Below are 570,124 nucleotides of genomic sequence, written 5' to 3'. Positions count from 1 at the left end.
CGCGCCTGCACCTCATTCGGCGCAGGCGCTCTGAGAGAAGGACGCTCGCTTCCTCATCACTTCCTCGGTGTGCCTGCGCCGATGACGTCACCCGAAAGAGAAAACGTCATCGGCGCAAGCGCACTGAGGAAGTGCTGAGGAAGCGAGCGTCCTCCTCTCAAGAGCGCCTGCGCCGAAAGGGGTGCAGGCGCGGGATTTGAATTGCAGACAGGGCCAGCCGGAGGAGGAGAGCACTCGCTGGCCCTGTCAATCAGCAGTAGGAGGGGGCGTTTTTTTTTTAAAGGAGGATGCGGCGGCTACCAGCAAGTAGACGCCCTACTTGCTGGTAGAGAAGTAATTTACATATTTTAAAAGTGCAGTTTTTAAAGAAACTAGCGAAAGAAAAGGGTAAGAGTCCTATATATTGAAAAATCGCAGTATAAAGGATTTTAATTAGCTTAAAAAAAAAATATTACTTTTGGGGGTGACAAGCCCTTTAATCAGTTATGCTTCTACACAAACAATATTGCAGCAAAAAATATTTAATTAAAGGGATTGTTTACCTTATCAATTTTTTCCCGTAAGTGCTGTAAACAGCACTATAAGTGACTTGCACATATAACATCATAAGGGAAGCTGCTCAGATGTCCAGATACGTGAAGTCCCGTTTGTTTAGTAGTCTCCTAACTGGCTGTATGCAATTCCCGCCTAGAACGTGGCCACTAGGGGAGGAGCACGTGACCAGATCCATCCACCAGGTTCCTCCATTGAATAACACTGCGCACAGCATTGGGCATGCACCAGTTTCTAATACAAAGCACTGTGTTATTTAATGGAGACTACTGATGAACAGGTTTGGTCATGTTCCAGATGGAAGCAGCATACAGAAAAATGGTGGCCAACCAGTCTAAAGCCTCATTCACACGTCAGTGATTGTGAGCCAAAACCAGGAGTGGACCCTCCACAGAAAGATCTGCAACTGTTCTATGTTGAGAGCCACACCTGATTTTGGCTCAAAATCACTGATGGAAATCACCGACCAAAAACACTGACGTGTGAATGAGACTTAACGCTTGCTTTTTTCAGGAAAAAGTATCAAACAATTACTAGTTTTTTGCCTTTGTGCACATTTGCATGGCTGAATATTTATCAGTTTGTGATCCATCCACTTATTGTTTGCCAAAATGTAAAAAAATAAAAATAAAGTCTCAACAGACTAAAGAGGGAGAACAAAGTTTATGACTACTGAATAAGCATAAATTAACTTTTTCATGTAATGGTGATCCAGGAAAAAATATGATGTAAATTAGGTGTGCTCACCTGTCTCCCAATAATGGACGAACATGAAGCTGAGGGCACAAAAATTCAGTTCCCTCAGAACCAATAAACCTGACTAACTGTCCTTTTACACGGACAATGATCAGGAAGATTATCGGGGATAAGCATCTCTCTAAACACTGGTTTCCAAACACTCTTTCACCGGTTGACTGTCGTTCTGCCAACAACAAAAATCATTGTTCTTATGCAGCAGATCACGCTGTCTAAACAACGATCTGCTGCACAGGAACAATGAATCTCTATGGGAACAAGCAGTATTGTGAACCGCTGATAACTAGAGTTGAGCGAACCTGCCTTTTGTCAGGCTCGAGTTCGGGGTTTAAGTGAATTACATAATGAATTCTGTTCTCACAGAATTCATCACGTAATTCAATGCTCGCATGCCGCATAATACAAGTGCATGGCCAGCCCCGAGGGTTCCATTCTGCTTGCCATATACTTGTAGTATGACGGCATTGAATTACGTGATGGGTTCCGTGAGAATGGAATCCATTACGTAATTCACTTAAACCCCGCTCAACTCTGATAACATGAGAACTAGACATCACTGATAAACATATTACAAAGTTTCTTGTGGTCGCTTGAACTATTGATTTATGCAAAACTGTGAAAAGTTAGTGACAACTTCAGAAACATGCACAAAGTATGTAAGGGGGACCCTAACTACAGGGGAAGATAGGGACTCAAGACGGGAGTATAGCTGGCGGCACTACAGCAGCAATTGCTGTAGTAGTGTAATTAGGGGGCATGGCCTTCCATCCACTCCGCCCCCCCAGCAGTTGCGTGGTCTACCCCTGTTGGACGTACAGCACTGCATGTGTAAAAGCTGTGCACAGGATTGTGTATTCTACATTGAAGTCAATGGGAAAATGTTGACAGCATTTTGAATGTGTATTACCCGGTTTGCACGACAGATATTGCCCATGTGAACGTAGACTTACTTTGGAGCCCAGCTGATACCTCCCCTTTTGCCACAAATACTGTCTACCTTACAACTTTAATCTCCACCCGCTGATCTCTACTCACAGATATAAGAGAGCTTACAAAATTCAAGATCCTATCTGTACTCTCCAATTCACAATTTATAGCATATACAGATCGGAAACACCATTGACACAGTCATCTCCTCATGCCAAGATGAGACTTATTAGCCAATGTGAAAGAGAGATTCTACAGATTTATTCTATATATCATTGATCGGCAACCTTTGGCAATCCAGCTGCTGTGAAACTACAATTCCCAGCATGAAAACATGCTTGGCTGTTCTTCTATCTGCCATAGAAATGACTGAAGCATTCTGGGAGTTGTAGTTTCTGAACAGCTGGAGTGTTGGCAGTTGCTGATCCCTGCTATATATCATAGCTAGTCACACCCTGTCAAGATGCTGAAAAACTAAAAAATAGTTCCCCCCCCCCCCCCCCCGGTACTCAAACCACCCAGCCCCCCCCCCCCCCCCCAAATAATTGCTCATTTAAAAGGGAATGAGTCATCAGAAAATGACCTATTGTGGGGGGGCCGAGCTAGCCACTGAAGGAGCAAGTCACACTGCTGCAGAGCTCTGCTCTATAACATCTTTAAAGCTCTGCATCGGCGATATTTCTGGTGGTAAATCCACGAAAACCACTTCTTTGTGCTCAGCACACGGTCCGGATCACTCCGGTACCAAAATTAAGGCTCTAAACGGACTTTTATATTTGCGGCCTACTGTGCAATCAAAAGCCGGGAGCTAAATTTTCAGGTGAAGCTGCCTCAGATCCAGCCAGCTAAAGAAACGACCAGGACTTCCACTACATCTAAGCCTGCTGGAAAGTCTGACACGTCTTGCAATCATCACCTAGACCCAAATTGGATCAGAATTGCCTGCGGACCGATCGGAAGCTAATAGCAGCGGTTCCCTGGTGCACGCGGTGGTTGGGGTAAGTCTTGGAGACCCAAGGACACAAACATACCAACACTACCTCCCGCAGTCCCCTCCGCCTATAAAGATAACATCTGACCTGCATCCGTTACTACCGGAGCACCGATAGACATTCGCCCAAAAGAAAGCTGGTTTACAAGTCCGGCAGCGATTTTTCGCCCTGCGAATATTCGCAAAAATAATCGCAAAATCGGCCGCGAATTTTTTGTTGCGAACTTTTTTGTCGCTAATAATCGCATCTGCTACAAAATCGCATCTCCAGCCAAAATTTTGTGTAATACTTGAGAAATGGAGCATATACTGTGAGTAATCACTACTTTATTTTGAGTATATAAATATATAATAGATTGTGCTGGAAGCTTCAGGCCACTGACTGAAACACCTGGAGGTTGTCACAGGACGGGTGGAAGTGAGACAGAACCCAAGAACTGCCCGGTAGATTGCGGCTGAATATTCTACTACATGAATGCAGGTTAATACCATCTAAATACAAGGCGAGCTCGCCATGATAGAGAATATATGGATACAATAAACATGTAAAAAGAAGTTTCTCCCATGAAGTGACGCTTCCGTTATCCGTTGTCTCTCAGTGTCTCAAAGCGTGTAGTTGTGACAATTTTAAAGCGACACTTGATAAACGCATTTAAAGCAGAGCATGAAAAAAGACAAAAACCAAACAGAAAAAAACAGATCTAATAAACTTACAACTAAAGCTCCAGAATCCAGAACGCCTAAAGAGAAAATTGCTTCTCCTGAAAGAAACACTACCACCATGAAACCTAAAAATAAGGCAGGGGCTGCTCAGGCCCCATCATCTGGGTCCGATAGCGACGACGAGTCAAGATGTCAAGACCAAGAAGAGATCACAAATATTAAAAAATACATAAAGTCACTCCCAACATCTAAAGCGATGAGAGAAATGTTCCAGGAACTAACGGCTACAGTGAAATCTGAGATAGCTGACATCAAAACCAGTCTGAACCAAATACACTCCAGAGTGGACGTGTTGGAAGAAGCTTCAGAAAAAACAACTCAACAGACCCTTCAGATTGAGAATCAACTCAAGATACAGCAAAAGAGCACCTATGAACTAAAAATGCACATAGATGACCTGGAGAACAGGTCCAGGAGGAACAATATCAGAATCAGAGGTTTAGCTGAAAGTGTTGATGACAAAGAACTGAGTGAGACATTGACGACAGTCTTTTGTGAACTACTAGGCAAGGAGGAAAACCAGGATCTTGGCCTTGAAAGAGTACACAGGGTATTCAAACCAAGAAACGCTCCTAAAGACGCGCCTAGAGACGTTCTTTGTTATATATTGAGCTTCCGCATTAAGGAAGACATCCTACGCAAAGCCAGAATTGCCAAGAAAATAGAATACGACGGCAAAGAGATAACAATCTACCAAGATGTTTCCAAGCTAACATTAGAAAAAAGAAGATTGCTCCAACCGTTCACTAAAGCGTTAAGAGACAACGGAATACGCTATAGGTGGCTGTACCCTTTTGGAATCCACATCACACACAATAGCCGCCCGTTCACAATCAGAACCCCTGATGAACTGTATTCGATAATTCCAAAGCTGAATATTGGGAATATTGACGTACCAGATTGGATGGCGGATGAAAGCACAGATAACATATCCACATTTCCAGTGACTGACAGATGGGATAAGTTTGAAACGCCAAGACAAAGACGAAGAGACACCCCAGACGTCAGTCAATACAGAATCCCAAGAAAATCTGGGAGAAACTTCACCCCAGGCTGAACACTCTCGATATCCTTTTTCTTTTATATTTATATAAGATGCTAGTCATAAATGATTTGTCAGGCTCATGACGCCTACCCTAGGTCGAACATATGATAGGATTGGGATGGGGAACTAGGCTGCTTAGCCGCGTTCCCCTTACCAACTAATCGGACCTATACCATATCTATTCTCTATCACTGTATGTTTTCTACCAAACTACACCCAGTTATAGGGTTATAGTTATAGACTGCATACTTAGCAAATTCCTCACTCCCCCCCCACCTAGTGGTGCCCTCCTGGCACCATAAACTCTGGTGTACTGGGGAATCCTTTGGTTCCCCAGTAACTCAGACACTACATTAACTTAATACTACCTCAGTACTAGACTCTCTGAGGTGTACTGAGACACTTGTTCTTTTTTTTTGTGTTCTACCGGTTATACCTGTTGTTATTCCCCCCTGTTAAACGGTACCAGTTAACCACCTAATCTACTCAGTCAGTATACACATAGCGCTACAGGATGGTAGGATTTACATGCGCTACCTTAAACACTAATGGCATAAACATTCCAGCAAAAAGAACCCAAATTCTGAGGCTCTTACAAAAGGAAAATGCGGACATACTGTTTCTGCAAGAGACACACTTTAAAAAGACATTTACACCGATCACAAAAAACAAGCACTATACCCAGTGGTTTAATGCCTGCACACCCTTACGAAGGAGAAAGGGTGTCTCAATAGTCATAAGTAAAAAGTTGCAGTTCAAACACAAGGACACCCATGTGGACACCGAGGGACGATACATATTCGTGAAAGGATATATTAATAATAGATTGTACACATTGGTAAACATATACACTCCCAATGACAGACAGGTCAACTTTATTAAATCTGTATTTGCAAGACTAGATCCCTTTATGGAGGGTTCCTTGATTGTGGGGGGAGACCTCAATATCGCATTGGAACCTAATATTGATTCCTCAAAGGGTAAGTCGACTATCTCACTAAAAAAGATAAAAATTATTAGAAAAACCCTGCAACACTATCAGTTGGTTGACGTTTGGAGGGCCCTTCACCCCACGGTCAGGGATTTTTCGTTTTTCTCAACAGTCCATAAGACATACACCAGGATAGACTACATATTCATCAGTCAAAGGGAATTAAGTATGGCTAAGAAAGCAGTATATGAACCAATTACCATTTCAGACCACGCGCCTCTGTTTGTGGAGCTCCAGACGTCACCCCCAGAAAAGAATAAAGGTACATGGAAACTTAATGAGAGTCTCCTCTCCAAACAAGATAATATATCTATGCTTAATACTCATCTAGATAATTTTTTCAAAGAAAATATGCTTGAGAATAGCTGTAACCCAACGGTCTGGGAGACACACAAAGCGGTTATACGAGGACACTTAATTCAATTAGGATCTAGAGAAAAGAAAAAGCGTACCAAAGACTTAGATAATATCATGAGGGAAATCAAACAACTAGAATTGCTACATAAGAGCCAAATTGATACCAACTTAGAAATGAAATTGGCAACATTAAGGAAAAAGCTTAAAGAACTATTAGACCAAGATAACCAAAAATTTTTATTCCTTTCCAGATTTAGGCATTATTTAAATGACAATAAATGTGGGAAGCCATTAGCCAATTTAATTCGAAAAGAAAGAGTTAAGACCAACATTGCCAAAATTAAGAGACCAAACGGAGAAGAAACTTTTGATTCAAACATGATTGCAGATTCCTTCAAGGAATATTATAGACTACTTTACAATTTAAAAGAAGACATTAATCCTCAAAAGGATGAACGTCAAAATATAGAGGAATACCTTAATGATTATAATCCACCACACTTAGACGAAGAGACTAAATTAAAGCTTGAGGCACCTTTCACAATTGAAGAAATTAAATTCGCTATCAACTCCATTAAAACCGGCAAAAGTCCAGGCCCAGATGGCTTTTCCGCCATCTATTATAAAAAATTTCAAGATATCCTAGCGCCCCATTTGATTTCTTATTTTAATGGGGTTTCCGAGGCCTGCCCGCTCAGGAGCGAATCCTTATTAGCCCATATTACTGTCATCCCTAAAGAGGGCAAAGATGAGACAGAATGTAGTAATTACAGACCAATATCTCTGTTAAATAACGACATAAAGATATACGCTAAAGTACTAGCGAACAGACTTCAAGGTCTATTGACCACACTTATCGACAATGACCAGGTAGGTTTCGTCCCTGGGCGGGAGGCTAAGGACAATACCACTAAGGTACTACATATCATTCAGTTAGCTAAAATTAAAAAAATTCCCTTGGTTTTATTAGCCTCTGATGCCGAAAAGGCTTTTGATAGACTGGACTGGCAATACCTTATGACTGTTCTAAATAAATTAAGTATCCCCAAAACATTTATAGAAAAAGTGATGGCATTGTACTCCACCCCCTCAGCATGTATTAGAGTGAACGGCCTACTTTCTAGCCCATTTAAAATATACAACGGAACAAGACAGGGATGCCCTTTGTCACCCTTGTTATTTGTATTGTGCTTGGAACCATTCCTAACTAGAATTAGAGGAAACCCAAATATCGAAGGTATTAAGACCAAACACAAGGAACACAAAATTGCAGCCTTCGCTGACGACACTCTCTTCACCATCACCAATCCAAAAAAGTCTCTGCCATCTCTTATCGCTGAATTTGATAAATTCCAAGAGGTATCTAACTTTAAGATAAATCTTAATAAATCCGAACTCTTAAATATTACCCTTGGAAAAGCACTTTGGGAGGAAGTCACACGAACTACCTCAATTAAAGTAGCAAAACACTCCTTTAAATACCTTGGAATAAATATATGCAAGGACATGAGAGACTTATTTAATATTAACTATATACCATTAGTCAAAGAAATCAATAAACTACTAAATGAGTGGAAACCGCTCTGGCTCTCGATGTTTGGTAGGATTAATTTGATAAAAATGGTCATACTCCCGAAAGTCCTATATTTATTCCAAGCATTACCGATAGAGCTCCCCTCAACCTTTTTCAAACAACTTAAGCAAAATATATTAAAGTTCATATGGCAAAACAAGCAAAATAGGATACAGTATATGACTTTGATCAGATCAGGGAAAAATGGCGGCACCGGCCTACCTGATCTAGAAAACTATTATAAGGCATCCATATTAACCAGAATTATTGAATGGAGGAAAATATCTCCTGAGAAAAAATGGGTTGAAATAGAAGGCGAATGTACGGACACCAATCTATTTACCTTATTATGGAGAACACCTAACTAATTATACCAAAAAGAAAAAGAAACTTAAAAATATGATTACAAACTGGACTCTGAACAAATGGCACAGTATGAATAAAATACTAGACCTAATACCGCGCGGCGACCTTGACATCCCTGTGGGTAGCCTCATTCCACACACATGGACTAACATTCTAGCCGAGTTGAAAGACAGCTCAATGACTAAACATTTAAAACTAAGAGATATATATAACAACGACAATATAAAAACATTTCCAGAGATCACAAACAGCCCTGGATTGCAAAACCTATCAGCCAAACAATACAGTATCCTGGCTAGTAATGTGACACAATGGAGATCTACAATTACAGAGGGAAACAAAAACAATATTAACGCTATTTTTCAAAACATGAATACGCCCCGTCACGTATTGTCCAAACTATATAGAATAGTCAATGACTCTGATACCCTACCTTCGTACATTGAAAAATGGAACAAAGAACTGCAACACCATCTAAACGATAACCAGATCGCTCAATTATTTAGACATATTAATCAGTCAGCTGGCTCATACTCCATGAAAGAAACTCAGTTCAAGATAAATGCAAGGTGGTACAAAACCCCTATAGTTATGAATAGAATTAATAACAACATTAGTAACCAATGCTGGAGATGCCATCTGGAGCCGGGCACATATGCACATATATGGTTTTCATGTCCAAGACTAACCACTTTTTGGCAAGAGATTTCTAAAATTATGAATGATGTGTTGAATACCAAAGTTAAGTTATCTGAGAAGTTAATTCTGTTCAACATATACGATACATCTCAAATATCTTACAAGTCTGCTCTAATGAACATTTTATTAAATGCGGCAAGGGCAGTCATACCTAGGAGATGGTTACTTGAAGACCCACCCACTGTTTCAGAGTGGACGACAGAAATACATAGAATTCAGAACTTTGAAAGGCGTAGGTGGACAGTTTTACACAATACTGATAGATATGACAATATCTGGAAGTCATGGATTAACTACCTGTTGAAGAATAACGAGTCTATGTAAACAATCTATTTAGATACAGATATGTACTGTTTATGCACCGATTACCCTGAGTAAGACTCTATAGTTAATGTATGCTTATGTGTAGTTTGCTTTAAACGATTAATGCTGACGTAATTAACTGATACCTTTACTGTTTAATTGCATTGCCCCCCCCCCTCCTTCCTTCCTTTCCTTGTTCACCCAACCCTTTCCACCCTACCTATTGTTCTTTTCTTTTCAAAGTACTCATCTCATACAATGTCATTTAGCGACTACATTGTTAGAAATAATTGACGATTCATGCATTTGAAATTGTATGGATATGTGATGCAAAAATTCCTTTTTGTGTTATTTAAATGATAGTCAAAGTGATTACTAACTTTGACACTATTGATTCTTTTTGCATTATTCACAAAATAAAAAATTTACAAGAAAATGACCTATTGTTTAAATCACGTTATTAAACTTATTAGAACTTTAAGAGAGTTTATATCTTTTTTCAATGTTCTTATATTTCTTAAAATAATGTATATAAAGAAACAATAATCCCTGTGTACCAAGGGCCCCGAGTTCTAGTGTTACTTCACTACTGGATGTGTCTCCTTTCCCTCTTCTCTGTCAGAATTTAGGAAACACCATCTAATACATACAGGAGCTTGCCTGGGGTAATGGCAAAGGTTCTATTAAACACTTGCGTTTGGTGGCTACTAGAGGACTGTCGGACATAATACTATTTATTCTGGAAAACTTTAATTATCCCTACAGAAGCCCCAGGTATACAAGTATATAATTATTTTTATGGGACTCTCCTAATTCTATTGTTGTGCTCCTCGTGGATGCGGATACTGAGAAATAAATGCTAAAGTCTAATGGCAATTTGGCTCCCTCTCATGGTGAACTAAGATACTACTTCTAGCCTGTATCCAATGACCAGATAAATCTACAAACCCTAAAGATATAAAATCATAAAATGCTCAGGAAAAAAATTGAAAAATAAATAGTAAATTGTATGGCGGATCTTAGAAATTAAGCATTTTTTTTAAACAAAGTATTGTATATATTTTTTAATAAGAATATCATTTAGTATCACAGTTAATTACAAACATGACTTTCAATACCTGAAGCTTATGTAAACAGCTGTATGAACATTCCTGTTGAAGGTTTATGTTTATTACAGTAAAATTCAAGTCTTAAAAAATAAAAATCTTGTAATTATAATAAAAACAAACTTTCTTAAGGCCTCATGCACACGACTTGTTTTAGTCCGACTCCAATCCGCATTTATTGTGGGTTGGATGCGGTCCCATTCACTTCTAAAGGGCCGCAAAAGATATGCTGTCCACATCTAAATGTCTGTTTCGCGGCCCGCAATAAAATAGAACATGTCCTATTCTTGTCCGTAATATGGACAAGGATAGGACAGTTCTATTATAGGGTGGACGTTCCGTTCTGCAAAATGTGGAGCGCACACAGCCGGTATCAGTGTTTTGCGGATCCACAATTTGTGGACCACAAAACAGGTTACAGTTCTGTGCATGAGCCCTAACACTAAGGGCTCATGCACACGGCCGTGCCCATATTGCAGACTGCAAACAGTGGGTCCGCAATATACGGGCGCCAGCCATGTGCACTCCGCATCACTTGAATGGGTCCGCAATCCAGGAAGGTCTTATGCGGAACAGAGGCACAGATCCCCATGGAAGCACTACGGAGTGCTACCGTGGGGGTTCTCTCCATGCCTCCGCACAGCAAAGAAGTAGTGCATGCACTATTTTGGGGTGCGGACAGATCACTGACCCATTCAAGTTGAATGGGTCCGGACCCGTCTGCGGAATCCGCACGGATGTTGCCCTATTATTGGGGAGCGCAAATTGCGGTGTCCCAAAGCACGGAACGGCCATGCAACGGCCGTGTGCATGAGCCCTTAAGAAAAAGGTTAAAATCAGTTGATTGCACATCACTCCATATTTCTAATGTCAGTATTTAAAGGGATTTTCTGGGACCAGCATATTGATGGCCTATCGTTAGGATCATTGACCATTAGGATCAACAACAATCTTGGCACCAACCCTCCCCCAAAATCAACTGGTTAAAAGGGCAGTGGTGCTCATGTGAGCGCTGCAGTCACCTCACTTTGTCTTCCTGCACGGCCATAATTGGTGGCAGCAGTACAGGGTATTGCAGCTTCATCTCAAGCAGCAATACCTTGCACCACTGCTGCTTCATGTAAGGTAAGCAGGTAGACAGGCTGAGCTAAACACTGAAGAGTCTGCAGCACTCTCACGAGCACCATTGCCCCTTCAAACAGATGACTGGCGGGATGTAAAATTTGGATTCTCATGATCTGATATTGATGAACCATCAATATACTGATCCCAGAAAAGCCCTTTAGGCCGCTTTCACAGTGAGCGTTTGGTCAGTGATTTCCAAAACCAGGATTGGAAGCTACTCAGAGATGAGTTATAATGGAAAGATCTGCACCTGTTCTGTGTAGCTCTGCACCTGCTTTTGGCTCACAATAACTGCTGAAAATCACGGATCAAACACTGTGCAAAACCCTTTCAGCGCTGATCCTTTTTGCGAGTACAGCAGTGTTTGCAGCAAGGGTCCAGCCTATTGACGACAGCCTCTGTGCCCTGCAGCCTGTTGTGACGTCACGTCATATTAAGGCACAAAATCTACTGACATCCTTAACAGAAGTTCAATAAACCTAAAAAAACAAAGTGTTTAATAAAATGCTACTTATGTTTACATTCAATAAAAGAGTACAAGACAAACCCAGCTTGCACCGTCATAAATAGATTGTTTTACACTGCAAAACTAAAATATACACAATATACAAGTTGCTCATTATTGCACTCAGGTTGTTGAGCTCGAGTCCACTTCGCCACTTGATGTTAATGCAAGGTCACTTTTTAGGGCTTCCCTTGCCATGATCCTTAAGCATTTGGGACAGTCATTGGTCTTAAAGCAGTCCTTGTGATAGCACGCTTTACAAGCTAGAAGGGCAGAGGAAACAACATTATATACAACCTGAAGTGTCAAACAAAAAGCAGCAGATTTGTGTCTCGAGGAAAATAAACACATTCTTATAGGGATGTCCCGATACCAGTATCGATATCGGGACCGATACCGGACATTTGCACGATTACTCGTACTCGTGCAAATGTCGCCGATACCCGATGGCCGTGCAGCGGCGGGTCCCGTGTCCCAGACGACATCTTGCCACGATTCCGGCTCCCTCACTCACCACCTTCATTTTGCAGACTGCGCATGCGCCTTTCAGTTTAATTGCGCTCGCGCCCGGCCGTTGCTTCTCCTCTTTAGCGTGAGCGTAAATCACTGGCTTCAGGCGCTGGAGAACGCAAGCAAGTGATTATGCTCACGCTAAAGACGAGAAGCGACGGCCGGGCGCAAGCGCGATGGAACTGAACAGCGCATGCGCAGTCTGCAAAATGAAGGCGGTGAGTGAGGGAGGCGGGAACGCTCTGTAACAGGCAACGTATGGCGCATGCGCGAGTGAGCGCAGTCCCAGCATCACTGCAATATGTCCATCACAGTGTAGAGAGGAGGGGTAAGGGGCAGGCTTATCGTGCCTTGAAGCAAGGAGGCTGCTGCCCCCTTGACTTCAAGCCTGACTTGGAGAAGGCGCCAACAGACAGAATGAGGAAAGAAAATCATGATTAGCAACACACTGGGGGATACTTTAAGGTACTGTGGTTGGTTTAATGTGTGTTTTCCAGGTGACCGGTTCCCTTTAAAGCCACTTCCTCCCAGTATCTGGTGCATCCGCATGGGAAGGATTACAGCCGGCCAGGTGGGTATGGTGCATGAAATGGAGGAGAAATTCAGTTACTTTCTCTCCATTTCATGGGCATATATGCCTATTCATTTATTAACCCTTGTACAAAGTAAAAGTAAAGCAGTTGTCCATAGCAACCAAATTCTAGCTTTATTTTTTTCCTTGTTATCAGCAACTGCGGCGCTGTTATAATTGGTATTGGTGAGTACTTAAATAAAAGTATCGGTACTTGGTCTTAAAAAATAAATAAAAATGGTATCGGGACATCCCTACATTCTTATAAAAAGTCAATCTAAGTGTAATGGATCAATTCACATGCTGGTTATTTTATAGGCGGAATACTATTTGGGTCAATGATGTGATTAATTAGTAGACTATGATTGGATATACTGTAGTATTCTATAGTATTGCTATGACAACAGCAGGCAAGCCACAATATGCCATTGGTTGGGGGAACAGAGCCCCACTGTAAATGATAAGAATGACGAGTCAATGACGAGCTCTTTTACGATAAAAGGTCAGAAGTCAGGGGGTAACCGCTAATATTGTAATATAATAATAAGCTACAATAAGGGGTCACATGTATTAACTACTGCGGCTGCAGAACAACTTGCTTAGGAGGAATATGTAGACATCATGTCCATCATGTATTGACTGATACAATGCTCTGTGCGCCAAAACCTCAAATGTGGTGCAAGTTATAGTTTGAGTCTGTGCCAGTTTCTGGCAAGCTTCAGAGGCTATGCGCCCTGTCAAGCACCTCTCTTAGTGCCACTTTAGAAAAGTGTTGAGAAGCTCTTAAAGTTGTACATTATGGCACAGATATGGCACGTGTGATAACTTGTCACTTCTTGGGACAATACACAACCCAGATGTATTCAGAAACTCTTGCAAAAGGAAAAACTATATAATTCCACAGTTATTCACAAACAATAGATCTCAAGAAAACATTTAACACTGCTCCCAATAAACCTGTAACAGCACATTATACTAAGACCCCTACACAAGACCCCAGCTTGATTCACTACACATACCTTCACATCTTCTGCAGGTTTCAGTCTGGAAAGGAAAGATCGCACTGGAATTTTGGCAAAATTCACAGATAAAACCTTTGGCTTTGCACAACTGTAAATAAATAAAAATAATCACATTTGTTTTATTATAAAAATTAATCTGTTGAATATAATTGTTTAATATTTGATTTTTTTGAACAAGGTAGTCAAGGTTATATATTGTATCATTTGTTACAAGTACCAACAGGGGGCACAATCTGTCACTGGTATAGAAGGCTCCATGCATCCAAACGGGAAAAGTCAGTACAATAGATTGGCATATGTTCAAAATGAAGAAGATGTACTGAAATACCAATAATTTATTCGATTTATAGCACAGAGAAGTCTGTTCAGTCCCTGCCACCCACACCAAGCTTACTCTTGGCACGGGTAGCAGTGACTGAAGAGAACCCACACATGCTGCGCTGATACAGCACTCCAGATCACTTGTTTTGCATGATCAGCAATGGCAACAAGCAACTGTCCATTCATTTCACTTTACAGGATATGCTGACTAAGGCCTAGTTCACACTTCAGTGATCTGTCAGAGTTTGATCAGCGATTTCCATCAGTTAGCCAAAACCAGATGTGGGTCAAAAAAACTGAACTGGTGCAAATCCTTCCCTTATACCTTATCTCTGTGTAGCCTCCACTCCTGGTTTTGGCTCACAATCACTGATGGAAATCACTGAAGTGTGAACTAGGCCTAACTGTGTTTTGTTTTTGCATATGCCCAGCAATGACTGAAGTCAGGCTGTAACCCTTAACCCAAGAGATGCCACTCTCAACAGCGACTGCAGTATCTAAACAGCTTGACAGAAAGAAGGGCCTGTAGGCCTGCCGTGACTGTATACCTGTTTTTGAGGTCCACAAATTGCAGATCCGCAAAACACAGATCCTGGCTGAGTGCTTGCTGCCATGTTTTTTTCTTTTCCTGCAGAAATGTCTTATCCTATTTTTTTGCGGGTCCGTGGAACAGACGAATGGCCGCATGCATAGACTGTACCATAGGCTTATCTTAACAGCCAAATGTCACTGTCACAGTGATAGGCTATAATGAGCTAGTATACTGGGTTTACCAACAAATTATAAATGTGATGATGTTCCATAGTAAAAAAAAAACAAAAAAAACCTATAATTAAAAGGTTAATACATTTAAAAAATATATAAAATAAAAAAAATCCCATAAAGTTTTCAAAAGTGGTAAAAAAAAACCAAAAAAAAACCACAATATTCCCATGTTCCCTGCAAACTGTATAACAACATGTTATTTAAATATGCAATCAAAGAAAGTAGGGGCACATCCAATAATAAAGACAAGAGTGCCGGCCCTCGGTATATGAAGCACAATGTAACAAAAGAGAAAAAGAATACCGAAATGGGAGCCGCACATCTACAAAAATATAAGTTTATTCAGGTAACAGACACAACATAAAAAAAGTTTAAAATCGTTGTATACAACAAATCTGGGCCATATAAGCCGTGTATCGGCTCATGCCCATCTGAATCGCCACAAATTCATGTACAAACCCCCAAATTAATCAGCATGTAATAATATAAAGTGCATGAAATCCATCAACAATAGATAATAAATACTTATCATAAAAATGGCATGATGGGGGGTGTCTGTGGCGGTCAGCAGAAGAGCCCAACGCGTATCGCCAGACTTGCTGGCTTCCTCAGGAGTGCACTCCTGAGGAAGCCAGCAAGTCTGGCGATACGCGTTGGGCTCTTCTGCTGACCGCCACAGACACCCCCCATCATGCCATTTTTATGATAAGTATTTATTATCCATTGTTGATGGATTTCATGCACTTTATATTATTACATGCTGATTAATTTGGGGGTTTGTACATGAATTTGTGGCGATTCAGATGGGCATGAGCCGATACACGGCTTATATGGCCCAGATTTGTTGTATACAACGATTTTAAACTTTTTTTATGTTGTGTCTGTTACCTGAATAAACTTATATTTTTGTAGATGTGCGGCTCCCATTTCGGTATTCTTTTTCTCTTTTGTTAACATGTTATTTAAACCTCCCGTGAAAAACTAAAACAAACAAGAGAATAGTTTTTTCCCTACTCACCCTCCCCCCTCAAAAAAAATAAAAATTCAATGTTAATCAATAATTAACATTTAAAAAACTTTTTTGTATTCCTCCTTGGCTAAAAATACTCCTCAAAAATGCTAAGAGGAGGGGTTTTTTTTTTTATGCTGACAAAATATAGTACAACCTCTGACCCACTATTAATATCCACATACAAGGAAAACCTCATATCGTGTGGCTCGTTTTTATCCTCTTCAGTCCTTGGCTTCTGTTAGCACTGAATGCTGAACAATCCACATACCTCACATTCTTCCACATGGGCTACAGCCAGAGCCAGGAGCTCCCGGAGACCTGGTAAAAGGGACTTCTGCTTGACTTTAGACAAATCGCCCAATGTGAAGAGATGCAGCGTCTGTGTGAGATGAGAGGGGACCTCTTCAAAGGGCTTCACAACACTGTTGTAAAGAAAATAAATACTTCTTCAGAACTGGCAAAGTTGACTTGACTAAATGTATAATTTATGGGCCAAAACTGTCCCAGAGTAACCATGAGACAAGGCAGCTTTTACTGTAATATTCTTTGGCCGCCCTTCCAGACATTAGTGTGCACAGTTGATTAAAGAGACCCTGTCATCAAAATTGATATTCATTTTTATTATATTAAACACAAGCAGCAACCCCAATAATATGAATAAATGTTATTAAAAAAATGAAATAAAATTATTACTACACAAACTCCAGCACATGCCCCATGTTATTATCAGACTCCTAATAAAGAGTCGCCGCCAGGCATGTAACCAGGAAGTTCCCAGCATGCCTAGTGGCGTTACGTCACCGTGTGAAACAGTTTTCTTCATTTGTAGAAAAGTGAAATTTCACGCAATGTAATAATTATATAAAATGAGCTAAAATGCAAGATCTCGCAATTACTAACGCATTATGCAGATTATGCAGTCTACCACAAAGACCGCAAAATTCTAATAGAGTGTTGTTGAGAAGATCGCCGGAGCAGCGAGAGCTTCCCCAGCGCCATCCCCACAACTGAAGCAGATTGTGTATATTCATGAACATAACCCCTCTTTAAAATGAGCGATTTTCTCTCACACCCCCCGCCCCGCTATTCTCTGCAGCTACAGATTTTACCTGCATTGGCAGCAGGCGAAACATAGCATTACATTGTGACTATTTAAACGAATGACCATCCATGTCATACATGGATGTGCTGACTCTGTTCTGTAGGGGACTTATCCAGTCTGAGAGAACAAGGGTGTGAACAAGTCCATAGACCTTCACGTAGGGGGCAAAGGTTAGAGAAAGGAAAGGTCATTGGATTATTAAATTGGATACTCGCATGCCCAGAGGATTACATTTGAGACCAGATATCACTTTTTTTTAATTAGATACTGTTGTTTATGTGATGCAAATATTATGCCATGCTTTCCTGGATATTTCAATATGCATCTTTTTCCTGAAATAAATGTGGGCTTGCTGTAATTGTACTGATTCAGAGAATGAGGGGTACTGCATAGGGAACACCGTAAAAACAAAACCCATAAAAATGTAGCAGAATATAGTTTTTTTTTTTCCCAATTCCACCACATTATTATTTTTCCAGCTTCCCACTAAATTGTACGTAATAACAGTGTCATTAGAAAGTACATCTTGTCCTGCAAACAACAAACCCTCATACAGCAATGTGAACTGAAAGATAAAGTTATCGCTCCGGAAAGGCCAGGAGTACGGTAATAAACCGAAAATGCAAACACAGAAAAATTACTTGGGGCTCATCCTTCACCTGACATAACTAGTCATATCCAGACATGGATCTTGGTCATTAGTAGACCAACGCTGGAATTTCAGGTAACTAAAATGATGTGGCCAACAACAAGTGTTTGTTCAGATTACACATGGGCCTATGGTAACACCAAGTGTAAAGGGGTTCAGCTGTGTCCTCATGAGCTCCATTCCTACAAAGATTCAGCTGAAGATCTGATCATCTGTATTCAGGATCATAATCCCTGATAAGCAGAACAGAGAGGAGGCTGAGGCAGCTCTTTAGCTCAGTGTTATAAAGGAACTTGTCCTGCTGTGTAATTAGGACAGGTTTTGTGTGTACAATACTACGGTGGCCATTTTATTTCCCCTGATGATTGCGCCATAGACAAAATGAGCCATTATACTAATAAAAGGAAAATATATTTATAATAAAGTAAAGTGTAACTGTCACAATGAGGAGATCGGAGCTGCGCTGTGTTATTTTTCCCTGCCGGCAAGCAGGACGCGCTGCGATTGGTCACTCAGATCTGAGTGACCAATCACAGCGATTGGGAAACAAGGACCGCTGTGATTGGGAAACTGGTCCCCTGACGGGTGCTTGGACAGCTCTGCTGTCCGTGACACACGTTAAGATAGCGGTGCCACCGCAAGCTTTGTGCACGTCATGATGCTGTAACTAATACCACATTATGACGGACATAGTACGTTATTCGTCACTAAGGGGTTAATAAAGTGAGGAATACAATTATTCATACAGTGTTCTGCTTTCTATACGAGTCAGACAAAGCATATTAAAGAGAAACGTTGCGATAGAGCAGGGATCAGCAACTTTCAGCATTCCAGCTGTGGTGAATCTACAACTCCCAGCATGCACACCTCCTTGGCCGTTCTCAGAGCTCCCAGAGAAATGAACGTAGCATGCTGGGAGTCGTAGTTTCACCACAGCTGGAGTGCCAGAGGTTGCTGATCCCTGTTATAGAGCAAGGGGAGAGGAGCAGACTGACACAGGGGGAATTTAACAAGCCCTGCACAACAGAATTCTGGCTTCAAGACACTGCAAAACAGGGCTTTGCAACTCTCTTGGGTTATTTATGTAAAATTTTTGCGACTATTTGAATTTTTACACCACTCTAGCTATGTTAATGAGTTTTGCTCCAGATTTATCACGGACTTTACAAATAAAAAAAATTCTCTTACTCCAATAGGAGGGTGGCATAGAAAAGTGTTCGGTACAAAGATATGGTAAATTTAACAAACCTGCAACATTTGATAAATATGGCGCCAAAGCAGACTGATACAAAATTGACTTCAAATATTCCCCTCATGATAAACCCCTCCCAGTCCATTCATTGTAACATCTACTTATTCTGGGTTCAGTGTCTGACAGCCTTCCCTGTATAACTTTGCAGGCGAACAGCCTGCCCCACTCCCCTGCCGCTAAATAATGAAAGAATAAAATACAAGACAGATTGTCACAGGTTCCCTTTAAAGAGGTTTTCTTATTTTTTATTTTTTTTACTGATCACCAGTCCTCTGATCGCTGGAAGGTCTAACTTACAGATTACCAAGCACAGCGCAGCCCCACTCACGAATGGGATTGAGCTGTTCCTGGTCCACGTAACCGATGAAACGTGATGTCACTGGCCTAGGGAAAGCTGCGAGAAGGCCGCAGCACGCCTTCTCAAACAGCTGATCAGTGGAGGTCCTGGGTGTCGGACCTCCACCAATCAGATACTGTTGGCTTCAGTATAATAAAGAAAAAAAGCTTTAAAGGGACACTGTCACCTGGATTTCACTTACTGAGATATTAACATCACCACATCAGTCTCCACAATTTATATTAAAATATACTAGTATTACTGCCCTGTGCCTTGTAATTGGTCTATAAAATTGCTTTTATTAATATGCTAATTACCTCCAGCCGTCCCACTGTTAATTTATTCACTGCTCATCGCCGACGTAATGTTTGTCGGCGATAAGAAGGGAATAAATTAACAGTGGGACGGTGCTGGGCTCCAAGATAATGGGCCCGGCTTGAGCTCCTTATTGAGGTAATTGGCATACAAATTACAAGACACAGGGCAGTAATACTAGTATATTTTAATGTGGAGACTGATTTGGTGATGTTAATTTATTTTATGCACTTATAGCGCTACTATATTCCACAGCACTTTACAGACATCATCATCCAGCATTTAAGGTCCCTATGTCTTTGGAGTACCCGGAGGAAACCCATGTAAACACGGCGAGAACATACAAGCTCCATGCAGATGTTATCCTTGGTCGGATTCAAACCTAGGTCGGATTCGAACAAGGCACCAGTGCTAACCACTGAGCCACCGTGCTTCCCCTTAATAGCTCACTAAGTAAAATCCAGGTGACAGTGTCCTTTAAATGCTAATTGTAATTTAAAACTAAGATTTATTAGAAAAGGGAATAAAAAATAAATAAAAAAAAGGAACAATCCTTTCACTGCAAGGTATGTAAAATACACCCAGAATTCAGAAATAAACCTAATCCAACCTAATAGCCTACAATATGTAAAGAGTACCACTTTCCATAAGTTCCTCTTACAGGGGTATCTAGGCTTGTATAAATTCACTCAGAGAACAACTATTAAATGAGATCTCCAGTTTTAACAACTCCTTTGCACACTACAGGTTCCCCGACGATGAGCTGATCACGAAGGGAAGGGGCTAAAATTTCCCCTACAGACACCCTGAAGCATAGAGGCTACTGAAATCAGAGTCCTTCTCTGTGACACTTGACAAGCTGTACTGAAGGAGGACAGCCTAAAGTGAACAATTGACTGCATTAAAGTGGTTTTCTGGACCTTTTATATTGATGGCCTATCTGGAGGATGGACCATCAATATACGATCAGTGGAGGTCCAAAACCAATCGGCTATTCTTCAGTATCTCTCATTGTGTGTAGTGGATGGAGCTGCTTATTGTGGTGCAGCTCTCACTGAAGTGACTAGAAGCAGTGCCACAGTAACCACCTTCATACACTTTACACAATGAGTTTGAAGTTCCAGAGCTACTGCAGAACAGCAGGGGTTCTGGGTGTTGTCCCCTGATCAGATATTGATGGCCTATCCTAAGGGCTATCAATAAAAAAGGACCAGAAAACCCATTTAACTAATTGCCATCTCTCTGCATTCTGAGCTGCAGATGTTTCTGCCTACAGCCTCAGGGACAAGAAGTGTATGTAATGGCTACTTCCTGTCAGCCATGTTAGGTTAGATTAGACCACTTTCTTCACCTTTCATTGGGCAACCACAGTGAGCGGGCTTGTTCATCCTTCTTCCTGTATAGACACACGTCTGATTCAATCACACAGAGTACAGCCAGTCATTTGTAGCCTAGCCCTTTCTTCAGAAGAACAAGGCATGCTGGGAGATTTAGGTCACTGGTAACCCTACTAAAACTTCGCCTGACCCAAGTACTCATGATCAATGGGGTCCCAGCAGTCAGAAACCCACCCATAAACACATACACTGAACTTACAAGAACTGGTTTTCCATATGACTCCTCAGATTACAAATCTAAAACTTACCTCTCAGCAAAACGACAAGTTGTCACCAGCTTCCTGATGTGAATAAGCTGTTCCTGCACTTCCTAAAATAAAAATATTTAATGTATATATATTACAAAGTCTATAACCATTTACGTTCTGCAGAGGACATGGTTACATGTCACAGTGCCACTGCCAGCCGTCACACTTGTGTACAATCATGTAGTATTACTTACAGTGGAGCAAGCTGTGAGCCATTACTGCATGATGCATTATTTACAATGGGGCGTATGTTACTTTTTATTTTCAGAAAAACAGGGACTCCTTTCTATTACCACCCATCGACAATTACTTGGATAGGATTTTTAGGCACCATTAGTTAAAGAGAACCCGTCAGCTCCTTTATGCTGCTCTGTGATGGCAGCACAGTGTAGCGACACACCCGCTGATTTCAGCGATACTTGTGTTTAACATACAGCAGTTTTGGAAAACTTAGCACTGAAACTGTACAGTGTGTGACTAGCGCTGACAGATGAGTCCGATGATATGCACACTGTCCCTGCCGTGCATAGGAAAAGTCAGTGATCACCCTATGGGTGGGGGAGGGCGGCGGCAGCAGGTGAAGCATATCATCGGACTCCTCTCTGGCAGTGCTCGCTGCACACAGAAAGTTTCAATCCTAAATGACAGACTGCTGCAATGGGCTCTCACAGACGGCAGCATAAGGGTTATAAGTGTCCTATAAGGTCCCCAATATCAGGTTACTATGGGTTTCACAAGCTGCACAGTTGTGTTATACCACAGCATCCTCTTCTTTCAAGGGGCATTTGTGACATGTTTCATAAACCACAACCACAGCACCACAAAACATTTTCCCACAGAGGCAGAACTAGGTGCCTTCTATGTTTGGCAGAACAGAGTCAAAAGCTGTTTTATGTACTAACATTTTTTGAAGTGTAATTGTTGTTTCAGTTAATTTTTAACCCCTTAGTAACCAGCCTGTTTTGGGCCTTACTGACCAAGTGTTTTTCTTCCTTTTTTCATCGTTGCGTTCCAAGAGCTATAACTTTTTTATTTTTCTGTCTTTATAGCTTTACGATGGCTTGTTTTTTTTGCAGGACAAGTTGTCGTTTTTAATGGCGCCGTTTTGGGGTACACATAACTTTCTGATTAACTTTTATTAACTCTTTCTGGGAGGGACATGAGGAAAAAACAGCAATATTGAGTTTTTAGGTTATAAATTTTATGGCGTTCATTTTTTGATATAAATAACATTTATTCTCTGGGTCAGTACAGTATTTTTCTGTTTTACCACTTTTGTTCAATAAAACCCCTTTCTTTAAATGGAATGAAATCTTTTTCGCCGCTTCCCGAGACCCATAACTTTTTTCTTTTTCTTTCTATGGAGTTGTGCGAGAGCTTTATTTTTGTGGGACAACTTGTCGTTTTCATCTGTATCAATTTGGAGTAAATAACGCTTTTTGATCGCTTGTTATTATGGTTTATCTGTGGCAAAGTATAAATGATCAATTCTGTGGTTTTTTTTTAGTTTTATTTTTATTTTTACGGCGTTCACAGTAGAGGATAAATTACATGATATTTATGTAGTGTGGGTCGTTACAGACGGACAATGGAAAAAATGTGCATTTTTTTAATTTAATACTTTTTTTTTTTTTAACACTTAATAGTCCCACAAGGGGACTATAACAGACAACATTCTGATTGATTTTTAAATAAAATACACTATCCGTAGCCTTCACACACATCTGCACCCTGCGATCGCATTTGTGTGGTGTCTATGAGAGACAAATGGAGTCCGCTACCTCTGTCAACATTGAGCACCATTGCCCGTGGCATGTAAAGCATTAAACAGCCCGGATCAGAACTCCTGCTGGTCCGTGCTGTTAGAGGACCCGTGCAGCGCTTAGACCGGACCACCGCGAAAAATCTGCGGCCCAGCCTAAGGCCCCTTAGTGACTGTTGTAAAAAGACGTATGGTTGGTCACTAAGGGGTTAATATAGTGTAGGGGTATTCCAGTTGTTACAAGTCCTGTGGATAGGGGATAACTTTTCGATCTGTGTGGGCCCTACCACTGGAAGCCTCATACTAATCTTTAGGGGTGTATTACACCTGTCAATTGATGATCGCTAACGAGTGTTCGTAGTAACGCTTGTTTGTGATCATCCTGCAGTATAATATTGCAGGCGATTGCCGATGAACGAGCAAACGATGATTCAGTATAGGGAAGAGCGATGGCGTAACGGAGGAGACCACTGCTATTACATGCAGCAATTGCTAAAACCTGGACTGGACATCATATGGGTAAAAAAATAACTGAAGGAAAAACTGTTATATTAACCATGGACATTCAGTGGCATCTAAGATAATGCAGAAAACATTTTTTTTATTATCCAATTTTATATATATATATATATATATATATATATATATATATATATATATATCTCTATATCTATATATATTCTCCATTTAAAACAGTAATTTGTGAGTGGTTTCTATGGGAAAGTGCATTTCATAATATCTATACAGATATACATTGACCTATCATTCGGCTATATGCTGAATTGAGTTATGGATTCTGTTACCAGGGACCATAACGCAATTCCATTACGGAATGCCTTTAGAGGCATTCCGTCATAAAAGAAGTCTATGGCCAGCATAATGGATCCGTCCGGTTTCTGTTTTGCAGGAGAGGCATTCCGTTATGTATTCAGTCATGGAATTCTGTTATGGTTCATGGTAACGGAATCCATAACTCAATTCAGCATATACCCGACTTCAAAACTTGAAGTTCGCTGATCCCTACTGGTAACACAGCCTGACTTCGGATGTCCCACGGGGGTCAGCCCACATAAAAGCCCCTAAATTTCCAAATCTGCATTCAATCCACCAGGTGTGAGCATACTGAAGTGAAATATTTGCCTTGACTTGGCTTGTGAGATCTGGGCAATGTGGTTCCCTCCTCTCCTATCTCTATTGATGTTCTTTAAAGTTACAAAGGTAAGTCCTGACAGATTACTATCAGGATGTTGTTTGATGTGTTAAGATAAAGTGTCATATCCTATCTTAATACTGTATGTGTGCTCTGCTATTATCTATTTTAAGAGACCTAAATTGACTGCCTTGGTATACACACATTTGTTGGTTGCTTAGATAAGGTCATCCTGACCAATGTTTGTTTTACCTTTTTATACTATCTATTATATGGTAATAGAATCTTTGCTGTGTTTGTTTGTTCTCTCTTTGATGTATTTTTTTTAAATTAGCTCCCTCAAAGAAAGATGTACTATTTAACTCTCCTAAATCCTCTGGATAGTGTCTTTCCAGGAATTATCTTGTTAATACTAGTTTTTTTCTGTTCAAATGTTGTTTGTAAAGTGCAGTTTCTCTTGAGGCCTCTATAGTTCAGTCACTGGGTAGGTGAAAACTATAGAGTACAACTGTCCTGGCTATTGCTTTATGATATGTACTAGATATTATATCAACTTAGATTTATGCTGGATTTACATGGGACGATTCTGCAGCCGATTCCCGACAGTCGGCTGCTCGTTCAGTGAAAGAGACAGCTGCATTTACATTGCGATCCCTCGTCCTCACACAGATTCATAGTTTCTGAGCAGCAGATCGCTGTTTAGACCACGTGATCTGCTGCCGAGTAACCATTATCGGTGGCGCCTTCATGAACGATAGGATCACCCAATATTTACACGGGCAAATTGTTGGGAACAGTCGTTCCCGATAATCTGGACGATTATTGGCTCATGTAAATGCAGCTTTACTTACCATTACCGCTGGCCAAATCTAAAAATTCCACAGGTCAGTTACTAATTTGTGCAGTAAATTTTAAATTCAATGTATGTGTGTTAACTTCTACCAAAATTTTCTGAAGATTCTCTTTTAAACTGATCTCAAATAAATAAAATATAATCTTTTTACTTCCTCCACATTACCAGGCAACTTAAGAAGGCACCAGCACTCACAGTTGTGCCGCGGCCTTCTCTCAGTTCACCAAGTACATCACCGTACATTGTATAGGATACAGCACAGCCGCATTCACTTCCATGGAGCTGACTTGCGCCTAGGCCATGTGACCGATGAACGTGACATCATATGGCCTAGGCAAATCTGCGAGATGGCCAAGGTGCTACTGCAAGCGTCGGTGCCTTCTCAAACTGCTGGTCGGCGGGGGTCCCAGGTGTTGGGTCCCAGCATAACTGCGCATCCAATAATAACTGAGTGAGCTGCACAACAAGCTAACAGATTACACATTCCCCTACATGTGAAGTACTGGCAATTTCCCCTCAAAGCTAATATGTAACTCATGTACAGTAAAAAAGATACAAGAACGTTACTGACCTTGACTCTGTTTAGATCCTTTACTTTCTTGTAGAGCGCTGGGTTTTCAGCCTGCACATTGAATGTGTGGCTGTCCCATATTTTATCTAGAACGCTTTTAGAGAAGTTGCTGACATAGTATTTACTGAAGTTCCATTTCGAGAGAATGCGGCCTGGAATAGAGCTCTCCGAGTAATGGTGACAGCAATCGCAGAAATACTTCCCCAGGTAATCACAGTACCGCAGTCTGTTGGTGTACCCTGCACACAGAATAATCCACCCACATAAATTTCATAAACTAGACAGAGGTAACGCACTAATAGTACAATATATAGTAAAGAATGCTTTAATTAGCCTATGATTGTTGGTCTCAATTCTGGACTGTTGCATTTCATGTCACTGGCAAAAGGGGTTAACAAGGCACAGTAAACAGGGAAGACAATGCCCCATTATGCAAGAGTCAAAGCATAATAAATAAGGGGATGAAATTCATGTTTAATAGCGTACAGATGTGAACATAAGACATCTACAGGTAAAACAGTGTGGTCTAAGGTCCCTATTAGACTGCACCATTTGTAATCAAGCAGCCGATGACCAATCCAATTCATCCCAATGAAAGATGCCCGATTACCAGCAGCACATCTCCCTGTGTAACCCGGGATGTGCTGCCAATAATGAATAGAAGAGAATGAAGGAGGAACGACTGCAGTAGCAATTGTTCCTCGCACATTCAGTCTATGTAGGGCTGAGTATATAGGGATAAGTGAAGTCGATTCGCATAAAACTTTGTTTTAATACTGTACGGTAGCTCCGTACAGTATTAGAATGTATTGGCTCCGACGACCTGAAGTTATTACTTTTAAGTCTCGAGAGTCTTTGTGTAATAACTTCGGGACTTAATTTTTACTGTAAAAAACATTGATACAGAACTCTGTTTCGGTTCCACGGTACTGCTCTGTACAGTATTAAAACAAATTCGCTCGTCCCTAACGGACATGTTATCAGAGGACTGCGACATTTACATTGCAGTGACCGCAGATGTGCACCTGCCCATGAGCTCCACTTTGTTAGGAGGTGCTGGCTAACTTGGTTTTATCCATCCATCTGCGAATTATGAACTGGTCAAAGTAAATGAAATCCAAGATTGTAAAGACCCTAATCTCCATTAGATTTTAGTATGTGCAGGAGCAGCCATTAACCAGACAATTCTCATGTACGTACTTAGCTCTACTTTTGTTCCACAGCCAAAACATAGAAAGTTTTGTGATGCTACGACTTCATCCCTCCTGAAAAACAAAATAAAAAAGACCATGTCTGACTTATTGTTTCATTGATATGACCACCTTCAACAGTACCTAATGCCAAACTACCCTCGAGTCCAATGGACATCTGCTTCATATTGACTGCAGCACGATAAAGCCCATAAGGCTGGGTTCACACCTGAGTGTATTCGATAAGCGCTGTTTACAGGCATTTTTAATTGGGCGTATTTTGGGGTGTTTTAAAATTTTGGAAATGCGCGTTCTTGCTATTGAGTACAATGAAAAACAGAGGCGTGACGCAAGACAATACGCCCCAAAGAAGCTCCTGTACTTCTTGGGGCGTAGGGCGTTTTACAGCGCGTTCATACGCGCTGTAAAACGCTCAGATGAGAACCAAGCCTATAGGGAATCATTGGTTTTTGCCTGTTGAGCGTTTTACAGCGCGTAGGAACGCGCTGTAAAACGCTCAGGTGTGAACCCAGCCTAAACAGCTACAACTGTAAATGGGGAAGATACCACAGTGCTCCCATAACGCAATACAGAAAACTTTGCTTAGATAAAATGAAAAAATGTATTATAATATATACACACACATATACATTTTATATGTCAGTTTGGCACCAAAAACATGCTGGGCAGCGACAATTAATAAAGAGGACCTGACGTGTGTTGCATTCCCGACGTAATAATTTTACAGCATATCTATGCTGTGCTATTCCTCTATTATTCCTACCAGACGATATGAATTGTCAGCAGTCTGCAATAGAAGTGTCACCAGTTGGGATGGGTCACTGCACAGTTTGGCGCTGGCAGCATTAATCGGATAGTGTCAGACTATGTACGAGAAGAACGGCACAAGACGTCATATGAAAAGATGCAGAATTGTTATTCTATAGAGGATGCAAGTACAGTAGATACTAAAAGGGCGGTGAAATGTACCCTTAAAAGGGTCTGTCATATCAAGGTGAGATGAGACCATCAGGTGGCTGGGAAACAGTGGAGAGGGCCGGTGTGTTAGAAATGGTTATGTAATAATGCGGATATAGTCCACGTAGTTTTACTTGATCACATAACAAATCGGGGCATTCTGGTTGCTGAACAGTTCGTAACTGGATCTACAAGAAATAGTGAAAATCTATTCATCAGCTGTACTTAAACCATGTGGGAAAATTCTATATACCGGTAGATCGCTGTACTGTATGACTTAATATCTTCTTGTTGCTGAACTGACTGCAGAAACACAAAAGATCTGAAGTCCTACATATAATATAGTCCTACCTATATAATATAGTTTAAAGGGGTTGTGTCATCTCGCCCTTACTGAGGCGAGGTGGGACAAAGCTCTGACCAGGGAAACAACGGAGCAGGCCGGCGTTCATGTTCCAGTAGCTCCCATCGCAGTACATAGGGGCTATAGAAACAGTGAGGCACAGCAAGCTATGCTGCTTCCCTAACTCAAACGGCATCGTTTGTTGTGCTATCCTGTTTCTTCAATGGGAGCTACTGTGATCACATACGGCTACATGGACAATATCCGCATTATTACACGAACTGACAATTTGTAACATCTTCATACTGTGCATTCTCCACTCACAGTGACTAGTTTAGTCATCTGCGGCACCCACTCCTCTATATAATCTTATCTCATTCAGCATTCACTTTTCTTAGAAAACATGCCCAGAGTCAAGCCAAAAGTCAACACCTCACATGACTAGAGACAAAAATGTGCCAATGTTGCAGGAGGTCTACATGTATCTTATGACTTGTGGATCTCCATGTCAAAACAATGCCATAAAGCTTCCCCTATCACAAATCCAATAAGGACAAAGGGCATGGCAGGAAAAAAAATGTATCCCACAAAGTTCAGAATTACCAATACAATATAGTAGACACAAAAAATGCAAAACCATTTCCTCACTTCTTGTAAGCTCATGAAGCTGGTACAACAGCATGAGGAGACCCTATGGTTCCACACTACAAACTGTAGACACTGTGTGTACCACAGCATGAAGCCTTTGTGAGGTACTGGATTCTTCCCTAGAAGCAAAAGTACTTAAAAGGGGTTGAACTATCTCATCTATTGGGGCATAATGCTACGCTATGCCCCCAATGTCTGATAGGTACGGGTTCCACTTCTGAGAAATGCACCCATCTTGTAGAATGGAGAACGTAAATTGAAGGATAGCGGACCGGGCATGCACAGCTGCCATACATTCATTTCCATGGGACTCCCGAAAATAGCTAAGCAGCACACTCAACTATTTTCTGAAGTCCCTAAGAAATAAATGGGATGCTAACTGCACAAGCAAGGCGACAGCTCCATTCACTTCTATGGGGCAGACGGAAATAGCCTAGCCAGCGTTATGCTTTTTTCTGCAGTCTCATAGAAATTAACGGAGGGCGGCCGCACATGGGCAGTCTGCTCTCCTTCACTTTGCAGGCTCCATTACAGAGATAGGTGCGGATCCCAAAAGGTAGGACCCGCACCTATCAGACATTGGGGGCATATCCTAGGGACATGCCCCAATTTACGAGATGGGCCAACGGCTTTAAATCTGAAATGCAAAAAGATTGTGTGTGTAGCCTAAACGTTAAAAGTTCTTCAGGCCTGTACCGAAAAAGCTTTGATCAGCTAGCCTGTGGCGAGAAGAGACTAAGTAGTACTTGCCCGCCCGCCCGCCCCCCCCCCCCCCCCCCCCCAATTCCATGATCCCAACTTGGAAAACAAAACCAACCGACTGACTGTGGGCTCTTCATCGGACATCATGACCAGAAGAGCCCCAGCCAGTTGCAGTTGGGCAGTAAAAATGTTTTCTCGGGGGGCGTGGCCTGACCGGCGATGTAGAGAGACACATGGCGCAGAGCTCCTGGATATAATCCTGCAATTCATAGTCTGCCTGTCCCCTACCTGACCTCAGTGAGGACCGACACTGCTCGGAGGCCTCCCTAGACACTGGGCGATAATCCGGTCGCATTATGACCCGCCAGGAACAAAATGAAAAGGGGAGTAAAGAAAGCGGCATGGACACGGCGAGTAAACAAAATGGCGTTGCGCATGCTACAAAACTCTCTGATGTGGCGACAAAGCTGGGGAAGTTTGCCCGTACCTCAGCAGCTGCAGCAAGCGATCCGATGCCTGATGCTGGGACGTCCAGTGAGTTAAGGGGAGCAGAGTCATTGGAATCGACCTCATATGCCTCTGATACACAGCAGAAGGTGGGTCCAGAGTTGCCGCCAGAAACGGCGCCCATATCCGAACCTACCATAGCAGATGTGTACAAGATGGTAGTGCAATGCAGTACAGCCCTCATGTCCCTAAACACTAATGTGGGAGGCCTCAAGGAAGAGGTCTTATTGATAAGACAAGACATGCGGAAATTTAAAGAACGAGTTGGAGAGTTGGAAGGTCGCGTTGGTGAAATGGAAGACCATCTACCACCTGTTAAGAGGGACTTGCAACGTGTTATACATAATGTTTCCCTGCTCATATCAAAATTGGACGATTTGGAAAACCGTCTGAGACGGAATAATGTGCGATTTATTGGAATCCCGGAACGCACTGAGGGCTCAGACCCTGTTTCATTTATGGAAAAATGGCTGGTGGACACTATTGGGAAAGAAAAGCTACCCCCACTCTTTGCAATAGAACGAGCACATCGGGTGCCATTTCGCCCTCCACCACCTGGGCCACCTCAGAGACCTCTCCTGATCAGGGTTTTGCATTATAGAGACTGGGGCGCCATACTTAGAGCAGCCAGGAACAACCCTGACATCCAAATTGGCGGTATCTCTTAGTGAGGCGGCGCGGCTATCCCATCTGTACTTAATACATAGAGTGTATAAGACCCCTGCGTTTTTACATAAAATAGGCTGTAGAGACAGTCCGGCTTGTCCGAAATGTGGAAGTTCTGAGGCAGATCTACTTCATATGTTGTGGGCATGCCCTTCATCGACATCATGGTGGAAGGCTGTAATACACCTAGTAAACAAGGTATATAGTGCTAATTTTACCCTAGACCCCAAGCTGTGCCTATTGGGCTTAATACCGGAAGATAATCTACAATCTGTTATAGCCACTGGAATAGGGAGAATGCTATACAAGGCAAGGAAAACGTTAGCGGCAAAATGGATCCAATCAATACCTCTAGATATCTCGGAATATGTTGCTAAACTAAATATGGTGATTCGCCTGGAAAGGGGAGTATACCAAAAAAGGAAAAAATCTGTCCAAATTTGAGGAGATATGGGGAAGCTGGATTGATAAATCAGGATGCTGTAGTCCCTGGTTGGCGCTTACAAGAAGTTTTTTGTGTGCTAGGTGAGTGTATTGAGTGTGGAAGATAAGATAAGTATGAATCGGAAGCAAAAATGAGGGGGGGGGGGGGCGAGACCACAGTGGTTAATATATGTGATATGTGTATGCCAATAATGGTTGTTGGTCAACTTCAATGGAGTTAGGATATGGTTGAAAGTGGATATGGATGCTGTAGGAGATACTCTATGGGCATATAGGTGATTAGAGGACAGTGTTGTGTGATAGGTTGTTAATGAATGTTGCGGTGCCGACACCCAAGGGGAGGAGATGAAGGGAGATTGTTATAAATGTGTCCTGCTCTTGTAGGGTTAGGGGAGGTTTTACTGATCACCTTAAAAAGGTGTCTATATTGTAAGACTATATGCTTGGATATATGACTTGACTATGTAGCCATATCTTTTGTACTATATTTATTGTATATATCTGACAATTGATATTCTTTTTGTTTACAAGCATGACCTAATGATGTTAAAAAGACTGAAAACTGAAAGAGATCTTTTTTTTTTTTTTTTTTTGGCACAGACCCAGAGAAACCCTTTGAAGAGAATGTCCAGCTTTTGGGACCTGTTAACAGTCTTTGCAGCATGATACTGCCGGGGCATTGCCCATTTGGGAATTGGCTGCAGCAGAGAGTCGCTCTCCTTCTAGAGGTTTACAGGCTGGGGGCCAAAAGATGCTGAAGGGAGCCGAAATGGAGCAGCGGGGAGCGTTTTTCTTTCTACATGTGCAATAAACTGCTGGGGACTGTGAAAAGGAAAAAAACAACAGTCCCAAAAGCAAGACAGCAGCTGGACCTTACACAAAAAAAGGTCTGTAGAGAGAAAATCACCTGATATACCCCCGGCCACCCATGAAAATGAATCAGTAGAGCAACGGTTTTGAAAAACTACAAGCCTTCACTCACTTATCTTGTGGAAACAATATTACTGAACAGAGGAAAATTTTACCTGCCCAGTCTAGGTTTCCCTCAATACCAACCATTACTCTAAACCATGCATCTCAAACTGAGGCCCTCCAGCTGTTGCAAAACTACAACTCCCAGCATGCCCGGACAGCCTACAGGTATCAGCCTACAGCAGGGCATTGTGGGAGTTGTAGTTTTACAACAGCTGGAGGGCCACAGTTTGAGATGCCTGCTCTAAACTGACAGACTGGCAGCAGCACCCACTGATGTCTATGGACAGCTTTACAATCTGAAACCTGATAAGAATTAAAAACAATGTATTGAACATGAATGTGGGTTAAAATTAAGTCCATTTATCCTTAAGATATACAATATCTATATTATCAATGTAAGGGAGAATTAAGGAATTATCCAAGACTATATCAGACCTCAGAGTGGCCGACTGGCAGTGGTGATCATACTTTCCCTGCCCCAGGGTTTGGTCTCCATTGCTTCACGGCCGGACCTTCTCCCTGAAATCAACATCCTGTTGACTAGTGGGCACAAAATAAATAGTTGGCTGCAGCAGGGACCTGCTCCCCTTGCATCACCGCTGTGCCCAGTGATTGCCTGCAGCATTGACATGCATCCCCCCCTCAGTCATCAACAAGATGTTGATTTCAGTGCAGCAGGGATAAGAAAGGCGGACGTAAAGCAATGGAAACCAAAGCCAGGGGTGAGGACCAGGTAATTATCACCAGCGTGGGTCTGCCACTCTGGTAGGTCTGTGGTAGTCTTAGATAATCCCTTTAAATGAGAAGGACTGTGAGTACATACTTTATGTACAGGTGCACAGCGCTAATGATCTGAAACCGTGGAGGAGACCAGTCTTCGGTATCCATCATTCTGAACCGTTTTATCTCCTCGACCAGACTCGCACTAGATTCAAATTCTTCTGGAATGGCGTTTTTACAGGACAGCTAGAAGCAAAGACAGAAGTAATGAGAAACGGCAGGCACCACAAAAACCACGATGCACCAGAAAGGGTGCTTACCATGTGCAAAGTAACCATGTAGAAAGATAGCAAAGTATCCATGAAAAATGGGGCACACCAAAGAAGGTAACTAAAATTATATGGTTCTAATGGATACCACAAAATACACGACACTCGACCCACATTTAAAAACAATTCAAATCTATTAATCCAATGAGGAGCGTTTATGAATAAATAACAGGACACCGAACCCCGATAAGGCAATGATACAGAGGTTACACCAAATAATCACAAAGTGCAGAAAGGGTCCAGGTATTGCTGCAGAAACGCTCGGCCCACTGCACATTTTTGGGGAGACTTTTTCACTTCCTTCCTTTTTGGCATCATGTTATTTTCCCATTTCTTCACACAGATGCATCTTCTGTTGTATTACAGGTTTGGATATATTGGGGGAGATTTATCAAAACTGGTGTAAAGGAAAATGGGCTTAATTGTCCATAGCAACTAATCCGAGCTCCTTATGAAAATGAAAGTTAGAATCTGATTAGTTGCTATGGGCAACTAAGCCAGTTTTCTTTTATATCCCCCCCATTGTTGCCGACACATTCAAATGCATTTGACATCACATTATTATGATTATTTAGACTTTAGCCCACTGGACACGGTTTTTGCACTTACACTTTGTGATTATTAGGTAGTGGTATATCCTCCATATCATAAGGTGGTGTTCTGTAAGTTATTCTTAGACATTTCTTACGGGATTTAGAGATTTGAATTGTCTTTAAACGTGGGTCAATTGTGTTGTGTACTTTGTAGTATCAATAAAAACCGTATCCTTTTAGTTATCTTCTTGGGTGTGCTCCACGATTCATGTGTACTTTGCTATCTTTCTACTAGAAGTAAAGACAACATTATACACATGAATCCTACAATTCACACTCACTGTACTATTTCTATATATGTTGAAGGTTTTGTATAAAGGGATTTACGATCAATGATATCCATAATATATATTTAGTCCGAATCCCAAGACCTGATCGCAGGCACTGTGCGCCATATGTATAGCTACAAGGTGGGAGCGCACATGTCAAGTGAAGGTATGTGGTGGGACTCCGGATCATCACAGAACGACTGACAAAAGCGTTGGGTCACACACATCAGCTGAAGATTAGGAACGCGGCAGCAGAGCATGAAATAATCATGGGTTGCATGCTTGACAAAAAGGCTTGTGTTTGGAGGCACGCTGCAGAGAAAATGATGGTGTGGCCCCAGGGACGTAGCCTTGCTTTATGTGGTAGGTAAGGGATGTTAAGAAGTAAAAGGGTCACAGTAATACACATAGGTGTTTTGTGGAACGTACTGTCTCGATGGTCAGTTCTGCAGGGAGCTGCACATCTCCATCAAATCGAGCCCATTGCTGTCGAAAAGCTCTGTATAGCTTCCGGGCCGTCTGCTCAGCAGAGTTAAAGGCTTTGGAATCCGTCCTGGAAGACACATTTGCAGACGTGGTTAGTCGTCCTTCCCACACCGCTCCATCCACATGAGGCTGTTTTACAATCTGACCATACCTTTCTCTCGTGTCATCTGACTTCTTTGTTGACAGCTTCTCATAGTCTTCTATTTCTGTTGGGAAAGAGGAGGACATTTTGGTTACGGCTACATTGTCCATATGAATTTTTGCAGTCCTTCAAAATGACATGAAAATTAACCATTTAAAAAGCAGAGTAGACGTCAATCATTCTCCATTCCTACAGAGTAAAGACCTCACCGTGATATTCCTGGAGTAACTAAGCTGGCCATACACATTGGATATATATCAGCCAAACCCACTTCAACCATGTAATGTGCCTGGTGGTGTCCTATCGATCCCCGCCATGGCATATGTCTGAGGCATAAAGGTCAGGCAGTTGTATTTCAACATATCCAATCCTTTAGTTCTTTGGGAATAATTTATTATGACTGCCAGCAATCATATACCCGGCACCTGCCTTCTATGAAAGGGCGCTGGGATCCGCGGCAATTAACCCCTCAGGTGCGGCATCTGAGGAGTTAATTGCCGCGGATTGCAGCAGCCTGTCAGAGGGCACCCGCATCCTACGCGTGTATTAACCCATATTGGTGGCGCAGTGCCAGTTCATGGTCAGTTTCTCACCATCACACACATAAGAATCAATGTACCTATTATCACAAATTCGTCACTGTCCTCATAGTTTTCACAGGTTGTGGGGCATTTATATTCTTCCTCCTCGAATATAGTTTCAACAGGAGAATTCTGCAACGGAGCTAAACCTGTAATTCAGACGCAGAACAAGTCATTATACCTCTTGTAATATTAATGTTTCTTACACTGACAGAAAAAGGTCAATATCATAAACTTCCCTACAACAAACTGGCGTCCCGACATTAAAGGGGTTGTCTCACTTCAGTCAGTGACATGTATCATGTAGAGAACGTTAACACAAGCCACTTAACTAATGTATTTTTATTACCCTTTTTTATTCCTTTGCTGGCTGGATTCATTTTTCAATCACATTACACACTGCTCGTTTCCATGGTTATGACCACCGTGCAATCCTTCAGTGGTGGTCAAGCTTGCACACTATAGGAAAAAGCTCCCAAGGTCCCGGCTACCAGAGAGGCTGACGCTTTTTCCTATAGCGTGCAAGCACGCCACCACTGATGGATTGCAGGGTGGTGTGTAACTTTGGAAACGAGCAGTGTGTAATGTGATGGAAAAATTAATCCAGCAAGCAAAGGAAGCAATATCGATGACAACTATACATTAGTAAGTGGCTTCTATTAACTTTCTGTACATGATAAATGCAACTTCCTGAAATGAGACAACCTCTTTAAGACTAGAGGCCCTATTACGCAGGCAGATTATTGTTAAGATGAGCACCAAAGAGCATTCGTATGAATGCCTGTTAGCGATCATCTAACAGTGTAATGGAACTATGAGACAGTATAGGGATGAGCGATGCATTAACGATCGCTCGCCCCTATACTGAGAAGGGGATCGCTGCATGTAATAGCGGTGGTCTCCTCTAGTGAGCAGGCGACTGACACGAGGGAACGCTTTCTTCCTGACAATTATCTGCTCTATCTGCCCATGTAATAGGGCCCTTACACACAGCACCAACCACCTTATGATCAGGATATGGCGTATACCAGGACTGGGCAAACTGGTGGCTAGTATATCTATGTTGATGGTGATCAGGTTTCTACGCCTTCTCTGTATGTAAGTGAGCAAGATGTGTTACACCCACTGCCGGATGCAAACAGTCAGATAGCCAGAATGTCACCTACAGAGACAATTTATGCAAATACGTCTATTCAAAAGTGATGGGGCATCAGTCTTGTACCACCTAATACTGGACTATCGGATTGGTGAAACACCCGCTTGTCCACACAGTAAAGGACACTATACATTAATAGGAAGCGCATCCCCACAACTATGCTAGCCCGCATATCTACTACAGCCTTTCCCGATATGTGTAACCAGCGGGCATAAATCACGTGGGACGCCGAGTCAACATAACACCACGTGGGACACCGAGCCTACCGCGCACGCATTGGGAAACAGAGCAGCAAACTGTAACCGGACAGCTTACTGGAGAGGAGCGGCCACGCACACAGAAGACATCTCAAAGGTAAGAGCAGGCAGCGTATTGCCCCCGTGCGAGACGCCACAGAAGCGACACAAACAATACCTGCCTGCTATAGGACTTTAACCATTGAATGTGTTCTAAAAGCCGTATCATTTATTTAATGTAAAGCCAGATATTAACATGTGAAAGAGCTGATACAAGGAGCACAAGTCCATTAGAGACATTTTGAATATCATTTCACTGTGGATATATAGAAAATCACACCACTAGTACTATATACCCAGTGGATCATTCCTGTCTGCACAGCCAAATAATAGTTATACCGCTGATCAACTGACAATCTTAACATCCACAGGCTATAACGGCTGAGGCTACTTTCACACCTGCATTAGGTGCGGATCAGTCTTGTATCTGCACAGACGGATCCGCACCTATAATGCAAACTGTGGTATCTGTTCAGAAGCAGCGTTTTGGTGTCCGCCTCCAGAGTGGAATGGAGGCTGAACGGAGGCAAACTGATGCATTCTGAGCGGATCCTTATCCATTCAGAATGCAATGGGGCTAAACTGATCCGTTTTGGTCCGCTTGTGAGAGCCTTGAAACGGATCTCACAGGCGGACCCAGAGACGCCAGTGTGAAAGTAGCCTGAGAACTAACCCAGGGGCAACTGCACTGCCGATGAACTGATATTTACAACCCCTATAGGCTAAAACAGCTGAGAAACTGTGGCCTTGCCCCAGGAGGGACAATCTAGAATATTATAGCACCGCCACATTACGGATATATAGTAATCATAACATTATACTGGTATATCCAACGGATGATATTTATTTGCACAGCTATTAACCTAATGGTGACCAGACAGCTGACTTGCTGATACCCTCATTGTTATTGGGTGAAACCTACTTTCACCCTTGGAGACTGTGTATTACATTTTATCATAATTTTTTTATTATATATATATATATATATATATATATATATATATATATATATATTATTACTATACTATCTATTATTTACATATTTTAATTATAATAGGGAAAACAAACCCAGATATATTTAAGGGTACTACCCTGTCGGATCCGTCCTGTCGTTATTTCGCCGCTCCGTCTACATTGACCATAATGGGGACGGGGGCGGAGCCCTGGCGCAGCACGGCAGTGCATGGCGAGAGGCCGTCGGACATGTCGTAGTTTTAGTCCGGTGGCCTTTTGCCGTGCTGCGCCGGAGCTCCGCCCCCTTCCCCATTATAGTCAATGGGGATGGAGCGGAGGTCCGGCGAAATAGCGGCAGGACGGATCCGACAGGGTGAACAGCCTGTCGAATCCGTCCTGGCGCTAGTGTTAAAGTACCCTAATACACCTTGTCTGCTCTCTACTTCTCACCAGATATAGTGTGCCAGTCTTTTAACCAAATCTACAACTATATATTCCTTTGCTGACTGGGTGAGCCCTTTGTATGACAATAGATGGGTGAGCATCTATAAAAACCTTGTGTTTCTGCAACTATCGGACTGGCGATTCCTAATTTTCCAGGCTAATGGAATTCTTGTATTCATATGCTCTATAATCCACAGGACAAGGTTGTAGGTGTAATATAACTACAGTATGCTACTATGTTAGTCATTTATGCAATTTGGATTGTGAGAGTCTGTTCCCTTCTATATAAGGTTATTCTGTGTCTCCATTCATTTTCATGGTAATGCATTCATAGACATGTATATACAGTTTAATATATACCCTCGTAACCGCTATCAACAGAAGTGGCAGATTCGGAGTTGGCCTTGCATCTTCGGTAGCAGGTCTCCTCTGCATCTTTCTTCAGCCATTGCATTCCTCCTTCTGTCCTCCACTGCTCATACTGCCAACTGCTCTTCATCACCTCAACCAGGGACATAAACAGGTCGGCTGCCAGAAAGTGATCATTTTCCTGTAGAAAGGCAAGCAGGGTGTCACCTAACAGCTACAGGACAAGGCTCAGGCACCCAATTATACACAAGGACAAAAACCTTACAGTGCACTCCAATTATATAGAAAAGTGGCATCTAATCTTCTATCCATGAGCTCCAGATCCTTGTAACCAGGAGTATTGACTACAGTAGTAACCTTCAGGAGTTATCACCATCTTGAAGACTGTTCCAATCAGTATCTCTAGGGCTAGATGGTGCCCTGTACAGTACACTTTCCATTTATGTGCAACCAGCTCTTCCTTTATGGTGTATCATATAGTGCCCAAATAATACATGACACAGTATTACCATACAGTAACACTACCCAATCCACAAACTAAGGAACGTAGCTGGATCCGCTCGGCTTCCATCCCACCAAGCGCAGAAAAATGAAAATGCCAGATCCAACAGAAGATGGACACCAGGTTCCACCATAGGGTTTGTCAATAGCGCTGAATGCTGTGCTATTCTTCCCGCCAGATATGTCAGAATCTACAACAGAGGCCCTGACATAGCTCTGACCTTGTTGCCATGTATAACTAGGGGCCTGATTTCTGGCATGCAAACTTGCAGTTTGCAACTTTCTCAACTTTTGAACACCAATTAGGCAAAAAGTTTTGCAAAAGTGGTATTAAAGTTGCAGAAACTGAGTTTACAACTTTTTTACACTAGAAAACCGGCAAAAATAATTACATCTTATGGGGGACATTTATGAAGACTGGCGATTTAGACACCGGTCTTCATCCCTCCCGATCCACCCAAGTTATGTAGAGGCGCCAGCATTTTGGAGCACTCCGTTCTGTTCAGTTACGTTTTGTTCCCATTGAAAATGAATGGGGACAAAACTTAAGTGTTTTTTTCCGGTACAGAGACCCTATGACGGATCTCAATACTGGAAAATAGAAACGCTAGTGTGAAAGTAGCCTTACACTTGTCTAAATCTATGTCAGCTCCCTTGCTGGCATAGATTTAGACCATTTTGTACCCCTAAAATAGGTGTAGAAAATGAAAAATGAGACTGGGCCTACCGGACCACCTGGCCCACGCACAAATAACCCCTATGTGTTTACTGAATGCACATGCATTAATTTATGATTGTATTAAGGCATAAATGTTTCAATTTTTTCCTGCATCATATGTACACGGTAACGTCCTATACAGAGAAACGTAACAAAGACCCCACTGATTATCTGAATGTAAAGAGGATCATTTTTACAGAGTTCTTACTTCCTCCAGGCACACGGTTGGCTCAAATAGGTTCTCTCGGGAGTGGTGCAGGGCTTCTGTGCTTGACGTCAGGTAAATTTCCACTCACTGCTGCAGAAAAACAACACCAATTTTAAAGGGTCAAACCTTCAATCTGCTGTTCTGAATCTACGCAAACACGATTATGGTCTTTCATTTAGGCTACATTCGGACGTCTGTATGAATGGTCCAGATGCGTTCCGCAATTATGCGGAACAGGTGTGGACCTATTCATTTTCAATGGGGCCGGAAAAGATGCGGATAGCACACAGTGTGCTGTCCGCATCCGCACTTCCGTTCTGCGGCTCCGCAAAAAAAATATAATATGTCCTATTCTTGTCCGCAATAGCAGAGAAGAATAGGCATTTTCTATTATAGTGCCGGCCATGTGCACATGGCCGGTGTCAGTGTTTTGCGGATCCGCAAAACACTTACAGACGTGTGAATGGTTAAATTATAACTGCCGTTCTATTTTTATTTGTGTAATGTGTAGGGGCAGTGGGTTCTGACCATTTTTGCAATATATTTTAATTACTGAAATAATAGATTTCTATTAGTAACAAAGCTCTAAAGTGGACCATTTTGAGCCTTAGCAACGCTCCTCTGTCTTCAGTTTACATAACAGCAGAGACTTGCTAACACTGACTGTTATGTGAACAGAAGACAGAGGAGCGTTGCTAAGGCCCCTTTCACACGAGCGAGCTTTCCGAACGGGTGCGATGCGTAACCCAGTCATTTCAATGGGTCTGTGTACATGAGCATTTTTTTTCACATATCAGTTCTGCGTTGCGTGAAAAACGCAGCAGGTTCTATATTCTGCGTTTTTCACGCAGCCCTGGCCATATAGAAGTGAATAGAGCTTCAGTGAAAAACGCATTGCATCCGGAGGCAAGTGCAGATGCAATGCGTTTTTCACTGATGGTTGCTAGGAGATGTTTCTAAACTTTCATTTTTATTATCACGCACGTGAAAAACACATTGCACCCGCGCGTAAAAAACACTAAGCGCAATCGCAGACAAAATTGACTGAACTTGCTTGCAAAATGGTTCGAGTTTCACTGAACGCATCCTGAGCCAATCCGCCACGCTCATGTGAAAGAGGCCTAAATCCTGTTTGTTATAAAACCATGTAATACTGAAAGGACCTGTAAACACTAATCCAGATTGGCAGCCAAGTGAGAATAGAGCTGACGTAAGAGGAATCCAGCAGTGTGAAACTAATGTGACTACACCGGTTCTTCTGGAACTCAGAATCATGTAGAACGGCTTAAAATCAAAGCATTAGTCTTCACATACCCAAGAGAATGCTTTGTTTTAAGGTTTCCTATTGTCATTTTTTTGATTATAGAATTATTTTGGTTCTAATTCCAAATGAATAGTATGTTCCCGCAGGATACGGTCTCCTCCATCAGCTCAAATTTCACTTCCCTCTGACTTTGCTCCTTCTAGTATGTAAATATCAGCAAATTAAAGTAAATGAGCCTGTCTGCATATATTACCATGCTAAACTGCTGTAGGGAAGGGAGAACAGGACAAACCTTTTTTGGGCGCTTTTCTCATCAGAAGTTGTGTTAAAGGGGTTTTCCGAGATTGTAATATTGATGACCTATCCTCAGGATGGGTCATCAATATGAGAATGGTGAGGGTCCGCCGCCCGGCACCCCCACTGATCAGCTGGTTGAAGAGAGGTTGCGTTCCATGCGAGCACAGCCTTCCCTTCATTGTTTACCAGCTCGCTGTCCACATCGCAGCGGTGAGCCGTCCCATATATATTTTTTTTTTAAGTCAACACACAAAAAGCAAAAGGAATTAAGAAAAAGAAAATACTTAAATATTACTTTATTATCAATATACCTTATTTTTCGCCCCATAAGACGCAGAGAGAAATAAAATGGTCGCCATCCTATTAGTACACACAAAACCTGTTTTAATTACACAGCAGGACAAGTTACTTCCCAACACCACTGAGCCAAAGAGATGCTTCGTTCTCCTCTCTGCTCGTTAGGGATTATGATCCTGAATACAGATAAGATCTTCAGCTGAATCTCTGTGGAAATGGGAGTTCATTAGGAGACATGAAGTACAGGGAGTACGAACAGGACAGACTGTGGTAATGGAGTCTGCACACAAGAGCTGCTGTTCATTAACCTCCCTGCAGCAGTTTTGTTAAAATTTTATTATATGCTAATAAGCCTCTAGGTGCTATGTGGTTGTAAAATCAGCACCTAGAGGCTCAGTCTACTCACTCTGTATTCCACCCTGGTCCAGTGTTGTGCCCGCCCCGCTCCTCTTGATTGATGCCACTGTTCCCTGCATAGTTGGCGAAAACCCGCGCCCGCGCCATTCACTTAAGGCCGCTCTCCTGATGCCGGTTTCCTCACTGTGACGTAGTCAGCGCAGGCGCAGTGAGGAAGCCGGCACCAGGATCGCATCATTCACTCACTGCACCTGCGCCGAAGACAGAAGTGAACGGCGCAGGCGCGGGATTTCGCCAACGATGCAGGGAACAGTGGCATCAATTAAGAGGAGCGGGGCGGGCACAACACTGGACCTGGGTGGAATACAGGGTGAGTGGACGGAGCCTCTAGGTGCTGATTTTATGCCCACATAGCACCTAGAGGCTCATTAGCATATAACAAAAGTGCTTTTTTTAACAAAAACAGCAGCAGGGACTAATGTTAGAAACATACTGTTATGTAGTGCTGACATGGGCGCATCGCTAATGTCAGTCAGCTACATAACAGTATTTCTGGTGGTAGAAACCCTTTAATGACTCCTCATTTTCTTCCTACAGAGATTCAGCTGAAGATTTATCAGCTGTATTCGGGATCATTATCCCTGACAAGTAGGAGAGGAGGATGAGGCAGCCCTTTATCTCAGTGTTCTGAAGTAACTTGTCCTCCTGTGTGATTAGGACAGGTTTTGTGTATACTAATAGGACGTTGGCCATTTTATTTTCGCTGATTGCCCTCCAGACAAAACGAGCCATTATAACTAATGAAAGGTATTTGGGAATATATTTATAATAAAGTAATATTTAAGGATTTTCAGTAATCTTATTTTCTTCATTCTCGGAGAACCCCTTTAACATGAAATGTTTGTCGCTACATCATTTTCATAATTACATTAAGCCTAGAAGATGTAATCTCCGATGCTTTTTTCCTGTTTTTTTTTTCTGTGTATTGGTTTCTGAATTTTTTTTATATTGTGTTCTCGCCATATGGAAATTATCTTTTTGAAGTCAAGTGGGCTGCAGCTCGCTTTCTTCCAGTCAATGTTGTCGCAGCCTATTCCAGCCTCCTATGCCATCATTGATGCTGCCTTGTGCCTATGTCATCCCGCTGCACCTGGAACTATCCTTCCATTCTTGCGCAGGCACACCGATTCCTCTGGTGCGCCTGCGCTTGTGAGCTACATGTCCTCCGCCTGACATCATTGCTCCCAAGCACCAGAGGAATCAGAGTGTGCCTGCGAGAGAACGGAACGAGAGTTCCAGACACAGCAGGATGTACCCTTTAAGTAACCATGAGCAAAACCATGTAGAAATAACACAAATAACTGGGTGACAGTGTTCCTAAATGTAACCGCACTCTATAACTAACTATTTTGAGGTTTCAGAAAGTCAGCAATTTTATTCTAAGCATCTGACTTCCTGTTCCACTTCGGTCATGATTTTCTGGACATTTACTATAAGTGAATGTCTAGTTATAATAAATATAAATATATAAATTACAGTGTATATTTGGCCAATATTAATGCCCTATAATTAAGAATTCTTGCACTTTTGCCAAAAGAGTTAAAATATTGTGGCTAAGGCTACATTCACACTCGCGTTTTGGGCGGATCCGTCATGGATCTGCAAAAACGGATCTGTTACAATAATACAACCGTCTGCATTCGTCATGAACGGATCCGTTTGTATTCTCTGTAACATAGCCAAGACAGATCAGTCATGAACTCCATTGAAAGTCAATGAGAGACGGATCCGTTTTCTATTGTGCCAGCTTGTGTCTATTGGCTCAGTTTCGTCAATCAGGCAGCGTTTTGGTGTCCGCCTCCAGAGTGGAATGGAGACTGGTCGGAGGCAAACTGATGCATTCTGAGCGGATCCTTTTCCGTTCAGAATGCATTAGGGCAAAACTGATCCGTTTCGGATCGCTTGTGAGAGCCCATGACAGATCTCAGAAACGGAAAGCCAAAACGCAAGTGTGAAAGTAGCCTAAGCTGCCAGCATATACACATAACCTAAGATATACTTGTACAAATGCCACATTCTCCACTGCCTCGCCCACGCCATTTTATCACCACAATATTGGCAAATCATTACATTCCAGAAAGCAGCTACATTTCATATCACCGAGCCATTTTCATAAGTAAAATCTGATCAGAAGTAGCTCGGAAGGCTTCAGTGCAGAATATTACCTTTAAAAATATTCGAATAGGACCATGATCTCCGATGGTCTTCTACAGTGGAAGCCTCTGTAAACTGTTCTAAAGGGGGATTATGCAGACTTAAATTGAGGGGTGTAATACTGGGAGAAGAAAATCGTCGATTCAATGGTGAGGTAAAATCGGATCCAGGTAAAATTACTTCAGAGCAGGTGTTGCATTTCAAGTAAGGTGCCAATTCCAGCTCCGGTACACCTTGCGTGCTTGTGATAGGATCGCTGGGCGAGGAAGCAAGCGAGTCCGGAGGGGTAACAGGAAAGTCCGACTGGGAGTTATCCCAGACTGCCATGTGTCTATTAAACCGGATGTCATTTTGTGTACATGGCAGTAAAGGAATACCATCAGAATCACTATCTAAATCCTCATTATGGCCACCGGTGCTGCCGTCCTCCCAGTTCTCTGCGTCACTGTCCTGGAGATGTGCATTCACAGACAGCGTGGATTTAATACTGCTTGGTATTTTTAAAACTGAAGACAGGATTTCTTTAATTGCAGTCGCACTATCAGTATAAGAGCCATAGCTACCTCCTACTCCGATAACTGCTGGCCGAGGTAGTTCACCTGCAAAGGAACAAAGTGTGCAAAAAAAAAAAAAAAAAAAAAAGGAATATAAGTTACAATACAGTATAATTACTACATGGGAAATTCCAGTATAGATTAAATATATCATAATTGTACAGTGGGTCTTTAAGAGATGAAATGTGTCAGACTTCGTAGCAACGGCAGAAAAAGACATTTGGAGGCAGGTCCACTCTGGCTCCTGCAGTCAGCACACGTTCTGGTGAAGAAGTTTCAATTCATTGTATCACTGGATACAGTAGATTAAAAATTCTTCTTTTTTTGGCATTTAAGAACGTGCACTTCCTCCTTTTCTTCTGGATTAGCAGCCATGGCGGCCATGCTAAATCTATACGCTTAAAATGCAAATCCACCTTTTTATTTTAGGTTTAACAGTCTGAGAATATTTTTTTAAAATAATTTCCAAAAGGGGGTTCTTGGGGACTGAAACACTGATGTGCTGCCCACATGATGGGAGCTGGACTCCAGCCATCACCAGAAACATGGAATTACACAGCTCTGCCCCCATTTTCAAGGATAGGTCCCAGAGAACCCCTATCATATAAGCATAATATATTAACAATATGTGCTGAGCTCCTAAACTCCCCCTAGTGGTGCAGACCGCTAGACCTGAAATTTAAAGGGGTTCTCCACTTTTCCTATATTGATGATCTATCCTCAGATTGGCAGGGGTCCAACTGCCGGCACCCCCACGGATCAGCTGTATGAAGAGAACACAGCTCTCGTACAAGCGCTGTGTTCTCTTCACTGTTTCCCTGCTCAATGTCGACATCGCAGTGGCGATCAGGTGTAATTACAGCTACAACTGCTGTAAGAGGAGCTGTAATTCGATTGTGAGCAGGTAAACAGAGAATGGGAAAAAAAGAACTAGTACCAGAGCTGCATTCTCTTCAAACAGCTGATCGGTAGGGCTACAGGGAGTCGGGCAACCGCCGATCCTGAGGATAGGTCCTCAATATAGCAAAAGCAGAGAACCCCTTTAAAGTAGGCAATACTGTTGCATGACAATACCTTCTGGAAATAGAATGGTAGGGATCCTTGGCTTCGTGCTCATAGGGGGATCCGGGAACATCCGTCGGTTTCAAGGCAGAGTGCCGTTTATTATCATTTACCACCTGAGAAAGTGAAAACACAAACATGTAAATGCAACTCCAGCCTGACATACACCCTGCCATATTATGTAATCCGACATAACTCCAAATCCTCCAAGTAATTGTACATGAAATAATGACTAAACCACAAGCACCACAGCAAAGAACAAAGTGCAAGGGTAAGAAAACAAACATTTCTACGGAATGAAGGTGTTTTGGCTGCAACTTCCTTCACGGCAGCAGCTATACACACCTTCATATACCCAAACAATAGACATTAAGAACTGCCCGCTGATACAGTCATTCATACCTGCGCCGCCCTTGCACAATTCTGAACTTGCTTTGTATTGTAACTGGTCAATGTCAAGGCCTGTACAGACATCTCTGGAAATTCAAGAAGTCTGTTACCTAGAAATAAACACAAACATAAAAGGAAATGTTAACTAACTAGTCACATACTGCACACACAGTCCATTATTAGGGCAAGTAAAGGTGGCTTTCCTCCAGGCTCTTCAGTGTGGTGCCACCTAAACAATGCTGGCACGTTAAAGGGCGTCTCTAGGACTTAAAGGGCCCTTTACACGGGATGACAATCAACACAGGGTGTTGCTGCCCCGACTACTTGTGTTGGCCCTGCCTTCTGTTAATTTGGACCCACCTAAAACATGGGGTCACTTTTAGTTTAGTTTTTTTCAGGGCCACTTTAAGTCACAGGCCAAGGAAAAGGCTGCAGCGGTTGTTTGAACACCATGGCACTTCCAACAGCTGTCTGGTGGGGACGCAAGGGGTTGGACCCCACCGATCAGATATTCCTGACCTGTCCTGGGGGTAGATTGTCAATGTTTAACTCCTGGAAAAACTTTAACTGAATTCCCATGAAATTAGCCCTAGTGTGTACGCATGAGACAAGGAAATTGAACTGTGAGCCCCATGTGGACAGGGATACAAGAGTTTAGTATCTGCGCACAGAGCCACAGAATATGTTGTTGCTACATAAGCAGTGGGATAACAAAGGAGGAACTAGTGCATACAACGCTTAGTTCTCCTTCCGGACAAGAAGACTTTGTGGCAGTGGATCCCCAGCCATTATCAGTTCTATTACGACACTAATTCAGCCGCTTTGGCTTAAAATAAATGGTAAAATCAGGTTCCTCCTTTCCTAGTACAAGACTCCTAAAAACAGTGCGGTCTGCTTTTGATAAGTCCTTTTGCTTTGTTCTCCTACAGAAACAGATGACATTAACTCACATGATCCAAGGGGCCAAAGCGAGTTCACAGACCTTGAAACGCGACTTTACTACAGAGCTGAAGGGAATACATTCATATTCAGGCATTTCAGGTCACCGCTCCTACCTTTGATGATTGAGAAATGGCTCTGGCGAATAGTAATACGGAGGACTTCTGCTGCTCAAATGTGATTTTCAGATCTCATAGTCCTGCTTATAACCAGGGCATATGAAGATAGAAATGACTGAATGAACTAAATGTAAACGAATACGCGAGATGATCGCCAAGGCCAACAATAACCCGAGACGTCTCAAGATAAAATTGGTGGAATTTGTCAGTTCAGACCAAAACTCATTTCTAACACAAGTGGGAAGCAGCTTTCTCCAATGTGCCTGACCTGCACGCCCTGATCTGTTACTTAAATGGGTCGTCCGGTTTACAATATCTATGAGCTATCCTCGGGATATGTTATCAATATCCGACTGATAAAAGTTTTCTGGGAAAAGGTTATCAATTACACCTTTGTGCGAGGCATATTAGATGTAGTTTTCCGTGGTTTGTATACTTATGGCGATTACTGAACTGTCCTCCCTACTCCTTTATCTTTCAGGAATGTGCCAACATGGCAGCCAGATGCATCACCATCATGTATAATATGCATCATATTCACCTTTCTCCCAAATAGGGGTACATTTTTATTTTGTTTTTCTGTCTAATACCAGTTATTTCCATCTTTTTTTTAGGATACATTTGATCCAATTACAGGAGTATTTATCTTTGTTAGTTGAATAACAAGACCTTGACACAAGAACAATTTTTAATTAGCAAGTCTCGGAGGAATAAGGTTAGTGTGACCCAAGACTATGAAGATTCAGGTTTAAACAAAAATTATGCCAAATTATGGCTGGTTTTCACGTGTGCGTGTTGGCACACGGTTTAACGGATCTTTTGCGGCCCCATTCAAGTGAATAGGTCCGCACCCGAGCCGCAAGAACTGCGGCTCGGATGCGGACCAGAACAACGGTCGTGTGCATGAGGCCTTAGGCTGGCCATACATGAGATAAGGCCAGGTTTGCACTACAGTTATTTGGTCAGTTATTTCCACCAGTTATTGGGAGCCACCTGGCTTTGGCTCACAATAACTTATGGAAATAACTGAACCAATAACTGTAGTGGGAACTTGACCTAAGCTGAACACTCCTTTGGGTAACAGCTCTCTCTCCTGATCCCCCTCCCCATACACATTCATACCCAGGCGGAGGCAAGGATGTACTGATACGGTGTGCAGGGTTGGTCACAACACCATTCTGACCAGGTCCCCATGTGGTTATGAGGAAGGAGACAGATCACAAGAACCCATAAAAGCTAGATATCAAAAACATCCAGGTCACTCCGATTTGGGGAGTTTGAAATGAAGCGAAATGATTACTGGTATATACCAAGCAATGCTAGGTATGTCTGAACAGATAAAACACAGATAAAAACTCACCTGGGAGACTAGCAGAAAATTCTTCATAGTAATATAAATTGCAATGTAAAGCAAAAGAATACATCATAAACTGCGAAGCGAAGTATACGTGAAGGAGATCTAGGAGGAACTGCTAGAAACCGCTTCTCTTAGACTCTTAGATATTTTTTGCATTTATTAAAAGGAAGTTGATGTCACTGTGGGGTATGGATTGGATTTTTTTTTTATTGTAGTGCAGCCAAAGGAAGAGAAGGAACTAGAAAGCTTCTACAACAGCTATGTTGTTGTAAAAGGGGCTCTTCCAGCTTTAAAGAGGTATCAGAAAGAAAACATAAAAAGATATCCTCAGGGTAGGTTATCACTATCCTATAGGTGAGAGTCCAACTTCCGACACTCCTGCTGATCAACTGTTTGAAGAGGCCATGGTGGACCGCACCCTCCTCCTAGGCCAGAGACGTCATGTCCATCAGTCATGTGGTCTAGGCGCAGCTCAAGTGAATGAGGCTGAGCTGCAATACCAAGAACAACCTCTATGCAATGAATGGCGCTGTGGTAAGCACCAGGAGGCCATGGCGCTCACTAGAACGTCCGCTGCCTCTTCAAACACCTGATCAGCAGAGGTGCCAGATGTCAGATCCCAGAAGATGTGATATTGATGACCTGTCCTAGGCGATAAGTCACCAATATCAGAATCTAGGAAAATCCTTGTAAGATGAACCTTCATATCCAGTGCACAGGCTACAGCCCAGAGTTGAAGTGAAACTTACAGGGGTTTTCCAAAAGTTAGATACTGATAACATATCCTTGGGATCAATATCAGATCAGTAAGGGTTCATCATCCGGCTGTGTAATGGCCGTTTGACAGTACTGAAGCTCTGCTCCCATTTAAGTAAATGAGAACTTCGCTGCAACATTCCAGCGCTGGAAACTACACAGTGGATGAAGCCTTCTGCTTCCATCTCCGTCCACCGTATAGTTTCTGCTACCGGAAGGTGCGTAAACCAGCTGATCAGCGGGAGTGCCAGGTGTTGGACCTCCACCTATCTGATACGGATGGCCAATCCTGAGATTAGTTCATCAACTCCTAAGTCCCGGAAAACCACTTTAACTTTTCACTACCATTTTTATTTTAAGTTGACAGCCGAATCCTCTCTGCCTCAAATACATCTCAATGGGATGTAGAGAGGGCATGGCTGCCGGTGGGTTTTCAGCGAAATTTCATTGTGGCCGTCTGCACCAAAATTCTGTGGTAAAGCCCACCGTTTGAGCGGGCTCTAACAGTTTCACCACATCTGGTGACAGTGGACAAAGAATGCTCATTTTACAGTAATTTTTCATGCATCTTCTGACAATACAATGCACAACAGCATTCCTCTATCTGGACCTTAACCTGGATGGGTGCTGTACCACCATTCCTGGGTTTCTTCATTTACAATTGTAATACTGGAACTGCAGAGCCAGGCAGAGCAGATGGAGGACTGTGACTTTGTACAATACTGCAGATATACATGTTATTCAGGGTGTGGGGAAAGCTGGATCTATGAATAACCCAAGGCCTATTGACTGTGACCCTTAGACATTTTGCATCCGTTAGGCCTCATGCACATGACCGCTTTTGTGGTCCGCATCCGAGCCGCATTTTTTACGGCTTGGGTGCTGACCCATTCACTTCAATGGGGCCGCAAAAGATGCGGACAGTACTTCATGTGCCATCTGCATCCGTTGCACCGTTCCGTGGCCCCGCCAAAAAAATATAGCATTTCCTATTCTTGTCCGTCTTGCCCTACAGCTATTCCTCCCGATTCCCACACACACACTTGGATCTGACAAGCATGTACCTTATATGTTTTCAATGTCAAAATAGGAAAATGCCGCTGCCAGTTAATTCTGTTGAATCTGTTGCCAGAACAGAAGGATTGGGTGTTTTATCTCTCTTCCATGATCCTTCTTGTCCCCGGGACACATGATGTTAGGAGGCCCCTCCATAATACATTTGTCAGACAACCCTTAAAAGGGTACTCAAGTTATATATAGTTATCCACAGGAGGGGATAATAGAGCAATGGGGGTCCAACTGCTGGGACACCCACTAATCACAAGAATAGTGACCCCATACCGTCGACTCAGGCTATTCATTTCTATGGGCATTCTGGAGACAGTTAAAGAGGACCTTTCATGGTCCAGACATTATAAACTATCAGGATACGTAGGGCATACTGCAGGGATCTAACTGCACTTACTATTTTTTATTTTTTTTTGGCACCGCTCCGTTCGCCCGCTGTCGCCCCCGTTGTATTCTCCCGCCTGGTATGCTAATTTTAGCATCAAAGCAATGAGGAGGAGTCTTTCTTTGTGGGAGTCTCCTTCTCCCTGGCTGTGAGCTGTCCAATCGGAGCGGAGTATGTCACAGCCAGGGAGAAGGAGACGCCCACGGAGAAAGACTCAGTCTCCTCCTCATTGCTCCGATGCTAAAATTTGCATACCAGGTGAGAGAATACAACCGGTGGGGGGGCACAGCGTGCGAAGGGAGCAGCGCCCAGAGAGAATAGTAAGTGCAGTTAGATCCCTGCAGTATGCCCTATGTATATCCTGATACTTCGTTTATAATGTCTTGACTCATGAAAGGCCCTCTTTAAGTATATCACTCTGCTGTCTCCAGAACTCCCATATGTATGAATGGAGCGGCTATCTGTATGCCCAACCAGCTGCTCTGTTCATTTGGGGGGCCTCCATACGGTAAAGGATCACAGTTCTTGTGATCGATGGGGTTCCCAGCGGTAGGACACCCACCAATCTAACAGTTATCCCCTATTCTGTGGATATATAACTTCATATAACCGGAATAGCCCTTTAACATGTGAGCACCTATTTCTGTTTCAGAGAAGGAAAAAAATCTGCGTCACAGAAGTCACCTTTTCCAGATGTCTTCAGCTGGGATGAAAGAATAGACAGGACTCTAGGACACACTACTTCCAAGGTCAACTAACGGTTAATATTTTCTGGTAAATCTCTTGGATAGAAAAGCTGAAGTAGCTAAATGTTCATCTTTCACTTTTTCTCACATAAGATCACATGATGCTCACCGCACATAATGGCCCACATTTACTAACCCTGTCCAATTTGTAGACAGCCTGAAAATGTGCCCAATTTATCATAGTGGCTAATGCTGGATGATCTGGTGCATCTTTGGCCTGTCTAATCATTTATACACCTATTTGTTAGCATTGAAAATGTGTCCATATGTCCTGAAAATGTGTCCCAACGCCCCAAAATTCTGTCAAAAATGTGTCCCAATGTAGAGTCCGCCAAAAAGCATCAGACCAAACCAAAGGCTAGGGCTACACTGTCGTGGCCAGGATCTCTGAATAGAGGTCATTCCATAGAAATGAATCGGATCGCAGGTAATCCAGCTGTGTGGCCCTAGCCTAAATTAGTCTAATCTGTGCAACTTTCATGCACCAGAATAGAAGACTATATGTACATATCTAGAAGACAGACAAAACCGGCCCACATCTACATTCTGCCATAATTCTCGGCCCATGTAAAGGGCCCTTTAGTGACACGCCATCAATGTCTGATATGTGCAAACCACTTTAAATTCTACATTACCAATTTTATGGACCATCCATGCACATGTAGGCACCTTGTATAAAAGGCATACAGAAGACGTAACGCTACTTTAAAAATAGCATTTTGGCTTTCCGTATCTGAGATCCGTTCAGGGCTCTCACAAGCAGTCCTAAACGGATCAGTTTTGTCATAATGCATTCTGAATGGAAAAGGATCCGCTCAGAATGCATCAGTTTGCCTCCATTCACCATTCCGCTCATGAGACGCTCACCAAAACGCTGCCTACAGCGGTTTGCTGTATGCCTGACGAAGCGCAGCCAAACGGATCCGTCCTGGCACACAATGTAAGTCAATGGGGACGGATCCGTTTCCTCTGACACAATAGAAAACGGATCCGTCCCCTATTGACTTTCAATGGTGTTCAAGACGGATCAGTCATGTCTATAGAAGACATAATACAACCGTATCCGTTCATGATGGATGCATGCGGTTGTATTATTGTAACGGAAGCGCTTTTGCAGATCCATGACTGATCCGCAAAAAATGCTAGTGTGAAAGTAACCCGAGTCTGTATTATGAGCAGTCATATGCTGCCTCCACGTTCATCTAGGGGAGGATACCTTCACAGCATGACATGCAGGGCACATTTTCCCCATCGGTAGCACATGGATCCGTATTATGGCTTTGTCCTCTGGTGGTTACACTTACTAAATGAGTGAATAATACACATTCTTGCAGTCTTTTTGATGTCTACATCTATATGGAAGAGCAGGGATACTAAACAGTTAAACAAATGGTAACAGAACTTGCCTTAAACAAGTTCTGCAACTTATCAATAATTGCAGGATTTGGGGATTCAGGTCATATCAGATTTCAGGCTGGTCAGACTCCTGGGACCGATGTCCAGCAGTTCTTCTCTTACAGCTTGACTTGAATGCCAATCATTTACTGATCAACCGCACACAGTCATAATTATATGTTATTAACACAAGGAAAAATCTTCTGTCTTAGGTTACTTTCACACTAGCGGCACCGACCTCCAGCAGGCTGTTCACCCGTCCGCCAGAGGTCCGTGCCGCTAGTGTGAAAGTAGCCTTATAATTATATTACATTTTAGGTAATTTTCTGTTCAGCTTGACTATTTGCTGAATGTTTAACATTTGTCAGTTCCATCCCAGATTTTTTGGGTATCTGACTTATTTTTACTTTGACTTCCATAGTTTCCCTTATTGTCAGTTGTTTGGAATTTGCAAGCAGGATGTGTTTAACCCTTTTTATAGGCTTTTCCTGACTCACAAGAGTCTTCATGTCAATCATGTCCATTTTGCTTCACACACCCTCTTGTGATGTTTTAATAGCGTTTTTTCCCTGTAACATTTTTCCCATAGGCCTTTCTATATGACTGAAAACAAATGCACATCTAAGGCTACTTTCACACTAGCGTTTTTACTGGACCTGTTACTGATATTACAACCATCTGCATCCGTTCAGAACGGATCCGGTGGTATTATCTTTAAAGGGAACCTGTCACCTGGATTTTGGGTATAGAGCCGAGGACATGGGTTGCTAGATGGCCGCTAGCACATCCGCAATACCCAGTCCCCATAGCTCTGTGTGCTTTTATTGTGTAAAAAACCTGATTTGATACATATGCAAATTAACCTGAGATGAGTCCTGTATGTGAGATGAATCAGGGACAGGACTCATCTCAGGTTAATTTGCATATGTATCAAATCGTTGTTTTTTTTACACAATAAAAGCACACAGAGCTATGGGGACTGAGTATTGCGGATGTGCTAGCGGCCATCTAGCAACACATGTCCTCAGCTCTATACACAAAATCCAGGTGACAGGTTCCCTTTAACATAGCCAAGACGGATCAGTCACCAACTCCATTGAAAGTCAATGGAGGACGGATCCGTTTTCTATTGTGGCGTCTTGCTCTGCATACCAGGACAGAAGGCAAACTACAACATGTTGCAGTTTGCTCTCCGGTATGGGAACGCAACGGAATGCATTTTGGAGCATTCCGTTCACTTTTGTCCCCATTGACAATGAATGGGGACAAAACTGAAGCGTTTTTTTCCGGTATTGAGCCCCTATGATGGATCTCAATACCAGAAAACTAAAATGCTAGTGTGAAAGTAGCCTAAAGCAATCTGCTATATTAAAAAAAAAAAAAAAAAAAAAAAAAAAAAAAAGCAGCCAGGAGAAAAATAATTCTGTACTACATCTGATAATGTACTATAGATTTTAAAGTAACAACTGGTCACATAAAAAGCTGTTAAAAACTAGATAAAATGTTACAAAACATCATGCTATGGCTGCTTCCACGCAGGACTTTTGTCTCCGCTTCAAAAATCTTCCTCTGAGCGGAAACCTAACGGACCCCTATTATAGTCTATGTGCCGAATCCGTCCTTTCCGTTCTCCTCCTCCTATAACGGAGCTGGAGAACGGAAAGGCTGAACGCTGATGTGAACTCAGCCTTAATGGGGGTTTTTGGGGACAAATTAATTGCCTCCTACAGTACCAGGAACAACCTCATGGCGCTGTGCCTTGGTAAATAATGAAGGGATCAAGACGCTTGTTGAATTTGGTGGTTAAGTTGCTTGAAGTTTTTATCCTTGTTGGGATGAAAAAAAACTGTATACCAACTAAATCCTGGAAAGCTTGTAATTGCACACAGTAGCTAATCTGAGCAAAGACAGCTGCAGTATAAAGCATGGGGGAGGGGCAGTGCAGTGGCTCGGATCTTTGAAAGCACCAATAAGTTGCTTTCAGGCTATAAAATTATGCTTTAAGACAACAGAGTTGCATGGCACAGAGATCAAATCTTATCATATGTAAACCAAAAGGTACAACAAGCGTTGAAAGACCGATTTACACCGGTTCTTGAACAATTGCCAAATCTGCATTTAATACAAAAAAAAGTAGTTGAGATTCCCACATTTTGCAAGTTGAAATTTTGTAGAGCTCAGTGATGAGCAGTGATGGGAGTTACTGACAAGGAACCACGGAAGGTCACAGGTTCCGGTTTCAGGCCGCTTTCTGGAGCATTGTTACACACCACAAATGTACGTCAGCAACCAGTGCACCGACATAGGAGAAAAACTAGTTCTATAGAGTCTGGGCAGCCTTACATACAGTTGCAAGAAAAAGTATGTGAACCCTTTGGAATGATATGGACTTTCTGCACAAATTGGTCATAAAATGTGATCTGATCTTCATCTAAGTCACAATAATAGACAATCACATTCTGCTTAAACTAATAACACACAAAGAATTAAATGTTACCATGTTTTTATAGAACACACCATGTAAATATTCACAGTGCAGGTGGAAAAAGTATGTGAACCCTTGGATTTAATAACTGGTTGAACCTCCTTCGGCAGCAATAACTTCAACCAAACGTTTCCTGTAGTTGCAGATCAGACGTCCACAACGGTCAGGAGTAATTCTTGACCATTCCTCCTTACAGAACTGTTTCAGTTCAGCAATATTCTTGGGATGTCTGGTGTGAATCGCTTTCTTGAGGTCATGCCACAGCATCTCAATCGGGTTGCGGTCAGGACTCTGACTGGGCCACTCCAGAAGATGTATTTTCTTCTGTTTAAGCCATTCTGCTGTTAATTTACTTCTATGCTTTGGGTCGTTGTCCTGTTGCAACACCCATCTTCTGTTGAGCTTCAGCTGGTGGACAGATGGCCTTAAGTTCTCCTACAAAATGTCTTAATAAACTTGGGAATTCATTTTTCCTTCGATGATAGCAATCCGTCCAGGCCCTGACACAGAAAAGCAGCCCCAAACCATGATGCCCCCCCCACCACCATACTTCACAGTTGGGATGAGGTTTTGATGTTGGTGTGCTGAGCCTCTTTTTCTCCACACATTGGGCCAGATTTATCATGACTCTGACAGCTCACTCCACTTTCACATATGGCTAAAGTCAGTTTTAGCCAAGTCAGATTTATGATCGGCCCTTTAAGACTGTAATAAATGTGGTTTGACGGTAGCAGTTTATCCGTCAGTAAGCAGCTTTACAAAAGTCGCACATCTTTACGAAAAAGTCGCAAGTTTTTATGAAAAAGTCGCATGTTCTATTAAGAAGTCTCATAATATAAGCATGGTCCTCACTGGAGTGAAATTGCGACTTTTTAAATAGTCCCAATAGTAAATCTGTCTAGAGATTCATTTACATAAGAAAACACGCCCACTTTCAGAAAACTGGCGAGCATAGTGCAAAGCAGAAAAAGTGGCAAATTTGTGCGCAGTTTTAGTGTTTGCGCATTTTTGGGGGACCTTTTCACTCCATTATTCTGACCTGAGCTAATGATAAATCTGGCCCATAGTGTTGTGTGTTTTCTTCCAAACAACTCAACTTTGGTTTTACCTGTCCACAGAATATTTTGACAGTACTGCTGTGGAACATCCAGGTGCTCCTGTGCAAACATTAAACGTACAGCAATGTTGTTGTTTTTTGGACAGCAGTGGCTTCCTCTGTGGTATCCTCCCATGAAATCCATTCTTGTTTAGTGTTTTACGTATCGTAGTGTGTTCAATGGTACATGGTGTGTTCAATAAAAACATAGTAACATTAATTCTTTGTGTTATTAGTTTAAGCAGACTGTGATTGTCTATTGTTGTGACTTAGATGAAGATCAGATCACATTTTATGACCATTTGCTCAAAAATCCATATCATTCCAAAGGGTTCACATACTTTTTCTTGCAACTGTAAGCACAGGGGAACATCGAAGGGGTAGGTGACCCTTTCCTTCCAGTAGGCTTCACCCCTTTTTTGGCTCCTCAGTTGAACTTGGTTATATGGATTCTGTATGTAGCGCTGCAAGGGCAGAGAGGAACCTTCTTGTCTCATATCTAAGAAAAGACGCTTTTACATAGTTGGTCATATCCATATATTTCTGAATACCATCCTGTTCAGTTTGCTAAATATAGATGATGAAGAGGAAGAGCCCACAGCCAGTCACGTGATATCCAGGATCGGCAGAGCGATTGAAGAGTAAATACTGCTCAAAGCGTCCACAGGTCAGCCAAAAGAGGCTTTTATCTAGCGAGTATGGCCAGCATGGGATCAGGTTGCGACATAGCAAACAAAACCTTCATCTCCACCTTGTCCTGTCGGGATGGGAATAACTGAGACATGGCTGGATGATCGCTATATGCCTGGGCGGTTAATGTACAGGGTTATAGTCTGTTTGGGAAGGATCGCCAAAACCGGAGAGGGGGAGGGGTCTGCCTTTATGTAAAGTCCTGTCTAAAGCCCACAGTCCGAGAAGATATGTGAGGGACATGAACATGTGGAGTCACTGTGGGTAGAAATACATGGAGGCAAAAATAATAAAATACTAAATAGGAGTTTATTATAAACCACCTAATATACCAGAGACCACAGAAAATCTGCTACCAAACGAGATAGATGAGGCGGCAAAATCATAATGAGGTGGTTATTATGGGGACTTCAACTAGCCAGATATAGACTGGGAAACTGAAACTTGTATATCTCATAAAAGAAACAGGTCCTTGGCAATAACCAAAGACTTTTCCAAACTGGTTCAGGACCCGACTAGAGGGACGGCCATACTGGACTTAGTATTAACCAATACAGCTGACAGAACAACAGACGTGCAGGTTGGGGGACACCTGGGAAATGGTGACCATAAAGTACTAACCTTCCAATTATCATTCAAGAGAGTGTTTCTTCAGGGAGGAACAAAAATACCAAACTTAAAAAAAATAAAATAAATATAGTCAACTAAGGCCCCTTTCACACGGGCGAGTATTCCGCGCGGGTGCAATGCGTGATGTGAACGCATTGCACCCGCACTGAATCCGGACCCATTTATTTCTATGGGGCTGTGCACATGAGCTGTGATTTTCACGCATCACTTTGTGCGTTGCGTGAAAATCGCAGCATGCTCTATATTCTGCGTTTTTCACGCAACGCAGGCACCATAGAAGTGAATAGGGCCACGTCATGGTTATAAGGGAAAATAGCATTCTGAATACAGACTGCAAAGTAAAATAGTGATGGAGGGGTTAAAAATAAAAAAAAACTAACTCACCAAGTCCACTTGATCGCGTAGTTGCGGATCTCTGTCTTCTTCTGTAATGTTGAGCTGCCGGCTAAGGGCCTGTGGTGATGTCATATCACATGGTCCAAATCACGTGGTCCCACACCATGTGATTGGACCATGTGATGAGCACAGTGACGTCACCACAGGTCTTTTGCCAGGTCCTGAAGATAGAACAGAGACCAGCAGCTATGGAGTAGGCAAGTTAACGTTTTTTTTTGTTTTAACCCCTCCATCCCTAAATTTACTTTGCATTCTGTATTAAGAATGCTATTATTTTCCCTTATAACCATGTTATAAGGGAAAATAATAAAATCTACACTACACCTAACCCAAACCTGAACTTCAGTGATTAAGTCCGGGTTTGGGTACCAAACATGGCGATTTTTCTCACGCGTGTGCAAAACGCATCGAAACGCTTTGCACTCACAGTGGAAAAATCACGCATTTTACCGCAACGCACCCGCATCTTATCGGGCCCTCACACGCCACGGTCGTGTGAAAGAGACCTAAGAGAGGCCATAGGCCTAACTAAGGCTACTTTCACACTAGCGTTCGGGGCTCCGCTTGTGAGTTCCGTTTGAAGGCTAATGCATTCTGAGTGGATGCGGATCCGCTCAGAATGCATCAGTCTGGCACCGTTTGTCCTCCGCTCCGCTCAGCAGACGGACACCCGAACGCTGCTTGCAGCGGATCCGTCCAGACTTATGGGGACGTAAGTCAATGGAGACGGATCCGTTTGAAGTTGACACAATATGGCTCAATTTTCAAACGGATCCGTCCCCCATTGACTTTCAATGTAAAGTCAAAACGGATCCGTTTGCATCATCATGAACAAAAAAAAACAAAATTTATTTATTTATTTTTTTGTTCATGGTAATGCAAACGGATCCGTTCTGAACGGATCTAAGCGTTTGCATTATAGGTGCGGATCCGTCTGTGCAGATACCAGACGGATCCGCACCTAAACGCAGGTGTGAAAGTAGCCTAACCGGGACAAAGTCCTCAAAAATAATAATACAGCCACAAAATGGGATATTTTAAAAGCATCCTAAAATCTAATTGTGAGAGGTACATACCTCATGGGAATAAAAGGTTAAGGAACACGAAAAAACAAAAAAACAATGTGGATAAATAGAACTGTAAAGAAAGCAATAAATTACAAAAAGAAAGCATTTAAATCTCTAAAATAGGAGGGTAGCAAGGAAGCACTGAAAAAAAACCTGAATATGTAAAAACAAATAAAAAGCAGCCAGACTAGAGATTAATTGCCAAAGAGAGCAAAACTAACCCTAAAATGTTTTTCAATTATATAAATGGTAAAAAAGTATAAATCTGAAGGTGTCGGCCCTCTACAGAGCAATGAGGGGGAAGTTGCAGAGAGCGATGAGAAGAAAGCAAAGCTATTAAATATTTTTTACTCCATTGTATTCACTGAAGAAAAACTGTCAGATGAAATGCAGAATGTAAAAGTAAACTCCCCATTAAAAGTGCCCTCGGTGACTATAAATGACAGATTGGGCCACAGAAAGAGAGGGGTTAATTAGATAAATAGGATGCTGTATTTGAAGTTGTACATTACTGTATGGTGGACTGTAAACAACCTGACTTTGCTGATAATGCATATGAAAATTGTATCAATGGATCAATGATGTTTATGTCAAACTAAAACAATAAAATGTTGCCCTGTCTGACCCAGGAAGAAGCACAGTGCGTCCTAAAAAGATTAAAATAGACAAATCGCCAGGACCAGATGGCATACACCCCGTATCCTAAGAGAATTAAGTAATGTCATGGCCCATGGCCAGACCCTTATTTCTGATATTTAAGGACAGGATTGGCGCACAGCAAATGTGGTGCAAATATTCAAAAAGGGTCCAAAAACACACCCTGGAAACTATAGGACGGTAAGTTTAACATCTGTTGTGGGTAAACTGTTTGAAGGATTTCTTTTTTTTCTCTCCTTTCTTTATTAAAGTTCCAATATTAACAATCAATTTTATAAACAGATATAGTTATTAACATAATTTTTCAAACAAAATACCCCCCCCCCCCCACCAACTTGCGTCCTCCTTCACCACCCCTCCGTAACACGACCGAGGAGAGATGGAGAAGGGTGGAGAACGGAGGAAGCTCTATGGGTTCCAATCTCCCCAGATTTTACGCCATTTTATCTCAATGTCTCTTTGCTTATATAAGATATATTCATATCTCTTACTGGTATTTACCAATTTTAACCATGTATTGATACTAGGAACATCTCGTGCAAACCAAGAACGTGCTATTAGGAGTCTTGCCAGGAACATTATCTTAAACAAGTTTTCTTTTATATTGCTGACAATCCACCTTGGCAAGATCACATTCAGCAGTAAAAGGAATCCGCACCTTCAATTTTCCCTCAATGTAGTCATAAATAGTCTCCCAATATTGTTTCAGCACTAAACAGAGACCAGAACATATGCAAATAATCCGCATCAGGAACTTCACACCTAGGGCAATTAGAATGAGTCCTAATACCACATCTATTAAGCCAGAGAGGTGTAACAAAGTCTGTGTAAAATATTAAACATGATTAAAATTATGTGAAACTAGTTTTATATCCTGAACTACCTTCTCCTGATCATCCAAGCGAGTCATTAAACATTCATTTTGCCAGGCCCTCTGTCCAGGGGAACAAGTATCTCCAAATCGTGCTCCAAGTAAACTTTTATAAAGTTGAGAAATCTTCATCCTTTGCCCCAAATTCCCTATCAAATCATTAAATTGTCTAGAAGTCTGAATTTCAAGCCTATTTTTTCCTTAAGAGTGTCGATCTTAGCTGTAGGCACCAAAACCATAATAATTTCTGTAATTTTTGTCTTTGTGATAATACCGTGAATGGAAGAATATTCCAATTACCTACTACCTGTGTCACATACAGAATATTAACTTTTTGCCAATACGAATCTCTACAGAATTCAACTAAAAAGTTTGCAAGTGCTTATTATACCACAGCGGAGTGCATCCAATTGAACCTTTCACCCCACACCAAAGTCTAATAAAATACCATGACTTTATAAAGAGGTTCCTGGCGGATTTAAATTCTCTATCGGAGTCGGTCAATTGATCAGACTCCAAAAGAGTAAAAAAAAGATCATATGGAGATCTATTCACTAAATACCTGCAGAGTGGACTATCATTCCACTCACGGAAAAAACAAAACTGTGCGGCTAAAAAACAGCCCTTTAAGCAAGGGCGATTAACTCCTCCCCTCTCCAACGGCTTATACCAATGCTCTCATTTAAGGCTTACACGTTTCCGCCCCCAGATTAAATCATTAATAATTATTTCTATTAATTAAAAAAAAAAAACTATCCCCAATCCAAACTGGAGAATTCTTAAAGACGTAGAGTAACTGGGGGAGAATCACCATCTCAATTAGAGATACTCTATCAGCCTTCGACAGAGGTAAGCGATGCCATGTTGTTATTTTTGACCTTAGCTTATTTATCAATGGAATCAAATTAAGCGGGATAAAATCTTCCACCCCAGGAGAGATTGTAATACCTAAATATTGAAAAGAAATACTGTTCAAGGTGTTCAGAGGGGCCTCATTGGGGAGTAGATTGTTATTTAAAGGGATTCTGTCACCTCCCCTCAGCCAAAAAACGATTTAAAAGCAGCCATGCAGCACAGCTTACCTGGATTAAGCTGTGCTGTTTTATCTTGTAATCCGTCCAGCAGTTACTGCAAAAAACGACTTTGATCAATAAGGAAATGCGTCCTGAAGGTGCCCAGAGGGGCGTTTTTTTCTTCCTAGTGAGCCCAGTACCGCCCCTTTTACAGTGCCCAGCCCGCCTTCCTTGTATTTTCAAACCGCCGCCCCCAGCCTGCCACAGCCTCCCCTCCCTCTCCTCCCCCTCCCTCACGCCGAACGAAGTCTCGCACAGGCGCAGTACCCACTGAGGGCTGCGCCTGTGCGATCATCAGGAGACTGAGGGCGGCAGCTTCATCTTCGTCACTGGGCATGCGCCGAGCCCAGTGACGTCCGATGCTCGCTCTTCCCTCAGTCAGCAGGGAAGAGCGAGCATCGGACGTCACTGGGCTCGGCGCATGCCCAGTGACGAGGATGAAGCTGCTGCCCTCAGTCTCCTGCTGATCGCACAGGCGCAGCCCTCAGTGGGTACTGCGCCTGTGCGAGAGTTCGTTCGGCGTGAGGGAGGGGGAGGAGAGGGAGGAGAGGCTGTGGCAGGCTGGGGGCGGCGGTTAGACAGTGCAAGGAAGGCGGGCTGGGCACTGTAAAAGGGGCGGTACTGGGCTCACTAGGAAGAAAAAAACGCCCCTCTGGGCACCTTCAGGACGCATTTCCTTATTGATCAAAGTCGTTTTTTGAAGTAACTGCTGGACGGATTTCAAGATAAAAGAGCACAGCCTAATCCAGGTAAGCTGTGCTGCATGGCTGCTTTTAAATCGTTTTTTGGCTGAGGGGAGGTGACAGAATCCCTTTAAGGGCATAGTCATATTATCCAATGGCATGAGGGTAGTTTTTTCCCAATTTTCATCCAGACCTTAAACCTCTCCAAACCATTGTTTGGATGATGTTCAACAAAGTAGATTGTGTCTGTTGAACATAAAATAAAATTCGGTCTTCAATTCCTAATACCCCAAATCCTAGGGTCTTGTCTATGGCTACTTTCACACCTGCGTTTAGGTGCGGATCCGTCTGGTATCTGCACAGACGGATCCGTACCTATAATGCAAATGCTTAGATCCGTTCAGAATGGATCCGTTTGCATTACCATGAAAAAAAAAAATATGAAAAAAAAATTATTTTTTTGTTCATGATAATGCAAACGGATCCGTCCAGACTTTACATTGAAAGTCAATGGGGGACGGATCCGTTTGAAAATGCACCATATTGTGTCACCTTTGAACGGATTCACCCCCATTGACTTCCATTGTAAGTCTGGACGGATCCATTTGCCTCCGCACGGCCAGGCGGACACCCGAACGCTGCAAGCTGCTTTCGGGTGTCCGCCTGCTGAGCGGAGCGGAGGACAAACTGTGCCAGACTGACGCATTCTGAGCGGATCCGCATCCACTCAGAATGCATTAGGGCTGGACGGATCCGTTCGGGGCCGCTTGTGAGAGCCTTCAAACGGAACTCACAAGCGGAGCCCCGAACGCTAGTGTGAAAGTAGCCTAACACTAGCAGCCAAAGGCTCAATGTAGATATCAAATAAAAGAGGAGAAAGTGGACATCCCTGGCGAGTGCCTCTAGTCAAATAAAAACTTCTTGTAAGATGACCATTTATATTCAATATTGCAGTGGGAGATCTATAAATAAGTTTTATCATATTACTAAACCTAGGGCCAAAGCCCATCTTATGAAGCACTCTCCACAGGAACCCCTCAAGGGGGAAGGATTTCTAAGAGATGCCATCTTGGAGGATCTAAATAAAAATAAGCAAATAACGGCATATCAGCATAGATTAATGAGGGATCGGTCATGTCAAACTAATTTAAAGGGGTTGTCCCACTTTGCTTTTTCAATCTTACCAGCAGTAGATGTCCTGATAACTTCCTGGTTTGGCTCCTGTAGTTGAGTGAAGGCCGGCCACGCCCCCTCATGACTCACCCTGTGAGCTCAGTCCTTGCGTGCTCGTTCATGTGGATGAGTCATCCACATGGAGCCGACAATGTATGTGAGGTTCCCCCCCCCCCCCCAGTATAATAAACATTGAGTGCGGCCCCCCCCCCAGTATAATATACATTGAGTGCGGCCCCCCCCCCCAGTATAATATACATTGAGTGCGGCCCCCCCCCCCAGTATAATATACATTGAGTGCGGCCCCCCCCCCCCCCAATACCCCCCCCCCCCCAGTATAATATACATTGAGTGCGGCCCCCCCCCCCAGTATAATATACATTGAGTGCGGCCCCCCCCCCCCCCCAGTATAATATACATTGGTGGCTCAGTGGGAAGTGCCAATGAGGGTTAAAAAATAAAATAAAAATTAACTCACCTCCACCAATTGATCGCGCAGCTGCCGGTCTCCTGTTCTTTCTTTAGGACCTGTGAAAGGACCTGTGGTGACATCACTGTGGTCATCACATGGTACATCATATGATCCATCACCATGGTAATGGACCATGTGATTAGCTCAGTGACGTCACCACAGGTCCTGAAGCAAGAACAGGAGACCGGCAGCTGCGCGATCAATTGGTGGAGGTGAGTTAAATTTTTTTTTTTTTTTTTATTTTTTTTTTTATTTTTTTTTTAACCCTCATTGGCTACTGCGCCACCAATGTTTATTATACTGAGGGGGGGGGGGGGGCACTCATGTATATTATACTGAGGGGGGGGGGGCCGCACTCATGTATATTATACTGGGGGGGGGGGGCGCACTCAATGTATATTATACTGGGGGGGGGCCGCACTCATGTATATTATACTGGGGGGGGGCCGCACTCAATGTATATTATACTGGGGGGGGGCCGCACTCAATGTATATTATACTGGGGGGGGGCCGCACTCAATGTATATTATACTGGGGGGGCCGCACTCAATGTATATTATACTGGGGGGGGGGCCGCACTCAATGTATATTAATACTGGGGGGGGGCCGCACTCAATGTATATTATACTGGGGGGGGGGCCGCACTCAATGTATATTATACTGGGGGGGGGCCGCACTCAATGTATATTATACTGGGGGGGGGCCGCACTCAATGTATATTATACTGGGGGGGGCCGCACTCAATGTATATTATACGGGGGGGGCCGCACTCAATGTATATTATACTGGGGGGGGCCGCACTCATGTATATATACGGGGGGGGCCGCACTCAATGTATATTATACTGGGGGGGGCCGCACTCAATGTATATTATACTGGGGGGGGCCGCACTCAATGTATATTATACTGGGGGGGGGCCGCACTCAATGTATATTATACTGGGGGGGGCCGCACTCAATGTATATTATACTGGGGGGGGCCGCACTCAATGTATTATACTGGGGGGGGGCCGCACTCAATGTATATTATACTGGGGGGGGCCGCACTCAATGTATATTATACTGGGGGGGGCCGCACTCAATGTATATTATACTGGGGGGGGCCGCACTCATGTATATTATACTGGGGGGGGCCGCACTCATGTATATTATACTGGGGGGGGCCGCACTCAATGTATATTATACTGGGGGGGCCGCACTCATGTATATTATACTGGGGGGGGCCGCACTCAATGTATATTATACTGGGGGGGGGCCGCACTCAATGTATATTATACTGGGGGGGGCCGCACTCAATGTATATTATACTGGGGGGGGCCGCACTCAATGTATATTATACTGGTGGGGGCCGCACTCAATGTATATTATACTTGGGGGGGCCGCACTCAATGTATTATACTGGGGGGGGCCGCACTCAATGTATATTATACTGGGGGGGGCCGCACTCAATGTATATTATACTGGGGGGGGCCGCACTCAATGTATATTATACTGGGGGGGGCCGCACTCAATGTATATTATACTGGGGGGGGCCGCACTCAATGTATATTATACTGGGGGGGGCCGCACTCAATGTATATTATACTGGGGGGGGCCGCACTCAATGTATATTATACTGGGGGGGGCCGCACTCAATGTATATTATACTGGGGGGGGCCGCACTCAATGTATATTATACTGGGGGGGGCCGCACTCAATGTATATTATACTGGGGGGGGCCGCACTCAATGTATATTATACTGGGGGGGGCCGCACTCAATGTATATTATACTGGGGGGGCCGCACTCAATGTATATTATACTGGGGGGGGCCGCACTCAATGTATATTATACTGGGGGGGGCCGCACTCAATGTATATTATACTGGGGGGGCCGCACTCAATGTATATTATACTGGGGGGGCCGCACTCAATGTATATTATACTTGGGGGGGCCGCACTCAATGTATATTATACTGGGGGGGCCGCACTCAATGTATATTATACTGGGGGGGGCCGCACTCAATGTATATTATACTTGGGGGGGCCGCACTCAATGTATATTATACTTGGGGGGGCCGCACTCAATGTATATTATACTGGGGGGGCCGCACTCAATGTATATTATACTGGGGGGGGCCGCACTCAATGTATATTATACTGGGGGGGGCCTCACTCAATGTATATTATACTGGGGGGGGCCTCACTCAGAGTATATTATACTGGGGGGGGCCTCACTCAGAGTATATTATACTGGGGGGGGCCTCACTCAATGTTTATTATACTGGGGGGGGGGGGGGCGGCGCACTGCACCACCAATGTTAATACAAATGCAGGAGGTGATACTTTACTATGAAAGCCTTCATCAAGATCATTCATAAATATAATCAGCGGCAGTTAACCCCTAAGGTCCCGCTCCCTGTCATAGAGGTCGGGTGCCGGCTATTTGATTCCGGCACCCGCCTCCTGTATTTGCGCATGCGCGGACGTGCGCGTACTCAGTAGGAATGGAGAGGCGGCCCGAGTACTTGTTCAGCTGTTGTGCGCAGGCGCGGCACAGCGATGCGGCCGGACGAAAGAGGCCGTATCCATGGGATACCGAAATCAACAAAGCGATCGCATAACAGGATTTTTTGTAAGAAAGGTAGCTTTTTGATTATGACATAGATAGGAAGATATGTTCTGTGGGGGTAAATAAATTAGATAAAACCTATTTAATGAAGTGGGACAACCCCTTTAATCAGTTTCTATCAGGAGGTAAGTTCTAGACTTGAGAGCGGCAAATCAATGGATGTCGTATATCTGGACTTCTCCAAAGCATTTGACAGTGTACCACATAAAAGGTTAGTATATAAAATAAGAATGCTCGGACTGGGAGAATACGTCTGTAAGTGGGTAAGTAACTGGCTCAGTGATAGAAAACAGAGGGTGGTTATTAATGGTTACACACTCAGATTGGGTCACTGTCACTAATGGGGTACCTCAGGGGTCAGTATTGGGCCCTATTCTCTTCAATATATTTATTAATGATCTTGTAGAAGGCTTTCATAGTAAAGTATCAATTTTTGCAGATGACACTAAACTAGGTAAAGTAATTGACACGGAAGAGGACAGTATACTGCTACAGAGGGATCTGGATAGATTGGAGGCTTGGGCAGATAAGTGGCAGATGAGGTTTAACTAGGGTTGGGCAATAAACCAGTATTAACGATTGACTGCGGTATCGCCATTTCTTAATTACCGCGGTATTTTAGTAACGTCATAGGAGCAGTCGCACGTCACAGTGCTGAATGCCTCAAACGTCCGGCGCACATTACAGCCGGCACACTGGAGAAGGAGAGAGTCCCTCCCCTATGTGATCCGGCTGCCGCTGCGCAACCAATGAGAAGGCAATAGTGGGGAGGAGGGGAGGGGTTGTGGCTGTTGCGCCACCAATGAGAATTACCCTCAATTCAAATATAGACTGCGGCACCCGGTCTCAATGACAGAAAGCAGAGATCCCGCGAACCGAGGCAATTTACCCCTCAAATACGGCACCTGAGGGGCTAATTGGCATGGTTCGGCGGGATCCCTGTCATTGAGGCAGAGTGCCGGCTGTGTGATATGGCTGGCACCCGTAGTGTATATTTGTATTATGAGGTAAATTACATTCATTGGTGGCGCAGTGCGCCCCCCCCCATGCCTCAGTATTATAAGTTATCATTGGTGGTGCAGTGCACCCAAGCCCCCCAGTATTATAATCATTGGTGGCAGTGGCCACAGGGTCGCCTCCCCTCTTCATTGGTGGTGCAGTAGTAGCTTCTGATTAGAGCCCCAGCAGTGAAATCTCAGGGCTCCGATCAGTTACCATGGCAGCCAGGACACTACTGAAGCCATCCATGGCTGCCATGGGAATCTCCCTGCTGCCGTGTGCACAAAGCACAGGGCAGCAGGGACAGTGTGACATCCTATGCACCCTAATAGATCTCTATTAGGGTGAATAGGACAAGGGATGAAAAGATCCCAGGTTCTAGCCCCATAAGGGGGCTAATAGTTATTAAATAAAAAAGTAAAACAATAAAATATATATAAAAATTTTAAAATCACCCCCTTTCCCAATTTACATTAAAAAAAATTATATTATATAATATAATATATATATATATATATATATATATACACACATACATATACAAAAAAATAGGTATAGCCATGTCCAAAAAAGTATTGAAAAATGATCTCCTATGTGGTGAACGAAAAAAAGAAATACAAAAATTTTTTAAAATAAAACACAGGATTCTCCATTTTTTTGGTCTCCTTCTCCCCTAAAAAACAGGATGGGACTGTTCTATTATGGGCCACACATTCCATAAATTGCGGAATGCACACTTTTTGGGAGAATTTTTCTTTTGCGTGGTATAGAGTATTGCATTCGTTTTTTATGGGACCGAAATTGAATATGTATGTATATTACTTATATATACACACCTCACCCTATTCTGTCTTTTACCTATATGTAGCGGGTTCACCGCACATAGGTGACCATCACTGGCAGCCTCTCTGAACCTTTGGCGCCCCGCCAGTTAATCTCTGACTCCCCCTGAATGAAATTCAGGTGTGTCTCCGACTAAGGCCTCTTTCACACGACCGTTTTTTTTTTCCGTTTTGCGGGCCGTTTTTTGCGGTCCGTATACGGTCCGTATACGGAACCATTCATTTCAATGGTTCCGCAAAAAAAACGGAATGTACTCCGTGTGCATTCCGTTTCCGTATTTCCGTTTTTCCGTTCCGTTTAAAGATAGAACATGTCCTATATTTGGCCGCAAATCACGTTCCGTGGCTCCATTAAAGTCTATGGGTCCGCAAAAAAACGGAATGCATACGGAAATGCATCCGTATGTCTTCCGTATCCGTTCCGTTTTTTGCGGAACCATCTATTGAAAATGTTATGCCCAGCCCAATTTTTAATATGAAATTACTGTATACTGTATTTGCCATACGGAAAAACGGAACGGAACAACGGAACGGAAACGGAACCACAACGGAAGCAAAAAACGGAACAACGGATCCGTGAAAAACGGACCGCAAAACACTGAAATGGACATACTGTCGTGTGAAAGAGGCCTAACCCTCTTACTCTCTCCCCCCCCCCCCCCCCCATCCATTATTTCTGTGAACAAGGCAGACAAAGCAGAGCTGGAGAGGGTTCAGAGGAGGGCAACTAAAGTAATAACTGGAATGGGGGGATTACAGTACCCTGAAAGATTATCAACATTAGGGCTATTCACTTTAGAAAAAAGACGACTGAGGGGAGATCTAATTACTATGTATAAATATATCAGGGGTCAGTACAGAGATCTCTCCCATCATCTATTTATCCCCAGGACTGTGACGAGGGGACATCCTCTGCGTCTGGAGGAAAGAAGGTTTGTACACAAACATAGAAGAGGATTCTTTACGGTAAGAGTAGTGAGACTATGGGACTCTCTGCCTGAGGAGGTGGTGATGGTGAGTACAATAAAGGAATTCAAGAGGGGCCTGGATGTATTTCTGGAGTGTAATAATATTACAGGCTATAGCTACTAGAGAGGGGTCGTTGATCCAGGGAGTTATTCTGATTGCCTGATTGGAGTCGGGAAGGAATTATTTTTCCCCTTAAGCCGAATGCTCACAGCCGTGGTGACCCGGCCTGGATTCCCGCTGAGAGCAGGAGCGCACGGAGTCATTGGTTGCTATGACGCCGTGGGCTTCATGCCGCCGCTGCACTACAGTAATACACTCGTATAGATCATATCAGTGTATTACTGTAGTGCAGCGGCAGCATGAAGCGCACGGCATCATAGCAACCAGTGACGCCGTGCGCTCCTGCTCTCAGCAGGAATCCAGGCTGGGTCACCACGGACCGCTCACGGCCCTGTGCATTCGGCTTTAAAGGGAACCTGTCATGTGGATATTTGATTATAATCTAACTAATTATATACAATCATTAACTACTAAAAAAGTGCCTTAGATGTATTCACTTACTGGTGTGACACATGGTTACCTCATAATATACACACAAAGATGCCGCATGCTGCATGCTAATGAGCTGATTGGAGTCCGGCGTGATGTCATTGAGTCCAGCGTATATTTAATTCAGAGCTATAGCCACTCCCCCGCCCACCTGCTGCTGATTCATATGGAAAAAACTGTCATTCAGCAGCAGGTGGGCGGGGAGAGTCAGGAGCTGATGAATATTCAGGACTCATTATCAGCTGGAGCTTTTCAATACAAGATGTTGGCAGATTGACTGGGTCAATTAAAGAAGTGACCCAGCATTTTGCTAAGAGAATCAGTCACTTATTTATGTTGCCCTTAGTTAGGACACCATAAAACTAGTGACAGGTTCCTTTTAAATGGGGAAAATTGGCTTCTACCTCACAGTTTTTTTTTTTTGCCTTCCTCTGGATCAACTTGCAGGATGACAGGCCGAACTGGATGGACAGATGTCTTTTTTCAGCCTTATATACTATGTTACTATGTGATCCAATCCTCTTCTTGGCAGTAATGCCACCATATCATAATAAAACTCGTCTAACTGGGTAAGGCTACTTTCACACTAGCGTTAATATTTTCCGGTATTGAGATCAGTCATAGGGTCTCAATACCGGAAAAAAAAACTTCAGTTTTGTCCCTATTCATTGTCAATGGGGACAAAACTTAACTGAATAGAACGGAATGCATTTTGGAGCATGCTGCGGTTTGCTTTCCGTCCTGGGATTCGGAGCAAGACCCACAATACAAGTCAATGGGGACGGACCTGTTTTCTCTGAAACAATTTGACACAATAGAAAACGGATCTGTCCCCCATTGACTTTCAATGGAGTTCATGACGGATCCGTCTTGGCTATGTTACAGATAATACAACCGGATCCATTCATAACGGATGCAGACGGTTGTATTATCAGTAACAGAAGTGTTTTTGCTTTACCCTGCCGGATCCAGCAAAAACACTAGTGTGAAATTAGCCTAACATTGCCAAGACGGATCAGTCATGAACTCCATTGAAAGTTAATGGAGGACAGATTTGTTTTCTATAAAGGCAGATTGTGGCAGAGAAAACGGATCTGTGCCCAGTGACTTGCATTGGGGGCCATGCCGGATCAGTCTTGCTCCGCATCCCAGGACAGAAAGCAAACTACAACATGTTGCGGTTTGCTCTCCGGTAAGGGGACCCAACTAAACGGAACAGAATGCATTTTGGAGCATTCCGTTCAGTTCAGAATGGGGACAAACACTGAAGCGTTTTTTTTCCGGTATTGAGCCCCTATGACTGATCTCAATACTGGAAAACTAAAACGCTAGTGTGAAAGTAGCCTAAAGTACAATTCAGTGCCGCGGTTTTATTTTACCATATGCCTCGTCATAAATCACGCACATGCTCCGGCACTCTGTGCCCCTACACTGAAATCTACAGCGGCTGGTGTAAAAGCAGATCATTTCCCCAGGTCCGACGGCCTGGCCCCCTCCTCATTTTGCAGGAAATTGACGAGGCTGGTGTGGAAACGCCACTTGCACCAAGATTTAGGCGCAATGGTATTTGAAAGGTAGCCAACATGAGAGCGGTGGAAATGATAAATACTTCTTGTATTTGTTGTGGAGACTGACGAGGTGGGGTAGGGAGACTTATAGGCCAGGCAATGCTTCTTGGGACAAAGGGAATGCAAACCGGCTCTCTATTGAATAGCTACCCTCAAAGGCCTCTCACCCAGCCAACCTTAGCTGATGAGGAGCAAAAACCCTGGAACAGTTGTCTGCAGATGGGCATCTTTTTCTTATGGAAATATTAAGTGTTTTGGCTTACATCCCAAATCATAGGTCCAAGGGCTAGAGATTGATTTGTAGAGTAGATGCCCTCCGGCGACAGTGGAGAATCAGCACACACGGAGGACAGCGCACCACCATGGAGAGGAAGCTGATGGACTCAGTGACAAGTCGTTAGGAGTTTCCTCTTTACTGAGCTATCATATAAGAAAGGGAGGAAGTTCAGCAAATTTTCTTTAACTTCACAGATTTCACTAACATTTCTAGGATCTTTCCTGACAATGTATTATCAACTAGATCTAAACTGAGGAGTTAATGGAAGACCCTGTAATACAGAACATTATCAACTCAAGGCCAGTTTCACACGAACAATGCGGATCGTGTCCGGATCCGTTCAGGAAAAACTGATGGTTTTGCACGTACGTTTAGTCAGTTTTATCTGCGATTGCGTTCAGTGATTCAGTTTTTTCCGTGTGGGTGCAATTAGTTTTTGATGCACATGTAAAAACAAACTGAAGAATAAGGGTGCAATGCAATTTTCACTGATGGCTGCTGGGAGATGTAGTATTTTTTTTTTTTTTTTTTTTACAGTTGTGTGCCTGATGGTGTAAATACCAATTCATGTCATAGGTCAAGAATAGAAATCAGCTCACTTTGATTGTGTTCCCCTCCATGAGCCAACATCTGCCAAATGACAAATCAATAAAATCCACCAAATGACAAATCAATAAGTCAATTCCATCGGCCTAAAGCTTCACAGCAGCAAAGTCTTATTAATTTAAGTGGAGGTATGAGCTATTAACACAGTAAGCGCTGGGTGCTTCTAATCTGAGCCAATACTATTCTATACTATTACAGAAAGATAAAACCGTGACTATGCTGAGCGTCAGTCATCCATAGACATCATCTATAGGCCCTGCACAGAACAATTTTATAGGACAGGGATGCCCAACCTGCAGCCCTCCAGCTGTTGCAAAACTACAACTCCAAACATGCCTTGATAGTGTGGCAAGGCTTGTAAGGCTCTGCCCTATACACAAAACATAATCAATGATTGTGCCCCTGAGGGCAATGTTCTGCTCATCCTCTGGACCATGCCCTTTAGATGTAGTGATGCCATGTTTTAGGCACGGATCTGGTTTTTTTTAACCCCTTAGTGACCAAGCACATTTTTAAAAAATTGCTTTTCAAGAGCTAGAACTTTTTTGTTTTTTCAAAAATGTACTTGTATGAGGTCTTATTTTTTGCAGGACAAGTTATAGTTTTTAATGCACCATTTTAAGTACATGTAATGATTGATTAAAGCCAGCCGTTTAGCTAAAACCCCCTTTGTTTACGTCAGTAAAAACACGTATGGGTGGTCACTAAGGGGAGAGTCTATATAATACTGCCATATGGTTCACACAATTACCAAATATTGCACTGCAAAATAATACTGTCTGGTCCCTATATTCACAGTCCATACCCTGTCACCATCAGCACGTTACACAGGTCGCACTTTGCCATTCAGTGACTATAGTCGCAGCAAACACTGCCTAAAAGACGCGTCAAATCACGTAGACAGAGCCTACGGTACATGCCATTATAATTTCTTACAGTTTCTGCATGAAGCCTTAAAAAGGAGCTGTCCAGGATTTTTATATTGATGGTTAGGCCATCAATATCTGTTTGATAGGGATTCGAGACCCTGCAACCCTGGTGATCAATTGTTTGGGAGTAAAGCTTATATTTGGCTATTTTCACACCTGCGGTATGAATACCGGCACAGAACAGCCTGCCAGAATTCGCCGGATCCGCCACAGCCAGACGCCACTGGAATGCCTGCCGGGAAATTCTGCCACATTCTAGCAAAAATGCAGAGAATCAGCCGGACACAAACTGTGCAGCACGCAGCTGCTGTTTGGGTGTCCAGCCAATTCCCGGTATTGTCTGCCGGATCGTGGTGCCGCAAATGTGAAAGTAGCCTTACACTGGCCGACTGACAGCCAGATCCTTGCAAACAAGGGTTCGCTCATTAGCGATGAGCTGCCTGTGTAATACTGCCAACGATTACCCGATGAACAAGCAAACGATCATTCATCAGGCAATTGGAATCTTTCAACATACTCTAGACTCAAAATCGCTTGCCAGCGGCAGATCGTGCCATCTAATCAGGATCAGTGATGGCAAACAATGTTTCACTACGGGGACAAGCAATGGCATTAGCCATCAATAGACCATATTTATAGGCCACCAATATAAAAATCCTAGACAAGTAATAAACGTAAGGACACCGCTATATGAAATCAGAATCTGGAAATGATTTCTAGAAATGATATGGTGTCCATAGAAATCTATGGGGCAGCGCTGTACCTTCAGCTAGAGGACCTGGAAAAGACGCCAATCTCAGGAGCAATCTGGATAATATATATACCAGGGAATCGCTATACGGGTAATTCTCAAAAATAATCCGGCAGGGAGGCGACTAAGACCACAACATTCATCATTGATGTGCAGGAGATAAAAGGATAATAAAAATGGTATTTTCACACCTAGTTTACTCCATACATGTCACCTGGACAATGCGGACAGTAAGGGTTAAAAGCCGCAGCCTCTAAAGCGCATTACCATATGAATGGATCCCTCCCTGCTGACAGAGAAAGAATGCAAGCTCTTCCTGCAGCAGCAACACATGGGTCGGCAGCTGCCCCCAGGAGCGGCCAGCACTCTGCCACCCAAAATAGTGGAGGGGGAGGGGGGGAGGAACTGATCACAACCTACACTGTCAGCTCCACGCAAAATCATTGATGGCGTGCCCCAGCCGCAGCGCATGTAACACTGGCCTGTAAACACCCATTACATACATACCGCCATCCACAACTCATAAAGGTGTCAGTTTGGTGCATGTTAAGTAGTGGAGATAAGCGGCACACCCTTGTCACTTCCGATGGTGTACAAAAATATTGTTGTGTGGGTGTTAAAAGGTCACAACTTTTTTTTTTTACGCCAAATTGGAGTTAGTAACTGACCCCCAATGTGTATGGATAGCAAAAAGACACTGGATCAAAGCATAGGGCTGGTGACCTGCAGCCACGTCTCATTTAGGGCTCATGCACATGAACGTAAAGGCTCCATGCTGTGGACCGCAAATAGATGTCCGCAATGCACGGGCACCGGCTGTGTGCACTCCGGGTCCTTTTTCCGGCAAAAGATAGAACAGGCCCCATCTTTTGCGGTGCGGAGGCACAGACCCAAAAGCGCTTTGTAGTGTTTCCATGGGCTTCCGCCCCGCAGAAGATAGGACATGCCCTATCTTTTGCCGTATCCTGCAGATTGGGGACCCATTCAAGTCAATGGGTCCACACCGCCAGCACAGAGTGCAGAAGGCCAGTTCCCGTACCTTGCGGAACCGCCGTTTGTGGTCGGCGATACGGGCACGGAGCCCTTACGTTTGTGTGCATTAACCCTTATACTTGCGCCTGATGCAGAGGGCTTCCAGATGGGGGTGCGGCATCTGTGCCCCCTTCTATTTATGCCCAATCATAACAGTATACTGATGTGAACGCATAGCACAGACACTGAATCCTCACCCATTCATTTTAATGGGCCTGTGTACATAAGCGTTCTGCGTTGCGTGAAAAACGCAGCAGGTTCTATATTCTGTGCTTTTCACGCAGCCCTGGCCCCATAGAAGTGAATGGGGCTTCAGTGAAAAACGCATTGCATCCGCAAGCAAGTGCGGGTGCGATGCGTTTTTCACTGACGGTTGCTAGGAGATGTTGTTTGTAAACCTTCAGTTTTTTATCACGCGCGTGAAAAACGCATCAAAACGCATTGCACCCGCGCGGAAAAAACTGAACAACTAAACGCAATTGCAGACAAAACTGACTGAACTTTCTTCCAAAATGGTGCGAGTTTCACTGAACGCACCCTGAACACCCGGAGCCAATCCGTCACACTCGTGTGAAAGAGGCCTTAGGGTGCGGAGTTCACGTTGGATTCTTGTATGGAAAAACCACAGCGTAAGGCCTCATGCACACAACCGTTGTGTGTTTTGTGGTCCGCAAATTGCAGATCCGCAAAACACAGATGGCTTCCGTGTGCGTTCTGCAATTTGCGGAACGGCACAGCCAGCCATTGATATAACTGCCTATTCTTGTCCGCAAAACGGACAAGAATAGGACATGTTCTATTTATTTTTTTTTGCGGGGCCACGGAACGGACCTACTGATGCGGACAGTACGCGGTGTGCTATCCCCATTTAAATGAATGGATCTGCATCCTATCCTCAATAAAAAAAAAAAAAAAAAAAGGAATGGACACTGTTCGTGTGCATGTAGCCTAAGGCAGGACCAGAAAAGTGTAAGAGATTAGACAAATATCGTGTACATGTTGCTTTTTTATTTCCATGCGGATTCTGTCAATTGTTTGTGTGGTTGTTTTGTGCAGATTTCACACTTTTCATTGGAAGGGTCAAATCCGCACAAAAAAAAAAAAAAAAAGCACATGTAAATGCACACAAATTGGCATGGAAACCTGCACCCCAGGGGTACGGACACAAGTGGCAGATACTTCAACATTTACGCAGTGGAACTGCATGCGGAGAATCTTCAGCGATTACAGCAGCAAAGTGATCGACATTTTAAAAAATTCTGGGCACAAGAACTACACACACCCCGATCTCCATTTATAGTGAGGATTTCAGCAGCGGTTTTCACCATCTGCAATACCCAGGGTGTAATCTGCGGCAGATCTACAGTGGACCACCGCCATATGTGGCCCTAGCTTTTTTTTTTTTTTTTATGCTGCAGAATAATGCTTGCTGCTGGAAAACGCGCCACAAACAGTTTTTTGGGGATTCTTTCATGTAAAAATAAAAAATATTTTTAAAAAATAAAGCTTGTAAAAAATAAATAAATAAAAAATCCATGAAATGTCTACACTTATGCTACATGTGAAGGACGCCAGTACTGTAGGATATGTTCAGCTTCAGACAGTTTTAGCGTCGGGCACACGGCCGTGTTTCGTGTTCCACAAATCGCGGATCCTGGCCGAGCGCATGCCACCGCATTTTTTTTTTAACTTCTCTAAAAATGTCCTATCCTTGCCCACAAAACAGACAAGAATAGGACATGTACTATATTTTTTTAGGCCTGGATAACAGGCGTGCTGTCCGCCTCTATTGCTGCCCCATTGAGATGAATGGGTCTGGATCTGACCCGCAAAAAAATGTGGATCGGATGCGGACCGAGACTAGAGCCGTGTGCGCGAGGCCTAACACAAATGGCAAGTAACCACCAGCGGGAAAGGCACATGAGTCCCAACCGTCCAGAAATGTTTGGACAGTCCAAAAAAAATTAGGTCACTTTTTTCCTGTGTCCGTAAAAAAAAAAAAAAGGTAAATATATATATATATATATATATATATATATATATATATATTTTACTTGTCGCTATTTAGTTTTAGGCTGGTAATTACCAAGTTATTTTGGTGGTAATTATCAGCATTTCCCAGCTCACAGTAATGCTGGGACCAGTATACTCAGGTACTTGCATGTGTTACTTATAATTCATTATGGTTTGCCACTTTGTCCACGATTTGGAGATAAATTATCCAGAAAAGAATAATACTTCTGGTCGGCAGCCCCGAGACTGGTCACTATTGCTCTCTGCACACAATATTGTGAGCACTGATGCTCGGTCTATGGACACCGGATTACTACAGGCTGAGAACTCCTGCGCACAGGGACTGCCGTCCCGCCTCTTACCTCGGTAACGGCCGTGTATAGCGCTGCCTCTCCCGCAAATAACCTGGCGGCGGCTCCGTGTATAGCGCTGCCTCTCCCGCAGATAACCCGGCTCCGTGTATAGCGCTGCCTCTCCCGCAGATAACCCGGCTCCGTGTATAGCGCTGCCTCTCCCGCAGATAACCCGGCTCCGTGTATAGCGCTGCCTCTCCCGCAGATAACCCGGCTCCGTGTATAGCGCTGCCTCTCCCGCAGATAACCCGGCTCCGTGTATAGCGCAGACTCCACACTCAGCACAACAGGCGCAACAGCTTCCCACAACACAGTCGTGCCGTGTCCCGGCTTGCCCCGCCCACAGCACCCCTCTGGCCCCTCCCACTGCACGCGCGTCCCGCCCACTATCTGCCAATTCCGTTCCTGGGGTCAAGTGAGTGCGGAGGCCGCCTGGTGTGCGGTGCATTACCGGGCGGAGACTGCACCGAGGGGGTGAAGAAACTCACTAGTCCTTCTGATGAACAGGTCTTGTCCAGCATCGGAACCTATTCACACAGTGCTGTACAATGGCATTTATGTAGCTGTTCTTGCAAAAATGTAATTGAAATGCATTATGTGAATAGACCCTCACATCATTTGGTACTGCCAGGACATGTGCCCTCTGCCCATTTTCTACTGCCAGGACATGTGCCCTCTGCCCATTTAGTACTAGCCAGGACATGTGCCCTCTGCCCATTTGGTACTGCCAGGACATGTGCCCTCTGCCCATTTGGTACTGCCAGGACATGTGCCGGCACTTACTATAGATTATCTGCAAAAGTTCTGTTTATTCTCACATAGTCCTGTGACGGGTTTCGACACTCGCAGGTGTCTTTATTAGGGATGAGAGAACCCGAACTGTATAGTTCGGGTTCGTACCGAATTTTGGGGTGTCCGTGACACGGACCCGAACCCGGACATTGTCCTTAAAGTCCGGGTTCGGTGTTCGTCGCTTTCTTGGCGCTTTTTGAAAGGCTGCAAAGCAGCCAATCAACAAGCGTCATACTACTTGCCCCAAGAGGCCGTCACAGCCATGCCTACTATTGGCATGGCTGTGATTGGCCAGAGCACCATGTGACCCAGCCTCTATTTAAGCTGGAGTCACATAGCGCCGCCCGTCACTCTGCTCTGATCAGTGTAGGGAGAGGTTGCAGCTGCGAGATTAGGCAGATTAACTCCTCCAAAAGACTCCATCCAGTGATCGATCTGCAGCTGTGGATCATTGAGCTGCTGATACTCAATTGCTCACTGTTTTTAGGCTGCCCAGACCGTTTGTCAGTCACTTTTTTCTGGGGTGATCGGCGGCCATTTTGTGTCTTGTGGTGCGCCAGCACAAGCTGCGACCAAGTGCATTTAACCCTCAATGGTGTGGTTGTTTTTTGGCTAAAGCCTACATCAGGGTGAAGCTGTCACACCAAGTGCATTTAACCAGCAATAGTCTGTTTATTTTTTGGCCATATACTACATCAGGGGCAAGCTGCGCCTGTCACCAAGTGCATTTAACCCTCAATGGTGTGGTTGTTTTTTGGCTAAAGCCTACATCAGGGTGAAGCTGTCACACCAAGTGCATTTAACCAGCTATAGTCTGTTTATTTTTTGGCCATATACTACATCAGGGGCAAGCTGCGCCTGTCACCAAGTGCATTTAACCCTCAGTAGTGTGGTTGGTCAAGCTGTCACACCAAGTGCATTTAACCAGCAATAGTCTGTTTATTTTTTGGCCATATACTACATCAGGGGCAAGCTGCGCCTGTCACCAAGTGCATTTAACCCTCAGTAGTGTGGTTGGTCAAGCTGTCACACCAAGTGCATTTAACCAGCAATAGTGTGGTTATTTTTTGGCCATATCCCAGTCTAATTCTGATAGTAAACGTATACCTGTCACCCAGCGCCTAAATACTAGGCCTCAAGTTTATATCCAGCTAATTCTGTCGTTACTGCTGTACTGTTGTGGCTGGGCAAGTTATTTAGTGTCCGTCAAAGCACAGTTTTTGTTCTGGGTTGAAATACAATTCCCAATTTAGCAATTTCCTAATTTAGTGGTTTCTGCTGTATCAGAGCTATTTGAAATCTATCCCTAAAAGGGTATATAATATTCAAGGTGCACATAGGGTCATTCAGAATAACTTCACACACACGCTACTGTGCATTTCCAAGTCTAATTCTGTCAGTAAATCTATACCTGTCACCCAGCACCTAAATACTAGGCCTCAAATTTATATCCCGCTAAATCTGTCGTTACTGCTGTACTGTTGTGGCTAGGCAAGTTATTTAGTGTCCGTCAAAGCACATTTTTTGTTCTGGGTTGAAATCCAATTCCCAATTTAGCAATTTCCTAATTTAGTGGTTTCTGCTGTATCAGAGCTATTTGAAATCTATCCCTAAAAGGGTATATAATATTCAAGGTGCACATAGGGTCATTCAGAATAACTTCACACACACGCTACTGTGCATTTCCAAGTCTAATTCTGTCAGTAAATCTATACTTGTCACCCAGCGCCTAAATACTAGGCCTCAAATTTATATCCCGCTAAATCTGTCGTTACTGCTGTACTGTTGTGGCTGGGCAAGTTATTTAGTGTCCATCAAAGCACATTTTTTGTTCTGGGTTGAAATCCAATTCCCAATTTAGCAATTTCCTAATTTAGTGGTTTCTGCTGTATCAGAGCTATTTGAAATCTATCCCTAAAAGGGTATATAATATTCAAGGTGCACATAGGGTCATTCAGAATAACTTCACACACACGCTACTGTGCATTTCCAAGTCTAATTCTGTCAGTAAATCTATACCTGTCACCCAGCGCCTAAATACTAGGCCTCAAATTTATATCCCGCAAAATATGTCGTTACTGCTGTACTGTTGTGGCTGGGCAAGTTATTTAGTGTCCGTCAAAGCACATTTTTTGTTCTGGGTTGAAATACAATTCCCAATTTAGCAATTTCCTAATTTAGCGGTTTCTGCTGTATCAGGCCTACTTTAAATACATCCCTAAAAGGGTATATCAGAATCAAGGTGCTGATAGGATCATTCTGAATAACTTCACACACACGCTACTGTGCATTTCCAAGTCTAATTCTGTCAGTAAATCTATACCTGTCACCCAGCGCCTAAATACTAGGCCTCAAATTTATATCCCGCTAAATCTGTCGTTACTGCTGTACTGTTGTGGCTAGGCAAGTTATTTAGTGTCCGTCAAAGCAGATTTTTTGTTCTGGGTTGAAATCCAATTTAGCAATTTCCTAATTTAGTGGTTTCTGCTGTATCAGAGCTATTTGAAATCTATCCCTAAAAGGGTATATAATATTCAAGGTGCACATAGGGTCATTCTGAATAACTTCACACACACGCTACTGTGCATTTCCAAGTCTAATTCTGTCAGTAAACCCATACCTGTCACCCAGCGCCTAAATACTAGGCCTCAAATTTATATTCAGCTGAATTTGAATACAATACATTGGGCCAAATAATATTTTTGTTGTTGTGGTGAACGATAACAATGAGGAAAACATCTAGTAAGGGACGCGGACGTGGACATGGTCGTGGTGGTGTTAGTGGACCCTCTGGTGCTGGGAGAGGACGTGGCCGTTCTGCCACAGCCACACGTCCTAGTGTACCAACTACCTCAGGTCCCAGTAGCCGCCAGAATTTACAGCGATATATGGTGGGGCCCAATGCCGTTCTAAGGATGGTAAGGCCTGAGCAGGTACAGGCATTAGTCAATTGGGTGGCCGACAGTGGATCCAGCACGTTCACATTATCTCCCACCCAGTCTTCTGCAGAAAGCGCACAGATGGCGCCTGAAAACCAACCCCATCAGTCTGTCACATCACCCCCATGCATACCAGGGAAACTGTCTCAGCCTCAAGTTATGCAGCAGTCTCTTATGCTGTTTGAAGACTCCGCTGGCAGGGTTTCCCAAGGGCATCCACCTAGCCCTTCCCCAGCGGTGAAAGACATAGAATGCACTAACGCACAACCACTTATGTTTCCTGATGATGATGACATGGGAATACCACCTCAGCATGTCTCTGATGATGACGAAACACAGGTGCCAACTGCTGCGTCTTTCTGCAGTGTGCAGACTGAACAGGTCAGGGATCAAGACTGGGTGGAAGACGATGCAGGGGACGATGAGGTCCTAGACCCCACATGGAATAAAGGTCGTGCCACTGACTTTCACAGTTCGGAGGAAGAGGCAGTGGTGAGACCGAGCCAACAGCGTAGCAAAAGAGGGAGCAGTGGGCAAAAGCAGAACACCCGCCGCCAAGAGACTCCGCCTGCTACTGACCGCCGCCATCTTGGACCGAGCACCCCAAAGGCAGCTTCAAGGAGTTCCCTGGCATGGCACTTCTTCAAACAATGTGCTGACGACAAGACCCGAGTGGTTTGCACGCTGTGCCATCAGAGCCTGAAGCGAGGCATTAACGTTCTGAACCTTAGCACAACCTGCATGACCAGGCACCTGCATGCAAAGCATGAACTGCAGTGGAGTAAACACCTTAAAAACAAGGAAGTCGCTCAGGCTCCCCCTGCTACCTCTTCTGCTGCTGCCGCCTCGGCCTCTTCCTCCGCCTCTGGAGGAACGTTGGCACCTGCCGCACAGCAAACAGGGGATGTACCACCAACACCACCACCACCTCCGTCACCAAGCATCTTAACCATGTCACACGGCAGCGTTCAGCTCTCCATCTCACAAACATTTAAGAGAAAGCGTAAATTCCCACCTAGCCACCCTCGATCCCTGGCCCTGAATGCCAGCATTTCTAAACTACTGGCCTATGAAATGCTGTCATTTAGGCTGGTGGACACAGACAGCTTCAAACAGCTCATGTCGCTTGCTGTCGCACAGTATGTTGTTCCCAGCCGCCACTACTTCTCCAAGAGAGCCGTGCCTTCCCTGCACAACCAAGTATCCGATAAAATCAAGTGTGCACTGCGCAACGCCATCTGTGGCAAGGTCCACCTAACCACAGATACGTGGACCAGTAAGCACGGCCAGGGACGCTATATCTCCCTAGCTGCACACTGGGTAAATGTAGTGGCAGCTGGGCCCCAGGCGGAGAGCTGTTTGGCGTACGTCCTTCCGCCGCCAAGGATCGCAGGGCAACATTCTTTGCCTCCTGTTGCCACCTCCTCCTTCTCGGCTTCCTCCTCCTCTTCTTCCACCTGCTCATCCAGTCAGCCACACACCTTCACCACCAACTTCAGCACAGCCCAGGGTAAACGTCAGCAGGCCATTCTGAAACTCATATGTTTGGGGGACAGGCCCCACACCGCACAGGAGTTGTGGCGGGGTATAGAACAACAGACCGACGAGTGGTTGCTGCCGGTGAGCCTCAAGCCCGGCCTGGTGGTGTGCGATAATGGGCGAAATCTCGTTGCAGCTCTGGGACTAGCCGGTTTGACGCACATTCCTTGCCTGGCGCATGTGCTGAATTTGGTGGTGCAGAAGTTCATTCACAACTACCCCGACATGTCAGAGCTGCTGCATAAAGTGCGGGCCGTCTGTTCGCGCTTCCGGCGTTCACATCCTGCCGCTGCTCGCCTGTCTGCGCTACAGCGTAACTTCGGCCTTCCCGCTCACCGCCTCATATGCGACGTGCCCACCAGGTGGAACTCCACCTTGCACATGCTGGACAGACTGTGCGAGCAGCAGCAGGCCATAGTGGAGTTTCAGCTTCAGCACGCACGGGTCAGTCGCACTGCGGAACAGCACCACTTCACCACCAATGACTGGGCCTCCATGCGAGACCTGTGTGCCCTGTTGCGCTGTTTCGAGTACTCCACCAACATGGCCAGTGGCGATAACGCCGTTATCAGCGTTACAATACCACTTCTATGTCTCCTTGAGAAAACACTTAGGGCGATGATGGAAGAGGAGGTGGCCCAGGAGGAGGAGGAGGAAGAGGGGTCATTTTTAGCACTTTCAGGCCAGTCTCTTCGAAGTGACTCAGAGGGAGGTTTTTTGCAACAGCAGAGGCCAGGTACAAATGTGGCCAGCCAGGGCCCACTACTGGAGGACGAGGAGGATGAGGAGGATGAGGAGGAGGATGAGGATGAAGCATGGTCACAGAGGGGTGGCACCCAACGCAGCTCGGGCCCATCACTGGTGCGTGGCTGAGGGGAAAGGCAGGACAATGACGATACGCCTCCCACAGAGGACAGCTTGTCCTTACCCCTGGGCAGCCTGGCACACATGAGCGACTACATGCTGCAGTGCCTGCGCAACGACAGCAGAGTTGCCCACATTTTAACGTGTGTGGACTACTGGGTTGCCACCCTGCTGGATCCACGCTACAAAGACAATGTGCCCACCTTACTTCCTGCACTGGAGCGTGATAGGAAGATGCGCGAGTACAAGCGCACGTTGGTAGACGCGCTACTTAGAGCATTCCCAAATGTCACAGGGAAACAAGTGGAAGCCCAAGGCCAAGGCAGAGGAGGAGCAAGAGGTCGCCAAGGCAGCTGTGTCACGGCCAGCTCCTCTGAGGGCAGGGTTAGCATGGCAGAGATGTGGAAAAGTTGTCAACACGCCACAGCTAACTGCACCACCACCTGATACGCAACGTGTTAGCAGGAGGCAACATTTCACTAACATGGTGGAACAGTACGTGTGCACACCCCTCCACGTACTGACTGATGGTTCGGCCCCATTCAACTTCTGGGTCTCTAAATTGTCCACGTGGCCAGAGCTAGCCTTTTATGCCTTGGAGGTGCTGGCCTGCCCGGCGGCCAGCGTTTTGTCTGAACGTGTATTCAGCACGGCAGGGGGCGTCATTACAGACAAACGCAGCCGCCTGTCTACAGCCAATGTGGACAAGCTGACGTTCATAAAAATGAACCAGGCATGGATCCCACAGGACCTGTCCGTCCCTTGTCCAGATTAGACATTAACTACCTCCCCTTAACCATATATTATTGTACTCCAGGGCACTTCCTCATTCAATCCTATTTTTATTTTCATTTTACCATTATATTGCGAGGCTACCCAAAGTTGAATGAACCTCTCCTCTGTCTGGGTGCCGGGGCCTAAATATATGCCAATGGACTGTTCCAATGTTGGGTGACGTGAAGCCTGATTCTCTGCTATGACATGCAGACTAATTCTCTGCTGACATGAAGCCAGATTCTCTGTTACGGGACCTCTCTCCTCTGCCTGGGTGCTGGGCCTAAATATCTGACAATGGACTGTTGCAGTGGTGGCTGACGTGAAGCCTGATTTTCTGCTATGACATGCAGACTAATTCTCTGCTGACATAAAGCCAGATCCTCTGTTACGGGACCTCTCTCCTCTGCCTGGGTGCTGGGCCTAAATATCTGACAATGGACTGTTGCAGTGGTGGCTGACGTGAAGCCTGATTTTCTGCTATGACATGCAGACTAATTCTCTGCTGACATGAAGCCAGATCCTCTGTTACGGGACCTCTCTCCTCTGCCTGGGTGCTGGGCCTAAATATATGACAATGGACTGTTGCAGTGGTGGCTGACGTGAAGCCTGATTCTCTGCTATGACATGCAGACTGATTCTCTGCTGACATAAAGCCAGATTCTCTGTTACGGGACCTCTCTCCTCTGCCTGGGTGCTGGGCCTAAATTTATGAAAATGGACTGTTACAGTGGTGGGTGACGTGAAGCCTGATTCTCTGCTATGACATGAAGACTGATTCTCTGCTGACATGAAGCCAGATTGTCTGTTACGGGACCTCTCTCCTCTGCCTGGGTGCTGGGCCTAAATTTATGAAAATGGACTGTTACAGTGGTGGGTGACGTAAACCTGATTCTCTGCTATGACATGAAGACTGATTCTCTGCTGACATGAAGCCAGATTCTCTGTTACGGGACCTCTCTCCTCTGCCTGGGTGCTGGGCCTAAATATCTGACAATGGACTGTTGCATTGGTGGCTGACGTGAAGCCTGATTCTCTGCTATGATATGAAGACTGATTCTCTGCTGACATGAAGCCAGATTGTCTGTTATGGGACCTCTCTCCTCTGCCTGGGTGCTGGGCCTAAATATCTGACAATGGACTGTTGCATTGGTGGCTGACGTGAAGCCTGATTCTCTGCTATGATATGAAGACTGATTCTCTGCTGACATGAAGCCAGATTGTCTGTTACGGGACCTCTCTCCTCTGCCTGGGTGCTGGGCCAAAATTTATGAAAATGGACTGTTGCAGTGGTGGGTGACGTTAAGCCTGATTCTCTGCTATGATATGAAGACTGATTCTCTGCTGACATGAAGCCAGATTCTGTGTTACGGAACCTCTCTCCTCTGCCTGGGTGCTTGGCCTAAATTTATGAAAATGGACTGTTGCAGTGGTGGCTGACGTGAAGCCTGATTCTCTGCTATGACATGCAGACTGATTCTCTGCTGACATGAAGACAGATTCTCTGTTACGGGACCTCTCTCCTCTGCTTGAGTGCCGGGGCCTAAATATCTGAGAATGGACTGTTCCAGTGGTGGGTGACGTGAAGCCAGATTCTCTGCTATGGGACCTCTCTCCAATTGATTTTGGTTAATTTTTATTTATTTAATTTTTATTTTTATTCATTTCCCTATCCACATTTGTTTGCAGGGGATTTACCTACATGTTGCTGCCTTTTGCAGCCCTCTAGCCCTTTCCTGGGCTGTTTACAACCTTTTTAGTGCCGAAAAGTTTGGGTCCCCATTGACTTCAATGGGGTTCGGGTTCGGGACGAAGTTCGGATCGGGTTCGGATCCCGAACCCGAACATTTTCGGGAAGTTCGGCCGAACTTCTCGAACCCGAACATCCAGGTGTCCGCTCAACTCTAGTCTTTATCAAACAGTAATACACACATTACAAAACCACCCTTAAATAGCCAAACCCCTCATCAAGTTGTGCGTATCGGACCCCCCTTCCCCCCAAGAAACATATAAACGCACAATTCAAACAAATATTGCAAGAGTTAATTCTCAGCATGGATACAGTCTTCTCCTGCTTGCATTCGCAATATGCAGCGCAATTTTGCATCACTTCACCTATAGAGAAACATGTATGAATATATCCATCTCGAAAACCTATTTACATTATCTACACACAAGTGTGAATAGAATCTGAAACAAAATCAATTAATCAAATCGTAAAAATAAAAAAAAAATATTTAAAACAATTTTTTTTTTAAAGAAAATATTTTATAACATTTTTATAAAAAGCTGTTTCATTCGTAGTCACGGTTTAGACCCATAGGCTCCAAGGTTTGGAGCCTATGGATCCAATAGGCCTCTCTTTTTCTCAATAATGAGTTCCTGTCACCTCCTCTCCTAGTTTTACACCCTCGATGATCTGAAAACGCAACTGCGATATATTATGTCTCTCTTGATGGAAGTGGTGCGGTATTGGTAATAACAGGTTCTCTTTCCTGATCGTGGACTTGTGCTTACTAAACTGATCTTTCATTCGTGTGGACGTTTCCCCTACATACAAAAGACCACATGGACACTTTAGGCTACTTTCACACTAGCGTTGTTTGAATCCGGCGTTCAATTCCGACACCGGAACTGACCGCCGGATCCGTAAAAACGTGTGAAAACTGATTACATTTGAATCCTGATCAGGCTTTCGATCACAATGGAAAAATGCATTGGAAAAAACAGATCCGCCATTTTATGGACTTTAACTTTTTTTTCCTATTTTTCGGGTTTAACATGCAAAAGCCGGATCCGTTTTGACTGAACACACGGCGCCGGATCCAGCGTTAATGCAAGTCAATGGGAAAAATGCCTGATCAGGCGTTCAGTCAAAGTGTTCAGGATTTTTGGCCGGAGGTAAAAATACTGCATGCTACGTTTTTCTGAAAAGCCTGATCAGTCAAAAAGACTGAACAGAAGACATCCTGATGCATCCTGAGGGACAGACTCTCCATTCAGAATGCTTTAGGATAAAACTGATCAGTTCTTTTCCGGATTTGAGCCCCTAGGACGGAACTCAGCGCCGGAAAAGAAAAACGCTAGTGTGAAAGTAGCCTTAGAATATATATGACATAATTACTGTCACACGTGAAAAAAACTTTTATAGGGATATGTTCTCCCGATCTCGGATGAGTTATATAGGGGCTTTTAATGAGACTCGAACAGTGTACACACCTGAGGCAGGGAAAAGTTCCCGGTCTCAGAGATGCAAGCGTTTATGTTTTAAATCCCTTCTATCACTGCCGATGTCTGCTCTAACGATTTTATCACGAATATTCTCCGTTCTCTTGTAGCATACCATGGGTCGTTGTTGGAATTCTTCAATCAAAGAGTAAGATTCACTAATAATGTGCCAGTGTTTGTTTACTATTGTTCTAACTCTCCATGGGTGATATTTTACCACTAGAGGAATAAAAGTTTTTTAAAAAATTTTCTCAGTGGTCTGTGGAATTCTCTTTCTCTGTTCCTGTAATGACCGGCGTCACGCACAGGGAGGGAAAAGGGAAAGCCCTGCCCAAGGGAGAGGAAAAGATGGTGACCCCTGACTCACCTTGCGGCTGGCACCTGACTGCCCTGACGTCCCTAGACGGGTTCCTCACCCGCACGCCGATCACGTGCCTAAACCCTGGCTTTCCCTAAAATGAGCCCTAGATAGTGAGCGGGCCGGTGGGATCGCTAGTCCTCACCACAAGAGGGAAACACCAGGGAGAGGACAGACAATACAGACAAACACATAAACCCAGGTGGGCGACCACAGCAGACCACAAAGGTCCAACAGGGATCCGGAGGGAAACGTTCTGGACCAACAACCAGAGAACGCAGCAACACAGCTCCATTGGGTCAGTATAGAAGTCCAGGCAGGAAGCTCTATATCTGGCAACCAGAGAAGTGTGAGAGGGGAATATAAGGAGGTTGGGAGTGCTGGACAAGGAACAGCTGAGGAGAAGGAGCTACGGATCCCTGAGTGAGCCAAAAAGGGTTGCAAAGCAAACCCAGAAAGCTACCATAAGGAAACAGCCCTATCTTACTACATAGAGCGTGCAGCCAACCGCTGCAACTTCCTGACCCAGGGTATAACGGAGTCAGGCGTGGTTCTTGACATCCTCGTGACAGTTCCTTAAGTAAATGTAGGGGGTATCCTCTTTCCTCAAACTTGGCTGACACCTCATTTAGTCTAATTTCGCATTGTTCGGGTTGCCCCAACAATGCATTTCACCCGTTGATATTGTGAATATGGTAATGCCCTTTTTGTATTGGTAGGAATGGATGATTACTGGTATAGAACAGTATGCCGTTTCGGTCAGTCTTTTTTATATACAGTACAGACCAAAAGTTTGGGCACACCTTCTCATTCAAAGAGTTTTCTTTATTTTCATGACTATGACAATTGTAGATTCACACTGAAGGCATCAAAACTATGAATTAACACATGTGGAATTATATACATAACAAAAAAGATGGGGTGCTGCGCCAGATGACCTGACCTCCACAGTCACCGGACCTGAACCCAATCGAGATGGTTTGGGGTGAGCTGGACCGCAGAGTGAAGGTAAAAGGGCCAACAAGTGCTAAGCATCTCTGAGAACTCCTTCAAGACTGTTGGAAGACCATTTAATTCTTGAAGCTCATCAAGAGAATGCCAATAGTGTGCAAAGCAGTAATCAAAGCAAAAGGTGGCTACTTTGAAGAACCTAGAATATGACACATTTTCAGTTGTTTCACACTTTTTTGTTATGTATATAATTCCACATGTGTTAATTCATAGTTTTGATGCCTTCAGTGTGAATCTACAATTTTCTTAGTCATGAAAATAAAGAAAACTCTTTGAATGAGAAGGTGTGTCCAAACTTTTGGTCTGTACTGTATATATTTTCTCAAGGCTATATATATATAAAATGGGAATATTGGTTATAATTGTTGGTGGTATAGTGTAACAAAATCTACATATAGTAATTTTATGCCCCCTTATACGTTGGTGGTCTCATGTATCAGAGCTAGGCTAGCCGTGCTACCCACTGAAACCGATCACAGCGAAGCCTTCATTCTCCAACAGAGGTTTAAAGGGAATCTCTCACCAAGAAATCCACTGTTCAACCAGGCACAATGACCCATATTTACTAATGTAGCCAAAATCTGTCTAAAAAAGTGGCACATCTAGCCTTTTTTCTGAAAATTGGGTGGCGCTTAGTGGAAAGTGGGCAGACTGTGTCACCAGTCTGTGCCATCATTTCAGAGCAATTCAAAGTAAGCCAATCAATAGAGAAAAGCCTCTATCCCTGCACCAGATTTATCATCCAGCCTGAGCCCCTGTGATGAATCTGGTGCAGGTTTGGACACCTGTCTAACCTTACACCATCTATAGAATAAGTAAATCTGCTCCAATGTCTTGTAGGAATAGCTCAGTTGAATGTAATGATACCTTTCACTTCCAATCTGTTCCTTCATTCTGGAGAAAAAATACTTTCAAAGTATAATTGGCCTTTGTAAATGTGCTGCTGATCACCCACCGTGTAAACAGGAATGTGCCACCAACAAAGGATCAATCAGTGGAACTGAATAGAGCTGTGGTGTGACAAGCAACTTGCTGCGACTGCAACCCTGAAATCTCAAAAAATTCAGCAGGGTTGGATATTTTGCCACTCTGGGGTCCTGGTCGCGGCTATAGGCCCCATTAAGTTGTAACCTGGAATGGGTAAAATACTTTTTTCACAGTAAATGACAAAGTATACACCTGGACTACTCCCTCTTGTATGTTCCAGGAGAGTTCCCAGCAAGCTTTTATGTGTTTTGTCAAAGGACCGGAGTGTGTATTGTCATTAGCGTCCAAAACCATGGCCATGTGCAATTTTGTGTGTTGGATTTTCCAATCACAACAACCATGTTTCTGATAAATTGATAGCTTCTTTGTGCATTGCTTTTTCTGTCACTCCCACCAATAGAAAGAGCTATTCTGATTCACAAAATGGACAGTAAGGCCAGAAACACACGAACGAGTTGAATGTGATAAACTTGCAGCGTGTGTCAGTGAGAGTATTAGGGCTCATGCACACAAATGTATTCTCTTTCCGTGTCTGTTCCATTTTTTTTGCCGACCGTTTCAAAACACAAGAAATGCCAGGCATTGCCCACTCTGCCAATCACTGGTAGTAATAGAGACCCATGTCCTCTTGTTTTCTGCAAGACAGGACCAAGAAGTGGAGACCAGTGGGGACCCTGCAAGTGTCAGAACAGAAGATTGCTGAGGTGGGTATCGCTTACTGGTTAGGCTATATAAAGTATAAAAGAGATCTAGTGCAGCTGGACATGGAAGCCTGATTTCTAGTAATGGGTTTACATTTACACCAGCAAGAGAAAGTATGCAATCTGTGTAACTTCAGACTTTGGTCCCGAAGGTCAGGAAAGAACAGGTGCTGAAAAAATATATGCAAACACTTACTGTTCAAATAAAGATATGTAGTTGTTCAAAATACACGCGCAAGGGATATTAACGTCTGCTAACATCTCTTTTTTTCCTTCTGTTAAAGGAATATGTCAGTAATATTCCCCAAAATATGCATCCAATGGAAGACTGCGCCATATGCCACTCTATAGGCACACAGTGGCATGCATTATCTATAGACTTCCACTGCAATTTATTTTATATATATATATATATAAAAATATTTATATAGATATATTTACTGTATAGTGTTGGGCGAGCATGCTCGGCCGAACACTAGTTCGGCTCGAGCATCGCGATGCTCAGCATATTGCAGTGTTCGGCCGAATACCGCGTGTGCTCGAGTGCAATGCTTGAGTCTCCTCCGGTAAGTACTGCCTTTCACTTTAATGCCGTAGCCATGTTGGCTGCTGGCATTACAGTGATTGGCTGTCCGGAACGCGCCATCGGTGCTATATATCCTTTTAAGGACTATTGTGTGTGGCAGCAATATATATTTTTAGTGCATCCTGCACTAAATTCCTAAAACTTGTTAGAGACCCAAAAGTCCTTTTAAGGACTATAGTTGTATCTGGCAGCAATATATATTTTAAGCGCAACCTGCGCTAAATAGCTTGCAATTGTTTGGCCGCTGCAGACAGTGACATTATCTGCGCTGCATCTCCTGTGTAACGTGTGCACAGCCTAAAAATATCTGTGACATCCAGTGTACTTTTTCTGTAGACAGTGTCCGCTGCGGACAGTTAAATTACCTGCGCTACATCTGCAGTATAACGTTAGCGTATCCAAACCGAAATATCAGTGACATTCAGTCAAATTTTTTTGCTGCTAGTGGCAGCGACATTACTTGCGCTATATCTCCTGTATAACGTTTGCCCATCCTAAATATCAGTGACATTCATTCAGTGTAATTTTTTATTAGGCGGTGATGACAGCGACATTACTTGCGCTATATCTCCTGTTTAACATGTGCGCATCCTAAAAATATCTGTGACATTCTGTGTACTTTATTTGTGCATACACTTACCAAACCTGCTCTACTGTACATGTGACATACTTGCAAGAATATATACCATTTAATATGTGGAAGGCGAGCAGTAGGGGACAGGGAAGTGGCCGCGCTGCTGATGGAGTACGCAGAGGCCGTGGCCCTGGGCGTGGTGAAACTGTGCCTGCTGCCAAAGCGCAAGAAAAACACTCATCAACGATACCTAGCTTCATGTCCCAGTTTGCAGGATGGCGCAGGACACCACTCTCGAAGTCACACCAGTGCGACCAGGTGGTCAGTTGTATTGCAGCTAGTGACGGACGAACATCGGCTGGGAAGATTCGCGAACGCGATCAAATTTCTTTTATGGCAGGCGAACCTGAAAAACCTTCAGGTCATTATTGCAGCCACCAAATACTTACAAGAAGTGCACAAATCATCCCATAACATGGACAGTGACATACCAGAGGGGGGATCAATGGCAAAAATTCCCACAAAAAATATGTATTTTAATCAGGGGCCATTTTTATGCATCTTAAAGGGAAACTGTCAAAATGTGGCCTGCTGGAGCCTAGAAATTTTTTATTTTAGGCCACGGGAGTACAGGCCCCAAACTTTAGGCATTCACCAGACAGAAAACATCAAGTGATTATGTGGCTGGAGGTACATAACTTCAGGCCAGTGGAGTACAGGCCCCAAAAATTATTCATTCAATGTACAGAAAAGAACAAGTGATTATGTGGCTGGAGGTATATTAGATGGTCATTGGATATCAATTTTACTGCAGGCCAGTACAAATAAATGTCAAATGCATATGTTTAAGCAAACTAAAAATAATAAATTTGATTAAAAACATGGCTAACGAAATCCCCTCCTCTTGAATAAACCCCAATTGATAATAGGTGAAATTAAATAACAGGTGGTCGTCACAGGTGTTGAATTCCTCCGAGGCCCCAACAATTAGGCATTCGCCGTACCGAAAAGTTCAAGTGATTATGTGGCTGGAGGTAAATTAGACGGTCAATGGATATCAGTTTTACTGCAGGCCAGTGGACTACAGGCCCCAAAAATTATTCATTCACCGTACAGGAAAGATATATTGATAATGTGGCCGGAGGTACATTAGGTGGTCACTGTATAACAATTTTACTGTTGGCCAGTTAGATTACAGGCCCCAAAAATTATGCATTCACCATACATAAAAGATCAAATGATTATGTGGCTGGAGCAGAGGCGTCGTTAGGTCAAAACATTCGGGGCTTGAGCCCCGGATGTTTTGACCAGTGCCCCGAATGTATTGCTGCCACTGGCAGGGCCGGCCTGTGCTCTGAGTCTTCTGCACTACACCGGCCCCGCCGATCATGTGTAAATAATCCTAATCCGCCACGGCGCCGCCTGCCCTGTGCCTGCAGAGTGCAGATTTAACTTAACTTGAAAAATCATCCGCCGATTCTGCAGCCGGCTGCTCATCTCACTAGATTGCACTGCAGCTCCGCCTCCGGTAACAGCAGGCAGTGCGGGCGGCACTCGCTCACTGACGTCAGGCGCCTGCTACTTCCACTAGGCGGCGCAGGCGCGTGACGTCAGTGAGTGAGCGCCGCCCGCACTGCCTGGATCTGACTAGCTGAGACTCTGATGTCAGTAAGACTAGGTCACTATACTAGGATTATTACAGTTTAAAATCATGTACAGTTGTACACTCCTGTGAGTGGAGGTGAGGGGGATCTGTGGATGGCACTGTTATTGGGAGGGGGATCTGTGGTGGATGGCACTGTTATAGGGAGGGCTGGGGGATCTGTGGATGGTATGGCACTGTAATGGGGAGGGCCGGGGGATCTGTGGATGGCACTGTTAAGGGGAGAGGGATCTGTGGATGGCACTGTTATGGGGAGGGGGATCTGTGGATGGAACTGTTATGGATGATCTATGGGGTTGCCCAGACGGCTAGGCCCTTCACTGTAGTTATTAACCCCATTCAGCAGTCCCTCAGGGCCCATTCACTGAAGGGGGGACTGCTGAAAGGGGTTAATAACTACTGTGAAGGCCCCCCCTTTTGGTGGCGATGAGGTGGCTTCATGGGATGGGGGCGTGGCTTCATAGAATGGGGGCGTGGTTTCACGTGGGCTCGTGCCCCGGATGTCTACAGACCCTAGCAACGCCCCTGGGCTGGAGGTATATTAGACGGTTAATGGATATCAATTTTACTGCAGGCCAGTGGACTACAGTCGTCTAGCAGTGGGATGCCAGGGAGGATAGCTAGGAGAGTGCGCTAATTGGTCACAATCCCCCCTGCTGCGCTGAACGTCCTTTCGGACAGGACACTCGACGAGGGGAAAGCCAAGAGTTTCATGGCAAATTGTGCCAGCTCTGGCCACAGGTCAAGCCTGCACACCCAGAAGTCAAGGGATTCCTCACTTCTCAGAGCGTCCACATCGGCCATTAACCCAATGTAGTAGGACACCTGTCAGTCTAGGCCTTCCCTGAGGCTGGATCCAGAGGGCGGCTGTCGATGGGTTGCATGCAAGAATGATCTCATATCCAAAGTGACCAACACATCTTCAAACCGCCCTCTTCTTGCATGTGCTGTAGGATTGGTACTCGGTTTCTCTGTGAGTGGAAATTCCTCTGCCAGCGCCCGCAACAGCAGAAATGCAGCATCTTTTGAAGCAAGGCCTGGAAATGCCGCATTCTCACAGCTCTCTGTGATGCTCTTAACATGTCCACCATTTTGTGTTTGTACCGGGAGTCTAAGTACGTTGCCACCCAGTACTGGTCCTTTATGCTTTTTATACGGCGGTCCCTCTTCAAACACTGGAGCATAAAGGACCCCATTTGCACTAAATTGGAAGCGTGGAGCGGCCTGGCTCCTGCTCATCGCATAGGAGAATGTTGTCCTCGATTTTCTCCCCCCATCCAAGGACAACACTAGGGATCCCAGAAAAGTTTAAAGCCTGCTTTTCTTGCTCCTCTTCCTCCCCCCAGGCACCATCCTACTCTGACTCCTCTTCAGACTCCTGCTGACTTGTCTCAGATGGAGTAGCCTCCCCATGGAATTCATTCAGCATTGCGACTTCCTCATCTTCCTGCTCCTTAATGTCTTGATCAATGACACAACGCAATGCACGCTCGAGAAAAAAGGCGTAAGGTACGATGTCACTGATGGCGCCCTGGCTTCGACTGACCATTTTGGTGATCTCGTCAAATGGCTGCAGAAGTCTGCATGAGTAGCCACTGAAGCAGTGAAAAAAAAACAAGCTCCCCAAAACCTGTCCTGCCACAGAGTTCATACAGGTAGTTGTTAACGGCACGTTGCTGCTGGAGCAGCCTATCAAGCATATACAAGCAGGAGTTCAAACGCGTCGGGCAGTCACAAATCAGACGTCTGACGGGCAGGTTGTGTCGCTGCTGAATGTCAGCAAGGCGAGCCATGGCCGTGTAAGATCTTCTAAAATGGGCAGAGATTTTTCTGGCCTGCTGCAAGACGTCCTGGACCCCGGGGTATTTGTCAAGGAATCGCAGCACGACTAAGTTCAGGACGTGTTCCCTACACGGCACGTGTGTCATTTTGCCCTGTTTCAGCGTGCTCAGCAGATTGGCACCGTTGTCGCACACCATTTTACCCACTGTCAAATTGAGCGGGGTTAGCCACTGATCGGCCAGTGACCGCAGAGCTGAAAGCAGACCGGTGTGGCTCTTGGCTTCCAGGCACAGCAGCACATCATGGCAATGTCTCACCTGGCACGTCGAATAGGTTCTGGGGGATGCAGCGGAAGAGGCGGTAGCAGTGGAAAAGGAGGAGTAGGAGGAGGAGAAGAAGCAGGCCTGCATGCCATCCGTGGCGTCAACACCAAATCCACACAGGTGCTACGGATTGCATGCTTGACAGCCCTCACAAGGTTCACCCATTTGGGCAGTAAAAGTTATCTACCTTTCCTGCCCGTGTTTGCTAGACCACGTGTCTGTGGTCAGATGTATCTTGGCACCAACACTGTGTGCTAGAGATACATTCACTTGCCGCTGAACATGGCCATATAGCTCTGGGATGCCCTTCTGGGAGAAATATTTCCTTCCAGGGACCTTCCATTGCGGTGTGCCAATAGCAACAAATTTTCTAAAGGCCTCTGAGTCCACCAGGTTATATGGCAGTAGTTGATGGGCTAGCAGTTTCAACAAGCCTGTGGTCAGCCGTTGGGCAAAAGGGTTATCCGGCGTCATCAACTTTTTACGTTCGAACATTTGGGCCATGGAAGCCTGCCTTTTTCCAGATAAACGTGACAACAGCACGATGGAAAGTGGAGTGGAGGACAAATGGGAGGAGAAGATGCAGGACGTGGAGCTCTGAGAGTGTGGCTTTGTGGGTTCTGATGGTGTTGCTCCCACTGGGCTTGGTGATGGGAGGCCAGGTGCCTTCTTAAGGCGGTTGTCCCTAGGTGAGTGTTGGGCTTACCGCGACTTATGTGTTGACAGCACAGGCTGCAGATGGCAACACTATTGTCAGCAGCTGACAAGTTAAAAAAAGCCCACACTGCGGAGCCATGTGCCGGCGTCCTGGGAGCGCCAGATGTGACCGCGTGCAGTACGCCGCCCTGCAGGGTGAGGCGAATGGTGAGGTCACAGGGGTAGTTACTAACCAAGGGTGGTTATAGTACTCACAGTCTTTTATATACCCTGGGCAGACGTTATATACCCTGGGCAGACCTACAGCAGTGACAGACAGGCTGGCACAGGGGACCTCTGGGACACTTTCTGTGTATAGGGACCAGGCCTGATGGTAGGTGAGGTGCCCTGGATGTTGCAGGTTTTTAACATGCCGGTGGCAAGATCCCTTTAAGTTCGTGACGCCAGTGCCGGTAACGGTGGCACACCGATTTATGGTAGGTATAATTGAGGAACACGATGTTGTGGTGAACTAAAACTTATTTTTACTGGAACAATTATTTACAGTCTTTTAGTCAAAGTTTCATATGTCAGCAGCAGTCACAAGCAGGCTTTACAACAATTGGCAGGCACAATGTTCTTGCAAGATACTCAGAGGGTTAAACACTTACAGATCAGGCTGCACTTTTCTCAGAATCCTGTCTGTCTTTATCCCAAGGCCCGTATGCCCTATAGCTGGCTTTATCCTTGGTTAGAGAAAACTTTCTCAGGTATATGTCTCCTTGCTTTAAATATATCCTTGTCCCCTTCAGCTCTCAGGTTGGCTGGAAACACTTTTGCTCTGCTCTGCACTGTTATAGGAACTTCAGGTTTCTCAGGAGGTAGCTTCTTCTCCTGGTGGCAACTAGAAGCCTGGGCTATCTAGCTGCATATCAGAAGCTGATTCCCAGCTACCCTCTGGCTAGGGTGCACACTTCACTTCAGGAATACACAGACTTCTGACCTACACTACTTTCCCTGAACAGGACCTGACTATATATATTAGGGGTTCCCTAGCTCCCCCTACTGTCTAGGAGGAGGAACTACACCCTAACAGGCCTGATACACAGATAACAGGAAAAACACACATAAAAACATAGTAATATACATTAAAATGTAATGTAAAATACAATGTCACTGTTCCTCAGGAGTTGGAGAACAACGTGGCCCAATTGACCCTTGTGTAGTGACCACATTTACCTAGTGGAACACTACACGTGCATGGTGGATGGCTCGCTCCAGATACATTTGGAGTCTGCATTTTGCCTCCTGTGTACTGCGAGTTCTGCCTGCTTCTCCCTATCTGCTGCTCCATCTCTCCCTCTGAACTCCCCTCCTCTTCCTCTCTTGTGGGCACCTAGCAGAGCACACAGCAGAGAGTGAGGAGGGTGGTGATGAAGAGGGTGCAGAAGCCGAAGGCTGAGTGAGCCACTCAACCAACTCTGGTGCGTCCTTTGACATAATCGCACGCACCTTCTCCAACTTCCCACTTAGTCTGCTGCCTGGTGCACCTGCCTGACCCCTACCACCCTGCAGAATGGCCTGCCTCTTCCTCTGCCTGTCATTTTCAAAATGACCCTGTGACAAAGTCCCTATAGAAGAGCAGTATTTGTGGAAGAAGGTATATAGAACCTCTTAATGAGTATTTGCTGGAAGCAGGTATTACAAACCCCTTAATCAGTTTATTTTGGGGCAACAGGTATATCACACCAGTTGCAATTAGTTATTTCAATTGCGTTTGTCCCTCTGTATAGCTGCAGTATCTCAGAAGAACTGCACACAAATGCTGCACAATAAAAATTCACTATATAGAAAGTATATTGTAGGTATATCACACCCCTGCCTCAATCATTTTTTGGGTGGGGGCAACTGGTATATTACACCAGTTGCAATTAGTTGTTCCAATAGTGTTTGTCCCTCTGTATAGCTGCGGTATCTCATCAGAACCGCACACAAATGCTGCACAATACAAATCCACTATATAGAAATGATTTTATAGGTAACTCACACCCCTGCCTCAATCTGTTTTTTTGGGGGGGCAGCAGGCCCTCGCTGACAATTTTTTTTAGATGGTCCAATAAACGATAACGGAGGCAGCATGTCCAGTGAATCTCCCTTTATTAGGAACTGCTTACATAAAATACGTGGTTGCAAAAGTTGCTACGTTTCGGCTATAGCATAGCCTTTATCAAGCACAATGTGATCCCCAAATGATCCTGCTTATAAAGTACAAGCCACAGCTCCCCATGCGGCAATGGCCAATCACATAGTTGCATATTCCACCATTCTTCCACAATATATAATAAAATGTGTTCACATACGTTCAATAGAATTATATATTAATCATCCCATATGAAAAATAACACTCTCACCTGGTGATCTATAGAACACATAACTCTGTGATGCATCATTGCAGCGCGTCCTGTATCCAGTGCGCATGTCCAGGGAGGAGGAAACGTTCCCTCACGGGTCTAACACTAATCACATGATCGCAAACTAACCCGTCCATGTGATCATCAGTGCAGCCGAGCCACTTCCTACTCCTCCCACAGGCTGCGCTCCGTTACTAGGGACACACAATGAACACCCCGCCCCCATACAGACCCGCTGGCAACGAACATACCAATGATTATCCTATGGACCAACGATCATAAATTAATTTCCAATTATGGAGGGGGGTAAGTTCCTCCTCATTATGAATCACTGAGATGTATTCAATATACAACAACAATAGTGATCTTAGTGAATATGTCCCTACAGATAGAAAAATTAAAAATAAGAACGTATTAAAAATCACAATACTGAGTGCAAATTCATCATTACGTCCCATGGATAACCTACACATTGGTCAACCCTTTTTGGGGGAGCCCGATGTTGGTGGCGCTAAATCAACGACATTTGTGTGATCTGGGGTGGCACCCTAGATGAATTGCAATTGTTCCATCAACATCTTAACAACATGGTACCCAGCCTAGAATTCACCATTACGGTATCTCCGGTCGAATTGCAATTTCTAGATGTGATGGTATACATCAAGGATGGTGCAATCATGATAGACATTTATCATAAGCCAACTGATAGGAATAACTTGTTGCGATATGACAGTAACCATCCACGTCGTATGGTTAAGTCTCTTCCATGGAGCCAACTGTTGAGGGTGAGATGAGTAGTATCTAGCGATGAACGGTTTGGAACAAGAGTTAATGAGATGGGGAGGAAATTCCTAGATAGGGGTTATCCTCATAAATTAGTGGAAAAAACAAAACAAAAGGTGGCGGTTGTTGTCCGTGAGTCCACGCTCCAAGGTGAAAATAGGAATAGGGACAATAAACGTATTCCCTTTGTCTCCACTTATGGTGCTCTTATTGGGGAGATTGCACAAATTATACGTAAGGAGTGGCTTATCCTACAGAAAGGGTTGCCAACAATACGTGAGTTTGAGAATTTTCCTATGATGGCTTACAAAAGGGGCGCTAACTTACGTGATAAGCTGGTGAGAACAGAAGTTATGGATTCCCGAGGGGATGGGCAAAGGTATCTGGCACCAAGGAAGTTGGGATGTTATCCCTGCCTTGGTTGCTGCAACTGTGGTAATATGGTGAAAGGAGATACCTTTGCCCACCCCTACAGTGGTAAATCTTATAAAATAAAAGAATTCTATACATGTAGATCTCGTGACATCATTTACATGATCACGTGCCCATGTGGTCTCATTTACATAGGTGAGACCACAATGGAGGCACGTGAGCGGATTAACTCCCACAAGAGCAACATCAGAAGGGAACTGGTGGATAAACCAGTAACTAAGCATTTTGTTGAGCATGGACACTCGGTCAATCAGCTACGGTTCCGGATGATTAATTCAGTTGGTAAAATTAGACGTGGGGGCGATAGGGATCGAATCCTACGGAGGAAGGAACTTAAATGGATTTTTGAATTGAAGGCACTCCAACCTTATAGGATGAAAATTTAGATGAACGAATTTAGTGTGGGTAATGTGTAGGTTATCCATGGGACGTAATGATGAATTTGCACTCAGTATTGTGATTTTTAATACGTTCTTGTTTTAAATTTTTGTATCTGTAGGGACATATTCACTAAGATCACTATTGTTGTTGTATATTGAATACATCTTCGTGATTCATAATGAGGAGGAACTTACCCCCCTCCATAATTGGAAATGAATTTATGATCGCTGGTCCATAGGATAATCATTGGTATGTGCATCCCTAGTAACGGAGCGCAGCCTGTGGGAAGAGTAGGAAGCGGCTCGGCTGCACTGATGATCACATTGACGGGTTCGTTTGTGATCATGTGATAGTGTTAGACATGTGAGGGAACGTCTCCTCCTCCCTGGACATGCACACTGGATACAGGGGGGACGCGCTGCAATGATGCATCACGGAGTTATGTGTTCTATAGATCACCAGGTGAGAGTGTTATTTTTCATATGGGATGATTAATATATAATTTAATTGAAAGTATGTGAACACATTTTATTATATATTGTGGAAGAATGGTGGAATATGCAACTATGTGATTGGTCATTGCCGCATGGGGAGGTGTGGCTTGTACTTTATAAGCAGGATCATTTGGGGATCACATTGTGCTTGATAAAGGCTATGCTATAGCCGAAACGTAGCAACTTTTGTAACCACGTATTTCATGTAAGCAGTTCCTAATAAAGGAACATTCACCGGACATGCTGCCTCCGTTATCGTTTATTGGACTGTGTATTCAGGAGCCTTTGTGGATCTAGGGCTCCAGGTGGGCTGCTGCATTCCGGACGACCGTAAGATCCGGCGAGTGCTACTGTCAATTGATGCGTTTTAAAATTTTTTAGATGGTCATTTGTGTGATCTGGGGTGGCACCCTAGATGAATTGCAATTGTTCCATCAACATCTTAACAACATGGTACCCAGCCTAGAATTCACCATTACGGTATCTCCGGTCGAATTGCAATTTCTAGATGTGATGGTATACATCAAGGATGGTGCAATCATGATAGACATTTATCATAAGCCAACTGATAGGAATAACTTGTTGCGATATGACAGTAACCATCCACGTCGTATGGTTAAGTCTCTTCCATGGAGCCAACTGTTGAGGGTGAGATGAGTAGTATCTAGCGATGAACGGTTTGGAACAAGAGTTAATGAGATGGGGAGGAAATTCCTAGATAGGGGTTATCCTCATAAATTAGTGGAAAAAACAAAACAAAAGGTGGCGGTTGTTGTCCGTGAGTCCACGCTCCAAGGTGAAAATAGGAATAGGGACAATAAACGTATTCCCTTTGTCTCCACTTATGGTGCTCTTATTGGGGAGATTGCACAAATTATACGTAAGGAGTGGCTTATCCTACAGAAAGGGTTGCCAACAATACGTGAGTTTGAGAATTTTCCTATGATGGCTTACAAAAGGGGCGCTAACTTACGTGATAAGCTGGTGAGAACAGAAGTTATGGATTCCCGAGGGGATGGGCAAAGGTATCTGGCACCAAGGAAGTTGGGATGTTATCCCTGCCTTGGTTGCTGCAACTGTGGTAATATGGTGAAAGGAGATACCTTTGCCCACCCCTACAGTGGTAAATCTTATAAAATAAAAGAATTCTATACATGTAGATCTCGTGACATCATTTACATGATCACGTGCCCATGTGGTCTCATTTACATAGGTGAGACCACAATGGAGGCACGTGAGCGGATTAACTCCCACAAGAGCAACATCAGAAGGGAACTGGTGGATAAACCAGTAACTAAGCATTTTGTTGAGCATGGACACTCGGTCAATCAGCTACGGTTCCGGATGATTAATTCAGTTGGTAAAATTAGACGTGGGGGCGATAGGGATCGAATCCTACGGAGGAAGGAACTTAAATGGATTTTTGAATTGAAGGCACTCCAACCTTATAGGATGAAAATTTAGATGAACGAATTTAGTGTGGGTAATGTGTAGGTTATCCATGGGACGTAATGATGAATTTGCACTCAGTATTGTGATTTTTAATACGTTCTTGTTTTAAATTTTTGTATCTGTAGGGACATATTCACTAAGATCACTATTGTTGTTGTATATTGAATACATCTTCGTGATTCATAATGAGGAGGAACTTACCCCCCTCCATAATTGGAAATGAATTTATGATCGCTGGTCCATAGGATAATCATTGGTATGTGCATCCCTAGTAACGGAGCGCAGCCTGTGGGAAGAGTAGGAAGCGGCTCGGCTGCACTGATGATCACATTGACGGGTTCGTTTGTGATCATGTGATAGTGTTAGACATGTGAGGGAACGTCTCCTCCTCCCTGGACATGCACACTGGATACAGGGGGGACGCGCTGCAATGATGCATCACGGAGTTATGTGTTCTATAGATCACCAGGTGAGAGTGTTATTTTTCATATGGGATGATTAATATATAATTTAATTGAAAGTATGTGAACACATTTTATTATATATTGTGGAAGAATGGTGGAATATGCAACTATGTGATTGGTCATTGCCGCATGGGGAGGTGTGGCTTGTACTTTATAAGCAGGATCATTTGGGGATCACATTGTGCTTGATAAAGGCTATGCTATAGCCGAAACGTAGCAACTTTTGTAACCACGTATTTCATGTAAGCAGTTCCTAATAAAGGAACATTCACCGGACATGCTGCCTCCGTTATCGTTTATTGGACTGTGTATTCAGGAGCCTTTGTGGATCTAGGGCTCCAGGTGGGCTGCTGCATTCCGGACGACCGTAAGATCCGGCGAGTGCTACTCTCAATTGATGCGTTTTAAAATTTTTTAGATGGTCAGCTCGGCAGCAGGCCCTCAACCCTAATATTTTAGATGGTCAGCTCAGCAGCAAACCCTCACCTCTAATGTTTTAGATGGTCAGATCAGCAACAGGCCCTCGCCCCTAATTTTTTTGAAGGTCACCAGCAAGCCATCAATCATAATTTTTCAAGGCTGTGTATGATGCCCTACTTTATGTGCAATAAAGGGTGTATTGGAGTGCCGGTTCCTTGTAATTTTTGGCAGACCTTTCCCTTAGTGGATAGGCTTTATGAGTGAAGGAGTCCCACTACCTAAACAATTGTACCACAATGTGAATGAGGCCCTCCTTTATGTGATATACAGGTTGTATCGGAGTGCCTTCCTTGTAATTTTTGGCAGCACTTGAACTTTATTTACAAGTAAATATACAGGAAAGAATGTTTCCTAACAATTTTTCCTCTAAAATCGATTTTATCTTCGGTTTTGTGCGTATTATTGTCAGTCTGTAAAAGTGGCGTACTACTCTGACAACATCGTTCCCAGCAGCGACCTGGGAGTCCAATGTGCATCCAGACATCCTCCCCATGCTGTTCCCAAACCATTTCAGTGGTGTTTCCATCAATTTCTGACCTTTTACTATGAACCAGGCCCCCTTCCCTCTTCAGAGAAGGGGGTGCCTGGTTTAATACTCGGGTTCTCCTATTGACTTCCATTGTGCTCGGGTGCTCGGTAGAGCACCCAAGTGTCCCAAGGTGTTGTACTCGAGCACCCGAGCACTTTGGTGCTCGACTAACACTAATACTGTATACCATGTATTTTACTGTGTCCAACTGTATTGGAATGAGCCACAGACTACACTTACTGATACAAAAAATGTACTTGCCCGGTGTATGCCGAAAAGTCACTTTGTGGTATTCACTGGTGGCACAGGGTCTATGGACATGTTTAGTGTATGTGCAGTGAATATGCAGTGCAGAGTATAGAAGTGGTAGTGGCCCTGATGAAGTGTTGCGTCACTGTGTACTCTCTCAGGTCGTTTCTCTCTGGGGATTGGTGCAGTGGAAATGTAATGAAGAACGAAGCCAGAATTAATTCTTCCTATTCAATTATATACTACAGAGCCATCCCATAGAAGTAAATGGGACTGCTTGTAGCCATACCTGCTCACCGCTGCGATGTTGACAGCGAGCAGGTAAACAATGAAGGGGACTTAAATGAAGGGATAATGAAAAGCGCTGACAGATCCTTGTGGCACAGTGCTGCAAGAATCTATCACAGCCTGACCGCTCCTGCGGGTCTCGGCACTTCTCCTTGTGACAGTAGCTGTCTAATAGCGCATCACAGTAATCTGCAGCGGCACGGGCTGCCAGCAGATTGCGATGTAACCCGGCGCTTTTCTATGTCAGGTTACAGATAGGAGCCTAGCGCTGCCACGCATAAATGGGCCCAGTATATGTGTGGGGATGGATATACAGGTCCTTTTCAAAAAATTAGCATATTGTGATAAAGTTCATTATTTTCTGTAATGTACTGATAAACATTAGACTTTCATATATTTTAGATTCATTACACACCAACTGAAGTAGTTCAAGCCTTTTATTGTTTTAATATTGATGATTTTGGCATACAGCTCATGAAAACCCAAATCTCCTATCTCAAAAAATTAGCATATTTCATCCGACCAATAAAAGAAAAGTGTTTTTAATACAAAAAAAGTCAACCTTCAAATAATTATGTTCAGTTCTGCACTCAATACTTGGTCGGGAATCCTTTTGCAGAAATGACTGCTTCAATGCGGCGTGGCATGGAGGCAATCAGCCTGTGGCACTGCTGAGGTGTTATGGAGGCCCAGGATGCTTCGATAGCGGCCTTAAGCTCATCCAGAGTGTTGGGTCTTGTGTCTCTCAACTTTCTCTTCCCAATATCCCACAGATTCTCTATGGGGTTCAGGTCAGGAGAGTTGGCAGGCCAATTGAGCACAGTAATACCATGGTCAGTAAACCATTTACCAGTGGTTTTGGCACTGTGAGCAGGTGCCAGGTCGTGCTGAAAAATGAAATCTTCATCTCCATAAAGATTTTCAGCAGATGGAAGCATGAAGTGCTCCAAAATCTCCTGATAGCTAGCTGCATTGACCCTGCCCTTGATAAAACACAGTGGACCAACACCAGCAGCTGACATGACACCCCAGACCATCACTGACTGTGGGGACTTGACACTGGACTTCAGGCATTTTGGCATTTCCCTCTCCCCAGTCTTCCTCCAGACTCTGGCACCTTGATTTCCGAATGACATGCAACAGTCCAGTGCTGCTTCTCTGTAGCCCAGGTCAGGCGCTTCTGCCGCTGTTTCTGGTTCAAAAGTGGCTTGACCTAGGGAATGCGGCACCTGTAGCCCATTTCCTGCACACGCCTGTACACGGTGGCTCTGGATGTTTCTACTCCAGACTCAGTCCACTGTTTCCGCAGGTCCCCCAAGGTCTGGAATCGGTCCTTCTCCACAATCTTCCTCAGGGTCCGGTCACCTCTTCTCGTTGTGCAGCGTTTTCTGCCACACTTTTTCCTTCCCACAGACTTCCCACTGAGGTGCCTTGATACAGCACTCTGGGAACAGCCTATTCGTTCAGAAATTTCTTCCTGTGTCTTACCCTCTTGCTTGAGGGTGTCAATGATGGCCTTCTGGACAGCAGTCAGGTCGGCAGTCTTACCCATGATTGCGGTTTTGAGTAATGAACCAGGCTGGGAGTTTTTAAAAGCCTCAGGAATCTTTTGCAGGTGTTTAGAGTTAATAAGTTGATTCAGATGATTAGGTTAATAGCTCGTTTAGAGAACCTTTTCATGATATGCTAATTTTTTGAGATAGGAATTTTGGGTTTTCATGAGCTGTATGCCAAAATCATCAATATTAAAACAATAAAAGGCTTGAACTACTTCAGTTGGTGTGTAATGAATCTAAAATATATGAAAGTCTAATGTTTATCAGTACATTACAGAAAATAATGAACTTTATCACAATATGCTAATTTTTTGAAAAGGACCTGTATATGTCCCCTGTATCCCCCAGGTTGTGTATATGTGGTATGGGCCCGGGTGTGTGTATATATAGATATGCATACATGCCCCTGTTAATTGTATGCATGTATATATATATACACTTATATCCTCCCAAATGCCATATGTGCCCCCCAGATTTTATATATATATATATACATACCTACCCCAATTGTGTGTATATATATACAGTATATATATACACCGTATATATATATATATAATGGTGGCCAAAACTATTTCCCCCAAGCACGGGTGACCCCTCCCCAGCTGATGCCGCCTAGATGACTGGACAATTATGTCCAGTGGCGGTCACTGACAGGGGATCAATAGAGATCCTCTACCTTTTGATAACATCTCTGGCAGGTCCAGAGATGTTTAGCATTACAATGATAGGGGAACAAAGGGCTCCCTTGCCTTTGTATGCCGTGGACCTCCGGCGCTGTAATTACAGCTCCGGAGTTTTGCAATCACTTCACAGACGGGAGGATCGAAGCATCCCCCCGCCTGGAAGCGCGCGCCAGGACTAGCGGGCTGGTGCGGTGATGTCATATCACCGCGCCAGCCCACGTGGACTTGACTGCAGGCGTGCGCGCACGCCTTCAGCGCGGGCTGCTTGGGAGCGAGCGTCGCCGGATTTTAATTGTCTGACGGCTCTGCGCTCGGCAGTTGAGCCGTGCAGCCCTTGCGAGGATCATCCCCTAAGATGATGTCACGGCCATGGTCATGGTCGTGACTCCTGATCCGCATGCGGTTGCCTGCGGTTTTGGTTTGGTTGTTCAACCACAGGTGAGGGCCGCTAGTGTGCTGCCTCACTTGTGGTTGCCACGGGCAACAAGTGTTGTATTGTCGCAGTATAGCAGCCGGAGCTGGTGCTAGGCAGCTTGCTGCAATGGCATGCGGTTACACCTAGCAACCTCTCAGTTAGGTGTGTGTGTATGTTATGCACTTTGTATGTCTGGTGTGCACTAGGTGTTATGTTAGGTGCGCACTGTGACTCTTCCCTTCACTGTAGCTGCCCGTGGCAACGTTTGGTTTGGATGTGTACATGTGGTGGCAGTGTCTCGGCCTTCTGGCTGACTCCCAGGACATGGTTGCCACCCATGTCGTTGCCTGCGGTAACAGCTGCAGTGTGATCTTCATTTGGACACTTCCCCTTTAAGTGGTTTCACTCCCTGGTTAGTGTTGGAAGGGTTAATTCCCTCTCCTGGCGTGTCTGTGTGGGTGTGGCCACTTTGGGCTATAAAGCCTCTTTGGAGATCAGTAGCTGAGAGGTTCTTCAGCCATTCTTTGCTGGAGACACCTGCCTGGTATTGCCATCTGCCAGTGGGGGCCTACCTTGTGGTCATAAACAAATTGTTGTTATAATTGTAATGTATTGTTATACATGATGTTTTGAGGATGTGTTTGTGTGTCATGTCTATTTATTGCAGTGTATGGTTTCCTGGTGTCCTGTGTGGTGTGTGTGCGCTGTCTATTGTGTTTGTGGACAGCAGCACTGATACTTGGGTCCCAGGCTCTGTGTCTGTGGCAGGTAGGTGTTAGTTCTTGTTGCACTTACCTGCCATTGCCATATCACTGTTCCAGTTCCCGTCTTTATAGTCTGGCCAAGACGTGACGACCATCTTCTGTCATCGCACGGCTGAGGGTTTTCCCCATCCTCAGCCGTGACAGACGAGCAACCCCTGGAAGACAAGCATTAGTGCTAAGTATCAATAACCCCTATACCCCCAAGGAATTAATCCCTGCTGTCCACTGCCACCAATCCCTATATACCCCTGCATTAACCCCTTAACCATTTTACTTGCCCTGCATTCCTGCTGTCCCAATATTAACCCTTTCCTTCCCACTAAACCACTGCACTGCCCCGAAACCCCGGGTTAACCCTTTAAAACATTGCAGTGTCATTCCCTGCAACAACCCTTGCAGCGCCACCATTTGTGTTTAACCACTTGTTGTCCCCATAGGGACAGTATAGAGCCAGGAGGGTGGGATGCTAAAGAAACGTAAGTGTTTTTTTTAGGTGTATTGTAGTGTTGTTAATATAATACTATATGCAACTATAAGTATGTATTTATATGTCCATTGATATATATAGTTATAGCAATAATTAGACTGTAGACTTGTTATTGTGTAATAAATACTCTATTATTTATAGTACAGTGTATAGTCATTTATTGTAGTCATGCCTATTTATGAATATTAATTATTGATATTAACCAAAATATTAATCATTAATATTTCCTTTAACAGTTGGAGATTGCCCACTGAAATGAATAGAGACCATGAGATCCAATCGGAAGGTTATGGACTTTCTGCCTGTGCAGTGGGCCTGCTCTGTACTGTTGTTGCTGATTGGGCCTGTAGAAGTGAGTGATAGTTTCGGAAGTTGAGACCACCTTGGATATGGCAAATGATTCGGGACTACTCCCAATCTCAAGACTGTGACATGGGAAGGCCTGAACCAATTACTGTTTGGTTGTGACCAGTGACTGTGACTTAACCAGCTTGATGACCTCCACCTGTTAGTGTACTGAAGGTGGTGTTTTGTGGCCCTGCTAATCTGGAACTTGAGCTACATGGTGGCCTGTGGCAAGAGATGGTCCTGTTTCTAGTAAGAACTGCCTGTTATGCCTGTTTTGAGTATACTGTGCGAGGAAAGAGACTGTCCTGCTGCTGTTGGAAACTAAGACATGGAGTAGTTAAAAGAGACTGTTCTATTACTGTTGACAACTACCATGGAGTTATAAAGATACAGTCCTTTTACTATTGGCAACCTCTGTGGAGTAACTTTGCAAACTGCATCTAACAGTTCCGCAATAGTGTGTGTAACCACCAAGTTTTTGTCCTTTATGATGACTATCTTTGTTGCCTTAAACTGGATAAAATGCTCTTACAGTTAAACCTTGCAGAGTCCATATGAGTTGCTGCGCAGTGTAATGGTCCTAGGCCATATCCATAGGTTTATGACCTTCTTGCATGCCTGAAATTTCTCAGCATTTTAGTCAAAGATCACAATCATCCTCACCTCATTCTTATCTTAAATGTCCATCCAGTATTTGAAGTAGCAAATGGACCTTTTAGTTCAATTACTTTGTATACATTTTGTACTTTTATATTGACTTTTTAGCTTTCTGTTGCTCCCACTTCCTGCTGGAACTCAATCATTTGCACTTTTATATACAGCTGTATCAACAAGTCCTTATCACACTTCAGCAATTAAAACAAGGTCAATTGTAAAGCTGCACACATCTCTCCAGATCGTCCCCTACATATTCAAGCTTGGCTGAGCATTGGGAGAGGGGCGTGGCTTATCTCCCTGAGAACAAAAGAATTGGGCGTTGGCATCAAACATGCCCAATCCTTAGGCCTCTTTCACACGGGCGTCGCGTGTGAGGGCCGGACAAGATGCGGGTGCGTTGTGGGAAAATGCACGATTTTTCCGCACAAGTGCAAAGCGTTTTAATGCGTTCTGAACCCGCGTGAGAAAAATCTGCATGTTTGGTACCCAGACCCGAACTTCTTCACAGGAGTTCGGGGATCAGTGTTGTGTAGATTTTATTATTTTTCCTTATAACATAGTTATAAGGGAAAATAGTAGCATTCTTAATACAGAATGCTTAGTAAAATGTCTATTGAGGGGTTAAAAATAATAAACTAATTTAACCCACCCCATCCACTTGATCGCGTAGCAGATCTCCTCTTCTTTCTACAGGACCTGGCTAAAGGACCTTTGATGACGTCAATGCGCTCATCACATGTTCCATCACATGGTCAATCACCATGGTGATGGACCATGTGATGAGCGCAGTGATGTCACCACGGGTCCTTTTCATAAAAAAAAAGAAAGACATGCCAGGCTGAGCATTCAAGTGGATTAAGGCGAGTTTATTAATAGTTTTTTTTATTTTTTAACCCCTCCATCACTATTTTACTAAGCATTCTTTATTAAGAATGCTATCATTTTTCCTTATAGCCATGTTATAAGGGAAAATAAAGATTGGGTCCCCATCCCGATTGTCTCCTAGCAACCATGCGTGAAAATCGCACCGCATCCACACTTGCTTGCGGATGCTTGCGATTTTAACGCAGTCCTATTCACTTCTATGGGGCCTCTGTTGCGTGAAAAACGCACAATATAGAGCATGCTGCGATTTTCACACAAAGCACCAGTGATGCGTGAAAAACACCGCTCATGTAAACAGCCCCATTGAAGTGAATGGGTCCAGATTCAGTTCGGGTGCAATGCGTTCACCTCACGCATTGCACCCGTGCAGAAGTCTTGCCCGTGTGAAATGGGCCTTAATTCTTTTAACATCAATTGTTGGAGGACAGTACACATTAGATGGGCCATCCTAAGGCTGAGTTCACACGAGCGTGTCCGGATAAGGTCCGGATGCGTTGCGGCAAACCCGCGTGAGTAGGTACCCAATTGCAGTCAGTTTTGACTGCGATTGCGTTCCGCTGTTTTTCAGTTCAGTTTTTATTGCGTTGGTGCAATTCGTTTTGCACACGCTTGATAAAAAACTGACTGTGGTACCCACACCCGAACTTCTTCACTGAAGTTCAGGTTTGGGTTAGGTGGTGTGTAGATATTATTATTTTCCCTTATAACATGGTTATAAGGGAAAATAATAGCATTCAGAATACAGAATGCTTAGTAGGTGGTCAATTGAGGGTTAAAAAATAATTAACTCACCTTCTCCTCTCGATCGCGTAGCTGCCGGTCACTTCTTTACTTCTTTAATCATGAGCTGCCGGCTAAAAGACCTGTGGTGAAGTCACATCACATGGTCCAATCACATGATCCATCACCGTGGATTATTCTAACCCTGGCTGTAATGCTGTGGATATGTCACCTGTGTGTATATGCTAATAGTCTGGAAGTTGATGTAGCTAAACAGGTTTTCTTACTTTAAAGTATATATCAAGTCCAAATGGAGTATGGCCTAATGTTATTTCAATTTGCCAGACACATTGCCATTAAATAGTGTAAAGTCATGTATTAGATTAAAAAACATGTGATATTTTCTGTATTAATAAAGTTGTACTTGGCCTCATTATGATGTACAAAACTATCATTACATGTGTCATGGCACATCACTCCATCTGTATTGTGTTTACTATCATGTGCTTAAAGGACATTATATAGTGCAAAAGATGTTATGTATATATGTATAAATATAAAAAGTATTTACAATAAAGTTTTGAAACTGTAAGATATAGGTGAAAAAAATTATAAAAAATGTATAATAGTCTGTGTAACTGATCTAGAAAACAATCTAGAAAAAAAAAATATTTAGGCAAGTGTATTTAGGTAAGATTACTGTATAGTATCTTACTATACAGCAGTGGCGTACCGCCCATAGAGGCAGACCACGCCATTGCTATGGGGCCCGCGGCACTGGGGGGCCCGGAGCGCAGAGAAGGCCCCGCCCACACGTTAGAACGCAGCCGGCCAGCCGCAGCTGAATAACATAAGATTTACAGGGGGGCGGAGCGGAGGCCGGCGACTCGGTGAGAGGAGAGGCCCTGCGTGACGCGCACTGGGCAGGCGAAGTGAGGATGGGCCGGGGGAGCGGCTTCAGTTGAGGTGCTCACTGTGACCTCCTGCGTCGGATCTCGCGAGATGACGCGATGACGCGGCGCGGGAAGGCACAGTGAGCGATCCTGTACCAGGATGCCACAAGCTGTCCTTAGAGAGGTAAGTATTAATTATTATTTTTTTATGTTCCCTAATCCCTACGTTCTACCCTTATTGCAGAGGCACTGGGGACAAGAGAAGGGGACCACTGACTGTACTCAGTCAGTGGACATCATAGTATTAATAAGAGTGGAGAGACGAGTCGACCATTATATTAATAATAAAGAGGGGGACATTATATTATTGATAAAGAGGGGGCCATTACATTAATAATAAAGACGGGGACATTATATTATTATTAATATAATGGCCCCCCTCTTTGTTATTAATATAATGGCCCCCCTCTTTGTTATTAATATAATGGCCCCCTCTTTATTAATATAATGGCCCCCTGGGCCCCTCTTTATTATTAATGTAATGGCCCCCTGCTGGGCCCCTCTTTATTATTAATGTAATGGCCCCCTCTTTATTATTAATGTAATGGCCCCCTCTTTATTATTAATATAATGGCCCCCTCTTTGTTATTAAAGAGGGGCCCATTATATTAATAATAAAGAGGGGCCCATTATATTAATAATAAAGTGGGGGCCATTATAATATACAGGGGGAATAATATTATGGGGAATGGGGGACTATCTGTCTGGCTCTCGCACAGTATTGGGGGGCAGCAGGATGAGTTGTTGAGACACCAGGAAGGAGAGGTTTATAGTAAAGTGAGGAACCTACATTTTTTTTCTGCAGAGACGAGAAGCGGCTGAAAGAAGGTGTCATGGCGGTCTTATCTCTGGATGAAGACGTTGAGAAAAGTCTACATCACAGGAGACGTCACTGGATGTAACAGGTATGGGGCGGCATTCTCCTGTAATAATATTATCCATGCACATATCTGTTTCTCGGTAGGGTAAGGGGTATATAGAATTTGACCCACACTGCCTCAGCCCGGCCCCAGAGTTCAGGTAACACTGTGTGTGTTCTGAATTCTGGGGCCTCACACCCATCTACATTATCTGTACTCAGAGAGTTATCACTGTGTTACATAGGACTGCTAGTGATCTACTACAGTATTTGTTAAAAGGGGCATGCCCGGGGTAGGGGGGGGGGGGGAGTAGGAAGAAAGCACACTGTCCTGAGAATTTTTTTTGGGGGGGGGGGCATTAGGGGTTGGGGGGCTCATAGAGGACAATGTGCTTTCCTCCTACACCTACACCTACTCCTTCCTAACAAACCCCCCCCCCCCCCCCGGGCATTTTGGAGGGCATTAGGGGTTGGATATTAACCCCTCTAACTCCTTGCTGCTAATGCTGAGTGTGCACATAGCCACCAAATGATATTTCACCAACCAGCCAAACCACCCCCCCCCCACACACACACACACACACACAAACACATGCGCATATGTGCACACTCAGCAGCAAGGAGTTAAAGGGGTTTGGGGTAAGAGAAGTGATGACAAAATGGCGCAGGTAGCAAAGGGGTTAAGATGTGGGGGATGGCTTACGTCCGGCTTTAGCACAGTGGACAGAGGCAGGAGGAGTGATGTGTATGCGCTCCTGCCCTGCACTCACTCAGTTGTGTGGCATACATATTGCGCCCTGTGTCCACTCTGCTAAAGCCTGGCAGGTGACATGCCCATTGTATGAAAATATAAAAAAATAAAAATGTTTATCCCTAACAGTTTCTGTAGGTCATGTATTAATTTATTTAATGGGGGTGTGGCATGGGAGGAGCCAGGTCAGGAAGTGGGAGGGGCCATTGTGGGTAGTGGGTGGGGTTAAGGGGCCCAATTCAGATTTTTGCTATGGGGCCCAGTGATTTCTATGTACGCCCCTGCTATACAGTATATCTTTCTATACAGTATACTTACAGTACTATACAATACTATACAGTATACTATTATTAATGTGGTGTATGTGTTGGTGATACATAAATATAAATATGCAATGTATATAATAAAGAGAAGTAACAATAAAAATTGGGTAAATAAAACTCTGTTTATTATAAAATAAACATATTAGTCATATCGACTTTTTTTTTTCCTTCAGGTTTTGAAAATAAACTAAATAAAGCATAGCAAAAAAATAACAAATTGGTATAATGCCCAAATGGCGAGGGTGGGGCCTGAAATGCGTAATGGTCAAGGCCGTAAAACCATACTGGTAGGCCCGTGATCTCCGGGCCCTTAAACGACACTGCACCACAAACAGGAATGCTACTGTAAAGGAAATCACAGAATGGGCTCAGGAATACTTCCAGAAACCATTGTCAGTGAACACAATCCACCGTGCCATCTGCCGTTGCCAGCTGAAACTCTACAGTGCAAAGAAGAAGCCATTTCTAAGCAAGATCCACAAGCTCAGGCATTTCACTGGGCCAGGGATCATTTAAAATGGAGTGTGGCAAAATGTAAGACTGTTCTGTGGTCAGACGAGTCACGATTCGAAGTTCTTTTTGGAAATCTGGGATGCCATGTCATCCGGACCAAAGAGGACAAGGACAACCCAAGTTGTTATCAACGCTCAGTTCAGAAGCCTGCATCTCTGATGGTATGGGGTTGCATGAGTGCGTGTGGCATGGGCAGCTTGCATGTCTGGAAAGGCACCATCAATGCAGAAAAATATATTCAGGTTCTAGAACAACATATGCTCCCATCCAGATGTCATCTCTTTCAGGGAAGACCCTGCATTTTTCAACAAGATAATGCCAGACCACATTCTGCATCAATCACAACATCATGGCTGCGTAGGAGAAGGATCCGGGTACTGAAATGGCCAGTCTGCAGTCCAGATCTTTCACCTATAGAGAACATTTGGCGCATCATAAAGAGGAAGGTGCAACAAAGAAGGCCCAAGACGATTGAACAGTTAGAGGCCTGTATTAGACAAGAATGGGAGAGCATTCCTATTTCTAAACTTGAGAAACTGGTCTCCTCGGTCCCCAGACGTCTGTTGAGTGTTGTAAGAAGAAGGGGAGATGCCACACAGTAGTGAAAATGGCCTTGTCCCAACTTTTTGGGGATTTGTTGACACCATGAAATTCTGATTCAACATATTTTTCCCTTAAAATGGTACATTTTCTCAGTTTAAACTTTTGTTCCGTGATTTATGTTCTATTCTGAATAAAATATTAGAAGTTGGCACCTCCACACCATTGCATTCAGTTTTTATTCACGATTTGTATAGTGTCCCAACTTTTTTGGAATCCGGTTTGTACGTGGCATTGATTCAACAAGGTGCTGATAGCATTCTTTAGAAATGTTGGCCCATATTGATAGGATAGCATCTTGCAGTTGATGGAGATTTGAGGGATGCACATCCAGGGCACGAAGCTCCCGTTCCACCACATCCCAAAGATGCTCTATTGGGTTGAGATCTGGTGACTGTGGGGGCCATTTTAGTACAGTGAACTCATTGTCATGTTCAAGAAACCATTTTTCCAGTCTTCAACAGTCCAATTTTGGTGAGCTTGTGCAAATTGTAGCCTCTTTTTCCTATTTGTAGTGGAGATGAGTGGTACCCGGTGGGGTCTTCTGCTGTTGTAGCCCATCCGCATCAAGGTTGTGCGTGTTGTGGCTTCACAAATGCTTTGCTGCATACCTCGGTTGTAACGAGTGGTTATTTCAGTCAACGTTGCTATTCTATTAGCTTGAATCAGTCGGCCCATTCTCCTCTGACCTCTAGCATCAACAAGGCATTTTCGCCCACAGGACTGCCGCATACTGGATGTTTTTCCCTTTTCACACCATTCTTTGTAAACCCTAGAAATGGTTGTGCGTGAAAATCCCAGTAACTGAGCAGATTGCGAAATACTAAGACCGGCCCGTCTGGCACCAACAACCATGCCACGCTCAAAATTGCTTAAATCACCTTTCTTTCCCATTCTGACATTCAGTTTGGAGTTCAGGAGATTGTCTTGACCAGGACCACAACCCTACATGCATTGAAGCAACTGCCATGTGATTGGTTGACTAGATAATCGCATTAATGAGAAATAGAACAGGTGTTCCTAATAATTCTTTAGGTTAGTGTATATGCTATGGAGGATAAACTATCACATGTGCTATGCTTTGGAGGATAAACTATCACATGTGCTATGCTATGGAGGATAACGTATCACATGTGCTATGCTATGGAGAATAAATGCTATACTAGGGAGGACAGCAAGGATCACACATGTATACATTGGCTACTTACCCAAATTCTGGTGACTTTGCCCTTTGGTTTTCTCCCAGATGGTGGCAAAAAGCTCCTGGGTTATCTCTCCCTAGGCGGCATCTTTTTTATACCGGTCGTGGTAGTCCCCAGACCGTGTATCCCAAATGCAGGGCCTCTCCTGGATGAGGACAATGAGCCTCTCCACATGTATAGACCGTGGTGTCTTTGGCATGGCTTCAAAATGGTCCGCAAGGGCTGGAAAACTCTGCAGCAAACTCCTGCCTCGTGCTGCCTGGAGCCAGACGCTGAGCAACTCAACTTCCTGTTAAATCCATTCTGTGTTGCTAAGTTACTTGCGTTATAAACGCAACGAATGGCACCTGGATGCAATGCGATTTTCACGCAGCCCTATTCTTTTCTATGGGGCCAGTGTTGCGTGTAAAAAGAATAAATTTGCAGAATATAGAACATGCTGAGATTTTCACGCAACACAACGCACAAGTGATGCATGAAAACAACGCTCATGTACATAGCCCCATTGAAATGAATGGGTCCGGATTCAGTGCGGGTGCAATGCGTTCACGTCACGTCCGTGCAATGCGTTCACGTTCGTGAAAAAACGCGGAGGTACACAAGATTGTCATCCGCGTCCGTTTTTTTCCTATCATTTGCATGGCAAACTTGACTTAGACTTTTTTTTATTTTCCTTCATGTCTGGTGATCCTCCAAAAATAATGGAAGACACACCGAAACAAAAATGGAAACGGATCACGGAACAACGGAACCCCATTTTGCAGAACGGAACACAACAACGGTCGTGTGCATGAGGCCTAAAATTAATATTTAAGAAGAAATAAGCAAATGACTAAGATAGATAAAGCAAATCCTTACATATAAAGGTGGATTTACACTGCCCGATATTCTGGTAGATTATTGGGAACGAACGTTCCTGCAAATGCTCATTCCTGACAATCTCTCCATTTGAATGTGTTGCGGATGACCCGATGCCATCAGGTGATCATGTCTTTCGTGCTGGCACCTAAATTAAGTTTCTGGGCAGCAGATTGTGGTGTCTAAACATTAGTGATCCCTCGTCCTCATACTGTGATGGAGATGGCTGCATGTAAAGGGAAGGAACGCTTCCTTCTCGACAATCTGCTTCTCCTTGGCCATGTAGACCCACCTTAACAGTCAGGAATATCTGCTGGAAGCTATAAAATCAGTTTTTATGAAGACAGGAGCTTCTTCAGGGTCCTGTATAGCACAGTGTATCTCTCATTACAGGGCATACTGCTACAGATGTTTTACCAGCGAAATGGCTATGTTGATTGGTTGGATCTGAGTCTGAGGCATTGTATGTTGCGTCTAATTTCAACTTACAATGGCCAAAGAAAGACCATTGTATGTTGAAAATATTGTATCCTGAGGCCATTGTATCTTGAGGGACCACTGTACTACTAAGGCCAGTTTCACATCTGTGTTGTGAACTCCGATAGTCTGTTCCAGTGGAGGAACAGACTGCCCAAGTTCACCGTATCCAGAATAGCCGGATACCACCATGCACCATCAGATCCCCTCTCACTGTAATGGGATCCGGTGGGGATCTGCCCACTTTCCAGCAAATATGCTGGCTTTCAGCCAGACAAAACATGCTGTGTGTAGAATTTTTTGACTGGCTCAAGGCCTAAGCAGCCGTGGTATGAATATTTTTACTTGATAAAGAACATCATCTTATGAGAATAAATAAGTATGGTTGCTTAATGTTTTATTTCTTTTTTCTTTTTTTTTTAAGTCAGCCATTCATGTTATGGAAATCATGACATTTTTAGATGCTTGACTCACCCGCCATAAGGTGGATTGGAATCTGTGGAATTTGAGAAATCAATTGCTATCTCTGGAATCAGGAACACCACCTCACATGGACTGTGCTATCTGAGGTCATCTCTTGTCTTCTTTAGGTAACAGACAGTAAAGCATAAGTTAAACATTATACACAAACAATAATTTGTGAGTTGCAAAAAGGCAATTGTTATATAGGATTTTTTTTTTTCTAAAGGGGATTTGAACTTTTTAGATTTTGATGAACCATTCACAGGATAGGTCCTCAATATCCGACTGGTTAGGGTCCAACACCTGGCACCCCAATCAATCAGCTGTTTTCAGCAGCTCCCTGCGCTGGAAATTATGCAGTGCACAGGGCAGGAATCAGAAGGCTCCGGTTACTGTGTAGTGGCGTTCAGGTCTACTGCAGCTCACCTCCCATTCAAGTGATACTTCCCAGTTTTGGCAATTTTGGTTGACTGTAGTTTGAAAGTTTGTTTGTCTGCCAAAAATATGATCTGTCAGATTGAATTTTTTTTGTTTACTAGCATGATTGGAGAAATATGGCTTATCATCTGTAACTGTGAAAATCCAGTTGGTTTTACAATTCTTTTTCTTTTTCTTTTTCTTTTCAAGAGTCTTTTCATTGCTTTTTTGTACATTGGAAAGACAGTAAATGGATTACACATTAGTCCAGATATACGAACCATAACTATTTTGATAAACCACATCAGTAAATACAAGATAGTGTGTCTGAGAGAGCTAACGGTTGGAAGGTGAATAAAGTAGATGAGAGTTTCATCAAATAGTCCATGCTGTAATTGTGTTGAAGCAAGTAGATGGAAACAAGTGGACCAAAGAAGAAAGAGAAGCAATACGTATTTCCGGGAGAACGAGAACAAATAAAAAAAAATTAAATTATTTTTCTATCTAATCTGCCAGTTTGGTGTGACATTAGAGGAAGGCATCCCCTTGGCCTAAAATAACTGATAGAGTCTTATCTATAACATGAAGGATTGATTAAAGAGTCATAATTTGGAGGATGCTATATCTCCATATGGAGGCGGCCTAATCAGCATGAGGAGTCTTATAGCTGAGGCAACACACCTGGGATTCTGGGAAGAGCTCATTTGTATACTCTCTTTCTAAAGGTCATAGTAAAACACATGGAGAACTATGGTGAGGCACTCGCTCTTGATAAATTTACTGTTAATCAGCAAGAGGCCACATGCTATTTTGGGCAGGGGCTTTCTAATGTCTATGTCTGCCCCTATCTGGCATGTTGCTGGTTGGGCCATTTTATGTGTACGGCCTTCTTATACTGTTTTCAGGAACACTATATTATACAAAAAAATGTAGAACCACTTAAAGAAATATGAAATATGATGCATATAATATAGTATTCTAACAGTTTCCTACACCAGATATTAGTGATTGCTGACTCTTAAATTTTTTCTAACCATAAGATGAGCATGAGCACTATTGTACATGCTACAAACTATTTCCCTAACATATTTGATGGCAGTACTAATACAGTTGAGTATTAATGAGCCAGAGGGCAAACATTTACATGTTAAATCATTGATATCACACTGAAATTATGTAGGAATGATAAGTGGTATTCCTATTGTTCAATGACTGACAAAGTTTAACCCTTAGAGGACCTTCTGGTTTTGTGTGTTCGTTTTTCACTCCCCGCCATCCCAGAGCCATAACTTTTTTTTATTTTTACATTCACATAGACATGTTACCTTCATTCTCCAGGTCAGTACGATTACAATGATAACACACTTGTATAGTTTTTCTTGGATTTTAATACTGAAATCTCTACTGACCCTCTATAACATTTTTGTAGTTAAGTGATGCTATTTTGAAGTTTGTGTGACTTTTTGATCCCTTTTTATTACATATTTTTTGGGAGGTGAAGTGACAAAAAATGGCAAATTGCCCATTTTTTTATTTTGGTACATTTTAATAGTACGGACGTTATTGGGCGCGGCAAGGCCTATAATTCTTTTTATATTTTTTATTATATTTTTCTAAACTTTTTATTTTTTATTTTTTTTAGCCACACTAGGTGGCTATCAATGGGAATCATTAGATTGACAATTGTGTTCTGTGATGGGTATATATCCATCACAGAATACACGATTCACTATATACCAATACAGTGCTGCCACCTGCTGGCCTGTATTGGTATATACCAGTGATGGATATCTTAGCCTGGGCTCCGGGCTATCACTGGTATATTACAGCTTCCCAGGTCTCAGCCGGGGAATGCTATTACGGGTGCAGGAGCGAGTGTCTCCCGCGTCTGTACTGCTCAGATGCCATGTCACATTTGACCATGGCATCTGAGGGGTTAAATGTATGTGGTCAGCTTTATGGCTGAAACAGCAGAAACTTAGCAGCTATGGCTCCCACTGCACACACGATCCGGTGCCATGTTTAAATTGCTAACTTCAAGGTCGCCAAGGGGTTAAAATATTAGTGATTAGTGAAGTTTTCCTGAAAAGGAGAGTAATGTTAGATCAGAGAGTGTACAAGAGGTGCCATTCATTTTGATTTGTAACATTATAAAGTTAGTAGAATTGCTTTGTTGTTACAGTAGAACCTCTAACAATGTCTAGTTTGGTTCTTAAGACTCTCTGATTTCTTTTTGAATATCCATATTTCAGACGCCATAATGCTTTATTTTTCCATCAACATAGCCATATGAGGGCTTGTTTTATGTGGGGCAAGTTGTATTTTTTAATGGCACCATTTTGGGGGACATCGGGTGAATTGTGTAACTGTTGGAGTTACAGTGTGAAAAAAACTATGCAATTCTGCAATTGTTTTTAAGGTTTCATTTTTATGGTGTTCATTGTGCTGTAAAAATGGCATATCGGTCAGTATGATTATGGAGATTCCAAATTTATATGGTTTTACAACTTGAAAAATGTTTTAAAAAAGCCCTTTTTGAGAAAAAAATATGTATTACCATATTCTGACACCCTTTTATGTTCATGTCAGCGGAGCTTGGGGAGGCGAAGTGATCAAGGAACAACAATTCTGGTATTTAACTTTTTTGTAAAATATAAAAGTCTATTAAACTTTTCTTAATCGCTTGTACTATACACTGTAATACTCCTCTATTACAGTGCATAGTCATTCTGAGGCTATTACTTCCTGCCAGAGGATGTACATCCTGCCAGAAGCACAATGTTGTATAAATCGTATATATTGAAAGTTTTTGCACAATATACAAGTACAAAGGAAAAAAACTGTACAAAACAAGCAAACCAAAAAGAAAGCAAAAATAATACCATGTGCCATGCCGTCCACATTAAAATCATATCGACATAGATAATCAGCTTCATCTATTACCATAACACAGCCGACAGAGGGGTAGCATATTTGTAGGATAACCACGGTAGCCACTGCTTATGAGCTTTTATCCTGGATTGCAAAGACCGTTCACATTGCATGTGGAAGTCAAGTAATTGGGACATTTCACAGATAGAGGGCATACGAGAAAGTTTCCAGTTTTTGGCTATGGCTTTCTGGGTGGCGGTGATGATGTGGGCAACCACCCATCTAAATTCAAGAGGGATATCCTCTAGTCCTATACCTAAGATAGCCAATTCTGGGATCAGATGTATGATCAGTCCCATCACCTCCTTAATCAAACCTGAAACACTTTTCAGAAGCACAATGTAAAGAGCCCTTCATCTTGCCATGCCAAGTACTTGACACCCCTGTCCAATCACTTTGATGCCGTGGTCGGCATTGATCGCTGCAGATTTAAACTGCAGGGATTGGAGTTATCTCTGATCCTGATAGTGAGAGCTGAGTGCCTGCTGTATAATATAGCCAGCAACCTCATGCAATGGCGTGGGCCCAGCTCCTGAGCCCATGCTATTGTCATGACGTACTATTATAGCACAAAGCGTGAACTACTAGAGCTCTGTGACATAAAAGTATTTCACAGAGGGGGGATGGGTAAATGACCAACCAGTGGACATGCATATACATATGGTATCATGTGGACATGCATATACAGTGCCTTAAAAAAGTATTCATACCCCATGAACTTTTCCACATTCTTTCATTTTATATCCACAAACTTAAAAGTATTTTATTGGGATTTTATGTGATACAACAATACAAAGTTGTAAGTACGTGTGAAGTGAAAAGAAAATGATACATGGTTTTCAATTTAAAAAAATATAAAAATCTGGAAATTGTTGTGTATTTGTATGCAGCAGCTCTGGGTCAATACTTTGTACGACCACCTTTTGTTGCAATTACAGCTGCAAGTCTTTTGGGGCATGTTCTCTATCAGCTTTGCACATTTAGAGGCTGACATTTTTGCCAATTCTTCTTTGCAAAATAGCTCAAGCTCAGTCAGATGCCATAGTCTTAAGTCTTTTGCAGCCTCTACCAGGTTTTCCTCCAGGATTGCTCTGTATTTAGTTCCATCCATCTTCCCATCAACTCTAACCATCTTTCCTGTCTCTGCTGTATCCCCACAGCATGATGTTGCCACCACCACGTTTCACTGTGTGGATGATGTGTTCAGGATGATGTGCAGTGTTGGTTTTCCACCACACATAGCATTTTGAAATTAGGCCAAGAAGTTCAACTTTGGTCTCATCTGACCAGAGCACCTTCTTCCACTTATTCGCAGGGTCCCCTATATAACTTGTAGCGAACGGCAAATGGGATTTCGTATGGCTTGCTTTCAAAAATGGTTTTCTTCTTGTCACTCTTTCATAAAGGCCAGATTTGTGGAGTACATCACTAGCAGTTGTCCTGTGGACAGATTCTCCCACCTAAACTGTGGATCTATGCAGCTCCTCCAGAGTGACCATGGGCCTTTTGGCTGCCTGTCTAATTATTGGTCTCCGTGCCTAGGATGTCGGTTTAGGTGGACAGCCATGTCTTGGTAGGTTTGTAGTTGTGCCATATTCCTTCCATTTTTGGATGACAGATTGAACAGTGCTAGTGAGATATTCAGAGCTTGGGATATTTTTTTTTATAACCTAACCCTGCTTTACACTTCTCTACAACTTTATCTGTGACCTGTCTGGTGTGTTCCTTGGTTTTTATGATGCTGTTTGATCACTAATGTTCACTAACAAACCTCCGAAGCCTTCACAGAACAGCTGTAGTTATACTGAGATTTAGAGATGGCCTTGCGGTTTGCCCGGCCGTCGTTTTGCAGCGAACTTTGCGTGTTCGCGATTCGCCAAACATGCAAACATATGGAGAAATTTGCGCCCGCCATATTCTTTTATATTGTGAAGAACTTTGACCCATGACACATCCATCAGGTGGTACAGGACAGACAATTGAGACATTTCAGCACATGGACATAGCCCCTACCTTATAAATAAACCTGATCTGGTCGCCATTTTACATTCAGTGTTTTGCCAGTGTAGGGAGAGGTTGTTGTGTGGAGCAGGGACAGGCTGTTAGGGACACCAAACACTAGCTAATAGGGCCACAAAAGTCATTTTAAGCACTAGTATAGGTGTGCTATCGATATGTGTGATACACAGAGGGGTGCGATATACTTATAATATACTTTTATAATGCGTCAAAAACACATAGATCTATATAGTGATCACCTGGAAGTCAGGGGCCTAGGGGCTAGGGGCTTACTAGGGCCATTTTTATATAGGGTAAGGTTCCGGACAAGGTCGCTCTTATCAGGGCAGGTGGTCTGTGGTTAGGCTATCAGGGCCAGAATAGCACCCCCCTGTAGGGCAATATCAGGGACAGTTCTTTGCCCAACCTGTCCTTCAATACCACATCATCATCTAGCCCAGGGATAGATGTTTTTTGCTTTCCCTCCTGGATTCATCGATGTGCACTGGAATCCCCCGGATTGTGGTAGGACATATGGTTTCTGATTTGGTGCCGCCGAGCACTTGTTATTGCCTACCACATCTATGCTTTTTGGTTAACTTTAATCATTTTATATATTTTCATTTTGAGGGATATCTTTTCCATTCACAAGTCCGCAAAATGGGTCCGCATCTGTTCCGCAATTTTGCACAACGGGTGCAGACCCATTCATTTTCAATGGGGCCGGAATGTGCTGTCCGCATTTGCGGATCCACATCTGCATTTGCGGATCCACATCCACATTTGCGGATCAGCACTTCCGTATCTGTGCTTCCATTTCCGCAAAAAAATAGAACATGTCCTATTCTTGTCCGCAATTGCAGACAAGATTAGGCATTTTATATTATAGTGCCGGCGATGTGCGGTCCACAAATTGCGGAATGCACATTGCCGGTGTCCGTGTTTTGCGGATCCGTAAAACACTTACGGACGTGTGAATGCACCCTCATAGTAACATTAGTAAAGGTTATGTTTTATCTTTATGTTTATTCTAATGGATTGCCTTCCTTGTACAATATTATAATATACTTTCTATGTTAGAAAATATATTATAGTGCATTTGTATTGTGTGGCAGTTGTGTGCGGTTCTGCTGCGATACTGCAGGTATATAGAGGGACAAGCGTTATTGGAACAAATCATTTCTACTGGTGTGATATACCAGTCGCCCCCCCAAAAAACTGATTGAAGCGGGGTGTTATATACCAATATACTTTCTTTATAGTGCATTTCGGTACTGTATAGTGCATTTGCGCATGCGCGTATGCGAAAATTGAATTGCCGATATTTTGCATTGAAAAATAAAATGAATGGAGATCGCAAATTCAAATAATACATCTGGTATGTCACTGGCCATGTTATGGGACTATTTGTGTACTTCTAGGATTTATTTCTTGGCTGCAAATATGAGCTGAAGGTTTTTCAGGTTCGCCTGCCATTAAAATGAATGGGACCCGCCGCGAACTTGCGGTTCGTGAACATTTGATCGTGTTCGCGCAATCGCATTCGCGAACCGTCCCAGCAGAAGTTCATCCATCACTACTGAGAATACATTGCACACCAGTGTACTCTATTTACTAATTAGGTGACTTCTGAAGGCAACTGGTCACCCTGGATTTTAAAATACATTTAAGTTTGTGGGTGTAACGTGAAAAACTATGGAAAAGTTCAAGGGGTATTAATACTTTTTTAAGGCACTGTATCTTCCAATCAAATAATTCCATAATTTGTTAGGTTTCAGGTTGCATTTTGGGTTTCATTTTTACGGAGCTCACCATGTGGTATCAATTACATGATAACCTTATTCTGCTGGTCATTACAGTTATAGATACCAAATGTATGTTTTAGTACTTTCGCACAGTGGGTACATGATAGAACTTTATAATCACTTGTACCCAGTATTTTAAGAAGGACTAGAAAAAGGGCAAATCAGGCATTGTCACGCTGTTCACCATGTCGGATCCGTCCTGCGGCTATTTCGCCGTGCCGCCGGACCACCGCTCCGTCCCCATTGACTATAATGGGGACGGGGGCGGAGCTCCGGCGCAGCACGAAGGTGCACGGCGAAAGCCGCCGGACTAAAAAGCCTGACATGCAATAATTTTAGTCTGGCAGCCTTTCGCCGTGCACCGCCGTGCTGCGCCGGAGCTCTGCCCCCGTCCCCATTATAGTCAATGGGGACGGAGCGGCGGTCCGGCGGCACGGCGAAATAGCCGCAGGACGGATCCGACATGGTGAACAGCCTGTCGGATCCGTCCTGCCGCAAGTGTGAAAGTAGCCTAAGACAACTGGTGTAAATACATTGATAATTCTCCTCCATACATTTTTAAATCCAATTTCCTTTTACAAAGTACATGATAAAAATGTCTGCCTCCAGTTGCCACTAAGAGGAGCAAAGTGCATAGGAATTTATACCACTGCCACTGAACTCAATGAAAGCTGTAAAAATCTCTATGCACATAACTCTCCCTAGTGGAAGCTGCAGAGAAACAATATAGCTCTACATTCAGAAGCAGGAGTGGAACGCTGGCTCCCCACTTTCCATGGGCCCCAATCACAGTGGAATGTTCTGCCTCCATGGGGAGTATCAGATGCTCTCGCTCATGACAGATATACATGTCATAGAGCAGGAAGGGATTAATATATTTATTTTATTATTATTTTTATTATAATTTCTTTTGTGGGGGCAAATTATTAATTGATTTATTCATTTAATTTTATATTACGTGTCTCCTCGGTACCCGGGGCTGTCATGACTGGAGAAAACAGCCCTGATTGCGTGACGTTTGTTATAATCAGTAGTGATGAGCAGCAGGGGTCATATTCAAATTCGCGATATTTCACGAAAGTTTTGTAGAATATTCGTCGAATATTCGCAAATTTGAATATTCGTTATATTCAACGATTTTTTGTACTTGAAAAATCGGCAAGGTAATGATCGTGTAATATGCGAATTTTCGTAATGCAATTTTTTTTTCAACTTACAACTATTAGGCCTCATGCACACGACAGTTTTTTTTCACGGTCCGCAAAAACGGGGTCCGTGGGTCCGTGATCCGTGACCGTTTTTTCGTCCGTGGGTCTTCCTTGATTTTTGGAGGATCCACGGACATGAAAAAAAAGTCGTTTTGGTGTCCGCCTGGCCGTGCGGAGCCAAACGGATCCGTCCTGAATTACAATGCAAGTCAATGGGGACGGATCCGTTTGATGTTGACACAATATGGTGCCATTTCAAACGGATCCGTCCCCATTGACTTTCAATGTAAAGTCTGGAGTTCTTTTATACCATCGGATTGGAGTTTTCTCCAATCCGATGGTATATTTTAACTTGAAGCGTCCCCATCACCATGGGAACGCCTCTATGTTAGAATATACTGTCGGATATGAGCTACTTCATGAACCTCAGATCCGACAGTATATTCTAACACAGAGGCGTTCCCATGGTGATGGGGACGCTTCAGGTTAGAATACACTACAAACTTTGTACAAGACTGCCCCCTGCTGCCTGGCAGCACCCGATCTCTTACAGGGGGGTATGATAGCACAATTAACCCCTTCAGGTGCGGCACCTAAAGGGGTTAATTGTACTATCATATTCCCCTGTAAGAGATCAGGGCTGCCAGGCAGCAGGGGGCAGACCCCCCCCCCAGTTTGAATATCGTTGGTGGCACAGTGTGCTCCCCCATCGGGCCCCCCCTTCCTCCCTCTAATGTTAGAAATCGTTGGTGGCACAGTGTGCGCCCACCATCGCCCCCCCTCCCTCCCTCTATTGTAATAAATCGTTGGTGGCACAGTGTGCGCCCACCATCGCCCCCCCTCCCTCCCTCTATTGTATTAAATCATTGGTGGCACAGTGTGCCAACCACCATCGGCCCCCCCCTCCCTCTATAGCAGTAACAACATTGGTGGCAGTGTGCGGCCTCCCACCCCCCCCCCATCATTGGTGGCAGCGGAGTTCCGATCGGAGTCCCAGTTTAATCGCTGGGGCTCCGATCGGTAACCATGGCAACCAGGACGCTACTGCAGTCCTGGTTGCCATGGTTACTTAGCAATAGTACAACAGTAGAAGATTCATACTTACCTGCTTGCTGCTGCGATGTCTGTGACCGGCCGGGAGCTCCACCTACTGGTAAGTGAAAGGTCTGTGCGGCGCATTGCTAAAGAACTGTCACTTACCAGTAGGAGGAGCTCCCGTCTGGTCACAGACATCGCAGCAGCAAGCAGGTAAGTATGAATCTTATACTGTTGTACTATTGCTAAGTAACCATGGCAACCAGGGCTGCAGTAGCTTCCTGGTTGCCATGGTTACCGATCGGAGCCCCAGCGATTAAACTGGGACTCCGATCGGAACTCCGCTGCCACCAATGATGGGGGTGGGGGGGGGGAATGGGAGGCCGCACACTGCCACCAATGTTGTTACTGCTATAGAGGGAGGGGGGGCCGATGGTGGTTGGCACACTGTGCCACCAACGATTTATTACAATAGAGGGGGGGGGGCGATGGTGGGGGCACACTGTGCCACCAACGATTTATTACAATAGAGGGAGGGAGGGGGGGGCGATGGTGGGCGCACACTGTGCCACCAACGATTTCTAACATTAGAGGGAGGAAGGGGGGGCCCGATGGGGGGCGCACACTGTGCCACCAACGATATTCAAACTGGGGAGGGGGGTTCTTCCCCCTGCTGCCTGGCAGCCCTGATCTCTTACAGGGGAATATGATAGTACAATTAACCCCTTTAGGTGCCGCACCTGAAGGGGTTAATTGTGCTATCATATCCCCCTGTAAGAGATCGGGTGCTGCCAGGCAGCAGGGGGCAGTCTTGTACAAAGTTTGCAGTGTATTCTAACTAGAAGCGTCCCCATCACCATGGGAACGCTTCTGTGTTAGAATATACTGTCGGAAATGAGTTTTCACAAAGTGAAAACTTAGATCAGAAAAAGCTTTTATGCAGACGGATCTTCGGATCCGTCTGTATAAAAGCAACCTACGGCCACGGATCACGGACACGGATGCCAATCTTGTGTGCATCCGTGTTCTTTCACGGACCCATTTACTTGAATGGGTCCGTGAACCGTTGTCCGTCAAAAAAATAGGACAGGTCTTTTTTTTTTGACGGACAGGATACACGGATCACGGCCTCGGCTGCAAAACGGTGCATTTTCCGATTTTTCCACGGACCCATTGAAAGTCAATGGGTCCGCGAAAAAAACCGGAAAACGGCACAACGGCCACGGATGCACACAACGGTCGTGTGCATGAGGCCTTAGACAAAGAAGATTATAGCACTATATTAGCTAAATTGCTCTATATTCGTTTTTTTCGAATATTCGCTATATTGCTATAACTATGTTTTTTCGAATATTTGTAATATTCTAAAACAAGAATATATAGCAATATAGCGAATATTCGAAAAAAAACGAATATAGAGCAATTTAGCTAATATAGTGCTATAATCTTTTTTTTATAGTTGTAATTTTTTTCCAATCTGAACTTCAGATGAGAAAAAAATTGCAACTATTAGACAAAGAAGATTATAGCACTATATTAGCTAAATTGCTCTATATTCGTTTTTTTTTCTGAATATTCGCTGTATTGCTTTATATTCTTGTTTTAGAATATTACAAATATTCAAAAAAGCTAAGTTATAGCAATATAGCGAATATTCGAAAAAAATGAATATAGAGCAATTTAGCTAATATAGTGCTATAATTTTCTTTGTCTAATAGTTGTAAGCAATAAAATTACCATTACAAAAATTTGCATTACGAAAATTTTCAAAACACACTACTCCTAAAGTCAAATATACTGCAGCCTTCTCATTGGCCTACAAGCTAGAAGTAGGGAGGGATCATTTGTACTGATTAAAAAAAAAATCTAATATTCAAAATTACGAATATATATTACTATATTCAAAATATTCGCGAATTTTTGAAGTACTTATATTCGCAATAAAATTTCAAAATTTGAATATTCGTGATCAAAACTAATAATCAGTAATGTACTGGGTCTAGTTAGAGCCAGCAGCTCACTCATTTGACCATTTTCCTAGCAATCACATGATTACTAAGAGTAAAGCAGCGCTGATTCTGCTCATACTATGTACACAGCACTCAATGAGAGCTGTTTATACAGAGATTGAGAAGGCAGAAACAGTAAAAAAAAAAAAATACCTGCCATCTATGCAGGAATAGCTTTTTTTGATTGCTGGGCACCCCACTCTGTTTTACCACGTTCCAGAATACAGTCCATTAACTACAAAAGGCACCATTCTGTGTTATACTGCCCATATATTACATAGTGCACATTTTAATACTAGCATACTTGGATAATAAATACAAGGAGACTGTCCGGATTCTGCATTCTTAGAGGGTTTGCCTTAGTACTATAAACACACTTTATGAGAGTTTATAGTCAGACAGGTATTCTGGGTGGGTCATATACAATAGGTAAACCTCTAAAAAAAACTATTGGCTCCCTTCCGCTTGCCACTGTTATAACATTATTGTCATAAACTTTAAATAAAATGTAATATTAGAGTAGACACAGAATTGTTTTTGATTTATTATACATTTTATATAACTTATGTGAAAAAGTAACCCTTCATACATTCACTATTATACTAGCAACTGGTTACACTGGTAGAGGAAAGAATGGCAACCAAATACTTTCCACAATTTGTTCAGTTTTTCAATCTATTGTTAAAAAGGTTGCTTCATGAATATTCACTGATGAGCAAAAGGGTAACAATGTTTAGAACTTTTGACTTTCAGGCTTCATATCTCACCATCCACTACAGCTTCGAACGTGATACTACCATCATTTTATAGGCAATCATCTTGGCTATCTCATATATAAATTGGACTTGCAACTATTTAGCATGTGGTTAGTTACGCAGATTCTTGTCATGTAACTGCATTTTTACTGTTAGGCCCCTTTCACACGGGCGAGTTTTCTGCGCCGAATCCGGACCCATTCATTTATATGGGGCTGTGCCCATGAGCGGTGATTTTCACGCATCACTTGTGCGTTAGGTGAAAATCGCAGCATGCTCTATTTTGTGCGTTTTTCACGCAACGCAGGCCCCATAGAAGTGAATGGGACTGCGTGAAGCGGATGCGGTGCGATTTTCACGCACGGTAGCTAGGAGACGATCGGGATGGAGATCCGATCAATATTATTTTCCCTTATAACATGGTTATAAGGGAAAATAATAGCAGTATGAATACAGAATGCATAGTACAATAGGGCTGAAGGGGTTAAAAAAAATTAAATTAAAATTTAACTCACCTTAATCCACTTGTTCGCGATAGCCTGGCTTCTCTTCTGTCTTCTTCTTCAGGACCTGGGTAAAGGACCTGTGATGACATCACTGCGCTCATCACATGGCTCGTCGCATGATCCATCACCATGGTAAAAGATCATGTGATGGACCATGTGATGAGCGCAGTGACGTCACCACAGGTCCTTTAACCAGGTCCTGAAGAAAGAAGACAGAAGAGAAGCCGGGCTGCACGAACAAGTGGATTAAGGTGAGTTAAATAATTTTTTATTTTTTTAACACCTTCAGCCCTATTATACTATGCATTCTGTATTAAGAATGCTATTATTTTCTCTTATATCCATGTTATAAGGGAAAATAATTCTGTAACAATCTACAGAACACCTAACCCAAACCCGAACTTCAGTGAAGAAGTTCTGGTTTGGGTACCAAACATGCCGATTTTTCTCACGCGCGTGCAAAGCTCATTACAATGTTTTGCACTCGCGCTGAAAAATTGTGCATTTTCCCGCAACGCACCCCACATCTTATCCGGGCAAAAAACATGACGCCCGTGTGTAAGAGGCCTTAGTGTTTTGTTAGTGTTTTGTAAATCCACCTTTGGTTTCAGCACTGCCTGAATTTTTCTGGGTACGACTCCAGCTTTTTCTTCAACTCTATCCACAAGTGTTCATTTGGGTTGAGGTCTGGGGACTGTAGGGGCCAATCCAGAACCTCTACTTCATTGCCATTGAATTCGTCAATCAAGTTGTTGCCCTGCTGGGACACTATGTCGTCCTTTTCATATCCATAGTACTCAAGTGTACAAAGTAACTCATATTCTAGGATAACAAACAAGAGCTGACTGCAATGCACTCATGGGAGATGGAGGTGCTTGGTTGTTACATGTATAGAGCTGTTGCTCACCCACAGAAAGTGAAGAGACAAGAGGTGCAGAGAGGTGAGTACACAAGTTAAAAAAGATGAAAATTACACCGGAGAGCAGCCTTTTTTCCCCAGTATATATATATATATATATATATATATAGTGGGGCATTAGCTCTTCTTCGGGGGTCATTCACACAAGTATCGTCGCCAGACACCAAGTTTTAGGTCCAAACATCGCTTTATTTGGCACCTCAGCAAACCAAACATAAATTATACAAAATAAACACCTGCCCGGCTGGTATCTAACTAAACATATAATAACCTGACTCACCTAAAGGACCGTTCACACACGGTCATAACATGCGGCTTTCTCAGCCCAATAGTCAAGCAGCCTCCAGACTGTAGCAAATGCAAGTCTCTTTGGGGGATTGTGGTCCAGCAGTCCTCCCGACTCTGACCTTGTGGTCCTTGTGCCGCAGGCATCACTGCATCCCCCAAATTCCAGGCTGTCACTTAGCCTCGTGGTCCCTCAGCCTAGCCCGGCTGAGACCATACACACAGAGCCTCAACAGGCCTCTGTTTCTGGAAAACACACTCTCCTTCCACAGACTGGGAGCCACACCCAAGTCCAGCAACAGGATTAAATACCATCCCTGGACATGGGCATATTCCAAAATCCCAGACTGGAGCATGGGAAACAGGCACCCACCCAACACATTGCCTATTCCCAGTAAAAGCCTGCCCTGGACTAGCTGGAGGCAGCTAAAGCTAAGTAGCTTGGTGTCCATCAACTAGCTTAGTGGCCACCTATATCTAGGACCTTTACTCCACCAAGGCCGGGCCCCTTGGTGACACGCTCCTGGTGCAAACACCCCTTTTTCATGCTTCCCGGGACTTTACTGCACCCATCACTATTCACATTGCCACAATATATATATATATATATATATATATATAGCAAAAAAACAAAAACTAAATTAGACCAGCACATTTAAACAATATAAAAAAATAAAATAAATACAGGTGCGTGCTACCATGGCTGCAATGCAAAAGCAGACAAACACTATATACAGAAGCACACTACAACAAATCCTGCTTCTTCTAATATGGTGTTGGAAAAGTTTACAGTGTACCTTCAGTTACTTCACACATCCGTTTTATTGGCCATTTGTGCACTTTATGCTGACAAGCAATTTTACTTCCAGCAACATGGCGCATCACCACATTACCACTGACACATGAGAGCCTATATCGATGATATTCTGCCAGAACATTGTATAGGTTGAAGAGGTGCTGTGGAATTCCAACCTTGTTTCTCTGAATTAACACCCCTTAACTTCAACCTGTGGGGAACCCTAAGGCCTCATGCACAAAAAAACAATCTGCAAAATATACAGATGACGTTCGTGTGCATTCCGTATTTTGCAGAACGGAACAGCTGTCCCCGAATAGAACAGTAGTATCCTTGTCCGTAATTTGGACAATAATAGGGCATGTTCTATTTTTTTGTGGAACGATAGACATACGGAAACTAAATGCACACGTAGTAACTTCCGCTTTTTTATGGACCCTTTGAAATAAATGATTTTGTATACGGTCCGCAAAAAAATCTAAACAAACATCCTAAAGGATGTGGTATACCATGTGGTATACCATAGAAAATGTGCTACATTGGCTGCACTACGGGAAGAAATTGAAATGTCATGTAGAGCGATCCCTGTAGACACTGTAACTAAAGTTGTTTGTGCAGTAGTTTGCCAAAATCAGTGTCTGGATGTTAATGGTGACCACAAAATATATAAACTATTAAAAATAAACATATTACATCTCTACGTCCAAAAAAAGTCCAAATTATTAAAATACTAGAAAAAATCTTCTATGCGGTGAATGCCGTAATGCCATTTTTAGTCACCTTGTCCCCCCAAAAAATAGAATAGGACTGTTCTATTATGGGCCGGACGTTCCATAAAATGCGGAATGCATGTAGCTTTTTTGGTGTTGTATTTTTTTCGCATGGTATCGAGTATCGCAATACTTTTTCATGGTATCAAAATTGAATCAAAATTTTGGGATCGTGACAACCCTAATACACTCCAATGCTAATGCATATGAGAAAAGCAATGTAATGATTGCTTCTTATAGTTCCCTAAGAAAACTATAAAATAGTTTCCCTAAAATGTAAATAAAAAAAATCCAAACAATAAAAAAATATACACATCATGGGTATCGCCCCGTGCAAAAATGCCTGTACTATTAAAATATAAAAAATATTTTTCCAATACTGCAAGCGGCAAAACGAGAAAAAAAAAAAAAGTCAAAATAGTTGATTCACCGTTTTTTGATCGCTTCACCTCCCACAATTTTTTTTATAGAAAGTGATCAAAATGTCTTACACACCCCCAGATTGGGGGTAGCTCCATACACATAACTACAAAAAAGTTATAGGGGTCAGAATATAGCAATTTTTCTGTATTAAAATGCAAGAAAAACTATACATATGTGGTATTGCTGTAATGATACTGGCCTGAAGAATGAAAGTAACCAGTCATTTTACCATATAGGGAATGCTGTAAAAATAAAACCCAAAAAATTGTTGCGGAATTATTATTTTTTTTCAAATTTCACCCCATTCAGAATTTTTTTGGGCTCCCCTCTATATCGTATGCAATATTAAATGGTGGAATTAGAAAGTGCAACTTGTCCCACAAAAAACAAGCCCTCATACGCTATGTAAATGGGAAAATTTAAAAGTTATCTGTCCAGAAAGACAGGGAGTGAAAAACGAAAACGTAATAATGAAAAACCCTCTGGGGCTGAAAAGTATGTTTTATGGGAAAAAATTATTTTTGTGTTATTGAACAGAAATAACTTTTAGTTTTCTTTCTTTTAATAGCTGTTGATTTTTTTTTTTTTGGTGGGACAGGTTGTATTTTTCAGTAGCACTATTTTAGGGTAGATATTAAATGTATTAAATGATTGTGGATCAAATGTGAAAAAATAATTTGGGGGATTTTTACTCCATTTACTTGGCGGTATAAATATGTTATATTTATTCTACAGGTCATTTTGTGGCAATACCATATAATTATTTTTTATGGTTTAATATTCGTGTAAAATAACATAATTTTTTATCAGATAACCCTCTTTCAATTATTGTTTATTAGTCTCATTAGGGGTCTTGAAGCTGTGATCAGTTGTGCATTTAGTGCTTTGAAATACTAATTATTCAAAAAGCATTATGGCCTGACATCCAGCCTCCCTTGCAGGCGCTGTGTCAAATCAGGGTAGGAATCCACATGAAAGAGGACGCCATGAAGTGGCAAGTAGGTTGTTGCTGTTGTTGCTGTGGTGCTGTGCCAAAAGCATGGCAGCAACAGTGCTATTGGGCTCTTGGCTTGCTGATGGTTAAGTTGGGTGTGGTATGTTTATTCAGGTTCTCACTGACTACAAAAATCTTTGTATAGAATAATCCTGCATGCCATCCATCTGTACCCCACTCATGCCTCCCAAGTGTCCCTCCGTCAGATGGCGCCAGGTTCCCACAGCACCACAGTTCCTGCTACTATTCTGAAATCGATGTGAATGCTGCTCAGTCAATCACTGGCTTCAGCAATCACCCGCCTCAGCAGATCTTTCACAAAATGAGCTGTAAGTCACCACCCAAACAGTTGGGCAACAAGCCCTATTTAGGCTAACCTATCAAATGTAAGGGACGTACAAGGGCAAAGAGAGCAGCACTGATTAAAAATGAGGTAGTTCATTTCCAATCATTGCTAGTTCATTGGCTGCATTCACATGCAGCAACGACCACTGCTGTATGGGGATGAATGATCACTCCTACTATTGTTTGTTCCCATAAAGCTCCATTATTTGTCAGCGGCACATCCATGTTTACACTGGGGAATGGACTGCCACCAGCCCAGTTGCTCCTGGGGGCAAGGCAACTGCCACTTGAGCCCTGCTGGCCACTGGAGGACCTTTCATGGGTTATTAACTAAGTAGCAGGACATGTAGGGCATACATGGGGGATGTCCCTGCACTTACTATTATTTCTGGGCGCCGTTGCGCCGCTGTGGCCCCTGTTATATTTCCCCACGCTGTATGCTAAGTGACAGCATCGGAACACCAGGGAGGAGACATCAGCTTTTCTCTGTGGGCGTTCCTTCTCCCCGGCTTTGACGTTCTGCTCTGCGATTGGACAGCGCTACAGCCAGGGAGAAGGAATGCCCAGGGAGAAAAGCTGATGTCTCCTCCCAGGTGTTCCGATGCAGTTACTTAGCATACAGCGCAGGAGAAGGTAACGGGGGCCACAGCGGCGCAACAAAGCAGCGCCCAGAAATAATAGTAAGTGCAGGGACATACCCCATGTATGCCCTACATGTCCTGCTACTATAAAGTATGGACCCATAAATGCGGCAACGGCACATGTGTTCTCCCTCTTGCCCAGGGTCCAATCAATATTAAAGACAGCTCTGCTGCCAGCAAATTATTTTAGGTGCTAGATAAAGGATGCAACAAGCATGCTAGTTTGTTGGGTGATGAGCAGCATGTTTACAAGGGCCAATTATTGGGAAATGAGCATCATGTTTGTTCCTGATCTTCTGCCTTGTTAAAAGGATCACATTACAAAGAGTTTACTTGCAATATTTTTACTATGAAAACATAGATCTGCTTGTGAAATCTGTAAGCATATTAGGCTATTTGCAATATTTTTTTATTCATCTTGGTTGCATTGAAGCAATAAAAAGTCAAACACTTTTTACAGCACTGTGTTAAAATGAGAAATTGTTCAAGAGCCTGATCATGGCAATTCAATTTTCACAATCAACTGACTCAGAAACAAACAGTCTACTCATTCTGCATGTGCTTACAATTAGAAGCCAATTAAATGCTGTTTGTTCCTAATTTACACAAGGACACTTTGTCTCCTTACATTAAGAGAGATTAGCAGTGTTGAAGAGATGAAAGGCCAACAGAGAACAAAAGGGGAAACCAAACTCAATGACATAGAATTATTCCAATGAGAAAGGAGGGAGATAAAAACGGAAGTAAGAAACAAAATACAGTGTCCATAATAAGTACAGCTTATCTGATCATTTAACTAGATAACAACATGAGAATTGGAAAGTTTAGAGATTCTAAATTGTGGCCATACACTAGTGATTTCAGACAGATGTCTTCTGTCATTTGTGGTTTCTCTGTCATAGTTTGGACAACAGTGCCATAAATAAAGCTGACAAATCAATGACTGATGTGATCTGTAGCCTGGCCCGGGCATGCCGATCTTCTGTTTGGTATGTATAACAGCACCTGACATTAAGTGAAAAAATGTAAGCGCATGTTGAAATTATTTTACACTGCTATTTTGGTGTGTTTTTGTAGTGTTTCGGTGGTGAACAACATATATATAACTGCATTCAATGGGAAGATATTCCATTACTGCAAACATTATGGGAAAAAAAAAAAAAAACGAGTCAATTTCTGACCCGGGCAATCCGTGGCAGGTGGCCACATGCAGATTAGCACCATTGAATGATTCCATGGCAATGCAAACTGCAAACCACAACACAAATTCCAAGGGTCAGCTATAGATTTTTGCTGATGACTCCACGGCAAAGATACTTCCGATTTTTCAGACATGTATTTACGCTGTATGAACATGCCCTAGCATGTCAGATCAACTTTCCCATAGATATCTACCTTTGTCATGCTGATTTGCAAAAAGCAACAATAGCAGAAAATAGTCTTAAGGCTGCCATCGCTTGTCCCCATATTGAATCATTGTTTGATGGCAGCAGATGACGATAAGATACCACGATCTGATGCTGGCAAACAATGATTTTAAACCTGTTGAAAGATTGAGATTACACTATAAACAAGTGTTTGCTCGTTCATTGGGTAATCGTCGGCAGTATTACACTGCCAGATCATCACTAACAAGCGTTACTATGAACGCTTGTTAGTGATAATCTGGCAGGCAAACTGCTTGTCTATTACACCCTTTGATTGTCTTTTGCTGTTGCCTCAAAATCTCTAGTGTATGGCCATTTTAGAGTAATCTTTCATTCAACATAAAATTACAAAATTAAGGAGATTTAAACAAAAATATATCTAGTTCTATCAACATATATACATATGTTGATTCATAAGCACATGGCCATACTGCTGCATATAGGCTACACTGTCATGTAAAGTAAGGAACAGTGCAGCTCTAAACTCCACCCACACCACTGTACCTACCCACTTGGACGATCCGCCCTAAACAGTGGCCTCCCAACTGGTCAATGGTCCCTAACCTGAATAAGTGCACAGGACCTAAACTAGATGGGAAAGAGAAGTCAGACATTCCAGTTTAGAATACCAGACAAGGTCAATATCAGGAAGTTATGTCAGAAGTAAAATCGGCAGGCGAAGTCAGGAGTAGGTCAACAGTCTGAAATGCAGATTTCTGTTGAGTAAAACAGGCTAGTGTGTTTAAATACCCCTGCCGACAGGAAGTGCCAGGTTTGGGGTGGCCCCAACGTTACTCTGGGTCCCCTGGAGACCGTCGAAGTGTCACCACCATGTGTTGCTGCTCTCCAGAAGGGATGTTAAGGCGTGTTGCAGCTAATGGGAAATAAGTCCAGAGAGTCAAGGTCTGCAGTAAAGCAGTGTGCTTCTTTACTGGAGGAAATCAGGTGCAAAACAATACAGGCGAGGCATAGGGCTGGCTTCTCCAGTCTCCTTCCTGGCAGAATAAGGGTTTGATGCTGAGGAAAGGCCTGAGCTAGCTGTCTCTCTGTTCAAAAGCCTGGTACCCTGGTCAAAGGCTCACGGTCTGTAGCTCAGTAGTCCAGGTGGCTCAGTTTTCCCATCTCAGCTGGCATGAGTCTCCCCTCCAAGCATTGGTCTCTAACTGCAGAACACTAGGGGCTCTGACTGCTCTCCTTATATACCATTTCTAGCTAGACTGGAAACTTCTAATGGAAGGGGGAGGGGGGGATTGGAGAAGCTTAGCACAAACAATTACAAAAGTTACCACTCCTGTCTGGCATAGACTTACATAAGAGCTTCAATTATACTCAATAGTAATGACACAGCAATTTTTCCAGACAAAAACAAGTTTCCAGACATAACAACAGAGCTGAAACCAGACATTCAAAAGGTCAGGTTGTCTGGTTTTAGTGGTAAACAAGTTTGGATTTTTCCCTCCAAAACATGGTCTTCTTTAAATCCTATGGCAGCTGTGGAAAATTACCAGCTTCTCAATGAAAGTCCCAAAAGTCTCTCAGTATTCCTTAACCCTTTCCACAGAGCCATGTAAATACATTGCAAATGAACAAGATATATATCACAACATACATATAAAATGTAATTACACAGTATTAAACAGTGCAAGTTAACCTTTTCAAGTGAAATAAAGTAAGAAGTTTATAACTTTGCATAGGGGAAACAGGCAAATGTCCACAAAGGTCCAAACATCAAAGGACCCCTGCTACAGGGCACTACAGAAGCACAAGATGCCAGCACTGTGCCTGATTGGCCCAGCATCCTTGCTACTTGATAGGCCAACTAGCCCCTGTGTCATTGGAGCTGATTGCCAAACAATGCTGGTGACGCTGCCATAGTGAGACTGGGATGACCATAGGGGTGCAGGCAGGTAAGTACATGACATAAGACACTTTTGTCTAAGGCTGCTTTCACAAAATCAGTGTTTGAGCAGTGATTTTCATTAATGATTGTGAAGCAAAATTGATGATTTTTAAGCCACATTCCAAGTGCAATCACATAAGTAAATGTGAGCCAGTACATACATAGTGTGCAGTGTGTCCATTGACTTTCTATACTGACATATATATGTAACAAAAAACATTGGTGAAATGGGAGTGAACCCTGAGATCACAGAAGAGAGCTCAGAAATCTATTTGGTAAATTTCATTACTATCTTTCTGCAATTTTTTACAAAAGAATTCATACATCAGTGTTTTGCATGAATGGTGCAGAGGAGTGGATCCTCAACCAAGATAGGATATAATCAGAATATTTGCACAGGATTTGTGTTTTGGTCCTGCTTCTGGTTTTGGATAATAAGCACTGAAATGTAGATAAGGGCTTATTCACGCAGTCTTTGGTCAGTGTGTGATCAGTGATTTCCATCAGTGATTGTGAGCCAAAACCAGGAGTGGAGGCTACACCGAGATAAGGTATAATGGAAAGATTTGTGTCTGTTTTATGTAAGCTCCAGACCTGGTTTTGGCTAACAATCACTGATGGAAATCACTGACCAAACATTGACTACGTGAAAGTGGCCCAATTCCTCTTATCAGTCTGTTCACATTATACGGTCTCATGCACACAGCCGTTGGGCAGCCGTGGCCGTATTTCAGCCCGCAAATGCCAGCCGTGTGCACCACGCATCACGGATGTGGACCCATTCACTTGAATGGGTCCGCAATTCCGGAGATGCGGAATGGAGTCACGGAACGAAATACCGGAAGCACTACGGAGTGCTTCCGTGGTGTTTCTTTCCGTTGTTCCGCACCACAAATAAATATGACATGTCATATTTTTTGCAGTGCGGATAGACCACGGACACATTCAAGTTGAATGGGTCCGGCCCGCTGCACAGATGTTGCCTGTGCATTGGGGACCACAATTGCAGTCCCCAATGCATGGAACGGCCGCACAACGGCCGTGTGCATGCGGCCTAATACTAATTTGGAGTCCTGGAGGTGGTTACTCTAAGGGTACGAAAAGTCACTGGAAATGTCAGACTATTTAGACCATAGGTATACACGATAATCCCGAAGATAATTAATATCAGGTAAGAGGTGAAGCCCACCCACAATAGATATCGTTCACAACCACAATTGTAGTATCAAAAAAGTGCTTTTACTGATTCATGACCATACACAAAAACAGGACGTAAATATAACCCATAATCCCCAACATAAGGTGCAGACTCAGTGGCGTTGCAAGGGGGGTGCGGGCCGCATCGGGTGACCAGGGCCGTAGATAATTTTTTTTCCTGGGGGGGTTCAGCTTTCTCAAATTATAAGACTTTATCTAGCAGACACACCAGGGTTTGAGAAAAATATACCAGCCATATCATTACTAAACCAATCCTTTACCTTGAGCAATACCGATTTAGTTGTTTGACACCATGTGGAAAAAACATGTTTTAAAAAGACTCATAATTGGTACCTACCTGCACATTTTCATTGAGTATTTTAAAAAAATACTTAGTAAAAATATGCAACCAAAAGTCTATTTAAAATAAACGAAAGTGGGCCCAAATCACTTGGACTGGAGCAAGAAAAACTGTAATTGTTGCACATATCAATCACTTAGATCTTTGCTTCTGTATTCTTAGGTTCTCTTAAAAATTGACACATGGAATCTCATTGGTTGCCATGGGCAATTCTTTTTATTTCTTCAGTCTTGTGAGTTTGGCCCAATACAGTTCAGAATATATAATGCAGGAGCTATAACAAGCATCACTTACCAAAGTTATGACACATCTAGTTTCTTTTTTCTCTTAGCGAGCTCATCCAAAACATCCAGTGGTGACACTTACTGGGACTGGGACTGTCAGGACTCCAGATAGTATCCACAATTACATCAGTTTTTCTTTTTCACAGACAGACATCAGATTCACTGCCTGGGCATGGGCAGTTGGGCACTGGGCGAGTGGGCAGGCACATTCTCCTCCCACTTTATTAATGAAGGCGGGGCAGGCGCGTGACGTTACGTGGCCGGCCGACGGACTGAATACACTGTCTACAGTATGTGTCTTTGTGTCATAGTTACCATCTGTGCGGTTGCCGGTCGGACACTAGTGCAGGGCTGGCAGACGGCGGAGCACAGGGGTGTGATTAGGGTGTGCCCAGGCACACCTGGCACACCCCATGCGCACGCCTATGCTGCCCGCCCTGCAGCCTCCATCACCTCTCTGTGTGCTGCACTTCCCACGCCGCTATTGCAGGCAGCAGGCCGTTCTCTGGCAGGTTAGGAGGACAGACACTCTGGGGGGGTTCCCTATCTCCCCCTAATCTACGCCCCTGCGGGTGACACCAGCAGGGCCAGCTGGCAGCGCTCTGCCTGTGTCACAACTTGCACACTTCTCATTTACAAATCCCAGGCATAGATCAATCTGTATTGCCATCCTCAGGAGAGGATGTGTCTGGGATTCGAACCCACGGACCTTCTGTATCAAAGGCAAAGCACTTACCCACACAGCCATAAGAGCTGCATTGCCACTGACTGAAAAAATATGAGACTTCTACTGATATAGCTGGCTAAGTGTACATCTATACACATGACAGCTTCCCCAACACACCCAGCACTGCTATATCTCTATATGACAGCTGTCCCAGCACACTCAGCTCTGCAATATCTCTATATATGATAGCTGCACCAGCACACCCAGCTCTGCTACAATACACATGACAGCTGCACCAGCACACTCAGCTCTACTATATCTCTATATATGACAGCAGCACCAGCAAATCCAGCTCTGCTACATCTATACACATGACAGCTGCCCAAGCACACCCAGCTCTGCTACATCTATACACATGACAGCTGCCCCAGCACACTCAGCTCTGCTATATCTCTATATATCTATCTACTGTATAGCAATACATGATATATAGATATAGCAGAGCTGAGTGTGCAGGGGCAGCTGTCATGTATATAGATGTAGCAGAGCTGGGTGTGCTGGGGCAGCTGTCATATATAGAGATATAGTAGAGCTGAGTGTGCTGGTGCAGCTGTCATGTGTATTAGATGTAGCATAGCTGGGTGTGCTGTGGCAGCTATCATATATATAGAGATATAGCAGAGCTGAGTGTGCTGGAACAGCTGTCATATAGAGATATAGCAGTGCTGGGTGTGTTAGGGCAGCTGTCATTTGTATAGATGTACACTTAGCCAGCTATAACAGTAGAAGTCTCATATTTTTTCAGTCAGTGGCAATGCAGCTCTTATGGCTGTGTGGGTAAGTGCTTTGCCTTTGATACAGAAGGTCGTGGTCTCGAATCCCAGCAGAAACTTTTCTGAAATACAGGCTAAATTAGAATACACAAGCACTGACTCCATATATGGACATACAGGGCGGGACACAGGAAGAGGCTGCATTGCATCGCTGACATGGAGGTGAGTATAAGTGTTTTTTAATACCCGACTGTTACTGCCATGGGGGGAGCGGCACATGGGGGGAGGGGGGTTGGCACCTGATACTGGCACATGGGGGGGAGGATTGTCACTATGATACTGGCACATGGGGGAAAGGAGAGAGGCACCTGATACTGGCACATGGGGGGGAGGGGGGTTGGCACCTGATACTGGCACATGGGGGTGGGAAGGAGAGAGGCACTTCATACTGGCACTTTTGGGGGGGTGGCACTATGATACTGGCACTTTTGGGGGGGTTTAGCACTTGATACTGGCACATGGGGGGTGGGAAGGAGAGAGGCACTTAATACTGGCACTTTTTTGGGGGGGAGATGGCACTATGATACTGGCACATGGGGGGGTTTGGCACTTGATACTGGCACATGGGGGGGTTTGGCACTATGATACTGGCACATGGGGGGTGGGAAGGAGAGAGGCACTTGATACTGGCACTTTTGGGGGGGTGGCACTATGATACTGGCACATGGGGGGAGAGGCACTTAATACTGGCACATTGGGGGGGAGATGGCACTATGATACTGGCACATGGGGGGGAGAGGCACTTGATACTGGCACTTTTTTTGGGGGGGGGAGATGGCACTATGATACTGGGACATGGGGGGGGGGAGAGGCACTTGATACTGGCACATGGGGGGATTGGCACTATGATACTGGCACATGGGGGGTGGGAAGGAGAGAGGCACTTGATACTGGCACATTGGAGGGGGGAGATGGCACTATGATACTGGGACATGTGGGGGGGGGGAGAGGCACTTGATACTGGCACATGATGGGGGGACATCTATGGGGACACTTACTGGCACATTATTGGGGGGCATTATGGGGGACACTAGGCCGGCAGCCTATCAGAGGCCGGACACTGAGGGCATCTACTGGGGCACTATATATGGGGCATTTTATACTGGTACATTATGGGGGGCACTAGCAGGAAGGGGGGGAGGAGCACTATGGGGGAATTTACTGGGGGCACTATAAAGGGGTATTTTATACTGGCACATTATGGGGGCACTATGGGGACATTAGCTCAACTGGGGGCATTACAAGGGGGTATTTTTTGCACTGTCACATAAGGAGAATTATTACTATTGGAGGGGGGCATTATGGTGGGCTTTATTACTCCCCTATGGTATGACCCCCTAGTAGCAGCACCAGCCTCTCTCTGCTATTCCTCTGCCCCTTCTCCAAATCCTTATTATGAAATCTTTCTCCTTAGGATAAAGCACAACATCAGCTCCGCCGAGCCCCCGGCCAAGTGTTGAAGTGGTGTCCGAGATCCCCAAGGGCCAAGCCAAATAATTGTAAGTTTTCATATGAAATATGTTTATGTTATACACATATAGCCTACACTGTGCCCCACAATGTACAGTATACCGCTACACTGTGCCACACAATATACAGTATACCTCTACACTGTGTAGTCTGTTCTATAAGCACCATTGTTTTGTGTCGGCGGACAGAAAATAATCTGGAAGTGCCCCTCCCGAGACCAGGCTCTGACTGCTAGGGGGGTCTGCTGAGCTAACGGATGCCCCCTATGGCAGTAGCATCACCATAGCCCCCATATATGGCTAAAAAAATGACACCATTTTCTACCGCACCGAGTGACACCAGCCCTAGCAACGCCACTGTGCAGACTCATAATACAAAAGGTCCCTGTTAGAGGTGAGCGAAGCTGGCCCCCCTTCAAACAGCACAAACAAAAACTCCAGTGTGTTTCTTTAGTGCTACGTTTGTGCTGTTTTGTGCCGCAAAAATTAACATTTGTGCTGCTTTTATTTTAAAGATAATAGCAACTGTTTGTTTCAACATGATGACATCACCAGCCCCCCTACAACAGCAAAAAGACATGAAACTTGCTGGATGGTTAGTGCTACGTTTGTGCTGGTTTGTGCCGTTTAAATCTACATTCTACCTCCTTTCGTTTTCGAGTTATTAACCATTTATTGAAAGGTCACCAAAGGTCACTCAGCCCCCCATCACAGCCAAAAGACACAAAACTGGGCAAGTTGGTTAGTGCTACGTTTGTGCTGGTTTGTACTGTAGAAATTAACATTTGTGCTAGTTTTATTTGTAAGATAATAGCAAAACCGGGCTGGTTGGTTAGTGCTGCATTTGTGCTGTAAAAATGATCATTTGTGCTGCTTAATTTTATGAACTCCATTAGCAGGGCTGAAGCATACTGACTTTACACAGGTAGTAAGACAAGTTACTGTGGACTGACATCACTTAAAGTAAGAATGATTATAGCTACAGCCCAAAAAATAAATACTAACTATCAAGAAGTAGAATAGTAAAATGTGTCTCAAACATTTTTATTTTTTTTATTTTTTTTTATTATTATACAAAACACATTAAATATACAGTGTCAGACCATCCAACGGGTCATTACAATAATCATTCACATTAACTTTTTACCCCTAGCACCCCCCCAACCCAGCCCCCCCCACCCAAGTGCATCACTATTTATAATGACAGTATATGGTACTGTTTACAATAACAATGTATGGCACTATTTATATTTTTCCTTTCCCTTTCCTCCTCCCTCCTTCTTTTTCCCTTTTTTAAAACATTTTTATTCTACAAATCATTTTATAAACTAAAGATCATAAAGTTTTCATAAAAATCAATGACAAATAAAGAACAAATAAACCCAAACATAGAGATATCCATATTAAGTCCTGATTTTTTCGCAGTCTTCATTAAACGGTAACTGCACTTGTCCATGGGAAGTGCATAAAAAAGTAGATTATCTCAAGCTAAAACCTTTGCTACCTATGCTTAACAAATAGTAACTTGGAACTACAGACTAATAATACAAAATCATCAGCACTCCATACAGTGTACAGACCTTGAGTAAGAGGTTGGTGCTTGAAGTGACAACATGGATGGCGCTGTGTCCGTCAAACAGCCAACATTTGGGGGCCATACAGGGTCCCTTCTTCTGGGCGACATAGTAACCGTCACTATGTTGGCCAAAAGAAGGGACCCTGCATGGCCCCGAAATGTTGGCTGTTTGATGTATGTGTCAATTTAATAAAAAGTGATTTACTTCTGGCACATATTGTCCAGTGCTGGTGTCTTCTATTGTGGACTACAAGCAGCTACCTCTTGTGTACAGAACAGTATGGGGGCAGATCTTGGTATGTGAATTTACCACAGCCATACCATTTGTCAAATCATCATATTTTTCCCATGCGTAATCAGACCTTTTACAGTAGGCTATGTAATGGCCTAGAGAGCTTCTGGTAGCTGGTTGGCAAAATACAACAACAGCTTTTAAAGTGAACCTGTTCTCATTTAATTCAAGGTAGGCTGGAAATTCAGAGAGTTCTGCTTCAAGAAATCTTTCTTGTGAACCTCTGCTTCGTGTTTCACAAGCTGACCAGAGTCCTATGTCAGTGTCAATCCAAAGGTGTTGTCTAGAGTTGAGCGAACACCTGGATGTTCGGGTTCGAGAAGTTCGGCCGAACTTCCCGGAAATGTTCGGGTTCGGGATCCGAACCCGACCCGAACTTCGTCCCGAACCCCATTGAAGTCAATGGGGACCCAAACTTTTCGGCACTAAAAAGGCTGTAAAACAGCCCAGGAAAGGGCTAGAGGGCTGCAAAAGGCAGCAAAATGTAGGTAAATCCCCTGCAAACAAATGTGGATAGGAAAATGAATAAAAATAAAAATAAAATAAATAAAAATTAACCAATATCAATTGGAGAGAGGTCCCATAGCAGAGAATCAGACTTCATGTCACCCACCACTGGAACAGGCCACTGTCAGATATTTAGACCCCGGCACCCAGACAGAGGAGAGAGGTCCCATTGCAGAGAATCATGCTTTATGTCATAGCAGAGAATCAGGCTTCACGTCACTCACCACTGGAACAGGCCATTGTCAGATATTTTGGCCCTGGCACCCAGACAGAGGAGAGAGGTCCCATTGCAGAGAATCAGGCTTCATGTCATAGCAGAGAATCAGGCTTCATGTTATAGCAGAGAATCAGGCTTCATGTCATAGCAGAGAATCAGGCTTCACGTCACCCACCACTGGAACAGGCCATTGTCAGATATTTTTAGGCACCGGCACCCAGACAGAGGAGAGAGGTCCCATAGCAGAGAATCAGGCTTCATGTCATAGCAGAGAATCAGGCTTCATGTCATAGCAGAGAATCAGGCTTTACGTCACCCACCACTGGAACAGGCCATTAGCAGATATTTTGGCCCTGGCACCCAGACAGAGGAGAGAGGTCCCATTGCAGAGGATCAGGCTTCATGTCATAGCAGAGAATCAGGCTTCACGTCACCCACCACTGGAACAGGCCATTGTCAGATATTTTGGCCCTGGCACCCAGACAGAGGAGAGAGATCCCATAGCAGAGAATCAGGCTTCATGTCATAGCAGAGAATCAGGCTTCATGTCATAGCAGAGAATCAGGCTTCACGTCACCCACCACTGGAACAGGCCATTGTCAGATATTTTGGCCCTGGCACCCAGACAGAGGAGAGAGGTCCCATTGCAGAGAATCAGGCTTCATGTCATAGCAGAGAATCAGGCTTCATGTTATAGCAGAGAATCAGGCTTCATGTCATAGCAGAGAATCAGGTTTCATGTCACCCAACACTGGAACAGGCCACTGTCAGATATTTTTAGGCTCCGGCACCCAGACAGAGGAGAGGTTCATTCAACTTTGGGTTGCCCCGCAATATAATGGTAAAATGAAAATAAAAAAAGGATTGAATGAGGAAGTGCCCTGGAGTACAATAATATATGGTTAAGGGGAGGTAGTTAATGTCTAATCTGCACAAGGGAAGGACAGGTCCTGTGGGATCCATGCCTGGTTCATTTTTATGAACGTCAGCTTGTCCACATTGGCTGTAGACAGGCAGCTGCGTTTCTCTGTAATGACGCCCCCTGCCGTGCTGAATACACGTTCAGACAAAACGCTGGCCGCCGGGCAGGCCAGCACCTCCAAGGCATAAAAGGCTAGCTCTGGCCACGTGGACAATTTGGAGACCCAGAAGTTGAATGGGGCCGAACCATCAGTCAGTACGTGGAGGGGTGTGCACATGTACTGTTCCACCATGTTAGTGAAATGTTGCCTCCTGCTAACACGTTGCGTATCAGGTGGTGGTGCAGTTAGCTGTGGCGTGTTGACAAAACTTTTCCACATCTCTGCCATGCTAACCCTGCCCTCAGAGGAGCTGGCCGTGACACAGCTGCGTTGGCGACCTCTTGCTCCTCCTCTGCCTTCGCCTTGGGCTACTACTTGTTCCCCTGTGACAGTTGGGAATGCTCTCAGTAGCGCGTCTACCAACGTGCGCTTGTACTCGCACATCTTCCTATCACGCTCCAGTGCAGGAAGTAAGGTGGGCACATTGTCTTTGTACTGTGGATCCAGCAGGGTGGCAACCCAGTAGTCCGCACACGTTAAAATGTGGGCAACTCTGCTGTCGTTGCGCAGGCACTGCAGCATGTAGTCGCTCATGTGTGCCAGGCTGCCCAGAGGTAAGGACAAGCTGTCCTCTGTGGGAGGCGTATCGTCATCGTCCTGCGTTTCCCCCAGCCACGCACCAGTGATGGGACCGAGCTGCGTTGGATGCCACCCCGCTGTGAACATGCTTCATCCTCTTCCTCCTCCACCTCCCCCTCATCCTCCTCATCCTCCAGTAGTGGGCCCTGGCTGGCCACATTTGTACCTGGCCTCTGCTGTTGCAAAAAACCTCCCTCTGAGTCACTTCGAAGAGACTGGCCTGAAAGTACTAAAAATTACCCCTCTTCCTCTTCCTTCTCCTCCTCCTCCTGGGCCACCTCCTCTTCCATCATCGCCCTAAGTGTTTTCTCAAGGAGACATAGAAGTGGTATTGTAAAGCTGATAACGGCGTCATTGCCACTGGCCATGTTGGTGGAGTACTCGAAACAGCGCAACAGGGCACACAGGTCTCGCATGGAGGCCCAGTCATTGGTGGTGAATTGGTGCTGTTCCGCAGTGCGACTGACCCGTGCGTGCTGCAGCTGAAACTCCACTATGGCCTGCTGCTGCTCGCACAGTCTGTCCAGCATGTGCAAGGTGGAGTTCCACCTGGTGGGCACGTCGCATATGAGGCGGTGAGCGGGAAGGCCCAAGTTACGCTGTAGCGCAGACAGGCGAGCAGCGGCAGGATGTGAACGCCGGAAGCGCGAACAGATGGCCCGCACTTTATGCAGCAGCTCTGACATGTCGGGGTAGTTGTGAATGAACTTCTGCACCACCAAATTCAGCACATGCGCCAGGCAAGGGATGTGCGTCAAACCAGCTAGTCCCAGAGCTGCAACGAGATTTTGCCCATTATCGCACACCACCAGGCCGGGCTTGAGGCTCACTGGCAGCAACCACTCGTCGGTCTGTTGTTCTATACCCCGCCACAACTCTTGTGCGGTGTGGGGCCTGTCCCCCAAACATATGAGTTTCAGAATGGCCTGCTGACGTTTACCCCGGGCTGTGCTGAAGTTGGTGGTGAAGGTGTGTGGCTCACTGGATGAGCAGGTGGAGGAAGAGGAGGAGGAAGAGGAGGCAACAGGAGGCAAAGAATGTTGCCCTGCGATCCTTGGTGGCGGTAGGACGTGCGCCAAACAGCTCTCCGCCTAGGGCCCAGCCGCCACTACATTTACCCAGCGTGCAGTTAGGGAGATATAGCGTCCCTGGCCGTGCTTACTGGTCCACGTATCTGTGGTTAGGTGGACCTTGCCACAGATGGCGTTGTGCAGTGAACACTTGATTTTATCGGATACTTGGTTGTGCAGGGAAGGCACAGCTCTCTTGGAGAAGTAGTGGCGGCTGGGAACAACGTACTGTGGGACAGCAAGCTACATGAGCTGTTTGAAGCTGTCTGTGTCCACCAGCCTAAATGACAGCATTTCATAGGCCAGTAGTTTAGAAATGCTGGCATTCAGGGCCAGGGATCGAGGGTGGCTAGGTGGGAATTTACGCTTTCTCTCAAATGTTTGTGAGATGGAGAGCTGAACGCTGCCGTGTGACATGGTTGAGATGCTTGGTGACGGAGGTGGTGGTGTTGGTGGTACATCCTCTGTTTGCTGGGCGGCAGGTGCCAACGTTCCTCCAGAGGCGGAGGAAGAGGTCGAGGCGGCGGCAGCAGCAGAATAGGCCGAGGCGGCAGCAGCAGAAGAGGTAGCAGGGGGTGCCTGAGTGAGTTCCTTGTTTTTAAGGTGTTTACTCCACTGCAGTTCATGCTTTGCATGCAGGTGCCTGGTCATGCAGGTTGTGCTCAGGTTCAGAACGTTAATGCCTCGCTTCAGGCTCTGATGGCACAGCGTGCAAACCACTCGGGTCTTGTCGTCAGCACATTGTTTGAAGAAGTGCCATGCCAGGGAACTCCTTGAAGCTGCCTTTGGGGTGCTCGGTCCCAGATGGCGGCGGTCAGTAGCAGGCGGAGTCTCTTGGCGGCGGGTGTTCTGCTTTTGCCCACTGCTCCCTCTTTTGCTACACTGTTGGCTCGGTCTCACCACTGCCTCTTCCTCCGAACTGTGAAAGTCAGTGGCACGACCTTCATTCCATGTGGGATCTAGGACCTCATCGTCCCCTGCATCGTCTTCCACCCAGTCTTCCTCCCTGACCTCCTGTTCAGTCTGCACACTGCAGAAAGACGCAGCAGTTGGCACCTGTGTTTCGTCATCATCAGAGACGTGCTGAGGTGGTATTTCCATGTCCTCATCATCAGGAAACATAAGTGGTTGTGCGTCAGTGCATTCTATGTCTTCCACCGCTGGGGAAGGACTAGGTGGATGCCCTTGGGAAACTCTGCCAGCAGAGTCTTCAAACAGCATAAAAGACTGCTGCATAACTTGAGGCTCAGACAGTTTCCCTGATATGCATGGGGGTGATGTGACAGACTGATGGGCTTGGTTTTCAGGCGCCATCTGTGCGCTTTCTGCAGAAGACTGGGTGGGAGATAATGTGAACGTGCTGGATCCACTGTCGGCCACCCAATTGACTAATGCCTGTACCTGCTCAGGCTTTACCATCCTTAGAACGGCATTGGGCCCCACCAAATATCGCTGTAAATTCTGGCGGCTACTGGGACCTGAGGTAGTTGGTTCACTAGGACGTGTGGCTGTGGCAGAAAGGCCACGTCCTCTCCCAGCACCAGAGGGTCCACTAACACCACCACGACCATGTCCGCGTCCCTTACTAGATGTTTTCCTCATTGTTACCGTTCACCACAATAAGAAAACAATTATTTGGCCCAATGTTTTGAATTCAAATTCAGGCCTTTTTTTACAGACACCTAACACTATCTGGCTATCTATTTAGGTACCGTATTACACTAATACAGGCACAGCAGTAACGACAGATTTAGCTGAATATAAATTGTAGGCCTAGTATTTAGGCGCTGCATGACAGGTATACGTTTACAGACAGAATTAGACTTGGAAATGCACAGTAGCGTGTGTGTGAAGTTATTGTGGATGACCCTATCAGCACCTTCAATCTAATATACCCTTTTATGGATAGATTTAAACTTGGCCTGATACAGCAGAAACCACTGATTTAGGGAATTGCTAAGTTGGGAATTGTATTTTAACCCAGAACAAAAACTGTGCTTTGGCGGACACTAAATGAATTGACCAGCCACAGCAGTAACGACAGATTTAGCTGAATATAAATTGTAGGCCTAGTATTTAGGCGCTGGATGACAGGTATACGTTTACGGACAGAATTAAACTTGGAAATGCACAGTAGCGTGTGAAGTTATTGAGGATGACCCTATCAGCACCTTTAATCTAATATACCCTTTTAATCGATCGATTTAAACTTGGCCTGATACAGCAGAAACCACTGATTTAGGGAATTGCTAAGTTGGGAATTGTATTTCAACCCAGAACAAAAATATATCCTTTGCCAGACAGCAGACAGTATTACAATTGGCTGGCCACAGCTGAAACACCAGATTTAGGGTACTGCTATTTTGGCAATTGTATTTCACCCCTCAATAAAATAGCAAGCACAGCCAAGCCCCTGATGTAGGATATAGCAAAAAAAAACAACAACACACTATTGATGGTTAAATGGACTTGGTGGCAGCTTGTGCTGGCGCACCACAAGACACAAAATGGCCGCCGATCACCCCAGAAACGCTCTGGGCAGCCTAAAAACAGTGAGCAATTGAATAGCAGAAGATCAATGATTCACAGCTGTAGATCGATCACTTCATTAAGTGTTTTTGCTGAGTCTAGTGCCTAATCTCGCCCTAACAGCAGCAGCTGCATCCTCTCCCTACACTGATCAGAGCAGAGTGACGTGCAGCGCTACGTGACTCCAGCTTAAATAGAGGCTGGGTCACATGCTGCACTGGCCAACCACTAACCAACCAGCCCGGTTTTGCTATTATCTTACAAATAAAACTAGCACAAATGTTAATTTCTACAGCACAAACCAGCACAAACGTAGCACTAACCAACTTGCCCAGTTTTGTGTCTTTTGGCTGTGATGGGGGGCTGAGTGACCTTTGGTGACCTTTCAATAAATGGTTAATAACTCGAAAACGAAAGGAGGTAGAATGTAGATTTAAACGGCACAAACCAGCACAAACGTAGCACTAACCATCCAGCAAGTTTCATGTCTTTTTGCTGTTGTAGGGGGGCTGGTGATGTCATCATGTTGAAACAAACAGTTGCTATTATCTTTAAAATAAAAGCAGCACAAATGTTAATTTTTGCGGCACAAAACAGCACAAACGTAGCACTAAAGAAACACAATGGAGTTTTTGTTTGTGCTGATTGAAGGGGGGCCAGCTTCGCTCACCTCCCTGTTAGGGTGCTCTATACTGGGCTGTAAGATAACATCCTCTAAGAATGGAGTTGCAGGAGAGTAAGCTCCACCTCCAGGTGTCCCAACGTGTTTCACCTGTTAAAGGGTTCTTCAAGGGACAATGTCACTATAATAAACATATATTAAACATGACAGGCAAATTAAAAACATATTTCAAATTGATGCTAGAATTAAACCAAAGAAATGCTTCACAGATAAGTAGTCCCAGGTTGGGTGGTCAAATGATCAGGGCAATCAGTACATCCCTTGCATCCAGGGCAAGAGAGATCCTCCAAATACATTCACATGGAGAGATTAGGTATTAGGTCCTCTGGCATGAATCTGATTTTTGAAGCTACAGGGAGGGCCATTGATGTTGATGATATTAGGAGCTCACAAAATTAATGCAGGCTGTCTCAGTAGACAATCGCCCCCTCACCCCGAACACACACACAGAGGTCAGTACCACGTGACTGTACGGGCCACAGCGGGCTCTAATTAAACTAATTAGACCGCTCCTTCAGTACCGCAAGACCATTAACAATACAGACCGACTAAACAATGTGGTCTCATTAGTTTAATTAGAGCTCACTGCAGCCTCTAGGGCCAAACGGTACTTGAGCGCAGTGCAGCCGGGTCACAAGCGCCTGCGTCGTGTGGTCATACCCTAAGTGGCAAGTCTTATTTATTTTATTAAATTTAATTAATAATAATTTATACAGCACTAACACATTCTGCAGAGCTATACAGAGATTGCCATTACTAATATCAGTTTCAATGTGAAGAAAAGGTTGAACGGCACTCCTCAACGTGTGCAGGGAGGTGCTCAGTGGTATACAAAGTTCATGTTGAAGGAAAGACTACGGCACTCTCTTTTTGCTGTTACGTCAAATGCTCATTTTTATTGTCTTATTATATCCATCCAAAAGTTTTTTGTTTTTTTTATCCACTGGCCAACGTTTTGGTCAACAATAGACCTTGATCACGGCCTGGTACAAATATAGACAAAATATATTACAAAATGAAAATATACATAGGAAGGTGATTCATGTAAGTAGAAAAATAAATCATTCTTAGGTACATAGTATGGATCCACAGACATCACATGATGTCTTAGTGTATGAACAATGTCATTAGTCTAGGGGTTCACATACTTTTTCCACCTGCACTGTGAATGTTTACATGGTGTGTTCAATATAAACATGGTAACATTTAATTCTTTGTGTGTTATTAGTTTAAGCAGACTGTGATTGTCTATTGTTGTGACTTAGATGAAGATCAGATCACATTTTATCACCAATTTGTGCAGAAATCCATATCATTCCAAAGGGTTCACATACTTTTTCTTGCAACTGTAAACTCGATAGAGAAGCATAATAGGTAAAATAAGGGTTATATATTGGGTAGAAAAATGCACAGAATGAGTAGGTGCAGTACTGGGGAGTACACGAAACCGGTCCCCTGGAACATGGAGATTATAAGCATTATGTAGACTTGTATAAAGCATGGGCCTAATAGGGAATCACAAAGTGGGTCATCAGGGTAGAGAGACAGCTGCAGGACTATGGGGAGCCTGTAAATAAAGTGAAAATATATAGGATCAGTGGAGAAATACAGTAGTAGCAGAAGGCAACAGGCAGTCCCTGTGTAGTTACAGTAATTATATAGTACAGAGTTCAACTTCACACAAAAGTGGAGTAGGGAGCATGTATTAGAAGTCTGGCAGAAACGGTGCTTTGCATGTAAGAGAGCATTACGGAGACAGGCTAGTAGAAGCAGAGTGGAGAGCATGTCCGGTTATCTTACCGTAGTCATGGTGCTATGTGGTGGAGTCGGATGGCATCTCGGCGTCCGCAACACGTTAGTGTTATGTAGGGGCGGGAAGCAGCTATGTGCCGCCAGACGTGTGACGTCATCGGGGGCGGGCGCAATGCTCCGTTGTGTGTAGTTATACGGGCGCATGCGCTATGGGAAATAAAGGTACGATGTGTGTATTGGCAGCTTATTATGCGTGTAGTGTGGGGCGCGCAGGGCTCTCAGAGGGAGAGAAATTGTTTCAATTAGTAGGCTTTGCATGTAAGGAGGAGGTTTAATATAATGAAAACAGACAGCATGGTGAAACCGGGTAGGGGAATAAGTAATGTAGTGGAGAGGTAGTAGTAATATTAATAGGAATGTTAGTAGAATACGTCATGGATATCGCGTTATTACTATATTGTAATATATTATTCTACATTCCACTATTTGCTATAGGTTTTCACTATAAATAGTATCAATAATATAAATAATATAGGCTAACACTACTATAGAACTAGATACTACCTGGCGCAACGGGATAATTTGGTCTGTGGAAAGTAAGAAGGAAAGAGGATAAGTAATAGGAAAGAGCCTTCACTAATCAAATGCATAGGTATATACTATATATAAGATGAACATATAGTCCGTAAATGTACCATCTCCAATCAGTAGTAATGAATATTAGAACTCAATCATATATCGCATGATATAAAGGGTCCTTCTCAAAAAATTAGCATATTGTGATAAAGTTCATTATTTTCTGTAATGTACTGATAAATATTAGACTTTCATATATTTTAGATTCATTACACAACAACTGAAGTAGTTCAAGCCTTTTATTGTTTTAATATTGATGATTTTGGCATACAGCTCATGAAAACCCAAAATTCCTATCTCAAAAAATTAGCATATTTCATCCGACCAATAAAAGAAAAGTGTTTTTAATACAAAAAAAGTCAACCTTCAAATAATTATGTTCAGTTATGCACTCAATACTTGGTGGGGAATCCTTTTGCCTGCTTCAATGCGGCGTGGCATGGAGGCAATCAGCCTGTGGCACTGCTGAGGTGTTATGGAGGCCCAGGATGCTTCGATAGCGGCCTTAAGCTCATCCAGAGTGTTGGGTCTTGCGTCTCTCAACTTTCTCTTCCCAATATCCCACAGATTCTCTATGGCAGGGGTGCACAACCTGCGGCCCGGGGGCCACATGCGGCCCTTGATACCATTCTATGCGGCCCCCAACCATCTGGTAACAGACATGTATGCCTATGTCTTGTGGCTGCTCACATGTATTTTTCATGTATTTCTCCCATTAGATGGGAGTCCTGGAAGTGTAACTAGACATTAATGGTATATAATGCGTGTTCAATATGCCATAAATACAATATTTCAGTTGTTAATGCACCTTTAAATTTTAATTTCGGCCCTCGTCATTGGTTCAGTCTGGCAATGTGGCCCCCAACCAGGAAACGTTGTGCACCCCTGCTCTATGGGGTTCAGGTCAGGAGAGTTGGCAGGCCAATTGAGCACAGTAATACCATGGTCAGTAAACCATTTACCAGTGGTTTTGGCACTGTGAGCAGGTGCCAGGTCGTGCTGAAAAATGAAATCTTCATCTCCATAAAGCTTTTCAGCAGACGGAAGCATGAAGTGCTCCAAAATCTCCTGATAGCTAGCTGCATTGACCCTGCCCTTGATAAAACACAGTGGACCAACACCAGCAGCTGACATGGCACCCCAGACCATCACTGACTGTGGGTACTTGACACTGGACTTCAGGCATTTTGGCATTTCCCTCTCCCCAGTCTTCCTCCAGACTCTGGCACCTTGATTTCCGAATGACATGCAAAATTTGCTTTCATCCGAAAAAAGTACTTTGGACCACTGAGCAACAGTCCAGTGCTGCTTCTCTGTAGCCCAGGTCAGGCGCTTCTGCCGCTGTTTCTGGTTCAAAAGTGACTTCACCTGGGGAATGCGGCACCTGTAGCCCATTTCCTGCACACGCCTGTACACGGTGGCTCTGGATGTTTCTACTCCAGACTCAGTCCACTGCTTCCGCAGGTCCCCCAAGGTCTGGAATCGGTCCTTCTCCACAATCTTCCTCAGGGTCCGGTCACCTCTTCTCGTTGTGCAGCGTTTTCTGCCACACTTTTTCCTTCCCACAGACTTCCCACTGAGGTGCCTTGATACAGCACTCTGGGAACAGCCTATTCGTTCAGAAATTTCTTCCTGTGTCTTACCCTCTTGCTTGAGGGTGTCAATGATGGCCTTCTGGACAGCAGTCAGGTCGGCAGTCTTACCCATGATTGCGGTTTTGAGTAATGAACCAGGCTGGGAGTTTTTAAAAGCCTCAGGAATCTTTTGCAGGTGTTTAGAGTTAATTAGTTGATTCAGATGATTAGGTCAATAGCTCGTTTAGAGAACCTTTTCATGATATGCTAATTTTTTGAGATAGGAATTTTGGGTTTTCATGAGCTGTATGCCAAAATCATCAATATTAAAACAATAAAAGGCTTGAACTACTTCAGTTGTGTGTAATGAATCTAAAATATATGAAAGTCTAATGTTTATCAGTACATTACAGAAAATAATGAACTTTATCACAATATGCTAATTTTTTTAGAAGGACCTGTATATATAATATATAATAGCAGTGATGGGACACGTTTATCGTTCATGAATAACAAAAATCAAAGTCTCTGTTGAGTCCTCGTGGAGTAAGTGTGTTAAGTTTGAATATCCAGTAAGCTTCCCATTGCTTTAGGCATACAATCCTATCACCTCTGCGCCTTGCGGGGGCTACCTGTTTCAGAATTAGAAATTTGAGTTGGCTAATTTGGTGTTTAAAGGAACTAAAGTGATGTGGGACAGGTAGTTCAGTTTTATTTCAGCGGATGTCCGACTTATGCTTAGAGATACGATCTCGCACACTTTGAGTGGTCTCACCCACGTATGCGAGGCCGCATGGGCATCTGATGAGGTAGACCACGAAGGAGGAGGTGCAGGTATAAAAGCCTTTCGGATAGTAGATTTTACCAGCATGGGATTCTATTGCCTTTAATTACGTTGTTACATTGTGCGCAGTTTAGACATGGGTAAATACCTGTTTTTTGGGGGGCCAAAGTGGTCTGTCTGAGGGTGGGTTTAAGGGGACTAATGTCTGTCTGAACCAGTTTGTCCTTGAGATTTTTAGGTCTCTTGTAGCAGAGCCTGATGGGGTTTTGGAATTCGGTAATATCAGGATAAGATTGTTGAAGGATGGGCCAATGTTTTTGTATTATTGACTAGACTTTCGGTATTATGGGATGGTATGTGACAACGAATGGAAGATGGGGAGGAGAGGGAGTAGTTGTGGATGGTCTGGGTGGAAGAGATTGTTCTCTTTTGAGTAAAGAGGCTGGATATTCGTGTTCTTGAAATTTCTGTGACATTTCTTCTAAACGGACATTATAGAGGGTGGGGTCTTGGACTATACTGGAGACTCTCTGAAATTGGGATTTGGGTGTTGCGGTCATAGACTTTCTATGAAGATCAGTGGTCAGGGTGCCTTGTGGTGTTTTTATGACGACCGTATCTATGAGGCTCACGGAGTGTAGATCTATGTGAGATGTAAATTGTAGGTCTTGGTTGATTCCATTTAAGTGAAGGAGGAAGTCAGTGAAAGAATTTTTGTCACCCTTCCAGACACAGAATATATTGTCGATATATCTGTGCCAGGTTAAAGCATGTTGTTGGAATGAATTGTTGGGGTAGATCCAATCGTTTTCGAATTGTGCCATGAAGGCATTGGCATAAGGGGGCGCCACATTGGCGCCTATTGCGGTGCCCCTCCTCTGAACATAGAATTTATCCCCAAACAAAAAATAGTTATTCTGTAAAACAAAGTGTAGCAGTTGTATGCAGAAGTTTTGGATAGGTGGGGATAAGTGTGAGGTGGATAGCAATGTTGTGGTAGCCTGAACCCCTTTTTTCATGGGCAATAGAAGTGTACAAACTATTGACATCCAGTGTAACAAGTATACTTTCCGAGGGGAGATCCTGTAGGTTTGAGATAATAGATAAAAAGTGTAAGGTGTCAAGAAGGAAGGAATGTGTTTTCTTGATCAATGGAGTTAATATTTTTTCAAGGAAAATGGATAGTGGTGAAAGTAGTGAATTAGTGGAAGCGAAAAATAGGTCTTCCTGGTGGATGGGTCAAGTTTTTGTGAATTTTGGGTAGTGTGTAGAAGATGGGTATGATGGGGTTTTCATTGAGTAGAAAAGTATAGGTGGCCTTATCAATAGTTCCTATTTAGAGGTGTTGATCTAAAAATGCAGTAATGTCTTTATTGAGTTAAAAAGTGAGATTATATTGAACCTGTTCATAGGTAAGTGTGTCGGACAGTTGTCTTTCAATTTTCTGAGTATAGGTTGTGGTATCCATTACCAATAATTCACCCATGTTAATGTGTAACCAATCACTTGATGAACAAGCATTCACTGGATGAAACAATCGCTAATGCAGACACCAACGCCATTGTTTCTATGCCACAGATCGCCCTGTGTAAACAGGGATCTGCTGCCCACAAACCATGTGGATGACAGAAGAAATCGTTTGTCCCCATACAGAGAGGATAGTCGCTGGCAAAATGTTCTGTTCATCCCTGATAATTGCCTGTGCATCAACCCATGTAAAGAGGCCTTTAGAAATCCTGAGTCATGTCTGAGCCAGATATGACATAATGTATGCAGATTAAGCAAGTGTACTTGCGTTGCTTGCCAGTTATCATTGCAGTCTGTAGGAAGTATGTTGCTAAATTAAGTTCCCGTCATATGTAACCTTTAGCTGAGATAATTTCTTATTAGTTACAAGAATACGTGTCAGTTGGGGAACTAGAGTCATACATGTAATACGTGTTAGGTAACATGTTGTGTAGCATACCAATACTACTATTGTGGCTAGACAATGAATATTTTCTGAAGGCTGCATTTATATGTTTTACAGTGTGATGGACCCCCTGAGCAATGGTTCTCTATATTATAAGGTTTTATAGAGCAGGAAACGAATCAATAACTACAATTTTCTAACTATACAATACATTAACCCCTTAGAAACCACCAGTCTATCTTTTTACAGCGATTACTAAGGGGCTTTAGGCTGGGCCTTTATATGGCAGCTGCACGGGCTTCCCATGCAATGGAGAGAGGGAGCCTGGCACCCATGTGAGCTGCTACTGTAACCCGCAGATGTGCCGATCTGGGCCGTTTAACCCCTTAGATGCCACAGTCAACAGCAACCACAACAAATAAGCAGTTACAGTGGGAGTGGACTCCCTCTGTCTCCCATGAATGAGATTGCAGGGTGCCGATGTCTATGTGTAGCATCGTGGGACCTAATGAAGACCCAAGGTTTGCCTGCAGTGTTTCCCATGACGCTGTACCTCTCTGGTGCTCCCTGATGGTGATTGTGACTGACAGTATAATGCTTTGTACAACATAATCTGTACAATGCATTATAGAAGTGACTAGAGTATAGCGAATCAAATCCAGCAAAGTGGAATATGATCCGATTTTCAGGATAAATTTGATTTGCCACAAAGCTGAATTTCCACGTGCTTCGTGGTAGCGAATCTATTTAACCTGAAATAGTGTAAAAAAAACAATTATACTTACCTCATCCATTTGCTTGAGATGGGCTGGCCGCCACAATCTTGATTGAAGATGGCGGCCGAAATCCCGTGCATGGTGACATATGACGTGACACTTCATCAGGGGCCGCGCGAGATTTTGCACCAGATCTTCAAGCAAGATGGCGGCAGCCAGCCCGTCGCGAGCAAATGGAGGTGGTAAGTATGATTTACATTTTTTTGTAATCTTAATATTACACAGTTTTTACTCTCAGATGCCATGATCATGTATGAATGCGGCATCTGAGGGGTACAATGATGGGGAGCAGCTCCATGTCATTACACCCACTACTTATACTGTAATAGACATGTCTGCTCTAACTGTACATAACCACAATTACAGTATATTAGCCTCTGTACCTTTCATTTCACCAGCCTCAGCGCCTTATACAGTATTGTCATGGAAGCACTCACCACATACATGAACACTCATACACACCTTCACCACATAAATGGACGCGCTTATACACACCTTTACCACAACTCATACATGCGCTCACCATATACATGGACACACTCATACACACCTTCACCATATACATGAACACACTCATACACACCTTCACATGTGTATATATGGACATAGTCATACATAGGCTCACCACATACATGGACGCACTCATACATGCGCTCACCACATACATCGATATACTCATACACAGGTTCACTACATACATGGACGAACTCAAACACACCTTCACCATATACATGAACACACTCATACACACCTTCACCATGTGTATATATGGACATACTCATACACAGGCTCACCACATACATGGACGCACTCAAACACACCTTCACCACATACATGGACACACTCATACACACCTTTACCTCATATATGGACGCACTCATACACAGGCTCACCACATACATGAACAAACTCATACTCACACTCAATGTTCTAGGTGGGTCCAAATTGACAGAAAGTGTGGCAACAGATGGGGCCAATATAGGTTGGCAGGTTCAGTAATACCATAATGCAGCACAGAATACCATCCCAAAGAAACAAATACCAAAGTGCACTACAAAATAGCTGCCACGTTCTTCCTCCTCCAATTGTCTCTAATATAGAAATGGACCAGGGGGCTTAGGGGGCTAGGAGGTGAGATGTGGGCCACAAAGCCAGCCCTACCTCAAAGTAGCCCTCTAATAATGACCCCATAATTACCCCTGTAGTATGTACCCAGCCAATGGCAGTGAGAAGTACTCGGGTGGCCCTAAGGGCATCGGCCCACTTGGAAAATTCCCTAGAGGGACTATGGCCAGTCCAGCGTGGCTGGCTGGCAAACTTTAGCCTAGGGGCAAGCATACAGCACTGGCCCATGTGTAGCAGTCCATCCTTAACTCCGAATACCATATAAAGGTGGTATAGGCAAATGGGCTTTAAATCGTAAAAAGGTGGTGCGCAAATATAAAGTAATATGTATGTGTGTATATATATATATATATATATATATATACATATATATATACAGTGGGATGCAAACAAGACAACGACCCTAAACACTGCTCAAAATCCACTAAGGCATTTATGTAGAGGAACAAGTACAACGTTCTGGAATGGCCATCTCAGTCCCCAGACCTGAATATAATTGAATATCTGTGGTGTGACTTAAAGAGAGCTGTCCATGCTCGGAAGCCATCAAACCTGAATGAACTAAAGATGTTTTGTAAAGAGGAATGGTCCAAAATACCTTCAACCAGAATCCAGACTCTCATTGGAACCTACAGGAAGCGTTTAGAGGCTGTAATTTCTGCAAAAGGAGGATCTACTAAATATTGATTTCATTTCTTTTTTGTGGTGCCCAAATTTATGCACCTGCCTAATTTTGTTTAAAAAATTATAGCACACTTTCTGTAAATCCAATAAACTTAATTTCACTTCTCAAATATCACTGTGTGTGTCTCCTATATGATATATTTAACTGACATTTTTTATCGTAACAACCAACGATTTATACAGGAAAATCAGGACGATTAACAAGGTTGCCCAAACTTTTGCATCCCACTGTATATATATATCGTATTTTTCACTTTATAAGACGCACTTTTCCCCCCCAAAAGTGGGGGGAAATGGCCGTGGGTCTTATAAAGCAGATACTACTGTAAGTATAGCATTAAGACGGTGCAGACCGGCAGCTCCCTCGGTCATGCGCCGCCTGCCCCGCCTGCCGCAGCTCCCTCCTCATGTGCCGCCAGGCCCCGCCTGCCGCAGCTCCCTCGGTCATGCGCCGCCTGCCCCGATTGCCACAGCTCCCTCCTCATGCGCTGCCTGCCCCACCAGCCTGTTCATTCATAAAGTGAGATAAGCGGGCAGGCGGCGCATGAGGAGGGAGCTGCGGCAGGCGGCGCATGATCGAGGGAGCTGCCGATCTGCGCCGTCTTAATGCTATTCATACGGTACTACAGTAAGTACCGAACAGTGCGTATACATTTAGATCGGATTCAATGTATTTAACAGTTGCGGGGCCCGGTTTATTAGAGTAGAGTCACTGCACCGGCCCCGCCATGAGTGTCTCCGTCTCCTCCCTCCACACTGATGCATCTGATGGGGGATCTGTAGATGACACTTTTGGGGATCTGTGGATGACATGTGTCATCCACAGAGCCCCATAAGTGTCATCCACAGATCACCCATCAGTGTAATCCACAGATCCCCCATTAGTGTAATCCACAGATCCCCCATTAGTGTAATCCACAGATCCCCCATCAGGGTCATCCAAAGATCCACCATCAGTGTCATCCATAGATCCCCCCATAACAGTGCGTCATCCACAGATCCCCCATAACAGTGCATCATCCACAGATCCCCCCCATAACAGTGCGTCATCCACAGATCCCCCATAACAGTGCGTCATCCACAGATCCCCCATAACAGTGCGTCATCCACAGATCCCCCATAACAGTGCGTCATCCACAGATCCCCCATAACAGTGCGTCATCCACAGATCCCCCATAACAGTGCGTCATCCACAGATCCCCCATAACAGTGCGTCATCCACAGACCACCATTAGTTCAGAACCTACCAAAAGCACACCTTTTGGTTCAAAATATTTTTTTCTTATTTTCCTCCTCAAAAACCTAGGTGCGTCTTATCATCAGGTGCGTCTTATAAAGTGAAAAATACGGTATACAGTACAGACCAAAAGTTTGGACACACCTTCTCATTCAAAGAGTTTTCTTTATTTTCATGACTATGAAAATTATAGATTCACACTGAAGGCATCAAAACTATGAACTAACACGTGAAATTATATACATAACAAAAAAGTGTGAAACAACTGAAAATATGTCATATTCTAGGTTCTTCAAAGTAGCCACCTGAAATGGTTTTCACAGGTGTGCCCTGTCAGGTTTAATAAGTGGGATTTCTTGTCTTATAAATGGGGTTGGGACCATCAGTTGCCTTGTGGAGAAGTCAGGTGGATACACAGCTGATAGTCCTACTGAATAGACTGTTAGAATTTGTATTATGGCAAGATAAAAGCAGCTTAGTAAAGAAAAACGAGTGGACATCATTACTTTAAGAAATGAAGGTCAGTCAGTCTGAAAAATTTGGAAAACTTTGAAAGTGTTCCCAAGTGCAGTCACAAAAACCATCAAGCGCTACAAAGAAACTGGCTCACATGCGGACCGCCCCAGGAAAGGAAGACAAGAGTCACCTCTGCTGCGGAGGATCAGTTCATCCGAGTCACCAGCCTCAGAAATCGTAGGTTAACAGCAGCTCAGATTAGAGACCAGGTCAATGCCAAACAGAGTTCTAGCAGCAGACACATCCCTAGAACAAATGTTAAGAGGAGACTGTGTGAATCAGGCCTTCATGGTAGAATATCTGCTAGGAAACCACTGCTAAGGACAGGCAACAAGCAGACGAGACTTGTTTGGGCTAAAGAACACAAGGAATGGACATTAGACCAGTGGAAATCTGTGCTTTGGTCTGATGAGTCCAAATTTGAGATCTTTGGTTCCAACCACTGTGTCTTTGTGCGACACAGAAAAGGTGAACGGATGGACTCTACATGCCTGGTTCCCACCGTGAAGCATGGAGGAGAAGGTGTGATGGTGTGGGGGTGCTTGCTGGTGACACTTTTGGGGATTTATTCAAAATTGAAGGCATACTGAACCAGCATGGCTACCACAGCATATTGCAGCAGCATGCTATTCCATCCGGTTTGCATTTAGTTGGACCATCATTTATTTTTCAACAGGACAATGACCCCAAACACACCTCCAGGCTGTGTAAGGGCTATTTGACCATGAATGAGAGTGATGGGGTGCTGCGCCAGATGACCTGGCCTCCACAGTCACCGGAGCTGAACTCAATCGAGATGGTTTGGGGTGAGCTGGACCGCAGATTGAAGGCAAAAGGGCCAACAAGTGCTAAGCATCTCTGGGAACTCCTTCAAGACTGTTGGAAGACCATTTCAGGTGACTACCTCTTGAAGCTCATCAAGAGAATGCCAAGAGTGTGCAAAGCAGTAATCAAAGCAAAAGGTGGCTACTTTGAAGAACCTAGAATATGACATATTTTCAGTTGTTTCACACTTTTTTGTTATGTATATAATTCCACATGTGTTAATTCATAGTTTTGATGCCTTCAGTGTGAATCTACAATTTTCATAGTCATGAAAATAAAGAAAACTCTTTGAATGAGAAGGTGTGTCCAAACTTTTGGTCTGTACTGTATATTTAAAATAGTTCGTGCATTTCTGCTTGTTGAGGTGAAAATTGAAATAGCGCCAGCATTTCTAGCACCACATACCTCTGACATCCAGTGAGATCTACTTAGATGTAGAGCCTTCTTTCCTCATCTTCTACTTTTGGACCAGACCTCCATGACAAATTATTTCTGCTTTGTCTTGTCTCTGTTGAGTTTAAAACATCTTAGGTTCCTCACTTTTTCTGCTGTCCCTGGGTTATATAAGGAACTTCCCCTTATGGGAATGTGCCTGAGCAATAGGATCTCTTTTCCTGACCTGACTACTGCCTATCACCTGTATTGATCTTGTATACCAGATTGAATGAACTCTGCCAGTCATGAACTTAGCCTCTCCACTGACTTTACTCCAACCTGTTCCCTTAGTGCCAGGCAACAGTGTCTCTTGACCCCACTGGGTCAGCTGTCAATTAATGTCAAGAGGTAGTGATCTGGCAGTTCAGAGTTTAAAGTGTGATGACCAGAGGGGCTACTTAGATAACACCCTTAGAATTTGCCCCAAACCAAATGTCACGAGGGTATCGAGAACCACGCCTGACTCCGTTATACCCGGGGTCAGGAAGTCGCAGCGGTTGGCTGCACGCTCTATTTAAGATAGGGCTGTTTTCCTTATGGTAGCTTTCTGGGTTTGCTTTGCAAACCCTTTTGGCTCACTCAGGGATCCGTAGCTCCTTCTCCTCAGCTGTTCCTTGTCCAGCACTCCCAAACCTCCTTATATTCCTCTCTCACACTTCTCTGGTTGCCAGAGATAGAGCTTCCTGCCTGGACATCTATCCTGACCCACTGGAGCTGTGTTGCTGCGTTCTCTGACTGTTGATTCAGAACGCTACCCTCCGGATCCCTGTTGGACCTTTGTGGACAGTTGTTGTCGTCCACCTGGGTGTTTGTGTTTGTCTGTGTTTGTCTGTCCTCTCCCTGGTGTTTCCCTCTTAGTGCAGTGGTGAGGACTAGCGATCCCACCGGCCTGTTCACTATCTAGGGCTCATTTCAGGGAAAGCCAGGGTTTAGGCACGTGATCGCCGCACGGGTGAGGAACCCGTCTAGGGACGTCAGGGCAGTCAGGTTGTCATGGTCTTACCTCCTTGCTGTTCCCTTCGTTTGACATGTGCTGGCGGCCATCTTGGTTTCTGGGTTTTCTTGTAGCCTCCCACCCTGCGGCTCCTCCTTCCCACTGGGAGGAGCTGGATGCCCAGCTCATATATATAGGAGGTCTGTGGCTTCAGTTCCTTGCTTGGTCCTCCTGTGTTCACATGCTTCCAAGACTGCTGCTGCTTCTGGTTCCTGATCCTGGCCTCGTCTGACTACCCCGTTGGTTCCTGATTCCGGCTTCGTCTGACTACCCCGTTGGTTCCTGATTCCGGCTTCGTCTGACTACCCCGTTGGTTCCTGATTCCGGCTTCGTCTGACTACCCCGTTGGTTCCTATTCCTGGCTTCGTCTGACTACCCTTCTGGTTCCTGACCTCTGTCTCCGCAAGACCCTGCTTCGGTTTAGCCATCCGTTCGGACTTTGCTTACGGCTTGCTCTTCAATAAAACCTTCTTATTTTCCACTTATCTCTTGTTGTACGTCTGGTTCATGGTTCCATGACATTAGGACCAAGCCATGAATTCTGACGGTACAGGGCCACCCTCGCTACCTACGCTGGTTGCCAGACTTGATCAGCAGGATCACCTGTTGGGTCGGTTCGCTGTGGCGTTGCAAACCCTGCTTGAACGCACGGCTCATTTAGCTTCCGTTGCCGATGGGTCGGTTGTCGCTCCTGGGCCCGCTCCTACTGCCGCTCCGGTTGTTGCGCCAGAGTCTACCCTGACACCTGTTGCTGCGCCTGTGGTGTTTCAGGGTATGACCGGTTCTGCCCCCCTTCCACAGCGCTTTGGGGGAGAGCCAACTCAGTGCCGAGGTTTCCTTAACCAGGTGGGCATTTACTTCGAGTTGCTGCCACATGCCTTTCCTACTGAGAGATCAAGGGTGGGCTTCTTGATCTCGCTGCTCTCGGACAAGGCCTTGGCCTGGGCCAGCCCTTTATGGGAGAACAACAATCCGGTGGTTGCCGAGTTTTCCGGTTTTGTTGCTTCTCTTCGGAAGGTATTCGATGTGCCGGCTCGTGCTGCCTCTGCTGCGAAGCTCCTTATGTCCATCAGACAGGGTTCACGATCCGTAGCTGAATACGCCATTGAGTTTCGTACCCTGGCAGCAGAGGTGGGCTGGAATAATGAGGCTCTGGTCGCTGCTTTCTCTCATGGTCTCTCGGATGCCTTGAAGGATGAGGTTGCAGCTAAGGACCTACCAGTGGAGCTCGAGTCTCTTATTTCTTTCCTGATTTTGATTGACACCAGACTCAGGGAGAGACCTTCCTTTAAGGAGAGCCTGCGGAGGTCTCCTAACAGATTGGCGCCTACGTTTGCTGTCCCACCCGTGCCTCCCTCTCCTCCCACGCCTCCTGGGGATGACTTGTCTGGGGGTGAACCCATGCAGCGGGGGTTTGCTCGCCTGTCTGAGGGGGAGAGGGTACTCCGGAGACGCGAGGGCCGATGCATGTACTGTGGTCTCGGTGGGCATTTTCGGTTGGCATGTCCGAACCGTCCGGGAGAACGCTCGCACCTGAGGTCCTGTCGGGGGCAGATCTTGGGTGGAGTCTCCTCGTCCCCGGTTTCCCGTGTTGACAAACCACTGATCACGGTTGTCCTCTCCTGGGTCGGGGGCTCGGTGACGACCCAGGCGTTGGTGGACTCTGGTGCTGGTGGTTTGTTCATTGATAGAGTGTTCGTTGCCGCCAATTCCATTCCTCTGCAGCCTCGAGGTTCCCCACTGGCTCTTGAGGCGATAGACGGCAGACCCCTTCTGCCGCCACACGTGACTCATGAGACCCTTCCAGTGGGGATAGCCATTGGTGCCGTTCACAGAGAGTCGGTCTGTCTCCAGGTTATTTCGTCTCCACACTACTCGGTGGTCTTGGGGTACCCCTGGCTCCAGAAGCATAATCCGACTTTCGATTGGAGATCGGTCGAGATCCTCTCGTGGTCACCGCAGTGTGGGGCTAGTTGCATCCATGGGCCTGTCAAGTTGCTGTGTACTTCCTCGGACTCTCTGTTGCCTCCTGAATACGAAGAGTACCGGGATGTATTCGATAAGGTGCGCGCGGTTGCCCTACCTCCGCACCGCCCATACGATTGTGCCATAGAGTTACAATCCGGTGCCGTTCCTCCTCGTGGCAAAGTCTATCCACTGTCGGTAGCGGAGAATGAGGCCATGGAGGAGTACGTGAGGGAGGCGCTTTCACGCGGACACATTCGCAAATCCTCGTCCCCGGCAGGGGCTGGATTTTTCTTTGTGAAAAAGAAGGGCGGCGAGTTGAGGCCTTGCATCGATTACAGGGGTCTCAATCGCATCACGATCAAGAACGCTTACCCGATACCCTTGATTTCCGAGCTGTTCGATCGCCTCAAAGGGGCCACGGTCTTTACCAAACTCGACCTGAGGGCGGCATATAACCTGGTAAGGATCAAGGCGGGCGATGAGTGGAAGACCGCGTTTAACACCAGGACCGGTCATTATGAATCCTTGGTTATGCCCTTTGGGTTGTGCAATGCGCCCGCAGTCTTCCAGGAATTCATCAACGATGTTTTCCGTGACCTGTTGCAGCAGTGTGTGGTGGTCTATTTGGATGACATCTTGGTATATTCTGCATCCATGGAGGCCCACATTCTGGATGTCAGACGAGTGTTGCAACGCTTACGAGAGAACAAGCTGTTCGGTAAGCTTGAGAAATGCGAATTTCACCGATCCCAGGTAACCTTCTTAGGTTACATCATTTCCGCTGAGGGGTTCTCCATGGATCCTGAGAAGGTTTCGGCTGTCTTACAGTGGCCCCAGCCCAGTGGGCTTCGTGCCCTGCAGCGCTTTTTGGGCTTCGCCAATTATTATCGGAAGTTCATCAGGGACTTTTCCATGCTAGCCAAGCCTCTCACGGATCTGACCAGGAAGGGCAGTAATCCTCAGGTCTGGCCGCTCGAGGCCATCCGAGCTTTTGAGGCTCTAAAGTCCGCCTTTGTGTCGGCTCCGATTCTGTCGCATCCCAACCCTGGGTTGCCTTTTGTCCTCGAGGTGGACGCGTCTGAGACGGGAGTAGGCGCCCTCCTGTCTCAGCGTAGAACACCAGAGGGTCCTCTGCTTCCTTGTGGGTTTTACTCCCGGAAACTGTCTTCCGCGGAGTGCAACTATCAGATTGGTGACAGGGAGTTATTGGCCATCGTGCAGGCCCTTAAAGAATGGAGGCACTTGCTCGAGGGCTCGGTGGTTCCGGTTCTCATCCTGACGGACCACAAGAATCTGACCTACCTCTCTGAGGCCAAGAGATTGACACCACGTCAGGCCAGATGGGCTCTGTTCTTGTCACGTTTTAATTACGTGGTCTCCTACCTACCCGGCTCCAAGAACATCAGAGCGGATGCCTTATCACGGCAGTACTCCGAGCTGTCCGGGGAGGAGTCGATTCCGACTACGGTCATACCCCCGAATCAGATCCTGGCCGCTATTCGCACCAGCCTGACTTCTCCTCTGGGTGAGCAGATTTTGGCGGCTCAATCTGGTGCTCCCTCTGGGAGACCCAACGGCAGATGTTTTGTGCCTGAGGAGTTGCGCACTCGGTTGTTGCGAACCTACCATAACTCCAAGGCCGCGGGGCACCCTGGAAAGAATCAGCTGTCCTGGGCGGTTTCACGTCTGTTCTGGTGGCCTTCTCTACGTTCCGACATCGCCGCATATGTAGCGGCATGCTCCGTTTGTGCCCAGAGTAAGTCCCCTCGGCACCTTCCGTTGGGCCTTTTGCAACCCATAGCCACCGGGGAGCGTCCATGGTCACACCTGGGGATGGATTTCATTGTGGACCTCCCTGCATCCCGAGGCCATACGGTCATTCTCATGATTGTGGATCGGTTTTCCAAAATGTGCCACTGTGTTCCTCTCAAGAAGTTACCCTCTGCACAAGAGTTGGCCTCGATTTTTGCCAGGGAGGTCTTCCGGTTGCACGGTTTGCCCAAGGAGATTGTGTCGGATCGGGGGAGTCAGTTTGTGTCCAGGTTCTGGCGCGCCTTTTGCTCCCAGTTGGGGATTCATCTCTCTTTCTCCTCGGCCTACCACCCTCAGTCCAATGGGGCCGCAGAACGATCCAATCAGGCCTTGGAGCAATTCCTTCGTTGCTATGTCTCCGATCACCAAGACAATTGGGTTGACCTCCTGCCTTGGGCTGAGTTTGCCAGGAACACGGCGGTGAACTCTTCCTCTGGGACGTCTCCCTTCATGGCCAATTATGGGTTCCAACCTGCCGTGTTACCGGAGGTATTCTCTCCCCAGGATATTCCGGCTGTGGAGGATCACCTTTCCGTCCTACGTGCTTCTTGGGTACAGATCCAGAGGTCCCTTGAGGTCTCTGCGCAGCGCCAGAAACTCCAGGCTGATCGCAGACGAGCGCCCGCTCCTTCCTACCAGGTCGGAGACCGCGTATGGTTGTCCACCCGCAACCTCAACCTTCGAGTGCCCACTCCCAAGCTGGCGCCTCGCTTTGTTGGTCCCTTCCGAGTGCTTCGCAGGGTAAACCCGGTAGCCTATGCCCTTGCGCTTCCTCCTGGCATGCGGATCTCCAACGTGTTTCATGTCTCCCTGTTGAAGCCACTGGTGTGTAATCGTTTCACTTCCTCGATTCCTCGGCCTCGTCCGGTCCAAGTGGGCAATCGTGAGGAGTATGAGGTGAGCAATATCCTGGACTCACGCCTGGTCCGCGGCCGGGTGCAGTTTTTGGTCCATTGGCGTGGTTATGGTCCAGAGGAGCGTTCCTGGGTTCCCTCCGCAGATGTCCATGCTCCTGCTTTGCTCCGAGCCTTCCACGCACGCTTCCCTCAGAAACCGTTCCTTACTCCGCGGAGGAGGGGCCCTTGAGGGGGAGGTACTGTCATGGTCTTACCTCCTTGCTGTTCCCTTCGTTTGACATGTGCTGGCGGCCATCTTGGTTTCTGGGTTTTCTTGTAGCCTCCCACCCTGCGGCTCCTCCTTCCCACTGGGAGGAGCTGGATGCCCAGCTCATATATATAGGAGGTCTGTGGCTTCAGTTCCTTGCTTGGTCCTCCTGTGTTCACATGCTTCCAAGACTGCTGCTGCTTCTGGTTCCTGATCCTGGCCTCGTCTGACTACCCCGTTGGTTCCTGATTCCGGCTTCGTCTGACTACCCCGTTGGTTCCTGATTCCGGCTTCGTCTGACTACCCCGTTGGTTCCTGATTCCGGCTTCGTCTGACTACCCCGTTGGTTCCTATTCCTGGCTTCGTCTGACTACCCTTCTGGTTCCTGACCTCTGTCTCCGCAAGACCCTGCTTCGGTTTAGCCATCCGTTCGGACTTTGCTTACGGCTTGCTCTTCAATAAAACCTTCTTATTTTCCACTTATCTCTTGTTGTACGTCTGGTTCATGGTTCCATGACACAGGTGCCAGCCGCAAGGTGAGTTAGGGGTCACCACCTTTCCCTCTCCCTTAGGCAGGGCTTTCCCTGTTTTCCTCCCTGTGCGTGACACCGGTCATTACACCAAATCTGTTAAGTTCAGTGGGCATTTATCAAGCTAATTATAACACTATTATGGCATTAAGAAGTCGCAAATGATGGAGCACAACATATTTGTGCCATCATTTTTTACTTTTTGAGCTTCTTGACACTTTTCTAAAAATGTTGATAAAAGAGCGAGGCTTAGTGGGAGGGGGCAGGGCCTACCACACCCTGCCGGATTTGCTATACCTTACACCAGAAACTGGCGGGTTCTAAGCAGTTTCTTAGTGGATCGCTATAGATAATGCTCTAGAGGATGCCTTTAAATCAGTGCTAGAGTTACGTTTCTGTAGGAGGCCACGATTTATTAAAAATAAAGTAAAAATAAAGTGAGTGATCTTCATACAGCCGTGTTTTGATGAACAGTTTAATGTTGATAAGTGCAAGATAATGCACCTGGGGCGTAAAAAGCCAAGAGCAGAATATAAAATCAGTGATACAGTCCTAACCTCAGTATCTGAGGAAAGAGATTTAGGGATCATTATTTCAGTAGACTTAAAGGTAGGCAGAAAATGTCATAGAGCAGCAGGAAATTCTAGCAGAATGCTTGGGTGTATAGGGAGAGGCATTACCAGTAGAAAGAGGGAGGTGCTCATGCCGCTCTACAGAGCACTAGTGAGACCTAATTTAGAGTATTGTGCGCAGTACTGGAGACCATATCTCCAGAAGGATATTGATACTTTGGAGAGAGTTCAGAGAAGAGCTACTAAACTAGTACATGGATTGCAGGATAAAACTTACCAGGAAAGATTAAAGGACCTTAACATGTATAGCTTGGAAGAAAGACGAGACAGAGGGGATATGATAGAAACTTTTAAATACATAAAGGGAATCCACAAGGTAAAAGAGGAGAGAATATTTAAAAGAAGAATAACTGCTACAAGAGGACATAGTTTTAAATTAGAGGGGCAAAGGTAAGTAATATCAGGAAGTATTACTTTACTGAGAGAGTAGTGGATGCATGGAATAGACTTCCTGCAGAAGTGGTAGCTGCAAATACAGTGGAGGAGTTTAAGCATGCATGGGATAGGCATAAGGCCATCCTTCATATAAAATAGGGCCATGGGCTATTCATAGTATTCAGTATATTGGACATACTAGATGGGCCAAATGTTTCTTGTCGGCTGACACATTCTATGTTTCTATAAGAAGGCTGCTTGTAAACCCATCCTTCATTCATTCATTCCTAAATGCTACAATACAAAACATACCGGTACTCAGTAAACATTTAAGCACCAAAGAATCTGAGCATAGGAAGCTGAATAGCAAGTCTTCACTATTAGTTCATGCCAATATATGTATCAAAAGTGCAAATTCTTCTCACTGGTTGTCTTGCAGAGAGGAGGGACAATAAAAAGGTTAAAAATGGCTCTGAACGATACTTCACAAAGTTTTCTTTCAAAAAGGAGAGTGGCAGAAGTGCACCATCTTGTGGAATAAAGGGCACACTACACTGTAACTACATAATATGCAAACAGCTCAGCAACACCATTATTAGTGACTGTCTAACTGTGGCACTGTGTCCTAACAGCATATAGATAATACAGTGGAGAATGGATGCAGGATGAAAACACATCAGGAGGTCTGTTTCATGTTTCAAGGATAATCGCCTAGATAATAGTGTTGATCGAGCACCATAGTGCTCGTGGGCTTAGGACGAACACATTGGGATGCTTGGGTGCTCTACCGAGCACCCGAGTATAATGGAAGTCAATGGGAGATCCCAAGCGTTAAACCAGGCACCCCCTGCTCTGAAGAGGGGAGGGTGCCTAGTTCATAGGAAAAGGTCAGAAATTGATGGAAACACCACAGAAATTGTTCGGGAACAGCATGGGGAGGATGTCTGGATGCATCTTGGACTCGGAGGTCGCTGCTGGGAACGATGTTGTCCGAGTAGTACGCCACTTTTACAGACTGACAATAATAAGCACAAAACCGAAGATAAAATTGATTTGTTTAGAATTGTTAGGAATCATACTTTCCTGTATATTTACTTGTACAGTCCTGATCAAAAGTTTAAGACCACTTGAAAAATGGCAAAAAATCATATTTAGCATGGCTGGATCTTAACAAGGTTCCAAGTAGAGCTTTAACATGCAACAAGAAGAAATGGGAGTAAGGCAAAACATTTTTTGAGCATTCAATTTAATGAAAACAACGAATAAACTCAAACAGGCTGTTTTTCAGCTGATCAAAAGTTTAGGACCACACCTGAAAAAAAACAACTAAACCCCCCCAAAACAGAAATCCAACTTCCAAACATGAACTCAGTAATGAGTAGCTCTACCGTTATTGTTTATCACTTCAGAAATTAATTTCGGCATGTTTGATGCAAGTGTTTCCATAAGGTGAGTGGGAACATTTCTCCAAGTGGTGAAGACGGCCGCACGAAGCCCATCTACTGTCTGGAACTGTTATCCATTTTTGTAAACTTCCCTTGCCATCCTTCCCCAAAGGTTCTCAATTGGATTTAGATCAGAGAACACGCAGGATGGGCCAAAAGAGTGATGTTATTCTCCTGGAAGAAGTCCCTTGTCCTGCGGGCATTGTGTACTGTAGCGTTGTCCTGTTGAAAAACCCAGTCATTACCACACAGACGAGGGCACTCAGTCATGAGGAATGCTCTCTGCAACATCTGGACATTGCCAGCGGCCGTTTGACGCCCCTGCACTTCCTAAAGCTCCATTGTTCCACTGAAGGAAAACCACATTGGAAACCACCACTTTCTTCCACCTTTGAATGTCCCATGTTTGGTGCTTTCTTGCAAAGTCCAAACGAGCAGTTCTGTGGCGTTCAAGGAGACGAGGTCTTTGAAGACGTTTTTGTTTTTGAAGAACTTCAGTCTCAGATGCCGTCTGATGGTTATGGGGCTGCAGTCAGCACCAGTAAGGTCCTTAATTTGGGTCGAGGATCGTCCAGTGTCTTGACGGACAGCCAATTGGATCCTCCGGCTCAGTGCTGATGAAATTTTTGGAGGTCTTCCACTTGACTTTTTTGTTACATAACACTCAGGATCATTTAAGAAATTCCAAATTACTGTCTTACTGCGTCCCACCTCAGCAGCGATGGCGCGTTGTGAGAGACCCTGCTTATGCAGTTCAACAACCCGGCCACGTTCAAAAAGGGAGAGTTTTTTTGCCTTTGCCATCACAACGTGTGACTACCTGACAGAAAATGACAATGAATCCACATCTTTGCACAGATTTGGTCTTTTAAAGGCATGTGGTCCTAAACTTTTGATCAGCTAAAAAACAGCCTGTTTCAGTTTATTCGCTGTTTTTATTAAATTGAATGCTCAAAAAATGTTTTGTCTCACTCCCATTTCTTCTTGTTGCATGTTGAAGCTCTACTTGGAACCTTGTTAAGATCCAGCCATGCGAAATATGATTTTTAGCCATTTTTCAAGTGGTCTTAAACTTTTGATCAGGACTGTATGTCACAGATAAATTTTTGAAGTGAACACGTTACACTACAGATGTGGCCCTGGTAAGGTCACTGTCAGAAGCGGACACCGTCTACGGAAAAATTACATTGTATGTCAGATACATTTTTGAAGCGCACACGTTACACTGCAGATGTGGCCCTAGTAAGGTCACTGTCAGAAGCGGACACTGAGTACTGCCATGTGCCGAGCATCGAGATGCTTAAACCGAACAGGTGTTCGGCCAAGCATGCTCGATCATCACTACTAGATAAATATAATACAGACTAGGTAGTCTATAAAGTCTCTCCACACTGAGGGGGACATTTATTAAGATCAGTGCCCGTGTGAATTTATTCCCTGCTGGCATCAGGAGTGCCACATATATTAAGAGACAGGACATCTGTGGAGCATCTGTGCAGGTCCGGGCACCAGAACTAAACTCTACACGAGCAAGGAAGCTGGTATAGATTTCAAGTATAATCTACAGCTTTTTCCTGTTGTAGATTAGAATAAATGTGCCATGCCAGCTATGCCCAGCACCACACTGCTCAAGTGGAGAGTGTGTCAGACAATGTGATTTTTTTATGTTAGTTTTCTGGAGTAAAGGGTCGATAAATATCCCCAGAAAAGTCTCCTTATACTTAGCCTCTACTCTATCTGACACACTAGACAATCTGACACCACCTATAGAAACCCAAATTCTGACTCCTATCCATATAAATAGACCTTGAGGGTAGGAAGGTTTATACACTGGAACCTAAGACCCTGGAAACCCTGAATTTCCCTGGAATAGTGTCAGGGCTTTAGACGACCTGTTCCTTCCAATATGAAAGAAAAAGTGTCTCCCTGAGGCCTAGCAACAAAAGACAGAGTGGAAACAACAAAATATAAAAGGGAAGTAACACTTAATTTCTGAAGTAAATGGACGAGCAGGAACTCAGAAGAGGACCACACACCAGGACGTCCAATACCAAACAAAGCTATCAACCGCATAGCATGATGGGTGAGGTCAGATTAAATAGAGGAATTGGAATGACCACTTAAGCTATACCTGAGACAAGAGGTGTGGTCATTACCAGCAACAACACTGAAAGCAAGTGAAACCAAAAGAGGCTGTCAGATCATATCACGTGCAGCCAGTCTCTTAGATCTTCTGACACCTGTCACGTTAGAGACCGTGACCCCTAAACCCTATTGAGCATCTGTGGGGCATCTTCAAACGAAAGGTCTCTAACATCCACCAGCTCCATGATGTCATCATGGAAGAGGATTTAAGAGGTAACCTGTGAAGCTCTAGTAAACTCCATGCCCAAGAGAGTTAAGGCAGTGCAGGAAAACAATGGTGGCCATACAAAATATTGGCACTTTGGGCACAGTTTGGCCATTTCCGCTTAAGGGTGTACTCATTTTTGTTGCCAGTGGTTTAGACATTAATGTTTATGTGTATTGGGGCAAAGACCTCAATGCCGGATGAGCGGTGGACTCCGAATTAGAAGTTATGGGTACCCATAGAGAAAAACCAACACAGGCATAGAGCTGTGTATCAAGAGTTTCTAAACTTTATTAAAGAAAGCAGAGATTAATAAAGCGATTTTCTGGATCATTTCCAACTGAAGACGTAATCAAACATTTATGTCATTAACTCATTAAAAACACAATCTGAAATAAGCATCCTCTTGGCTATACTCATAGAACATCTCCTTAATCTTAACTGTGGGTGCTAGGAGTGACCTTGAAGTTACAGTAACTTTCTACAAGAAGCTCACAGTTCATTACACAAAAAACGGCAGTATGAAATACAAACATGGAGTCTTAACCCTCAAAATGCCCCCATTTTGAGATATTCACTCACCACAGGTGTCAGATACACATACTTCAGCCGGACATTTGCCTTGCTGCTGGTTTCCCAGATTCTGCATTTCTGCACCTATGTGAGGGATCATCTCAACTTGTCTCATAGTCTTTTCTACCTTTGTTCCTGTTACACACTCTGCTCAAGCACATCAATGTGAGCTTAATTACAATGTAAATGAGTGCAACAATCAACAAAATCTGTATTATTCCCTGTATTATACCCATAAGCCACACACCAGCATGTTTAAATGAGTTTCCTGGATTCAAGAAAGAGAAGGTATCTGACTGAAAAGAGTCCTTGTCAGCACTATGTGCATCCAGCCATTTATCTCTCATCTCTTTCATCTTTTCGATACCTGCTCCTACTTGAAGGTTACCTTGTTGATCTATATAATGACAACAAGCAGATCCTATTATTCCTCCTTTCTTAGCAGTAAGATAGTCTAAAACTAGAGTATGCTGGTTAGTAACTATGATTAACTGAGATTGTAGATCATTAGTTTGGTTTACAAGGCCTAATACATCCCATATTTGGTCATCTAGGAAGTCAGTGGCGTTAAACTTAAAACTTTCATGTCTTCAGATAGATAAGAAGTCTCTACAATTTATGTCAGCAAGTTCTAACCACGATACCAGAATTGCTAAATAAGGCATAGTCTTTGAACTCACAGGACTGTGAGTACAGATCCAACAGTTTTTATAATTGTCCGCATCTGTCATGTCATAATTTTTAACATAACCTGATGATGCCTAATAAGGGCATTGTCCCAGTCACTTATAAGTTCACATATAGAGCTTGAATATAGGAGTAGCAGTGCAAGGATCTCCATCCTCAGGGTTGGGCACTTTTTTTGCAATCTGATGCGTGAATCCAGTTAGGCTTTCCTTACACCATTACAAAGGTTGCAGTTTTAAACAGGACTTTAAAGGGACCATCAAATCTGGCTTCAAAGGTTTTCCTCACATGCCTCTTTATCACCACCCAATCTCCAGGATCAAGACAGTGCCTTCTACTGAATCAGAGTCTGAAATGGAAGCAAACACTTGTTTATGAGTGTGATCTGACCTTTCAGTAAGGGCCTCCATGTAACTGATCATACTACCATACTAGCAGTCTGCAACTGCAACTGTTGAGGAAAATACAATCCTAGCCTTGGGGCACTGTCAAACAATACCTCAAATGGGGATAACCCTGTCTTCTTGTTTGGAGTGGTTCTTATGGAATATAAGGCTAGAGGCAAACACTCTGTCCAGGGCCTCTGGATCTCCCACATGGCCTTCTGTATTTTCAGTTTCAATGTGCCATTCAGACGCTCAACTCGGCCACTGCTGGGGATGGTAAGCTGTATGAAAGGCTTGGGTCACCCCTAATGCTTGCATAACCTCTCTCATTACTTCAACTGTAAAGTGGGAACCTCTGTCTGACTCAATAACTTCAGGAACACTATACCTGCATATCAGTTCACTGACCAGTTTCTTTGCAGTGTTCTTGGCACTGGCTTTAGCTATTGGGAAGGCTTCCGGCCAACTTGAAAAGAGATCAACACACATGAGAACAAACTCATACACTCCTACCAGTGGTAGTTTTATGTAGTCTATCTGCAGTCTCTGAAACTGGTAAAGTGGCCTAGGGGTGTGCTTGCTTGGAGTCTTCACCACTTGCCCTGGATTATTCAGTGCACACACCATACATTCTTGCACATCTGGCCCAGCCCCTTGTTTAGTCCATAGTTCTTTTTCTTCAGGTGGGGCCTGCTCAGACAATTTGATCAGAGTGTCTTTGGATATATTCACAGGTTTTAAGGGTCTTACCGGGGTGGCATCAGCACGCAGTAGCCAGAGCACAGCTAGCTTGGCTGCCTTGTCAGCTCTGTCATTGCCTTTTACCTCTGCCGTGGTACACCTTTTGTGAGCCTTTACTTTCACAATAGCAAAATATCTTCTGGCAACAGTATAGAGTTCATTAGCATTAGAGACTTTGTTTTTAATGGGCTGACCTGCAGAAGTCAAAAAGTCTCTAGCGCACCATATGGGTCAATATTTATGTGCAATCCCAAAAGCATACCTGGAGTCCTCCCTTCGGCCATTTTACACACCTCAGTGAGTACCTTCAACTCTGCCTCCTGCGCAGACATATGCGGAGGGAGTAGTTCAGCAACGGCTACCTCATGCTGTGTGACCACTGCATATCCAGTGTGGAACCGGCCATCTTCTCCCATAAACCTGCTTCCATCTACAAAATACTCAACATCAGGGTAATATGTGAAGCCCGTGCCCGTGCTGTGGACCGCAAATTGCGGTCCGCAATGCACGGGCACTGTCTGTGGAAAAGGCGCATGTGGATCGCAGACCCATTTATTTGAATGGGTCCGCGATCCTTCCATTCCGCAAAAAGATAGAGCAAGTTCTGTGCTACCCTCCCCCATTTCTGAATCTGTTATTGGTAACAAAGTGGCAGGATTCAAAGTAGTACTTCTTGTGAAATAAATAGTGTCTGGCATGAGGAGTGCACATAGGAGTCTGAGTTGTCTAGCCATAAAATTGTGTTTTGTTTGCACCTGTGTAAGAATGCCCTGTATGTCATGGGGAGTTTGCACAATCACTGGGTAGTCCAACACTACTTCTGAGGCTTTTTCAGTCATTGCTTGCACTGCCGCGACTGCCCTGAAGCAGGTGGGGGTGCCTCGAGCAATAGGATCTAATCTAACTGAGAAGTATGCACTGGACGTTGACGTTCACCATGCTTCTGATTAAGCGCAGCAGTACTGTGATCCTGCATTTATGAAAAGAACAGGTTAAATTCCTCATCATGCTTTGGAAAAGCATCAATTTGACTGGCCACTGCTCTCTCCTGGGCATGACTGAGGGGGGTGGGTACAGCTTCACTCGAGGGGGCTGATATCCTGACTTAAGATACACAGTAACCAGAGACATAGTGAGTTTCCCTATGTCTGTTCATCTTTTTTTTTCTTTCTTTTTTTATGCTGTCCAGAATAAAGTAATTTCACTCCTTTTTGACCTAAAACCAGAGCACACACCTCCCTGTGTTTTTGTGATGATTCCATCAGTAAAGCTGATTTCGCTCACACAGACATAAAGAAATATTTCCCATACATTAACACACACACAAGTCTTTGAACTTATTAACAAATTACATTTTCTGGAGCTCCACACACTCACACTAAGTACCTTACATACATTGCCTTGTTATTTTCTCTTAAAATTGAAGACAGTGTTCTCGCTATCACACATTCCAATGCTGTGACGTCACTCCCCCGCAGCTGCAAGCATCCCCTGCATTCTCCCCTCTGTCTCACTCTTCATACTCAGCTTTCCGTCTCCATATGTTCTCTATCTCAGCAAACAGGTTCCTACAGGTTCTGCAACATATTCACAGGGCAGCAGGTCACACAGATACACGGACAGGCACGACATAATACTTTCTCTGCGCTGCATCAAGCAAGTTTCCACACTCAGTTCTCCATTTGAATCACATCCTGTAATCGTCCGCAGTCCAGCTGCATATGTCTCTACTGTCTCTTTTCTACTCTCTCTCTTGCTATTTGTTGGTCAGTTTTCCTCTTTTTTTTCCCTGGACTTACTTGGTATGTTCCCCATGGTCTGTCTCAGTCCAATCCTAGGATTTGGGTCTTGCTCACAAGGCACTTTAACTCCCCAAATCCTAAATTATATCCTTCCATGAAGGCAGACGTGAGAAGTTTTTCTCCCATTTCACCCCATGTCAGTCCGGACAGTTCTTAGTCTTGACTCAAAGGAGACTACATCCTCTTTAGCCTTCTGCACCACGTCCTCCAGGCTCCGTGAACTCTTATCCTCCTTTGTCCTGGCCCATCTACCAAAGTTCTGCAGTACTCTGTCCCTGACTGTTCTGTCTTCTGCCAATCCCTCCAGGCCACATTTGGGTAATTTGTCACTCTGTTGCCCTCTAAGGTATTCTTAATCGAGCTATACTGTGCCTCCCCTAACTTCAGGGCTATCAAGTCATTTAAGTCTGCCCATGTTGCTCTGTAAGTTGCCTGTATCTGTTGTAACATTCAGGATGTAGGCATGGGTCACATCAGTGGGTCAGGTATCCTTTTTTTTTTTTTTTATTATATTTATTTATCATTTTTCATACATATGTTTAAAACACGAGACCAAAGAAGAGGCAAAAAAAACAATTCCAGGGGAATGTACATTGCAGAGTACAAAAACTTTACATCCTCATATATTTCATAATTACTGACTTCTAAGTTTAAATCATCATGTATTACACAGTTACTAAATGGCCTCACTTTTGCTACAAATACTCCCCGTATCTACTTCATTTTGCTTCACAGCAATAATATATTATAATACCTCAAAAACAAAAAAAAAGGAAAAACATACCCTCATCCCCACCCTAACCCACCCAACCCTCCACCCTCTTGGTTGTCCTGGGAGCCCCTGCAGGCAATTTGTTTCCATGATCCCTTTTACCAGGCATCTGTTTCAGACCAGTATCCCTCCTTCTTAATTTTTATTTATTTATTTATTTATTTATTTATTTCTCCCCTCCTTGTTATCGCCCTTTTCTCCTGACTGATATATTCATATCTCTGCACCCTCTCACATAGATTTTTCCATTCTTCCACATTTGGCGGGCTGCTCGCTCCCCATCCTCTAGCCAGCACCACCCGCGCAAGCATTAACCCTTTTTCCCATTTCCTTTCACTTTCTCTGTTCACCCCAATTCTTCTGGTGTCCCCCAGCACTGCTATGCTAATCTCCAATGGGGCGTCGTGCCCCGTTGCTCTACTAAGGTCCTGGAATACTTGCGCCCAATATCCCTGCACAATGGGACAGTACCAAATCAGATGGTCAAAATCAGCTCCCTCCTTACTACACTTCCAGCACTTTGCCTCCCCTGTTTTATACATCTTGCTCAATGCCCAAGGAGTAATATAAGTCCGGTGGAGGATAAAGAACTGCGTCAGTCGAAAATTACTAGAAATGGTGCTCCTTTTTATATTTTTATAAATACTTCTCCAATCCAGAATAGACGGTGTCACCTCTTGTGCCCATTTATTTTCACTATTAAATCTGATCACCCCTCCTAACCCCTTCTTTATTTTTTTATAAATCTGTGAGATTGATACTTTACTCCCTACTCCCTGATAACAAAATTCAGCAAATTCTGAGTGTTTAGTGTTAAAATATTCTCTATTTTCTGTTAAGTCAAAGGCATGTTTTAATCTACCATATCTAAACCATGTGAGACCATCTATATCTGTGTTAACCCCCATTTCCTCTAACGTCTTCACCTGTCCTTCCACCACCATCTGAGCCACAAACCTAATACCCTTTCTATCCCAAAATACATAGTCTTCCAACTTCCAAAACTCTCTTAAATTAAGATTTCCCCAAATAGGAGTAAACCTTAATGAGTGATTTATACCCAATAATTTTTTAACCTTAACCCAAACTAAGTGTATCATCTTACTAATTGGGCACTTCCTGCCCTTACTTATTAAAACACCAGTTTCTAAGAGGCTAACTATATTATATTGGAGACCTCCAATTTCCCCCTCCAGATAACGACGCAATCCATCATCCTCCATCATTAGCCACTGTAGCTGGGATGCATAATAGTAGCCACGAAAACAGGGAACAGACAGGCCTCCATCTTCCTCATCTAACCATAAATATTTTTGTTTCAGCCTGACCCTCTTTCTCCCCCAGATGAGATCGTTTATCAGTCTTTCTAATGAATTAAAGAAGTGATCCCCTATCCATACAGGGCAGGAGGAAATAACATACAAAATCTGCGGCAGAAGGACCATCTTTATTATCGCAATTCGATCCGCCTGTCGGATTAACAGTTTTTGCCAGACACATATTTTTTCTCTAATCCTTTTTAAAAGAGGGTCAATATTTAGTTCTGGATACTCCTGTATCCTTGAACTAACCTTGATACCCAGATAATCAAACGACTCAGTGGATTTCAAAACTTTTACATTAATTTCCTCCTGCCCTATTTCATAACCGATTGGGAGCAATACCGATTTTGTCCAGTTCACCCTAAAGCCTGAGATTGAACCAAACTGGTTTACTATTCCTATGAGGTATGATACCATTGGTATACCCCCCTCCACAAAGAACAGAATATCATCGGCATAGAGGCCTATCTTATCCAGTACACTTCTTCCACCGAACCCCCTAATTTGGTTGTCCGCTCGAACCTTACATGCCAGCGGCTCCACAAATATGGCGAACAATAATGGGGAGAGTGGACACCCCTGACGGGTTCCCCTCTGTAGGGATATGGGCTCTGATATTACTCCATTTATTTTTACCCTAGCTTTCGACTTCTTATATAGCGTTTGCACCCATCCAATAAAATTTTCACCCAAGTTAAACTCGTGCATAATCCTCCAGAGGTACGCCCACTCCACCCTGTCGAACGCTTTCTCAGCGTCCAATGACAGAATGGAGTGGGCGCCCTCCCCACCCATCTGCAAATTCAGAAACGTCCGTCGAATATTTGTCTGGGCCTGACGTCTAGGTATAAACCCTGATTGATCCGGGTGTATTAACGTCTCAATAACTCTTTTTAGGCGATTTGCAAGTAGCTTGGCACATAATTTAAAATCTGTATTAAGAAGAGAGATGGGGCGATACGAGTCCACCCTTTTCTCATCCTTCCCCTTTTTTCCTATCAGACTTATTACAGCCTCCGTAAGGGAGGCAGGAAGTTCCCCCCTGTCCATTGAATCGTTTAAGACCTGCGCAAAAACTGGGAGAATAACATCTCCATATCTTCTATATATCTCAAAGGGCAGGCCATCCAACCCGGGACTCGTATTACCCTGAATGGTTTTCAGTGTGTCCCGCAATTCCTCCACTTCAATAGGACCATTCAGCAGGTCCCTCTCTTCCTCCGAGAGTCTGGGGGTCGGCACTCCCGCCAAGAAAAGTCCAATCTCCTCAATCCCCCCCCCTCCCTCGGAGGAGTAGAGGTCCCCATAATATTTAATAAATTCCTGTTCTATTTCTCCCTGGCTGGATGCCATCCCCCCATCTCTCCTCTCGACACCACCAATCCTGTTACCCCCCCTTTGATTCTGTACAAGAGTAGACAATAATCTCCCAGACTTTCCAGATTCCCTAAAATACCGTTCCCCCTCAAAAAACACTTTATGTTGTGCCTTGTCCATCCAATAATTTTTCAGAGCACTTTTCGCCTCATCCAGCTGTTCTGTCAACTCCGGGAGTTTCTTATTCATATGTTCTGCTTCTATTTTTTTAATCCTATCTACCAGCTCTCTCTCCTGTTTAGCAAATCTGCTCTTTAATCCCTTAATTTTACTTACCAGTATACCGCGCAGAAATGCTTTAAAAGCATCCCAAACATACCCTAGACCTGCAGAGCCCAAGTTATACTTCCAAAACTCCTCTATATCCGCCCTGATTCCCTGTTCTTCCTTGATTAAATTCAACCAATGTGGATTCAGGCGGAATTCTCGACCAACTCGTCTGGAGTTTGTTTTGAACAGCAAACAGACAGGAGAGTGGTCTGAAATACTATTTGCTTCATACCTCATACTTGAGATCTGATCTATCAATTCTGAGCTGATCAAGGCCATGTCTATTCTGGACATTATTTTATTTCCCCGACTAAAACAGGAGAACGCTCGCTTATCTTCATAAAGATACCTCCATACATCTATTAGGGAGAGTTCCTGCGATATTTTCCACAGCGATGTTTGTTGAGCAGGCTCCTGTTTATTTCTTGGGGTAACTGAGTATCTATCCAACTCACTATTCATAACGTTATTGAGATCCCCTATTATTACTATGGGGCATTTACCCCTTGAATCTACATACTCCATTAATCTATGAATAACCGTTAAAGAAAAAGGGGGAGGTATATACACAAAGGCAAGGATACATACTATACCATTCCACTGGCAGTGGAGGAATACATATCTACCCCTCTCGTCAATTGCCTGGTCGATTGGGAGATAATCTACCTTATCATGAATATATACACTAACTCCACATGAGTAAGTAGAGAAACACGAATGGTATTGATACCGAGCCCACTTCCTCTTTAGTAAATACATCTTATCTTTTGTACTATGTGTCTCCAATAACCCTACTATAGCCGGAAGATGTCTAATTACATTATCAAAGACCGCAACCCTCTTGATCCTATCTCCAAGGCCCCGTACATTCCATGTCATTATTCTACTCATTTAGATCTATCCTTCTCCTTCTCCCTTCTCTGCCCTGTTCCCGCAGAGCCTCCCAAGACAACCGTTCCCACCTCAAGCCCCCCCCCCCTCCCCCTCCCCCCTTTCCCATCCCCTCCCCCCCCCCTCTATCTGGTCGGTGGAAATAGACATTTCCCCCACCTCTTACATTCGGCCCCTTCCAACCCCCACCCCCTATCCCCTGTGCGCCAATCTAATGCCGTTCATGTTCCAATTCCTTTAGCATCCAGCCAGTCCGCTACCTCCGCTGGAGAACCAAAAAAGCTAACCTGATCACGATATATAATACGAAGCTTAGTGGGATATAACAAGGCATATTGTATCTGAGCATCCGCTAGTCTCTTCTTAACTTCTTTAAACTCACGCCTTTTTATCTGTGTCGCTCTAGAGTAATCTGGATATATCTCTATATTATTCCCATTAAACTCGATTGTCTGCAGGTTCCTTTTTGATCGCATTATTACATCTCTGTCCCTGGAGCTTTGTATTTTGACTAAAATTGCCCTAGGGGGGGCCCCTTTTGGGGGGGGTCTCCCTGGTATTCTATGGGCTCTTTCCGCTGCAAACCCTTGAGATAAAGCACACTCTGTAAAATTATCCTGTAACCACTGTTGAATAAACCCAGTTGTATCCTCTCCTTCCACTCCCTCAGGGAATCCGACTATTCTAATATTTGATCTCCTGGACATATCTTCCAATGTAGTAATTCTCTCTAGAAGGATTTTTTTCTCACCATCTAACCCTTCCACTTTTTTCTTTACACCTTCTAGGTCCTTTTTCATACTTCCGGAGGAAATCTGCAGCTCTTTCACCTTTTCCCTTACTTTATTCATGTCCTCCTTTATAAAGGAGAGGTCAACCTGCACCGAAGCAATCTTTGAGGACAGCTCCTCCAAACTATGATTGGTTTTTTGTACTGCGCCCAGAATTTCCATAAGCCTCATATCTACAGAATTAATTCTTTCTTCCATCCCCTCCCCACTGTCAGGTATCCTTGACAGTAGTCCCAGTTGGTCCTTAGGACTCCATGGAATATACTGTATAAGGTGCTGTTGAAAATAATGGGGAGCCCGAGGAGGTTGTGCTGCCTGTTGCCCGTCTCCACCACCAGCTCCATTGGCGGTGTGCACCTGGGGACCTGTGGTATCATTCCTGTTCTCAATAGCACTGGATATAATCCAGTGCTGTATCTGGGGGCACCACACACTCTGCAGGTTTCAGTCCAATCTGGATTCTGATTCCCGCAAGTCCTACATATCCATCCCTCCGGTCCCTGCGCAGGGGCCATGGGAGATGCATGCGCCCTTGAAGTATTATAAGGTAGTGGACCTCCAGATTTAACCTTTTCAGTTTCCTCTTCAGGGGGTTTGTAGTTCAACTTTCCCCTGTAAACTTGTGGCTTCTAACCTTTGGTTTCTATCTCTCTTGCTACCTTAATCCAGATGCTAACTACATCTTCACATGCATGATCCTTAATCCACCCATTGTGTGTGTGCTTAAACCTTTCCCAAACCTCTAAATCGAGGTTTCCATGCTTCACACCTGCTTTTTCCAACACTTTGTCAACTTTCTTTAATGCATCTTTGCCACCTGTCTTTCGTACCAGTTGTTCAGCTGTCTCATACTCTTCGGGAACTCTGTTCAGATTACCCATTGTCTATTCCTGAATCTGTGCTTACTAGGGGGAACCTTAGACGTCTATTTTCTCCCACAGTGGCGTCCCCACCCTGTCTTTACAGATGTATCTACTGTGTTACTTTAAAGCCAAAGCCCCTCTGGGCTTCTGGCCCCTTCCCCTAGCTTCCTGACAGATTCTACACACACAATAAACAATGACGAATACATAAACAGTTACTCCCAGAACAATCCCAAGCAATTCCCAGCTAAAATCCTGGTTTAAATCCATCCACCATTCATGCGGTTATCTGCTAGCCCCTTTATCAGGGTCACAGATTCTTAAGTATAAATTAGGCACGACTGTAAAGCTACCTTATACTCTGCTGGACCCTCGAACAAGACAAATGCCAGACAGGGAGGTACAGACTACTTGTAAGAAAAAGCTCTTACCTCAGTGCTGATTTTTGTCTGTTTGTCCTGGTGTGTCACGTCCAGGCGCCGGAGGTCTCAGTGGGAAGGACTTAGTCGTGCCCTACGTGTCGGGCGCTAGTTTCTGTTGGGGCAAAGACCCCAATGCCGGATGAGTGGTGGACACCGAATTAGAAGTTATGGGTACCCATAGAGAAAAACCAAAACAGACATAGAGCTGTGTATCAAGAGTTTCTAAACTTTATTGAACAAAGCAGAGGTTAATAAAGCGATTTTCTGGATCATTTCCAACTGAAGATGTAGTCAAACATTTACGTCCTTAACTCATTAAAAACACAATCTGAAATAAGCTCTTGGCTATACGCCTAGAACGTCTCTTTAATCCTAACTGTGGGTGCTAGCCACATACTAGTACTCCTAGTGCTTGTTAAGATTCCTTTCTAACAAGTGTTGGTGGGGGCTAGGAATGACCTTGAAGTTACAGTAACTTTCCACAAGACGCTCACAGTTCATTACACAAAAAATTGCAGTATGAAATACAAACATGGAGGCTGAGGACACAACATGGAGTCTTAACCCTCACAGTGTGTTGAGTTATTTTGAGGGCACACCAAATTTACACTGTTATACAAGTTGTACACTGACTACTTTCAATTCTATCAAAGTGTCATATCTTCAGTGTTGCCCCATGAAAAGATATAATAAAATATTGACAAAAATTGTGAGGGGTGTACTCACTTTTGGAAGATACTGTAGGTGTTTGCTATGAATAAGGACTTTGTCTGAAAAATGTAAGGAGTACCTGCAGTGGCGTACCTAAGGTGTTTGGCACCCGTCCCCCCCAATACTTAAAAAAATATATATGCCCGCTCACAGTAGCATTGCCCTAATTGTTCAACCTTCATAGTAGTTATGCCCAGATATGTGTCACCTCATGGTAGTTATGCCCACACTGTGCCCCCTCACAGTATTTATGCCCGCACTGCAAAACTTTCACAGTAGTTATGCCCACATTGTGCCCCCTTAAAGTACTTATCCCTTCATTGTGCCCCTTCACAGTAGTTATGCCCTCATTGTGCCCCTCACAGCAGTTATGCCCTCTTTGTGCCCCTTTCACAGTAGTAATGCCCTCACTGTGCCCCCATAACAGTTATGCTTCTTCACAGTAGTAATGCCCTCTGTGCTCCCTTCATAGTAGTAATGCCCATTGTGCCCCTTCATAGTAGTAATGCCTATAGTGCCCCCTTCATAGTAGTAATGCCCTCGGTGCCCCCTTCATAGTAATAATGCCCATTGTGTCCCTTCATAATAGTAATTCCCATTGTGCCCCCTTTATAGTAATACTGCCCAGTGTGCCCCCTTCACAGTAATAATGACGATTGTGGCCCCTCCATAGTAGTAATGTCCATTGTTCCCCCCTCACAGTAATAATTCCCATTGTGCCCTCTTATTAGTAATAATGCCCTCTCCGCCCCTTCATAGTTATAATGCCCATTGTGCCCCCTCCATAGTAGTAATGTCCATTGTGCCCCTTCATAGTAATAATGCCCATTGTGGCCCCATCCATAGTAGTAATGTCCATTGTGTACCCCTCAGTAATAATGTCCATTATGCCCCCTTAATAGTAGTAATGCCCTCTGTGCCCCCTTTGTAATAATAATGCCCATTGTGCTCCTCCATAGTAGTAATGTATATTGTGCCCCCTTCACAGTAATAATGCCCATTGTTCCCCCTTAAAAGTAGTAATGCCCATTGTGCACCTTTGTAGAAATAATGACCTCTGTGCCCCTTTCTAGTAGACCTATGTGCCCCCTTTATTGAATTAAAGTCCTCTGTGCCCCCTCTGTGTTAAAAAAACAAACCAAAAAACATACCTGTCACAGCGCCGTCTAGGAGGTGGGCACGTCCAGAGTGCGCATCATCAGTGCATCCAGCGTCACCCGCGCTCCTGATAATACTATGCGTGCATCTATCTGCATTCATGCTAATGGTTTTAGGGCTGAGCACCAAGCTGATCACTTGGTGCTCGGCTGTGTAGTCTGTGTGGAGTCATGTGACGCTGGCCACGTCACATGACCCCTCTAGCTCCCTATTTAAACAGGCAATCTATTGGCCACAGATTGCCTGTTATTTAGGTTCCACCTGCGATTGTGTCTTTCCTGGCGTACTTACCTCCTGCTGAATTCCTGACTATCCTCTGCCTGCTCCTTGTGTACTTTGCTGCTCTCCTGGTATTCTGACCCCGGCCTCCTCCTGATGATCCTCTGCTGACTCCTTTGGTACTTCACGACTCTCCTGGTATTTATGACCCCAGCTTCTCCTGACTATTCTCTGCTTGCTCCATTTGTACTTTGTAGCTTTCCTGGTATTGACTCGGTCCGTTCACGTTCTGTTCTTTGTCTGTCATCCCTGCGCTTATTCCAAGCTAGGGATTGCCGTCCAGTTGTCCGCTTCATTAGGACTCGCGAGGCAAGTAGGCAGGGCAAGGGGTAAGGGTGGAGCACAGTGGTCACTTCCCTTCCCCCTGTGTGTGTGTGTACGCGACCGTTACAATACCAGTAACTGCTCACCGTGTCCCGTTCCTGAAGCTCACATCCAGCTCTCCCCTACAGACACAGATCGCTCTGCAGCACTGTGTGGGAGGAGCATAGGCAGCAGGGGAGGGCTGGCAGCCTTAGTCCTGGGGGGCAAATCCAGTCAAGTGGCCCATTGCACCACACATTCAGCTCACCATCCACGCCCACCTTTTACTTGTTTTATAACGGATTTTGATGTTATGAAGCAATACAAATATGATACAATGTGGTTTAACATAATTTAATTGTAATAGCAAAAAATGATGTTTAACAAAAATAAAATCTAAAATTTTAACAAATAAACAATGTATAGACACAATACACTTTTTCAAAAAATACAGAAGCCAGAGAAATAAATATCTGTATAAAACTTTGAAACTAAATCAAGGAAGAACTTTGACAAATAATTTCCAATACAGCTGAAAACTGGACCTGTTCCATAAGATCTCTCTCCACTGACATGATCATTAGAGCATCAAGCAGTTCTTGTCCCATTGTGGCTCGCAGTCGGGTCTTGATGAGTTTTAGCTTGCTGAATGCTCTCTCACATGACCCTTGTGTAAAAGAAAGGGTCAACAGGTACTTATACAGTGCTGCCCATAATTATTCATACCCCATTTTTACTTAAAGTTCCTTTTATTCAACCAGCAAGTAATTTTTTGACAGGACATGACATAGGTGTCTCCCAAAAGATAATAAGACGATGTACAAGAGGCATTATTGTGGGGGAAAAAAACATCTCTCAGCTTTTATTTACATTTGAGCAAAAAATACAAGATGTTCCGCACTCTGGAAAATCATAGAGGACGTGGTCGGAAGCCAAAAGTGACACCTGTGCTGGCCAGGAGGATAGTTAAAGAGGTGAAAAAGAATCCAAGGATCACCACCAAGGCCATCCTGGTGAATCTGGGCTCTGCTCATGGCAATGTCTCAAGGCAGACAATCCAACGGATACTGCACACTGCTGGGTTCCACTTCTCCAGATAAGGCACACAAAAGCTTGCTTGGCCTTTGCAAAAGCTCATCTGGACAAAGAATAAGACTTCTGGTCTTCTGTGTTATGGTCAGATGAAACAAAAATGTTATTGTTTGGTCACAATGATGTTTCCTTCATTTGCCATAAAAAAGGAAAAGCCTTCAACCCAAAGAACACCATCCACTCTGTCAAACATGGTGGTGGGAACCTAATGCTTTGGGGGTGTTTTTCAGCCAATGGACCAGGGAACCTAATCACAGTAAACGGCACCAAGAAAAAAGAGCTAGCAATACATGAGGATTCTCAACGACAACATCAGGCAGTCTGCAGAGAAACTTGGCCTTGGGCACCAGTGGACATTTCAGCATGACAATGACCCAAAACACACAGCAAAAGTGGTGAAGAAATGGTTAGCGGACAACAACATTAACGTTTTGGAGTGGCCCAGCCAGAGTCCAGACTTAAATCCAATTGAGAATCTGTGGAGGGAGCTAAAGATCAGGGTGATGGCAAGAAGACCCTCCAACCTGAAAGATTTGGAGCTCATTGCTAAAGATGAGCAAAAATACCTGTGGAGACATGCAAAAAGCAGGTCTCCAATTATAGGAAGCGTTTAATTGTAGCAATAGCCAATAAAGGCTTTTCTATTGATTATTGAGAAGGGTATGAATAATTTTGGACTGGACAATTTTTGCTCAAATGTAAATAAAAGCTGAGAAATGTTTTTTTCCCCACAATAATGCCTCGTCTTATTATCTTTGGGAGACACCTACTGTATGTCATTTCCCATCAAAAAAATTACTTGCTGGTCGAATAAAAATAACTTTAAGTCAAAGTTTTCCAGGGGTATGAATAATTATGGGCAGCACTGTAGGTGACAGAAAGATTTTCATAAGCTGCAGAATAAAGGTTGTATTTTAACAACAACCTGTGACAGCAAAGAAAGCACTGCTTGCAAGAACTGCACTTTGATTCCTTTTGTACCTCACCTAGTTTGTCAGTAGGTGGAATCCAGTCATTAATCTCCTCCTCCTCCTCATCATCATCAAGAATTATTTCCACTTTCTGTGTCTCATCTTCAGAAATAGTAGTGAGCCAAATAGGGGGGACTGGTGGGTAGAAATACCCTTCAGGTCTCGCCTGTTTGAAATATACCCTTTTGGGCGCCAATAGTGGTTGATCGTTACTGGTTGATATTTGGGCTTTGTGTTGGTATAAGGAGCAAGTTTTAGGATGTAGGGGTGTGTATAGAAGTCTCGAGCTGTGAGATAAAAGCACATATATATACACGCACATATAAACGCGTATAAAAACCTGCACAAAAGATCAAAGGATTGTACATATATAAAAGTCTAAAACATTTTCTACATGGGTAGGATTACTGCAAACTGTCTCAAGTGCCTAAGAGACCATGTTCTGCAGCATCGTGCACTGTATGGTATGGTACAGTATGCATAGGCGTGCGCAGCCTATTGCATTAGGGTGTGCACCCTAAAGCACAAATACACACGCCGCGCGCATGTATGTATATATATATATTATACCCACAGATCCGCGCGCATGTATGTATATATATATATTATACCCACAGATCCTCCATAACAGTGTGTCCGTTTTTATTGTACTAACCTAATACTTAAAAGACAAGCTTTCCAGAGTTTTCCTTTCTTCCTCGGTACGCTGGAGTATTCAGAAACAATCTATTCCTAAGGCTGGGTTCACATCTGCGTTATCCCATTCCGTTATAGGTTCAGTTTCAAACGGAATATAACGGAATGGCCAGATGGAATGCAAAACGGAAACCTTTCAGAGGCATTCCGTTTTGCTCTGTCCTAATAGAAGTTTATGAGAAAGCATAACGGATCGGTCTGGGCCCCTTATGCTGTTATCCTGTCGACAGGACTTTGTTTTCCGTCTTGTAAAACGGGAACTAGATGGATCCGTTTTGATTCCCTTAGACTTTTATGAGGACGGAGAGCAAACGGAAAGCCTCCTGCAGAGTCCGCGCTGTACGAGAGAGATAGCAGTGGCTGTGAAGGGAAAAGTTCCAGAGCACAATGACCGCCCCAGAGCCTTTCTGCTGCCTGACTGACCGTATGCTGCCACAGCCCAGCCTGCAGGACATCAGAGAGCCCTGGGGGCCACATTACAGCACCACTACATTTACTTATTATCAAAAAGCATCATACATAACTAAAAAAACAACAACAATTTTTTACTGTCCCTTTTAGCAAAAGCCAGAATATAATAAAAGACAAAAAATAAAACAATTTACTTACAAAAGAAGATGTTCAGTCGTCTGCTGTGCCGTCCTCTGCTTGCTTCCGCGGATTCTTTGCCCACTTTTCTGTCTCTCCTCAGTGCGCAGGCGCAGTGTTATGGGGGACCTGTGGATGACACACTGTTATGGGGGACCTGTGGAAGGCACACTGTTATGGGGGATCTGTGGATGACGCACTGTTATGGGCATCAGTGGATGACACTGTTATGCGCATCAGTGGATGACGCACTGTTATTAACAGTGCGTCATCCACAGACCCCCCCCCCCCCCATAACAGTGTCCTCCACAGATATCCCCTTAATAGACTGTTAGACCTTAATAGACTGGCACTGTTATGGGGGCATCTGTGTGGAATCTGACACAGATGCGGGGGGATTTGTGAATGACACTGTTATGGGGGGCCGGGGGGATCTGTTAATGACACTATTATGGGGGGCCGGGGGGATCTGTTGATGACACATATATATAGCAGCATCTTGTGCGATATATGTGTCATCATCCACAGATATCTCCCCCCACCCCCCATAACAGTGTCCCTGACAGTGACTGACCCCCAATAGGGGATGGAAGCCGGCAACTATTGTACGACCCCACGGTTCCTCATGTAGGTGAGCTTGTAATTAAACTTGTGCCAAGTTGTGCTGCTATCTAATAATCTACCACAGTACCACTGACGTACTGGCACAGTCAGGACTGCCGATAGTATTCACATCAGTTTATCTTTTTCACAGTGCACAAAAGACCTGACCTTCACCATCCATTCACTGGGCACTGTTTCTTCAAACATTCATACTAGGCGGCCGGCAGCAGCATAGCGTGACGTCACTCACTCCGTCACGCATGCTCCTCCCACTTAATGAAGGAGGCGGAGCAGGCGCGTGACGTCGGAGTGAGTGACATCACGCGGCCGGCCGCCGGGAGACGGAGTCACGGAGCGCAGGAGCAGTGGATACACTACAGTATTATACTCGTCGTCAGTCGATGTATGTCATATTGAAGCTGTGCGGACAGTGCGGGGCTGGCAGCTGGGGCTCAAGCGGCACTGCGACAGGCAGCAGCGCAGGAGGCGGAGCACAGGGGTGTGATTAGGGTGTGCCCAGGCACACCCGGCACACCCCGTGCGCACGCCTATGACAGTATGTAAATCAACGGGTTAAAAATCTGTATAAAAGGATACCATTATACATATATTTAAAAAAATAATATATTTAAAATAATGTGCTATCGTGGGTTCAGTTACTCACTTCACGAGGGGGGCGGTTTACCAGGATAAGCATAAAACACCTGTAAACCGAGTACCCCCCCAGCCTGGATCGCTTCTAAAGTATTAACGGATGAAGGCAGCAAATCACAAGGGTGCTTCTCTTCAAAGGTCTTTATTTGCATATGTAAGTAAATCCGGCTCAACGCGTTTCGGGACAGGCACGTCCCTTCATCAGGAGCAATATTGTCCATGTCTATGTTCCCAGGTATATATACCCTCTATGTCCTGTTTAATTGTTTGTTAAAATGGCCCCTAATTGGCAAAAGGGCGCCAGAAAACAAAAAATGGCGCCAAAATATCTTTGGGGGACCGCCCATGTGTGGGAGAAGGCGTTTTTCAGCCTATCTGTGCGGTCGGCCAGAAGGAAGAGTATCCGGCTGCGCTTCTATACTTGGCACACTACTCTTTGCCACTAGAAAAGACCTTTCTTTTTCTTTTTTAATTCAACCCCCACACGATTTTTACCCAAATGTCCAGCCTATTCACCCCAGTTATAAGCCCACCCCACCAAATACATTAAGTCATCACAGTTATCCCCATAATCTTAAAGACGAACGCTCCCATGCAGCCTTAAACAGCAAAAGATCAGGACCAGAAGGATCGCGAATACCGGAAGCAGAGCATGCGTTCCACCCTGGAACGCATGGCCGAACTTCCGGACATGCGCAGCGCACACAATAGAAGAACGAGGAAAGCCACTCACTGGACCGGACGTTACGATGCGTTCCAGCGTGGAACGCACCCACTTCCGGTCATGCGCAAAAGCGCAGCCGGATACTCTTCCTTCCGGCCGACCGCACAGATAGGCTGAAAAACGCCTTCTCCCACACATGGGCGGTCCCCCAAAGATATTTTGGCGCCATTTTTCGTTTTCTGGCGCCCTTTTGCCAATTAGGGGCCATTTTAACAAACAATTAAACAGGACATAGAGGGTATATATACCTGTGAACATAGACATGGACAATATTGCTCCTGATGAAGGGACGTGCCTGTCCCGAAACGCGTTAAGCCGGATTTACTTACATATGCAAATAAAGACCCTTGAAGAGAAGCACCCGTGTGATTTGCTGCCTTCATCCGTTAATACTCTAGAAGCGATCCAGGCTGGGGGGGTACTCGGTTTACAGGTGTTTTATGCTTATCCTGGTAAACCGCCCCCCTCGTGAAGTGAGTAACTGAACCCACGATACCACATTATTTTAAATATATATATTTTTTTAAATATATGTATAATGGTATCCTTTTATACAGATTTTTAACCCATTGATTTACATACTGTACCATACCATACAGTGCACGATGCTGCAGAACATGGTCTCTTAGGCACTTGAGACAGTTTGCAGTAATCCTACCCATGTAGAAAATGTTTTAGACTTTTATATATGTACAATCCTTTGATCTTTTGTGCAGGTTTTTATACGCGTTTATATGTGCGTGTATATATATGTGCTTTTATCTCACAGCTCGAGACTTCTATACACACCCCTACATCCTAAAACTTGCTCCTTATACCAACACAAAGCCCAAATATCAACCAGTAACGATCAACCACTATTGGCGCCCAAAAGGGTATATTTCAAACAGGCGAGACCTGAAGGGTATTTCTACCCACCAGTCCCCCCTATTTGGCTCACTACTATATCCTCTACAGGCAGACACCTTGTCAACCTGACTATACCCGGAGCAGCCTCTAGTATTCAACACCCAACCTTCTCTCCACTCCACTCCTATAAACCCGAGGCACCTCAAGTCTTTCAGATCTAGTGAAACCCTTTCCAAGGATCGGTCTGACCCTCACACTTTCTTTCTCTCTCTCTTATACTCATCTTCAGAAAGACATCCTGTAAGACTTGGAAATAAGTTTGCACAACTTATTAATTTAGTTTTGAGATAATATTAATTTACTTTGGCTAACTTAGAAATTCTCTCTAGTGCCCCTCGATCTAGCACTTTGGGATCTGTCCTAATTTTCTGAAAAGTGCGAGGATCCAAGTAGTGGGAATCCAATTGCTTATTTTCTGAAAATCTCTCTGTCATGCTTTGTATGATTTGGTCCAGAATTGGTCTGAACACACTAGTTTGAAAACATTGCATTTCATCTTCAGGTTGTTAATCATGTGAAGATTCTCCATCCAAGCGTTTTTTTTTTGTGCCACTCTTCGAACTGGAAGCATAGTCTCGACTTCCAAGGAGTTGAGAACATCACCTTCATCCATTAACTCATTTGTTTTTATTGCAAAATGTTCAGCCTTTTGTTTAAGATTGTTGAAATCTATTATTTTCAGTTACTTAACTGCACGCTCGACCATTTGCCATGCTACCTTGAAGTCAAGGCCACTGGTTTGTAGATATCTTGACACTGGCCCTATAACATCAAAAACCTGTAAAAATATGTTTGCTGTTAGGATGATCCTAAACTGACAAAGATTGTGAAAAAGGGATGAGGCCTGAGAAGTGGTTTTCGATTCAAACATGTTACTCTGGGAAATTACATATAAAACTTCAAGGGTGTCGAAATAAAGAGAATGTTTTTCTCCAATTTTTTGTAACTTTAAAAGTTTTTCCTGTCCATGTCTTCTATCCAGTTGGTCTTTCCAGATATTCATTCTTTTGTGGGAGTCTCCAATAAAGGTGGCCAAGCGATTTAGGAGACCCCAAAATTTTTGGGATTCCAATACTTGACAGCAATCTGTGACACACAGGTTAAGGATATGACTATAGCACCATATATAAACCGAATCTGGCACGTAGTCTCACATACGCACTCCTCATATTTGCTGAACCATAAAATGATTAACCAGCAATTTTTGGGAAATCGAATCCAAGTACATCAAAGCAGGACATTAGAAGTTCATGAAATCCTTTTCCTGTAGCATCTTTAACAGGGAAAATCGCCACAAGCCGTTCTTTAATGGCATCATCTTGCACATATCTCGCAACGACTGTTGCTTGATCTACAATTCCAACATCTTGTGTGGAGTCAACCTGTATACTGAATCGTTTCTCTCCGATTTCAGACACAATTAAGTTTTTCATGCTTCGAACTATTGCTGCAAATACTTTCTTTATTGTATTATTGGACAAAAATGTCACAAGAGATCCACGTCCAGTTGAATGTTTTCCTGATGTTTTTCTGTCTTTCAATCTGTTTTCTTTTTTCACTGTCCTGAACACATTTATCAAGGTGATTTTTAAGAGGAATATTATACTGTGATAGAAGTAGGACAATTTCCAGAAAATTCCTATGGTTTATTTCAATGTTATTTAAATTGTACAGCGATTTATTAGTGCCATGGGCACGAATTGGTAATCCCTGTTTTCCGAGGAGTTTTACAATATTAAATATACAGTTTAATACCTCAATATTTTGTAGTATCTCCTTCTTTCTTCTGGAGACTTGAGCCTGATTTATTAGTGTGTCAATGCTTCTATTCGTTTTCAAGGTAAAATAAGCACTAACAGCATCACAATGACTTTTTGAAGATTTGTGCTTATTTGCTGCCTGATAGCAATGTTGAGAATTAGAACAACCAGTAGTGAACGAGGAAGAGGAATTAGAAAAGGCAATGCATATGCTGCAAAAAAATGCTTCTAACTTTCGATCCTTTATCTTACAACTCAGCCATGAACGCTGTTTCTGCTATGGAACATGCAGGAGGAAGACTAAAATATATTTCTGATGGATCACTTATAACACTTTCTGACAGGTCTTCAGGTGTGATACATTATAATTCAGGAAGGTCTTCAAAAACATCTGGGTCATTCATCTGCGCTTGCTCTCTGCATTCTGACACCAGCTCCTCCTCAATCACCTGTTCTTCTGCTTATGGGCTCACCTCATCTTCGGCGGACACAACTGGCATGCTTGAACGAGCACTTGGGCCGGCAGAAACCTCATCAAAATGAATTCTTGGATGTATACCACCTAAAACAAAAACAATTTTGTCAACCTATTTTAATCTCCCCCAAAAAATTCTAGATGTAACCAAGAAACTCCAAGAACTCCGTGCATGGTAACAAAAAATAAATAAAATAACTCATGCAAACAAAGGATATACAATTCATACTTACCTTAGATGTAAGTTTTTATGAGACTTCAAATAAGTAAATATATATCCTAAAAAAAGTAAAACTGATCACTATGGAAAGTCAAGTATGCACACTCCTTGATAATCCGTCATGAATCTTAACAAACGTAAAACTAAATCATGCACATCACACATGCAAACAGACTACTGTTTATAAACTCGAGAAATTTTAGTCGTAAAATTCATTTTAATACACAGATCCATGGGTCCATGCTAGTTGAGATAGAATTTTGTTCACATTGAATGCGGGGCAATATGGAGTTACCGGTAGTGCTAGTGTACTTAGCTGTACGTTGACCCAGATACCGGGTACACACATGGATAACAGCAGGCTGATTTAGAATACAGTGCAGCTATTGCTGATGACTGCCACCTATCGGTACCCTTTCCACGTCACTGTTGCAGCAGTGGCTGTAGTGAGCCACAAGTAGGAACACTAGCTGGCGAGATAACGCTAACCGAATGTGCCTGCTGCATTCAGGCATGGTCATCTAATAGCTTTGGAGCTAGGCGTGTGCACTGAGATGCAGAGAAGTAGGTACCGTAACTGTTTGATTGTTCCAGGATCATTGCCTAGGTAAAATCTAACAAAATAATAAAAATCACAGGATTTCATTGCCCCAAGTTTTACCCTCAACTTATCCATGAGTAATAGCATATTTCACAATTGTTGGTCAAAAAACTGTACTCAACTTATAGACGAGATCAACTTATAGACGAGTATATACGGTAGATATATTAAATCTTGTTATCAAAGAGTGAATATACATTTCTGTGACATAAAATGTAAGAACCAGCTTATAACATACTTGAACTTAGCTTGAACTTTTAACATACCACCGAAAAAGATAGTTTCATTTGCTTAGGATCCCTTCCTGCTAACCCAATTTCTTTGGATAGTTTTTCTCGTATTTTCTGAGCACCACCTTTCTCTTTAAATGCTTTTTTACTCTCCTTATTTATCAATGTGAAAATGGCTGTATCATTGTTCTAAAAATTAAAAAAGCACAACTTCTGACACAAATATTTGCAGATTACTTTTTTTTTTACAATGTGCAGATAGTACTGTACTACTAACCCCTCCATCCACCCCTCCCTCCCCCTTCTCCATCCACCCCTCCCTCCCCCTTCTCCATCCCTCTCCTTCTCCAACCACCCAGCATCCTTACTCACATAAAACAAGTAATATACAGGGTAGGCCATTTATATGGATACACCTTAATAAAATGGGAATGGTTGGTGATATTAACTTCCTGTTTGTGGCACATTAGTATATGTGAGGGGGGAAACTTTTCAATATCGGTGGTGACCATGGCGGCCATTTTGAAGTCGGCCATTTTGAATCCAACTTTTGTTTTTTCAATAGGAAGAGGGTCATGTGACACATCAAACTTATTGGGAAAAACAATGGTGTGCTTGGTTTTAACGTAACTTTATTCTTTCATGAGTTATTTACAAGTTTCTGACCACTTATAAAATGTGTTCAATGCGCTGCCCATTGTGTTGGATTGTCAATGCAACCCTCTTCTCCCACTCTTCACACACTGATAGCAACACCGCAGGAGAAATGCTAGCACAGGCTTCCGGTATCCGTAGTTTCAGGTGCTGCACATCTCGTATCAGCATATGCTGTAAAGATACGAGATAAAGAAAACTATTTGAATGAGGTGTGTCCAAACTTTTGGTCTGTACTGTATATATATATATATATATACAGTACAGACCAAAAGTTTGGACACACCTTCTCATTTAAAGAGTTTTCTTTATTTTCATAACTATGAAAATTGTAGGAAAAAAGGGGGACCCCGGGTGTCCAAGAAAAAGGGGAAGGACAGTGCCCACCCGATGTAGTCACAGGAGGCACCCGTAGGAAATAACTCGGTACAAGCTCCCGAGTACAATGGCAAGAAAACAGAAAAAAATAATTGAGCTCAGAATACCAAATATTAAATATTTTATTACATGATATCAAAGCATGGTTAAAAATTACATATATGTGTTATGCCAAAAAACAACAAGATAAGCAGGAGCAGAGTAAATGGAAAAGAGCGCCACCCTGGGATGACACACAGGTCGAGAGTACTTAAATACGATGGTCATAGGACAGTATCAGCACAGTGGCAACCCCATAAACCAATTGCATACAATAATATAAATATAATAGGGTGAGTAAATGGTCAGCAGAAAAACAACCACGATAATGAAACCTGGCGTGTTGAGCAAAATGCTGAGTACATAAGAAATAATCAAATAAACAACACGTCAGAATCAATAACAGACAGATGTAAGGTGAAGCACCAAAATCCAAGGAACGTGGAAATAAAGCTGCGACCAAAACTTACCCAAAGAGACCATGTGTGAAACGACCCAGGATGGCGCTACCCCAACACGCGTTTCGGCGTGCCTTCGTCAGGGGGGGTCTATGAAAATTGTAGATTCACACTGAAGGCATCAAAACTATGAATTAACACATGTGGAATTATATACATAACAAAAAAGTGTGAAACAACTGAAAATATGTCATATTCTAGGTTCTTCAAAGTAGCCACCTTTTGCTTTGATTACTGCTTTGCACACTCTTGGCATTCTCTTGTTGAGCTTCAAGAGGTAGTCACCTGAAATGGTTTTCACTTCACAGGTGTGCCCTGTCAGGTTTAATAAGTGGGATTTCTTGATTTATAAATGGGGTTGGGACCATCAGTGGAGAAGTCAGGTGAATACACAGCTGATAGTCCTACTGAATAGACTGTTAGAATTTGTATTATGGCAAGAAAAAAGCAGCTAAGTAAAGAAAAACGAGTGGACATCATTACTTTAAGAAATGAAGGTCAGTCAGTCCGAAAAATTGGGAAAACTTTGAAAGTGTCCCCAAGTGCAGTCACAAAAACCATCAAGCGCTACAAAGAAACTGGCTCACATGCGGACCGCCCCAGGAAAGGAAGACCAAGAGTCACCTCTGCTGCGGAGGATAAGTTCATCCGAGTCACCAGCCTCAGAAATCGCAGGTTAACAGCAGCTCAGATTAGAGACCAGGTCAATGCCACACAGAGTTCTAGCAGCAGACACATCTCTAGAACAACTGTTAAGAGGAGACTGTGTGAATCAGGCCTTCATGGTAGAATATCTGCTAGGAAACCACTGCTAAGGACAGGCAACAAGCAGAAGAGACTTGTTTGGGCTAAAGAACACAAGGAATGGACATTAGACTAGTGGAAATCTGTGCTTTGGTCTGATGAGTCCAAATTTGAGATCTTTGGTTTCAACCACCGTGTCTTTGTGCAACGCAGAAAAGGTGAACGGATGGACTCTACATGCCTGGTTCCCAGCGTGAAGCATGGAGGAGGAGGTGTGATGGTGTGGGGGTGCTTTGCTGGTGACACTGTTGGGGATTTATTCAAAATTGAAAGCATACTGAACCAGCATGGCTACCACAGCATCTTGCAGCGGCATGCTATTCCATCCAGTTTGCGTTTAGTTGGACCATCATTTATTTTTCAACAGGACAATGACCCCAAACACACCTCCAGGCTGTGTAAGGACTATTTGGCCATGAAGGAGCGTGATGGTGTGCTGCGCCAGATGACCTGGCCTCCACAGTCACCGGACCTGAACCCAATCGAGATGGTTTGGGGTGAGCTGGACCGCAGACTGAAGGCAAAAGGGCCAACAAGTGCTAAGCATCTCTGGGAACTCCTTCAAGATTGTTGGAAGACCATTTCAGGTGACTTCCTCTTGAAGCTCATCAAGAGAATGCCAAGAGTGTGCAAAGCAGTAATCAAAGCAAAAGGTGGCTACTTTGAAGAACCTAGAATATGACATATTTTCAGTTGTTTCACACTTTTTTGTTATGTATATAATTCCACATGTGTTAATTCATAGTTTTGATGCCTTCAGTGTGAATCTACAATTTTCATAGTCATGAAAATATAGAAAACTCTTTGAATGAGAAGGTGTGTCCAAACTTTTGGTCTGTACTATATATATATATATATATATATATATATATATAATAGCTTACAGTGAATTACTGTAAATACTTACAGTTCTGAAGACTCCAGCAGGCTCAGGATCAGTGCTCTGGGCAGCTGGGCTCAGGGCTGGAAGTGGGCTCACCCTAGCATTGCAGTGCCTCCTTGTGACATCACGGCGTGCGGTGTACGCAAAGGGCGGGGGAGATCGTGAGGAGGAGCAAGCAAGTACCGTATTTTTCACCCTATAAGACGCACCTAGGTTTTAGAGGGGGACAATAAGAAAAAAATATTTTTCATTATACTTCGGGTCAGACCACCAATCAGACCTCAGCTCAGACCCCAATATGAATGACCCCCAATCAGACCTCAGATAAGAGCCCCATGCCTCTCATCCAGGGCCGGACTGGGACAAAAAATAGGCCCGGGCATTTTTGACTGAGCAGCCCAATCACATGACCCCCAACAGGCCCCACCCCCTTGCAGTCTAGGGGCGGAGACAAAACCGGAAGCACAATTGAGTGGCAGGGCCAGCCACCAGTAAGATAGGAAGGCTTCAGCCAACACACAAGCTTTGCAACAACCAATATACAGACCTTGCAACAATATAGGAAGCTACAGAAAAGTCTTATAATATCCTCAGTGGATCTCAACCTCCCCATCCTCTACACCCTGTACAGGTCAGTGCCCCCGAAATTGCACTCAGAGTTCTCTAGCAACTCTGGCAAATACCACTAATTCCATACACAGGCGAACCACAACACCACCTCACTGACAGCTTTTTCCTGGTCTGTCAAAGACAATACTCTATTGGCTGGGAAGTCTGCTGTGATACGCAATTTCCGCTCCAAATTGAAAGCTTTGTTGGTAGCAGAGAATGCTGACACTCAGGTGGATGCTTGCAGAATGTGGAGCTAGCATACACAAAATAAATCGTGGGCTGCCAGGAGAATATATATATTATTTGTTCTGTGTGTGTTGCCCCTGTACTTGGCCCTGCCATGGAATCACTTGAACTCTGTGGATAATGACTGAACATATCCGTAATTTTAACACATTTCTGAGCATCGAGTTCCAAAGACTTTAGAGAGTATTCAGAAACAATCTATTCCTAAGGGTGGGTTTACATCTGCGTTATGCCATTCCGTTATAGGTTCCGTATCAAACGGAATATAACGGAATGGCCAGATAGAATGCAAAACGGAAACCTTTAAGAGGCATTCCGTTTTGCTCTGTACTAATAGAAGTTTATGAGAAAGCATAACCGATCCGTCTGGGTCCCCTTATGCAAGACGGAAAACAAAGTCCTGTCGACGGGACTTTGTTTTCCGTCTTGCATAACAGGAACCAGATGGATCCGTTTTGATTCCCATAGACTTTTATGAGGACGGAGAGCAAACAGAATGCGTCTTGCAGAGTCTGCACTGTACGAGAGATAGCAGTAGGGAAAAGTTCCAGAGCACAATGACAGCCCCAGAGCCTTTCTGCTGCCTGACCAACCGTATGCTGCCACAGCGCCAGCCCAGCCTGCAGGACATCAGAGAGGCCTGGGGTCCACATTATAGCACCACTACATTTACTTATTATCAAAAAGCATCATACATAACCAAGCAAAAGCCAGAATATAATAAAAGACCAAAACATTAAACTACATTTATAATAAAACAATTTACTTACAAAAGAAGCTATTCAGTCGTCTGCTGTGCCGTCCTCTGATTGCTTCCACTGATTATTTGCCCTCCTTTCTGTCTCTCCTCAGTGCGCAGGCGCACTGTTATGGGGGACCTGTGGATGAAAGTATGACACACTGTTATGGGGGACCTGTGGATGACACACTGTTATGGCATCTGTGGATGACACACTGTTATGGGCATCAGTGGATGACACACGGTTATGGGGGCATCTGTGGATGACACTGTTATGGGGGCATCTGTGGATGATGCACTGTTATGGGGGATCTGTGGATGACACTATCATGGGGGCATCTGTGGATGACGCACTAATATGGGCATCTGTGGATGACACTATTATGGGGGCATCTGAGGATGACACTATTATGGGGGCATCTGTGAATGACACTGTTATGGAGGCATCAGTGGATGACACACTGTTATGGGCATCAGTGGATGACACACTGTTATGGGCATTTGTGGATGACACACTGTTATGGGCATCTGTGGATGACACACTGTTATGGGCATCTGTGGATGACACACTGTTATGGGGCATCTGTGGATGACACACTGTTATGGGGGCATCTGTGGATGACACACTGTTATGGGGGCATCTGTGGATGACACACTGTTATGGGGGCATCTGTGGATGACACACTGTTATGGGGGCATCTGTGGATGACACACTGTTATGGGGGCATCTGTGGATGACACACTGTTATGGGGGCATCTGTGGATGACACACTGTTATGGGGGCATCTGTGGATGACACACTGTTATGGGGGCATTTGTGGATGACACATGGTTATGGGGGCATCTGTGGATGACACACTGTTATGGGGGCATCTGTGGATGACACACTGTTATGGGGGCATCTGTGGATGACACACTGTTATGGGGGCATCTGTGGATGACACTATTATGGGGGCATCTGTGGATGACACTATTATGGGGGCATCTGTGGATGACACTATTTTGGGGGCATCTGTGGATGACGCACTGTTATGGGGGCATCTGTGGATGACGCACTGTTATGAGCATCTGTGGAGGACGCTATTATGGGCATCAGTGGATGACACACGGTTATGGGGGCATCTGTGGATGATGCACTGTTATTAACAGTGCGTCATTCACAGATCCCCCCCCCCCATAACAGTGTCATCCACAGATATCCCCTTAATAGACTGTATATAATAAAACAATTTACTTACAAAAGAAGCTATTCAGTCGTCTGCTGTGCCATCCTCTGATTGCTTCCACTGATTATTTGCCCTCCTTTCTGTCTCTCCTCAGTGCGCAGGCGCACTGTTATGGGGGACCTGTGGATGACACACTGTTATGGGCATCTGTGGATGACACACGGTTATGGGGGCATCTGTGGATGACACTGTTATGGGGGCATCTGTGGATGATGCACTGTTATGGGGGATCTGTGGATGATGCACTGTTCTGGGGGATCTGTGGATGACACTATCATGGGGCATCTGTGGATGACGCACTGTTATGGGCATCAGTGGATGACACTATTATGGGGGCATCTGAGGATGACACTATTATGGGGGCATCTGTGGATGACACTGTTATGGGGGCATCAGTGGATGACGCACTGTTATGGGCATCAGTGGATGACACACTGTTATGGGCATCTGTGGATGACACACTGTTATGGGCATCTGTGGATGACACACTGTTATGGGGGCATCTGTGGATGACACACTGTTATGGGGGCATCTGTGGATGACACACTGTTATGGGGGCATCTGTGGATGACACACTGTTATGGGGGCATCTGTGGATGACACACTGTTATGGGGGCATCTGTGGATGACACACTGTTATGGGGGCATCTGTGGATGACACACTGTTATGGGGGCATCTGTGGATGACACACTGTTATGGGGCATCTGTGGATGACACACTGTTATGGGGCATCTGTGGATGACACACGGTTATGGGGGCATCTGTGGATGACACACGGTTATGGGGGCATCTGTGGATGACACACTGTTATGGGCATCTGTGGATGACACACTGTTATGGGGGCATCTGTGGATGACACACTGTTATGGGCATCTGTGGATGACACACTGTTATGGGCATCTGTGGATGACACACTGTTATGGGGGCATCTGTGGATGACACACTGTTATGGGGGCATCTGTGGATGACACACTGTTATGGGGGCATCTGTGGATGACACACTGTTATGGGGGCATCTGTGGATGACACACCTTTATGGGGGCATCTGTGGATGACACACTGTTATGGGGGCATCTGTGGATGACACACTGTTATGGGGGCATTTGTGGATGACACATGGTTATGGGGGCATCTGTGGATGACACACTGTTATGGGGGCATCTGTGGATGACACACTGTTATGGGGGCATCTGTGGATGACACACTGTTATGGGGGCATCTGTGGATGACACTATTATGGGGGCATCTGTGGATGACACTATTATGGGGGCATCTGTGGATGACACTATTTTGGGGGCATCTGTGGATGACGCACTGTTATAGGGGCATCTGTGGATGACGCACTGTTATGGGCATCTGTGGAGGACGCTATTATGGGCATCAGTGGATGACACACGGTTATGGGGGCATCTGTGGATGATGCACTGTTATTAACAGTGCGTCATTCACAGATCCCCCCCCCCCATAACAGTGTCATCCACAGATATCCCCTTAATAGACTGTATATAATAAAACAATTTACTTACAAAAGAAGCTATTCAGTCGTCTGCTGTGCCATCCTCTGATTGCTTCCACTGATTATTTGCCCTCCTTTCTGTCTCTCCTCAGTGCGCAGGCGCACTGTTATGGGGGACCTGTGGATGACACACTGTTATGGGCATCTGTGGATGACACACTGTTATGGGCATCAGTGGATGACACACGGTTATGGGGGCATCTGTGGATGACACTGTTATGGGGGCATCTGTGGATGATGCACTGTTATGGGGGATCTGTGGATGACACTATCATGGGGCATCTGTGGATGACGCACTGTTATGGGCATCAGTGGATGACACACTGTTATGGGCATCTGTGGATGACACTATTATGGGGGCATCTGAGGATGACACTATTATGGGGGCATCTGTGGATGACACTGTTATGGGGGCATCAGTGGATGACGCACTGTTATGGGCATCAGTGGATGACACACTGTTATGGGCATCTGTGGATGACACACTGTTATGGGCATCTGTGGATGACACACTGTTATGGGGGCATCTGTGGATGACACACTGTTATGGGGGCATCTGTGGATGACACACTGTTATGGGGGCATCTGTGGATGACACACTGTTATGGGGGCATCTGTGGATGACACACTGTTATGGGGGCATCTGTGGATGACACACTGTTATGGGGGCATCTGTGGATGACACACTGTTATGGGGCATCTGTGGATGACACACTGTTATGGGGCATCTGTGGATGACACACGGTTATGGGGGCATCTGTGGATGATACACGGTTATGGGGGCATCTGTGGATGACACACTGTTATGGGCATCTGTGGATGACACACTGTTATAGGGGCATCTGTGGATGACACACTGTTATGGGGGCATCTGTGGATGACACACTGTTATGGGGGCATCTGTGGATGACACTATTATGGGGGCATCTGTGGATGACACTATTAAGGGGGCATCTGTGGATGACACTATTATGGGGGCATCTGTGGATGACGCACTGTTATGGGGGCATCTGTGGAGGACGCACTGTTATGGGCATCTGTGGAGGACGCTGTTATGGGCATCAGTGGATGACACACGGTTATGGGGGCATCTGTGGATGATGCACTGTTATTAACAGTGCATCATTCACAGATCCCCCCCCCCATAACAGTATCATCCACAGACCCCCCCCCCCCCCATAACAGTGTCATCCACAGATATCCCCTTAATAGACTGTATTAAGGGGATATCAGCCTCTTATCAGCCCCCAGTGCCTCTCATCTGCCCCCAGTGCCTCTCATCAGCCCCCAGTGCCTCTCCATCAGCCCCGGTACCTCTCATCTGCCCCCAGTGCCTCTCATCTGCCCCCAGCAGCCTCTCCTTCAGCCCCCAATGCCTCTCCATCAGCCCCCAGTGCCTCTCATCAGCCCCCAGTGTCTCTCATCTGCCCCAGTGCCTCTCATCAGCCCCCAGCAGCCTCTCCATCAGCCCCAGTGCCTCTCATCTGCCCCCAGTTCCTCTCATATGCCCCCAGTGCCTCTCATATGCCCCCAGTGCCTTTTATCAGCCCCCAGCAGCCTCTCCATCAGCCCCCAGTACCTCTCATCTGCCCACAGTGCCTCTCATCTGCCCCCAGCATCCTCTCCATCTGCCCCAGTGCCTCTTATCTGCCCCCAGTGCCTCTTATCAACCACAGTGCCTCTTATCAGCCCCCAGCAGCCTCACCATCAGCCCCCAGTGCCTCTCCATCAGCCCCGGTACCTCTCATCTGCCCCCAGTGCCTCTCATCAGCCCCCAGCAGCCTCTCTATCAGCCCCCAGTGCCTCTCCATCAGCCCCAAGTGCTTCTCATCTGTCCCCAGTGCCTCTCATCAGCCCCCAGCAGCCTCTCCATCAGCCCCCAATGCCTCTCCATCAGCCCCCAGTGCCTCTCATCAGCCCCCAGTGTCTCTCATCTGCCCCAGTGCCTCTCATCAGCCCCCAGCAGCCTCTCCATCAGCCCCAGTGCCTCTCATCTGCCCCCAGTTCCTCTCATATGCCCCCAGTGCCTCTCATCTGCCCCAGTGCCTTTTATCAGCCCCCAGCAGCCTCTCCATCAGCCCCCAGTACCTCTCATCTGCCCGCAGTGCCTCTCATCTGCCCCCAGCATCCTCTCCATCTGCCCCCAGTGCCTCTTATCTGCCCCCAGTGCCTCTTATCAACCCCCAGTGCCTCTTATCAGCCCCCAGCAGCCTCTCCATCAGCCCCCAGTGCCTCTCATCTGCCCCCAGTGCCTCTCATTAGCATCCCAGTGCCTCTCATCAGCCTGTGCCTCTCATCTGCCTCCAGTGCCTCTCATCAGCCCCCAGTGCCTCTCATCAGCCCCAATGCCTCTCATCAGCCCCCAATGCCTCTCATCAGCCCCAAGCAGCCTCTCCATCAGCCCCCAGTGTCTCTCACCAGCCCTTAGTGCCTCTCATCAGCCCCTAGCAGCCTCTCCACCAGCCCCCAGTGCCTGTCCATCAGCCCGCAGTGCCTCTCATCTGCCTCCAGTGCCTCTCATCAGCCCCCAGTGCCTCTCATCAGCCCCCAGCAACCTCTCCATCAGCCCCTAGTGCCCCCAGCAGCCCCCAGTGTCTATCAGCCTAAATATAAAATAAAAACAAAAACACTTTTCCTGCTCCTGGAGTGGACGCTGCACTCCTACGCTCCTCTCTCCTCCAAAGCGATCTGCATTTGCATTTGTTGTTGGCTGTGCAAGGCTGCGCACAGCATGATGTGCCTCTCATCTGCCCCCAATGCCTCTAATCAGCCCCCAATGCCTCTCATCAGCCCCCAGCAGCCTCTCCATCAGCCCCCAGTGCCTCTTACCAGCTTCCAGTGCCTCTCATCAGCCTCCAGCAGCCTCTCTAGCAGCCCGAGTGCCTCTCCATCAGCCCCCAATGCCTCTCCATCAGCCTGCAGTGCCTCTCATCTGCCTCCAGTGCCTCTCATCTGCCCCCCGCATCCTCTCCATCTGCCCCCCAGTACCTCTCATCAGCCCCCAGTGCCTCTCATATGCCCCGAATGCCTCTTATCAGCCCTCAGCAGCCTCTCCATCAGCCCCCAGAGCTTCTCATCAGCCCCCAGTGCCTCTCATCAGCCCCCAGTGCCTCTCATCTGCCTCCAGTGCCTCTTATTAGCATCCCAGTGCCTCTCATGAGCCCCCAGTGCCACTCACCAGCCCCAGCAGCCTCTCCATCAGCCCTCAGTGCCTCTCTATCAGCCCCCAGTGCCTCTCCATCAGCCTCCAGTGCCTCTCATCAGCCCGCAGTGCCTCTCATCTGCCCCCAGTGCCTCTCATCTGCCCCCAGTGCCTCTCATCAGCCCCCAGCAACCTCTCCATCAGCCCCCAGCAACCTCTCCATCAGCCCCTAGTGCCCCCTCCAGCCCCTAGTGTCTATCAGCCTAAATAGAAAATAAAAACCAAAAACACTTTTCCTGCTCCTGGAGTGGACGCAGCACTCCTACGCTCCTCTCTCCTCCAAAGCGATCTGTATTTGCATCTGCTGTTGGTTGTCCAAGGCTGCGCACAGCATGATGTTCCAGAGTGCCTTACGCCTGTGCGCAGCCCTGCGCAGACAGCCGAGGACCAGGAAGCGGTGAGTACAAAGCCTTCACCGCTTCCTGGTCCTTGGACCGGTGCTCAGACTCAGATAGCGGGCAGTGGCCATTTTTACAGTGCTTTAGGGCGGCCTGTGGGGCAATTGCCTCCCTGCCCCCCATCCCAGCCCACCCCTGACAGGCAGATTCCTGGGTTCTTGCCACACAAGCCAGCAGCACGATCTGTGCCTGCAGGCTGAATGGTGGAGCAGGGAGATGTCTCCCTGTTTCACTATTCTGTGTGCTGCTGGCCTGAGGGAGCGTCGGGAGTGACTGACAGGACTGCAGCTTCTAGCACTCCAGCAATGAGCGCTTATCTGTATTGATGGAAATGCTTATTGCTTGTGGGCTCTTGCACCCCGCTGAGAGCAGGCACTCTGGGAGGAAAAACCCCGTCCCCCTTCCTCCTTAGCACGCCACTGCCTGCGGGTACTTATTTGTCAGCATTTTGAGTTTTATTGCATGAATACATTAAAAGTTTTATATCACATAAATGTTTTCTGTTGCTGGATACCTCTTCTTTTAGATCTATAAAGGCATGGTTGATGAATTCGGTGTGGAAGGACTGGACTGACCCCCAAAAAGCCCTGACCTCAACCGCATCCAACACCTTTGGGATGAACTAGAATGGAGATTGAGAGCCAGGCCCTCTCCTCCAACATCAGTATCTGCCTCACAAAATGTTCTTCTGGATAAATGGGCAAAAATACCCACAGACACTTCAAAATCTTGTAGAAAGCCTTCCCAGAAGAGTGTCATACCTAGAAAGGGGACCATCTCCATACTTATGCCTATGCATTTAGAATCGGATGTCATACAAGATCATGCAGGTGTAATGTGCAATACTTTTGCCCATATAGTGTAACTACTAAATATTTGATAATAATTTATTTCACATTTGAATAACCTTATCCAAGCTCCAGTTGCCTAAACTAGTCCAGGGTAAAGTGCACAGTATTATAGTTGCAGCCCAATAGATGGCGCTATAGAACAGTGTAAAATAGCTTGTATAATGGAAATACTTGTAATCTGATTTTGTTTGGGTTTATGTATGAGGATAAGCAAAATCAGTGCATATATGCTGTAAAATGTGTGCCTAAATAGGAATGGATCTCATTATCATCAGAAGAAAACAAGCAATGGTTAAGGGTACTTTCACACTAGCGTTTTTCTTTTCCGGCGCTGAGTTCCGTCCTAGGGGCTCAAATCCGGAAGAGAAGTGATCAGTTTTATCCTAATGCATTCTGAATGGAGAGTAATCCGTTCAGGATGCATCAGGATGTCTTCAGTTCAGTCTTTTTGACTTATCAGGCTTTTCAGAAAACCGTAGCATGTTGTATTTTTACCTCCGGCCAAAAATCCTGAACACTTTGACTGAACACCGGATCAGGCCTTTTTCCCATTGACTTGCATTAACCCTGGATCCGGCGCCGTGTTTTCAATCAAACCGGATCCGGCTTTTGCATGTTAAACCCGAAAAATATGAAAAAAAAGTTAAAGTCCATAAATGGCGGATCTGTTTTTTCCAATGCATTTTTTAATTGTGATCAAAATCCTGATCAGGTTTCAAATGTAATCCGTTTTCACTCGTTTTTCCGGATCCGGCGGGCAGTTCCGGTGTCGGAATTGAACGCCGGATTTAAACAACGCTAGTGTGAAAGTAGCCTTAGGAAAAGTGTTCCTGTTTTCCTATGCGGATCTGTTTACATTTTTGGTATATAATATAGGGCACTCACACTTCATATTAACATATGAATGAAGCCATGAGCAAACACTGGGTCCAATGAATGTATATAAAAAAAAACCTCCAAAAAAACAGAACAACAAGAGAAATCAACTCTACTGACATTTAATGGGCTGGGCTACAGCTAAATATGAGCATGTGCTGGCCAATAAACAAGAGAACTGTAGGAGGGTAAAAATATTGTAAAATACAGAAAAACTACAGGAAAACAAACACCAGTAGCTTCTTTATCATTGTGGTCAGTATTAACAGAAACACGCGATAACGCATGATAAATGTATGATTCCTGGGAGGACCATATTGCGGACAACAACACTGATCACTATCACAGTTGCCCTCTGTTCCTCTTCACCTGCAGAACCCTGGTGAGGAAGAGTTTTAATGGAGGACAAGGCCGTAGCTAAGCTTTCTTTCACATTGGGCATTCAGTTTGCTGCCCTTGCCCTGTATCTAAATAACCAGGCAAAGTGGTTCTTTGGCAACATCCCCCTCCCATGTCCCATTTGCTCCCCTGAACCAGAGGGTCGCTTTAACCACTTTTGATGCGGTATGTCAACTGAATATAACGCCTCCACCCCAACACTATGGCACCACCACCTCCATTATAATCTTCTTTTACAGCTGTTGGAGTAATTGTATCTGCTGCAAGTGCAACGGACTAGGTACTAACAGGGGTCCCTTGAAGTGAAAGAGTTCCCGGCCTGTCGTGACGCCACTTGGTTTGCAGTAGGCGGTTGCCAGCGACTGGGGTATCCCTTACCCTTTAAGAGGTTTTTACGATATATGTCCCTCTAATAGAACAAGTTGTCGTGATGCCAGTTGCATTGAAGCAACAGGGACATGGAGTCCCCTTCAAGTAAAGTGGTGTTGGTAACCAGATGTAGGATTGCCAGAAAGGTGTAGGGTGACCTACAATCTCCCTGAAGGTGTTGTATGCACGTGTCACGGTGCTTCTACCTGGATATCCTTGGATCCCAGAAGTGGTTGTCCGAAGCAGTGTAAAGGATGATTAACTTGGATAAGGAAGGAATAATTGAGTCCAGACTTTGTATATAGTTCTAATGCAGCTTTACTTGACTAAACGTGTTCCAAAACAATTGACAGAACTCGTCTTGGTTCCCAATAGGTTTTAGCATGGATTTGGCAGGCAAACCACTTCTGCAACACACTTCTCAATGCTGTACCTTTAGTGAGTAGCTTTCTCAGCAATATTAGATAGGAATCTTTTCCTTCAGCTTGCTTTCTGCTGCAACTTCTAACTTACAAACCGGATTCCAAAAAAGTTGGGACACTAAACAAATTGTGAATAAAAACTGAATGCAATGATGTGGAGATGGCAAATGTCAATATTTTATTTGTAATAGAACGTAGGTGACAGATCAAACGTTTAATCCGAGTAAATGTATCATTTTAAAGGAAAAATACGTTGATTCAAATTTTCACGGTGTCAACAAATCCCAAAAAAGTTGGGACAAGTAGCAATAAGAGGCTGGAAAAAGTAAATTTGAGCATAATGAAGAGCTGGAAGACCAATTAACACTAATTAGGTCAATTGGCAACATGATTGGGTATAAAAAGAGCTTCTCAGAGTGGCAGTGTCTCTCAGAAGCCAAGATGGGTAGAGGATCATCAATTCCCACAATGTTGCGCAGAAAGATAGTGGAGCAATATCAGAAAGGTGTTACACAGCGAAAAATTGCAAAGACTTTGCATCTATCATCATCAACTGTGCATAACATCATCCGAAGATTCAGAGAATCTGGAACAATCTCTGTGCGTAAGGGTCAAGGCCGTAAAACCATACTGGATGCCGTGATCTCCGGGCCCTTAAACGACACTGCACCACAAACAGGAATGCTACTGTAAAGGAAATCACAGAATGGGTTCAGGAATACTTCCAGAAACCATTGTCAGTGAACACAATCCACCGTGCCATCCACCGTTGCCAGCTGAAACTCTACAGTGCAAAGAAGAAGCCATTTCTAAGCAAGATCCACAAGCTCAGGCGTTTTCACTGGGCCAGGGATCATTTAAAATGGAGTGTGGCAAAATGGAAGACTGTTCTGTGGTCAGACGAGTCACGATTCGAAGTTCCTTTTGGAAATCTGGGACGCCATGTCATCCGGACCAAAGAGGACAAGGACAACCCAAGTTGTTATCAACATTCAGTTCAGAAGCCTGCATCTCTGATGGTATGGGGTTGCATGAGTGCGTGTGGCATGGGCAGCTTGCATGTCTGGAAAGACACCATCAATGCAGAAAAATATATTCAGGTTCTAGAACAACATATGCTCCCATCCAGACGTCATCTCTTTCTGGGAAGACCCTGCATTTTTCAACAAGATAATGCCAGACCACATTCTGCATCAATCACAACATCATGGCTGCGTAGGAGAAGGATCCAGGTACTGAAATGGCCAGTCTGCAGTCCAGATCTTTCACCTATAGAGAACATTTGGCGCATCATAAAGAGGAAGGTGCAACAAAGAAGGCCCAAGACGATTGAACAGTTAGAGGCCTGTATTAGACAAGAATGGGAGAGCATTCCTATTTCTAAACTTGAGAAACTGGTCTCCTCGGTCCCCAGACGTCTGTTGAGTGTTGTAAGAAGAAGGGGAGATGCCACACAGTGGTGAAAATGGCCTTGTCCCAACTTTTTGGGGATTTGTTGACACCATGAAATTTTGATTCAACATATTTTTCCCTTAAAATGGTACATTTTCTCAGTTTAAACTTTTGTTCCGTGATTTATGTTCTATTCTGAATAAAATATTAGAAGTTGGCACCTCCACATCATTGCATTCAGTTTTTATTCACGATTTGTATAGTGTCCCAACTTTTTTGGAATCCGGTTTGTATATACAGTCATGTGAAAAAATTAGGACACCCTTTGAAAGCATGTGGTTTTTTGTAACATTTTTAATAAAAGGTTATTTCATCTCCGTTTCAACAATACAGAGAGATTAAAGTAATCCAACTAAACAAAGAAAACTGAAGAAAAGTCTTTTCAAGATCTTCTGTAAATGTCATTCTACAAAAATGCCTATTCTAACTGAGGAAAAAGATAGGACACCCTTGCCCCTAATAGCGAGTGTTACCTCCTTTGGCTGAAATAACTGCAGTGAGACGGTTCTTGTAGCCATCTACCAGTCTTCGACATCGGTCTGAGGAAATTTTACCCCACTCCTCAATGCAGAACTTTTTCAGCTGTGAGATGTTTGAGGGGTTTCTTGCACGTACAGCCCTTTTCAAGTCACCCCACAGCATCTCAATGGGATTCAAATCTGGACTTTGACTTGGCCATTCCAGGACTCTCCATTTCTTCTTTTTCAGCCAATCTTTGGTTGATTTACTAGTATGTTTTGGGTCATTGTCATGTTGCATGGTCCAGTTCCGCTTCAGCTTTAATTTTCTAACTGATGGTCTCACATGTTCTTCAAGCACCTTCTGATACACAGTAGAATTCATCGTGGATTCTATGATGGTGAGCTGACCAGGTCCTGCTGCAGCAAAGCAGCCCCAAACCATGACACTTCCACCTCCATGCTTCACAGTTGGTATGAGGTTCTTTTCTTGGAATGCTGTGTTTGGTTTACGCCAAACATGTCCTCTGCTGTTGTGTCCAAATAATTCAATTTTGGACTCATCTGTCCAAAGAACATTATTCCAGAAGTCCTGGTCTTTGTCAACTTTATCTCTGGCAAATGTCAGTCTGGCCTCGATGTTTCTCTTGGAAAGCAAAGGTTTCCTCCTTGCACACCTCCCATGCAAGTTAAACTTGTACAGTCTCTTTCTGATTGTAGAGGCATGTACTTCTACATCAACAGTAGCCAGAGCCTGCTGTAGTTCTCGAGATGACACTTTAGGGTTTTTGGAGACCTCTTTTAGCATCTTGCGGTCTGCTCTTGGGGTGAACTTGCTGGGGCGACCAGTCCTGGGCATGTTGGCAGTTGTTTTGAAAGCCCTCCACTTGTAGACTATCTTCCGGACAGTGGAATGGCTGATTTCAAAATCTTTTGAGATCTTTTTAAATCCCTTCCCAGACTCATAGGCTGCTACAATCTTTTTTCTGAAGTCCTCTGACAGCTCTTTTGCTCTCACCATGGTGCTCACTCTCACTTCAACAGTCAGGAGCACACCAAACTAAATGTCTGAGGTTTAAATAGGGCAAGCCTCATTCAACATGCAGAGTAACGATCTACTAATTATGTGCACCTGGTGTGATATACCTGTGTGAGACCTGAGCCAATTTAAGAGGGAATACATGTGAGGGTGTCCTATCTTTTTCCTCAGTTAGAATAGGCATTTTTGTAGAATGACATTTACAGAAGATCTTGAAAAGACTTTTCTTCAGTTTTCTTTGTTTAGTTGGATTACTTTAATCTCTCTGTATTGTTGAAACGGAGATGAAATAACCTTTTATTAAAAATGTTACAAAAAACCACATGCTTTCAAAGGGTGTCCTAATTTTTTCACATGACTGTATAGTCTGTCTCTTACTGTAATCCTAGGAACTTCTTCCTGGCTTCAAGCTTCCTTAGCTTGGATTTAGGCAATGCAAGCCCAGAAGGGGACATGCAACCATTTAGAACTCACAGGCATGGCCTGTCCGGCAGGGACGAGGCCTGCTTCCATCCCCTGGCAGGGGGTAATCTAGACACACAACCTCTATCGAGGAGGGGTAGGCTGGAACTGACTCCTAACTAATCTCCTTCCTAGAGGGAGCAAGAGAGATGGAAAGAAGGTTTCATCCTCTGCTAACCAGCACTGCCAACCAAGTGTTGCTGCCACCTACTGGTGAACCAGGCACATTACACTTTAACAGTTGCAAAATCATGAAATACATACACATTATGCAGGACATGAGATTAGATGCATAAAATGACACAGGATGCACCATTGAAGATAGTGGGGACCAGAAAAAGATGGTAAGGCCACTCTGGGGAGGTACACAAGGTTCTCTCCAGCGTGAATCCTGTGAAGACTAAGCAGCTCTTATCATTTGTGTCCTAAACTGCTAACACATCTAGTACTCAACAGGTGGTAACTGTAAACCACTAGATCAGGTCAAAGAACACAAACAGTTTTCTCCTTCCACATGTATATAATAAGAGATTTGGCGTTTCATTGTGTTTGTGTCATTTTGCCTAGTAAGGTTACATGGTGTCGTAGATCCAAATTAATCAGAACAATTTGTTAACAAATACTAATTACACAATTTAGGAATCAATAAGCTTTTATTATTAGTGGATTATAGATGGCCACGGTGCCTAATGTTACCTCAAATATTATATAATAACTCAATAATTAAACCAATAACAAATTATATATGAATAAACTAACACAACTAGTCCACCCTTAGGCGACTTTACCCCATTGATAGCACCGTGACATAATAAGGAATTTCAGAACAGGGGGTATCTTGGGAGGGGGTTTCTTCTCTTGCCACTTACGTGAGTGCGCAATAACGATCTCTCTTCTTCTTTCATAGGTTCCTGCACAATGAAGATGATCCACCAATCAAATTCCTCCGCCTGTTCCATCTGAATCATGTGAGTAATAATAATTAGAGTTGAGCGGACACCTGGATGTTCGGGTTCGAGAAGTTAGGCCGAACTTCCCGAAAATGTTCGGGTTCGGGATCCGAACCCGATCTGAACTTCGTCCCGAACCCGAACCCTATTGAAGTCAATGGGGACCCAAACTTTTCGGCACTAAAAAGGCTGTAAAACAGCCCAGGAAAGGGCTAGAGGGCTGCAAAAGGCAGCAACATGTAGGTAAATCCCCTGCAAACAAATGTGGATAGGGAAATGAATTAAAATAAAAATTAAATAAATAAAAATTAACCAAAATCAATTGGAGAGAGGTCCCATAGCAGAGAATCTGGCTTCACGTCACCCACCACTGGAACAGTCCATTCTCAGATATTTAGGCCCCACCACCCAGGCAGAGGAGAGAGGTCCCGTAACAGAGAATCTGGCTTTATGTCAGCAGAGAATCAGTCTTCATGTCATAGCAGAGAATCAGGCTTCACGTCAGCCACCAATGCAACAGTCCATTGTCAGATATTTAGGCCCAGCACCCAGGCAGAGGAGAGAGGTCCTGTAACAGACAATCTGGCTTCATGTCAGCAGAGAATCAGTCTTCATATCATAGCAGAGAATCAGGCTTCACGTCAGCCACCAATGCAACAGTCCATTTTCATAAATTTAGGCCCAGCACCCAGGCAGAGGAGAGAGGTCCCGTAACAGAGGATCTGGCTTCATGTCAGCAGAGAATTAGTCTGCATGTCATTGCAGAAAATCAGGCTTCACGTCAGCCACCACTGCAACAGTCCATTGTCAGATATTTAGGCCCAGCACCCAGGCAGAGGAGAGAGGTCCCGTAACAGAGGATCTGGCTTCATGTCAGCAGAGAATTAGTCTGCATGTCATAGCAGAGAATCAGGCTTCACGTCACCCAACATTGGAACAGTCCATTGGCATATATTTCGGCCCCGGCACCCATACAGAGGAGAGGTACATTCAACTTTGGGTAGCCTCGCAATATAATGGTAAAATGAAAATAAAAATAGGATTGAATGAGGAAGTGCCCAGGAGTACAATAATATATGGTTAAGGGGAGGTAGTAAATGTCTAATCTGGACAAGGGACGGACAGGTCCTGTGGGATCCATGCCTGGTTCATTTTTATGAACGTCAGCTTGTCCACATTGGCTGTAGATAGGCGGCTGCGTTTGTCTGTAATGACGCCCCCTGCCGTGCTGAATACACGTTCAGACAAAACGCTGGCCGCTGGGCAGGCCAGCACCTCCAAGGCATAAAAGGCTAGCTCTGGCCACGTGGACAATTTAGAGACCCAGAAGTTGAATGGGGCCGAACCATCAGTCAGTAGGTGGAGGGGTGTGCACACGTACTGTTCCACCATGTTAGTGAAATGTTGCCTCCTTCTAACACGTTGCGTATCAGGTGGTGGTGCAGTTAGCTGTGGCGTGTTGACAAAACTTTTCCACATCTCTGCCATGCTAACCCTGCCCTCAGAGGAGCTGGCCGTGACACAGCTGCCTTGGCGACCTCTTGCTCCTCCTCTGCCTTGGCCTTGGGCTTCCACTTGTTCCCCTGTGACATTTGAGAATGCTCTAAGTAGCGCGTCTACCAACGTGCGCTTGTACTCGCGCATCTTCCTATCACGCTCCAGTGCAGGAAGTAAGGTGGGCACATTGTCTTTGTAGCGTGGATCCAGCAGGGTGGCAACCCAGTAGTCCGCACACGTTAAAATGTGGGCAACTCTGCTGTCGTTGCGCAGGCACTGCAGCATGTAGTTGCTCATGTGTGCCAGGCTGCCCAGGGGTAAGGACAAGCTATCCTCTGTGGGAGGCGTATCGTCATCATCCTGCCTTTCCCCCCAGCCACGCACCAGTGATGGGCCCGAGCTGCGTTGGGTGCCACCCCGCTGTGACCATGCTTCATCCTCATCCTCCTCCACCTCCTCCTCATCCTCGTCCTCCTCGTACTCCAGTAGTGGGCCCTGGCTGGCCACATTTGTACCTGGCCTCTGCTGTTGCAAAAAACCTCCCTCTGAGTCACTTCGAAGAGACTGGCCTGAAAGTGCTAAAAATGACCCCTCTTCCTCCTCCTCCTCCTCCTCCTGGGCCACCTCCTCTTCCATCATCGCCCTAAGTGTTTTCTCAAGGAGACATAGAAGTGGTATTGTAACGCTGATAACGGCGTCATCGCCACTGGCCATGTTGGTGGAGTACTCGAAACAGCGCAACAGGGCACACAGGTCTCGCATGGAGGCCCAGTCATTGGTGGTGAAGTGGTGCTATTCCGCAGTGCGACTGACCCGTGCGTGCTGCAGCTGAAACTCCACTATGGCCTGCTGCTGCTCGCACAGTCTGTCCAGCATGTGCAAGGTGGAGTTCCACCTGGTGGGCACGTCGCATATGAGGCGGTTAGCGGGAAGGCCGAAGTTACGCTGTAGCGCAGACAGGCGAGCAGCGGCAGGATGTGAACGCCGGAAGCGCGAACAGACGGCCCGCACTTTATGCAGCAGCTCTGACATGTCGGGGTAGTTGTGAATGAACTTCTGCACCACCAAATTCAGCACATGCGCCAGGCAAGGGATGTGCGTCAAACCGGCTAGTCCCAGAGCTGCAACGAGATTTCGCCCATTATCGCACACCACCAGGTCGGGCTTGAGGCTCACCGGCAGCAACCACTCGTCGGTCTGTTGTTCTATACCCCGCCACAACTCCTGTGCGGTGTGGGGCCTGTCCCCCAAACATATGAGTTTCAGAATGGCCTGCTGACGTTTACCCAGGGCTGTGCTGAAGTTGGTGGTGAAGGTGTGTGGCTGACTGGATGAGCAGGTGGAAGAAGAGGAGGAGGAAGCCGAGAAGGAGGAGGTGGCAACAGGAGGCAAAGAATGTTGCCCTGCGATCCTTGGCGGCGGAAGGATGTGCGCCAAACAGCTCTCCGCCTGGGGCCCAGCTGCCACTACATTTACCCAGTGTGCAGTTAGGGAGATATAGCGTCCCTGGCCGTGCTTACTGGTCCACGTATCTGTGGTTAGGTGGACCTTGCTACAGATGGCGTTGCGCAGTGCACACTTGATTTTATCGGATACTTGGTTGTGCAGGGAAGGCACGGCTCTCTTGGAGAAGTAGTGGCATCTGGGAACAACATACTGTGGGACAGCAAGCGACATGAGCTGTTTGAAGCTGTCTGTGTCCACCAGCCTAAATGACAGCATTTCATAGGCCAGTAGTTTAGAAATGCTGGCATTCAGGGCCAGGGATCGATGTTTGTGAGATGGAGAGCTGAACGCTGCCGTGTGACATGGTTGAGACGCTTGGTGACGGAGGTGGTGGTGGTGTTGGTGGTACATCCCCTGTTTGCTGGGCGGCAGGTGCCAACGTTCCTCCAGAGGCGGAGGAAGAGGCCGAGGCGGCAGCAGCAGAAGAGGCCGAGGCGGCAGCAGCAGAAGAGGTAGCAGGGGGAGCCTGAGCGACTTCCTTGTTTTTAAGGTGTTTACTCCACTGCAGTTCATGCTTTGCATGCAGGTGCCTGGTCATGCAGGTTGTGCTCAGGTTCAGAACGTTAATGCCTCGCTTCAGGCTCTGATGGCACAGCGTGCAAACCACTCGGGTCTTGTCGTCAGCACATTGTTTGAAGAAGTGCCATGCCAGGGAACTCCTTGAAGCTGCCTTTGGGGTGCTCGGTCCAAGATGGCGGCGGTCAGTAGCAGGCGGAGTCTCTTGGCGGCGGGTGTTCTGCTTTTGCCCACTGCTCCCTCTTTTGCTACGCTGTTGGCTCGGTCTCACCACTGCCTCTTCCTCCGAACTGTGAAAGTCAGTGGCACGACCTTCATTTCATGTGGGGTCTAGGACCTCATCGTCCCCTGCATCGTCTTCCACCCAGTCTTGATCCCTGACCTCCTGTTCAGTCTGCACACTGCAGAAAGACGCAGCAGTTGGCACCTGTGTTTCATCATCATCAGAGACATGCTGAGGTGGTATTCCCATGTCCTCATCATCAGGAAACATAAGTGGTTGTGCGTCAGTGCAGTCTATGTCTTCCACCGCTGGGGAAGGGCTAGGTGGATGCCCTTGGGAAACCCTGCCAGCAGAGTCTTCAAACAGCATAAGAGACTGCTGCATAACTTGAGGCTCAGACAGTTTCCCTGATATGCATGGGGGTGATGTGACAGACTGATGGGGTTGGTTTTCAGGCGCCATCTGTGCGCTTTCTGCAGAAGACTGGGTGGGAGATAATGTGAACGTGCTGGATCCACTGTCGGCCACCCAATTGACTAATGCCTGTACCTGCTCAGGCCTTACCATCCTTAGAACGGCTTTGGGCCCCACCATATATCGCTGTAAATTCTGGCGGCTACTGGGACCTGAGGTAGTTGGTACACTAGGACGTGTGGATGTGGCAGAACGGCCACGTCCTCTCCCAGCACCAGAGGGTCCACTAACACCACCACGACCATGTCCACGTCCGCGTCCCTTACTAGATGCTTTCCTCATTGTTATCGTTCACCACAACAACAAAAATATTATTTGGCCCAATGTATTGTATTCAAATTCAGCTGAATATAAATTTGAGGCCTAGTATTTAGGCGCTGGGTGACAGGTATAGATTTACTGACAGAATTAGACTTGGAAATGCACAGTAGCGTGTGTGTGAAGTTATTCTGAATGACCCTATGTGCACCTTGAATATTATATACCCTTTTAGGGATAGATTTAAAATAGCTCTGATACAGCAGAAACCACTAAATTAGGAAATTGCTAAATTGGGAATTGTATTTCAACCCAGAACAAAAAATGTGCTTTGACGGACACTAAATAACTTGCCCAGCCAGAACAGTACAGCAGTAATGACAGATTTAGCGGGATATAAATTTGAGGCCTAGTATTTAGGCGCTGGGTGACAGGTATAGATTTACTGACGGAATTAGACTTGGAAATGCACAGTAGCGTGTGTGTGAAGTTATTCTGAATGACCCTATGTGCAGCTTGAATATTATATACCCTTTTAGGGATAGATTTCAAATAGCTCTGATACAGCAGAAACCACTAAATTAGGAAATTGCTAAATTGGGAATTGTATTTCAACCCAGAACAAAAAATGTGCTTTGACGGACACTAAATAACTTGCCCAGCCAGAACAGTACAGCAGTAACGACAGATTTAGCGGGATATAAATTTGAGGCCTAGTATTTAGGCACTGGCTGACAGGTATAGATTTACTGACAGAATTAGACTTGGAAATGCACAGTAGCGTGTGTGTGAAGTTATTCTGAATGACCCTATGTGCACCTTGAATCTGATATACCCTTTTAGGGATAGATTTCAAATAGCTCTGATACAGCAGAAACCACTAAATTAGGAAATTGCTAAATTGGGAATTGTATTTCAACCCAGAACAAAAAATGTGCTTTGACGGACACTAAATAACTTGCCCAGCCAGAACAGTACAGCGGTAACGACAGATTTAGCGGGATATAAATTTGAGGCCTAGTATTTAGGCGCTGGGTGACAGGTATAGATTTACTGACAGAATTAGACTGGGATATGGCCAAAAAATAACCACACTATTGCTGGTTAAATGCACTTGGTGTGACAGCTTGACCAACCACACTACTGAGGGTTAAATGCACTTGGTGACGGGCGCAGCTTGCCCCTGATGTAGTATATGGCCAAAAAATAAACAGACTATTGCTGGTTAAATGCACTTGGTGTGACAGCTTCACCCTGATGTAGGCTTTAGCCAAAAAACAACCACACCATTGAGGGTTAAATGCACTTGGTGACAGGCGCAGCTTGCCCCTGATGTAGTATATGGCCAAAAAATAAACAGACTATTGCTGGTTAAATGCACTTGGTGTGACAGCTTCACCCTGATGTAGGCTTTAGCCAAAAAACAACCACACCATTGAGGGTTAAATGCACTTGGTGACAGGCGCAGCTTGCCCCTGATGTAGTATATGGCCAAAAAATAAACAGACTATTGCTGGTTAAATGCACTTGGTGTGACAGCTTCACCCTGATGTAGGCTTTAGCCAAAAAACAACCACACCATTGAGGGTTAAATGCACTTGGTGACAGGCGCAGCTTGCCCCTGATGTAGTATATGGCCAAAAAATAAACAGACTATTGCTGGTTAAATGCACTTGGTGTGACAGCTTCACCCTGATGTAGGCTTTAGCCAAAAAACAACCACACCATTGAGGGTTAAATGCACTTGGTCGCAGCTTGTGCTGGCGCACCACAAGACACAAAATGGCCGCCGATCACCCCAGAAAAAAGTGACTGACAAACGGTCTGGGCAGCCTAAAAACAGTGAGCAATTGAGTATCAGCAGCTCAATGACCCACAGCTGCAGATCGATCAATAATCAAGTCCTTTGGAGGAGTTAATCTGCCTAATCTCGCCCTACTGTCGCAGCCGCAACCTCTCCCTACGCTAATCAGAGCAGAGTGACGTGCGGTGCTATGTGACTCCAGCTTAAATAGTGGCTGGGTCACATGGTGCTCTGGCCAATCACAGCTATGCCAATAGTAGGCATGGCTGTGATGGCCTCTTGGGGCAAGCAGTATGACGCTTGTTGATTGGCTGCTTTGCAGCCTTTCAAAAAGCGCCAAGAAAGCGTCAAAAAGCGCCAAGAAAGTGACGAACACCGAACCCGAACCCGGACTTTTACGAAAATGTTCGGGTCCGTGTCACGGACACCCCAAAATTCGGTACGAACCCGAACTATACAGTTCGAGTTCGCTCATCCCTAATAATAATTAATGTATTAACTGCACATGTAAATAGGGGGTTCATGACACCATGTCACCCCTATTTGCATTCACAAACATGGTTTGGTCATGGTGTCATAGATCCCAATTAATCAGAACAATATGTTAACAAATACTAATTACACAATTTACAGTAGGAATCAATAAGCTGTTATTAGTGGATTATAGATGGCCACGGTGCCTAATGTTACCTGAAATATTATATAATAACGCAATAATTAAACCAATAATAAATTATATATGAATAAACCAACACAACTACTCCGCCCCTAGGTGACTTTACCCCACACCGCCATATAGCGAAGCTGAATGGCTAAAAAGCACCGCAACCACCTTCAATCACATTTTGGAATCCAACATTAAGAATATCCAAACCAATATCAGATAGTCTCTCTTTAGATTCATTATATAACCCACTGACAAATCCTTCCAGCTCCATATGCCTATACGATTTTCCATTTATCATTTTCCATACTCTTGTTAATCCGTATTCTTATCTTGTTTTCAACTCTCCAAGCCCAACGGGGCGTTATTTCTGAAAAAAAATATTGTTGGTTTGTGGGAATTGAAAATGATTTTTTTCCATTGTGTATTTTAACTCCTAACAATTCGTGAGTTTTTTGTCTACCCATGTCAAAATACCCAGCATGGATAATCAACATATTAGGTAAAGGCCAATTTTTTCCTACCAATATGCAATCTGCATTAATGTTTTTTATTCGTAGTCTGGATGTACTTTTCCTAAAAATTTTAATCTTGGTGTTGAGGCCAAAATTTTCTGATTTAAATTTTTTATAAGAACGGTTTTTAGCTGCCTGGTTTACTGGACCTTGCATTTAGCCATTCCTTTAAAGAATAAACTGGACAAAGCGTAGATGAAGTAAACTCATTTAGTCTTAACCAGTTTCCATTTCCGAATTGATCAGTGTTTGACTTTTTTTTAATGAACACTTTGATGTAATGTGTATGGATTTTCAGATCATTAATTAGTAATGGTGCTTCTGAATTTCTGTTCACAGCTGCAATTTCATTATGGGCTCGTTCACACGACCGTATGTCTTTTTCAGTGTTTTGCGGACCGTTTTTCAGTTTTTTTTCAGTAGTGTTTCCGGTTGCGTTCCGTGTTTCCGTTCCGTTTTTTCCGTATGGCATATACAGTATACAGTAATTACATAGAAAAAATTGGGCTTTTCAATAGATGGTTCCGCAAAAACTGAATGGATACGGAAGACATACTAAGTACATTCCATATGTGTTCCGTTTTTATTGCGGACCCCTTGACTTGAATGGAGCCACGGAACGTGATTTGCGGGCAATAATAGGACATGTTCTATCTTTTAACTGAAAGGAAAAATGGAAATACGGGAACGGAATGCATACGGAGTACATTCAGTTTTTTTTGCGGAGCCATTGAAATGAATGGTTCCGTATACGGACCATATACGGAACGCAAAAAACGGCCCGTATACGGAACGCAAAAAACGTACGTGTAAATGAGCCCTAATGCGAAGTGCTCCAAAAAAGGAAAGTGAAAAGGCAGCTTTGAACAGATGAACTTCAGATTGAGAGAAACATATGGTGGGTATATATTCTAGGAATTTCATTAATAGCTCTAGAGAAATGGGCCTAGTTTTATTGTTATTAATATTATTTCTTTTTATCCCTTTAATTATTTGTTTGAGTAGAAAACTAGCTGTAATTGGTATTGAGTTGTATATTTTTTAAAAAAATGAAATACCGGCTAGTATTTTTTGTATGTACAGTATACTGCCTTTCTACGATTTTTAAATAAATCTAGCACAAATTGGATGTTGTGTACTATGTTGCTGTCTAATGCCTTTATTTTGTTGGCAGAACAAAAAGTCACCCAATTGTTCCATGCAGCTACATAAGCAGCACATGTATTAGGAGCCAAGGATTTTCTGACTAGTTCGTTGATTAAGTCCAGATTACCTTCCAAAGCTGTTGCGGGCAAGGAATTCCCGTCGTCTCTGCGTCTGGTACCAGTTGTCTGAATTGAGTAAAGTTCTGCCGGGAAAAAGAATCCGCTATTATATTATTATTATCTTCAATGTATTTGGCTTTTAAACAAATGTTATTATTGAGACAAAATAGCGTAATTTGTCTTAACACATTTATGACTACTTGAGATTTTTCCGTTAAACAGTTTATGGCAAAAAACCCTCTTTTGTTGTCCGAAAATTATAAAATACGTTTGTTTTTTAATTTGTTTTTCCATATAGTTAATGCTACCATAACAGGAAAAAGTTCTAGAGATGCTATGTTTTTTATAAATGATTGGTCTAGCCAGTATTTCGGCCATTTTTCTGCTGACCATTGGATCTTGTAAAACGCTCCGTATCCCACTGATGCTGCTGCGTCTGTAAATAAATGCATAGACTTTGAATCTATAAATTCTTGTTGCCAAATTATTCTGCCATTAAAATTGTCTAAAAAATGCAGCCATATTTTTATATCATCTTTTATTTGTTTAGACAAACGAATGTGGTCAGCTGGAGACTTCCTTCCTTCTGTAGTTGCGTACATGCGCTTTGAAAAGACTCTTCCCATTGGGATGACTCTGGCTATGAAATTTAATTAGCCCAAAGCCGATTGCAACCTTTTTAATGTGGTTTTCTTTGTAGATAGTACACTTTTTATAAAATATTAGAAGAACTTATTTCGAGAATGCCTCAAAGTAAAAGCAAGATAATGAGAAGCCCATAGGGAAGGCTTTATCGTAATAATAATTGCCTTCAAATTGAAACCATAGTGAGTTTTAACCCTCTGGTTTGACTGTAGTAACCTAAATGCTGATTTGATATCTGTTTTTGCTAAGATTGCATTTTTTCCAGCCTTTTTTTTTAGCAATTGCAGTGCCTCATCGAAGGATGTGTATTGAACTGAAGAAGAATTTTTATCAATTAAATAATTTAAAGAGTGTTTTTTGGGATATGATAAATAGTGTAGCCTGTAATTATTAGGCTCCTTTTTGGGGACTAAACCAAGGGGAGAAAATCTAAAATGTTTAAAAGGAGTGGTATGAAAGGACCTGCTACTCTATTTTCAAGAATTTATGTTTGTATTTACAATAATTTTGGCATGAAGAAACCTGACCGTGTGGCCGCACCCTTAGACATAAAACCCTACGAATGTATAGTAATCAAATGGCCATGTGATTAATAAAGCGGGCAATAATAAAATTAAGACTTTATGTAAGATGGTTACTCGAGGACAAATGGATTTTAGATATGAATGTCTATCTAGCTATAGATCTATCTATTCTAAATGCTGTATATCTGATTATTAGCAACACTTTTAAAGGAGTCTAGCCAGGCCCACTGGATTATTTTCATTAACATTAACATTTTGCATTGATACAAAGTGTACTATTCATTTCACCAAGATGTTCCATAAATAACATATTCAGATATTTAAAATGAAAACTACCAGCACAAAGGGTTTATAGAGTCGGCTGGAGCTTTAGGATCTTTCCAGAAAAGTTTTAAATAACTGAAAGTACGGTAGATCATGAAAAGGAAACAAACACATTATAAAAGTGTAAATTTCCTGGTAGTGAAAAGCAGTCAGCTGTCAACTGACATGTGGAGTCTTGCTGGACTGATGTACATATATGAGGCTGGAAGTACCTTGGGAAACAAGTTTTGTAGCTGAAGCGGTGTCAGTGGGCACAAGCTGATATCCATCCATCTTGGGCACAGTCCCATAAGATACTGGATAGTACTGAGAAGAAAGAGGAACATTTCACCACAGGAAAATAGAAAACGAGGAAGTGTTTGAAACAATGCCGTGAGCTCTGAAAATGGTGACGTCAAGTAGGAAGCAGAGGCAGAGGTTTCTGACAAAAATATCAGTTCACATTTAGGTTGATGGGAAGAGTCTACTAAAATGAATCAATGGTAATACCACACACTTAACCCCTTTAGGACACAGCCTTATTTCACCTTAAATGACCAGGCCATTTTTTGCAAATCTGATCAGTGTCACTTTAAGTGGTGATAACTTTAAAACGCTTTTACTTATCCAGGCCATTCTGAGATAGTTTTTTCGTCACATATTGTACTTCATGACACTGGCAAAATGAAGTAAAAAAAAATCATTTTTATTTATAAAAAAATACCAAATGTTCCCAAAATGAAGTAAAAAATTGCAAATTTCCAAGTTTCAATTTCTCTACTTCTATAATACATATTAATACCTCCAAAAATAGTTATTACTTTACATTCCCCATATGTCTACTTCATGTTTGGATCATTTTAGGAAGGGTATTTTATTTTTTGGGGATGTTAAAAGGCTTAGAAGTTTAGAAGCAAATCTTGAAATTTTTCAGAAATTTTCAAAAACCCAATTTTTAGGGACCAGTTCAGGTCTAACAATATAACAAAACAATAACAAATACAGGTGCACTCTGCAGTCTCACTAAACCCTCAAACTGATTTTAAAATTGGGAGATTAGTCAACATGTCCTACGGTGTAGAACATGTCTAAGCCCAGGCACCACGTCAAGGTTTCTCAAGTAGCCCGAGACCTAACACTCTCCTACCTGAGCCGTATGGGCAATACCAGGAGCCAGTGGGCAAATTACAGGAGCATGAGGCCGACTCACAAACAGCTCACCAGTTACCTCCAGCATGTGTAACCATGCTTGCAATGGGAGGAGGGAGGAGTCTGCGAGTCCCACTCAAGACTGACTGATATGGCCCAGGCCTCACAGGTGCACCAGTTCAGGTCTGAAGTCACTTTGCAAGGCTTACATAATAGAAACCACCCAAAAATGACCCTATTCTAGAAACTACACCCCTCAAGGTATTCAAAACTGATTTTACAAACTTTGTTAACCCTTTAGGTGTTCCACAAGAATTAATGGAAAATAGAGATACAATTTCAAAATTTCACTTTTTTGGCAGATTTTCCATTTTAATAATTTTTTTCCAGTTACAAAGCAAGGGTTAACAGCCAAACCAAACTCAATATTTATGGCCCTGATTCTGTAGTTTACAGAAACACCTCATATGTGGTCGTAAACTACTGTACGGGCACACGGCAGGGCGCATAAGGAAAGGAATGCCATACGGTTTTTGGATGGCAGATTTTGCTGGACTGTTTTTTTTTACACCATGTCCCATTTGAAGCCCCCCTGATGCAATCCTAGAGTAATAAAAGTTACCCCATCTAAGAAACTACACCCCTCAAGGTATTTAACACTGATTTTACAAACGTCGTTAACCCTTTAGGTGTTCCACAAGAGTTATTGGCAAATGGAGATGAAATTTCTGTAGTTTACATAAACACCCCATATGTGGTCGATAGTGATGTCCCGAACTATTCGCCGGCTAATAGTTTATGGCGAACATAGCTTGTTCGCGTTCGCCGCTGCGGGCGAACATATGCGATGTTTGGTCCGCCCCCTATACATTATCATTGAGTAAACTTTGACCCTCTACCTCACAGTCAGCAGACACATTCCAGCCAATCAGCAGCAGAGCCTCCGTCCCAGACCCTCCCACCTCCAGGACAGCATCCATTTTAGATTCATTCGGAATCTGCTTTCACAGAGAGAGGAGGGAGAGTGTAGCTGCTGCTGATTCAATAGGGAAAGCGTTAGCTAGGGCATTGTTCTGTGTCCACAGACTCATCTGCTGTAAGGACAGCATCCAGACAGCACCCCAAAAAGCCCTTTTCAGGGCTGGTACATCAGTCTGCTTTTTTTTTTTTTACATATATATATATATATATATATATTGCAGTTGCCTGGCTGCCCGTGTGTGAGAGGCTGCAGGCTCAGTCACAGACAGCACTGTGTGCACTGCACACCATTTATACAGTGTGACAGAAAATACCTTGCAGATAAAAAACTAATTCTATTTAATATTTTTCTGTGATCTAATCACATCAGCAAGCCCGTGTGTGTCAGGCGCCCACACATACTGTATTGTGGCCACTGGCTAGTGGCTGGCTAAGCCTGCACTCATACCGTTACAAGGTGTCATTCACCCAAATACCTTTCAGAAAAAAAAAATCTATTTAAAATGTAACTGTGATCTAATCACATTCTCAAGCCCGTGTGTGTCACTGGCCCTGGAATAATGCCCAGTGTTCAGAGGCCACGTACCCTGAACCCAAAAAATTCTGAGAAAATAGTTGGCTGGCTTACACAGGACACCCAATCTTCAACAGCTTCCGCTAAGAACCTTGACGCACCATCCTCCTCCAGCTCAGCTTTGGTCACCACTCTCCCGCCCGCCGCCACCACCACCACTACCACCACAGCCATCACAGCCGCTTCACTTGATCCCTCAGAGGAGTTATTTACACATCAGTTGGATGAAATTAGTGATGCGCAACCATTATTGCCAGGGGATGTAGATAGCAGCATTACACACATGGACGTACAGTGTGATGATGATGATGATGATGTTGTACCAGCTGCTGCTTCCTTTGCTGAGGTGTCAGATACAAGTGAAGCGGTTGATGATGACGATGTGTCTGTGGATGCCACGTGGGTGCCTGCTCGAAGAGAAGAAGAAGAGGGTGAAAGTTCAGAAGGGGAGACAGAGAGAAGGAGGAGACGAGTTGGAAGCAGGGGAAGGTCGTCGCAAAGAGCTAGTGGCACAGTCAGACAGCATGCATCGGCACCCGGGGTCAGCCAGACAGCACGCCAATCAACGCATGCTGTTGCCACCACCAGAATGCCGTCATTGCAAAGCTCAGCAGTGTGGCATTTTTTTTGTGTGTCTGCCTCTGACAACAGCGATGCCATTTGCAATCTGTGCCAAAAGAAACTGAGTCGTGGGAAATCTAACACCCACCTAGGTACAACTGCTTTGCGAAAGCACATGATGGCACATCACAAACGCCTATGGGATCAACACATGATGACGAGTAGAAGCAGCACACAAGCTCAAAGCCACCATCCTCCTCCTGGTCCAGCATCTTCAGCCACGTCAACCACTGCTGTCCTCCTTGCCCCCTCTCAACCACCCGCCACTCCGCCTCTCACCTTGAGCAGTTCCATCTCATCTGCCCACAGTCAGGTGTCTGTTAAGGAAATGTTTGAGCGTAAGAAGCCAATGTCACAGAGTCACCCCCTTGCCCGGCATCTGACAGCTGGCTTGACGGAACTCTTAGCCCGCCAGCTTTTACCATACCAGCTGGTGGAGTCTGAGGCCTTCAAAAAATTTGTTGCTATTGGGACACCACAGTGGAAGGTACCCGGACGAATTTTTTTTTCTAATAAGGCAATCCCAAACCTCTACTCGGTGATTGAAAAGGAAGTCATGGCATCTCTGGCATACAGTGTTGGGGCAAGGGTCCATCTGACCACTGATACCTGGTCTGCAAAGCACGGTCAGGGCAGGTATATCACCTACACTGCGCATTGGGTCAACCTGCTGACGGCTGCCAAGCATGGAATGCGTGGCTCTGCAGTGGAGTTGGTGACACCGCCACGACTTGCAGGCAGGCCTACTGCCACCTCCTCTACTCCTCCTACTCCATCCTCTTCCATAACCTCCTCGGCTGAGTCCTCTTCTGCTGCGGCATCTGGCTGCACATCAACTGAACCTCCCCAGCTCCCCAGGGGCTATTCCACATCCCGGATACGACAGTGTCACGCTGTCTTGGGGTTGACTTGCCTGAAAGCAGAGAACCAGCACTCCTGTCTGCCCTGAACGCACAGGTTGATCAGTGGCTGACCCCGCACCAACTGGAGATCGGCAAAGTGGTGTGTGACAATTGAAGCAATTTGCTGGCGGCATTGAATTTGGGCAAGTTGTCACATGTGCCGTGCATGGCACATGTGTTGAATCTCATCGTACAACGCTTTGTGTCTAAGTACCCAGGCTTACAGGATGTCCTCAAGCAGGCCAGGAAGGGGTGTGGCCATTTCAGGCGTTCCTACACGGCCATGGCGCACTTTTCAGACATTCAGCGCCGAAACAACATGCCAGTGAGGCGCTTGATTTGCGACAGCCCGACACGTTGGAATTCAACACTCCTAATGTTCGACCGCCTGCTCCAACAAGAAAAGAGGAAGAGTTGTGGTCACCATCACCACCAGAAACAGCCTTGTCATCATCGCTTGCCGGACCTGCGGCAACGCTGCAAGAGGAGTATGAGGAAGAGGAGTCAGAGGAGGAATGTGGCTTTGAGGAGGAGGAAGATCAACCACAGCAGGCATCCCAGGGTGCTCGTTGTTGTCACCTATCTGTGGCCCGTGGTCTTGTACGTGGCTAGGGGGAAGAACAGACGTCAATGACATCAGTGAGGAGGAGGAACGGGAAATGAGTAGCTCGTCATCCAACCTTGTGCAAATCGGGTCTTTCATGCTGTCATGTCTGTTGAGGGACTCTCGTAAAAAAAGGATGAAGGAGAACGACCTGTACTGGGTGGCCACACTACTAGGCCCCCGGTGTAAGCAGAAAGTGGCGGAAATGTTACCAAATTACCGGAAGTCAGAAAGGATGCAGCAGTTCAAAACCAAACAAAAAAATATGCTTTACACAGCTTATAAGGGGGATGTCACAGCACATCGGGAATATAACTGGGGAAGAGGTGAAAGTAATCCTCCTCCTACCACGACCACGGCGGCAAGGACAGGACGCTTTACAGATGTGTTGTTGATGGAGGACATGCAGAGTTTTTTCAGTCCTACACATCGCCACAGCCCTTCGGGATCCAGCCTTAGAGAACGACTCGACCGACAGGTGGCAGACTACCTCGCCTTAACTGCAGATATCGACACTCTGAGGAGCGATGAACCCCTTGACTACTGGGTGTGCAGGCTTGACCTGTGGCCTGAGCTATCCCAGTTTGCGATAGAACTTCTGGCCTGCCCCGCTTCAAGTGTCCTGTCAGAAAGGACCTTCAGTGCAGCAGGAAGCATTGTCACTGACAAAAGAAGTCGCCTCGGTCAAAATAGTGTTGATTACCTCACCTTCATTAAGATGAATGAGGGATGGATCCCGAAGGGACTGACAGTAGGGAATACGTTTTACTAACAAAAGGCCTGATGACATGCCTTGGCCTCAAAATTGTCCCCACGCTGCTGTATTTAATGTCTGCATACCGGATTACTTTCGTGAATTCTCCGCCACCAACTAGGGTTCAAGCCGCAATGTTTTAGTCACCTTTCTGCCTTGAAAACATCAATTTGTCCGGCCGCTGCTACAACAGCGGCTGCAACAATAACATTGTTTTTCAGGCATGTGTACATGCCTAATTTTTCTGGCCTCTGGTGCTGCACTGTGGCTGCAAAAACAATACAAAAAAAAGGCACATACAAGTGTCAATTCCCCTTTCGTGATCGTTACCTTGTTGTGGTGAAGGGGCTTGCGTATCACAATAAAGCGATCATCACCTCTATGAGTGTGTTGGCAATGTTGTCACACCCCAGATGATAAGGCCGTTGCTTCATTATGATCAGACCAAAAGCGATCGGGACTGCTGGATGTTTTTTCATAGAAAAAACTTACATTTTTTTATTTATCTTTTTTAAGTTGTATGGGTGGGTTTTTAATACATAAAATAAAAAAATCATAATAAAGTCTCTTAATAGCTTATTAGAAATAATGCAGACAATTTAAAAAATCCCCAACAATTCCAATACAAATCAAGTACAAAACTCAGAACTAAATTATTCCAGGATGTCGTAATGGTTTGCTAATTCGACAATAGTTAATCAATTCGACACACGTCCCTGGATAGGGGACGTAACAGGGATTGAACTGATAGGAATAGGACTAGTTAAGACACCACTCATATAGGGTGTCACAGCACATTGCTCCATGCACGCGCAGTGCCCCAACTTGGGAGTAAGAGGACCGACCAAGCTGCTTTTTCTATCTCCCGGTTCCTAAAATCAATTCAGTTTGGTGTATCAGAGTTTGGGCTGTCACTGTGAAGGCAGTCGAAGATACCCGGCCTAAATTTTTTTTCACAAAGTGCAATCCCACCCTGATATGGGACGTAACAGGGATTAAACTGATGAGAATAGTACTACAGAAAATAGCACTCATATCGGGTGGGACAGTAAATTGCACGGCGCAGACGCAGTGACCGTGGATTCAAACAAAGAGGAGGGAGCCAGCGTTTTTTTAACCATCTCCCCATTCGAAAAATCAATTCAATTCACCTTTCGGGGACCCTTGGTGTTGTACGTGGCTGGGTGGAGGAAGAAACCTTCAATAACATCAACGGGACATGGCTAGCTTGGTATCCAACCCTGCAAATGGGAAGTTTGCGGTTGGGCAAATGGACTATTTGCGGTTGTTTGCGGTGCATTAAAAGGGGAGTTTGGTCTGTCAATGTCTGTGAAGCAGGCGTAACCCTTACACTACCTGATCGATACAACATGATATCTGATCGTATACACACACTGGATGTTTTAAACCACGTTGTTAAAAAAAAAAATTGGATTGTTAGGTGATTTATGCCCTTAATGGATTAAAATCCAACTCTGCATCAACTATGTCATTTTCCATGGGAGTTTTGCCATGGATCCCCCTCCGGCATGCCACAGTCCAGGTGTTAGTCCCCTTGAAACAACTTTTCCATCAATATTGTGGCCAGAAAGAGTCCCTGTGGGTTTTAAAATTCACCTGCCCATTGAAGTCAATGGCGGTTCGCCCGGTTCGCCCATTCGCAAACATTTGCGAAAATTCGTGTTCGCTGTTCGCGAACGGAAAATTTTATGTTCGCGACATCTCTAGTGGTCGATAGTAGTGAATTGCGGGACACAGCTTCTTAGATTTGCAATTATTCATGAACTTTCTACATGATATGTGTTTAATCTTTTTTTCTCATTTCCATTTTTTCCAGACACGCTGATATAATTTACGATATCCAGTAAGGGTGAGATATATTTGTTTCCCCTTCCCTCCCCTTTCTCCCTCTTTAGTCTACTTCGCTGGTCCACATGTTTTTCTCCGCAGTACGTGAGGATCATTAACATGAATATGATATAATTTTGTAGATTTTGCCCTTTTTCCTCCCCTTTCTGTCTTTCATCTTCTCATGTACTAATTTTCGTAATATATAAGGTCCGTTAATATAAATATAGTTTAACCTTATAAACATAGGGACAGTTATATGGATTAACTATTTTTACATATGTCTCATATATGTATATGTGATTATACATAATGTATTTATTGTTCGTTTTTTATTGATGCTGCATGATGATGATATGAATGAAGATGCATCTTGCTAGGCAATATTTATATGATTCGTTATTTATATGTATCAGGGTGAACAACAATTAGCCTCCATTCTGTATAGAATACAATATAATTCACTCTACATATATGATCATCTCCTTCCTTTCCGCCGCCTTATACGTCACAAGCACACATGACAGGAAGCTGGAAACATCTGACACGCCGGTGGAACGCACAAGGATACTTCCGGTCACGTGATTTCCGTATCACGTGCCCAGCATTGCCCGCACACCGGCATACTTTAAATAGCCTCACACACAGGCAGTAGCCTGTGATCCAGCGTACTCCGCCACAATCGCTCCCAGGTAAGACTCCTGCCTCCCAAATCTCCAGCCTTCCATGTTGACAACATACTTATCTCTGTACAATACTTTATCTGCAGCCTGCTTCTATAACTTCCCCCTGTAGTACTTCAGGACCGGTATATTATCCCTACAACCCTTCATGGTGTCCTTTTGTTCATTGGGCCTCTACAAACTGACCCCCTTTTTTACATTTATTCACCCCTTGCAGTTCTTTTGCCTTTTTTCTCACAGATATTTAGCATAATATATTGGGAGCTATATGCATGCATGTAATTTGACAAGTGTATCTTCTGCCTCCTCTAATCATGTATATTTTTGTAACCATTTAAAAAAATATATACATTTGTTTTTATTTAAATTTTATTTCCCATTTGCAATCAAGTCACTCATTATTTCTGTTACTTTAATTATAGATTTTGACCGCTGAAGAAGGCCATATTTGCCGAAACGTACGGTCATTGCACTCACCGATTGTGACTACCATTATGACATGGGGATTGTAACTGGATCATGTTGATGATGTAAAGTGATACCATAAAAACTTGAATAAATGCAAATCTAAGAAGCTGTGTGCCGCAATTCTCTACTATTGTGTTACGACTACAAAGTCCTTGCGGGCACCAGCCAATACGGAGTGCGATACTTCATCTAGTACACTGCTGTACGGGCACACGGCAGGGCGCAGAAGGAAAGGAATGCCATACGGTTTTTGGAAGGCAGATTTTGCTGGACTGGTTTTGTGACACCATATCTCATTTGAAGCCCCCCTGATGAACCCATAGAGTAGAAACTCCAAAAAAGTCACCCCATTTTAGAAACTATGGGATAGGGTGGCAGTATTGTTGGTACTAGTTTAGGGTATATATGATTTTTGTTTGTTCTATATTTCACTTTTTGTGAGGCAAGATAACAAGAAATAGCTGTTTTGGCACCGTTTTTATTTTTTGTTATTTACAACATTCATCTGACAGGTTAGATCATGTGGTATTTTTATACACCAGGTTGTCATGGACGCGGGGATACCTAATATGTATACTTTTTTTTTATTTATGTAAGTTATACACAATGATTTAATTTTTTAAGCAAAAAAAATCATGTTTTAGTGTTTCCATATTCTGACAGCCATAATTTTTTCAATTTTCGGGCGATTACCTTGGGTAGGGTATCATTTTTGCCGGATGAGATGACGTTTTTTTTTACACTATTTTGGGGTGTGTGTGACTTTTTGATTGCTTGCTATTACACTTTTTGTGATGCAAGGTGACAAAAAATTGTTTATTTAGCACAGTTTTTATTTTACATTTTTTACGGTGTTCATCTGAGGGGTTAAGTCATGTGATATTTTTATAGAGCCAGTCGATAAGGACGCGCGATACCTAATATGTATACATTTTATTTATTTATGTAGGTTTTACACAATAATATCATTTAAAAAAAAAAAAAAAATAATCATGTTTTAGTGTCTCCATATTCTGAGAGCCATAGTTTTTTTCAGTTTTTGGGCGATTATCTTAGGTAGGGTCTCATTTTTAGCGGGATGAGATGACGGTTCGATTGGCACTATTTTGGGGTGCATATGACTTTTTGATCGCATGCTATTACACTTTTTGCGATGTAAGGTGACAACATTTTTTTTATTTAGCACAGTTTTTATTTTTTATTTTTTACAATGTTCATCTGAGGGGTTAGGTCATGTGATATTTTTATAGAGCCATTCGATACGGAAGCGGCGATACCTAATATGTATACTTTTTTTCCCCCTATTTTTTACAAATTTTTTTTACTTTATTTGGGGAAAATGACGTTTTTGTTTATTTTTACTTTAAACTTTTAATTTTTTGGGGGGAAAACTTTCTTTTTTCACTTTATTTTTTGTCCCACTTTGGGACTTGAACTTTTGGGGGTCTAATCCTTTACAATGCATTCCAATACTTCTGTATTGGAATGCATTGGCTGTATGAATAATACTGTGTTTATTACTCATACAGCTTCCGGCCTGTGAGATCCAGGGGACTGGATCTCACAGGCTCGTCACAGGAAGGCAGCGCGATGCCTTCCTTAGGCATCGTGCTGCCTTCCATGCCATCGGGTCCCCCCTACAGCCCCATGGGGACCCGATGGCACCGCCACCAGCAGCTACCGCAATAGGCAAAAGCCACAAACCGCAGGTCTGAATTGACGGAAAAAACTAAGCAACGCAATGCAATCTAAGTCAAAAGTGACTGAAATTGCGTACGCACTCTCACGATTTTCCCTGATTGCAGACGCAACGCATCTAAACCTAATCCGGACACACTCATCTGCAAGGGGCCTAACTGTCATAGCTTCTAACTGAACATACAGCTGGTGACAGAAGAAGATTTAAACCAAGCGTGAGCGACCACCTCAGTGAGGTCGACAAGAAAAGAGGAAAAGAATGAACGGCAGGTGGCGCTACAGATACATTTTATTGAATAGCTCAGTGACTATACAAAATTTGAAACTACATGCAATTATAAAAGTATTCAGATATAGGCGCTGGTTTGAAAAATGCTGAATATTTTTCGTGGCACAACCCCCTTAAATATACATATATAAGCATTCTTACCAAAATTCTGCTTACATAAAGCTGTGTGACAACCAATATAGCTACAGCTAACACATGGACTGTTAGTTAGCATTCAATGAGCTTTAAGGGACTAGTGCAGAGACTTCTGTAGCTGAAAAGATGTTCCATTCGTATAATTAAGGTTGGTTTGCGCAACCACATGTGCTTTGTCAAAACCCATTCAAATTCATGGAACAGGACAGTTGTAGAAATTTCTGTAACTAATCTGCCACTAATAAATATCCCCTTATGGGAGTGATACCCCCACTATCATATAATATATACAGACTGATGACTGGAAGGGGCTAGGAACATTTCATCCTGTAATATTGAGTTCAGTTTTCTAGAAATCTTCATAAACAACTATGGTTTTATCAGGGGCGTAACTAGAATCCTGTGGACACAAGGACAAACTTTAGACCTCCCCATGGGTTTCCACCACCACCTGTATGTTGCTCAGCTATGTGACCCCACAAATTACTACCACAGAGTGACTGAATACCTCCATACTGACACTGTATAGAAATCACTGTATTATGAAAGCCATTTTCACCATACAATGACTGAATAGTGGCAGATACCAATACACAGGCACTCTGCATTCTACATGTGAATCTAGTACAGTTACATCCAGTGACTTAGAGGTGACATCCTCTCTATGTTTCCATTTTCTTAACTATCTAGCCCAGACCGCCATGAAGACTACCTCCAGTCATGAATCTACAGATGTAACACAAAGGCATCTTTGTTTTCTTACTTTTCCACCACTCTCAGTAGTTACGTCACTGGTTTTGTCCCCATGTAATAGTAATGTCCCCCATTTGTGCCACCATAAAATAGTAATATCCTTGTTTGTGCATCCATACAGTTGGAATGTCTCTATAATGTCCCCCTTGTTTCCGAATACAATACTAATGTCCCACCTTTGGGCCCCAATGGTAATGCCCCTTTTGTGTCTACATATAGTAGGAATGTCACAATTTGTGCCTCAATATATATAGTTAGGAATCATGCACACGACCATTCCGTTTATTGTGGTCTGCAAATTGCGGATCCGCAAAACACGGAAGCCGCCCGTGTGCCTTCCGCAATTTGCGGAACGGAACAGGCGGCCCATTGTAGAAATGCCTATTCTTGTCCGCAAAACGGACAAGAATCAGACATGTTATATTTTTTTTGCAGGGCAACGTATCGCAGCAACAGTGCTGTCCGCATCTTTTGCGGCCCCATTGAGGTGAATGCGGACCAGAACAACGGTTGTGTGCATGAGGCCTTACTTTCTAGAGAAGTGTCGTTGATCAAGGGTGTTATTCTGATTGCCTAATTGGAGTTGGGAAGGATATTTTTCCCCTATAATGACGAAAATTGGCTTCTACCTCATGTTGTTTTTTTGCATTCCTCTGGATGAACTTGCAGGATAAGGCCTCATGCACACGACCGTTGTTCGGGTCCGCATCCAAGACGCAGTTTTTGCGGATCAGGTGCAAACCTATTCACTTGAATGGGGCCGTAAAAGATGTGGACAGCACTCCATGTGCTGTCCGCATCCTTTGCTCCGTTCCCCCGCAAAAAAAATATAGCATGTCCTATTCTTGTCCGTTTTGCGGGCAAGAATAGGCATTTCTACAATGGGCCGTCTGTTCCATTCCGCAAATTGTGGAAGGCACACGGGCGGCTTCAGAATAGCAATGTCTCCCACTTTATAATAGCACAGTGGTTAGCGCTGGTGGCTTGCAGCGCTGGGGACAACATCTGCATGGAGTCTGTATGTTCGCCCCGTGTTTGTGTGGGTTTCCTCCCAGTACTCTGGTTTCTTACATGAGACAATTGGGATCAATCTACTAGAGAAATCATTGTTATTAATTAATTAGACATTTAACAGAATATAGCATTTATATTTGATCTCAAGAATAAGGTCATATTTTAGTGGAGTAAAAAAAAAAAGCAGGTGTTTGCCAGTAAGCTAGGGGCATGTGTGCTCCGAATGTATGCAACTGTATACAAATACAAGTGCAGCGACGAGGAGGGGAGGCGCAGGGCAGAGGGGCTAAGAGTGGTTGTGGTCCTGAAAGGGGTAGTAGTACAAACAGTTCACAGTGGCAGTCCACCTTTTGGTGCTCCCTGGGGTCATGCAGTGAATGAAGGCTGCGCCCTTTCTTCCCTCTAGGCACAACCTGGTATTTGGGGTTCCTGCCTGGTGGTAGCTGGGATGCCCTTGATGGTAAATGGTTTGGTAGGGTGCAAGCCAGGAAGGCAGGTGCAGAGGGTCAGTTGATGTATGGTGGAGTCAATAACCAGGCTGCAGGTTGGAATAAACAAACGGGCAGATTTATCATCAACTTGTGCCAAAAAAGTGGCTGTGTGTTTGTGACTTTTTGAAAACAAAAAGTCACAAATGCCATTTTTTTACGTCGCCCTCAACACTTTTCAAAAAGAGAATGGGGTGTGGCCAACAGCCGAGACAAATTTATATTCATTCACATCAGTTTTCTGGTGCAAAAGAAGCCAAAAAACTACGGCACCTCTGATTTCTGTTTAGGGGCACGGACTGCTGAAGGATGCGCCTAATTCATGACGAGGTCTGCACCTCATCATAAATAAGGTGCATCCTCCGGCAGCGCAGGGGATATCAAAACCAGTGTGAGAGGCACTGGTCTTGATAAATCTCCCCCAAAGTCTTTCTTTACTGTAGTTCATATGGCATTAAAAGGCACAGTTCCAAGGTCTTTATCACAGTGTAATCTTCTACCAAGAGCAGCGTATAGGCAAAAACAATGATGGTTGTTGTAGTACTCCTTTTCTCTTTCTCAGCATAACTATAGGCATGCTATAAGGTTCTTATTAACTTCTTCTGCAGTTCACAGGCTGAGGGGTGCAGATTTTCGATAGAGATGTGCAACACGCCAGACCTGCAGGGTATAGCGAAGTGAGGTCACGGTTATGGGCAAACGAGGGTTGCTCACTGTATTGGAGAACCCTGGGCAGGCATGTGGCAGTGAAGGAGAGGTAGACACGGTTCCTCTGGGGCACACTCTGTATGTAGGGACCAGGCCTGATGGTGGATGAGGTGCCCTGGATGTTACGGGTATTTTGAGTGCCTGGGGCAAGGTCCCTTTAAGGTTTGTGACGCCAGTGCCTGTGACGGTGGCACACCGGTGTATAGTTGGAATAAGTGAGGTACACAGATGATATAGTGAACCAAACGTTGCTTTACTTAACAGTCCAACTTTATACATACAGATGGTAATACAGTCCTTTAGAGCACAAGCTTCACAAGCAGGCTTATTTCACAAGATGGCAGGTATTGATTATGCAAGATACTCAGAGGGTAAATCCACAATGCACTCAGAATCAGGTGGTACCTTTCCTCAGAAATAGCGTACACTGTTCTTCCTAGAACTCCTGTCTGGCTTTCTATCCCAAGGCCCGGATGCCTAAATGGTGGCTTAAATCCTTGGTAAAATATATATCTTCCTCTCGTATTAAATCCTTGCTTTGCTTTCTAATGCCTCTGCCCATCAGTGTTACTTATCTTTGTTGGAAATATCCTTGCTTGAATGGTGCAGGACTGTGGGTTTCTCCCAGGAGGTTCTGTCCTGCTACTGGGGTATCTCAACTGAGCTAAGCTTAGCCTCAGGAGCTTCAGGCTGACGAGGTAACTCCTCTAGTCCCCTGGAATGAACTCGGTCTCCAAGCAGGCTGTACTTCATCTAGCCCCTTGGTGCAGCTAGAAACCAGGACTGTCCAGCTGCATGTCAGGAGGAGGCCCTCAGCATATCTCAGGCTGGTGCCTTCTCACTTCTGTCTCCACAGACTCCTGACTATGACCTAACCACTCCCTGTCTGGGCCTGGACATTTATACTAGGGGCTCCCTATCTCCCTCTAGTGTCTGGGAGGCTAAATTACACTCCACTAGGCCTGCAAAGCATATAACAGGGAAAACCATTGCATGTAAAACACACCATAAATTACATTGAATGCATGGATAAATACAATATCACTGTCCCTTGTGAGTAGAAGTACACGCTACCCAATTAACCCTTGTGTAGTGCCCACTCCTACCTAGTGGGACACTACAGATGGTCAGTCCATCTCAAAGTATGGGGTATGCTTTTGCAATGTTCCCTCTCACAGCAGCAAAGTCTTTCTGCTATAAATGAGTGTAATACCAGGCTGTCTGAATCCAATGCACAGCCTTGTATATTCTGGGTCTTTTTATCTCCTTATCCCAAATGTATTCAGGTAGCAGAGTCGCCTCATTGGCAGCTGAAGTCTCTGAGACAGAGGTTCTCTGAACTTGGGCCTAGCTCTCAGGAACTTATACATGTAGATCTTCTCCCTTGCTTGGCTAGACTCACAGTAACAAACCAGGGGACAGACCAGGTCCATCACCCTGGTCACCTAAACAGTTTGCCAATTTGTTAACTGTTAGGTTGCAGTATACATTGTTACTGAGTACATACACATAATAAATCACAACCTAATAGCATTGCATTGAAGGGGATGTCCCATGATTAATGTAAAAAATGAAAATCATGCATCATGTAGTACATGAAAATCTCTTTCTAACAAAGCAAGAACAAGTCCAGTACCTCACATGGATCTGCTGGTAGCATGTCTTTTCTGCTGCAACTCTCGTTATCACAACTCAGGAGGCAGCAGAAGGATGAAAGTGAGCATGTGCGGCCATCACAGTGAGCCGGACAAAGAAAAAAGCAAAAGAACAAAGAGCAGGTGGCGCTATACACATACATTTTATTAAATAGCTCAATGGCTATAATTTAAATTACATGCAATTACAGAAGTATTCCGTTGCAGGTGCTGGTTTGAAAACTGTAGAATATTTTACATCCCCTTTAACTCTTTGGCAATAATTAACCTTTGCAGTAGTCCTTCTGGGGTACTGCACAAGGTTTGCAAAGCAGTTTCAATATAGTTAACTCTTCAGGATATCAATGCTTATCAGCCATATACTGCAATATAAGGGCATCATTTTTTTGCCATACACTCATCTTTTAAAATCACATATTACAGGGATTCTCCAGGATTGTACCAAGATGGCCTCCTACCCTAGACTGTTACCAGAACAGATTTCTACAGCAGCTTTTGAAGATCTGTCTTAAAGGGGTTGTCTCACTTCAGCAAATAGCATTTATCATGTAGAGAAAGTTTCATTCTTCCATTACATTATACACTGCTCGTTTCCATTGTTACAACCACCGTGCAATCCAGCAGCGCGTGCTTGAACACTATAGGAAAAAGCACTAGCCTATTTCCCCTCCCACTGTCCCGGTCACCAGAGAGACTGGTGCTTTTTCCACATATTTTGTGGCCCCATTGAAGTGAATGGGTCCGCATACCATCCATAAAAAATTCAGATCAGATGCAGGATAAAAAAAAAAGGTCAGCTCTTTGAAAAGTGGACTTCTTACAGTATACCAAGCACTGCTCCGTACATCCTATAGTGGCTTTGCTGGGCATTGCAGCCCAGGCCCATTCACTTGAACAGTGGAGCTGAGCGGAACATCGGCCATGTGACCGATTAATGTGACATCGCTGGCCTCAGAGGAGGCTGCAACTCTTACTGAAGTACTGTGTCCTCTTCAAACTGCTGATCTGCAGGGTTGCCGGAAGTCGGACTCAGACACTGATGACCTATTTATATCCTAATATGAAATATTAGCAGATTTGGTCACTACATTTTAGCAACCAAAAAACACAACTTTAAAAAAATACTATGAAAATCTAACTTTAAATCAGACAAGTGTAAGGCCGATTCATTGGCCTGTATTTGTGGGAGGGGCTTGGCTGCCTACTTCAACGGCCGGCGCCCTCCCACAAATCGCACGACGTGCAGAGTTTCGCAGGAAGCGTGCACTCGTACCTGGCATTTCCTCCAGCAGGCAGGGTAAGTTGAAGTCCGGTCGGCTGGCCTCTAGGTGAGTGGGAGCCACGCTCCGGACTGCATCGCTTCCTTCTTCCAGACCGGCTGGGGGCAGGACCATGACGGAGGGCAGGCTCCCTCATCCACGGGGCTGTGTTCTTGCAGTCGTTCACCGGCGGGGGGGGGCGGAGCAGCGGCGGGGATTGCGCTCCCCTCCTCCCCTGTCCACAGGGCTCCCGAGTGCTGCTCTCCTCCGGCGGGGGGAGGTGCGGCGCCACGTGCAACATACATTTTGTCTGGTGAAGGGTGGGGGCCTTGTCACATAAGGTCTCCCCCCTGTCCCGGCTCCCAGATGCCAGGGGGCTGCACCGTTTCCCCACGTGGTGGGCGTGCCCAGCCGGCGGCGGGTCGGCCCCTCAAGCAAAGGGGGGCACCCCTGCACTGGGAGCACTGCCAGGGAGCGGTGAGGCCCCCCACGCGGCAACATCCATCGACCAGTGTGGCAGGGCCCGCGTTGATTCGGGGGCCCCCCTACACCGGTTCATGCCAGAGAGCTGCGCTACTGCCCACGCGGTAGAAGTGCTCAGCCGGCAGGTGGGTCGGCCCTGGGCGAAGGAAGGCACCCCCGCACTGGGCACGCTACCAGGGAACCGCGCAAGCTCTCCACGTGGCTCACGTACCATTGTGATGTGGGGCGGAGGCCCTTGCGCAAAGGGGTCCCCCCAATAGGGAACCGCGCAAGCTCTCCACGTGGCTCACGTACCGTTGTGATGTGGGGCGGAGGCCATTGCGCAAAGGGGTCCCCCCATTCGGGTCCACGGTTCCAGGGAGTTCCGCGCTCCCCACGCAGTTATCGTGGAGGGATGCGGGGGACGCATTGGCCACGCTCCGCATCTTCACTAAAGTCTGGAGAACGTAGCAGGAATGTCTGAGGGGGGCAGTATACCATCCCTACGAGCATGGACCATTCCCAAGCTCATGTCGGAGCTAACGAAGAAGGGCGTCCCTTTCCCGGCTTCCGCCAGGAAGGCAGAGTTGTATCGACTGTGGAAAGACTCTTTAGTGCCCAGTAGTGACGATCCCCCTATGACCACGGTGCAAACATGACTTGCTCAGTTGCACGTCATGCTGAACAGTCTGACATCGGCGGTCACTTCGATACAAGCGAGGTTGGAGTTAATCGAGTCTCACGGCTCGGTCGTTCCGGTTTCTGCCCCTGAGGTCCCGGTCGCTACCACCTCTGCTGTAGGGGATACCCGTACTGTCCAGGCCATCCCCAATGTGGCTCCATCTCATTTCGTCCCAATCAGCATCAGGAAAGACATCCTAGAGGGTAGGGATGTTAACCTTGCTTCGTTGCTGATAGCCTCCAGAGACTTGTCTGACAACAAAGTCATAGCTTGCGGGGAAGTCTCGGTGGTGCTAAGAGGCCGTGACCACAGGCTTAACCGCAAGTTAACCATCCCAGAGTTCGTCATGGCGTTTAGCCTTTTTAGGGATGTCGTATGTTCTGCCAGGCCGGACAGGAGGGAGGAACTCGATCTGTACCTCTTTCGGGTTACAGAGTTGGGTTACAAGTATGGAGGAAATTCGTTTTACGACTATCATTGTTCGTTTTCAGCCAAAGCAGCAGCTGCTCTTTCTCAGTTCCAACATGTTACAGATTGGTCCAACCTAGATACAGAACTGTTCTGCGGGCACTTTGCAGGCCTGAAAGCTCCCTCCTGTTCCGCCTGTCAGTCCATCTTCCACTCTGTAGAGTGGTGCCACAAGTCAGCCGCCAGTACTTCATCGTACCCTTCCAGCTCGTCAGCCGGGCCACTCGATGTTTTCAGACCCCCCAGTTCCGTGGACAAGCTAGGCCGGCCCATTGTTCAGCTAGGTAGGGCCCAGATCTGTAACAACTACAATTACGCGTCTTGTAATTTCGGGAAATGTCATCTGTTGCACATCTGCACCAACTGTTTCAGGGCCCATCCCAGAGTCGCGTGCTCATTAAAGTGAGTTAAAAATTACTTGAGTGTGGTCAATACCAGCTGCTAACAGGAGTTCTTGCGAGGTCACCACAATCCATGGTTCGTGCAGTTCCTGGTCTCAGGGTTTCACGAGGGCTTCCATACAGGGTTAGTCACGACTCCAGAATTCACGTATGAGTGCAAGAACCTTCAGTCTGCCCAGAGGAATCCCAATTCTGTAGATACACTGATAGAGTCCGAGTTGAACAAAGGTTTCCTGATCGGTCGTTTCAAAGTGCCTCCTTTCCAACGGTGTAGAGTCAGTCCCGTGGGGGTGGTCACGGGCAAATTTAGCAAAAAGGGGAGACTCATCATCGACTTGTCAGCCCCACATGGTTCCCAGGTCCCCAGCCTCAACTCCCTTATTCCTTCAGAAGAAGTGGGCATGAGATATTCTTCGATTGACCAGGCTATCGCCATCATCATGCAGTCAGGTCCCGGGTCGATGTTGTCCAAAGCCGACATATCGGATGCCTTTAAGTTGCTTCCCATCATGCCAGCACTCTGGCAATGGCACGGCATCAAGTGGAAGGATCTTTACTATTTTTCCACCAAACTCACCTTCGGTTCCAAGAGCAGCCCGTGGCTCTTTGACCAGTTGGCTCAGGCCCTCCACTGGGTTCTGGAACACAAGATCCACTGTGAATTTGTCATCCACTACTTGGATGACTTTCTGCTGATCGAGAGGCCAAGGGCAGCCCCCCTAGGGTTCGGGAAGTTGTTGAGGTGTTTTTCCCAGTTAGGTGTCCCGGTCTCCCCCAAGAAAGTAGAGGGCCCATCCACAGTTATCACCTTTCTGGGCATTGAACTAGACTCACAGGACATGTTAGCCAGGTTACCTTCGGACAAACTAGTGAGAATTAGAGAAGTCATCCATAGGTTTGCAGTCACGACCGTGGTCACTAAGGCTGATTTACAGTCACTACTGGGTATGTTGAATTTCGCCATGCGCATCATCCCGCAGGGCAGATCGTTCATATCCCACCTGCTGGCTGCTCCTGGTCACGGCCCCGAAGCAGGACAGCCCAGTGTGTCTGGATAGTCAGGCCTTAGCTGATCTCCACATGTGGGACCAATTTCTTTGTCAGTGGTATGGGGTGTCCTTGTTCATTCCCGAGTTGTCATGTCAATCTCCTGTAGTCTTCTCAGATGCGGCTGCGAGCTCAGGTTTTGCCGCTATTTTTGGCACCCACTGGGTCGCAGGTGAATGGCCTGCCGAGGTGAGACAGATCCCAGGTTTCCTCCACACCTCGGCACTGTTCGAACTGTACCCCATTGTGGTAGCTGCCCACATATGGGGCAATCATTGGGTAAATCGGTCTGTTTTGTTCGTGTCTGACAATACAGCAGTGGTAGACATTGTAAACGGTGGATCGTCTAAGTCATCCCATGTCATGTGTCTCTTAAGACGATTAGTGCAACTCTCCCTACATTACCATTTCCATGTCCATAGTGCGCATGTGCCAGGTTCGCAAAACATGGCTGCTGACGCCTTATCGAGGGCTAATTTCTCCCTTTTCTTGCAGGTCATGCCTGAGGCAGATGTAGCGGGCGCTACTATCCCTCCTCAAGAATCCCTAATCCTAGCGTGACCAATCACCTAGAGACGGCCCACGCCTTGATATCCAAGTCCCTTTCCCCTAACACCACCAGGGCATATAACACCGGGTGGAAGGCGTTTTGCAAGTTTCAGGGGGAATGTCCTCAGGGAGAATCCGGTTTTGTAGAGTACATTCTGGCGTTCATTGGCTACGGCCACTCAGAACTCAAGCTCTCCCACAACACGGTGAGGTCATACTTGTCGGGAGTGCAACATTTCTTCTCTGTCAGTCATCCCGAACGGGCATCGGTGTTCTCCATGCATGCCGTCAAAGCCGCACTTAAGGGTTTGAGCAAATGCGGGCCCCAAGGCCAAGTGCGTAGGCAGGCTGTCACCGGGCTCCTTTTCCGTAGACTATCTGACGTCCTGGATAGAAATCCTTTTGGGGTTCTACCTAGCCTGGTGCTCAAATCCGCCATCTATCTAGCTTTCTATGGCTTCTTGAGGCCTGGGGAGTTCACTTGTTCTCCTAGTGGCAGCAGGTTTCTCACAGTGGGCCAGCTGGTCCAAAACGCTGAAGGTTACGTGCTGCTGCTAAGGACGTCCAAAACCTCACAGGTGGGCCCCCCAGTCCCGGTGTCCTATTTCCCTACGTCTCATCAATGGTGCCCCGTCACAGTTCTCCGTCAGCTACTATCAGCCTTGTCGGGGTCCGGGCCAAATAGTCCACTGTTGCCCTTTGGGGTGGCACCACTCACCACCCATCAGTTCGTGTCCCACGTACGCTCCCTAGTGGCCAGCTTGGGCGGCGACCCCACTTCGATCTCGGGACATTCGTTCCGCATAGGTGCAGCATCCGCAGCCTCCAAGAACCAGGTGCCAGCGCATGTCATTCAGAAATTAGGGCGTTGGCGCTCCACGTGTTTTAACCGTTACATACCTCACCCCGAACCTGAGATGTCAATGGCTTTCCAGAGTCTGGTTTTGTAATTACGTTGTAATAAAATGACTCCTGCCAATCGGTATGTCTTTTTGCCCTCTTTCAGGCGTCCCTCCACGACGCGGTTGCGGCACAACTCTAACCGCTTAAGAGTAGGGTATCTCAGGTAGGACTCGGTACGTTCTTGGTTGCCACGACCACAAGTGTAAGGCCGATTCATTGGCCTGTATTTGTGGGAGGGGCTTGGCTGTCTACTTTAACGGTGTGCCCGTGTTGTGGACAGCAGACCTTGAGTGGGCTTCTGGGTCCATGTCTCCACTCCACAGAAGATAGGACATGTTCTATATTTTGCCATATCTTGCTGATTGTGGACCCATTGAAGTTCACCCGGCCATTTGAATGGGCCCTAATCTATATTTATCACTCAATGTTGCCCCATTACTTTATTATTCCTATTAGAATTTATGAATAAATTACTAACAGTTTGCAAATAATGTGTAGAAAGGTGTTACCAGTTGGAAGTGTGTCCCTGTACAGTCTAAGGCCGAGTTGACCCGTGCTCGTGCTGCGGCCCGCAAATAGCCGCATCGGATCGCGGACCCATTCACTTTAATGGGTCCGCGATCCGCCCGTTCCGCTAAAAGATAGGAAATGTTCTATCTTTTTGCGTAACGGAGGTACGGGACGTAACCCCATGGAAGCAGTAGTGCTTCCGAGGGGTCCTATCCCGTGCGGCCGTTCCGCGATTCCGGATTGCGAACCCATTGAAGCGAATGGCTCCGCATCCGCGATGCGGACACAGATCACACACGTTCGTGTGAACTAAGCCTAACACTGGTACCACTCACTGGATAATATTATACTGTGTAGGGACACCCCCCAACTGGTAACATCCAGATGGACCTTCATTGTAAACTAGCAGGAATGATAAAGGAATGGCAAAAAATAGAGCCATAAGAATAAATGCTTCAGAATTGTTAGTACATGGGGGATGTAAGTAGTGTAACAGTGTATATTTCAAGAATGGCTACAGGTCCCCTTTAGGAAAGCGACTACTGTTTTATATATATATATATATATATATATATATATATATACATACATTTTGATACTGCTTGTTTTTACTGAATTCAGTGTCAGAACCTTACAGAGCTTCTCTAATTTCATGCCAAAACCTTGCTGGCCTAGATCCTACTAGCCATTTTGGAAGGGATTTAATTGTGAAATATTATGGCAGTGTGTCACAGCAGTGATTTGACCCCAAAATTTAACTGGCGGTACTCCATGAAGGATCATTCCAATAGCATTTTTTTAAATATTTCTAACACTAATAGATTATTTCTAATGCTGTCCGCATCCATAAGTCTGTTCCGCGGCCCAACATAAAAATAGAACATGTCCTATTCTTGTCCATTTAGCAGACAATGATAGGACATTTGTGAAGGAGTAAAAAAAAAGATGGCGGCATGCACTTGTCCCATATCCGTGTTTTGCAGACTGCAAAACACTTAAGACTGTGTGCATGAGTCCTAATTAGAAGAAAGTTTCCTGATAAGGCTAGATCTACACGACGACATGTGTCGTGCAACATTTTGTCGCACCAATATAGTGCGACTGTAGTGTCGCAGACGCAGCATGTCACATGTCACAGTGCGACACCATGGACTATGATTATAAAATCGTCGCGTGACATTGGTGCGACACAGGTTTCAGTGTAGTTGTGCTCTATGTGTCGCACGACTTATTGTGGTGTGACACATCTCGTCGTGTAGCCCTAGCCTAATTCCTAATTGCCTTTTACATGGGCTGATGGTTGTCGGAATGATTGTTCTTATGAATGTTCATTCCCGATAATTCCCCCTTATATACCTGGGCAGCGGTCAGCTGTCAAACGAGGAAACATTTGTTTTCTGTTGATCACATCTTTTGTAAAATTGTGAAAATCATCAATATGCAAACTGTATGGGATGAAGAACTGTAGTAACTATCTAATTGTCTCCATATGGTTTAATGGTTGCTCCGTGTGAATGTACTAAATGAGTGCCAGTCAGCTAAGGGCCTTCTTCACACACTTGTTTGTGGGTTTTTTTTTTTTTTGCTTTGTAAAAAACACAATGAATTCCATGTGCTTTTAACAACTTTATTTATGGTGTTTTTTATTCAACACAATTTTGAAATATATCTGCTACAAACATTTTTTCCTATTGGTTATAGTTCATTTCGTAATTCATTATTCAAAAACAAGCAAAATTGGCAGTAAAAGAGCTGCAAACATTTTGAAATGTTCCTAAAATGCTTATGCGTGACAACAACCTTACTGTATCATTCTTTATGATAAAATGATGACATCCTTGATAGTCTCACTGCCAGCCATACTGCTTAAAAATAATGCCACGTGCAGGGAGATAAATAGTGCTATACAGTGCCAGGTTAAGTAATACCAATGCCAAGCATGGAACAGATAAAACGCTGTAAAATGTCCAACAAACTAGTAATTTTATTGCCCAAATATTACCAAGCAGTGTCCAGTCAATATAAATAGGGTACAGAGTACCCAAACCCAACATGACATGCACAGAGCTGACACTTTACCAAGGTTTTGTCATCCAGTACCCGGACTCACTTAGTGCAGCTTTACCCCCAGTCAGGGGAGGACTGGGAACTTAACCCCTTAAGGACACAGCCTTTTTACACCTTAGGACCAGGCCATTTTTTGCAAATCTGACCAGAGTCACTTTAAGTGCTGATAACTTTAAAATGCTTTGACTTATCCAGGCCGTTCTGAGATTGTTTTTTCGTCACATATTGTACTTCATGACACTGGTAAAATGAAATAAATAAATAAAAATTCTGCATAAAAAATACCTAATTTAACAAAAATTTTGAAAAATTAGCAAATTTCAAAGTTTCAGTTTCTCTACTTCTGTAATTCATAGTAATACCCCTAAAAATTGTGATGACTTTACATTCCCCATATTTCTACTTCATGTTTGAATTATTTTGGGAATGATATTTTATTTTTTGGGGATGTTACAAGGCTGAGAAGTTTAGAAGCAAATCTTGAAATTTTTCAGAAATTTACAAAAACCCAATTTTTAGGGACCACTACAGCTCTGAAGTCACTTTGCGAGGCTTACATAATAGAAACCACCCAAAAATTACCCCATTCTATAAACTACACCCCTCAAGGTATTCAAAACTGATTTTACAAACTTTGTTAACCCTTTAGGTGTTGCACAAGGGTTATTGGCAAATAGGGATGAAATTTGAGAATTTATTTTTTGTGCCTAATTTTCAATTTTAACCAATTTTCTCCACTAACAAAGCAAGGGTTAACAGCCAAACAAGACTGTATCTTTATTGCCCTGACTCTGCCGTTTACAGAAACACCCCATATGTGGCTGTAAACTACTGTACGGCCACACAGCGGGGCGTAGAGTGAAAGGTGCGCCATATGGTTTTTGGAAGGCAGGTTTTGCTGGACTGGTTTTTTGACACCATGTGCCATTTGAAGCCCCCTGATGCAATCCTAGAGTAGAAACTCCATAAAAGTGACCCCATCTAAGAAACTACACCCCTCAAGGTATTAAGGTATTCAAAACTGATTTTACAAACTTCGTTAACCCTTTAGGTGTTGCACAATATTTAATGGAAAATAGAGATACAATTTCAAAATTTCACTTTTTGGGCAGATTTCCCATTTTAATATTTTTTTTCCAGTTACAAAGTAAGGGTTAACAGCCAAACAAAACTCATTATTTATGGCCCTGATTCTGTAGTTTACAGAAACACCCCATATGTGGTCGTAAACTGCTGTACGGGCACACAACAGGGCGCAGAAGGAAAGGAATGCCATACCGTTTTTGGAAGGCAGTTTTTGCTGGACTGTTTTTTTTTACACCATGTCCCATTTGAAGCCCCCCTGATGCACCCCTAGAGTAGAAACTGCAGAAAAAGTGACCCCATCTAAGAAACTACACCCCTCAAGGTATTCAAAACTGATTTTACAAACTTTGTTAACCCTTTAGGTGTTGCACAAGATTTTATGGAAAATAGAGATACAATTTCAAAATTTCACTTTTTGGGCAGATTTTCCATTTTAATATTTTTTTTCCAGTTACAAAGCAAGGGTTAACAGCCAAACAAAACTCATTATTTATGGCCCTGATTCTGTAGTTTACAGAAACACCCCATATGTGATCGTAAACTGCCGTTTACGATCACATATGGTTTTATTGGCACTATTTTCGGGTGCATATGACTTTTTGATCGCTTGCTATTACACTTTTTGTGACGTAAGATGACAAAAAAATTCTTTTTTTACACATTTTTTTTTTTTTTTCCGTGGTCACCTGAGGGGTTAGGTCATGTGATATTTTTATAGAGCCGGTCGATACGGACGCGGCGATACCTAATATGTATACTTTTTTTATTTATGTAAGTTTTACACAATGATTTCATTTTTGAAACAAAAAAAATCATGTTTTTGTGTTTCCATAGTCTAAGAGCCATAGTTTTTTCAGTTTTGGGGCGATTATCTTGGGTAGGGTATGATTTTTTGCGGGATGAGATGACGGTTTGATTGTTACAATTTTGGTGTACATACAACTTTTTTGATCACTTTTATTACCTTTTTTGGGAAGTAAGGTGGGCAAAATTTCAATTTCATCATAGTTTTTTATTTTTTATTTTTATGGCGTTCACCGTTTGGGTAAAGTAACATGACCGTTTTATAGATCAGGTCGTTACGGACGCGGCAATACCAAACATGTGTAGGGAATTTATTTATTTTCATTTTTAATCAGTGATAAATGTGTTTTTTGATTTTTACTTTATTTATTTTTTTCACTTTCTTTTTGACCCAGACCCACTTGGTTCTTGAAGATCCAGTGGGTCTGATGTCTGTATAATACAGTACAGAACAATATATATTGTACTGTACTGTATTTTACACTTTGTCTGAACAGATCTATGCCTTTTAGCACAGATCTGTTCAGCACCATGGACAGCAGGACGCCTGAGAAGGCGTCCTGTTGCCATGGGAACCTTTCCCGTCTGCTCAGTAGTGGTCAGAACTGCGCAGACAGGGAAGGGTAAGGACGGGGCTTCGGGGGGCTGCCTGGGAGCTCTCTCCCTCTCCCATCGGGGGGCTGCAAAGGCACAGCAGCCCCCCGATGGGAGAGGGAGGGAGCTCCCTGCGGTGTTAACCTTTTCCATACAGCGGTCCGTACAGACCGCGGTATGGAAAGGGTTAAACGGCTGACATCGCAGCACAGATGTCAGCCGTTTATACCAGGGTGCCAGCAATGTGCTGGCACCCTGGTATACCCACTAGACGCCAACGATTATTCAAGGGGAGGTGGGAGGGGGATCGCGATCCCGCCTGCCACACCGCCCGCCTCCCGCACCGCCCGCAACCCTCCCCCTGCACCTCCCACCGGGCAAAAATCACTCAGGGGTGCAGAAGGGGGGGATACAGATATGTTTTAGGAATACTAAAGTTTCTGATCCCCGCGGTCAGGGACCGCGGGGATCAGAAACTGCAGAAATCGCAGCAAACCGCAGGTCTGAATTGACCTGCAGTTTGCCGCGATCGCCGACATGGGGGGGTCACGGGACCCCCCCGCGCATTTAGCCTAGTGTCACGGACGGTGTACAGGAAACAAGACAATGCAACGTGCATATATGACTCACTGGATCCAAAGCTAAGGAACCAAAAGGGAGACCCCTGCGCAAAACCTGGCACTTTCCCTGGCTGCTCAGCCTATGCAAAAATCCCAGAGGTGGATGGTTGCATATCCACGTACCTCGACTATATAACCCCTGAACACCCTACAATAGTGAGGGGACACGACCACCGGCTCCCTACACCAGACACGGAGGGAGTCAGGGTCACCTGGGACCCAGCAAACAGAAAATAACAGATAAATGTACAGCACTTAACTTTGTAGCAGACTGGGAAACAGGATCAGCATGCACACACACTCCAGGAAGAAGTATAAGCCGCCCAGTAATGCATTATGGGGCGGAATTTAAAGGGATGCAATCAGTCCAACTACATGACAGCTGAGAGAGGCTAACGAGATGAGGAACTGAACATCACAACAAAGAAAACTCAAGGAGGAGGTTCTGAAAGGCTTCTGTCAGAGCTTCTCAGCTGTCTGGTTGTGACACCTAGGTGCCTGCTCAATGATTTGAGCAGGCACTGGGTTCCGATCACTGCCAGCCGCACGGCAGTGATCGGAAATACACAGGGCGTACATGTACGCCCTGTGTCTTTAAGTACCAGGGCACAAGGGCGTACCTGTACGCCCTATGTCCTTAAGAGGTTAAAGTAGCCCTGGAAAAAAAATATATAAAAGTGGCCCCATTTTGTAGGTAGGTCCAAATTAACAGAAGGCGGGGCAACACAAGTTGGCGGGGTCAACAATAACATATACAAATTACCTCCGCAGCAGAACCAAATAACACAGTATAGCACAATATACTGCCCCAAAAGCTGTCCCTCTGTGGTGGCCATCAATAGCTTCCGTCTTCTGCCCTTTTCCTCCAGTTGTCTAGGGAACAGGGGGCTTAGGAGGTGAGGAGTGGGCCACAACAGTTGAATTCAGGAGACCATGTGAGGTCACTAGTTGGGTACATGAGTACCTGATTCTCTGTTGAGAGCCCATTATGTACCCAGTCAGTGGCATAGAGGAGGACTTGGGTGGCCCCCTGGGAAATTTCCTGAAACCAGTTCTCCTCTTCACCCCAGTGTAGAGCAGAGGAAAACGAGTCTGATCCTGGATGTAGGAGACTCATCTCTATAGCCGACCACATACATACAACCCCTTTTATCCCAAATATACATGCTGGTATTTGTAGTTCAGCAACCCAATCAACAGCCTGTCCGGGATAAACCTGCAAGTTGTACCCCCTTATTAATAGACTAAAGCCTATTCATGATTATTACTGTTTCCAGTGCCCCCATACCCCTGCTGTCCATTTACTGTCATAACATACAATCTCATTTATATGGAAAGTATGAAGTTAATGAATGTAATCGCAGCATCTTCTATATTGTGTGTTATTCATACAGCCCTGGCCCCATAGAAATGAATAGGGCTTGTGAAAAAAAAAACAGAAGGCACCTGGATGCAATGCATTTTTCACTGATGTTTGCTAGAAGATGTAGTGTTTTTTCTTCAGTTTTTCTTCATGTGTGTTAAAAACACATCAAAAACTGATTGCATTGACAAAAAAACTCAAACACTGAACGCAATCACAGACAAAACTGATTCAACTTGCAAGCAAACCCATGATTTTTCCCTGAATGAGATCCTGGCGAAATTAGTATCACTCATGTAAAGGGGACCAAGAGTTATGACTGAAAACATCAGCTCCCATCCTTCCAAGGCCCCTATGAAACTGTGGGTTGCCTGAATGTTTGAGATTGGCAACCGCTCCACTGTACCCAGTACCCATCTAGGATTATCTAGTAAAGTGCACTACCTACTGCTGGCAAATAAAAATGTAAAAAATATAAAACCTCAAATTTGGATCCTAGAGAATGCAGCAGGCAAAGGTTGATTTTACACTGGTGTAATATGGGCCATTTTGAACCCATATTATGGTCACAAATCCCGCAGTCTAATGACCTGAACTAACCGTATTAGTATAGCTATACTATAGTGCTGTATAAGTGTATAACCCTCTGATAATGACTGATAACAGAGAACAACAGTGAGCAAGTGGTGTATTATGTATGTATATATAAATATATCTATATCTATGTATGTAGATAGATAGATCCTCTGAATACAATCCTCAGCAGAGATGTAATTGGGAAAACTTTGACTTTGACTGCCAATGAGGAATAAACTGTCAGCTCACATGCAGGACAGGCATATGGCTGATCCAATATAGTTGCCTATGAGAAGACATTACAAGGAAACTGAGACATGGTAACTATGGCTGAAGATAGCCTCGTTGGGACCCGGACACTCCTAGACACCCAGTTTACCTGTGTGGCAAATATGGGGTCAAATGGTTTAGATGTTTGGATGCTTAAAGGACGGACAGACTTTTGCTTCCATACCAAAAATTACAAGACAGTTTGTGATGAACTATGGATACCACTGCCAGAAGAAGCCACCATGAGGGTCTCGCTCATTCCTCTGGACACTAGGCTGCCACTCATGATGCCCACATCACAGTGTATATAGCAGAGCAGGTCCATGGGCCACTGCCAGGCAGGTGCCACCCGAGGATTCCGTGACCTCCGACCTCACCTGCACACGACCAACTGCCGTTCATTTTCAACTGTCGACGGAGGTGATCGGACTGAAGTCTACAGATTGGAGAAGATTTGCGACAATGGCGTCCACTGGACATGGAGAAGACGACGAGGAGATGAAGAGAGAAGGAGAAAAGAGGAAGAGGGACGAAGATAGCGTCACAGGATTCAAGAAGATCAGGAAGAAGAGGAGAGGACCGAAGATTAGAGGAGTGGAGGATGTGAAGCCAAAACTTGGGAGCAACCAAGACCTTGCCACATCCAGCCCCTACCCTGCCAGGCCTACCATCAGCCGCTTCACCATCCACCAGGTCTTGGGTAGGGGCAGCTTTGGCAAAGTAAGTATTAGAGCGTCTTACTGAATATCTTTTTAAGGCTAACATGTTTAATCCCGCTCTGTTGTTGTCTGTTTTCAGTCATCTCCACATGGGCAGATACTGATCATAGTGTTCTTCTATGATATGACTGATAGGATATCCAGTAACTTCCTTGCTCCCATGACTACTACTTTATTTCACATTTTTCATCTGCTCCATTTATCACTGTATTTAGGTCTGTTGCTGCTATACAGGGATATTATTATTCATTGAAGTACTGATGAGCAGTAGTGTACCTACCATAAAGGCAGACCATGTGTTGTGTGGCTCAGGGAGAAGGCGAAGTCGGGAAAGCGGGGATGGGGGTGCCTGGTGCTGCACTGCACTTCTGTATCCAAAATAGATTCATGTCATTTTCCTGCAGCCACCATTAGGGGGAGCTCAGTGCATATAGAATCTACAGCTTTCATTGATTTCTATAGTGACTGCATAAACTCCTATACACTGAGAGCTCCCCCTAGTGGTAGCTGCCGGCTGTCAGCTTTGTAATATGCTATATGAGGGAAGCAGAAGATTTATCATTGTATTTACGTCAGTTGTCTGGTGTAAAAACAACACCAAGTTATATGAGCTTCATATTTATGAAGTTAAAGGAGTTCTACACTTTTTCTTTACTGATGTAACGACTATTTCACTGGCCTGCGGTAAAACAGCGAGATGGCCACTACTGTGAGAGCCGCAGCCTTATCAGACAGCTGACCCCGCCAGTCAGGAACTGATGATCTATCCAGAGGACATTTTATTAGTAAGAAAATAGTGTAGAACCCCTTTAAAGTGGGTAAAATAGGGCATGTTTTTATAGTCATATAGTTACATTTCTACAACTAATAAAATTAATAGTATATTTTGCAGGGCAGGTTAGGGAGCCATGTTAAGTTTTTCCCATGTCGGACTGGGGAATGTATGGCCAACCAGTAAAACTGATTCTGGGGGCAACTGTAAAGCTACATGCAAATATTGCCTGCCCACACAGTAGCAGCAGCAAGGTGCTACAAGATGATTGATTATGGGGCCCCTGCAGTGATTTTGAGAGGGCAGCTCCCTGGTGAAAGAGGATACAGGCTGGACTCTGTACATAGAAGTAATCTCAGCTACTCAATCCATCTATAATAATAAACTGGGTAATTTGTCAAATAATATGGACTTCAGGGTGCATTCATATGACTGTATGTATTTTGCGGTCCATGAAATGCGGATCCGCAAAAAAAAACAGATGTCAGTGTGACGTCCATGTTGCGCACTTTTTTTGTAGAACTATAGTAACAATGTCTATTCTTGTGCGCAAAATGGACAAGAGTAGGACATGTTCAGCCTTTTTTGCGGGACTACAGACCGGACATATGGATACGGACAGCACATGGTGTGTTGTCCGCATTTTTTGCGGACCCATTGAAATTAATGGGTCCATATCCATTCCGCAAAACATGCAAATTAGATGCGGACCAGAAATATGGTTGTGTAAATGGGGCCTTAAAGTTGGTTGAGATACTGTACACTGCTGGTCTATATAAAGTGCAGTCAGTCTATTATGCCATGTGCCACCTGTCTGGGCAACTCGGGGCCCATCTTGCTCAGAGACCTACCAGGGGATTTACCTGCTCCCCTGTGGGCCAGTCCGAGCTTGCTTTTTGCTATTCTATTTCTATTTCCTGGTTTGTGTGGGTCGCTATAACACACAATGCATAAATTATATTCATTACAGCAACCTGGGCCTGGAAATGTGATAACCACTGATCCCAACCAACTCAAAAAAACATGTAATGAACATTTTATGTTTGTTTTCTTCAGGTAGTTCTGGCATCAGTCCCCGGCCACAACACCTACATGGCCATCAAAATGATCACCAAAAAAGGGGACAATGAAGATGCGCTAATGAGAGAGAAGCGGATACTCCTTGCGGCCAGAGACTGCCCATTCCTAATCCACCTCTATGCCGCACAGCAGTCTCAGGAGCGCACGTATTTTATTACGGAGTATCTGTCCGGGGGCAGCCTGGATGATTTGATCAGCATGTGCGGCTGCATGGACATCAGCAATATAAGGTGAGACAGAGGGGAAACACCAAAAATAGACCAGAGAGGGAATAAAAGCTAAGGTCAGGGGTGTAGCAGTGTATCTAGAGGAATGGTGGGTGCTGGATGACAGCAAGTTACCCTGATATGATCAGGGAATTTACATATAGTGTTAGGCCGAATCTCTTCCCCAGGTAATGGAAAACAATGCAGAAAATAGAGAGAATACTGCCACTGCTGCCATAAACAGTGTCTCTTCTCAGCGGGTGACCACACAGTATCCCATCAACCGATGGTATTGGGGAATTGTTAAAAAAATAATTTGATGACATCGAAACTACTTTCTGTTCTCCCCCATCAGATTTTACACGGCAGAGATTGTGTGTGGCCTCCAGTTCCTCCATGGACGTAACATCATCCACCGGTAAGCAGAACTTTCTCTCTGTCTTCTTTACATGAGGGAAATAATGCACCTTGCTCCTGGACTCCTGAACAGCTATTCTTCTTGGTCTTTCAGTGACCCATCCCCGGTCTCTTCTATCACTGGGCAGATTTGTCATTCTCTTCTCTTGTTTTTTTTTGCAGAGATCTAAAGCCGGAGAACATCATGTTGGATGCAGACGGCCACATCCGTATCATCGACCTCGGGCTGGCCCAAGATGGTGTCACCACCTCCAATAAGATCTATGGAGTGGCGGGAACCATCCATTACATGGCCCCTGAGATGCTTCTCAAAACAGGATATGGCACAGCAGTTGACTGGTGGAGCCTGGGCATTGTGGTGTGCAGAATGGCAGGGTGCCCCCCATTTTATAATGGCCCTGTCAGAAAAATGGCTCAGGACGCCATCATCAGTGAGAAGCCATATATTCCATCTTGGTTTGATGCTGACTTGAAAGATCTTGTCAAACAACTGCTGTGCCAGAATCCTGAGAAGCGTTTGGGTGTGTGCGGGAACATCCGAGAGCATCCATTCTTTTCCACCATCGGCTGGGAGGAACTGGAGGAAAGGAGAGCACAGCCACCATTTACACCATGTGAGTCAGTTCTGGAGAAGCAACATCTGCAGTGGCCGGAGGATAAAAGAGCCCTTCACCCCGTGGCCGAATTTAACTATATGTCACCAAGCTGGGCCCGGTAAGATCCTCCTCTTCTGGGGATAACTCTCATCAGATTTTCTTCTTTACTTGTGTTCCTCATCATTGTTCTTTTCTTCTGTCTCTGTGAATGACCTCGTCTCTACTTCTTAGGTTGATGAGAACATCTGGACTGTTAAGGAATCCACGACCATCTGGTGAGTGGCCACTATACACACAGGAAACCTGTCAGCTCTAATATTAGATATTCTGAATGGTTGATAACTAAATGGCTTTCGTTTCTTAGATAACAGCATATCCAGTATAAGATGTTGAGACATCTACTTCTTATGTCTTGCAGGATATACCCGTGCCTACTGCCCAGAACTTCATGCCTCCTGACCTCATATCTCTGCCATGTATGCAAGGCTGCCTTAAAAAAATCATCTCTCTCCTTACCATCTTCATTCTGCACCTTTGCCATTGTGTTGCTGCCCCAAGCACTTGACTTGACGTCCTCCACTCCTGGGCTGGCATCTGACATAAGTCCAGCCTGAAGATCCTCTACGCCTCCGGGAGTGGCCTGTGCTTAGTTTTCATCTAGTGAGATCAGGAACAGGAAAACCCCGGAGAAGCTATTATACCTGAACTCACCTGAGCACAGGCCTGGTATGTATAACACACATCACACACACACATCACCCACACTATAGGATAAGTATAGGTACCCGCACATAGACACATAGTATACACACATAATATAGTGGCCATTGATCCTGGGATTTATTCTGATCGCCATATTTGGGGTCGGGAAGGAATTTTTCCCCCTTATGTGAGGACTTATTCCTCACAGGGGTTTTTCGCCTTCCTCAGGATCTACACGGCCTTAAATAAGTTTGGTATAATAGGTTATTAGGTAGCTTACATGTAATTAGCATAATATAAATAGATAAATAAATATTAATTCAGCAAATTGTGCAACAGATGCATTTGTGAGATGGATCCGGCAATCCGGACGCAGTTATATTAATATTAATTCCGCAAATTGTGCAACGGATGCATTTGTGAGATGGATCCGGCAATCCGGACACAGTTATATTAATATTAATTCCGCAAATTGTGCAACAGATGCATTTGTGAGATGGATCCGGAAATCCGGACGCAAACTGATGGCATTTGTCAGACGGATCCGGATGCAGATCCGTCTGACAAATGCATTGCAATACTGGATCCGTCTCTCCGGTGTCATCCGGAAAAACAGATCCGGTATTATTTTTTTTGGCATGCGCAGACCAAAAAGAGAAACTGGATCTGTTTTGCCGGAACACTTAATGCCGAATCCGTCACTAATACACTTCAATGCAAATTAATGCCATATCCGGCATTCTGGCAAGTGATCAGTATTTTGGGCCGGAGAGAAAACTGCAGCATGCTGCAGTATTTTCTCCGTCCAAAAAACGTAAGAGGGACTGAACTGATGCATCCTGAATGGAATGCTCTCCATTTAGAATGCATTAGGATAAAAGTGATCCATTTTTTTTCCAGTATTGAGCCCCGAGGACGGAACTCAATACCGGGAAACTTTAATGCAAGTTATTCCCATCTTGGACATTTGGGGATATCACTATGATATGCCTTCAATGTCTGATAGGGACCTCTGGGACTAAGTAAAGGTATGGGTCCTGACGATATCCCCCACTGTCCAAGATGAGAATACCTTTTTAATAAAAAATTATAAAATATATATATATATATATATATTTATATATATATATATATATATATATATATAAAATTTTTATATAAAATATTTACCCATCTTAAATAAGTTGAGGTATTAGCCTTTGATCCTGGGATTCATTCCGATCGCCATATTTGGGGTCAGGAAGGATTTTTTCCCCTTATATGAGACTGGTCCATCCCTCACAGGGGGTTTTCTCCTTTCTCTGGATCAACATGGCCTATTGGTTTAGTATAATAGATTTGTAAGTACATTAAAGGGGTTGTCCAAGTTCAGAGCTAAACCCGGACACCCCGACCCACAATTTCTACCAGGCAGCCCCCTGATATGAGCATATGATCATTTCATGCTCCTATGATCTCCTTTACCCTGTATCACGCAGGGCAAGGGCATTTTATGGCGTTCCAGTGACGTAGCAGGCTCTCCATAGGGACTGCCAGACGAAGCTTCCACCCAGCAGTGAGCCAGTGACATCACCAGCTCTGGAGGGTGGGTTTTAGCACTGCCCTAGCCTGTAAAACGGCTAGGGCAGAACTACAGCCCGCCCATAAGAGTCGGTGAGGTCACCGGCAACATTGCTGGGCAGAAGCCTCTGCCCAGTAGTATGTAATTATGAACAAAAAAAGCCCTTGCCCTGTGCGATACAGTGTAGGGCAAGGGAGAGCATCGGAGCATTAAATGCTCCGATGCTGATATCACAGGGCCTGCCTGGGTGATATTCTGGGTATGTCTGGGTTCACCTCTGAACCCGGACAACACCTTTAATAGTGTAATAAAATATAGAAACAAAAAATAAAATATACACATATACACAGCAGATTAGTACAAAGTATAACAATTTAGTCTAATAAAAACTTTGAATTACTATTTCCTATATCACATAGGTTAGGTACTGTATCAGCCTTTGATCCAGGGATTTATTCTGATTGCCATATTTGGAATCGGGAAGGAATATTCTTCTGAGGACTATTGGACTCAGGGGAAGTTTCTCCTTCCTCTGGATCAACATGGCCTATTAATAAACTTGATATATGTAGGTAACGCATACACAATTTAACATAAATATAGAATCATATAAAAAAATATAATTTGTAATTCACATGCACATATACACAGTAGATTAGTAGAAATTATAAAATAAATAGTATAGTATTTTTTTTCCCTATAGCTCATAGGTTAAGTATCAGCCTTTGATCCTGGGATTCAGGGCTCATGCACACGGCCGTTACCCGGCCGTGGCCATGTTGCGGCCCGCATACACCAGGTCCGCAATACACGGCCATCGGCTGTGTGCACCCCGCATCACTTTAATGGGTCCGCAATCCGAGAGATGCGGTGCGGAATGGAGGCATGGATCGGAAGCCCATGGAAGCACTACTGAGTGCTTCCGTGGGTTTTCTGTCCGTGCCTCCGCACCGCAAAAAAAGTTATGCATGCACTACTTTTTTTGCGATGCAGACGTCGGATGCGGATCGCGGACCCCATTCAAGTTAATGGATCTGAGATCCGCATGCGGCGGCCCCACGGTCGGTGCCCGTGCATTGCGCTCTGCAATTTGCGGTCCGCAGCACAGGCCCGGCCAGCACACGGTTGTGTGCATGAGCCCTTATTCTGATCCCCATATTTGGGCTCAGGAAGGAATTTCCCCCGTTCCTCACAGGGTTTTTTTTCTTTCCTCTGGATCAACATGGCCTTTAAATAGGTTTAGTATAAAAAAAAAAAAAAATTTAGATATACATGCATAATAATTTCAAAATAATAAAATGTATCCCCCCTAAATAAATTATATTCTTTACTCCCCTTTAAATCTTTGTCCTTGTTTTTATTCAATTTGAGCGTAGTAAAGGCCATATAGGCCTCAATATAGTGTTGGATTGGGGTGTCTAGGGCCTATCAGTGGAACTGATTCTGGGGCGCCATCCTCTAGTTACATGGAAATATTAGGTAATGTCCACATGGGACATAAATGCTGAAGATTTGTTGCATGCAAACCTGTGGCGGCAAATCCCCAGTGTTTACATGCCAAACCCTGCTCCTGGCTAGGGAAGCATACTGCCCCCTTGTGGCAGGTCAATTGTGCAAGTGATGCAAGAGGGGATAGGTTCTGTGGCCATGACTCGCTGCAGTGGTGTCAGAGGAAGACGGGGAGTGAAGCAGTGGGCCCAGTGGCAGGAAGTAGGTAAGTATATTTCCCTTTTGCAGAACTGGCCAGGAGGGAGGTTTGCCCAAAAAAAAAAGTGGCCAACTCCTTTAAGAAATCTCGTCCACATGCTGTGAATTAAAGCATAAACTGGACTGCAGATTTTAAAATGCGCAGCATGATTTGGAGTGGATTTTGCTGCTGCAGATTTACATGTGGACGTACCCGCACCTGTTCTTTTTTTAGGGCTTAAAGAGGACCTTTCACTGATCCTGACATTGTGAACTAAGTATACAGACATGGAGAGCGGCGCCCGGGGATCTCACTACACTTACTGTTATCCCTGTGCGCCGCTCCGTTCTCCTGCTATGCCCTCCGGTATCTCCGCTTACTAAGTTATAGTAGGCGGAGATTTCAGTCACTAAGTTATAGTAGGCGGAGTCTGCCCTTGTTCTTCTGTAGCGCTGGCCAATCACAGTGCAGAGCTCACAGCCTGGGAGGTTATTTTCTCCCAGGCTGTGATCTCTGCATTGCGATTGGCCAGCGCTACAGCAGAACAAGGGCAGACTCCTCCTACTATAACTTAGTAAGCGGAGATACCGGACGGCATAGCAGGAGAACGGAGTGGCGCCCAGGGATAATAGTAAGTGCAGTGAGATCCCCGGGCGCCGCTCTCCATGTCTGTATACTTAGTTCACAGTGTCAGGATCAGTGAAAGGTCCTCTTTAACACATTTGAACATTTTGTAGGCCCTCAATTTACACAGTGCAATAATGGAATAATTGTTCCCGATATTCTGGCCGTGTAAAGGTGCAGCAGATCACCCGATGAACGATGATCCGGTGATCCTGTCGTTCGTGCAGGCACTTAAATTATTATTTCAGAGCAGCAGATTGTGTGGTCTAAACAGCGATCTGCTGCCCAGAAACAATGCAGCTGGATGGAGATGAGCGATCACAATAGCTATCCCTCATCCTCATACTGTGGAGGCGATCGCTGCATGTAAATGCAGCGCTTCACCTCCACTGAGCGACGGCTTGATTGGGTCCGAGATCCACAAAATACAAAAAGATAGGATATTTCCTATCTTTTGCGGAGTGGAGGCACGGATCGGAAGTCCACGGGAAGACTCAGAATCGTTTCCATGGGCTTTTGAGTCCGTGCCTCCGCACCATGTCCTATCTTTTGCCGTATTTTTCAGATCGTGGACTCGCTCAAGTCAATGGGTCCGCATCGCAATATGGGATTCACACGGCCGCTGGCCTTCACGGTCATGTGAATGAGCTCTTAGGGTTATGTTGGAGACCAGGGGAGATCTCTTGACCCCGGCTAATACTCATGACTGTCCTCACTCTGTCACTGGTTTTATTGCACAGGCAGAGAGTGCAGAGAGGCAGCGCGGCTACGACACACAGACAGGTCAGGGGACAGTGTCAGTGGGCCCTCTGGAGAATCCTCTAGCGGTCAGTCTGACGCTAGTGAGACAAATTGTGTAAAAATACTATCAATTTACTAATTTAATGTTACTATAAATGACAATACATTTTGGGACAATCCTGTCATGTAAGGCTGAGGCTACCTTAGAGCTGTGATTTGGCAGTAAAAACAACCAAACTTCAGAAAGGTTGTTGGAAAGTTGCACACGACAAGCGTTGTAGTCTGTGATAGCAAAGACCTGTGAAAATTGCACCCTGAGCCCAAAAGTCTGTGTTGGATTTTCTGTGATTGTTGCAGTCATGGCATGTAGTGTGCCACCCTGCGACACCACTAACAATGCTGTACAAATGTCATGTTTTTGTGTAGCCTTAGCCTAACATTTTGTAGCACAACTTCTACCTCATACATTGCCAATTGATAGTGGTGCTCCATAGGAACAGGATGACTCTATAGGAACAGGATAACACCATAGGAACAGGATGACTCTATAGGAACAGGAGGACTCTAAAGGAAAAGGATAACACCATAGGAACAGGAAGACTCTATAGGAACAGGATAACACCATAGGAACAGGAAGACTCTATATGAACAGGATGAATCCATAGGAACAGGAGGACTCTATAGGAACAGGAGGACTCTATAGGAACAGGAGGACTCTATAGGAACAGGACGACTCCATAGGAACAGGAGGACTCTATAGGAACAGGATAACACCATAGGAACAGGAAGACTCTATAGCAGTGATGGCTAACCTTGGCACTCCAGCTGTGGTAAAACTACAACTCCCAAGATGCCCCCCTTGCTTGGCTGCTCTCAGAACTCTGTAGAAATAAATGGAGCATGCTGGGAGTCGTAGTTTCACCACAGCTGGAGTGCCAAGGTTAGCCATCACTGCTCTATAGGAACAGGATGACTCCATAGGAACAGGAGGACTCTATAGGGACAGGAGACAACCATAGGAACAGGAGGACTCTATAGGAACAGGAGGACTCTATAGGAACAGGAGGACTCTATAGGAACAGGATAACACCATAGGAACAGGATGACTCTATAGGAACAGGAGGACTCTAAAGGAAAAGGATAACACCATAGGAACAGGAAGACTCTATAGGAACAGGATAACACCATAGGAACAGGAAGACTCTATATGAACAGGATGAATCCATAGGAACAGGAGGACTCTATAGGAACAGGAGGACTCTATAGGAACAGGAGGACTCTATAGGAACAGGAGGACTCTATAGGAACAGGACGACTCCATAGGAACAGGAGGACTCTATAGGAACAGGATAACACCATAGGAACAGGAAGACTCTATAGGAACAGGATGACTCCATAGGAACAGGAGGACTCTATAGGGACAGGAGACAACCATAGGAACAGGAGGACTCTATAGGAACAGGAGGACTCTATAGGAACAGGAGGACTCTATAGGAACAGGACGACTCCATAGGAACAGGACGACTCCATAGGAACAGGAGGACTCTATAGGAACAGAATAACACCATAGGAACAGGAAGACTCTATAGGAACAGGATGACTCCATAGGAACTGGAGGACTCTATAGGGACAGGAGACATCCATAGGAACAGGAGGACTCTATAGGAACAGGATGACTCTATAGGAACAGGAGGACTCTATAGGAACAGGAGGACTCTATAGGAACAGGACGACTCCATAGGAACAGGACGACTCCATAGGAACAGGAGGACTCTATAGGAACAGGATAACACCATAGGAACAGGATGACTCCATAGGAACCGGAGGACTTATAGGAAAAGGAAGACTTTATATGAACAGGAGGACTCTATAGGGACAGGAGACATCCATAGGAACAGAAGGACTCTATAGGAAACTGATAACACCATAGGAACAGGAGGACTCCATAGGAACAGGAGGACTTATAGGAACAGGAAGACTCTATATGAACAGGAGGACTTATAGGAACAGGAAGATTCTATATGAACAGGAGGACTTATAGGAACAGGAGGACTCTATAGGAAAAGGATAACACCATATGAACAGGAGGACTTATAGGAACAGGAAGACTCTATATGAACAGGAGGACTTATAGGAACAGGAGGACTCCATAGGAACAGGATGACTCTATAGGAACAGGATGACTCTATAGGAACAGGATGACTCTATAGGAACAGAGGGACTCCATAGGAACAGGAGGACTTATAGGAACAGGAAGCCTCTGTATGAACAGGAAGACTCCTAGGGGGTCGCATAGGGGTAATTTTCATGTGAAGTGCAGCCATGTCATGCATCGATGTAGGAGGCAGAAGCTGTCATTAGCCCCAGGGGACGTTCTGCAATATGGAGGAGTTGTGCAACTTTCCCCGCATAAATGACATGATGTCCTGTGTTTTCCATGGGGTGTGTTGTGGAAGTGCCAGCATGGACATGTACAATAGAGGGCTCCACCTCTGATGCCAGGTCATGTGTGGCAGTGGAGGGGCAGCTCCCTCCAGCCCTCGTACATGTGAAGAAGTTTTGTGTGGCAGGAAGCAGGCTTGTGAGGGAGAAGTGCTGGTACAGGCGGCAGGGCAGGATATACAGCAGGGAGGACATGCGCCCTTTGCCTGCACACTCCAGAAGGCAGGAAACCTACAGGAAAGAGCTCGGTGCTGCCGCTGCCTGCCTCGTCCGCACTGTACAGACAGAGCCCAGACACAGCGCTCGGGAGCGGGAGGGAAGATGGCGACGCTGGGAAGCGAATCTCAGCCGTTCTCTAACCTCCCAGTCAGCGCCCTGCTCCAGTCCCAGTACCAGCAGCAGCACCACAGCGCTGTCACTGGAGTCACCAACTTCAGCCTGAACCTGCCTGTGAACCGGGGGCTGGAGAGAGCCCTGGAGGAGGCGGCAAACTCCGGCATCCTCAACCTCAGTGCCAGGAAGCTGAAGGAATTCCCCAGGACTTCGGGGAACCATGATCTGTCCGACACGGTGCAGGCAGGTAAGGCACTGCAGCCAGGCAGGATTACCCTGCTGGGAGGCTGGGACCTGCTGGCCCCCAGAGGATGCTCAGTCTGGGGTATTAGTACTCTGTCTGCAGACTCAGGTACCAGGGGCAGCCTTTCTCAGGCCAGCCATGGGTTAAAGGGGAATTCCACCTTCATGTAAAGGAGGCTCAGTCTGGGGTATTAGTACTCTGTCTGCAGACTCAGGTACCAGGGGCAGCCTTCCTCAGGCCAGCCATGGGTTAAAGGGGAATTCCACCTCCATGTAATTGTGCCCGGTGATGAGTCCATGGAGAGCTCTTGGTGGAATCCCCCTTTAATAAGACCTGTCCCGTCTATAGGCTTCATAGGTCTGACAGCTGACAGTAACCTACATTGTCAGTGACGAGCTCGAGGAGGACATCACTGTCACCATCTCATTTCCTCCATACATTGATGTAAAGGGACATAACCAGAGCCCACTGGGCCCCAAAACTTAGAATGGGGCCCCACACCGCCATGGCCACCTTCACAACTATGAGAAGCTTATGGTTATGTTGGTTTTTGAAATGTGAATCTATCACTAGGGTATGTGGAGGATAGGTAAAGTAGTGTGTATGTGTGTGGGGGGCAGAAAGATACCACAAAAAGGGTCCAAAGCACACACATATACCACTGGCGTCACGTGGTGGCTTCTGCTCTGGGGGGGGGGGGAAATAAATCATAGCAGATGCTGTATGGGTTCATAGAGTCTGCTCAGGGCATCTTCTGTCCATGTTCTCTATTGGGACCTATTGATGTCATAGTGGGGTGTACCCTGCACTTGAAAGCTTTTACACTGAGGGACGTGGCACAACCACCAGTGACTTCAGTGGGCACCGTATAATGGTACTTTTCTACAAATCCGGATGTACCCACAGCTCCCACCAGTGACATTGGAAGCTGGGGGGTAGACCATGATGGACAGCCCCTTCCAGGTGAACCCTACATATGTGTATGGCCAGCTTCATTGTAGCTGTTGTACCCACTGGTTGTACCCGCTGTGTTAAGAACATTTGTTCCCGATCATTGCCCGAGTAAACCTGTCCAGCAGAAGGCTTGTTGGTTGGCATTTTTTGTGGGCATGGTTGTTTATCCGCAGCCGCCCGTGGGTTGGTCCCAGTGACAGAAACTCTTCTAATGAGTATTCCCGTTTTGGGCATTTGTGGCTAAGAATGTATTCCCCACCCTGTACGGCAACACCTTAAAGGAGTTCTCTGGGAATACTGAGTTATTAGCCTCCTGCCTCTGCAAACAGAAGATTCATACTTGGGCCTCATGCACACGTTGTGTGTTTTGAGGTCCGCATTGATATAACTGCCTATTCTTGTCCGCAAAATGGACAAGAATAGGACAGGTTATATTTTTTTGCGGACCACGGAACGGAGCAACAGAGTGCTGTCCGCATCTTCACTTCAATGGGTCCGCACCCAAGCCGCAAAAACTGCGGCTCGGATACGGACCAAAACAACGGTCGTGTGCATGAGGCCTTAGGCTACTTTCACACTAGCGGCAGCCTTCTCCGACAGGCTGTTCCGGCGAGGGGCAGCCTGCTGGATCCGTGCTACCGCTAGTGCACCGTGCCGCCGTAGGTCCGCTCCGGCCCCATTCACTGCAACATGTCGCACTGCAACATATCATAGTTTTATTCCGCCCACCTCTCGGCATGTTTGTCATGCTGCGGCCAGAGGTGATTTATAGTGAATGCGGCGGACTTCTGGCGGCACAGTGCACTAGCGGTAGCACGGATCCAGCAGGCAGTTCCCCCACCGAAACAGCCTGCCGGAGAAGGCTGCCGCTAGTGTGAAACTAGCCTTACCTGCTCATGCCGTGTCGGGACTCTGCGCTGCCTCTGTAGTGTCTATGTTCCGATCCCCGCAGTGTTGCCATCCATCACAGCATGGACATGGCCCCATGCTCGCCGCAGCCAACAACTGGCTTCAATGGCAATGTGATGCTTGTGGCCTCTTCACTGCTGAAGCCAGTCGTTGGCTGGAGCAAGTATGTGAATGCCCATGCTGTGCTGGATGTCAACACTGCGGGGAGCGGTACATGGAGACAGCAGAGGACCGAAACGGCGGGAAGCAGGTAAGTATGACTCTTCTGTTTACAGAGGCAGGCGGCCGGCACTTTCTAAAAACTTAGGAGGCCATTTATGAAACTGATGTAAAGTAGAACTGGCTTAGTTGCCCATAGCAACCAATCAGATTCCTTCTTTCATTTTCCAAAGGAGCTGTCCAAAATGAAAGGAGGAATCCGATTGGTTGCTAGGGGCAACTAAGCCAGTTCTACTTTACATCAGTTTCATAAATGACCCCCTTAGTATTCCTGGAAAACCCCTTTAATGTTGTTCAGTATTTGGATCTTGATGTACTATCCTCATCGACATCAGATTGGCGGAGGCACCCCCTGCGCTGGCCGCGATTATTGTCTGGAAGCACGCGGCACATGGACGGAGCTGGTTACAGCCCTGTAATTGAAATGAATAGGTGTAGCACTATAGTAATCAGCTCCATCAGTGGGGGTGCGGGTGTCAGAACCCCACTAATCAGATATTGACGGCTATCCCACAGGTATAAAAACCCCTTTAATGCCTTATCTAATGCCATTCGTATATGTCTGTTAATCGTGTTACTTGCTGTACGTGATGCCACCTGGTTTTGGGTTCAGTGTGATATATGGGGTTACCGCTGTGTATAGTCACGCAGAGATTTATTTCCATCATTATATGTGCTGCAGAGTTGATGGCGTACAGTATGCCATGTATTGGTATAGGTTATGCCAGAGTGCGCTGGCACCTCTGCAGTCTGCCTGACACGGTCTACCATGATGGCGGCATAATGCACTGGTCACCTGATAATCTGCCTACAGACGCAAGGTGTATAGGAATTGCTTCATGCACCGGCCAGTACAGATCTAGTTATGTAACCCATTCTGTGCCAGGACTGTCTGCAATGCAGAAGTGTGAATGGCACAGAATGGCAATTGCCTCTGTAGGAGGTTGAGATGACTGAAATGAGGGGCACATGCTTTTTTAATATATTTGCAAGAAGAATGGTTTACGATGAAATTGTACCCACAACGGTGTACGTCACCTCAGGCGTTCCTACATGTGCGCCTATGGTTTTCCTGAAATACTCCACAATACATTTTTTATCCGTGTCTTTTTACAAATTCAGACTGGACATGGGTGGCGTTCATGGACGCGGTCATTTAACTTGTGTACCGTAATCTGTTGTAATACGCATTTCACCACTTTTCTGACTCGTTACACTTGATGCATGTCATTGGTCGGGTACACGGCAGCGCGGACTGTATGTGCACAGCGCCTCCGCTATCAGCAGACTGCATGTCAGGATTTCTTTCCTTGTCCTTAGATGCATTCAAAGGGTTTTTTGAGACTTTAAGGCCCCTTGCACACGACCGTATATATTTTGCGGTCTGCAAAAAATGGATCCGCAAAAAATACGGATGACGTCCGTGTGCATTCTGTATTTTGCGGAACGGAACAGCTGGCCCCTAATAGAACAGTACTATCCTTGTTCGTAATGCGGACAATAATAGGACATGTTCTATTTTTTTGTGAACCGGAATGCACACGGAGTACCTTCTGTTTTTTTTTTTTCTTTGCGGACCCATTAAAATGAATGGTTTCGTATACGCAAAAAAAGCTGAAAATGCGTTCGTGTGCAAGAGGCCTAATACTGATGACCTGTCATCAATACCTGACCATGGTGGTCCGACACGCAGGACCCCCGGCGAACAGCTGTTCGAGAAGGCACTGTCACTCGCAGTAGCACCGCGGCCTTCTCGCAACTTTCCCTAGGCCAGTGATGACACGTACATCGGTCATGTGGCCCAGGAGCAGCTCAAGTGAATGAGGCTGAGCTGCAATACCAAGCACAGCCACTATGCTATGTACGGCGCTGTGCTTGGTGAGCACAGAGAAGGCCGCAGTGCTGACAGGAGCGCTGCTGCCCTCTCAAACAGCTGATCGGTGGGGGTCTTGGTTGTCGGACCCCCACCCATCAGATACCGATGACCTATTCTGAGGACAGGTCATCAGTATTAACGTTTCGGAAAACAGTTGACTAATTTCAGCCCTCAGAGGGCAGTTTTGTGGGTCCAATCATTAAATAATTAGTGCAGATGTTTCTACCATAATGTCCAGTATCTTTGTTCGCCAGCCGTCAGTGGTATAGAAAGTGAAAGCACTTGCAGGTAGATAATAAGATTTTCATAGGGTTCTACATGAGGACTGTACCGCCGCTTCTTTTTCCATGGACAGTTGATATCATCTGGATACAGTTCTGTGATAGATTGACATAGAAATGATGCTCTCTCAGGCAGAAAATACAGTGTGGTCAGCGTGCCTCATCCAAAAATGCATCACCTGTATATTCACTGTGCCTCACAGTGATGGCCAGTTCTCCGTGTTCGCCCGCAAACACATGCGGGCTGCCATCTTAACTCACGAGTCCGGCGATGCATAGGTAAGTCGGTATGAAACAAATGCGGTCACCGGGAGCAGGCAGTTCCGAGAACAGCCCGATGAAGGCCCCCGGCAGCTGTCCTGTTGACCGCATTTGTTTCAGACCGGCTCGTGCACAGGCACAGGTAAGGACCTGTGCCTCGCCGGACTTGTGAGTTAAGATGGCAGCCCGCATATGTTCGGGGGTGAACACGGCGAACTGGCCATCACTGATGCCTCATACGGATGAGCGAGCATTGTCATGTAAGTCATCGTAAACTGCCTGGTGAATATATTCCGTGTGCCTCGTACCAATCATATATTTCCGGTTTGTCCAATGTAGCTCATCAGAAAATGCTCGACCGGTGTGTTCCATGTGCCTCATACTGAATCATTATTCACCACCAGTCAGGTTTCCCTATTACCCTGGCGGGCCCTATAAAGACCCAGGTTTCCAGTGATGCAAAAATTATGTGTGCAAATCAGCACGAGAACATGGTGTCTGAGCTGCAGGCAGCATATTATAGATCAGGAGGAGCTGAGCAGATTGATATATAGTTTTGTGGGAAATTCAGTATAAGGCCGAATGCATTTGGCCTAACCTGTATTTCATTCATTTACAGACGTGGACAAAATTGTTGGTACCCTTTGGTCAATGAAAGAAAAAGTCACAATGGTCACAGAAATAACTTTAATCTGACAAAAGTAATAATAAATTAAAATTCTATAAATGTTAACCAATGAAAGTCAGACATTGTTTTTCAACCATGCTTCAACAGAATTATGTAAAAAAATAAACTCATGAAACAGGCATGGACAAAAATGATGGTACCCCTAGAAAACACAGAACATAATGTGACCAAAGGGACATGTTAATTCAAGGTGTGTCCACTAATTAGCATCACAGGTGTCTACAACCTTGTAATCAGCCATTGGGCCTATATATATGGCTCCAGGTAATCACTGTGTTGTTTGGTGATATGGTGTGTACCACACTCGACATGGACCAGAGGAAGCAAAGGAAAGAGCTGTCTCAAGAGATCAGAAAGAAAATTATAGACAAGCATGTTAAAGGTAAAGGCTATAAGACCATCTCCAAGCAACTAGATGTTCCTGTGAGTACAGTTGCACATATTATTCATAAGTTTAAGATCCATGGGACTGTAGCCAACCTCCCTGGACGTGGCCGCAGGAGGAAAATTGATGACAAATCTAAGAGACGGATAATCCGAATGGTAACAAAAGAGCCTAGAAAGACTTCTAAAGAGATTCAAGGTGAACTTCATGCTCAAGGAACATCAGTGTCAGATCGCACCATCCGTCGTTGTTTGAGCCAAAGTGGACTACATGGGAGACGACCAAGGAGGACACCATTGTTGAAAACGAATCATAAAAAAGCAAGACTGGAATATGCCAAACTACATGTTGACAAGCCACAAAGCTTCTGGGAGAATGTCCTGTGGACAGATGAGACAAAAATCGAAGTTTTTGCCAAGGCACATCAGCTGTATGTTCACAGACGAAAAAATGAAGCATATCAAGAAAAGAACACTGTCCCTACTGTGAAACATGGAGGAGGCTCTGTTATGTTCTGGGGCTGCTTTGCTGCGTCTGGCACAGGGTGTCTTGAATCTGTGCAGGGTACAATGAAATCTCAAGACTATCAAGGAATTCTAGAGAGAAATGTACTAGCCAGTGTCAGAAAGCTTGGTCTCAGTCGCAGGTCATGGGTCTTGCAACAGGACAATGACCCAAAACACACCGCTAAAAACACCCAAGAATGGCTAAGAGGAAAAAATTGGACTATTCTAAAGTGGCCTTCTATGAGCCCTGACCTCAATCCTATTGAGCATCTTTGGAAGGAGCTGAAACATGCAGTCTGGAAAAGGCACCCTTCAAACCGGACACAACTGGAGCAGTTTGCTCATGAGGAGTGGGCCAAAATACCTGCTGAGAGGTGCAGATGTCTCATTGACAGTTACAGGAAGCGTTTGATTGCAGTGATTGCCTCAAAAGGTTGCGCAACAAAATATTAAGTTAGGGGTACCATCATTTTTGTCCATGCCTGTTTCATGAGTTTATTTTTTTACATAATTCTGTTGAAGCATGGTTGAAAAACAATGTCTGACTTTCATTGGTTAACATTTATAGAATTTTAATTTATTATTACTTTTGTCAGATTAAAGTTATTTCTGTGACCATTGTGACTTTTTCTTTCATTGACCAAAGGGTACCAACAATTTTGTCCACGTCTGTATATCTCTACTCATTCTGGGCTTTGAAGTCCAGGAGACAGTCCTATCAGTGATTGACAGCTATATGTGTATACACAGTCATAGAGGGAAGGCTGTCAGTCACTGATAAGACCGACTCATGGACTTCAAAACCCAGAATGAGCAGAGATATAAATGAATGAAATACAAGTTATACTAAATTTCCCACAAAACTATACATCAGCCTGCTCAGCTCCACTCATGGTGACAGTTTCCCTTATTCCTAGATTTCCTTTATCAATCAATATTTCCTTGGTTTCTTCACTTCTAATGAAACTGTGGTCAATCGTGCATTTAATTCCTGATAAAAAAAGATGCAGCGTTTTTTCTTTTTATCATTGCTTTTTGTGGTTTTGCCGCTTACTTCAGCTCCTTCTTGTGTTTCGTCTATTGCTGCTGAGTAAGAAACAAATCTATAAGCAGACGAGAGGCGAACAAGATGTCCAGTGGTGTATTCTCGCCCTCCTCCCAGGCTGCCCCGGGGGGCTATCCTCCTTATGGATGGGAGGTCAGCTGCCGGCTCTTAGTTATATTAAACCTTGCCGCTGCCCAGCCCGTCTCATTCATTTATTCGAGGGATTTCAACAATGGTGTTACATGAGATCCAGCCAAGTGGTTGTGATGCTTTATATAATCGCGCTTCTGTCTGTGTTCATGTGAGTAGAACCAGGGTGTAAAAGTGACCATTAGGCTTCTTGCCCACGAATGTAAGGGCTCCGTGCCCGTTATGCTGTGGACTGCGAATTGCGGTCTGCAATGCACGGGCACCGACCGTGGGGCAGCCGCATGCGGATCGCGGACCCATTCACTTGAATGTGGTCCACGATCCTTCCGTTCCGCAAAAAGATGGAACAAGTTTTTTTTGAACAATGGAAGCACGGAACGGAAACCCACGGAAGCACTCGGTATTTCTTCTGTGGGGTTCCGTTCCATACCGCATCTCCGGATTTGTGGACCCATTCAAGTGAATGCACACGGCCTGTGCTCCATGTATTGCGGAACCACCGTGTGCGGCCCGCAATACGGCCACGGGAGCACTACGATTGCAAGATTGTATGGTATGGAGATAGCACATACAACTTCTGACTGCCCTCTTGGCCACTGGTGGGCTCATAGGCTGCTCTGAATGAGGCATCACATGAGCTTTCTTGGCATTTTTGACTGAGCGCCATTTAGTGAGTTGGGAAGCGGTCATTAGCTCCCCACTCATAAAGCTCCTAATAATTACTATGGAGTAATCAGGGTTTGGTATACATACATGGAAAGCTTGTTCTTGCTTGTATAAGCATCACTAGTGTCATGGCAGGAATGAAGCCTTCTACTCTTGAGTCCTGCAAAGTCTTGTATGTCCCTTGTGTAACTGTTCTGCGGTATACTATTCTCCTATAGGGCACCACATTTAATCCCATTTTCACTCCGGGTTTGGCCGCACGTAGTGTGAGTGCTGTACATCTTCTGCCGTGGAATCGTGTCCTGAAACCTGCAGAGTTTACAGCAGTAGCGCATTGTCATTCACGTTCTTTCACATCGCCAGCCGCACGTAGCATGCCATGTTGCAGATATCTGCCATGAATTTCACCCTTTCCAAAGCAAGGGTGGCAAGCCTGCATAATTTCATATTTGGCACTCGGATTATGGTATTGCATAATTTTGGCGAATACGCTAGACTTTTCTCTGCGGATTTTCCTGTACATGGTCAAAGTATAGATACAGAGGCATGACGTGAGCATCAATAGGTGTGATTATGAGGATTAGGCCTCAGGCACACGACCGTTGTTTTGGTCCGCATCCTAACTGCAGTTTTGGTGGCTCGGATGCGGATTCATTCACTTCAATGGGGCCGCAAAAGATGCAGACAGCACTCCGTGTGGTGTCCACATCCGTTGCTCCGTTCCATGGTCTGCAAAAAAAAATATAACTTGTCCTATTCTTGTTTGTTTTGCGGACAAGAATAGGCAGTTATATTAATATTATTTCCGCAAATTGTGGAACACACGCCATCCGTGTTTTGAGGATCCGAAATTTGGGGACCGCAAAACACACAACGGTCATGTGCATGAGGCCTCATGCACACGACTGTACAGTAGGCGGTCCGTGCTCGTATTGTGGGCTGCAAGCAGCCGTTCCACAATATACGGGCACCAAGCGTGTGTGCTCCGTCTTCTGGATGCAGAACGGAGGCAGGGAATGGAACCCCTTCGGAGCGCTTCTGTCAGCTTTCTGTCAACGCCTCTGCACTGCAAAAAAGTCATGGACTATGCGAACGTATCACGGACCCATTCAAGGCAACGGGTATGCAGATGGTGGCCACACGGGCGGTGCCCATGCATTGCAGGCCACTATTTACTGTGCGAACTGATGGCCTGTGGCCGTGTGTACGAGGCGATAATTGGGGGTGCAGTCGCTGAGGCTTTCACTAATCATGAGAACAAGGCCCAATAACATTGAAATGAATGGTGCGGCTAGCCAACTACGTGCACTTCCACTCTCTTCACTCTTTATGGGACTACCGGGGATAGCTGAATAAAGCGTTCGCCTTTTTCTGGCAGTTCTATAGAGATGCGTATGCAAGACCTGCCACGCCATTAGTTTCAGGAGGATGGGGCCTCCATTGTTTTGATCAGTAGGGGTGCCAATGGTTATAATAGGTATCCCCCATCCTGTGGTGGGGGTCACTACTTCTACTTGGAATACTCCTTTAAGGAGCCACGCAAGATGTAAAACTGTTGACAAGTGGAAAGTCTTCATTAGACCGTGGCTGGACAATCATTGTGACACGCAGGAGCCAGTCACACGCACCAGTATAGGAGTCACTGTCGTTGGACTTTTCTAGTTGGCAGGCATAGTAGAAATAAACCCAACTCAGGCCTCCTGCACACGACCGTATGATTTTGCGGTCTGTTTTAAACTGATCAATTTTTCAGCTTTTTTTGCTTCAGTAGTGTTTCCTTTTCCGATACGTTCTTCGTTTGGTTTCCGTTTGTGATCCGTTTTTTGCGGATCGCAAGCAGAAACGGAAGCATACAATAATGTTTAAACAGTAAGTACATAAAATAAATTAGGCTGGGCATAAAATTTTCAATGGATGGTTCCGCAAAAACGGAACGTATATGGAAGACAAAAGGATGCATTCCGTATGCATTAGTTTTTTTTGACGGACCCATTGACTTGAATGGAGCCACGGAACATGATTTGCGGGCAATAATAGGACATGCTCTATCTTTGAACGGAAATACGGAAACAGAATGCATGCGGAGTACCTTCTGCTGTTTTTGCGCACTCATTGAAGTGAATGGTTCCGCATACGGACCGCAAAAAAACTGAACGGTAATGGAAAAAAAATATACAGTCGCGTGCAGGAGGTCTAAGGGAAATCCATGCATTTGCTGGAGAAGCAGACCCTTTCACATGTACAGGTCCTTCTAAAAAAATCTTTAAAAAAATTAGCATATTGTGATAAAGTTCATTATTTTCTGTAATGTACTGATAAACATTAGACTTTCATATATTTTAGATTCATTACACACAACTGAAGTAGTTCAAGCCTTTTATTGTTTTAATATTGATGATTTTGGCATACAGCTCATGAAAACCCAAATTTCCTATCTAAAAAAATTAGCATATTTCATCCAACCAATAAAAGAAAAGTGTTTTTAATACAAAAAAAGTCAACCTTCAAATAATTATGTTCAGTTATGCACTCAATACTTGGTCGGGAATCCTATTGCAGAAATGACTGCTTCAATGCAGCGTGGCATGGAGGCAATCAGCCTGTGGCACTGCTGAGGTGTTATGGAGGCCCAGGATGCTTCGATAGCGGTCTTAAGCTCATCCAGAGTGTTGGGTCTTGCGTCTCTCAACTTTCTCTTCCCAATATCCCACAGATTCTCTATGGGGTTCAGGTCAGGAGAGTTGGCAGGCCAATTGAGCACAGTAATACCATGGTCAGTAAACCATTTACCAGTGGTTTTGGCACTGTGAGCAGGTGCCAGGTGGTGCTGAAAAATGACATCTTCATCTCCATAAAGCTTTTCAGCAGATGGAAGCATGAAGTGCTCCAAAATCTCCTGATAGCTAGCTGCACTGACCCTGCCCTTGATAAAACACAGTGGACCAACACCAGCAGCTGACGTGGCACCCCAGACCCTCACTGACTGTGGGTACTTGACACTGGACTTCAGGCATTTTGGCATTTCCCTCTCCCCAGTCTTCCTCCAGACTCTGGCACCTTGATTTCCGAATGACATGCAAAATTTGCTTTCATCCGAAAAAAGTACTTTGGACCACTGAGCAACAGTCCAGTGCTGCTTCTCTGTAGCCCAGGTCAGGCGCTTCTGCCGCTGTTTCTGGTTCAAAAGTGGCTTGACCTGGGGAATGCGGCACCTGTAGCCCATTTCCTGCACACGCCTGTACACGGTGGCTCTGGATGTTTCTACTCCAGACTCAGTCCACTGCTTCCGCAGGTCCCCCAAGGTCTGGAATCGGTCCTTCTCCACAATCTTCCTCAGGGTCCGGTCACCTCTTCTCGTTGTGCAGCGTTTTCTGCCACACTTTTTCCTTCCCACAGACTTCCCACTGAGGTGCCTTGATACAGCACTCTGGGAACAGCCTATTCATTCAGAAATTTCTTTCTGTGTCTTACCCTCTTGCTTGAGGGTGTCAATGATGGCCTTCTGGACAGCAGTCAGGTCGGCAGTCTTACCCATGATTGCGGTTTTGAGTAATGAACCAGGCTGGGAGTTTTTAAAAGCCTCAGGAATCTTTTGCAGGTGTTTAGAGTTAATTAGTTGATTCAGATGATTAGGTTAATAGCTCGTGTAGAGAACCTTTTCATGATATGCAAATTTTTTTAGATAGGAATTTGGGGTTTTCATGAGCTGTATGCCAAAATCATCAATATTAAAACAATAAAAGGCTTGAACTACTTCAAGTTGTGTGTAATGAATCTAAAATATATGAAAGTCTAATGTTTATCAGTACATTACAGAAAATAATGAACTTTATCACAATATGCTAATTTTTTGAGAAGGACCTGTATGTCATAGAGGCTCCTGGGATCTGTCCTGTCATTAGACAGATCTCTGCTATGCTGTGCCTGGTTATTAGGAGTATGCAGTGTGCTCATAGATCACTTTTATCACAGAGCTTCCCTGCTATCCCTTGTGCCTCATACACATTTTTTGAATGTAATTTGTTTTTATTTTTTAATGGTGGCCCCTTCATGCGATGAAGCACTTTAACAGTGAGAATGGTGAAAATATTCCTACTGCGCCAGCGCTCTCTGGTGTAATTAGGTTGTGGGCACTTACTGGACCATGTGCCGTACATTCAGCCTGTGATCCAGGCCTGGGTACAACTCACAATGTACATGGGTTACGCCTGCGCAGTTAGACAGCAGTCAGTGCCCCAGGCTGCGTGACTGCGCAAGTACAACCTGCATACATTGTAGGTTGTACCCAGGCTGGGATCACATGCTGAATGTAAGTATGGTCTCCACGGTGGGTCGGCCGTTCTAGGTGGTCTGTCTTACTAAGTTATGGCATAATATTGTAGGGATCAACAACATTCGGCACATCAGCTGCTGTGAAACTACAACTCCCAGCATGCAAACATGCTCAGCTGTTTGCATAACTCCCATAGAAGTGAATGGAGCATTCTGGGAGTTGTAGTTTCAGAACCTCCTGGAGTGCCTGGTCTAAGGCCTCATGCACGCGACCGTTGTGTGTTTTGCGGTCCACAAAACACGGATGGCGTCCGTGTGTGTTCTGCAATTTTGCGGAACGGCACAGACAGGCTTTAATATAACTGCCTATTATTGTCCGCAAAGCGCGGACAAGAATAGGACAGGTTATATATTTTTTTTTGGACCACGGAATAGAGCAACGGATGCGGACAGCACACGGAGTGCTGTTCGCATCTTTTGCGGCCCCATTGAAGTGGATGGGTCCGCATCCGAACCGCCAAAACTGCGGCTCGGATGCGGACCAAAACAACGGCCGTGTGCATGAGGCCTAATAGGAATGTTTTATTATGTAAGGGTTTATTAGTCTGGCCTCCTTTCCTTCACATGCTCCAGTCTGTAGTACTACTTGTATACTCTGCCTCGGACGTCTTGCTCTGGATCCACAGAGTTTACGTACCAACGTTTCCTTGTAGACGCCTGAAGCTGTTTTCTGTTTTGTGTGTGTTCTGTTCATCAATCACCACATAGTTGTTGAGCTGTGAAATTCCAGCCGGCCTTGATTTCCTTCCAAGACCAGAGCTGAGCATCCTTTTCTACCAGAGATGTGGGTGGGTTCTGGTTCTTTCACACTGTATGAAAGGGACCCCGTGGATGTAAGGAAACGCTTCGGATTGTTCCTGAACTGCAGCTGGAAAACTCCCACAACTAAACAGGAAAACCTCCTGTGAAGTAATATCATTTTTCTCTACTGAAGTATTGAAAGGGAACTGGATTTACATGTACAGTTGAAATAATGTTCATATCGCAGATTTTACCGTCACGTTTATGAAATAATATTGGAAAAATCGGATTTGCATTGGTTTATAACCTGTTTCAATCGGGGTGTGCTTAAAGGGGTTATCCCATTTTAGACAATGGGGGCATATCGCTAGGATATGCCCCCATTGTCTGATAGGTGCGGGTCCCACCTCTGGGACCCGCACCTACAAGGAGAACGGAGCCAGAAAGAGTTGTGACTGGAAACCCGGGGTCCATCCACCACCAAGCGCAGCTCCCCGCCTCTCCCTTTGAAGTGAATGGGAGCACACCGCGCATGCGCGGCCACCGCTCCCATTCATTTCTATGGGGCTGACAGAAATAGCCGGCCCTCCTCAAGTTTCTCCGCTCCGTTCTCCTTGTAGGTGCGGGTCCCAAAAGTAGGACCCGCACCTATCAGACAATGGGGGCATATCCTAGCGATATGCCCCCATTGTCTAAGATGGGATAACCCCTTTAAGGCCACTGTCACACAGTCAGTGTTTCATCAGTGTTTGATCAGTGATTTTGATCAGTGATTAAGAGCCAAAACCAAGTGCAGGTCACAAACACTGGACAGGTGCAAACCTTTCCATTATACCTAATCTCTGTGTTTGGGCTCACAATCACTGATGGAAATCACTGACCAAACACTGACTGTGTGAAAGTGGCCTAACAACGGTTGACCATGACACTTAGGCCTCTTTCACACGGGCGTCAGTTTTTTTGCCCGGATAAGAGGGGCGGGTGCGTTGCGGGAAAATGCACGATTTTTCCGTGCGAGTGCAAAACATTGTCATGCGTTGCACTCGCGTGAGAAAAATCGTGCATGTTTGGTACCCAAACCCGAACTTCTTCACAGAAGTTCAGGCTTGGGATTGATGTTCTGAAGATTGTTATTATTTTCCCTTATAACATGGTTATAAGGGAAAATAATAGCATTCTGAATACAGAATGCATAGTAAAACAGCGCTAGAGGGGTTAAAAAAAATAATATTTTTTTTTAACTCACCTTAGTCCACTTGATCGCGAAGCCCGGCATCTCCTTGTGTCTCCTCTGCTGAACAGGACCTGGGGTGAGCATTAAATAGAGGTTAAGGACCTTTGATGACGTCACTCCGGTCATCACATGGTACGTCACATGATCTTTTACCATGGTGATTCACCATGGTAAAAGACCATGTGATGACCGGAGTGACGTCATCAAAGGTCCTTAACCTCTATTTAATGCTCACCCCAGGACCCGAACAACGGTCGTGTGCATGAGGCCTAAGGGAGAGATCTGCACCTGTTCTGTGTGTAGAGGCGCACCTGGTTTTTGGCTCGAAATCACTGATGGAAATCACTGACCAAACACTGACGTCTGAATGAGGCCTTATTGTGAGCAAAAACCAGGTTCGGGTCAAAAACACTGGACAGGTGCAAATCTTTCCATTATACCTGATCTCTGTGTAGACTTCACCATTGGTTTTGGCTCACAGTAAGGGCTCATTCAGACAGCCGTAGTGTTTTGCGGTGCGCAAATTGCGGATCCTCAAAACACGGATACTGGCCGTGTGTGTTCTTCATTTTGCGGATCGCACATGACCGGTACCGTGATAGAAAAGATAGAGCATGTCCTATCTTTTTTGTGGGACAACGGATGCGGACAGCACACCGTGTGCTGTCCTCATCTTTTGCGGCCCTGTTGAAATGAATGGGTCTGCAGAACGGATGCGGACTCATTCATACGGTCGTCTAAATGAGCCCTAACTGATGGAAATAACTGACCAAATAACTGGAGTGTGAACTTGGTCTGAGAAGTCTGTGACTTTCTCTATGGTTTAGGAAAGAAAGTTCTTGCCATGTAAATAATTTCTATGTTAAATACATTTTAAGAAATTCAGAGGGACGTTATCCGACACCATCAGCCATGGTATTTATCATCTTTGACATCTAATGATCTAACTCTTATTGTTATAGGGGTTTTCCGGCTGTTCAGGATAGGTCATCAGTATCTGGTGGAGATTCGCCATCCGACACCCCTGACCTGCAGCTGTTTGAAGAGTTGGCAGCGCTCTATTGTATAGTGGCTGTGCCTGGTCTTGCTTTTCAGCCCTATGCACTTGAATGGGACTGAGCTGCGCCCAGGCCATGTGAGCAATGAACGTGGCGTCCTTGGCCTAGAAAGAGGCCACGGTGCTCACAGAGAGCCTCTTCAGACATCTGAGATCGGCTGGGGTGCTGGCACTTGAACCCCCACCCATCAGATATTGATCTCTCCTGAGGATAGGTCATCAATATTACATGCCAGGACGACCCCTTTAAATAATGAATCAATCATCGCCCATTTATTAGAATTTTAAGATTATTGGCTTGTGCTGCCACATGAAGCAGCTATACTACCTGGAATATTTGGCATCTAAAAAGGTGGTAAGAGATTTCATTGCTGTAATGACTATGGGGGTCATTTGATAAGACCAGCTTTTTAGACGCAGGTCTTAATATCCCCGATAGCTGGCCATGGATCCGCTTCTAGGCATAGAAAAAGGTAAATGAGATGGGCCTGCCTGCCCACCCCCTTCCTCGCCCCCACACCACGCCACTTTTTTTAGACCTGGAGTGATCGGGAAAAAGTCGCAGTATCTGCGCCAGAAATACGCGTAATATAGGCTTTTTTCTGGTTAGTAAATGACCCCCCTCTATGTTGACCAAAGGGTTTTTGAAGTATTAAAGATGTTCGGGTGTAGCTCCGTCACCGGATGTCGGCTCTGTAAACTACACAGCTTTGTCAACCTTGCAGTGGAAGGGGGCTCATTCATAGAACACTCCTCCTATTGAAGTCTGTGAGAGCGGCGGAGTAGTAATGAGCTTGTGGGGTAAAAACATTCACACTGAACTGTGCTTATAAGGGCTCATGTACTACTTTTTTGCGGTGCGGACCATCAGATGTGGATCGCGGACCTCATTGAAGTGAATGGATCCGCAATCCACATGCGGCTGCCCCACGGTCGGTGCCCGTGCAGCAATTTACGGTCCGCAACATGGACCCGGCCAGCACATGTGTCGTGTGTGTGAGCCCTAACTGTGAGCCCCTTAATCTTGAGGTCAAGGCAAACAAGTAGACATTAGACAATTTTAATAAGTATACACATAAACCGTGTCAAATGCTAAAAATCAAGTCCTTTGCGGTCCTTTGTTCTGCTCTGTTTACATTGCGGTTTATGTGCCTATGATTCGCTGCAATGATCATGTGATCTAAACAAGAGCTTCAATGTGTACCTATGCATTTCCATGGTAACAGACTACAAGTAAGGCCTCATGCACACGACTGTGGTGTGTTTTGCGGTCCGCAAATCACGTATCCGCAAAACAAGGATTGCGCCCAGGCGCGTTCCGCAATTTGCGGAACGGCACGGACAGCCTTCAATATAAATGCCTATTCTTGTCCGCAAAGCGCGGACTAGAATAGGACATGTTATTTTTTTAGCGGGGCAACAGATGCGGACAGCACACGGAGTGCTGTCCGCATCTTTTGCGGCCCCATTGAAGTAAATTGGTCCGCATCCGACCCGCCAAAACGGCGGCTCGGATGCGAACTCAAACTACGGCCGTGTGCATGAGGCCTAAACCCTGTGTATTCTGATCCGGCAGTTCTACTCTTTCCCATTTGCCCCATACTTGCTCACCACCCATGGTATACTGTGAGTATGGTAAAAGTGGTTGCAATGGTGTTCGTTGTCTTTATGCAATTTACACGGCAGTTTTCTGAGTGCAATTTGCAAATAATAATCTTGTTGCACATGTGCTTTATGTAGTTTAAAACAGTATTAACGAAAACAAAATGCAGCATAAAAAACACCAACCCCAGAACAACCCACTCAAAAGAAAAAAACACAAAAAATATGTAGAGATGTTACTATCCACTTAAACCAGGTATCTCTCTGCTATCAAAACTGGGAAAAATCAACTCCACAAAAATACCCCTAGCTGCATGTGCTATTATTAAAATATTTTTATGTTAAACATTTTTTTAAAATAATTTTTGGTATTTTTTCACCATGTCTCTATATTTTTTAGAAAATGTGTATATTACGGCGCTGTCCCATGGCCACCGCTGCTCTGCACATCTCTGTCAGCAGTCCAAACCCTGCTGTCTCTTTGCCGACGGGCCCGGCTGGCGGGCTTGCTCTGCCCTTCCATGCAGGCTGCGGTCTGCTTGCCGGAAAGGCCTCTCCGCCTTTGCCCATAGGCATAGTGCTCCCTCTGGATATTAAAGGGTCAGTGCATGCACCCTAATCTTCACCAGCCAATAGCTGTCAACCCTGAGGCACTCAAGGCACCTTCAATAAGTTTCCTAGCATGCTAGTATCCTGCCAAGTTGTCTGTCCTGTTGCCTACCCGTGTATCAACCTTCTGTCTGTTTTCCAGATTCTATCCCTCCGCTGCCCGACCAAACCTGTGCCTGACCACTGTATTTACCCTTCGCTGCCTGCCCTGAATTCGGATTATTTACTTTATAGCACGTACTTTACCAGCCTTTACCTTGGCCTGTCCCTGACTACGATTTAGCCTGACCTCATGGATCATCTGTCAATCATGCATAGACTACTCCAGAAGGTAGTAAACTGGTAGTCCCCTTGCAGCGAAGTCCAGATCCCTGTATAGGGTTTAAAGGTTGAAAAAGTGGACTTCCAGGATAACATCCTTAGGAGTAGCCCAAACTGAAATCTTTTGGTTGACACGGGGGTTCCACACCCACTGCCATAATAGTATGTATAATGCAATTTTTGCACTGGCCACTAGGCTTAAAGAGTAACTAAAATTTTGAATACATTTTTGGTAACATGTCCCTAATATACTTTAATGTATTTTGTATTTTTAATACACTTTCCCTCCCGTGCGCTTAAAATCCATATATACATAAATCTATACCTATAAGGTATGGCCGGATTTGTACTGGAGAATAAAAGTAACTGGTCAATTTTATTCCACATTGAATGTTGCAAATAAAACTATTTGTAAAAATTTTTTTTTCCAATTCCACCCCATTTGGATTTTTTTTCCCTGCTTCCCACTACATCATATGTAATATTAAATGGTGGCTTTAGAAAGTACAACTTGTCCTGCAAAAACAAGCCCTTATACGGCTCTGTGAACTAAAAAAGTAAAAGTAAAAAGTTATGGCTCTGGGAAGGCAGGGAGCGCAAAATGAAAATGTAAAAACAAACAAAACAAAAAAAAAAAGGTTAAACATGAAAAAAAATCTTTTAAAAAATGTGTTTAACGTAAAAACCTGGTTTAACTAATAGGTTAATAGTTAACTTTCTGTAGTAAATAGATAAAGATGTTTCTTGGATTACTGAGAGTTTCATTTTCGTGTGCACTTTCCTGTGACAGTAATGATTTTATGGTGGGTGCAGCTTCTTTACCGTCGGCTGTGTAATGACTAGACACGTTGCGATCTCTTTATTGGGTGAGCATTGTGTACAGACAAACTCGCCTGCACATTGTGTCCAGTGTAAGCATGTCAGTAGACATAGGCGTGGCTGTTTTACTGCAACTCTTCGCTCATCCTCGGGATGTGAGCATAGTTTCCTGTCATCAAACCTTCACGATTATGTATTCCCTGCGGTACCCATGTGTACATTGTATGGGCTGAAACAGACATGTTGCAACATTAAAAAGACCCAAATGTTGGCAAAGCAAATCTTTACATACCGGTATGCATTATTCAACTCTTTATGTGTTGGAAGGGAGTCTGTTTTCACTTCCAACACATCCAGTAACACATGCTTTTACCTTCCAGTAGTACTTTATGGTACAGTCATACTGCAGTTGTTTAACAGCCATCACACAGGAAGTTTTCAGAACCTTAGCAGTCTATGGGGTAATTCACATGGCCATTTTTTGGCAGCCATAAAAAAAAATCAGTGAGCCTGTTTTTAACAACCTTTTATACTGAAGTGAACCCGTCTAACGGGCGTTAAAAACCTCACCACAGACAACCCTGGAACACTTGTACTGGACGCAGGCACTGGAGGCAGCAGGACCTGACACTCCCATCGTTATCATGTGACATCAGGTCCTGCTGCCTCCAATATGGAGCAAGATCAAGTGTTTCCTCTGGTCTTATCTGTACTGGGCGCACTAATGATGGGCATAATTAATCCTGGGGGCACTACAGAGGAGCATTCTCAATACTGGAGGCACAATTGATGGGCATTATCTATACTGGGGACTCTATAGGGGCCATTATATGTCCTGGGGGCATTAAATATACTGAGGGCACTGTCGGATGTGGGGCATAATATATACTGAGGGCACTGCAGGGGTTGAGCTAAAAAAAAAGCAAATTAAATGCATTAGTTTTTAATGTTTGTTAAAAACGGATGCAAAATGGAAATAAAAACGGATAGACGGACAGAAAATGGATACACACTGATGCAAAATGGTCATAAAAAACTGACAATTTATCTGTTTTAACAGACCTTTTTTACACTGTTTTGTTAATGTACCCTTACAGTTTACATGAGGTGAGCAATTTTGTTATTGTCTTGTACTGATCCTTTACTGCCTGTATTGTAGCCCAAACAACGGTCCGCAGTCGGCACTAATCCGTAGTCGGCTTCCTGGACACACCGGCTAAACGAGTGGGGGAAAATCTGTGGTGCTTATGGGAAAAAGAAAAATCAATAAAATTGCTAAAATTTTAACAACGCACCACGGTACTCACCGATTTAATAAATTCCTTTTATTAGTCTAATAAAACACTACATCTGGGACAGGATAACAGGTGGCACCAGCCGGAGGCCGTTTCGTGTTTCCTTACACTTTCTCAAGACCTGAGAGGCCGCTATTATGGTGTAGTCCCAAATCACGGTGCACACCATATTTGTGACTTTTTGATCTTCTGGTTACTCTTTAAAGTGGTGGGAAATGGGAGGGGCCCGCCGTATTTATTAAGAGGCATCTGTGGGATGGGAACGCCAGTCTTGAGAAATGTCGCTCGGTGTCTGCACAGAGTTTTCTTCAGTGACTTCATTTCTGGAATGTGTTGTAATTACACCAGGTAATGTACAATAATCTGATGGGACGATGGGAAGAATGAACTGGACAACACCTTGACTGTTTAGCCAACTGTTTCCATTAGTAACCATTAGAACTGTAAATGTGTCTTATTTTTTAAAAAATGCTAAAATGTTTTTTAAAGGTGAACACGTGTTTTAAATTACCATGGTCTCAGGGATGTGCACAGGCTTTGGGATGGCTAAACATCTGAACCATTTTTTAGATTTCTGATATCTAAGATATTCTTGAATGATGTCTTTCCAAAGTAGTCTGATGGTCTTGGAGGTACTGGTTCTCATTGTGGAGGGTGCTAGAGCAGGCACGGTTAGTGCTTTATGAGAAAAAAAGATATGCAGATTAGCTCTATTCCAATACAATAGGAAGCTGTATGTGTGCCAGCTAGTGGAGGTAGCTACCCTTTAGTCCAGGGATCAGCAACCACTGCCAGTCCAGCTGTTCTGAAACTAAAACTCCCAGGAGCTTCCTTTCCCTCCAGTGGGAGTTACAATAACTAAACAAGCGTGCATGCTGGGAGTTGCCACAGTCATTGTACAACCCATTTAAAGGGGTTCTGCAGTTTTTCCTCTGGATAGAGCATCAGCATCTGATAGGCGGGGGTCCAACACCCAGAAACCTCAAAACAAGGCCCACACCACAACAACGTACACCAGGTGGGGGAGGGAAAACGGAAACACACCGGAGGGGACACACAGACAGAGCAAGCGAAACAATATAACAAATAAGGGTGGCTCACACAGACCAAGACATTCAGCCAGGGAGCAGAGCTCCTGCACAGACTGACAACAAAGTCAAACTGTCCTCAGGCTCAACCGCACCAACATATAGGGAGGCCTGAGGTCACACCCACCACACCTAGCAGACACACCTTAACCCAGTGCATACCAAAATGGGGAAACACCACATCCAAGGAAAAGTGCCTTACATGCAAACCACGTTCCCAAAGGCAACCGCACGTGCAGGCACAGAGTCACGACCTAGCCAAGGGTCCTGGCAATAGATCATCAATTAAAAATAACTGCAGAACCCCTTTAAGTCTGGCCCTTTCTGCTTGTTATTGCCTGTGATTTTTTTTCTGGCTTCTGTTAGGTCTGTTTGTTCAAGAAGTGCTGCATTTCTGACCTGCCTGTGTTTTGGATCTTGGCTTGTTTCTGGGTGAACCCTTTGTACACTGATTAGGCTTTTATTGTTACTACTGGCTTTGACTCCTTAGCTTGTTTCTGGTTTAACCCATTGTCTGCTGTTTTGTCTTCTATTGACACTCTTAGCACAGACTCTGGTTTGTTTTTCTCTCCTGCTACTCCTTGGCATCTTATACTTCTGCTACCTGTGAGTTTGCCCATGTTATGTTATGGTCTCACAGCGGGCTCTGGTGGACACCTAGTGGTAGCCAAATCAGAGTGGTGAAGGAACATAGATAGCAGATTTAGAGTTTGCTGGAGGTGGTCCCAGGTGGTGACCCTGTATTCTTTCTCACCTCTGTTTCTTTTTAGTTACCACCCTAACACATACTAAGTACGGTATATGGGAGTGGGAGTACTTTCCCACATTTCAGTGTTATATTTATTTAACTATTTCTGTATGTCAGTTTACCACTCCATTTACTTCTGTGGGTATTTTGTCAGAACTAGTGTTGAGCGATTTGAACTCCACAAAGTGGAGTTCGATCTGAAATTTAGGGAAAATTCGATTCCGAATTTCCTAGTGCCCTGTGGTAACAAATTACATTTAACCTGAAATGGTATAAATGAAAATCATACTTACCTCATCCATTTGAGGTCTGAACCGGCTGTTGCCATATTGATTGAAGGTTTTGCACTAAATCCAGTACGCGTATGATGTCATTACAAGCCACGCAAGATTTCGCACTAGATCTTCAGTCAAGATGGTGGCGGCCAACTGTTCGCGATCAAATGGATGAGGGTAAGTATGATTGCTATCAGATACCGCGATCATGTATGAATGCGGAATCTGAGTGGTACAATGAGGGGGGGGGGGGGGGGGAATTGCACTCACTACTTACAAAGAAATCCGCTTTGTGATGAAGAAATTCAGCGAAGTCAGAACGCATAGATTGAATGAAGCTGTGGATCGACATGCGCACTACTTTTCCATTCAGAGAGGAGAGCGACTCCTCATTTTTAGCATCAATGGGGTCCCATCGGTCAGACGCCCCAATAGCTGATATTTATCACCTATCCTGTGCATAGTTAGTAAGTAATTTTTCTGGGATAATGCCTTTAAAGGCATTGTCCAGTTTCAGGAGGAAACTACACAACCCCTTGTATCTACCTGAAAAGAACAGGTTCTGTGCCGCCGCAGCCGGGCTTTATTTACATGGCTGCAGCAGTGACATAATGTCAACAGCACATGACCACACCAGTTATTGGCCACAGCGGTCATGTGTTTTTGACATGACATCACTGCTGCAGCCAGGTAAATAGAGTCTGGCTGATAAAACCAGAGTGGCAGCGTGGGATCTTACCTGTACTTTATCTCAGGCTAAGGCCTCTTTCACACCGCCGTTGGCCTGCTATGCCCGTATTGCGGCCCGCATACGGAGGGTGCGCAATACACAGGGCATCGGCCGTGTGCATTTCGCATCATGGATGTGGACCCATTCACTTGCATGGGTCCACAAATCCGGAGATGCGGTGCGGAACGGAAGCACTACGGAGTGCTTCTGTGGGGTTCCTTCCGTGCTTCCGTTCCGCAAAAAAATAGAACTTGTTCTGTCTTTTTGCGCAACGGACAGATTGCAGACCCCATTCAAGTGAATGGGTCCGCGATCCGCATGCCCACCTGGCCCGCAATTTGTGGTCCGCAGCACGGGCACGGCCAGCACACGTGTGAAAGAGGCCTAATCCTGAGGGTTGTCTGGTGTCCTCAAGACACCGAACAGCCCCTTTAAGGCAATTGGGTCAAGCAGTTGTGTCGTAACCAGCCTACTTTATTCCATATGTTAAAAGACAAGGATAGCAGAGCCCCAAACCACAAATCATAAGGAAGACAAACCAGCATGAAGTGACCCTGCGCCAAAAATATCAGTTTTTTATGCTGTAGACGTGGCTTGAATAAAACCTTTTGCTTCCTTCTTTTTTCGTCTAAATCTTACTGCTGACATTTCTTTTACATGTAAATTTTGTTTTTCCGGTTTTGTATTTTTCTTGGCTAGGCCTGCTCAAATTTAATCAAATTTAACTATAGAAATGAAAGGAGTTGGACAGATCCAAAGACTCAGGAGCCAGCGACAGGATTGCATGTTTTTCTTATTAATTCCCTTTTGGTACCTTTCCTCCTTTTTATTTTAATACAAGCTGTCTAATTTAGCTTGAGTCCTGTTGGCAGATGCCACAAGCAGATTTGATGTTTTTTTTTTTTTGTCTCTGTGCATCTGAATGGTTTACTGCTCATCTTATCCGTGCATTTTTTATATGTGAAATCATGTTGGGGTGACTGGCGGCATTTGGCAGTAGATGCAGAAGTTCGTATATCGGCATGTTAATATTGCCTGCGAGTCCCGATTGTTGGTTTTGGAGAGCTGTCTATAGAGTATGAGGCCTCACGCACACGACCGTATCTGTTTTTGCAGTACGCAAATTGCGGGTCCGCATCCCGCATTTTCCCTTTCTTCATGTCCCACAGTATATTACAAATGCCTATTATTGAATAGGACGTAGTTACATAGTTAATACGGTTGAAAAAAGACAAACGCCCAACAAGTTCAACCAAGGGATAGTAGGGACATGTTCATTTTTTTTTTCTTTTGCAAGGCCACAGAACGGACATGTGGATGCGGACAGCACACGGTGTGCCCAATTAAAATGAGTGGGTCCACATTCGATCTGCAAAAAATGTGGAATGAAACTACAATCATATGTGTGAGGCCTAACCCAGAGCCTGCAGCTGATGGGGTCAAAGCTCAACTACCATGTTGTAAGGACTCGGTGGACTGTAATATACTGCCCGTGCGGAGCTTTATATTAATACGTAAATGAGGTTATTGAAAGGTGCCTAATTTCTGCTACATTTTCTTGGCTCTAGAACAAGCTAGACTGCCGGATATAATTATAGCTTAGTCTGCTGGCAATGTAGCTGTATAAAGTGAGTCAGTCCTATTCTTTTCTGAAATAAAAAGAACAAGACAAAAAACATCACGTTAGCTCAGAGCACGCTTGTTTTAAAGAACAATCTTGGTCCTTAAAGCAGTTCTCTGGAGTTACTATGGTATTTTAAAGGGTTTTCCGAGATTTTAATACTGATGGCTTATCTTTGTGATAGGTCATCAGTATCTGATGGGTAGGGGTCCGACACCTGGGACCCCCGCCGATCAGCTGTTTGAGACGGCAGCGGACTTCTCTGTGCTCACCAGGCACAGCGCCATGCATTTTATAGTGGCTGTGCTTGGTTTCGCACTCAGCCCCATTGACTTCCATGGGTCAGAGCTGCGCCTAGTGACCAGAGGATAGGTCATCAGTATTAACATCTTGGAAAAACCCTTTAGCATGTAAATTTTCCTTCTGCTTTTTTTTATCACTTCAGACTCCCTGACCCATTTTCACCATGTAAATCCCTCTGGTTTGTTTCCATCCTGTATATATTGTATATTGACAAGTGAGTATTGTTTCTTCTGTTATTGTACCACATTCCCTGCCTACGGCTATGTTTTTTGTTATCTTTGAAACTTCACATCTGAGACTGAGGTAATAAAGATCATTTTTGATTAATTTAGTTAGGGGCGCCATTTCTCTTTGTTATTATTATAAGTATTAGGCTAGGTTCACACTAGCACTTGTACATCTGGCAGGGAACAGTCTGCCAGATCTCTCTGTATTCTGGCATTGCCGAAAGCTACAAACGTTGCCGTCCGGCCCCATTAACTATAATGTGGACGGGTGGAGATCCAGTGGTTTTCCGTCCGGCCGATTTTCTACATATTTGCTGGGTCGGATCTCCACCGGTCCCCATTATACCTAATTGGTCTGTAGTTTCCGGCAATGACAGAATATAGAGAGATCCGGTAGGCTGTTCCCTGCCTGAACAGCCTGCCGGACTCACAGCACTAGTGTGAATCTAGCCTCTACAGACTTTACAAATCATTGTATCAGACACAAAGACAGAAAACCAGAGATACAAATACAATGAGAATATTAAAGGGAGTCTGTCACCACATTTGACCATATTAGACAGATCCTATAGCGTTATATGTGCCACCCAGCAGTTAAAAACGGTACCTTTGTTGCATATAACCGAGTCTTCTTTCTGCCAAAAATGAACTTTGAAGATTGTGTAAACGAGCCCTCTCAAGTGCCCAGGGCGGTGTCTGAACGCTACGAGTCTCGTAGCTGGCGCATGCGCAATGCGATGCCCGGTCCTGGCAGGGCATCGCAATACCTACTGCGCATGCGCCGGCTACGAATTTGTCAGCGCAGCCGCAATGGAAAAGGCGAGGGGAGGGGAGTAAACAGGCGGGCACAGGCACAAGGAGGGCAGGGTTATGAGCCGTTAGGGAGGTCCGGTCTTGGGCTCGAAAGATTGAGACACCGCCCTGGGCACTTGAGAGGGCTCGTTTACACAATCTTCAAAGTTCATTTTTGGCAGAAAGAAGACTCGGTTATATGCAACAAAGGTACCGTTTTTAACTGCTGGGTGGCACATATAACGCTATAGGATCTGTCTAATATGGTCAAATGTGGTGACAGACTCCCTTTAAATATTCATGAAGCGAGTGACCTTGTAAGAACTGAATGCATAGACCATATGCTGAGAAGCAGCACAGGTACAGGGGTATCCCCATGGTTAAGACTGATCAGTGGACAACTTTACAGTGACTGTAGATCTGGTGCTGTAATACTATAATTCGTTACCTTAAGTAATCTTTCTTATAAGGCAGAACAAGGAATGCCGCAGACAACGTGAGCAGTTCAGCCGCTCATTGCATTCGGAGGTTGCTGGAGTCCCTTGAGACCAGTTTATTGAAGGGAAGAATTGTGACTTTGAGAAGTCTGCTCGGCTAACTCGATAATGAGTTTAGGATTGCTGACTCAGCCCCAGCACTGTTTTAGAATTCACCTGAAGTCTGCATATGAAGCAGTGTCCTCAGGATTACTTACTCTAGTTTGGGTTTTTGTTGGCAGTGTAACGAGAATCCTGTACCTCACTTATAGGCAATGTCAAAGATTATTAATGTATGTGTTAATGTGCATGAGTATTGTGGGGCGCACATTTTATTCTGATGGTGTAAAGTCTGCAGGAGACAGGAATACGTCTCGTTTACACAACAGATGTGGGAATACTGCAGACACCTTACAAACCATGAATGAGAGTAGAGCTTCCAGGGCTGCCAGCACACCTTCAGGTCTTCTGCTGCTGTTGTGAAGATAAAACCAGGTCTGGACCATGAAGGGAATGTAAGTGTATAAAGAAAGATTCAACCTCTTCTCTAATCTGTCTACTAGTTAGGCAGGTCCAGGAGCTAGGAGACATCTTTATCGGGTACTTAGACCCTCCATGGATATCAATAAAAACACATTTGAGGTTCATGAGGCTGCCTGTACACCATCAGGTTTTCAGAGGCAGTTTTGAAGCTAAAACAAGGGGTGGATTTGAAAAAAGAGGAGAGTTGGAATCTGCCCTTTATACTGTCTATTCCTGTATGACCCACGCCTGGTTTTAGCTTAAAGGGAGCCTGTAATCTGGATTTTGGGTATAGAGCTGAGGACATGGGTTGCTAGATGGCGGCTAGCACATCCGCAATACCCAGTCCCTATAGCTCTGTGTGCTTTTATTGTGTAAAAAAAAGATTTGATACATATGCAAATTAACCTGAGATGAGTCCTGTCCCTGAGATGAGTCAGGGACAGGACTCCTCTCTGGTTAATTTGCATATGTATCAAATCGGTTTTTTTTTACACAATAAAAGCACACAGAGCTATGGGGACTGGGTATTGTGGATGTGCTAGTGGCCAGCTAGCAACCCATGTCCTCAGCTCTATACACAAAATCCCGGTGACAGGTTCCCTTTAAGAAGGAGCCATTAGCCTAAATCAGTCAGGGCCAGAGCTCCATTAATACCCAAACGTTTTCCAGAGATGCCAGTACTACTAAGTATTTTTCTGTCTGTTCATATAGCATACAGTATCTGACAAAAGTGAATACACCCCTCAAAATTTTGTAAATATTTTATTATACCTTTTCATTGGACAACACTGAAGATCTGACACTTTGATACAATGTAAAGTAGTCAGTGTACATCTTGTATAACAGTGTAACAAAAAAGTGAGTACACCCCCTAAGTGAAAATGGCCAAATTGTGCCCAAATAGCCATTTTTTCTCCCTGGTGTCATGTGACTCATTAGTGTTACAAGGTCTCAGGTGTGATTAGTGAGCAGGTGTGTTAAATTTGGTGTGATCGCTCTCACACTCTCTCATACTGGTCACTGGAGATTCAACATGTCACCTCATGGCAAATAAGTCTCTGAGGATCTGAAAAGAAGAATTCTTGCTCTACATAAAGATGGCCGAGGCTATAAGAAGATTGCCGACACCCTGAAACTGAGCTGCAGCACGGTGGCCAAGACCATACAGTGGTTTAACAAGACAGGTTCCACTCAGAAGAGGCCTCACCGTGGTCCACCAAAGAAGCTGAGTGCACGTGCTCAGCATCATATCCAGAGGTTGTATAAGTGCTGCCAGCATTGCTGTAGAGGTTAAAGGGGTGGGGGGTCAGCCTGTCAGCGCTCAGACCATACGCCGCACACTGCATCAAATTGGTCGGCATGGCTGTCGTCCCAGGAGGAACCCTCTTCTAAAGATTATGCACAAGAAAGCCGCTAACAGTTTGCTGAAGACAAGCAGACTAAGGCTCTGGATTACTGGAACCATGTCCCGTGGTCTGATGAGTCCAAGATAACCTTTTTGGTTCATATGGTGTCATGGTGTGTCGCGGCAACCATGTGAGGAGTACAAAGACAAGTGTGTCTTGCCTACAGTCAAGCATGGTGATGGGACTCTCATGGTTTGGGGCTTTATGAGTGCTGCTGGGTGTGGGGAGCTACAGTTCATTAAGGGAACCATGAATGCCAATATGTACTGTGGGGGGCATTTAATAGTCTTAGATAACCCCTTTAACCACTTCAGCCCCGCTAGGTGAAACCCCCTTCATGACCAGGCCACTTTTTACACTTCGGCACTACACTCCTTTCACCGTTTATCGCTCGGTCATGCAACTTACCACCCAAATGAATTTTACCTCCTTTTCTTCTCACTAATAGAGCTTTTATTTGGTGGTATTTTATTGCTGCTGACATTTTTACTTTTTTTGTTATTAATCAAAATGTAACGATTTTTTTGCAAAAAAATGACATTTTTCACTTTCAGCTGTGAAATTTTGCAAAAAAAAAACCGACATCCATATATAAATTTTTCGCTAAATTTATAGTTCTACATGTCTTTGATAAAAAAAAAAAGTTAAAAGTTATAGCGTTTACAAACTATGGTACAAAAATGTGAATTTCCGCTTTTTGAAACGGCTCTGATTTTCTGAGCACCTGTCATGTTTCCTGAGGTTCTACAATGCCCAAACAGTAGAAAAACCCCACAAATGACCCCATTTCGGAAAGTAGACACCCTAAGGTATTCGCTGATGGGCATAGTGAGTTCATAGAACTTTTTATTTTTTGTCACAAGTTAGCGGAAAATGATGATGATTTTTTATTTTTATTTTTTTCTTACAAAGTCTCATATTCCACTAACTTGCGACAAAAAATAAAAAATTCTAGGAACTCACCATGCCCCTCACAGAATACCTTGGGGTGTCTTCTTTCCAAAATGGGGTCACTTGTGGCGTAGTTATACTGCCCTGGCAATTTAGGGGCCCAAATGTGTGAGAAGAACTTTGCAATCAAAATGTGTAAAACCCACCTTGGCAGCAAAAAAGTGTCACACATCTGGTATCGCCGTACTCAGGAGAAGTTGGGGAATGTGTTTTGGGGTGTCATTTTACATATACCCATGCTGGGTGAGAGAAATATCTTGGCAAAAGACAACTTTTCCCATTTTTTTATACAAAGTTGGCATTTGACCAAGATATTTTTCTCACCCAGCATGGGTATATGTAAAATGACACCCCAAAACACATTCCCCAACTTCTCCTGAGTACGGCGATACCAGATGTGTGACACTTTTTTGCAGCCAAGGTGGGCAAAGGGGCACATATTCCAAAGTGCACCTTTCGGGTTTCGCCGGTCATTTTTTACACATTTTGATTGCAAAGTACTTCTCACACATTTGGGCCCCTAAATTGCCAGGGCAGTATAACTACCCCACAAGTGACCCCATTTTGGAAAGAAGACACCCCAAGGTATTCCGTGAGGGGCATGGTGAGTTCCTAGAATTTTTTTTTTTGTCACAAGTTAGCGGAAAATGATGATTTTTTTTTTTTTCTCTTTTTTCCTTACAAAGTCTCATATTCCACTAACTTGCGACAAAAAATAAAAAATTCTAGGAACTCGCCATGCCCCTCACGGAATACCTTGGGGTGTCTTCTTTCCAAAATGGGGTCACTTGTGGCGTAGTTATACTGCCCTGGCAATTTAGGGGCCCATATGTGTGAGAAGTACTTTGCAATCAAAATCTGTAAAAAATGGCCTGCAAAATCCGAAAGGTGCACTTTGGAATATGTGCCCCTTTGCCCACCTTGGCATCAAAAAAGTGTGACACATCTGGTATCGCCGTACTCAGGAGAAGTTGGGGAATGTGTTTTGGGGTGCCATTTTACATATACCCATGCTGGGTGAGAGAAATATGTTGGCAAAAGACAACTTTTCCAATTTTTTTATACAAAGTTGGCATTTGACCAAGATATTTATCTCACCCAGCATGGGTATATGTAAAATGACACCCCAAAACACATTCCCCAACTTCTTCTGAGTACGGCGATACCAGATGTGTGACACTTTTTTGCAGCCTAGATGCGCAAAGGTGCCCAAATTCCTTTTAGGAGGGCATTTTTAGACATTTGGATCCCAGACTTCTTCTCACGCTTTAGGGCCCCTAAAAAGCCAGGGCAGTATAAATACCCCACATGTGACCCCACTTTGGAAAGAAGACACCCCAAGGTATCCAATGAGGGGCCTGGCAAGTTCATAGAATTTTTTTTTTTAGCGGAAAGTTAGCGGAAATTGTTTTTTTTTTTTGTTTTTTTCTCACAAAGTCTCACTTTCCGCTAACTTAGGACAAAAATGTAAATCTTTCATGGACTCAATATGCCCCTCAGCAAATACCTTGGGGTGTCTTCTTTCCAAAATGGGGTCAGTTGTGGGGTGTTTGTACTGCCCTGGCATTTGAGGGTCTCCGCAATCATTACATGTATGGCCAGCATTAGGAGTTTCTGCTATTCTCCTTATATTGAGCATACAGGTAATGAGATTTTTTTTTCCGTTCAGCCTCTGGGCTGAAAGAAAAAAATGAACGGCACAGATTTCTTCATTCGCATCGATCAATGTGGATGAAAAAATCTCTGCCAAAAAAAAAAAATGGAGGGGAAAGGCGTCTGCCAGGACATAGGAGCTCCGCCCTACATCCATACCCACTTAGCTCGTATGCCCTGGCAAACCAGATTTCTCCATTCGCATCAATCGATGTGGATGAATAAATCATTGCCGGGATTTTTATATATATATATATATATATATATATACACATATATACAAAGTGCTTGCCAAAGCATAGGAACGCCGCCTCCTCCTCAGCTCGTATGCCTCGGCAAACGTATCTGTCACTGCAGAGGAGAAAATCCCGTCTTGCAGCGCCGCATACACCGACTTGCGTGTAATCTGACAGCAGCGCAATGCTTCTGTCAGAATGCACATCGGTGCTGCAGCTAGTAGATCGGTTGGTCCACCTGGAAGGTAAAAAAACAAAAAAAAAAAACAGGCCACAACGCAATAATTTTATTAACTTTGGAACAGAACATGTAACTTTAACTTTTGGAACTAAACATTAACCTGTTTGCTTACTGGTGTTTTTTTTTTTCCCTTTATAGAACAAACCTCTCCTTCCCCATGGGTCAATGTGCAAAGCGCAAATCGCCCAAAGATGTGGCGAAGTGCGTTATGCACTTTGTCCCATGTGAAAGGAGACGTTTGCAGCAGCTGTGAGTGAATGGGCCCTAATAGCCCTGTGTGCCTATCCTGGTGAGATGATCCCTATGCTAGGTGTACCTGTGTGTGGTACTTTCGGAAACACTCCCCTAAGCATAGGGCAGGGTGGTCGGGACAGTCAGGACAGAAATAGCGGGTGTCACGCCTTATTCCACTCCTGCTACAGACACGACATTTTTTTCGGGGTGGCGGTCGGTTTGAGGTACCAGCAACGACACTGGGGAAGTGTCGCTCGTGTAGACGGCTAACTACACTGGTGGATGGGGCCACGGAACCTCCTGGATACAGGAGGTTCGCGATGATCTCTTCCTGAAATTTGAGGAAGGATCCAGTTCTCCCAGCCTTACTGTAGAGAACAAAACTATTGTACAGAGCCAATTGAATTAAATATACAGACACCTTCTTATACCAGCGTCTGGTGCGTCGGGAAACTAAATACGGAGCCAACATCTGGTCATTGAAGTCGACCCCTCCCATGTGGAGGTTATAGTCGTGGACTGAGAGGGGCTTTTCAATGACACGGGTTGCTCGCTCAATTTGTATTGTCGTGTCTGCGTGAATGGAGGAGAGCATGTAAACGTCACGCTTGTCTCTCCATTTCACCGCGAGCAGTTCTTCGTTACACAGTGCAGCCCTCTGCCCCCTTGCAAGACGGGTGCTAACGAGCCGTTGGGGGAAGCCCGCGCGACTAGTTCGCGCGGTACCACAGGCGCCAATCCGTTCTAGAAACAAATGCCTAAAGAGGGCCACACTTGTGTAGAAATTGTCCACATAAAGATGGTACCCCTTGCCGAATAAGGGTGACACCAAGTCCCAAACTGTCTTCCCACTGCTCCCCAGGTAGTCAGGGCAACCGACCGGCTCCAGGGTCTGATCTTTTCCCTCATAGACCCGAAATTTGTGGGTATAGCCTGTGGCCCTTTCACAGAGCTTATACAATTTGACCCCATACCGGGCGCGCTTGCTTGGGATGTATTGTTTGAAGCCAAGGCGCCCGGTAAAATGTATCAGGGACTCGTCTATGCAGATGTTTTGCTCAGGGCTATACAAATCTGCAAATTTCAGGTTGAAATGGTCTATGAGGGGCCGAATTTTGTGGAGCCGGTCAAAAGCAGGGTGGCCCCTGGGACGGGAGGCGGTGTTGTCACTAAAGTGCAGGAAATGCAGGATGACCTCAAATCGTGTCCTGGACATAGCAGCAGAGAACATGGGCATGTGATGAATCGGGTTAGTGGACCAATATGACCGCAATTCATGCTTTTTTGTCAGGCCCATGTTGAGGAGGAGGCCCAGAAAAGTTTTAAGTTCGGAAACTTGGACTGGTTTCCACCGGAAAGGCTGGGCATAAAAGCTTCCCGGGTTAGCGGTGATAAATTGTGTGGCATACCGGTTTGTCTCTGCCACGACTAAGTCTAAAAGCTCCGCAGTCAAGAACAGCTCAAAAAATCCCAGGGCCGAATCGATCTGAGGTGTCTCAACCCGAACTCCAGACTGGGCGGTGAAAGGGAAAACTACGGGTGCGGCTGAAGTTGGGGACTGCCAATCAGGGTTTGCCAGCACCTCTGGGATTCTAGGGGCTCTACGGGCACGTCTTTGCAGTGGCTGCGACGGGGTCACTACTGCACGTGCCACCGTACCAGCTTCAACTGCCCTTCTGGTGCTCGCTACTTCACCAGGTTGTACGGCAGTGCTGGTACTAGGTCCAGGAAGGGCTGGGCTGCTGGTGTATGCCTCACCACGTAATCCGACAGCACCAGCCCCACTCTGCTGCTCTTGAAGCGGATCCTGCGCAACCTGCGGTCTAGCGACACGGGGCCGGGTACGCCTGGTGCTATCAGGGACCTCAGCCTCCTCGTCCGAACTTTGGGTCAGAGAGCCACTGCTTTCTACAGGTTCGTATTCTGACCCGCTGGATTCATCAGATGAGGGTTCCCACTCCTCATCCGACTGGGTCAGAAGCCTGTAGGCCTCTTCAGAAGAATACCCCCTGTTAGACATGTGGGCAACTAAATTTCGGGGTATTCCCTGAGACTACCCAAGAAAAAAAAAGCAAGCCTGTCTTACAAATGGGAGGCTAGCGAAGTACCGGAGGCCGCTGCGGTTGATAAAAAATATCAAAACTGATTTTTTTTATCGCCGCAGTGCGTGTAAAGTGAATGTGCAGCGATCAAAAAAAAATATTTTTTTTTGTCACTGCGGTGGGGCGGGCGTAGGTGTACGCACGTGTGGGCGACCGATCAGGCCTGATCGGGCAAACACTGCGTTTTGGGTGGAGGGAGAACTAAAGTGACACTAGTACTATTATAGATCTAGACCGCACTTTCAGATACTATAAAAGTACAAATGCTGATTAGCGATACGCTAATCAGCGAATAACGGACTGCGGTGCGGTGGGCTGGGCGCTAACCGATCCCTAAACTACCTAACCAAGGGGCCTAAACTATACTGAAACCTAACGGTCAATACCAGTGAAAAAAAAAAGTGACAGTTTGCACTGATCACTTTTTTCCTTTCACTAGTGATTGACAGGGGCGATCAAAGGGGTGATCAAAGGGTTAATTGGGGTGATCTGGGGGCTAAGTGTGGTGTAGTGGGTACTCACAGTGATGTGTGCTCCTCTGCTGGAACCAACCGACCAAAAGGAGCAGAGGAGCACAGCAGCCATATAACCCCATCATATTTACTAATATGTGGGGTTAAATAGCTGCTGATTGGATTTTTTAAAAATCAGCAGCCTGCCAGCCAATGATCATGGCCGGCAGGCTGCTGACGAAATACTGTGCTTCGAAATGCCGGCCCGCGATGCGCATGCGCGGGCCGGCTGTGACGTAATCTCGCGTCTCGCGAGAAGACGCGCCGATGCGTCCTGGAGGAACAAATCAACCACCTCCCGGACGCATCGGTGCGTACAGCGGTCGGGAGGTGGTTAAGGCAGTGCTGGAAAATAATGGTGGCCACACAAAATATTGAAGCTTTAGGCACAATTTGACCATTATCACTTAGGGGTGTACTCACTTTTGTTCCCAGTGGTTTAGACATTAATGGCTGCGTGTGAGTTATTTTGAGAGCATGCAAAATTGTTATACAAGCTGTACACTGACTACTTTACATTGTATCAAAGTTTCAGATCTTCAGTGTTGTCCCATGAAAAGTTATAATAAAATTGTTACAAAATGTCAGGAGTGTACTATATATATATATACACACTAAAAGAAGGACCCGGCTTTGCATGGGTATATTTCATCTATTTCATTTAATGCTTGTGTGTGTTATTCAAAGATATCGACAGTATCCCGTCCCCTTAACAGTGAACTCCACAGCCCCTCACCCCTTAACACTGACCCCCCCATAGTGCCCTGTCTCCCTAAAATGGAACCCTCCACAGCAGCCCATCCCCTTAACTTTGACCTCCTCAGGGTCCCGCCCCCTTAACAGTGACCTATACAACACCAGTTAACTGACCTCCATAGGGGACCGTCCCCTTATCTGTGACCTCCACTGTTCCCTGTCCCCTTAACAGAGACCTCCACAGCACCCGTCCCTATAATAGTGACTGCCACAGTACCCCGTTCCCTTAACAGTGACCTCCACAGTACTCTGCTCCCTTAACAGTGACCTCACAGTACCCTGCTGACTTAACAGTGACCTCCACAGCAGCTGCCCCTTTAATAGTGTCCCCTGCCCCCTTAACAGTGACCTCCACAGCGTCTTGCCCCTTTAAGGCTTGGGCTACATGACGACATGTGTCGCCCGACATTTTGTCGTACCAATGTTGCGCAACAATTTTTATAATGGTGGGCTATGTTATCGCACTGCGACATACTGCGACACGACAGTCGCAGAAAATCCATCCAAGATAGATGCATGTAGCAGTGTAGTTGTACCCTATGTGTCGTGCGACTTATTGTCGTAATGTAGCCCTAGCCTAAAGCTGACCTACAGCAGTGAAGAAAAATGGCTGGGTTGTTATGGAAACCTGGAGTAAGGGCTCAGTTTCTGTATGTCCGTATTTCTGTTTCACAAAAAAATAGAACATGTCCTATTATTGTCTGCATTACCGACAAGGATAGTACTGTTCTATTAGGGGCCAGCTGTTCCCTTCTGCAAAATACGGAATGCACACGGACGTCATCCGTATTTTTTGCGGATCTGTGTTTTGCAGACCGCAAAATACATAACGGTCACGTGCATGAGGCCTAAAACTGTGTGTATGTGAAGACTAAGGCTGGGTTGACAAGGGCATTCCGGGTGACATGCGGGAAAAGATGCGGGTGCGTTGCGGGAAAATGCGCAATTTCTTTCCCCGCGAGTACAAAACGTTTTAATGCGATTTGAATGCGCGTGAGAAAAATCAACATGTTTGGTACCCAGACCCGAACCCGGACTTCTTCACAGAGGTTTGGGTTCAGTATTCAGTAAATTTTATTATTTTCCCTTATAATATGGTTATAAGGGAAAACAGTAGCATTTTTTAAATCAGAATGCTTAGTAAAAGGTCAATTGAGGGTTAAAAATAAAAATTAACTCACCTCCTCCAATTGATCACCTAGTTGCCGGTCTCCTGTTCTTCTTTCAGGACCTGTCAAAGGACCTGTGGTGACGTCACTGTGCGCATCACATGGTCCATCACCATAGTGATGGATCATGTGATGTCACCACAGGTCCTAAAGAAAGAACAGGAGACGGCAGCTACGAGATCAATTGGAGGAGGTGAGTTAAATATTATTTTTTTTTATTTTATTAACCCTCAATTGACCTTCTACTAATCATTCTGTATTAAAGAATGCTATTATTTTCCCTTATAACCATGTTATAAGGGAAAATAATACAGTGAATAGACTTTCATCCTAGCAACCATGCGTGAAAATCGCACCGCATCCGCACTTGCTTGCGGATGCTTGTGATTTTCACACAGCCCCATTCACTTCTATGGGGCCTGCATTGAATGACAATCGCACAATATAGAGCTTGCTGCGATTTTCACGCAACGCACAAGTGATGCGTGAAAATCACCGCTCATGTGCACAGCCCCATAGAAATGAATGGGTCCAGATTCAGTGCGGGTGCAGTGCGTTCAACTCACGCATTGCACCTGTGTGGAAAACTCGCCTGTGTGAAAGGGGCCTAAGGGCCTGCAAGCTTCTATTGGCTGATAAGGGACATGTGACCATATGTATGGCAGTTGGGATATTAAGAGAAAGACTTGCAGGCTTCTATTGGCTAATGCAGGTCATTTTTGGGGAATATCTCAGGAACGGTACATACTAGAGAGCTGAGATCCGATCTAAAACCTTCCTGGACACCTGATGTACCTGTGTGCCAAATTTGGTGAAGATCGGTCGAGTCGTTTGGTCACGCATAAAGAACAGACAGACAGAAGCTCATTTTTATATACAGGTTTATTTCAGTAATGCAACTTAAAAGATGAAACTAACATATGAGATAGAAATGCAAAGCGAGATATTTCAAGCCTTTATTTGTTATCATTTGGATGATTATGGCTTACAGCTTATGAAACCCCAAAGTCACAATTTTGAGGTACCCGTTGCTCAGGGGGTATGGATTAATTAGCTGATTAGAGTGTGACCCTTTGAGCCTAGAATATTAAACCTTTTCATAATATTCTAATTTTAAGCTGCATTAATGCAACTCCTTTTAATTTGCATTACTGAAATAAATGCACTTATGCAAAATATTCTAATTTTTCAAGTTTCACCTGTATATAAGATAGGCCATGAATATTTTGCTCCTGGAAAACCCCTTCAATTTTATTTCATCATCACCATTCCTGTCTTCTTGGGTTATCCCCCAGGTTTTTATATTGTCAAACTAATCCTCTCTAAAATGATGCATTATTATAACAAGTTACTGAATTGTCTGAGGCACAATTACAATTTTACTTCTTCTACTTTAGAATTTTTTTTGAAGATGAAACTAGTTATGGTAAGTTTATCAGCACACAGCTGACATGCTTGTAGGAAAATGCAGGGCATGACATTTTTGGAAAGGTGCCCGGTTAAGTCAGGATGGTTTACAGAAGGCATATTTCTGATGTCTCTGTTTATACACCCCTGACTCTGAAACTATGCACATATTTTACACCCATTCAGACATAGCAGCTTGTCTTCAGTCTGCGCGCATTGTCCTGTGTTGTTTGGTGCATTAGAGTAAGCAGTGGAATTACTAGAGGTTGTCAAAGCCCTTACATCTTTTTACAGCTAATGGATTAAAATCGGCTTTACCAATCTTTGTTGGACCAGTGCCAACGATTTCCTTGCCCCTCCCAATGGTGTCTGTTCACCCCATTCCACCGATGATATGTCTACAAGAAATGTGACCGCAGAAGTGGCCTCAGTGATATTACTACATCACCAGCGATTGGCTGCAGCGGTCATGTGTCAGAAAATCATGTCATAGTCGGAGCCTGCTAACAGAGACAGAGATCGTGAGGGACCAGCAAATCATTGTCATGGGAGCTTCAGGGGGGGTTTGGACTATTACTCCTTCTGTTATTTTAGACCACTTCCAGCTGTTTGTAAAAAATGATATGGATTTGGACTATCCCTTTAATTCTATACCTTACTGAATTTCTCTCCAGGAGGGGACTGGTACTTATGGAAAGAAGTCGGAGTAATATTATAGTTTATACAGGGGTGATAGTGATGTAACTGAGAACTGCACAAAGATAATCTCACAACAAGGGGCAAGGAAATGCTAAAAAATACAGGTGAAACGCGAAAAATTAGAATATCGTGTAAAGTTCATTTATTTCAGTAATGCAACTTAAAAGGTGAAACTAACATATGAGACTCATTACATGCAAAGCGAGATATTTCCAGCCTTTATTTGTTATAATTTGGATGATTATGGCTTACAGTTTATGAAACTCCAAAGTCACTATTTTGAGGTACCTGTTGCTCAGGGGATATGGATTAATTAGCTGACTAGAGTGTGACACTTTGAGCCTAGAATATTGAAACTTTTCTCAAAATTCTAAATTTAAGCTGCATTACTGAAATCAATGAACTTTTGCACAATATTCTAATTTTTGAGTTTCACCTTTATATGTGCACATTGGGGCTGCAGCAGCGCTGTGAGTACGTACGGGCAGGAGTGCATATTGCCTCTCGTCCCCGTGCTCCCTGGACGATTACTGATACCTGGCATATCACATGGCAACCCTGTACCCATGTGCTATGCCAGGATCAGCTTAGCAGAGCATGCAGAAGCAGGAACCCGCTCCCATGTGCTATGCCAGGAATGTGTACCTCGTACACCGCTGAGAAAAAATGTGGTTTATGAAGCAAAACCTAAAAATGCAGAAGAACCGTGGAACATAGTCCAATTGTTCTGGACTGGAATACCTGTTAAGATGTACTAGAAGTTAGTCTACTCTATACCACACAAATATCAAGCAGTTCTTAGAAACAATGGTTATACCACTAAATATTAGTTCAATAACTAAAAGTCTCAAACATTTTTTTCAGATTATACTGTCACTGCCAGCGCCGGCAGATTATGGATTTTTCTGACTTTAGCTACTCCTTGATCCTTCATTCTTGGATTCTGATTTGGCTTTTCTGCATCTCTTGGTTTGACCCTGGCCTGTTTAGTGAACTGCTTTCTGATTTGGCTTCATTGTTCTCTCTTAGTTTAGATCCGGTACGTTTGAATCTCATTACTTTGGTTCTGGATTTTTCTCAGTATTTGTAGGCCTTTGTTTATAGTCTTTTCCCTCTGCATTTCACCAGTAAGCCCCAGCAAGTAAATAAGCAGGGACTGTCGACCAGTTGTGGTCCTCCACTTATGGTGGTTGTGCAAGTAAACAGGGACAGAGGTGCAGGTGAAATTTAGGGTTTACTTGTTTCCCCGTGACATATTCAATACATTTTAGAATTTTTACAGAAAAATGCTAGTACTTTTTTAAACAACCTAATATTCCTTTTTTTTTTTACTTTCTGTAAAGGATTGCCACAAACTGGATACTATTTTTAATTGTTTAATTGTTAGAATTGAATGTGTAGTATTTCCAGTGCATTTGCATTTATGGAAATAAAAGTTATTATAAAGATTTTGCGATTTATTAGCTTTTTTTAAACTCACTGCTATTTTTTTTAACACTACGGTATACTGTCCCAAAATAAGCATAAGAGATGGCACTCACCAATATTGTCCAACAAGTCTTTATTCCTCACATACAGTAAATGGCAGAAGCAGCACAGGCCGCCACACTGGCGCAATAAGCGGATAAGCGGCGGTTACTGTATATTGTTTTTTTGCTGTATAAGACTCACCTGCTCATAAGACGCATCTAGGTTTTAGAAGAGGAAAATAAGAAAAATATATTTTTCATCAGACCTCAAAATAATAAAAATAAACTCACCTCTCCTGTTCTGGCCGCCGTTCCGAAGATCCATTGCCCAACCTGCGGTGAGTACTGCCAGGACTGCCCGGTCCTACTGTACTAATGAGCGCTTCCATAAAGGTATGTACATATAATATGGACACAATGGTCTGTCCGTACAGTATGTTGTTAGTACCCACGTAGACATGTATTTTACTTGTAAGTGAAGTAGCATTTTATAATATTTTGGCTTTTTGTTAAGACCTTAGTATCGGATATCACCTGTTTGAACTGGGAAGCATATTCTTGGCCCTACTGCACACTACATTTACCTTCCATGAACTGTCAGTATGCAGCCCATTGCTGAATGTCTTCACGATAACTCTGTGAGAACAGCGATTGACATTTCTCTCACAAGCATTTGAGTTATGCAGCCAAATGCTTCCCCGTGGCTGCTATAGTGTACGTAGAAAAGACTATTAGTTCTGTGCTATTGTAGCCTCAATAGACGGTCAGAGAAGATGTGTTTGTGTGGTATTATGCCGTTTTTAAAGTAGCAGCCAGATGTTTCATAAAAGTGTGAGACGTTTGTAAAAATTCAGCGATTTGTGGCTTCCTAGGACAATGGTCTACAGCCTATGGCCCCCTCAGCTGTTAAATCTCCAACCTTTGGCTTCTGATCTGTTAAATACAGTATAAATATAAAGACTATGGGGAAGATTTAGGTTTCATATGCCATTCTTAAAGTAAAATATGTTGATGTAAGATGCTCTAAGGCTACTTTCACACTTGCGTTTGATCGGATCCGTTCTGAACGGATCCGATCATATTAATGCAGACGGAGGCTCCGTTCAGTACGGATCCGTCTGCATTAATAACTTAGAAAAATTTCTAAGTGCGAAAGTAGCCTGAGCGGATCCGTTCAGACTTTCAATGTAAAGTCAATGGGGGACGGATCCGCTGGAAGATTGAGCCATATGGTGTCATCTTCAAGTGGATCCGTTCCCATTGACTTACATTGTAAGTCTGGACGGATCCGCACGCCTCCGCATGGCCAGGCGGAAGGCTGATCCGCATCCATTCAGACTGCATCAGGGCTGGACGGAAGCGTTCTGCTCCGCTCGTGAGCCCCTTCAAACGGAGCTCACGAGCGGACAGCAGAACGCTAGTGTGAAAGTAGTCTAAATCTATTAAGAGGGACAGGCATCATAATGAATTTGCCACATTTTGGCTGTCTGTGCCACAGAAATGAAATATAAATGTAGTTCAATAATCAAGCAACAATTAGTCTGGTAGCATTTTTTTTGCATAAAACGTAGCAGTTATAATGATTTCTAAGGCTCTTCAAGTGGCAGTTTTAATGTTGGGCTACTCTCACACTTGCGGTAGCCCTTTCTGGCAGTCTGTTCTGGCAGGGAACAGCCTTCTGGATCTGTTCTACTGCAAGTGCACTGTGCCGCCAGAAGTCTGCTCCGGCCCTATTCACTATAATGGGGACGGGACGAAGGTCCGGCCGCAGCACGGCAAACATGCCAAGAGGCGGCCGAACAAATATTACAGCACGCTGCGTTTTTTTTGTCTGGCCACCTCTGGGCTTGTTTGTCGTGCTGCGTCCGTCCCCATTATAGTGAATGGGGCTGGAGCGGACCCCCGCGGCACGGTGGACTTGCGGTAGTACGGATCCAGCAAGCTGTTCCCCCGCTGGAACAGCCTGCTGGAAGAAGCTAGCGCAAGTGTGAAAGTAGACTAAGATGTGTTTTTCAATAGACAAAAAAAAGAGCATGCATACACAAGCAAAGTAGACACAACAAACCAAGGTCACCTTGTGCAGAAGACGTAAAGTTTGTTTGTAATGTGCAGGAAAGTTTCTTCTGAGAAATCACGCTTGTGTGTGTATAAATATGGGCTGGCCTTCTGCCCCTGTTAACGCATTATTTTTGGATATTTGGCAGAACAAACCACTGTTTCTTTTGACATTAACGTGTGTGTGTAATCCGGGGCAGTTCTGCCCCAGTTAGGGCACAATTTTTGGACTCTTGTTCCCAACAAGCCGCAGTTTTTTCCGCTAGCACTGTGTGTGTGTTTAAACTCCACCTGCCACTGACAAGGGACAATTTCTGGAACGTTTTTAATAATAAAAAGCAGAGCACATGCACCGGCGCAGTGGGTTTTTAAAACACGGTGTTTGTTAACACTGTCAACCATGCGTTTACCCCTAGCCATGTATGTCAGTGTCATTCTGACATTATTTGCTATTGCTGTCATTGCTTTAAAAAGGGGAGGAGTGTGAGAGAGAAAAAAATCATAAAAAAAAAAAAAAGTGACAAGATATTTAAAAATCTGAGTGTCATATATCAATTTTCAGGCCAGTTAGAGCACTTTTGATTAGTGTAGAATTGATTTGGGCACAAAATTAGTTTCAAGAGATTCGCCCATCTCTACTCCACAAGGTTGCCTGCAATTTGTGGTAAAGTTAGCATTACTCCTACTCACAGGCAACCAGTGTTTAGAGAACCAATCTTAAAAACCGTCACAAAATATGTGAATTTTCGGCATTGTTTACAAAATTATTTACATCTTTCTTAAGAGTTCTCCCCTATTTACGGTACGTTGGTGTTTTACCGTAAATTGCAGACTATTCTAAGTGCCTGATATAAAAGTAGTGTTTTAGGTTACGTCTCTCTAGTTAAGAATGTAACATCTATCCCAGGAGTCTGCGTTCCTTTGTTCCCAGCTCTATCATTCTACCTTGGGAAATCAATAGAAATGAGAGCAGTTCTCTCCACTCCCTTGATAAGTAGGCAGAACATATGCCGTAATATGTACCAACGTCTGTTACATCAATTACTGTTCCAGCGCTAATGGACTATTAGTGTTTCTTTAGATCATATTAATTATTAAGATCATGAAATGTCTAATAGACTAGAATTATATACACTAGGTTTTATTTTGCCGTCCTGCTGATTACATATTTGGTTTGTAAAATCAATACTATGTCTTTTTTGGACGATATAATTTGTTTTATATGAATGTGCTGCTATATTCGTATGGAAGCAAAAGTAAGCACGTTTTTTTGTTTGTGAGTTAAAGGGGTTGTCCGACATGAATACTAAACATTGATGTCAGACAGAAACTGGTATAAAAATAAGAAAAAAAAATCCACCGCTACTATTCCCACAGTACCGAAAGTGTATATGCAGCGATCTCCTCCATAGTATGAGGAGGAGCGATCGCGTATGCCATCGCTCGTCCCCGTACTGACTAGTGTGATTGTGTAATTAGACAGCACGATCTGCCACAGGGAAACGAGGATTTTTAAGTGTGCTTAAAAATCTGGATTGCTGGATAAATGAGCTTGTTTGTTTGTTCATTGTTTAATTGACGGCAGTATTACACCGGCAGATCATCGCTAACGAGCATTACTACGAACACTTGTTAGTAGATCTGGCAGACTATCTGCCAGTGCCTCCGAGGTCATGTTCTGTTCTTGTACATGTCACTGCTGAGGCCAGGGAGTATATGCGGTGCACTGGAGCAGAGTGACAATATTAGCAAACATTTTTTTCAGAAATTGGGTTTTTGGAAAAGATGACATGTAGATATTTTTTTTTATAGTGGCTGCTTGTTATATTTGCATGTTCTTTTGACAGAATACAGTTTTAGGGGTTGTCTCATCTCAGACAATTGGGGCATATTACTAGGATATGCCCCCATTGTCTGATAGGTGCAGGTCCCAGCACCTATAGCGAGATTGGAGCCCCGAAAGTGGTGGCTGGAGGACTCCGGTCCTGGTCATCTCCAAGCACTCTCTCATAGAAGTGAAGGGCCACCGCTCCCATTCAATTCTATGGACCTGATGGAAATAGAAGAGCCAGCGATCAGTAATTTTCGGCGGCCCCATAGAAAATGATTGGAAGGCGGCTGCGCTCCACCACTTTTGGGGCTCCGTTCTCGATATATGTGCAGGTCCCAGCAGCCGCCCTCCATTCATTTTCTATTTGGGCCCATAGATGTGAATGGGAGCGGTGGCCGTTCACTTCTATAGGGAGAGCGCTTGGTGGTGAGCAGACCGGAGTCATTCAGCCACCACTTTCAGGGCTCCGTTCCCGATATAGACGCAGGGGACCCACACCTATAAGACAATGGGGCCTATCCTAGCGATATTCCCCCATTGTCTGAGATGAGACAACCCCTTTAATTTGTTGTAAGTGTATACAAAATATATAATGTATGCAACATTTTCTAGTCTAAAAACATTTATTTTAGGGCTCATGCACACAAACGTATCGGATGGGGAACTATTCACTTCAGTGTGGTTGCAAAAGATGCGGAGAGCACACGGTTTGTCCATTCCACGGTCCTACAAAAAGATAGAACATGTCCTATTCTTGTCCATATTACAGATTGGCCGGACGGTCCGTTCAGTAAAATATGGAACACACATGGTTGGTATCCGTGTTTTGTGGGTCCACAATTTGCAGATTGTGTGCGTGAGCCCTTATTTGAGGACATTTTTGGAACCTTTCTGAAACATTTTTTAGGCATTTGGACCAAAGTATATTGTCCTTGTGGTTAATATTTCTCGATATTGGCACAGCAGTAGAAATGACACTATCTGCGCTGGAGAACGATATCGGATACCCTGTATACACGCTGACAACTAATAATTTGTGCAGTCTCCTAAGCATTCCTGTTCTGAATGGCCTTGTTAGACTCTGGAATGCCAGACTTGCCAGAGTTTACATAAGCATGCTGTAAGAAAGTTGGATTATTACAGATAAAAAATGAAGGACTGGTATGTTTCAGCAGCTAGAAAGTGCTTTTTTGGCAAACAGAAAAATGAATGCAGGGAACTGGGGTCATTAATATGTCACAGCAGTTTCCATGGAATTGACAACACTTGCTACAGGCGATATTGTAGGCGGTATGTCAGACATCACCCGCTTCTCGTGAAAATATCCCAGAACGAGAACTGAAAAAAAAATCTAATGTCAATCAAGCTTAAAAAATTATTATTATACACAAAATAATAGCCAACAGCTCAAATACTATTTTGATGATGGTGGGCATAACTTGTGATATTTAAAGGGCATCTGTCAGCAGACTTGTACCTATGAAACTGGCATGAACCCATGTTCATATTTGCCCGCATTGCTGAGAAAAAGGGTAGGCAGTGAAAACGTCACCACGCCTCGCCCTGTCAAAGTGCAGAGGAAGCAGCAGTTGTAGAAAGGGCAGAGCCTCTAGGTAACAGGCTCATTTGCATATATTACACCTTAATTTCTATTTAAAACTAATTTTTATCACATATTAACCTGTATTTGAATATTCTATGTATTTTTTTTATTCTGTTAAAAAATGGATGAATGTTTTTTTGGATACAAATTTTTGAAGTCCCTCCACATGCTTCCTGTCTTGTCTCTTTAACTTCCTTTTTGTTTGGACTTTTAGCACAGCAAACAGTCTCCTTTACCTTTTTCAGTCAGACCATCACTGAGACAAGAGAGCGCCCCCTGTAGTGACTGAATTACAGTGTCTCACATTATACTGATTAATGCAGTGCTCTTCTTTGGGCTTCGTTATCTAGGCCTTTAGAGAAATCATTCTGCCATCCCAATTCTACACCTACCATTATCATAAAGATTAACCTTCATATCGGGCTGCAGTAAACGTTTTTTAAAAAAAAATCAAGTATTCTACCGATTATATTTACGATTAATCGAGTACTCTAATAAGAAAAAATTAATTAATAGACTGTTTTCCTTTATAAAAACTCATCAGACCCCCTGCCATCAGTCTCCAACACCCTTCGTTTCCCCTGTGTGATCAGCCCATGTGCATCAGTTCCCCCCCAGTGCCATCAACTCCGTTCTCCCCAGCGCCATCAGCTCCACTATCTCCCAGTGCCATCAGCTCCCCCCCGTGCCATCAGCTCTCCCTCATCCCAGTGCCTTTAGCTCTACTCCCCCAGTGCCATCAGCTCTCCCCCACCCCAGTGCCATCAGCTCCACTTAGGGTTGGGCGATATACCGGTGTTCACGCTATACCGTGGTATTAAAAACCGAGAGATAGACGATGTCGCTGTTTCCTAATTACTGCGGTATTTTGTGACGTTATCGAAGCAGTCATGTGCGTCCGCCCTGCATCATTACATACCAATTGGACGCTATATATCACAGCTGCCGGACGGGCAGCTATTAATGGTGTAATAGTCTCTGCCTATCAGAATACCCAAATTATATGTCTTCTTTGCCTACTCAGTCCTTCATCAACTAGCTGCATGCTCCGCACTGCACATTGAAATAGCCGCCAGCAGGCAGGCAGAGAATGAGCCATCATGAGTCCCTCCCTCCCCCATGACCAACAAGAAGGAATTACTGTATGGTGGTGGCAGGCAGGTCACACAGGTGGCCATAAGACAGACACGGGGGGGGGGGCAGCAGCACCTTGTGGCTGCTGCCCCCACTGTATTGTCTCCTTTTGTGGCTGCTGCCCCCATACTGTAATGTCTCATTGTGGCTGCTGCCCCTGATACTGTAATGTCTCCTTGTGGCTGCTGCCCCTGATACTGTAATGTCTCCTTTTGTGGCTGCTGCCCCCATACTGTAATGTCTCATTGTGGCTGCTGCCCCTGATACTGTAATGTCTCCTTGTGGCTGCTGCCCCTGATACTGTAATGTCTCCTTGTGGCTGCTGCCCCTGATACTGTAATGTCTCCTTGTGGCTGCTGCCCCTGATACTGTAATGTGTCCTTGTGGCTGCTGCCCCGGCGAACACTGCCATACAGTGTGACAGTTAATGTCTTCAAGTTGTGGCTGCCTGGCCACTGCCCCAAGCCAATGTCTCCTTGTGGCCCCCATTATCCCCATAAAGTATAATGTATCCTTGTGGCTGCCCTCATATGTCTCCTTGTGGCCCCCATACAGTATAATGTCTCCTTATGGCTGGCCCTATTCAGTATAACGTCTCCTTGTGGCTGCCCCCATACAGTATAACATCTCCTTGTGGCTTCCCCCATACAGTATAACGTCTCCTTGTGGCTGCCCCCATACAGTATAACGTCTCCTTGTGGCCTCCCCCATACAGTATAACGTTTCCTTGTGGCTGCCCCCCGTACAGTATAACCATACAGTATAACGTCTCCTTGCGGCTGCCCCTATACAGTATAATGTCTCCTTGTGGCTGCCCCCTTACAGTATAACGTCTCCTTGTGGCCTCCCCCATACAGTATAATGTCTCCTTGTGGCTGCCCCCATACAGTATAACGTCTCCTTGTGGCTGCCCCCATACAGTATAATGTCTCCTTGTGGCCTCCCCCATACAGTATAACGTCTCCTTGTGGCTGCCCCCATACAGTATAACGTCTCCTTGTGGCTGCCGCCATACAGTATAACGTTTCCTTGTGGCTGCCCCCATACAGTATAACGTCTCCTTGAGGCTGCCCCCTTACAGTATAACGTCTCCTTGTGGCTGCCCCCTTACAGTATAACGTCTCCTTGTGGCTGCCCCCTTACAGTATAACGTCTCCTTGTGGCTGCCCCCTTACAGTATAACGTCTCCTTGTGGGCTCACCCATACAGTATAACGTCTCCTTGTAGCTGGCCCCATACAGTATAACGTCTCCTTGTGGCTGCCCCCATACAGTATAACGTCTCCTTGTGGCTGCCCCCATACAGGATAACGTCTCCTTGTGGCTGCCCCCATACAGTATAACATCTCCTTGTGGCTGCCCCCATACAGTATAACGTCTCCTTGTGGCTGCCCTCCTACAGTATAACGTCTCCTTGTGGCTTCCCCCATACAGTATAGCGCCTCTTTGTGGCTGCCCCCATACAGTAAAACGTCTCCTTGTGTTTTTTTTCTTTTAAACAGGTATTTATCGCAATATATATCGTTATCAAAATTAATTTCTTAATATAGTTATCGTCTGAATATTTTTGATATCACCCAACCCTAGCTCCACTCCCCCAGTCCCTTCAGCTTTCCACACCCAGTGCCATCAGCTCTCCTCTACACCAGTACCATCAGCTCCACTCCCCCAGTGCCATCAGCTCCACTCCCCAGTGCGGCGCCATTAGCTCCCCCATGTCATCAGTTGCTCCCCCTCCCAGTGCCATCAGTTCCCCCTCCAATGCCACCAGCTGCCCCCACTGCCATCAGTTCCCCCACTCCCCCTCCTAGCTGTCAGTGCCCAGCTGCAGCGCCAGTGAACTAAAATGTCCTGACGATGTGTGTACATCAGGATCCAGTTCAGCGATGTACGAGCAGGCGGGTGACCATGGAGAGTGAGTAATAGCAAGCTCTTCACTCACACTCTGTGGTCACATGGCACAAACTAATCATCGATTCGATTCAATCGATTCGAGGATTTTTTTGTGTCGAGTTAATCGATTAATTCAAATAATCGTTTCAGCCCTACCTTCATATAACATCTTCCCCTCCCAGCTGCAGTAAACTGACAAGGATTACCTGCCTACTGTATATAGGAGCTGACTGCTACAGATGGACGGTATTGTCTGATTAATTTTCAATGGTACAGTACTATTATTATTATTTATTATTAAAACGCCACTCATTCCATAGCGCTGTACATATGGAAAGCGGCATACATACATAATACAGACAATTGCACTAATCATGAACAAGACGAATTACAAACTGGTACAGAAGGAGAGAGTAGTACAGAGAAGATAAACAGCCCAAAATTCTGTGAATATCCAGAGGTTTTATTATTGCCACGTCTGCGTACTCTCTCTGCTCTGCTGTGATTGCAGCAGGTCTACAACAAAGGTCCATCTGGGGGCACAGTCTAATATTATCCAGTCAGTGCTGCCAGTGGCAGAGCTTGCAGGAACACGTCACCTACTGTTATCACCCTGTTGGACCTTTAGTGCAGACTGCTGGCAGTTCATTTTAAAAATTCTAGTAGGAATAATAGGGGAACGGCACAACAGAGAGTCTTAAGAATAGATGCTCCAGAATTGTTATTGCATAGGGAATGTAATGGTTACTAGAACAGACATGTCAGGAGAGGTGACAGGTTCTCATTAAATTAACTATATTGTTAAGTTCAAAGCAATATAGATATATTCCACGGCACTCACCCCAGGTTGTCGAAAATGTGCTGTATTCAGCTATATGCACGATGCAGGGAAACAGTACTCCGCAGATGCAGCCGGCCTACGGGGGTGAGTGCCGTGGAATATATCTATATGTTTTAGACTTTCTTTATGTTTTGCTTCCTCCGCTGAGCACCCCCATTGTTTGTGCCCTTACCAATCTGGACTTCGATAGCGTTCTGTGTAGTGCCGACCATCTGTTTTTCCTTTTATGGAGTATGGTCAATATATTGTGTTCCTTGTTATTTTTCATTCCTTACACGTTCCTGCATTATTAATAAAATTCAAAAATCTGTGTAGACGGAGAGCTTCTTTATGTTATCTTTGCAAGATGGTTTCCAAATACTGACTACTAACTGTAGTCCAGCTACCGAGGAGCTACAATGGAACGTATTCTCCATTGGTAAAACAGGTAGTTGATATTCTCTTCTCATACCAAGGTGACTACCTTAGGAGAATCAGGTTCTGTTCCCATTGTGTCCAGTGAATGAAATGCTTTTGATGATCCAACTGAAAAGACAAAGAATTTGTCAGTGCACCAATAAAGCAGGTTTCTCTTTCCTAAAACAACACGGCCGGTGCCCTATCGGACTCAGGATCTCCGCAGTTCGGTCTTTTCTAGCAGGATGTTTTTGTTTGACTAATGCTGTTTTTCTGTAATGTATTATACGTTGATTTTCTTCCCAGTAAAAGACAAACATAAATAACCAAACCATAAAAACAATTGTCAGACTGCAGCATAGACTCTTAAGGCCGGGTTCACATCTGCGTTTTTGGCGGAGGAACAGACTCTGGAGTTTAGCGAATCTGGCACAGCCGGATACCACGCGCACCGCCGGATCCCCATTTACTGTAGGATTATTTTGTCTGGCCGGTGGCCGGCACATACGCGGGGTACAGTGAATTCTGGCAGCCTGTTCCCCCAATGTATGTGAACCCAGATAATGCCTTAGGCTGAGTTCACACTTCAGTTATTTGATCAGTTATTTCCAGCAGGGATGGTGAGCCAAAACCAGGTGCAGGTCAAAAACACAGAACAGGTGCATATCTTTCCATTATACTTCATCTCTGTGGAGGCTTCACTAGGGGTTTTAGCTTACAATAATTGATGGAAATAACTGATCAAATAACTGAAGTCAATGATTTCCATCAGCTATTGTGCGGTTATAAACACAGAGCAGGTGCAGATCTTTCCCTTATTCCTCATCTCTGTGGAGGCTCCAGTCCTGGTTTCACCTCACAATCACTGACCAAAACACTGATGTGTAAATGAGGCATAAGGGCCCTATACAGGGGTGCACCTAGCCTTTCTGCTGCCTGAGGCGAAAACTGAAATCGCCCCCCCCCATGCCAATTTCTTAACCTAACCCCTTTGCCACAATGAAAGCGCTCATTGCCCTTCCGAGCCCCCTTTTGCCACTAGCTGGTGCTGCCTGAGGTGATCGTCTCACCTGGCCTAATTGGTGGTGCGCCCCTGGCCTACACTGCTTGATTGAGCAGACGATTGTGGGGAAGGAAGCGCTCTTTTCTAACAACCGCCTGCTGTGGAGGCTATTACATGCAGCAATCTCCACAGTATGGGGAGGAACGATCACTAATGCCATCGCTCCTCCACATGGAGAATCATTGTTTGCCGGCAGCAGAGCGTGTTTGGACGGCACAATCTCCTGCCGGCAACTGATGATTTTGGTGACTGCACAAACGATCCAACTACCTGATGAACAAGTGTTTTTCTCGTTCATCGGGTAATCGGTGGCACCTTTACTTTGGCAGATCATTGCTAACGAGCAGCCTGCCCAAACTAGCCAATTGGCAGCTTTCTTCCAAATAACAAAGCTCCTTGCTGTACAAAGCTTTGTTATTGGATATTTTGGGCACCGGTAGTATCACAGCCTGCAGTGCGCCCACAGATGACAGGTAAAAGTCTAACGCATATTAAAGGGATTCTGTCCCCTCTATTTACCCTATAGAGAAGCGGACATGCACGGCTAGATCGCCGCTAGCATGTCCGCAATATACCTGAACCATATCTCTGTGTGGTTTTATTGAGTGTAAAAAAGGATTTTATATATATGTTAATGAGCCTGGTAAGGAGCCCAAGGGGCTGTACTAACGGTTTTGGAGCCCAGCTACACCCCCCTGTGAAGGAGCCCAGCACCGCCTGTAACCAGCAATTCCTCCTTGCACACGAAGTCAGATCGCCGTAATCTTGCTGTGTGCGAGCTCGCGCATGTGCAGTTCCTTCCCTGAGGCTGATGCCAGCACAGGAAGGAACACTATGCCGGCACTGGGCATGCGCGAGCTTGCGCACCGCGAGATCACGGCGATCTGACTTTATGAGCAAGGAGGAGATTGCTGGTTACAGGCGGTGCTGGGCTCCTTCACAGGGGGGCGTGGCTGGGCTCCAAAACCGTTAGTACAGCCCCTTGGGCTCCTTCCCAGGCTGATTTACATATATACATTTTTTACACTCAATAAAGCCACACAGAGATATGGGTCAGGTATATTGCGGACATGCTAGCGGCGATCTAGCCCGTGCATGTCCGCATCTCTATAAGGTAAAAAGAGGTGACAGAATCGCTTTAATACGCCTAAGACTTTTTTAGAGAGTAAACTGTCCTGTACAGGCGTCTGTGACGCTTGGACATGTGTCACTGCCATCTCTGTTCCCCTCACAATCAGCAACTTTACCAAAGTTGCTGATACTGGATGATAACTGTGGTGCAGCTCTCCTGACCTGTCTGTTTTAGTGAAATACTTGCTTGGATCATCTCTTAGACCTCTGTTATTTCTTCTAAAAATGTATGAACAAATTCAGAAATGGAAGTTACTATTCTCCTTATTGAAGGGATATGTCCCTATACCAGTCATGGCTAGCCTCTGGCATTCCAATGTGGTGAAACTACCACTCCCAGCATGCTCCAATCATTTCTGTGGAGTCTTGAGAACATCCAAGCAAGTGTGCATCTTGGGAGTTGTAGTTTTACCACAGCTGGAGTGCCGGAGGTTCGCCATCACTGCCCTATACAGTCTATGAAATGTGTATGGACACTTCCTGAGCTAGTAATACCCAGCTGTAATGCATTCATACATTTCCAGGAGGAATAACATAGGAACAGCTCTTCGTAGAGTTCTAAGACGATATGACCCAGAATTGTTATATGATGGGGATTCAAAGTAGTTACTAAAACAGACATGTCAGGAGAGGTTACAGATCCTCTTTGAATTCACAGAAAAATGTCCAGATTTAGTTTTTTTTACAAAACGCATACGTTGTGAGGTTCTGTTCCAAGTACAGAAGTAAGACTAGATAAAAGCTTCTGTACTTCTGCAGAATGGGCCTCAACATTCTCTCCCGAAGTTAGGTTTTTGGAGAAAGTGGGATCAGACATGTTGGACTCCAGCATGCCCGATCATTGGTCTCTGTGGGGGATAAGCCACTGCCGGCAGAGTCTGCGATCTGCTTATTCTGGTCTCCCCATTGAAATAAGCAGATCGCTTATGTGTACGGCCAGCAGTAACATTGAATGAGCTCGTGAAGCGCTGCCGCCAGCTAAGAAAGTGTCCGTCTTTGCTATTTTTATATCGGCATCAGAAGTTAATAGTACTGTTATTTCCTCTCCTGGCAGGATAGACGGATCCAGGGCCATGCTGCAGCTGCAGAGAATGGCCAAGTGAAGAAAAATAAGACCCGTCTGATTTGTTAGTCCATGACTTAGCAGTGGAAGAATGAGAGTTATATTCGGTGCACTGATGTCATTGTTTTTCAGTGTCTTCAGACACAAATGGAAATTCAAGGATCCTGCTGAGGACGGTGCTTCACAAAACTGTCAGTTCCTCAAGACTTTGGAGGCCGTTTTTCCCTTTTAAAGTGAAGTCAGATGTGCTTCTTTAAAGAAATAATATATCAGGGACACTGAGTGACATATTCTGCATATCACTGTCAGTGCGCCTGGAAAATGTCTTGTTTTACACCAGAATTTGAGGCAATACGTTCTGCCTCAAATATTTAAAGTGTATGCGACACCATTTTTTTTTTTTTTTCATTTACGAGTTTTCTTAGAGATCGTTTGCACTGACTTTATGTCTAGTTCTATTTTCTGTCTTGTTTGAAGGAACCTGCACATGGTGAGGATTTGTATGCAGAAAAACCGCACGTAAATCTGCACTATTTATTGCGGTGTTGGTGTAGGTTTTTGGTGCGTTTTATTTTTTATTTTTTGTTTGTGCAGATTTTCTGTTTATGTTAACAATTCTATGGGGGAAAACCACTTTACAGAAGGTGGTGAATGACACAAACAAGTGTCCTATCTTCAGGATAGGTCATCAATATCTAATAGGTGAGGGTCCGACCCCCAGCACCCCACCGATCAGCTGTTTGAAGAGACCTCATTGCTCCGGGGACCGCCGCATCCTTTTCTCAGACCAATGACGTCACTTTCATTGGTCACATGGTCTGTGTGCTGCTCAGTCCCATTCAAGTGAATAGGCCTGGGCTGCCAATACTTGTGGTCTGTCCTGAGGATAGAGCATCAATATTGAATTGATTTTTTTTTTTTATAAATACAAAAATTAAGCTGTAATAAGATCTATCAGTAGCATCTAACTAGATTGTTGATGATTTTAAAGATAGCAACGGATATTTTCTACATTTTATCAAGTGGAAATAATTTTTATAGGGCATCTGTCAGCAGATTTGTACTTACGAAACTGGCTGACCTGAAGCTGAAGGCATCTGTGTTGGTCCCATGTTCATATGTGTTGACATTGCTGAGAAAAATTATGTTTTCATATATGCAAATGAGCATCGGGGGCGTTGCCATTACACCTAAAGGCTTTGTTCTCTCTGCAACTGCCGCACCCTCTGCACTTTGATTGATAGGGCCAGGTTTGTCCTCAGCTGCCAAGTGTCCATGTAAGAGGTCAACCAGTTTCATAGGTACAAATCTGCTGACAGATGTCCTTTAAAAAATGTCAGAAGCTTTGCCATCAGAAATGCTAGAAGCACTTATAGTGACCATACCAAAAATGGGGAAATCTCCTTTACAAACAACAAATTACCGACCTATCTCACTGCTAAATTGTGATATCAAAATATATGCTAAGATCCTAGCAAACCGACTTCTTTTGGTTGTCCCCTCCTTAGTCTCAATTGATCAAACTGGGTTTGTGTCAGGGAGACAGGCACCGGATAATACTAGGAGACTTTTGACACTTCTGCAGATACACTGGACGCTGAGAAGGCGTTTGACCGCGTAAATTGGCTGTATGCCTTCTCGGTGCTACGGAAACTTGGTTTCTCTGGACCAATCTACTCAGCAATTGCTGCGCTTTACTCCAATCCTTGTGCCAGAGTGTTTACAAACAGCGCCCTGTCCACAAATTTTAAGCTGACTAACGGCACCAGACAAGGGTGCCGACTGTCCCCTTTATTTTTCATTCTCTCCATTGAACCCCTAGCCGAATTACTCAGGTGCAATCCTAATATTAAAGGCCTACAATTAGGACCAGCTGAACATAAGCTGGCGCTCTTTGCTGACGACATTATAGTAGTCTGCACAGACCCGGTAGCCTCCCTTCGCGGAGTATTTGACCTACTGACATCCTTCGGTCGGGTCTCATACTACAAATTAAATGTTGACAAATCCCAATGCTTGCCTATTAAGATACCATCCGAACAATTGTTACTACTAAAATGCCTATTTCCCCTGGACTGGCAACAGGGCAGTATTTCATACCTAGGTATTCAACTAACCCACCCAACATCTTAAACGTTCCACTCCAATTTCCCCCCTATCTTAGAAGAAATACAGCAAGATATCAAGAATATGAAGAGTCAAATGATCTCCTGGTTTGGGAGGGTTGCAGCATATAAGATGCTGTTGCTGCCCAAACTTCTCTATCTTTTCAGAACCCTGCCTATGCCGATCCCTGACCATTTCTTTAACAAAGCTAAAAAACAGATGATGGACTTCATCTGGAACTTTAAACACCCAAGAATAGCATATGCAACCCTGACCTCGCACAAAAAAATTGGAGGACTGGGAGTGCCTAACCTAAAACACTACCGAACAGCATGCCTGCTGGACCAACTGGTTCACTGGTGGAATGATTCCAAAGATAAACACTGGGTAACCATGGAGAGAACGTCTCTCAACCTCTCCTCACTCCGCTCACCAATGATGAGCGCTCTATGGAATCTTAATACTAGGCCTTCCCCTCTGCAGACAGTTAAATTATCCCTCAAGGCGTGGAAATTGTACCTGGGCAGTACTGGCAATGTAGGGACTATGCCACCCCAGGTCATATCCATGAATTGTCTGGCTGATCACATTCCAGGAATTAACCTTCGGAGTTGGATCTCCCAGGGTGTCCAAACAGTGCAAGATTTGATGGACAAGGAGGATCTTCTATCCTTTTCCCATATACATGATAAATATCACATTCCCCACGTGGATGTCTACAAATTCCTACAAATCAGATCTTTTCTGAAGGGGAGGGAGGGCAAGTCTCTACAGTTCCCGCTGATAGTTAGGCGATTCTTGCATGATAGGTTCCCGAAAAGGGGAGGTATCTCTCTCTTTTATGATCTTCTGAATCGGGGAAGTGAGTGGACAAAACCGCCCCCTATGAAAGCATGGGAAAAAGACCTTGATCAAACGTTTTCTAAAGAGCAATGGCATGCAGCCTTCAGAATAGCCACCTCTTCTTTTAGATGTGTGACACACCAAGAGGCCATTTTTAAAACTAGCCTAAGATGGTATTTTACCCCGAATAGACTAAACCTGATGTTTCCCTCTGCCACTCCGGACTGCTGGAGATTATGTGGACACAGGGGGTTCCTCCTCCATATCTTGTGGTCTTGCCTCAAGGTTTCCCTTCTATGGAGTGGTGTGCAGCACCTACTGGCCACCCTTATGCCTACACTCCCCCCTCTATCACCCGAACTGGCACTTCTATTCATCGGAATAGACACCATAGATAGCAGCTGTAGGACTGTATTGGCTCATATACTTATGGCAACCAAATTAACGATCACTAAGCATTGGAAGGACCCTAATACCCCTCCCCTACAGGAGGTGATCTCTCTAGTAAATTCCACCTGTACAGGGAGTGCAGAATTATTAGGCAAGTTGTATTTTTGAGGATTAATTTTATTATTGAACAACAACCATGTTCTCAATGAACCCAAAAAACTCATTAATATCAAAGCTGAATATTTTTGGAAGTAGTTTTTAGTTTGTTTTTAGTTTTAGCTATTTTAGGGGGATATCTGTGTGTGCAGGTGACTATTACTGTACATAATTATTAGGCAACTTAACAAAAAACAAATATATACCCATTTCAATTATTTATTTTTACCAGTGAAACCAATATAACATCTCAACATTCACAAATATACATTTCTGACATTCAAAAACAAAACAAAAACAAATCAGTGACCAATATAGCCACCTTTCTTTGCAAGGACACTCAAAAGCCTGCCATCCATGGATTCTGTCAGTGTTTTGATCTGTTCACCATCAACATTGCGTGCAGCAGCAACCACAGCCTCCCAGACACTGTTCAGAGAGGTGTACTGTTTTCCCTCCTTGTAAATCTCACATTTGATGATGGACCACAGGTTCTCAATGGGGTTCAGATCAGGTGAACAAGGAGGCCATGTCATTAGATTTTCTTCTTTTATACCCTTTCTTGCCAGCCACGTTGTGGAGTACTTGGACGCGTGTGATGGAGCATTGTCCTGCATGAAAATCATGTTTTTTTTACCTTGCAGAATTCTTCCTGTACCACTGCTTGAAGAAGGTGTCTTCCAGAAACTGGCAGTAGGACTGGGAGTTGAGCTTGACTCCATCCTCCACCCAAAAAGGCCCCACAAGCTCATCTTTGATGATACCAGCCCAAACCAGTACTCCACCTCCACCTTGCTGGCGTCTGAGTCGGACTGGAGCTCTCTGCCCTTTACCAATCCAGCCATCTGGCCCATCAAGACTCACTCTCATTTCATCAGTCCATAAAACCTTAGAAAAATCAGTCTTTAGATATTTCTTGGCCCAGTCTTGACGTTTCAGCTTGTGTGTCTTGTTCAGTGGTGGTCGTCTTTCAGCCTTTCTTACCTTGGCCATGTCTCTGAGTATTGCACACCTTGTGCTTTTGGGCACTCCAGTGATGTTGCAGCTCTGAAATATGGCCAAACTGGTGGCAAGTGGCATCTTGGCAGCTGCACGCTTGACTTTTCTCAGTTCATGGGCAGTTATTTTGCGCCTTGGTTTTTCCACACGCTTCTTGCGACCCTGTTGACTATTTTGAATGAAACGCTTGAGTGTTTGATGATCACGCTTCAGAAGCTTTGCGATTTTAAGAGTGCTGCATCCCTCTGCAAGATATCTCACTATTTTTGACTTTTCTGAGCCTGTCAAGTCCTTCTTTTGACCCATTTTGCCAAAGGAAAGGAAGTTGCCTAATAATTATGCACACCTGATATAGGGTGTTGATGTCATTAGACCACACCCCTTCTCATTACAGAGATGCACATCACCTAATATGCTTAATTGGTAGTAGGCTTTCGAGCCTATACAGCTTGGAGTAAGACAACATGCATAAAGAGGATGATGTGGTCAAAATACTCATTTGCCTAATAATTCTGCACGTAGTGTATGCACGAAAAAATGTCTCATACTAGCACTATGTCCCTAAGAAAATTCCAGCCCGCATGGTCAGTTTGGATTTCCAGTCAGTGGTATGTGTGTTAAATTCCCGAAGATTGTCCCAGAGTACCCATAGATCATAGGCCCTCTTTGAGGTCAGTGTCGGTTTCGAGCTGCGATTCCGGTTAGTAAGACACCTGATAGCCTGATGTTCAGACTGTTATTTCTGTTCTATGTTCATTGTCATTTTTATTTTTGTGTTTCTTTACTTTAATTTATTTTCCTTGAAATCTCACTCCATCAATGAGCCCCTGGATGGGGTGATATGCTCTTCTGTGGTGTAATTGCCGCTTGTATTATTGCTTGAGTGATAATTACTAAGAATTTGGCTATTGAATAACTACTGTTTAGGCGCTATTACGCCTTGTATGTGATATTGTAACTTTACTTTTTGGAGATAATCAATAAAAACTTTGTGATTAAAAAAAAAATGTCAGAAGCTGGAAAAAAATATTGAAGGTTTTAGATTTATTATTGACAGAATAAATGTATTGCAAGTGTAAGGTTTGTTCATACCTGCGCATCTGTTTAATTTGTCCTGTTCTGTTATAGGAGCAGAACAACAAGACTTACACAAGCTCTGGGTCCATTGCATGCTGCACTATTTTGTGTGTCTCTTTTGATGATATCTGCAATGGAAGCTCTCAATAGGGCCTCCAGTACAGATGTGAACAGAGGCTAAGCAAAACTAATTTTAACTATTTAGTTCATAACTCTGGGAAGGGGTATGCAAATGAGTGCTTAACAAGCTCTGCCTCTAATGCCACCAGATGTAAGGTAGCTATCCTGTAAGTCAATGTTCAACCTTTTAAACAGGCCTTGAGACATGACCTGGATAATAGTTAAGCCAGCACCTCATCTGCAGACAGCGGTTTCAGGGTGATTGCCCCTCAGCAGTGCAGAGCATAGAGTACTGGCTTACCTGGCTGAGAGGCCTAAGTCAGGATTCGGGGAATTCTATATCTCCTTATGAAACATTGAGTTAAAGAATAGCTACCTTACATCTGGTGGCATCAGAGCTTGTTAAGAGCTCATTTGCATCCCTCTCTTCCCAGAATTCTAGAGGAGCTTTGTCTGGCCTGTACGACTCCTCACCCTGCTTAGATGCTCTCCATAAGGAGAGATAGTATTCCTCAAATTGAGTGATGACTCTGAAACAACATGCAAAACATTCTTATGTCTCTTCTGTGTAGAAGGATACAATGGGGAAATGTATTAAGACTGCATTTCTTACACCAGTCTCACTAGCAAGCCCCACTGCGTATGGGCGACAATTATTAAGAGGTAGTAATTCTGGCGATCTTCGGGAGTTCAGTGCATCAGGAAATGTAATCTATTTTATAAGGAAGCTGTCCTAAGTCAAGCTGGTGGTCACTGTCTGCCGTCCATTGGAACGCCCATTCAGAGATGGCAGCTGCCACCCCATAGGGAAGGCAGAGACAGTTCCCAGGTGTCTCTGCCTTCTAGGTCGCTGTATATATAGCGCTCAACGAGCAATGTGTATACAGATCAAGATCAGGAAGCGATATGCTATGTAAAAAAAAATTAAAATCCACAATTAAGTAATAAAAAAAAAGGTTAAAAATAGAAAAAATATATAAAATAGACATATTTGGTATTGCTGTGTCCGTGACGGCCAGCTCTATAAATATATCACATGATCCACCCGTTTGATAAACACCATAAAAATAATAATAATAAAGACTGTCAAAAAAAAGCCATTTTTGTCACCTTACATCCCAAAAAGTGCAACACCAAGTGATCAAAAAGGCATATGTCCAACAAAATGATACCAATAAAACAGTCACCTAATGCCGCAAAAAATGAGCCTCTACATAAGAAAATCGCTCAAAAAAAATAAATAAAAAATATTGCTCTCAGAACATGGAGACATTAAAACATAATTTTTTGTTTTCAAAAATGCTATTATTGTGTTAAAGTGAAATAAATAAAAACAAGTATACGTATTAGGTATCGCCGCATCTGTAACAACCAGCTCTATAAAAATATCACATGACCAGGTGAGCGCCATAAAAAAATAAAAACAGGGCCAAAAAAACATCTTTCGTCACCTAATATCACATAAAGTGCAACACCAAGCAATCAAAAAGGCATATGCCCCCCAAAATAGTAACAATCAAAGTGTCACCTCATCCCGCAAAAAATGAGACCCTAATGTAAGACAATCAGTCAAAAAATGAACGCTGTAAAAATAAATAAATAAAAACTGTGCTAAAATAACCAATTTTTTGGTCACCTTGCCCCATAAAGTGTAATAATGAATAATTATATGTACCCAAAAATAGTACCAATAAAAACTCTTCCTGCAAAAAATAAGCCACTGCACAAGACTATCGGCAGAAAAAAAAAAATGGCGATCAGAAAATGGAGACACAAAAACATATTTTTTTCAAAAATGCTTTATTATGTAAAACTGAAACAAACAAAGAAAGTAGACATATTTGATATCATTGCGTCCATAACAACCTGCTCTATAAAAATAGCATATGATCTACCGTGTTAGTGGAATGTTGTAAAAAATAAAAACAGTGTCAAAACAGCCATTTTATGGTTACCTTGCCTCACAAAAAGCGTAATATAGAGCAATTAAAAATCATATGTACCCCAAAATAGTACTAATAAAACTGGTACCTTATCCCCTAGTTTCCAAAATGGGGTAACTTTTTGGGAGTTTCTACTGTAAGGGTGCATCAGGGGTAGGGCTGCAGCTAACGATTATTTGAATAATTGATTAGTTGTCGATAATTTCATCGATTAATCGGGGAAAAACACCATAATAACAAAAAAAAGGGTTTATATGATTTTACTTGAAAAATTATGTTCAAATGCCATATTAATACAAATTGTGGATGGCACTGTTATAAGGGATCTATGGATAGCACTGTTATGGGGGGCATCTGTGGATGGCACTGTTATGGAAGGCATCTGTGGATGGCACTGTTATGGGGAGGGGGGATCTGTGCACTGTTATGGGGAAGGGGATCTGTGGATGGCACTATATAGCATCTTATTCTATATGTGTCATCCACAGATCTCCCCCATAACTGTCATCCACAGATCCCCCTCCCATAACAGTGCCATCCACAGATCCCCCTCCCCATAACAGTGCACAGATCCCCCTCCCCATAACAGTGCCATCCACAGATCCCCCTTCCCATAACAGCCCAGGCCCCGCCGCTCACAGCAGTAGACTATTCCTTAACTGGCAGTAACTTTTACTTGAACTTTAAATCAGCGCATCTTTATTACTTGACAATGAAGCTCCAGTAACAGGCAGAGCGGGCGGCAGCGTAACGTCACTCACGTGACGCGCCTGCTCCGCCCACTTTATGAATAAAGCAGGAGGAGCAGGCGCGTCACGTGAGTAAGTGACGTTACGCCGCCGCCCGCTCTGCCTGTTACTGGAGCTTCATTGTCAGGTAATAAAGATGCACTGATTTAAAGTTCAAGTAAAAGTTACTGCCGGTTAAGGACCCGCAGGCATAGCAACGAATCGGACGATCATTCGATAACTGGATTCGTTGACATCAAATATTATCGATAACTTTGATTAATCGTTGCAGTCCTAATCAGGGGGCTTCAAATGGGACAGGACATGGTGTCTAAAAACCAGTTCAGCAAAATCTGCCTTCCAAAAACCATATGGCGCTCCTTTTCTTCTGCACCCTGCCGTGTGCCCTTATATCAGTTTACGACCACATGTGGGGTGTTTATGTAAACAGCAGAATCAGGGTAATAAATATTACATTTTGTTTGGCTGTTAACCCTCGATGTGTTAAAGAAAAAATGGATTAAAATGGAAAATCTGCCAAAAAAGTGAAATTTTGAAATTTCATCTCCATTTTCCTTTAATTCTTGTGGAACACCTAAAGGGTTAACAAAGTTTGTAAAATCAGTTTTGAGTAACTTGAGGGGTGTAGTTTCTAAAATGGGGTCATTTATGGGGTGTTTCCACTATGTAAGCCCCACAAAGTGACTTCAGAACTGAACTGGTCCTTTAAAAAAGTTGACTTTGGAAATTTTCTTACAAATTGCAAAAACTGCTTAAAAAAATCTAAACCTTCTAACGTCCTAAAAAAATAAAATTACATTACCAAACTGATGCCCACATAAAGTAGATATATGGGGAATGTTAATTAATGAGTATTTTATGAGGCATCACTATCTGTCTTAAAAGCAGAGAGATTCAAATTTAGAAAACAGTGAATTTCTTCAAATTTTCATTAACTTTTGGATACTTTTATAAATAAAGGTGAAATATATCAAATCAAAATTGACCAATGTCATGAAGTGCAATGTGTCATGAGAAAACAGTCTGAATTGCTTGGATAAGTAAAAGCGTTCCAAAGTTATTACCACGTAAACTGACACATGTCAGATTTGCAAAATTAGGCCTGGTCAGGAAGGGGGTAAATGGCCCGGTCTGGAAATAGTTAATTAAACTGGCTTGTCAAGGACAGTAGATATCTGCATAGAAACTGAGGCTTGATGTGACGCCTGGGAGCATGCATTTCTCAAACTGAAAGGGCAATTACTTCATTCTGTTTTTACCTGGATGACAAAGGGAGGTTTAATTACTGCCAAATGGCATAAAACAAGCAGCAATGTGCTCCTTCCCATACATCTACGTTATTACCGCCTTGGTGCTAGGATGCCAGTGTATGCCAGCTGTACTCCCTGCGCTGTTCTCGCTGTCAGTGTATCTTGTAATAGCAGCAGCTGACACGTTCGTTCTCTGGTTCTAATTAATAGCTAGATTCTGGAAGCATAACACAGAGCTCTTAGTTTATTCAAGCTGTGGCTTTTTATGTGTTCAGTAACCTTTTTGTTAAATGGCAGCTTGTTCTTTTGTAGCTTTTAGTTACCGATAAACAGGGAGAGAATAGGACATTTTTGGAAAACAGTTTATGTATTATCGTACAAAATAGTATATACGTTATTAGAATCAAATCTCTGCTTACATACACAATGTGGACAAAAGTGTTGTTACCCTCTTCTTTATCACTGAATTAAGTTGTTCCATTCAGTCCCATTACCAAAGTTGTATAAAATCCAGCCTTTAGCCATGCAGTCTTCCTTTACTAACATTAGTGAAAGAGTAGGTTGTTGTCACAGATGCGGTGTGGGTGGGAAACGCCACACCAAGCACAGGAGGAAATGGGACAGAAACTAGGCCTGGAAACTAGGGTAGAGGAGAAGGTCACCTCCTAGAACAACCCTAATCCAAGTCCTGACTATCAGTATGAACTGACCTCGATGGTAGGAAAGTTCATACTCAGGAGCCTAGAGCCCTAACACACCATGTAGGGCCCTGGTATAATGACAGAACTTGAGACAACCTATTCCTCCACCAACAGGATGAACAGGAGTCTCCCTCAGGCCTAGATCCAAAAGACCGGGAAAGGCAACAAACAAAAATACAAATAGGGAATATGACACTTAACTTCACGTGGAGCAAAGGCAGCGCCAGGAGCTCAACCGAGATCCAACAACCAACTAGCCCAGAGTCCAGTAACTGAAGCTATAAGCAGAAGGGGTAAGCAGTTATAAATAGGGGAAGTTAAATGACTAAACCAACAACACCTGCAAGAGGTGTGGTCATTACCAAAACAACACAGACACAAATGATCCACAAGGAACCAGTCAGATTAACCCACGTGTTGTCAGTCTTTCTGATCTCCTGGAACCTGTCACGGGAGTGTCCATGACAATTGTTCTGAGAAGTTCACTGAATTCCAGCATGGGAAAGCGGAAGGGTTTACTAATCACAAAAAGACCATGTAAAGTCACCGAATGCTGAGGCACATAGTGAAGAAAAGACCCCAACGCTCTGCTGACTCAATAACTGCAGAGTCCAAACCTCCTCTGCCATTAACATCAGCACAAAACTGTGTGCCAGGAACTTGATGGCCTAGATTTCCATGGCCAGGCGGCTGCCTGCAAGCCTTATATCAAGCAGCACAATGGCAGGCGTTGGATGGAGTGGTGTAAAGCACGCTGCCACTGGAGCAGTGACCTCTGTCCATCTGGCAGTCTGATGGACAGAGGTCACGCTACGTTTTTTCCAGAAGAGTAAAAATACTCCTCTTACCATTTTGGAGGAGTACAAAAGTTCTAGTAATTCAAATTACATAGGCCTACATAACGTTAAAGGTGCCAATTTATGCAGGGAAACCATTGCTAGTCTACTCTAGAACTGTCTTCCATGCATAAAGAGCAGAATTTGACAGTTTTACATTCGTCATACAGTAAATAAAATGTAAGAATAAATTTCTACCTTTTCTAAGCTCCAAATTCGTCACTCAGAGACCCGAGCAGTAGAATATGCAAGACTTAACAACTAACAATGGAACTTGAAGTAAAGGTCTACTTCAACAGTGGAACTTTAAAGAGGACCTTTCATGTTTTTTTTTTTTAGTTTAATTAAATACCTTTCCTTGCGGGGTACTGATGCTGACTTTTTTTTTCCAAATATCGCTTGTATGCCCTGTTGTGCCCCCCTGCAGTTTTCCCGCTCAGTATGTTAATTCTGAGCATCGGTACAGGGAGGAGGAGACGCCAGGGTTTTTCAGTAGGCGCCTTTTTTCCCTGGTTGTGACGCTCTCAGCTGTGATTGGATCACGGCACAGCCAGGGAGAAGGAGACACTCATTGAGAAACCCCTCCTCCTGGTGTGGACCCATTCACTTCAGTGGGGCCGCAAAAGATGCAGACAGCACTCCGTGTGCATCCATTGCTCCATTCCGTGGCCCCGCACAAAAAATATAACCTGCCCTATTCTTGTCAGTTTTGCGGACAAAAATAGGCATTTCTACAATGGGCCGCCTGTTCCATTCCGCAAATTGCAGAAGGCACACGGGCGGCTTCCATGTTTTGCGCAACCGCAATTTGCGGACCGCAGAAAACCGATGGTTGTGTGCTTGAGGCCTTAGCCAAAATTACAGGTTTGCCCTTTGTGTTACTGCTACTGCTGCCTGAAAATCACAATTGCGTTCTACAGTATCCTTTGTTAAGGCAAATGGAGGGGCTTCTTCAGAGATTCCTGAGAGCTTCAAGATGTTTATCTGTTAATCTACTTTGTTTGCTTGACTTTATTATCCTGTTTTGTGTGGAAAATTCACATTCACAGCTTGCAGTGGATAATGGTAGTGTAAGAGCAGAACATTCTGGATACACTAACACATGATCTACTTGGTAAGAAAAGAGAAGATGATATAAATTCTGCCATTTTCAGGCTCTCACCTTTTAAGGTCTGACACTTTCGTAAACTTTCCTCATTTGGAAGTTTGCACTAATACGTGGAAGCCTCAGCTTCTGGTACACAAAACTTTTGAATATTATTGTTCAATGAGTCATCTTTTGAAATGACATGGGGAGCAGACATTGGGTTTAAAACTTGATCCAGATCATATCAAATAGATAAATCGGTTAACTTTTCCTTAACATTTGAGTTCCATTTTGGATGTACTGTGAATGCTAATTTTAATCTCTCTGTAATAGCTTTCATTTGCAGACATTTGGGACATGAATGCCGCAAGATGCTTTCCTGGCGTCCCTGTCATATTTTCTAGTACAACAGTTACGGTCCTAAGTTCACTATGTAAAACAGAAAAGTGGATGTCCTCTAACTGAAACACTCTGCTGACTATTGATTACCTCAAGAACATCCCTAAGTAAACAAAGAATTAAACCGTATTCTGAGTTTCCTTTAAGTAATCCAGGTGCTCGGTCAGCTACTACGGTCAGAACTAAAATGACAACATCAACTGCTCTTCCTAGAGAAAGCCATCTTATTGAGTGCATTTCTTTAAAGGGGTTCTGCAGTTTGTTTAAACAGATGATCTATCCTCTGGATAGATCATCAGCTTCTGATCGGCGGGGGTCTGACACCCGGGACCCCCGCCGATCAGCTGTTTGAGAAGGCAGTGGCGCTCCAGCAGCGCCGCGGCCTTCACGCTGTTTACCGCTGGCCCAGTGACATCACGACTAGTATCAACTGTCCTGGGTGGAGCTAAGCTCCGTTTCCTTGAATGGTGCTTAGCCCCGCCCAGGCCAGTGATACTAGTCGTGACGTCACTGGGCCAGCGGTAAACAGTGAGAAGGCCACGGTGCTGCTGGAGCGTCTGCTGCCTTCTCAAACAGCTGATCGGCAGGGTTCCCGGGTGTCAGACCCCCGCCGATCAGAAGCTGATGATCTAACCAGAGGATAGATCATCAGTTTAAACAAAGTGCAGAACCCCTTTAAGCAAAATTAGTTTCTGCTTTAACACTTCCTTCATTTTGCATAGCTTTTCATGACCTATTGTAGAAGTATAAAAATTACAATAATGTGCTGCAATGAGATGCTGCTCATTTGCCAACTGAGGAATTCCTTCTAATGCCTGTGATACAGCAAGTGCCAAACGATGAGCAACACATTGAAAACTAGGGATCGACCGATATAGATTTTTTAGAGCCGATACCGATAATCTATGAACTTTCAGTCCGATAGCTGATAACGTATACAGATATTCTGTGCATTTTCATTATTTCAAAATAAATAAAAATAATCTGTTTACTGCATAGGACTTTTTTTTTAAATTTATTTTAATAGTTTGGACTTTTCGGACGTGGCAATATGTGATATGTTTATTTATTTATTTATTGTTTATATGTAAAATTGGGAAAGGGGGTGATTTATACTTAATATTTTGGTGTGTTTTTTTTTCTTACTGTTTATTTAATAACTATTTCCCCCCTTATTTGCTAGAACCTGGGATCTTTTAATCCCTTGTCCTATTCACCCTAATAGAGCTATATCAGGGTGAATAGGATTTCACACTGTCCCTGCTGCCCTGTGCATAGTGCACACAGCAGCAGGGAGCTGACCATGGCAGCCAGGGCTTCAGTATCGTCCTGGCTGCCATGGTAACCGATTGGAGCCCCAGGATTACACTGCTGGGGCTCCGATCACAACTACCACTGCACCACCAATGAAGAGGAGGGGCCCTGTGGCCACTGCCACCAATTACTTTAATACTGGGGGGGAGACGCGCACTGCTCCACCAATGATGTTAATACTGGGGGGGGGGGGGGAGGGCGCACTGCGCCACCAATAATAATTAACGTTTAATACAGGAGGCGGGTGTGTCAGCACAGAATCGCATAGCCGGCACCCTGCCTCTCACAGAGAGCTGCGATCAGCGGCAGCAGTTAACCCCTCAGGTGCCTTAACTGCCACTGATCGCAGCTTCCTGTCATATAGGCTGGGCACTGCCTCCTGTATTTGTATTAGACGTTAATTATCATTGGTGGCGCAGTGCGCCCGCCCCTCCTTCCGTCTCTCCTCATTGGCAGCGCGGCACAGGGGGGAGGGAGAGAGTGACTCCTACTCCCCTGTGCTGCTGAGGGTCGATAATATTGGTAACTCCGTGCGGTCGATCCCTAATGAAAATGCAACGTGACAGGAAACAATGCCTACCCCATGGTGCTTGCCTACCATCACTGCTGCCCCATCAGTTTGCAAGGCCTATGATTTTAGAAACGGAAACACCTTTTGTCTCCTAAAACATTTTAAGATGTTAACATAGGCATCTGATGAACACTCTTTATTTACTTCTAAATTGACCCAAAAGTGTGTACATGATCAGACAGTACTGACTCTATCTTAGTGAGGGCCCATTCAGATGGCCGTAGTGCTTTGCGGATCCGCAAAATACGGATACCGGCCATGTGCTTTCTGCAATTTGTGTACCGCACATGGCCGCAACCATAACAGAAAATGCCTATTCTTGTCCGCAATTACGGACAAGAATAGGACATATTCTATCTTTTCTGCGGAGCCGCGGTACGGAATAACGGATGCGGACAGCACACGGTGTGCTGTCCGCATATTTTAAGGGCCCATAGAAATAAATGGATCGCAGACCTTCCGCAAAATTGCGGAACAGATGTGGATCCGTTCATAGAGGCCGTGTGAATGAGCCCTAAGAGTATTACAATGAAGATTAATGTTTCATTAATGTCATTCCAGGTTTGAATTTTGATTGAGGCATTTCTTCTTTTGTATAAAGTGTCTTGAATGCGGCCATTTCTCCAGGGGTAACTGCATTGCATGCCTCCAGAAATGTTTTTGTCACGGTATGTTTTTGTGCACCAGACAATAAAGATGCTTTATGCTCTACTGTCTCTTCATTGCGTAAAAACGTTGATCGCTGTAAGTTAACAGCACCAGTTGTTGCCATGACTATTTTCATTTTTGCTTTTCTACAATTGTGACAGTAACTTTAGTTTTTTCCAGTTTTTTCATTATATTTAATCCAGATGAATTCCCATCACCACAGATTTGTTATCCACCTTCTTTTTGTTGTGTGAGTTAAGCTCAGGCACATTGTCACTTCCAGGCTCTGTGGGACTAGGACTCACCATATACTACTGCTGCAGCTGTAACAGCGAGGCATTACTAGAATAATCATGAGGACTATCTTGCTCTGAACTCTGGTGGTGCTTGCACTTTTGTTAAAATATTTGAACAAGTTAACTTGCTTTTTTCTTTGGGAATCCATTACATATCTAAAAAATAAGCTATCAGACAAAATTTTCTATCTAACTTGAGTACGTAATGCTACACCCCATGGATCCTTCACTAACCAGGCGGCCGTGGTGGCAGTGGGTGACACTCTGGATGGAAGCAATGGAGAAGGTGATGTCACAGGCAGCAGCAGCACTCCACCGGGTGTTGGACAACATTGATGGTAGTCTGAAAAACTAAACCAACCACAAAGTGTTGGGCGACAGTGGGTGAAGCAGGCGATGCCACAGGCGGCAGCACTCTAGAAGTAGAAGGCAGAACGGAGGACCTGGGCGGGCGAAATGGTTCGTAGCCCGAGCCTCTAGGTGCTGAATCAATGCCCTCATAGCACCTAGAGCTCATTAGCATATTTTAAAGGAGTATTTATTAGGAGACCGGCGGCAGGGACACAAGTATAAAACACACTGTTATGTACTGCTGACAGCACATCGCTAATGTCAGTCAGCTACATAACAGAATTTCTGATGACAGAAACCCTTTAAAACCACCTGGCAGAAACAGCCTGCTGGAGTTCATCGTACCCAGCATAGCCGGAAATGGCAAGAGTGCTGCCAGGCCCCATTGACTATAATGGGACTTAGCGGGAATCTGGCCTGTTTCCGGCACTCGTGCTGGGATTCGGTCATACAAAAACCGGTGATTGCACTAGTTCTTGTCCGGCCGAATACCGGTACTCATGCTGGAACCGGACGAATCTCTACCAGGTCACATTATAGTCAATGAGTTCCAGTGGGGAAAGGCAGTATGTTGCTATGCAGTTTTAACGCTAGTGTGAAGCTAGCCATATACACATGACATACACGTTAAATGGATGCCTATCTTGGATGTCATACTGTGGCATCTGTCACCTTCGGGTTCCATTTAAAAAAAAATATATAATTTACCATATACTGTACGTTTTTTTGTGCTGTATGTAGTGTAGTGGACTACTTATTTGTATCCTTTTTCCCCCCAACGTATATATTAAACATGTGAACACAGCCTTACCTTTTTATGATATCCTATATTACATTTGCACAATACACAACAAAAAAATCATTAAAAACTGCAAAAGATAGTAAAGTACATAAGGCATTTGTCTTACCTCATGGACCAAATGTAATGTGAACAGAGCCATGCTCTTGTGACTGAGACATTCAGGGGACGTTCTGCACTGGACTATTGCTGGCCTCTGCACATGTGCACTGCCGGCTGTGTTACTCCATGAAAACAGCAACCGTTTCGTTCTCAAGTCGTTGTCATGTACTTCCTTCACTTCCACTGAATTCTGATTTAAGACGATCACAAACTTTCAGTCTTGGAAGCGGCAGACTCTGCAGGCCACAGATGCTGTTATGATCTCTGTTGGAACATGATCTTTTCCTGTTCACTTTCCTTTATTATCACACATATTTATAGCAAGTTATCATAAAACCACAATTTGTCAGAATATTGCTCATACTGTAACAAAATGACTTCATTGTGGCCATTTACAAATACAGCGAATCCTCTGCAGAAGACCATCTCTTTGAGAAGGCCACGCCCTCATCCAGACCAGATTTCCTGTGATGATATTATGCATACTAGCCATCTTCTTCCTGAAGACCCTTCCGCTAGAACACCAATTTTGGAAATACATTTGAACCTGACATTCATAAATGTATCCCTAGACATAAAATATACAGTATATTTCATCACACACATTCATCCATGTATGCAGGGATGGACCTACCATGTGTGCGACCTGTACAGGTCACATTCACGCGAACGTATTTTCCGCTTGCACCTGATCCGCATTTTTTTGTCGAAGAGGCTGCAAAAGATGCGGACAACACACTGTATGCTTTCTGCATCCATATGTCCACTCCACGTCCCCGCAAAAAAATAGCATGTCCTATTCTAGTCCGTTTTACGGACAAGGATAGGACAGTTCTATAGAGGGCAGGGCGTTCCATTCCGCAAAATGTGGAACACACATGGCCATTATCCGTGTTTTGCAGATCCGCAATTTAAGGACAGCAAAAACCGCAACGGTCATGTGCATGAGCCTTTCAAAAAAACAAAACCGTCACCTTGTCAGAGCAACCTCTGTTCCAGCACTGCAGCTTTGGTCGCCGCTGTTCCGGCACACATCACTGCTGCTATGTTATTCTACCTAAAGCTATGATTGGCTGGCAGCCGTCATGGCACTTCACACTTCCGTCAGGAACTGGAAGCAGCAGGGACGGGAGCTGTGGTACTGGACACCTGACAATTCTTTTTTTTTTTTTTTTAAACCATGTCCACCCCTGGTAATTTTTCATCAGTCTCAGACAATCCCTTTAACCCCTTCACGCATTATGACATACAGGTACGTCATTGTGTGACAGGGGATGTATGGAGCGGGCCTCTGCAGTGAGCCCGCCGGCATCCGGCTGCACTAACAGGAAGCGGCGATCGTGCCACCCCTGCCATTTAACCCCTCAGCTTCCTATAGAGATCGCCTGTAGACATGGGCGGACTGGCCATGGACCCTACAGGGAAATTTACACTACCCTCATCCGGTTTCCAAAAAAGGGGCATGGCAATGACGGGGTGTGGGCAGGGCCATCGGCCATTACTCTAGAAACTGGTGTAAAATCTACGCCAGCTCAGCCTGGCTCTGTCAGAGGAGGCAAGTAAGTTATGACAAGGCCGGTGCCTCTTTATAAATTAAATGTCTCCTCCGGCGGCACAGCCCTATCAAGACCCGTCATGCCCCTGCTGGTGTTCATAAATCACAGCCAGTCTCCTTCACTGCCCCTGAAATGTGTGCTGCTGAAGGTCGTTTTTACAAGCCGAATGTTAGAGTTTGCTCGATCGTCTAACGCTTTGCATTTCTTGTATAGGTCATTATGAATGAATGATTTTTTGGATGCGACTTGTGTTTCTTTACAGAAAATGTCACATATTCTGGTTCCTCACAGTTCACAACATTATGGCACATTGGATTGCTTCAAGACCGAGATCCTTGCCCTCAGCATGATCAACCCTACCAGACAGTGTGCAAGGGTTACTGGGGTTGATCATACTGACAGATGCCCTTTAAATGATGGTATTTTCCCTTTTATAAAGTGTGTCCTATATTTCATCTAAGTCGCTCTTCTCCAATCAATATCCTGCACTAGAAGTAAAGTATATTGATTGATAAAGGAGAGCAGGTGCCAGGATTTCTGTTCACTGAAGACCGAGAACATGTCCCATCCACGTGCACCACCGCCCGAGCGTCGCCTGTATATTTCATGTGCAGTTTCTCCATCAACCTTTCAAGCCAAATGTTCAGTCGTTTTTCCCATCATGCTATGTGACTATTTCCAATGCTTTTTTAAGGCAGTGAAAAGAACCTTTGAGCCCTACCGTGCTGCCCGTATGGATATCTGCAAGTAGTAATTCACAGCATTGTGCAGCTGTAAGAACAAGCAGACATCATGTTACAGACGTGGACAAAATTGTTGGTACCCTTTGGTCAATGAAAGAAAAAGTCACAATGGTCACAGAAATAACTTTAATCTGACAAAAGTAATAATAAATTAAAATTCTATAAATGTTAACCAATGAAAGTCAGACATTGTTTTTCAACCATGCTTCAACAGAATTATGTAAAAAAATAAACTCATGAAACAGGCATGGACAAAAATGATGGTACCCCTAACTTAATATTTTGTTGCGCAACCTTTTGAGGCAATCACTGCAATCAAACGCTTCCTGTAACTGTCAATGAGACATCTGCACCTCTCAGCAGGTATTTTGGCCCACTCCTCATGAGCAAACTGCTCCAGTTGTGTCCGGTTTGAAGGGTGCCTTTTCCAGACTGCATGTTTCAGCTCCTTCCAAAGATGCTCAATAGGATTGAGGTCAGGGCTCATAGAAGGCCACTTTAGAATAGTCCAATTTTTTCCTCTTAGCCATTCTTGGGTGTTTTTAGCGGTGTGTTTTGGGTCATTGTCCTGTTGCAAGACCCATGACCTGCGACTGAGACCAAGCTTTCTGACACTGGCTAGTACATTTCTCTCTAGAATTCCTTGATAGTCTTGAGATTTCATTGTACCCTGCACAGATTCAAGACACCCTGTGCCAGACGCAGCAAAGCAGCCCCAGAACATAACAGAGCCTCCTCCATGTTTCACAGTAGGGACAGTGTTCTTTTCTTGATATGCTTCATTTTTTCGTCTGTGAACATACAGCTGATGTGCCTTGGCAAAAACTTCGATTTTTGTCTCATCTGTCCACAGGACATTCTCCCAGAAGCTTTGTGGCTTGTCAACATGTAGTTTGGCATATTCCAGTCTTGCTTTTTTATGATTCGTTTTCAACAATGGTGTCCTCCTTGGTCGTCTCCCATGTAGTCCACTTTGGCTCAAACAACGACGGATGGTGCGATCTGACACTGATGTTCCTTGAGCATGAAGTTCACCTTGAATCTCTTTAGAAGTCTTTCTAGGCTCTTTTGTTACCATTCGGATTATCCGTCTCTTAGATTTGTCATCAATTTTCCTCCTGCGGCCACGTCCAGGGAGGTTGGCTACAGTCCCATGGATCTTAAACTTATGAATAATATGTGCAACTGTACTCACAGGAACATCTAGTTGCTTGGAGATGGTCTTATAGCCTTTACCTTTAACATGCTTGTCTATAATTTTCTTTCTGATCTCTTGAGACAGCTCTTTCCTTTGCTTCCTCTGGTCCATGTCGAGTGTGGTACACACCATATCACCAAACAACACAGTGATTACCTGGAGCCATATATATAGGCCCAATGGCTGATTACAAGGTTGTAGACACCTGTGATGCTAATTAGTGGACACACCTTGAATTAACATGTCCCTTTGGTCACATTATGTTCTGTGTTTTCTAGGGGTACCATCATTTTTGTCCATGCCTGTTTCATGAGTTTATTTTTTTACATAATTCTGTTGAAGCATGGTTGAAAAACAATGTCTGACTTTCATTGGTTAACATTTATAGAATTTTAATTTATTATTACTTTTGTCAGATTAAAGTTATTTCTGTGACCATTGTGACTTTTTCTTTCATTGACCAAAGGGTACCAACAATTTTGTCCACGTCTGTATATATAGCAGTGGGGCTGTCTTTAAATATAATTATCTGGCTTACAACAATTGGTTTTTGAAAACTAGTGGAATGTTAGAAGTGTAGATTTGCATTGTAATTATGTATTCAGGGTCCAGAACATTTCCTTCTTAACCTTAAATGCTGGTTTGCAGAGGCCTGCCTGCTGTGGAATGAGGTCAGAATCGGGAGCCATAGACTGATCCTGTGCCACCAATCGTCTAACCGCGTCCTCGCTGCACTGATCAAGGGACATCTTCCTAAAAAAATGTACCTAGAGTACTTTGGTAATATAAATGAAATCATTATTTACTACTTTTTATACCCTAGTATTTAGGGTGAAATTCTCAAAAGAGAAGAACTAACTGAAGAAAGTAGAAGAAGGATCATTAATGTACTTTAAAAACATGACCTCTCTTAGTTACATAGTTAATATGATTGAAAAATGACAAGTCCAACAAGTTCAACCATGGGGGGGGGGGGGGGGGGTGCAAATTTTAGAAAAGGGAGTAAGACCCAGATTTCTACACATTTTCATAAGCATTAATGTCATTTACTTTTAAGAATTTATCTAAGCCCTTTTCAAAACTATCCACTGTTCCTGCTCTGACTACATCCTGAGTTAGAAGGACATGGTCACTGGCATATGATGACATGGTCATTCTGAATTTTGACGTTTCCACATTGTGTGGATCCTAATCATCAAATACATAGGTGTCCCAAATCGCACACATAAGGTAGTGTTCACATGACCTTTGTGATGTCAGTTTAATCAGTAGGCTGGAAAATACATGCTAAATGTGTCCATAGGGTTACATTGGCCATTGGGCGACTGTCTTATGTAGGGGCTCATTTTTTTCGGTATGAGATGACGGTTAGATTGGTACTATTTTGGGGGGCATATGCCTTTTTGATCGCTTAGTGTTGCACTTTTAGTGATGTAAGTTGACAAAAATGGCTTTTTTTTTACACCGTTTTTATTTTTTATGGTGTCTACCGGACGGGGTGGATCATGTGATATATTTATGGAGCCGGCCCTTACGGACGCGGCAATAGTTAATATCTGTGTTCCTTTTCTTTTCATTATAAAATTAGAGGAAAGGGGCGTTTTTCTTTTTTCAACCTGAAACAAATTTTTTATTTATTGAAAAACTTTTTTCTTTTTCTTTTTTTTTTAAATTTATTTCTGTTCCATTGTGGGACTTCAACTTTTGGGGGTCTGATCCCCTGTGCAATGCATTCCAATACATCTGTATTGTAATGCATTGCCTGTTAGTGTATGACACTAACAGGTTGCCTAGGAGACCGGGCCTGAGGCTGGATCTCCTCGGCACCCGTAGAAGGCAGGTCCGGATGCCGTGCAAGGCATTGGGCAGCCTCTGCACCGCATCGGGCTGCCTTCTCCTCCATCGGGTCCCCGCCACAGCAACGCGGTGACTCGATGGGTTCCCTCAACCACAAACATTTTCTATGTCGCGGTCCTTAAGTACTCGGACATCAGGGCGTACCTGTACACCCTGTGTCCTTAAGAGGTTAAAGAGACATTTCCATTAGGTAGAGGTAATTTTTTTTCTAAATGCAGCATGCATTGAAAAATGTCTTTTCGAATTATTGGTAGATTTTTTTTTCAACAGTACTATGCCATTGAAAATTAAATGAAAAATATTGTCCTGCTGTATTAGTCAGCTAAAACGCCTATATAAATCAGGATCCTATTGTTATTTTACTGCTGCTGCGAGGGAAAGATGTTATCTGTTAGTAAATTAGAACACCGTAATATTGGGATAACAGAATGACAGCTCTATTGTTCTCTTGATAGGCCTATATAAAGATGCCGACATAAGAGCACTGCACTTTTCAGTGTAATGTACGATGTTCTCGTCACTTTGAATGGTCCCTTTAATGGTGTGATTTGCTGACACCTGAACAAGGTGAACACTTTTTTCCATTTTTTACATCATTGCCTCACATATTCTTTAGCATTACTTTGAAAATGTAAGTGTTTTCACATGAAACTATGGATACTAAATTTTGCAAGAAATGTATCACCATGACAAGGATGAGGCTTTTTCAAAAATCTCAAATCCCTAGAAATGCCAATAATAAAATCAGAAGAAGCTAGCCAAAATCCTTACTTTGTATATCCTTACTTAGTATTTGCAAACTCACTAGCTGTGTTTCTGGTTCCTGCTTGTGTATTTTTGGATTACTTGAGTTTTGATCTTGGTTTGTCCTTTTGACCACTCTCTGTCTAACGTATTGGTACTGAGCTTCTTTTCTGATTCTTATACCATCTTGGCTTTTTGACTACTCTGTCGATTTGGTACTTAGTTGTCCTTCGGTTTCTGACCCATTTCTATGTGACTCTGTCTGTGTGTCTGGTTTTATCCCTTGTTGTTTGTCTCGCACCCTAGCAGAGTAGGGAATGTTGACCAGTTGCGGACTTGCTACTTAGAGCTTGCACTGCAAGTAGGCAAGGAAAGCGTGTGGGGTTCCAGTTAGAGCTCACTGCCCGTGTCTGTTCCTACCTACTGACATTACATTATCATTGGCACTGGTATAAGGCCAGCAAAGGGGTTTAAATAGAGTCCCACTATCAGAACCTGATGACTCGGCGCTCCATTAGTCAGAACACTAGCACAGAGGAATAGAGTAGCTGAGTAATCAGCCCACTGCTAGTCTCCTCCAGAACACGGCCTCTGTGGGGAGAAAGAGCGTTGTATCATGTTGCTAAGGATGCTGACGCATCACCAGGGGGCATGGCTAAGCAGTGCGCCTCTCTCGGTGCAGTTGCACCAAAGCTTGAGATCTCACTGCCGGAGCCCAGACAGGCACGTTTGTGAAAATTAGGGCAGGTTTTGTGTGTACTAATAGGATGGCGGCTCCCCAGACAAAACAAGCCATTATAACTAAAGAAAGGTATTTGGGAATATATTTATAATAAAGTAATATTTATTTTCAGTAATGTTTCCCTTAAAGGGGTTGTCCGGGTTCAGAGTTGGACCCGGACAAACCGCTATTTTCACCCAGACATCCCCCCTGACTTGAGCATCGGAGCAGTTCATGCTTCGATGCCCTCCTTTGCTCTGCGCTAAATTGCGCAGGGCAAAGGCTCTTTTGTTTACAGTAACACACTGCCGGGAGAAGGCTTCCGCCCGGCAGTGTGTTCCGTGACGTTTTACTGGCTAGAACAGCGCTAAAGCCCTCCCATCAGTGCCTGTGACGTCACCGGGCTCCCTGAGCAGCCGGAAGAAGAGGCTTCAGCGCTCCTGCAAGGGACCTGGTACGTCACCGAGTCTAAGAAAACACTTCCGGTGAAGAATTTCTTATAGGAAACCAGGGCTTCAGAAACATGTGGAAAAGGTGGAACATGGATGTATGTTATGTGTATGTCTGTCTTGTACTAATGGAACAAAGTCCTCAATCCCGGACAACCCCTTTAAGGGAGATTTCACTCCCTCAGTTTTCCCAAAAGTCCACTTAAATACAGTGTTTTCTCTTCAACTAAGTAGATAGCAGTGACATGTCACTGCCCACGCTCATTTCTAATTAAGAATGCCACAAAAACATTTCTGATTCAGCCTGAGCAACACATCCCACATACTCTCAGGCCTCTTGTGTTGCTTCTTGTTTTAAAACAAGCTGAGTTGAGTTCTGTTTATTTGAGAGAGTTCATCATGTAAATGAGAAAATATGTTATCAAGAATCCTACTCTTTTCAGAGGTCATACAGTTTAAAATATTATCTGTGTTTAAAGTGAATGTGTTTTCCAAACTGCGTACATTCAGTACATTAATGTTTTGAAAAGGCATTTTTTTGGGTGAATGTCCTTAACCATCTACATACATTTAGATTTGCAATTAGATTTATCTGGACTTATATAAACAGTACTTTGCAAAAGTTTTAGGTAGGTGTTGGAAATACCACAAAGTAAGAATGCTTTAAAAAATAGGAGAGTTAATAGTATATACAGTCATGTGAAAAAATTAGGACACCCTTTGAAAGCATGTGGTTTTTTGTAACATTTTTAATAAAAGGTTATTTCATCTCCGTTTCAACAATACAGAGAGATTAAAGTAATCCAACTAAACAAAGAAAACTGAAGAAAAGTCTTTTCAAGATCTTCTGTAAATGTCATTCTACAAAAATGCCTATTCTAACTGAGGAAAAAGATAGGACACCCTCACATGTATTCCCTCTTAAATTGGCTCAGATCTCACACAGGTATATCACACCAGGTGCACATAATTAGTAGATCGTTACTCTGCATGTTGAATGAGGCTTGCCCTATTTAAACCTCAGACATTTAGTTTGGTGTGCTCCTGACTGTTGAAGTGAGAGTGAGCACCATGGTGAGAGCAAAAGAGCTGTCAGAGGACTTCTGAAAAAAGATTGTAGCAGCCTATGAGTCTGGGAAGGGATTTAAAAAGATCTCAAAAGATTTTGAAATCAGCCATTCCACTGTCCGGAAGATAGTCTACAAGTGGAGGGCTTTCAAAACAACTGCCAACATGCCCAGGACTGGTCGCCCCAGCAAGTTCACCCCAAGAGCAGACCGCAAGATGCTAAAAGAGGTCTCCAAAAACCCTAAAGTGTCATCTCGAGAACTACAGCAGGCTCTGGCTACTGTTGATGTAGAAGTACATGCCTCTACAATCAGAAAGAGACTGTACAAGTTTAACTTGCATGGGAGGTGTGCAAGGAGGAAACCTTTGCTTTCCAAGAGAAACATCGAGGCCAGACTGACATTTGCCAGAGATAAAGTTGACAAAGACCAGGACTTCTGGAATAATGTTCTTTGGACAGATGAGTCCAAAATTGAATTATTTGGACACAACAGCAGAGGACATGTTTGGCGTAAACCAAACACAGCATTCCAAGAAAAGAACCTCATACCAACTGTGAAGCATGGAGGTGGAAGTGTCATGGTTTGGGGCTGCTTTGCTGCAGCAGGACCTGGTCAGCTCACCATCATAGAATCCACGATGAATTCTACTGTGTATCAGAAGGTGCTTGAAGAACATGTGAGACCATCAGTTAGAAAATTAAAGCTGAAGCGGAACTGGACCATGCAACATGACAATGACCCAAAACATACTAGTAAATCAACCAAAGATTGGCTGAAAAAGAAGAAATGGAGAGTCCTGGAATGGCCAAGTCAAAGTCCAGATTTGAATCCCATTGAGATGCTGTGGGGTGACTTGAAAAGGGCTGTACGTGCAAGAAACCCCTCAAACATCTCACAGCTGAAAAAGTTCTGCATTGAGGAGTGGGGTAAAATTTCCTCAGACCGATGTCGAAGACTGGTAGATGGCTACAAGAACCGTCTCACTGCAGTTATTTCAGCCAAAGGAGGTAACACTCGCTATTAGGGGCAAGGGTGTCCTATCTTTTTCCTCAGTTAGAATAGGCATTTTTGTAGAATGACATTTACAGAAGATCTTGAAAATACTTTTCTTCAGTTTTCTTTGTTTAGTCGGATTACTTTAATCTCTCTGTATTGTTGAAACGGAGATGAAATAACCTTTTATTAAAAATGTTACAAAAAACCACATGCTTTCAAAGGGTGTCCTAATTTTTTCACATGACTGTATATTTTTTTTTTATCAAAATGCAAAGTAAATGAACAAAGAGGAGTGTAAATCAAATCAATATTTGGCTTGACCAACCTTTACTTTCAAAACAGCATCAGTTCTTCTACTCGCATACAGTTTTTAAAGGAACTCGGCAGAGAACTAACCACAGATCCTCTGTGGACGTAGGCTTGCTCAAATCCCTCCGTCTCTTCATGTAATCCCAGACAGACTGGATTGATGTAGAGATCAGAGCTCTCTGGGGGTCATATCATCATTTCCAGGACCCCTTGTTCTTTTTTTATGCTGAAAATAGTTCTTAATAATAGGGATCGACCAATATTTATTTTTATAGAGCCGATAACTTCAACCGATATTTCATTTTTTAAAGAATTTTTTTTTCTGTAACGGCGTTCACCACATGGGAATAAAAAAATAAATATATTTTAATAGTTTGCACTTCGCAATATGTGATATGTTTATTTATTGTTTATACATTTTATATGTAAAATTGGAAAGGGGGTGATTTATACATATTTTTTTTTTTACTTTTTATTTAATAACTATTTCCCCCCTTAGGGCTAGAACCTGGGATCTTTTAATCTCTTGTCCTATTCACCCTAATAAAGCTCTATTAGGGTGAATAGGATCTCACACTCTCCCTGCTGCCCTGCGCTTTGTGCACACCGCAGCAGGAAGCTTACCACTGCAGCCATGGATGGCTTCAGTAGCGTCCCAACTGCCATGGTAACCGATCGGAGCCCCAGGATTACACCGCTGGGGCCCTGATCATAAGCTGCCACTGCCACTAATGAAGAGGAGGCGACCCTGTGGCCACTGCCACCAATAACTTTAATACTGGAGGGGTTGGGGGGGCGGCGCACTGCGCCACCAATGATTTTAATACTGGGGGTGGCGGGATGCACTGCGCCACCATTGATTTTAATACTGGGGGGTGGGGTGGGGGGTACACTGCGCCACTATTGATTTTAATACTGGGGAGGGCGCACTGCACCACCAATGATAATTAACGTTTAATACAGAAGCCGGCACCCTGCCTCTGACAGGGAGCTGCGATCAGCGGCATCAGTTAACCCCTCAGGTGCAGCACCTGAGGGGTTAGCTTTCGCTGATCGTAGCTTCCTGTCATATAGGCTGGGCACCGCCTCCTGTATTTGTATTAGACGTTAATTATCATTGGTGGCGCAGTGCGCCCGCCCCTCCTCCTACTGTCTCTCCTCATTGGCAGCGCGGCACAGGGGGGAGGGAGAGAGTGACTCCTTCTCCCCTGTGCTGCTGAGGGAACATGAGCGCGCTGACAGCAGCGCTCATGTTCAGTGATAGCGCCCTGGACGGATTATCGGAATATCGGCAAGGTTAGATGCCGATACCAATAACTTTTAAAATCATGAATATCGGCCAATAATATCGGTAACTCCGATAATCGGTCGATCCCTACCTAATAACATTGGCTGTATGTTTGGGGTTGTTGTCCTGCAGCAGGATAAATTTGGAACCAATCAGACACAAGTGTACCTTGAAGGATTGATGGCAGAGGATGATTTAATTTAGATTTCTCTTTTGTTCATTCACATTGAATTTTGTTAATTGATAAAAATAAGCTATTAAAACTTCTAGTATATATATATATATATATATATATATATATATTCGTTAATTTCTAACGATAATTTGTTTTCCCTTAGTCCTAACAGCAGCACATATGGGGATATGGGGTTAATTTTTAATGAGCCCAAGAACCAATAAGCGATCTTCAGCTCCCTCAAAGGGAGAAGATCGCCCCCCAGCCCACCGTGTCTGTAACAAGCATAATGTACCTAGGGTGGGAAATTTGTGTGCTGCTGTTAGGACTAAGGGAAAACAAATTATTGTTAGAAATTAACGATTCACTTACGTCCTACCAGCAGCACAGATGGGGAGATAGCAAGAAGAATCCCCTAGGGAGGGTCCTCATGCCTGGCAGAACTAAGAACTGTCTGCCCAAAAGCCGAAAACTCTGCCACCCTAGCATCTATCCTATAATGGGAGATGAAGGTTGACTCAGAGCTCCAGGAAGCCGCCTTACAGATCAACTCTAAGGGGAGAAGTCTTCTCTCCGCAACAGAGGTGGAGACAGCCCTAGTAGAATGTTCCCTCACAAACTCCGGAGGATCTAGAGATTGGGAGACGAAAGCCTCCCTAATGGCTTCCTTGATCCAGCGACTAATGGTAGCTTTAGACGCTTTACGGCCTTTAGACTTACCGGCAAACAGGATGAGGAAATTCTCATCTATCCTGAACTCTCTGGATCTATCCACATAGACCTGCAGGCACCTCAAAATATCCAGCGGGTGTCTTACAAATCGATTGAGGAATCTCAAGTCGATGATCATCCGGAGATCTCCCGTCTTCTTGGTAACCAGGAATACTGGAGAATAAATCCCTAGGCCTCTCTCCCCTGCCGGTACCTTCTCCAGAGCTCCCTTGGAGATATAGTCCTGTATGTAGGACTCTAGGATCTTCTGTTTGGCAGGCCCGAAATTTCGCGTGGCGATGAATCTCTCTGGGGGGAGAGAGATGAGATCTACACGGTAACCGGCAGAAACTATACCCTGAACCCAGGGGTCTACAATCTGCTGGGCCCAAATATGTTTGAAGTGGGAGAGACGGCCCCCCACGGGAATCTGGGGGAGGGGTACGGGAAAATCTAGAGGACTCACGGCAGGGGCAGCAGGGTTTAACCAAGAGCCTCTGGGAGGCCCATAGTCAGGAGGGTTTCGCCTCCCTGGTGGGTTTGCGGGAGCGTCTCGAGGATCTACGAGATGGCCCCCCCCAATCTCTATGCCTAGCCTGCTGCCCTGAACGGCCTCCGCGATCCTGCCTGGTGCGTCCCTGAAAGGGCTGCTAGAGAAGACTCTTCCCTTTCTTGTCGGAGAGTCCCTCCATAATCTTATCCAACTCGGATCCGAACAGCCTGTCCGGCTCGAAGGGGAGCCCACATAAATTAAACTTGGACGCGTTGTTCGCATTCCATGGTTTCAGCCATAGTGGTCTACGGGCGGCTGAGACCAGGGCCATTGTTTTGGCTGCCAGCTTTAACTGCATCTGAGCGGTATCGCACAGAAAATCCATGGCCAGATTGACTGATTTGAATGCGGTCAAGATGTCATCCCGGGAAACGCTCTGGTCAACGTCTGTCTGAATCTGGTTCAGCCTGGAGCGTAGGAAGGAGGCAACTTCAGTGGCCCCAATGTCGAGGCGGAGGCAGTGGCCGCCGCGTAACCCCTTCTCAGGGTGCACTCTGCCCTCCGATCTAGAGGGTCCTGCAGACTAGACCCATCGTCTGCTGGGACCAGAGTGCGCCTGGACAACTTGGCTATCGCCATGTCCACCTTGGGAATGGAACCCCACGATTCCACGAAGGGTTTAGCCATCGGAAACATAAGTTTAAATTTCCTGGTGAGGACTGAACCTTTTTCAGGCTTTCTCCACTCTGTGGAGAAAGGGTCTCATCCGCCCTAAAGAAGGGTCTCATCCGCCCTAAAGACACGCTGTGTCCGGCCGGCGGGATCGGAGGACTCCCCCATGTCAACATCATGGTCCCCCGACCTGATGGACTTCAGCAACTTCTGTGTTTTCTCTGGTGGAAAGAAACAAGAAGTTAGTTCTTCTTCCTCAGAAGATGACCCCCCCGAACAGGGGGTGGGTCTCTCGACTGGTGCAGCCACTTCCATAGGAGCCTGGGAGGGTCCTGGTAGCCTCTCGTTAAGTAGGCGCACTACTCCCTTTATGGAATCGTCCACATAGGTCTTGGTCCACTGGAACATCTCCTGCATCGTGGGTTCCGTGGCTGTTTGTGTGCGACAACTTTCACACCTAGAGTAAGGGCAGTTGTCGTCCAAGGGTGTGTTACAGTCGTAACAGGCCAAGTGCTTTCTCTTGGCCCCAGACTTCCGCTGCTGATCCGAATCCCTAGGGGAAGCCATCACTGTAACAGAAAAAGATAGGTTATAACTCCAACAAAAAACACACAAAGGTGCAAAGAGACCATATGGGACACCCACCAGCACTTGAAGAAAATAAAGCTGGAAAAATACACAATAGCAATAAAAATATGCCAAGCCCAGGGGACTCTGGAGCTTGCTTGTCAAAGCAACGCAACCAGAGACTGAATGACAGGCTCTGGGAGTTTAAGAAGGGAAAGCTCCGCCCCCTGGGTGGGACTGCCACTGAGAACTACGCCCAGAATTCTAACCCTCTAATGGAGCCTTATTATAGGCTCAGACCTTCACACACACATCTCTAACAATCCTAGACTGTGCAAGATGTCCCCTGGAAGAAAACAGACCGTGCGGTGAGGAGAAAAATCCCGCGCCACCGGAGAAATAGAGAAACCGGAAGTGACGTTGCGCACATGCGCGTCACTTCCGGAAGATGGCGGCGCCCAGGGCGCATGAAGCGCTGCTGCTATGAACAGTCTCTGGCGCATGAGGCAGAGGCTCGGGGACGCAGGCAGGGTGTGTACGCAGGCGCGATCTAACCACGGCGGGGCGCAGGCACAGAAGATTACACACGAACGATGCCAGGAGGATTCGATTGCCCATGCGCAGGATCGTGACCTGGAGAGTTGTAGCCGCCGCCCAGCCACGTGAATATTGATGAGCTGGGCGGGGCTTCAGAACGGCAGTTGGGAGCGGCTGGCTGGGCGCATTTTCAGATGAAACGCCGCCCCTTGGGCAGATTGGAGACCGGACAAGCAGGTTATAAAACTTTATATTTCTGTATTTATAAGGTGGGCAGGGGGGATACTTACATGATTCTAATACACTTTATATGACCTGTACTGTGATATATATAACTCAATATGCTAATTGGGCCTGTCAGTGTCCCTTTAGGATCGCTTATTGGTTCTTGGGCTCATTAAAAATTCCGCCGGTCCTACCATACCACAGGGGGCAGTTAACCCCATCTGTGCTGCTGGTAGGACGTAAGGGAAATATATATTAAACAGTTAATATACGATTAGTAAGTTTCGTGTTTACCCTAGAAAAGTATGTTGTATTTGGGATTTTAGGGGAAATCCACTATAGGGAAACAGTCACTAAATGGCACAAGTGAAACATAATCAGTGTAATTGTTAGAACTGAAATAGAATTGCAGAAATTGTAATGGTTTCATTCATTTGATGAGTTCCTTGTTAGGCAAAATTTGTTAGATCTAAACAGTAAAAGTACTGTTAGTTTTGTTAATTAAATTAAAGTGTTAAAATGTTAAAAGCTTTGTACACCTTTAATTTTTGAAATGACAAATTTTTACTCATTTTGGGACAATTATTATTATTTATTTTTTTATTGGTCTTTACAGTTTTTGTCCTACAGGGTTAAGGTTCAGTCTGCAGAGTATCTTTTAGTTTCACACTGAGCTTGCCCTATAGCCCTTATCTATTAACTCCTAACAGCTCGTAAACACTTATTCAAGCAATGGTTTTATCAGGTTGATAGGAATTTAGTCAGTCATGCTGAAGTTTTGAGTCAGTTGCTTGATGTCATCTAAATTTTATAGGTTTTGAAACGATCATCGCTAACCAGTGTTACTAGTAACGCTGGATAGCAATGATCTTGCAGTGTAAATGCACCGCCTATTACCCGATAAACGAGCAGAACGCTCATTCATCGGGTAATTGGATTGTTTGCGCAGCACAAATGATCAGCGTTTCCCAGTTGCAGATCGTGCTGCAAGTCAGTATGGGGAAGAGTGATGACATTAGCGATTGCTCCTCCCCATACTCTGGAACCGATTGCTGCATGTAAATGCATCATTCTCCTCCGCTAGCGATCAGCAGGTTGTCGGGAAGGATCACTTCCTTCCCCACAATCTGCTAGATCTCTCCGTGTAAAGGGACCTTAAATTGTACCATCAGACCTCATTATCCTTTTCCCACATTATCACATAAAATAGCTTTTTTGGCACTGATTTTATTTTTTGTTATTTACAATGTTCATCTGACAGGTTAGATCATGTAATATTTTTATAGAGCAGGTTGTTATGGATGCGGCAATACCAAAGCCCCCTCCCTCTGTAAACCCTGCACGTGCCGCGGTCAGCGCTGACTGTGGCATGTGAAATCAGTGCCAAAAAAGCTATTTTATGTAACTTTGCCTCGCAAAAAGTGTAATATAGAACAACCAAAAATCATATGTACCCTAAAATAGTACCAACAAAACTGATCCTGTAGTTTCCAAAATGGGGTCATTTTTATACTCTAGGGGTGCAACAGGGGGTCTTCAAATGTGACATGGCAACTTAAAATTATCCCAGTAAAATCTGCCCTCCAAAAACCATATGGCGTTCCTTTCCTTCTGCGCCCTGCCGTGTGCCCGTACAGCAGTTTACGACCACATATGGGGTGTTTCTGTAAACTACAGAATCAGGCTAATAAATATTGAGTTTTGTATGGCTGTTAACCCTTGCTTTGTTACTGGAATTTTTTTTTTAAAAAGATAGACATGTCCTATCTTTTGCAGCATCTTGCAGATCGCCGACCCTCTACGAGGTTCACACGGCTGGTGCCCGTGTATTGTGGACCAACTGTTTGCAGTCTGGAGCAGGTCATGGCGGCCATACGGTCGTGTAAATGGGCCCTGAGGATAGGTGATCATTACTAACCCACTGCACAGCCCCTATAAATCACCAGCTACATAGTGCTGTAGGTCCATATATTGGTGAAGCAGTAACTTGCCATACCAGTAAGTGACTGCTCGAGCCAATCGCTGGCCAGTATAAGTCACTGGAAATATATACTACAGAGCCACCAGTCACAATGGTTTTCTTTTGCAACCATTTTTCTTTAAAATAGGAATTTTTCTAAAATATTTTTGAAGAAATCGATTCCTACCGTATCATTGCCCTGGCCACTCGTCATTTCTTGAACCTTTGCTTTTTTTCACGTGAGCTCTTGTTATTTCATACAACATATTGTAGGTTTTCTACTGTTGGCAGCTTCCTGTTTTCAGTTTGTAGCATTCTGAAAAGTCATAAAATAGAAGGAGAATAAAAAAAGGACCATTGTGAAGAAGGAAGTAAAATGCGTCTCATCAAATCCCTGCAGTGCATGGAAGTCACACAATGCGGGGGATATGAAAGTGAACACAATTAACCTTTGGTTTCTTTGTCCTGGACTCGCAGGGTATAAAAGAATTAACATTTCAAGGTTTGATGTGAACATTGTACCTGCGGCTTTCCTGAGATTTACATTTTACTAGTTTGTAAATTGAATATGTAACAATATAGAGTATGAAGAGAGACATAATACAGCATTGGGCCTCATGCACACGACCGTATGTATTTGCGGTCCGCAAAAAACGCATCCGCAAAAAATATGGATGACATCTGTGTGCATTCCGTATTTTGCGAAACAGAACAGCTGGCTCTTCATAGAACAGTACTATCCTTGTCCGTAATGCGGAACGGAAATACGGAAACGGAATGCACACGGAGTACCTTCCGATTTTTTTGTGGACCCATTGAAATGAATGGTTCCGTATATGGTCCGCAAAAAAAATGGAACAAACATGGAAAGAAAATATGTTCGTGTGCAAGAGGCCTTATACTGGTTTTTTTCGGCATTTCCTACTGAAAACAAAGAATAGCTGTAAATCTTATTACTTGTGTCTTATCGGTTTCTGGGAAACTTGGGTGACATCCAGTGTAGCTGCCATTAGTTTATACAGAGCTTCACTAGTCACTTGGAGGGTGCTTTACTGCAGTGGTCAGCAATCTTCAACACTCCAGCTGCTGTGAAACTACAACTCCTAGCATACACACCTGCTTGGCTGTTTTTTTTTTAACTCCCATAGAAGTGAAAGGAAGATTCTGGGAGTTGTACTTTCAGAAGAGCTGGAGGCTGCTGATCCCTGCTTTACTGCCTTACTAGGCAGGATGACAATCCCAGTGCGAGCTGTCTCCAAGCTTTCTCAGAGCGCATAAAGCTCAAACAGGGTCGCAATTCAGACTCAATTGTTTTTCATTTTAAGACACCTCAATAAAGCTAGTTTCACACATGGCAAAGAAATCTGGTGGGCAGTTCCCGGCAGAGAACAGCCTGCTAGAGTCCTCTAGATCTGGCATAGCTGGATAGTGCCGCTTGCCAGCCGGACCCCATTGACGATAATGGGACGTGGCGAAGATCCAGCTGCTCCCTTACATATATGCTGGAGTTCGGCCTAGGTAAAAACCATTGCATGCAGCAATATTTGTCAATATATGGCCAAATCCCGACTGATATTCTGGGGGAAGGGCTGGACCCCCTCCGATTCCCATTATAGTCAGTGGTGGCCTGCTGGATTTCTTTGATGCACATATGAAAGTAGCCTAAGGTCATAAAAGTATGATAATGTAAAGAGGACCTTTCACCTCTTCTGACATGTTTGGTTTAATAGCTTCATGCATTCCCCATGTAATAACAATTCTGGAGCATCTTTTTTTATGACTCTATGTTGTGCCATTCCTTTATTATTTGTACGAGAAGTTGTGGATAAGGAAAAGAGGAGTGTAGCAGCTCTCACCTGCCCTTCCTTTGATTGTGATCACGGACAGCCCGTGTCAGGTGCGGGCGGCAATAGAAAAAAGAAGTTGAGAAAATCCAGCTCCACTTAGATAAAGGAATATGCGTTTATTCAGCTTGCGGTTAAAAACTCATCCACGGATTACAAAATAGCAGTCCTGGCTTTTTGGGCTACCAGAGACAATTCCAGCCCTTCTTCATGAAGTTGTGGATGATTTGCTAGCAGTCTGCAGTAAGGGTACAGAGGGGAGGTAACAAGTTGGGGGGACGGTCCCTGCACAGTCTGACAATGGCAGCACTGATTGGATACAGTGAGTCTGTGCAGGTACACCACACCCCCAACTGGTTACCACCCCTCTGTACCCTTACTGCAGACTGCTAGAAATTCATTCACAACTTCTAGTAGAAATGATAAAGGAATGGCAAAACATAAAGCCATAAGAATAGAGGGTCCAGAATTGTTATTACATGGGGAATGCATAAAGCTATAAAACCAGGCATGTCTGGAGCGGTGAAAGGTCCTCTTTAATGTCATGTATAAATTACTGATTTTCAGTAATGTTTTTTTTTTTTTTTTTTGTACTTAGATATTGATGGCCTATTCTTATGATAGGTCATCATCATCAGATTGGTTGTGGCGGTGGGATTGAGGGGGGGGGGGGGGGGGGTCTGTTGCGTAGGACCCCCAAAAAGCAGCTGTCTCGGACCGCTGCCGGAAACTGTACAGTGGACTGAGCCAAAAGCACAAGGCCATCAATGTCCAAATAGCAGAAAATCACTTTACCCAAAAAGTTTATATTGTGGATTTTTATTTTATTTTTTTATTAAATTTCAGCAGTTATCCTTACAATCACTTGGATTTGTTTCCAGTCATAATAGTTGCTATACAGTATGTAAGGGGGTATTTACCAACGAGGGATATAATACTTCCAGGCTTCAAACGAGTGCTGCATCTTACATATCAGGGCTAAAGCCTTGAGCTGACTTTTGGGCAGTTTTTGATACAAAAGCACTATTAAATGCATTGGGGTACTAAGAGATGCGGCAGTCTGACCCGGGTGCCAGCCGTCAGGGGATGCCGGCTGCTATCAGTGCTTCTATCAATACATATGGAGGTGCACATTGCTAGAGCTCAGGGGAACCTTTCACTCACTGAACACAGTTCAGCCCCCACACTCCTTCTCTCCTCCAGGCCCACCCAGCGGTGACATCATGATGTGTGTGTCACTTGTCCCGCGCCAGAGGAGAGAAGGAGCGTCCTCAGAGAGTGAAAAGACCACCGACTCCCCAGAGCTACAGTAATGACAGGTATGTGAGGAGGCCACTGGGGGGTCATTATACTGTGTAAAGGGGGCCACTGGGGGTCATTATACTGTGGGCCCCCCATTCAGTATAATGACACACACTGCCTCCATTCAATATAATGACGCCCAGCGGCCCCCTCATATTGTATAATGACCCCCAGTGCCCTTCATACAGTATAATTAACCTATTGCCCCCCCATACGGTAAAATGGAGTCATTATACTGTATGGATAGATCTGGGGGTCATTATACTCTTTGAGGGGGCCACGGGGTGGGGGGTGATTATACTGTATATGGGGCACTAGGGGTCATTATACTGTATGGGGGCCACGGGATAAATCACGATTGTACAGTTTGAGGTGGTACAAATGCAGTGAGACCCATTATTTGTAGGAATTGTATGGGTTTAATTGATTTATCTTTAAAAAAAAGTATTTAGAATTTTTTTCTTTACATTTTTTGTGCCACAATTGAACTTGCCATAACAACCATTGGCACCCCACAATCTCAGTACATTGGTGCTGAAGGTGGTGAAAAAGGGGAGCCTCCTCCCTCTGAAATAACTTAGATTACATGGCCATTAGGCCTCTTTCACACGAGCGGGTTTTCCGCAGCTGTGCAATGCGTGATGTGAACGCATTGCACCTGCACTGAGTCCGGACCTATTCATTTCTATGGGGCTGTGCGTTGCGTGAAAATCGCAGCAAGCTCTGTATTGTGTGTTTTTCACGCAACGCAGGCCTATAGAAGTGAATAGGGCTGCATGAAAATCACAAGCGTCTGCAAGCAAGTGCGAATGCGGTGTGATTTTCACGCATGATTGCTAGGAGACAATCAGGATGGGGACCTGATCTTTGCTATTTTCCCTTATAACTTGGTTATAAGGGAAAATAATAGCATTCTTAATACAGAATGCTTAGTAAAATAGAGATAGAGGGAAAAAAATAAAAATAAAATAGAAACTCCCCTCATCCACTTGTTCGTGCAGCCCGGCTCGCCTTCTTTCTTCTTCTTGATGACCTGGGAGGAAACGGATCTTTGGTGACGTCACTGCGCTCATCACATGGTCCATTAGCGCCGTGACATCACCAAAGGTCCTTTTCCTCCCAGGTCATCAAAAAGAAGAAAGAAGGCGAGCCGGGCTGCACGAACAAGTGGATGAGGTGAGTTTAATATTATTATTATTATTTTTTAACCCCTCCATCTCTAATTTACTTAGCATTCTGTGTTAAGAATGCTATTATTTTCCCGTATAACCATGTTATAAGGGAAAATCATAAAGTCTACACAACACTGATCCCAATCCCGAACTTCTGTGAAGAAGTCCGGGTTCGGGTCTGGGTACCAAACATGCAGATTTTTCTCATGCGCGTGCAAAACACATTAAAACGTTTTGCACTGGCGCGGAAAAATTGCGCATTTTCCTGCGACGCACCCACATCCTATCTGGCCCTGTGTGAAAGAGGCCTTAGAGCAGGAGCCCAGCTGTGAGTAGATGAGTCAAGAACCCTGCTCCACCCCACACGGGACACCTGTGCATACCCCAAGGCCCCTTCGTGACTGCTGTAAAAAGTTGTGTTGCTGGTCATAAGGGGTTAACGTGTCTTTTGTGTGTACACCTTTGCTTGCATACCGGTTACTTGTCACAAACGTTAAATTCCACGCATTTCTTGTATGCATATCTACAAACCGGATTCCAAAAAAGTTGGGACACTATGCAAATCGTGAATAAAAACTGAATGCAATGATGTGGAGATGGCAAATGTCAATATTTTATTCAGAATAGAACATAAATCACGGAACAAAAGTTTAAACTGAGAAAATGTACCATTTTAAGGGAAAAATTTGTTGAATCAGAATTTCATGGTGTCAACAAATCCCAAAAAAGTTGGGACAAGGCCATTTTCACCACTGTGTGGCATCTCCCCTTCTTCTTACAACACTCAACAGACGTCTGGGGACCGAGGAGACCAGTTTCTCAAGTTTAGAAATAGGAATGCTCTCCCATTCTTGTCTAATAGAGGCCTCTAACTGATTCAATCGTCTTGGGCCTTCTTTGTTGCACCTTCTTCTTTATGATGCGCCAAATGTTCTCTATAGGTGAAAGATCTGGACTGCAGACTGGCCATTTCAGTACCCGGATCCTTCTCCTACGCAGCCATGATGTTGTGATTGATGCAGAATGTGTTCTGGCATTATCTTGTGGAAAAATGAGGGGTCTTCCCTGAAAGAGATGACGTCTGGATGGGAGCATATGTTGTTCTAGAACCTGAATATATTTTTCTGCATTGATGGTGCCTTTCCAGACATGCCAGCTGCCCATGCCACACGCACTCATGCAACCCCATACCATCAGAGATGCAGGCTTCTGAACTGAGCGTTGATAACAACTTGGGTTGTCCTTGTCCTCTTTGGTCCGGATGACATGGCGTCCCAGATTTCCAAAAAGAACTTCGAATCGTGACTCGTCTGCCCACAGAACAGTCTTCCATTTTGCCACACTCCATTTTAAATGATCCCTGGCCCAGTGAAAACGCCTGAGCTTGTGGGTCTTGCTTAGAAATGGCTTCTTCTTTGCACTGTAGAGTTTCAGCTGGCAACGGCGGATGGCACGGTGGATTGTGTTCACTGACAATGGTTTCTGGAAGTATTCCTGAGCCCATTCTGTGATTTCCTTTACAGTAGCATTCATGTTTGTGGTGCAGTGTCGTTTAAGGGCCCGGAGATCACGGGCATCCAGTATGGTTTTACAGGCCTTGACCCTTACGCACAGAGATTGTTCCAGATTCTCTGAATCTTCGGATGATGTTATGCACAGTTGATGATGATAGATGCAAAGTCTTTGCAATTTTTCGCTGGGTAACACCTTTCTGATATTGCTCCACTATCTTTCTGCGCAACATTGTGGGAATTGGTGATCCTCTACCCATCTTGGCTTCTGAGAGACACTGCCACTCTGAGAAGCTCTTTTTATACCCAATCATGTTGCCAATTGACCTAATTAGTGTTAATTGGTCTTCCAGCGCTTCGTTATGCTCAAATTTACTTTTTCCAGCCTCTTATTGCTACTTGTCCCAACTTTTTGGGGATTTGTTGACACCGTGAAATTTTGAATCAACGTATTTTTCCTTTAAAATGATACATTTACTCGGATTAAATGTTTGATCTGTCATCTACGTTCTATTACAAATAAAATATTGACATTTGCCATCTCCACATCATTGCATTCAGTTTTTATTCACAATTTATTTAGTGTCCCAACTTTTTTGGAATCCGGTTTGTAAAAATGCAGGTGATAATGACTGTAAAGTAGTATGGAAAGCTGTTATGTTCCTCACATTCTGCTTTCAGTAAGTAGATGGGATTTGGGGTACACTCATTGGGGGAATTTAGCAGGAGGGTAATATTTGAAGACAGTTTTGTATAAAGGGGTTGTCTCATCTTATGAAGTGATATTCATGTTGTTTAATAACCTAATGTATGAACCCGACACGTCTTAAACTTTTATTTTTTTAGGAGGTGCAATGTATCTAAGAGCACGACCACACATTTGTGTTTCGGTTTACGTACGAGCTGCAGCCGGGTCTTGTTAATTAATGAACACAGCACTATTGGTCTGCATTGTTAATGGCCACACGTTATTGAAGGTGCTGTCCGGCCATTAATGATGCAGGCATTCCGTTATTTTCCGTTATAAGCATAACGGAATCTCTAGCGCTAAACAGTGCAGTCTCATTAGTTTAACAAGGGCCAGCGTGGCCGCGTCGCAGCGGCACCATGTGTTCATAAAAAGAAGAATGTTGAGCTAGAAAATATTGGTAGTATATAATTGTATTTGTTGAAAATTGTCTAGAAACTCCCGGCAGGATTAGGGAAGATACTAACCACAGGAGTACTGTATATAACCCAGCAGAATATGCTAGGTGGAGGCAGAGGAACAATTAGGAGGGACAACAGAAACCTAATGGAACAGAACAGGGACTCCAGTGTGAACAGAGGCTTGTTCTTTACATAGACATTCAACTCAAGTATTAGAAACCTCCTACTATGAAAGTCTAACGTGGAACCATGTGGAGGCCTGTCTGCTGCTTACACAAGAAAATAATAATTCATATGGCACATGTTACACACTATCTCTCAGGGTTAGGCCTCATGCACACAACCGTTGTTCTGGTCCGCATCCGAGCCGCATTCACTTCAATGGGGCCGCAAAAGATGCGGACAGCACTCCGTGTGCTGTCCGCATCCGTTGCTCTTTTTTCCGTAGCCCCGCAAAAAAGAAATAAATAACATGTCCTATTCTTGTCCGTTTTGTGGACAAGAATAGGCATTTCTACAATGGGCCGCCTGTTCCGTTCCGCAAATTCTGCGGAAGGCACGCGGGCAGCTTCCGTGTTTTGCGGATCCGCAATTTGCGGATTGGTCGTGTACATGAGGCCTTAGGGTGTGTTCAGCCATTCTCCGAGCGCTACCACTCCCGAGTCCTGCCATGGAAGTGCCAGCAGATCCAAGTTCAGTGGGACTAAATGACATGCTTTCTGTGCAGAAACTAGGAGAGAAATGGACATGATTTTTCTTTTACTGGATAGTTTTTCTCTATAGTGTGGACAAGTGTTCAGCTGTGCATGAGTGGGGTAATCCCTGTACACTGACACTGGATGCAGAATGTCAGTGGATTTAAGGAGTTTCTATTTAAGCCTCTTGCATGGACTGTGCACAAGGCCTCATGCACACGAACATATTTTGTTTCCGTGTCCATTCCATTTTTTTGCGGATAGGATGTGGACCCATTTGTTTCAATGGGTCCACAAAAAATGCGGACAGCACACAGTGGGCTATCTGCATCCGTGGCTCCATTCTGTAGCCCCGCAAAAAAAAAAAAAAAAACATGTCCTATTCTTGTCTGTTTTGCGGACAAGGATAGGCATTGTTACAATGGATCCGCAAAAAGAAAAATAAAACATACTTTTTTTGGCGGACCGCCAAACACATATGGTCGTGTGCATGTAGCCTAAAAGATATGGTTGTACTTTTTGACAGTTTAAGGGCCCATTCAGATGACCGTATATTTGTGTCCGCATCCGTTCCACAACTTTGCGGAATGGATGCGGACACATTCATTTCAATGAGGCCGCAGATGATGTGAACAGCACAATGTGTGCTTTCCTCATCCATACTATGGCCTATTCCTCATCCATACTATGGCCTATTCCGTGGCCTTGCAAAAAAGATAGATTATGTCCTAATTGCGGACAAGAATACGTTTTTCTATCATAGGTCTGCCCGTTCTGTTACGCTAAATGCGGAACACACACAGTCCATGTCCGTGTTTTGCAGAACCGCAAAAAATTAATACTGGCGTCTGAATGAGCCCTAAGGTCGGATATATGTTAATCAGTGTAGACAGCTATTTTCTGCACACATACACTTGAATCAGTGAGTATTGGATGGAAACGAACATGAATACGGCGTTCAGTCAGTCTCTGCATAGACCAACGTTCCGCACAGAACAACGGCCGTAGGAATTGAACCATTTACTTTATCGGGTCCTTATGTTAATGTATGCAGTTTGTTGTGCACATGGAGAGCGCAGAGAGACGGAAAATAGGTCTGAATCAGGCCTTACACCTTGGTACTGCATCTTATTTTGGCATATATTTGCTTAGTTTCTCGCATACAGTTAAGCATGATATTTGACCAGTGGGGGTCTGACCGTCAGCATCTCTATCAATCAGCTGTTCGAAGAGGCTGCAGTGCTGCGGTGAGCGCTGCAGCCTCTTCACAGTGTACTAAGCACAGCACTGTACATTGTATAGTGGCTGTGCTTGGTATTGCAGCCTAGGCCCATTTACTTGACTGAGCTGCACATAGGCCATGTGACCGATGAACATGACGTTACTGGCCTAGGGAGAGGCCGCAGCGCACCCGGGAGTGCCGCACCTTTTTAAACAGCTGGTGGTGGGGATGCTGGGAGTCGGACCATCTCTATCCTGAGGATAGGCTATCAGTATTGAGCTCCTGGAAAACCCCTTTAAGGAAGGGAAATAAGATAGATCTCAACTGTGTGACACTACTGCATACAGTAGGTTTGACTGGAAAGCTTATAAGAACTAAAAAACTATGATTTTCAAGAAACATTACTCTCCTCTAGACCAAATGTGTGTTTTCATGTAATTTTCAACTTAACAACTATGCATAGTCACATTATTGCTAAGAAGCGGTAGCTTACATTACAGACAGGAAAGAAACCGTGTCAACTTGGAGCTAGTATTTACCCACCAGTAACGTTTACATAGTCATTATGGTCACACAGATGTCAAATGCACTAAGTATAAAAATAACTTCTGTGGGTAGAAGTGTTCGCCTGGGTTTATTCACTGGTTACCATGTTTTACTTAGAGAGAGCCGAGACCAAGAAATCTCTTCCCAGAGGGAAACTTAATTACTTTCTAGGGATCAACCGATATTGATTTTTTTAGAGCCGATGCCGATAACCTGTGAACTTTCAGGCCGATAACTTATACCGATATTCTGTGCATTTTCATTAAAAAAAAATAATAATTCTGTTAGTGTTTTTTTGTAAATTTTTTATAGTTTGGACTTTTCGGACGTGGCAATATGTGATATGTTTATTTATTTATTGTTTATATATTTTATTTGTGGTCCTGGCTTTGGTGGCGTGGACCTAAAACCTACAAGCACTAACTACCTGACCTAACTAAGTTGGCTAGTGGTGTGCCTTTAGCCATGAGAGTGGGTAGGCAAAAAAAGGGGGCAGAAGTAACGTGTAGGAACTAATTTATTTGAAAATTATTTACAGAACCAAACTGGTAAAGGCTCTAGCAATTTCATCTTTGGGATGCGGAATGTATCATGAAAAACATGATGATCACCAACGTCCCAGCTTGCGTATGATGTGAGACGGGACCCCTTGCTTGGAGGCGGCGGATGCTGCCCCGATCCTAAAGGAGGTCATATCCTGACCCGGACGTCAGGCTGCGGATATGTTTGATGAATCGTGATGTTGTGAGTGGTCGTGATGGGAACGGAGGTAAGGGGCTGTCTAGGGCCCGAGCACCTAGCGTGGATAAGAGTTTGTGGAGGACTGCCACTGGACACCATAGATTACTGGTCTTGAAGTACTCTATCTGAACCGGAGGCCCTACTTGTTATGTCTTGGATATGGGCAGGAAGAGTATGAAATGATCGTGTTTTTGTGTGAGTTGGCTGAAGACTGGGCCTGGATGCCGAGCCTATGTACTGGTGAATTCACTGGGCCAGACCCGGACGCTACTGGTGAGGTGGGTGAGGCATCCCTACTTTCCACCGCCTGTAACCTTGCATTAATGTCAGAAATGGAACTTGACAGGCTATGATGGTGGCATGGAGTTGGGTTAAGGATAACTGAATGGTGGACATGGACACTTGTTCTGGTGGTGCCCTGGATGGCTCGGGGAACAGTAGGTGATAGAATTTGTCCTTGCGTACCGAAGCAGAATGACGTATCCCCCGTTTGTTAAGTTCTGAAATTAACTTTGGGATTGTCCAGCTTCGGTAGGAGGCGTTGCTGGCTCTACCGGATACCACGGATTCAATGGTCGAAACTGCGTCCTCGATATCGGAGCCGTGAGACATGTTGGCTGGAGTTGGAAGAGCGCAACTGATCGAGCCTAAAAGGAGTATCACCAGAAATAAATGGCAGATATTGCCGCAAATGGATAACCGAGTGTCAGGAAATTTGCTGAAGGAACCTGTACTTACCAGAACAATGGCAATTAAATCTTTCGAAAACAACTTCCGGAATTTTCACACCTATAAAACAAGACCGTAGACCTCTAGCTATGGAATGAAAGGACAGCATTATAACGGGTCCTGGCTGGGTTGTAGAGCACTAACTGGGCTAATGCAGAACCATAGTGACTGTTATTGTTGGCTGACTAGCATAAAGAGACGAAGTGAACAGCGGGCAACATGAACTATTAATAGGAGGGGGATGCCTGGACGAGACAAACCATGCTTTGGGTACGTAGGAACCCGGCCAGGGTGTGCCATGGCGGGGACAATACGATGACACGTGCTAGGATTGAGCCTGGGCATACCAATCGAGATGGGGCACCGCAGGGGTACCCGGAAACCAACCCGAAACGTGAAGGTGAGTTGGAAGCGACCTGAGACCCAAAAGAACAAGGCAACCAAAAACACATCAGAAAGACCAGAGCGAATTTTGCGGCCAGGCCCAGACAGACCTGTGATATGACAGGCTATGATGGAAAGAAGGACATAAAGACGGAGAAGACTAGAGAGCACGTGATGTACGAGAAAAGGTTATATGAAATAGACATGCACCCTGAGCGTATCAGGTGAACAACAAACGTGGCCCGAGTGTACCAGACCAAACGAAGAAATGTTAACGGGAAGACATAGGAATGAAACATGACAGCAGACAAGCTAGGCTGGAGATACACGGGCGAACAGCCCATTTACAGATTGGCTGACGGGTGCTAGGGTGTACCTGGCGGGTACCGTGGCATGACATAATGAGAAGAATTAGTTAAGCAGACATGCAGCCTGAGCATAGAACAAGGCCCGAGCGCATCAGACCCTGGACGTGGAGAGAGGAGACGTGAGGACGTACATGACAGATAAGACAATATGTTAACGTGTTGGCTGGCAGGCGTCAGGGCGTACCTGGCGGATGGCGGATACCGTGGCCTGACATAACGAGAAGAACTAGTTAAAGGGGTACTTCCATCCTAATGATCACTGCTAAAAACCGTGAATGATTCAACAGTGATCATTTTCAAAATATTTGAAAAAAGGTGCTAGGAGGTGGCCTGAACGCATCAGACCGTGTACGTGAATAGAGAAGATGCGAGGACGTACATGACAGGTAAGACAATATGTGTACGTATTGGCTTGCGGGCGCCAGGGTGTAGCTGGCGGGCCACGTGGCCTTACGAAATGAGACAAATTGGTTGAACATACAGCCGCCTGGGCGTAACTGGCGGAATAACCTGGTCTGAGCGTATCAAACCCGACAAACGTGGATGATAACGAGGGACGTGGAAGACATACATGAACCAGACGTGAGAAACAAAACCAGTGGAGTAAACAATGGAAGTGCGTGAGATGCAGGAAAGCCGAACCCCTGAATATACATATACACCCAATAGAATAGTGGAGAAGCATGGCCCCCTGGCTGCGGTCCGGCGCACGGCCTGACAAAACTTTTTTTTTTTTTTGCAATACCATAAACCCCAAGTAGCAGTCTCCCGGGGGAGCCCTGCCATACGCTGCTCAAGGAGCCGTACGGTTCTGCGGCATACGCAACAGTATGGACGATCCAACCCATGTATTACTGCTGTGCATGTACTGAATGGCGCCACTCTGCAGTACTATGTGGTATTACATGCCCTTATAATGTACAGGAACTCCTGTTCCCTACATGGAACCTGATTTACAACCTTCAGCAGCTGTTCGCTGCCCTCATGACATATGACCGCCTCAACTGCTGCTACGCCACAGCTGTGCGATCATCGGCGCGTCCGGCAGCCGCGGGCGTAACCATGACAACGGACGCCGGTGGCGCTGCTGCCGGAGAGGAAGATAGGCCGGGGGACACGTGCAGACGATCAGTGTCCCACCGGAATGAAAAGTTGGGAGGGAGCCGCCTGCAGGTAGCCGCGTGCAGCAGCCACCGGAAGCTCTCCTTACTTACCAGGACGTAAGCTTCCGAAGCAATCGCTGGGAGGAAGATAGGACGCAGAGCCTGACCTGTCCGGCGAAAGACCAGGGGACTGAAAGTAACGCACAGGAAGTCCGTGCGGACCCTGGGATGGGGCAGCAGGGATTTTAGAAGCCCTGCGCCACTCCCACAAATGCAGGATGAACTCAGCCTGCTAGATATGTAAAATTGGCAAAGGGGATGATTTATGCTTAATATTTTGGTGTTTTTTTTTAACCTTTTTTTTACTTTTTGTTTAATAACCATTTCCCCCTTAGGGGCGCTGAACCTGGGATCTTTTAATCCGTGTCCTATTCACCCTAATAGAGCTCTCACACCTCTCCCTGCTGCCCTGTGCTTAGTGCATACAGCAACAGGGAGCTGACCATGGCAGCTAGGACTTCAGTAGCGTCCTGGCTGCCATGGTAACCGATTGGAGCCCCAGGATTACACTGCTTGGGGCTCCGATCAGAAGCTGCCACTGCCACCAATGAAGAGGAGGGGACCCTGTGGCCATGAATGATTTTAATCCTGGGGGGAAGGGGGTTGAGGGGATGCACTGCGCCACCAGTGTTTTTAATACTGGGGTGTGTGGGGGGGCGTACTGCGCCACCATTGTTTTTAATACTGGGGAGGGTGCACTGCACCACCAATGATAATTAACGTTTAATAGAGGAGGCGGGTGTGTCGGCGCAGAATCACATAGCCGGCACCCTGCCTCCGACAGGGAGCTGCGATCAGTGACAGCAGTTAACCCCTCAGATGCGGCACCTGGGGGGTTAACTGCCGCTGATCGCAGCTTCCTGTCATATAAGCTGGGCACCAACTCTTGTATTTGTATTAGACGTTAATTATCATTGGTGGTGCAGTGTGCCCGCCCCTCCTCCTCCTATCTCTCCTCATTAGCAGTGCGGCACAGTGGGGGAGGGAGAGAGTGACTCCTTCTCCCCTGTGCTGCTGAGAGAACATGAGCGCGCTGACGCATTATCGGCAAGGTTAGTTGCCGATACCGAAAACTTTAAAAATCATGAATATCGCCCGATAATATTGGAGGATCCATTATTTTTTTTTTATTCATTTCCATTTGATTTTATACCTGTAGTTAAAGTATGAAAGCAAAAACAATGCAATAGCACTCTGCAAACAAATGATCAAGTAAATACAATAGTGCCATACTCAATATAGAAAATGTGCAAGTGTTAATGCTACGTTATAAATGTGAGATTCTTGGCAAATACATTTTGTACAAAATCATTTGCGTCTGTCCGCCAACAACATTGTGATCTCTTTAGGAAAGGAACCTATACCGGCCTCCATTAAATTCAGGGAATACAGGTTCCACATGCATGCTGAGCCCACAAGGTATTATACCTTTTTAGGTGCCATAATGGCTTCCAATAAATTCAGGGAGAGAGGAGGTACCAGCGGAGGTAGTATTTAGTGTAGGTTTCTCTCCTAAAGAGATCGTTTTGTTGTTGGCAGACAGGCGCAAAAATGATTTTGTATAAAATGTTTTGCCAAGAATCTCACATTTATAATGCAGCATTAGGATTAGTACATTTTCTGAAGTGAGTATGGCACTATTGTATTAACTTTACTATTTGTATTTGCAGAGTGCTGATGCGTTGTGTTTGTTTTTGCTTTTGTGCTTTCAGCAATGGCGACACGCACCTGTACATTGGGATCTGCTGACTGAACCACTTTTTTTTCTTTGCAGTTTACATTGGAGGTGTGGATGACTCCATTGGTCGTGCACTCCTAACTAATCTCTCTCTCCTATTTTTATTAGTGCAAGTATAAAGCTGTAGCCTGCTTTTCCTGCATTTAATGGAGGCCATTGTGGCACCAAAAGAGGTATTATACAGTGTGGGCTCAGCATGCTTGTGGAACCTGCATTCCCTGAATTTAATGGAGGCCACTATGCCACCAGCGGAGTTAGTATTGAGTGTAGGTTCCTGTCCTAAAGGGATTGCCTTGTTGTTGGTGGACAGGCACACATGATTTTGTAGTTAAAGTATGGACACAATTTATTGTAGTCTAAAACTATGGGGGACATTTATCATCCCCTGTAGTCCTGAAAACTGGCACTAAAAAGTTGTAAAATTTGGTGCATGCCATGGATGTTAAAAAATGTTGCAACTTTTTTATTACATGTGATACACTCTTCTTTTTGGAGTAACCCTATTAAAGGGGTTGTCCGGGTTCAGAACTGAACCTGGACATCCCTCCATTTTGACCCCGGCAGCCCCCCTGACATGAGCATCGGAACAGTTCATGCTCCGATGCTCTCCTTTGCCCTGCGCTAAATTGCGCAGGGCAAAGGCATTTTTTGGAGATCCGGTGACGTACCGGGGCTCTCCATGGGGCTTCCAGGAACCCCGGTGACGTCACCGGCACTGATGGGCAGGATTTAGCTCTGCCCTAGCCAGTAAAACGGCTAGGGCAGAGCTAAAGCCCGCCCCTCAGAGACGGTGACGTCACCGAACACACTGCCGGGCAGAAGTTTATGCCCGGCAGTGTGTTATTGAAAACAAAAGAGCCCGGACAACCCCTTTAAGCCAGACAACACACAGCTTTGTGCTCAGCCTGCTGTCTAGATCTGTCAATCAGGGGGAAGGGGGGGGGGGGCGTGTGCAGAACACAGGGGGTGTTGCAAAGCAGTGCTCAAACGATTCAGCCCCGTCTTCTGGTTCTCAAACTTCTCATTTGCCTATGAATAAAAACATAGATATATCTGCAGCTGTTTATCGTACATACAAAAGAAAGGTATTGTTTTAATCAGCATGATCAGCCCTGCCAGGCAGTCTGGTTTATTAGGGTCGATCCTGGTGACAGAGCCTCTGTAAAGGGGTTTTCCAGGATTTTAATATTGATAACCTATTCTCAGGATAGGTCATCAATATCAGATCGGCGGGGGTCCGACACCCAGCGCCCCCGCTGATCAGGTGGTTGAAGATAAAGGCCGCGTGCCGTGCTAGCGCAGCCTTCATTGTTTACCTGCTTGCTGTCGACATCACAGCAGTGAGCTGGTGTAACTATAAGCCGTCCCATTCACTTCTAAGTACACGCAAGGAGCCATGCCATTGAAGTGAATGGGACGGCTTCTTGTAATTATGCCTGCTCAGTGCTGTCGACAGCGAGCAGGTAAACAGTGAAGGGGAGGCTGCATTGGCACGGTTCATGCCTTCTCTTCTAACAGCTGATCGGCGGAGGTGCTGGGTGTCGGACCCCCGCCGATCTGATATAGATGACCAATCCTGAGGATAGGTCAACCATATTAAAATCCCCCAAAACCCCTTTAATAAATGTCTTTTTTTTTATTTTTACAGAAAACACAGTTATTAAAGCCACCAGATGACTGTTTTAGACAGCAAGAGATTGTCAGTGGTGAACAGTCAGTTGTTTTGCACGCCTGTTTTATTTTATTCCAGCTTAGGCCTCCCTCACACCTCCGTGTCCATGATTACATCTGTGACATGGTCAGGGGTTCCGCCGTGAAGATGTCCGAGAAGGATTTGTGTCCATCTGTGCCCATGTGTTATCCCTATTCGACAGACACTGCTGGACTGAAAATTACTTTCCAGAGCATCTTCTAGCAACGATCCATGAAAACCACGGATCAAACACAGATGGCATCCGAGTTGTGTCCCTGGTTTTCATGGACCCATAGACTGTAATGTGTGTAAGGGATCTGTAACCCCTAGAGATGTTGTAAAGCGAGCTTCAGATCATAGATCTTTGGTCTAAACTTATTTTTAATGCTGTAGATAGACCCGTCTCCGTACAGCCTTCAAATATAGGGGCTCCGGCGAGGTGAAATTCATTATCACTTCGGACTTCGATTTTTAAACTTGAAAACCTTTTTTTTTTTTTTTTTTTTTTTTTTTATTGTTTTAAAGTTGAAAAACCGATGGCTGAAGTTATTCACACAAATTTCACCTCGCCGGAGCAGCCCATACGTTTGAATAATGTATGACGACAGATCTCCGTACGGCATTCCAATGAAGTTTTGACCGAAGCGACTATGATCTATGATCTGACGCTCGCTTCACTCAACTCTAATAATCACCGACAAAAATAGGGCATGCTTCCGTGGTGTCACCATGAGCCCACGGTCTGTGGAAAAACACTGGTGTGCGCACAACCAGCATGTCATGTTCTCATCAGCGGCCGCACACGGAGAAGCAAGGAGAGCGTCCCTCCCTTCCCAATGTGACGATGCCGGCCAGTGCCACCATTGGAAATGTGGAGCCACATGAGAGTGAAGGGTCCGCTGCCTGCTGAATGTGATGACCTGTCGCGCTCGTGCATTACACCTGAAGTCCAGTCCCTTACACCATTAGTCAGTGTGCATGTGAGATATGGTGTCTATTCATCTAGGTTATTGGATAAATGGCACATACATGATTGGTGTATGTGATATATGGTATATGGTACCTATGCATCTGCGCTATGTGATAAATAGCGTCTAAGTGACTGTTGCATCTCATATTTAATGCTTCTCTGTTTTAGTAATGAACTACTTGCATTTTCTGCAAAATAGCAGTTCAGAAGCATCTTGTCATATAACTGTATTCTGGGCCGTTACTTTATTATTCCTGCTAGAAGGTTATAAATAAAGGTACAACTGGGCGATACCAGACTACCTGCACAGTCTGACAATGGCAGCACTGATTGAATAATGTCAGACTGTGCAGGGACACCCCCCACCTAGTAACACCCAGCTGCTGCACCTTTATTTAGAAACTTCTAGCTGGCATAATAGAGGAATGCCATCACATTTGTTTGTTAGTTTTTAGGCCGCAGTCAGTGTTTAGTCAGTGTTTTGTCAGTGAATGTCTACACAGAGATGAGGTTTAGGGCTCTTTCACACAACCGTTCCGTTTTTCTTTTTTGCGGTCTGCAAATTGCGGATCCGCAAAAAACGGATGCCGCCCGTGTTCCCGGCTTTTCCTCCTGTTCTGTCTTTTTGACCTGCAGCTGGTTTTAGTTCAGAATCACTGATCAAACACTGACTGTGTGAAAGCGGCCTAAACCGGACCATAATAGGAAAAAGATTAGTATTAGGGCTCATGCAGGCGATCAGATATTTTTTCCACATCCATTCCGCAAAATGCAGAATGCATTCGGCCAGTATTTGTGTTTTGCGGCCATGTGCATGAGCCCTAAGACAGATTTCACACGTCAATGTTTGGTTAGTGTTTGATCAGTGATTTCCATCAGTGATTGGAGCTAAAACCAGTTGTGAGTCGAAAACACAAAACAGGAGCAAATCTTTCCATTATGCCTTGTATCTGCGTAGCCACCACTTTTGGTTTTGGCTGAGAATCACTAAAAAACACTGACTGTGTGGAAGCGGCTCATGCTCATGGCTGGTGTGCGGGCCCCAATATACGGGCATCGACCGTGTTCCTCCTCGCACTATGGACGCAGACCCATTCACTTGAATGGGTCCGCAATCGGGAGGTGCGGTGCGCAACGGAGGCATGGAACGGAAGCACTACGGAGTGCTTCCGTGGGTTTTCTGTCCGCGCCTCTGCACCGCAAAAAAGTAGTGCATGCACTACTCTTTTGTGGTGTGGATCGCGGACCCCATTCAATTGAATGGGTCCGCGATCCGCATGCGGCTGCACCACGGTCGGTCCCCATGAATTGCGGACCGCAATTTGCGGTCCACAGCACTGGCCCCACCAGCACACGGTCATGAGCCCTTAGGTTGTGCTCACACTGATGGCTTACATTTATAACAGATGTACAACAACTATGCCAAACCAGTTTTTGAACAAATACTGGCAAACATTAACAGAATTAATTGACTTTAATAGGTTCCATCAAAAATTCCAGAAACCTCGCCAGAAACCAGTAACACTGATGTGAACAGAGCCTTAGGAGAGGAACAATATGCTTGTGATTGAACGCTGATTGCCTTTTGACTTTGATTTTACACAACTAATGTGGAACATTTTGTCTGGGTCACATAAAGTGTGTCTACACCTCCTAGCTATTACAGTTCCTCCAGAGTGGCACTCGCTCTTTCAATAGCCCTTGTTCTGCTGGCACATTAATCACAAGGCTAAAGCTACAGAGTGGAGCAGGACGAGGCTGGTGACTATGTGCCAGGCTATTTGCTGAGAATTACTGCAGAGGAGGATGAACAAGGTTATGGAGCAGACAGCAGTGCCGCTGTTTGATTGAAGGGAACCCTAGTGAGGTGCAAGAAGATGAACAACGCTGTCTGTAAAATATACAGCAGTGGCATTGGATTTCTGCATGGTTGCTTACCAGCTACCAACCAAAATAAAATGAGCGCTATGTGTGTACAAGGATTGGGCTGGAGAAAAACAAGTAAGAAAAAAACAACAGGTTGACTGTAGGGTGAATATGTAACGATAAATTGAATGTGCATTTTGGCCGATTAGAGGGTCTCCTGCCGTAGTTGCGCTAACATATGTAGTACCTCAGATCTGGGGGTGTTACTATTGTATCCTTAATTGCTGAGTTTGATTTGCAGTGATACGTAATAATATGTCATTTTATGCAGCAGGGGAGATAATGGTTGGCAGGAACGGGGTTAACTACCCTGTTTCTCCACCCTTGGTATGAGTGGACTGATTCTATTTCCTGCCAGGAGGGGGGAGTAAAGAGTAGTGATTCAGTGCTTAGGAGGAGGGGGGACTGGAGAGGTCCTGTTCAGATTTGGGGATTTGGGAAGCGACTCGTAGAACACCCACTCCCATGCACTGTATCTTTTCCAGGAACCAGATATCATTCTCCTGCGAGAACATCAGCTAAGGACAGCCTCAAGTGAAGCTTTGAGATTACAGACAGCAGAGTAAACTGCTAAATCTGCATCTACAGACAGTGCTGTAAGGTGAGGGATTACAGCCAAGCCACCCATCGCTAAACAACCACTAGGCCAGTATCACTTGACTGTTACGTTTAAGTCTGGCCTCATTCTTCAGTACTTTATTTTCACTGCATTGGGCCCCAATGAGGTAGGACACCTTGACACTACTACATCATCACCAGGGCCACTACCACTTCGATTCTCTACACCAACTCCCACAGGGGCTCGCTGCACATAGACACAACTCTAGGCAGTGCGTATACAGAGTGCAAGTGGTCCTTCTTCTGCTGCTGACAATAGACCTCCAGATGAATGCCCACCTTCCATGAGGAAACCATCCACAAATACAAGATGGAACAGCTGCTTGCTTCAATAAGACTGCTCTTGGTTTCCAGGAGTGAGCAGAGGAAGATCCATTATTGTGACAAGCGTAGATGGAATTGTGCTGCAACAGGCACAGCTTTGGTGGAGGTTCAGGATGGGAGAGACCAGTCAAAGACATACAGTACAGAAGGAAAAACAGGTTGCAGGCACTAGTAAATGTATTAAACTAGCGGAGCACTAGTAAGTCTATTAAAAATGTTTAAATGCATAAAAAATAAGGACATATGATTGTGTGATGTGCTTCCAAGGTAGTCCCCTTTCTTCATCACGGGATTCTGATGATACCCCGGAGCAGAGGGGAGAGGCTTGTGTACAATGACTGGTCTCTCCCGTCTTGAGCCTCTACCAGAGGTGTGCCTGCTGTAGCACCATTCCATCTGAGATTGCCAAAATAACGGATCTTCCTCTGTTCACTCCTGAAATCCAAGAGTAGTCTTCTTGCAAAATGTAGCAATTCCATTTGTGGACCCATTGGCCTAGATTTATCATGCCTTCACTCCAGAATTCTGGCTCCAAAAAGTTTTAAAATTGAGCTTTTGCAACTTTTTGCATTTTTACACCACCCACTCTAGTTTTGAAATATCAGTGGGAAAGTAGGTCTGGTTATCTATGTTAGTGAGTTTTACCTAAGATTTATCACTGAGACTTTTTGGTGCTAATCTCACTACAGTAGGAGGGTGGAGTAGGTTTAAGGATGAGAGAAGTTTATCAAACGTGTGATGTCAGACTTAAAGGGGTTGGCCACTTTCTGGTTATTATTGACGAATGTATTTGTGATATGATTATATGACACTTACTAATGTAGCCTTTGTAGAAATTCTGCATCATGTTCCTAGAAGGTCCGGTCCCTTATTTACAAAGTCTTTTGTGCTATCCACACAGTGGTCCTGTCCATAAGATGGCCGCTCATGGAGGGTCATCTGACCAGGCAGATCACCTCCATGTGATGTCTCCTCCATTCAAATACACTGCACTTGCCATCTGCACTTGTTCTGGTAGGATTTTAGTGCAGGTGCAGCGTGCTTGAATGGAGGAGACATCACATGGAGGTGATTTCCCTGGTCACATGACCCTCCATGAGCGGCCATCTTATGGACAGGACCTCTGTGTGGATAGCACAAAAGTCTTTGTAAACAAGGGACTATACCTTCTAAAAGAATTTCAACAAAGGCTACATTAGTGTCATATAATCATCTCACAAATACATTCATCAACAGTTAACCAGAAAGTGGCCAACCCCCTTAAGCAAAACCGACTCTCTCCCCCCCCCAATGTATTTACAAGGAAACAGATATGTGAGCAACACAGCAGACAAGCCCTTGTGGCAGAATATGCCAGAGAAAACGGATCCGTCCCCATTGACTTGCATAGGGGCTCTTGACGGATAGGTTTTGCCCTGCATCCCAAGACGGAAAGAAAACCGCAGTGGTTTTCTCTCCGGTCTGAGAACGCAATGCATTTTAGTACATTCCGTTCAGTTCAGTCTTGTCCCCCATTGACAAAACTGAAGCGTTTTTTTTCCGGTATTGCGCCCCTATGACGAATCTCATTACTGGAAAACTTTAATGCTAGTGTGAAAGTAGCCTAAACGATACAACATTAAAAGACCATTACATTACAGAATGTAGCAGGCAATGATTTATTTTTATTGGCACTCGTTTTTTGAGTTGGTTATATTACCCCTGTGCAATGGGGATCCTTTGAGCCCTAATCAATGTTATAATGGAATCATTAAACGGAAAAATTAAAATTTCGGTAATCATATGCATCACTGCATCAGATAATCAGTTCACAAGTCATATTGTAACCTGGCTGTATAGTAAAATGGACGGCTTTTCACTGACATGACATAGGCTTTCTTGGTGTGGTCACAGTCATAGGCCTCATGCACACTGCCGTGTTTCACGGCCGTATGCGGGCCGTGGAACCGCGGCCTGGATCCCTCCTGAGAGCAGGAGCGCACGGCGTCACTGGTTGCTATGACGCTGTGCGCTCCCTGCTGCCGCCGCAATACAGTGATACACTGGTATGATCTATACCAGTGTATTACTGTACTGTGCCGGCAGCAGGGAGCGCATGGCGTCATAGCAACCAGTGACGCCGTGCGCTCCTGCTCTCAGGAGGGATCCAGGCCGCGGTTCCACGGCCCGCATACGGCAGTGAAACACGGCAGTGTGCATGAGGCCATATTCTGTGATCACTTGAATGGCAGTGTAGCCTCCTATTGAAAACAATGGCGGCAGCATGTGCACAGCCGCCTGGCGGCTTTCTGGCATGAAATCTTCGCCAAATTCAGCAAAAGACTCTGCCTGAACGGCTCTCTATGAGGGCTCGTTTTTTACAGGACAGATATTGTATAATGGCTTCATTTTGTGAAGCTGGCAAATATATATATAAATGTGGTGGAATTGGAAAAAATGCAATTGCTCTATTGTTTTATAGGCTTTATTTTTTTACATTGTTCACTGTGCGGTAAAAATCACACATTATCTTTATTTTGGGCATCGGTACAATTATAGAGGGACCACATTGCTGGGAGCAGTCTGCTTCTGGTAAATGATCCTGCAGCTGAGAGGTTAAGTATCCTGGATCAGAGTTACCTCCGATCCTGTCCACTGCCGACGGGTGTCTGCTGTGTCACCAACCAGCTATGGTACCCACTTAGCTCCTGAGCAGATGCCAACTTTAAAGAAGGAGTCAAAGGAGTTTTCTGTTGAGCTGATGAGCGCAGCACTGCAGCAACCAGTTCTGTCCACTATACGGTGTAGTTCCAGAAACTATTTCCGGTGTCAGAGCTACTCCCAAACAGCTGGTATGCGTTGTGTCGGATGCCCGGGGATCTCATTTTTATGATCTCATGTCGTCAATGTAAAAATTCCAGAAAACCCCATTTAAAGAAATTGTAAAATAAACAAAAATGATTGCAAAATCACAGAAATATTCAGATAATCCCATGTAATCATCTGCTGTGTTTTGGTTCCTTTTTACAAGCCAACGTGGCTACGAGAATGTTTTGGATGACACATTTTTTATATCTATTTTGCTAAAAGCCAGGATTTTATTATTATACATCAAAGAGTCAGTAAGTTTTTTTTCATTAAAAAACTGCATTTGAATGCTGTAGAACCCTACAAGCACAGTTTCATAGTGACTTTTTGAGGTAGGTTCCTGGAGTTTTTTTTGTCCCTTGGAGTTTTTGTTTTAATCTCGGCATGTGTTTTCAGACCTTTTTCCATACATGTCTCTATAGAAAGAAAAAGTTTGAAAAACTGAGTGGATGTCAGCACAGAAAGCCATTACATCTGTTTCTGTACTGGCTAAAATTGCTAAAATGAAAAGTCATTTAGAAATTATCTATTTAAGGCCTCATGCACACGACAGTATTTTTTTGCGGTCCGCAAAAAGGGTTCCGTTGTTCCGTTATCAGTGTCTGTTTTTGTTTCCGTGTGTCTTCCATTATTTTTGGAGGATCATCAGACATGAAGGAAAGTAAAAAAAAAAAATCTATGTCAAGTTTGCCATGCAAATGATAGGAAGAAAACGGACGCGGACGTGCGGACGTGGACGACAATCTTGTGTGCCTCCGTGTTTTTTCACGGACCCATTGACTTGAATGGGTCCGCGAACCGTTGTCCGTGAAAAAAATAGGACAGGTCCTATTTTTTTCACGGACTGGAAACACGGATCACGGACGCGGATGACAAACGGTGCATTAGCCGAGTTTTCCACAGACCCATTGAAAGTCAATGGGTCCGCAGAAAATCACGGAAAACGGAACAACGGACACGGGACACAACAACGGTCGTGTGCATGAGGCCTTAAGCGAGCTAAAATCAGCGTGAATAGCCAAGAAGAACAGCAGATAGGAATGACGCCATAGGCTCACCTTTATGATGCGAAGTTGTTCAGTGCTAAGGAGTGTGACATTAAAGGGTCCGTCCCACGACATTAAATGACAATAAATTTTATAGGCTTTTTCATGAGAGTGACAAGAATATAACGGTAGCATATTTTTAGGCTACTTTCACAATGGCGTCTCTGGGTCCGCTTGTGAGATCAGTTTCAAGGCTCTCACAAGCGGCCCAAAACGAATCAGTTCAGCCCCAATGCATTCTGAATGGATAAGGATCCGCTCAGAATGCATTAATCTGGCTGCGTTTGGTCTCCATTGCGGTTTTTTCAATATGCAGCTTGCAGTGTTTTGGTGACCGTCTGACGATGCGGAGCCAAACGGATCCGTCCTGACTACTTACAATGTAAGTCAATGGGGACGGATCCGTTTTTCACTGACACAATATGGTGCAATTGAAAACGGATCCGCCCCCCCATTGACTTTCAATGTAAGTCAAGACGGATCCGTTTTGACTTAGACTTTTTTTTTAATGAATAATGCAAACGGATCCGTTCTGAACGGATACAAGCGTTTGCATTATCGGTGCGGATCCGTCTGTGCAGATAAAAGACGGATCCACACCAAACGCGAGTGTGAAAGTAGCCTTACTTTTACATTATATATCGCTTGTGCCGAGTCTCCTTTTACTAACCTCTGGCTTGTATTCAAATAATTTTATTGGAGAGAAAGGCATTTGAGGATCCCTCCGACTGACTATTGTCGCAGTTCTTCCTACTAGAAATGTCTGCAGTCCTGTGCAGGAAATGCTCTCAGAGATTGCCTGGGAAACTTTCTGTGGGAAATGCTAACTTTGCTGCAGTCAGACAGTAAACCACGGTTTCTAACCATCAAAATAAGTTGATAGATTTAAGGACTACGGATTCCTTAGCGACTTCATAACAGCAATCAAGTGTGAGAGGGCTGAGAATAAAATAAGACAATAATACCCACATCTTTATGGACTTGGTAATACATTTATTTAGGGGGCATTCACACGACCGTGTTTTTCATCCGCGTCCGTTCCGCAATTTTTGCGGACAATGCGCGGACCCATTAATTTCTATGCCTTTCATTGTCATCCGTGTGCTGTCCGTTCCGTGTGTCCGTTGCTTTTATTTTAAAACATGTCCTATACTTGGCCGCAAATTGCGGTCCGTAGCCCCATAGAAAGTCTTTGGGTCCATAAAAAACGGATAGCACACGGAAATGCATCCGTATGTCATCCGTTTTTTGCGGACCCCTGGACTGAAAACATTCTAGGAAACCCCATTTCAGTCCCATTTCAGTTTTTTGCGGACCGTGAAAAATGTATGACACACGGAAGCACCACGTCCGTATTATACGGACGTATAGAACAGAAACGGAAAGATAACTGAAGACATACGGAACACATGGATCCGTGATTTGCGTACCGCAAAACCAACACGGTCCTGTGAATGCTCCCTTTAAAGTGAACCTCTCACAATGAAAATACAGACCACCGTCATGTTATAGAGCAGGAGATGCTGAACAATGTGTATACAGGTTTGTGGGAAAAGATTCAGTCTAACCTGTAACCTTTTGATTGAAATCTCTGCTTTTTTATGGTTAAGAGTCCAGTAGGAGGTCCCGCTCAGTGACTGGCAGCCTGTCTTGTATGCGTGTGCATATAGAGATAGCTATCACTGATTTGGACCACCCACTATAGGGAGTAGGTGGGATTGAGCAGAGATTTCAATCAATAAATAAGCTATAAAGAATTATTACTCTCCAAGCAATATATCAATCTGCTCAGCTCCTCCTGCTCTATAACATGCTGACTGCAAGTTCAACATGACAGGTTCTCTTATTAAATATCCTACAGATAGAGCTGCGGTTGCCACTGCTCTACTCACCACTCCCAGGTTTTTGTTTCCCAGCAGTGCGGATCCGCCTTCTACTCTCCCTTTCCCAGTGAGCTCAATAACCAGGGTTGTTCTGTCCTCCTCTGCTCGTTCCTCATCTATTCTCCATCCATTTATTTGGGGGCTCCAGAAGTAGCCGAGTGAGGACACTCGGCTATTTTCAGCAGTCACATAGAAATCAGTAGTGGGTGGAAGCGCATGTGCGGCTGCTCTCTGCTCACTTCAGGAGTCCTGTTCCGGAAATAGGTGCGGGAGGTGGGACCTATTTGACATTGGTGGCGTATGCTAGCGACATCCCACCAATGTCTCATGTGAGACAACCCCTTTAAGTAACCTTACCCTATGGGCGGGTGCCTGAGCAATAGGTTCCTAGCCTGCTAGTATCCTGCAAAGGTGTGCTATATTCATTTTGTGACCGTGCACAACTTTATGCCTATTTTGTAGACCCTCCGCTGCCTGACCTGACCTGAACCTGATCTCTGTGTTGACCCTTTGCTGTCTGCATGTAGTCTGCCTGTCCTGACCTCAGAGCTTGCCATCCTGGTGCCCTGCAATGGCATGTCTTCATTACCATGGGTCAGCTGTCAATCCTATTCATGGAGTTAGCGGTCTGGTGGTTAAAGTGCAAACCAGGGAACTGTCTGGAGTAGACCAGAGTGAAATCTGTTGGTTGACACAGTGGCTTAACACCCACTGCAGTGCCTAGCCTCAGATGAATGTGACAAGGAGTTGGGCATTTCTGGGTGAAATGTAATCCCCACAGACATCTAAAGCTTCAAGTACAACTTCCGACATTTCTTGTGCAGCGGTCACATAAATATAATAGGTACCTATGACTAGATATTTACATCAGTGGCCATTACACCTAAACATTTATTGAAAAGTGTCAACAGAGTCATCAATTTAGACCATAAAAACATGGTGGCAAATTATCAATCCCTGGTCTCCAGAATTCAGGTCGGAAAATAGTGCGTTGTGTGACTTTTTGCCTTACTTGCGCAAAAATGTTGTGACTTTCTTACATAATTCACTCCAGTTTTTAAAAGTGGGCGGGGAAGTGAGCATGGTTAGCTAATTAGTGTTACTCCTTATTTTAGGCTACTTTCACACCTGCGTTCAGGTGTCCGCTCGTGAGCTCCGTTTGAAGGGGCTCACAAGCGGCCCTGAACGCAGCCGTCTGGCCCTAATGCATTCTCAGTGGAGGCGGATCCACTGAGAATGCATCCGCCTGCCAGCGCTCAGCCTCCGCTCCGCTCAGTGAGCGGACACCTGAACCTGCAAGCAGCGTTCGGGTGTCCACCTGGCCGTGCGGAGGCGAGCGGATCCGTTCCGACTTACAATGTAAGTCAGTGGGGACGGATCCGCTTGAAGATGACACTATATGGCTCAATCTTCAAGCGGATCCGTCCCCCATTGACTTTCAATGTAAAGTCTGAACGGATCCGCTCAGGCTACTTTCACACTTAGAACATTTTTCTAAGTTCTAATGCAGACGGATCCGTTCTGAACGGAGCCACCATCTGCATTAATATGAGCGGATCCGTTCAGAACGGATCCGATCGAACGCTAGTGTGAAAGTAGCCTTATGTGACTTTTTTTAAAAGTCACAAAAAAGTCACAGACTCTCTCCAGTAGTGGGGTGGCTGTTAGGTTTAAAGATGTTTGATGAATAGGAAATGCTTGGGTTCTCTTGCCTTTTTAGATCTCTTGTAAGATACCAGTGCTATAACTACTAGTGATCTATCCTAATCTGCCTAATTTGTCTTGAGTAGACTTTTCAGTCCAGTGGTGACTTCTAAATGTTTGGGTTGTTGTTCTGGACATTATGGCTTTTCTTGGGCTGAGGGTATAAAACAGTACTAGGACTAGGGGAGGTAAGTTGGATGAATTCCACTGGTAATCGTTGGCTTCCCTAAGAATCTTTACATATTTTTTTACTTGTTTTCAAGAGTTAGAGTAAGATGTAGCACGTTCAACTATGGACATATTACAGCTGTGGACCATATACTCATTTTATAGAAATAAAAAATCTGCTACCAGTCGTCTTTACTAACTTCATGTTTCCTGCTAAAAGAGTGACCTGTTTCATTCCAGTTCTGAAGAATCATTCATTGAAGAGTGTTTTGTGTTTGTGAATAAGTCTCTATGTTAAAGTATGTTCGTAGTGTGGGAAAATGCGGTTATATACAGTGAAGTACGGTATATCTTTATCACAAAGATTATGATACATATAATGAAGGTGGGAATAGCTAGGTAAGAACTAATCTGGCACATATATCAATATGTCATACTCAATACAGTGGGTACTATTCACAATTGTATCATGCACCATATATACATAAAGGGATTCTTCTGGGTAATTGTCGAGCAGCTTCTATAGTTTTTTTCTGTAGGCCACAAAGAGCTATCGGTACACAATCAATGAGCAATCAATACTCAGTTGTCAGTGTATTCATAAATCTTTGCGCCGTTTAGGTGTTTGCACATTTAGGTTTTTGCACTTAGATTACGATTTTGCTGGTACTGTAACGCAATAGTGATAGACTAGAGCAGATAGCAGCACAGAACACACAGTACTTATTACTAGTCACTACAGGTAGCAGCTTATCCATTGGTACTGAAATGTAGTTCAAAGCCAATTAGATGATTTTCATTATGTAGTGCCATTCATGAGATGGTTTTCTACCACAAATGGTCACTAACTTTTCACAGAAGTTTGTATACATCAATATGACAAGTGACTAGGAAACATTTTGTAATATTTCTTATCTGAGAAAAATGTCTTGTTTTCTCCTGTTATTATTTGTTTTATTTTCCCTACCCTGCTTCCTAGAGTAATTTTCTCTCTGAGATTTCTGCTGAATCCGTCTTGAGATGGATCAGCTCACAGAGGTATCAGATTACACATGGCTGTAGAAGCTTCTGAAGAGGGGAGGGGGAGGAATGAGCAGGAGCTAAGTGAGAGAGGCAAGAGAAACACAGCCGGAGAAATTGCACCTACTAAATGTTATCGCAACTCAAATGCCTTATTCACATCCATACATGTCAGTACTTCTCTGTAATGTCCTTCATCGTGCCTCTGAATGAGTGAAAGTTAGGAAGCAGATTCTTCTCTACTTTTTGTGTGCAGTGGATGGAAACTAGTCTCCACCAACCAGCTCTGAGAGAACTGCAAACTAAAGATGTAGCGTACATATTAGAAAACAGCTAAAAAATGTACCATTGAGTTAACACAATGTTTGTTGAAAGGTTAGGTACTCTTAAAGTCCTTCCTAAAATTGTGCCTTAGGCCTCATGCACACGACTGTATGTATTTTGCTGTCCGCAAACTGTGAATTTGCAAACCATGAATACCAGCAGTATGCATCACGCAACTTCTTTGGTAGAAATGTCTATTCTTTTTGGCATAACTGACAAGATTAATACATATTTTATAATTTTCAGAATGGCTGCATGGATGCGGACAGCACATGGATGACATCTATGTGCTGTCCGCATTTTTTGCAGCCCCAAAGAAATGAATGGATCCTCGTGTGATCCTCAAAAAATGCTAATCAGACGCGGACTGGAAATACGGGCGTGTATAAAGCCTTAGATAAAACCTCCAGAAAAAGTTAGGTAGCTTTGTAAGTACAATAGAAAAATTGCATTCACAGTATTTCTTGCAGTTTGAGTCATAAACTTCCCTATCAGTTAAGCTCTGCTCCTGTGGTATATGGTGGAACGTGTGCACTTTCCAGAGTACAATTTACCAGATATGGAGAGCTTAAAGGGGATGCTCATGCTGACAACAACTGTCCATATGCCCGATCATAGAGGGAGATTCCCTCATGCAGGATGCTCCTTTATATGCCAGGACGGAGTCGATCTGTAAGAACAGCTCCTGAACTGGCAGACTTGTTATGTCCGTGCATTACATAGATGGCCATTCATTTGCATGATGCTTCATAATGCCACAGCTGCGGATGAGGTCTATACAAGGCTTCCCTCTGTTATATCCGCAGATTGCTATGGATTGGAGAAATTGCAGCCTGAATTATTGTGAATGTATGGGCTGCTAATAGGGACTCATGAAAGATCAGACGTGCACTATTTGAAAGTTACTATACGGTTCTTTATATTATATCCACATACACACTCCAGCATGATGTTTGCAGTTTGTGCTTGAAAGATGCTAAATTATGTAAAACAGTGCATATACCTGTCAAAAACTGAAATTGTTTAGCCTGTCCCATGTTTTTCCTTTTTTCTTGTGTTATTTCTTAGTGGATTGAGGCGTAGGTTCTCCATAGATTTATAGATACACTATAAAGACAAAAATATTGGGATGCAGCTTTTAATCAATGGATTTAGTTGTTTGTTTCAGTCCCATTGCCACAGGTGTATAAAATCCAGCCATACAGTCTGCCTTAACAAACATTTGTGAACGAATGGGCCGTTCTAAAGAGCTCAATGAGTTCCTGGTACTGTAATAAGATGTCACCATTTCAAGTCAGTTCATGAAATGTCTTCTAGATATTCCATATTCAGCTGTGAGTGGTATTGTAAAGTTTAAGCATTTAGGAACCACAACTGGGCACAAAGCATCAGATCACATAAAGTTACAGAGCGGGGTCACTGCGTACTGAGGCTCATACTGCATAAAGGCCACCAGTGACAAGTGTTGGATGAAATTATGTAAAGTTTGGTGGAGGAGGGATAAAGCTATGGGGTTGTTTTTCAGGGGTTTTCCTAAGTCCTTAGTTCCAGTGAAGGGAAATCTTAATGCCTCAGCATAGCAAGATATTTTTGACAATTGTATGCTTCCAACTTTGTGGGAACAGTTTGAGGACAATCCCAAAACTTTTGTCAGTATAGTGTATTTTTCCAGTTTGAAGGTAAGAATCCAAACCTCTCACTCCCGGCTCCAAGACTTCTCATGAGCTGCACCATTTCTCTGGAATGCCCTACCCCAAGAAATTAGGTTAAGTCACAATATGCACAGTTTTAGGCGCTCCCTAAAAACACATCTTTTTAGGGTGACCTATCACATCCCCTGATCTAACTCCTCTCCATATATAGCCTATTTATCATTATTTTCTGAACCTGATACTCCATCAACCTCTCCATGCACCCAAAAGCACTACAGAAATCGGCTGGTGACAGGTGGCAGGAGATCGTTGAGACTGGCAACATGTAGTTTGATCTGACAGGTTTTTCTTGTGGATCAATAGGCGGCTGTGTTGTTTCTGGTAATGGCCATACCCCTTGCCACAGGTGTTGCTAATGTGGTCATTTAGCCTTCCTTATTTATTATTGCTTCTCCCACAATGCTGTACGGTTTACAACTTCAGTTACAGTTGTGGATAGCTGGTGTGTGAATCTCGGCGGAGTTCCTGGTGCTTCCATTGCTCCTTTGAAGTTAAGTCTTTCCTTTCCCTTTTTGTAGTTTGTTTCGGTTCTGTGTGTTGCATTTCCACATTGTTTGTATTATGCCTGAAGGAGACTCCTGTTCGTCCTTCCTTTTAGAGAAGCAGGTAGTCTCGTCCCTGCCATTATTACCAGGGTCCTATAGGGCTATATAGGACTCTAGGTATTCCTGTGTATGAACACACCTACCTCTGGGGTCTGTTCATACTGGTAGTCAGTCAGGATTTTGGTTAGGGTTTTACTAGGAGGTGTCCATCTTCCTTCCCTAGTTCTCAGGCCTGATTCCTTGTTCCCCCCTTCCCTCTTATGCTCGGTGTGGTGTTTCCCTCCCACACCGAAGCGTTACACATGCAGCTTTATATCTACTCCCCTATTTTCCCAAGATGGCTGGACCATTGTACAAAACAAGCACTTCTACCTTTTGCCTCACCCCTATCTCCTCATAGATTGTTAGCTCTTGCGAGCAGGGCCCTCATCCCTCTTGTTCTAATTATTGACTTGTCTGTTGCTATGCTATTTGTGGCTGTTTGTACATGAACCCCTGAATTGTAAAGGTCTGCGGAATATATTGGCGCTATATAAATAAAGATTATTATTCTTATAAGAAGTAAGCAGACTTTGTAGTCTTACTTTGAGTATCAGCTTCTTTCACTACCTTGAGGCATATAAGTAAGTACAGAGGATGTATTTTCCATATATATTGCACATAGTCTGTTCCCAGCAGTGCTGTTCTTCGCTCTGCGATATTCGCTGTAAAATTAGTCATTTCTTCTGCTTCGGGTGAGGATTTTTCCCAGTGCCTTTCTGTGCATGTTACCTTGGCCATAAATGGTAAACTCGCTGCATTGAAGAATGTGTTGCTACAGCTCAGATCTTATGACTCGTTCTTTACAGATGCACCTTCCATGACAAAATACTGTATCGTCCTAGTCACATAAGGAAAGTGAAAATCTTACAGGTTCAGCCAAACTCTACATATAAATGTCCAGTACATTCATATATAATATATACAGTATAAAAATCAAGATCAACCAAATATCTTTCCGATGACAGTGTCACTGAAGACAGTTCTAATGGAAGTGCACCTAGATGTCATAAATCGTACCCAACTTTTGCACAATTTGGCACATTTTAGTGCAATTAGGTGCATCTAGTTTTAGAAAAATGCACTGTGCTTAGTTTACCAAGGGGTGTGGCTTAACAGAAAGGGGGTGTGGCCCAAGGCAACACTTTTCATCAAAATTGTGCTCCAATTCTTGTCTACAATTTTTGTACCAAATTGTTGGTATACATTTAGAGAAAAGGATCTATCCTACATCAGAATTATCATCCAGAACATGTGGTGCAGGTCTAGACAGCCGGTGTAAGGTTACACCTAGGGCTGAAACGATTATTCGAATAACTCGATTAAATCGAGTCAAAAAATTCATCGATGCAGTTTCCCTGCATCGAGGAATCGTTCAGATCACGTGATCACGGAGCGGGAGTGAAATTAAGCGTCTCACTCACCGCTTCCGTGTCCTCCGGAACCAGAGAGGCAGGACTGAGCGGCCGGCACAGCTGAGGGAGGAGAGGGAGGAGGAGGGAGTCTCTCCCTCCCCACTGTGCGCGGCTGCCGCTGAAGACCAAGTAGGAGGAGGAGGGGAAGAGAGGAGGGGAGGGGAAGAGAGGAGGGGAGGGGAGGGACTGTGGCCACTGCACCACCAATGAATGTGCCGGCCATATCCCACAGGGTCCCCCTCCTCCCCACCATCATTGGTGGCAGTGTCTGTTCCGATCGGAGCCCCAGCAGTGTAATGCTGGGGCTCCGATCGGTTACCATGGGAGCCAGGACGCTGCTTAAGTCCTGGCTGCCATGGTATGTTAGTAGTGAGCAGAGAGCAGCGCATTATACTCACGTGCGCTGTGGCCGCCGGTCGCTCCTTCTCATAGATCTGTGCGGCGCATTGCTAATGCTGTAAGCATTAGCAATCCGCCGCACAGACAGAAGAAGGAGCGACCGGCGGCCACAGCGCACGTGAGTATAATGCGCTGCTCTCTGCTCACTACTAACATACCATGGCAGCCAGGACTTAAGCAGCGTCCTGGCTCCCATGGTAACCGATCGGAGCCCCAGCATTACACTGCTGGGGCTCCGATCGGAACAGACACTGCCACCAATGATGGGGGGGGGGAGGGGGACCCTGTGGCCACTGCCACCAATGATTAATACTAGGGAGGGGGGGGGGGGTTGCGTTACCAGAGGGGGCATATCAGAGGCTGGGGGGAGGGGGGGGGGAGGGAGATCAGAGGCTGGGGGGAGGGAGGGGAGGCAGATCAGAAGCTGGGGGGAGGGAGATCAGAGGCTGGGGGGAGGGAGGGGAGGCAGATCAGAAGCTGGGGGGAGGGAGATCAGAGGCTGGGGGGAGGGAGGGGAGGCAGATCAGAAGCTGGGGGGAGGGAGATCAGAGGCTGGGGGGAGGGAGGGGAGGCAGATCAGAAGCTGGGGGGAGGGAGATCAGAGGCTGGGGGGAGGGGGGGAGGCAGATCAGAAGCTGGGGGGAGGGAGATCAGAGGCTGGGGGGAGGGGGGGAGGCAGATCAGAGACTGGGGGGGGGGAGGCCAGATCAGAGGCTGGGGGGGGGAGGCCAGATCAGAGGCTGGGGGGGGGGAGGCCAGATCAGAGGCTGGGGGGGGGGGGGGAAGGCCAGATCAGAGGCTGGGGGGGGGGGAGGCCAGATCAGAGGCTGGGGGGGGGGGAGGCCAGATCAGAGGCTGGGGGGGGGGGGAGGCCAGATCAGAGGCGGGGGCAAGCAGATCAGAGGCTGGGGGGAGGCAGATGGAGAGAGAGTGGTTAATGGAGGCTGCAAGCACCACCTTGGCATGTATAAAGTTATTGGTTTAGAGAGGGGTTAATGAAGGCACCTCCAAGGTGCTTTCATTAACCTCTTCAGACCAATAACTTTATACATGCCTAATGCCAAGGTGCTTCCATTAACCCCTCCAAACCCAATGGGCATGTATAAAGTTATTGGTTTGGAGGGGTTAATGGAAGCACCTTGGCATTAGGCATGTATAAAGTTATTAACCCCTTCAAACCAATAACTTTATACATACCTAATTACGTACGTTATTTTAAGTAGCTTTTTCTTATTAGATTACTCGATGAATCGAGAAATATAATCGATAGAATACTCGATTACAAAAATATTCGTTTACTGCAGCCCTAGTTACACCATCTACAGTATTAGTATATCTGCTCTAATGTATCCCTGGGCTGAATGGCTGTAGACTCCGGTAGAAGATATTAAAGGGTTTCTGTAACCAGAATTAACCCTATTAAACTGGCTGACATTAGCGATGTGCTAATGTCGGCAGACCCTAAATGTACTATTTTTATGCTTATGAATGCCCCGGTTACGGCACAATTTTAACGTTGATGATATGCAAATTAGCCTCTAGGAGCAGGGGGGGGGGGGGGGGGCGTTGCTCCTGCACCTAGAGGCTCCGTTCTCCCACCTCAAATCACACCCTGCTGTCCTTGATTGACAGGGCCAGGCAGCGTTTGTCTTCTCCTGCCAGCCCTGTGTGCTGGGATTGCGCAGGCATGAGATTTATCCAGCGCACAGGGCCCGCAGGAGAAGATGAACGCTGGCCCTGTCAATCAAGGACAGCAGGGCATGACATGAGGTGGGAGAACGGAGCCTCTAGGAGCAGAAGCAACACCCTCCCTGCTTGTACAGGCTAATTTGCATATCATCAAAGTTAAAATTGTGCCGTAACCGGGGCATACATAAGCATAAAAATAGTACAGTTAGGGTCCATTCACGCGCCCATATGTGTTTTGCGGATCTGCAAATTGTGGACACTGGCAATGTCAACATCACCGACACTCTCATAGAAAATGCCGTTGCGGACAAGAATAGGACATGTTCTATTGTTTTGTGGAACAGAAGTGCAGATCCGCAAATGCGGACAGCACATTCCGGCCCCATTGAAAACGAATGGGTCCACACCTGTTCCACAAAATTGCGGAACGAATGCGGACCCATTTTGCGAACGTGTAAACGGACCCTTAGGGTCGGCTGACATCTGTATTTTATACTTCATGATAGAATACTCCTAATATTATGTTTTCTTCCTCATAGATTTTTCCAAGAACAGACTGACAGAAGTCCCCGTAGAAGTTTGTCATTTTGTGTCCCTTGAAGCACTCAACTTACACCAAAACTGTATCAAAGTTATTCCTGACTCATTAGCAAATTTGCAAATGCTGACTTATTTAAATATAAGGTAAGGATCATTGTTGGTTAAGTATGTGATGCATTGGCTCTTCATTTTGTGTGTATTAGGCCGGGTTCACATCATGTTTTTCCCATCTGTTTAACGTATATAAAAAAAACATATACGTTAAACGGATGCCTCAGACAGATGCCATACAGTGGCAGATCCTGCGCTAGTACCACAATGGACATCCTACACAGGATAGCAAATGTGTGGATGTGATAAACAGTAAAAATAACATAACAAAAACAAGGACAGGTTCACTCTGCGGTCTTACTTAGGCCTCATGCACACGACAGTATTTTTTCACGGTCCGCAAAAACGGGGTCCGTAGATCCGTGACCGTTTTTTCGTCCGTGGGTCTTCCTTGATTTTTGGAGGATCCACGGACATGAAAAAAAAGTCGTTTTGGTGTCCGCCTGGCCGTGCGGAGCCAAACGGATCCGTCCTGAATTACAATGCAAGTCAATGGGGACGGATCCGTTTGACGTTGACACAATATGGTGCAATTGCAAACGGATCCGTCCCCCATTGACTTTTAATGTAAAGTCAGGAGTCCCTTTATACCATCGGATCGGAGTTTTCTCCAATCCGATGGTATATTTTAACTTGAAGCGTCCCCATCACCATGGGAACGCCTCTATGTTAGAATATACTGTCGGATATGAGTTACATCGTGAAACTCAGATCCGACAGTATATTCTAACACAGAGGCGTTCCCATGGTGATGGGGACGCTTCAGGTTAGAATATACTGAAAAACTGTGTACATGACTGCCCCCTGCTGCCTGGCAGGTGCTGCCAGGCAGCAGGGGGCAGACCCCCCCCCCCCCCCTGTTTTTAACTCATTGGTGGCCAGTGCGGCCGCCCCCCTCCCCCCTGTAGTTAACTCATTGGTGGCCAGTGGGCCCCCCCTCCCTCCCCTGTAGTTAACTCGTTGGTAGCCAGTGGGCCCCCCTCCCTCCCCTGTAGTTAAAGGGAACCCGTCACCGGTATTTTGGGTAAAGAGCTGAGGACATGGGTTGCTAGATGGCCGCTAGCACATCCGCAATACCCAGTCCCCATAGCTCTGTGTGCTTTTATTGTGGAAAAAAGACGATTTGATACATATGCAAATTACCCTGAGATGAGTCCTGTCCCTGACTCATCTCAGGTTAATTTGCATATGTATCAAATTCTTTTTTCCCCACAATAAAAGCACACAGAGCTATGGGGACTGGGTATTGTGGATGTGCTAGCGGCCATCTAGCAACCCATGTCATCAGCTCTATACCCAAAATCCCGGTGACAGGTTCCCTTTAACTCGTTGGTAGCCAGTGGGCACCCCCCTCCCTCCCCTGTAGTTAACTCGTTGGTGGCCAGCCCCCCCCCCTCCCTCCCCTGTAGTTAACTCGTTGGTGGCCAGCCCCCCCCCCCTCCCTCCCCTGTAGTTAACTCATTTGTAGCCAGTGGGGCCCCCCCCCCCTCCCCTGTAGTTTACTCGTTAGTTGCCAGCCCCCCCCCCCTCCCCTGTAGTTAACTCATTGGTGGCCAGTGGGCCCCCCCCCCTCCCTCCCCTGTAGTTAACTCGTTGGTGGCCAGTGGGCTCTCTCCCCTCCCTCCCCCTCCTAATTAAAATCTCCCCCCCTATCATTGGTGGCAGTGGAGAGTACCGTTCGGAGTCCCAGTTTAATCGCTGGGGCTCCGATCGGTAACCATGGCAACCAGGACGCTACTGCAGTCCCGGTAGCCATGGTTACTTAGCAATTTGTAGAAGCATCATACTTACCTGCTGGCTGCTGCGCTGTCTGTGTCCGGCCGGGAGCTCCTCCTACTGGTAAGTGACTGGTCTGTGCTGTGCATTGCCTAATGAGGAGCTCCCGGCCGGACAAAGACATCGCAGCTCGCAGGTAAGTATGATGCTTCTACAAATTGCTAAGTAACCATGGCAACCGGGACTGCAGTAGCGTCCCGGTTGCCATGGTTACTGATCAGAGCCCCAGCGATTAAACTGGGACTCCGATCGGTACTCTCCACTGCCACCAATGATGGGGGGGGGGGGGAGAGATTTTAATTAGGAGGGGGAGGGAGGGGAGAGGGCCCACTGGCCACCAACGAGTTAACTACAGGGGAGGGAGGGGGGGCCCACTGGCCACCAATGAGTTAACTACAGGGGAGGGTGGGTGGGGGGCTGGCCACCAACGGTTTAACTACAGGGGAGGGGAGGGGGGGGGCCACTGGCCACCAAAGAGTTAACTACAGGGGAGGGACAGGATACACGGACAGGATACACGGATCACGGTCTCGGCTGCAAAACGGTGCATTTTCCGATTTTTCCACGGACCCATTGAAAGTCAATGGGTCCGCGAAAAAAAAACCTGAAAACGGCACAACGGCCACGGATGCACACAACGGTCGTGTGCATGAGGCCTAACCCTCATACTGATGTAAAATTGAGAGATTAGCCAACATATCCTACTTGGAGGACATGCCTGAGCCCGAGCACCGCGCCAAGGTTTCTCAAGTAGCTTGGGACCTAACGCTAAAGCATGCAGAAACGCATAAAAAACACTTGGACCTTCATGGAGCTGTTTTTTTTCTGCTTACTATTCATTTTAATGGGAGATTCAGCGCTGATTATGCCCCAATATACAGCATGCTGCTTCTTTTTTACACGTGTAAAAAAGAAGCAAGTGCTTGTTCCCATTGAAATTAATGGGGGGCTGTTTTGAGACATTTTTGGAGCTGATTTAAAGCTGATTTTGAAGCAGAAATCAGCACCAAAAATCTCTGTGTGAACTGGCCGGTCAGTGTTTGTCCTTTTAAACAGACCACAAGCTCTTATTTATGATTATGTCTCAGGGCCTTTTTAAAACGCCGAACACTAAACTCATAGCAGAACCTTTTTTTACCTTGAGAGCCACATTCAGCGCTAAGAGCTGGTCGCAAGCCACACTTGACACAGAGATTGTAGAAGCCATATAACCACTAGGAAACAGCTGGAATCGGTTCAAAATAACAATGAATGAGTGAATGAGCACTGCATGTTTTCTGCAAGTCTTACAAAATCTGGATTATAGTTAGTGACAGCCATATGCATGCAGTCACCAAGGTGGCCATCTGTCAAGCAGGTTCTATATATAGACACCAATATTTTGATGGCTGAAAATCCAGATTCCCCCTGTTGTGTTCCCAGTAGTTAAAATGACCCCCTATAGTGCCCCAGTAAGTATAATGTTCTAAGTGCTAATGGTTCCCTGTAGTGTCCCCAGTGGGTATAATGCCTCTTGTAGATCCATTAGTAGGTATAATGCCTTCTGTAGTGCCCCCAGTAGGTATAATGCCCTCTATAATGCCCCCAGTAAGTATAATGCCCTCTGTAGTGCCCCCAGTAGGTATAATGCCCCTCTGAGGTGCTCCCATTAGGCCTCAGTACTTATCGTCCCTCCAGTAAATATAGTACCTCCCCTGTAGTTATAATGTCCCCCACGTCATACCCCAGTACCACCTTCCTCCCCAAATGAGTTAAAAAACAAAACAATATTCACCTGACTCCCCGCAGCCGTCAGTGATGCAGACCACAGACATCTTCCACTCAAGCGGTCACAATGAAATCAAAGTGCAGCCTACATCTTTAAACAGGCAGTCACAATGATGTCATCATTTCTCAACCTCCTGCAGTGGCCTATAAGAGTATACAATGGGGCAGGAAGCCATTGGCTCCCATGTTCCGCCGTAGTAGACTGTCCTACAGTTAGGCATAGAATAGCAGCAGCGCAGGTTCTCAGTACAAGCAAGCATAGGAGGATGCAGTGTACCAGTCACAAATCAGGGGCTCATAAAGCATGAGCTATGGGTTGGGGATCACTGACTTATAGAACAGCTACCTTCCAACTGGTGGCTCTAGAGGCTCAGCTTTCTTTTCTTTTTGGAAAGAGAACTCATTTGCATACATGATGTGATGGGTGATGTATGTGTTTTAGCAATGTCTTTCTAAAACATGAAAGGCCTTCCCTGAAAGAGACGTTGTCTGGATGGGAGCATATGTTGTTCTAAAACCTCTATATTGATGGTGCCTTTCTAGATGTGCCATAGGCACTAATACAACCCCATACCATCAAAGATGTAGGATTTTGAACTGATAAGCTGGATGGTCCCTCTCCTCTTTAGTTGGCAGAACACGGTGTCCATGGTTTCCAATATTATGTACTGTAGATGGTGGGATATTCAAAGTCTTCACAATTTTATGTTAAGGAACATTTTTCTGAAATGGTTCACAATTTGTAGACACATTTTTTTTCACAGATTGGAGAACCTCTGCCTATCTTTGCTTCTAAATGACTCTGCCTCTCTAACATGCTCTTCTTATACCCAGTCATGTGACTTAAGAACTAATTGCTCCCTAGCTGGTTTTATTAGTATAACTTACTCTTCCAGACTTTTGTTGCCCTGGTCCCTATGTTTTGTTGAGATTCATTTCTACCATCAAGTTTTAAATTAGTACATTTTTTATGAAGTGGTAAAATGTCTCACTTTCAACATCTGATATGTGTTCTATGATCTATTGTGAATAAAATATGGCTCTGTGCAGATCATTACATTCTGTTTTTATATACATTTTACACTGCGTCCCAACTTTTTTTTTGACTTGGGGTTATACTTAACAGACAATACATAATAATGTCATATATAAAAGCCTAGTGCAGAGACTACTGTATAAGGGTATCAGCCTGTTGGTCACTCATTAGATGCTCTGGTTTCCTAATATACCGCACTTAGTGCTGTTCGTTCCAGGGTAATAAACTGTACATCCTACAAAAATAATAAACATCAAATGTTGCTCGAGATTTTGTCAAAAATACTGTAGCTTGCACAATGTGATAGAGGACCTCGTTGTCTTGAGAGTCTCTATACTAATGGCAGTGGAAGCGTAGCAGATTTTCCATCTGGAAATCCTGCAGTGGAATACAGATGCAGAAAAGTGGAACAGATTCTAACAAATCACATTGTCACGGTCCCTCAGGGCCTTATAGGGATATAAAGGCCTAGGTATCCTGCATATGAGTATTCCTACCTTCAGGTTCTATTCATATTGATAGATTGTTAGGGCCCGGATTAGGGTTGTCTATGAGGTGACCTGTTTCTTCCTTAGGGCTCTTTCACACCTGCGTTCTTTTCTTCCGGCATAGAGTTCCGTCGTCGGGGCTCTATGCCGGAAGAATCCTGATCAGTTTTATCCTAATGCATTCTGAATGGAGAGAAATCCATTCAGGATGCATCAGGATGTCTTCAGTTTAGGACCGGAACGTTTTTTGGCCGGAGAAAATACCGCAGCATGCTGCGCTTTTTGCTCTGGCCAAAAATCCTGAAGACTTGCCGCAAGGCCAGATCCGGAATTAATGCCCATTGAAAGGCATTAATCCGGATCCGGCCTTAAGCTAAACGTCGTTTCGGCGCATTGCCGGATCCGACGTTTAGCTTTTTCTGAATGGTTACCATGGCTGCCAGGACGCTAAAGTCCTTGCAGCCATGGTAAAGTGTAGTGCTGCGGTATTTTCTCCGGCCAAAAAACGTTCCGGTCCTGAACTGAAGACATCCTGATGCATCCTGAACTGATTTCTCTCCATTCAGAATGCATTAGGATAAAACTGATCAGGATTCTTCCGGCGTGTACTCCACTTGCCGTAATTACACACCGGATCCAGAAAAACGCAAGTGAACTGAAAGCATTTGAAGACGGATCCGTCTTCAAATGCTTTCAGTTCACTTGCGTTTTTCCGGATCCGGCGTGTAATTACGGCAAGTGAAGTACACGCCGGATCCGGACAACGCAAGTGTGAAAGAGGCCTTAGTTTCCAGGCCCAGTTACTGTTCCCCTTCCCTCCTGTGTTCATTGTGGAGTCTCCCCCCCCCCCACACTGATCGTGACACACATCCGTGCACTATGGAAGATATTAAATCTGTAGCATGTCCATTCTTTCTGTAGATTTCATTATTTTCCATGCATAGGGTGAAGTCTGTGGCCAAGCCACTGTAAAATGCACAACGAATTTTCTCTGCCCTGCTTGGATGTACCCTTACATTATCAGCAATTTTTCTTAAAAAGTAGTAGTAAGGCTACTTTCACACTAGCGTTCTGCTGTCCGCTCGTGAGCTCCGTTTGAAGGAGCTCACGAGCGGAGCAGAACGCTTCCGTCCAGCCCTGATGCAGTCTGAATGGATGCGGATCCGCTCAGACTGCATCAGTCTGGCGGCGTTCAGCCTCCGCTCTGCTCGCCTCCGCACGGCCAGGCGGACAGCTGAACGCTGCTTGCAGCGTTCAGCTGTCCGCCTGGCCGTGCGGAGGCGTGCGGATCCGTCCAGACTTACAATGTAAGTCAATGGGAACGGATCCGCTTGAAGATGACACCATATGGCTCAATCTTCAAGCGGATCCGTCCCCCATTGACTTTACATTGAAAGTCTGAACGGATCCGCTCAGGCTACTTGCGCACTTAGAAATTTTTCTAAGTTATTAATGCAGACGGATCCATACTGAACGGAGCCTCCGTCTGCATTAATATGATTGGATCCGTTCAGAACGGATCCGATCAAGCGCAAGTGTGAAAGTAGCCTAAACTGCACTCACATCACTGGAAAGGCTACATGTACTGGTTTAAACTAACTATTCTAAAATACTAATTCTCAAATTTCTCAAAAAATATCCATTAATACTTTCATTACGTAATATGGACATTACAAATAGACTGCCAGCAAATATGGTTTACCACCAGTAACATTGTGACTGTCACCCGTGCAGTTGTAATACCAAGCAAACTGAAAAGAATGGCGTGGTATTAGCAGGAGGTGCTCAAACCCACATGCAGTCGTGCATATATATATATATAGGGGAGCAAATCCTGCACTTGTGGCCCGTTGCTAATGGCGATCCCCAGCAAAAATGCATACAATGGAGGATGCCCGCAGCGAACCACAAGTACCACAATAGACATCCTACACAAGGTAGCAATTATGTGGATGTGATAATCAATATAACAATATAACAAACTAATAGCAAAGACAGGTGCACTCTGCGGTCTTACTAAACCCTCAAACTGATTTTAAAATTGAGAGATTAGTCAACATGTCCTACGGTGTAGGATATGTCTAAGCCCGGGCACCACGCCAAGGTTTCTCAAATAGCCCGGGACCTAACACTCTCCTACCTGAGCCGTATGGGCAATACCAGGAGCCAGTGGGCAAATTACAGGAGCATGAGGCCGACTCACAAACAACTCACCAGTTACCTCCAGCATGTAACCATGCTTGCAATGGGAGGAGGGAGGAGTCTGCGAGTCCCACTCAAGACTGACTGATATGGCCCAGGCCTCGCAGGTGCACCTAAATGTGGCCTGTAGATGGAAAACAGGCACATTTAAATTGGAGTTTATACACCTCCAGGAATCTATATATACAAACCAAAAAGACAAGGTGGCATTAGCAGGAGGTGCTCAAACCCACATGCAGTCGTGCATATATATAGGGGAGCAAATCCTGCACTTGTGGCTCGTTGCTAATGGAGATCCCCAGCAAAATGCATACAATGGAGGATGCCCGCAGCGAACCACAAGTACCACAATAGGTCCCGGGCTACTTGAGAAACCTTGGTGTGGTGCCCGGGCTTAGACATGTCCTACACCGTAGACTATCTGTATGCTATACCTGTGAGCTTGCTCCGTTGTAAACCATTATGGTTTGTAATGTGCATTCTGCTGGGAACCGGTATTAACCTGTACGTGAACTATCAAGTATGACCTTTCCAGCGGCACAATAGATTTAGTTTATGTTTTATAAATGCTACTTTTTGTTGTTTTTTTTCTTAGTCTTGTGCATGGAATGTGTAGCCTTGATATGCAATCAACAATATACAGTATTTGTTTTACAGAGTATTTCCATTACAGTACAATATATGTTGATGCATCCTTACACAGTTTTTAACCAAGCTGTTTATTTAAAACTTGGATTGTGTAAATTCTTTTACAGCAAATATTGTATCTCAGCCCTTCTAGATAAAAGCACACATTTTTGAAATGCCTCCACTTAAGCAACACAGAAAATGTATTTTCTTAACTTGTGTACTTCTTGATGATGCACGAATACAGTATTTAATAAATTAGTAAAGCCCACAGCTGAGGCTAAGGTTCACTTCTGCGCTGAGATACAGATTTTTTTTTGTTCCAGCATGGGTGCAGAAAAGTGGAATCGCTGGATCTGGCATGTGCCAGACAATGTTAGCGCCCAATGGATTCCATAAGGAGGCATGTCAGATTTCCTGCATGGATACCTGCATTTTGCCAGACAAGATACTGCTGCATGTAATGGTACATATAACTAATCTGGCTACAGTATACATAGAACATACAAAAAATACAGCCATATACTGTATACTATACACACAAACAGGAGTATAAGCAGCACTGTCATAATAAAGCCTAGAAAAATAGTTGACATACAAATTACCGTATTGTTCGGATTGTAAGACCTCAGTCAGAGCATTGAAGATGGGTCATGGCTGGGTTTTCCAACATGACAACTACCTGGAGCACACAGCCAGGAGAACCAAGGAGTGGCTCCGTAAGAAGCATATCAAGGTTCTGGAGTGGCCTAGCCAGTCTCCAGACCTAAATCCAATAGAACATCTTTGGAGGGAGCTGAAACTCCATGTCGCTCAGCGACAGTCCCGAAACCTGACAGATCTAGAGGAGATCTGTGTGGAGGAGTGGGCCAAAATCCCTGCTGCAGTGTGTGCAAACCTGGTCAAGAACTACAGGAAACGTTTGACCTCAAATTTTTTGCAAACAAAGGCTTCTGTACCAAATATTAACACTGATTTTCTCAGGTGTTCAAATACTTATGTTCAGCAGTGCAACACAAATAAATTCTTTAAAAATCATACAAGTGATTCCCTGATTTTTTTTGCACCTACAATGTGAATTTCAGACCCCTCCATGATTTCTAAGTGGGAGAACTTGCAAAATCGCAGGGTGTTCACGTACTTCTGTTCCTCACTGTATGTCATGTGTTTTGTTTTATTTTATGATATCATACATTCATTGTTTGGTTGTTATAATGGAAAGATGAATCTGCACAACATTCAGAGCTGTCTCGTGGGAAGCCTCCTATAAGTATTCCACACGTTCTCGGCCTTTTCTTCCTCCCACACACCAATTCTTCGCTGTATATAGAGATTTGGCTGTGAAACACTCTTCACATCGCTCTCTTGGACGCTGTTCAGCTGCACTTTTGAAAACACGAGGGACCTTGCAGCTTTTTTTAAAATGACTTTATGAAACACCTAAGAAAATTACAGCTTGATGAAGAATACTACCATTTTCTTTCTTTTTTTTTCCAGCCGAAATCAACTCTCCTCATTGCCAGCCTGCATATGTGGTCTTCCCCTAAAAGTCTTAATTGCAAGTAATAATAAGCTTGGATTTCTGCCAGAGGAAATAGGTCAACTACAGCAGTTAATGGAGCTGGTATGTCACTAAATATAACATTTGTATTCCTCAGTTGCATTTTTTTTTCTTTCTTTCTTTTTGGGGGAAGTTGTAACCTAAAGCTGATGTGTGGGATCTAAGGTGAGCCAGATTTATCCAAGCCCAGTGGGATACTGTGAACTTTATCTAATGACTTAAAAATGGGTACTTTCTTAGTGAAAAAAACTGAAATCTGGCAGCGAAGCAGCTGAAAGACCTTTGGAAAATCACTTAGTGAAAAAGATTTATGAAAATGAAAAGGCCAAAGTGACAGCAGTGAATTTGTCACAAATTACTATAATGCTTGAACTGAAAAGCAGCATTACAAGACCGGCAGCACATAGTAATCATGTAGGATGCATCCGACTGTGCCGGTGTTCTTGGTCTTGTAGATGACATAAGGGGCATGGTGACGTGTCTTAATATAGTAATTGTCATTCTGCTAGTATACTAGCCAATTAAATCTGTATATACATATATGTATTTTGTAACCACTCTTATCCCCCTCCTATATCAATTGCATCATTTTACACTCTGGTGTAATTTGTATGTCACGTCACTGTTAAGTAAAGCCTTTTCCAGGACTTCATAGATAATTAAATATAAAAGTGTGCTACTGTTCATCTACTGAGCATGTGCCAAATAAAATCAGAGAAAAAAAATCAGCTACTGTTTAATTACATAACCGTAATTAAAAACTAGTTTTCTTTCACTTTATAAGAAGCACCTAGATTTTAGAAGAGGAAAATTAGAAAAAAAATATTTTTTATCAGACCTCAGATCAAACTCCCAATCTTCATCAGACCTCAGATCAGACCCCCATATCAGACCTCAGATCAGACCCCCATATCAGACCTCAGATCAGACCCCCATATAAGACCTCAGATCAGATCCTCATATCAGACCTTAGATGAGACAAACATATCAGACCCCATGTCAAACCTCAAATCAGACCCCCATGTCAAACCTCAGATCAGACCCCCAGATCAGATCTCAGATCAAATCCCAATATATATTCCTCTAATGCTGCAGATGGTGCCGCCACTCTGCACATCCAGTGGCTCTTCCTGGACTCACTGCTCCCTGGTCTTCTCTGGGCACACACTGCACTGTGACCTGACATCACACAGAGTCAGGTCATAGTGTGCACACTATATGCGGAGAAGACCAGGGAGCAGTGAGTACAGCCAGCGCTTTACTCACTGCTCCCCGCACCTCCTGCATACTAATGAGCGCATCCATAATGGTAGGTTTCACTAGTATTTGCTTTATGAGATGCAATGCCACTGACACCACCCCCTGGTAATTTGTGATGTAATCTTATTAGGGCTTGTTCTGCATTGGCTAAAAAAGCAGGATTCTGACGGAACTGAATGGACCCCATTATAGTCAATGGAGTTTGTGTGGTTCCGTTTGGGTCAGTTATATGCCAACCTCAGCACTATTTTTGTTGTGGAGCAGAACAATTGAAATAAATAATGGTGGTGTGAAGTTATCCTTAAAACTAACAACATGTAAACTGTACAGTTTGGGCACCTCTGATCAAAATGACTGTTACTGGGAACAGTTAAGCAAGTTGAAGATAAAATGATCTCCAAAAGGCATAAAGTTAAAGATAAACCACACTTTTCAGCATTCAAAGCAATATCAGTGTATTATTTTGGTTTTGTACAATTTTAGAGGGTAAAAAGGAAAGGAGTACCTTGCAAAGGTATGGGAACCCAAGGAGATTATGAGACCTTAAATAGCATGTTAGGGTTAAGGCTAATTTCACACTCGCGTTTGGTGCAGATCCATCTTGTATCTGCACAGATGGATCCGCACCGATAATGCAAACGCTTGTATACGTTCAGAACGGTACCGTTTGCATTATTCATTCAAAAAAAAAGTCTAAGTCAAAACGGAGCCGTCTTGACTTACATTGAAAGCCAATTGGGGACGGATCCATTTTCAATTGCACCATATTGTGTCAGTGAAAAACGGATCCGTCCCCATTGACTTACATTGTAAGTCAGGACGGATTCATTTGGCTCTGCATCGTCAGCCGGTCACCAATACGCTTCAAGCAGCGTTTTGGTGTCCGCTTCAAAAGTGCAACAGGGACCAAACGCAGCCAAACTGATGCATTCTGAGAGGATCCTATATCCATTCAGAATGCAATGGGGCTAAACTGATCTGTTTTGGGCCGCTTGTGTGAGCCTTGAAACGGATCTTACAAGCGGACCCAGAAACGCCAGTGTGAAAGTAGCCTAAGGCTTGTTCACAATCATTGTTAAGAAAGGCCAGGTGATGGAAATTTAAAAGCTTTATAAATACTCAGACTCCTAACCTTGTCCCAAAAAACAGCAGCCGTGGGTTCTTCTAAGCAGCTAACACTCAGAATTTACAAGCTGTGATACTTGCCACAGGGGGCGCTACTAGGTACTAACCATGCAGTGTGCCCAGAGTTTTGCTTTGGACCCCTTTGCTTTTTTTTGTTATTTTGAAAATGTAACAGATGAAAATAAAAAAATGTTTCTGCTTAAAATATAAAATATAAACTTTATGCCTTTTGGAGATCATTCCATCTTCAACTTGCTCAACTGTTCCCAGTAACAGTCATTTTGACCAGGAGTGCCCAAACCTTTGCATGCCACTGTATCTTACCAGTTATAATCACTTTATTTATTACTAAGTACATGGAGATGCAGACAATGCAGGATAGCATTTTTGGATTAAATAGGATTTAAAGGGAATTTGTCCTTAACAGGTGACAGAGACCCTGATTGGAAACATAGGGTCACTTACTATTACTTTGTGTGCCGTACATTGAATGGACTGCTTACCCGTTATTGTAAGAAACCGTCAGGCCTGAAAATAGTAAGCGACCGTTCTTTATAATGAGGGTCTCTATCACTAGTTTATGCTGCACTCAGATAGGGCAGCATAACATTGGTGACATATTCCCTTTAAATGACAACAGGATTTGCAATATTTAAGGTAAAATGTTATTAATGCCTTGGTGAACATGAAATATATTGACAATTGCAATACCCAGTCCCCATATCTCTGTGTGCTTTTATTGTGTTAAAAAACTGTTTTGATCCATATGCAAATAACCTGATATGAGTCTTGTATCCGGAGATGAGTCAAGCGGAAAGGAGCCCAGCACTGCCCTGCGTCCTCCGAATCTCCTCCTTGCTGGCTGACGTCACAGAGCTGGAGTGCCGAAATCTCGCGATGCGCGAGCTAGAGCATGCGTAGTTCGTTCCCCGTGCTGATGCCAGTACAGGGAATGAACATGATGCCGACACTGCGCATGCGCTAGCTCGCACATCGCGAGATTTTGGCGCTCCAGCTCTGTGACGTCAGCCAGCCAGGAGGAGATTCAGAGGACGCGGGGCGGTGCTGGGCTCCTTTCCGCTTGACTAATCTCCGGACACAGGACACATATCAGGTCATTTGCATATGGATCAAAACTGTTTTTTAACACAATTAAAGCGCAGAGAGCTATGGGGACTGGGTATTGCAGATGTGCTAGTGGCCATCTAGCAGCCCATGTCCCCAGCTCTACCCAAAATCCTAGTGACAGGTTCCCTTTAATATGTTATTCTTAATTTGGATTCAGGTGCCAGTGATATGGTTCTCGGTCTGGTACTAACTGCCAGTGATAGGCCTAGTAATTGTCATTAGAGCACAGTAACTGGGTAGCTACATGTTCATATAGGAGGACGGAGGGCCACATGTGAAGGACAGCGTGTAATCCACTGACATATTTGCAAGCCACTGGTGCACCATTTTGCTGATTGAAGTTAGGTCCCCTTCACACGAGCGTGTTTTCCGCGCGGGTGCAATGCGTGATGTGAACGTATTGCACCCGCACTGAATCCTGACCCATTCATTTCAATGGGTCTGTGTACATGAGCGTTGTTTTTCACGCATCAGTTCTGCATTGCGTGAAAATCGCAGCATGTTCTATATTCTGCATTTTTCACGCAGCCCTGGCCCCATAGAAGTGAATAGGGCTGCGTGAAAAACGCATTACATCCGCAAGCAAGTGCGTTTTTCACTGATGGTTGCTAAGAGATGTTGTTTGTAAACATTCAGTTTTTTATCACGCGCGTGAAAAACGCATTAAAAACGCATTGCACCCACGTGGAAAAAAATGAAAAACTGCACGCAATCACAGACAAAACTGACTGAACTTGCTTGCAAAATAGTGTGAGTTTCACTGAACGCACCCTGAACGCATCCGGACCTAGTCCGTCACGCTCGTGTGAAAGGGGCCTTAAGAAGATTACACATTACTAAAGAGCAGTGATGGCCAGTTCGCATTGTTCGCCCGCAAACATATGCGGGCTGCCATCTTTTTTCACAAGTCCGGCAAGGCACAGGTAAGCTCTTACCTGTGCCTGTGCGCGAGCCGGTCTGAAAAGAAGTGTGGTCAGCGGGAGCAGCCAGTTCCGAGAACAGCCATCGGGGCCTTCATCGGGCTGTTCTCGGAACTGCCTGCTCCCAATGACCGCATTTGTTTTCAGACCGGCTCGCGCACAGGCACAGGTAAGGGCTTACCTGTGCCTCGCCAGGACCTGTGAAAAAAGATGGCAGCCCGCATGTGTTCGCGGGCGAACTATGCAAACTGGCCATCACTGCTAAAGAGTTCCTCGACATATAAAACAGGAGGCGATAATGAAAAAGCATTTATAATTGTCACAGATCTGCGAGGTCAGTCCTAGTACAGGGAGCACATTATACTATATAGCACATACTGTAACTGCTGCAGAAGGTGGACTCCCCTGACCACCACCGATTGATATAAGAGAAATTTTATAACTGATGACGTATCCTCTAGTTAGGTCATCAATCAGTATCTGATCGGTGGATCCCCGCCAATACACTGGCGCTCGCAAGTAGCGCTGCGTCCTTCTCTCTGCTTATCAAGCACAGTGCCGTGCATCGTATAGAGGCTGTGCTTAGTATCACAGTATCGGAGCTGCGCCTAAGACATGTGACCAGTAAATGTGATGTCATATGGCCTAGGCAAAGTTGAGAGAAGACGCTACTGCGAGTGCTGGTGCCTTCTCAAAACAGTTTATGGGCAGGGTTCCCGGGTATGGGACCCTTACTGATCAGATACTGATGACCTATCCAGAGGATAGGTCATCAGTTAAAATATCTCAGAAAACCCCTTTAAATGCCCTCATAGTTTTCTATGCAGTCAAAGTAAACCAATATATACTGGCCAAACTTATGCCAAATATGCCAAACGCGCACACTTCTACAGCTAATGACAGACTGGAAAGTCTATGTCTTTAGATATATACTATATGATATCTTTCCAGTGTATCCACCATACATAATCCACAAAAGTGGTGTGACTCTACTGTTACCTGTAAAATGTGTGGTGATAGTTCACACAACCCAAGAAGGCATTTATCGTAGGGTTTAGTTACTAGTAGCATTTAAGTGTCGTTCATTTTGTTACTACAGGACATCAGCTGCAATGAAATAACATCTTTGCCACATCAGATAGGTCTTCTAAAGTCTTTGCGTGAACTGAATGTAAGAAGAAACTATCTGAAAGTTCTACCTCAGGGTAAGTATTCTAGAGTGTTGTGTGTTCTGATGTATAGTTTCGGTGGGGAGAGGAGAGAAAGACACCTGGCACCATCTTATCGCTTGGGAAAACAAAAGGAGTGGGCGTTTAAATTTGACTGGTCTTATTCTTCTCATCCTTCATATCATCTGTCAGAAGGTTGAGAGTTCCCCATACAGATTGGTCCTGTCAAAAACAGTAGGTTCACCGACAGTAGTCTAATGCTTATTGGGCCTTTAAATTCCTGTCTGAATGCTTAGTTTGCTGACAGCTGTTCTTCAGACCCCACCATATACACACACTCTCTGGTGGTGGCTTCTCTCCTGTGAAAATGCAGAAGTATCTCTCAAGAAAGAAAGCCATCTCCCCAGTGCAAGCTATTGGGAATGGTTTCTTGTAAGTCAAGATCCAACTTTCATCAATTTGACAATGAATTATAGCTTGGCCTTGTCAAATCCCAAGGCTTGTTGGTAAGTCAGATCTTGACTCATAGGAAACACTTTCCAATAGGTGGCCCTGGCGAGATATTTCTCTTTCTTGGAGATACCGCTTTGTACATTCATTTCCCATTGAGCATTGACAACAAGTCTCCATACCAGGGAGTACTTCCAGTAAGTCTCCATATAGGACTGGTCTCTTTAAGGAGATTCAGCTCCTGTCACCTGAATTGGACTGAGCTGCGCCTAGGCAATGTAACCTATGCACATGGCGTCACATTGCCTAGGAAGAGGCCTAAGCGCTCACTGGAGCACCACCTCCCAGGACCCACGCTAATCTCATATTGATGACCCATCCTCAGTACTGGTCAAATATTTAAATTTCAGCAAATCCCTTTAATATAGTAATTTGTTTGCAAACTAATTTAAATATGACAGCTAGAATATTAATCAATGACTAATACTGGCGCATGTTTCTAACAGTTCAGGCAGCAAAATACCTGACATTTTTTAAAGCAAACCTATAACAGAAGGTTTTTCAAATTATTAATATTAGGCTACTTTCACACCTCCGTTTAGGTGCGGATCCGTCTGGTATCTGCACAGACGGATCCGCACCTATAATGCAAACGCTTGTATCCGTTCAGAACGGATCCGTTTGCATTACCATGTTTATGATAATGCAAACGGATCCGTTTTGACTTACATTGAAAGTCAATGGGAGGCGGATCTGTTTTCAATTGCACCATATTGTGTCAGTGAAAACCAGATCTGTCCCCATTGACTTACATTGTAAGTCAGGACAGAACCGTTTGGCTCCGCATTGTCAGGCGGACATCAAAATGCTGCAAGCAGCGTTTTGGTGTCCGCCTCCAGAGCGGAATGGAGGCTGAACGGAGGCAAACTGATGCATTCTGAGCGGATCCTTATCCATTCAGAATGCATTGGGGCTGAACTGATCCGTTTTGGGCCGCTTGTGAGAGCCTTGAAACGGATCTCACAGACCCAGAAACTCCAGTGTGAAAGTAGCCTTATTCACACATACAGTAGGATGCGAAAGTTTGGGCAACCTTGTTAATCGTCATGATTTTCCTGCATAAATCGTTGGTTGCTACGATAATGTCTGTTAAATATATCATATAGGAGACACACACAGTGATATTTGAGAAGTGAAATGAATTTTATTGGATTTACAGAAAGTGTGCTATAATTGTTTAAATAAAATTAGGCAGGTGCATAAATTTGGGCACCACAAAAAAGAAATGAAATCAATATTTAGTAGATCCTCCTTTTGCAGAAATTACAGCCTCTAAACGCTTCCTGTAGGTTCCAATGAGAGTCTGGATTCTGGTTGAAGGTATTTTGGCCCATTCCTCTTTACAAAACATCTTTAGTTGATTCAGGTTTGATGGCTTCCGAGCATGGACAGTTCTCTTTAAGTCACACCACAGATTTTCAATTATATAATTATATTCAGGTCTGGGGACTGAGATGGCCATTCCAGAACGTTGTACTTGTTCCTCTGCATAAATGCCTTAGTGGATTTGAGCAGTGTTTAGGGTCGTTGTCTTGTTGAAAGATCCAGCCCCGGCGCATCTTCAGCTTTGTCACTGATTCCTGGACATTGGTCTCCAGAATCTGCTGATACTGAGTGGAATCCATGCGTCCCTCAACTTTGACCAGATTCCCAGTCCCTGCACTGGCCACACAGCCCCACAGCATGATGGAACCACCACCATATTTTACTGTAGGTAGCAGGTGTTTTTCTTGGAATGCTGTGGTATTTTTCCTCCATGCATAACGCCCCTTGTTATGGCCAAATAACTCAATTTTAGTTTCATCAGTCCACAGCACCTTATCCCAAAATAAAGCTGGCTTGTCCAAATTTGCTTTAGCCCATCTCAAGCGGCACTTTTTGTGCTGTGGGCGGAGAAAAGGCTTCCTCTGCATCACTCTCGCATACAGCAGCTCCTTGTGTAATGTGTGCCGAATGGTTGAACGATGCACAGTGACTCCATCTGCAGCAAGATGATGTTGTAGGTCTTTGGTGCTGGTCTGTGGGTTGACTCTGACTGTTCTCACCATTCGTCGCTTCTGTCTATCCGAGATTTTTCTTGGTCTGCCACTTCGAGCCTTAACTTGAACTGAGCCTGTGGTCTTCCATTTCCTCAATATGTTCCTAACTGTGGAAACAGACAGCTGAAATCTCTGAGACAGCTTTCTGTATCCTTCCCCTAAACCATGATAGTGAACAATCTTTGTCTTCAGGTCATTTGAGAGTTGTTTTCAGACCCCCATGTTGCTACTCTTCAGAGAAAATTAAAAGAGGAGGGAAACTTACAATTGACCCCCTTAAATACTCTTTTCATAATTGGATTCACCTGTGTATGTAGGCCAGGGGTCACTGAGCTTACCAAGCCAATTTGAGTTCCAATAATTAGTTCTAAAGGTTTTGGAATCAATAAAATGACAACAGTGCCCAAATTTATGCACCTGCCTAATTTTGTTTAAACAATTATAGCACACTTTCTGTAAATCCAATAAACTTCATTTCACTTCTCAAATATCACTGTGTGTGTCTTCTATATGATATATTTAACTGACATTTTTATCGTAACAAGCAAAGATTTATACAGGAAAATCATGACGATTAACAAGGTTGCCCAAACTTTCGCATCCCACTGTATCTGTGTTAATGGAAGTTATCAAAATTGAATGTGTGCGTGAATTACATGTCTCAATGCAGTGAACAATAACTTGCAATATTATTCCTAATACCAATTTAAATAAGCTTTGCATTTTATATGGTCCTTAAAAAAGGCAAATTAGTTTTACATTGTACAATAGAAACCAACATAGTAACATAGTAACATAGTATATAAGGCCGAAAAAAGACATTTGTCCATCCAGTTCGGCCTGTCATCCTGCAAGTTGATCCAGAGGAAGGCAAAAAAAAAAAAAAAACTGTGAGGTAGAAGCAAATTCTCCCCACTTTAGGGGAATTAAAAATTCCTTCCCGACTCCAATCAGGCAATCAGAATAACTCCCTGGATCAACGACCCCTCTCTAGTAGCTATAGCCTGTAATATTATTACACTCCAGAAATACATCCAGGCCCCTCTTGAATTCCTTTATTGTACTCACCGTCACCACCTCCTCGGGCAGAGAGCTCCATAGTCTCACTGCTCTTACCGTAAAGAATCCTCTTCTATGTTTGTGTACAAACCTTCTTTCCTCCAGACGCAGAGAATGTCCCCTCGTCACAGTCACAGTCCTGGGGATAAATAGCTGATGGGATAGATCGCTGTACTGACCTCTGATATATTTATACATAGTAATTAGATCTCCTCTCAGTCGTCTTTTTTCTAAAGTGAATAACCCTAATTTTGATAATCTTTCAGGGTACTGTAGTTGCCCCATTCCAGTTATTACTTTAGTTGCCCTCCTCTGGATCTTCTCCAGCTCTGCTATGTCTGCCTTGTTCACAGGGGCCCAGAACTGTGCACAGTACTCCATGTGTGGTCTGACTAGTGATTTGTAAAGTGGTAGGACTATGTTCTTATCACGGGCATCTATGCCCCTTTATCTTATTGGCCTTGGGGCATATATGCAACCCATTATCTTATTGGCCTTGGCAGCAGCTGCCCGACACTGGTTTTTGCAGCTCAGTTTGCTGTTTATTAAAATTCCTAGATCTGTTTCCATGTCAGTGTTACGCAGTGTTTTACCATTTAGTATGTACGGATGACTTGCATTATTCCTTCCCATGTGCATAACCTTACATTTGTCAGTGTTAAACCCCATCTGCCAATTATCTGCCCAAGCCTCCAATCTATCCAGATCCCTCTGTAGTAGTATACTGTCCTCTTCAGTGTTAATTACTTTACACAGTTTAGTGTCATCTTCGAAAATGTATACTTTACTATGCAAGCCTTCTACAAGATCATTAATAAATATAGTGAAGAGAATAGGGCCCAATACTGACCCCTGAGCTACCCCACTAGTGACAGTGACCCAATCTGAGTGTCTACCGTTAATAACCACCCTCTGTTTTCTATTATTGAACCAGTTACTTACCCACATACAGACATTTTCTCCCAGTCCGAGCATTCTCATTTTATATACTAACCTTTTATGTGGTACAGTGTCAAATGCTTTGGAGAAGTCCAGATATACGACATCCATTGATTTACCGCTGTCAAGTCTAGAACTTACCTCCTCATAGAAACTGATTAAATTAGTTTGGCATGATCGATCACTCACGAAGCCATGCTGATATGGCGTTATTTGCTTATTTCCGTTGAGATGCTCTAATATAGCATCTCTCAGAAAACCTTCAAACAGTTTACCCACAACAGATGTTAAACTTACCGGCCTATAGTTTCCAGGCTCTGTTTTTGGACTCTTTTTGAATATTGGCACCACATTTGCCATGCGCCAATCCTGTGGGACATTCCCTGTCCGTATAGAGTCTGCAAATATCAGAAGAAACCAACATAAAGATGGTGTACTTGATTAAGGGAATAAAATATACATGGTTTTACATTTATTCGCCATGGAAATAACTTATGTATTGTTATACATTTTTATAATAAAGAAAAAGTGACAGAATTGTGATTTTACACCAGTTTGCATATAGTGTTTTTGTTGGTAGGTTTCGCAAAATGAAATTGAGGCAGTATAAATATTCATTAAATTCTCTCCTGTGTTATTCTTGGAACAGTCAGAACAATATGAGAGATCTCACGTTTATCCTGGACTTATCACGTATTTTATTGCGGAAATAAGTCTAGAAAGTTAAACCATATATACATTTGCTGTCTTTAAGAACACATCTTTTTAGAAACAATAATTAAACTGACCCAGAGCAGTTATAATTGCATTATTTTAAAAAATTTTTTTTTTAACATTGCACAATTGCCACAGAGCCAAGACGTGTGTTCTATTCAGGCATACTTATAGTCACTATGGGAGTCATTTACTAATCTGAAATATTGCAAAATTAGGCGTATTTCAGGCGCAGATTGTGGCGCAACAGGTAGTTGTACCGCAATCTGCAACATCTCCCCGCTCACGCCAGGTCTAAAATTGTGGCAGTGGTGTGGGCTGGCAGGGAAGGGTCTGCCAGACCCGTCTCATTTACCATTTTCTCATGTGGTATAAAGAAAAATAATAAACTTGCGGCACTTACCAAGTCCCTTTGCAGCTTGTTTATTCACATTAAAACATGGCCACTGGTCCGGGCTCTCACTCAGCTCAGGCGACGGCTGTTTCGCACTAACCGCACTTCATCTGGCCTCCCACGTGATGGCGGCAGTGCGCACATCTCTTTATGCCACGTATGACGTCATCACTATGACAACGATACACACACATTTATTTAAAAACAAAGCATCCATTACACATATTGCTAGATGAAAACTCCTAAATCCTTCTTATCATTAAAGCCTAGAGGCCCCATTGCATTTGTTTTCATTATCCAAGAGGCTTCGTTTTGAAGTAGTGAACGATGTCTATCGCCTCCATTTTTTTATGCTCCTACTATTTCTGTTCCTGTACATGTGAGGAAATCACCATCTGCCCCATGTGCTTCTCTAACATGTTCTATCTAGGACCGTGATCCAGTCCCTGTCCCTATCTTGTCTTTAATGGTCTGACTTCTTCTAAAACTAATAAAGTTTGGATTTTTAGTTTTTTCTTTTAAATCCTCATCATAGGCAAGTATATGCCAATTATTTAAGATGGCTTTCCTCATGGTCACTGCCATAGGTGTATACTTAAAGGTAAACGCTGCTCTCTCATTTTTCCCTTTTACTTGTTTATTGGTTATTTTCTATCCTTGATCTCTCTCTCTTTCTCTCACTGCCCTCAAAAATGACTCTCTAGGAGTCTTCTCTTTAAATCCTTGGACTGATGTATAAAATCTGTGTCTTCACTAGCTATCCTTCTCAATCTCTTTACATGTGGGGGGTGGGAGCTCCTGAAGTGCAAGAGGGAATTTGTGGCAGTACGTTTTCTGTATACCTTAGTAACTAATGTTTCTCCTTGTACACTAAATTCTACATCTAGAAATTCCAGTTCTCTGGGATCTATTTTTCTAGTGAACTTCATATTCATGTTATTTTGGGTATTTAGATATTCCACAAATTCCTCAAATTGCACTTTAGTTCCTCTCCATATAATGATTACAATACATCATCAAGAGGCTACTTTCACACTTGCGGCAGGACGGATCCGACAGGCTGTTCACCATGTCGGATCCGTCCTTCCGCTATTTTGCCGTGCCGCCGGACTGCTGCTCCGTCCCCATTGACTATAATGGGGACGGAAGCGGAGCTCCGGCGGTGCACGGCGAAAGCCGCCGGACTAAAAAGTCGGACATGCAGGACTTTTTAGTCCGGCGGCTTTCGCCGTGCACCGCCGTGCTGCGCTGGAGCTCCGCCCCCATCCCTATTATAGTCAATGGGGACGGAGCGGCAGTCCGGCGGCACGGCAAAATAGCGGCAGGACGGATCCGACATGGTGAACAGCCTGTCGGATCCGTCCTGCCGCAAGTGTGAAAGTAGCCTTAATCTCAAAAAGAGCTTTATATTGCTCACAAAAATATTTTTGGTGGTGAATACATATTCGTCCTCAAAGGTTGCCAAAAACTAATTCGCAAATGTACAGGAAACCGGTGTCCCCATTGCTGTCCCCGTTTTTTTTTATAATACTGTACAAATTAGTAGCAAACATAAAGGTGTTATGTGTCAATACAAATCTCAGGGCTTTGCTCACAAAACCCACATATTCCTCAATTTTATTCTGACATTCCAATATCTTACTGCTTGAACCCCCAATTCCTGCGGTATTCTTGTATATAAATGTCCACATCTATAGATGCTAAAAGGTCCCCTTCTTGCCACTGTATATCTCTAATCGCCTTCAAGAAATCATTAGTATCTTTCAAATATGATCGTACCCCTTTTAAAAGAGGACGTAGTAGCCAATCTACATATTGTGACAGTTTTTCTGTAATTGGCCCTATTCCTGACACTATTGGGTGTCCAGGTGGGTTTTCCACCTTATTATGTACTTTAGGTACAAAATACCACTTTGGTTTTGTGGGGTATCTGGGGTACAATCTTTCTGCTGTTCTCTCCCTTATCCCTCCCTTTACCATATATTTCCACAATAAGGACCTTAAAGGGGTTGTCTCATCATGGACAATGGGGGCATATCGCTAGGATATTCCCCCATTGTCTTATAGGTGCGGGTCCCACCGCTAGGACCCGCACCTATATCGAGAACGGAGCCCCGCAAGTGAAGGAGGGCGCACAGCGCATGTGCAGCTGCCCTCTATTTATTTTATATGGGTGTCACGGATGTAGTAGGGGAGAACACCAAAAGACAACAAGTGGAACACTTAACTTCTGAGGCTGATGGATGATGGATGAACAGGACTTCAACTAGAACCACACACCAGCTCTTCCAAAAACCAAATGAAGCTATCCAGAGCAAGGAGTGATGGGTAAAGTTAGACTAAATAGGGGGAGGTAAAGGTCACATGATCCACACCTGAACAGAAGGATGTGACATACAAGCAACACACAGACAAAGTGAAACCAAAACCAAAAGAGGCTTTCAGATCACTAATGTGCAGATAATCTTCAGAACTTCTAAAACCTGTCACCCGTGTGACAATGGGTCTGGCGAAAATAACTGAGTGCTGTCTCGACTATTTCTGTCGGCCCCATAGAAATGAATGGGAGCGGGGGCCACGCATGCGCGGTACGCTCACATTCACTTCTTTGGGGAGCTGGCTTGGTGGTGGCCGGACAGGAGTCCTCCAGCCACCACCTTGCGGGGCTGCATTCTCAATATAGGTACCTATAAGACAATGGGGGCATATCCTAGCGATGTGCCCCCATTGTTCATGATGAGACAACCCCTTTAATTGTTTCTGATATTTTGGGATGCGGTTAATTGTCAATCGTATGTATACTTCCTCATCTTCTAATAGCCTCCTTCACATAGTATTCCTTCAGCATTAACACTATATTGCCTCCCTTATAAGCTGGTTTCCCTATTATATTTTCTTGTTTAATCAGCCGCTGTAGGGCTCGTTCCTCCCCCTTGCTGATATTTTTCCTCAACCTGGGGTACATTAAACATCTCACAAGTTGCTACCAGCTGATAAGGGAGGGTTAAATGTGGATTTGAAGCCTTTCATGAACGGTTCCACCTTAGACACCTTCTCCATCTGTGTTGGTACTGTCTCCCCCTGTAGGTCCAATAATGTATTCACCACATCTTTGTCTACCTGATCCTGTATTTTGCTCACAAAGAATCCAAACTCATTTATCACACTTGATTTTTCTCCCTCTTTTACTTTGGTCTTTTATCGTTTTTATAATATCTCTACAGATTCAGTTTCCTGATAGCTTTAAATAGATCCACTTCAAACTCCACTGGATTGAAACCTTTCAATAAGCTGAAATTCAAACCTTTAGAGAGCAACGAAAGACCGTCATCATCAAGTTTAAAGGGATTCTGTCACCAAGTTTTGGGCTATAGAGATATGGACATGCACGGCTAGATCGCCACTAGCATGTCCACAATATACCTGTCCTATAAGGCTGTGTGCTTTTATTTTCTTTAAAAAAGGATTTTAGAGATATGTAAATTAGTCTTGTAGGTGTCCAAGGGGCTATACGAACCTTCCTGGTGCCCAGCCACGCCCGCCTGTGAAGGAGCCCAGCACCGCCTATGTCCTCCAAATCTCCTCCTTTCATCAACGATAGATTGCCGATAGATTGCCGGAGGACATAGGCGGTGCTGGGCTCCTTCACAGGCGGGCGTGGCTGGGCACCAGGAAGGTTCGTATAGCCCCTTGAACACCTACAAGACAAATTTACATATCTCTAAAATCCTTTTTTAAAGGAAATAAAAGCACACAGCTCTATAGGACAGGTATATTGCGGACATGCTAGCGGCGATCTAGCCGTGCATGTCCGCATCTCTATAGCCCAAAACTTGGTGACAGAATCCCTTTAATATTTGTTAAATTAATGACATTGCTTCCTATCTGTATCTCTTCAGTATTTCCCACATCTAGTCTTATTGCTTCCAAAATACTTGTTTCCTTTTGTAACCTCCTGTCCTGTTTCTTCCCTTTTGATCGCCCCCTTCTGGTCCTTCTTCTAAAGGGGGAACTGTACCTCCAGTTGTTATTTCTCTTCTTATATTAGTAGCGGATGTCATATTATTCAAATCTTCCGAAGCACTTGAATCTGATTCTGTGGTCCAACCATCTGTATTTCTCTTTCTACCTTGTCTTTTTCTATTATATGTTTTTCTATTCTCTTTCCAATCATAAACTCTATGTCACCTCCAGCTCTCTGAGAAGGTCTTGCAGACGTTCTTCTGTACCTCTTGCATGATGTTCTTTGTTTTGGTTTCACTTTGTCATCTCCTTTCCTTCTCCCAGCTGTCACCTATTCACACTAATTGCCTCCCTTTATACTCCCTCCCATACTGCCTCACTTTGTAGTTTATACTACTTCCTGGATGGAAGTGATCACTGCTGGAGACTTTGGTTACTGCTTGTTCAGATAAGTCCTTTCTTGTATTGTGTTTCTTTGCTGGCTTGATTCTAGGTGACCCTGACTCCCTCCGTATTAAGTGCAGGGAGCCGGTGGTCGTGTCCCCTCACTATTATAGGGTTTTCAGGTGTCACACAGTCTAGGTACGAGGGCATGCAATTGTCTACCTCTGAGACCCTTGTATGTGCTTAGTAGTCAGGGGTCACCTTTATGCTCCTTAGTTTGGGATCAAGCCAGTCGGATGTTTATCCATAACTTCCAGCTATCTGCAATATCATCCGTGACACTCTACCATTATAATAATCCTCTTTGTCTCTCAGGAATTTATCTTTCTTTCTCTCTTTGGTTGCTGGTCAATCTCACTCTAATTTTTATTTTTTTGCTCACTCTAGCTCCAGCGTTACTGTCTCATATTCTATTATATTCCTTTTCAAAACCAACTGCATTAACTTAAATGAATGTTCAGCGTGCAGACTTTTCCATTGCTCAGTGAAATCCATATGGTCTTGGTACTGCGACACTTCTTTAAAAACTCTCAAACCTCTCGGTACTCTATTATGAGTTTCATGTGATTGCAATGAGTTAATAGTCCAGAATAAACAAACCTCTCTTTCTGCTTTTACCATTTTCTATGCCTGTTGTAGGCGTAGAAAAAGGTCTAAAGTTAAGACAGCTTGGAAGCTGTCTTACATTTAGAACTGGTAGAGCACCCACCGAAGCTATAGAGAGGCCACCGGTAAAACGCTGCTCTTAATAAATGTGCCCCTATATATGAAACCGAAAAACTGTCTAATATACACTACACACAAAAAGTTAAGGTTATTTGGCTTTATGATGGTGAAATTTATGGAAAATGTAAAAAGGTCACACTACAGTGATAATATATAATGAAAGTAGGGCATTTAAGTAGACGCATGCAATGGTGATTTCCTAATCTTGAAACTATTTATTGAAACAAGCCAACAACAGAGGTGGGTATACCCATCACAAAAAATGTCAATGTCTCAATAACTTGGCCATGTGGCCTTGAGCATCAATTACAGCTTGACAACGATGTCTCATAATTTTCACAAGTTGACTTATTGTCTGCTGAGGCATGGCATCCCACTCTTCTTGAAGGACGGCCCTCAGGTAATTTTGGTTCTGGGGTACAGAGTTACGAGCTTCTACACGGCGACTCAGCTGATCCCATAGGTTTACAATGGGATTCGGGTCTGGAGAAAGTTCAGGCCACTTCATTTGAGGTACCCCAGTCTCCAGCAGCTGTTCCCTAATGATGCAACCTCGCTGGCGCATTTATCGGCCATGAAAATGAAATTAGGCCTGTGTTGTTCATGCAGAGGCACAATGACTGAATTTGTGTCACTGTACCATTCACAAAGTGTAGGGCAGTTCTGTATTGACTAGACACACCTGCACACACTGTAACACCACCACCACCAAAGGAAAACAGTGGCTGATGCATAGCGCTCTCTTTGAGGTTTCCAACATCGTTGGTGGTCATCATTTCTGCTCTGCGCGAATCGACTTTTATCAGTGAACAGCACTGAGGCCCACTGGTCCCTCATCCAGCGTAGATGCTCCCCGGCCCATGCAAGACTATGACGGCTTTGGGCTGGTACTCTTGCAGGTTGTATCACACGCAGACCAAGCTGATGTAAACAGTTTTGAATGGTCTGACGTGACACTTGGTTGCATCTCATCTCCCTTAAATGTGCCGTGAGTTGTGTGGCATTTATCATCTGGTTCTGCGGCATTCATCAGTGTGGGATGTGGCCAATTTGTTGGGCAATTCATGGATCAAACACCTGTTGTGAATTTTGCTGTTAAGCTCCTTGTTAGAAAACAGCAAGTTGTGCAAAAAGTACTGAAACATTGAACAGTTGGACATGTACAGGTGAAACTCGAAAAATTTGAATATCGTGCAAAAGTTCATTTATTTCAGTAATGCAACTTAAAAGGAGTTGCATTAATGCAACTTAAAATTATAATATTGTGAAATAGTTCAATTTTCTAGGCTCAAAATGTCACAATCTAGTCAGCTAATTAATCCATACCCCCTGAGCAAAGGGTACCTGAGATTGTGACTTTGCGGTTTCATAAGCTGTAAGCCATAATCATCCAAATTATAACAAATAAAGGCCGGAAATATCTCGCTTTGCATGTAATGAGTCTATCGCATATGTTAGTTTCATCTTTTACGTTGCATTACTGAAATTAGGGCTGAAACGATTCATCAATCGTAATCGATTCCAAAAAATCCTCGAAGCAGTTTTCCTGTATCGAGGATTCGTTTATATCACGTGAGCATTAAGTGTGAGTGAAATGAAGCCTTTCACTCACCGCTCCGTGGCCTTCAGTCGGCACCACGCTGCAGGGCCTGGCGTGCACACATCGTCAGTGCTCTGGCTGACGCTGTGTGTGAAGTCAGGTCCCTCCCAGTGCATGCTGGGAAGAAGACGCGTTTGTCTCCTGCGGACTCCATGTCAACGCTATGCCAGGAAAGGTAAGTATAAGATAGCACTAGCAGGGGCCCGAATCTGAGAGGATGAGGGGTTGATGGGGGCGGGGGGTTGCAGATTTGAAGGGGCACCTGTGATTTGAAGTGATGGTGCTGGGGGACATGGATGGCAAATTGGCAGTGGCATGGAGGGGCTGATGATGATATCTGATGACACTGGGGGAATGAGGGACATGACATGGAGGTGTCACTGTGCAGCATTTTTTTGTCCTGATCCCCATTATAGTTAATAGGCATCCAGCTATGACAGATGCAACCAGTGAACTCCAGCAGTTCACAACAGCCTTATATACACATTCCGGCAGAAGACCAGCCTGCTGGAGTTTACAGTATTGGGTATAGCCGGATACAACCAGCTATATGCTCTCATTGACCTATAATTTGTTCCAGGGCCATCTGGCCATCTCCCGGCATACATGCTGGGTATCATCCAAAGCTTTTTTATTTATTTTTTGTCCTGCCGAAACCCAGCTTGAGTGCTGTAACAAGGCCGGACCCCATTCCAGTCCATCACTGCAGCAGCCGGCAGTATCCAGCTATACCCGATACGGTACATTCTGGCCGTCTGTTCTTCTCACAGAATGTATTTAGCTGCTTGAAAGAAGCCTTATGTGTGCAATTATTTTCTATACCACTGTAAGAAATAAAAATATTGTTTTTATAAAGCAATACGTTCTTTTAGGAAGGTTTTTCTTGTTAGAGTACTCGAATAATCGTAAAAGTAATCGATAGAATACTAAAATAATCGTTTACTGCAGCCCTGACTGAAATAAATGAACTTTGCACGATATTCTAATTTTTCGAGTTTCACCTGTACATTCAGAAGTTTAGAGAAGGTCACATTAAGTTCACCTGTAAAGGTTAGAGCGCATTTTAGGTTCATCCTGAAATTTCACCCACAAGGCAAATATAACTTTTTGTGAGTGTATATCTCTGCTATATGTAAATGTTCAAAAACAACCTCAGTTCTCCCAAAAATCCATTTAGAGTAATACACTAAATTGAAAACTGGCGGTAGAGGGATGAACTGCCCTTTCTCAGTACATAAAATGGGGGGGAGTTGGGGAGCACAAGGAAGAGAAATCTTGTCACTTCTTAGTATAGAGTAGAGCTGTTATATTACACCAGGAGTCCATCCACCTAACAAACATGGAAAGAGAAAATGAACATTTTTACAAACCAGTATAGAAATGAAAACTGCCCAAACTTTGCATTTCTAGCTGCTGTACAGTACATCTAATATGCATCAAATTAAGGGCTCTTTCACACTTGCGTTCTTCTGTTCCGGCATAGAGTTCCGTCGTCAGGGCTCTATGCCGGAAGAATCCTGATCAGGATTATCCCCATGCATTCTGAATGGAGAGAAATCCGTTCAGGATGCATCAAGATGTCTTCAGTTCAGGACCGGAACGTTTTTTGGCCGGAAAAAATACCGCAGCATGCTGCGCTTTTTGCTCCGGCCAAAAATCCTGAAGACTTGCCGCAATGCCGGATCCGGAATTAATGCCCACTGAAAGGCATTAATCTGGATCCGGCCTTAAGCTAAACGTCGTTTCGGCGCATTACCGGATCCGACGTTTAGCTTTTTCTGAATGGTTACCATGGCTGCCGGGACGCTAAAGTCCTGTTTGCCATGGTAAAGTGTAGTGGGGAGCGGGGGAGCAGTATACTTACCGTCCGTGCGGCTCCCGGGGCGCTTCAGAGTGACGTCAGGGCGCCCCACGCGCATGGATAACGTGATCGCATGGATCACGTCATCCATGCGCATGGGGCGCTCTGACGTCATTCTGGAGCGCCCCGGGAGCCGCACGGACGGTAAGTATACCGCTCCCCCGCTCCCCACTGCTACTATGGCAGCCAGGACTTTAATAGCGTTCTGGCTGCCATAGTAACACTGAATGCATCTTCAAATGCTTTCAGTTCACTTGCGGTGTTACGGATCCGGCGGGCACTTCCGGCAAATGGAGTACACGCCGGATCCGGACAACGCAAGTGTGAAAGAGCCCTAAATAGGTCAGGGCCATTTCTTGATAATTTCACTAGCATTTCAAACACCTATTTCCCCAGTGGTCTAGGTTGCTAGAGAAATTAAGGCCAAACATATTTTATTTTCGTGTCTGTCCCGTTTTTTATCATTGGGTCCGCAAAAAATGTGTGATATCTGCATCCTTATGTCCGTTCCGTAGCCCCGCAAAAAAAAAAAAGAACATGTCCTATTCTTGTCCGTTTTGTGGACAAGGATAGGCATTGTTACAATGAACGATATAAATTAGACTTCATTATTACACGAAAATGGTACAGAATCCAGTACCATGGCTTTACCTTATTAAGGGTTCTTTTACACCTGGGCGATCATCAGAACAGTTACTGTGGATGAGAGTTTATAGAAATGCTCGTTCCCAACTATTGTCCATTATAAAAGTGCCTTTGATCACACGATGACTGGGCAAACGGTGTCCATCAGGTGATTATATCTTTAGTACTGAACCTGAAATCATTGTTTGTGGACAGCACGTGGCCCTATGTAAACAGTAGCGATCACTACGAGAGATGATGGCAGGAAATGATTGCTGCTTGCAAATGCACAGTGATCTGGCAATTACCTGGGACAAACAGTTCATTCTCAATAATTTCCTTTAAATCGGCCAGGGTAGAAGGACCATTATGCTGTACTTCAATCAGTGTTGTTGTGACTTGTGAACTTCTAAACAGCGCTTTGATTTTTTGTGGTACTAATTGAATATCTATTCTTGTTTGCAGAAATAGTAGACCTTCCCTTGGTAAAATTAGATTTTTCCTGCAATAAAATCCTGATACTACCACTTTGTTTTAGAAAAATGGTGCAATTACAAGTATTAGTACTTGAGAATAACCCTCTACAGTCTCCTCCTGCACAGGTGAGTGTTTCTATGCTACTCCCATTTTTATAATATTCTTTTTTTTCCCCTCTAAATCATCACTGTCATTTTATATCAACTTTATATGAGTTTTTTGGGCAAGTTACAACATGTGCTTTCTAACATATATTTAGCAGCTGAATTATTCCCTTACAATTGGAATGAATATACACATTATCTGGAGTTCGCAAATAAGGCTCGCCATCATTTTAATTTTTCTGTACTTATGACGAAACTAAAAACTGGGAATGTGAACCCAGCCTTGTATAAGATTCCCAGTTTAAATGCTTTATAGAGCTCTTTTATTCTGGAAATACAGTAAGTGCTGATCACATACTTCTCCACGTTGACTTTCTCACATGAATGAATGACATGTCAGAATATCAGATGAGTTGATTTTCCCCTTTCACAGGGGTAATCCATCCATCGAAAAGTATGGATTGATGGAATACCTACTGCTGAGACCATCACAGATTACTAGAACGAGGGACCCCAGTTCCCTTCCCTTTTCAGCTGTAGAAAACCAAGCATGCTGCAACGCCATAAAGACGTGGTGGAGATGTAGAAACAGCCCAGTGAGAGTGCTTCCCATATGTCAAATAGATATGCTGCTCCATACGACTCTTGTCCACTGGATAGGTGAGAAATGTGCACGGGTGGAAGACCCCTTTAAATATTACGAATAGGTACATAATCACATCTCCTCTTCTTTGTGAGAGCATTTTTTTATTCCTTCATAATTTTTATATAGGCCATGTGAACTTACACAGATGCACATCAGTCAGGCACACCTTCTGCAATTATTTCCCTTGCTCATGCCAGAAAGGTCTTCATTAGTCATAGGTCACCCCATTGTTGTGCCTGTGGACCAGGCATGACCCAGATCATCACTAGTACACACCAAAGCATAAAACGATTTTCCGACATTGTGTTATTAAATATGCATATACATTATATATACATTGGATGAGTGGGGGGGTTTTCATTTCCACTACTAAGCTGTTTTGTTTGCAGGCTTAGTCCTGTGCAGGTGCATTGGCCAAAGAACTAGAAAGCTGTTGCCTTCACAAAAGAAATATATTCTTGTTTTAGAACAAATGAGATTAGGAAAACAAAGCCTTTAGATCAAAGCAAAGAACCAAAATCCAATCCCCCGGTGAATGGAAAAATTCAGGAGGAAAGCTGTAAGTCTTATGTGGGAGGCATGTATAACACAAGCAGCGAATTGTGCCAGAAACAGAAGCTTTTTATGTTTATAGAGCTCAGGCGGGGTACTGGCGCTCCTTAAAGAGACCAGCTATGTATGGAGACTTGTTAGCGGTGCTCCATGCTATGAAGACTTATTGGCAATGCCCAGTGGGAAAAAATATGCAAAGAGGTATCTCCCAGGGAAATTGCTAGCGCCAGCTTCTGGAAGTGGCTGACTTTTTAACAAGCCTTGGAACATGATAAGATAAAATAGCCAAGCCAAATATAGATATTTGGCTTTCCTTTTTTCCCTTGTCATGTTCCAAGGCTTGCTAAAGAGTCGGACTTTGACTCATAGGTAGCCACTTCCAGAAGCTGGCGCAAGCAAGAGGGTTCTCTTTCACCTTTTGCGTGACAGGATAGTAACGGCAAAATATGTTGATCACATGGATTAATCACTAGCTCGCTCTGCCCCCCCCCCCCCAGTTGGAAAGCCATTTGTGACGTAGTTGTCCTATAGCTCTACATGTTATCTGGATCCCATTGTAATTGGCCGAGATGGATGGCCATTTCTACAAGTTCAGGAGGATAGTTCGGATATTGCACCACTGTGGTATATAGTGGTATAGAACCGATGAGCTGTGAGGTTGGGATAGAAGCCTCTTAACCAGGAATTGGCGGGGAGGCAAGAACTGCCTTGTTAGAGGAGGCAAGAACTAAGATATTGGTTCTAATATTATTTGTTATAATGTATGTGAGGCAAACCCCATTATATAAAATACTGTAAGTTAGTATATTATGTAGTCAGGGATAACATATTCCTTTTTTTTTTTTTTACAAAATTTTGTAATGGAAACACCTTGACTGGCAAAATGACCCACATGTCCTTTTTGTACACAAAATTATTTTCTGGTCCAATTCTAACAAATCTGTCAAAAAATTCTAATCAGGTCCGAATCGATTCTACATTAATCAAAAGTACTCCAATTGCACTGAAAATTGGCATATGCCACTCTGAGCTCTCCAAGAATCCATATTTTTATTTATTTATTTAATTTATTCTATCTATCTTTCTATCTCTCTCCCCGTTCACTGGTATTAACTTACCAAAATGTGCTAAATTATATTACATTATATTAATCTAGAAACGGTAGCAAAATTGTAGTAGTTATTTGGAAAGAAAAGGCGCAGTTGTGATGCATATATAGGGAAATCTATGCCGCTGGTGTTGCTAGGAATATGCCTATAAAACACTTATGTAGAAGCTCTGTAACAGGTTTTTAGGAAACAAAGGCTGACTCATGCACAGAGGAAAAGATCTTTGTGCCTATAGTGCAGGGATGGCCAACCTGAGGCTCTCCAGCTGTTGCAAAACTACATCTCCCAGCATGCCCACACTGCCTACAGCTATCAGCCTACAGCAGGGCATGGTGGGAGTTGTAGATTTGCAGCAGCTGGAGACCTGCAGGTTGGTCATCCCTGCTATAGTGCACTTTAGCAGCTACCCTCACAGCTGGCACAGAGCCTGATAGACCAGCCAGTATCCCGCCTCCTGATTGGTTTTTAGGCTGCCTGCGAAGCAAACCTGCCAGGGCCCTGCTTGGGTCATGTGATCATCTGTGGGCGGGCAAATCGCCAAAACTTCAAATTCATTTGGCAGAAGAATTTTTGTGAAATTTGTGATGAATCCGATTTGTTTAAAATCGATTCGCTCATCTCCGATCTTCAGTACAGATTTTGTAATCTTTTATTGATACTGACACAGCACCTTAGGCCTCTTTCACACTTGCGTTGTCCGGATCCGGCGTGTACTCCATTTGCCGGAATTACACGCCAGATCCGGAAAAACGCAAGTGAACTGAAAGCATTTGAAGACGGATCCGTCTTCAAAATGCGTTCAGTGTTACTATGGCAGCCAGGACGCTATTAAAGTCCTGGTTGCCATAGTAGTAGTGGGGAGCGGGGGAAGCAGTATACTTACAGTCCGTGCGGCTCCCGGGGCGCTCCAGAATGACGTCAGAGTGCCCCATGCGCATGGATGACGTGTCATGTGATCACGTCATCCATGAGCGTGGGGCGCCCTAACGTCACTCTGAAGCGCCCCGGGAGCCGCACGGACGGTAAGTATACTGCTCCCCCGCTCCCCACTACACTTTACCATGTCTGCCAGGACTTTAGCGTCCCAGCAGCCATGGTAACCATTCAGAAAAAGCTAAACGTCGGATCCGGCAATGCGCCGAAACGACGTTTAGCTTAAGGCCGGATCCGGATTAATGCCTTTCAATGGGCATTAATTCCGGATCCGGCCTTGCGGCAAGTGTTCAGGATTTTTGGCCGGAGCAAAAAGCGCAGCATGCTGCAGTATTTTCTCCGGCCAAAAAACGTTCCGGTCCTGAACTGAAGACATCCTGATGCATCCTGAACGGATTTCTCTCCATTCAGAATGCATTAGGATAAAACTGATCAGGATTCTTCCGGCATAGAGCCCCGACGACGGAACTCTATGCCAGAACAAAAGAACGCAAGTGTGATAGAGCCCTTACCTGTGGTACTTCAGAGTCTTATTAAAACATTGTTTTATCTTTTCTAGATTTGTATTAAAGGCAAAATACATATATTTAAATATTTAAGTATACAAGCTTGTCAGATGGAAAAGACGGGAGATGCGTTTTATCTTCATGCCATAGAGAGGCCTATTCTGCAGCAACACGTTGAGGAAAGGTAAAGATTCATGAAACGTTTACGACAACAGCAGCGTACAATATCTTCTATATGGTATATCTCCGAAAAAATCCTAATTTATGGAGTTGGGCAGGTTAAACGGGTTTTGGGATGGCAACCATTTACTTTATTGACCTGTGCCCGACCCCAGGGAACTCCATTATTACCCTGCTATCCCAGCCACCCTTCATAGGATTTCACCTGAATCCAAAGTTCTCATCCACTTATCTCCACAGCTCCCACCGGCAGGGGACAGGTCAGAAAATAAAATCCTGAAAAAACATTTTAAAATGTTTCTCTTTAATTTATGTTAATTGCACCATTGCCCTGACATACACCGCTCAGGCCTCCTTCACCTTGTAAGCGTGTATGCTGATTTGCTAGGTACCTTGATCGAAAATGAGAATTAGGGAAAGGCAGATTATATGCAGGGTGTGGAGGATGATATAAAGGACTACCAAACCTTGTAGCTCCAGGCAGAAAATAAAAATTATGTTGATGACCTATCCTGAGGGTAAGTCATCAATATCAGATCAGTGGGGGTACAACTTTGTACTTTCACACATGTATTCCACAGACAAGTGTTTTGTCCCATTCACTTAAATGGGATGGAGTGTAACTACAACTACTCCTTCCGATTCAAGAGCTGCAATGTTGATGGCGAGCAGGTAATCAGTGAATAGGGGGTGCCGGGAGTTGTTCACCCGCTAATCTGATATTGATGACCTATCCTGAGGATAGGTTGTCAATATCGGAAACTGGACAACCCCTTGAGTTATGAGTAATGTCCCGCTCCAAAAATGTTTACCAGGGTAGAGATTTTCAGGAATCCTGTAGCTGCATTGCCATCTAAAATGCATATTCAGTCCATAAAAATGTTTTTGCATCTTCCATATATACGGTCTTTACACTATTGATCGATATTTTTTTTGGGTGCATGTCTAGTATTGAAGACATTTTCCCATTGAAGAAGGACTCTGATTCTGGTGTTGGCAGTGACAGTGGGGAAAAACGTTTATCAACCATAGAGGTAAGTGCTATCTTGTTTAAACTTTCTCTTGTCTACTTTTGCTTGTATTCCATTATATCTTCAACTCATAATGTGCTATAGTGTGATAGGGCGCTGCCTTACATCGTGGCTGAAACTACACAAAAGCACTGCACAACCTTGACGTGTGGCAGCACCCCTAGGGCCTGTTTGCACAACGTTTTTGGCAAAAACACCTCTAAAAAGCCTCACGTTCATTTCAATGGGAGGCAGAACTTTATTTTTTCCATGCTGAAAAAAACTGCATGGAAAAAAGTAGCAGCATGCTCTATTTTGGAGCAGAATCTGTGCTGTGATCCCATTGAAATGAATGAGAAGCTGAAAAAAAACACACCAAAAACCGCACCAAAACTGCACAGAAAATCAGATTTTTTTTCAGCGCAGATTTCTTTCAGCACATTTTCTAAATCTGTTGTGTGAACATATCCTTAGAGTTAATTATGTGTTATGCCATTGATGGACTAGTTTTGTTCTTTAATTTTGTCTTTGTAGTCAATGAAGATAGCATCTCAAGAACAGCTTGTGGATCTGTTTGGTGGAAAACATATATAACAGTGCCTTATGTTTATAAGACATTATACATTCACACATCTATGAGTGGCTAGCGATTGTGCAAGACGTAGACCACTGGAACACAAAACTCTATTTATGAGAGACATGTATACTATACATCATTGACTCTTTTACTGTATAAAAGATTGCTCATCCATCATTTAGGTCTTTATACAGTGGATAGGCACTTTTATATGCCGTCGACAACAGTTAAAGGGGTTCTTTCCAGGGGAAAAAACATAACTTGTCACCTTGAAAATGCAGTGCATTCTGAATTTAACATATGATGGAGCAGGAGCAACTGAGCAGATTGATGTATAGTTTTATGGGAAAAGATTCAGTAAAATGTGAATTTTATTGATTTAAATCTTTTTTTTTTTTTTTTTTTAATAAGTCATGTGGATGGTCCTGCATGACTGATCATGCAAAGATAGTAAAAGCAAGCACAATGCAACAACACTCAAACACAGAATATATAAACAAGTGCAATATTCACTAAACAAAATAAGCAAAGACAGGTATCATATAGAGCAGATTCAGTATACATGTGTTGCCTGCTCTCCCTGAATTATTTGAGGTCTGTTGACGCAGAGAGAGAGGTATCATATAGAGTAGGTTCCCATTTATAAAGAGGTCACCTTGCTGTGGTGGATGGGCAGAAATGATTTTGATCAATATAAATTGGCTAAGTTCCTCATATTCATTTTACATAGTAAATATCATATATATGTGTATATATATATATATATATATATATATATGTATATACAGTACAGACCAAAAGTTTGGACACACCTTCTCATTCAAAGAGTTTTCTTTATTTTCATGACTATGATAGTTGTAGATTCACACTGAAGGCATCAAAACTATGAATTAACTCATGTGGAATTATATACATCACAAAAAAGTGTGAAACAACTGAAAATATGTCATATTCTAGGTTCTTCAAAGTAGCCACCTTTTGCTTTGATTACTGCTTTGCACACTCTTGGCATTCTCTTGATGAGCTTTAAGAGGTAGTCACCTGAAATGGTCTTCCAACAGTCTTGAAGGAGTTCCCAGAGATGCTTAGCACTTTTTGGCCCTTTTGCCTTCACTCTGTGGTCCAGCTCACCCCAAACCATCTCGATTGGGTTCAGCTCCGGTGACTGTGGAGGCCAGGTCATCTGGCGTAGCACTCCATCACTCTCCTTCATGGTCAAATAGCCCTTACACAGCCTGGAGGTGCGTTTGGGGTCATTGTCCTGTTGAAAAATAAATGATGGTCCAACTAAACGCAAACCGGATGGAATAGCATGCCGCTGCAAGATGCTGTGGTAGCCATGCTGGTTCAGTATGCCTTCAACTTTGAATAAATCCCCAACAGTGTCACCAGCAAAGCACCATCACACCTCCTCCTCCATGCTTCACGGTGGGAACCAGGCATGTAGAGTCCATCCGTTCACCTTTTCTGCGTCGCACATAGACACGGTGGTTGGAACCAAAGATCTCAAATTTGGACTCATCAGACCAAAGCACACTTTCAAAGTTTTCCCAATTTTTTGGACTGACTGACCTTCATTTCTTAAAGTAATGATGGCCACTCGTTTTTCTTTACTTAGCTGCTTTTTTCTTGCCATAATACAAATTCTAACAGTCTATTCAGTAGGACTATCAGCTGTGTATCCACCTGACTTCTCCACAACGCAACTTATGGTCCCAACCCCATTTATAAGGCAAGAAATCCCACTTATTAAACCTGACAGGGCACACCTGTGAAGTGAAAACCATTTCAGGTGACTACCTCTTGAAGCTCATCAAGAGAATGCCAAGAGTGTGCAAAGCAGTGATCAAAGCAAAAGGTGGCTACTTTGAAGAACCTAGAATATGACATATTTTCTGTTGTTTCACACTTTTTTGCTATGTATATAATTCCACATGTGTTAATTCATAGTTTTGATGCCTTCAGTGTGAATCTACAATTTTCATAGTCATGAAAATAAAGAAAACTCTTTGAATGAGAAGGTGTGTCCAAACTTTTGGTCTGTACTGTTTGTACAGAGCAAAAATCGGACTGCACCCCAAAGCGTATCTTCAGTAAAATAGTGTATATTTATTCACCCATATGGTAGCAAAGAGCGACGTTTCGGCTCAAACATGAGCCTTTCTCAAGCCACCTGGCTTGAGAAAGGCTCATGTTTGAGCCGAAACGTCGCTCTTTGTCACCATATGGGTGAATAAATATACACTATTTTACTGAAGATACGCTTTGGAGTGCAGTCCGATTTTTTGCTCTGTATAAGTGGGTAAGCACCTGTTACCATACTTGGACTTTGCACCCGTCTTTTCCTTCATACTTTCCTTGGGTGGTGCTGCCAGTGTTTTTTTTCTGCTATATATATATATATATATATATATACACACACACACACACATAAAAAGTAGGGCAGCACTCCTTTGCCAACTGTGAAGTGGGTGCCAGCGGTAACCCCTCAATTCTGGGTGGTAGACAAGTTGCAAAAATCCACAGCACTCCTTAAAAGTGAAAAATGTGCATCAAGGCATGCGGAGCATGACGGATCCGGCATGAAACAAAATCTAAGTCAATGGTGCTGTACGCATTTTCTCGGCACCCATTGACTTACAATCGTTTTAGTGCCGGATCCGTCATGGCTATTTTTGAGATCATACAACCGGATTGGTTCATAACGGATGCAGCCGGTGTATTTTCATGAGGTAAGTGTTTTTGCTGATCCCTGACGGATCCAGCAAAAACGTATTTTGTTCATACAAAAATAGTGTTAGTCGCTGAGTAGGTCCACCCACATGATTCTTCAGCGTAGAAAGAGCAGAGATCTAAATGAATAAACTACAAGTTTTATTGAATCCAAAAATTTCTATATCAATCTGCTCAGCTCCTAATTCAGTTTTTACCTCCTGCACTGATCTTGTCCATGTTTTTTCTGTACTTTAAAGGAAATCAAAAAATCTTTTTTGTCTGTGGTCAGTGTTGAGGAAATAAAATCTCCCCATCCTGGCCAGCTATTAATAGAGTACCAGCTGCAGGAAACCACTCTGTAGGTTTCACCTGTGGAATATCCTCATTGCTAAGCTGAAACGAGACAGCCAAGTCTGTTACCCTGCTAGGAAACATCTGGATGAAAGGGTGTACTGCCAAGCCGCAGCGTCAGATAAAAAGCCTGCTGCGCCTGCTCTGCTGTATAACTGGTTAAGAGGGATTATTTTGATTATACCATTCATTTCTGCTTTGGTATCAGTACAATTTTTTTCCTGTTTATATATGAAATTTTCAAATTTTGTAGGAAGCATCATGTACATTTATTAAAGGGACTTGTCCGACAGTTTTTAACGTTTTAAGGGGAGCAGATAGACTGATAAAAGAAAGAAAAAAAACCCCACTTAATTCACCGTTGGGCTGGAAGTAATGTCGCCACGTCCATCGTTCATGTAAGCAGTCAGCCAGTCAGAACTATTCATAAATACAGCACCAGTAAGGCCAGTAATTGGCTGAGTGATCAATATTTGTAGCAATTATAGGTTTAATAATTTTACTCAATAAATGGTGTTAAGGGTAAGACCAGACTTTGCGGACGTGGGCGAAAAACTATGCAGCTATGCAAGGCGCAATTGTTTTGTATTATTTATTAGAAATGTATCGCTTGCTTATTGCTAGTGGTGGCGTGGTTTCCCGAAAGACAGAGCAGCCATTAACAGAAAGCAATTGACAGGTTTTAATAGTATAAATTTCCGGCCTGTATGGCCACATGCATTTCGCCCGGGCCTCGAAAGCCCGGCAAGTTTGGTTCTGACCTAAGAAAAAAAAAACACATAAGGCTTTTTTCACACTTTATGGTGCATTAAAAATGCGATTCCAGCCACACTAGATACCCCATTAGTGTACTCCAAAACCATGTGCAGTCTAGAAAATACCCATCTCATTCAAGGCCACATTCGTAATTGCGCAAACTGCAAAAAGTACCCTTTGTAATTTTTTGCACCCTACAGGGTTATGCACACAAAAGTAATACTGTTCTGTAAAACCTTTGAGTTGTTCAGTGCCATAAAATGGTGATCATTGAAGTCTGTGGAAGCCTAGTGTATGACTGTATGCCTACGATTCCATATGGAGGCGTATATAATATGGTTCTGCACTAAGGAACCATTGAGTGCCTACAGCTCAGCAGCGTCTCTCTCTCCGTGCAGTGGACCTCAAATTTGCTTTAGCAGAAGTTGGAGGACGGTGGAACATGGTCTTACTCTAAGGCCCCTTTCACACAGGCGAGTATTCCACGCGGATGCGATGCGTGAGTTGAACTCATCGCACCCGCACTGAATACCGACCCATTTATTTCTATGGAGCTGTTCACATGAGCGGTGATTTTCACGCATCACTTATGCGTTGCTTGAAAATCCGCAGCATGCTCTATTTTGTGCGTTTTTCACGTAACGCAGGCCCCATAGAAATGAATGGGGTTGCGTGAAAATCATAAGCATCTGCAAGCAAGTGCGGATGCGGTGCGATTTTCACGCACGGTTGCTAGGAGACGATCGGGATGGAGACCCGATCATTATTATTTTCCCTTATAACATGGATATTAGGGAAAATAATAGCATTTTGAATATAGAATGCATAGTAAAATAGCGCTGGAGGGGTTTAAAAATAAATAAATAATAATTTAACTCACCTTAATCCACTTGATCGCGCTGCCCGGCATCTCGTCTGTCTCCTTTGCTAAACAAGTCATCACATGTTCCATCGCATGATCTTTTACCATGGTGATGGATCATGTGATGACCGGAGTGACGTCACCACAGGTCCTTTTCCTGAAATGAATGCTCACCACAGGTCCTGTTCAGCAAAGGAGACAGAAGAGATGCCGGGCTACGCGATCATGTGGACTAAGGTGAGTTACATTTTTATTTTTTTATTTTTTTAGAATGCTATTCTGTATTCAGAATGCTATTATTTTCTCTTATAACCATGTTATAAGGGAAAATAATACAATCTACAGAACACCGATCCCAGACCCGAACTTCTGTGAAGAAGTTCGGGTTTGGGTACCAAACATGCACGATTTTTCTCACGCGCGTGCAAAACGCATGACAATGTTTTGCACTCGCGCGGAAAAATCGCTGGTGTCCCCGCAAAGCACCCGCACATTTTTCTGCAACGCCCGTCTGAAAGAGGCCTTTTTAAGACGGGCGATGCGGGAAAATGTGCGGGTGCGTTGCGGGAACACCAACGATTTTTCTGCGCGAGTGCAAAACATTGTCATGCGTTTTGCACGCGCGTGAGAAAAATCGCGCATGTTTGGTACTGGGATCGGTGTTCTGTAGATTGTATTATTTTCCCTTATAACATGGTTCTGAATACAGAATGCATAGTAAAATGCATTCTGTCTCCTTTGCTGAGCAGGACCTGTGGTGAGCATTCATTTCAGGAACAGGACCTGTGGTAACGTCACTCCGGTCATCACATGATCCATCACATGATCCATCACCATGGTAAAAGATCATGTGATGGAACATGTGATGACTGGAGTGACGTCACCACAGGTCCTGTTCAGCAAAGGAGACAGACGAGATGCCGGGCAGCGCGACCAAGTGGATTAAGGTGAGTTAAATTATATATATATATTATTTTTTTTAACCCCTCCAGCGCTATTGTACTATACATTCTATATTCAGAATGCTATTATTTTCCCTTATAACCATGTTATAAGGGAAAATAATAATGATCGGGTCTCCATCCCGATCGTCTCCTAGCAACCGTGCGTGAAAATCGCACCGCATCCGCACTTGCTTGCGGATGCTTGCGATTTTCACGCAACCCCATTCATTTATATGGGGCCTGCTTCACGTGAAAAATGCACAAAATAGAGCATGCTGCGATTTTCACGCAACGCATAAGTGATGCGTGAAAATCACTGCTCATGTGAACAGCCCCATAGAAATAAATGAGTCGGAATTCAGTGCGGGTGCGATGCGTTCAACTCACGCATCGCATCCGCGCGGAATACTCGCCCGTTTGAAAGGGGCCAAAGAAGCCTAAGTCTTGCATGCCGGAATCGACAGTGATGAGCACAGACCATTCTCAGTATATTGATAGCGGTCAGTTCTTTCATATAACATCCCATAATTCCTTATTAAAACTATAGTGGCAGCGATACCAGGGAACATCTCTACCAAACCTATGATGCACTGCAGAAGCAGAATCACGCCCAGTAAATTCTTTCTGGAGGTAAAACAATCTTAAAGCATATCTGCCGTATCATTTTTATTTTTTTGCCAATGTGTAGTGAGAGTAACAAGGGACATTTTTGTAATATATTTTTTTTAGAGAAAACGTTTATTTTTAGTTGAAACCTGGGGCTGAAATGTCCATTAGCAGCTCTCTCTCAAATGAGCGTTGCTAAGGGCCCTCCGTCTTCTATTAGCATAGGAGAGACGGGCTGTGCGGGAGCTGCGGGCCTCTGCCTGCCCTGCTCCTTCACAGCCTGGTGGGCACAGGAGCCTAATGTGTTACATATACATTCCCGCTTTTTATGAACTATAATGCACTTGTACACATTGATAAGCGTGGCCAACACTGTCAGTGAGCTTTCCCCCTGACCGAGCGGTAAGCGCTCACTACAGGCAGTGCAGGGAGGCTGGGGGAAGCTGCTATACAGTATATAAGGACAGTTATGTCTGTATATACTATATAAGAACTTCCCCTGCCCTTAGTGAGTGCTTACCGCTCGCACAGGCTTTGCTCCCGGTGTGCTGTTGACCAATGAAGCAGCCGCCAGGAGAGATGCCTGACCGAGCGGTAGGCGCTCACTACAGGCAGTGCAGGGAGGCTGGGGGAAGCTGCTATACAGTATATAAGGACAGTTATGTCTGTATATACTATATAAGAACTTCCCCTGCCTTTAGTGAGTGCTTACCGCTCACACAGGCTTTGCTCCCGGTGTGCTGTTGACCAATGAAGCAGCCGCCGGGAGAGATGCCTGACCGAGCAGTAGGCGCTCACTACAGGCAGTGCAGGAGGCTGGGGGAAGCTGCTATACAGTATATAAGGACAGTGCTTACCGCTCACACAGGCTTTGCTCCCGGTGTGCTGTTGACCAATGAAGCAGCCGCCGGGAGAGATGCCTGACCGAGCAGTAGGCGCTCACTACAGGCAGTGCAGGAGGCTGGGGGAAGCTGCTATACAGTATATAAGGACAGTTATGTCTGTATATACTATATAAGAACTTCCCCTGCCTTTAGTGAGTGCTTACCGCTCACACAGGCTTTGCTCCCGGTGTGCTGTTGACCAATGAAGCAGCCGCCAGGAGAGATGCCTGACCGAGCAGTAGGCGCTCACTACAGGCAGTGCATGGAGGCTGGGGGAAGCTGCTATACAGTATATAAGGACAGTGCTTACCGCTCACACAGGCTTTGCTCCCGGTGTGCTGTTGACCAATGAAGCAGCCGCCAGGAGAGATGCCTGACCGAGCGGTAAGCGCTCACTACAGGCAGTGCATGGAGGCTGGGGGAAGCTGCTATACAGTATATAAGGACAGTGCTTACCGCTCACACAGGCTTTGCTCCTGGCGGCTGCTTCAGTCAGCAACCCTTTGCCCTGAATTTCCACAGCTTCTAAGACAGGTGACACACATTTTTTTATGTTCTTCACCCGAACCACGGCATACTGTTTCCATTATGCCACGTGGCACACTACCGCTGTGCAGCCGCTACATGAAAACCTAATGAAAGTGGACAGAACACGATTGCACATCAACAATCTATGGAACTTGTTTATTGCATGCAACTCCTTTTTATATTCAGTATCATATTGAAGAATGCAAATTCACCAAAGTACAAGCAGTGTCCAACTTACAAACAAAATCCCAATGCTGATGTCAAAAAAGTCCTTATCAAGAGCAAGTGTCGATATCCAAAATATGGGAGAGTCCAGCATCTCCACATGAGAGTCTGGAATACGGACCCCATGTGCTCATCATTGATCCGTACTACACACGTCTGAAGCTGAAGGTGCAGACCACTCAGAGCTGCGACTCAGATTTTTTATTTATTTTTTCAAACTTCTAACTACACTTATAAGAATATGAGAGGCGTTGAGAATGAACAATTAACCAATAAATATTCTGCATACTGTTTTTATAATCATATAATGTCATATTCGTATATTACACAATAGACACCAAGAATACTGTCTTTATGCCAAGAACCCTTCAATTATAGCTTTCATTTAATCCCCATTGTAAAAATCCAGAATACCTAGATTTATGTCTTTTTTCAGCCATACTAACTCTGTAACGAGTTACTTCGTAATTTTTTCTTTGATCTGTGGACCTCTTCCAGTATTGTCCTTCTCCGGCGCAATGTCAATCTGATATAAGTTTTCCCTCAGGGACATTTCTGCATGTAAGTCACTTTTTAGGGGGGTATTACATGTGTAACAACCTTTCACTGCCATTTCAGTACCTTTGCTATTCTCCATTTTATAGAGGAGCAGTTCTGTACCCGTTTTCGAAGCGTTCAAAAAGATCTGTTTGGATTTCTTTTCTGGTGTAAAATAATCTCTAATTAGCTGATTTGTTAATGACTTCACCTTCCAGTATATAAACCTTGGAGGTTCTTTAAATATTGGACCAGATGTCGAATCCTGTAAGAATACCCCAATAGGCCTTTGATCATATTAGCATGAAAATGAAAGGTAGAGATAAACAGAGATCTACTTAGCTGAGTCTTCTTTCTAACAGCGATCACATTTCTCCCAGCATCTGGAGACCCTACTATCTCCTGTAGGCCCTACTGTAAACCTACCTGCCCCATTTATGTTGTTGACCATGTTGTGTAAATTTATCCACTGCTTTACTCATTTGTAAATGATGTTCCTCATAGTCACTGCATATTCTGCAAGCTCTCGAGAATTGTCCTTTAAGTCCCCATAAAGGTCTGACAAGCACAAGGACTATGTAGTCGCATCAGAATATTTTTATCAGTGCCTTTAGAGCAGAGGTGCACACGGTTTTCTTATCTTAGGGGCCGCATTGTCAGACTGAACCACCCCAAGGGGCACAAAAGCAGGGGCTCCAAGCAGGTTGTGCCCCCCTTCCTTGTTTTGGAGTTTAAGGTAATAGATAACATTAGGTCATCATTATTATAATTTCCACATCTAAATAATGCATGATACAGGGATCAGCCTCTAAATTCTGTGAATTTATGACAATTGTTCAGAAACTGAACTAATGTATCCAATTCTGACCTGGAGCCAGGCCATAGGACGGACACGTCATCCACATAGCGAAACCATGATTTAATATGTACAAATTACAAAGCAGCTCCTCCAAAGAGAGGTATTCTGGATCTTTACAATGGAGTCATGGAACCCTAGGGGATCAAATGAAAGTTGTAATTTTAATGTATATTTGTAGGATTTTTGGCTTAAAGTTAGACTTTTTTCCTCTGGTGTAATATGAGAATATGACATTATGATATGATTCTGAGAACAACATAAAATATTTATTGTTTAATAATTGTTCATTTAGATATTCCAGGCCCTCATATTCTCTGAGTGTTTTTTGAGTTTTCAGGTTCTAGGATACACAGCGTCCTCCCTTCGTATCAGCGTGTGAAGACACCAGACTCTCCTCCGTTAGTGTGTTCCACGTGGAATATATCTTGTATACATTTGGACCTGATATGGACTTTTATGACGTCACCATTGGGATTTTGTTTGTAAGTTGGATACTGCTTGTTATTTGGTGAATTTGTGGATGACTGATGTGTTTTGGAGGTAGGGGCCCTCCTAGCACAAGCCTTACCCAGGTGATTATTTTTTCCTTTTGGGCATCTCATTTCTTTTTACAAGTGGACCCAGCTTTTCAGCCTCAGTGAACATATTACTCTGAAAAAACTTGCAGAGGAAGCGTGCGCACGTGTCCGGATTTCAGTCAGAAACCTTCCTTATGCATTCCATATTTTTCTTACTCCCATCAGTAGAAAGGGCTATTCTCATCTGCAATACAGACAAGAATAGGACATGCTCTATAATTTGAGGAACGGCCACATGGATCTGCAAAAAAAATGGATGTGTGCATGAGCCCTAAGGGTACCTGTACATAGAGCAGTTCAGCCATAGGACCCTTATGCTAATTACAGGCTTTCAATTAGCAGTAATCCACATGGGGATTTGGCAGCTGGACTGCATTGTGCAAGGGCAGCCTAAGAAGGTACGAAGAGGAGTCCTCCCTAAACACTCCCTCACACTTCTTCTCCTAATCATATCTTTATTTAGTAATATATTATCTCAATCAAGAGCTTCATTAACCACTTCCTGACATATGACATAATAGTACGTCATGGCTGCAGGTGATTTGCTGCAATTTGACGTACTATTATGTCATGGTGATCGGGCGGGCACCGGATTGGTCACTGGTTGCAGTCACTGGTATCCGCTGGCATCGCGGTAAAAGCCGATGCTGGCGGATTAACCCCTTCTATGCCGCGGTCAGCACTGATCGTGGCATAGAAGGGGTTTGCGGTCAGTGGGGGATCCCATCGGGACGGGAACCCGATGGGTGAGAAGGCAGCCTGAGGCCTTGCAGAGACTGCCCAATGCCTTGCTGGGCAGGCTGGGTCTCCTAGGTAACCTGTTAGTGTATTATTCATTGTAATACACTAACAGGCAATGCATTACAATACAGATGTATTGTAATGCATTGCAGAGGGGATCAGACCCCCAAAAGTTGAAGTCCCAGACAGGTACAGAAATAAAGTAAAAAAGAAAAGTAAAAAAAAAAAAAAAAAAAGGGTTTTTAATAATAAAAAAGAAAGTTTCAAGTAAAAAAAACAACATCCTTTCCCCTGATTTTATAATAAAAAAAGGAAAAAACACACATATGGTATTTTCACGTCCGTAACGACCGACTCTGTAAATATATCACATAATATACGCTGTTAAATAAACACCATAAAAAAAATATAGGAACTGTGCCAAAAAAAGCTATTTTTGTCACCTTACATCACAAAAAGTGCAACACCAAGAGATCAAAAAGGCATATGCCCCCCCCCCCCCCAAAAAGAACCAATCAAACTGTCACCTCATCCCGCATAAATTAGACCCTACTTAAAGGGTTTCTACCACTTTGATTTCACATAATTAGGTGTCAGACACTAGCGATCCGCTCCATCGGCGCAGGGGAGATGTCTGAGCAGGGAAGCGGTCGGACATTCACTGCGCATGCGCCGAATACAGCCGCGCACGGCGCATGCGCGTGAAGTCGTCCGTTTGATGCATTCTGAAGCAGATGGGCGGGCTGGAGGGAGGCGCTGGGCGGCGGCATCTTAAGAAGGTAGACCGATCCTCTAGGTGCTAATGATGCCCCCATAGCACCTAGAGGGTCATTAACATATCAATATAAGTTCTTTTTTTAGGTAAACGGCTGCCCCAAAAGCTATTATAGCAGGATAGTTTGGCAGAGCAGACACTAGTGGATCGCTAGTGTCTGACACCTAATTATGTGAAATCAAAGTGGTAGAAACCCTATAAGACAATCGGCCAAAAAATAAAAAAATTATGGCTCTCAGACTATGGAGACACTAAAACATCATTTTTTTGGTTTCAAAAATGATTTTATTGTGTACAACTTAAATAAATAAGAAAAAGTATACATATTAGGTATACCACATCCATAACAACCTGCTCTATAAAAATATCACATGACAGATGAACGCTGTAAAAATAAATAAAAACAACCAATTTTTTGGTCACCTGGCCCCATAAGGTTGTAATAATAAATGATAAAAAAAATCATATGTACCCAAAAATGTTACCAATAAAAACATCAACTCTTCCAAGACTGGCAGAAATCTAAAAAAAATTGATAAAAAAAATATGTCGTTCAGAAAATGGAGACAGAAAAAAGATTTTTTTTCCAAAAATGATTTATTATGTAAAACTGAAACAAAGATATCATTGTGTCTGTAACAACCTGCTCTATGAAAATAGCACATGATCTAACCTGTCAGATGAATATTGTTGAAAAAAATAAAAATATGAAAACTGTGCCAGAACAGCAATTTTTTTGGTTACTTTGCCTCACAAAAAATGTAATATAGAGAGATCAAAAATCATATGTACCCAAAAATAATACCAATAAAACTATCACCTTATCCCATAGTTTCCAAAATTAAGTCACTTTTTGGGAGTTTCTACTGTAGGCATCAGGGGGGCTTCAAATGGGACATGGTGTCTAAAAACCAATCCAGCAAAATCTGCCTTCCGAAAACCATATGGAGCTACTTTTCTTCTGCGCTCTGCTGTGTGCCCATACAGCAGTTTACCTGCACATGTGGCGTGTTTCTGTAAACTGCATAATCAGGTTAATAGATATTGAGTTTTGTTTGGCTGTTAACCCTTGATGTGTTGAATAAAATGATAAAAAAATTGATTAAAATGGAAAATTTTGAAATTTCATCTAAATTTTCCTTTAATTCTTAGGGAACGCCTAACAAATTGGTTAACAAACTTTGTAAAGTCAGTTTTGAGTAACTTGAGGGTTTAGTTTCTAAAAATTGGTGATTTATGATGGGTTTCTTTCTACTATGTAAGCCTCACAAAGTGACTTCAGACCTGAACTGATCCTTAAAAAGTGGGTTTTGGAAAATGTTAAGAATTGCTTCTAAAATTCTAAACCTTCTAACGTCCTAAAAAAATAAAATGACATTTACAAACTGATGCCAACATAAAGTAGACATATGGGGAATGTTAAGTAATAAATATTTTATGTTTTAAAAGCAGAGAAATTGGAATTTTGAAAATTGTGAATTTTTCAAAATTTTGGGAAAATGTGGGATTTTGACTCAAATTTATGACTCTCGTGAAGTACAATGTGTCACAAGAAAGCAGTCTCATAATGGCTTGGATAAGTAAAAGTGTCCCAAAGTTATTACCACATAAAGTGACACATGTCAGATTAAAAAAAATGCCGTGGGCAGGAAGGCAAAAAACTAGCCAGGGGTAGAAGGTGTTAAAGAGTATTATTATTATTATTATTATTATTATTATCATCATTATCTTTTCACTGGAAATCCTATTAGTAAGGTCTTATTCACTCTGCCTGTGGGGCAGGGAGGCTAGACGAAGGAGAAGTACAGAAGTTTACTTTTTATTCCCAAAACATTAAGATGTCAGTTGGCTTCCTATAAAAATTGACTGTAGTGGGTGCTGGAGGATGAGCATTCAAAAGTCAGCTACTGATTCCCCTGCTCCACAGCTCTCTACATAAGGCCTCATGCACACGACCGTTGTTTGTCTTCGCGTCCGTTCCACTGATTTTAGCGTTTCAGATGCGGACCCATTCATTTCTATGGAGCCGTTGAAAATGCGGATAGTGCACCGTTTGCCATCCGCGTCCGTGATCCGTGGTTCCAGTCCGTCAAAAAAATATAACCTGTCCTATTCTTGTCCGTGGAAAACGGTTTGCGGACCCATTCAAGTCAATGGGACCGCTAAAAAACACGGAGGCACACAAGATTGTCATCCGCGTCCGCATCCGTTTTATTCCTGTCATTTGCATGGCAAGCCTGTCTTAGACTTTTTTTTACCTTCCTTTATGTCTGGTGGTCCTCCAAAAATAAAGGAAGACACACGGAAACAAAAACTGGAAACGGATCACGGAACAACGGAACCCCATTTTGCGGAACGTAACACAACAACGGTCGTGTGCATGAGGCCTAACAAGAATTTCCAGATTGTACTTTAAAGGGGTTGTCTCACCTAAGAAGATGACATTTATCATGTAGACAAAGTTAATACAAGGCACTTACTAATGTATTCTGATTTTCCATATTGCCTTCTTTGCTGGCTTGATTCATACACTGCTCATTTGCAGGGGTTATGTCCACCCTGCAATCCAGTAGTGGTGGTCGTCCTTGCATACTATAGGAAAAAGAGACGGCCTCTCTGGTGGCCAGGACTGTTGGAGCATGCATAGGCATACATGGGCAGCAGCTCCAATCTCAGCCATCTTGTATCTGCGCTGCAGCGGTGGACATAACCACTGGATACAAGTGGTCTATGTTGTTAGAGGGAAAAGTGCTAGCCTATGCCCACTCCCACAGTCCCGGCCACAAGAGAGGCCGGTACCTTTTCCCATAGTGTGCAAGCACGGCCACCACTGCTGGATTACAGGGTGGACATAACCCCTGGAAACTAGCAGTGTATAATGTGATGAAAACTTTTATTGTACTAACTTTCTGTACATGATAAATCTTATTTATTTGATGAAGTGAGACAACCCCTTTAAGTCCTTTGTGTGAGTAAAGCACATAAAAATGTTTGGTGCTGTTATATATGATGTCTGAACATACATTTGTCCGAAATTGCATAGACAGGAAATTGTTTAACATATACATCTATGTCCATCTTTATCTCAGCCTTGCGACGAAGACTCTGCCAGTCCGAGCGTACCAATGTCTGATATTTTGGAAGAAGAAAATTTTGCCAAAGAAGATTTAGATCAGCAGTTCAATAATTCAATAAAAGGTAAAAGGTGTAGCACAGCAAATCTGTTAATTCTATAGGGGATTAATAACTTATTAATGAGTATTACTAATAATATTAACCAGTATTACTAAAGTGCAGATTTGTTACCCAGCAGATATATCTCACCTCTCTTTTTCAGTAAACATTTGCATTTGCAAGGAATTAAAAACTCTAGATCATCTTTTCTTATAAGGGCTTGTTCACACGACCGTGCCGTTTTTTTTGCGGTCCGCAAAAAACGGATGCCGCCCGTGTGCCTTCTGCAATTTGCGGAACGGAACAGGAGGCCCATTATAGAAATGCCTATTCTTGTCCGCAAAACGGACTTTTTGCGGACCCATTGCGGACCCATTGAAATGAATGGTTCCGTATACGGACCGACTGCGGAACGCATAAAACGGTCCGTATACGGAACGCAAAATACGTTAGTGTGAACAAGCCCTAAGTCTACATTGTGTTGTTCCTCTGTTTTTCCTTCTAGAAATGTATGATTATCTTGACAACTGGGTGTTACCAGCCTCCTTGTCAGTGGCAGGAAAACCAGGAACACTCACCTTTGACACTGTCCTGTTCAGTGTGCAGCTGTCACCATTTATTGGCCAGTGTCAGATTGTGTAGGGAATAGTGACACCCAGTTGTCAATTTATTCATAAACCTAAATATTTAGTGAAACACTAAAATTAATGGAATAAATATAATCAAATAAATATAATATAATAACAATAGGATAGAATTTCCAATGCATATATATTAGCAGGGCCCTTACTATAAAATAATTAATTCATCTGGTCACATATAAAATATATATAAAAAATATCCATGCACTGCGCTATTGCATGTATATAGAGGTCATTTATATAAGGGTCCTTGAAGAAGAAAGTCCTTTGTAGTACGAACTTGTTTAAAGAAACAAAGTAAGTATCTTTAATTTAAGGACACTTATAGGAATACGCTTTATATATGTAAAATAGTGCAGTGGATTTACAAAGGACTTTCTTTTTCAAGGACACTTATATGAATGAGCTCTATAGACATTCAATAGTGCAGTGCATGGAAATGTTTAATATATATTTTATATGTGACCAGATTAATGAATTATTTTTATATCGAGGGCCCTGCTAATATGTATTGAAAATACTATCCTATTGTTTTATTATATTTAATTAATTTTATTTATTCAATAAATATTTATAATACAGCTTGGAGCTTGGTCACTGCAGGTGGGGGTGTGCCCACTATATTTTATTATCAATAATCTATTTGTCAGTGGGTTTGTCAGATAGTGGAGCACCCCCTTATCCAAGCCTGACAGGAGTGAGCTGCTGAAACATTATTACTATATATTATTTTATAAACCTCCAGTAGCAATAACAGAGGAATGGTACAACAAATACAAGGGGTCTCAAACACGTGGCCCTGGGTCATTCATGTGCAGTCCTTGACCACTGTTCCCTTTAAGCTGTGCAGCTGTGTAGCAATTGAGATTTCGTAATTCTTTAGTTCAGAGCCTTTGTAGGCCTGCTTACTGCCGCAGCCCCAGACTTCAGGTCACACTGTGAGCCACGTGGCATGTGTCTGCCAGTGCGCCCACCACAACAGCGCACACAGTTTCTGCCATGTGCATAGCTGGGGTGAGGTGGCCACATAATTCATACCATAAGGGCAGAACAAAGATTATTTAATTGAATTGTATTCCTGCTTTATGAATTCTTAAATTAATAAACTCAGCAATTTTGAAAACCATTGTATTAAGGCCCTCATAATCCAATTGAGCTTTTCTTTCTTTTAAAATGTAATTGAATACATTATATCTGCTAAATATAGCAAAATACAGTAGAATGCCACAAGTAAATGAACACATTGGGCTTGGTAAAGATGACTTAAAGGGGTTCTCTGGGAATTAAGAAAATGAAAATACGTAAATATTACTTTATTATAAATATTTTTCCAAATAACTCTCATTAGTTAGAATGGCTCTTTTTGTCTAGGGAGCAATCATTAGGAGAAACAAAATGGCTGCCATCCTGTTAGTACACACAAAACCTGTCCTAATCACACAGCAGGACAAGTTACTTCACAACACTGAGCTAAAGAACTGCCTCATCCTCCTCTCTTGTCAGGGATTATGATCCTGAATACAGTTTAATATGATATTTATCTGAATCTCTGTGGGAATGGAGTTCATGAGGAGACATGAAGTACAGAGAGGACTGACAGGACAGACTGTGGTAATGAAGACTGCATACAAGTGCTGCTTCTTATTAGCCACATCTGCTAAAGATCTTATCATCTGTATTCAGGATCACAATCCCTGACAAGCAGAGCAGAGAGGAGGATGAGGCAGCTCTTTAGCTCAGTGTTGTGAAGTAACTTGTCCTCCTGAAGTAACTTGTGTGACTAGGACAGGTTTTGTGTGCACTAATAGGACAGCGGACATTTTGTTTCTCCTAATGATTGCTCCCTAGACAAAACGAGCCATTATAACTAATGAAAGCTATTTGGGAATATATTTATAATAAAGTAATATTTAAGTATTTTTATTTTCTTAATTCCCGGAGAACCCCTTTAAGCTGCCGTCTAGATCTGCACTAGATTTATCCCAGGCTGGATGATAAATCTGGAGGGATAGACACTTTTCTCTATACAGCTATTGGTTGGCTTAAATTGAGATGTTGAGAATATCGGTGCTATTTTGTTCCCTCCTCTTTGCCACAAAGACAGGCTCCTTTTACTAAGCCCCGCTCCCTTGTCAAGCATGTCGGAAGATTTCCTAGATGCACCAATTTGGACCACTTTTTAGACAGATTATTTTGGAGCAGACAAATTAGTAAGTCAGGGCCATTATTTGTTAATTTACACTTAAAGGGAGTTTGTCACTAACTTTGAACTAATAAAACTACCAGCAATGGCCATCAGTACATGATATAAGCATTCTCCACACACTTGTATGTCATTTGGTTGTTCAGTGAATGCCCAGGATAAGAGCTTTCAATCATATGCAGATCAGCCCCCACTTGCCAACCGGGGGCGGCTTTGCATTTCAGAGTGCCCAGGCCGCCTTTGCAAAGTGTAGTTCACATAATGGAACCACTAATTTCACAAATAGCAAATGGCCTAACATGAAATCCATTTTAAAAAAAAATCTAATATTCTTCTTACTTCTTACCATCATATTATCCTTGATTTCTTTATTTTATTTTTTTGTAGAAAATCATCAGAATTATGTCTTGAGTGCTCCTGTCGAGTCAGAACAATCGATATGCCAGTATAAAAATGATGCAGATGCCAACCTCACTGAATTTAGGAGCTACAACCAGGTAACTGAAATTGTAGATGAAGAGCGGGAAATCCAGGAATAAATTCAAATGATCTGAAATGGCATAAAGTGATATAGCAAAGGGTGTATGCCATGCTAATTATGCATTTAAACCAGTAGAGGGATTTATTGTCTGTGGCAAGCTTAGCAGAAGACAAACTTTCATGCTTCAGTGGTTGCCAGAAAAGCTGGAGGTTGTTATGCAGTGATTAATGTCTAGTTTATTAATTGAAATACTATATAAATCCATATATTACAGCACACAGAGAAAATAAGCGTAGGAACAGAAGACATGTTAGACTATATCTAGACATTTGCTGTATAACAAAGCCTAGTAAGTGCTCTTGTGTAGGCACTGCCTCTACATCATATCATGTATATGCTATATAAAGCACGTATACATAGTCCGTGTAACCATCTGCCTGAGACGTAGAATTTATTAGACAAATGTGTACATATGTTACTTTCCAAGTCACAAAATAATTTTTATGGGTCACACATGATTATAAAAACTATTTTTTCAAGTGGGAGAGAATACATTCAACTTGTAAGACCAGATAACACCACAGGTCATTTTAAAAGGAGGTGTGGAAGGAGAGTGAAGACACACTCGGGGATGCTCGATAATTAAGCAACATTACTAAAGGCGTCTTTACAATGGCCAAGCATTGAAATGCTTGTTAATATGATCGTTTGTGCGGTCTTCTAAATCATCAAAAAATGATTCTGTATGGGGATGAGCGATGGCATTACCGATCACTCCCCCCCCCCCCCTACTGTGGAGGAGATTGCTGCATGTAAATGCAGTGGTCTTCTCCGCTGACGAGCATGAGATTGTCAGGAAGGAACTCTTCCTTTCCGACAATCGTCTGCTAAAGCTAGCAGGGTAAAGGGGCCTTTAGCCTCACCTTATGCGTCCTCCACAGGATAAGATTTCCGTAGAGAGAAGTGCAGTTCTTGTTTTCACCCAGGCAACTTTGGAGGGGGTGCAGTGGGGGTTGCTTTATTTCAGACGCTCTCCCCACTTTCTACAACTCTGCTCCCCTAGTTTTGCACTACTCTGTCAAAGACTGCCCCTGAGTTGCATGCAACTTTGTTCTACTACTGCTCACTGACAAGCCTGAACCCACCAGCATCATGCCCAACCTCTCATTGCAACGAATGAGAGGCTATGTATGCCCACCCTCTGGCCTTCCTGGTAGGTCACTTGGCACACACACCACGTGCCAACTCCGGTGGACAATGGCATGGCAATACCTTTCCTGCCCAATATAGCGATAGCCAAACATAATTGTCACTGTCTAATCCTGCACAGATACCCCCTCCACCATCGGACTCCTTACATATATAATAAAAGCCAATAATTACATGCTAAGCATACATTTCTCAAACTTTACAAACTCAGAAAATAATTTCCACTATTCTTAACCACCAAAGATGGTCTTCATATAGCTCCATACTCCATCTCTCTGGCCCAGATGCCATGTCCCTGCTATCCATAATCCCTGCATGTCTGTTAGCTATTTGTATTCTTCTCCTCCCGCTTACCAATACTCAACATAGAGAAAACTGATTTCCTCATCTTTCACCCCGTGTCACTCTGCGCCCCTACCTGACCTATCCACTACGGTTCACCACGCTTTCTGCAGTCTCACAGCTCCTCTGCCTGGTGATAACATTTGATTCTGCCCTGTCCTTCAAGCCACACATCCAAACCCCTACCTCCACCTGCTGCTTTCAACTCAAGAACATCTCTCATGTTCACTCCTTCCTCACCCCTGAGTCAACTAAAATGCTAGTGCATGCCCTTGTCATCTCCTGCCTGGACTACTGCAACATCCTCCTCTGTGACCTTTCATCTAGCACCCTCACACCCCTTCATCCTATTCTTAACTCTGCTGCCCAGTTAATCCACCTCTCCACTGTTCTCCTATGCCGCTCCCCTCTGCCAATCTATCACGATCGGCGTAACTGTCACATACGTGACACGGAGGGAGGAAAAGAGGGAGGCCCTGCCCTAGTGAGAGGGAAGGTGGTGACCCCTGACTCACCTTGCGGCTGGCGCCTGGCTGCCCTGTCGTCCCTAGACGGGTTCCTCACCCGTACGCCGATCACGTGCCTAAAACCCTGGCTTTCCCTAGGATGAGCCCTAGATAGTGAACAGGGCGGTGGGAACACTAGTCCGCACCACTAGCTCTAAAGGAAAACACCAAGGGGAGGACAGACAATACAAACTAAACATATAATCCCAGGTGGGCAACAACAGGAGACAACAAAAGCCCAACAGGGATCCGGAGGGTAGCACTCTGGAACAACAACCAGATTCTCGGCTCCAGTGGGTCAGCATAGATGTCCAGGCAGGAAGCTCTATAACTGGCAACAAGAGAAGTGTGAGAGGAGAATATAAGGAGTTTGGGAGTGGCAGACAAGAAACAGCTGAGGAGGAGAAGCTACGGATCCCTGAGTGAGACAAAAAGGATAGCAAGGCAAACACAGAAAGCAAACACTAAGAAACACCGTGATCTTTAGACATAGAGCGCGCAGCCACCCGCTGCGACTTCCTGACCCCGGGTATAACGGAGTCAGACGTGGCTCTTGACACCCTCGTGACAGTACCCCCCCTTTCACGAGGGGCCTCCGGACACTCAGGACCAAGTCTCTCCGGATGAGAGACATGGAAAGCCTGAATCAACCTGTTGGCGTTTACCTCTGACGCTGGAACCCACATTCTTTCCTTGGGACCGTAACCCCTCCAATGCACCAGATACTGAAGAGAGCGGCGGACCCGACGAGAATCAACAATTCTGGATATTTGAAACTCCAGATTACCATCCACAACAACAGGAGGAGGTGGCAGCGGTGATGGTTCTAGAGGTGGAACATACTTCTTGAGCAACGACTTATGGAAGACGTTATGGATCTTAAAAGTCTCAGGTAGCTCCAGGCGAAAAGCCACAGGGTTAATGACGGCTACAATTTTATAAGGACCAATGAACCTAGGACCCAGTTTCCAAGAGGGAACCTTCAACTTAATATTCCTAGTAGACAACCACAGATAGTCATTCACTCCTAGGTCCGGACCTGGCGACCGTTTCTTATCGGCCATGCATTTGTATTTACCACTCATATTTTTCAAGTTAGCTTGCACCTTCTGCCATACCGATGAAAGAGATGAAGAAAACCGTTCCTCTTCGGGAACCCCAGAAGACCCCCCCCTCTTTGAAAGTACAAAATTGGGGATGAAAACCGTATGCACCAAGAAATGGTGACTTGCCAGTGGATTCCTGACGGCGATTATTTATGGCAAACTCGGCTAACGGTAAATATGATGACCACACCTCTTGGTTTTCAGACGCAAAACACCTTAAATATGTTTCTAGGTTTTGGTTGGTACGCTCAGTCTGTCCATTCGACTGAGGATGGAAAGCTGAGGAAAAGGATAAGTGTACCCCTAAACGGGTACAAAAAGCTTTCCAAAACTTAGAAATAAACTGGGTTCCCCGATCCGAAACCACATCGGAAGGGACCCCGTGAAGCTTCACGATTTCACTGATAAACACCTGAGCAAGAGTCTTAGCATTAGGAAGTGCGGGTAGCGCAATAAAGTGTACCATTTTGCTAAACCTGTCTACTACTACCAAGATAACTGTTTTACCCGCAGACAAAGGTAAGTCAGTGATGAAATCCATTGATAGATGTGTCCATGGTCTATTGGGGATGAAAAGTGGCAATAAAGACCCTGCTGGACGTGTATGAGAGACTTTCGCGCGTGCACAAGTAGAACAAGTAGACACAAAATCTATTACATCCTGACGCAACCTTGGCCACCAAAAACGACGAGACAATAGCTCCAAGGTTGCTTTACTACCCGGGTGCCCAGCAAGTGCCGAATTATGATGTTCCTTCAATAACTCAAGACGCAGGTTTAACGGTACAAACAATTTCTCTGAGGGGCAAGAGGCCGGGGCGTCCCCCTGGGCCTCTAACACCTTTCCCTCTAGAACAGAGTGTACAGCAGAGACAACCACTCCTCTTTGTAAAATAGGTACCGGATCACTAACATTACCCCCTCCAGGGAAACTACGAGACAATGCGTCTGCCTTGGTATTTTTTGCCCCAGGACGATAGGTGATTACAAAGTTAAATCTGGTAAAGAATAGCGACCACCTAGCTTGTCTAGGGGTGAGACGCTTAGCCGATTCTAGGTACAGAAGGTTTTTGTGATCCGTAATTACCGTGACGGGGTGGATTGCTCCCTCTAAGAAGTGACGCCACTCTTCAAACGCCAGTTTAATCGCCAACAGTTCCCTATTTCCAATATCATAGTTCTTTTCTGCTGCAGATAATTTTTTTTGAAAAGAAAGCGCAAGGACGCCATTTGCCAGGAGACGGACCCTGAGACAATACAGCCCCCACTCCCACCTCCGACGCATCAACTTCAACAATAAAAGGCTGGGAGACATCAGGTTGAATTAGGACAGGTGCCGAGGTAAATCTCTCTTTTAGAGAGGAAAATGCAATTTTAGCGGCGTCAGACCATTTAGAAAAATCAGTCCCCTTCCTAGTCATGTCAGTAAGGGGTTTAACGATCACTGAATAATTTTTAATAAACTTTCTGTAGAAATTTGCGAAACCCAAAAACCGTTGTAGAGCTTTAAGGTTCTCAGGAAGATCCCAATCTAAAATTGCCTGGACCTTCCCAGGATCCATACGGAAACCTGAAGCAGATAACAGATATCCCAGGAATTGTATTTCCTGAACGGCGAAGACACATTTTTCAATTTTCGCATATAATTTATTCGTCCGTAGGACCTGCAGTACTTGCCTGACATGTACTTCATGTGTTTTCAGATCAGCCGAATAAATTAAGATATCATCTAGGTATATGACTACAAACCTGCCGATGAGATGACTAAAAATATCATTAACGAAATGTTGGAAGACAGCAGGGGCATTGGTCAGACCGAAAGGCATGACTAAATTTTCGTAATGCCCCTCAGGGGTGTTAAAAGCGGTCTTCCACTCATCCCCTTCCTTGATACGAATCAGATTGTAGGCCCCCCTAAGATCAAGTTTGGAGAACCACCTAGCACCCGCAATCTGATTAAAAAGGTCAGGAATGAGAGGAAGAGGGTATGGGTCTCGGACGGTTATCCGGTTTAGCTCACGGAAATCTAGGCAAGGACGCAGGCCCCCATCTTTCTTTTTAACAAAGAAAAACCCTGCAGCCACGGGTGAAGAAGAGGGTCTGATGTGTCCCTTGGCCAGACTCTCGGAGATATAATCTTTCATGGCTTGTCTCTCGGGACCCGAAAGATTATACAACCTGGACTTGGGTAATTTTGCACCGGGAATCAGGTTAACCGGGCAATCATAAGGACGATGAGGTGGTAGCTTCTGACAACCCTTTTCAGAAAAAACGTCCTCAAAGTCCGAAATAAATGTAGGTAGGGAAGCTATGGAGGCGATTAAGCAATTGTTATTTAAGCAATTCTCTCTGCAATGCTCACTCCACTCCAATATCTCCCTGGCCTGCCAATCCACCACTGGATTGTGCGCTACCAACCAGGGAAGACCCAATACCACAGGAGAGGGAAGGCCCTCCAGAACGTAACATGAAAGACGCTCCTTATGGTGGTCCCCTACCCGAAGATGTAAGTTATGGACAACGTGAGTGAGGTTTCTCTGAGACAGAGGAGCAGAGTCAATAGCGAATATGGGAATGGGTCTCTGCAGCGTACAGAGAGACAAACCCATAGTGCGGGCAAAATGGGCATCTATCAAATTTACCCCTGCACCACTGTCTAGAAAAAAAGAAATAGACTCCGTCTTAACACCAAAAACAATAACCGCTGGCAACACAAATTGAGATGTTCGTATGGAGGAAACGTATACCCCCCGGCTGACATCCTCCGCACAGCCTGGGGTTAGTAGTTTTCCGACGGTCTTTTGTTTTTGGGAAAGGAGGGACAGACATTAATGAAATGACCCTTCCCCCCACAGAAAAAACAAGCCCCCCACCTACGGCGAACCTTAGGACGGACCTGACGAGAAGTTCCTCCTAGCTGCATAGGCTCATCCAAGTCAGTACAGACTAACTGCTGCTTGGGAGAGGTTACCGATTGCTCAGGAATTTTCGATCTCTCCCTAAGACGTCTATCTATCCTGATAGAGAGGGACATAACAGCATCAAGGGAAAGGGGGGTCTCATACAGCGCCAGCGCATCCTTAACCCTTTCAGATAACCCAGAGCAGAACTGACTCCTGAGAGCCGGGTCGTTCCACTGAGTATCCGTAGCCCACCTGCGGAACTCTGAGCAATATTCCTCTGCTGGCCGATCTCCCTGTAGGAGTCTCCGTAACTTCGACTCAGCCAGGGCGACACGGTCAGGGTCATCATATATGAGACCCAAAGCCCCAAAAAATCCCTCCACTGACCGGAGAGCCTGGGAACCAGGGGGTAACGAGAACGCCCAGGATTGCGGGTTCCCCTGAAGCAGGGAAATAACAATCCCCACCCGCTGTTCTTCATTACCTGAGGAGTAAGGGCGCAGCTTAAAATATAATTTGCAGGCCTCACGGAACAACACAAATTTGTCCCTTCCCCCAGAGAATCTGTCAGGAAGAACAACCTTGGGTTCTGTAACAACCTGGTTACCCATAGCAACCGCTGGGCTTACGGTCTGCTGCATTTGCTGCTGCTGTTGGAGGACAGACGCCTTCAATCCTGCCACCTCCAAAGACAGGCCTTGAAGCTGTTTTGCCAAAGCAGCAATAGGATCCATATTGGATTCTAAGTAGAGAAAAAAAAAATTATATATTTATTTATTTATTTTTTTCTCAAAAAAAAAATAAGGGCCAGTTATAATATCACGATCGGCGTAACTGTCACATACGTGACACGGAGGGAGGAAAAGAGGGAGGCCCTGCCCTAGTGAGAGGGAAGGTGGTGACCCCTGACTCACCTTGCGGCTGGCGCCTGGCTGCCCTGTCGTCCCTAGACGGGTTCCTCACCCGTACGCCGATCACGTGCCTAAAACCCTGGCTTTCCCTAGGATGAGCCCTAGATAGTGAACAGGGCGGTGGGAACACTAGTCCGCACCACTAGCTCTAAAGGAAAACACCAAGGGGAGGACAGACAATACAAACTAAACATATAATCCCAGGTGGGCAACAACAGGAGACAACAAAAGCCCAACAGGGATCCGGAGGGTAGCACTCTGGAACAACAACCAGATTCTCAGCTCCAGTGGGTCAGCATAGATGTCCAGGCAGGAAGCTCTATAACTGGCAACAAGAGAAGTGTGAGAGGAGAATATAAGGAGTTTGGGAGTGGCAGACAAGAAACAGCTGAGGAGGAGAAGCTACGGATCCCTGAGTGAGACAAAAAGGATAGCAAGGCAAACACAGAAAACAAACACTAAGAAACACCGTGATCTTTAGACATAGAGCGGGGCAGCCACCCGCTGCGACTTCCTGACCCCGGGTATAACGGAGTCAGACGTGGCTCTTGACACCCTCGTGACACAATCCCTTCACTGGCTTCCCATTGCTCCGCAAATTCAGTCTGAAGTACTAACAATAACATAAAAGGCCGTCCACAATCTGTCTATTCATTTCGGCTCTGACCTGCTTTCCCGATATATCTCTGCACGTAATCTCCGATCGTCACAAGACCTCCTTCTTAGTTCGCCTCTCGTCTGTTCCTCACACAATCGCCTACGAGATTTCTCATGTGCGTACCCTGTACTCTTGAACTTGCTACCCCAGCACATCACACTCTACCCAATATCTAAAACTTCAAAAGCAACCTGAAAACCCACCTCTTCAGGAAAGTTTACCACCTTAAATAACCCTGCTGCAACCACACAGCCAGATGAGCAGCTTCTACCCTCACCTACTGGGTCCTTCCCCTTCTCTTGTATATTGTAAGCTCACGCGGGCAGGGTCCTCTGCCCCTCTGTGCCAGTCAGTTTTGTGTTTATCATTTTTATATTATGTATGTTTGACCACCTCTTGATGTACCGTGCCATCTAATTAATGGCACTTTCAAATAAATAACAATAATAATACTTGATTGACTACATATTTATGGTCAAGAAGAGGATCGTATCCTATATGAAGCCATATTATGGCCTTTGAACGTAGGCCCACAATATATTTATGGCCAAAAACGGCCTTTGAATCCACCCTAATAAAAGGCTGACTTAGTGGTTAGAAGGAAATCTGGACTTGAATCCATCAATGGCAACATCTGCATGGCGTTTGTGTTCTCATCTTGTTTGCATGTGTTTCATCCAGATATTCCAGATTTCTCCCACACTCCAAAAACAGATGTGTGTTAACCCTTTAGGCTACTTTCACACTGGCGTTTTGGCTTTCCGTTTGTGAGATCCGTTCAGGTTTTGCCCTAATGCATTCTGAATGGAAAAGGATCCGCTCAGAATGCATCAGTTTGCCTCCGTACATTCAGCATTCTGCTTTGGAGGCGGACACCAAAACGCTGCTTGGAGCATTTTGGTGTCCGTCTGACGAAACTGAGCCAAATGGATCCGTTCTGACACACAATGTAAGTCAATGGGGACAGATAAAGATAATACAAACGGATCCGTTCTGAACAGATGCAGACGGTTGTATTATCTGAACGAATCCGTCGTTGCAGATCCATGACGGATCCGCACCAAACGCGAATGTGAAAGTAGCCTAAAAGGTGTTGTCTCACTTTGGCAAATAGCATTTGCCACTTACTAATGTATTGTGATTATCCATATTGCTTCCTTTTCTGGCTGGTCGTGTTTGCACACTATAGGAAAAAGCACTAGCCTATGTGCGCTCCCACGGTCCTGGCCATCAGAGAGGCCAAAGCTTTTTCCTATAGTGTGCAAGCACAACCACCACTGATGGATTGCAGGGTGCTTGTAACCATGGAAACGAGCAGTGTATAATGTGATGAAAAAATTAATCGAGCCAGGAAAGGAAGCAATATGGATAATAACAATACATTAGTAAGTGCATTGTACTAACTTTCTCTATATGATAAATGCCACAGACTGAAGTGAGACAACCCTTTTAAATGACCAGGTTTGAAAAGGTCAAAATAACTGGCAAATTTCTTTTATTTTTGCCTCTTTGCCATTTCAGCAGTCAAAAGTTTTCTATTTTTTTTTTCATTGATGTAGCTGTATGTGCCATATAGCTTAGAGGCCTGTGATTGGCTACAGTGGTCATGGGCCATATACCGAAGAGACCTGTGATTTGCTGCAGTGGTCATGTGCCATATAGCATAGAGGCCTGTGATTGACTAAAGTGGCCATGTGCCATATACCGAAGAGGCCTGTGATTGGCTACAGTGGTCATGTGCCATATAGCTTAGAGGCCTGTGATTGGCTACAGTGGTCATGGGCCATATATCATAGAGGCCTGTGATTGGCTGCAGTGGTCATGTGCCATATAGCATAGAGGCCTGTGATTGACTAAAGTGGTCATGTGCCATATACCGAAGAGGCCTGTGATTGGCTACAGTGGTCATGCGCCATATAGCATAGAGGCCTGTGATTTGCTACAGTGGTCATGCGCCATATAGCATAGAGGCCTGTAATTTGCTACAGTAGTCATGTGCCATATAGCTTATAGGCCTGTGGTTGACTACAGTGGTCATGGGCCATATACCGAAGAGACCTGTGATTGGCTGCAGTGGTCATGTGTCATATAGCATAGAGGGCTGTGATTTGCTACAGTAGTCATGTGCCATATACCGAAGAGGCCTGTGATTGACTACAGTGGTCATGTGCCATATACCGAAGAGACCTATGATTGGCTGCAGTGGTTATGTGTCATATAGGATAGAGGCCTGTGATTGACTAAAGTGGTCATGTGCCATATACCGAAGAGACCTGTGATTGGCTACAGTGGTTATGTGTCATATAGCATTGAGGCCTGTGATTGACTAAAGTGGTCATGTGCCATCACCACTACAGCCTTGTATACAATCCCAGCCTTGTATAGCATATACTGGAATGCAGCAAATATTGAATAACTAAGACAAACCCTTTAAAATACAGTTTGCACTCTTTTCCAAAGACTGTGTCTGATTATTACAACTCAGCCCTATTTATAGCACTTGAAAGTGGGTAAACATCAATACCAGACATTGGCCATGGATAAAAGTCATGCTGTTTGCCCAAAGAAAGCAGCCCCTTTTTATTTTTAATTGCAAACAACTATATTTTACTGTACAGTGAGTAGATTTTGACATTACACAAGACCTTTAATGTAGCAACCAAGAGATTCTTATTTAGTTATCTGGCTTTTCTTGATTTTAGGCTAAATCTGCAGATTTTGATGAACCTTTGCAAATACAGGAGGATACAACATGGTCTATACACCATAAGTAAGTATATTACAAATTACCAGTAAGGGTCCATTAAGACATCCATAGTGTTTTGCTGTGGAGCAGCCAATGGCAGGCAGGCACGGGGGCGAGCCTCCCTAGCATCGCGGGTGACGCTATGGAGACTCGGTAAGTATATTCCCTGTGAGGGGCCAGGCAATGGTGGTGGTGGTGGGGGGGGGGCAGTTTATGGTATTGGATAACCCCTTTAAATAAGTATAAATGAAGACCAGATTGTCTAAAAATGTGCTCGGTTTATCACAGTGGCTGATGCTGAATGATAAATAGGGTGCATCTAGCATCTACACTTTGCCACGATTTTGTTGTTGCACATTGATGTATCTTCATCCATGCCATTTTCCAGTAGGCAACCCTTTTCCCACTAAACCTGGCCCCTGTCTTAGGGCACTTTCACACTTGCGTTGTGAGGATCCGGTGGCAGTTCCGTCGCCAGAACTGCCTGCTGGATCCGGAAATCCGTATGCAAACGAATATCATTTGTAGACAGATCCAGACGCGGATCCGTCTGACAAATGCATTTAAATTCCGGATCCATCTCATCGGTGTCATCCAGAAAAACTGATCTGGTATTTTTTTTTTTTGCGCTGACCAGGAAACCGGATCCGGTTTTCCGGAACACTTAGTACCGGATACGGAATTAATACATTTCAATGGGAATTAATGTCGATCCGGCATTCCGCCAAGTGTTCCAGAATTTTGGCCGGAGAAAATACTGCAGCATGCTGCGGTATTTCCTCCGACCAAATACTGTAAAGGGACTGAACTGAAGACATTCTGATTCATACTGAACAGATTGCTTTCCATTCAGAATGCATTAGGATAAAACTGAAGTTTTTTTTCCGGTATTGAGACCCTGTGATGGAACTCAATGCCGGAAAAGGATGACGCTAGTGTGAAAGTAGCCTTAAACACTTAATAAATGCATGTGCAGCCATCTCAGTGAGCAGGGCAAAGAAATAAGAAAGAAACCAAATAGCAGGTGGTGCTATACAGATATATCTTATTGAATAACTTAGTGTCTATGCCAAATTTTTAATTACATGCAATTACAAAAGTGTTCAGATCCAGCTGCTGGTTTGAAAACTGTAGAATATTTTTTGTGGGACAACCCTTTTAAGGTGCACCAGTTCATAAATTTGGTGCAGGCATACAAAGCAAAGCCAGACTTAAAGGGAACCTGTCACCAGGATGTTGTGTATAGATCTGAGGACATGGGTTGCTAGATGGCCGCTAGCACATCCACAATACCTAGTCCCCATAGCTCTGTGTGCTTTTATTGTGTAAAAAAAACCCGACATACATATGCAAATGAACCTTAGATGAGTCCTGTCCCTGAGATGAGTCCAGCGTGAAGGAGCCCAGCACCGCCCTGCATCTTCGCGAGATTACGGCTTTCTGATGTCGGGGAGCAAGGAGGAGATTCTGAGGATGCGGGGCGGTGCTGGGCTCCTTCACGCTGGACTCATCTCAGGGACAGGACTCATCTAAGGTTCATTTGCATATGTATCAAATCTTTTTTTTTTACACATTAAAAGCACACAGAGCTATGGGGACTGGGTATTGCGGATGTGCTAGCGGCCATCTAGCAACCCATGTCCTCAGCTCTATACACAAAACCCCAGGGACAGGTTCCCTTTAAAACTGACACAAAAACAACTTAAAAGGGAACCTGTCACCTCCCAAATGTATGTAAACCCGCCAGCAGTACCTCAGGGCAGCCGGCAGTGTCATACTAATCATATTTTTCATCCTGCAGTCCGATGCGGCATAAGGTCAGAAAATTATCTTTTATCCTCTGTCCGCTCTATTTTGCATGTCAGCTTGAAGTCAAGGGGTCAGCGGCCTCCTAGCTTCAAGTCAAGGTAACCGTGCCCCCTCTTGCCTTTGAGTGAGAGTCCCCAGTTCGGTTTCGCTTTTCCAAGTCTCGCGCATGCGCGGTGCCCTCTGTTTTACTGGGTGATCCCATGTCAGACAGCCGCTGTTTGCAGTGTTTCAGCGGCGCAATGCGAACTGTGGGCTGTCACCCAAAGGCAAGAGGGGGCGCAGTTACCATGACACTGCCCGCTTGACTTCAAGCTGACATGCAAAATAGCGCGAACAGAGGATAAAAGATCGTTTTCTGACCTTGAAAAATATGATTAGTATGACACTGCGGGCTACCCTGAGGTACTGCTGGCGGGTTTACATGCATTTGGGATGTGACAGGTTCCCTTTAAATGATAAATGACCCCCTTTGCCCAAATATGTTAGCCAAGTTGCATGAGTTTCTACTAAGGATCTTTATATTTTGCTGAAATGAAACATAGGTCCGTATTTACTACTGTGCCTGCGCCAAAAATCTGTCTAAACAAGCAGCGCAAATTGGAGAATCTACAGTTTCTACACTTTTTTCAGACATGCTTGAAAAGGGGTGAGCTTAGAGAAAATGGGGGGGGGGGGCAGCCTTAAGATGCACCATTTATGTCCAAATTTTTGCATAATTCTGGTATAAAAGTGAAACTAAGCCTAGCAGTAGTTGGTATAGAGTCAGAGAAAGGTGTCTATCCTTGCACCAAACTTTTTCCATCCAGCCTGAGCCCTGTGATAAATCTGGTGATGGTCTAGACCAGGGGTGCACAATGTTTTCTGGTTGGGGGCCACATTGCCAGACTGAACCAATGACAAGGGGCGAAAATAAAATTTAAAAGGGTATTAACTGAAATACTGCATTTATAGCATATTGAGCATGCAGTATATATCAGGAATGTTTAGTTACACTTCCAGGACTCCCATCTAATAGGCGAATACATAAAAAATATATGTGAGTAGCCACAAGACATAGACATACCAGATGGATGGGGGCCGCACAGAATTGTATTAAGGGCCGCATGTGGCCCCTGGGCCGTAGGTTGTGCACCCCTGGTCTAGAAAGTCTGTCTAAGCTTTTGCCATCTACAGGCTTAGTAAATATAAGCCATTGGATTTTATTCTTTGCGACATCTTGGTGCCGGAATTCATTTTCTGCTATTTATTTCTACTTAGAACTGGCCTTTTACCCACCCGACCACAGGCATGCAATTTAAAGTCAGCTGACTATACCTTTGTTTGGTGTCTATGGCTAATCTAGATATAATTACCTATATGTATTTCCCAGGAAGCCTATTGTACACTAAATAAAGAAAATACTATACATAATCCTAGTTAAGGATGCGAGTGCTCTACCTAGTCTAGATCGTGACCATTATTCCCTTCAGGATTTCCAGTGTCATACTGGATTTCTTTTGTTTCCCAGCAATACAAGTTCAGAAAGTAAAGAAATCAACTCAGGAATGATAGACCAATTAAGAGAAGCAGTCGATATGTTACAAGACCCTACAAGGTAAAAAATAATAATAATCTGATTACTACCACCAAGTACTTTTTAAGTATCCATTTAATTGGATGTAAGCTCCTGAACATAGAACCAACTCTTTTCTTTATGTAACCTGGGTTCAGTTGCCGTAACTTATTGCTGATTTGTGGAATCACCTTGAGGTGTCAAGTGTACATTCATTTTTATTAAAACCATTAAAGCTGTTGTCTCTCCTTCACCCATTAGGACCGGCACCCATTAATGAGTTATTCCCATCAGGACATTTATGGCATGTCCACAGAATATGCCACAGTTGCATGATAGGTGCAGGTCCCACCTCTAGGATCCGCCCTTATCTCAAGAAATGGGCCCCATCATGAAACACCAGGAATGGAGAGGAGGCACATGTGCTGCTGTCTCCATTAACCTCTATGGTACTTCTGGAAATAGCTGAGTAAGCGTGGACATAGCGGTGAATGGAAAGAGCTGCTCAGCCAGCAGCATATGACGGGGCCTATCTTGAGATAGGTGCAGGACTGACCTCTTGGACTAGATCCTTTAAGACTCTTATGGCATATCCAATGGATACAGACAGCGACGTAGCATTGTGAGGAGTCCAGAGGGGCAGTTCCCTTGGGCACCAAACTACCAGGGGGCTCTCTACCACCGGGGCACTGTCAAGATAATACCCAAGACCAGACTGGGAATCTGCCCTACCTGGCAGATTCCTGGGGAGCCGGTCTGTCAGGGGGCCCCTGACATGACTGAACAATAATTGCACTGATGATGTGATCCCTATATCATGACTGCAATTTAGAGGCTTAGAAAGCTGTGATGTCATCGCAGGCCCTAAACCCTCTGATAGTAAAAGAACTACAGTCAGGAATGGATTGTCAGAGGGCAATACTTTTGTCGGGGGGGGGGGGGGGAGATAATGCTGCTATTGGGGAGGGGTGACCAGGAGATAATAATACTGAGTATTTTGTACCTCATGGGTGTTTTTTTGGAACAGTTTGGGAGGTATTTTATGGTACATGGTGGTCTTTCTTTGGCACTGCTGGGAAGTATTATATGCTTTGATGCTTTTTTGCTTTACTATGCATTGCTGTTGGGGAGGTTAATATATGTCCCTTCTTGTATTGATGGTTTACATAGGGGCATGATGAAGTAAAGCAAAACATTAAAGCTCCTGCTCCTGAAATCTAGCAGGATCAGGTCAGGTCTCTGGCTGCCCGGGGCCCTGAGGACAAGGCAGAAATGGTTTATTACCGCTTCTGTATTCTCCTTTGCTTGGTGCACATCGCCCAATGAGCACAATGCAGTGAATGGAGGAAGCGGCTATGTTGCTTCCTGTGGGGGGCCTGGTGATCGCAGGATAAGGGGATGCAGTACTTGGCTTACCCACACTACACCTCTGGATACAGCAATACTCTTCCTATGAAACCACGATTCAGATGAGACTTTTTTGCTCACTTGAAGAGATTTCCCTTTTCTTTACAGTAAATTTGCCATTATGCATTTTTATGATCTATTCATTTTAGTTTTTATGTTTCATTTCCTGCAGACTAAGAATGGAAATTGAAGATAATGCAGAACTGTACAGTTTACAGACTACCCCATCTGATGTGAATAAGTCTACAGTAAAGTGTGTTTATTTCCCATTGTAAAGTCTATTGAGCAGAGAGCTAAATCACATCCACGGATTACTGACTTTTATTTCTTTCTAACAGTGGACAAGTAGAATTACAGATGTCTTCAATAGCGCAGGTAAGAGTTGGACGTGCCTGTAAAATGTTCATAGCATGTGTTCATAATCGCAGAATGTAACAATCAAGTTTAATATGGCCATAAAACATCAGAGAAGGACAGCATAGAAATGGCCATAAATCTCATGTTTTGACTTGTCTGAACTACACAGCTAACATTTAATAGTACAATTTGAATAAAAAGCATTATTAGGGATTGTAAATTAGGAATGATAAAGTGCAATAACTGAGAATACTTTATTTTTTAAATGGAATGTAAAGAAAACCTGTCACCGGGATTTGATGTATAGAGCTGAGGACATGGGTTGCTAGATGGCCGCTAGCACATCCGCAATACCCAGTCCCCATAGCTCTGTGTGCTTTTATTGTGTAAAAAAAAATAACGATTTGATACATATGAGTCCTGTCCCTGAGATGAGTCCAGCGTGAAGGAGCCCAGCGCCGCCCCACATCCTCAGAATCTCCTCCTTGCCCCCCGATGTCAGAAAGCTAGAGCGCCATAATCTCGCGATGCGAACCCCTCCTTGGTATTGAGTTCAGGTGTAACGACTGTAGGTAGAGACAGACAAGGACAGTGAGTCCCTGAACTAGAACCCAGCTTGCTTCCACTACCCACTTGCAGTATAATCCCTAAATGGCAAAACCGCAACTGGATGACAGTCCCTACACTAGAAAAAGTGCAGGACAAACAAAACATGTAATAGGGACAAACACAAAAGCAGAGTCATACGAAATGAGTCAAAAACCAGAAGGGCTATGCAGTGCCAAAACTTGAGACAAAGGAAGGACAGAAAAACAAGCCAAGTTCGAAGCACAAGATATCAAATTTGAGTAATTAAAGTATATTAAAAAATGGTCAGTATCACTGCCCCTACACATTACAAAATAAAAAGTCAATACAATTTCATATAGGTGTGATGGTCAGGTGTCTCCATTCTTCTGGCCATGTAGTATAGTTTAGGGATGAAAGGGGTTATCTGACTTGAGAAAAGAGGGTCAGAAACACAATTGCCTTTTTTCTAACCATTGACATCCCCTGCCATGCCTTGAGCCCATGCTGCAGCGGACTGCAGGCGTGTTACTGTAGCTTCTGCTTCTAATGCATTAACTCATTTGTCTTTCTTTTAATGTGCAGAATGACGACGCATGTTATGATTCCCAGGAAGAGGTGGGTTACACATTGCCATATTTGCCTTTTCACTTCACACTTTCTATATTGTATCATATTACTAACTACTAAGTGTATTCTAATAAAAACATACATATGCCACAAATGGTTCCATGAGGTATTTTACAGGTGTAGAGTTTTTCTCAATTTTCCCTAATTCAGACTAGTCTATTTAACTCTATATTCCAGATGTAACATCTGAATTAAAATTATAGCGCTGTTATATCATAAATCAGAATCTTAGCTTTCAAGTGACGCCACATTAATCTAGGTGCAATATTCAGAGTGCAGTACTCTTGTAAAGTCAGGGAGCAGCAGGGAAAGTTTTACTTCCCAGTTGTGGGTGACTGTAAGGAAAAAATACCGTATAATTTCCGGGAAATGTTTATAGACCTGCTTCCATAGTAAAAAATATCAGTGATACCATGTGTAAAATAAAAAAACTAAAAAGTAGAATTATTTACTGAGTTACATCTTTTGTGAAATAATTTAAAAATGTTGTACATTATTGGAAATCATGGCTGCTTTCTTTAAGAAACAGCGCCAAACTTGTAAATTGCTAACCAGTAAAGTAAGTGGGTAGTAGCTGCAGTACCATACACAACCTGTGGACAGGTGTGGCGCCATTTTTGAAAAAAGCCTCCATATTTTTCTAAACCTGTACAACCCCTTTATTGTTCAACTCAAAACCCCCAAAATAACAGCTTGTAAGAATCCTGTGCTAAGGCCTCATGCACATGACCGCATCCATTTTGCGATCTGCAAACTGCAAATCTGGAAATTACAGATACTGGCCGTGTGCCTTCTGCAGTTTTCTCACGCTAAATGGACAAGAATAGGATGTGTTCTAAAATGTACGTAACAGCCACACAGATGCAGGCAGCATACGGATGACATCCATGTACTGTCTGCATTTTTGTGGACCCATAGAAATTAATGGATTCGCGTGTGACCTGCAAAAAATGCGGATCGGATGCAGAAGAAAACTACGGTTTTGGGCATGAGGCAAATTCCTTTATCTGTAATGGGATTAGGTTTATATCAAACAGCATATGAATTGGTTAATTCATATAATACTGAGATATTTTTTCTCTCCCACCCCAGGCAGAAGATGGCACCCCCACCATGTCTCCAGTACACAACACTACAACCTTTGGTTTAAAACCTCGATCTGGTAGGTTTCATTGCCAACAGAGGAAAGTGTCTACTACTGCAGCACAGCTTAGAAAGATATGTACATTTTAACTTGTTTGATAAAAACAAACTGCATATAACTAATTGTAACTAAAAATTTTTGTATATTTTATTTTGCAATCAGAATTAGAGCTTGTTTGCAATTCTAGTTTTTACAACTTTCTCTAAAACGCTGTATTTTTTTGTACTGTTCTTCTGCTAAAATTGTGGCAAAACCACAATGCTTTGGCGCTGTTCACTTATTGTCATATGAATGCTTTTGGTGTATGTGCTTGGAAAGCTCCAAGCATATACGGTACATCGCTAGTATTCCTAAGGTCCATGCATACATCTTATGCCAATAGAGTGGTCACTTGACATACACTATGCCATTTACTGTTACAGAAAGTCTATACAGATGGCTATAGTGATAAAGTATATCATGCAGATTAAGAATGATTAGTATATACCGTATTCCAACCTTCTGCCGGAGGGATAGAAGGAAATAAATGCATATGCAGACAGAACCTTAAAGGGGGTTTCCCATCTCAGACAATGGGGGTTTTCCCATCTCTAGAATATGTCCCCATTGTCTGATAGGTGTGGGTCTCAGAGGGACCTGCACCTACCTGTGTCGTAAACCCAGTCAGCAAAGTGACGGAGGGTACACTGCTCATGTGTGGCTGCCCTCCATTCATTTCTATGGGGCCGCCGAAAATAGCTGAGCATTGGCTCGGTTATTTCAGTCGGCCCCATAGAAGTGAATCTGAGTGGTGGCTGCACAAGCGCGGTGCACTCCCATTCATTTCTATGGGGATTCCAAAAATAGACAAGCGCGCTGCTTGGCTATTTTCAGCATGCCATTAGGAACAATTGGTGGTGGACGGACCGGCACAGGCAGCCACCACTTTGCTGGTGGGATCTGCACCTATCAGGCAATGGGGGCATATCCTAGCGGTATGTCTCCATTGTCTGAGATGGGAATACCCCTTTGAAGAGGCTCTCTGGTTTCATAAAGAATTTTTTTCATTTGCCCACAATACCTCAAACACTGCATATTTTGCCCCATATACCTGTTTTTCCGTACAGCACTTTCCCTGTACTTTTGTCTGCAGGATTTCATCTTCTAATTTTCATCACCTTCCTGATGGATTCTCAAACCAGATCCAGCATGCTTGGGCCTCCTGTCACACTGTTCTCTTTGCAGTAGTCACATCCCCTACACCTCCCATTATGGTTAGGAGGAGCAAGCCCTGGGAAACATTTCAGAGCAAAGCATCGGTTTAGTTAGAAAACTCAGCAGGAAACTGATGAAAACAGGATGTTCTGCATGTACACATCCTGCCAGGATGCAGTAATGATGAGAACAAGGGACATGAAAAACAGGTATATTGGGCAAAAATGTGCAGTGCTTGGGGTCATCTGCGCAGATTAAAAAAATGTCACTATGAACCTTTTAACACAAGCAATAGTCCCCTATATAATTGATTCATGGTCTTAAATAAGCTATAAATAAAAATTATTAAAGTTCTGTCTTATTTTAGGATACTTTCACACTGGCGTTTCTGGGTCCTCTTGTGAGATCCGTTTCAGGGCTCTCACATGCAGCCCAAAACGGATCAGTTAAGCCCCAATGCATTCTGAATGGATAAGGATCCGTTCAGAATGCATCAATTTGGCTGTGTTTGGTCTTCCAGCGTTTTGGTGACCGTCTGACTATGTGGAGCCAAACAGATCCGTCCTGAATTACAATGTAAGTCAATGGGGACGGATCCGTTTTTGATTGACACAATATGGTGCAATTGAAAACAAATCCGTCCCCCATTGACTTTCAATGTAAGTCAAGACGGATCCGTTCTTTTTTTAAAATAAATAATAAAAAAAGGATCCGTTATGAACAGATACAAGCGTTTGCATTATTGGTGCGGATCCGTCTGTGCAGATACAAGACGGATCCCCACCAAACGAAACGCGAGTGTGAAAGTAGCCTTAGATGTACATACGTGCAAATGGCTCAGCAGCTCCAACTTTATAACGGACATTGCGTATAGACAAGTAAATCATGTTCAAAAAGAAACGAAACGGTCTTTCAAAACCACAGATTCCCAACTCAGCACCTGGGGGGCCTGTTAAGACGACTCTTAATCTATTCTAATTCTTGACTTTTCGTAAATCATGATTAAACCTAGAAATTGCCGTACTGAGAACAAATGACACCACAGCCTGCTAACCCTGTTGAGTCCTCCTCCTGCTGCGTGCAATCTGATTTGTATGTGCCTCCAAACATAATCTAGTCCCCGGGTACTTTTTCCTCTTATTGGTCAAATATGGAATTTATTTGGTTGATATTTTACTTGAAACTGACACTAGAGCAATACATATTTGATGGCATAGTAACTTTTCAGGAAATGGTCCTCAGAAGAAGTTGGGTCTGATATCACTAACACTGATACCTCAGACCCTAGACCAGTGCAAAATAATTTGGTGCCATGAGTAATGGATAAAATATGGCTAGTATATATTAGTTAATAAACAGTTATTATATCTTTTGTTTAAACACACTGGGGGGCTGACATTCCCATATGGCGGTCTTGATGCTCTGTGTGCTGGGGTGAGATGCGCCTCTTTAGTGTCATCTCTGGTGCTCCATCTATGCATGCTAGGGGCTAGTTCTGTTAAATCCAATCCGGCTAGCTATGATAGGCTTCACTCCTCTTGCTAAGCCCTGCCCCTTTCCTGCCATTTTAGAAAAGTCTTGAGAAGCTCAAAAAGTCGCAAATTATGGCGTTCGTCTTAATGTGTAACTTTTTAACCCCACAATACACTACGTGCAGAATTATTAGGCAAATGAGTATTTTGACCACATCATCCTCTTTATGCATGTTGTCTTACTCCAAGCTGTATAGGCTCGAAAGCCTACTACCAATTAAGCATATTAGGTGATGTGCATCTCTGTAATGAGAAGGGGTGTGGTCTAATGACATCAACACCCTATATCAGGTGTGCATAATTATTAGGCAACTTCCTTTCCTTTGGCAAAATGGGTCAAAAGAAGGACTTGACAGGCTCAGAAAAGTCAAAAATAGTGAGATATCTTGCAGAGGGATGCAGCACTCTTAAAATTGCAAAGCTTCTGAAGCGTGATCATCGAACAATCAAGCGTTTCATTCAAAATAGTCAACAGGGTCGCAAGAAGCGTGTGGAAAAACCAAGGCGCAAAATAACTGCCCATGAACTGAGAAAAGTCAAGCGTGCAGCTGCCAAGATGCCACTTGCCACCAGTTTGGCCATATTTCAGAGCTGCAACATCACTGGAGTGCCCAAAAGCACAAGGTGTGCAATACTCAGAGACATGGCCAAGGTAAGAAAGGCTGAAAGACGACCACCACTGAACAAGACACACAAGCTGAAACGTCAAGACTGGGCCAAGAAATATCTCAAGACTGATTTTTCTAAGGTTTTATGGACTGATGAAATGAGAGTGAGTCTTGATGGGCCAGATGACTGGATTGGTAAAGGGCAGAGAGCTCCAGTCCGACTCAGACGCCAGCAAGGTGGAGGTGGAGTACTGGTTTGGGCTGGTATCATCAAAGATGAGCTTGTGGGGCCTTTTCGGGATGAGGATGGAGTCAAGCTCAACTCCCAGTCCTACTGCCAGTTTCTGGAAGACACCTTCTTCAAGCAGTGGTACAGGAAGAAGTCTGCATCCTTCAAGAAAAACATGATTTTCATGCAGGACAATGCTCCATCACACGCGTCCAAGTACTCCACAGCGTGGCTGGCAAGAAAGGGTATAAAAGAAGAAAAACGAATGACATGGCCTCCTTGTTTACCTGATCTGAACCCCTTTGAGAACCTGTGGTCCATCATCAAATGTGAGATTTACAAGGAGGGAAAACAGTACACCTCTCTGAACAGTGTCTGGGAGGCTGTGGTTGCTGCTGCACGCAATGTTGATGGTGAACAGATCAAAACACTGACAGAATCCATGGATGGCAGGCTTTTGAGTGTCCTTGCAAAGAAAGGTGGCTATATTGGTCACTAATTTGTTTTTGTTTTGTTTTTGAATGTCAGAAATGTATATTTGTGAATGTTGAGATGTTATATTGGTTTCACTGGTAAAAATAAATAATTGAAATGGGTATATATTTGTTTTTTGTTAAGTTGCCTAATAATTATGCACAGTAATAGTCACCTGCACACACAGATATCCCCCTAAAATAGCTAAAACTAAAAACAAACTAAAAACTACTTCCAAAAATATTCAGCTTTGATATTAATGAGTTTTTTGGGTTCATTGAGAACATGGTTGTTGTTCAATAATAAAATTAATCTTCAAAAATACAACTTGCCTAATAATTCTGCACTCCCTGTAGAGGTGCAGAGACAATGATAAATGCCCCTCATTATTTTTTGTGGTTCACTAATATTCATTAACAATAGATACCTTAACTGAAATCTCAACCACATAATTATTAACAAGCAGTAAATGAATGCACAGAGTTCCAGAAATGAGCTATCGAAAAGCTAAAATAAAAAAAAAAGCTGTTTCATATTAAAATTTGAAGTCCTAGCTCTTGTAATTTAGTAAACTGAGTTTTTTGCATCAATTAACTGAGCATCTTTATTGTGGTTCAGCTACAAGTTTAGGGAAAAAATGTGGTTTTGCAAATCTGCTGTGTAACTTTCCGTGGGTGAACACGATTTATCAGTAAGAGAGCTTAGAGGATAATAGGAAAAACAAATTTAGGTTAAAAGAAGGACAACGTTAGCAGGAAAAAACCCAATTGGGTTACAGTGATTTTAGGTTTGAAAAGCTGAAAAGATAAAGATTAGAAAAACATCAGTGTGACAAATTTTAATTTATGTTGTATCAGCTATATGGTAAGGTCACAATAAACTACAGTACATACATCCTTGTGTCGATAGAGCCGGCTGGTAGTGGTGTAGGGAATATATTATTTGCACACGTTAGGCTATGTTGTAATGTAACTTCTTATGGTCACAGATTTATCATCTAAGGATAACTTCGTCAACCAAGATTATGTGCAATATCAAGCTGGTTCTGTGAGCATGACACTGCCACTAGATCTCAGTAGAGCTCCTTTGTGATTTAGTGGAAAAGGAGGGTTATAGCAAACAAACCTGGAGCAGCTAAAGCTACATTAAAGGCAGGGGCGGATTGGCCATAGACTCTACAGAGAAATTTCCTGGTAGGCCAATGCCCAGGGGGCCACCTGAGCCCTCCTTATGGCCGCTAGTCTAGAAAGTAATGATCTGTCACTCTTAGAGTTAATTAATGCTGGGGGCATCAAGTACTATAGTTATGTACCTGACCAGTGACCACATGTGGCCTCCTGATTCCTGAATTCAGCTGTATTGCCATCCTGAGGCAATTGTTGTAGGTAGACAGAATGTGGCAGCTGATGCTGGCCACCACAAAGGGGCAGCTTCTGAGATGGTATTTTGTCCTGTTGGGGCATTATTCTGTGCTGCCATGTGTTTCTTGATACTGCTGGGTCAGTTTATTGTGTTGCACTGAGGTATTTAGCTCTGCTAGGGTGGTATTTTGTGCCTCAATATGGTATTGCTGGCCCCAACTACGTGTTAGCCCTGCCTTCGATTTGGACCTGCCTACAACATGGGCTACTTTTTTTTTTCCCCCCTCAGGGCCACTTTAAGTTCCCAGCTCGCCCCTGTTTAAAGGGGTTATCCCATGAATAATGTGAAAAATGAAAATCAGACATCATATAGTACATGACAATCTCTTTAAAACAAAGCAAGAACCAGCCCTGTAGCTCACCTGGATCCATAGATCTCCCCATTCATTGCTCTGCTAGATTTATATCAAGCTGACAGCTCAGCGGGAGTGCCTTTTCTGCTGCAGCTCAGGGGGCGTGTCTCAGCTCTCCCTATCACAGCTCAGGAGGCAGTTGAAGGATGAAACTGAGCATGTGCGGCCATCTCAGTGAGCAGGACAAAGAAAAACAGCAAGTGGTACTATACAGATACATTTATTGAATGACTCAGTGGCTATGCAATTACAAAAGTATTCACATCCAGGTGCTGGTTTGTAAACTGTAGAATATTTTTCATGGGAACAACCCCTTTAAGGCAGGTGTATGTTAGAGCTACCCTGAATATGCTTAATCTGTCATGTAACAACGAAGGAACAGGCAATGAAACAGCTTGTCCAATTACTTTTGAGCTTGTAAAAATAGAGGGATGATCTTAAAAAAGGCTGTAATTCTTAAAAAGTGAATGCAATATTTTTGGTTAACCTTTGGGGTTGTCCCACGAGCAAATATTAATTTACTCATAATAGATTGCATGTATTCAACTGGAATAAATAAAATAAATAATAAAAATATATTACTGCTACATTTTTGTTGCCCCCGTTATTCTTATGATTTACTTACAAAATGCCCATCTATTGTGTCTGGTGCTGGTGGTCACACATGCTCAGTAGCTCACTCCCCATCAGCCAGATCCTCTCGTACATGGGCCGCAGAGAGATTCCTGCTGTTGTGCAGACCAGACAGAAAGAATCAGCTTTTGGGGTGAAATAATTTACAGCCTCGGTAAGTCCAGTTTCTGTTTTAAAGGGAATCCCTCACCAGTTTTTTGCTTCACTGAGGATGACATAAACTAGTTACAAATCTTAGTAAAACGCTGGGTTATTTTTTTTAATTGACTCAACCGTTTTGCTACGATCCTATAATGAACATCTCCAGCTTTGGAGCTGTTAAATACACAGCATAGGCAGGTTAGATCCAGATATTCATGAGGTCCCAGGTTTCCCCACCCCTGAGGGAACGAGGAGACCCAGGTCCTTAAGAATATCAGGACTCATTGGGCTTTCTCTGTGCATTTAGTTTGTGCATTAGTTTTCCATGTTAAACCATTCGTCCAGATTTATACTGACTTATGTTTTACTGTTGCTGTACCTGTGATTTATTCTGGTCCTCTTTTGCTTTATATGGACCTCCTCTGACACCCCTTCCTACAGACCCGTCCCTCACTCTTCCTCCTATCTCCTTCAACAAACTTACACAGGCACAAAATATGGACAGTTATAACTCGGACATGTCACCAGGAGAGATTGACAATGGTAGGTAGAGAGGAGTCAACTGCATGTTCAAAGGATGGAACGTGTTGTACTGTAATTCATTCTGTCCAATACCTGGAGATAATACATTCATATCTCTTAGTTCTGTTATGACATTACCAGGTCTTTTCATTGTACAGTATATTTTGTAGTGATTTATCCAAATTACATGTCTGTTTGTTAGTATGTATACATGATTCCACCAGACATGGCTCTCTACATGGAATCAAATTTCAAGTGCAGAATGTAGGAAAATACATATAGCACACAGTATACATTTCTTTATAATGGACTTCAGTGTGTATATGTGCATCCATCTGTGGTGTGCATTCAGTAGCACAGTCCAGATGTGGTGTGAATAGAGCCTTTCGACCACTTTCACACAGTCAGTGTTTGGTCAGTGATCTCCATCAGTGATTGTGAGCGAAACACAAAGAGGCTACAAAGACTTAAGGTATAATGGAAAGATTTACTCCTGTTCTGTGTTATTGACCCGCACCTGCTTCTGGCTCAAAATCACTGACTGTGTGAAAACGGCCTTAGGCTACATGCACACGAACGTTGTTTGTTTCAGTACCATTTTTTTTTTTTTTTTTTTGCGGTTAGGATGTGGACCCACTCATTTCAATGGGTCCGCAAAAAATGTGTGCTGTCCGCATGAGTGTGTCCGTTCCGTAGCCCCTCAAAAAAATAGAACATGTCCTATTCTTGTCCGTTTTAGGCATTGTTACAATGGATCATCATCATAAAAAATAAAAAATAAACGGATGGCATACGGATGTCATACTTTTTTTGGGCGGATCTGCAATTTGCGGACCGCTACTGTATGTATTGCTTAAGGTAAAGGCATTGTCCCGAATTGACAGCTTATCACCTATTCACACCAGAGCTGGGAGAGTCTGGGACATCCTCTGCTCGCGAGAATTTTGGTCATGTGTCCTTCTGTTAACTGGCGCAGCAGTCGGGCATGCACACTGTTGCTTCATTCAAACCCTATGGGACTACTGAAAATAGTGAGTACAGACCTCAGCTATCTGCAGCAGGCCCACACCACCTAGGGGTTACAAGACCTCCATTACTGTGGTCAGTGGGGGTTCCAGTGGTTGGGTCCTACCCCCGCCAGTCAGACACTCGTCCTCTATTCCCCCGATAGGCGATTAGTTGTCATTCTGGGACAACCTCTCTAATGCTTGTACTTAATTGAACCATAGCTTTTTTTTTTTTTTATAATAAATAATTACCACTTCACCACTCAAAGCATAGGTAAGTAACATCAGGTTAGGGCGAGTTCGCATCAACATTATTTTTCCTTTCTGCTGATCCGTCAGAAATCCGGAAAAAAAGTAGACTGTAAAAAAAAAAAGGATCCTGTGCACCAGGACTTTTTCCCCGTCTAAGGGGAGGAACAATATTTACTTAGAGATAGGATGAGATCATTGTTTAAGGAAAGGCTCTCCGTAGTGAAAGAAGGACACAATGCATTAGAGAAGAGAAACCAGCTAGGGTAGATTACTCAGCCCAGCCACCATAATGTTATGTACAGAAATATTCATATTAAGCACCTAAATATGTTACCTCATAATATGTAAGGGTGGCTGCATTCAGAATGTCTAAAATACACCTCATGGAGATCTTCACTCTTAGGCTCCATTCACACGTCTACAAATTGCGGATCCGCAATATATCCGGCCGGCACCCCCATAGAAATGCCTATTGTCCGCAATTGCGGAAAAGAATAGGACATGTTCTATTTTTTTCCGGACCCGCGGACTGAAAATGCGGATGCGGACAGTAGGGGTGGGCGATATAGGCGATATGCGATATAAATTTGTGCCACGATATGGATTTTGTGCATATCGCCTATATCGCCGGACCGCGATATGACCGCGGAGCGGTAGTGAAGATTGGTTACCATGGTAGCCAGGATGCTACAGAAGTCCTGACTGCCATGGTATGTTAGTGAGCAGCATTATACTCACGTGCGCCGTGACCGCCGATCGCTCTTTCTTCTGTCTGTGCGGCGCATTGCTAATACTTACAGCATTAGCAATGCGCCGCACAGACCTATGAGAAGAAGGAGCGCCCGGCGGCCACGGCGCACGTGAGTATAATGCTGCTCACTAACATACCATGGAAGCCAGGACTTCAGTAGCGTCCTGGCTACCATGGTAACCGATCGGAGCCCCAGCATTACACTGCTGGGACTCCGATCGGAACTGCCCACTGCCACCAATGATGGGGGGGAGGAGGGGGACCCTGTGGCCACTGCCACCAATGATTAATACTGGGGAGGGTAGGGTGGGTGGGTTTGAGTTACCAGAGGAGGCTGATAAGAGGGAGAGGCTGGGGGGCGGATCAGGGGCTGGGGGGCTGATCAGAGCCTGGGGGGCACATGAGAGGCTGGGGGGCTGAACAGAGGCTGGGGGGCACATGAGACTGGGGGGCGGATCAGGGGCTGGGAGGCACATGAGAGGCTGGGGGGCGGATCAGGGGCTGGGGGGGCTGATCAGAGCCTGAGGGGCACATGAGAGGCTGGGGGGCTGATCAGAGCCTGGGGGGCACATGAGAGGCTGGGGGGCGGAGCGGGAGCTGGGGGACTGATCAGAGCCTGGGGGGCACATGAGAGGCTGGGTGGGGGATCAGGGGCTGGGGGGCTGATCAGAGGCTGGGGGCACATGAGAGGCTGGGGGGCTGATCAGAGGCTGGGAGGCACATGAGAGGCTGGGGGGCGGATCAGGGGCTGGGGGGCTGATCAGAGCCTGAGGGGCACATGAGAGGCTGGGGGGGCTGATCAGAGCCTGGGGGGCACATGAGAGGCTGGGGGCGGAGCAGGAGCTGGGGGACTGATCAGAGCCTGGGGGGCACATGAGAGGCTGGGGGGCACATGAGAGGCTGGCTGCCATGGTCAGCTCCCTGCTGTTGTGTGCACAAAGCACAGGGCAGCAGAGAGAGTGTAAAGTCCTATCCACCCTAATAGAGCTCTATTAGGGTAAATATGAAAAGGGTTCTAGCCCTTAAGGAGGCTAATAGTTATTAAATAAAAAGTAAAAAAAAAAAAAAAATTTTAAGACCCCCCCCCCCCCCCCCAATATAGAAAACAATATATCGCAATATACAGTACAGACCAAAAGTTTGGACACACCTTCTCATTCAAGGAGTTTTCTTTATTTTCATAACTATGAAATTTGTAGATTTACACTGAAGGCATCAAAACTATGAATTAACACATGTGGAATTATATACATAACAAAAAAGTGTGAAACAACTGAAAATATGTCATATTCTAGGTTCTTCAAAGTAACCACCTTTTGCTTTGATTACTGCTTTGCACACTCTTGGCATTCTCTTGGTGAGCTTCAAGAGGTAGTCACCTGAAATAGTTTTCACTTCACAGGTGTGCCCTGTCAGGTTTAATAAGTGGGATTTCTTGCCTTATAAATGGGGTTGGGACCATCAGTTGCGTTGTGGAGAAGTCAGGTGGATAGACTGTTAGAATTTGTATTATGGCAAGAAAAAAGCAGCTAAGTAAAGAAAAACGAGTGGCCATCATTACTTTAAGAAATGAAGGTCAGTCAGTCCGAAAAATTGGGAAAACTTTGAAAGTGTCCCCAAGTGCAGTCACAAAAACCATCAAGCGCTAGAAAGAAACTGGATCACATGCGGACCGCCCCAGGAAAGGAAGACCAAGAGTCACCTCTGCTGCGGAGGATAAGTTCATCCGAGTCACCAGCCTCAGAAATTGCAGGTTAACAGCAGCTCAGATTAGAGACCAGGTCAATGCCACACAGAGTTCTAGCAGCAGACACATCTCTAGAACAACTGTTAAGAGGAGACTGTATGAATCAGGTCTTCATGGTAGAATATCTGCTAGGAAACCACTGCTAAGGACAGGCAACAAGCAGAAGAGACTTGTTTGGGCTAAAGAACACAAGGAATGGACATTAGACAAGTGGAAATCTGTGCTTTGGTCTGATGAGTCCAAATTTGAGATCTTTGGTTCCAACCACCGTGTCTTTGTGCGACGCAGAAAAGGTGAACGGATGGACTTTACATGCCTGGTTCCCACAGTGAAGCATGGTGGAGGAGGTGTGATGGTGTGGGGGTGCTTTGCTGGTGACACTGTTGGGGATTTATTCAAAATTGAAGGCATACTGAATCAGCATGGCTACCACAGCATCTTGCAGCGGCATGCTATTCCATCCGGTTTGCGTTTAGTTGGACCATCATTTATTTTTCAACAGGACAATGACCCCAAACACACCTCCAGGCTGTGTAAGGGCTATTTGACCATGAAGGAGAGTGATGGGGTGCTGCGCCAGTTGACCTGGCCTCCACAGTCACCGGACCTCAACCCAATCGAGATGGTTTGGGGTGAGTTGGACAGCAGAGGGAAGGCAAAAGGGCCAACAAGTGCTAAGCATCTCTGGGAACTCCTTCAAGACTGTTGGAAGACCATTTCAGGTGACTACCTCTTGAAGCTCATTAAGAGAATGCCAAGAGTGTGCAAAGCAGTAATCAAAGCAAAAGGTGGCTACTTTGAAGAACCTAGAATATGACATAGTTTCAGTTGTTTCACACTTTTTTGTTATGTATATAATTCCACATGTGTTAATTAATAGTTTTGATGCCTTCAGTGTGAATCTACAATTTTCATAGTCATGAAAATAAAGAAAACTCTTTGAATGAGAAGGTGTGTCCAAACTTTTGGTCTGTACTGTATATCGCATATCGCACATGCTTAAAATTATATCGCAATATAGATTTCAGGCCATATCGCCCACCCCTAGCGGACAGCACACTTTCCGTTCCTGCTCCATAGAGAATGAATGGGTCCGCACCCGTTCCGCAATTTGCGGAACGGATGCGGACCCATTATGCCGGCGTGTGAATGGACCCTTATTCAGTGTTTTAGATTAGATAAATGAATCCCCAATTCACATGAATTTGGTTCTGATTGGCGCTTTTTTACCAGTAATAATTTACCACCGAATACTGAATGGCGCGAGATTTACACTGCAGATAGGGCTGGAGGTAGGAGACCAACAATGCCTGCCCCTGTCAATCTAGTGTTGCAGGGCGTGGCCAGAGGTGGGAGAACGGAGCCTAGGAGCAGGTGCAACTAGAGGCTCCTAGAGGCTAATTAGCATATTATAAAAGTTTGTTTTTCTCAATAACGGCGGCAGGTAGTGAAGTCAGCCAGCCTAATACCCATTTTTCAAGTGACAGAAACCCTTTAAGAAAAACAGTAGTAGTGACAATACTCTTGTGTGTTCTGCGTTTCATATTTCCCATAGACCTTGAGCTAACAGCTGGAGCTAGAATTTTTACCACACAAAAAAAACATGGCAAAAAGCAAAAGTGCAAGAAAAGCCTGTAAAATCCTACTTATGAAAGGATCCTATAATGCTGTATAATATTAGGGAAGGCCCTGTGCTCAGCTTCTTTGATTTAGTGAAGGCACAGATTTGTAGGACAACTCTCCCACAGTATACATTCATCCTCAGTTTCCTCTCCCTAGTGACAGACGTGTCCTTTGCATTTAGCATATCTGTGCCTAAAAAGGAGCAGTCTAATGTGGTTGGTCTCTAATGGGACAAAGTCTTGTTATGAGAATCCAGAAAACTAGTCGCTCGCACTTTAATCCATTTTGTATGAAATCCACACAAAAAAATAAACTTGTGAATGTAGCCTAATAAGGTTTCCGTGCAATAGTGTGCTTGGGAGAGAATTCATAATATTGGGTCTGAAATATCTAATTGGGAAGCTCTTACAGTATCCTGTTCAGTAAGGTTATTTTAAATCTTTAAAAAGTAAAAGGTTATCAGCATTGCGATATTCAGGGTTCAAAGGAGAGAGAGAGAATGGGGGGGGAAATACCAGATAGATATAGTGGCCGCTGTGATGTAAGCCTGCCCTGTGCTTCCCCCAAGTGGTTCAAGAGCTTTATTACACACAAAAAAAACAGTCTAAAAATAAAATAGATATCACCACCACATATATAGTTCCCCATAAATAAATAACAGAGAAACAGCCTGTTAGAGCAGATCATATTTAGAAGTTATGGATCTGTTCCTCAGGTTTGCTTATGGATAGTATACCAGAAGGCTACGTTCACCAGAATTTTACCGCACATGATCTCCACTTGTGATGTGTTACTTCAGTCTTGTTGAGCTGGAGGAGATGTTTTAGATTTGTGATATCTAACATCTGATTATATGATTGCCATGGCTATCCCACCTGTAAATAGGACAGACTCCACCACTTCAGTCCCACATGTATTGGTAGCATCACGGGGTTGTGTTGTAATGTGGCTTGTGACCTCCTGGCTGCCATGTTCTGGAGTTATAAAGCATTCCCCGAGTATGGACCTCATTCATTCCTGTTAATGAGGATGGTCAGTTTTCACCACTTCATCTCCACCATTGCATGTCCTTGATGTTTCCATCTTATCTATGTGACACTTTAGAAATAGTGATCTATGAAGTCTGCATGCGATATGGATCACTCATGTCTCTTCTCATTACCGTGACCAAGTCATGAAGTCCTTTCTAAGTTTATTTTTGAAGGAAGTCGGTCTGTAAATGTTCTCTAACTCATTTTCTCTTTATTACATCCTAGTTTTTGTTAGACCACAGAGGAACCTGGAAGCAATAGATCCCCAGTTTACAATGCGAAGAAAAATGGAGCAGATGAGAGAGGAAAAGGAACTCATAGACTGCCTTCGGGAGGTAACATTTAGCACTACAGCATATCCCTGACACAAAATATCAGAATCCAGTTATACAGACATTTCAGATTTAGAGGGCTTCATTGTCTGATAATCTGGGTCCTACCACAGGGACGTGTCCCTTCTGCATTAACAAGTATCAGGAAATTCTGCAAATTCAAGACAAAGGTGAATATTATTTCTAATATACGGGTCTATTATAACCATTTTCAGTAGAGTATTTGAACATGCACCCAACCAAAAACCACACTATTCACATTGTAAAGAATGGGTGAAGGCAAAATATAGAGAAATCATGGTGTAAAACCAGCCACATCAGATTGACTTGAAAAACTACAATGGTAAAATCCAGACCAGTCTAAGGCCCCCTGCACACGAACGTGTGCGCCCTGTGGTCGTGCTGCAGCCCACAAAATGCGGGCCGCAATGCACGAGCACTGTCAGTGGGGCAGCCACGGCGGATCGCGGACCCATTCACTTTAATGGGTCCGCGATCCTGCCGTTCCACAAAAAGATAGGACATGTTATTTATTTTTGCAGAACGGAAGTACGGGATGAAACCCCACGGAAGCACTCAGTAGTGCTTCCGTAGGGTTCCGTTCCGTGCTTCCGTTCCGCACCATTCCGCATCTCCGGATTTGCGGACCCATTCAAGTGAATGGGTCCGCATCAGTGATGCGGAATGCCCACGGAACAGCACCCGTGTATTGCGGATCTGCAAATGCGGTCTGCAATACGGCAATGGGAAGCACACGTTCGTATGCAGGGGGCCTAATTATGGATTTGGGGTTTACCAGTGAACGTTTGGACGCCTCTGACTGAGAGTTCATGTCTCTAGATTTAGAGCTTTAATGCCGATGCATGAAAAAAATGTAAAGTTTTTATAATGTTTAATTTTGTATGTACCCATTTCATCTTGAACTTTAAGTGACATTTAGAGGTGAAAATGCAGAACCGCAATTATTTAATCATCATTTAGTACAGTATACGCACATTTATTATAAGTGTGTTCCGTTTAAAGGTAATTTGTGGACTGTCTTCCCTCATTCATGCCTAATGTCAGTCAGCAGTATCGGCAAGGCAGCTTGGCTCTTAGGTAGCCATATGGGTCTTTTTGTTTGATATATTCCACAATATGACTAGAACTAGGCAAAGGAAACAGATACAAGTGAGGGAAAGACATAAGAGGAAGAGACATGTTTTGGTCAAGAAGCCCAGACAGTGGATGTTAGATCAGTGGAAATATGTCCTTTGGTCTGTTAAGTCCAGATTTAAGATTTTTGTATTTGATGCAGCGAAGGTGACTGAATGACATATGGATAAGTGGTTCCCCTAGAGCACTGATGGTGAACTTTTTAGAGACTGAGTGCCCAAACTGCAACCCAAAACCCACTTATTTATCACAAAGTGCCAACACAGCAATTCCTGAATGCCAATATAGTATATCTTCCATGTACTTTATCATTAGCTACAACAGCCTCCTACATTCAGTGCGCTGCCTGTGCGGTTCATAGTGCGCCCTGCGCTGATGAATGGCAGGAAAAGTCTAAGGCATATTGGTACACCATAGACTTTTTCCAGGGTGCGGGTGCCCGCAGAGAGGACACGGAGTGCCGCCTCTGGCACCTGTGCCATAGGTTCGCCACCACTGCCCTAGAGAAACACTAGAGAGGGTGTGTGATGGTGTGACCATGTGGTGACACTATGGAAGATCTATACAGAACTGAAGGCACACGTAACCAAGCATGGCTACCATAGCATTCTACCACGGCACTACATTTTCATTTGATTTGCACTTAGTTGGCCCTTCATGTGGTTTTCAGCAGCAGAATAACTCAACACTTGTTCAGGCTGGGCTGGAACTGCTAGACAAAAATGGAGAGTGATAGAGTTCTGTGTAGGATACTCTGGCCCTGTCCCCAGACCTAAAAACGAGATAGAGAAGGTTGGGGATGAGTTGGACTGAAGAGTAAATGGAAAGCAGCTGACCAGTGCTTAGGATACTGGGGCAACCTCCAAGACTGTTCTAAACCTATCCCTGATAGCTACCTCATGAAGCTGGTTGAGAGGATGCTGTGCTGTTATCAAGGCAAAGGGTAGCCACTTTGAAGAATCTAAAATATAACATACAGTAGTTATCAATTGAACCATTGATGCAGGTTTACACTAGGAAGTTGTCAGGTCGATTATCAGGAAGGAATGTTGGTAGGAACGCTCATTGCTGACAATCGGTCATGTAAAGGAGCGGACACCTAAATAATTGTTTCTGGACAGCAGATTGTGCTGTGTAAACAGCACTCTTCTCCCAAGAAATCCTTCTCCCAATGGCAGTAGCCATCACTCATCCCCATACAGTAGAGGTGAGAGCTGCATGTAAATGGAGCTCTTAGCCTCAATTGATGAGTAGCCAGTTATCGGGAAGGAATGGTCATGTCACGGATGAAGTTAGCAGATAGCTGGAACATATAAGTAAACAAGCGACTGGCTTGATCCCAAACTAAGGAGCTTATAGGTGAGCCCTATAAAACCCTAAGAGCTCTCCCTGACTGCTATGCACATGCAAGGGTCTGTATGGTAGACGATTGCATGCCCGCGTACCTAATACTGTGTGACACCTGAAAACCCTATATTAGTGAGGGGACATGACCACTGGCTCCCTGCACTTAATACGGACGGAGTCAGGGTCACCTAGAATCAAGCCAGCAAGGAAACACAATAAAGTAAATGACTTATCTGAACAAACAGCAGAAGCAGCCTCCAGCAGTGAACACCTCATCCAGGAAGTAGTATAAACAGCAAAGTGAGGCAGTATAGGAGGGATTATAAAGGAAGACGATTAGTCGAAATAAGTGGCACCTGGCAGAAGGAAAGGAGATGAGAAAGTGAAACCAAAACAAAGAACATCATACAAGAGGTAGAGAAGAACATCTGCCAGATCTTCTCACAGAACTGGCGGTGACAGGTCACTTCCCCATATTTGCCCACGGTTTTGGCGCATGTAATGGCACCTTTAGTTCCTTGACTGTGACTTTTCTGTTATTCTTAAATGTGTAAAAAAAAAAGAAAAATAATGAAATTCTTTCTATTAGTAGGTGCGTCTAAAATGTTGAATGGTACAGTATATACAGCGCCAGTGAATGAAAATTGCATGTTTATAACATAAACTGAGTTTATACCTAGCATTAATAGAACACATGCATGAATGGAAGGTGTGACATTTATATTATTATATTGTTTCAGAATATTGAAGTAAGATTAAAGGTCTGCCTCCCTGAAGACCTAGGATCTGCTTTGATGGATGGAGTTGTCCTCTGCCATTTAGCGAATCAAATACGCCCTCGTTCAGTAGGGAGTATCCATGTGCCCTCTCCAGCTGTAGTAAGTCTAATTTAATGTGGTTATTTCATGCCCTGTAGATATATATATATATATATATGACAGTGATAAACTCTGCTGTTTGGCAGGGGTGCAGGGAATTTGCCTCCCACCACTCCATTAGTAGCCTATTCTCAGAATAGGTGTAAGGGCAGTTACCCCTGCGTCTATCCGGTGTTTTAGACGCCGGTCTTAATAAAGCTCTAAGCTGGCGGTGGATCCGACGGAGTTATGTAGAGGCGCCTGCCTCTTCATATTTTTGGCGGATCCTCCGCCACTTCTAAATGTAAGACAGCTTTCTAGCTGTCTTCCATTTAGACCATTTTCTACGCCTGAAGCAGGCATAGAAAATGGTAAATGAGACGGGCATGCCCACGCCACCCCACAATTTTAGACCTGGCGTGCGCGGGGAGAAGTCGCACATTGCAGCGCAACTAGCTGTTGTGCCACAATCTGCACCTGAAATACACCTAATTTAGGCGTACTTCAGATTGATAAATGACCCCCGTCTTTCTATTAAGCCCATCTCCTGCAGAGAGGAGAGAGCGTGATATGTGAGCGCTCCTCTCTGCTCATTCCAGTAATCAGTGGGTGTCTCAGCAATCAGACCCCCACCAATCAAAACCTTTGATATGTCTCTATGACATGTCAAAAGTTTTATGAAAACTCAGTGACCCTTTAATAAAAGATTCCTTTTTGTAACCTTTGTGATATGTTCTGTGTTTCAGCCAAAGCTTAGCATGGCCAAATGCAGAAGAAATGTTGAAAACTTTCTAGACGCATGTAGAAAAATGGGAGTACCAGAGGTAATCTTTGCAGCATTTATTCAATGTTTGGATGCAGCCACATCTGGAAACATTGCTCATCATATGTTCTGTGGATCAGTCAGCTAGCTGTCAGTTATCATGCTCACGGCTTCTGCAGCAAACCATATCTTTTTTTTTTTCCCCCATAACTAATCATTCCTACTATTTTGAGATTTTGTCAAATTCTTTTAAAATGCACATAATTCCCAATACATGGCAATTGTATCAGCACATTGGAGACTACACTTACAGGACAGGTGCAGATTCAGATAGGTATTGCCTTCAAATTCAAGGCTGGAGCTTGTTACAGATGAATTGTCTGGTCTATTATGCTCAACTATAGTACTTATGAATTTGCTGTCTGGAAGAGCATTACACCCTAAGGCCTGTATTACAGTGGCCGGTCAGATGATCGCTAACAAGCATCCGTAGGAACACTGGTTAGCGAAGACTTGCATGTGTAAAAGTGCCGCCAATTACCCGATGAACAAGCAAAATGCTCATTCATCAGGCAGTCACATCTTTTATGCAGGCCAAAGAATCATTATTTGCCGGCAACAGATCGTGCTGTCTAATCACGCTCTGCTACCTGCAAATAAAGATTCTGTATGGGGACGAGCGATGGCATCACTGATAGCTCCTCCCCATACTGAGGAGGAGATCACTGCATATAATAGCAGGCACTTACTAATATATTGTTAATATCCATATTGCTTCCTTTGCTTTTTCCATCACATTATGCACTGCTCATTTCCATGGTTACGACCATCCTGCTATCCATCAGTGGTGGTCGTGCTTGCACACTATAGGAAAAAGCGCCAGCCTCTCTTGTGGCCGGGAACGCGGGACCGCACATAGGCCGGTGTTTTTTCCTATAGTGTGCAAGCATGACCACCACTGCTGGATTGCAAGGTGGTTGTAACCATGGATACGAGCAGTGTATAATGTGATGGAAAAATGATTGTAGCCAACATACAGACACAAGAATAGATGCTCCAGAATTGTTTTTACATGGGGAATGTGTGTACCTGTTAAAGCAGGCATGTCGGATGAGGTGACAGGTCCTCTTTAGGTTATCTTCTTCAGATCGGTTATTTGGAGCAGTAATGGGTTGATACAGTTTCATAAAGCACATGTTTAGCCGCTTTCACATGTCAGTGATTCACAGACGTGTTATCCTTGTTCACCTTCTTACAGCAGCCTAATCTAAGTGCTGCGCAGCGCAGAGCAGGAATGCCGCTCTCACATGTGCGGTACTCGCCACTTGGGTAAGGAGGGGGCTAGGCCGGGACTTTGACCCTGGCAAATTTACCATCTTTTACACCTAGAAACAGGCATAAAAGAGGAGTAAAAACTACTCCAGTCAGGGGCTGGAGTCTTTCTTACTTCAGGCGCACGGACTGCTAGACATGCGCATAAATCAGACGGATCCTCCGGCAGTGCAGAGGGGAAAAAGACGATCATTATAAATGACCCCCAATATTTGTATGTGCTGCATAAAACGTATGTAGTCACCTGATGAATGCGCTTGTCCATTAGGAGATTGATGATACATTCACTTAGGGCAATTATCGGGATCTTATGAACCTCTCATTCCCTATTATTTGCCTGATCCACAGCCTGGCTCAAAGGGGCTTTAGAAGTGGAAAGAGTACACATTTCCAAAGCATATAATAGAATACAAACCACTTGGATAAATAATTACTGCTTGTCAAATACCTTCCAAGTAGATTGTTGTGCGGTGTCTTGAAGTGCAGTTTTAACACTAAACCATAAGGACAAGCTTTCTTGTTTGCTTTTCATTTAATAACGTGATTATTACTTAATGTGGAGTGAAATTTGCCTGGATGTGCTATCCTGCAGTCGGCAAGAGTGCTGCAACAGGCACAGCGCTAATGCACATGAAATCCCTGTAATAGCAAGCCATACACTCCCCCTTTTATCAGCACGATTCAGTCCATATGTAATCTCATAAGTACATTTTTTTTATTGTACCAAGGCTTTTTAAAACCCATTTCACATATAAAACAACATAATAAATTATATACTTATCCTACGGCACAGTGCTTCAAGTGAGAAGCGGTGTTATTAACCCTTTAACTGCCGGGGGTTCTGGACATTTTGCACCTTTGAAACTGAGGCAATTTTCACCCTTTTGACATGAAAAGTAAAACCTTAATGCTAAAAATAAAATTAAAAAAAATCATACTAAGGGTTCATTCACACGTCCGTTTTTTTCTTTCCTGATCTGTTCCGTTTTATGCGGAACAGATCTGGACCAGTTCTGTACCAATTCATTTTCAATGGGTCCTGGAAAAAATCGGACAGCACAATGTGTGCTGTCCGTTTCCAATGTTCCGTTCCGCATGTCCGAAAAAAATATGAAACTTGTCCTATTCTTTTCCGCAAAAATCGGATCCTGGTACAATACAAAGTCAATAGATCCGCAAAAAACGGAAGACATTCGTATGTCATTACGTATGTCATCCGTTTTATGCGGATTCCGTTCCTGGAAATTAAATCCTGCCACAGAAACTATTTTTTTTTCAATTTTTTTTCAAAGAAATCCAAACAACTTTATTTGCTTATTGAAATTTATACATGTTTCTGTTTTTTTGCGGATCCGCAAAAAAACAGATGACATACGGATGACATATGGAAACATTTTCAGGAACAACGGATCCGCAAAAAACAGACCGAAATTCGGGCTATAGAAAAATACTGACGTGTGAATGTAGCCTAAGGGTACTTTCACACTTGCGTTTTTCTTTTCCGGCATAGAGTTCCGTCACAGGGGCTCTATACTGGAAAATAACTGATCAGGCATATCCCCATGCATTCTGAATGGAGAGCAATCCGTTCAGGATGCATCAGGATGTCTTCAGTTCAGATTTTTTGACTGATCAGGCAAAAGATAAAACTGCTACGGTTTTATCTCCGGTCCAAAAAACTGAAGACTTGCCTGAATGCCGGATCCGGCTTTTTTTTCCATAGGAATGTATTAGTTCAAAATACCGGAATGCCGGATCCGTCCATGCGCAGGCCGATAAAAAGGTGAAAAAATAATAAATGTTTTGCCGGATAACACTGGAAAGACAGATCCGGCATTTCAATGCATTTTTCTGACTGATCAGGATCTTAATCAGTCTTACAAATGCCATCAGTTGGCATACGTTTTGCCGGATCCGGCAGGCAGTTCCGGCGACGGAACTGCTTGCCGGATCACTCTGCCGCAAGTGTGAAAGTAGCCTTATCCATTACCATATATTTTCTGCATGTAGACACTTGGTACACTTGTCAAAATGACACTTTAAGTGCAATATTTTGTCACAAAAATTGACCCCATGACAGGTGCTTTTGATGGTCATAGATATCCCCTGAATATAGAATTTGGTTATTTGTGTATATTTTCTCTTGAGCAGTGGGGGGTCAGCCCCTCGCTATTCAGGGAGGCAGATTTTTTTATGAGTTTGATTTGCAGGAATGGATCTGCTCATCACTAATGAAGATGTGTAGTGTTTGTACAGGTTATTTATGCTTACGTCTTCACATACATATCTTCATAAAATCCATTGAAGAGACCAAATTTATTAATTTAATCTTAATATTAAAAAAGGAAACAAGTAAAACACAAATGAGTGTACCCCCAAACTCTATACCGATATATTCCCTGAGAGGAGGCAGCCTGACGATTGCAGTTGTCTTGATGTGGTGTGGACAGTCATGTCCACCTTTATTTCTCTTCTTCTTCTATGCAGCATGTCCTATATTCTGCGTTTTTAACGCAGCCCTGGTCCCATAGAAGTGAATGCGGTTTCAGTGAAAAACTCATTGCATCCGGATGCAATGCGTTTTTCACTGAAGGTTGCTAGGAGATGTTGTTTGTAAATCTTTTATTTTTATTTTTTTCACGCGCGTGAAAAACGCATCAAAACTGATTGCATCGGCGTGGAAAAACTGAAACACAGCGCAATTGCAGACAAAACTGAATGAACTTGCTTGCGAAATGGTGCGAGTTTCACTGAACGCATACTGAGCCAATCCGTATCGTTTGTGTGATAGAGGCCTAACTATGTTCAATTAGTTTTGCATATTCTTACTAGGGCTGCACGATATGGGAATTTTGTACGATTGCGATTAGGGCCCTAAAAATTGCGATAACTGTATGCGATGCAATATTTTAAGGGAATTGTGCTAGAGGTCTATTTGCTTGGATTTTCAAGGCAAAAGCACACACAAATTACTGATAATGCTGAAATGTAGTTATGCTTAACTCAAGAACTGAAATGCAGTGTTTTTTAAAATAAAACATCTTTTACTACATTAAATAACATATTTGCATTACTGCAAAAGTACAAAATACTAAAAACTTGCCATTTTCTTAATAGCACTGCACAGAACAGATAAATAAAATAGAATAAAAGAACATTTGTTCATTAAAATAGCGACTTGCCTCCAGCCCCTCCTCCCTCCCCGCACTGTAACTGATGCATCGCCGGCCGCGCTGTGCAGCATAGTGGCCGGCGATACATCCGTGTCAACCACGTAAAAAGTCAACCATCACTTTATAAGGCGCACTGCCATTTCCCCCCCACTTTTGGGGGGGAAAAAGTTTGTCTTATAAAGCAAAAAATATGGTAATATAATTGCAGCATTTTTGGTTCGGCCAATTGGCGATTGCGATATGGCGATTAATTGCGATTGCTTTGGCGATATATTGTGCAGGCCTAATTCTTACTTAAAGATACTCTATATTCACTTGCACTAATTTTACCTTTTGTGTGAATTTCTCGTGAAGGATTTCCGATTCCATTGTTATTCAGTGGGATGTTGTCCTCTTATAATTTGTACTGGTCACTGTCTACTGTACTATGCTTCCAATATAAGCAATGATCCCATGTATAAAAGCTGAATAATACCGTATTTTTCGCCCATAAGACAAATCCCCCCCCACTCAAAAAAAAAAAGTGGGGGGGATGCCCCTGAGTATGGGGCGAATACTACTGAGCCATTATGGAAGCGCTCATTAGTACCAGGAAGCAGTAAAGGCTCTGTACTCACTGCTTCCTGGTCCTCGGCTGTCGGCTGTCTCCCAAAAAAAACTTATTATATTTAACATCTGGTTGTGATCTTGCGCCTTGGGTCCACACGCTCACTTGACTCTTATGATCCAGTGGAGCTCCAGTACGTTAGCAGCAGTAAGCAGATTGCGGGTGCTGAGGAGCGGCGGCGTCCAGGAGCAGGCGAGGTAAGTGTTTTTTTATTTTCCCTTCCCCTCCGTTCAGCCTCATAGGCTTCAGGCTAGTGACCTGAAGCCTATGAGGCAGTAGTAAAGTGGCGCAAAAGATTGCGATTACTTCACCGCAACCTCGCGAGAAGACGTGATGACCGCGGCGCAGGAGGTCACGGTGATGTATTCGTGAATGCCTGCATGGGGACACTTGAAGACAGGCCATAAGCGGTGAAGGAGTAAGAAAGAAAGGTGAGTATTTATTTGTTTAATATGCAGGCCATACTGGGAGCACTAAGGCCTCTTTCACACGGGCGTCATTTTTTTTGCCCGGATAAGAGCCGGGTGCGTTGCGGGAAAATGCGCGATTTTTTCTGCGCAAGTGCAAAACATTGTCATGCGTTGCACTCGCGTGAGAAAAATCGCGCATGTTTGGTACCCAAACCCGAACTTCTTCATAGAAGTTCGGGCTTGGGATTGATGTTCTGAAGATTGTATTATTTTCCCTTATAACATGGTTATAAGGGAAAATAATAGCATTCTGAATTCAGAATGCATAGTAAACCAGCGCTAGAGGGGTTAAAAAAAAATAAAAAATTTTTTAACTCACCTTAGTCCACTTGCTCGCGAAGCCCGGCATCTCCTTGTGTCTCCGCTGCTGATGAACAGGACCTGGGGTGAGCTGCTCCATTAAATACAGGTTAAGGACCTTCGATGACGTCACTCCGGTCATCACATGGTACGTCACATGATCTTTTACCATGGTGATTCACCATGGTAAAAGATCATGTGATGACCGGAGTGATGTCATCGAAGGTCCTTAAGCTCTATTTAATGGAGTAGCTCACCCCAGGTCCTGTTCATCAGCAGCGGAGACACAAGGAGATGCCGGGCTTCGCGAGCAAGTGGACTAAGGTGAGTTAAATTATTTTTTATTTTATTTTTTAACCCCTCTAGCGCTGGTTTACTATGCATTCTGTATTCAGAATGCTATTATTTTCCCTTATAACCATGTTATAAGGGAAAATAATAATGATCGGGTCTCCATCCCGATGGTCTCCTAGCAACCATGCGTGCAAATCGCACGGCATCCGTACTTGCTTGCGGATGCCATCCGATTTTCACACACCCCATTCACTTCTATGGGGCCTGCGTCACGTCAAAATCGGAAAATATAGAGCATGCTGCGATTTCAACTGAACGCACAAGTGATGCGTTAAAAACATCCCTCATGTGCACAGCCCCATAGAAATGAATGGGTCAGGATTTAGTGCGGGTGCCATACGTTCGCCGCACGGATCACACCCGCACGGAAAACTCGCCCGTGTGAAAGGGGCCTAAGGGGGTGGGGGGCACTATACAAATGAGGCAATTATATATAGAAAGAATGGGGGCCATGGACTGGGGGCATTATGGGGCTGGGGGACATTATACAAATGAGACAATCATATATAGAAAGAATGGAGACACTATGGGGCTGGGGGCAATGGACTGGGGACACTATGGGGGTGAATGACATTGTACAAAGGAGGCAATCATAAATTTTACAATAATAATACAGAGGAGCCATAATACTAAGGAAATCCTGAGCACATGACCGGCAGGTAGACCCTGAGGACTGGAGTTGAGGAACCCTGCTGTAGGGAACACTATTACCATCAAGGACAGTTTGGGAGCATATTATTATGGGGGACTATTTAAATGGAACTAGCTCAGTATTGGAGGTAGCAGCAGGATGACAGTGTTTAGGCCCCAGGAAGGGGAGGATGATAGTAAAGTGAGGAATCTAAAAAAAATGTATGTGAAGCTCTGCAGAGACGAGACGCGGCTGAAAGACGGTGTCATGGCGGTCTAATCTCTGAATGAAGACATTGAGGAAAGTCTACATCACAGGAGATGTCACTGGATGTAAGATGTATGTGCTGCTATATTCTACTGTATATTTTGTAGCAATGTATGTAATGTCCATCTACTACATTATTTGTACTCAGAGAGTTATCACTGTGTTATTTATGGTGTTACATAGGACTGCAAGTGACATCTACTACATTATCTGTAAAAAGAGTGTGGCCACAGGGGGGGAGCTATATTTGGCTTCCCCCGGGTGCTGGAAACCCACGCTACGCCACTGATGGGGGGTAATATGAGGCATAACATAAGGCTGATAATGGGGCTAATAAGAGGCATAAGGCTGACAATGGGGGTAATAAGAGGCATAAGGCTGACAATGGGGGGTAATAAGAGACATAAGGCTGACAATGGGGGCTAATAAGAGGCATAAGGCTGACAATGGGGGGTAATAAGAGGCATAAGGCTGACAATGGGGGCTAATAAGAGGCATAAGGCTGACAATGGGGGGTAATAAGAGGCATAAGGCTGACAATGGGGGGTAATAAGAGGCATAAGGCTGACAATGGGGGTAATAAGAGGCATAAGGCTGATAATGGGGGCTAATAAGAGGCATAAGGCTGACAATGGGGGGTAATAAGAGGCATAAGGCTGACAATGGGGGCTAATAAGAGGCATAAGGCTGACAATGGGGGTAATAAGAGGCATAAGGCTGACAATGGGGGGTAATAAGAGGCATAAGGCTGACAATGGGGGTAATAAGAGGCATAAGACTGATAATGGGGGCTAATAAGAGGCATAAGGCTGACAATGGGGGGGGGTAATAAGAGGCATAAGGCTAATAATGGGGGGTAATAAGAGGCATAAGGACTGATATGGGGGCTGATGAGGGGCATGGGGGCTGATATGGGGGTGATGAGAGGCATGGAGGCTGATGAAAGGCATGAGGCTCTTATCTGAGGTCTGATTGGAGTCTTACCAACATTGGGAGTCTGATCTGGGCTGTCCGCTTAGATCTGATTAACATTGGTGGTCTGACCTGAGGTGTAATGAGAAATATTTTTTTATTATTGTCCTTCTCTTATGGGCCAGTGTGTCTTATAGGGCGAAATGACTTTACTTATGATATGACAACGTTCACATCAGTATTTGAAAGTTGAGTATTCTTTTCTAGTATAGGAACAAAACACCAAAATTGCTGTATACAGCGTATATTGGCACCTGAAAGGTCTGCTGAATACCAGCATTTAGCCAAGTAATTTGTCCAGCTGAGTACCAGTACTCATGCTGGAAGCCCAGTGGACTCCATTATATCTTAAATGGGTTCTGGGGGTGTCCAGCATATGAAAAATATGGAAAGTCCAATATTCTATTCCTATGATAGAAAAGAATACCGGACTATCAAACGCCAATGTGAACGTAGCCTTACAATGATATGACATGACCTGTTGTGAACAAAATAAAAAATTACACAATTCCATGCAGGCGGTAGATTGAAGCATGCAACATCTTTATTTGGGAAGTTTTTATTAAACCTACTATATAGTATATTCCTCGGGGAATACAGAAACAGCCTTGAAACTAGTTTAGGCTACTTTCACACTGGCGTTTCTGGGTTCGCCTGTGAGATCCGTTTCAAGGCTCTCACCAGCGGCCCAAAACGGATCAGTTCAACCCCAATGCATTCTGAGTGGATAAGGATCCGTTGAGAATGCATCAGTTTGCCTCCGTTCAGCCTCCATTCCGCTCTGGAGGCGGACAGCAAAACGCTGCTTGCAGCGTTCTGATGCCCGTCTGATGAAACGGAGCCAAACGGATCCGTCCTGACTTACAATGTAAGTCAATGGGGACGGATCCGTTTTTACTGACACAATATAGTGCAATTGAAAACAGATCCGCCTCCCATTGACTTTCAGTGTAAGTCAAAACAGATCAGTTTGCATTATCATGAACAAAGAATAAATAAATAAATAATTTTTTTTTTTTGTTCATGATAATGCAAACGGATCCGTTCTGAACAAATACAAGCATTTGCATTATAGGTGCGGATCCGTCTGTGCAGATTCCAGACGGATCCGCACCTAACGCAGGTGTGAAAGTAGCCTATGTTTTTTTACATTTTGTGAAAGAAAATGTTTGCATTGCCAGCCATAGCCACTAGGTGGCGCAGCAAACCAACAAATAAAGTCAGCTGCCTGCATGATAGATCTTATTGTGCATCTATAAAGTGTTGACAATAAAGGCATTGTATAGAGAGCATTCCCCACAAGAAATATCAACAAAACATTATTCTGTGATGCCATAATACATTTATTCCTTCATATCCATTACTAAAAAGATGATCGCCAGCTTTTCCAGACTTCACTCCAACAAAACAGTCCTAGAGTGGATGGTGCAGAACGTACAGATATGTGTGAACACGATCTCCAGTGAAAAGGCTTTGTAGATGAAGGGCAATGGATAGAAAAGTACTTGCCTTCGGTTGAGGGTGTTTTGTGTCTTTTGAAAGCAGAAGCTTACGCCAGTCAGTGGTTAGAGATAGACAGTGTGATCCAGAAGATGTGCACATCTGTAAACCCAGGGGGACCTCCGGAGCTCCATCCACAATTCTAGTTGTCTGTGGAAACCGAAGACAGGCTTACCATCAGACTCATTGTAGTAGGGCAGCTAGTTCAGATTACTGCGGAAATCCCAAAATGCAAATCATCAGTGCGATCTTTGCAGACATCCAAGCAGCATGTAATGCTGAGAGATTTCAGCCCGGAATGCACATCTGATACCAGAAAGAGCATTTTGTTTAAAGAGGACCAGTCACCTCCCCTGATGTTTCCTTTTAGTAAATAGATTGTTAATATTGTAACAATTATGGAACATCTGCAATGCTGCAAAGTAAGAATGCTTTGAAAAATAGAAAAGCTAATAGTTTGATTTTATCAATTAACTAAATGCAAAGTGAATGAACAAAAAAGAGAAATCTAAATAAAATCAATATTTGCTGCTTTTAAAACGGCATCAACAGGGAGGTTGCTTCAAACATCTTTGAGAATAACCACACATCCTCTATGGATGTAGGCTTGCTTAAATCCTTCTGTGTCCTCTTGTAATACCAGTGTAGGAAAGCTCAAGGGGCCGTCGTTGACGGAAGATATGTGTCACCGAGGTTCCTGGCCTCGGTGACGTAAGAGCCGGTAATTTTAAGTGTCAGCGACAGCTAGTGCTGACTGACACTATTGGTTATTTAGTCTAGCTGTAAAGCCGATCTGGGCCGGCTCTTACTGGGAGCAGCCAAAGTGCAGGGTGGGTGGCTGTTCCCCACGTTCCAGGCAAGGTTTTGGTTAGGGATATAAAACCCAGCCAGCAGTCTCAGCTGTTGGTGGATTATCCTCCATCTGACAGTGGAGCTTTGCCAGTCTCTGTGTTGGGGCCTGAGAGTTTGGGCCAGGATTAAGGCCTGCTATCTTGTTTGGATGAAAGTGCATGGACTTGTGTTTCATCCAAGGACTTATGTGTTGCTGCCTGGTGTGAACAAACACCAGACTCAAGTTGACTATTTTTTCCTTGAAACTGACTTTTTGTTGTCACTTTCCTTATGTGTGAATAAAACACTGAACTGTTTAAGTTAAAGACGTTGTTGTTGCCTCTATACTGCGTCCGCAAGCCTATCTACCAGAGCAAATCCCCACACCAGACATAGTCGATGATGTTGAGATCAGGGCTCTGTGAAGGCCATATCATAACTTCAGGACTCATTGTTCTTCTTTACTGTGAAGATAGTTTTTCATGACATTGGCTGTGTGTTTGGGATTGTTGTCCTGCTGCAAAATAAATTTGGAGCCAATCAGACACCTCACAGATGGTTTTGCATTATGGACAGGTATCTTCCTGTATTTCTCAGCATTGGGGACACCAGTAATCCCGATCAAATCCCCAACTACATTTGCTGACATGCATCCCCAAACCTGCAAGGAACCTCCAGAATGCTTCACTGTTGCCTGCAGACATTATACTGCTCTCCAGCCAACAAACTGCCTTCTGTTATGCCGAATATTTCCCATTTTGACTCATTCGTTTACAGCACCTGGTAAAAAGTCGAGGAGAGATATCACTACTCACTAATCCACTTTGGTAGATCCAAACCGTGGCAGTGCCAGCAGTGTTGAGCCCTAGCCCGTTGGGCCCCTGGTAGTCATGAGGTGAGGAGAAGACCGCGGCACTCAGTGTCTTCAAGATAGTTTCAGAGTTTATTCACCAACTGTGTGACATTTGGAGAGTCTTTTTCAAGCACCTGCTGCCATTTTTCTTCATTCCAGTTTCTGTGTTTTTGTGCATAGTTAGGTGGAAACAAGGCCAAGTGACTCAACTATTCACGAAAACATAGAAACATCTGAGATGCAGAAAAATGTTTGTTTTTAAACCAACTTTACTTGGTGTCTGTATTCTGTTCTATATTCTGTATTATGTGTGTTGTATTTGAGGGTGTGCACATACCTGTATTTTACTTTTTTTTTGTTACATGGTTCTTTGACTCATATTTAGCACCCCTCCCATTTTTTCATATCTCTATATTTTTCCATTACTTTTACAACCCTTTGCCTTCCTTTGTTCTTCAGTTATGCCTCCTACGATTATATGAATAAATTAACAACGAGGTGTTAACAGTTGGGGTTGTATGTCTACAAAATCTGACACTGTCCATTCAATGCTGCCAGGGTCCGACTGTTTAGGGACACTACCCTTTTACAACTGGAATAGTAACACCTAGTTGTCATTTTATATATACATTTTAGGAGGGGTAACAGAGGAACGGCACAGTGCAGAGAAAAATGATCCAGAGCGCTTACGGTATTTAATGGGAAATACAAGTATTTACTAAAATTAACAGGTCAGGAGAGGCGACTGATGGGAAACAGAACATAGAATTCTCTGCTAAGCAAAAGATGCAACAGGTACAACTACTCATTGGCTCCATCCCCCATTAGGGGGCTGACAGACATTATCGTTAGAGATCTCACATTACTGGCTAAGGGGGCTCACGGCTCTCTGTTAGAATACATGCCGTTCTCAGTATGAGGGCGCATCCACGCAACCGTAGTGTTTTGCGGATCCGCAAAATACGGATACCAGCCCTGTGCGTTCCTCAATTTGCATAACCGCACATGGGTGCAACTATAATAGAAAATGCCTATTCTTGTCCGCATCTTTTCCGGCCCCATTGAAATGAAGAAATCCGCACCCATCCCGCAAAATTGCGGAACGGATGCGGACTCATTCATACAGTATGGCCATCGGAATAAGGCATCATATAACATACATACTGTAATTAAAAATATACACTAAAATAGAATCTTTTTGTCTAATAGTTTTTTATCTGATTTTATATTTTTATTTGATTTGAGGGCAGCCATATTGCTTACATTTGCATTACAGCATCCACTTGGAAACATCAGCCAGCAAACAGTCTATTTACACCCATGTTCTTAGGCATGTTTTGGAGGGTGAGGTGGGATGTGTCTATTGCCTATTGTCAACGGAGTGATTTTGTGTTATCTTCTTTATAATAGTGATGTTGCCACCTGGCATTAATTATGGGGAGGCTGTAGCAGCTCTTTGTTCTCACTTATGAGAAGGTGTTGTTGGGATGACCCCCTTTCCCCTTAGTGACGTGTGCCTGCAGCAGTAGCAGTCCATGTCTGATAATATAAAGGTCTGTGTTCCATACGTCTCTGATAATGCAAATATCTGTGCTCCATGCTTCTGTCGTAAATGTCTTTTAACCAGAAGAGCATTTGCGAAGCCATTAATCATTCTCCTAGCTGTTAGGATTCATATTGTAACAGATCTCTCTTATGTCATTTTATCTCTGCTCATGCGCCATCATTATGCTTATTGCTGTGTATTTCATCTATGCGGCTCTTTACTGTGTTTGAAAGGTATGATTTAGTCAGCATGGCCACCCAGCAGTACCCGGTTATTCCCAAGAACACATGAATGCTCTGAATGTACTTCAGCCGTTCTGTATGTACTTGGCGCACACATATAGACGTGTCTGTGGGCCCCTACTTAATCATTTGTGCTCTAGTAATTCACTAGCTTAGAGGCTTCTGCTGTTGTGGAAAACACATGTAGCCGACCAACTCTAATCTTAACCCCCAGGATATTATATACTTAATTCACTTCTCTATCTGTGTTGTCTTTTTCATGTTGTCCACTGTTTTCTTCTGTTCTGATGGCTGCCCTTCGGATAGGCTGACCTCTGCTCTCCAAATGACATCCTGCAGTTGAATATTCGTCTCACTCAAAAGACTGTGGATGCTCTTCTGGCCGTGGGAGAGAAAATCCCACCTTCATCTGCTTTCTTATTCTCCTGGGACCTGATAGGCTTTTTCCTCTTGCACATACTCCTTTTTGTATTAATGTATCTAAGCTATCGTTGGAATGCAGTGTCGGCATAACCTATGTGCATGTGCACACTTGCATCTCTAGCGCTGGATCTGTGAAGGTACACATCTAATTCTCCTTTAGCTTATGCTTTTACGGCACTTTCTGTGGCTTCACTGGTTTTTATAGCAGCTGTGTATGCTTTTACTGTCACTTGTCTGTGACGTTAAGGAGACCATGTTAACAGAAAAGGCTTCCTGTAGATTATAAGGAAAACTTAAATGGCTCTTAATTACAGCAGTGAACAGATGTTAGATTGTGGTAAATGGGAGTTTCTAAAACTCAAACAGCATAGTTAAAAACCGCATGGTGGGTTTCAGGACTGCAGCATGCCCCATTGACTGCCGTTTTCTTATGGTCTACGAAGTCTTTCCATTAATGCCGAAAACCACAACATTGAAACCTGTGCAGTAAGGCCTCATGCACATGCGCGGATCTGCAAAACAGGGATGGCATCTGTGCACGTTCCGCAATTTGCGGAACGGCATGGACAGTTTTTAATATAACTGCCTGTTCTTGTCCGCCAAGCGCAGACAAGAATAGGATAGGATACATTTTTTTAGTGGACCACGGAACAGAGCCATGGATGCGGATGGCACACGGAGTGCTGTCCACCTCTTTTGCGGCCCCATTGAAGTGAATGGGTCCGCATCCGAGCTGCCAAAACTGCGGCTCAGATGCGGACCAAAACAACGGCCGTGTGCATGAGGCCTAATAGTATGGTTTTGTATTGCAAATGTACCCTTAGGGGACCAGACAAAGTGAGTCTCCTGAACGTTTCCCATTTTTTAAATTGATGTATGATAAACATGGTATAGTGCCAGTTCCAGGTCCCCATAGACCAGCCACATTTCTCTGAAATTAACTTAGAAAGCTTATTACCCATATCACAGTCAGGGGCAGGGATGGATTGAGCACTTAAAGTGGCCCCATGTTGTAGGTGGGTCCAAATTGACAGAAGGTGGGGCAACATAAGTAGATAGGGCCATCATAAGTAGGCAGGGACAACAGAAGTAGCTGGGGCCAACAATATCGTGGTGGGATGCTCAACCAGCTGCCCTCCAGGTGTTGCAAAACTACAAATCCCATCATGCCCCAATAGCTGTAGGCAGTCCAGGCATGCTTGGAGTTGTAGTTTTGCAACAGCTGGAGGGCCGCAAGTTGAGCATTCCTGCCATAGTGCATCACAAAATACCGCCGCAGCATAACCAAGTACCACAGTGCAGCGCAAAATACTTTCACCCTCGCCACAGTATTCAACTGTATAACCATCCTGAGGATGGTAATACAGTTGAATTCATGAGAGCACCTGCAGCTGTTGGCCAGGTGCCTAAGTACCTGAAGCTGCAACATTAACACTGAGAGCATCAGATCATTATTTACCTGTCCAGTGGCCAGGAGGTGGGCTCAGGTGGCTCTCTGGGCATGGGCCCACCGGGAAATTTCCCTGTAGGGTCTACGACCAGTCTGCCCATGGTGAGGGAACCTACAGCGTATACAGGATATTGACCACAGCACTCTTCCCTTCAGAGTCTTGCATAGGTGCACGTCACCTGTGTTGGTCTCCCTCCACCAGTGAGACCGATAGTATTCTTATACCATATATAGTAGGAGTCAGCACGCCAGAGAATTCATATCATTGCTTTTTTATTCAATTCTTGTTTTCAACACCAGTGGTAAAATTTTTTATTTCAGTGCAATATATTCATCAGTGCAACGTTTCGAGCTCGAGCCCTTTTTCAAGCTGTGGAGACGCTCAGCTGTAGGGGACCTATACATGTTTAATTTAATGAAATGTTATATCATTTTATCCAAATGAACTGCAGACTTATTATGGACATCAAAAATTACGATTTTGTTTTCAGCAGCAATTATGAAAAAATGATAAAAATCCATTGTAGACTGTAATATAAAGACAAAAGTAACATGCATACCATACACAGATGCCACGTTTTAGTTCACATTTAGCTGAAGTCTCAGTGGTATCATTAGAACTAAAACAGAATATATTTTTAGAGGTAACATATACATGGTACATTGGCTTTGCTTTAAATCTTATAAAGTGTCTTGTAAACTTGGTGGCAGGTAGAAGCCATGTACATCGCCAAGGTTCTCCTGTGCATGTTGTGGCTTTGGCACAGCACGATGACGGGGAGCATGGGTGTCATGCTGTCTGTGTCTGGCAGCCATACCTACATTTCCATGCTGGTCATTGACATTCTGTGCATGCAGTAAACTAGTACCATGCCGTAGATTCATATTTTGTCATTCATTTCATAATATTCTTGCATAAATGTCTAGAATACAGTATTTGCATTAAATGTTTCAGTGACCTCTTTATTAGCATTCAGTTATGCAAATGAAGGAAGTAAATATTTGAATCCCCTATTGCGAGCAATGCATGGCTGCCCTAATAAGCTGTTCGTAGGAACGTTCATCCCCAATAATCTACCTGACAATCGGGCCGTGCAAATCCACACTAAGTACAGTGTCTAATTACATATACAGTGTTTTGTAGTGTCCAAAGTGCTATCTTGAATGTCATGTATGAGACTCGTCTAGGAAAAACTTTTGTGTACTCCTAAGGCTACATGCACACGACCGTTGTGTGTTTTGCGGATCCACAAAACAAGGATGGCGTCCGTGTGCGTTCCGCAATTTGCAGAACGACACGGACAGCATTTAATATAACTGCCTATTCTTGTACGCAAAGCGCAGACAAGAATAGGACATGCTATATTTTGTTTGCGGACCACCGTATGGAGCAACGGATGCGGACAGCACGTCGAGTGCTGTCCGCATCTTTTGTGGCCCCATTCAAGTGAATGGGTCCGCATCCGAGCCGCCAAAACAACGGCCGTGTGCATGAGGCCTAAGACACATAGATAATCCATTCTCTTAGAGATGTGAGTCTAATGAAGGATTAAAACAAAATTTTAAAGAGTGTGTTCAAACATAAATCAGTGTTTGCTCCAGTTTTGCCCTGTGAGAAGGTTACAGAACTTATGGAAATGTTCCTAGGACTTGTATCCACAGTCTTTGAGGGAGAAAACAATAGCTGATTTCCCTCCCCCAACCCCCCAAAAAATCTAACTCATTGCATTGTCACACCGGACCATTGCCATACATTAGGGGAAATATATCACAAAAACACCATACAGTGAAGAAAAGCAGGCTCTAATATATGGAACTGGAATACATTTCAACCCATGACGTAAATGTCTCATGTCCACCTGGTCACTGTTGCTTAGGGCCTGTTCACATCTGCATTGGAGTCTCTTTTCTAGGCCTCTGTTTCATATTAGGACCCCACGCACACGACCGTATCTGTCTGCAAATCGTGGATGTGCAAAATACTGATACGATCCATGTTGCAAACTCTTTGCAGAGCCATTGTCTTCAGTGGGTCATCAGTCTGTATTTTGTGAACATGACATTCTATCTTTTTGAGGAATGGACATAAGGATGCGGAAAGAAAGCGGATCATCCATATGTCCATTCCGCAAATTAATCAAATACTGTGCGTCCGCAAAATGTGTACCACGGACCCATTGAGGACAATGAGTCCACAAATAAAATGTGGACGGCACACGGATCATATCTATATTTTGCGGAACTGCGATTTGCTGACTGCAAAATGGATACAGTTGTGTGCATGAGGCCCAAGCCAAACACAGGAGAAAAGTTCTGTATCAAGGACTTTTCTCTCCGCTAATAAAGTGTATTGCCGATCAGAAACAGAACTGACCCCATTATAGTCTATCCAGCACTTCTGTTATTTTCATTGTTCTGCTCCTAGATCTGAGCAGAACAAGAGATCCCAGCCTAACTGTACATTTTATACATGAAAATACATAATTACTGCCTATAATTAGCATTTTTGGGTAAGGAAGGCTTTAACATGTTTTCTTTTACATCACTGCTACATCCCTTTAGTCTGTATAGCTACAGTCAGAAACGTCTGCCTTTCTCACATTAACTTTTAGATATAAACATATTTTTCTCCTGAGTGTAAAGTCTCCATTATTCTTGTAAAATTCCCACTCCTGCCAATAATGCCTTCATTTTCATCCCGTTCTTGTTACAAATCCTTGTCACCAGAAAGTATGCGCCAGGCTTATGCAGCACGTATCGGGCAGCAGTTCACATCCAACATGTGCTAATGTGCTAGAATATGAAGCATTCCTGTTGTATAAATTCCGCATTATTTTTTCCAGGCTCCCAAGAGAACACTTGTTATATTATTTAAGGTTGGGGAGCGTTCTAGGCAAATGTGCCCTTTTCATATTGTAGAGAGGAAGATGACAGAGGTTATAGGTCTGCTGTTATTCGGCAGCCTGGGTAATGCACACTTCACCACTCACGATGTGATTATTGCCTTTGGCTTTTAATTAACAACAAAGCCTTTAATACTAGATCAAGGAACGGACAACGCGCTCACTTCAGAAGAAAGCCATTATTGTTATTTGATGTTCTATTTGCTTCCGAGCAGCTGTTTCAACAAATGTGTCATCGGAAAAGGACCTATTGTTTAAATCACATTTTTTAAGTTTTTTTTATGATATTTTTAATTTTCCATGTCAATTTCTATATTTAAACAAAAAGCATAAAATCCTGCCGTTTTTGCACTGGACGCTAAGCCTAATAATAGCCGCCACTTCTTGGCCTGTACAGATTACTGCAGGTACCTGCTTAACTGTCATTCTAATCCTGCCTGTAATGATATCACCTCTGTGTATAGATAAGACAGGAACCTCCATTCACAATAGGTGATTGTCAGATCTTATCTGTTCTTTCCTTGTACAGTGACTTCTGCACAGGTCACAGAGCATACTCTGCCATATGCCTTAAACTCTCTCATAGAAGCCAATGAGGTCCTTCCTGTCCATTGTGTCTATGGCCCATGGGGCTGCCGTAAAGCAATTGTATTATTGATTTCTAAATGCTGTTAAGAACAGCTCATGCAAAATGGCTGGAAATAAAATGTCCAGGAAATAAAATAAATAAATATGCATTCTGAAAATAAAAAATGATTAGAAAAAAAGGATATTGTTGCTATCTGGTTTTAACTGGCAGATACATTTTTTGGTAACACATTTCCTTTAAGTACCAGTAATATTAAGCATTTCTAGAAAACAGTGCATGCGTACGTTCTTAGGCTTACGTCGTCTGATTTAGGCCCCTTTCACACGAGCGAGTTTTCCGCGCGGGTGCAATGCGTGACATGAACGCATTGCACCCGCACTAAATCCGGACCCATTCATTTCTATGGGGCTGTGCACACGAGCGGTGATTTTCATGCATCACTTGTGCGTTGCGTGAAAATCGCAGCATGTTCTATATTCTGCGTTTTTCACGCAACGCAGGCCCCATAGAAGTAAATTGGGCTGCGTGAAAATCGCAAGCAAGTGCGGATGCTGTGTGAGATTTTCACGCACGGTTGCTAGGAGACGATCGGGATGGGGACCTGATCATTATTATTTTCCCTTATAACATGGTTATAAGGGAAAATAATCGCATTCTTAATACAGAATGCATAATAAAATAGCGCTGGAGGGGTTAGAAAAAGAAATAAATAATATAACTTGCCTTAATCCACTGATCGCGCAGCCGGCATCTCTTCTGTCTTCTTCTTTGCTGTGCACAAGAATAGGACCTTTGATAGCGTCACTGCGCTCATCGCATGGTCCATCACATGATCTTTTACCATGGTGATGGATCATGTGACGGACCATGTGATGAGTGCAGTGATGTCATCAAAGGTCCTATTCCTGTGCACAGCAAAGAAGAAGACAGAAGAAAAGCCATCTGCGCGATGAAGTGGATTAAGGTGAGTTAAATTATTATTATATTTTTTTTTTTAACCCCTCCAGCCCTATTGTACTATGCATTCTGTATTAAGAATGCAATTATTTTCCCTTATAACCATGTTATAAGGGAAAATAATAAAATCTACACAACACCTAACCCAAACCCAAACTTCTGTGAAGAAGTCCGGGTTCGGGTCTGGGTACCAAACATGCAGGTTTTTCTCACGCGCGTGCAAAACGCATTTCAATGTTTTGCACCAGCGCAGAAAAAACACAAACATGGAACGCAATCGCAGTGAAAACTAACTTGTTTTAGTGTCAAAATCGCACCATTTTCCCTGAACGCATCCGGCCCCAATCTGCAATGCCTGTGTGAAAGGGGCCTTAAAGTTTTGGATCCTCATCTCAATGGATAATGTTATGTACTGCATAAACAACATCCCAAGATATCTCCATTTATATCTTCATAAGCAGCAGCAGCATGGAAGACTTTCTACAGACTTTAGTTTTCATCCCATAGAAAACAAGAATAATTTCTAATAACAGACCAGAAAAAGTAGTTTGCTTTGGTAAGGCTACTTTCATACTAGCTTTTTAGTTTTCCAGTATTGAGAACGCTTCAGTTTTGTCCCCATTTATTGTCAATGGGGACAAAACTTGAACTGAACAGAACAGAATGCTCCAAAATGCATTCCGTTCCGTTTAGTTGCATTCACATACCGGAGAGCAAACCGCAACATGTTGTAGTTTGCTTTCCGTCTTGCGATGCGGAGAAAGATGCATCCGGCATGACCCCCAATGCAGGTCAATGGAGACGGATCCGTTTTCTCTGCCACAATAGAAAACGGATCCGTCTTGGCAATGTTAAAGATGATACAACCGGATCCGTTCATAACGGATGCAGATGGTTGTATGATCAGTAACGGAAGCATTTTTGCTGAACCCTGCCGCATCCAGCAAAAACGCTAGTGTGAAAGTAGCCCAAGTCCAGTCATTGTAGGATATAGTGCCCAGGTGGTTCTTTTCAGAAAGGCGTTGCAACTACATGTCCATGAAGGGAAGACTAGGAAGTAGCACACTGCAGAGCGCTATAAGCTGCTTACCGCACCTCTGGGATACAGTATACACATATCAATGTAGTTTCACAAAACTTTTGAAGAAAAGCAAAATTTATGAGTTCCAGAAGGTCTTATTTTCTTCTGTTATATTGTGGTGCTCTGCCCAGTTCTGGTGGTCTAGACCACTTGGCAGGAACTTACCCAGCCACCTTCCTGTCCCAGAAGCGTTGCCATGCCAACCAACCAACCAAACCCTGGCTGGTTGACCTCTCAGTAAGGGTGCATTCACACGTCCTTAGTGTATTGCGGATCCATTCTTGCCCTATAGAGAATGAAAATTAATTTACAAAGCATTTCCTATGAGTCTTCAGTTAAAAACAGATGCTTTTTACAGACCCATAGACTTCAATGGGCAGGTTTGGTCCACATCACTGACCAAAGTAGTGCATATCTCTGACCCACTGTCAGTAAAAAATACTAATGTGTAAACAGACACTTTCAAATCTGTAGGTACGCATGCTGTCCGCAGAAAATGCAGACACATGTCAGTGAAAAACGTAGGACGAGGCCTTAGGCTTGTATTGATTCTCCTGGCGTTGATTCCTCAGATTTTTTCTGGATTAACCCCTTGTATTCTGTGTTGGCTTCTACTGACTTTCCTGGCTTAGATGCTTGTTTTACTGCCTTGTTACTATTTGGCATCTGGTAGGTCTGCTACCTGTGAGCTTGCACCTGTTTTCTGTTGCCTTCCTCTGCAGACCTTACCTGGGTCCCTAGCAGTCCGACTGGCCTTGTGGCCGGCTGTGGTGAACACAGAGGCCTACTAAGTGGACTGGTAAAGAAAGCTAGGCAGCAGATTTAGAGTTTACAGGCGGTGGTCCTGAATGGTGACCCTGTATTTGTTTCCCACCACTGTATGCTTTAACCACTTCTGTGGTAATGGTCAAAATTGCATCACACTCTGTGTGCAGTTTCATTGACTTAAATTGGGCACCACATAAAGTGTTAATACAGATTGTACACCAGTGGAAAAAAGCATCCGATGGAATTGCGAATGTTATGCTGCAGCTAAGCTAAACTGTCACTGCCACATAGAATAATAAAAGATACTGCAGACGTTCTGTAAAGTTTAGTGAAACTGGGTTGTTTGTTTTGCTTGGGAGAAAAAACTACTTTCAGTACAGTCCCAAATATACTTCTTATTTTTAATGTGTTGTCAAATTCCAGTTAAGAAAGCAAGATCCCATCTTTGAAGTATCTGTTCTCCAGATGTCTAGAAGACGATGTGTCCCTTAAATGAATGCTTCAGACCACACGGACAGCATTTATCACACTCCAGGCTGACAGAAATGTAATTAACTGGAGAGATTTGTAGCACAGATCTGATGTGGCATCTCGAAGAGCACATCTAGCATGGAAGTTAAACATTTCAGTCTCTTTCGAGCAGGAGATAAGTGACAGTCTATTGCAAATTGGTGGAGACCAAGTATAAAACCTAATAACGCTATGAATAGATCTGTCTTGTACTGGTGGCAGTAACACAAGCAATATTATATATATCATTGTATGATGCACTCAAATTATCAGCAATTATTATTTCTTAAAGGGGTTGTCTCAAAGGCAACTCCTGTACATGTGGCTTTTTTAAAGCATAAGGTTAACATACCATAGTAGTTAGGGTCCCTACTGAGAACTGCCATCTTTGAGCCAAAATGGAAAGAAGTTCTATCAGAACGACTGCCTCACCCCTGCATTACATGAACAAGCATTCATTTGAATGGCTACTATGTAATATTACATTGTTGGCCTGGGGGCGACTGCTGTGTTAACTTCCATTCAAAACGTGTCCAAGGCAAAGTCATATCCCAGTGTACTGTATACATCAAATGAATGCCTTAAAGAGGACCTGTCACCTCTCCTGAAATGCCTGTGTAATTAGCTACATGCGTTCCCCATGTGATCATTATTCTGGGGCATCTATTCTTATGGCTCTATGTTGTGCCATTCCTTTATTATTTCTACTAGAAGTTATGAATGAATTGCTAGCAGCCTGCAGTAAGGGTACAGAGGGGTGGTAACAAGTTGAGGGCGTGTCTCACTGTATCCAGTCAGTGCTGCCCTTGTCAGACTGTGCACACCCCCAACCAAAGGTCGCAATAATGCCTGTACAGGCGCTATTACGCTTTGAAAAAAGTCTGGGTCTTATGCTGTTATGGAAGCACTGTGTATGGCTCTGTTATGGCATCACTGTTGTGGAAGCACTGTGTATGGCTCTGTTATGGCATCACTGTTATGGAAGCACTGTGTATTGCTCTGTTATGGCATCACTGTTGTGGAAGCACTGTGTATGGCTCTGTTATGGCATCACTGTTGTGGAAGCACTGTGTATTGCTCTGTTATGGCATCACTGTTGTGGAAGCACTGTTTAGCCCTGTTATGGCGGTACTTTTGTGGAAGCACTGTTTATGGCTCTGTTATGGTGGCACTGTCATGGAAGCACTGTTATGGTGGCACTGTCATGGAAGCACTGTTATGGAAGCCCTGTATATGGCTGTGTTGTGGCAGCAGTGGTCTTATGTTTAGTATAAGATTTCAGATAAATGTAAAATTGTCTACTTTTGCTATTTATGCATGGAATACACTTATAGAGTAGACTAACAATGGCTTCCCTGCATGAACAGCAACCTCTTAATATTACTGTATGTAGGCCTAAATATTCTATATGTGAATTACTGCAACTGTCATACTTCTCTTTGACTAAAAAAAACTCCTCAAAAATGCTAAGAGTAGTATTTTTACTCTTCCAGCAAAAATGTAGTGCGACCTCCGCCCCCAACTTGTTCCCACCCCTCTGTACCCTTACTGCAGACTGCTAGCAATTCATTCATAACGTCTATTAGAAATAGTAGAGGAATGGCACAACATAGAGCCATAAGAATAGATGATCCAAAATTGTTATTGCATGGAGAATACATGAAGCTATTAAAAGAGGCATGTCAGGGGTGGTGACAGGTCCTCTTAAAACATGATGAGAATAGAGACTAATTGAACATTTATGTCCTATGCTTGCTTACAGTTTTCCTATGCATGAGTTCAGGATTCACTTTAGCAGGGTACTAACATCAGCTTTTTATTTAACTCTTTTGCTACCAGCGCCGTACATGTACGGCGCTGGAACGATAGGCAAACATGGCACCCGCTCATACGTGGTTTCAAACAGCAGAGACCTGCCGCTAATTACTACGACTGGCAATAATGCCGATCACGGTAATTGAAGGCTTTAGATGCCGTGATCAAGTGAGAAGCGCGAGCCTCCTACCGACATCACCTGTGGCAAATAGGGATGTCGGTAATTGCTTTGAGTACTCTGAGTCTCGGTGATGAGACCCAGAGCATTCATGCTGCAAATCTTATTTTGGACACCAGATGGCAGGCCAACATAAGAAATGAGCAATTGACAGTAATAAACTCATTTTAAAAACATGATTGATTGTTCACAATAAAAAAAAAAACGGATTTTATAGGCTCATATATGAGCTTCAAAATCATAAAAAAATATAAATATATATAGAATTTTACAAAAAATATTAAAGTACAACTTGTCCCACAAAAAATAAGCCCTTATACAGCTATGTGAACGGAAATATAAAAAAAAGTTATGGCTCAAGGAAGATAGGGAAGAAAAATAAAAAATAAAAAACCTCCTGTAGTGAAAGGGTTAAAGGAGTTGTCTCACTTCAGCAAATGGCATTTATCATGTAGAGAAAGTTATCACAAGGCACTTACTAATGTATTGGGATTGTCCATATTGCCTCCTTTGCTGACTTGATTCATTTTCCCATTGCATTATACACTGCTCGTTTCAAGGATATTTGACCACTATGCAGTCCAGCAGCGGTGGTCGTGCTTTCACACTATAGGAAATAGTGCTGGCCTCTGTGGTGGTCGGGATCGTTGAAGCACAGATAGACACGCATGCGCAGCAGCTCCTGTCCCGGCCACCTGCAGTGACCGTAACCTCTGGACATGAGCAGTGTATAATGTGATTGAAAAATTTATGAAGCCAGCAAAGGAAGCAATATGGACAATCACAATACATTAGTAAGTGGCTTGTATTACCTTTGTCTACATGATAAATGCCATTTGCTGAAGTGAGACAACCCCTTTGAAGCTTTTTATTAATTAATTCTTAATTCAGCTTTTTATTTGAAGTGTAAACTTTTATTAAACTTAAAAAAAAATCTAAATGGTTGAAAAAACATTTTTCTAATATATTTTATGAATTAATTTTGCCATTTTACAGAAGAAATAGGCATCCAAAGTCCTAGGTGCCTATGCGCTTTAGATTCAGTATACATCTCTTACTTGTCAGCAGTGCAGGGACTCCACTGTGCTGGAGCAATCACGGCCTCTGCCAATGCTGTACCGGCAAGAGCATGCATCGCTTGGCTAAATGCTGGCATAGCACATAGGTACCCTGTATGTATGTGTAATGCCAACGGGCTCTTGCCTGTGCCTGCTTAGCTAAAAGCCAGCATGTGAGCTATGGGTTGAGTGGAGCGGGCAGCCAATCCTGAACACCGAACACCCCTGGGCTGAAAATTGCCTTCCATTGCAGCTAGCACGGATCCATTAAAACCACAGACCAAACACGGATGGCATTCATTTTATGTTCATGGTTTCCAGACCCATACACTATAATTTATGAGAGGGATCCGTAATCACGGATAAAATAGGGCATGCCTCAGCGGTGTCACCACAGGCCCACGGTCCATGGTAAACCACTGCTGTGTGAATTCACACATTAAAGTCAATGGATACACGAGTGGTCCATGGTGACCACGGAAAGCACACGTCCGTGATTCACTGACATGTAAAAGAGACCTGACTTAACCTTTTAGCTTAGTGGAATCTTATGAGGAACTTGGTATAGTTAAATGGAAAATAGTGAAAAATTGAGTTATACCACTTCCCATAAAAAATATATATATATATATATATACTGTTTCTAGTCTGCCAATGGGAACTGACCTCATAAATGTCTGTATGTGTGGCATGTAAAATTTAATATACACTTTTTATTTATCCAAGTTTAAAAACGTTCACATCAATGGGGCAAGATAAAGCGAGAGTTAGGCCTCATGCACACGACCGTTGTGTGCATCCGTGGCCGTTGTGCCGTTTTTTTTTTTGCGGACTCATTGACTTTCAATGGGTCCATGGAAAAATCGGAAAATGCACTGTTTTGCAGCCACATCCGTGATCCGTGTTTCCTGTCCGTCAAAAAAATATGACCTGTCCTATTTTTTTGACGGACAACGGTTCACGGCCCCATTCAAGTCAATGGGTCAGTGAAAAAACACGGATGCACACAATATTGGCATCCGCGTCCATGGTCGTAGGCTACTTTTACACAGACGGATCCGCAGATCCGTCTGCATAAAAGCTTTTTCAGAGCTGAGTTTTCACGCCGGTCACAGACATCGCAGCTTGCAGGTAAGTAGCAGTAGCGCCATGGTTACTGATCAGAGCCCCAGCGATTAAACTGGGACTCCGATTGTACTCTCCGCTGCCACCAATGATAGGGGGGAGATTTTAATTAGGAGGGGGAGGGAGGGGGGGCCCATTGGCCACCAATGAATCTACAGTACTACAGGGGAGGGAGGGGGGGGGCACTGGCCACCAATGAATCTACAGTACTACAGGGGAGGGCCCACTGGCCACCAATGACTCTATAGTACTACAGGGGTGGGAGGGGGGGCCCACTGGCCACCAATGAATCCACAGTACTACAGGGGTGGGAGGGGGGGCCCACTGGCCACCAATGAATCTACAGTACTACAGGGGAGGGAGGCCGCACTGGCCACCAATGTTTTAAATACGGGGGGGGGGGGGGGGGGTCTGCCCCCTGCTGCCAGGCAGCAGGGGGCAGTCATGTACACAGTTCTTTGAGTATATTCTAACCTGAAGCGTCCCCATCACCATGGGAACGCCTCTGTGTTAGAATATACTGTCGGATCTGAGTTTCACGATCTAACTCAAATCCGATGGTATATTCTAACATAGAGGCGTTCCCATGGTGATGGGGACACTTCAAGTTAACATATACCATCGGATTGGAGAAAACTCTGATCCGATGGTATAAAAGGGACTCCTGACTTTACATTGAAAGTCAATGCGGACGGATCCGTTTGCAATTGCACCATATTGTGTCAACGTCAAACGGATCCGTCCCCATTGACTTGCATTGTAATTCAGGACGGATCCGTTTGGCTCCGCACGGCCAGGCGGACACCAAAACAACTTTTTTTTCATGTCCGTGGATCCTCCAAAAATCAAGGAAGACCCACGGACGAAAAAACGGTCACGGATCACGGACCTACGGACCCCGTTTTTGCGGACCTTAAAAAAACGGTTGTGTGCATGAGGCCTTACCAAAAAGAAATAAAGCACATACATACACAGTAATACATTCTGCAGGCAGGACCTGAGAAGATGCACTTGCTAAAATATTATAAATAGAATGGTCTACTAATCCAACCTGCCTTAATGTAGGATAACAAATCTGTCAATATTAATACATAATATTACTCATAATCTTTCTTATCTTCAGCATGCAGACTTATCTTCCTTGTACATACTTCAGCGATGACAAGCTAATTAACAGAGTCATCAATAAGGCGCAGCCCATCAATCACCCACGTGCAGTGATTATGGTCTCTCATTATCCCGGAATAATGGATAGATAAAAGGTTAACACATTTCGTTTAGTTTTTTTTTTATCTTCATTTTAGCACAAGAATCCAAACCAACTCTTACTTCCTTTAATACCCCTTTCACATGTACCCCTTTTGCTTGGATCGACCACCAGAGGACACAGGCAGCTCAGTAATAAGTAGCACAAAGCACCACACTACACCCCCCCTGTCACTTATTAACCCCTTATTAACCCCTGATCACCCGATATAGACTCCCTGATCACCCCCCTGTCATTGATCACCCCCCTGACGTCCGTATGTGTTTTGCGGATCCACAGATCGGATCCGCAAAACACATACGGACGTCTGAATGGAGCCTTACAGGGGGGTGATCAATGACAGGGGGGTGATCACTTTTCCAATTTTTTTTATACAAAGTTGGCATTTGACCGAGATATTTCTCTCACCCAGCATGGGTATATGTAAAATGACACCCCAAAACACATTGCCCAACTTCTCCTGAGTACGGCGATACCACATGTGTGACACTTTTTTGCAGCCTAGGTGGGCAAATGGGCTCACATTCCAAAGAGCACCTTTCGGATTTCACCGGTCATTTTTTACACATTTTGATTTCAAACTACTTCTCACACATTAGGGCCCCTAAAACACCAGGGCAGTATAACTACCCCACAAGTGACCCCATTTTGGAAAGAAGACACCCCAAGGTATTTCCTGATGGGCATAGTAAGTTCATGGAAGTTTTTATTTTTTTTGTCACAAGTTAGTGGAATATGAGACTTTGTAAGGAAAAGAACAAATAATCATTTTCCGCTAACTTGTGACAAAAAATAAAAAGTTCTATGAACTCACAATGCCCATCAGTGAATACCTTAGGGTGTCTACTTTCCGAAATGGGGTCATTTGTGGGGGTTTTCTACTGTCTGGGCATTGTAGAACCTCAGGAAACATGACAGGTGCTCAGAAAGTCAGAGCTGCTTCAAAAAGCGGAAATTCACATTTTTGTACCATAGTGTGTAAACGCTATAACTTTTACCCAAACCATTTTTTTTTTTACCCAAACATTTTTTTTTATCAAAGACATGTAGAACAATAAATTTAGAGAAAAATGTATATATAGATGTAGTTTTATTTGAAAAATTTTACAACTGAAAGTGAAAAATTTCATTTTTTTGCAAAAATTTCTGTAACTTTCGATTAATAACAAAAAATGTCAGCAGCAATGAAATGCCACCAAATGAAAGCTCTATTAGTGAGAAGAAAAAGAGGTAATATTCATTTGGGTGGTAAGTTGCATGACCGAGCAATAAACGGTGAAAGTAGTGTAGTGCAGAAGTGTAAAGAGTGGTCTGGTCATTAAGGGTGTTTAAGCTAGGGGGGCTGATTAATATACGGTAGGTTGATGAGGGACAGTCCAGTCTAAGTTCGAGGACAGGGAGTCCCCACCATCAGGGGGTGTCCCTGGGCTGAGTAAGACCAGGGTGAGAGAGTTGGCGACAGACTATCTGAATTCACTCACAGTAAGTGTTGTCCGTAATGATTCAATTTTTAACAAATATCATTAAAATTTGAGTGTTAATGGGTTAAATATTGCTGGAAGCCTCTTCTCTCTGTGCTGCCAGTGGATGCGCCAAAGTGATGTGGGCCTCTACATAACTTTGGCGCTTTCTCCAGCAGGCTGTGCGACATACTGAATTCTACGCCAGCTCCCTTGCTGCAATAGATTTGCTGAAAGTCATTTTCCACACCAAAAACTGAAGTGGTAAATGATAAATCAGATGGGCCTGCAGGCCCACCCTTGCCGCTCCCCCTTTTCTCGTCACTTGGGAAAAGTGTCGTGGGGGGCAGAAAGATGCAAATTTTGCTGCAAAAAATTGTGACAAAATCTGCAACATTAATATGCCAAAAGTGCTGTATAATTCTAAATAAATGTCCCCCTATATATCTGAGGCCCCATAATTACAGTGTTCATTTCATGTATATGTCACTTAGGAACATATGGTAGTTTTAGAGTTAAAGTTACTAATATTAGTTGTAGATCTTAAGTTTTTGTGCACAGGGGGTGAAGTTTTGGTGTATTGGGTGTTCAGGTTCTCGTTGATTTTCCCTAAAACCATATATGGCTCCTCTCTTGTATGGAGAATGACCCTAATCTCCCCCTAGTCATTGTTCCTGTGGCAAAGTAGTGACAAAAACATAGCAGTTACCAGATTTTTTTTCTTACTGGTAGTATAGTTGCTTGTATAAAATCATTCTATGCTTTCCTTATTTTCTGGCAGATTTACACAGCTGCAGTGTAAAGTATGGGGATGGGACAGAAAAGCAGCTCAGTGGCAGTCACCAATTATAGCTTTACCCTAGAAAGCATCCAGTGCTGACGATAAATAACAAGTAGGCATTGCCATAAGGAAATAAAATAGAACTGGAAAGGTGCTTTAGAATCTCGCAGCTCGAGGGGGATTATGACGTTTCGTGTGGTGACTTAACTTGTTCATTCGGTTTTACTTTTTTGCAGGAGAAACTTTGTTTACCACATCACATCCTAGAAGAAAAGGGCCTGGTGAAAGTGAGCATCACCGTTCAAGCACTGGTAGATGTAACGACCGCCAAGCAAGCCTTATTTCTTTGAAACTACTGCATCTTGTTTCATCTGATCACGTTTTCTCAAGGCTCCCTAAAGAGATCAATGGCAAAAGATAACTGCGGCCTCAGACTCTCCTCTAAGGAGATGCAGCAGCCTAACACATTCCACAAAGAGGGAGCAAGAAGCGAATTTTGCACAGAAAGGTTAAAAGTCTACATATACTGTATATATTCAGCCCCTACTTACCACATACCGGTCACTGCCTACCCTTTTATCACAGTAAATGACTGTACACGGTGATGAAACAGAATAGCCAACTCCATTCCATGTACTGATTACGTACAGAGTTTCTGCCGGTCCCCTCACTTAAGGTCACAATGCACTGTATTTATTTCTATAGCACTAGTTATTATTATTTGCAACCTCAAACACTAATTGCTGCTTTAATTCTGAACATATTTGAAATGACAAGTGTCATTTGATCTACATTTGGTTACAACGTCCTATAGTTCACTGGATTGTTATAATGTAAGAGCTGAAAGGACTCTTCTAAATGACTTACATCCTCTTGGGTACATTGTACATGGGGTCCCAGACTGAAACACATCACCATAGAAGCTCCTAACATTATAAGGCTACTTTCACGTCTGCGTTGGACTGTCCGGCTTTGAGATCCAGCATAGGGTCTCAAAACCACAGCACAACGCTTCAGTTTCGTCCCCATTCATTGTCAACGAGGACAAAACTGAACAAACCGGAACAGAGTGCACCAGAATGTATTCCATTCCAGTTTGGTGCGTTCCCATGCCGCAAGCAGCGTCTTTTTGTGCAGCATGGTAAACTGAACAAGCCGGATCTGGCACCAAAACCCCTGTAAGTCAATGGTGCTGGATCCAGCGGCCATAGACTTGGGCTACTTTCACACTTGTGTTGTTGTTTTCCGGTATTGAGATCCGGCAGAGGATCTGAATACCGGGGAAAAAAAAATCCATTTAGTTCATTCTGAACGGAAAGAGATCTGTTCAGGGTGCATCAGGATATCTACGTTTTGTGACCGGACCTAAAACCTCTACAAGCTGCGGTTTTGTGTCCAGTCATATAAACGGATCCGGCGCTGAAAACAATGTAAGTCAATGGTGAAAGATTTGTTTTTTAGGAGCTTAAAAAAAAACGGATCTGTGGCCCTTTGATTTTCAATGTACTTAGTGACGAAAGAGTTTTTTTCCATTTTGATTTCAAACAACCACATCCTAATGGAACGGATGCTTCCCGATGTGTAAAATCAAAACGGATCCGTTGAATTCCAGTATTGAGATCCTCTGCCAGATCTCAATACCGGAATTAACAACGCAAGTGTGAAAGTAGCCTTACAATGGTTTTAGTCTGGTTTCTTCATTTTCAACATAATACAACCGGATCCGTTCTGAATGGATGCAGCCTGTTGTATTATAAGAACGGAAGCTTTTAGCTGTGGTTTCAAGATCCCATGCCGAATCACAAAACCGGAGATCAAAAATACAGATGTGAGAGTAGCCTGAGCAGGTTATTGTAAAATATATTTTAATACGTCTTGCTTTAAACATTAAAGTGTACTTCACTTGCCAGTGGAAGCTCAGCGACTCAAGTAATAAGCTCCATGGTTAGAAACATCAGATTAGTCTAAAAGTCTATACCAGCCTCCAGTGTATGTGATAGGTGGACTTGACGTGACCTCTGGGAGCTACAGGTGCTTCATTTCTACTTTTCCTGCATAGCTATGTACATAACAAATGGCCTATAACTAATTGCAGGCAGTGTTACAGTAGTATTGCCCCAGGCAGGACATTTATTGTGATCCGGTGCAAACACACTGTTAGGCCACCTCCACAGGGGTGCCGATTTCTCTACATTTACGAACCAAAATCCATTTTGGAGCAGATTTTCCCCATTCTCACCCTTTGCATTGCAGAGGGTGAAATCCACAGTAAAAATGTGCAGTACAAATCCGCAGAAACAATTGACATGCTGCGGATTTCAAAATCTCTACCACAGGTCAATTTCCACACTGAAAAAGTGTAGATGAGATTTGTCAAATGACTTTCCTGGTACTTTATTACATTCAAAAATCTGTGCGGAAAAACCACAAGTAATCAACAAAATGGGTGGTTAGGCCGAAAAAAGAAAACCCAGCCCACCCTGTTATCCTGCAAGTTGTACAGGTAGTCTTAACGTTAACACTAAGGATGAGCGATTCGCATAAAACTTTCTTGTAATACTGTACGGAGCAGGATCTACATACAGTATTAGAATGTAACCCGAGTTCGGTATCAAGTTTTTCTACATTAATAACTAATTTCCGAAGTTATTACCCGAAGTCTCGCGAGACTTCGCAAAGTTATAACTTCGGCTCATCGGAGCCAATATATTCTAATACTTTACGGAGCTCCCGCTCCGTAAAGTATTACAACGGTTGTCCTGTAGCCCATCCCAGACTTGTGCAGTCTACAGTTTTGTGCCTGGTGTCCTTAGACAGTTCTTTGGTCTTGGTCATGGTGGAGAGGTTGGAGTTGATTGATTGAGTGTGCGGACAGGTGACTTTTATACAGGTAATGAGTTCAAACAGGTGCAAATAATACAGGTAATGAGTGCAGAGTAGGAGGGCTCCTTAAAGAAAAACTAACAGGTCTGTGAGAGCCAGAATTCTTGCTGGTTGGTAGGTGGTCAAATACTTACAGGTCCTTCTAAAAAAATTAGCATATTGTGATAAAGTTCATTATTTTCTGTAATGTACTGATAAACATTAGACTTTCATATATTTTAGATTCATTACACACAACTGAAGTAGTTCAAGCCTTTTATTGTTTTAATATTGATGATTTTGGCATACAGCTCATGAAAACCCAAAATTCCTATCTAAAAAAATTAGCATATTTCATCCGACCAAAAAAAGAATAGTGTTTTTAATACAAAAAAAGTCAACCTTCAAATAATTATGTTCAGTTATGCACTCAATACTTGGTCGGGAATCCTTTTGCAGAAATGACTGCTTCAATGCGGCGTGGCATGGAGGCAATCAGCTTGTGGCACTGCTGAGGTGTTATGGAGGCCCAGGATGCTTCGATAGCGGCCTTAAGCTCATCCAGAGTGTTGGGTCTTGCGTCTCTCAACTTTCTCTTCCCAATATCCCACAGATTCTCTATGGGGTTCAGGTCAGGAGAGTTGGCAGGCCAATTGAGCACAGTAATACCATGGTCAGTAAACCATTTACCAGTGGTTTTGGCACTGTGAGCAGGTGCCAGGTCGTGCTGAAAAATGAAATCTTCATCTCCATAAAGCTTTTCAGCAGATGGAAGCATGAAGTGCTCCAAAATCTCCTGATAGCTAGCTGCATTGACCCTGCCCTTGATAAAACACAGCGGACCAACACCAGCAGCTGACATGGCACCCCAGACCATCACTGACTGTGGGTACTTGACACTGGACTTCAGGCATTTTCCTCTCCCCAGTCTTCCTCCAGACTCTGGCACCTTGATTTCCGAATGACATGCAAAATTTGCTTTCATCCGAAAAAAGTACTTTGGACCACTGAGCAACAGTCCAGTGCTGCTTCTCTGTAGCCCAGGTCAGGCGCTTCTGCCACTGTTTCTGGTTCAAAAGTGGCTTGACCTGGGGAATGCGGCACCTGTAGCCCATTTCCTGCACACGCCTGTACACGGTGGCTCTGGATGTTTCTACTCCAGACTCAGTCCACTGCTTCCGCAGGTCCCCCAAGGTCTGGAATCGGTCCTTCTCCACAATCTTCCTCAGGGTCCGGTCACCTCTTCTCGTTCTGCCACACTTTTTCCTTCCCACAGACTTCCCACTGAGGTGCCTTGATACAGCACTCTGGGAACAGCCTATTCGTTCAGAAATTTCTTTCTGTGTCTTACCCTCTTGCTTGAGGGTGTCAATGATGGCCTTCTGGACAGCAGTCAGGTCGGCAGTCTTACCCATGATTGCGGTTTTCAGTAATGAACCAGGTTGGGAGTTTTTAAAAGCCTCAGGAATCTTTTGCAGGTGTTTAGAGTTAATTAGTTGATTCAGATGATTAGGTTAATAGCTCGTTTAGAGAACCTTTTCATGATATGCTAATTTTTTTAGATAGGAATTTTGGGTTTTCATGAGCTGTATGCCAAAATCATCAATATTAAAACAATAAAAGGCTTGAACTACTTCAGTTGTGTGTAATGAATCTAAAATATATGAAAGTCTAATGTTTATCAGTACATTACAGAAAATAATGAACTTTATCACAATATGCAAATTTTTTTAGAAGGACCTGTATTTCATTAAAATTATTTAAAAATCATACAATGTTTTTGGATTTTTTTTAGATTCTGTCTCTCACAGTTAAAATGTACCTACGGTATCAATGACATTCTTTGTAGGTGGGAAAACTTGCTAAATAAACAGTGTATCAAATACTTATTTTCCCCACTTGTATCTCATACTGACCCTCAACCCATATTATAGTCAAGAGCTGCATTCACAATTCTGCTGATCATTGGCACATTTCAAACAACCTGGATGAGCTCCCATAGTGCAGGGGAGAGTATGTATAGTACTGGTTACTGGTTTTTTTCCAGAATGGGGAGTCACGATGCAGCCTGTCTTAGTCCCTCACTTTGTACTAAGCTTAATATGTCCTAATAGAGATGCAAATAAGAAAAAATATCTGCAGGTCTTAGAGGCTGAAGCCACCTGGTTTGGAGCCACTTTACCACGAGCACAATGTTATGCAGCTGGGGTTTAGAGTCCCAAAACTTACCAGAGCAAACAATCTGCCCCCACAAAAGAAAGTAAATGAAATCAGGCGTGTGCACACTATGCTGATACAATTTGTCACTTTACAGCTTGCTTCATTGCACTACCCAAGTAGTGCCATGTGAGCTACAGATGTAGTATAGTTAACACACATGCTTTATGAGACGTGTTATCTAAACTAAATGCGTGAAGCTTCAATTGCTTTTCAATAGCTTTTGTTTCAAGATAACGCGATGAGTTAAGAATTTTGAGTTAAAAGTTTGAGTGTTAACTCTGCTACACCTGTATGTGCATGCGATCTGTATGGCTGTGCTTGGAGCTTGTCCAGCTCCTTAGTTTGAAGCTATATGGTTTTTTTGTGCTGCTGCACATGGTCCATTGGGTGACATATTCTCCCAAATAAAAACACCAAGAATTTGGGTTACTTAGGGTATGTTCTGTTAATGGGATCCAGCAGACTGTTCCAGCGTGCAACATTTTTTGTCAGGCCGAAACCCGCCAGAACCCATTAGAGTTAATGGGTTCCAATAAAGTATCTGGCTAGGCCAGATCCAGTGGAATACAGCAATCTGTTCTATGCTGAAGTGTGTAGGTGTACATAGCCTTCAAGAAGTCATCAACTACTTTATATTTCATTCTTGCATAGCTATCAGTTATTATAAGCCATGATATTCTAATTCGTAGTAGCATCAACATATGATAGCTTCTGTTTGACATACAGCCATGAATGCATAAGTCCATAATAATTACATGGCGTCTTATAGTAGCTTTAGGATTCTATCAATAGTGCCCATAAAATATATTACCAGACGTATAGGGGGGAAATTTATCATCTCCCTTGCACCTGAAAAAGGGCATTTAAAAGGTTGCAACCAATGTGTTTGCTCCTTTTAAAAATAATTGTCGCATCTCTCCGATTTTTTACTGCCCTTGCCTCTTTCCCTAACAGAGGTGTGCCAAGCGGCTCTGACAGATTTATCTTCATTTACGCCAGCTGTCGTAGATTTCTGTTTAGGCGACTACAGGAAGATGTGGCTAATTTATGATGAGGTTGTTGTCTACTAGATATTTTTCACTTCACTTCCATGGATGGCAGGTGGAAGATGGCAGGTAGAAGATGATTAGTGTGCCAAAAGTCTAAAGGCGCATTAAGACAAGTGATGTTCATGTCCATGTGCTGTCTGAGTGTAGAACAGACAGCAGATGAACTAAAAACTGACGCATTAAAAGGGGGTTTCCAGGCTCCCAATACTGAAGATCCTCAGTATAGGTAATTAATATCTGATTTGGTGGGGGTCCAACACCCTGTACCCCCAACAATTCAAGCTCTTCCCTGCAGGCACCAGTGCTGGAACTAGCTCTCAGGATGGAACAATAAGCACAGCTTCATTCAAAGTGTAGTGGCCATACCGGGTTACTGCAGCTCCGCTCCCATTGGACCCTCACCTATCAGATATTAATGACCTATCCTGAGGATAAGTCATCAATATCAGGAGCCTGGAAAACCTCTTTAAAGTCAGTGAACCAATCTACGGGTCTCATATCTCACAAAATTGCAGCATGCACATTTGGTCCAATTTTCCACACTAAACAACCATTCATATTCATGGGTCTGTGACAGAAAGGACAATACATAGACACCATCCATGTATGGTCCTTTTTTGAAAGGTGGTCACTAGGAATTGCTGAGTAGGCATTCCTTTTTTTGACAGACGTGAAACACACAACATTCTGAAGCCATATGTACAGAAAAAAAAGTAACAGACAAAACAGTTTTTTAATGGACTGAAAATAGATACGTTTTTCATTACTATGATATGTTTATATCTAAAAGGTTCAGTTCTAGAAATGTAATGTCCAGATTTAAAAGGCCAAAATGATTACCATTAACATTTTCATGTAATTTTTAGAAAACAGAATAGCGTGCAATATTTTACAAAGCTGTTGAATATTAGTGTGAAACCTTACATTGTACTTGTGTACAGATTAGGTTATATACAATTGCCACAAATCACTTACAATTTTATTTTTGTTTAGCTTGCAGGTGACAATGCTGGTTACAGATGATGCAGTTGAACAGAATTTAAAGGCTATGTACACCTTATTTCAATAGGCCTTTATTAAAAATATTGAGCTGCTCTGTCACAAAGTGTTAACTTTTTCTAGCTGTGTGACTGGTACTTTAACTTTCACTTTGGGCCGGTCATCCAATAACCCTTATCTCTAAACTATTAAGAGCTCAGAAAAACTTATTTAAGCAACATTCTTATCAGTAAGATAAAAATTGAGCTATAAGTGTTTATAAGGTCAGAGAGCAGAGATAAGGCATCCGTCTGCTCCTGGTCTGACGAAAAAGACAGAAAATCCAAAGGGTGCTACTAGAGCATCTCAGCTCTGTACAGAAAAAGGACTCCATATTTTTAATAAAGACCAAATTAAAAAAGTATTTTTAGCTCACAATGAGTACAATGCAATAATAAAAATAAATTGCCCCCAAAGGTGTACATAGCCTTTAATACAGAATGACAGCTACACAACATAGCAGTATACAAGTGGAAAACATACCAGTACCTGAGTACTCCGATAAAACATTGTGCTCCTCCAGTATTTACATTAGCACCACTCAAGCTATTTTATAAAATGTATCATTATTATTAGACAGCCTTCACCATAAGCAGCTATTTATTAGACCGTTTGATATGGAGTGTGTTCACATGAGTGTGTGATATACATTTTTAAATTTCTTATGTACCATCATAATATCCATATCTTCATATATGTACTGATCAGAACTAAACCTGATAATAGATAATTTTTTATGGAGCGTGGCTTACAACTTATACAGCATATATCAAGCATTGAATCTGCAGTAGTTTGAAGGGGTTGTCTCACAATTAAACATTACATTTCCCTGTTAGATCAAACAAGCATCATTTTTTTTAATTGGAATCATTCAAAATGTTCCTGTGCTTAGATATTGCTGTTACATACATGTTGTGGCACCCCCTGGTGTTCTTTCTATTTCCTCTCAGAATGTCCATGTAGGGTGTCCAGTGCTAGTGGTCACTGCCCGTTCCCGAGGACGCCAGTGCAACTGGCGAAACATGTTGGGAACAGAGTTCAAGAGATTTTAAGGACAGAGGTGCCACATTCTAAAGATTATAAGTAGTGGTCTAAACTTCATAGTAGCAAGGGATAGAGATCAGAAAAATGAGGGGGCTGGTAGCAGCACACAGCAACCAACCTGCCATGGCCCATTGCTACAATTGGAGCACTGTGAAAACAATAGTGCCATTATACCTAACTAATGAAAGAAAAGAGTGCGACACAGCTGAGAGTTTTAAACTGATTTATTAGGTCTCCAAAGACATTTTATATATAATTTATTATAAGTTACGTTTTAGGAAGAGGCATACGTAAAAATAAGGTAATCATTAGTATAAAAATGACTATTTGTAAGAGTGCATTCACATGACCGTATAAATGGATCCGCATCCGTTCCGCAATTTTGTGGAATGGGTCCGGACCCATTCATTTCAATGGGGTCGCAAAAGATGCGGACATCACACCGTGCATCCGTTGTTCCGTTCAGCGGCCCCCCGCAAAAAATATAGAGCATGTCCTATTCTTGTCTGCAACCGTGGACAAGAATAGGCATTCTCTATATAGCGCCGGCTATGTGCGGACTGCAAAACACTTACGGTCGTGTGAATGTAGCCTAAATAAGGACAGTGCTAGTGGTCAGACACGCTTAGTCTCACTTCCCGGATCTTCTTGTACACGGCCAGCAAAGTGATTTCTGTTATTGTACAGGCCAGACCATGAGAATCATCACACTAGAAGCAGCTTCTTCTTACCAGCATGGGACACTTCAAAGGGGTTGTCCAGTTTCCTATATTTATGACCTATCCTCATGATAAAAGTCATCATTATCAGATCGGTGGGGGTCTGACCCCGGCACTGAAGCCGATCAGCACTCGCATATGCACAGAGTTCTCTTCAAACAGCTGATCGGCAGGGGTGCTGGGAATCGGAAACCCCAATCTGATATTGATGACCTATCCTGAGCATAGGTCATCAGTATAGAAAACTAGGTCCCCTTTAAGTAGATGTTGAAAGGTTATAGCACATTTAAAATTATTCAAATGTATCAAATTATGTTTTCTGCGAAGATTAACATTTAATATGTAGTTTAGAACAAACCCTGTTATGATGATATTGCTTGCAACATCATTATAAACTAATATATAAAAATGCTGTGACATCATTCACCAGCTCTCCTAATAGTTGAGACAACATGATCAACAATGGGAAATAGTTATCTAACCTTGCAGGATCTGATTTTGTAATCCTACTTACAGGTCATAAACAGCTCAATGAAAATACACCTAGGGTTTTTGTTTTTTTTACTCCTTGGTGCTACGGAGCACACATTTACATTATGAAAAGCGAGCTGGTAAGGACCGGAGCACAGATGATGCAAGCACAAGTGCGGTGCCTGCGCAATCAGCCATGTTAAGACTGATATTTATACAAAAAAAGATTGTGGGAAACTATCATTGTCTCCTGTGGACCGAGGCATCAATTTTTTTTACCATCATTTTCTTATAATACAAGCATATAAATGTATTTCAGTGTGTCAAGGTGAATGAATTCTCACTGCAAACACAAACCCACAATGGTTGGGAGGGGTGCACCATAAGCCACCACCCAGCAGATTAAATACCATATCTAAAATAAAACCTGCTAAAGAGTAATTGCAACAAACATATAAAAGAAATCATGCTATAATCACTAGGAGCAATGTCTACTGTTGTTAGGTTATGTATTAAACCCAGATATTTAAGGCAGGTTTACACTACCCGATTATTGGGGCCGAATGTTCCTACAAATGCTCATTCCCGATAATCTTCCGTCTAAGGGGTGCAGCCGATCACCTAATGAACGAGTGAAACGCTTGTTCATCAGGTGAAACTGATGTTCATGCAGACAACAAAATTATGTGTCTAAACAGCGTTCTGCTGCCCAGAAACAACGCAGCTGTATGAGGACGAGAGATGGCATTAGAGATTTCTCCTTCTCACATCGTGGAGGTGATCGCTGCATGTAAATGCAGCACTTCACCCCCACTGACTGAGGAGCCAGCTGTTGGGAAGGAACTCTTCCTTCCCGGTAATCGGCTGCTCCTTGGAGAGTGTAAACCAGCCTTTATACAGGCAGTGAATAAGAATTGTCTACATTTACTGTACCACTAGATACCGCCTGCATTGAACAATCTGTGTCTAGTCTCTGGGCTTATTCAAACATATTTCTCTATAATCTAGTTGGTGCTACTGTGCGGGAGAAAAGTTAAAGGGACTTCAGTTCTAATGTTCTAGGGAATGATGTCCCAGAGGTTGGACCCCAGAATCATGTTATAGAATATCCTAGTAATATGTCCCACATTCAAACCACTTACTGATAGGGAACGTAGATTGTGAGCCCTATTGGGGACAGTGAGTGATAATGTCTGTAAAGTGCAGTGGAATAGGTCAGCACTATATAAATGTGTAAAATAAGCCATAACATATCAGATGAAAATACCCCTTTAACCCTTTATATGTACAAAAAAAAAAAAAATCACAATCAGCTACAAATTTAATGTATAACATAATGAACTAACTGGAGCTGAAGAACAAACTTCATACACAGACCAGACTGCAGAATATAGATTAGGACAAACCTGTATCATGGCTTATTTTCTTGTACTTTTATCTTTGTAGCCTTTTGAGCAAAAAGCACAATGTGGTTTGTAGGGGCAGCCATAGGGAGGCCATGACAGAGCACAGGATTTCTGAATGTAGAAGATGGTGGGGGGATGCAATGACCAGTACATTAAATTTAGTAGATTATATTTCTAGACTGAGGGATATGCAGTTCGCTGTATACTTCCCACTATAGAAGGGCAGAATGTCCGCAGCAAGTTTTTCTATAATATAGAGAATCCAGGAGTTTGGTGAACGGAGAAAAGGGAGGAATTATGTCAGGAGTGAGGGTCGGGAGCAAGTAACATACAGCTGCATGTCTTCTTTATTAACCTAATCCCGCAAATCCTTATTTATTGCTTTGTAACATACGGAATAACCTGCACTATAAGAAATCATGAATAACAACTGTATGTATATATGTCATTAGTACTGCCTCTATAAGGAAACCATTGGCAGCTAATATTTGGTTTGTTATGTACTATATACACTATCTTGCAGTGACTCCACTTTCAAGTAATTTCCTTCCTAGACAGTACAACGCTAGCCTATGGGAATAAAAAAAAGTCAATTTACTTGGGGAATGGAAATGCTGCCGGGAACAGAGTGAAAACAGCATGATGAAACAAGAAAATCAATGTGTTTGAACTCTAAATGTTTGGAACATTGTGAAGGTTGAATGTAAAGACATAGAATAATGATGGCTGTAACAAAAAGGAAAAGTGCAGTTATCAAACATTATTTTTTTACATGTATATACGACAAAAGCTTTGTAATGATTTTTGTGAGATGCCGCTTCTGAACAATAAAGAATATGCTCATGTCTTAAGTTGTTGTGTTCCTTAGGATGTTCAATACTGATCGCTACTAAACAGGCAGTGGCAAGTGCTTAGAAAATGTCGAGCCCCCTAATATTTTAGTAACAAAGTATGTCTACTCACAGTATCAAAATCTCACCAACATATGGCATATACATCCATACACAAGAATCATTGGGTTGCAGAAGCCCCCCAGCTATATTGAAAAGCATAAACAACTGCACATTTCAATACAACTGCATGCAGAAAAATTAAACGTCAATTTATGACAGACTGATGGAAATGTGAAGGCATAGAGATGGTGTCTATACACTTGGAACAGGGGCAGACTGGGAACTTAAAATGGCCCCGAAAAAAAAAATATATAATCACCATTGTGCTCGTCAGGCAAGAAGCAGTTCTCTTGGTGGAACACTTTGCTGTCATCATGTAGTCCAAACACTGGCATGGAGATACCTTAAGACGGAAATACTCAACCTGCGGCCCTCCAGCTGTTGTAAAACTACAACTCCCAACATGCCCTGCTGTAGGCTGTCCGGGCATGCTGGGAGTTGTAGTTTTGCAACAGCTGGAGGGCTGCAGGTTGGGCATCCCTGCCTTAAGAAAACACAAGAAGAGTACTAAAATACTGCAGGATGAGCGCCGATCGATTATAAACATGTTTATCAGTGTTCATTGGCAGGGGTGGACTGGAAAAAAAGAAAACGAACTAAAAGTGGCACCATGTTGTAGGCGAGTCCAAATTGACAGAAGGCGGGTCAGCACAAGTAGGCAGGAGCAACAGAGGTAGGTAGGGCCTGTGCAGTGGCTGGGTTTGGGGAGTCCCAGTTACACCATTTAGGCGTCAACACATGTTGCTGCTCTCCGTAAGGGATGGTAAGGCGTGGTGCACCCCAATGGGAAATAAGTCCAGAGAGTCAGGGTCTGCAGTAACTAGGGTGCTTCTTTACTGGAGGAATTCAGGTGCAAAACAATACAGGCAAGGCATAGGGTTGGCTTCTTCAGTCTCCTCCCTGGCAGAAGAAGGGTTTGATGCTAAGAAAAGGTCTGAGCTAGCTGTCCTTCTCTGTCTTTTCAGAAGGCTGGTATCCTGGTCCAAGGCTGGTGATCCAGGGTCTGTGGCAGAGTATGCCCGTCTCAGTGTCCTCTTCTGGTAACTCAATAGTCTGGCAGAGTCTCCTCTTCTAAGCACTGTTCCCATACTGCAGCACACTAGGGGCTCTCCTTATATACAGTTTCTAGCTAGAATGAAACCTTCTAGTGGGAGGGGTGGAGTGGAGAAGCTCAGCACAAACAGATACATTGTAACACTTTCCGACTTACATTAGAGCTTCAATGATACCCAATGGAAACTACACAGCAGTTTTTCCAGACATAACAACAGAGCTAAAACCAGACAGACAGTCACAAGGTCAGGCTGTCTGGGTTTGGTGGTAAACGTTGACTGTTCCCCCCCCAAAACATGGTCTTCTTTAAACTCTATGGCAGCTGTGGAAAATTACTAGCTTCTCATTCAAGGTCCTAGCAGTCTCTCAGTATTCAATAACCCTTTCCACAGAGCCTTGTAAATACAGTGATAGAATAGGATATATATCACAACATACATATAAAATGCAGTAACACAGTATAACCCTTTCAAGTGAAATAAAGTAAGGTGTTTATAACTTTGTATAGGGTAGATAGGCACTACAAACAACTCACTGAAAAAAGTGGCCTAAACAGGTGAAAATACACCAAACCCAGACACTGTGGTGTGTCTATAACCGGGGGAGCAATTCCTCCGCATGCGGTTCGCAGACAACGGCAATCCCCAGCAAAAAATTTGTACAATGGAGGATGCCAGGGCGGACCGCATGCACCACAAGAACATCTTACACAAAATGCTACATTGTGCAGATGAAAAAAATATATACTAACAAAAATCACTGCAAAAAAAATGCACCAAAATGATACGCAACTGACTACTAGCTAATTCCTCAAGCCGATGTTATTCTACCTCACAGTGCATTGGTGATACCACTATGGAGGCATGTGAGAGCCTGGCTGTGAGTTGTTTTCTAGCACTGATTCAGACCCTGTTCACACACCACGGGCAGTTGAGTGGTAGGACCCCATGCGTGCTGAGACACCGTTACGTGATGCATGAGGGGCTCCGATATGTTCCTGACTGGAAGATATTGGCAAAGTTTTCAGTCTTTAACATCGGTCTGAGGAATTAGCTAGTATTGTCAGTTGCGTATCATTTTGGTGCATTTTTTTGCAGTGATTTTTAAATAGGCACTACACCTGCAATACCATAGTGCAGCACAAAATACTGCCCAGCAAAACCAAATACCACCGTGTAGCATAAAATACTGCCGTATCACTATTCTGAGGACGGTGACAGTTGAGTTCAGGAGGTCACCTGCTGCCACTGGCCAAGTACCTAATGCTCCTAGTATTAATTAATGCTAAGAGTATCCGCTGATGAAGGGAAGGAGAGTTCCCAAAACGCGTATGGGCTGGATCGCACACCTGTAAGAAAAGCACCTCCACGTCTATGAGCATGGCCATGCTGTAAAATTGAAGGACTTTAAGAATAATCGGAACTATACCGAAGATACACTGTGTCCTTTCCATTGTGCCGGACGAGAATCCCGTTTTGAAATCTCGTGAGATCTCGGGTAAGCCAGCTGCAGCTGAACGGAGTGAGACGCCGGCACTGTCCCGCGCCGCTCGACTCGCGCTTGAGGCAGACCATCCATAACGAGGGAGGTAAGAAGCCTTCACCTATGAGCCCAACAGCTACAGTCATTACGGGACTGAATAATATTATTTAGCCAGTTGGTGCATATGATTGGTACCCAACGTCTGGGAAGCACATATTAATACTCCAGTGTATGCAGTCGATCAGAGACTGAATTAGACTATTTCTCTACATTGATATCATAATACCAGCACATAATATCTGGGAAATATTTGTGAAACAGAACTGCAATCAGAGATCTCCTGGAAAGGAGGACCTGAGTTAATTATTTCACTCTACAAGTGGATTTCTTCTATTATTACAAGATGTCAATTGACTTTTAGTACTCTGGTACAAACACCAGTAACCAGACTACAATATACTGAAAAAAAACATCCTGACAATTTAGTAATCTGTGGATTATTCAAAGTGCATTATTTGTTTTATTGTATTTTAATCATTAACTGACTTTATTTTAACCTAGTTACACGTGTTCACCTATATTGTGATTTAATTAAATTTTATGTACTTTATGATCCAAATGAAGTGTGCTCGCCCATTATTTTAGTTTTACAATTTACCATATAGAGGGTGGGTGTCCCTCGAATCTGGGTTAGCAGCACCTGTTCCACAGTTCCGTCCAGAGTGAGCCACCGCCCTATTGTTTGTATGTCTTAGTAACTACTTGCATTCCCCATGTAATACTTCTGGAGAATTGTTTCTTATAACTTAAAATTATGCTTTACCATTATCTATTATTCCTGTAAGAAGATTATGAACAAAGGTGCAACTGGGTGTTACTAGTTTGGGGGACTGTCCCTGAACAGTCTGACACTGGCAGCACTGATTGGACAATATAAGACAATGCAGGGACACCCCCCAAAACTGGTAACAGCCAGATGGACCTTTATTCATAAACCTCTCTCCAGACCTGATCGTTTACTAGAAATTCGTGGTGTATGTAATTTGTATCAGTCTGGTCAATAGCATACGGTATTTAGCTCAGAAAGGATTGCCTACAATATTGTAGGCATAACTCTGGCAAACCTTGTGCTTTGAGTAGTGTTAGGACCTGTGCAGATTTTGCTCTCCGTAGATCTATCAAATTATTTTGGACAACATAAGAAAAACTGTATACTGTAGATTGTACACAATTGCAGATTGCAAAAATCCACTCTAATAGGTCGGCAATCTGGGAAGAATGTTTTGCATGATGGCTGCATCTCTTGGACCAACCACAGCTGAACTGACCCAAGTTCATAGCATCAGTGATTTATGATGTTTTGAGTTCTTGTGTGATCATGGGCCTGCTGTACTGTACTTACATGATGTGAGTACAGTGCGGTAGAGCCACGGTGAAAGAGGAACTGATGGCATTATTAATGACTATGAATTCAGGTCAAATGAGCTGCAGTTGGTCCCCGAGATGCTGCTGACACACAGATCGTTTTTCCCGGAGTGCACATGGCCATCTGACACTAAACCAAAATTCATTCCAAAAACGTGATTACCAGATTATCTGTGTGTTGGAATTGTATATCTTTAAAATACCTCAATAAGGCATCACCTCAAATATATATAGCTTAATAGGATTACCACTCAATCTAAGGAGTTTCAGAATGACATGCCCATAAGCTATGTGTAATATGCTTCTCTTAGCTTTAGAATTACGTATAGATTTTTAAAGAAAAGCTCAAGTGTAAGGTCACTGTGACTAGTAATATCCTGAGGCATTAACTCCAGAATATATTTACGAACACACATCCTTAGAAACCACAGATTTTAATGTTCATATAGGATTCTTATCATTATTAATAATAATAAAAAAAACAAAGCCGGGCTACAGAATGGTGGAGGGTTTTAAAAAGGACCTTTCACCGGTCCTGGAATTACCATATAAATGCCTGGCAATGTAGGGCATATTGATGAGATGTGATATCTAAATTATTTTTTTCTGTAGGCTGCTCTGTTCCCCCCAGAATGTAAATACATACCATCAGTGCAGGGAGGAGGAGACTGCCGTGTTTCTCAAGGGCGTTTCCTTCTCCCTGGGCAGCTCCCAGCATGGATTTACATTCAGGGTGGAAAACCAGAACGGGGGGCACAGCAGGGAGAACGGAGCAACCCACAGAAAAAAATTATTAGCGATATCACATCTCATCAATATGCCCTACACTGCCAGGTATTTACCTGGTAATGTCAGGACCGGTGAAAGGTCCTCTTTAAGCATACGACCATTCTGCTAGAATGCACACCTCTCTCCAGAACGGCAACCCCCCCCCCCCCCCTTCCCCAAGATTAGTGGAGAGCAGTCATGCTACAGCAGTGCACTCTCTATTCATCCCTATGTGACTTGCAAAAACAGCCAAGCACACCCACACAGCTATTTTCAGAACTCAGTAAATGAAAAGCATGCTGCTCATTTGCAGTGCTCTCTCCTTCACTTTTGGGGGCCAATTCTGGAGACAGGTGCTAGTGATATGCCCAGCGTACTCCAAAGACATACTGATAGGGACCTTAGATTGTGAACCCCATTGGCGCTAAGTTGATGCTAATGTCTGTAAAGCGCTGCGGAATATAGTAGTGCTATAAAAAATGCATAAAATAAATAATAAATGCATAAAATAAATAATACGCCATCAATGTCTGAGATGATATAGCACCAAGAACTTAAATTGTAAAGCCTGCAGGAAAGAAAGGATGTGGGTTACATATGGCAAATAGTAATGTAAGGTTCAGGAGGGAAGTATTTTTAAACTTAATAAGAGAACAATAGGGCACAATGTGAAATTGGTTGGGAGAGTAGAAGATGCTTGTAACAATCTTCCAGCAGATGTGGTTGAAGATCCACAGTAGGCGAGTGAATATAAACCTGCCTGGAATAAATATTTATCTCTATCCTAAGATAGAAATAATATAAAGTAGGTAAACTAGATGGGCCATTATTCTTCTATGTTTCTATTACATGGATACATTAAAATGCAGCTGTTAAACCACAGCTTCAGCACACAGTGGTTATTCACTGTGTAAGAAATGTTATACTATTTTCCAATATACTTTCAGTATCAATTTCTCCTGGTCGTAAAGATCTCTGCTTGCAGCCATTTAAGTGGAATCTTCATTGTTTACTTCTAGTGGATGCAGAGGTGTCCTGTAAACCATGAGAATTGATGGGAGATATTTATTACACTCATTTTGTGAAGAAATAAATGAGGACAGCAGGGGGAGGACTGGCATTTAGTAAGACAGCAGGACATTCGGCGATTTAAGAATATTTTTATTAAGCGTTCCAGAAAAAATCTGCAGATCAAGATCTGAAAAGGCACCAGTTTACTTATAGGCTTTGACAAGCAAATTGTAAAGACTTTGGAGGGTCATTTATCAAACTGGTGTAAAGTAGAACTGGCTTAGTTGCCCATAGCAACCAATCAGATTCCACCTTTCATTTTGGACAGCTCGTTTGGAAAATAAAAGGAGGAATCTGACTGGTTGCTATGGGCAACTAAGCCAGTTGTTCTTTACACCAGTTTGATAAATGAGAATGAGAACATGTATCCATCATGCCTTGTTACCACTGTGCAGGCTGGTGGTGGTGGTGTAATGGTGTGGGGGATGTTTTCTGGGCACACTTTAGGCCCCTTAGTGCCAATTGGCCATCGTTTAAATGCCACGGGCTACCTGAGCATTGTTTCTGACCATGTCCATCCCTTCATGACCACCATGTACCCATCCTCTGATGGCTACTTCCAGCAGGATAATGCACCATGTCACAAAGCTCGAATAATTTCAAATTGGTTTCTTGAACATGACAATGAGTTCACTGTACTAAAATGGCCCCCACAGTCACCAGATCTCAACCCAATAGAGCATCTTTGGGATGTGGTGGAACGGGAGCTTCATGCCCTGGATGTGCATCCCTCAAATCTCCATCAACTGCAAGATGCTATCCTATCAATATGGGCCAACATTTCTAAAGAATGCTATCAGCACCTTGTTGAATCAATGCCATGTAGAATTAAGGCCGTTCTGAAGGAAAAAGGGGGTCCAACACCGTATTAGTAAGGTGTTCCTAATAATTCTTTAGGTGAGTGTAGATACCCTACCTAACCACAAATACCTGGTAGTTGCTGATAAGGAGCTGCCCCTCTACCTTCCAGCAACCCTCTGATAAAGCCTGTGCTGACTATAACTTCCTTATCAATGCTTACATAACCTGTGGGACATCTTCTTATCAAGTAAATCATCAGCTTTAGGGTGGGAAGGGGCCTAAACTGTACAATATTTCAGCCAGAGGTTTCATGTTACAATTATGCTTTATTTGGACAAAGTGACACATTGTTTAACAATGATTAAACCCATCTACTATAGAAATCACAACCTTCCAGATGTTGCCACTTATGGACCAACCTTCTAACTAGAAGTAACTTAAGCATTCAGATATTTTGCATGGTGTCTGATGTGGTCATTTATAAACGTAGTGATGAAGAAGTAGCTGTGGTCGTAACCCTGGAAAGAAAGTAAAAACATATATAACCATACACCATACAATGTATGCAGTCAGTGTAGTGATGTCTGCTCACGCAGTGACACAACAAAGCAGAAATGTATGTATTCAAAGCAAGAAATTACATTTATGCTAATCCATGATGAGAATAAATCCTGGATCCACACTGAGCGCTTGGAAAACTGCTGATATAACTAAATGTGACCATTTACTTCTGAGCCTTACCTCTTGCAGTCTGAACACAACAGGAATTTTCCGTTCAGTACATGCTGCGATAAAATTGTCAGGCAAGAGCTGCCCCGCAGAGAGGAACTGGTCATCTTTTCCCTGGTCAATTAGAATGTCTAGCTGTGAGCCAGAGTACGTCTTCACCAGATGAGTCGCATCATATGCCTTACAAATATAAAGGGAATTCTAAGAAATTATATTTAAGTATAAAACATGGATATAAACAATGGTATTAAGAATGGAAAGAAGAGAGTTGTGTGCAGAGGTACATAGCTGTAAATACAGTAGATATATATATATATATATTTTATATACACAATATACACAGTAATATGTACACAAACCTACATACCTCCCATTTACTGCTGTCTGATCCCAAGTATCCTCCAAATGCTTTCTGACCCCAGGGACATTGTATGGGATTACAAATAGGTGCAAATGCTGAAACACTCTGAAAAAGACAGTAAAATATAATTCACCGGTAGTTATTACATGTAACTTACAATGGAGACTAACAATACATTTCATACCAAACCACTAAAAAGCAGCTGCCCCTTTACATGCCATGGTACACTCACTGAAAAAAAAAAAAAAATGCACCAAGAAGGACTTGTTGGAATCAAATGAAACTTTATATGTGTGACTGTAATACGTTGGGCATGGAGGTATACAGGTTCTGTATGGTATTCTGCAGCACATTTGGCCTGTAGATCCTGCACACTCGTAGGTTCCTGGTGTCCCAGCTGGTCCCGTAAGTGCTCGATAAAACTGGAGACCGGGCAGGACAAGTAAGTGCTGCAATCTGGAGATGACATTCCTGGGAAACCCTTGCTGTGTGTGGGCAAGCATTGTTGTGCTCAAAAATGGCAGTTGGAAGCCCTGAGCGGCAATACGTGACCGCAGGATGTCCTAAAATATTGCTGAGCTGTTAGTGTTTCTCATATCACTACTAGTGGTGACTGTCATATGTGATGCTCCCCAGATCATCACACCAGCAGTTGGGGCAATGTGTCACTCCACAGCAAAGGCAGGAATGATGCGTTCAACACAAGGTTTCCAAACTCCAACCCAACCGTCGTGGGATCCCCAATAGAGCCTGGATTCATAGCTAAAGACAATACAGCTCCATTCTGTAACAATCCAGGTTTCTTGTTCACACCACTGCAAATGAAGGCGACGGTGGCTGGCTGTCAATGGCAGGACATGTAATACGAGCCATAACACCTAATGTCCTTCTGCTAAGCACCTGGACATGGTCCGGGCAGAGACAGGGATGTATAATGAAGGTCCCACCTGTGTCTGGATGGTGGAGAATGAAACTGTGAGAGCTGCTCATACTGGTCAGTGGATCAAATGATCCTCTCTACTGGTGGGCTGTTTGGTCCCTGTTCACCATGTGTGCATTGCCATCACGTAATCAGTGCTCCCAACACTAACAGCTAGGTCCGAACAGCCTAGATAACAGGCAATTTGTCAAAACAACCATCCTGCTTCTCTCAGTTTAATGATGTGCCCTCTCAAAGTCTATACTGGGCAAAATGTTTTTGAGTGCATCGCAGAGGCAGGTCTTGCACTCAATGATCTCTCACCAAGAAGTACAATATCCAAAAGTAGCCATTGAAAGCCTTTTTATAGGGCAGCAGGGGAAGCTTTTTTATGCCCTCTTGTGGCAAGACCCAGTGTCTAATCAGACAACACTAGTAATCATTTACATATCTGCCCGAGACACAACTGAATAGCTGAGTTTTGCAGCAATACGACATTTCTATCTAGGTGCGTTATGTACAGGTCCTTCTAAAAAAAATTGCATATTGTGATAAAGTTCATTATTTTCTGTAATGTACTGATAAACATTAGACTTTCATATATTTTAGATTCATTACACACAACTGAAGTAGTTCAAGCCTTTTATTGTTTTAATATTGATGATTTTGGCATACAGCTCATGAAAACCCAAATTTCCTATCTATAAAAAATTTGCATATTTCATCCGACCAATAAAAGAAAAGTGTTTTTAATACAAAAAAAGTAAACCTTCAAATAATTATGTTCAGTTATGCACTCAATACTTGGTCGGGAATCCTTTTGCAGAAATGACTGCTTCAATGCGGCGTGGCATGGAGGCAATCAGCCTGTGGCACTGCTGAGGTGTTATGGAGGCCCAGGATGCTTCGATAGCGGCCTTAAGCTCATCCAGAGTGTTGGGTCTTGCGTCTCTCAACTTTCTCTTCCCAATATCCCACAGATTCTCTATGGGGTTCAGGTCAGGAGAGTTGGCAGGCCAATTGAGCACAGTAATACCATGGTCAGTAAACCATTTACCAGTGGTTTTGGCACTGTGAGCAGGTGCCAGGTCGTGCTGAAAAATGAAATCTTCATCTCCATAAAGCTTTTCAGCAGATGGAAGCATGAAGTGCTCCAAAATCTCCTGATAGCTAGCTGCATTGACCCTGCCCTTGATAAAACACAGTGGACCAACACCAGCAGCTGACATGGCAACCCAGACCATCACTGACTGTGGGTACTTGACACTGGACTTCAGGCATTTTGGCATTTCCCTCTCCCCAGTCTTCCTCCAGAATCTGGCACCTTGATTTCCGAATGACCTGCAAAATTTGCTTTCATCCGAAAAAAGTACTCTGGACCACTGAGCAACAGTCCAGTGCTGCTTCTCTGTAGCCCAGGTCAGGCGCTTCTGCCGCTGTTTCTGGTTCAAAAGTGGCTTGACCTGGGGAATGCGGCACCTGTAGCCCATTTCCTGCACACGCCTGTACACGGTGGCTCTGGATGTTTCTACTCCAGACTCAGTCCACTGCTTCCGCAGGTCCCCCAAGGTCTGGAATCGGGCCTTCCCCACAATCTTCCTCAGGGTCTGGTCACCTCTTCTCGTTGTGCAGCGTTTTCTGCCACACTTTTTCCTTCCCACAGACTTACCACTGAGGTGCCTTGATACAGCACTCTGGGAACAGCCTATTCATTCAGAATTTTCTTTCTGTGTCTTACCCTCTTGCTTGAGGGTGTCAATGATGGCCTTCTGGACAGCAGTCAGGTCGGCAGTCTTACCCATGATTGCGGTTTTGAGTAATGAACCAGGCTGGGAGTTTTTAAAAGCCTCAGGAATCTTTTGCAGGTGTTTAGAGTTAATTAGTTGATTCAGATGATTAGGTTAATAGCTCGTTTAGAGAACCTTTTCATGATATGCTAATTTTTTTAGATAGGAATTTGGGGTTTTCATGAGCTGTATGCCAAAATCATCAATATTAAAACAATAAAAGGCTTGAACTACTTCAGTTGTGTGTAATGAATCTAAAATATATGAAAGTCTAATGTTTATCAGTACATTACAGAAAATAATGAACTTTATCACAATATGCTAATTTTTTTAGAAGGACCTGTATATATATATATATATATATATATATATATATATATACATATACAGTCATGTGAAAAAATTAGGACACCCTTTGAAAGCATGTGGTTTTTTGTAACATTTTTAATAAAAGGTTATTTCATCTCCGTTTCAACAATACAGAGAGATTAAAGTAATCCAACTAAACAAAGAAAACTGAAGAAAAGTCTTTTCAAGATCTTCTGTAAATGTCATTCTACAAAAATGCCTATTCTAACTGAGGAAAAAGATAGGACACCCTCACATGTATTCCCTCTTAAATTGGCTCAGATCTCACACAGGTATATCACACCAGGTGCACATAATTAGTAGATCGTTACTCTGCATGTTGAATGAGGCTTGCCCTATTTAAACCTCAGACATTTAGTTTGGTGTGCTCCTGACTGTTGAAGTGAGAGTGAGCACCATGGTGAGAGCAAAAGAGCTGTCAGAGGACTTCAGAAAAAAGATTGTAGCAGCCTATGAGTCTGGGAAGGGATTTAAAAAGATCTCAAAAGATTTTGAAATCAGCCATTCCACTGTCCGGAAGATAGTCTACAAGTGGAGGGCTTTCAAAACAACTGCCAACATGCCCAGGACTGGTCGCCCCAGCAAGTTCACCCCAAGAGCAGACCGCAAGATGCTAAAAGAGGTCTCCAAAAACCCTAAAGTGTCATCTCGAGAACTACAGCAGGCTCTGGCTACTGTTGATGTAGAAGTACATGCCTCTACAATCAGAAAGAGACTGTACAAGTTTAACTTGCATGGGAGGTGTGCAAGGAGGAAACCTTTGCTTTCCAAGAGAAACATCGAGGCCAGACTGACATTTGCCAGAGATAAAGTTGACAAAGACCAGGACTTCTGGAATAATGTTCTTTGGACAGATGAGTCCAAAATTGAATTATTTGGACACAACAGCAGAGGACATGTTTGGCGTAAACCAAACACAGCATTCCAAGAAAAGAACCTCATACCAACTGTGAAGCATGGAGGTGGAAGTGTCATGGTTTGGGGCTGCTTTGCTGCAGCAGGACCTGGTCAGCTCACCATCATAGAATCCACGATGAATTCTACTGTGTATCAGAAGGTGCTTGAAGAACATGTGAGACCATCAGTTAGAAAATTAAAGCTGAAGCGGAACTGGACCATGCAACATGACAATGACCCAAAACATACTAGTAAATCAACCAAAGATTGGCTGAAAAAGAAGAAATGGAGAGTCCTGGAATGGCCAAGTCAAAGTCCAGATTTGAATCCCATTGAGATGCTGTGGGGTGACTTGAAAAGGGCTGTACGTGCAAGAAACCCCTCAAACATCTCACAGCTGAAAAAGTTCAGCATTGAGGAGTGGGGTAAAATTTCCTCAGACCGATGTCGAAGACTGGTAGATGGCTACAAGAACCGTCTCACTGCAGTTATTTCAGCCAAAGGAGGTAACACTCGCTATTAGGGGCAAGGGTGTCCTATCTTTTTCCTCAGTTAGAATAGGCATTTTTGTAGAATGACATTTACAGAAGATCTTGAAAAGACTTTTCTTCAGTTTTCTTTGTTTAGTCGGATTACTTTAACCTCTCTGTATTGTTGAAACGGAGATGAAATAACCTTTTATTAAAAATGTTACAAAAAACCACATGCTTTCAAAGGGTGTCCTAATTTTTTCACATGACTGTATATATATATTTTTTTTTATATCAATGAGTGTATTTACCAGATATGTTTTTCAAGCAATGAAGAAACAGTAAGAAGGATTAATATATTTTGGGGTTTGCACAGTGATGACATCAAGGACATTTTACTGTACTGTAAAGGCTCAGGGGCATACTGCAAGATTTCAGTCAACTCACAATTTTTTTAAATCACCTTAGGCTACTTTCACACTGGCGTTTCTGGGTCCGCTTGTGAGATCCGTTTCAGGGATCTCACAAGCGGCCCAAAACGGATCAGTTCAGACCCAATGCGTTCAGAATGCATCAGTTTGCCTCCGTTCAGCCTCCATTCAGCTCTGAAGGCGGACACCAAAACGCAGCTTGCAGCATTTTGATGTCCACCTGACAATGTGGAGCCAAACGGATCCGTCCTGACTTACAATGCAAGTCAATAGGGACGGATCCGTTTTCACTGACAATATGGTGCAATTGAAAACGGATCCGCCTCCCGTTTGCGGACATTTAACCCCTCAGATGCCGTGTTCAATCCTGACACCGGCATCTGAGTGCGCTGAAAACCCTGTGTGCCGATCGGCGGAGCTGGGGCTTGTGTGCAGCAGCCCCTGTCTGTAATAGGGCTCCATAGGAAAGTAGCAAAATCATCATAGATTCCAATGCAAGTGCATTGGAGTCTGATAATAGCAATCTAATGATTGCATGTTATAGGTCCCTATGGGTAAAAATAAAAAAATGTAAAAACAAAAATTCAAATCACCCCCCTTTACCCCAAATAAAAGCACTACAAAAAATAAAAAATACACATCATGGGTGTCACGATGTGCGAAAACGCCCATAGTATAAAAATATATTCCTCATACGGCAAACAGAAAAACATAAAAAAGCGTCTAAATGGCCAATTCGCTGTTTTTATTGCTTCATTTTCTATTAAAAAAAAATTACAAAAAGTGATCAAAAAGTCATACACACCCCAGAATGGGATCAATGAAAAGTTCAGATCGCGCCGCAAACAGCTCCGTACACAAAATGACAAAAAATTTATAGGGGTCAAAATAGGGCGACAAAAAAAATAAAACAGATTTTTTTTTCCACTTTTTAATTTTTTATCACGATCAAAACGCAAGAAAAACTATACATATAAAAGGTATTGCCGTATTCATACTGACCTGTAGAGTAAAAGTAACCGGTCCGTTATATTGTACATTGATTGTCGTAAGTAAAATACCCGTAAAAATTTGGTGGAATAGCTTTTTTTTTCCCCCGCTTCCCACTACATCGCATGCAATATTAAATGGTGGCGTTGGAAAGTACAACTTGTCCTGCAGAAATCAAGCCCTCATATGGCTATGTGAGCAGACAAATATAAAAGTTATGGCTCTGGGAAGGCAGGCAGCGCAAAACAAAAACGTCAAAAGAAACAAAAAAACCTGCAGGGCTGAAAGGATTAATGAGTGTTTATGATGTGAGAGAACATAGATAAGAAGTCTGCTCCTGAGATGACTGAAAGGACAAAAAATCCACAGGCAGCTAGTAGAGCATGTCGGCTCTGTACAGAAAAAAGGATTCCATATTGTTAATAAAGACCAATTGAAAAAAAGATTTTTAGCTCAAAATAAGTATAATGCAATAATTTAACAAAATGGCCCCCAAAGGTGTACATAGCCTTTAAAATAGGATTGTCACTACTGTTCTTTTATTGTCTGTATTGAGTAGACCTGCACCACAAGGGAAGCAGAGCCGCTTACTTGATGCTTCTGCAGAGCCTGCACGACTCAAGCAATGAAATTACCACTGTAGATACACTACAGTATATGGACAAATGTATTGGGGCAGATCTCTTAATCATTAAATCCAGGTGTTTCATTCTGCCCCATTGTCACAGCTGTATAAAATCCAGGCCCTAGCTATGCAGTCTGTTTTCCCAATCATTTGGGAAGATCACTGAATTCCAGCGTGGTCCTGTAATAAGATGCCACCGTTGCAACAGATCAGTTTGTGAAATTTCTTCCATCCTAGATATTCCACAATCAACTGTGAGGGGTAATATTGCAAAGTGAAAGTGTTTAGGAACCTCAGCAGCTCATCCATGAAGGAGACCCTGTAAAGTCACAGAGTGGGGTCAATGAGTGCTGAGGCACATAGTGAATAAAAGACCCCAATACTCTGCTGACTTAGTAAGTGCAGAGTCCAAACCTCCTCTGGCATTAACATAAGCACAAAAACTGTCCATCGGGAGCTTCATGACTTAGTTTTCCATGGCCGAACAGCTGTCTGCAAGCCTTATATCAAGCAGCACAATGGCGGGGGGGCGTGGCCTATCGGGGCATGTGAGCGGACGCGTGTTGCAGAGCTCCTCTGCTACCTCGGCCATTTTATCCTGAGAATCTGCTGGTTCTACGCATATCCTGTACATACCCGACCGAACAGACATATAAGATCCCCCTGGCTTGCTGGGGAGGCTGTTTGGAGCTGCCATGACCAAAAGAAAGGAGCAAAAGGGATTGGAGAAGGAGGGTCAAGATGGCGCCGGAGCCGCTCCTGGGCGTCCAGGCCGCATCACAGAGGTGCAAAGAGAAGCTGCGGCCAAGCTAGAGAAATATGCCAGGCTATCGGCTACAACGTCTGGGAAAGGCACTCCCAAGAAACCAGTGGCTACTAGAGACATGTCGGATGTGGACTCTGATACTGAAGGGCCTGACCTGGATAAAATGCTGGCGGCCTGGTCGCTCTGATTTGGCGCTTTGACTACCGTAGGTGACCCTCTGCCTTCAGAAGCACCCGACTGATTTAGAAGAGCCGACGTTAAAGGATGTAATGCACGCTATTACTAAATGTGGCAGGTCGCTGAACACCCTCACCATGCAGGTAGGGGCCATTAAGGAAGATGTCTCCATAGTGCGTCACAATTTGAAAAAGTTGGCTAAACGTACGACGGCTCTGGAGGGCCGGATAGGAGAAGTAGAGGACGCCATGTCCCCTTTGATCAAAAATGTGAGAGACTATTCACCGAGACTGGACATTCATGCAGCAAAGCAGGACAATTTGGAGAACCGGTCCTGCCGGAATAATGTCCGGTTGGTGGGGGCGCCAGAAAAAGCAGAAGGCGGTAACCCGACGGAGTTCTTTGAATCCTGGCTGCGGGAGAACTTTGGTGCGGATGTACTGACCCCTTTATTTGCTGTGGAGAGGGCCCATAGGGTCCCTACTCGTCCTTTGCCACCGGGCGCCCCACCTAGAACAGTTTTGATTAAAATCTTGCACTACAGGGACCAGGACATTGTTTTGAGAAAAGCGCGGGAAAAACGTGACTCGTCTGTGGATGGACATAAGGTGGCGCTCTTCCTGGATTACTCGCAAGAGGTTCAGAAACGAAGGGCCAGGTTCATAGATGTGAAGAGACGCCTGCGGGTACTTAATGTGTCCTACTCATTTCTTTGAAGATTCGAAGGAGGCAGCAAAGTGGATGGATCGTCATGAGAGACAACTTGCAGCGGAACAAGACTGATCCCCAACCGCAGTGTAACGCCATGTTCTGTTTAAGGTCGTATGGTCCTGTCTGCTGCGACTTAACTATGTTTGGGTATGATTGATCCTGATTGGTGTGGGTATGTGGATAGTAATCTTACTGTATTAGTAGTTGATTGCATAGGCCAACAGGTACTGTTACTTTCCTGTATGCTGTATACCTGTATAAGTGGCCGAGGAGCGGTGTGGAGGGAAGCTCTGTGTTTCTTTTGAGCTTTATACTTAGTGGTCACGCACCCACGTTACTTTCTCTCCAGGTGATAGGAGGGAGCTCTTTGCTACGCAGCTAGCCTCAGTAGCAGGTTGTGTTTTTCTTCCCACAGACCTTAGGTTAGGTGCTCTAGTGGGACCTGCTGGTGGGGTGGCTGCTTTGTTGGGTGACAAAATTGTGATGTTTAGAGAGAAATGTTAGGGGGGGGGGGGGAATTGCCTGTTTTATTATAATTCACGCATCATCTATGAAGGTCGAGGTATGTGTTTATTGTCTGGGAATGATATGACTCACCACTATGCTTGTCCCATTGGTGCTATTATGCATGGCATTAGACTAGCCCATTTCTGGATATATGGTCATGGCGGGGGTGGTTAATCTTCTTAGCTGGAATGTACGGGGGATTAAAGATGCCGTTTAAAGGCGTGCTGTCATGGATTTGCTGTATTCAGGAAACTCACCTGACCCCGGATCAAACTAAGTTGCTTACCCCTAAATGGCCAGGGCACTGTTACCATTCGACCTTCTCGTCCTATGCGAGGGGGGGTGAGTTTCCTGGTTCACAAATCGATTGCGTTTACTTGCATCGCTAAAAAGGTGGCTAATGAGGAGAGATATTTGTTTGCACTGTATGATCTTCGCAATTCCATGTGTTTTGGTGGGAGTGTACATCCCGCCGCCATACTCACCGATTGTACTTAGGGGTATATTGCAGTTTATAGCAGACGTGCCTGATATCTCAGTTCTTTTACTCGGGGACTTTAATAATATTCTTGATCACAGCTTAGATAGAATGGGAACGGGACAACTACCTCAAGTGGGGGGGTTAACCTCCTTTGGGGTCCTCATGCAAGAGGCTATGATGCTAGATTTCTGGAGATTGAGGAATCCGTTAGTGAAGCAGTTCTCTTGCTGCTCTAGCACTTACAACTCCCTATCTAGAATAGATCTCATTCTTGGGAATGCCCTTATGGGAAAACTTGTGCGGGATGTACACTACTTGCCACGCAGGATCTCACATCACTCGCCAGTAGTTGCGGTGATTGATCTTCGCATATCACGGGTTAATAACAATGGTGGCTGGAAATTTACTCCTTATTGGTTACCCCTTTTGCCAGACGCTGGCGGAATTGGAGAAAGACTTAGGGAATTTTTTCAGTTTAATTTACCATCTACAACCAAATTGGTAGTATGGGAGACCATGAAAGCGTTCCTAAGGGGCCTTACTTATGGCGGAGGTTAATAGGAAAAAAAGTGAGTCTAGGGCACACACGAGAAAGCTACTCTTAGGCCTCTTTCACACGGGCGTCATATTTTTGGCCCGGATAAGAGGCGGGTGCGTTGTGGGAAAATGCACGATTTTTCCGTGCGAATGCAAAACATTGTCATGCGTTTTGCACTCGCGTGAGAAAAATCGCGCATGTTTGGTACCCAAACCTGAACTTCTTCACAGAAGTTCGGGCTTGGGATTGATGTTCTGAAGATTGTATTATTTTCCCATATAACATGGTTATAAGGGAAAATAATAGCATTCTGAATACAGAATGCATAGTATAATAGTGCTGGAGGGGTTAAAAAAAAGAAATACAAAAGTTAACTCACCTTCTCCTTTTGATCGCGTAGTTCCCGGTCTCTTTACTTCTTGAATGATGAGCTGTGAGCTAAATGACCTGTGGTGACGTCAGATCACATGCTCCAATCACATGGTCCATCACCGTAGTGATGGAGCATGTGATCTGACGTCACCACAGGTCCTTTAGCCCACAGCTCATCATTCAAGAAGTAAAGAGACCGGGAACTACGCGATCAAAAGGAGAAGGTGAGTTAACTTTTGTATTTCTTTTTTTAACCCCTCCAGCACCATTATACTATGCATTCTGTATTCAGAATGCTATTATTTTCCCTTATAACCATGTTATAAGGGAAAATAATACAGTGAATAGACTGTCACCTAGAAACCATGCGTGAAAATCGCCCCGCATCCGCACCTGCTTGCGGATGCTATGCGATTTTCACGCACCCTATTCACTTCTATGGGCCTGCGTCGCGTGAAAATCGCACAATATAGAGCATGCTGCGATTTTCACTCAACGCACAAGTGATGCGTGAAAATCAACGCTCATGTGCACAGCCCCATAGAAATGAATGGGTCAGGATTCAGTGCGGGTGCAATACGTTCACCGCACGCATCGCACCCGCACGGAAAACTTGCCCGTGTGAAAGGGGCCTTAGAGGTTGAGGCAGCGGAGGCAGAATATATTGCTCACCCATAGGATACTGCTAGGGAAAAATGGAAGGAATCTCAACCAAAATTGTACAGCAGACTAATGGAGCAGGCGAAAAATACGCGTTTTTTTCAGAAACAATCCTTCTATGAGGAAGGAGAAAGAGCGGGTAGACTTTTGGCATTGATATCTAAAAGAATGTTTAAATCACAGAAAAAAATGCACCAAATGGATATGCCACTGACTATACTAGCTAGCCATACAAGCAGATATTAAAAGCGGAGACTTTTGCCAATATATTCCTGTCAGGAACATATCGGAGCCCATCATGCACCACGTCACGGTCTCTCAGCATGGCAAGGGTCCTACCACTACGCTAACTATGGTGTGAACACGGTCTGAAGGTGATGAAATCCAGCTCACAGCCAAGCTTCCACACAACCGCATAGCAGGACAACTGCTATGCGGTTGTGTGGAAGCTTGGCTGTGAGCTAGATTTCATCAATTTCAGACCGTACTCACACCATAGTTAGCGTAGTGGTAGGACCCTTGCCATGCTGAGAGACCGTGACGTGGTGCATGATGGGCTCCGATATGTTCCTGACAGGAATATATTGGCAAAAGTCTCCGCTTTTAATATCTGCTTGTATGGCTAGCTAGTATAGTCAGTGGCATATCCGTTTGGTGCATTTTTTTCTGTGATTGATATCTAAAGCCCAGTTGCAATCCACTTATATTGCAGCTTTGAGGGACTCACACGGCACTATTCAAACTGAGCCATCGCAGTTGCTCAGGTCATGTGCTCGTTCTATTCCACTTTATATCAGTCCAAATTAAGAGTTATGGATGCGGAGATTGAACAATTCTTCAGTGTTACTATGGCAGCCAGGACGCTATTAAAGTCCTGGTTGCCATAGTAGTAGTGGGGAGCGTTATACTTACCGTCCGCGCGGCTCTCCAGAATAAAGTCAGAGCGCCCCATGCGCATGGATGACGTGTCCATGCGATCAAGTCATCCATGTGCGTGGGGCGCCCTGATGTCACTCTGGAGCGCCCTGGGAGCCGCACGGACGGTAAGTATACTGCTCCCCCGCTTCCCACTACACTTTACCATGGCTGCCAGGACTTTAGCGTCCTGGCAGCCATGGTAACCATTCAGAAAAAGCTAAACGTCGGATCCGGCAATGCGCCGAAACGACGTTTAGCTTAAGGCCGGATCCGGATTAATGCCTTTCAATGGGCATTAATTCCAGATACGGCCTTGCGGCAAGTGTTCAGGATTTTTGGCCGGAGCAAAAAGCGCAGCATGCTGCTGTATTTTCTCCGGCCAAAAAACGTTCCGGTCCTGAACTGAAGACATCCTGATGCATCCTGAACGGATTTCTCTCCATTCAGAATGCATTAGGATAATCCTGATCAGGATTCTTCCGGCATAGAGCCCCGACGACGGAACTCTATGCCGGAAGAAAAGAACGCAAGTGTGAAAGAGCCCTTAGATGGCCCCATCACCGTTCAAGAACTAGAGGTAGCATTGGGTACAATGTCTAATAATAAGGCCCTGGGAAGGGATGGCTTACCAGCTGAGGTGTACAAACGATATTCCAGCATTCTTCTTCCCCAACTGTTAGAGGTCTGCAAGGAGGCCAAGCGGCAGGGACGGCTCCCTGACTATGAATGAAGCAGTCATTGCGATTTTGCCTAAACGTCTTGGAAGCGGATTGCTACAGGCCCATTTCTCTGCTCCCAGTAGATATAAAACTTTTGGCAAAAGTATTAGCAAATCGCTTGAACTCAGTGATATCCACTTTGATTTGTTTGAATCAGGCAGGCTTTATGCCGAATATGTCGACTGCGGTAAACATTAGACGTTTATTCCTAAATATTCAGGCAACCCAGGTTCACGCCTCGACCGCGGCGGTCGCATCTCTTGATGCGGCAAAGCGTTCGATAGCGTGGAATGGCGTTATTTATGGCTGGTACTCAAGAGAATGGGTTTTGGAGTTGAATTTATATCATTGATTAAACTGTTATACTCGTGCCCTAGAGCTGCGGTGAGGGCCAACGGCAATATATCTGACCCATTTCTGCTGTTTAGGGGCACGAGACAGGGGTGCTCACTGTCGCCGCTTCTTTTTGCGGTGGCAGTGGAGCCTTTGGCGGAGGCTCTGAGAATGGTTACTGCAGTCAAAGGCCTTCGGTATGGAAACCTGACAGAAAAAGTGGCTTTATACGCCGATGACTTGCTTTTATTTTTGGACGACTGGGAGCAGTCTCTTCCTGCTGCAATGACAATTATTAATCGCTTTGGGACTCTGTCCGGACTGGTGATTAACTGGTCGAAGTCTGTTTTGTTATCCTTGGGCAGAAATAATCGATCGCCACTAGACACTGCGGGGGGACTACAAGTTGTCACATCCTTTAAGTACTTGGGGGTATGGGTAACTGCAGATACAGGTGATTATGAACATCTGAATTTGGTGCCAATGCTTGCTGAATTCTGAAAAAGGTACAGGCCTGGAGCAAACTGCCCTGTCTATAATTGGTCGAGTCAACCTTTTGAAAATGATATTAATGCCAAATCTCTTATACCTACTCCATAATGCACCGATCTGGATCCCGCTTCGGTTCTTTCACACTGTTAAAGCAGTCTTCAGAGACCTGATATGGAAGAGGGGTATCCCTAGGAGTAAATTATCAACCCTGCAATGGCCTAAAACCCAGGGGGGGCTAGCTGTGCCTGACCCATGGTTCTACTATATTGCAGCCCAATTACAACATTTCAGGGGTTGGGGGGACAAAACTCAGTTGAACAATACTGGACGTATTGTTCAATATTTGATTCAACGTACCTGTTTGATATCTGCTTTAGAGGATGGGTCCTTTCGTACTCATGGTACTCAATACCCATTAATAGGTATGATGCATAGAATATTGTGGAAAACTAAGGAAAGGGTAAATATCAATGGGTACCTTTCCCATACTCCAATCTTATACGCTGAATTAGATCAAGTCCGGGGCGTGCAACAGTGGGAGCAATATGGGCTGAGTAGAATGGCACAGCTGTTTTCTGAAAAGACACTGAAAAGCTTTGACCTTCTGAGGCAGGAAGTTGATATTCCGCATAAGTATTTTTATATATACTTACAGCTGAGACATGCTATTCAGACTCAGGAGAAACAAGGGAGGATTCAGCCGGCGCCCAACTGTATTATTCTGGACTACACAATGAAAGCAGGTACCACAAGTGGGGTGATATCCCTTTATTACAACACACTCAGGACAGAGATTAATAAATCCAATCCACTGCAACTATATGAGAAGTGGAAGACAGATGTGGAGGATCTGACAAGGGAACATTGGGCGGAAATTCTTACTGACTTTCCGACATTATCAATGAGCGAGTCATATATAATGTCCCAATTGTATCTATTGCACAGGGTCTATAGAACGCCCGCGCTGCTGTACAGAATGGGCTACCGGATGGATGATGTGTGCCCACGTTGTGACATCTCACGGGCAAACTTGATCCATCTTATGTGGAACTGTCCGCGGCTAAAGAGATATTGGGTGGAGGTAGTGGAACTTATAAATAAGGTTTTTCAGTCTCATCTAGGAGGTTACCCCCCTGACCGGTCTTCTTGGTTATGTAAAGGTGCCGAGAGGCATGTTGAAAAAAAAGGTGGCTATTATGCGAATATTATATCAGGCAAGGAAATGCATTGCATTCCATTGGATTGATAAATCAGCACCGACAGTTCAGGAGGTAGTGAATAGGATACACACGTTGGTACAACTGGAAAAGTATGTCTACTTAAAGAGATAAAAAAAATTGAGGTGATCTGGTTTTCATGGTTCTCCCATTACAATCTCTCTTAGAGTGTGTTCGTAAATATGGAGTATTGTGGTATGAGTGGGTCATGTTTGTTTGTAAGTATGCTAGAGTGCGTGTTTGTAGGTGGTTGAATGGATGTGTGTGCCGTGACGACATCTGAACATATGACGAGCTACAAAGCTCCTTCAGCGAAGGGATGTCATGCGCCAGGAAGAGGACTTTGCTACTTTTATTGGATTTATCAGCACCGGACATGAACTGCACCTTCTATCTTCTAAGAGGTGTGCTTTTTGGAGGGCGGGTGGGACGGGGATTTTGATGTACCTGTACTAAAAGCTTTTGAAAACTTAATAAAAATTATCTGATTAAAACAAAAAACAGCACAATGGCAGACGTGGGATAGAGTGGTGTAAAGCCTGCCGCCACTGGACTCTGGAGCAGTGGAAGCATGTTCTGTGGAGTGATGAATCATGCTTCTCTGTCTGGAAGTCTTACAAGTCTATTTTGGGCAAATGCTAGGAGAACGTTACCTGCCTGACTGCATTGTGCCAGCTGCAAAGTTTGGTGGAGAAACGATAATGCAATAGGGTTTTGGAGGTTGGCCTAGGCCCCTTAGTTCCAGAGTACAGAAATCCTAAGGCTTCACCATACCAAGACATTTTGGACAATTATAGGTTTTTAACTTTGTGGGAACAGTTTGGGGAAGATAAATTTCCAGCATGAATGTGCCCAGTGCAGAAAGGAAGGTCTATGGTTGTTTGGGTTTGGTGTCGAAGAACTTGACTGTTCCACACAGAGCCCTGACCTAAACCCCATCCAATACCTTTGGGATGAACTAGAATCAGAGCTGCGGTATGCATAGAAAGGCAACGACTGTTTTGTTCCAGGCCTTCTACCATCAGATCGGTGAGTGCCACATCTTCCTATACTTTTTCAAGAAGAACAGGAGTTTTTTTTTTTCCAACCATGTGCTATCCTTCACAATGTGTGTTCTCTACTAAAGAAAACATGCTAAAATATGAATGAAGGGATCCTATAAGGTTTCTTCAGGTTATATGAGGTTTTCTATAAAAGTACACCTCCCACTATTCATCTGTGTACTTGAACTTTATGAAATGTTTTCTACAGCATCAATGCCCTTTACTTAATTACTCAAATGCAAAACGTACTTGAGAAGAGGTTAGCTGATCAGCAGGAGATGTAGAAACAAGGACTGAGTCATCACACATCAGATAATGGAGAGGACTTAGGGTAGTGTTAGAAGAATCTAAAATCCGGAAATCCGTATGCAAACTGATATCTTTTTTTTCCCCGTTAGACCAGGGATGCTCAACCTGCAGCCCTCCGGCTGTTGTAAAACTACAACTCCCACCATGCCTTGCTGTAGGCTAGTAGCTGTAGGCTGTCCGAGCATGCTGGGAGTTGTAGTTTTGCAACAGCTGAAGGGCAGCAGGTTGGACATCCCTGTGTTACACTTATTCATTAAAATACCGTATACAACTTTCCGGTATTTAATTTTTTCAAAGCTAGAAAGTACTGCGCTTGTGTAGACAGAAAACCGGATACGGCATTAATACATTTCAATAGAAATTAAGTGCAAGTGCAGTAGTGTTCCGGGATTTTAGCCGTAAAAAATACTGCAGCATTTTGTCTGGTCAAATACCGTACAAGGGATGGAATGGAAGACATCCTGATGCATACTGAACGGATTGCTTTCCATTCAGAATGCATTGGGACAAAACGGAAGCGTTTACCGGATTTCAATACCAGAAAAGAATAACGCTAGTGTGAAAGTACCCTTAGCAGTATGATTACGCTGGCCACAGATTACTGATATGCGGCGGGTTAGATCACCCCCTTTTTCCTGATAGGGTTTTATAGGGACTGTATAGTAAGGTGAGGTTCCGGATGGGGCCGCTCTTTTCAGGGCGATGACTCGGTAATAGGAGGTCAATTAGGGCTCAATAGCTCCGAATAGAGTGAGATAGGGAGAGGATACACACTACTGTATCACTAATCCTTTTTCCTATCCCCTACTTTTTTGGCTCCGTCTGTTTTCCTCGTTGACCCAGAACAGCATTGTGACCCAGACTTCGTTGTACGCTGTTCAACCCAGACTGGTTAGGCGATATACTGATTTATATCTTCACCATACTGGTAAGATTGCTCTTTTTTGTTTATTTGAAGTGTGATGATTTTTTTTTAGCTCCAATACATTCAAAGTTACGTTTTATTTACTATATATTCCCTTCATTAGCATTGTGAATCCCGGAACATAGTGACTAGCGATGGGTGTTTCTGGCTCCATACTTTACTGTAATTAGACCACACTCCACTTTTTATTCATACATTACCTTATACTTCCCAGGGTTTTTCAGTGCACAGATCAAAGCGCCATGTCCACCCATAGAGTGCCCAAATATAGAAATCCTGTCTGGATCAGTTGGGAAATTTCCATTTATAAGTTGAGGTAGCTGGAAAACACAAAAAAAGAAATCACTTTTTCTTGCTCTGTGTTGCAATTTTTACTTTAGAACTAAAATACTTGACTAGTTTTTCTGAACCTGCTGTTAGCGGTGTGGGTTTACTGTTTATGACTCCGAAAAGGCAATTCCTCAGTAGGCATCAATAAAAACTAATTTAATTTGTGGATTTCTGCAAGCCTCATTCAGGTGAATGCAACCGATTTTCCGAAGTTTCTGCAACAAAATCTGCAGTGTATGAAGGAACCCTAAACACTTCACACTGCTATATGCAAACACCATGCTTTTCAGAAAGTGGCTGTCTCATGAAGATATCCCCCTGTCCATGTGCCCTGGCCTATTAGATAATATGAACACCAGAGAGGGGAGTCACCTGTTTAGGAACCCTGTCTATGAGCCAGAATAGACAGCCACTCTGTAGAAGTAGTTCCCATTCAGGCACAGAGAATATAGGCCATTTAAGGAAATCTAGAATGCCGTTGACAGAAAGTGTAGTGTGCTAGAATAATTCCATCATCAACATATTGTATAGTTGTAACCTAATAACATGTTGAATATGGAGTTTTCAGACTGAAACAGATTTTCTAAATTACATAATTCAGAACTGTAGTTTTAGCCCTTTAAATTACTTTAGTTACATGTCCGATGTTATCCACCCAGTACTTCCGGTATCAACACTACTCATCTGGAATCTCTGAATGCTGAAAGGAGAAGACTACAAATGATGATACCATGCCAGGTTAAAAAAAATATATATAAAATCTGAAAATACAGCACCAACCATTTGTGGGGGCTAAGGGACGAGTCACAATGACACAAGAACAGAGGAGAATGATGTCTCCTCACAATACTCCCAATAGCAACAAAAATTAAAGAGACCTCCAAGACCAGAGGTATGGGAATGTAAGACATAACCTTTACTAGTGATTATCTAAAAAATCTCATACAATGAATATAGAAAAATTATGTAAAAAAAAAAAAAAAAAAAAAAAAAAAAAACACTTTGGCTGCAAAATTAGAAAGAACGTCACCAAGCAGAGTTGGGACCATCGGATACAGACTGTGACTGCATTCTGTACTTGGGTAAATCACAAACCTCTTGTCACTATTACTGATCTGCCACTATTTTTGATATCTCAGTAATGCTGATGTTCTGTATAAATCTGTCAATTATAATGAATACACATACAGTCACTATGCACTGGGATACAATATGGATCTTTGGTGGTTAATTGAACTGGCTTGTAAATAAGGACTATTAATACTATCCATAGTGGCAAGATTACAGCTGTCAAGAAGCTGGAATATAAGATAGGAACCTGACTGGCAGCAGTAGGCAGCACCTTCACTTTTACTTCACATTCGTGTTTTTTCGTGAATTGTAAATTGATGCCAATCATGTAAATACATCCGAGGGTGTAACTACCATGGTAGAAGACACAGCAGCTGTTGCGGCCCCAGCAGCTAATACTCCACAAAAAGCAAGTGATGACAACATGATGGAAGGGACAGCTGAAAGTATAACAGTACGACCACAGTAGAAATGTTCTGCTATGGATTTTTAGGAGCAGAAAATCCATAGCATATCCGGCTGAAATCTGCACATTTTGGTACCCAAATTCTGCAGATTTGCCACTGCAAAGTGTGAACTCTTGTGGCAGAAATCCCGAACATAAATAGACTACTGCCTATCCGACCATAAACTGCATGTCAAGTTGTGGATTTCATTGGAGACCGTTTGCACAGTGTGTGGATGAGAACTGTTAAAATCTCATCCACTTCTCCGTTACTGTAAATGCTGCAGATCAAAGTCCAAAAATAATAAGTCACTGGTGAAGGTGCTCATAACAGAGCGGGGTCCCATTCCAAGGTCTGTGATGTGGCTCCTTACATACCTGAGACTCACTTGTGCATACACAAAATATTTCTGAATAATGAATGTGATTAACTATTCTGCATTCAGTGATCGATTCCGAGTATCCCCCACAAAAAGACCACTAAGATAATAAGACGTTACCTCCTCCACAACGTAAGAATACATTCTGTAATTTGTTTTCCAGGGTTCTTCATTGGCATTGACATAGAATCCTGCTCCAGTGCCAAAGTCCCAGCTCTCCTCTTCCCCATCTATATTGCAGCAACCTAACATAAGGAATATGAATAATGAATAAACCGGTCCTGTTGATCAGAGCACAAATGCTCTGTATACCGTACACACTGGAACATTGTAACAGAGATATCTCAAGATGCAGGACTATAATTGGCAGTGAAAGGGTTAAAGAGGACTGCTATAAACTCGTATCTCGTGACATTAAAAAGAAGACCTGTTAGGCAAGTTCACAATAAGGAAACATCAATGGCCTACTGAAAAAGCAAATTAGTAACTGGAAGCAGAACTTTCCTTATGGTCGCTTAGAATTGCTCAGACGTGAACTAGAAAGGCTTCTGATGATGGCTCAGTCATAAGATGCTGTGGAGCACAGAGTGTGATATCTGCCACCATGCCATGTCTAATTTCCCTTAGGTCTCATGCACACGACTGTATTTTGCATCCACGTCCGATCAGCATTTTTTTGTGGATCCTTGGTTTGTGGACTGAAATACGGACACCGTCATGTGCATGAGGCCTTATATTCATTGCATCGACATGTCAACCTAAAGTACAGTAAATAGCACTGACTGGGCGCTGCACCTTATAGGTCAGCAGTAACAATTATCAAGTCTGTGACAACACTTTCATAAAATGTTTAAAGGCCTCAAATAAAATTCTCGTAACCTGCGGAATCTAATTTGTACAACATTTTACATGTAGTGAACCAAACGATGAGACTTACGAGGACTGGTGTCAGGCGCTACTACAATGATGCCAAGCTCAGAGGCCACCTGGTGGTAGGCGGCCTTGGTGATAAAGTTTTGCTCTGTGCACGTCAACCCTGCAAAAATCAAAATACATCTATTTAGATGCACATGGAGGCGGTCATAAAGGTGAATATTCAACTTTCAATCAGTAAAATATTAACCAAAACAAGCTGAATCCACAATTACCCACACAAACAGCCCAGTAAACTATCTCAGAGGAAAGCATCTCATCCAACTTTAAAGTACTTGACCAGATCATAGGTTATGGGGATGTCAGGATTAGAAAACCATGGCTGCTTTCTCCTAGAAACATCGCCACACCTGTCCATGGATTGTATTTGGTGCTGCAGCTTAACTCCATTGAAATATATCTGTCGTGAAGAATCTGACTTGTATTTGCCGTGGAATCCATGGCAGAAGTCCGAAGCTGACCCTCAGATTTCTGCTGTGGTTTTGCAGTTTCGAGGCCACGAATTTAATTCACATGTAGACACCCAACAGGAATAGATATGCTAATTCTATTACTTTTTTTGAACTACGGCGTGGATTCCCATTTCAGTCAAAATAAAGTTACCTTTTTGTTGGGTTGCCACTAAAAAGCAACTTAAAAAAAAGCATATACACGAGACTAAAGACAGGCCATTAAATTCAGGAGAACCCCTTTAAATAAACAAATCAGAAAAAACACCCCCAGAAACAGTGCTGCTCCTGTCCATGGACTGTGTCTGGTATTTAAGGTCAGTAGGAAAGAGATGGCCGGCACTCTGGAGGACAGTGCTCAGTGGTAGAGCAAAGAGGAAGAAACCACACTCTCGTAGATGAGGTTTAACCCCTTAATGACCAGCCTATTACTGACCAAGAGATTTATTTTTCAATTTTTTCGTCACCTTCCAAGAGCTATAACTTTTTATTTTTCCGACTATGTGGCCGTATGAGGGCTTGTATCACGGTGCGGTTCACTGGGACAGTTATGGCCGTGCAGGCTGGCTGCAGGCCCTCTCGCGTACTGGCTGCAGGCTGACTTCTTGTATGCTGGTTGCTTGGGGCTGCGTGCTGGCTGTGGTGTCTTGTGTGTACTATGCCCGTAAATGGGTGTACTCCCCTTGTCTGCATCTCTGTGCAGTTCTTATCAATGTTGCCATGCGTGCTGGCTGCAGGCTTCCTCACGTACTGGCTGCAGGCTGACACCTGTGTATGCTGGTTTCTTGGGACTGCCTGATGGCTGGAGTGCAGTGTGTGAACTGTGGCCTGTGGATTCCCGGGTCTGCATCTCTGTGGCTCATGTCTCTGGTGCCGTGCAGGCTGGCTGCATGCGCTTTGGATACTGGCTGTGGGTATTCACATGCATGCTGGTTCTGCGATGTGTGCTGGCTGCGGCCTTGAGTGTGAACATGGCCTTGTATGGATGCATTTCTGTTGTGTCACGGGTTGTTTGTGCTCTGGTTTACTGGCTGGTGGACTCAGCCTATGCTGGTTTCCAGGGGCAACGTCCTTTACTGCTGCCTGTGTGTTCACTTCCCTGTTCATGCAGGCTCCCCTCCCTGTTTGGTTCTGATGGGGTTAACTTCCCCTGGTCCGTTCCTGGGTGTGGCTTATCAGGTGCCCTCATTAAGCAGCTATATCTACCTGTGAGCTGTGGGGCTTGGGGTCAGTCTATCTTCTGTTCAGTGCCTTACTGGGTGTAGCCCCTTGCTGCTGATCCATTTTTTTTTCCCTATCCGCCCTTGTTTGTGGTGTCACCTGGTAATGCATTGTTGCTGCATTGTCTGATGTTTTTGTTATCTGTTCTGTGAGGTTGTTGCTGCTTTGTCTGGTGTTGCTGGTACCTGTTCTGTGATGGTGTTTGAGGTTATGTCCTTGTCTGATGTATACCTGTCCTGTATGATGTTTTTGTTATCCTTGTCTGTTCCTTGTTAGCCTAGCAGTGCTCTACTGCATCTGATAGCCTGGTAGTGCTTAACTGCTTCTGATTGTGTCCTGCCTGGTAGTGCCTACTGCTTCTGATCCTTGTCTGCCTGTAGTTCCTTTCTGCTTCTCTTCCTTTACCATGTTTGTCCTGCCTTCATGAGAGGGTCCCTGGGTTCTCCGGAGGGAGGATCTCTAGTCTGTGTGCAGCTCTGCCTGAGACCGCCATGATTCCATTCCGCTTGGGGTCCAGGCATCTGCTTCTGTGCTGGTTCCAATTTGTCTTGTTGTCTGATCCATGTCCTGTGTTTGCTTGGGTTCCAGTTTTGTGTCCGTTTCCGCTGGTGGTTTCACCAGTGTGGTTCTCTGCAGGTAGGTGTCACCGTCAGACATCTGAGAAGCTCTGACAGACGTTCTTCAGAACCTCCTGCTTGAGGTTCTTTTGTTTTGCTTTCGTTTTGTCATCTCGTTAGCCTCTCTCAGCTGTCATGTAGTTGCACTGATTGCATCCCTTTAAATCCCTTCCCATACTGCATCACTTTGTGGTTTATACAACTTCCTGGAGTGTGTACATGCTGGATGCTACAACTGATCCTTCTACAGATAAGTCTGTTCATTGATTTGTGTTTTCCTGTTTGCTTGATCCTAGGTGACCCTGACTCCCTCCGTATTAAGTGTAGGGAGCCGGTGGTCGTGTCCCCTCACTATTATAGGGTGTTCAGGTGTCATACAGTCGAGGCACGAGGGCATGCAATTTTCTATCATAGAGATCTTTGCATGGGCTGAGAAGACAGGGAGAGTTTCAGGGCTTAAATAGGGGTCACCCTTTTGTTCCTTAGTTTCGAATCAAGCCAGTCGGATCCTTATTTGTAACTTCTTGTTTTCTGTTACACCATCCGTGACATTAGGGGCCAAATGTACCGGGACCTTCCTGGAGGTGCGAACTGTGAGCCCTTGGCCCAGTTCATTCCCACCACCAGCGGCTCACTGGCTCTCCACTCTCTGGGTTTTGCCTCTGGTCTTCCAGTGCACTTGGTTCTGTGGCAGTGCTACCACTATTGCATAACCTGCTTACGGTCATGTGCTTTTATTACCCTTGTAATAAAGTTCTCTGTGGGACCTTGGTCTGTTTTGCCGTGTCCTGTTTGCATTACGTCCCGGAGGTCTGCCTTGGGCCTCGACGGCGTGACGTGTTTTTTTCCTTTTAATGGTGCCATTTTGGGGTACACATAAGTTACTAATTAACTCTTATTAACCCTTTCTGAGAGGGGTAAGAGAAAAAACAGCAAAACTGCCATTGCATTGTTACGTTGGTAAATGTTGCTGTGTTAATTTTTTAGCACATGATAACTTTATTATCTGTGCCAGTACGATTATAGCAATACCAAATACATATTGCTTTTTTTATGTTTTACTATATTTGCACAATAGAAACCCTTTTTGTAAAAAAGAAAATGTTTTTGCATCACTGCATCCAAAGATCCACAACTTTTCTCTTTCTACGGAGCTGTGCGAGTATCTGATTTTTGCAGGACACCTTGTATATTTCATTGGTATTATTTTGGGGTACATAACACATTTTGATCACTTTTTATATAAGGAAAAAGCAGCAATACCGGCAACTTATTATTATTATTATTTTTTTTTTTTTTTAAGGCATTCGCCATACGGGACAAATTACATGATAATTGTGCAGTGTGGGTCGTTGTGGATGTTGCAATTCCAAATATGTTGAGATTTTATTTTTGCAATTTTTTCCATTGAAAAGCGTTTTATCAATTGAAAAAATGCTTTTTTTTATTCCCATTTTCTTTATTTAATAAATTTTCTTAAATCATTTAATAGTCAAACGAGAAGACTATAATAGGTGATATTTCTAAAATACAATACACTATTGTACTACTACAGCAGTGCATTGTATTTTAATGTCCGTGCTATACTGACATTTAAACGCTGGAGGCAGCCCTTGGGCCTTTACTGGGCCCTGGCCTGCCAGCACTGATATCAGCACCCTGCAATCTCATTTGCAGGGTGCTGATGGGAGACAGAGGGAGTCCACTCCCTCTTTAACTGCACTCATGCCGTGGGCGCTATTGCCAGAGGAATGTAAGGGGTTAAACAGCCGAATAGGCACTCCTGCCAGTCTAGGCTGTCACAGCAGCAGATCAGCTCTCATGAGAAAGCCATGCCCCAGCTCTCTGCTGCAAGGGAGGCTTGTGCAGCGTTTAGACTGGGTCGTTGTGAAAAGGTGTCGGCCCAGCCGAAGGCCCCTTAGTGACCACCATAAAAAGGCTTATTGGTGGTTACTAAGGCCCCTTGCAGACGAGCGTGTCCGGATTAGGTCCAGGTGCATTTGCGCAAACCCGCGCGAGTAGGTACGCAATTTCAGTCAGTTTTGACTGCAATTGCGTTCAGTTTTTATCGAGCGGGTGCAATACGTTTTGCACGCGCGTGATAAAAAACTGAATGTGGTACCCAGACCCGAACTTCTTCACTGAAGTTCAGGTTTGGGTTCGGTGTTGTGTAGATGTAATTATTTTCCCTTACAACATGGTTATAAGGGAAAATAATAGCATTCTTTAATACAGAACGCTTAGTACAAGGTCAATTGAGGGTTAAAAAATAAATAAAAAATTAACTCACCTCCACCAATTGATCGCGTAGCTGCCGGTCTCCTGTTCTTTCTTTAGGACCTGTCGTGACGTCACTGAGCTCATCACATGGTCCATCACCACGGTATTGGACCATGTGATTTGACGTCACCACAGGTCCTTTAGCCGGCAGCTCATGAATAAAGAAGTAAGAAGAGATTGGCAACTACGCGATCAAGAGGAGGAGGCGAGTAAAATTGTTTTATTTTTTTTAACCCTCAATTGACCTTCTACTAAGCATTCTGTATTAAAGAATGCTATTATTTTCCCTTATAACCATGTTATAAGGAAAAATAATACAGTGAATAGACTGTCATCTTGGCAACCATGCGTGTAAATCGCACCGCATCTGCTTGCAATTTTGACGCAGCCCCATTCACTTCTATGCGGCCGTGTTGCGTAGAAAACGCACAATATAGAGCATGCTGTGATTTTCACACAAGGCACAAGTGATGCGTGAAAATCACCTCTCACGTGCACAGCCCCATAGAAATGAATGGGTCCGGATTCAGTGCGGGTGCAATGCGTTCACCTTACGCATTGCACGCACGCGGAAAACTCGCCCGTGTGAAAGGGGCCTAAGAGGTGAACAGTAGATTATTTCTTTATTTTGGTGCTTCATAGAATAAGGATAAGCGACTGACACTAGTGATAACCAGTACAGCACTAGGCACTTGTCACACCAAGCTATAAATCCACTCTCCTAATAACCGGTACAGCACTGGACACTTACCACATAAATCTCTAAATCTACTCACCTGATAACCAGTACAGCACTGGGCATTTGCCACTTTCAGCTTTAGGCGGCAGATAGATCCCAAATTTCATCTTACATTTCAGTTCCGTACTGTAAAAAAATGTGATAAAACAGTTAATCAAATGTGAGAAAGAATACAATATGAAGACATCAGAAAAGCCTTTCAATGAGTGTGTAATATCACAAACCACCATTAAAACACAGAAGCGTATAAAAACAGTCCGTCCTGTGGGAGCATGAATAACTCAGGTAATGGCTTCATATTAATGAACTTCTTCAGAAATACCGTATTTTTCGCCGTATAAGACGCACTTTTTCCCCCCCAAAAGTGGGGGGGAAATAGCAGTGCGTCTTATACGGCGAATGTAGCCGATTTTGCTTAGTTTTCAATGATACACCCGCCGCGATGCCGTGCGGCGGGTATATCAGCTGTGAGGGAGGAGGGGCTGGGGGCCGGCGTCTGCATTTATAATGACAGCGGGGCCCGTGCAGTGACTGTATTCTACTACACGGGCCCCGCTTACTGTACAATCATATCCCTAATACCGTAGTTAATTGTTGTGTGCACTGCATGTAAAAGCATAATGAGCGATGATGAGCGCTATTACTTACAATTAGAAGCGCTTGCCGTTCGGAGCAGGGAGGAGGGAGGAGGCAGGAGGCAGGCCGGGAGGACGGGCGCTGGCAGTGTGAGTCATACGTCACGCGCCTGCGCCGCCTGCTTCATGAATGAAGCAGGCGGCGTGGGCGCATGACGGATGACTCACACTGCCAGCGCCCGTCCTCCCGGCCTGCCTCCTGCCTCCTCCCTCCTCCCTGCTCCGAACGGCAAGCGCTTCTAATTGTAAGTAATAGCGCTCATCATCGCTCATTATGCTTTTACATGCAGTGCACACAACAATTAACTACGGTATTAGGGATATGATTGTACAGTAAGCGGGGCCCGTGTAGTAGAATACAGTCACTGCACGGGCCCCGCTGTCATTATAAATGCAGATGCGACCCCCACCCCCATTATAAAAGCAAATGCGACCCCCACACTTATGGAGGGGATCTGTGGATGACACATAGCATAAGATGCTATATATGTGTCATCCACAGATCCCCACCATAACTGTCATACACAGATCCTCATAACAGCGCCATCCAGAGAGGATCCCCTATAAGTGTCACCCACAGATCCCCCATAACAGTGCGTCATCCACAGATCCCCATAACAGTGCATCACCCACAGACCACAATTAGTTCAAAATATTTTTTTTCTTATTTTCCTCCCCAAAAACCTAGGTGCGTCTTATACGCCGGTGCGTCTTATACGGCGAAAAATACGGTATTTGTCACCGGAGGAAAGACATTACAATTATATATACAGTATATAAAAAATAAATCTAAAAACAAGCATATAAAACTTCTGTTAATATTTTACATAAGCAAAAGTATACATGAAAAGCAGTAATGAAGATACAGATAAGGGCTCGTTCACATGAACGTGTGATGCCCGTTGCCGTATTGCGGACCGCACAGGCTTCACACGTTCGAGCCCTAACAGTGATGTTTGGGACAACACCATGCGGGTGTACCCGGAGGAAACACACACAAGCACCGGGAGAACATACAAACTCCATGCAGATGTTTTACTTGGTTGGATTCAACCTAAGGCCTCATCCACACGGCCGTTGTTGTGGTCCGCATCCGAGCCGCATTTTTTGTGGCTCGGGTGCGGACCCATTGACTTCAATGGGGCCAAAAAAAGATGCGGACAGCACTCAGTGTGCTGTCCGCATCTGTTTCTCTGTTCTGTGGCACCGCAAAAAAAATATAGCATGTCCTATTCTTGTTCGTTTTGCGGCAAAGAATAGGCATTTCTACAAAGGGCCGCCCATTCTGTTCTGCAAATTACATGAGTCGTGTGCATGAGGCCTAAGGCTGCCTTCATACGTGGCAGAGTTCATTGCAGAAATTTTCTGCAACTGAAAATCTGTTGCATTTGCCCAAACAAGGCTTACACAAATCCATGTGCTTGCCACCAAACCAACCCCAGTCAGGAGAATGGAACGTATTTTCAGTTGCAAAAAAATTCTACAAAGAAATCTGCCACGTGTGAAGGCAGCCTTAGTTGGAATCCAACCAACAAATTCTGTGTAAAGACGTCCTAAATCTGCCCCCGATGCAAGCTTGTATAACTCATGTGCGAATTAAGTCAATGCATTTCATTCGATGCAACAAAATGACATAATCTAAACCAGTTTTTTCCCTATAAATAGATTTTAAAAAAATGGGTGGTAGTCAATCCTGAAATATTCCAGTTTTCACACTCACCACTGTGGCACACCCTGCTGCACTGGTTGTGCAGAAAGAAGTGTGTGTCTCCAATATGGCTGCCCCCAGGGAAGGCTTTTAAAATGAAGCAGCTATCATTTAAATATATATATTAGTGTATTACTTTTCACAATACACTAAAAATGTATTAAGTCAAAGTTCACATTGCTGTTTAGCTTTCCATTCTTCTGATCCGTCAGAAAAAAAAAAAACAAACAAAAAAAAAAGGATCTGTTATTTTGAACATTAGTTTTCAGTAAAAATAAGTGATCTGTCTATTTTTGGAGCGTCAGTTATGATCAGTTTGTGTCACTTCCATCAGAAATCAGTTATTTTTGACGGGAGAAAAGGTACTGTAGCCAAAACTTTTTCTCATCAAAAATAACTGATCTCTGATGGAAGTGACACAAACTGATGCTCAAAATAACGGATCCATTTGTTTTCTGTTCTTCTGACAGATCAGGGGAACGGAAAGCTACATGGTGAGGTGATCACGGCCTAAGCTAAAATTGAATAAATGAGCTGGGAATGCTACTGTAATGCAAATTCTGATACCAAATATTATAAAATTGGGACAGATTTACTAATCGTGTTAATATTTAGACGGTGTGCTCACAGCGGCTCAGGCTGGATAATACATTTGGTGCCTCTTTAGACAATTTTGTCTTGCTTTACATCACCTATTGATCGGCTTACTTTGTGCACAAGTTCTGGTGCATCTTTCCACTTAACCACAACCAACCATTCTCCACAATTACGCCACACACCCTTGTCGACCAAGGCGCAGAAACTGCCTATATCACTGATAGGTGTGATGCAAGGCATGAACACCACTTTACTTGACAGTCGGCTATTATTTGTACAATGGTAGGTTGTTCCATATGACCGACACCTAGCCTCAATTCTAGAAATCCTGTTCTTGGATCTTGAGAGATCCTCTTCTGGGACAACCTCTTCTTGGCAGCCTATGAACAAACTATGGATACATTGCTAAGATCTTGGGGAAATTTGCTTATCTGGATGATCATCATGTACCCATTATGGACGGATTTCTATCATCAATGCTTGTATGTAATGACCAATTAAGCATGATTAATAATTTAACACGCCGACAGAAGAAAAAACTGGTAAACGTATAGTTACAGTTCATGAAAGGCTCTTGTGCAAATGCATAGGTGATCTATGACGTCACAAAGTGAACATCTGTTATTACCTTCATTGACTCATAAAAGCATAGATATAAGAGACGGACGTAAAAAGAAGGACACTATTGGACTGCTGTGTGGGCTATCTAATGGTGGAGTGACTCATCAGTCGCTGCACATACCATACTGCGAGAACCAAACAAAAACCACCATATAACAGAAAATCATGTGAGGAACATATCTACAGAACCGAATTACAAACACCACACATGTAATACAAAAACATCTTTATTGTGTCACATTTAAACACATACACCTCATAAATAACAAAGATGATAACAATTCAGAGAGGCACTGAGAAAGTGATACCTCCAACCCCCCCAAAAAAAATAGGTCCCCACGTATGTCCCACTTATGAACAAATCATTACTGTAATAGGATATAAAATCCCTAATACATGTATAAGAGTTAGATAACCCACCATTAACCCTGCCCTATCTATTGGTACATAATATTACAATACATAACCCAAGATTCAATCACATCATTGCATAGGTCAGTATAATGTAAAGTCACTAAACCAACTATCACCACACTAAATCCAAAGAGGATCTAAATTGCCTCCCTAGAAAGAATCAAAGGGCATGCAAAAGAATACAATACAAGATTGGCACTGAAGTAGGTAAGACATACAGACCAAGAGCTGGGGGGCAGAACAGCCCTGACGTACATTTTGCCGCGCTTCCTCTGGGGTACACATTGTGTACGCCATTTCATCAGTATTTATCTATTCAAAGCTAAGAGCATTACATGAAAGCAATTTACAGCTTAGTATAAGGGAGACTACATGCTGTCCTTCACTTACGTATTATGGAAAACCCTTCACAAGTCCATTCCTTTTTGCTGCTTTCAGTTATAAATACAGGAATTAGCCCTGAATACTTGGAAATAACACAATGTGAACTGACAAGAGAGGTCTTGTTATCGTTCAGCAGAAGAAAGCCAATTGATGAAAATAAAACAGTATAATAACCATGTACTCCACAGAAAGACAGCAGATCTACAACGTTGGGACGCTGTGTAAAATGTAAATAAAACCCGAATACAACGCTCTGCAAATCTCATAGAACCAACAGATTACAGAACACACATCAGATTCTCAGATCAGATTCTCATTTGGAAACTGATAGCAGCAACACATCTCCAAAAAGTTGGGCAGAGGCTGGAAAAGTAAGTAATACTAATAAAAACACAACTGGGGAGCAATTAGTTGGGTTTAAAAAGAGCATGTTAGACAGGCAGAGTCTCTCAGAAGCACAGATGGGTTCTCCAATCTCCTAAAAATTGCATCTAAATATTGTGGAGCAATTTCAAAAAAACTGTTCCTCAAAGTGAAATTGCAAAGACTATCGTACATAATATCATCAAAATGTTCAGAGAATCAGGAGAAAACCACGTGTGCATCCAAATATTGGATGCTCGTGATCTACAGGCCCTTGGGTGGCACTGCTTTAAAAACAGGCATCAATCTGTACTGGAAATCAGGAACACTTCCAAAAATCATATTCTGTGAACACAGTTATCTGTGCAATCCACAAATGCAGATTAAAGCCGTATCATGCAAAGAAGAAGCCATACTGAAACATGATCCAGACATGACACTGTCTTCTCTGGGACATTTAAAATGGACTGAGGCAAAATAGAAAACTGTGCTATGGTTTGATGAATCAAAGTTTGAAATTCTTCTTGGAAACCACAGTTGGCGTGGTCTGTGGACTAAAGAGGAGAGGGACCATCCAGCTTGTTATCGGTGCACAGATCAAAAGCCTACATCTCTGATGGTAGTATCAGTATCTATGGCATGAGCAGCTTACACATCTGGAAAGGCACTATCAAAGCTGAACAGCATATAGAGGTTTAAGAACAACATGGGGGAGATTTATTATGAGGGGAAAATGTGAAGTCAGTTTTGCTTGAGTCTGCGTTGGAGTACTTTATGCCACATTTATCAAATGTCTCATGTTGCTTGATAAACTTGTCTTATCCTTAGACCTAACACTTCTGTCTAGAGAAGCTCCTCCAGTTTTCCTACTCCATCCTCCTCCTGGAGTGAGATTGCAACTTGTTTAAAAAAAATTAAAAAGTCTCAATGATAAATCTGGAGTGAAACTCATTAACATAGCTAACCACGCCTACTTTCCCACCCACATTACAAAACTGGAGCGGGTGGTGTAAAAATGCAAAAAGTCAAATTTTTGCACAAGCGAGTGCAAAAAAGTTGCAAAGCCCTATTTTTGCAACTTTCTGGCGCCAGAATTCTGGAGTGAAGGTATGATAAATCAGGGCCAATGTCCCTTTCAGGGAAGGCCTTCCATATTTCAGCTAAACCACATACTGCATCAATCACAACAGCAAGGCTTCACAGAAGAAGAGTCCAAGTGCTGAACTTGCCTGCCCGCAGTCCAGACCTTACACTAATATAACAAACTTGGCACATCATGAAATTAAAATGCGGCAAAGAAGAAGTAGGACTATTGAGCAGCTAGAATCCTACATCAGACAAGAACGGGACAACATTCCTCTCCCAAAACTCCAGCAATTGGTGGTCCTCACTTCCTAGACAAAAGTCTCAGCTTTTAATATCCGCTTGTATGACTAGCTAGTATAGTCAGTGGCATATCCGTTTGTGCATTTTTTCTGTGATTTATATAATTATATTTTCATCCGCACAATGCCCTGTTTTGTGTAGGATGCCTTTGTGGTGCATGTGGACCGCGCCGGCATGCTCTATTGTACGCATTTTTTGCTGGGGATGGTCGTTTGCTGCGGTCCACATGCGGTGGGACTGCTCCCCCAATGAGAAACACGCTACAGTGTTTGGGGTTTGAGTAGTTCCCTCATATTTGCCACTATATTTCTGTGATGCTACACAATGGTAGACATGGTCCTGTCCCAATGTTTTTGAGATGTGCTGCTCCCTTCAAGTTTCTAAATGAGGGATTTTTTTTTTCATGAAATAGTAAAATGCCTCATCTGATATGTGTTCTGTCATCTATTGTGAATTAAATATGGGTGTATGAGATTTGCAAATCATTACATGCTGTTGAACGTACATTATGCTGTAGATATATAACCCACACCACTGGTGAATTTGTGCTGCAAAACTTTTTACAAAGCAAATTAATGACACTTCTTAAAATCTCATCCACTTTTGCTAATTTGCTTTGTCCCGTGGCCTCTTTCACACGGGCAAGAATTCCGTGCGGGTGCAATGCGTGAGGTGAACGCATTGCACCCGCACTGAATCCGGACCTATTGACTTCAATGGGGCTGTGCACACGAGCGGTGATTTTCACGCATCACTTGTGCGTTGCGTGAAAATTGCAGCATGCTCTATATTCCTCTTCGTCTAACCCATACTGAAGTGATTATATAGTGTGAAGCCTACAAACCAATGAAGCTAATAGATAGTATAAAGTCCTTCAAAATGAGAAACTTCAATTTACACACTTAGATGCACATACCGAATGGTTTTTAAAGGGCATCTGTCAGCAGATTTGTACCTATGACACTGTCTGACCTGTTACATGTGGGCTTGGCAGCTGAAGGCATCTGTGTTGGTCCCATGTTCATATGTGCCCACATTGCCGAGAAAAATATTTAAATATATGAAAATGAGTTTCTAGGAGCAAAGGGGGTGTTGCCATTACACTTACAGGCTCTGCTCTCTCTACAACGGCCACGCCCTATCCACTTCGATTGACAGGGCCAGGCAGTGATAATGTTCAGTATCGGACTGGGGTACCTAGGGCCCACCAGTAACATTTATTTTGGGGGCCCACCGTACGGATACATTCAAATATAATAAATAATTGAACACGTTTTTTATATGAACATAGGCTGATTGAGGGACTGTACATTGAATATATGTATGTAGTGCAGTAAGCCTACTGTGTTATGTGCCACTTGTGCATGGGGTGGGTGATTAGGGGCCCACTGGATATATGCTTATTGTACCCAACTTACCCACAGAGTCAGATGTATGGGTGAATGTGTTAGGAACTACGCTTCCCATGCACTCAGCAGAAGCTTACACAGCATGAAATGTTTACAAAGTGCTTAAAGGGGTTATAGGGGTAAAGAAAACGATCCGAGTCCCAGCAGCCCCGCCGAACAGCTGTTTCGGGTAGTCGCTTCACTTCACGACACATGGCCTAGGAACAGTGACACAAGACCCCTGCCAATCTGTTACTGATGACCTATCCTGAGGTCATCCATTGTAATTACCGGATAAGCCCTTTACGGTATGCAGTTTATAGTACAGAGGTAGCATCAATATCTCTGCTTTTAATGAACCCAGCAATCCTGTGACTGAACGGGTATTTGCTGGGTGGTCTGTGCATGACAAAGCTGCTATATTTGTCAGCGATGGACATGCTGAAATCAGCAGTCTGTCAATTGTCTGCCGAGAACCTAGTGCTTAGTCCTGGCTGCGCACAATGGAAGAGAGTCCGGCGCTGCCAGAGAAGAGTCTGGCTTATTCGTGAGTTCCCCTTCTCCCGCCCATCTGCTGAGGATTGACTGGTTTCTCCCTAGGAAAGAAATGTCAATTAGCATGTGAGTAAGGAGAGGGGGAACTCTAAACCACACTTTCCTAGGATTAAGATAACAGACCGCTGATTTCAGTGCCCTCGGTGAGGGCAGCATCCAGGATGTAACAGGTTCCCTGTATAGTGGAAATCTCAATCTCTATAAAAATAAATAAAGATAAAGCTTGCATTTCCCCCAAATGTATTTTGTGATCTCTTAAGGGAGAAAGCATATATAATATTAATTTTTTTTATTTACATTATAAAAAAATAAAAGTTAAAAAATATATAAAGCACCACCTCAAATTGTACCCATAGGTTTCCCTTCTCAGCTAAAGCTATATACGTCTTATGGCTAAAGAACAGCAATGGAGCGAAGTCACAATATAAGAAATTAAATCAAGAACTAAAAATAACAAAAAAAAAGTACATTCATTTATAATCTTTGCACACTTTAGTCATAATTTGGTCATACATTTTGGAGAAAAATAGTCGCAAAATAGCTAGGCTACTCTGTTAATGAACACTGGTTTGTACGGGGTCAACACTGCTGTACGAGCAGCATTTAGGAATCCATTTCTGGATCTCTGACCCTACCAATGAGTACAAAAAGAAATTAGCTGACCTAGTTGAAGGTTTCACGACAGGCGTTATTGGTAAAAGGGAAAGAAACTTTCTTAAAACATCACATCCTCCATAGCACGTTTCTATTTTTTACTAAAAGGTACATAAATCGCTAGCCAACCCCCCCCCCCCCCAATTGACTATTGACATTTGCCATCATCAAATAAGCTTTGCCGGCAATTATCAATATCACCCCCTGTGGGTATATGGAATTGATTCTGCTCTTCTCCTCATTTTTGGAGTGAAGCAATTCAGTATATCACCTCCTATTGATCACATATAGTATTTTTTGTGGTGGGCCACAACTGTGTTTTTAACACCTTAGCAGTTATTTTGTGGTTTGTCTGTGTCATTTCAAATGTGACTCACTATGATTAGTGACACTTTTTAACAATGTGTTTAATAAAAGTGAAGTATTAAAGTAACCCGGGCCAAGATAGGTTTCCATTGCCTACATAGGCATTTGTAAATACCCTCCTATCTATGTGACACCTCCCATCTCATAACCATTCTTGATACATTCAATTGGAAGGACACTTATATCTGGGCAACACTTGATGTTAGCTTACTGTATAGCAATATAACTCACTCCCTCGGCGTACTAGCAGTAGAAAGAACACTAAGTGCAGATCCCCTAATGCCCACAACCCAGAGAACCTTTATAATTAATACCATTAGTTTCATTCTCAACCACAATTACTTCATATTCCAAGATAGTGTGTATCAACAACGTAAAGCGACTGCAAAGGGACCCCAGCATATGCCAATCTATTCATGGGGGCTTTGAGGAAGAACATGGCTTCCTGACCCATCCTAATTTCAAGTCTTATAAAAGGTATATTGACGATATCATTTTGGTCTGGGAGGGAGAAACTGAGGCCCTGTCATCTTTTGTGAGTAACATTAACAACAACTACTGGAATCTAACATTCACGTTAGAACATCCCTCTAAAGCCACGTTTTTAGACTTGGATTTAAGGATCATCAATAACAATATTACCACCAGAACACACTTCAAGAAGGTCGGTACAAACAGCTATCTCGACTTTAAGAGCTGCCACCACAACAGATGGAAAAATAATATTCCGTACAGTCAAATGAGAAGAATACGCAGAAATTGTTCTGACGATAATACCTTGAAGGAACAGCTAGCCATCCTTAAAACGATTTACTGATAAGGGTTATCCCAACAAGTTGGTACAGGAATCAGAAAGTAGGGTCCTCAAAGAGAGTCAAGTGGAAAGTTTGAAAAGTAATAAGAACAAACAGAGTGATTCCAACCTCATTACATGCTATAACCCAAGACACACCGATATAAGGAAAATTTTGAACAAACATTGGAAGATCCTACTAAAAGGGCCGGTTATAGTTAAAACAATCCCTAAATTCTCCAACTTAATTTTTAACATATATATCCTTCTATCAGATTTTATCCATTATATTTTACGTATTTATTTTTTCTATCATGGTATGGCCTATAGTATATATGTTTCACTCATCATATTTTATATATGCATCCATCTATAATATTTGATCTACTATATGTAATATATATATATATATCTCCTTTTCGCCCCTAGGGAATACTCTATCCTATATATTATATATACTAGAAAACTCCCCTTTCTTGTGTCCTATAAACAGGGGATATAAAAAGTCTACACACCCCTGTTAAAATGTCAGGTTTCTATGATGTGAAAAAATAAGACAAAGATATATAATTTCAGAACTTTTTCCACCTTTTAATGTGACCTATAAACTGTACAACTCAATTGAAAAACAAACTGAAATCTTTTAGGTAGAGGGAAGAAAAAAATATAAAAATAAAATAATATGGTTGCATAAGTGTGCACACCCTTAAACTAATACTTTGTTGAAGCACCTTTTGATTTCATTACAGCACTCAGTCTTTTTGGGTATGAGTCTATCAGTATGGCACATTTTGACTTGGCCAGATTTGCCCACTCTTCTTGGCAAAAACACTCCAAATCTGTCAGATTGCGAGGACATCTCCTGTGCACAGCCCTCTTCAGATCACCCCACAGATTTTCAATCGGATTCAGGTCTGGGCTCTGGCTGGGCCATTCCAAAACTTTAACCTTCTTCTAGTGAAACCATTCCTTTGTTGATTTGTATGTATGCTTTGGGTCGTTGTCATGCTGAAAGATGAAGTTCCTCTTTATGTTCAGCTTTCTAGCAGAAACCTGAAGGTTTTGTTCCAATATTGACTGGTATTTGGAACTGTTCATCATTCCCTCTAGCTTAACTAAGGCCCCAGTTCCAGCTGAAGAAAAACAGCCCCAAAGCATGATGCTGCCACCACCATGCTTAACTGTGGGTATGGTGTTCTTTTGGCGATGTGTAGTGTTGTTTTTGCACCAAACATATATTTTGGAATTATGGCCAAAAAGTTCAACCTTGGTTTCATCAGACCATAACACCTTTTCCCACATTATTTTGGGAGACTTCAGATGTGTTTTAGCAAAATGTAGCCTGGCTTGGATGTTTTTCTTCGTAAGAAAAGGCTTTCGTCTTGCCACTCTACCCCATAGCCCAGACATATGAAGAATATGGGAGATTGTTGTCACATGTACCACACAGCCAGTACTTGCCAGATATTCCTGCAGCTCCTTTAATGTTGCTGTAGGCCTCTTGGTAGCCTCCCAGACCAGTTTTCTTCTCGTCTTTTCATCAATTTTGGAAGGAAGTCCAGCTCTTGGTAATGTCACTGTTGTGCCATATTTTCTCCACTTGATGATGACTGTCTTCCCTGTGTTCCATGGTATATCTAATGCCCTGGAAATACCTTTTAACAATGAGATCCCTCTGATGCTTTGGAAGCTCTCTGTGGACAATGGCTTTTGCTGTGGGATGCGACTAAGAAAATTTCAGGAAAGACCAACTAGAGCAGCTGAACTTTATTTGGGGTTAATCAGAGGAACTTTAAATGATGTCAGGTGTATGCTGACTCCTATTTAACATGATTTTGAATGTGATTACACAGATACATCCCCAGTTATAAGAGGGTGTGTACACTTATGCAACCACATTATTATTATTCTTTTTCTTCCCTCCACGTAAAAGATTTCAGTTTGTTTTTCAATTTAGTGGTACAGGTTATAGGTCACATTAAAAGGTGGAAAAAGTTCTGAAATGATTTCTCTTTGTCTCATTTTTTTACATCACAGAAACCTGACATTTTAACAGGGGTGTGTAGACTTTTTATATCCACTGTGTATATATATATATATATTCTTTTTATTTTTGTCCTATATTTGGCTTATCTAGTACCATCAATTTACATCCTCAGTTTTATCATGATTTATGGTTCATTATCCATATATTATCTATCTATATATTTATTTTTTAATGCCAGATGTTGTATGACCTTTGATTTACTTGTATCTTTCATATTTTTATATGCCTTTTTATATTGTTCCTATTTATATGTGGATATATTTTTTCATTATGTAATTTATATATTATTTTCAAGTGCCCTCCAGGTGAGGTTCTGTAAGGGTTATGAACCTGCCCTTCTTTCTATTTAGTATATAGGGAACATAATTGCTCCGTTCCCCTTGTTGGCCATTGTGCCGTGTTACATCCAGCCGCCGGCCCTTTTGCCTTCCGAGTTATAACACTCACGGTGCTCTCCATGCTGGAGCGTCACTGCTTCTTGTAGTCCTTCCCCCCCCCCGTGAGCGCATTGGCTGTCTAGCACGCTGCGTCACTTCCGGAGGCTGTCCTCCCTGCGCTCCAGGGTGGAATGCATAGTCCATAGCTAGATAAGTTCCATATGAGCGTGTAATTTACGGTGACGTCACTTCCGGTTCGGGCGCTATCGCGTGCCTTTTTTAAACTTTTTACTGTGTATATATATTATTAGGTTGCTAGCCCTTTTCTTTTATGTTACTGCTTCTGATGAAGGGGCTATAGAAAAAACCCTGAAAAGCGTTGAGCTGCATATCTATTGAATAAAGAGATTGACTAGAAGCTTGGGAATTGTGTGCTGACTTCCATCTCCAGTACACGACCGGTTTGCCGACTTCAATCTCTACTATACTACATGCAATCCCAGCCAAGTGAGTTGACTAATATTTTATTTATGTTTATTATGATTGTCTATTTTGTGTTTTTATTACCTTCCAGTATGAGTTCTTTCTTCATGCCACCATATCAGTTTTCATCTAGTCCCCCCAGAGGGACCACCTTCTTTGAATCTTCTCTTTCTCTTATAGTAGTTTGGTACTATGGTAGACCTTGCCATGCTCTTCTTTTGCAGCTTCCCTTGGCACCCCTTATATTTTCACAGCTATTATTACACTGGATGAGATTCCTTTGATATACTATCCTTCTGGATTGGTTCCTTTGACACCACCTCTCACCCCTTTGGGTGTTATCTAGTCGTTATTATTGGTTACCTTGAGAGTAGCGCTTTTTTTCTTCACTTTTTCCCCGATCCATTCTACACCAAATGTGACAGTTAATAAACGTCCGGTGAGACGTTTGACCTCCAACTGTCATCATTTTGTTTCTCTCTACCTTAAAGGGGAGTCTGTCATTAATAAAAGTACCAGCAATGTCCACCGATACACATTATCAGCACTCCAAACATACCAGTAAGAGCTCATTCTGACGGCCGTATGTACGAGTCCGTTCCGCAATTTTGCGGACCGGGTTCAGACCATTTAATTTCAATGGGACCGCAAAAAATGCAGACAGCACACCGTGTGCTCTCCGCATCTGTTGCTCCATTTCGTGGCTCCGCGGAAAGGATAGAGCATGTCCTATTCTTGTCCGCAATCGTGGACAAGAAAAGGCATTCTATATAATGCTGGCCCTGTACGTTGTGCAATTTGTGAACCGCAAAACACGGCTGTCTGAATGAGCCCCAAGTCATATGTGGGGCTATATGTGAGGACTATTTTGTATGCAGGGGAGGAAGAGGTTAACAAAAGCTAACTGCTATGCATCCTGAGAGATGCCGGTGCCTGCTCGTCTCTTGCGAGCTGCTGCTCTCCCACAAAAATTTAATACAGTCCTCCGAGCAGATGAGTTGAAAAAAGATTATTACATGTGTTGGATGAACTGTCACTAAAACTGCATGTGTGACTTCACCCTATGGGCAACGCTACCTCCCCACTGCCTACTTACCTGTCATGCTCAAACACTTTCTGGAACCCTTCAAAGCACTTGTTGCTGGAAATCTGCTTTAATGCCATATTCTGTGGAACACAAAAACCGTGATACACAGTCACCTTCTAAACCGAGGGTCAATCGTCTCAGAAAGTCTATTAGAAAGGAGCACCTACCTGGAATATTGTATGAGGAGATGATGTATTCTCCGCTGCAAAACAGATACAGGGATCATGTAAGTCATCAGCACAGGCAGTCCATGCAGACCCGGGCAATGGGCCGTTTTCCACAATGCCATGTATTTTTTTTTCTATAGAGACTGTCCATCCCCGGGGACCTGTCGGGCAGACCCCCAGCGTGCCTCTGACCTGTGGAGAGAATCCTACTTACCTGATCCCTGCCTCTGGGTTCGCTCTCAGATCTCCTTGTTTAAACATTCGCTTTGACGTGGGTCATGTGGCCACTGGACTGGTGTCGTCCATGCATCACATGACCCAGTGACATGGCGCACGGGAGACACATTACCGCTGCAGCAGCCATGTGACCTGCATCAAACTGGCTGTTCATAAGGGGATTCCTGTGAGACGCCAAGAAGCCGGAACCCAGCGGCGGGCATCAGGTAAGTTCCCTTCACAGGTCCAGGCAAGCTGGGCAGCCTGCATGAGAGGTCCCCAGGGATGAACAACTCCTGTAAGGGTGTATTTTATGCACTGTTGTAATGGGGTTTGACGTTTGCAATGAGAATTAAAAGAGTTTGCCGAGATTTTATCCAGAGGATAGGTCATCAATATCTGACGGAGGGGGTCCGACACCTGGGATCGATCAGTTGTTTGAGAAGGCACCGGCACTCCTGTCAGCACAGCGCAGCGCCGTACATTGTAGGGTGGCTGTGCTTGGTATTGCAGCTCACACCCATTCACTTCTATGGCACTGAAGTGCTCTTGGGCCACGTGATCGATGAACATGTCGTCATTGGCCTAGGGAAAGCAGAGAGAAGACCGCGGCGCTCACAGGTGCCCTGCTGTCTTCTTAAACAGCTCATTAGCGGAGGTCCCAGGTGTCGGACCCCCACCAATCAGATACTGAGGATAGGTCATCAGTTAAACATTCTCAGAAAAGGCCTCATGCACACGACCGTTGATTTGGTCCGCATCCGAGATGCAGTTTTTGCGGCTTGGATGCGACCGATTCACCTCAATGGGGCCACAAAAGATCCGGACAGCACTCCGTGTGCTGTCCGCATCAGTTGCTCTGTTCCGTGGTCCCCAAAAAATATATAACCTGCCCTATTCTTGTCCGCGCTTTGCAGACAAGAATAGGCAGTTATATTAAAGGCTGTCCATGGCGTTCCGCAAATTGCAGAATGCACACACGGACGCCATCCGTGTTTTGCGGATCCGCAATTTGCGGACAGCTAAACACACAACGGTCGTGTGTATGAGGCCAACCCTTTAACACTTCAGTGAAAGAATCATTGTGAGATCAGCCAGACCGCAGATCTACTGTCTGGCACTGAAATCCTGCCACGGTCACAATGGGTCCGAGAGGTGCAGCAGTCACACGGAACGCACATGACAATGTCACCATTTCTACCATTTGTACGCCAGGGAAAAAGCTGCATTCATTATGCTAGAAGGGGTATTAAACTGGACCTACATTGTGCCATTCCTTCATTATTCCTCCTGCAAATTTCCAATTACACTACTAGATATATAGCATTCCCCTTTGCAATAGGGGTGTCCCCACATTTGGCACTGACTGGACAGTTTGTGCAAGGACACCCTCCGCCCCAACTGGTAACATCTAGCTGTCAAATTATTCCTACATTTCTAGTTGGAAGATGGGAGGGAGGGCACAAGAAAAATACAGGCGACAAAAGACTGTCAGGAGAGGTGACAGCTGTGAGCTCAGCCAGGGGGCGCCTCCATGTCACTGCTCTGCCCTGTGGAGGGGGGCAGGTAATATATCTGGGTGCCCACACATATTAGAGCGGGACACTCACCGTCCAGGCGGACACGTGACACTCCCCCCAACACACTGGGCACAGATAGCAGGATACACACTGGGCCCAGGACCCGTAGTGCCGCTACCTCAGCGTCTTATCACATTACACAGGTGAGATATGCGGCCACCTGCGTAAGCTGCGTCTTTACCCACCTGCAGCACACAAGTTCCCAGAGTACGACAGTCCTGAAAAGAGAAAGGACCTGTGATGAGGTCGAGACCACGTGATCAGTCACATGGGTGGGAGGAGTCAGCTGGACTGCACTTTGTCAAGTGTTGGTGTAAGTTTTATGTTCAGAGCAGAGTCTGTGTATGAAACAGCTGTACTGTACATGTAACATGGAGTCAGAGCAGAGTCTGTGTATGAAACAGCTGTACATGTAACATGGAATCAGAGCTGTACATGTAACATGGATCAGAGCTGTACATGTAACATGGAATCAGAGCTGTACATGTAACATGGAACAGAGCTGTACATGTAACATGGAATCAGAGCTGTACATGTAACATGGAACAGAGCTGTACATGGAACATGGAACAGAG

The 570,124-nt window shown here is 43.9% G+C and overlaps 3 protein-coding genes across 3 annotated transcripts; 1 reads left to right on the top strand and 2 right to left on the bottom strand.

Moving 5' to 3' along the window:
* Nucleotides 1-11,015: 11,015 nt before the first annotated feature.
* Nucleotides 11,016-78,386, bottom strand: RUBCNL (rubicon like autophagy enhancer). The gene is made up of 16 exons (XM_044285530.1): nucleotides 78,074-78,386; nucleotides 46,523-46,620; nucleotides 46,133-46,236; nucleotides 44,516-45,103; nucleotides 40,076-40,158; nucleotides 38,640-38,829; nucleotides 35,468-35,578; nucleotides 34,858-34,912; nucleotides 34,650-34,773; nucleotides 33,133-33,275; nucleotides 27,057-27,121; nucleotides 25,857-26,095; nucleotides 21,521-21,582; nucleotides 16,489-16,642; nucleotides 14,120-14,210; nucleotides 11,016-12,282 (listed from the first exon to the last, which is right to left on the bottom strand). The coding sequence occupies exons 3-16, from the start codon at nucleotides 46,191-46,193 to the stop codon at nucleotides 12,143-12,145; spliced, it is 2,106 nt and encodes a 701-aa protein (XP_044141465.1). The 5' UTR covers nucleotides 46,194-46,236; nucleotides 46,523-46,620; nucleotides 78,074-78,386; the 3' UTR covers nucleotides 11,016-12,142.
* A 189,942-nt stretch (nucleotides 78,387-268,328) lies between these two features.
* On the top strand, nucleotides 268,329-512,174 carry LRCH1 (leucine rich repeats and calponin homology domain containing 1). The gene is made up of 19 exons (XM_044287241.1): nucleotides 268,329-268,886; nucleotides 389,896-390,040; nucleotides 399,401-399,527; nucleotides 404,997-405,102; nucleotides 420,405-420,541; nucleotides 424,320-424,450; nucleotides 425,396-425,480; nucleotides 440,484-440,592; nucleotides 443,800-443,909; nucleotides 454,231-454,298; nucleotides 457,591-457,677; nucleotides 459,215-459,295; nucleotides 459,381-459,417; nucleotides 460,552-460,584; nucleotides 461,689-461,758; nucleotides 475,484-475,593; nucleotides 478,833-478,970; nucleotides 479,696-479,773; nucleotides 509,392-512,174. Exons 1-19 carry the CDS (start codon nucleotides 268,370-268,372, stop codon nucleotides 509,503-509,505), a joined length of 2,283 nt encoding a protein of 760 aa, XP_044143176.1. The 5' UTR covers nucleotides 268,329-268,369; the 3' UTR covers nucleotides 509,506-512,174.
* A 15,649-nt stretch (nucleotides 512,175-527,823) lies between these two features.
* Nucleotides 527,824-569,835, bottom strand: ESD (esterase D). The gene is made up of 10 exons (XM_044288010.1): nucleotides 569,735-569,835; nucleotides 567,754-567,788; nucleotides 567,596-567,666; nucleotides 553,766-553,854; nucleotides 548,427-548,525; nucleotides 547,610-547,734; nucleotides 545,464-545,583; nucleotides 528,614-528,712; nucleotides 528,259-528,426; nucleotides 527,824-528,035 (listed from the first exon to the last, which is right to left on the bottom strand). Exons 3-10 carry the CDS (start codon nucleotides 567,661-567,663, stop codon nucleotides 527,955-527,957), a joined length of 849 nt encoding a protein of 282 aa, XP_044143945.1. The 5' UTR covers nucleotides 567,664-567,666; nucleotides 567,754-567,788; nucleotides 569,735-569,835; the 3' UTR covers nucleotides 527,824-527,954.
* Nucleotides 569,836-570,124: the final 289 nt, after the last annotated feature.

The sequence above is a fragment of the Bufo gargarizans genome, chromosome 3 (genome assembly GCF_014858855.1).
Source record: "Bufo gargarizans isolate SCDJY-AF-19 chromosome 3, ASM1485885v1, whole genome shotgun sequence".
In the NCBI taxonomy this organism is placed as follows: domain Eukaryota; kingdom Metazoa; phylum Chordata; class Amphibia; order Anura; family Bufonidae; genus Bufo; species Bufo gargarizans.
Note: the sequence above shows the minus strand (reverse complement) of the source record. Positions and strands in the feature narration are given on the sequence as shown.

Excerpts from the sequence above, each read along its gene's own strand:
- ESD (XM_044288010.1), bottom strand. The coding sequence starts at position 567,663 with ATGGCATTAAAGCAGATTTCCAGCAACAAGTGCTTTGAAGGGTTCCAG. Across the intron at positions 547,735-548,426 it reads AGCGCCTGACACCAGTCCTC|GTTGCTGCAATATAGATGGG; the intron begins GTAAGTCTCATC and ends TCCTTATGTTAG. Across the intron at positions 528,713-545,463 it reads AAAACCCTGGGAAGTATAAG|AGTGTTTCAGCATTTGCACC; the intron begins GTAATGTATGAA and ends TGTCTTTTTCAG.
- LRCH1 (XM_044287241.1), top strand. The coding sequence starts at position 268,370 with ATGTGTGGCAGTGGAGGGGCAGCTCCCTCCAGCCCTCGTACATGTGAA. Across the intron at positions 399,528-404,996 it reads TACAGCAGTTAATGGAGCTG|GACATCAGCTGCAATGAAAT; the intron begins GTATGTCACTAA and ends TTGTTACTACAG. Across the intron at positions 454,299-457,590 it reads ACATGGTCTATACACCATAA|CAATACAAGTTCAGAAAGTA; the intron begins GTAAGTATATTA and ends TTTGTTTCCCAG.
- RUBCNL (XM_044285530.1), bottom strand. The coding sequence starts at position 46,193 with ATGTTCCCGGATCCCCCTATGAGCACGAAGCCAAGGATCCCTACCATT. Across the intron at positions 35,579-38,639 it reads TGTTGATAGCGGTTACGAGG|GTTTAGCTCCGTTGCAGAAT; the intron begins GTATATATTAAA and ends TCTGAATTACAG. Across the intron at positions 33,276-34,649 it reads CAGAACTGACCATCGAGACA|CTGTCCTGTAAAAACGCCAT; the intron begins GTACGTTCCACA and ends CTTTGCTTCTAG.